At 47.4% G+C, this 559,650-nt stretch overlaps 7 protein-coding genes and 2 long non-coding RNA genes across 17 annotated transcripts; 4 read left to right on the plus strand and 5 right to left on the minus strand.

Moving 5' to 3' along the window:
- Nucleotides 1-19,818: 19,818 nt before the first annotated feature.
- Nucleotides 19,819-25,800, minus strand: LOC311588878. The gene is made up of 3 exons (XR_014776351.1): nt 25,722-25,800; nt 23,584-23,710; nt 19,819-23,413 (listed from the first exon to the last, which is right to left on the minus strand). It is a non-coding gene; the product is annotated as an uncharacterized lncRNA (long non-coding RNA).
- A 15,060-nt stretch (nt 25,801-40,860) lies between these two features.
- Nucleotides 40,861-357,513, plus strand: MSRA (methionine sulfoxide reductase A). 5 transcript variants are annotated; one of them, XM_084766941.1, is made up of 6 exons: nt 40,872-41,109; nt 172,692-172,760; nt 197,214-197,333; nt 251,022-251,126; nt 272,969-273,075; nt 356,774-357,513. In XM_084766941.1, the coding sequence occupies exons 1-6, from the start codon at nt 40,974-40,976 to the stop codon at nt 356,936-356,938; spliced, it is 702 nt and encodes a 233-aa protein (XP_084623067.1). In that variant the 5' UTR covers nt 40,872-40,973; the 3' UTR covers nt 356,939-357,513. The 5 variants fall into 5 exon arrangements, with proteins under 5 accessions (XP_084623070.1, XP_084623069.1, XP_084623068.1 ...); XM_084766945.1 differs by lacking the exon at nt 40,872-41,109 and adding an exon at nt 65,098-65,122; XM_084766944.1 differs by lacking the exon at nt 272,969-273,075 and having other exon boundaries at nt 40,861-41,109.
- Nucleotides 41,755-46,306, plus strand: LOC311588877. The gene is made up of 3 exons (XR_014776350.1): nt 41,755-41,795; nt 41,901-41,988; nt 45,078-46,306. It is a non-coding gene; the product is annotated as an uncharacterized lncRNA (long non-coding RNA).
- Nucleotides 357,514-365,327: 7,814 nt separating the features above from the next.
- On the minus strand, nt 365,328-373,705 carry LOC311589002 (serine protease 52-like). The gene is made up of 5 exons (XM_084767219.1): nt 373,557-373,705; nt 369,130-369,328; nt 367,660-367,910; nt 366,439-366,581; nt 365,328-365,625 (listed from the first exon to the last, which is right to left on the minus strand). Exons 1-5 carry the CDS (start codon nt 373,636-373,638, stop codon nt 365,359-365,361), a joined length of 942 nt encoding a protein of 313 aa, XP_084623345.1. The 5' UTR covers nt 373,639-373,705; the 3' UTR covers nt 365,328-365,358.
- A 5,961-nt stretch (nt 373,706-379,666) lies between these two features.
- Nucleotides 379,667-385,528, minus strand: PRSS51 (serine protease 51). Of its 4 annotated transcripts, none has more exons than XM_084767217.1 (6): nt 385,396-385,528; nt 384,088-384,280; nt 383,206-383,465; nt 382,588-382,730; nt 382,361-382,417; nt 379,667-379,893 (listed from the first exon to the last, which is right to left on the minus strand). In XM_084767217.1, exons 1-6 carry the CDS (start codon nt 385,457-385,459, stop codon nt 379,816-379,818), a joined length of 795 nt encoding a protein of 264 aa, XP_084623343.1. In that variant the 5' UTR covers nt 385,460-385,528; the 3' UTR covers nt 379,667-379,815. The 4 variants fall into 4 exon arrangements, 2 of the variants coding, with proteins under 2 accessions (XP_084623343.1, XP_084623344.1); XR_014776387.1 differs by having other exon boundaries at nt 379,805-379,893; nt 381,986-382,417; XR_014776388.1 differs by having other exon boundaries at nt 379,805-379,893; nt 381,986-382,417; nt 384,183-384,280; nt 385,396-385,498.
- A 7,266-nt stretch (nt 385,529-392,794) lies between these two features.
- Nucleotides 392,795-402,847, plus strand: PRSS55 (serine protease 55). The gene is made up of 5 exons (XM_084767216.1): nt 392,795-392,941; nt 396,563-396,755; nt 398,833-399,080; nt 401,393-401,535; nt 402,510-402,847. The coding sequence occupies exons 1-5, from the start codon at nt 392,884-392,886 to the stop codon at nt 402,834-402,836; spliced, it is 969 nt and encodes a 322-aa protein (XP_084623342.1). The 5' UTR covers nt 392,795-392,883; the 3' UTR covers nt 402,837-402,847.
- A 40,087-nt stretch (nt 402,848-442,934) lies between these two features.
- On the minus strand, nt 442,935-517,886 carry RP1L1 (RP1 like 1). 2 transcript variants are annotated; one of them, XM_084768301.1, is made up of 9 exons: nt 517,801-517,886; nt 511,988-512,059; nt 487,861-488,065; nt 487,234-487,346; nt 486,259-486,455; nt 485,415-485,677; nt 455,436-456,075; nt 450,409-450,550; nt 442,935-448,862 (listed from the first exon to the last, which is right to left on the minus strand). In XM_084768301.1, the coding sequence occupies exons 7-9, from the start codon at nt 456,054-456,056 to the stop codon at nt 443,977-443,979; spliced, it is 5,649 nt and encodes a 1,882-aa protein (XP_084624427.1). In that variant the 5' UTR covers nt 456,057-456,075; nt 485,415-485,677; nt 486,259-486,455; nt 487,234-487,346; nt 487,861-488,065; nt 511,988-512,059; nt 517,801-517,886; the 3' UTR covers nt 442,935-443,976. The 2 variants fall into 2 exon arrangements, with proteins under 2 accessions (XP_084624427.1, XP_084624426.1); XM_084768300.1 differs by having other exon boundaries at nt 511,988-512,063; nt 517,801-517,877.
- LOC311589621 (uncharacterized protein C8orf74 homolog) lies at nt 491,471-509,549 on the plus strand. Its single transcript, XM_084768146.1, has 4 exons — nt 491,471-491,657; nt 493,173-493,365; nt 507,260-507,675; nt 509,188-509,549. The coding sequence occupies exons 1-4, from the start codon at nt 491,610-491,612 to the stop codon at nt 509,425-509,427; spliced, it is 897 nt and encodes a 298-aa protein (XP_084624272.1). The 5' UTR covers nt 491,471-491,609; the 3' UTR covers nt 509,428-509,549.
- An 11,507-nt stretch (nt 517,887-529,393) lies between the features above and the next one.
- Nucleotides 529,394-536,303, minus strand: SOX7 (SRY-box transcription factor 7). Its single transcript, XM_084767653.1, has 2 exons — nt 535,841-536,303; nt 529,394-532,237 (listed from the first exon to the last, which is right to left on the minus strand). The coding sequence occupies exons 1-2, from the start codon at nt 536,076-536,078 to the stop codon at nt 531,324-531,326; spliced, it is 1,152 nt and encodes a 383-aa protein (XP_084623779.1). The 5' UTR covers nt 536,079-536,303; the 3' UTR covers nt 529,394-531,323.
- Between the last annotated feature and the right edge of the window lie 23,347 nt (nt 536,304-559,650).

Here is a 559,650-nt window from a genome sequence, read left to right on the forward strand (position 1 = left end):
TTAGCTAAAACTGTCCGATTGTACTGGGGGTTACTCAATAGCATGGGCTTCATGCCTGGTACTGTAAACCCAGCCAACTCCCCATACCTAGAGAGGTCATAGGCCCTAGAGGAGAGCCTACGGCTGCTGTTTTCTAAACCAGCACCATTTCTAATGTCTTCTGAACACACCAATAGGTAAGTGTGGCTTCTCCTCGTGAACGGCTTAGTACTGTTATTTCCAAAGTCAGTTTCTTCTATAAAGACTGGGTTGAACATGAACTCTTTTTGCTTCACCTCTCACCTTCTCTCTGTCACTCTGAATGAAGCAGAGTGGGTGAAGAAACACTGGTCATTTAGAAAGGGAAGAGCGAAAAGCTGGGGGTGTTGGCTCACCCTTTGTCACAGACCTTGCCTGCCCTCTGGGCAAAGTGCGATAGAGAAGAATGCTGATGTATGGCCATGTAATTCTTGCCAAGGGAGGGCACACTAGAATAACGACTGTTTTATTTTCCATATGGCCTCTTTGCTCTCCAAACTGACTTGGTGTAGTGGTCACAGGACCAGCAAGGGTTGGAAGCAAGATGATTCCCGAGCAAGGAGCTGAGTGTTTGTAAACCTTGGGTCAAGAGTCCTAAGTTCCTGGGGCTAGTGGAGTGTACCTACAACCTGACTGGCAAAGTTGGGCTCACCTGTGAATGGAGCTGTTGCCTGGGGAGCTAAGTATAGCCCATTAGGGTTTTTTTTCTTCTGTCACCTTATACAGTTGCAATGCAACTGGTCTAAGGGAAGGCACTTTCTAGACTCATGTGGCTGCCTCCAACCTGAGTGAGCCCAGCAGCCAATTCTAATGTCCCATCCAAACATGGGGAAGCTTGTGTAGAAATGAAGGGAAAGTGTGGTGGTTAATACTGGTTGTCAGTGTCACAGGATCTTGAGTCACCCAGGAGGCAAACTTTTGGACATGTGTACGAGAGAGAGTTTCCAGGTTAGGTTAACTGAGGTGGGAAGGCACCCCGTTAAACCCAGCCATGGCACAGTCTCACGTGCTAGGGTCCCAGACCTAATGAAAAGGAGAAAGCAAGTTGAGGACCAGCATTCATCTGTCTCTGTGTCTGACTGTCGATGCAACAGGACCCGCCAGTTCATACTCCTGATGCCTTGGTGACTTCTCCGCCGCCACAGACTGGACCTTCAAACTGTGAGCCAAAACGCCCCTCCCTGCTACTGAAGATGTTTTGTCACAGCAGTGAGGGGAGTATCAAAGGAAGGAGCAAGTGTGCTGTATAAGGAGTGAGGGAAAGGCAACGTAGTATTAACATCTTGAAAGATGGCAGAGCAAGAGCTGACATTGTCTCTTAGCTTAGTTATACCACATAGACCTTCCACATCTGTGGCTATAATATTTCAATATCTGTAGCCTTGGGTGCTATCCTATTGCAAATATTTTTGACAATGAGCAAGTGTCTTTTTGTATGCTGACACACTGAATATGAGCTTACAGTCTCTAGGTAACATCAGGATAGGGACTGCATTACTTATGGAAGGACACTTAATAAAACTCCAAGAGGACACATCTCTCTCTCTCCCTCTCCTCCCCCCTTTCTCCCCCCTCTCTTTCTTTCTCTCCCTGTCTCCCTCTTTCCCCTCCCCTCCCCTCCCCTCCCCTGCCCTCCCCTTCCTTCCTCTCCCCTCCCCTTCCCTACTCTTCTCCTCTTCCCTCCTTTCCTCTCCCTGTACTATCCTTTCCTGATGCAAGGATCAAAGCCAAACCAGCCTTTTTTTTTTTTTAATAAAGAATTGGTGCTGTGTTTTGCATGTGAAATATCCCCCAAAGGCTTGTGTGTGTGTGAGTGTGTGTGTGTGTGAGTGAGTGTGTGTGTGTGTGTGTGTGTGTGTGTATGTGTGTGTGTGTGTGTGTATACTTGGTATCCAGCTGCTGCTGCCGATTTGAAAGGTTGTGGAAACTTTGGGACATGGAGTGTGACTGGGAGATGTGGGCCGCCAGGGTCAGGCCTTTGACATCTCTAGCCCTGCCCTACTTCTGCTCTTCACTTCCTGATCCATCAAGCTGTGAAGAGGCCTCACTGTAGCATGCTGCCACCACCGCTGGGGGATGACCTGGCTGCCGTGCCTCCCACTCCACACTGGAAAGTGAGCCCAAATAAACTCATACTCCTTTAAGTAGCTTCACTCAGGTATTTTGTCATATCAATGAGAAAACTATGACAGTTGGGAAGTCTTTCACTTTTAGCAGAAAGTATCATTTACACTGACCTCCGTGCTGTTTTGTTTTTTTTTTTGTTCCCCTTCCCTTCTCTCTGCATTGAAGCCCGTGCTTCTTAGGTGTGTCCTTCTCCTTAAAATTCACAGTTTAGAGGTTCTCTTTTGGCCTGGAGATGTGGCTCAGTCAATGAAGTGCCTGCCATGCAAGGTAAGGATCTAGTTTTGGATCCCGAATACCCACATAAGAGCAAGATATTGGCATTGGCAACCCCAGTTACCAACTGGAATGGGAGGATGGATCCCTGGAGGCCCACTGGCCAGCCAGCTTTGCTGGAGCAATGAGCTTCAGGTTCAGTGAAAGACCCTGCCTCAAAAAGTAAAGTAGGAGAGTCATCAAGGAAGGCACCCAGTGCTGACCTCTGACCTCCACATGCTGCACATGGGTATACGTATCACACACACACACACACACACACACACACACACACACACACAGTGTTTTAAAAAGGACTGTTTCTCTAATGTATCTCATTATCATTTATTTGAAAATACCCCGCCCCTGCCCAGCCTTAGGAAAGTATTTTTCTAGGTATATAGGTTTTGTTTTTTTTTAGATATATAGGTATATAAGTTTTAAGTTGACAGTCATTCTTCTGCAACTTAAAGATATCTACTGTGTCCTTTTTTTGAGTATGACTTGACAGCAGTTGTGTAAATGTGTGTACAAAAACCCTGGCAGTAAATACAATGGCAATTGTGAATCCACTGCAACCGGAGTGATGTGCCAGTGCTTCTGGTACTCTCAAACAGAAGACACTGGCTCTTGACTCTGTCTTCTTAGCAAGGCTTTGTCATATATGTGCGCCTAACTTGAATATAAAATGAAGACCAAATAGCTCAGAGAATTAGGATGACAGAACTGAATATAAATATCCTTATATATATACTTTCAATCCACGGAGACTAATATTGCTTACAAAAAAAGAAGAAAGCAAAAAAAAAAAAAAAAAAAAAAAAAGAAACAAAAACAAAAACAAAAACAAAAAAACAAGAGGCTGTGCACGGTGGCTCAAGTCTTTAATCCCAGTGCTTGAGAAGCAGAGACAGGTGGGTCTATGGGTTCAAGGCCAGCTTGGTCTACATAACAAGTTCCAGGTTCAGTCAAGGCTACATAGTGAGACACTGTCCCAAAAACATAAAAGAAAGGAAGGAAGGGAAGGAGGGAAGGAGGGAGGGAGGGAGCAAATAAGGAAAGGAGAGAGGGAGGACAAAAGATAATTGTCTTGTTCAGAGTTAGGAGATAGCTCAGCAGGTAAAGATGCTTGCCTCACAAGCTTGGTGACCTAAATTTGGTCCCCAGAACACACATAAAAGTAGAACTGATTCCACAAAGCTGTCCTCTGGCCTCCACACACATGCCCTGCCATGCACTAATAATACGTTAAAAAGTTAGAACAGTTTTTATTTTCTTATCTCTTACTATAGGCACTATTAAGTGTCTAAAGTTGACACATATACAGATTTTAATCTAAACGACCCCAAGCTCTTTTTCAGCTTAACCTTGGAGGGATTTCTATGGGAAACTATCTCTAGTATTGAAAAGTGCTTATCTAGACATCAGCAATCCCTTTGGTTTCTCTTTATTTTCTATTCCTTCTGTTAAATTAAAATAACATTAAATGTAATGCTTTTTTAATAAAAACAGAAGTTATATTATAAGCCCATTGTCATAAAAGTACTTCCCTGTCTAGTCTATGTATGCAGAGAATGCTTCAGGAACTGTGTGTATTTTAATATTAGTAATGATTTATTTCATGTGTTGGTGTTCAGGCTAAATTTTAACTTTATTTTATACTTTCTATATTACTTGAAATTTTTATTACATATATATTATTAAACAGTCAATATATTTTCTAAGTGCAGCCTCAGCATCTTTGCAGGACATTGTGGACAGGGCGGCTTGCTGCTTCCTTCTCACAAGCTTTGTGTCTGTAGCCTTGGATTTAGTCCTCCGGCTCATCTTCCTCTACAGACCTGTCAATCAACATATGCAAAGTCTTAGTTACCGGTAAAACTTTTCCTTCCATTGCTGGTGGGGATGGAACCTAGAGCCTCCTGAATGCTGTACAAGTGCTCTACCAACTGCGCTATGACTTTCTAGCCCTGGTTGTCACAGTTCTTGTCCTAAGGCCTGCCCTGCAGTGTTTGGCCTGTTCTGGCTGCTCTTGTGGCCACCATCATTACAGCCAGGCTTCTTGCCACATCTCTGTCTCTGTCTCTGTCTGTCTCTCTGTCTCTGTCTCTCTGTCTCTGTCTCTCTTTCTTGTTTCTTTTTCAATTTCAAGACAAGTTCTTACTATGTGACCCTCCCTGTCCTGGAACACACTATATAGACCAGGCTAGCCCCAAACTCACAGAGATCCACCTGCCTCTGCCTCCAGAGTGCTGGGATTAAAGGCGTGCGCTACCATGCCCAAGTGCTACATTTTCTTAATGCTGGACCCTTAGAATGTTTCTGCTCAGAGTGTCACGTTTAGCCTAACAAGTATAGCTCCGCTACACACATCCTTGTTCATTTTTATTTTATTTTATTGTTATTATTATTTTTTTAATTCTTAGAAAGAGTGTTCATATGGAGATGGTAAGATAGTTTAGTGAGCAAAAGTCCTTAATGATCTGCATCTAATCCCTGCATATCTCAGTGGAAGGAAAGAACTGATTCCTGAAAGTTGTCCTCTGACCTCCATCCGTGTGTGTGCTATAACACATCCACACTCATACATCATATGGACAGGTACACAAAGAATGAATGTAACTTTAAAAAGGGAAGTGATATCAAACTACACACAGTTTCATATGGTTAAACAGGTTTCTGAGAGAGCCATTTTACTTGGTGTTTCCACTGAACATATTTCTGGAAGGGTCTATCCCCAGTTTTTCTGGACACTTACTGGCTAATTTCTTCCATTGCACACCGTGCCTATTTGGGAAACAAAAAATGACGTTTAGTGGATGTCTTAATCAGTATTCTTGTTATTAGAGGGATTGAGTACTTTTCATGTAAGCACTGACTTTTAAAAAAACAATTCAGTATAATTTTTGCAAATGTGCTAACGTTTTCTATGCATATTATATGTACACATATGTTTAAATGCTAATTGGGTGGAGGATGTGGCTGGAGGACACGATGGAGGTACAAGAGAGGAGACTTTGGTGATGGATGTGAGGGTGTGAACTGGGCCAAGGCAGGAAGCAGGATCAGCACCCTGTCCCCCGCCTCACCTTTTCTTCAGCTTTTCTATCCAGGCTTCACCTTCGAAAATTAACATAGCAAGAACGCTTTGCCCCAATTCATTTACAATGCTCCTAACTTATTTAAAAATTTGGGGATATTTTCTAATTCTCCTCACAGGCCAGTTTCTATGTTCCCTTTCTCCAGAATCAATAATTCAGAGAATTTGGCTGCAAGACTGTGACATTTGTTCCCGCATGACTCCTGTGGGGGGAAAAGCAGAAATGGCTTCTGTGACTCTGCCGATGCCGCAGGAACACTGACTTTTGCTCGTATCCGTTAGTCTGTTGGCTTTATCTTAAAGTCTTTATGTGCTCTGTTTTAAAAATAGAAACTCGAAACGTACATCAGCAGGTTTTAGCCAAACTGAACCCCGATGAAAAGAGACCAGCCCTGTGTAATTCTGCGTGGAATTGAAATTCTTTGTTCTCTGTAGCTTTCAGATAAAAGGATTCATGTGGGATGGTAGATAGGGCGGTTTTAATTTGGATCAACTGGACTTACTGCTGGATTTTATCCCAGCCATGCTGTGAGGCGGGCTCTTTGTTTTCGGCAATTATCAAGCTAAGCCTAATTAAACTTGCTTTGCTTTGATGTACTGTAATGTTTTCCATAATTTTATATTCCGAGCCATTTTCCTGGGCCCTTGTTTGAAATCAAGGGTAGACTATAGATTCATTTCATGTCTGTCATGCCGTGATTGAGGGTGGCTCTAATCAGGTTAGGAGAGGCCTGGTTTTGGTCGATAGAATGTACCGTGGTCACCATCATCATCCTGGTTAATTGTGCCTTTGCAGCTTGGACCTGTGGAATTATTTTTAAATACAATGTAGTGTAGATTGATGTGAAAATGCAAAGACTTTCAATTCTACCAATTAATTATGCATCTTAAATTATTGAATGAGTTCTATTCTATAAAATTTAATTGATTTCCTCTTTGATTGTGTTGTTCCTTAAGGGGATATTAAAATTTTTACTTAATTTTTTTTCCCCACTCATCTGGTCCAGTTGACTTGTATATGTGTCTTTGGTATAGATGGTTAAACAAAGTGTCTTTTTTCTGTATTTGAAAGTTGTTTTTTCAAGCCGGGTGCGGTGGTACATGCTTTTAATCCCTGCACTCACGGAGGCAGAGGCAGACAGATTGCTATGAGTTCTAGACCAGCCTGCTCTACAAAGTGAATTCAGGACAGCCAGGATTACACAGAGAAATCCTGTCTCAAAAGACAAAACAACAAAACAAAAGTTGTTTTTTTTTTTCTCTCATGGGAGTGCATTCATTTGGTCTCTCTGGCTTTGTGGGTACTAGAATAGATTGGTGGTTGAAATTTTTTTTAATTTTATGTTTATGTTTTGCCCAAATGCATATCTATATAATGCCTCAGAGGCCAGAAGAATGTGTTGGTTTCCCTAGAACGGCAGTTACAGATTTTCGGAAGCCATCGTGTGGGTGCTGGGAGTTGAAGCCAAGTCCTCCAGACAAGCAGCCGTGCTCTCAATCATCTTGTCATCTCTTCAGCCGGCTTGAATGATTTTTAGAAAAAAATTTATCTTTATGAGGCTAAATTACCTATTTACCTATATATGCCTGCAGGTGGGTATGTGCCTGTGAGTGCAGGTGCTCCCAGGGAACAGAGGTGTTGGATCCCTTGGAGCTTGGACCATTGTGAGCTGCCCAACATGGGTCCTGGGAATCCGAGTCCTCTGGAAGAGCAATAACCGCTCTTAACCTCAGAGCCATTTCTCTAGCCCAGACTGAGCAATATTTAAAGAGCGGTTTTTGTCACCGTCTAATGGATATGATTTCAAAGCACACTTGCTTCTTTTAGCTGTCATTCTCTTTGGAGTTTGTTAACTCTGTACCTGTTGCTGCCTTTAAATGCAAGAGCCACTGGTTTTTTTTTTTAATTGACCCAACTTCCGGTGACATTTAGCTTCTAGTTTGGAGTGAATGTAGCCTAAAACCAACCAATGATGCTGCAGAGTCTACTGTCAGCCTAGATGCCACAGGTGACCATAGCCAGCACACTGGACAGCAGGATGCCTGTCCTTGTACTGGTCACAGAGGGCTATTATTTCTGTCTCTTTTTGTGAAACTCGGGGATATTGGGAGCTCAGTTATCATCAGCCTTAGAGAAGCTTCGAGTCGGTGGGCACACTTTGATGGCATTTGAGCAAGACTGGGGAAATGTGATCGACACAAGAGCCCAGCCTTCGAAGACACTTGGCTTAATGAATTCTCACGAAGGATGCACCCATTTAAAATGCCAGTGGCCAAAGAAAGAGGATATGTCCAGCACCCTGGGTCCCCAACTCACTCCTGTCCTTCTGCCTACTCTCCAGTCACCATGAACCTGGAGAAAGAGACAGAGGGTGAGCCTAGAGGGAGAGGCTCTTCACTCTCCACTCAGACTGAAGTCTGGTTAACGTCGCTTGTCAGAGGAGAGTCAGGAATTCTGCGCGCGAGGGCTGCATAAATGGCTAAATGGTTAAGAACACTGGCTGCTCTTCCACGGGACCAGGGTGCAGATCTCAGCCTCCACATGATAGCCACAGCCACATGTAACTCCAGTCCCAGGGGATCCAACAACCTCTTCTGCTCTCTAAGGGTACCAGCCAAACATACAGTGCACCTCTGCACATCTGGCAAAACACTCATGCAAAATAAAGATAAATAAATCTTGCCGGGTGTGGTGGCGCATGCCTTTAATCCTAGCACTTGGGAGGCAGAGGCAGGTGGATTATGTGAATTCGAGGCCAGCCTGGTCTACAAAGTGACTCCAGGACAGCTAAGGCTACACAGAGAAACCCTGTCTTGGAAAAAACAAAAAACAAAAAACAAAAAACAAAAAACAAGAACAAAAAAAAATCTTAAAAAAATATAAGGTTTCCAGTGCACGCCTTTGATTCCAGCACTCAGGAGGCAGAGGCAGAGGCAGAGGCAGAGGCAGAGGCAGAGGATTTTGAGGATTTTTCTGAGCCCAAGTGAGTCTAGGACAGCGAAGGCTACACAGAGAAACCCTGTTAAAAAAACCAAACCAGTCCAAAAAAAAAAAAAAAAAAAAAAAAAAAAAAAAGGCTTTCTAATAGAGACAATCCCCCCTTCCTTCTTTCTTCCCTTTCCTTTTTTTCCCATTCGTTTATTCATTTGTTCATTCATTCGTTCATTCCTCCCTTTCTTCTTTACTTCCTTCCTCTTTTTCTTTGGAAACAGGGTCTCAAGTAACCCAGGCCAGGCTGGAATTCACTATGTAGCTGAGGCTGGCTTTGAACTTCTGGCTCTCCTGCCTTGCCTCCTAAGTGCTGGGATATAGGTATGAGCCACCATACCCAGCCTACTGTTTTATAGAGATATTTCAGATAAGAATATTAAAATAGCATTAAGCCTCTCTCAAGGCCGAAATTCTTAGCCTTTCCCAGCTGCAAACCTACAATTTCCTAAGAATCTCCTAAGACTAGAAACTGTTCACAGTCAAAATATAGGTCTTCTTTTTATAGTAATAATTACTCATTTTTACTCTAGTGCAGTCTGAATTTCTCCAAAACCTTACAAGCCTGTGGATACAAATGAGGACGAATCAAAATGTGTTTTTCCCTCTATTTTTAATTATATGTACTTGTATAGATTAGCGCATGTGGATACATGGAGGACCGTAGAAAGTATATAACTTCCCTGCGTCTGGAGTTACAGGTGAGCTGCCCGACATAGGTGCTGGGAACTGAACTTGGGTTCTCTGCAAGAATAGCACACACACTCTAAACCACTGAGCTGTCTCTCCAGCCCCAAACCATGTCTTACCTCCCTTGAGATCTGGTATAGAAAAGATTTCCTCAACTGATATGATAGTTTCTCTATCAGCTTGTGGCATGTGAGCCTGTATACACACACACACACACACACACACACACACACAGAGAGAGAGAGAGAGAGAGAGAGAGAGAGAGAGAGAGAGAGAGAGAGAGACATACAAATAGACACACACAGACATAGACACACACACAAAGAGGCACACACACAGAGACACACAGAGACACACATGAAGACACGCACACACAGAGACACATGCAGACAGACACTAAATGAAAAAGGTGTATGCAACCATGCCCAGTTGTCACACCTTATGGATTCATTTATTAAAAAAGGTTCCCTAGAAACCCTTTAAGCAGCATGACTTTAATAGTTACCAAAAATCAAATATATGTGGAGTAGTTCCCTCTCAAGAAGCCCTCACTCATATCATGTGTTTCCTGTCCTTGCCAACAGCCTGTCCCTTCCTCTCCTTTTTACCTTCCCCCACCCTTCCTTCCCTCTCTCCCTCCCTTAATGCCTGTGATTTAAAGTGTATTAAAACTATTTCTCTCTCTATCCCTCCCTCCCTCTCTCTCCCTCCCTCCCTCCCTCCCTCCCCCCCCCTCTCTCTCTCTCCCCTCCTCTCCTTTCTGCCTCCTTCTTCATTTTTAGAGACAGGCTTTTTAGAGACAGACTGTATAGCCCTGGACCTGTCTATACGGACTAAACTGGCCTTGAGTGCTCAGAGATCTTCCTGCCTTGCCCTCTTGAGGGTTGAAATTAACGACGTGCACCACTACAACCAACTCTAAAACAAGTTCTATTTATTTTATGTGTATGACTGCTTTGCCTGCATACATATGTGTGCACTACATGTGTCCCTGGTGCCTGCGGGAGTCAGAAGAAGGCATCAGATCCTTTGGAGCTGGCGTTACAAATGGTTGCGAACCATCAGGTTGTGATGGCGGCTGATCCGGGTCCACTGCAAAAGCAGCAGCAAATGCTCTTGACTGCCAAAACCCCCTAAAAGCAATTTCTTTTGCTTCATGCTTTTTGATGGTCACGAGTCCCTACTTCATCTGGATGGAGGTCTCTGAGGAGAACACAGGCCACTGCAGGTTGCGGCATGGAGCTGTGCCTTTTGACTCTTCTTCTCCTTGACCACCATGACTCCTGCCCCTCAGCTTAGTCTATCTACTGTCACACGTCACGTCCGTGATACTTATCCAGTACGTTACTTGCTCACATCTAGTTTCTTCCACCCACTATTACGTGGATGACACACACTCATATCATGCGTTCACTTGTGGTTGTATGCTATGTGAACATAGCACGATGCATCCCTTTTCCTACAGAGAAGTTGCCTTGTGTGAAGGGGACATGCGCAGAAGGTCCTAGGACTGTGGAGTGAAATGGCTTTACATGTAAACCCTGTCTCTGTCTAACATCAGCAGGAAGTGCAGCCAAGGACAGGCTCCGCCTTCTAAGTGCTGGGCTGTTCTGCACGGGCAACGCTTTGAGGATGTGGGTCTGCCAACCAAGGCATCAAATGCATGAGGATAGGATTCAAAAAGAGAAAAAAGGAAAGCAATGACGGGGATATAAAACACAAGGCATGGTGAAAGCCTCCAGGTGAGGCGGAGTGGCTTAGGGACAGGGAAGAGGGCGTGGGAGGGGAGCAGTAGGGTCAGGCTGCGCAGGACACTTACTGTGCTTTCGGTGTCCACAAGTCTAACTAAGCTCGGTGCAGAGGAAGGTGCTAGTCCTCTGCTAAAACAGACCAGGCTCGCTTTGCTCTTTGCTGGTTCCCTTGGTATTCCCTTGGTATCTCATCTTTGATCACTTTAAGTGTATTTTGTTTAGTTCACATGAATTTTCCCCCTAATCCCTGAAACAGCAACTGAACTGAATAAACCAATCATTATGTAAAACCAGTGCTCATCACAGCTATGTGAATGTTTGATATTTCAGCCAATTTTGCTTTTCTGCTTTGCTGTTAATTTTTTTTTTTTTTAAAAATCAGGATCTGTGTGCCCTATATAGCCTAGTATTTTTTTGGTAGAAATATTATAATTTATTTTTTTCATTTCTTTTATTGACTTGATTGAAGTTGCTCTGAAATTTCAATAATCAGCACACTAGCACATTAATAATTGTGGCTCGGTCCCAGCAAGCGGTAGGAAGATAATTGCCAAGCTAATACCAGCACAATATATAAATTATTCATTAAAACATATAGTGCCTATTTGATTATGTTACGGCCTACCAGCAAAAACACGCTGTACTGGGGACTCCTGTTTTGATTAAAGAAATGAAGAAGGGCCATTCGTTTGGGCAGACTCAGAGAGGCAATAATTTGGCTGCTTTAGGGGTTGATCTCAAAGGGAATGTAAGTGATTGACAGGTTTGAAAATGAGTCAGGGCGGGATTTGGCTCGGTAGATCTCTGCTCCACCTCTGTGCCGCAGCTTGAAGGGCTGAAATGGTAGGAGTTCACTTTCTCATCGGTCTGGAGGGTGGGAATCCAAAACCAAGGGCTCAGCTGGGCTGATTTCTTCTTGGCCTGTTGGTGGCCATCTTGTTTCTTTTCCTTGTGTTAGTGTTACAGGTCTGTGTCCTCATGTCCTTTTCCATGAGACTATAACTAATATGAAGGCCTACCCACTTATTCTCGTTTTGCCTTAATCAGTCCTTGTTAACTGTACAAATGTTTTGTGTTGTTGTGTGTGTGCGCATGCGCTTGCCAATGTCACAGCAAGCCCATGGAGGTCAGAGGATAACTTTTGGGAGTTGGTTCTCTCCTAAAACCATGTTGGATCTTCAGATCAGACTTAGGTCGTCAGGCTTGGCAGCAAGCACCTTTATCTACTGAGCCATCCTGTCAGAGCCCCTTAGTTATTTCTTTAAAGGTTTTTGCCTCTAGATGAGGTTATATTTAAGGCAGCAGTGTTACTGGGATGTCTCCGTGGCTTCCCCTCAGCTCTCCCCCCCCCCTCCCCCGCCCCGGCCCTCCCCCCTCTACCACAGAGTAGAAGAGATCTGGAGCTATTACAAAATGATAAGAGACACTCCTCAAGGGTGATGGTGGGCCAAGACCAAAGGGACCACTGTGTCGGAAAACATTCTCGTGGGAGTGACAGTGGCCAATGGCCAGAGAGACCACTGTGCCACCCTACGTGTTAGTTGGGCTCTGTAGTATTTTCCAAAGTCTCTGAAGCAGATAGCTTTCCCGAACGGCATCTTCCTGCTCAGTTGATTGACAGGTCCATTTGGATGAAGGAGACCAGTGCTATCTTCCTTCTTTTCTAGGTAGCCTCCTGCTAGATAGTGACCTTACAGTCTCCCTGGCAGTTCAGAAGTCATGCTTCCACCCGGGCAAAGATGCAACTCAAATCTCATTTAGTTGAGTAAAAACTATGGATTAGAGTAGATTAAAAAAGAGAATGAGAGAGAGAGAGAGAGAGAGAGAGAGAGAGAGAGAGAGAGAGAGAGAGAGAGAACAAATCCATAAGTGTGGCATGCTTACCAGCGGGACATGACAGAGTGCTGCTACCTCTACTGTCCTCCTCTTGTGATGTTTCCACTTTCCTCAAATCACTTCCTGAGCAGAGACACGGAAGATGGAGTCCAAAGCTGGTTATGAGGACCATTCTCAATGGTTGTCCTTCAAGCCTGACCAGCCACCCAATGCTGGGGTTTAGTTAGAACTTCACCACAGGCCTTTGGACGGTGTGTTAGTTTTCTCACCGATGTGACAAAATGCCTGCTGACAGCAACCCAGCTTGGCTCGTAGTTTGAGAGCACAGCCCGCCATGGCAGAGAAGCCATGGTGGCAGGTGTATGAGGCAGCTGGTCACATTCCGTCCGCAGTCGGGAAGCCGACAGAGAGTGATGCTTATGCCTAGCTGGCTTTTGTCATTGATTCAGTCTGGGATCCCAGGCCAGGGGACGGTGCCACCTACATGCACAGTGGGTCTTCTCGTCCCAGTTTAACATTTTCAGGAAGACCCTCATACATATGCTTTTTTTTTTTTTTTTTTTTTTTTGGTAAAAAATGGTATTTGAGAGCGTTGGAGAGATGGCTCAGTGGTTAAGAGCACTTGCTGCTCTTCCAGTGGACCTGAGTTCACTCCCAGTACCTACATTGTAACCCCAGCTTGAGGGGATCCAATGTCCTTTTATGGCCTCTACAGATGTGTGCTCACATGAGTACAACCACACACACACACACACAAATAAAAATAAAATAAATCTTTTTTTTCAGAGACAGGGTTTCTTTGTGTAGCCTTGGCTGTCCTGGACTCCCTCTATAAACCAGGCTGCCCTCGAACTCACAAAGATCTGCCTGCCTCTGCCTCCCAAGTGCTGGGATTAAAGGTATGTGCCAACCCGCCTGGCAATAAAATAAATCTTAAAAAAAACCCCAAAAACCTTTAGTGTTTGAAACTAATGAAGATACCATGAGCAGTCACTGACAAACCAGTCTTTTGCCTTTCTGGCCTTTCCCTTCATTTAGGATTTAGATGGGTTGCCATGTGCATTTTCATCAGTTGGCTTGGCTTGTTCAACTTCAATGTGATAGTTTTTGTTTTATCTTATTACACTTTATTTTGTACTATTTTTTTTAAAAAAAGGAATGAGTGAAAACCTATCCTCTAGGGCAAAAAAGGTTAACAATTGAACTGTCACTTATACCTGCTGAGTTTGTGTGTGTGTGTGTGTGTAAGAGAGAGGGGGTGGGAAAGAAGGAAGGAGAGGGAGAAGGGGGTAGTTTTATTTAGTTAACAGTTTGATGCTTTTTGCTTTTTTTAATTTTGTTTTGCTTTTGGATGTTGTTTTGTTTTCTTGGTTTTGGGGGGGGTTTAGTTATTATATTGGGATTTTGTTTGTTTTTTGAGAAAAAACTAAAAGTTGAGTGGGTAGAAAAGGGTAGGGGATCTACAAGGACTTGTGGTAGGGGTAGAATTTAATCAAAATATGTTTAAACATAAAATGAAGTTTAAATAGTAAAATGTATAAAAAGAAAAGAAAAATAATGAATGTGGTCAAAGTACATGATATACATAAACAAAACATGAAACCCTTGCTTTACATGATGAATATACACTTGCACATTATATATAAATATATATTAAATTAATATAATTTTATTAATATGTTAAATATATATGTATATATATTTGTTTTTCAAGATAGGGCTTCTCTGTGTAGCCCTGGCTGTTTTGGAACTTGCTTTGTAGACCAGGTTGGCCTCAAGAACTGCTTTCCTTTGCCTCCCGAGTGTTGGCAATAAAAGTGTGTGTCACCACCTTCTGACTACATTTCTTTTAAAAAGAGAAATACTTTGAAACAAAAGGAAAATTAGACGCTTCCTCATGATGGTAGTTAAGATAGTGCCAGGGTATCTGGTGATCTTCAAGTTTAGGAAGCCATTAAAATTAGAACAGAAAGGTTATAGGTTCAGGCAGCAGTCTTTCCAACAAGAAAATACAAAAGAAGAAGTAAAAATAAATAAATAAAGGAGGTGGGTGGCCCCTGGGTGTGTCTTATTCTTTACTCTGACTTCATAGCTTGTTGTGAAGTAGGCCAGCCCTATAGTGTGTGGCTTCTAACATAGCCTTCTATTCCACCTGGCTTTCTGCCCCTTTTCATTCCTTCCTAACGTCGTGCCCCTCATGTGGTGGTGGCCCCCCCACTACAAAATCATTTTTATTGCTACTTCATGACTAATTTTGCTATTGTTATGAATCATAATGTAAATATCTGACATACAGACTATCTGCTTTAGGACTACCCGAGGGGTCTTGACCCACAGGTTCAGAACCACTGCCTGGTGTAGCCCTGGGACTCAATCCTTCCTCAGGCTCTGTTTCCTGGGGAACCCAGACTAAGAGGCTATCTTACTCACTACGGATGCTTGGGTCTAATTAGAGAAGTGGCAATATATTTACATAACAGAAAGAGGCAAGTGCTGTTTTCAAAATTAATTTTTAAAGTTAGTGTACAAAGTCCTGGGTCTCACTGTGGTGTTTTCACTCCCCACCCCTTACTGCCTTCCCTCCCCCTTTCTGCTGACCTATTTCTTCCCCAAATAGCTCTCCTCTGACTTCATGGCACATCTATCCCATTCCCTTATCCACCCGCTTCTTCACCAACCATCCTCTCCTTGAAAGAATTTTCCCCAAATGTCAGTTTCCATCAAGGACTTGTCAATTTCTGGAAACCCTTTAGCTACTTCTGCAGTAAGTAGGTGGGGAAGGCGGGGGCGGGGAGAAGGGGGGTTGGGGGTGGGGGTGGGGGAGGGTAGGAGGCGGCCTGCTCAATTACCCACAGGTGATGGAGCTCAGCTGACGATTGAGCTAGACTGTGGTGTAAGCTTCCTGACATTTTGAGGGGTAGGAAATTAGTACTTCCAAACTCTAGGTAGATAGGAATATTCAAGAATCAGGAGACACTGAAATCTCTGGGAATCCTCAGAAATGTCTTAAGTCATAACTTTTCCTGGCTCTATAGTACTCCACGTACGCATTAATTTGAAGGTCGTAATGAGTGAGTATGAAACAGTGAATTGGCATATGGTGTGTTGATTCAGTTATCCAAAGAGGTTTTTTTTTTACATAAAAAGAATCTTTGCCATGTATTAAGTAACTAGTATAAATTAACATTAATATATTTAATATCTATTTGTGTGTGTGTGTGCTCGAAAGTGCGTGTACGTGTACTGTGTACCACAGTGCTTTCATGAAGGTCAGAGGATGACTCCTGAGAATCTGTTCTCTCCTTCTTCTGTGTGTGTCCCAGGGGTTGAATTCAGGTCAGTCAGCCTTGGCTGTAATCACTTTTATCTGCTGAGCCATCTCCCCAAGCCTTAAATGAACACTGTAGAGAAGATTCAGTATCTACTGCCCTACACAACCATTTTGGTCTTTGTTTCATGACAGGTATCTTGGCCATAGGAGTCGCTCTTTCATTTTGTGTTGGCTTCGGTGGAATCATTAAGGCTGTATCCAAAATTATTTTCCCGTTAGAGTTCAAGCTACCACAGCTACGTGTCTCTCTCTGTACCTCTCCCCTCTGGCTTCCAGCACGCTAGGCATGACATTGTCACAGAGCCATGTTTCCAGCCCCTCATTTCTGCTGTTAAAGACACAAACATTTCACTTGTTTTTTCCCCCAGCCTCGCTCTGTGAACTGTACTTTTGCTGACAAGATTGCATGTCAATTTCCGGTTTCATCTGGAAGCACATCATAACATCACACATCTCATTTATTTTGCGTTCTGCACAGGAGAGTGGCAGTGTGGGGTCTCGTTACAGTGAGTTTAGCAGCACTACACAGATCACAGGAGACAGGGTTTCTCTGTGTAGCCCTGTCTATCCTGAAACTTGCTGTGTAGACCAGGCTGGCCTCGAACTCAGAGACCCACCTGCTTCTGCCTGCGGAGTGCTGGGACTAAAGATGTGTGCCTCCATGCCTGGCTGACTTACTTTGATTTTAAAGCTTCCTTTCTGCAGGATTTTGAGATGGGACTCCAGCTCTTTGACTCATTAGGAGAAATCTTTGACAATCTTGAAAGGCTGTCAAATATGTAATGACCCTCGGCTGGTATTTTGATATAAAATGTGACCAGTTGTTGTCCATGGAGGGTTAGTCCATGCAGTTCCCAGGGGCTTTTATGCTTAGATTGATTATAGAGCATGGTGTCTAGCCTCTGACTTTATTAGATCTGTTAGTAGACACTGAGAGAAGTGTGATAGGCCAGTACATCTATCACCCTGGAGGCAGAGGCAGGAGGGTCATGAGTTCGAGGCCAACCTGGGCTACACAACAGGATCCTGTCTCAAAGACAGAGGGGGGTGAGTGGACGGCCTGGACATGTTTCACTGCTTCCCACACAAGCATTAGGACCCGAGTTTGGATCCGGAACACCTGCATAAAAACCTGGATGTGGTGGCGTGGTGGCATGTGCCTGTAATCTCAGTGCTGGAAGGCAGAGAGGAGGCTGTCTAGGGCTTGTCTAGGGCTTGCTGTTTAGCCAGCCTAGCTGAACTGGTGAGCTCCAAGCTTACTGACAGACTTTGTCACCAAAAAGAAAAAAAAAAGTGGAGAAATGACTGAGGTAGATACCAGAGTCGAACTCTGCTCTCCGCATGCATGTGCACACATATGCTCGCATGCCTGCATACATACATCACACACACACACACACACACACACACACACACACACACACACACACACACGGGAGGGTAGAGAGGGGGAGAGAGAGAGAGGTTCTAGAATATGTTGCACAGACAGTAAGGCAGACTGGTGAACGAGCCTCCTGCCTGCTGGTCTGTAGACTTATACAAGGCCACGGTTGGGAGGTCATGTGGAAAGCTTTCTTGTGATTTAATTTCCATAAGACATGTCTCGTAAGGCATCCATCAACTGTGTGACTCCGCTCTGTCAGTCCTGCAGGCTTCGCCACACTGGAGAGCAGCCTGACCTGCGATAAACCAGGGTTTTCAATAGCTGGTGACTCAAGCATTTGTATTCATGTTACCAGGGGCTAAGGTAGATGACCTAAGAACTGAGCAAGCATCTGGCTATGACCGCATTAAGGAACCCACCCCTGCAAAAAGAGCAAGTAGTCAAATCCCACAAGACAGCTTTAACTCTTACTTCAATGAGGGAGGGGGCAAGAGTGGCGGGCGAGGGCTGTAAGACGGGGGGCAATCAGAGTTGCAGGTTGCACTTGGAGCCAGAGGCCATCATGTCACCAGAGGACAACACACAGGGCTGTACAGATAATGAGCTGGCAGTAGCCCGTCTACACTGGAAGGCAGTGGCCTTCATAGCACTTTCTGCATTTCTTGGGTTTCATGAAAAGAAAAGTGAGCAGAAGTCACAAGGACAACCACGGCCGCTATCACCTCGCTCCCCCGACCCTCCAGCTCTCACACCCTCTTACGTGCTCCCCCTCCCCTCCTCCCCCCTCAGCTCTCACACCCTCTTACGTGCTCCCCCTCCCCTCCTCCCCCCTCAGCTCTCACACCCTCTTACGTGCTCCCCCTCGCCTCCTCCCCCCTCAGCTCTCACACCCTCTTAAAAATTCAAGAGTAGACAGCAACATTGTGAAGAGCAAGCACCAGGCCACACACTCTATTACAACCTTTCTGTCTTTTACTCACTCTGGGCAACAGCTCCCTTCTGCCTTGTCCCCAGCCTGGCCACCAACCTTTTCTTTAATGCTTTCTGACTGCTCTTTCCCTGCTGTTGCTTACAGTCTTCCTAAACACTCTCTTCCCAGGTGCCCTGACAGTACCCCAAACATGGTTTTGAAGCAACTTGAGGGCTCAATAGTTGAAGATTGTTTAAATATCAGTTTGGTTTTTTTTTTTTTTTAAACACAGGCTGCTATGCATCACTGGAGGAAAACAGCCCTGCGGAAGAACATTTGTCTACACGAAGAGATGTCACTGGCATTGCTCAGTCAATAAACCGTGCTGTAACGTTGCATGGATAATGCGATTCTGTTTGTATAAAAATAGATAAATACGTAATGACATTTAAAGGGATGTTCACCAAAAATATTAGCAGTGTTTATCTCTGGGTGGTTGAGTTATGTGTGATTTAAGTATTATTTTTGCTTGTCAGCAATTTCTAGTTTTTCTACAAGGAACAGATATTGCTAGGGTAATGAAAAAGAAATATGCACCATGAGGGGAAAAAAATCTCTTAGGATATGAATCCTAGTCAGCCAGTCGACTGTGTAAAACTGCAATAAATATCCAACCAATTCCTCTCTGGCAGTGTTAGCTCCACTGAGGGGAAGGAGCTCTCTCCTTGGATACTGGCTGGTCCTTTTTCAAAATATGATTACAATATCTTTATGGAGACTTACACTAAAGAGCAGTAGTTAATAGACTAGTGATGATCAAGTCTTCAATATGGCATTATTTCATTCCTCAAAGTATCATAGGACTGACCTCACTGTATGCCGCTGGGATGTATTTATAATGTTGTTAGCTGGAGAGAGTGTGAGAGACACTGAAGGCTGACTTGGGCCATGAGCTAATCTAATAGCTGCCAATGTGTAACATCTTTTTTTTGAGCCTGGGATGGCCTAAAACTTGATATGTAGCTGAGGATGTCCTTGAACTTCTGACCCTCCTGCCTTCACCTCTGGAGTTTGTGGCATGACTCGTGTGCACGTCTACACCCTGGTATGGCCCCAAGGATGGAACCTGGTGGGGCTTCATGCATGCTAGGCAAGCCACTATACCAACTGAGCCATGGTTGGGGGCTCTGGGGTGAGTGTTTTTAAAGTTGTGTGATCAATGGTATTTTGTTATTAGTCATAACATATTTTAGGGGGAAGACTGGTCTGATTGAAAGTGATGGTCACGATTTGTTTTGCACTGACCCTATGTAAATATCACACACACACACACACACACACACACACACACACACACACACACCCTTGTGCCTATGATCAAATGTCTGGCAAGAAGCAACTTTAAGGAAGTAAGGATTTATGCTCGCTCATAATTTGAAAGTGCAGTTCTTCATGGTAAGGAAAAGCATGACAGCAGAAATGTCTCCTGGACATGGTAACTTCTGGAAGCAGAAAAGTGACAGGAAGTAATGTGGGGCATGCCCCTAAGTGACCCACTTCCTCAGGCTCTGCATCTAAAGATTTCACAATCTCTCAAAAAAAAAATTTGTCACCAGCTGAGGACCAAGTGTTCAAACACTTGAGTCTGTAGGGGACTGTGACATATTTAGACTACAACATCACCCTATGAGATAGGTCACGGTCTCATTGTATAAAGCAGATGACAGGCTCAGAGAGGTCACTCAAGGTCAATGGGCCAGGGGAGAAACAGGTTGCAGATCTGTCCCAGTTTGGGTTTTATTGAAGAGACACCACGACTGCACAACTCTTACAGAGGAAACTATTTAATTGGGGCTGGTTTACAGTTCAGAGGTTTAGTCCATTATCATCATGGAAAGAAACATGGCAACGTGCAGGCAGACATGGTGCTGGAAAAGGAGCTGAACGTTCTACATGTTGATCCCACAGGGAGCAGAAGGAGACTGTGTGCCACACCGGGTGCAGCTTGAGCCTGTAAGACTTTAAAAGCTCGTATCCACAGTGACACAGTTCTTCCAACAAGACCACACCTACATCAGTAAGGCCATACCTCCTAAAAGTGCCACTCCTTATGGCCAAACATTCAAACACAGGAGTCTACAGGGGCCATTACTAGTTAAACAACCACACACAAGATCCTTTCTGTGTGGTTCCAAATATGGCTGACAACTGAAACAGAAGGGTTATATAGTTGACCTTTTTTATTGCGCTCAGTGGTGGTTTAAATAAAAATGGTCTCCATAGGCTCATATATTTGAGTACTTAGTGTGCTGGATAGTTTTATGTCAACTTGACACAATTTAAAATCATCGGAGAGGAAGGAACCTCAATTGAGAAGATGCCTCAGTCTGTAGTAGGCAAGCCGGGAGGGTGTTTTCTTAATTAGTGATTGATGGGGAAGGACTCAGGCCAATGTGGGTGGTGCCACCTCTTGGTAGCTGGTCTTGGGTTTTATAAGAAAGCAGGCCGAGCAAGCCATGAGGAACAAGTCAGTAAGCTGCACCCCTCCGTGGTCTCTGCCTCAGCTCCTGCCTCCAGGATCCTGCTCTGTTTGAGTTCCTTTCCTGACTTCCTTTGATGAGGAACAGTGATATGGAAGTGTTAGCCAAATAAACCCTTTACCTCACAATTTGCTTTTTGGTTATGTGGTTTCATCACAATAGTAACCCTAACTAAGATACTTAGTCACCAGGGTGTGGACCTCTTTGATAGGATTAGAAGGATTAGGAGGTGTGGCCTTGTTGGAGAAAGTGTGTCACTTGGGGATGGGTTGAGGTCTTTAAAAGTCCACACTCAGCTTAGTGTTTCTTTCTTTCTTTCTTTCTTTCTTTCTTTCTTTCTTTCTTTCTTTCTTTCTTTCTTTCTCTCAGTCTGTGGATGAAGGTATTGACTTCTCAGCTACCGTTCCAGTGCCACAAATGCTGCCATGCCTCTCGCTATGATCATAAAGGACTACACCTCTGAAACTGTTAAGATAGCCCCCAGTCAAATGCTTTATATTATAAGAGTTGCCTTAGCCTTGGTGTCTGTTCACAGAACAGTGACTAAGACACACTAAGACATGAATGCTCACTTCAGTCACCTGTTTCAAGGTGAGGAGTTGCCACTAGAGGTAATGCTTGAGAGACTATTCTTTAGCCCTGCTCTGAAGACCTGAATCTTCAAAGAGGCACCCCCAAAATGAGTGAGCATCACTCACTGTGCAACCTTCCATGGGCTGCCTATAAAGGATGTCCCCTAGAGCTGAGAGCATGTTCATGTGTGAGATTTTCAAAGAATTAAACCAATAACAACAGCAATGATCCCAAGTATTGTGTGTGTGTGTGTGTGTGTGTGAAATGTCACTTTCTTTAAAATTCTATTGCTTATAGAGAGTCTGAAAAGGAGTTCCTTAAAAACCCTTGACTTTTTCATACGTTCTCATCACAAAAAATTTAAATGTGAGATAATGCATATGCTAATTAGCTTGAATATAGCCATTCCACAATGATTACATACTTCAAAACGTCATGCCTTATGCAATGCATATAATAATTGTCAATTAAAATGGAAAAAAATGTAGGAATGTACTAGGTGGGAAATATCCTGACTTAAGTCAGAGGGATGGGTTTGGTCCTTTACTATCCCTGTGCCCCTGAATGTGTCACTTGAGCTTCTGTGTGTCCTCATCTCGGAAGTGGGTCTCTACCAACATCAGCGTCTTGTTTGAGGGAGGGTTGAAGGATCGGGCACCCAGCTCAGAAGTCTTTCTGTGCACCTGGCCTGTAGCGTCAATCTTCACAGAAGATGAGCTCTGAGAGTCCTCAGATTGTAAAGCACTTTTACTCTTTAAATGGCTGATTAACTCCCAGAGGGTAGTGTCTTTTAATGCAAGTCCCATACGTGAAACGAGGTGCCAAGTTAACAGTGCAGGGAAACAGAAGGCTCGCGTTTTTCCGCATAATAAACTGTGAAGAAATGAGGAGAGGGGCAAGCTTGGCAGCCTTTCTATCAGAGCTGGTGCCGTAAAACACAGAACGAATGCACAAAATCTTCTTTGAGCCACGACGTTGCTCCAGCTGACAAGAGCATGGAGAGGGTTATTCAGGGATGTTCTTGAACTTGTCATTGAACTTGAAGACACTGGGGCTTCTCCATGTCGTCCTCACGGAAGAATCCTGTAGTTTGGCAGCTCTGGCGGATTAGGCATTCTACAATCCACAAGGCACAATGATTTACAAAAACCCACCCACAATTCATGCCTGGGTCTTTGTTCTCAGAAGATGGTAGATGGACAGAAGCAGATTGTAAAAGGTTGCTCGGGGTGCTGTGGGAACATGGGAGTGGGGGGGGGGATCAGTTCCAACACAAAAGAGGGTTTGAAGTTGTCAGCCTCAGTACAATCCCAGTGAAGCCAAGGTAAGGCTTCCACAGAGCCTCCACAGGTGCCCATAGAATCTCCCTTGGAGACTCTTTTAAGACCCTTCTTGTTTCTGTCACACTTGAGGTGGTAGTGGCTGCCTTGACACTCACAGGCTTACGGCTCTGTCACTCCACTGTGCCTCCATCTTCACGTGGCCAACTCTTCCACATCGTTAACCGAGGACACCACCACTCACACTAGTCACAAGGCCCAGGCAGTTCCAATATGATCTCATCCTAACCAACACAATCGACAACAACTCTGTTTCCAAAGGTTACACTTTGGACACTCGAGGGCAGGATTTACACATATTGTTTTGGGAAACAAAAGTCAAGCCAAGATAGGTCCTTTGGCATCTGGGTCTTTTGCTTCTCATGGCCTACATAAGCAAAGTGTTCTGCCAGGGTATTTACATCCTGTATTTGGAAGAAGCTGTTAGGCTCATGAACAAAGACAGTAATGTCTGTGTTGCAGGGCTGTGATGAGGAAGGGAGGAGAAAGAAATGACATTCTAGGTACAGTCCTCTTTGGCACATGGTGGGTGCTCAACTCACATCAGTTCTGTGTGATTCTATTTTCTGTTGCTGTAACAAAACACCGGAGTACGAATAGTGCTATAAAGAAAAAGAGTCCCTGTGAGCACAGTATTCTCTTCCTGAGAGCACACTGACAACAACCTAATTACCTTGCATTCAAGCCCCACCTTATAGATGGAACCACCCCCTCTCACCACTGAACTGAGGACCACACTTACCGCACATGAGGCCTCATGGCTACAAACCATCTCCAAACCAGAGCAGCTATACACTTCCTTCTGTTCAATAGGTGGACTATGGCAGCCAGTCTTGGGAGCAACACAGAGTGTGGCAGGTGGAGGAAGCCTGGGAAGAAGCGTCCATCAAGGTTAACATGAATCACCTTTTCCTAGGGGTTTGCAGAGCCACCTAATAACTTCCTGCAACCTCAGCAAATGTCCTTCTATAGTCCGGGAAGCCAGCGAAGACACTAAAGGGAGCTTGGATGGGAATTTTTCTGTCGTTCATGGGGGGTTGTTCTCTAACTCTGTGCTGTTGGGTCCTGTGGTGCCATGGTTGGGATGGGCCTGGGGTAGCGACTCACTGAAATGAGATCCATGGGGCTCCTTGTCTTGCTCCTATTCTGAGAGTGCGGTGAGCTCTGTTCCCATGGCTGAGCTAGGGCTTGGCATGCTCCACCGAGGCATGTTTTATCGCTCTTTTCTAATTTCCTCCTCCAGCCAGAAATAGGAGGAATTAGAATTGTTGATGTTCTATAAGGTGAAGGAATTTGTTTAATTCATGATCCACTTGAGACATTTGGAAGTCAAATGCTGTGGCTCCTCTTGAAGGAACTTAAAGCATCCACACGCAAACAGGATGTCCTTTCTCTTCATTCAGGAGAATTGATGCTCTAAAAGTCCTGAAGTCCCATCTGGTTCCAGCCTGTTGGGAGGTAGGCCCAGAGACAGTTGGGGAGGGATAGTAACAGGGCTGTTCCACATGGTTATAACTGAGTACCACAGTGTTTCAGAATAAGAGGAAATTAGCCGGCTCATTGTTCTAGGGGCTGGGACATCTGAGACCAAGTCAGTGGCATCAGGCAGAGCTTCATTATTGAGTTGCCACATGGCAGAAGGGCCAGACTGAGCCAAACCAATCCTGTTATAGTGTCATAGCATCTATGCTTTTGGAGGAGAGGCCATCACAGTCCATTGGGTACCACAGTGGGATACAGAGCATGGAGCCTTGACATTGCTCTGCCTGTGAAGGTCCCTGTGTTTCTGTCTGACCTGTGGTGGGCTGGAAGACTAGGCAGATCCATTCATTTCCAAAATGCCTATGACATCATGGAAGGGAGTAGCCAGCTCTCTGACGTCTCTTTCCTGATCAAACTTACTCTGTTCATTAGAGTTCTTCCTTATGACCTAGTCACATGTCCATGGCCTCATTTTCTAAAACCATCACCTCTGGGGTCAGGAAGGAGAGGGTTCCAAAGGATAAGGATTAGGAAACAGAGGCCTTCAGGTCATGTGAACATTTGTGCGGGTATCTTGCTGTGACACACGTTTTCATTTCTGTTGAGTAAATGCAGGGTCAGCTTCATCATGAGTGTGCAGTGTATGTAGCTGCATGAGGCCTGGTACTGATTTAGTATCACTGTCCTGAAATCCTGAATGATTTGTGAAAAGAGGCCTCACATTTGCATCTTTTTCTGAGCACACATGTTCTATAGTGCTGATGAAACAACAACAACAACAAAACAAAAACCCAAACACAACAACAACAACCCCTCAAGCCACAGCTCTCACCTTAGAGAGAATCAGAGGGAGTTCCTTATAGGACCAGATTCATCCCAATACTGTTTTTATATGGCCATCATTCCTCCCTTTAGGACAGTCCCTACTGATGCTCTGGAAGCGACATGGAGCTTTTAATATTAATAGAGGGCTCAGTCTCCTGCCATTAGTACATTCTGTATAATGCTAAGATGTTGAGCTTGGTTCCGTGAGCAGATGGATGTCGAGAGCATTTAAATGACAGAAAAATAAGTGTATTATTGAAACCTCAAGTAACAGACAGATTCAGTGAATCACTACAATGCCTTCCATAAGCATCCTTCATAATCTGGTCTCTCATTTTCATATTAACTGGAATGAATTTCTTGTAAAATGCAGAAGGATGGAAGATGAGAGGGGACAAATTGACTTATTGATGAAAGAGAAACAATCCTCTCACCCCACAAGGAATCAGGTAGCCTTTTAATTTAAAGGTCCAGCTGAAGAATCATGCTGTTATTTCCCCAGGGAGACTTTGAGTAGGATTTCTTCTGCGGTTTGAGAGAGCCAGAAAAAAGGACAGGGGCATATTTTCTCACCTCCACACCTGCAGGCTCCCAGTCCCTTCTCATCTGCATCCTTAGGGCTGACTGGGTCCAGGGCTCAGGGCTCTAGTCGAGGGTGAAGATGAGAAGTGACAGCCAGCTCAGGGTGAGGATGACAATTGCCCTGATTGGCCAGAGGATGCTCATGCAGTCAGACACATGCAGTGGAAAAATCTTATTTTTAGAATTCTCCCTAGCATCCTTATGACTCCCGATCAGCACCCTCACTGAGCCTCCCACGTGCCCTGCTCCAGAGTCATTTCTAGGCTCTGCGGAAGATGTTCACCTTCCCGCTGGGTTACCTGAATGCACTGGTTGTACAGGGGATGTGCAGTTCTTCCTTTGACTACTGAGGTGTGGGCAGCGCAGGGGCCCTTCCCTTCCCCATAGCATCGGGTTTTGACCTGTTCCAAGTCTATACCCTCTACCTTGACCTCCTGCGGTGTCTCTGGCCTGCACATCACACCACCTGTGGTGCACTAGCGCTGCCCCATGGGGACACTGATGTGACTGCTTCCAGCACTAGACTCATTAACTCTGTGGCACTTTACTTGCCTATCCAGCCTGTTGTCAGAGCAAAGTGCCTGGAGAATCGCAGAAGCTCCCCCACCCTCTTGGCCTATAGACCACAAATCTGGGAATCATCTTAAATTTTTCTATATTCTTTTTTTTCTGGAATAGGACTTGGGCATATTAGGCAAGAGCTCTACCACTAAGCTATAGCCCTAGTGTCGCCCCAAGTTCTTTTGGTCCAAGTTACAAAGGCCTGTTATTCTGCTCAGCTATCCCTGTAGTCCCATCACTGCGTCCTCACCTGGAATCCCTCATAAAGTCTGGTCTGGTTAACCTAGCAGGTTTTATTTATTATGTATACAGTATGCAACAGATCACATTATAGATGATTGTGAGCCACCATGTGGTTGCCGGGAATTGAACTCATGACCTCTGGAAGAGCAGTCAGTGCTCTTAACCGCTGAGCCATCTCTCCAGGCCCCCTAGCAGGCTTTCTAAGTCTTCTTATGCATCCCTTTAACATGGTGTCTGTGTTACTTCTGAAAACGTGAACAGTTCTGGCATTATACCATTGTTCTAGTTCTAAGTCATAGTGGTTTCATTACTAGTGGGCATTCTGGGGACATGTTAGTCACCCACAATTCCTGGAGGAGGCCTCTGACTATTCATTCCATAGTGCAGGCTGGCCTAGAACTGACGATCCTCCTGCCTCTGCTCCCAAGGTGCTGGGATAGCAGGCATGTGCTACCCCTCTGTCTCTTATCTAACTCTGCAGCCAGCCATTGCTTTATTGCTTTCTCCTTACGTGCCGTGTTTCCTGCAGCTACCGAGTGAGTCTTGCTTTGTTATACTTCACCCTTATGTTTGCCTGTGTGAAATAAAGTAGCATCTCCCTGTTCTAGGCTGTGAAAGTCTATCTGTTCTTCTGAAATGATCTCACTCTTCGCGCTTTTTTAGAGCCTCCTTGGCTTTGCCAAGGCAGGAGTGACCTCTTTCCTTTCCCGTGAGGTAACATTTCATTCTGTGCCCCCTTTCTTTTCCTCTCTCCTCAGAATATTTGGCTAAGTTAGGTCTGCACCTGGGAGCTCGTTTACCAGTGTGGGAGTCCTTGGTCTCCCAGGCGTGACTCAGTTCAAGGGCATCACCATGACCTTGAGGGTTAAGCTTTGATGTGAGTATTCTGGGCTTTGTGGAAGGTGGGATGTCAGTGTGTACAACGAGCTTGCGGTTCCGTTGTCTCATGAGCTGATTCTAAAAGAGAAATTCTATTTCGGTGTATGTTGTATGCTCGGGGGTGGGGTGGGGTGGGGTGGGAGTTGGGGAGCCAGCTGTAGGGTGTTGAGGATGGGGTGCAAGAGATGTAGCTGGTGGGTTTCCCATCTCATGCTTGACAAGCTGCTTTTGTCATTTGGCCTGTGTTTTCTGTGTTTCATGCTAGGTTCTATAGCCCCAACACCTAGGCACTCTCCTGGTACATTAAAGACCATTCAATATGCTTTGCCTCATTTCATGCATAGAATGCACTCGCACTCCATTACCAACAGTCTCTGTTATGCCGTTCTTCTTTTAAAGTGTCCCTGGTGTTAGAGCCACTAAGATTTCTCTTGGAATTTTAATGTTTACAAATTCTTCGGGTACCAGTTCATCAAAACACACCCTGTAAGAGATGGCCAAGAAAGGACAGAGCACATAGGCGTTGGGCAGGTCTGGCTGAGTGGATGATGTAGTTACAAGTGGGAGCCACCAGATGGCTTAAGGAAGTGAATTTATCTCCAACAGAGACAGTTTAGAAATCTGGGACTTTAAAAAGCAGCAGTCGGGAGGATAATCAAAGGGCTGTCTTTAAGGAACCCCAAATAACCAACAACAGCCCCTCAGTATCACCTGGCATCCTGATAGGTTTAGACAGATTTTTGTAGTGGAAATGCCATTATTTTTAACCTTTTAATGTACCCGTGCATTAAGATTTACAGAATAATCATCGAAACTCAATTTAATTCCACAAATATTTGCTGAGTGCTTAAGTCTCAATTAAACCTTCTGCGAGGCTTCTGGAAGCACATGCCACCCAAAGCTCAGCTCTCTGCTAGACATGGAAACATGTATGGAAGACATAAGGCAGAGATGGAGTCTTCTCTCTTTGTGCTCATGAGCGAAGGTCACTGTTTCAAGGACAAGTGCTGGTGGAAAGATAGTTGTGGCCTAGAAAAATTCTGTGTATCACTTACAGGCGATATAAGTCAAATAAAAAGAATACTGCAAGCAACCACAGTCTATAAACAAAGATGTGTTTTACCTCGCATTTACATATCAAACCCAGAGTTGAAGTTCTTTGGTTAAAAAGTCATCATGGGCATTTGAAAATAAGCCCAAATGTACTGTCATCTGGGAGGACCCAAACCAATGGTAGATTGTATCCCATTGGCTATTTTCCTTTATATATATATATATATATATATATATATATAATATTTGGTACCGTGTAAAATGTTTGAAATATTCCCGTGGTTTTTGTTATTGCTATTATAATTATTGTTATTTAGAGATGCAAGGGATTACACATAAGCATAGTTAAAGATGGCTCCATCCATCTGCATGTGCTCAGAGGCCAGAAATGGATCCTGAGTGTCCTGCTCTGTCAGTCTCTGCCTTCTTCCTTTGAGACAAGATTTCTCACTGAGCCTGCAGCTAGACTGGCAGGCGGCAGGCTAAGTCACTCCATCTGTCTCCACCTCCTGCAGTGCTGGGGTTAGTGCTGCCTGTGGCCACACCCAGCTTTTTAGGTAGATGCTGAGGATTCGAATTCAGCTCCTCATGCTTTCATAACAAGTGCTTTCACTCACTGAGCCGCCTCCCCAGCTCCTATAGAACCTGCTGTTTAATTGTACATATTAACGAAGTCTTTCATAACTGTTCAACTTCAGCTCATTAAAAAAAAAAACTTTGGAGTAGCAGGGCCTGGTGGTACGTGCCTACAATCTCGGCACTTTGGGAGGTAGAGGCAGGAAGATTTCTGTGAGTTTGAGGCTAGCCTGGTCTACAGAGTGAATCCAAGACAGCTAAGGCTACACAGGGAAACTCTGTCTCAAAAAAAAAAAAAACAAAACAAAACCCAACCAACCAATCAACCAATGAACCAAACAAACAACTTTGGAATAAAAGTTGAAGCAGGCTAGGCATGATGGAGAGATTGCTTCTACAATCTCAGCACTTACGAGGCGAGGGCCAGAGGGCCAAGCACTGCAGTCCAGCCTGTGCTATGTACAAAGGTCCTGACTAAAGAAACAAAGGAAAACAAGTTGAATCAGGTATAAGGGGAGTCGGAAAAGCCTCTTTCATAACACCAAGAGCACAACATGCCCTATAATTATTGGCTATGGGCTTAGAAATATTTGTTTGCTAATAAGAATTGAGCAAAACAAACTCCCCCAAACAGAGAACCAGATCCCTTTGAAATGTAAACTGAAATTGGGCAATTAGCTACCTAAAGCACTGATTTCATTGATGTGATAACAGTTTTTTTTGATAAACCTGAAGTGGAAAATTTATCTTTCCCTCCCAGCTATGACTAAAGGAACAGGAGGAAGATTAACAAGGTTGCTCAGTGTGTGTGGCTGAGAGAAAAGCCTGAGCTGCTTGGAATAGATGGCGGCCTCTTCCTGTTTACCAAGAGGTGGTGGCTCAATTTAGTCTGTTAAACAGTGTTTATTTATTTACTGTGGGGAAATGTAAAATTAAAAAGTGTATCAGGGAAATGCAAATTAGCCAGTCACAGGAGCGTATGTCTCTCATTCCAGCAGTCAGAGGCAGGTGAGTGTGAGTGTGAGTGCGAGTGTGAGTGTGAGTGCGAGTGTGAGGCCAGCCTACCCTACAAAGTGAGTTCCAGGCCAGCTAGGGCTATAACGTAAGACCGTTGGATGAAACACCGTGACCAAAGCAAGTAGGGGAGGGAAGGGTTCGTTTAACTTGTACTTCTGTGTCACAGTTCATTATTAAAAGAAGTCAGGACAGGAACTCAAACAGGGCAGGAACCTGAAGGCGGAAGCTAATGCAGAGGCTATAAAAGGGCGCTTTATTGGATTGTTCAGCCTGCTTTCTTATAGAGCCCAGGACCACCAGGCCAGGAGTGGCACCACCTACAATGAGCCGGGTTCTCCCACATCAATCACTAATTAAGAAAATATTTTTGATGGCAGTGGCAGCACATACCTTCAATCCCAGTACTCGAGAGGCAGAGGCAGGTGGATTTCTGAGTTCAAGATTGACCTGTTTCTACAGAGTGAGTTCCAGGACAGGCAGGGCTACACAGAAAAACCATGTCTCGAATCCCCTACCCCACTCCAGTTTTCTACAGGCTTGCCTACAGCCTGATCTTATAGAAGCATTTTCTCATGTGAGGCTCCCTCCTCTCTGATGACTCTAGCTTGTGTCAAGTTGACATAAAACTAGCCAACATACCTAATTTCAAAAATAAAAAAGCAAATTATACACAGTACACACACAGACACACACACACACAGACACACACACACACAGACACACACACACAGGGACATGTAGGTTTTTTTTCCCCAGTCTTATTTCCTTATGACTATATGACAGCTATGCAGCTGGATGTATTCCTGGAGGTTGCAAAGATAACTCAAAACTTAAGGCACAGAGCCATCAAGAACTCCCTAAACAAAAAGCATTTTTTTTTAGGCAATGGCAAAGCAGCTACCAAGCATGTATGAGGCCCTAGGTTCAATTTCTGATTTCTAGAAACCCCTGTCTCCCAAAGGAGATCTTTCTACAATTGGTGGAGCATCCAGTTGCTCTCGAGAAGCTAGACGTGCCTTCAGAGCTCAGGAGTGGATGGTCTGCCTTCGGGAGAGGTCCCCGGGACCGTTTCCCCAAAGCTAATGTAATCAGACTTGCCATGGCTGTTGTTAAGTCTGTAATAGGGAATCAGATTTTCCCCGGGGAAATGCCTGCTGACAGTGCACAGGGACTGCTGAGAGATCAGCTTTGTGCTCTTCCTAGCTGGGAAAAGGACTGTGGAGGGAGGAGGTGGGGTGCAGAGGAACCCCACTGGTATGTACAGTGAGGTGAGCATGCAGGGCCTTCTCCTGGACTCAGGGAAACCTTGGAAAGAAATTAGACACATTCATTTTGACCCCAGAACCCAACTTCTTAAGCTATGGATCACAAGCCTATCATGTGGGGGGGTTGCAAACAAAATGAAACAAACAAACAAACAAACAAACCCAAACTAAAAAATGGCAAAGGTAAAAGGTTTTTGAATGCATAGGGAGTGTTTCCCTCAGCGCTAGGTCCGTGTTGCATGGTGTTGCTCCACAGAACACAGCCACACACCTTAACATCCCACCACACAGTACCAACAAACACCGCCTGCCACATCCCAGCGCCGATTAGTGACTCTTGTATGTTATGCATGTGTTTTTACTACGTACAAATTGTCTGCTCTCATAGGAACAGTGGTTTAATTTTTGGAGCACAACGGCTTCCAGTATTTTCCTGCCATCGTTCCTCAGTGTATAGGTGTCAAAGTTCGCTTATTTATTGTGTTGCACTGCATCAGAACGTATGGCTTTTTAACAGTGACTGTTTGAGTGCAGACTTACATTTCATAAAACATTGTTACTATGTTTTTGTCTGGGGTTGGAAAGAATTTTTAATTCCTGAAAAGCCCTAAAACATGCTCCTGCCATTTTGTACTGTGTGTTTCTGTGAACTAGTGTTCTCAGCACTGATGATTATAAAATCAAAATGCCAGTCAGCTCTGGAAGATGTTGAAGATGTCCTAAATCTTGTAATATCAAATATCCAGACAAGATGTAATTCTTCATGTAAAAATTAACAAGTGTATCCATCTCATTACAATGCAAGTGCCCGGTCCTAGAAACCTATAAGAAAAACATCATGATGGGTGGATCGGGACCCAGAGGGGTCTGCTCAAACCATTGCACTAACCAGGGACAATACAATAGTAAACATTGAACCCCTACCCAGATCTAGCCAATGGACAGGACATTCTCCACAGTTGCATGGAGAGTGGGGACTGACTTTCACACGAACTCTGGTGCCCCATATTTGACTACCTCCCCTTCGTGAGGAGGCCTGGTGGCACTCAAAGAAAGAATAAGCAGGCTACCAAGATGAGACTTAATAGCCTATGACCATATAGTGGGGGAGGAGGTCCCCCTCGGTCATAGACCTAGGGGAGGGGAATAGGGTGAAAGTGGGAGGGAGGGAGGAATGGGAGGATACAAGTGATGGGAAGGCAATTGAGTTGTAATCTGAATAAATTAATAAAATAGAAAAAATAGTATATATATATATGAATTGCTTTAAAATACATTTCCTGATGATTTATTATCAGTAAATGTTTGATCTGTAGAACTATTTTATGTATCTATATACCTGGGTCATGTAAGCCTTTCTTGGATGAAAAGGGATCCCATGTGGAAAACGTTTTTAACACCCTGTTATAAGATACAAGTGTGCCTAGGTTTCCAGAGTTAAAGGGCTTCCGTGCAGCTAGGGGCTTCTCTAGTGGTGGAGCTCCTGTGCCTAGTGTCACCTGTAGATAGACTGGCTGGCAATCCAATCACCAGAAGGTGGATCTGTTTCTTCGTCCTTGTCCTTCTGACCCCACAAAAGAGGGGAGGGAAGTGAAAGTCATGCTGGGTTGGAAGGGAAAGGTATGTATGAATGCCACAGTAGAGGTGAGTGAAGTCTCTCTCAGGGTGGATCAAATTGGCCTGAGGTGCACTTTCCAGGGGCAACAGAAAGTTGGCAGGACCCTTTGGAAAACTGCTGGGTGGGAGGGCAGATCCAGCGGCTGCACTGTCAGCAACGGCCGCCGCTCCTCTCAGCTCTGATCTTCCTCAAATAACGGTAATGTGTTTGTAATTAGAGAGTCAACAAAGTTCATTAACTGCTTATCATGTGCCCTGAGTTCAGACTATTTAATAAATGAGCCATTAAACTGCTTTATCTTTTTTCTGAGTTAAAAAAATTGCTATTTATAGTTGTGAGAGAAAGGATGAAGAAAGTAAACATCTGCTTACTGTCTAGAGAGTCAGTGTGGGTGTGCCATGCTTCCTTCTCTCTCTCTCTCTATTGTTTTTTGTCTATTGTTTTTTTTTTTAAGATTTATTTATTGATTATTATGTATATAGTGCTCTGGCTGCATGTGCACCTGTAGGCTGGAAGAGGGCATCGGATTACATTATAGATGGTTGTGAACCACCATGTGGTTGCTGGGAGTTGAACTCAGGACCTTTGGAAGAGCAGGCTGTGCTCTTAACCACTGAGCCATCTCTCCAGCCCCTATTGTTTTTTTTTTTTAGACAGCATTTCATACTATATCCCTGACTGGTCTAAAACTCATTATGGAGTCCACAGGTTAGCCTTAAAACCTGAAGCAGTCTTCCTACGCCAGCCTCCCAGATGTTGGCATGACAAGAATGATCTACCATAAACACACACACACACACACACACACACACACACACACTCTCTCTCTCTCTCTCTCTCTCTCTCTCTCTCTCTCTCTCTCTCTCTCTCTCTGAGGGGTTAGGGAGAGCGCTGCAACACTGAAGAAAAAAGATGAATGATGTACATGTATTTTGAGGTTAAAAAAAGTGTCCTTAAAAAAAAAAGGCACAATTAACAGATTGTATTATCTATCTTCATATAAGTACTTGACTGAGTTATCAGTGATTATAAATACTCAAATAAGTAGTCACCCAATAAGCTTTCAAATTGTCTGTCTAGGGGACTGGAGAAATGCTGAGGGTTAAGAGCACTTAAGCTCTTGAAGAGGGCCTGGGGTCATTTTCCAGCACCTACATTGGGCTGCTCACAACTGCCTGTAACTCCTCCACCTCCAGGGCAGCCAGTGCCCTCCCCTGGCACTGTGGGCACCTGTATGCACAGGCACACGACCACATAATACAAATAATAAAACCAATGATTAAAAATAGTGTACTTAAAACGAGTTTCAGCGAGCTACCCTGACCCTCACCCCTTCACCCTCTCAGTCACTCAGCACACAGTTCCAGAGGATTCTTGTGCTTGAGAGCAATGTCTTACACGGAGATCCTGGCAGCTGCGTGCAGCAGGTGACTTTTCAGTGCCACCATTAGACAGTGTGGACTTAGGAATCACAAAACGCTCTCTCAGCTACAAAAGTTTGTGTTTCAGAGAGTTTAGAGACCTTGTGGTTTCCCTCTCCTGTCCTCTCAATGTCACAGATGAGGAAAAAAAAAAAAAAAAAAAGAAAGAAAGAAAGAAAAGACAACACAGTAAAATACTTTGTCAAAGGTCACAGAACTGGTTAATCCAAAACCAGGTTACCATCCAGACCTTCACTTGGATGCCAGGTCTCCTTGCTCTCTGCTCAATTCATAAGCAAATGTTGTGAGCGGCCTCCAGTGCTTGGGGCTTGTTCTCTCTTAGAAGACAGTAGCAGTAGTCATGGTGGTTAAATTAGGCTCACTGTGGAGTGTGCTCTCTGAGGTGATCTTGTTGCATTAGTAAATAACTAGAGAAGAAGAGATAATGTTGATAAGTTTGTTGTTGTTATTATTATTAGCGCCTGCGTGCATGTATGAGTGTGTGTGTGTGCTTTGTGCAAGCTGGCATGCACGCATAATTTTTACACAAATCTGTGGACATTCAGATAATGAAATAAGATCTGATGAGTCTTTCTTTTCTTCCTTTCTACATGGTTACGTAGTCCAGGCTATCTTCAGACTCATGATCCTCCCGCCTCTGAGTGTGGGAGAAGTACTATATGTATCTAGCCCACTGAGCATCCCACAGCGGAGGGGAAGACAGAGATAGATTCATGCAGATGGTCAGGAGATGCTGAGACTGGTCCATGAAGTCGTTCTGCCAATGTTGGCTCAGTGCACACTAAGTGCCTGACCTGCAGTGGGCTTTTGGGAAGCAGTAAATAGCAAATACTGACCTGATTTCTGCCTGCATAGCGCTTACTGTCCTGTGGAGATATATCTCTGCTGATTATATGACTAAATATCATTACAGTCATAACTAATAGCTACATGTGAGGAAGTAGTCTAGGCACTTCCCTATCTTGTTTAATTGTCACCGAGGGGAAAAAAATCAACAAAACAGTGAGGCATGGTGGTGCTCAACCAGTGTAAGTTCAAGGCCAGCCTGGTGTTTATATATAGTGAGTTCCAGGTTAGCCAGGGCTATTTAGTGAGTCCCTGGCTCAAAACAAAACAGACTAAGAACTAATAAAAAAAAACCCTCAAGCAAACAAATAATACCAAGTGATTGTTTGTCTGTCTGTCTGTTTGTTTATTTATTGATTGATTTATTTTTGGTAATTCTAGGGAGTGAACATAGGCCTTCATGAGGGCCAGGCACACACTCTACCACTGCGCTGTATCCCAGCATGTTTTTTCCCCATCTCATTTTGGGACAGGTTCTCATGAAATTGTTCAGATTGGCCTAGAACTCACTCTGTAGTGCAGCCATGCCCGGCATTTATAATCATCCCATTTCAATATCCAGGGTAGCTGGGATTGCAGCAGTATGCCAGCAGGCCTGGCTCTCACACATGAGCTCTAGGGGCAGGAGAGCTAACCCAGGGCATAAGAACATTTATGGCTCTTTCAGAGGACTTGGGTTTGGCTTCCAGCACTCACATCAGGTGGCTTACAACTGCCTGTAACTCCAGCTCCAGGAGATCTGGTCCTTCTGGCCTAATGAGTACCAGTACCCGTATGGGACTCACAAACTTACACAGGCATGCACATGCACACATATATAAAAATAATAAATCTATCCAGGCGCAGTGACGCATGCCTGTAATCCCACACCCAGGGAGGCAGAGGCAGGTGGATCTCTTGTGAGTGCATTGGTTGTTTTGCTCTGGTTCTCACTGCTCCATGTTAGCCTTCAGGCAAGGAGACAGGTAAGAAGTGGAGTGTGCCCTTGCCTCTGCAGTCATGACCTTGGAGCTGTACAGAACCATATCTTCCCCCTGGGATTGTCACTTTATCAATGGCCAGGATAGGCTCAATTAGAATTTGGTGGCTCTGCTAGTGTCCACACAAGAGATGAAAGAATGGGGCGGGGGAAAGATACATGCTTGTCTCTTGGGAAGGTCCCTTGAAGGTGGGTCCTTTTACTTTTTACCCAAATAATTTCATTCTGTTTTCCACTCGGATCCAAATCACGAAGTCAATGTTGAAGAACTGAGCCATTTATCTGAGTCAGGTCCACCTCAGCTTGTTTTTTCTGTAAAGCCATGATCATTTTTTTTTTTTGAGACAAGGTTTCTCTGTGTAGTCATGGCTGTACTGGACTCACTTTGTAGACTAGGCTGGCCTTGAACTCACAGACAGTGGCCTGCCTCTGTCTCCTGAGTGCTGGGATTAAAGGCATGCACCATCATGCCTGGTCAAAGCTATGAATTTGAACTTGGGACCTGGGAAAGCTCATATTCAAATCCAGGTTCCCTTTTTTAGTAGCTGTTTGGGCATCTTTCTGAGCCTACATCCCCTTACCTATAGAATTTTGAAAATGGGTTGGAGTGAAAGTTAAAAATAAAGCATGCAGAGCTAACAGGAGCTTCCTGTTTTGTAATGAAGGCTATTCTTGTTTTACTTTCCTCTTCAAAATGCAGTAAAATAATCCATGCAATTAATTAAATTCTCCAGACAGCTTTGTATCTTCTGGGGACACACCATAAATAAAGCCACTTGGTTATAAGTATGCAAATGTAAATGTCACTTAAGCTTTTTATTTATTCATTTATAAGGGTGTCTCTCTACCCAGGTAAGTGAAACCATTTCTGTGTGAATGTGCCAGGATACCTTTGCTGAATTTACAGTTTAATAAAGAGTAGAGCTGACAGTTAAATGCCTGGCACATGTTGGCTCTTAAGCACCTTCTCTGAGTCAGTGGCATTTTCTTCTTCAGAAAGCCTGAGTCCTCCATGTGCCTGATCTCATGGATGCTTGGCCTGTGGTGGGACATAGTTAGCTACCTCTTAAACCAAGGAAGGTTCTAGCAGAGTCTATGAGTAGTAGTAATACAAATGTATATTAAGGTGAAATGGCCAATCACTGATATGTGACTAAGAAGCAAGTATGTTTTCATTAGGGAAGTAGTGTACCCATACTTAGATAAAACTCACCTTCCAAATCCTTGCTAGATGAAAATGTCTTTGTGTGTCGACTTCTTCCATGGTTTTTATTTATTTTATTATTTTTTATTTTTTTATTTTTTGTGGTATACCGAGCTCATGTAGCCTAGGTTGGCCTCAAACTCAAGGTGTAGCTGAGGCTGGCCTTTCACTCTTGATCCTCTTGCCTCTTGTGATGGTTTGAATAGATACGGTCCCCAGAGACTCAGGTGTTTGAATGCTTGACCCATGCGGAATGGCACTACTAGGACGTGTGGCTTTTTTGGAATAGGTGTGGCCTTATTGGAGGAAGTGTGTCACCATGGGAGCTGGCTTTGAGTTCTCCTAGGCTCAAGCTCTGCCCAGTGTGGAATCCAATCCCTGCCTCAGACCAAGATGTAGAACTCTTGGCTACCTCTCCAGCACCGTGTCTGCCTGGATGCTGCCATACTTTAGTCCATGGTGATAATGAACTAAACCTCTGAAACTGTAAGCCAGCCCCAATGGAATGTTTTTCTTTATAAGGGTTGCCATGGTCATGGTGTCTCTTCACAGCAATAAACCCCCAACTAAGACAGCTTCACTTCCCAAATACTGGGATTATAGGCTGGCACCACCATGCTTGTTGTATGGTGTATGGTTCATTTGGTTGTATGCTTGTGGAGATCAGAGGCCATTTGATCTGGGTATCATTTCTCTATTCCTCACGTGTGCCATTCTATTGTATGCATGTATGTATGTATGTATGTATGTATGTATGTATATATGTATGTATGTATTTTTGAGGTAGGTCCTCCTGGCCTGGAGCTCACATAGTAGGCTAAATTGGCTGGGTAGAATGCCTTATGGATCTTCCTATTTCTGCTTCCCCAGTGCTAGGATTGCAAGTGTTAGGTCCAAGGTGGCATCACAAAATGCCAGTGTTGGCGACGCTGTCCCACTAAGGCTTTCGGCAGGGTAAACAGAAGGATTGTTACCAGGTAAACAAACTTAAAGGCAGGTTTCTATTTGCTGAAAAATTGGATCTAATGAGGGTTCTGTTTACCAGGAACTTTTAATCTTCCTCCAAAGTCAACTACCTTAGGCAAAGGCACCTAGTTCCCAATCAATCCAGACAGCCTATATCAGCTCAAAGATCCCCACCCTGCTGTCATATAAAATCTGCTTGCTTTTCCTCTAGTTTGTTTGTCTCTCTGCCCTACCACAAGATACCCTTGGTTGGTTTGACTGCTAATAAACCTTCCATTCTACCCACGGAGTGGTCCAGTTTGGTGGTTTTACTTTGCCCTCAATTAAAATAAGCTGGCTAACATGCCTAGCATTTTTATGTGGGTTCTCGGTGTAGACTAAGGTTCCGGAAGAAAGAGCATGACTGAACTCTCTTTTTGGCCCATTCACTGTGGAAGAAAAGCCAGGGTCCTGCTTAGTAGGAGATTGATTTCTTCTTCTAAATTGACATATTTAATAGAAATAATCTATTTTCTTGAACCTTTTGTGCTTTGAGAGTCTTTGTTTTCCCAAAGAGAATGTGTAGAGTGTATCTTGAAGGATATAAATTGTTAGAATTTGACAGAAAGACTGAGTATAAGCCAGGTGTGGTGGTGCACGCCTTTAATCCCAGCACTTGGGAGGCAGGGGTGGGCCGATTGGATTGGAGTTCGAGGCCAGCCTGGTCTACAAAGCGAGTCCAGGACAGCCAAGGCTGCACAGAGAAACCCTATCTCAAAAAACAAAAACAAAACAAAACAAATAAATAAATGTGAGACTGAGTATAATTACATCAGCATGTGTCAATAAATTTAGAGTGTAGCTCAGAAGGAAATGGTTGTAGAATCTAAAGGTAGCAAGGCCTAGTTTTGAAAATAGAGTAATTATTTCTCTCCTCAAAAAAACAAAGCTCAGAGGTTGGGTACAGTGGCCACAGCTTTAATTGTGGAATTTGGAAGGCAGAGGCTGGTGGGTCTCTGTGAATTCCACGCTAGCCAGGGCTACACAGAAAGACTTCGTCATGTACAAACAAGAAAAGAGACAACTCAGCTAACACAGCTATTTTGTTAAATGAGGTGAGAAACCATTGTAGAAAAGAAACTTTAAGGAAACGGAGATACTCTTTTCCTTAAAAAAAAAATGTTTGTTTTCATGAGTGTAGCACAGCCATTAGGATCCTTGAGAATGTTTAAACAATGTGCACAGAATGCTGAACAATGTTTAACTTGGGGCCAGAGAGATGGCTTCCCAGGTAAAGGTGCCCACCACCAACCCTGCTGTCCTGAGTTAGATTTCCAGGACAGGAGAGACGCTTTTGTAGAATCCCACTACTCTGAACAATAGAACTCTACACATTGCTTTTAGCTATTTATTTTAAACTCATCTCCCTTGGTGGGTAAGTAGACATGTGTGGATTTTACATACTAAATATGTATGGACTGTGGTTCTGGGGTACCTCGCATTGCATAATTGGTTCCCCTAGCATTACAGATTCTTCTGTTACACAGGCTTTCTTGCATGTTTCCCACGGTCCATCAACCACAAAAACAGAAAAGGCAAGTCGGTATGCATCAAAAGGCAGTAATTTAGAAGTACAAAATATTTGACAGCATTTTCTTTTTCTTTAGTGACCAGGCCTCCTTAAAGCCTGGAAGAGGCACCTTGGGATGGTTTCAGGCAAGGCTTTGTAGAAAGAACCTGCTTGGCATAATCTCACAGCAAAACCAAGCTGAAAGTAAACTGTTGATACAAGTTGGTCCAGTTGGGGCTTTTCTACATTATAAGGTAAACACCTTAATCTGTTTAACGTGGTATGTCTGGCAACGTTTTATGCAATATGCTAATCCCCTGTCCTTATAACATAGTCCCATATGAACACAAAGTGGTAACGAAACCTACGGAGGAGCTTAGGTTCATAGCTTCAAATCCCTGCAGGTGCTAATCCTCTGTTCCTTTTCTTCATGGTACACTACACGCCCATTTTGGCAGAGTCTGTGAACCACAATCTCTCAGACAACCTCTCGAATAACTCATCTGGCTCTAGCAACCTAAAGACTTGAGATTTGTTCTAGGAATATTCCCTCTCACGATTTCAGAATTAAATCCGACCCAACGTCACTGAAACAGCATTAACAATGTATTTGTGCCTGCAATGGCTATGTTACGGGCCGTGAGATGGGCTTAAGAATGTATTTACTCGCACATATATACATACACAATATACATTTCAAGTTGAGTACTTGGTTCTTTGTGGTGTTGGCTTCACTTCGGATCGATCCAATTTATCAAGATGGTTCCAATAGAAACACAAGTTTCCTAGCTGTGTGCCTTTCTTCTAGCTGTCTGCCTTTTTATGCACGCACACTGATTTCCCTTTTCTACTTTGTGGTTGAATGAGTACACGGCCCCCCGGAACACCGGCTGCGGAAGTGGGGAAACGCAGGAACTTTCAACAACCTGCGGTGGCGCCCAGCCAGCATAATTTTTGGCCCGTGCCGCTTCTCGTACTCTGGGAACTTTGCCCCAGAGAGTCAGCCCGGCCTGGAGGTCGGCCCTGAAGGACGGACACACCATCCATGCTCTCCGCCTCCAGAAGGGCTCTCCAGCTCCTCTCCAGCTCCATCCCGGTACGAAGGATGGGCGACTCAGCATCGAAAGTCATCAGCGCGGAAGAAGCCTTGCCCGGCCGCATGGAGCCGATCTCCGTGTCAGGTAAGACGGCACGAGCGCTGGGCATGCGCGCCGAGCCTGCGCACTGCGCCCTCCCGGAAGAAGCCCTGCGGGGCCTCGGGCGGGTCCCAGGTCTGGGTCTGCGCGTGCGCGAATAGGCAGCATTTTTTTTCTCCCCCGCCCCCCCACACCTCCACGCCCCCCCCCCCCCCCGCAGCCCCCAAGCCCGGGAGGGGCGGGAGCTCAGCGGGGTAGTCTCCTGCCTGCGTGCTTCCCTTTGTTTGAGTCTGGCTCTCAAAGATTCTTGCGTTGGGAGTTGACCCTGCCAGGCTGCAGATCTGTGTTTGTGGTTAGGAAGAGCGTGGTGGGAGCCCAGCCTTGGTCTCACCTAGCCCGCTAGGAGCTTCTGGTTGTGCCTGTCCCTGGAAGCGCTGGAGGGAGACCTAACCTTGCGAACTTGAAGTGGAATTTTAGGCTCGCGCCCGTTACAAGAATATTGCCCCCACCCCCTGGCCCCGCCCAGCTTCTGCTTACTTCAAGGGCCTGCTGGCTTGTCTCCCCATTTGCAGAAACTGCTTGTTTATGGGTAAAGGCCTCTAGGTGTCTGTTCGTGCTTACTTAAGCCCCAAGTGCACATGGGAAGGTCTGCTGATTACCAGTGTGACTTAGTTTTCTCCTTTCACCACTTTTAGGGCCCAGGAGTTGAATTCAGTTTGTGGCTCTTGCTGGTAAGCGCCTTTACCTGCTAAGCCACCTTGTCTGCCCCATTGTACGAGTTCTAGCCTCCACTCTTGGAAGTATTCATCCCTGACAGCTTCTCACTGTGTCCCCAGGACAGAATCCAAGCTCATTTACTTCCCACTTGGAAAGGGACCTGAATATTTGAGGAGGAGTATTTGGGGACAAAGGACGATTTATTTGGTAAGCCAGCAAAGCCAGAAGAAGGTGGCCCGGGAAACCTGACTTATTTTTCAGGCTCCTTTTATCTTTAGGCAGAGAGGGTCAGGGAGAGGGTTTAGGTTAGGAGATGACAGGTCACTGTCCGCTTCCAGGAAATCTCTCTGTAGTTTGGAGTGGGGCTTCATAAACCTGGTGGCTGGTGATCCTCAGACCTGGCACACAATCACAAGGCCACTGGATACTTCTGTAGACAGTGGCCATATCTTATCTTAAACTCTTCAGGCTTGATGGGGCTAGGAGATTTTGCTAAACCATTAACCTTGTGCTGCCCAGTTCAAACAAACATTCCTTGAACTGGGGTAAGCTCAGACTTAACTCCAAAAAAACGCAAAGCAGACATATAGTTGAGTACAGCATATAGGTTGCCATTGCTGAGTTTTCTTTGAACCATAAATACAGCGAAAGTCACAACCTACACATCACAAGGGTTATCTGCAGCAAAGATAGGGGGGTGTGGGCGACGTCTAATATATTCCACAGCTGCACAGACTCCAAAATTAGTGATTTCCCCCCTCCCTCCCCCGAAGTCAATTAAACAGGGAGAGTGGGCAGCCATCTTATGCCGTGTTGTCTCCCAGCCACATGGTGGGCTGGAGGGTCTCTGGTAGGAAGGGTCCTAAGGTAGGTAGTAGCTGAGAGCAAGGGAGGCTAGAGGGTTTGCTTAGGGTTGCCTGTGGGTCCAGCAGCCGTGTGCCTCTGAAAGACCCCCGAAGGGAGACCCTCACTCAAGCCTCGGGATGGCGCGCTCCCAAAGACACACAAATGACCGTCTTGCTGTAAACACATGAGGCAGTTTATTGGCGGAGCTCCGGGTCGACACGTATCTCACGCAGGAGACAGAGGGGTCGACCCAGAAGCCCAGGGGTTAGGGGTTTATATGGGCAAGGGTCGGGGGGAGTGGGAAGTTTTGGCGCGGCCACACACGATTGGTTGTTTCAAACATTTGAACATCAGCAAATTGCATAGGCAGATCTGGGGTAAGCGCAGACTTAATCACATGGGTACAGTCCTTGGTTCCTGTCTTTCTTGGAACCCGAGGGTAGATGTTTATCTGAGCTAACGACACATCTGGTTAAACTCAAATCTGGAACATTGTGTGTGGGCCTCAGGGGGGGATTAAGCAGACACCATAAGATCGGATGAGGGGTCTTGGCTCAATTCTCACTCGACCATGTCCGGTACCTGTTTCTCTCAGGAATTTGTCCTTGTGTATCTTCCCTATCTTTTATGGCCAGCCGGTCCCTGGAACACTCAATAGGCCTTTGTCTCCTATCTCTGCATTCTTTGTGACTTATCATCTGGGACCTTGGGCTAGCATACCTGTCAACCTGCACTTATGAGTTAGAGAGCTCTGCTGTTCTGGTTGCTTTAATGCTAATTAAAAATTTTCCCTTTCACCTCCTCACTATATCCTATGATATGGTCCCCCTATGGGGACCACGACTTTGAAAGTTGCAGGCATCATATTCCTAGTTCGAAAGTTGTATTCTCCTACATTGCAGCTTCCCCCCTCCTCCTGTCTCTGTATCATGCATCTAAGTCTGTCGTTACCCGTACCCCATTCTCTCAAACGTTCTGTGGCCAGTGTATCCCCTTTTAGACCACCGGGCCTACCTGTTTAGGATTGCCTTGCCTTGTCCCAGGTGAATACTGCCATACGATGCTTTTGGAGCTAACCTTGCCATCTGCGGCCTGGTGGTAGACTTCCATTTTGTAACCTTCAAGCCTTTTTAATCTTTCTTTTCTCTGGGCCATCTCGAGCGGATGGGAACGTGAGCAGGCTGACTTGGGTAACTGGTGATTGCGTGCATGGTAGTAGTGTGTCAGACTTGATAAGGCGGTTAGAATGTACGGATGAAGCAGGAAGAATCATGGCTTCTGAGACACATACATACAGGATACGACGTATGGTCACCATGGCGTCTCAGCTCTGTGGGACCGGCAGGGAGACATGCGGGGAGACATGCGGGGTTAGACTGATGCTATTTCTAGTCATCACCTCTTTAAAAAAGTTAAATCCCAAGCAGACAGAATGGTGATAGCCCCACGGTTATTGGTGTATCATGCACCAGGCACTATAGGAAACTGCATTAATACATTTAATTTGCACAATGATATGATGATGTATCAGCTATCGTTATCCCCACTGTGGATGTGGAAACAGTCTAGGGAGGTCAGACAACATATCCAAGGTCACACAGTGGGCTGTCATATGCACTGTGTTCTAGAATTTTCGATATAACGTCCCCCCCATATATGTATGTATGTTTGCATGCTTGTGTATATGCTATTTTTGATTCAGTTTTAATGTGAATCCCAGGTTGGTTTTGAAAACACTGTAACCCAAGCTGGCTTTGAGCTCTCAGCAATCTTCCTATTGGGGTCTCTGAATGCTGAGATTACCAGTGGATAGCATCATGTTTGCTCTCTTTAGTTAAGAGCAAAAAAAAAAAAAAAAAAAAAAAGAAATAATGAGTAAGGGAGAATTTCTTTATAGTTGTAGTATGAGGAAGGCCTTTGCATCCACAGCCAGAAAATCAAGAGGCTGGTAATTAGATTACATTAAAACTGTGGGGCTAGAGAGATGGCTTAGTAATTAAGAGAAGTTGCTGCTTTTCCAGTGGACCTGGGTTCAATTCCCAGAGCCTGCATGGTGACTCACAACCATTTGCAATTCCAGTTCCAAGGGATCTGACACCCTCTTCTTGCCTCTGGGAGCACTGCATGTACACAGTGCACAGACTTATGTGCAGACAAAACACCCATACACATTAAAACAATTCTTTAGAAAAAAAAGTATGTATGGCAAAAACTACACAAGCAAAGTCAGAAGTCAGCCTAGGGTGTGGCAGCATGCAAAGGCAAGGACTAGTTTTCCCAATAGAGCAGAAACTTCTGGAAGTTTGTAAGACAAATGCTACAGTGATTACAAATCAGGCAGATGTTTTGAACACTTTATTCCCAAAGAAAGTATAGTTGGTTCTTAAACACATAAAAATGCTCAAGTTCACTCAGTGAGGAAAATGCAAATGCCAGTTTTCATTTTTCAGATTGGCAAAAATCCAGAAACAATGATCCATTCTGTCGGCTGAAAGAGAGAGCGCGAGAGAAGCATGCACTCTCGTGTGTTGTTAGAGGGTGTCAGCCGGCTCCACTCTTCATGGAAGGCAACTTGGCTGCATCTACCAAAAATTTAAATGCACATTTACCTTCGAACTCAGGAATTCAATTTCTGGGGATTTGCCTTCCAGATTTGCTCACACGCACGCCAAATGAGGACCGCACCAGGCTGTTCGCTGGAGCTTCATCTGCAGAGACAAGAGATTGGAAGCGTCACAGGTGCCCATCATCAGGGGCTAGTTAAATGAGTGATGGTTCAGCCTCAAGGATGCCGCATGCAGGCGTAAAAGATGGGGCATCTCTAGGAAGAGACAGGTTGCCAAGATACAGTGGCTGCAAAGGCCAGGGCAGGTCGGTGTGTGGACAAGGAGCAAGCTAAGAGTCCACAGCCCGAGCAAGCTTGGGAAGGATGGCTAAGAAATGAAAGGCTGGGTTTATGCTATGCCATGAGACGAGGATGGTGGGGCTGGCTCGGCTTTACATTTCGTGTTGTTTTAAACAACTTGCTTTGTCTAATGTGGCTTTGTTGTTGAATTAAACAGCTACTTTGAAAATGGCCTCTGCTGTTTTTAGCCCAACCAGCCACCTTTCTGTCATCCTTTGTCATCCTTCAACTTAAAAAAAAATTTTTTTTTGCTCCCTTTTTCTTGTCAAGTATATATATTCCCCCAACTTGCTTTTGTAATAAAAAAAAAAAAAAATCTACATTTTGGCGCGATTAAAAAAAAATCTAAATTTAGAGGGTGAAATTGGAATAAGTTAATCCAAGTCATTTTACATTTCATAAATATTCATTTTTATTGAAGCGTCGATTGTGGTGGCATGATTTATACAAAGGAGGGACCTTTGGGGACAGATTCCTTCCACTGTGGTGTAGAAGGCATTATGTGTTTCTTTTATGTGACTGGTGAACATAGATTTTTAAAAAAGAAAACGATAGGAAGCTGTTCTCTTTTTAGAAAAAAAATTCCCTAGTGTGTGATTAATTTCTAAATTGTAGGACGCGGGACTGTTATTTTTCTTCTCGCATCCTGCCCAGAGCTCTTAGGTTGTTTTACGCTCTCTTCCAGAACCTTCTGTTTCCCTGCCGCCCCCGCTGGGGAAAGGCATTTCCCACCTCCCACCTTCTGATCTTTACCTCCCTCTCCTGCCTCTTTTCCCACCAGGCCCCCACGGAGCCCATCTTCTGCCTGACAGGATTCAGTGTTCCGCCTCTGCGGTCGCCCACGTGATCGTATCCTTGTGGATTACTACTCTGATCTCTTGATTTATTTCTTCATTAAATGCTCTCCTAGGTAAAGGGTTGTATTTTTGCACTATTCCTTATTTTACCCTTTCTTCAAAATTTGCCTGGCTTGAATTCTGTTTCTCCTGTAAACCAGTCCGGCTTCCCATGGGCCCAAGTGACAGCTTTCATCTCCACTGGACAGACCCTTGTGAGCTACTAAAGACTCCTTCCCTTCGGCTCTCGCTCTCTCATCGCTACTTAGATGCTCTGCTGCCCAGTTCCCAAATCTGTGCCTTATCTTTCTATGCAGTAATGAGCTCCCAGAGAGAGAGAGGTGGGGGGCGGGGCGCTGTGTCACTCCTGGAAGGAGCCCTGTGCTCCCTGCTCGGGTCTCTAGTGCCCACACCAGACACTCAGGAATGAGTTATAGCTACTGGGCAGAGAGTGGTTAATATCTGGAAACAAATACGGAAAAGAGGGCGTCCATCATGTGAGCACTGGGATGCAGAGATGCCAGCGTAGCTAACCCTTTGTCTGAGCTCTAAATTTTTGCCCCAGCACCGGTGATGGATCTGAGCCAGTTTCTTTACACTTACCCATAGTAAGCTTTACTTTTGGTCAAATGAAGGGTGGAGCCCCCATCTCTGAACCCTGAGCAGAGACTTTTTAGGCACCTACAGCAGGTGTGTGTGTGTGTGTGTGTGTGTGTGTGTGTGTGTGTGTCTGTGAGAATGAGCTCAGCACTATCGGATGGGCCTGGACCTGCATCCCTCCTTGGGGTGGGGCAAGGGGAAATGGCGGGAGAAGGGAGAGTAAGGACAGCTGTAGCGATCTCTGGGAACCTGGATGGGTGAAGAGGCTGTAGGCTAGGCTCAGGTTTTGGGTGCATGAATGGATACCAAGCCTAGCAAGCACAGAGTGGAGGCCTCTTGGCTGAGGTGTTCTCTCTTCTTGCCTCTCCATGGGTCCCAAGGACTTCCAGTAGGTGACTGGCCCTTTCCCATGAAAAGACCTCCCCCCCTTCCCCCCCACCTCGCTCCCGGCCCTGCCACCCTGAGCTAACTAAAGCTGTGGTCCATCTGATGATGGCTAGCACACTGGATTGTGCAAGAGGTGGCCCCAGGGTGTCAGTATGTGGCTAGGGTGGGCAGGGGTGTGGTAAATCTTCTCAAAGATGCTCTTCCAGGTTTGTCTCTCTTGAGTTCCCTCTGGGTCAGAGATTCACTGTAGCCACTGCGTGTGGGACCAAGTAGCACTAGATAGCACACGCTCAAGGGCAGGGATTGTCTTCCTGCTTGGGCCTGGGACACTGCACAACAGCAATTATCGTTGGATAACATGCCGTGTGGGAGGGGCCACCGGGAACAGGGTGAGGTATAATAATAAACACATACACGAGCTACATCGTTATGACTAGCGGGTTGTCAAGAAATGGTTCAGTGAAGGCTGAGGACCTGGCTCAGTGGCTAAGATGCTGGATACACAAGCATGAGGACGTGAGTTCAGGTCCCCGGCACCCGTGTAAGAAGCTGGATGTGGCATTGCGCCCATGTAATAATCTCAGCACTTGGGAAGTGGGGATGGAGGATCCTGAGGGCTTGCAGGCCAGCCAGGGTAGCCAATCAGTGAACTCCACATTTAGTGAAAGACACTGTTCCCTGAAACAAGATGGAGATGATAGAAGAAGACACCAGATGCTGTTCCCTGGCTCCCACGTGCACACACCTGCAGCTGCACCTGCACCTGCATGTGCACGTGCATGCTACGCTTGCACACGTACACCCGTCAGAATGAGCAATGTAGAAAACTTGACTGAAGCGGTCTGGACAGCCAGGCTGTCTGTCGAGTTGCTAGCAGGGCTCCATGGCGCTGGATTTTATATCACACGTGAGAACATTACTGCTATATGGCATTTCTGCAGCTAGGTGAAAGTGTCCCTGGTAGGAGTGGGCCACACCGCTTGCCCTGTGACACAATGACAGTTTATTGGCCTGCCATATCCCCTTCCCTAGCTCAGGGAATTAGCCCAGGATTGACTTCATGGCTCAGGCTTTTCCAGGCTGCTTTAGAGGTTGAGTGCTGTTGGGTGAGCCCAGGATTGTCATCATACTGCAGATCTGTCAGTTTACTGTCTGTCTGTCTGTCTGTCTGACTGACTGTCACATTTCAGTCTAAATGGTGGTAGGAGGCTGGGTGTGCACCACCCCCCTCCCCCCCCAGCGACATCTCTTCCCTTCCCCAATGCCTGGCTTCTTCATGGACCAGCCACTCTTGCCTTCATGTGGCTCCGGAAGCCCAAACGGCATTATGGGAATGCTCTGCTCTCCCATTCCCAACACTCAAGGGATGTGCAGGTCTTGCTGTAACAGGATGTGTGGGTGCTGTTGTGACTCTGCACTCTGTAACAGAGCCCGCTTTCCCTCTCACAGAGTGGCTGTGTGTCTAGCTCCCCATCTCTCACTGGCCCTCTTTGTGTCTCTCTTTGTGGAGAAGGTAGACTTCCTGCCTATGTTTGGCATGCAGGCTTAGATATGTTTGTCCCTGTGTTTTCTGAACCCCTAGCCTGCTGACAGTGCCCTGCTGGCAGAGCCAGGCTTTTGGATTCCACCCACTGACTCACCACCCGATGTTCTGTGTGTTTCCCTTTGGTGAGATGCGTGACAGTGTTGGCTCGTGATACTTGATACGGGGGGTCAGGTGAAATCTCTGTAAGCTGGGTCTGCCATGAAAGGAAACAAAGTTGTTACCAGTGTGAGGAAGACATGGGCCTTGTATGACTTCCCTACCAGCCCCTCCTTTCTTCTTTCCCCTTTCTTTGTATTTATTTAATTTGTGTGTTTGTATTGGGGGTGGGGGTGGAGAGCAAAGTCTTGCTTTGTTGCTTAGGCTGACCTGAGACTGACTGTGGAGCTCAGGCTAGTCTTGAACTTACAGTGATTCTCCTGCCTCAGAATCTCCAGTGTTAGGATTATAGGCATAGTGCCCCATGCCTAGCTTGGTTTCTTGTATTTCTGTTGGCTTTCTGTGGGTTTATCTGCAGTTTCACAGTGGGCTTTATTTCTCATCGTCTTTCTTCACACTATAAAGTTGCAAAGGCTGAGCGCAGTGAAATTGGAGATGACGTGATGATGCATGTTAGTGACCACATTGCCATCACATTTTAGGAATCCTCTTAATGATAGCACAGTAAAGCGATGTCAATGTTGCGTTAACTTTTGTTAAGTTTTTCATTTTTTACTTTTGGTTAAAAATGTTCATATGTAATGTCAGGTGATTGATAAATTGTGTGGGTCAAATGCAATGCTAAAAGTTAAGACAAGTCTGCTTCAAATGAGGACACTGGCCATTCTTTAGCCTACTGAAAAAAAAATGGTGTTTGGAGAGATGGTACCCAAAGGAAGCCTCGTGAAAATCAAATGTTTGAGGGAATTTGCAGCTAGCGAAATGAAGTCCAATTCAAGAATCTTGAAAGTGCTGAGAAAGAAACTGAGTTAGAGTTTGTGGAATGGCACTGCCTGCCTGTCCAGTGCACATACCCCCTTGTGCAAAAACCAACCAACCAAAAACCAAAAATAACCAACCAGCCAACCAACTAACCAGAAAAAGTGCTTCCCACCTGAGGCTTGCATGGTCCTCTTTTTCCCAAAGAAGTGGTTCATGCTAAGCCATAGCACCTGGTAGCCAGTCTTCTGCCAGGTGTGGTGCCAGCTCATGCTCACTCCTGCACACTGAGATGTGCACACCTGGTTGAGTGGTGCTGCCTGGCTCCTGCACCTGCCTGGTGGGTGACAGGTAGTTGGGTTGGGCAGGTGTCATAGGACACACTTACTTAAGCAAAACCAAAGAGTACCTGCTGAGCATGCTGCATGGGAGACTCATGTCACATAAAGCAGAGTCCTGGCACAACCTGGGGGTGTAGAAGGGTTCCAGGCCCCAGGTCTGTCCTTAGCAAGCCCAGAGGAGAGACTGGCTGGGTGCAGGACACTGCTTTTCTCAATGGTTCTGCTTGATCCCTGAATGTTCAAGTGCTATGTCAGTATTTGTTGAGTTCATCTCTGTTGACTTGTTTTTGTATTTGTTTCAAAACTATATAGCCTCTGGGCATGGTGACACAGACCTGTAATTCTAGCATGCTAGAGGTAGAGGCAGGATTGCGAGTTCAAAGCCAGCCTAGGCTACCTAGGGAGCACAGGCCAGTCTGGACTACATAGTTAGATTCTGTTAAAAAAAAAAAAAAAGAAAGAAAGAAAATGGGAGGGAGGGAGGAATGGGAGGATATAAGGGATGGGACGACAATTGAGATGTAATATGAATAAATTAATAAAATATATTTTTTAAAAAGTCACAAACCACATGGCCACAATTGTGAGAATCTGTTGGTTTTTATTCTTTCCCACTGATCTTTGTGTGTTTCTATCAGTGCCAACTGTCTCTGTTACTGTAACTATAGAAGGCCTTAATGCTGGGTAGAATAACTCCTCCCACTGCGTTAAAATTTGTTTAATGTATAATAAATGGTCTATGCTTTTCTGTATAAAATTTAGAGTAATCTTGCCTACATCTACAGAAAGTCTGTGCTAGGATTTTGATAGGAATTGCATTAAAACTAGAAATCAACTTGGAGAGAATTGATCACTTTGTTGGTTTTCCAGTAGAGGGTCACAGAGCATCTCACATTTATTTGGGTTAGGCTTGATGTTTAGTGTTTGTTATTTCTAGTGCATAGAACTCAAATGTGTTTGTTAAGTTCAAACTTAAATTTTGCATGCTCTTTAAAGTGTTTGTAAATGCTAATAAGTCTTTATTTTTGGTCTATATTCATGCTAGCGTATGTACTACACATGAATTTCTGAATGCTGAGTTTAGGGACTCTGACCTTCAGCCTTACTGGCCTCCCTTATTAGCACTAGGGTTGCTTTGATTTTGTTTTGTTTTGATTTGATTTTTCAAGACAGGGTTTCTTTGTGTAGCCTTGGCTGTCTTGGACTCCCTTTGTAGACCAGGCTGGCCTCAAACTCAGGTCGATCTGCCTACCTCTGCCTCCTGAGTGCTGGGATTAAAGGCATGTACCACCATGCTCAACAGCACTGGGGCTTTTAAAAAAATTATTTTTACAGACTTTTTGGTATTTTTACACAGATACCATGTCATCTGGAAATACAATTTTAAATCTATGTGCCCTTTATTTCTTTTTCTTGCCTTATTACAATGTTGACCCTTCTAGTACTGTATCTTGGCCCAGTCTTAGGAGCCAAGGGGTCATGTCATCTCTAAGGTGCCACTGAGCACGCTGTGGCTCCCGTTTTTTGCAGTACTGATTCGCAGTCATTGTCTCCTGCCACCATCCTCCCGGGAGCGTTTCACATATGTTCCTTCTACCATCTTTTTATAAAGCGAGCTGTATTGAAACACACGCATGCTTATTTGTTTTTTATTGTTGTTGTCTGTGCCTGATCCTGAGGTCTAATGACAGGACTGAGTGGCTGTGAGTGAGACCGTTTGACCCTAAAAGCCTGAGCTGAGGCGTTTATCATTTTTCGCTTCTGCAGGACTTTCGGAGACCCTTACAGTGTTAGAAACGCATCCTTCTGGTTATCCCTCGTCTTTGCTGTCGGTTATCTCCGCACTTGATGTCATCTGGTTCCTTCCATATGAGTTTGCTACTTTCCTGAGACCTAGAACCCAAGTCACTGGCAGCTGTAGCCTCCAAGGGAAGTAGGGGGATGGGTGGAGGCACAGCTGCCCCCCAAAGCCTCCTCCCATTGGTTTCTACTACATGTTCGGTAGCTATGACATAAAAACTCTTATAAATATTGTATCTGTCTGTCACCCTAGACAAGTCACTGGTGCACAGTCCACCATCTGTCTGCATGGCTGTACTTCATAGTGTCGCAGATAGAAAAGACACATGACTCTGGAGACTGGAAAGGGTCCAGTGGCCCCGAACTCTATAGGCATGGATTTGTTAAGTAGTATTTATTATCTCTTGTTTGGGTTTTTTTCCTCCCTTTTAAGGGAGTGCTGGTCAGTTTAGCTTTGGTGAGTTTCTTGCTTTGCCTAAAGATTGAGAGCCAGATGAACTTATCCAGGTCCCTAAGTTAGGAAATGAGTGAAGATGCTCAGTCACAGGAATATGAACCATTGCAGTTTGTGCTTACGGATGCTAGTTGGCAGAGATGCTAAGGCTGGCATCTGTACACACATGTCATTGCAGCTTATTGGTCTGGCTCCTTTTTCAATGACATCCTTTTTTCACCTCTGATTCTCCTTTTACTGCAGACTCTTTCCTTGGCAACAGCTTCTCCTCTCTTACTTTCTTCCCTGCCCGTTTTCCTTACAGTCCTATTGTTTGAGATGGCCTGTGTTGTTATTTTACAGTTTAACTTTACAGCAGTGACTTAGCTTGTGTGCATATGTGCAGTTTTTGTTTTCTAAGTCTGGTGAAGCCTTATTTGTTTGGATCTCTCACATGCCTCTTCTTTGTCACATTACACAGAATCGATGAGTTAAAAGAAAGTGAGAATGACCACACTTAGACTCTATGCTGTTTGTGTTTGGAAGTTGTTTGTTCAATAAAATGCATTTTGTGTGCATAGGTCAATAAATGTTAGTGCTAACACATCACCACAAACAGGGTGCCTGTTTCCAACTTCCTGTGTAGCACAAGCCATCCACTTTGAGACATTTGATCCTAGCTGCTTGTGTGGGCCCAGTGTCTGGCTTTCCAAATTGTTATTTAGAAGAGCTCTGAGATCTTAGCCTCTGAGTTACAATTTGTGTTTAATATTTGGCGAAGGTATGCCTTTCAGCAAATATGGAAACATACTGATGGGTGCAGGAAATTGCTTCCAGGAAGACTGCAGAACGTATCTCTAAAAAGATCCGCAGTTATCCGCAGTCTCCCCAAGGTTGTGTTAACATAAAATAGACATTGTTTTATGATTGAGAATCAAGAAATGATTTTATGATTTAACAAGTTCTGCACAGAACCTTTGCAAGCTTATCAGCACCCGCGTAACTGCCACGGAGACCACACTGCAATATAAGCCCCTTGATTTATTGCATTCTCAGGCTCCTGGAGTGCCGTTCACAGGCTTCTCCCCAGGGTTCTGCTTTCCTCTCTTGACTCAGTGCAGAGATGCTCAGCTCATTTCTGCTGCAGATACAGCCTGTGATGCTGGGGAGTGGTGCCTGCTCACTGCTCTGCAGGACTTGTCATGACCTCACGAAATGGTTGGTCCATATAGGCAGCGATGGTCAGGAGTGGATTCCTTTTGTAATATGTGTGTGTACAGGTGTTTATGTGCAGGGGCATGTGTGTGTGTGTGTGTGTGTGTGTGTGTGTGTGTGTGTGTGTATGGATGCCATTTCTCAGGTGCTTCTACCGTTTTCTTTTTGTTTGAGACAGGGTCTCTTCCTGGTCCGGAGATTGCTAAGCAGGCTGCATTAGCTGGCCAGCCAGCCCAGGGATCCAGCCATCTCTAGCCTCCATCCCTCTGGCAGTGGGATTATGGTTCGAGCATGTCACCATGCTTGGCCTTTTTAAAAAACTCTGGGCTCTGGAACTCAGGTCCTCACACTTTTGAGATCACTTTAGTGACCAGCCTCCTTCCCCAGCCCCAGAAGTGGGTGCTCCAGCGAGGGACTGTTGGTCTCGTGAACAGACAGGCACTTGGCCTTTGGACAACGTCTGAGCTATTCTTCACCGCCCAGTTCACTGCATGACTTTAGATGAATCTGCCTCAGTTTGTGGTTTGTCCTTTCTGAACTATAGACAATGGCAACAGCTTCCTGCTGGTGACAGGTGGGAAAGAGCCCAGCATGGGGCCTGCTTCCTGGCAGGTGTGCAGGCTCACCTAGGGACTGCTGGAGCGAGGCTCACTGCCACACTGCGGCTTGGTTCTGTGAGGGCTGCTGTGTCTGCTTCTCATCCCCGACCCCTGCAGCCCCCCACCAAGAGAGATTCAGCGCTGGGAGGGGAGAAAGCCAAGCCACAGCCTCGTAGTGACCTTGACCCAGAGTGAGTTACAGCGTGCAGTTCATTACAGTTTCCTTCTTCCTGAGTGCTGTTTCAATTCCCAGGAGGCTTTGCAGATAAACAAAAACCAAGGTTTCTCCCTGAAAATGTAAAAGCGATCATTCCCCCTCCACCTCCAGGTTTTTCTATCTGAATATTAGAAGGATTTTTTTGGAGATTTTAAAAGACACCCCAAATCATAGGCTTTTATCACAGTAACCACAAGCAACAGCCTAGTCTTACTGAGTTACTTTGAATTTTGGAAACTCAGGTGAGTGTTGGTTCCCTGCTGATCTTTCAGTGTAGAGAAGTGAGACATTGCCAAGGGCTGGTACGTGGCAATGCTGTTTTGGGGCGCATGGCGTATTTCGTGTACTTTTGAAAATCTCATGGGTATTTTAAGTTTAATCCATCTGATTTTGATCCAAATATAATTTACTCCCAATCACTGGGAAACATTTGATACCAGAGAAGCCTGCTGGCATTCCTGAAGCTTCTCTCTGGGGAAATAAGAACTCACATCTCTTCAAGGAGGAATCACAAACCGACAATGTCTATTTTTTTTCTGCTTACTCAACAAAGCCCGAACTAAATATTGAATCGAGCAGTTCCAGACCAGTTATTTATTTATTTTTCGGTAGTTCTTTTTAACCATGCAGAGGGCATTTGCTTTGAGGCTTTTTTCCCCTCCCCCTCCTCTTATTCTGACAATTTTCTCTGCTATACTGCCCTTCCCCCAAATCCCAAACAATGACTTCAGACGATTTGAGGCAATAAAACAGTTTTGATGTCTGTGGATTAGCGGCCTCTGTATCGAGGATGCTTCCTACTGTCAGAATCTTGGACATAGCAGTGCAATGCACTGCCTGATTTTAATTTTAAAAGACATTTTCAGAGAATTAGATGCTAGACCTGCTCAAGGATTTAGAAAGGAAAAAGAGGGGACTTAGGACAAGGTACAGCCAGATTCTGGACTCTTGGAAGGCGTGGAACCCCAAGCATCTCTGGTGGCCCCCTGGGAACTGGGAGAAGGCCCTTGCTGTTCTGAGGTACTGCTCCTGAGCACCCTGGTTCCTTCTGGGGCTTCTGGTGTCTAGATTCTCCTTTCTTCTGTATTCTAAGGATGGCTCCTAGCTCTCTCTGTCTCAGAGGAGGCTTTGCATGACTGGCCTGTCTTTGTTCTTTTTCTTCTTCTTCTTTTTATTTATTGTAATTTATTCACATTACAGCCTGATAGTTTTTCTCTCACTTGTGTCTTCCGGCCTCCGTCCTTCTGCCCTATTCTCCTCCCCTAGACCTCTGACAGGGATGTTTGCAGCTGCAGGCCAGAGCCTGAGTTGGGAGCTTGCTCTTGCCCCACAACCTCTGCTGCCCACTGCTGCCCACAGCAAATGGCAGCAAGCCCCCCAGGCCCCACCAGGATCTGCTACCTGAATCCTGGGCAAGGTTGCCTGGACAAGGTTGCCTGGTCTGAAAAGCAGGGTTAGCACTATCTTTATGAGACCTGGGGTGGCGGCTCATTAAAAAGCACTTGCTTCACAAATGTGAAGACCGAGTTGTGCTTCCCCAGAGTTCACATAAAAAGCTAGGAGTGTCGCTTGCAGCTTGCAATCCTGTCGATGTGGAGACTAGATGTGGAATAGGAGGAGCTCAGTGGCCAGCTAGTCTAATTCACCTGGGAAGCGCCAAACCAGTGAGTGAGCCCATTTTAAATAAAGGTGCCCTCGGACATGTTGTGGGGTATCCAACCAGAGAAGACCTCTTGGGCCTGGGTTTCAGCCAATAGAAGGTCTTTATTAGCCGGCTATTACACTGGATGTTCAGGATCCCAATGCTCAGATATCCCCTGAGCATATCTCAGGATGAGTTGTTAGGCACAAAAACCACATCCTGGGTTGACACACCTCAGTCAGTAAGAACAGTTAGCCAGAAGCAGAACTACAGAAACCAAAAAAGCAAGGTTAGTACATTTAGAGACTTTTCCAGAACTATGGACTTTGATGGATTAGGTTTTGTTTTTATTTTTCTTCTGTTTGTTTGCTTGTTTTGGCAGCTGGCACTGTCTATGTAGTGAGTTTTATGGCCTGAATGGTACTTCCATCATGGAGTCAGTTGTGCTAAGGTCTGGGGGCTTGTTGTAGAATGACACCCAAGGCTGTCCTCTGATTTCTATATACATTCTGTATGCATGTACCTCCCACTAGAATTTCCCCACACAAACATGCAAACAGGCAAATGCACACATATCCAACACACAACAAACACCCCTCTCCCCCACATTCCGTACACATACACACACACAGCACACAAATAGTTTATATGTATATGACTTGGAAGTGTCATCAGGAAGATGGCGGCACTGAAGGATGGCTCTGTGTAGAACATGGTGCATGGCTGATGCTAAGCGAATGTCACTTCTAGTTTTTTGCCTGTGTTTAGAGTTTGTCATGGACTGACCCCTCCCTGGGTGTGAGAGCCACAACTTGGTGCTGATGCCTTGGGGGTAAGGCATCAAATATCACTAAAGCATAGAGAGAGAGGTCAGGGGAGGAGACCACTCCTTCCTAATCATCTTTGGTTTTTCTGACTCCATGGGGTGAAGAAATCTGCCCAACGCTGGCTGCAACTAACCTCGCCCATGCCTGCCCATCTTTCTGTTATAGATAGGCCCTCCTGAGCTTACCGATCACTCTCCACTTGGTAAATGTGATGACATCTTTGTCAATGAATTTGTTATTTCTGGCAAATGATGTTGTGTGTTTAATATAAACATCTCTGTAAAAATTAGTCTATGGCAGGAAGTAAGCTAAAAGAATTTTCTGTAAGTCGTCGTGATGGCTGTTCTTGGTTGTCAACTTGGCTACATCTGAAATTAACTATTAGCCCAAGTCACTGAGCACACTTGTGAGGGATTTTTAGTTAACTGGATCATTTGAGGGAGCCCCACCTTAAATCTGGATCATTAGAGGTGGGAAGACCTGCCCTAAATCTAGACCACATCTTTTTGTGTCAGCCTTGATAAAAAAGTCAGAAAGAAACCTTCTCCCTCCTGTTGGCTCTTGGCCATCAAATCCGCTCCTTCATTGGCATCACAGCCCACTTCTTTGGGAGACACCCAGCCTCATGACCTGAACAACTGCTGGGTGCTGGGGCTTTCTGTTGGTTTCCTTTTCTGTCTGAAAGTTGGAATCAAAAGGCTTCAAAGCCCTTGGTAAATCTCGTGCAAATGTGAAGGGGTGTGGCATGTTTGTGACTGTGGACAATCCAGGTGCTCAGTATGCCACACTGCATGGAGGGCAGCGTTCTGGCTCAGTGGGAGGCTGAGATGAAAAGTTTGGTGGCAGCTGAGAATTAGAGGGTCCAGGAGGTACATGAGTTATGGGTCAGGACTGAAGAAAGCTTGAGGAGCTGCCAGGATGCTGGGTTTAGAGAGAGTAGGGTGCTCTGGGAAGAGAGGACATGGTGCACGAGAGATGCTGACTGCCAAGAGTTTAACTTCATCAGTGCCTGGTAGCCAGGAGTAAGTGTTAGCCAGGCTCCCAAGAGTGGGCAGAGGAGCATGTTTGGATGGAGCTGGGAATGCTGAGTCAGCCGGGACCAAACTAAGAGGCTGGAGAAACACGAGGAACTACAGCTGCTGGATAGATCCCTGGAATAGGCTCTAGAGGGCAAAGCCTTAGCTGGTGTTTGCCATATCCTCTGTTACAGGCCAGAAGGACTACCAGGCCTATTATAAGGTGACCTGTCACAGCACTTGTAGACATTGGGATGGAACATTTTAAAAGTGCAAGACAGAAGCCACACATAAGACTTAACACAATGTGCTTGTGTTCAACCCGTGGCTTTTAGCTCACTTCCCTGCTTGGGTAGACTGACTTCAAATATATTAACATTCTTTTTTCTCTCTAGATCCTGGTAACCATGAAGCTTTTTCCTCTGTCTACAGATTTGCCCATAGTGGACTTTTCATAAAAACAGCTGCATAATATGTGAAGATTCATTCCTGGCTTATTTTGCTTAGCCTCAGTTCTGTGTCTCATCTATGTTGTAGATAGAGTGTATCAAGGTCACATCCTTTTTCCTTGCTGAGTAATATTCCACCATGTGTTTATATCATACTTGGTTAGCTTATAGCTGATTGAGTTGTTCTCATTCTGGGTGATGTGAATAATGCAGCTGTAAACATCTGGGCCAAGTTTTTGTACAGATGAGATTTAAATCTCTCTTGAGGTGCTGTCCAGGAGTAGAATGGCTGGTTCGGGGCTGGAGAGATGGCTCAGAAGTTAAGAGCACTGGCTGCTCTTCCAAAGGTCCTGAGTTCAATTCCCAGCAACCACATGGTGGCTCACAAACATCTATGAGAGCTGGTGCCCTCTTCTGGTGTACATGCAGGCAAAACACTGTGTATATATGATAAATAAATAAACCTTAAAAAAAAAAAGAATGGCTGGTTCAAAAGAAACTTTATGTTTAAAATTTTAAAGACTTGGTTTTGTTTATTTTTTCGTGTGTGTGTGTGTGTGTGTGTGTGTGTGTGTGTGTGTGTGTGTGTATGTATGTGCATGTGAGTGCAATGCCCATGGAAGCCAGAAGGGGACACCTGAGTGCTCAGAGCTGGAGTTATAGGTGGCTGTGAGCCATCTGGAGTGGATTCTGGAAATAGAACTCAGGTCCTCTGTAGAAGCAATGAGCTCTCTCAAGGGCCAAGCCATCTCTCCAGGCCCTTATTGTAGGATCCTAAGACTGAAAAACAAAACAAAACAGCGCCCCCACAACCTAGATCTGAACCTGAACTTTATCAGATATGTGATTTGCGAATGTTTCCCTGTCCTGTAAGTTCTTATTTTACTTCCATTACATTAAAAAAATTTTTTTTGTTCCTTTCTTCCCCTCCTCCCCATTCTCTCTCCCACTTCTCTTTTCCTCTCCCGCTTCCCTCCCCCTTCTCCTTGTTTTGGCTGGTTCTTTTGTGGGGGTCATGTTTCGGAAACCATCACAGTCGAAGTCGCAGAGGCGCACACCCATGCTTTCCTTTAACATTCTGGGTTACATTTTGAACAAACTGTCATGCATGGCATGGCGTTGGAGCCCAGCTTCCTTCTCTCGCATGTGGAGATCCGGTTGTCCCAGCTGCATGTGTGCTGTGAGCACCCTGCTTCCTGTTTCAGTGTTTGTTTGCAGCTTGTTTAAAGCCAGTTAATTAGAGCTGTGTAACTCCTAGTTTATTCTCTGTTTCTCAGTGGCCATCCGCGTGTTAGCACCATTCTGCTCGAGTTGCTGTAACATGGCGGTGAGTGTTGAAGTTGGAAATGTGAGTCTTACTCTCTAGCTTCTTCATCTTAAAGATCATCTTTGGACGGGCTGGGTCTTTGCACTTTCGTACGATTTTAAGGATCAACTTGCCAATTTCTACAAAGAAGTCAGCTGGGATTCCTGACATGCTTTGCATTGGATTGTGGCCATCAGTGTGGAAAGCACTGTGGCCTCCATACTGTTAGTTCTCAGTTGGTGAACATAGCAGGAGATCTTCAGTGATTTCTTCCTGTAGTGTTTGTGCTGTTCAGGGCTCAGGCCTTCGGTTACACTTATTCATTTATCTGTTTTGTGATACCAGGGCTGAAAGCTGAGGCCTTGTGCATGCTTGGTGAATGTGTGCCCTGCTGATGAGATCACATCCCCAGCCCTGTTCTTTAGTACCCTCTTTTAATTCTATTGTACATGTTATGGTTTTCCTACTTTCATCCTCGGATTGTTTATTGCCAATGCACAGACATGTAGCTGATGTTTGTGGGCTGGTTTTATATCTGAAGTCATTCATTAGTGCTGTATCTTGTTAGCTTTTCATGTTAGGTGCGTGCACACATACATACATACATACATACATACATACATACACACACACAGTAATCTGATAGATCTATATGTAAGACCTGTCATCCACATAGAGATAGCTTTACTCTGCCTCCCCTTTCTATCCCGCCCACTGCTTTAGTGTCACTGATTGTGACAGCAGCCATTGCCCCACAGCTCTTTCACCATTTAGCCAAGTCCTCTTCTCCATCCGGTTGGCTAAATGCTTCTTCCTCTTCCTTTTCCTCCTCCTCCTCATCCCCCTTCCCCTTTCTCCCTTCTCCCTTTCTTCTTTTCCTTCTCCTTCTTTCCTCTTCTTCCTCCTCCCTCTCTTTTGAACTGATGAAGACTGTTTTATGAAATGCTTTTCAGTGTCCACAGAGGTGATCATGTGATTTTTTTTTTTTATTCTGTCAATGTGATGCGTTGTGTTGACTGCTTTTGGTGTTAAACAGGTCTTTGGTTCCCAGGGTACAATGGCTCTTGGTCAAGATTGGCAATCTTTTGTGTATGTTGCTGGATTCAGCCAGGATCTCATTAGTATTTGGTTCAGAAATTTCTCATTTATATTTAGAAGAGATGTTGGTCTGTGATGTTTTTTTAAGCTTATTATTTCTTTTTGAAATTGACATAAATCATACTTATGGAGGACAAGGTGAGTTTTGAGATACATCCATGCCGTGCAGTAGCCTAGCCAAGCTAATTAGTATACACATCACCTCACTTGCATGTGAGTGAGCTTTGGAAATGCTGTGGGCTATCCCCGGCACTCTGGAAGCACACAGTGTGTTATTCAGAACTGCAGCTGCAGTGTGTGTGGGGGTGTGGGGGAGTCACTTCAGCTTCTTCAGATTAAATTGAATGGTTGTGTGCTTTGACAATCTTCCTTAATCCATCCCTGTTTACCATCTTAGCTCCTGGGAACCGCTGTTGAACTTTCTGCTTCCATATCGTTTGATGGGGCCCACAGAGAAGTGGCAGGGGTCCCTCATTTTGTGGCTATTTTATTTCACTGAGTGCCTTTCAGGTTCATCTACACTGTTACAGTCACAGGATTTCCTCCCTTTCATGACTAAGTAGTCTTCCATCTTGAGGATATGTCTTATTTTCTTTATCTATCCATTAATAGGCCCCATTGATTTCATATCTTGGCTGTTGTGAATATTGTTGCAATTAACACACAAGTACAATCATCTCTTTGATGTGGTGCCACTATATGTTTACCCAGTTGAGGGGGTTCCTGAATCATTGGTTGTTATCTTTAATTTTTAAGAACTGTGTAGCTCAGAATGGCCTCAAAGCCCCAGTCCTCCTGCCTTCCTTCCGGTGTGCTGGGGTTGACGGCAAGCACAGCCACACCTGCTTTTAATTACTGGAGAGCCTGCAGTACTGCTTTTGTAACTGTGGTGTGTCCCCCAGGACCCCCTTTCTCCACATGCTCACAGCTGCCGATGGCTACTAGAAGGCCAGTGTCAGGCGGAGGTCTACCGCATGCTCATGTCTGTCTGAATGTTCTGACTTCCTCATTCTTTCCTTGCTTCTTCCTTGGTCTTTGCCAGTTCATTTTTGGTTGTTATCTTCTCTCCGTGTCCTCATAAAACACAGTTTGGAATGTAATCCTCATTGTGAGGTATGAAGGTAGGGATGTAACTATGGGGCTTGGGAGTGGAACTTTGGGGGTGATTCCTGTGAAGACAAGGCCTTCAAGCAGAAAGAAGCTTCTCTGGTGAGGGGCGAGAGATACACTACTCTCTGAGTATACAGATAGTATTCAGAAGGCCATTTGATACTATGGCCATGCAGCAAAATAAATACAATGTATAATAATAATAGTAATAATAACTTCTTTCCTAGGCCCTGGGGCATCCCTAGCCATAGGTTCTTGGCACATTTTACAGTTCCAGGCATGAATTTTGCTTTTGTCAATTGGATTTCTCAAACTACTAAGAAAGTGATTGGTTGTTCCCATACCACTCATGGCACTATTGCAGTGGTATGCACAATTCACCGTGCTGTGCTATTCATTATTATTATAGCTCACAGGATGCATAGCTGGTGAGGCTGTTGGTGACTTTTCTTCCTCTGGCAGGCAGTCTGTATGATCTAGCAGAGAGGAAGTTTCCATGCCTGTACCGGCATGATTTCTCTGTCTTCTGACCTGCGTCTTCAGCAATAGAGTCTATACTAAATTCTTATGGGCAACCAATGGTTGACCCACTTCTTTCCAGCCTCCATATTTCCTGAGAAATCATCGTATGTATGTATGTATGTATGTATGTATGTATGTATGTATGTATATGTATGTATATGAATCATGAGTCACTTCTCTTACTCTTTTGTCTTAGGTGGCAACAGTTTGACTGTGAATTCAAAACCTTGCTTCATTATCTCTGTTTGAAAGGGTAGCTAATGCTTCTTTAGTGCTTTAACTTAATCTTCGTGGTGTTTCTGTAGCATTCCCTTGATCTGTCAGCTTTGACTTAGCAGTGCCTGGCTTTAGCTTTTTAAACCAGCATACACAGTTTTATAAAAATCAGAGTGCTTGTGTGCACTCAGTAGAATTGTTGGCTACCATTGTAGAGAGGTTTTGGAAGACTTTCACTTTTCATAGGTGAGTGACACATAGTCTTGTCTGTGCTGACACCACATCTAGTTGGTGGCCTGAATATGAACAGATATTTTAGGAGACCAGAGGGAGAGTCTTTGATGACTTTCTAGCCCTTCTTAGCAGATGAGAAAATTAGGCTTGACTAGACTAAGCAAGTTTGAGACTTTGAGATTAGCCAAATGGGAAAGCAACAGACCCAAAGATGATGAGAACTCGGACTTCTTGACTCTTCGTATGAAAGTCTGGTCATTTCAGAGCATAGGTGTTCTAAGTCTCAACTCTTGGTGCTGTCAACCAAGCAAGCAAGATGCTTCCTTTAACCAGGTAACAGCGACATTCACTCTGGCTGTTTTGTTTCAAAAAGGGCACATTATACAAATGTCAAAAAGCTGTATGTTTATTCAGTTATATAACCACAAATTTAGTAAACAAGCAATGGCCGAGACTCAGACATCACGATATGGTCATCCGTGTATTCATATACATTACTAATGTTCTTGTTCTTCCCTTTCCTTGATGTTTCTGTTTTGAAAAGATTTCTTCTTTTCCCTTCCTTTCCAGCAGAATTCTGGGTAAGTTCAGTTTACATATAGTTTCCTTAAAAATAAGAGTGACCGACCAACCAGAGCCACGCGCATTCTCTAGGGGACAAGGCATGACAGTTTACATTTTAATCTGCGTGCCTCCTTTTCTCTTCTCCCATGATTGTTTGCATCCGGGCAAGGGGAAGGAAATGTTATAAAAAGAATGACAGTATGCGGTGCTCCTAAAATTCTATCCATCTCTGCTCATGGGGGAGCTCAGCTTTTTGCAGGTTGAGCACATGTCGCATATGGACATTTCTCAAGAACAGATTCCCCATCTCCAAGCAGCAAACATGTTAGCTCACTGTGGGGAACATACTAGTGATGCCTGGGAAAGGTAGGGCACCAGGAAATCTGTAAGGTGATTTGGCAGCAGCCAGTGCTTTCATGCCAGGATCTGGGTACTGTCCCACAGCTTCCTGTTTCACATGTATTAATTGATCTGCAAAGGACATCCTTTGGAGACAAGAATTCAGACAGACTGGCATAGTTTGGATCTCCGCCAAGACTGCTCGGAAGGTTGCCATAGTGGGAGAGGGGGAGAGTGAGAGAGAGGGAGGGAGGGAGGGAGGAGAGAGAGAGAGAGAGAGAGAGAGAGAGAGAGAGAGAGAGAGAGAGAGAGAGAGAATGAAAGAGAGGATAGGGAGAGGGAGAGAGAGAGAGAGAGAGAGAGAGAGAGAGAGAGAGAGAGAGAGAGAGAGAGAGGAGAGGGGCAGGCAGGCAGAGGGAGAGCTGAGGAAAATTTTAAAAGGCAAGACTTGGCAGAGCTCAGTTGTATCAGCCTCTTTTGTCTGTTTCTCTGCTTGAGCTTCAGAAAGAAAACCATCCTGGGATACAGGAAAACTCACAACTTTTTGGTTTTCAAACTTAGAAGGCTTTTGAAGTCTCTTGGGCTGTTGGAGAGTGTTGGTTTTTACTATGACATTTAGTCACCAGCATTCAGGGAAAAAAAGCCTGTTTCAAAAAGGCATCCTCCCCAGTGTCCATGCATTCGGGAACTAATGTATTTTATTTTATTTTTTGCATGTATGATCATGACTGTGAGAGACAGAATTATTGTAGAAGATGGCAAGGAGAGTATGTAATTAGGGAGCATTGTAATTTTCTACAAAATAAACTTTGCTCATCAATACAAACCTGCTCTCAAATCTAATCAGATATCCTCAGAGTTATGTTTAGAGCGGCAGCTTTTAGACTTAAATACTTTTATTTTACCTAATACCCTCTCCTATTTCTAGATACTGAGTTTTCAAGGAGTCTTTCTAAGATTTTTATGGCAGCCTGGCCAGGGGGTCTGAGTCAAAGTTGTTTCATCCATGTGTTTGAGAAAACGTTCTCTTAAAGCCACAGCTTTGATTTCTGCAGCTTCATGCCGTCCTAAACTACACCCCCAGCAATTAGTGACAATACCGAAGACCAGAAAGGCGAGCTGACGACACCCGACTTCGCCTGAAGGGCAAACAGGAACTGTGAGCTTGGTCATTATTATTTTTTTTTTGTGTGTGTATGTGTGAGTGTGCATGTGTGCGTGTGTGTGTGTGTGTGTGTGTGTGTGTGTGTGTATGTGTGTGTATACGTGCGTGTGCGTGCGTGTCTTGCTTGAACCATTTTTGGGAGGTGGGTGGGGAAGTGTCTGCAGGGATGTTTGTGGTCGGTGAATTCGCGTTGTGAGGAGGAAATGAGCAAAGGTAATTTTTATGATGTTGGCAGAAATGGCTCGAGTGGTAAAGAATAGAAATGTAAACCCTTTGGGTAAGAAGCCGTGAGCTGTATATGAAATAGGTGGAGGGGAAAAAAATCATCAGTTTTGAGTTGACTAAGGTTTTATTCCACTATTCTGTACCTTGACTCTTTCAAGATGTTTTTTTTTTTAAATGTGGAAAGTTAGTCGATCTTCTTTTTAAATTCTACCCAGTGTTTTACTTAGATATATACTTCTTCGTCTAATTTCTTATTAAATAATACTTAGTATGAGGCCTGCTTATGGTGGATTGTGTGAGAATTTTGCTTATAACCATCAGTGTTATTATAGGGGAGGTTCGCTGGCAGGGGTAGGTCTGTGTGGCCCACCCTAATTACCAGTAAGTACCCTATTTCTAAAAAGGAGTGTTGAAGCTGTGGGATTAGAGGGTGCATCCCTGAAACTCTCACTTTTCCTTTATTTTGTGGACTGAGAGGGTACCGGGAAATTGGCTGTACCCATCTAACTGCCGATCATTTGGGGCCAGTCTGAACGATGCTCCGAGACCTGTGCTTCCGTTTTCAGTTTGTACCCATCGATTTGTAATCCTTTGACAAAAACAACTTGTTCATTGTTTCCTGTTAATGCGTGTCTTCAACGATCGATTGTTGAGGATGGTTTTGATGAAATTATAGAGACACGCCAGCCATCCTGGAAATGGCATTTAGTGAGCAAATATGATTTTAAAACACACGAAGCTGAACGCAGGTGTGTGAAGTTAAAAGCTAGTGTTTTCTTCCACCTCTTTAGGATAAAAACAACAAAAAACAAAAAACGAACCAACATTTTTATGTTTAATAACGCGAAATCCGTAGTGTTTATTTGGGTGTTCAATATAACAACCTTTGTTTTAGAAGCTATTTTATCCATTTCCTTGCTGATATTTCTAAAATGGATGCTGAGCCAAGGGCAGAGTGATGGGCACTGAAAAGGGGAGCTTATATGACCAGTCACAGAATCTGTCATAGAACATGCAAATCCACATTGAAAACTACAGGAGTGAAAAGACAGCCCAAGGAATCCGCTCAGATGCCATGACCATCTTCTGAGTTTTGCAGCCACTTAATACACCCCTTTGCCACTGTGGGTTGATGGCTTATTTGGTTTAAAACTATTTTTTTCTCTTCGAGTTAAGAGAATTATTATTTGTGAGTTTACTTCCTAGCTTCTTTGCAGTGAATTCAGTAAAAGAACAAACTTGATCCCAACTGTAGTATGACCAGTTAGTTTAAAACAGAATAATAAAAGTAAACAAATTAAAAACAAAGATGTTGGAATACAACCTAAGAAATACTAAATTTTTTTGGTGTTGGCGAAACTGTATTTTACACTGTAATTGTGTTTCAGATTTAGTAAATGTTAGTTGCTTTACCCAACAAAGTTTCTTACCGACACTTTCTCTCTGGCCTACTTGCTATGTATCTTAAAACAAGAAAAATGACCTGTTAGAGTGTTCACTGTTAACTGGGTATTAACAACTCTGCCTCAAATAAGTTTTTTGTATAGCTCTGATTAAGAACTGCACTGATTAAAGTTTTCAAAAACAATTTAACGTACGTCTCTTTTCTTTGATCTTTTAGACAAACACATCCGCATTTCTTAACCAATTCCACAACATAGCGGCATTAATGGCTTAATTCTTAATGTATCTAAAGACTGTGGTCTGATTTTAAACAAAGCCATCATCAGGCGGATATGCGTCACACTTGGATTTGCATTCTATCTTATTAAAACAGAAATGGGTTAATATTTTACTTTCCCCTGTGGCCGCTCTTTACTTCCATTTCAGTGTAGGAACCTAAATATCTTAGCACGTTGCTCAATAATCGAATGCAAACCTCTCAGAGGGGTTTTGTCCAGTATTTTATAATTATTCACTCATTTATTCATTTATTCAACAAATGTTTACTGAGGATCCACTTCTGTATGCTAATATTTTACCGGTGAAGTTATTCTGGGTAATTGGGAAGGAAGTCACATCGGTGCATGGAAGAGAGAATGGATTTAAAATCAAGCTTAAAAGGCCTGGACAGAAAAAGGCAGTGCTGATGCGGGCTTCATTTCACTAGAGTAAAGGGTGTTCACTTTTATTGTGTAATATACATATTCCATGGGAGCTCTGTTCCAAAAAACAAAACCAAACATGGAGGTTTGCTCCAGTCAACTCAGCTTTAGAAGTATGGCTTGCACAACTGTTTTGGGTGCCACATGGCAATGACCAAAGCATTTCGGTGGTTTGGGTTTTCTTACATATGTGTGGGGCTAACACTGCAGGGAAATAGATGGGAAGGTCAGGCCCACTGCTCACGGATTAGATGAACCTGTGATACAACAGATTCATTGCGCTCTCAAAGACGCGGCTTTGACATAGAACAAACAGTGGGCGTTTATAACAATCTTCTTTGGTTTGCTTTGTTTTCTGTTGTCACATAGACAAGGACAAGAGGCCCATCTGCCCTGGCTAAGCCAGAGATGGGGGTTGTTCTTCAGAGGGAGCAATGAGTCTCCCCTCTGTATTATGTGGGGGTGCACTGAACTCTGTGACTTAACTCTCCCACCTGGCTGTTCTCCAAAATAAGTAAAGTAGGGCTGTAGGCTCTGAAGAGGAGTTAGACATCACACGCGTTAGGGGGTGAGCAAGGAGGCTGTGATGGTGGGCGGGAGTGGCTGGTGGAGTAACGATGGTGGAGGCTCAGTCACAGGTGCTTAATGGTCAACATCCAGAAGGCTGGCTCTGGCCAGAAAATGACACGTGATTAGTTCCTACTGTAGGCTGGTGTGGGAGGGGACACAAATAATTGATAAGTGTGTATCTCCCTCCAGTGGGTCAGAAGCTTGCTCCTAGTTCCATCAACAAGGCCAGCACAGGGACACTTAGGATGTCCTACTGAAGGAACAAGCAGAGAGGGGCCTGGTTCTTATCTCATTTTGCTTCTCATGCTTGAAAGAGGAAACGTCCGTTTGCTTGTTTTTAATCTTGATGGTTGTGAGTTTAGAGGGGGCGGAGTTTAGCTCCACATTCATCATGACTACGTTCGACTCCCCCACAGCCACCGCTGTAAGACAATTAAAATAAAAGCCACATAGAAAAAATGAGTCCTGACCCTTCCCCGGCTGGCCGCTCAGTGCCCTGCATTCTTCCTGCTTCAAGGGTGTCCCACGAGAGGCTGACCCTGTACAGTCAGGGCTCGGTGCTGATGCATCTTGAAGTGCGGGAGGCCCTCTGTAGCCACACTGTCTATTCCACTGCACGGATCAACTCCAAGCTACTGTCTTCCGTTTGGAAGTTGCTCTCCAGAACCAGGTGTGCACAGCTCCACCCATGCTCAGAGGAGCTCTTCCTTTGAAGCGAACAGTCCTCTCCCATCACGCCCACAGAGAGGATGTCCTGCAGAGCTCCAACAGCCTGCTTGGAGAGTTTGGCTCTGTCCTTTAGGCACAGGGGTCTGGTCAGGTCCCGAACACCCAGTTTTCCATCTGTGAACAGGGCTCGTGGAATGTCCCGCAAAGGCCATAGGGAGGAGGGAGGAGGGAGGAGGGAGGAGGGAATGCACACATAGCACTTAGCGAAGGATCTGGCACATAGGTATAACTGGGTGAGTGGGAAATAGTGACTTACTGTTGAAAGTTAGACATTTAAAAAATAGTGGCAAAAACATGCATTGCATCTAATTTATCACTTCAGTCTTTTCTGTATGGAGTTCATTGACACTTGGGTGCTCATAAGGCCACGATCCAGCCACAGAAATATTATCATCTTGCAAAACTGGAACTCTGTACTCGATAAGAGGGACTTTGTGTTCCCTGCGTTGTTCTGCCTCCAGTTGCTGACAGTCTCACTTCGTTAGTCCCTGTGTGAGTAGAATCGGAGTCCTCTTTCTTCTGTGACTGACTCGTGTTCTCTGAGGTAGCAGGTGCCAGTATTTCCTGCCTTTTGAGGACCGAATGATATTCCACGGCGCCTACCTTCTGTAAACCTCTCGACGGATGCTTCCCACCTTTTCTCTGTTGTGAATGAGTCTGCATGGGCACAGATGTGTGAATGTGTCTTTGAGACTGTATTTTCAGTTTTTTTGAGTCTTATCTCTTGGAGCAGACTTGCTGGATTCATAGGCCACTTTATGGCTCACAGCAGGTTACAAGGTTTGGAACCTCAAAGGCAGAAATGACATACCTTGAACTTCATGTCCTCGCACAGTCAGTGGTCTGATAGGAGGTCTTGACTGAGGCCTGTCTAGCTTTGTGTGGGAATAAGTACTACAATGATGCATCATCTTGAAATTATTTTGTAGTGTTATATTTCTCAGGAGTGTTCGTCAGGGCACCACCCTGATGGAATAGTATTTAGACTGTCCCAGGCTATCTAGTCAAAGTTCATTTGTCACACAAAGTGACGTCTTGAGCATCCTTCTAACTTCTATTTGGAGTACTTTGGAGTGGGTCTGCTGGCAGTAGATTTCTCATTTTTTTCTCCAGTCCCTCCATTGGGACCACTGTCAGGATTCCCCTTTTACCTCTGAAGGACATGCTAACTGTACGTGTGTGTGTGTGTGTGTGTGTGTGTGTGTGTGTGTGTATGTAGCTTATATGTTCATGTTTGTGTAGGTATGCACATGTGTGATTGTGGGTTTTTTATACACATGTGTGCATGTGGAGGTTGACATTGGATTTCTTATTCAATTGCTTGCCCCCTTATCTTTTGAGACAGGGGATCTTAGGCTCACAGAATGACAAGGTTGACTGGCCACTCCAGAGAATCATCTGTTTCTGCCCCTCCCTCGCTAGCTCTGGGTTATAGATGTGCCACTCTCGAGACTTTTACGTGAATGCTGCAGATCCAAATGCAGGTCTTCATGTTTGTGCAGCCATCTCCTCGGTCCCTCACTGAAGGATATCTTTGCTGGGTATAGAATTCTAGGCTGTAGTTTTTTTTTTTCCTTTCAGCCCTGTCATGGCCCTTTATACTTTGTGGGTTCTGATGGAGATCTGTTTTGCCTTTGTAAGATATTACCACTACTTTCAAAAATCTTCCTTCTTATCTTTAGTTTTTAAGGAATTTGATTAAGATGTGTCTTATCCTATATTTGACTGTGTTCTTTCTGTTCTAGGCTCATTTATCTTCTTGAATGTGAAGGTTACATCTTTTTCTGAATTTGGGGATTTTTCAGCTGTTATTCCTTCAAGTATTTCTGGGATATGAATGTCAGAACTTTTGTTACATTCCTACCTGATATTTACTTAAACTTTGTGTGTGTGTGTGTGTGTGTGTTTCTATATGTTCCCATGAGTGCAGGTGCTTATAGAGGCCAGTGGACTTGGATCCCCCTGGGGTTGTACAGGTGGTTGTAAGCCACTCAATACTGGTGCTGGGAACCGAAGTCAGGTTTTCTGCAAGAGCAGTGTGACTCCTAACCACTTAGACATCTCCTCAGGTCCCTTCCCAATATTTTGGTTATTTTCCCTTCTTTTTGTATTGTTTGGCTCCTCAGGGTCGCAGCTTATTGTCACTCAACCTATCCAGTGAGCTTGAGTTTGTTGCTGTACTTCATTTGTTCCCTCTTTATTAAGATATTCTCTTTCTGATTTGTTTCATGTCTGTTTGTAATTTCTAACTGTACATTTTTATGTTGCTGCTTTTCAATGTGTTGGATATCATCAACGCCAAGTCACCTGGTCATTAGCATTCTTTAATTTGTGTGTGTGTGTGTGTGTGTGTGTGTGTGTGTGTGTGTGTGTAGATCCTTCCACTATGTGGGTTACATGTATGGAATTCAGCTCATCAGGCCAGGTAGCAAGTACCCTTTATCTACTGTGCCATCTTGTCAGGCTGGCCTTCTTAGCCTCTGGTTCATGTGATGATTTTTTTTTTTTTTTTTTTTTTTTTTTGCTTTTGGTAGGACCAGTGTGACTCTATCCTAGATGCTTTGGGCACTTCAAAGTGAGCTTCATCATCTTCCTCATGTCTTTGACACTGAGCCATATGGGGAGTGGGCATCCTCCCCTCTGTGAAGAAGGGGAGGAGTCCATACTTCTCATTAACTTTCATGAGCCATCCAGGGTGGGAGGGGGTCTGTTCACTGCTGGGCGCAGTCAAGTGTGGCCTCTAGTAGGCAGTGCGGTTATTTTTGTGGTTGTTTTTGAACTTGATGTAATAATTTGGACAGGGCCTGGGCGGCAGAGTCCATAAATTCAGCTTATATTGGTACAATAGGTTTGTTGTTGTAATTTTTGTAGCTTTTCTTTTATATGTATAAGCATTTGTACTGCATGTATGTGTGTGCACCATGTGCTTGTCTGGTTCCCATGGAAGTCAGAAGAAGACATGAGTTTCTTAAGAGAGTTACAGATTATGAGCCACCCTGTGCATTCTGGGAATTGCCTCCTGGTTCTCTGTAAGAGCAACAGGTGTTCTTGACCTCTGGACTGTCTCTCCAGCCTCAGCGCAGAGCGTGTTTGGTCAGCTTGTGTAGTGACACAAATTCTCAAAACAAGAACTGAGTCCACTCTTTATTTTTCAGTTCGTTGGGATTAGTGTGTGTGTGCCTACAGTCACTAAATAAAAGATATCAAACGATAAAATAACAGTTTCTACTTTATTAACTTGGGAATTTTCATAGTTCTTTTAACTATTGAGCATTTGTATGTGTGTGTGTGTGTGTGTGTATGTGTGTGTGTGCACATGTTGTGCAATCAAGTGTGTGGGTCCATGTGTTTGTGGATGTGCATACACATGTGTGTACGTGTGGAGTTGAGGCCTAAAGTCAATGTTGGATGTCTTCCTGGTTGCTTTTCTCTTTCTTTACTAAAGCAGTATCTTTTACTGAACCCTGAGCTCTTGCTAGCCAGCTTGCCCTGGGGATTCCATGCTTTGGCCTGGCAAATACTGGGATTACAGGGAAGCTACAACTCCAACCTTGCTTGTAAGTGGGTTCTCTGGATATCCATTCCAGCCCACACATGGCAAGTGCTTTATCTACTCAGCCACCTCCCCAGTCTTCGGGAGCTCCTACCTGGACAGGTCTTCTGTTCCCATCCTCATTAGTACATCCTGAGATTGAGATGATGTTTACAGTTTATCTTTAGAGGCAGCCAGTGTATTAGAAAGGTTGCACAGACGAGGGGCATCTGACTGGGCTCTGTAAGAGCTTCACTGAGGGAGAACTTTATTTGCTAAATCTGCTTTCATGTTGAGAACCAGACCTTGCAGATGATGTGTGGGTGTCTGGGGCCATAGGCCTGCAGGTCTCTCCGGGCATCTGTCTGTGGCAATGCTCACAAGCAATCGAAGCAATGGCTCCCTCACTACCTGAGTGATCTTGAAAAAAAAAAAACCCTCAATCGGTAATGGTTGATGTTTCCTGTCAGTAAAATGGCTGTCTTCATACCTATATCCAAGGTTTGGCAAGAATGCTAAATGGAGTAATATGGCTGGAAGCTATTTAGCTGATAGGCCTGACACAGGCGCGAGCGATAATTATCTAGTTTAGCTACTCCAAGCACATGCTGGTGATGGATAAAGGTGATGTGCCTAATGCCTCATGCTTTTCAGCTGTGCATGCCGATAGGCAATGGTTAAATGAGCATCTTCTTAAAATGCTTAAAACATTTTTAGTTAGGAAAAACTTTCAAATACAGAGAGCAAGACAGAATGAATAACCAGTTACCCACTATCCCGGATGAACACATGGCTATATTTATTTCCTTTAGGTATTTTTTTTATTTTTTAGCAACTGAAATCATGTGACACACACGTAAACTAAAGCCTTGAAATTGGTAAACCTTCTGGTACATACTTTATAGTGTTTGCGCCATGTACAGCTGTAGACAACCTTTATGTTACACGTCTACAACTTACACCCGCTTAAAATGTTTTTGAACTCATGCTATCCTCTCTTGCAAAGCTAGTTAGGCGTTGTAGAGATTTATCTGTGTTGCCAGCATAGGTCCACTACAATCCATCTATTTTTTGCTGGCTGGATTCAGGTCTTTGCCTAGTGCTAAGGATGCTGTTACACTTCTCTTTGATGTGTCATCTGCATGCATGTGGGGCATCTTGGGCAAGGCCTGGATTGGGGCTCACTGCGGAATATGCGAGCTGTCCTCTGTAACATCAGCTCAACAGCTGCCCTATCTTATGTCTGTGCTGGGGAAGGGACAGCTCACTGCATCTTCATCCATAACCTACTAGTGTCCAGTAATTTCTGACCAATCCGGGCTATATTTTGCTGTTACTTTTATCTGTGTGCCTGTTTGCTTAGTGGGATAGAGTGTCTTTCTGTATTGGTAACTTATATTTCCTTTTCTATATTTTATATAGCCTTTACATAATTTTCTCTAGGCCGTTTTGTCCTTATACATTTTTTTTTGTTGCTTTCAGAGACAAGTTTCATCATAATACATACATAGTCCATGTTCTTGGATGTGGCAGAGGAAGCAGAAGTTTGTTTGTTTGTTTTTTTTTTAAATGTGCCGTATCCCCTTAATAGCTAGGAGATAAAGTTTCAAACTTTCCATACAGACCCAATTTGTTGCCATCTTGGGCAGATCCTGCTTCCCTGGAGCCAGTCATTGCCATTGAGCTAGCCCTCCCCCTCCCCCCCTGCCCCCCCCCCCCCCACCTCCCAGGTATCTCAGAACACACTAGTGATGCCTGCGCAGTCCCGCCCACCTGCAGCTCCCTTGCCCTTAGAAGAAGCATTCTTTTGATTTGATCACAGTCATTCCTACACAGTGAGCTGTTCTCTGTGCAGTGAGTGCTTTTTCCTTTCCCTCTCAGTTCTAACAAAATAAACTAATTGAGAAAAGCAAACTGTTGGGGCCAGCGGAGCTAAGTTGTGGCTGAAGCTCTAGCTTCTCTTTTGTTGTGCAATCAAGTAGCACTCACTCACCGAGGGGGCCACCCTCCCACCCAAACAAAACCCTCTTAATCTCCCAAATCACTTTGCAAAACAAAAGAGCACAGGGAGGCTGCAGACACGAAGGGTGGGGCGGCAGACATGATGCCCTGGGCACGGCCCTCTGTTCACTGCCTGATTACTGCAGAGATCTATTTATGAACTTTTTTTTAACACTTTGGGTGACCAGACAGTTTCTTTACCATTGGACAGGATCCTGAAAACAAGACTGTTAGCTGCAGTCATCAATAATGCTATGAGTGGGAATTAATAACTGGTGGGAGCCAGGGCTTGCTAACTCAAGCTTGCTGGGCCAGCTTTCCAGACCGGATCTGGCAAGATTACCCTCCACAAGGGTGTAGCCTGGGTCTCCCCACTTGGTGCAAAGTCTTGAGTTTGATCCCCATGAGTGAGCAGTTGACAGAAAGCTGGGGACTGGGAAAGGTCCTCTCCCATCCCCCACCCTCCCTCCCTGGAGCCTTGCTGAATTCTTCCCCCGAGTTAGCATCTTTGTACATCTCTCCTCTATGTCACAGTTAATGAGACGTCTTCATAAAGAGTGTGTTAAAGTAATACTATGTGTAATTGCAGACTCTGCTTTTTTTATGCTAAGCTACAAATAGCAAACAGACAGACAGATACCCTCTCCCCCCCACCCAGGTTAAAAAAATTTTGTAGTTCAGAGAAGTGTAGTGCCTGGTCTTTTTAGTGACAAGGTTAGTGTGCAGACCCAGCCTTCTGCCTTCAACTCTTTTGCTCTTGCTCTTTTGTTTGTTTTTGCCTTTGCCTTTGCTCACTCTGTAACGGCTCAGCAGGAGAATACTGTGCTATGTTCATGCAGATGTGTGTGTTTGTGTGTTTGTGTGTGTGTGTGTATAGATGCACATGTAAGTTTGTTCATGTGTGTATGGAGGCCAAAAGACCACCTTGGGTGTCTTTCCACAGGCACTGTACATGCTTTGGGTTGTTTTAAGATAGTCTCCGTCTGGCCTGGAACTCACCGAGGAGGCTAGTCTGGCTAGCCAGGGAGCCCAAGAAATCCACCGGTCTCTGCGTCCTCAGTGCTGGGAGGATAAATGCCCACCACCAGCCCTGCCTGTCTGTCTGTTTTCCTTTAAGAGGGTTCTAGAGCAAACGCAGGTCCTCATTCTTATGAGGTAAGCACTGTACCCCAGTTGAGCCATCTCCCCAGCCCAAGTTGCTGCTCTTGCAGGTTCTACTTCTTGCCCCCCACTTCTCTTCCTCCTTCCTTTTTCCATTTCCTCCTCTCCCTCCTCCCTTTTTCTTGTATCTCCTCCAGTAGGGAACATGTGTCCTTTGGTGGATCCTAGGCCATCCATCCATGCATCCATTCAGGAAGCCAATCTGTGTCCTTCTATCCAAGTCCTTCAGGATTAAGTGATGAGACAGCAAACACACAGCCCAGCCCAATGAAACTCTCCAGGAAGTGGAGAAGGACAGACTAATCGACACAGCCTGGTACACAGCCATTGCTGCCACAGCAGAGGGAGAAGGACCTGGGTCATACAGATCTGCCACTCCCTGGCTTGTGTCTTTGCTTAGATAAAAGGAGATCAGAGACGCAATGAATTTCGAGAACTTGAACTTTGAGAATAAGAGGCCATCTTGAATACATATGTGGGTGTGTGTTCACACATAAATATATCTCTCTATGTTTGTGGGTGTGTGTATATTTATGTGTGTGTGTATATATATTTATATACCAGTGAGTTGTCTTTCTAGTCCTCATTTTTATAGCTCTGTACTCAGTGTTCCATCTGTTTCTCTTACATACACATATACATGTACATATACACTTAGGCTTGCACACATACACACAAACAGCTTTTTAAAACATGGAGGCTAGAGACGTGGATCAGCAATTAAACACAGGGTCTGCCTTCTTGGAAGACCTGAGTTCTGTTCCTAGCACCCACACTCCTCATAACTTTACGTCCAGGGGCTCTTATGCCTTCTTTGGCCTCCATGAGCACTTGCACTCGTGTACAATATACACAATACACATAAGTATGCACAATTAAAAACGCAATATTTAAAAAAAAAAGACTTTAGAATTGTATAGTACAGTGACTAGCCGAGGGAGGCTCTCCATTCTGAGCCTCAGCTGCCTGGCTTGGAGGTGCAGAGCAGAGCACTGCTGCACCCTCAGCTCAGAAAGTCCTCACCCAGCGTCTCCCACCCATGTTCCTGTTATGCTTTAGAAGAACAGATCTGTGAGGATGCAGTTTGGTTGTTTCTGGAAATATATAAAGAAGGAGGAGGAAGAGGAGGAGGAGAGAAAGAAAGAAAACACCCCTCCCCCAGTGTACTCTTTAAATAAAGAAAAGTGAGTTTTAGCTCCAAGAGCGCTTTCGCCATTTTCTTAACATTAACTCTCCTTCTGAGAGCTCCTTACAAGCGAGTGACAGTAGCTGTCCCTTGGCTGGGCCAGAGGGTGAGTTTAGTTCCCAGATCAAGGCCAGAGGGGTTGGCAGAACTGCATCTAAGTGACCCCAGGTAGTTGGCAAGCTATTCTGCTTTTTGAAAAGACCTCCAGGAAGCACCCCTAATCTCCACTGCCTTCCCTTCCCCATGCTTAATGACCTTTGCTGCCAGGAAGCTCTTCCATTTAACCCAGTTCTCCCGTGACACAGTCAATCCCGTTTCTTTTGCTGTCCTTGGTGGCGACAGAATAGAGGGTCATTATCTTCTTGATGATGCTCTTAATGTTCTTGGGGATGAGGGAGGGTTCTGAGAACCCACTTTTCTGCAAGCGAGATAAATATAACCCCCTCCTCCCTTCCTCCCTTACCGAGTTCTCCAAGGCCTTATTTAGAAATAGAACTGCTGACATTTTGCCCTTGAGGTTTTGGATCCAAATGCTCCATCAGGCCCACCTTGGGCAGCCATTGCATCCAGCAGTTCCTTCCATGTGCTCCCTTGAAGGTTAGGCCTGTCCCAGTCAAAGTGCTGTTTGCTGACCTGGTATGAGGCCCATTCTGGAGGCAGCAGGATGTGAAGAATGGCTGCTTCTCACTTTCCTGGGCGGCAGAAGCCATGCCTCTGCTAGGATGCTCCTCTTACATACCCATCTCTTCTTCATGGACCTGGGCTTTTTTTTTTCTTCTCTCTACTCATGAGTTAATTGTAGTTGTATATAGAAATATGACCAAAATTAACCACTTATCTCAATTTTATACACATATACAAGTGTTTTGATCGTGCCCTCCCCCAACCTCCAATTCCTCTTAGAGCCTTCATGCATATCTCCCTCCCAACTTCCTCTTCCCTTCCCTTCCCTTCCCTTCCCTTCCCTTCTCTTCTCTTCTCTTCTCTTCCCTTCCCTTCCCTTCTCTTCTCTTCTCTTCTCTTCTCTTCTCTTCTCTTCTCTTCTCTTCTCTCCTCCTCTCCCCTCCCCTCCCCTCTTTTTCTCCTCTCTCCCCTCCCTTCCCTTCTCCTTTCCTCTCCTCTTTCCTCTCCTCCCCTCATCTTTCCCTTCCCCTCCCCTCCTCTCTCTCCCCTTCCATACCCTCTCCTCTGCTCGCTACCCTCCTCTCCCATCCCTTCCTCTCCTCTCATGTCCTCTCCTCTCCTCTCTCTCTCCACCCCTTAAAATACATACTGAGTCTAATTCGGGCTGCTGGCATATGCATGTGTATAGAGCTATCCACTGGAGCATGGACAGCCTACCAGGGGCAACAACACCGAAGAAAGATGGCCCTCCCACCAGCATCGGCCATCAAATGCTAACATTGTGTCAGCTAGTGTGAAGACCAAACCCAGAGCCATGTTAATTTTTATTCATTTTATAAATAACCAAATGGTGGTTTGTCATGTGCCAGCTTTATTCTAGAAGTGATGGGTGAACCAGGCATGATCTGTCTTTAGGTTTCCCTGTCTTTCACCAGCGGTATCTGACATTCTTAAACTGCCTGCTGGTTGGTGGTCACATCAGCTTCTGGGACTTCTGGCACACTTTATTTTATTCCACTTTCGTTTTCATTGTTTTTTTTAGTTCTCTTTCTCTCCGATCCTTCCACTGAAGCATAAAAGCGGCACAGTGCTTTCTCCTGGCTGCCAGTGCGTAGGCAGCCCTCCCACCTCGGCTGCCAAGCTCTTAGCAGATGAAATAAAAGTCTATTTATAACTGGTCTCTGATGGATTTCCTTTCTACCTGTGGTTGTGCTCCATCAGCAGGTGTGCCGAGCAGATGGAGGAGGGTTTTAATTTTTTTTTCAGTTCAATTAGATCAACTCTCCAGGTTCAGACCAGTACGTCCCCTTTCTCACTCAGTCTCTTCCTCTTGGCATGGAAATTGTCGAGCATAGCAAAACCTAAATTAAGGCCAGGAGATGAAGCAAATGTAGCAACTGCCTTTAAAGTAAGTGCTTTGGCAAAGGAACATAGGCTAAGTGCGTGTTAACACTTTCCGTCCTGATGCTTAATTTCAGTGTGACTTAAGTAGTGTTCGGAGCATCAGCTTGCAAAGAACATCCATGCCTCCTTTGTTTCTTAAGGCGCATAGTTGACGTCCAAATGTGTGCCTCTGAAACTATATTATATGGCCTCTGGAAGAACAGTTTGGTAATTCTGTGTGCATGATGTGGAACTTTAGTGACGAGGCAAAGTCCTATGTTTAGTGAATCTCCTTAGACATCATGTGGCCAGCAGAGCTGTCCAGGAAAGTATGTAGGCACTACCCCGCAGTCCAAAACTATTGCCAACATAGCCTTTGCTAGCTTGGGTAGCAAGTGAAGTCAGTGAACTTGAATCAAGTCTCAGCTTCGGCATCTACAGAGTTAGGTGGGCTGGCTGGTTATGCCATTTGACACAAGCTAGAGTCATCGGAGAGGAGGGAACCTTAATGGAGAAAATGCTCCCATAAAATCTGGCTGTAAGGCATTTTCTTAGTTAGTGATTGCTTGGGGATGGCCCAGCCTATTGTGGGTGGTGCCATCCCTGGGCTGGTGGTCCTGGGTTCTATAAGCAAGCAGGCCAAGCAAGCCACGAAGAGCAAGCCAGTGAGCAGCACTCCTCCCTGGCTTCTCCATCAGCTCCTGCCTCCAGGTTCCTGGCCTGCTTAAGTTCCTGCCCTGACTTCCTTCATTGATGGACTAGGATGTGGAAGTGTAAGCCCAATAAACTCTTTCCTCCCCAGCTTGCTTTTGGTCACAGAGTATCATAACAGCAACAGAAACTTGACTAGGATATTAGGGCAAGGAGAACCCACTCTTCTTTAGTGGGGTGATTGTTTCACCTCCACTGGAGCCTGAGCTTTTCATTCCAAAGCTCTGAGGAAGGTAGCAGTCTCACTACATTCGCACATCTCAGAGACATACCTGAGCTCCTGGCCAGTGGCACCGTGCTATCTTCACTGAGGCTCACACTCTGGTTCTCTGTCTCTCTACATTAGTTCATTAACATGTTGTTTGAGGATGGGTTTGAAACAAGCAAGACTTGGCCTACTCTGATGACATTTTTTTCGCTTTGATTGTAGGAGACACGGGATAGAGAGATGGGTCAGTGGGTAAAAGCGCTTGCTGTGCAACTATATGGACCTGAGTTTGAATCTCTGGAACTGGCATAAACTCCCAAAGCATAGCTTAGTCTTATAATCCCAGGGCTCCTATGGAGAGATGAAAAAAAAAAATGGAGACACGAGGATGCCTGGAGGCCAGTGGCAGCTGGCTGGCATATACAACAAGAGAACAATGAAAAGAGACATTTTCAAACCAGGTGAGGACTGACACTCAAGGCGATCCTCTGACCTCAACATGCAAACTGTGGTAAATGTGTGTCTGCCTTTATACAAACCATGTGTATGCACACACATGGCAGACACTTACAGTAGGTTTTTACTCCTCTTGGATTTTTTTTGTTTTTGTTTTTCAAAATAGGGTTTCTCTGTGTAGCCTTGGCTATCCGGGACTCACTTTGTAGACCAGGCTGGCCTCAAGCTTGCAGAGATCTGCTTACCTCTGCCTCCCCAAGTGCTGGGATTATAGGCATGTGCCACCACACTTGGTTGTTCTACATTATTTTTAATTGCCTCTAGATGAAAAATGTTCAGGTTGTAGACTCTGTGGGCCTGGAGCTCTTTCTGTAGTCTCTCCCAGCATATTAGTTGTCAAGATTCCCATGGGGAGGGTGTCTGGTGCCAAAAGAGAGTCAACCATGTTAGTCTCACTACTGAAAGAAGGTTTGGAGTTTGCTTAGAGGAGCTATACACATAAGCTCACTTCTTACCAGCGAGGGTGTTGATTACTTCTGGAAGAACCTCTGGAAATGTGCCCTGGGACTTTCCACACTGTCCTTATGGAGCACAACTTCCATATTTCTACCAGGAGAGTCTCTCATCTGGTCTTTCTCTCTCTTCAGCATCTGTGTCAAGTGCCTGCCTCAATCCTCACAGTGGAGATGCCTCTCTCATGGGTGCCTGGTTTGGCCTAGCCCCAGCAGGCTGTTTTCCTGAGCTGGAATACTGTGGTCTTCCCTTCTGTTACTTTCCTTGTCACACCCCACCCCACCCCACCCACCACCCTTTTCTTTTTTAGCTCCAAGGGTTCAGCAAAAAGACCAATTCCAACATGGGGCAGACTTCTTTGTATTTGAAAAACAACCCTTGTGTGCACAATCAATTCTGCGTGATATGGTCCAGTCCCTCGGCCTTCCTTAGGTCTGCTATGGTTAGCTTCTGCTTCATTATGGGTGGCATGCAGAAAGAAAGCTAACGTTATCTAGAGCAACTGCCTGAGACATGTAGACCATTCCTGTCTCTGCCCAAACCCTCCCTGTGCGAATTGTACATGAGGTGTCCACTTGAAGGCTGACTCTGTCTTAGACTTTCCAAATGTCCTTTCCTCAAGAAGCATCCCTGCTGTTTTGGGGGGGCTGAATCTCATGACAGAAGATGGGACAAGAGGGGAAGTCTGGAGAGAAACAAGAAAAAGGGCTTCTCTAGACCTGGGGAGAGCTTGCGAACTAAAGGAGAAGCATTGCCCAGAAGGAGAAGCACATGTCTGGGTGTGTCCTGAGTATGGTCCCAGAGAGTATTAACAAGAAGGAAGAACCATCCTGAAGATGGGCAGCATATCCCATTGGCTGAGACCTTCATGGACCAACTGAGAAAGCTCAGCGCACAGGTGTTCTCTCTGCTTCCAAGCTGCCCTGGGCAAACAGCCTCTACCACACAGTCCACTCACCATCATATTATGTTCCACTGTGGACCCAGATGCAGTAGAGTTGAAGACACCGGACTGCAATCTCAGAAACTGTGGGCAAAACCAAACCCTTCCCCCGTAAGTTGCATGTATCAAGTATGTCACAGTAACAGGAAACTGGCCCATGCAGGAGAGAGTCCCTCAGAAGGGTGTCTTTGGGTTTTGTTGCTGTGAAGAGACATCATGACCATGGAAACTTTTATAAAGGAAAACATTTAACTGGGGCTGGCTTACACTTTTAGAGGTCCAGTCCATTATCACCGTGGTGGGAAGCATGGCAGCATGCAGGCAGACATGGTGCTGGAGAAGGAGCTGAGAGTTCTATATCTTGATCCAAAGGTAGCTGGGTATAGCTTGAGCATAGAAGACCTCAAAGCCCACCTCCACAGTGACACACTTCAACAAGGCCACACTTCCTATTAGTGCCACTCCTTCTGGCCAAGTACTCAAACACATGAATCTGCAGGGCAGCAAAGTTAGCCTGAAAAATTTATATACCTTTCCCTGGCTGGGTCTGCAGGGCTCTTGATCCACCCAGGTCAGCATGGTGTATTTGGTTTAAAAGGTGGTGGTGTGTGGGTTCTGGGAGTGGAAAGGGAGCTGTTTCTAAGATGGTGCATACTTCCGTACTCTGGATGTGAATGGGTCTTAGCTAGCGGGATCATGTTTGTCACTCATCAAACAGCATCTTATGCTCATGGATGATCAGTAATTCGAGGATACTGACATGGGTCAGACAAGCACATAGTTTTAATTAGTTTCTTTAAGGACAAGCAAATACACTACAGGCCGTTCATTGTCATAGCTGTGAGGGGGCCTCTTGCTACCATTACAATATTTAAACTTTTCATATTTTGGGCCATTTGTTCTGATGAGCCAGTTAGGGAACCATCAGAGTAAACCTAAATTGACCATCATTTTCAGCCATGAAAGAATCTCTGATTGCTGTGATAATGAAAGATCCCAGGTTCCTGCTCCCGTTTACAGTCACACAAAAATGACATCTCATCTTGACCAGGACAGAGTATAAATACAAACACGGAACCCTCAACACTTTGTGGAAATGTTTAATTTTCATCCACCAAGAAAGATGCGGGCGCTGACTTAAAGGTATCAGTCTTAGAGAAAGTCCGCACTGTTTTATTTCTGCTTCCCTGTCCCCTCAGGCTCACAGTGATGGGGTGCAGAGACTGGGAAATCTTTGGCATACACTGTGGGTTTCTGTGTCTACATTCTTGTTCTGGGTGCTGGTTCTTTTTTCATTGTCTGCAAAGCCTTGGTGGGGCATATCCAGATGTTTCACATCCCTCATTATAGGAAAGACTACATAATAAAGGCTCTTTGTCACTTACTCAGCAGACATCGACTGAGTATTAGCTGTGTGCTGTGAACAGGAATAAGATGTAAGCGAGATGAAAACTCTATCTGGAGTAGCTCTCGAATGATAGAAGTAACAGAGGTCATGTCTACATGCAATATATGCATTCACTGAGGGAGCACTGTGGGTCTAGCATTTTCCACTCAAGGGATTTCTGTGAGTTCCCATCACACCACAATAAAGTACAAATGCTTTGTAGGGCCAGGGTACCATTGAACTGGGAGGAGCCAGGCAGTCAGGTGCAGGAGGGGGGTCAAGTTGTATCCAGCCCCAGTAGGAGTGAGGACCACTCCCTTTCCCTGCCACAGGCTGCATGTCCCCATGGCATGCATTTCATCCCTCACCTCTGCCACCCTTGAGGTAGTGGCATAGCCTGGAGACCAGGTTACAGGTTAAACTTCCTGTCTCCTTATAAGGTCACGTTCAGTAGGCACCTAGAATTCCCCCTCATACAAATAGGGTGTTCCCAGCGCCTTAGCCCCTACCAGTGATGTACACTTAACCTCTACCTACTCCACAAAGGGTTAAATAGCTTTTGCTTCCCCCAATTAAACGAGCTGCTCAAGGAAACCTGCTTTCTGAGAATCTGCTTCTCGCTACACTTGCCCTCTGCTTGGTTTCATCATCCCCTGACTGTTCCTGCCTTGATTTCCCTCTTATGCCACCGGTCTGATTGTGGGCCATCACACTGCTAAGGGAAGGGGAAGGGAGTGGGAACAATGCTTCAGTGTAGTCTGAGATTTTCCACAGCCAAGCTGCAGCCATCCTGATGTTCTCATTTCCCCCTGCTTTCCCCTGTACTGAGGCACATCATTTTGGACACAGTCTTCAATTGGAAACTTTTGTCCTGGGCTCTAGATATCCATACTTAATGTAGTTGTTGGAGACTCTAGAGCAGCGATTCTCAACTTGTGGGTCATGACCCCTTTGAGGGTCAAATGACTGTTTGACAGGGGTTGCCTACGAGCATTGGAAAACACAGATTTTACATTATGATTCCTAACAGTAGCAAAATTACAGTTATGAAGTAGCAATGAAAATAATTTTATGGTTCCACAACATGAGGAACTATATTAAAGGGTTGCAGTGTAGGAAGGTTGAGAACCCCTGCTCTAGAGGAAACACTCTGTTCCTAGGACTTTGGGAGTCTCTTGTGAACCTCTTGGACATCTATGTAGACCACAATTCTGCCTCTGTATAGTCCAGAGTTATATCTGCAAAAACACCCTTTAAGATCACTGGGAGAATTGAAGCCATTAGCTCCATGGAGACCCATTATCTGGGATATTATTTCTGGCATATTCTAATAGTGATATATAATTTGTCCATAAAATATGAACAGGCCTTTGTGGAAAGAAAAGAGTCTTGTTGAACAAGATGACAGGACACAGCAGGACCTGTCACTTGTGTTTTTGTTGATCACATTCCTTAGCATCAGGAGGAGGTGAAGGAAGACCTGTCGCATTCATTTTCTACTGGGGGTGCGGGTTGAACAACTCATGTGCGTGGTGCCTCTTACAGGGGGAAGCAATTGGGTAACCTGCTACTGTGTGTATTTGGTTCTCTGATCAGCATGTGGGTCCCAAAGATGAGTCACACACAGCCCTCATCTTGGAGAGAAAACTGCTCAGAGATGATGTGGCAGATTAAAAAAAAAAGTGTTGAGTGCTTGGTTCTTGGAAAGTTCCAGATGGCCAGTGAAGGCAAGCCTTTGTGCAGAAAAAGCAACGTGGCTGGAGGGATATGTTCCAGAATTGTAACGTGGGTAGGGCACCGGGCACAATGAAGTTTGGGGTTGTTTCTACATGGCACCCTAAGCTCCCAGGGCAGGCTGGGGTCATGAGAGAAGTATATTCAGGGTGAATGACTGACTGCAGTCTATGAAAGGCACTACCTACCTACAGAGGTGTGGCCAGGGTTGAGAGACACCAGTGGACGTGGGCAGAGCCCACGGGAGCTGCTATCAGTTTTACTGCTCCGAGGCCAGAAGCAGCAGCAGCTTGAGAGTACATAAGAAGGGAATTCAGTGTTTCCAAGTCCTGTAGAGCCCACAGCATTGTTTAGGATCAGTTTGGTTTGCGCTTACTCAATTCTTCTGAAAGTTACTCTCCATTTGATTTTTCCAGACCCTCCTCTGAACACTTCTGTGCTTGGATGGACTCCACATATACCCAGGGGCTTTCTGGCTCTCTGCCTCGGGTGTTGTTGGCCAATGGGAGACACTGTTAGGAGACTGGACAGCTGAGAGATTGGTTGGGAATTAATTCCCTCGATTCTCTTGCCTGAGTTTGACCATGGTAAAATTCCTTTATGGAGAGCACCATTACTGGAGACAGATAAAGATGCCGTGGGCTTCTCGTTGTTGAGATGAGTGCCTGCTCTTCTAATTGGAAGAGGCAGATGGATTGGAAACACGTACCACACATACACAGAGATGCCTTTGTTTGCATTCAAGTCATGCTGAGAATTTTAGAAGAACTCAGTGAAAGTTAGTAACTTAAAAATGCCACTGGGATAATATGGATAAAATGCCATGAGGCTCTTGGCATGGATGCATCTAGTGATGGTGGGTGGTTCCTAGCTTTTTGTGTGAGGTAGGAGTGAGACGATGGTGTGGGATCCTGAGGCGTATAAAGGTTTGAGAAAGATGAGCTGGAGAGGGGTCTTGTAGCCCGGAGAAGAACTCCATGGAGCACTGACCTGCTCGAGGCTGGAGTATGCTTGTCATTGCAGCAGCCCGTGCCTGTGGTATCCTTAAGCTGTGCTCCATAGGTTGGGGTAGAAGAGGAGGCAGATGCTCAGAACAGTCTGAGGATTTGCTGGGAGTGGCATGGTTGCAGCAAAAAAGAGTAAAGATTTGTTTTGATTTACAGTCCGCCATAGCAGGGAAGACATGGTGGTGCCATGGTGGTGGGAGATTGTGGGTCTGTTTGCCAGCATCTACGTGGATCAGGATACAGAGACAGGACCGGAAAGAAGGCTGGTTATAAATCTCATAGCCTACTCTTCCTCAAACCTACTTCCTAAAGGTTTCATGATCTCTCAAAATACCACCACCATCTGGGGGCCAAGTTTCAAAATATGTCTGTGGGAGACATTTTACCTCCATACCGTATTCTTAAACTACTTGAGGAGCGCTGAGTAGGAACTCCAACTCTTGAAGTTGTGCCTTTGGCCACTGCTGATATGAATCTATCAGAAAGGTGGATTGTGACTATCACAAGAATGGTACCATTCTAAAAAGAATACTCAATGTGTTACCATGGTAACACTTGAACGTCCTAATGGTGCCACCCAGCATGCAGCAGGTACTGTTAACAAACAAGTCATGCAGGCAAGACTCTTAAATAAATAAATAAATAAATAAATAAATACATCTAAAGTATCTATAAACCACACATGTCCCTCTAGGAGCCGACACAGCTTCCTGAAGCTGGTAAAGAAAAATGACGAGAGGAAGAAGCCAAAACGAAAGAGACCAGGGCTCAGTGGAATCTGAAGCCTGCTCTGTCCAGAACAATGCACTCCATAGGAACCAGAGGGTAGGGAGCAGGTCTCTGTGAATTCATGGCACAAGGAGTATAAAAAAGATAAAAGAACTCTCCTGAGATGGGCACATAGCTCAGTTGGTAGAGTGCCTGCCAAGTATACATGAAGCTCTAGTTCCATCCCCAGCACCCAATAAAGGGGGTGTAGTGGGGGCACATCTGTAATCTCAGCACTTGGGAGAAGAATCAGGAACAGCACAGGCAGAAGAATCAGAAGTTCAGAGTCATGTTCAGCTACATGGAACTTGAGGTCAGGCTGAGAGATGTGAGACCCTATCCCAAAACAAGCAGGCAGGCAGGCAAGCAGGCAAGCAAACAAGCAAACAAGCAAATCTCTAGGCTGTGAAAAAGAAAGGGATTGCTTGTGCTTTGGCTAGAAAGTCCAGCACACCCAGAGACCAGAACAGGACTGAGGCAGTGGAGGTCTGATGCTGGTAGAGAGCAGGCATGGTGAGAATGGCCATGTAAGGCGATGTCAAATGATGGCCTCCTGGCCCGGGGCAGCAGGGGCGGAGGGGTACAATGTACGTGGTGTAAGCAAAGGGGATTCAAAGATATAGAGGAACTCTGGGGAGAGTGAAATGGCCCCAGACGATGCCAGTATTTGGGATGGACAGGCAGATGAGGAGACAAGTGGAAGGCTATCAGTAAATGTGTCGACATTTCCATGGAGGTGAGTGATAAGAGACAGCTGAAAAGCAGGGGCTGGTATGGTGGTATGGGCTGCTAGGGACAGGGGAAAGATGACTTTTCCTGGGCCGTTCAGGGAGTCTTTTCCAGCAAGTCCCAGCTTGAGCTTTGTGTCTGGTGTGGCGCTGCCATGTTTAGGCCACTTGCCTGCTCTAGGTATGAATTCTGCAGAAAAGCTAAATGGCTTTGCTGCTGTAATTGGATCTGAGGCACTCTCCCTGCTGCTCTGATTCTAGTTTGATATTAAATATGCTATCTTCTATGAGACATCAGTCGGTAAATAGAACAGGAGGTATGGCTAAATAGTTAAAATTATTTTCATGATTGTGATTGTGATCTGCCTTGCCATTTCCAACCAGATAGCCACTTATCTTCCTTGAAATTTTGCAAGAAATCTATTATTCAAGGATGCAGGCATGATTTGGGGGTGGTTGAGTTAAACATTTTTTTTTTATGGATTAGATATGAATTCAGTAAAAATAATTGAATTAAATTGAGTGACATGAATAATTCATGACATGTAATTTCACATCAGTTCTGGTGTAAGAGTAAAGCGATCGGTTTGTGTGCTGGGAAAATGTATTTTATTATTTAGCAAGGTAGTGAACATTTGCTATTTTGGAGGATAATTCACTTTGTCATTAAATAGAGATATTAAATTGGGAGAGTAAAGGAAAGCATACACTTCAGCAAGAGGCCCTGACACAATTCACTGCTTCCCTCCTTAGGCTGAAGTACTTGTTGCTCTTGGTCAGTCATGAGTGACCCCAGTGGACTGGGTTGGCCTTTCTGATTTTCCAGGTGAGGCCAGTAATTCATGACAGATTGTTCCAGGGAGCATGGAAGGCTGGAGATTCCTTCGAGGCAGCTCTTGATTACTGAGAGGCTTTCTGGCCTCCGTGTCCTGCACACTACTGACTTTGGTTAGACTTGTGAGGACTGCGGGGAGAGAGCAGGGATCAGGGCCCCTGTGGCCTGTCGGTTGGGTGTAGAAAAGGCTTTGGCTGTGATGGCAGTGCCCTCGAGACAGATTGTTAGCAATCCTGACCCTGGTGGGAGCTGTCTGCCTGTCACCACGGAAACACTGAAGCAGTGTTGCCGCTCATTCCTCCAAGAACTCAGGGCACAAGGTCAGACCTGGAGAGACTCTAGCAGGGAGCCATGATAGGCGTACTTTTTAAACTATTTTATTTGGGTATCTTATGCCTCTACCTCCCTACTCCACTCCAAGCCTTTCCAACACCCCAAAACCAGGTAGGAGAGAAAAAAGTGGGGAGAAGGGGCGTAGTTGTCTTTAGCTACTTTCTGCTGCTTAGGGTCATTGGGTTCCTTGGTGCAAGTCCAATCTTTGTTTTGGGATATCACTAGTTTTTCTTCTCCAACTGTATCAACAGTAGCCAGGAGCAGCAGGGGACAGGCATCAGCAGCCTTCTTCTTTTATGGAACTTCCCCCCACCCCAATTTCTCTCCTGGCTCTGGCATTTATCTCCAGGTTCCTCAGAATTAAACTATCTGCAGCTGACACAGACCACACCATCTCAGAGCCTGCACCAGGCAAATAGTTTGCTGCTGTGGACAGTCTAAAGCAGTCCCATATCCTATACCTGGGATTGACGTGAAAACATGTTTATGTAACGGAACTGAGTTTTTAAAGACTCTAAGACTTCTACTACAAGCCGTCATAGCCATGAGAAAGTTTTGGTGGTATTGGGGGGCAGGGGATGATGAACGGGTTCGGAGTAATTTGTTTAAGCAACTGCATTTCAAACCGTGCATGGTTTAGAGGTCGTGCTTGTGTGTAGTGGTCGTTCGTTGGTCCGTTTTGTTTCTCGAGAGTAGCTGTGGCCAGAGCAGAGCATCTCAGGTGCAGTGAAAAGATGTTAGTGGAGGAATTGATGATTTCCAGAGGTCTTCTTAGAGTAGAGAAAACCCTTCCTTGACTGGAGACCTAACAATGACCTGGCAGACCCCCTCCAGGAAGGCAAGTTCACCGTAAGCCATGCTAAAGCGAAGGGCGGAATAACTAGTCTTTTTAATGAGACATTATACTTTTCCTTCTCCACTTTCCCATCCCAAGTAGTTTATGGGTGCAGCTATGCTGTTTCATAAGTCTGCTTGATTTTCTGGATTACTCAGAAAAGCGTGATTTTTCTCCCTTTCTTCTTTCTAAATCTGTTCTAAGCATGCTTTCCCTAACACTTTCGGCTTTGCCAACATTTTAGGCTTCTTCATTCTTTCCCTAAAGCTCCCTATCTGCCATGGCTGCTTGTCTACCTTGTGTCTGACCTCTGTGCCAGTCTAAAAGCCTTGGCATTTTCCCTTCTCCCCTCCATGCTTCTCCTTGGGACTGGAGGTTTACAGCTGGCCTGTTCTAGAGTTTTTGCTGTTTTAAACCAAGTTGTCCGAAGTTTCTGCTGGAATCTATTATTACATTCATTTACTAATGAATCTAAGAAACCTGAGGGGACACTAATTTCCTCCGTATCATCTGGTAACCAGAGAGGGACCCCAAAATGCAGTCCCATTTCCTGAAACCTTTTAAACATCAAACACAATCAAAGAATTTTTGATACTGGGATTCAGGCTTTTTTTTTTATTGATAAAAAAGAATTGGGCTAACACAGCTAGCTCGATTAAAATTCAAAAGTCTGTAGTTAAGTAGCAGGGATCAGTAATTTAAAAATGACAGACTTTGAATAAATACAGGTGAAGAGATCCAGATATGAAAACCTGCTTTTCTTTTTAAAAAATCTTTATGGTATATAGATGTTTAAGTACTACTTACTGAACCTGGGGTCTTTTTCTCAAAGATTCTAGAAGGCTTTTTTATTGGCCACATGTGGAAAGGATTCTTTGGGATTATGCACCACCTGCCTAGGGCTCTGAAGGGGATTTCTTCCTGAGCCACAGCATGCCATGGGCCTGCCTGCGAACCATGGTGCATCTGGGGAAGGGAGGACAGAAGATCAGTGCTCCCTCTTGCCAGATGGTTCTCAGAAACTGTTAAGGTTTTTTCTTAAAATTCCAACAGGACTAAACATTAACATATGTAGATTCAAAGCCAGATGACATCACTGTGCATCCCATATTTTGACTGCCAGACTGGAACTACTCACATTAGCTCCTGAGGTGGAACCTTTGAGGTATTGTTCATCAGGGACCAAAGGGGAAGGGTTGCCATGTTACACCTGGCTCCTCCCCACCTGAGTAAAGGTCTTTGTTACTTGACCCTTCCTTCTCAAGCCATTCATCCAACAAAAGCTCAGTATGTGCTTATTATGCAATGGGCATGAAAGAGTGAGTGGCCTTTAAAGCCTGTTACGTTAATTGTACTCTGCATTGACTTTCTGCAGAACAGGGCCTCAGGAAGACATTCTATCTCCTTGGCAAACTTTCACATATCTTGACTGTGAGTGTTTCTTGGGCCTTTGGACAGGGCAATTCCTGTCTCCTGGTCTTCATTTTTCTACTAGTATGTAATCGTGTGTGTGTGTGTGTGTGTGTGTGTGTGTTCCATGGCATTATGTTATGGGGGTCAGAGGACAACCCCAGGTGTGGGTCCTCACCTACTACTGTATTTGAGACGGGATCTCTTGTTTACTACAGTGGCTACTAGGCTAGCCAACCCTCTAGCTTCTGGGCTTTGTCTTGCTCTGTCTCTGATTTGGCAGGAGGAGTGTTGGGATTATAGATGAACAATACTGCGTCTGGCTTCCTATGGGTTCTGGGGCTCCAAAGTTGAATCCTTATTCTTGCATGGGAAGTGCTTTATCCACAGCGCGCTCTCTCTCCCTCTCTGTCTCTCTGTCTCTGTCTCTGTCTCTCTCTCTCTGTTTTGTTTTGTCTTGTCATTGTTGTTTTTGAGTCAAGGTTTCTCTGTGTAGCCTTGACTGTCCTGGGCTCACTTTGTAGCAGGCTGGCCTTGAACTCAACATTGATCTGCCTGCCTCTACCTCCCCGAGTGCTGGGATTACAGGTGTGGGTCACCACACCGGCTCTACAGTCATCTCTTAACAGACAACCCAACACAAGTTTCCTTTGGCTTCTCCCCTCTTCTGGTTTGATTTCTGTTGCTATAATAAACACCATAACCAAAAGGAGCTTGGCAGAGGAAAGGTTTTATTTGGCTTACACTGTCCTGTCATAGTCAGTCACTGAGGAAAGTCAGGGTAGGAACTCAAGCAAGAACCTAGAGACAGGTACCGAAGCAGAGACAGTTGAGGAACACTGCATATTGGCTTGGTTTCTGTGCCCTTTTCAGCCTACTTTCTTCCATAACCTAGGCCCATATGCTCATGATTGGCACCTCCCACTGGAGCCTGGGCCATCATCTATGAATTGGCAATCAAGAAAATGCCTCTCATTAGACCCAGACATGCCCACAGGCCAATCGAAGGAGACAATTTCTCCTCTGAGGTTTTCTCATGCCAGGCACTCTGGGTTGTGTCAGGTTGACTGCTGGAGCTAAGACATCATCTATGGCAGATACTCCTGGACATCACAGATACTCCTGGACATCACAGATACTCCTGGACATCATGGTTTCTCTTTTCATGATCTTTCCTGGGATTTGTGTAGTGCTGTGTCCTATAGGCGTAGATATGAATAGACATAGGTCTGTTCATAAAAAGATTTGAAAAATGTTCTTGACCTTAAAAATGAGAATTAAACACACACACATCTCTTAGGCTTGTGAGCAAGTTGAATGAAGTGTTGCATGTATAAAATAATGAGGTGAAGGAATGATTTGAAACGATAAGTTCACTTGGTTTTTCACTGAGCCAGTGCCACAGCCTATGTTCAGGCAGCCCAGGAATGTGAAGATACAGGATCCTAATTCCCATCATGGACAGGGGATGCCAAGAGCAGAGGAGCTATGACAATTGATGGCTGATGGAAGAGGGTGAGTCCATTTTCTTCAAGGATGTGGCCCCTGCTTCATTGACTGCACTCCAGTGAAAGACCATACAGCCAAGAGTATATGGGCAGCACAAGCTGGGCTAGATGAGTTATTGAAAAAAAATAAAAAAGGACACAATGTTGGGTAGGTATAGACTGGGAGTGGATCTGGTGAAGTTGAGGGAAGGAAGGTAAATATGATCAAAATACATTATATGATATTAAAGAATTAATAAAAATGAGAAAACAAATTTAAAAAACAGAAAAGAAGCAGGACTCTGAGGAGAAAAAGAGAATGTCAGTGTCAGGAAGCCTAAGATGGCACAGAGCCATAGCTCAGGTTGCATTGCCTTGGATGGTGCAGGTCAGAAAGGTAGAGGTGCTACTAATGGCAGCATTAAGTTTACCCCTTTCAGTCCTCTATCTCAGCCACAGGAGGCTCAGAAAGCAAAGGATCGGGGACCAGGCGTTCTGTATTTGTGAGTCCGTGTTCAGACTCAACTCCTCATCTGGTGAGGCTGGAGCCAACATTCAGCCAACACTGACTTCATGTCCTGCATTTTCCTTTTCTCCCTCTAGCAACACACATATGCTTATCTATAACAGGTGACATGTAACATGTAGTAGTAATATAGATCTTAGACTGTGTGTGCATATGCTCCTACCCGCCCATATGCTGGCAGTATTGACAGCCCTTGGGAATGGCAGGGAATATGGGTGGGGGCAGGCCACATGGGTACTTCAGGTGATCACAATGACTGAGCTGCATTGCTGGCATGATCAGGGATGGTAAGCATTTGGCTGAGTGTAGGGCACCCCCACCCTCATGCCCACTGCATCATTGTCCTGGTGAAGGCCCAGGTAAGAAATGCAATCAATGGAATCATTGGAAATGGAATCAATGGAAATATTGATGGAATCTTGATCCCTACCAAGAGATCCTTGGTACGTTAAATCCTACCATTTGTGTGATTATCATTTCAGAGGGCACCACAGGCACTGTTCTCTCTCAGTGTGGCTAAAATAAGAGTCGTTACTGTTTGGATTATTGCCCCCTAGACCTTTCTTCACTGGGAAAGTATTACATAAAAATTGGGTTGACTTTCTGGATGAGGCATTTCACTGGAAAAATAATGTTCATGTCACTCCATGCTCACATAGACCTGCACACACAAAGAAGCTTTGGAGGGCTCTCTTGATAGCACACAGGGAAGTGGGCAGTGCCAATAATAGCATAGGGCGGTGTGGCTCTCACGATACCTTTGAAAGCATGCAAAGAAAATGACAATTACAGTGGTAGCTAAGGTGAGTTTATGCATGCACGTGTGTGTGTGTGTGTGTGTGTGTGTGTGTGTGTGCTCGCGTGCGCGTGTATGCATGCCCGTTCATGTGCATGTTGCAACAGCTGGAAAGGAAACTAGCATTCTTAGCAGAGTCCAGCATATTTTCTCTGTGGCTTTGAAGGCACACAGAAAGCTAACGACACCTCAGAGGAATCGCCTTCTCTTGTTTTAGATGCCACAGATGCCAGAGATGCTAAAACCAGGATATAAAATCTTTCTTATAGGGCCTTTCAGGATCCTGCACATGCTTTTATTAGCAGGCTGAGCTTGGATATGGAAATGTTAATGGTCTGTGGAGCAAGCTCAGCTTGTTTTTGCCAACTCCAGAACCATAAAAGTTATTGGGAAGGACACAGACTCTGGCTTCTTCCTTTGTCCCTTTGTTTACTGTTTCCTTCCTTCCTGGTAGATTATCTGTCACACACCCTGGATACAAAGGTGTATTTTCTCTCCTGAAGCCAGTCTTTTAGAAAAGGCGGCATATGTGCGTTCACATCCACAGTGCAACACGGAAGGCCAGATGTTTGTATACAACGGCGCAAAATCAGTGGAAATTTAGCCAGGGAAGAAGTGACTGATGGGGTCAAAGCAGGCTGTACAGAGGAGAGCGATGAAGGAGCTTTTAATTGTTTTCACTTAGGCAAGATTCGGGCAGGTAGCAATTAGCTTGCAAAGAGAGAGGTGATGATCACAGGGCAGGCACTCTGTTCTGTCAGGGTAGTGTTTGCAAAAATCGAGGGCAGGAGGGAAGTGAGGGCCGTTGAGGTTAGAAATTTCTTGACGTGTACTTCTGACCTCTCAGAGAAGGAGTTATTGGCTATTGATTAGTGGTCTAGAACTCGAGGCCCCACACAGAGATTCTAGCTTGCATGAATAACCACTGCCTCAGAAGATATCAGAGATCCTGCTGTCCCCCACTGCCTGTGACAAGTGTCTCCTGGCACCCAGCTCAGAGACTCTATTGCTGCTTGTGTTCCTGACCTGGGGACACAACATTAGACTAGCATGAACAGAAGGGACTTAGCGATGCATTTTCCAAGAAACATAAACCCTGCTTTCTTTCTAATGCAACCAGCAACATGTCCTATTGTATGCCATTTCCTTGTAATGAGAAAAGCAGTTACTCTAATTGGAAGCATTGACTTGGGGGAGACACGAACAAAGCCTTTTATGCCATTCTCTTACTTTTCTTTCTTCCTTCCTCCCTCCCTCCCTCCCCCTCCCTCCTTCCCTCCCTCCCTCCCTCCTTCTTTCTGTCTGTCTGTCTGTCTGTCTGTTTCAAGACAGGGTTTCTATATGTATTAGCCCTGGAACTCACTTTGTAGACCAGGCTGGCCTGAGAGATCTGCCTGCCTCTGCCTCCCTGAGTGCTGGGATTAAAGGTATGCACCACCACATCTGGCTTATGCAATTTCTGAGGGTTTTGGTTTCTCAACTGATTAAAAAGGGAAATCCAGGGAAGACTGATATGTGTTGTCTCCTCTCAAGGTTTCACAGAGTGAAACTGCCCAATTTGTCAATCAAATGCTCAAGGGTGATTGCTGTTTTCCATTCATCCGAATGTGCTGTTCATTGATGTGGCATAGGCCTTGATAATTCTGTGAATATGGAGTTGGGCCAGAGGAAGTGCAGTCCCCATTCATAAAACATATTGGTTGTGTTTCTAATAAGAAAGACCTTAAGGAAGAAGGGTTTATTATTTAGGCTCATGGCTTGAGGGCATAGCCCACTGTGGAGGCAGAGCCGGGGCAGTAAGAACATGAAGGGGGTAGCCATGTGTCCAGCCAGGAAATAGAGAGTGATGAGTGCTGGTGCTCAGCCCACTTGGTCTCTTTGATTCAGTCTGGTACCCCAGCCCATGGAATGGCATCTCCTGTATTTAAGGCGGGTCTTTCTGCCTCATTTAATCCAATCTAGAAACTGCATCACAAGTATGCTCAGAGGTTGTCTCTGAACGATTTGCTATTGAGATGGAAGGTAAATGGGTACAGCCTCATTGAGTTGACAAGACCATCACGAATTAGAACTCTTTGAGGGCTTCTCTGCCATAACTGTTGTCAGATCCTTGCATGATTGTAGCCCTGCTGGGCCATGCTCAGATGTGTCTGTGGCATGGTTCATTGTAGATCAGGACCTGGTTACAGTGACATCTGAGTGTGGGCTGCTAGAGCAGAGTATGGTAGCCCAGGAGGCTGACACAACAGGTGTTTATTCTTTGAAGTTATAGTTGTTGGATGCAGTTGTGTCCTTTCTACAATTTATGCAAAGTCCGGTCTGCTATAGAAACTTCCAGCCTCCCAGCCCAAGTGTCTGTACATAAATGGCCCTAAAGCCCTAAGTGTGGAATCTGGTGAGGCTGGAAGTCCAAAAGCTACCGATGGGTTATATAGTTAGATGCAGTTGTGGCTTCTGGTGAGAGCTGCTTCCTGAGTTGCAGGTGGCCCCCTCTCAGCTGAACTGATAGAAGAGAAGCTCTCAGGAGGGCACTGATCCCATCGTGAGGGCCACCCTCTAGAAATGTGCCTCTTAATGACATCACCACATTAGCTTTTAGGGAGACAAACACCCAGAAAGGAGGGTCTTCTGTCACCCACCCAAATAAAGAGCTGTCCTCTCAGTTTCCCGGCCATGACTGAGGCATGCAAGGCTACCACTGTCCCAGTAGCCTGACTCTGTACAAAAACAAACTCTCAGGATGTGTGAAAGCCCAGCAATAGTCCTGAATGATAGTCAGTAGGAAGGAACATGCTGCCAAGCGCCAGGTGCACGGAGTCAGTGGTTCAGCCAGCATCACAGCCACAGGGCAGACAGGTCACAGAGTGAGGACCCATCGGTAGGCTTCGGACTTTCAGGCTCACCAGATTCCACACTTTGGGCTTTAGGGCCATTTCTGTATGGACACTTAGGCTGGGACGCTGGGAGTTTTGTCTTGTAGACATTATAACAAAGACCCAGCTATAGCTGAGTCCTATAAGAGTGCCCATGAAAAGCCTACACTGCCCAACACTCAGGGTTGGAAAGTCAATTGGGTATAGATAGTCTGGAAAGATGTCTGTGGTTCCTGGACCTGTGCTGTTACTGCTTTGAACCCTTGATCTTCATGGGCTGGGCTTGTAGGTGTGCACCATCTTGCCTGCCTGATATGTACCTTTCGAACCATGTTTTCTTAAGGACCATTATGGTAAGGTTGGAAGCTGTGGATCCTTGTGGATGAAGCATCAGCCATGTGCAGTGTAGTACATTGAATCCTCATGCGTACTCCCTAGGACTCATCGACACATGTTAGAAAGAGGAGGCCCCACAGGGGTGTCCTGGCTCCCAGGTTCTCTACCAAGAAGGCATTTGGATGAGATGATCTTCGGCATGGTCTTGGCTGCATGTTGGGATGGCAGGCCCATGCCGAAAGCACACTGAATCTCAGGCATGTAAGGTCTGCTAGTCTAAGTTCAAACCTGGGCTCCGCCACTTACCATCTGTGTAGGTCGTCCCATTGCCTCTGGGCCTGTCCACACCTGAGCTTCAGCAGCCCCAAGATGGAAAGGTCACTCATGTCATAGTGCTGGGTTTAAACCTTGATGGCTTATGGGGTGGGGTGTGCTGGAGAGCATGGAGCAGAGCCACCTGTCTCAGAGGTGATCCTCTGAGGTGGACTCTTACCTGAGGCACATTCTTACCCGGTCACCCACTTCTTCAGAGCCTGTCTTGGAATAACCTGTGTAGAGTCAATGACCAAATGCCTTTCTGAGCTGCCTTATGCCTGTGCCCACACCTCCTTCTCTCTGCTTTGCTGGTGGGAGTGTCATGGAATTCTAGGCACAATTTTGTTGCTCTTATCAAGGAAATAAGAAAAGATGTAGCTCCCCCTAGCTGGGGGCTCACCAGCTGGGTAAAGCCACACCTGAAATCACCAGTGGGGTTCTTGATGCAAAGTGGGAATTTTAATTCATACCTGCATCACTGTTGCTCTTCAGCACAGTGCCAGTGTAACCTGTCTGTGTGACACACACCAGCACTGTTTTGCCTTCTTCTTGAACACTGTAGTATGTCTGAAGTCCTTCATCATGGGGCAGAGTGGCTGTGATGACCTAAAAGAAGCCTTAGCCCACAGTCACAGCAACAAAATAAACAGAACTACATAGCAGACAGCCTGTGGTAATGGGGCTGTCAACAATACCCCTTGGAAGGAGGAGGAAGGGTCCTAAGACTCTATATGACATGACCTTCCCCTGAGAGTCTGATCCCCTGTCTCAGCTACATACTTTTTTTTTTTAATGTTAAAATATATGTGAAGTAAAGAGTTAGGGAATTGATGAAGGGTTGGCCTTGTATGCAAGGTCCTGATTTCAATCCTTAGGACCCACATTTAAATAATCTGGCTGGTGGCCCACGCTTGTAATCCTGCTGCTGGGGAGGCTGAGACAAGCACATCCCTGGGGCTCACTCCAGTCTAATTGGCACATTCCGTGTCTGTAAGAAACCCTGTCTCAAACAAGAAACACTGCGTGACACGTGAGGAGTGAAGTCTGAAGATGTCTTCTGGATTTTACATGCGCAAACACATATGTACATGCGCACTTGTACCATATGTTTATCCACCTACACAGAAGCATGCACGCACATACACAAAAAGGAAACAAAAAGTTGGCTGGAGGTGGTGCACCTGCCTTTAAGTCATCCATGCACTTGTAAGGAAAAGACAGCTTTGCTCTGTCATCTCTGTTTGGGGATGAGTACCTTTTTTCTTTTTCTTTTTCTTTTTTTTTTTGAGTACCTTTCTTTTAATCTTCCTAGGTAAGTCAGGGGACAAGGACCCTTGGGCTATGTAGTTCATTGTTTTGCATGGGCTCTGTGTGGGTTGTTCTTGTGGCCCATGGCCACTGTATTGGCAGTGGACCACTGTGACTGGACCCTTTGCATCTGAGCTCTTAAGCCTCACAGTGACTGAAGAAAGGCCCTGAGCATTTTAGAGAGGCAGAAGTGGGATATTTGGGAGGACAAAGCTTCCTTTGACAGAACACAGTAGCTAAACCAAATATCTAGTTGAAATACGTCTGCAAAGAGCCCTCTTGAATTCTTTGTTTAACAATGTCAATGTCATTACATGTTCTGTTCAAATTCTGTTTTACAAACAGTGCTCCAACTGCGGGCTTTCTAAGAAATCAACCCCAGAGAACTCTTGTTGGAGTATTCTGTATCGAGGTAGGCTGTGAGAGTTAGAGCTGTTGCCAAGGGAACCAACACAGGAACTTAAATGAACAAATCCTGCAGTTGCATTTACATTTTGTGTGACATTTGACCTCAGCTTTGCTTGAAGTGGGGAGGAAAATGGGGTTGAAATTACAACAGTCAAAGATGAATGGGATGGGCACCCTTGTTTTAGCGCCATAGGCTTAGCCTTTGGTGTCCGCATTTCACTCTTTAAATACGCGGTATATTTATTCTCTCTCTCTCTCTCTCTCTCTCTCTCTCTCTCTCTCTCTCTCTCTCTCTCTCTCTCTCTCCTTCTCTCTCTGTGTGTAAGTGTATGTGTGTTATATATATGTGTGTATACACATGTGTGTGCATGTGTGTGTTCACGTGTATGTGGAGGCCAGTGGTTGACACTTGAATGTGTTACTCAATCATGTTCCATCTTATTTTTGAAACAAGATCTCTCACTAATCTGAAGCTTCAGCTAGCCAGCCCAACAAGCCCTCAGAGGTCCTATGTTTTTGTGTGGGTGCTGGGGATCGAACTCACTCTTGTGTGGCAAGCAGTTACCCACTGAGCTGTGTCTCCTGTCCCTCTCTTTTCCTGTGGAAGAGCCTTGGAGAAGCTCTTCCCACAGTGTGACCAGCTGCTCAAGCCCCACCCTCGATCAGAGAAGCTGCCACCTCTTGCAGGGGATGGGGGCACTGACTTCAGAGAAAGGCTATGTGATGAAAGGAAATATATTTTAATTATCCGCACTTGGATACTAAGGTGGCAAAAGAAATGTCAGTGCACTTGGTGGAGCAGTCCCGACAGTGCTGCTCTGCGTCACGTGATTTTTTTTTCCTGTTATGTTAGGTGAGAATTAATTCCACAGTGCTGAAAAATGTTAGAGTCATATCGCCACAGGTAATATTGCGGATCTCAGTTAGTTGTATTGGGGTGTGGTGCATGTTCCAGATACTCTGTTAAGTGTTCCATGGACCTCACCACGCTTAAGTTTGTACTGTAGTAAGATGCAAGTGTGGCTGTCAGTCCCCAGAATGCACCACACACAGCAGCTGGCATTATGTCAGTAGCCACAGCCTGTGAGTTTGTAGTCCCCTGTGCTGGGTAAACTTAGGCTGAACAGTTTGAGCTATCATTTTGGTGAACCAGGAGAGCCAAATACCAATAGTTTCACGTGGTTCAGCCCAGCACACATCTGCTTGTACCCACATTGGCAGACACTGTTCTGGAAGTTCCGAGGCCTGAAAACAGGGCGGCCAGGGGCGGGGTTGTCGCAGAAAGGAATTACCAACCACGCAGAAAGCTAAATCTTCAAATGTTTCATCTGGTCATCACCAAGTGAAAAGCCTTCGGATGCCAAGAAGGTATGGCAGTCACACCAGGGTTTCATAGAAATAGGCTGTGGGGTGTGGGGGTGTGGGGAGTAAGGGGGTGGGGGGAGGCTGGGCCCCCACTGCATGGCAACTTCCAGGACACCATGTTTCACATCCCCCAGTTGGCTTTGGATTTTAGGACATCAAAGCAAACATGGCATGTGACATCTCTGCCTTAGAAAAAAACGACACATGGACTCCAGGCAGCAGAGATCTGCTGTGTAGAGGATTAGGACGGGCAGGGAATCCAATAGGCCACTTGAGGAAAACGAGGCCTATAGTTGACAGGGAGTGTGGGCTGTGCACAGCTCAGGTCTTTGTTGTTGGTGTTGTGTTTTGTTTTTCAAGACAGGGTTTCTCTGTGTAGCCTTGGCTGTTCTAGACTCACTTTATAGACCAGGCTGGCCTCAAACTCACAGAGATCTGCCTGCCTCTGCCTCCCAAGTGCTGGGATTAAAGGCGTGCGCCACCATGCCTGGCCACAGCTCAGGTCTTTACACTGACGTACTGACAGGAGAGGCTACATGCAGGGTAGGCCTGGCTGCTAATCTTGAGCCACTTGGAGTTTCATTCTGTCTGTCCAAAAGGCCTGCAGATCTGCACACGCCAACTTATCTCAGGAGTAGGCTATTTCTTGCTTCCAGTCTCCCAACAAAGGGGTCTTGTTTCCTTCCCTGCCCCAACACAAACTTTTACCCACCTCAACAGGCTTCAGAAAGTTGAGTCTTGAGGAGAAATGGTTTTAATTTCAAGGCCTACCTTTTCCTTCCCCAGCCCTCAGAAAGGCCTCTGTACAGATTTGCTAACCCTGAGCTCAACTGCCACCTCCCGATTCCTTTCTCTCCATATACAAGAATAAAGTTCTGTCGGGCTTCGTGGGCAAAGCTTCCTATGCAAGTGTGAGGGCCTGAGTTAAACTCTAGAGTGCATGTAAAGCCATGTATAGTAGTGCGTGTCTGTGATCTCAGAGACTGAGGGGAGAGGCAGGAGAATTTCAGCCATTTTACAGGCAGGCAGGCAGCCTGGTTTGTGCAGGGGTGAACAGCAAGAGACCCCATTTCCAGCAAGGTCAAAGGTGAGAACTGACTCCTAAGCTTGTCCCCTGATGCTTATAAGTTGTCTGTAGAACATGTACACACACGTTCTCACATAGGAGTGTGCGCATAAGAGATTGAAGTTTTCGTATCAGACCCTGAGTGAAGATGCCTGCATGTGAAGTAGCCACACCTCACACACATCTCCACAGGACTGTGGTTTGTATCTATTGAAAGTGCTGTAAGTCAGGGGAATGTGAACTGCTTATTATTTAAGCATAATTCTTCATGCATCGTGGAAACAGTCTGATAGCCCTTCCTCATATGGATGCATTGAGTATAACTTTCTATGGAATTCTGCAGTAACCTTGATGTTGGCTGGAGACAAGGATTCTGTCTCAAACCCGTGCTACCCACTGAAGGCTGTCCATGCTCATCCTCATCTGCATCATCCTTCTCGCTGCTTTCCTCCTTCTGACTCTGGTTTTCAGAAACAACTTTTCACCTTTATTTCACAATTTTACTATTCTCTTAATTCCCTATAGGTCAACATGGGTTGACATTTTTATACAGATATGTCATTGTACCGCATTCTAGTTTTCTTTTTCCCCATGTCCCCTGCTTAACTTAAGTGCCCACTGCAGTTTTAGAAACTGGCCTCTGTATTTGTGCCTATCAAGGGGCCATTTACAGGCACGTTAAATTTAGACCTTTGTGGTGTGTGACCATCATCTGAAAGATCTTTTTGATGTTGAAAAGTTGCCACTTGGCTTCTTTTATAGCAGAAAGGGCTGCCCCATATAGATCACTGAAATAGACATTTGCTGTTATTCAAGATCCACTTCATTCTAAGGGGGTTATGATGGATTGAGGAATAGTTACATGGAAAAATATTTTGTGATTCATGCATTGAACCCATTAAAAAAAGCTCACCTGAGTTTAGCTGATGTTTGAGCTTAAACAGATCAGGTCAGAGTGGTTTTCTGACCTCATCTACCATGGCACACTATTTCTCAATAGAAGTCTTACTTAGAACCTGTGTTAGTTCACTGACTCTATAACAACGTAGTCAAGAGGATTCATGTACAGAGAGAACGGCTTGTCTTCACTCACGGCATTAGATGTTCTGGTCTATGACTGGGAAAGCTCTTTGCTTTTAGGCCTTTGTTTAGGGGTGCAGATGGTGATCTTGGGGAGCATGTGGTAGAGCAGACTAATGGTCTCATGACCAGGAAGTAGAAAAGGAACAGAAGGAGACCTTCTGCTAGCTGCCTCTTCCCAGAGAGGCCACCACCTACCAGGAGCACCACCATGGGCTCCAAGCCTGTAACCTGTGGCCTTTGCAGGAAATTCAGCATCCAAGCCATAACAAAACTGTGCGTCAAGCAGACAGAAGCCCCATGTGCTTGTGGAGGAGCTGAGAGGAGCCCAGAGTGTGTGGTGCAGACAGCTCCGCTTCTTCCTTTCCTGATGCAACTTCCTGCACAGAAGCTTAAAAACTGTTAGGTGAATGCGGTCACTGTATGAGATAAAGGAAGTGAGCCTAAATTCAGAGCTTTCAAAGGATGCGCCCACACATTGTTTTATTTGAATCGAAAGGGGAAAAGGATATAGCAAGGGCATCGCTCTCTCTTTTGTCCTCAGTTCTCATAAAAGGGAACAGTTCAAAGGGGTTAGGAGCCTTGCGAAGGCCACACAGGTGCCACATAAGGAGGTAGAGATTACCGTGCACGTCTCAGTTTAAGGCTCATGTGTGGGGTGAGAGGGTTGTGCATAGATAAAACCCCGGTGTCTCGGAACTAGCCCAGCATTTCTGGAAGGCTTTGCTTAGCGATGAGAGGGAACTGGCAGGCTGCTCAGAAGCGAGTGTGATGGGGTGTACACTCCCAGCAAGGAGACAAGGGGGCTTCCTTGTGAAGGTGGAGCTTCCTTGGAGGTCATTCCTGGTTTGAGCTGGGGACCAGAGCTACCTCAAGAGGGACCTGTGTCACACACAGTGCTCAGGAGTATGTGTGGAGGGGACCAGGTTCTTCCTGCGGTGTCTGTGGTGAGCAGCCTGCCGGCTTATCAGATAGACAGGACCACTGACTTCCACAGTGCAACCATTGTCCCTGTTCCGAAGGCTGCCTTTATGTCACTACTTCTCAATTATGTCACCATCTTAGTGACACTCTTTGATTCAATGTAGTAGGTAATCTGAATTGTAACAATATGGTGCATTTCCCCATGGGGCTAAATTATGGTATTTGCATTTCAAATGCAATAGAAAGCTTTAAAAAAGTCATCCCCTCCTGAATCATCCCTGGGAAGAGAGTTTGCTCACTGTTCTGCTTTTTGTTTTGTTTTTTCATAATATCTGGATAAAGCCAGTTGAAAAAAACCCCAACAAAACAAAACAAAAAACAAAGCCCCACACCTATCTTAGCCCAACTATAGATGTGCACAGAGAGGGGAAGATGCTTGAGGAAAGATGGAGAGTGACTTAAACAGTGGCTGAGATGACATGGCCAGGTGGGATCATTGTGTAGGCAGGCACTGGGCATTGTCTGTCCTGGGTCCAAAGAATAAGTCGTGTGTGTGTGTGTGTGTGTGTGTGTGTGTACATGTGCATGTGTGATCAAAGAGACCTTCTTGTTTCTCCTGGCTTCTTAAGTGACAGGGGCACATGTTTAGGGTACCATGTCCCCAGCCCCATGATTTATATAGCACTTCAAAGATTTTCTGTTTATTGCTAATTCATTTTCAGAGTTCAGGTGCTCTATTCCCCGTGTCCAGCTTGTCTTTTATCTGCCAGCTGTGGCACACAGAGACTGTTGGAGGTTGTTGGGGCAGCAGCTAAGGGCCTGACACTGCAAGCAAAACAATAAGCAAAAGCCCCAAGGGAGCACTCTTGCCCAGCCCACTCCCACACTTTCTCTACTTATGGCTGGTCTCTTCCAGCAGCAGGGGTGCGTGGTACCTTTCCCACCAGAAGCCATAGATACAGAAACCGTGAAGCCAAATGACCAAAGCAAGAGCAGGATAACTGCTTTAAGAGGGAAATGTATGTTACTTCCAGCCTTAAAAAAAAAAAAAAAAAAAAAAGAACATAGAATTCTGTTCATCAAATGCTCAGAATAAAATTTAGTGTTGGCTTCTGGCCCCACTTGTGAACTCACTGCAGCTATGGTGACCTGCACAAGACGCACATAAAATCAAACCAATAAGATCAGCATACATTCCAATAGGCAGCACTGACTGGGCTCAGTGGGTTACAAATATGAAATACAGTAATAAAATAGAAAATGAGCAGACATGATGGAGGGCTGAGATGTACTGGGGGTGCCTGGGAAGAGAGCAGGGAGCCGGCACTGAATATGATCGAGATACAGTGTTACTTAAAATTGTCCAGGACTAAATAAAACATAATTTGTCTTGAGAAGATTATGCATAATTAAGGATAAAAATAAAAATAGAGAGATAGGGGACCACAAAGGTTTAGGGTGAGAGAAAGAGATTTCAAGAAATGGACTTATAGAAAACAAACACCCAGGATCATGTGTAGGCCTCATAAGCCAAACCTCTTCCTGAGGTTAGACAGGGAATGATGGATAAGCAGTCAATGAGTGACTGAAGGATGTAGGAACTGCCCTGAAGTCTACAAAAGCATTTGTTGTCCTCACTGGCCACCAGGTTAGGCCCCTGGGCTCTGTGTATGAACTGAGGTGTGAACTCAAGGGTATGGACTCAAAACAGTACAGCTCAAATGGTACGACATATGCCAGCACACTGAAGAGGCCCGCTTCTTTCCTTAGCCCTTTCTCTGCGTCTTTTCTCTCACTACATGGCAGTGAGAGGTCACTGAACAGAGACAAAGAAGATTCATTCAGAGGGCATCTCCAGGAAATGACAGCCCAACCATCTGACCTGTCACGTTAGTGACTTGTGTCATGATTCTCAGGTATGCAGCACTGCTTTCTGTCCCTCAGAGGGATATAGATGAGGCCAAAGGGAAGAAATTCACCCTTGGCAAATGCTTGCTTTGAGAGGATTAATTTTATTATTATTATTGTTACTATTATTATTGTTGTTATTATTATTTTGTCTGTTTTGATATAAAGTGTCAAAGCAAATTTTCTAGAGACAGTGCAAACTTGGCTGTTTTGTATTTCAGATAATATAGCATCCCAGGATTATCATAGTTGTGCCTAGCATGTAGTGGGCACCCAGGAAGTGATGCCTAATTGGATCACAAGTCTTGGCAATTACCAGACAGTAGGTGCGTTCATGGCTTTCACTATGCACCATTATGTGGGTGATCTCAGAAGCTCCTCTAAGCAAGCAAGGGCTGCCTTGGGATTCTCTCTTCTCACGTGGGGAAACTGAGACGCTGTGAGAGGTTCCAAGTCCTGATTGAGGTTTTAAAGGTGAATCCTGTCCCCAGGTACTACTGTCTCAAAGCCAGGTTCTTTACCACTGGGCCTAATTGCTCTTCAAGGACTGACAGCCATGACCAGATTCTTAGGGAAATGACAATTGAGTTTGTAGGACTGTAGTGGCAGCTGAAGAGACTCGAAGCTCTGGGTTTTGTTTCCTGTCTTAGAAGAAGGGATTTTAAATATCATCAGTGCTTAAATTTCAGGAAGCCCTTTTTTGAGATTTTTAATTCTTTTTATAGAATGCTGTGTGCGTGCGTTTTTGTGTGGTGATATGTATGCTTGTGTGTGTGTGTGTGTATGTGTGTGTCTTTGGTGATGTGTATGCTTGTGTGTGTGTATGTGTGTGTGTGGTGATGTGTATGCTTGTGTGTATGTGTGTGTGCATGCGCGTGTGTTGTGTATGTGTCCGTGTGTGTGTGTGTGTGTGTGTGTGTGTGTGTGCGTTGTGGATGTGTTCCTGTGTGTGTGTACTCTTGTGTATTGAGGCCAGAGGCCAATGCCAAGTGTCTTCTGTAGCCCATTTACATTTTACTTTTTGAGGCAGATTCTCTCCCAGACTCACTGTTGTACCAGACTGGCTAGCTAGCTAGTGAGCTCCAGGCTCCCTCTGCCTCTGCCTCCGGAGCAGAGGTTATAGTACCTGTGTGTGCTTTCCATGGGGGTGCTGGAGGTTGGTGCCCCAGATCCTCTTGCTAGCACAGCAGGTACTTTCCCCACAGAATTATCAGTTCCACCCCCACCCCCCATTTGTTTCTAATGTCCCACTGTAGATCGTCAGCATCTGATACAGGATGTCAAGTAGAGTCTTTGAATGCTGTGGAGGTTTTTTCCTAGGCTACTTGATAAGACCATGTGTACTCAGCCGCGATGCTGGCCATCACAGTCCAAACACGCTTTTTGCCAATGTACCGTTCCTGTTCATAGCCTCTTGGGTGCTATGTTGAGCAAATGCTGGGGAAGACATTATTTTAAAATCATACGCTCTAAAAAGCAAAAATCCCAATAAAAAATTTAACAGCCCTGGAGAGAGAAGGAACCTTCCCAGCCCCCTCCCCATGCCTTGCTTTACCTGGGTTCCCTGGGAACTCTTTCTCTCAGGGCCATGTTCGGGCCCTCTCCCTTGCTGCACTTAAGGAGTTAAGCCCCACTCCCCTGAAAGGATGCTGCAGGAGGAAGCTTCCTTCCCATCATTTTTGTTCTGTCTTCTCCTTCCAGGGGAGAGGGAGCTGAGCTGAGCTTCATTGCTCACTACACATGCTAAGCATGTGTGTTCATCTCTCATTTTATGCGGGACCCACCAAAGAGAGAGCGCTGAGGAAAAGGAGAGGCAAGCCAATGCCCGTTGAAAGCATGGCACTCGCATCTTAATTTTAAGAGCGTGCAGAAAGCCACACATTTTCAGCAAAGGACCCTTTCTGGAGTAATCTGCCTGGTATGCCATCCCGGTTTGTTGTATAATTTCAGCCCTGTTGCCATGGCAACCTGCTTTGGTGTTACAGTGATTGTTAATCAGGATTTGTCCGTATTCCCCTTTCATCCGGAGCCGCTATAGCCTTATGGATTAAATCACAGTTCTCATTGACAGTAGCATAGATCAAACATTATGGCCAGACATAAAATCCTGTCCACTCCCAGTCATTTCCTGCTACCAGACTCCGTGAATACAAGCCGAAGCTCAAATTTATAAGGGAACCAGGCCTCCTCGGGCCTCCTCTGATGGTTTCCCTCAGAATCCAGCATGCTGGTGGTAGGACCACTGTAGTTTATCTAAAATTGCCTTGTACCTGCAGCAGCCAATCTGACTCTGTGGGTGTGACTCCAGGAGGGAAGTTTCCACATGACCTTGAATTTCTTCTTGGGTCCTTTGTAAAAATACAAATGTCAGGCATTTGACTGAACCCTAACTCTTGGGGCACCCCATTTTCCTGGTTAACTTTTCTGGGGTTCTGTTCACTGCTTTTCTCTTTTCCTGAAGAAGAGAGGTCAGGTGCTAGTTACCTCAGAGCCTAGGCCTCCCCATTATGGGCCTTTGGAACCCCCCTGGGATGCCCTGGGGTGATGGCTCTTCCCATATTAGATGAAGTTCTAGGATTGGGAAGTTGGTGTCTACCCAGTACAGTGACTGCATCTAGCAGGGCTCAAGCCTTGGCATCTACAGAAGAAGCAGCTGAAAGGAACATAGGAAGGCAAAGCTGTGGCTGCACACTGCGGCAGGTGATGCGCAGGTCTCCAGCTACAGTGCCAAGCCGCTCTGTTGCTTTGTTAGGTACCAGATCTTTGCGCCATGCTGGATAACCACGTCACCTATGAAGCTGGCCCACCTGGGTACCAGGTCTGGCTCTATCCCTTTCCTTCTGTGCTTCCTTGACAAGTGTTGGAGCCACTCTGAGCTTCAGCATGATCCAGGAGGGTGACAGTAGTTCCTGCCTTGGTGTTCTAGAGCCCGGTGTCTGTCAAGTGCCTCCCTGGCGGCTGGCGTGGTGTGAGTGTTGCACAGGCAGGTGTTTATAAATAAAGGAAACAAGAAACGACATCACATGCACACGCACTGAAAGTCGTCCGGATCAGATGATGGGGACAGGAGAGAGGTTCAGAAACCAACACTTCCCTTCCCCCTCTCCTCTCTGCTCCCAGCTTTCTCTCCTTGATCTCTGCTATGTGCCCAGCCCCCAAGTATCATTCTGATTGGCTAAATTAATTCTGCAGTATCCTGCTGTGAATAATTATGTTGATCCAGTGTGTATTCTGATGCCTTTTCCCCCCCTTTGCCTAAATTATAATGTGACAATTGCCGCTCACAGCTGGCTCATCAGAGGTGGGCAGTTTGGGAATTGGCACATCTGAACACGCTTCTCTGTTAACTCTCTGTCTTGATTGCTTAAGACAAGACATATGTAAACCCCATGATTATTGCCTTTTTTTTTTTTTGGACTTTGCAAAGACTCTGCCTTCAAACATAAAGCTGCCGGGTTTGTTTTGGGGGAGGGGGCATGTTGGAGTTCCCTCTCCCTCCTCCTTCCCCCTCCTCCCTGCTTTCCCTTTCAGACAATAAATAGCTGTCAGGCTTATGTCAAGGATGAAATTATAGGTGCACATGAGGCCTTGATTACATTGTTTTGGAGAGATTGCTATTAGCATACTGAAATGAAGTCTAATTTTTCACTGACAGAGCCGAGTCAAACGCAAGTGACAGTGGCGGGGCAGACAGTGAGAGCAGAGAGCAGCCCATGGCAGGGGCACCTGTTCTGTCTCCAGACGGGCATTTCTGTATTTAAAACAAACAATAGAAATAAAATGGTTAATGGAAGGAATACCTCCTTGGTTGGGGGAAAACGCAGTGATAAAGGATGGAATGAGGGGTCGGGTTAGATGAGGCTTTGAGTGTGATTTTCATGAGCTTTCTTCCATCCGAAGGCAGTTGTTTAGATGACGGAGATAGCCTGGGTTTGCGTGAGCCGCCTGTAAGAGCATCTCTTCCACCTGTCCGGGAACCCTGACTAGGGGTTGCGCTGCCATGAAGAAAGGATAGACACACAGACTCGGGAAAGCTGGGGTCAGGTGAGGTGTACATATTGCATTGGAATAGCAGCTACTACCACTGCAGCCTTGAACCCCAATGTGTTTATCATGCGCAACACAGAGAGAGAGAGGGGCTCCTACTCTCTGTAGGAAGTCTCTATAGGCTAGCAGTCTCAGGCTGTAAATGTTCAGAAGAGGAAGCTGCAGTCGCTAGTTTTTGTACGCACTAATCACTGCCTCAAACAGACCCCTGAGGATAAACTTGCCATCCCTCTGAGCCTGGTCTATATGGGAACAGCTTTGCCATTCCTATGGGACTGAGGCATTGGAGTCTTCAACATGGCCACCCTCATGTCAACAATACACACTCACTGAGGATTTCACTAACTCAGGGCTTCATCCACTCCCTTCAGTGTCCACACCGAGTTCAGGCTATACACCTTCTTGGATATTGGCTTGTTATCTAGTCTGAGGATGCAAATGTGGGGTCTGTTCACTTTCAAAGTCTTTCATTAAAAAAATAATTCCTTTCACAAGGTCTTCCTGAAATATATGAAGGAATGGTGTTTCATAGGATGGCAGGTTACTTCTTATCTGTGTTGTTATGAATGTCCCTGCTCCTGGTGGTGGAAGTTCAAAAGCCATGCACAGCCAGAGGTGACTGTAATCCCAGCCCTTGGAGGTAGAGGCAGGAGGATTGGGCGGGGGGGGGGGGGGGGGAGGTTCAAGCACTTCTTGGACAACAGAAAACCTTACCTCCAAAATAGAAAACCACCCCTGCAAATATACATGCATCTATCTCTCTGTGTGCATGTGTGTGTTGGTAGTGTTTGTTCTATTCCGAAAGGTTAAATACCATCGCTTCATTACCATTAAAGGCAAAGCGGAGAATTACTTCATAGTCGCTAGAGAGAAAATGGCGTTCTTTAATGGGAAAGCTTGTCTCAAAAAGGAAATCCATAGCCAGACTACAGCATTGCTTATTTGAAGTATGTACGCTAAGCACATACTATGCATACGGGCTGTCCCATGCCAATGCCTGTTAAGGAGCATGTGGTAAGGACCCAAAGAAACCAAGTCTGAGTGTGTGAGACAGCATGGCCTGGCTGCAGTGAAGGACAATGGCATCGGAGAAGGAGGCCATTATTCGCTTGAAGCATTTGCCACTAGCACTGTAGTAACTGAGGAGTGAGGTAAGCTGAGGGAGAGGAGAACTAGTTTGGGGTTAACTGGAGGAGGGCACACTGGGCGTGTACCTCGGTATGTGGGGAGGATGTCAATCTTGGGAGAGGAAGGAAGGCATCCCTGGCCAGGCACAGCCCATGAGCACCCAGAAGCACGAGCAGGGAGGTGTGGAAATGCTCAACATGGTGATGCCTTTGAGTCACTGGAGAACTGTTAATTAAACGACTCTAGCTGGCAGTCCTTAGAGACAGAAAGTAGACTAGTGGCTGCCTGGGGCTGGGACCTGTGAGAAATGGAGAGTCATTGCGCTAGAGTGTGGTGCTTCTCTGGGGGTGATAAAGATGTTCTAAAACGGAACATGACGTGCACGTATTCTATAACCCCGGGAGCAGCCTAAAACCACTGGGTCAGACTGTAAATGCGAGTTATATCTCAATTAAGCTAGTGTTATTAATTTTTTGTTTTGCTTTTTTTTTTTTTTTTGAAAGCTCACACTGCAGTCCTGTTAAGTCAGAGTGTCTGTGAGGCCCTTGGTCTTTTGTGAACAGTCGTTAGGTGCTTGGGCTGGCCTTGGAGCTTCATGTAGAGCCCCGAGACTGCAGTGGTGGCGGGCACGGCCAAGCACCGCGGATATTAGCCTAGATATTCTTAGTGGAAGATTTGTGTTTCTCTGGAAAAGCAATGCTATTAGAAATGTGGATTCCAGGCACAGTGTGGGGAGACTGCCTTCTGAAAACTTCCCACCAGCCTTACCTGCCACCTTGGCACTCAGGAAGGCCACGGTCGGATGGTTGCAGGCTTGAGTTCAGCCTAGGCTGAACAAAGAGAGACCCAATTTCAAACAAAAGCAAAATTGTAACCCAAAACCTTGTTCACAGTGGGTGGGAGGCCAGAAGGGCCTGTTTTGAGTCACTAGCGGAGAGACCACTGTCCTAGAACCAGTACATGTGAGAGACAGTGGGAGTGCATAGAAAAGGAGAGACACCAGGAAATAGAGTTGGCCAGGGCTTGGTGCTGCCTGGCCGGGGGTCTGAGGGAGCATTGGTTTTCCAGGTTACCATCCTGTGGGGATTGGGGAGTCAATGCAAATGGGGAGGGACCAGGCGGTATTAGGGAGCTGGCATGTGTAGTTTCGGATCTGTTGGATTGAAGGGGACAATAGTCCATCTAGGAGAGGACACGTATAATTCAGTAGAGAGAGGCCAGTGTGGTTCTGACCCCAACCAGAAAAGAGGCAGGAAACAGAGACTAGGGGTGTTCAAAATGACCAGGGGGACCCTTTTCTCACGGGCTTCCTCACTTGGCTCACCTCTTATCTCACCTGGCCTCCCTATTTGCTGCCAGAATGCCTCTCCTTTGAGTGAGTGAGTGGGTTGCTGTTGCTGTGCCCTAACCTAGAGCACCACAGCTTTCCCTCCTGATGAATGCTGTTGGTCACATAGTCCAAACCTGGTACAGGAAGAGAGTACCAAAAAGGGCACAACGCCCAGGAGCCTCAGGCCTGGGGGCTTCTTGGCTACTGCTCTCCGATTTCTGGCACTGAACTGCAAATAATAAATGGTCCAGAGCAATGACTGGCACAGGGCAGGCTGTGAAGAGAGGCCCTCGGCTGCTCCTGGCCCAGGCTCACTTGTGTGGGAGCCTGTGCTGCCTGGAGGATCTGGGGCTTCGTGTGCCAGAGAGATGAAGATGACCCAGACACCCTGTCACTTCTGGGAACTTTGCTGACCCAGAACACACATGCAGACTCCTGTCCCCTACAGCTGGGGCTGTTATGCAAAGCTCTAAGGATGAGCAGTGGGTACCTGTAAAATTTATCAGTTTCATGGTGCTTCTCAGGGGACTCTGCTATGGGCTGCTGTGACAGCCACCTACATACCCTGGTTGACCTTGGACTGGAGCCTAGTGGCTGAGTCTGGAGGGGAGTGGGTAGGACTGACCCTCCATTTCCTTAGAGAAAGCTGCTCACACCCTCCCTCAGAGGCTGGAAAGGGCAAGGGTTTTCAGAGAAGCATTACAATCAAGCCTCCATTTTTGAAAACACCAGGGTGGATTGGATCTTCATAAATAGTGGATCACTGTGAGTTCGAGGCCAGCCTGGTCTACAAAGCAAGTCTAGGACAGCCAAAACTACACAGAGAAACCCTGTCTTTAAAAAACCAAAAACCAAAAAAATTTTTTTCACCTTTCCTCCTTATTTCATAGCAATTTCATGCATGTATATGATGCATTTTTAGCACACGAGCACCCCAACCTCTCTTATCTCAAACTCCTTCAGGATTCCTTCCCAACGTCTTTCCCTTCCTCCTTCCTGGCCTTCCCTTCTTTTTGAAACGGCCCACTGACTTTAAGTAGGCTTGTTTGCGTGAGCAGGGATGGGGTGGCTGTAGCATTTCCTGCAGAGTGGACATTTTAGCAGTACCTTCACCACTGAAGAACCCCCCCAAAACAAACAAACAAACAAACAAACAAACATCCGACTCCCTTTCCCCAGCAACTGTTGACTGCCAACAGCTCTTCAGCTAGGGGTGGAGCCTTCCAAGCCCCTCCCCCATCTTCGCTGGACTGTTGATGGGCCTGCAGTAACCACAGCTGCTGTGAGCGCTGGAGTGCAGTGACCAGGTCCAGAAGACAGCTTCACAGCACTCCTCGCCATCCTTTGGCTCTCACCATCTTTGTCATGTACTCACCTCCTCTGGGGGCAGAGTCGCAGCTTCCTGACCCCTGGGGTGGTCAGGGCTTCTCTTGGGAGACGGATTATGTGCATCCGGAACAGGACTCCCTGATCGCCTTGCTTTCTGCTGCTTGAAAATGCCAAGAGCTGAGACAGGGAATGAATCTTTAAAAATTGCTCTTTATTCAGAGAGTCCTGCAATCTGGGAAAGGAGAAGATTAACATATTCAAACTCTGCCTTGCATCTCACCTCCAGCTAGCGGATTAGACAGGGCGTGGCATGCTGGTGGGGTTCTGTCAACTTGACATAAACCGACACATATATGGGAAAAAGGAACCTCCACTGAGGAAATGCGTCCATAAGATCGGCCTGTCGGCAAGTCCTCAGGGCAGCTTCTAAATTAATGATTGAGGTGGGAGGGCCCACACTCACTCTGGGTGCTGCCACCCTGGGCAGGTGGTTCAGGATGGGATTAGAAAGCAGGCTGAGCAAGGCCTGAGTAACAAGCCAGGAAGCAGAGCTCCTCCATGGCCTCTGTTTCGGTTCCTGCCTCCAGGTTCCTGCCTTGAGCTCCTGCCCTGGCTGCCCTCTGAGATGAGTCTGGCCTGAGAGTCTGGAGCGGAAGTAAACCCTTTCCTCCCCATGTTGCTTTTGGTCATGGTGTTTTTTATCACAGCCTAAAATCTAGATAGAAACAGATAGAAACCCTAACTAGGACAGGTGGGGGCAATCCAGCCCATCATTCTGGGGCCCAGGCTGTCAGCCTCTGGTGTTTGAGCCTCTCTTCTTGTTGTCCCTTGCACCCTTTTCTCATCCTGAGTATGTGTGGGCTCAGGCACTCCTTGAAACACTGAGTCAGATTAGTTTGTGCTGGCCAACCTTGCATTGCTCCAGAGGCATTTGGCTTGGGAGCGGTAAACTCAGAAGAAACAAACCACTTAGTGCGCGCGCGCGCGCGCTTGTGTGTGTGTGTGTGTATATGAATACACAATGCCCTGTATGTGCTGACTCCTTTTCACAACATGGAGTACAAGTTTGCCTTTATAATATGCGCCCTGTCACATTTATAGAGTGTATGAACAATGGGGCAGCTGGGAGAGCGCCCACGGGTAGCCTGACAGATGTTTGGAGCATTCTGCCTCAGGGTGTGTCACTTGCTTTCACTCCTGTTTGTATCATGGCAAGAGGTGCCCTGGCGTCATCTGCAGTGCTGTGGTCAGCACCACCCCGTCAGAGGGAAATGGCCTCAGTTTCACATCTCAACAACTTGATGGTCCTGTCCGTGCACCTCCTCACCGGACTATTGTGAGACCACAGTGAGAGAGCCCTTGGCAGCTTTCATCTCTTAAGGCTAGCAAGGCATTCTCTATTAAACTGGCTTTTCCAATCAAAGGGTTTTATGCAAGACAACTGTAAAAATGGGCTTTTGGGGCCTGGCAAGATGGGCCAGTGAGTAAAGGTGCTTTGTTGCCAAGCCTAATGGCCAGGCCCAGTGACCTGAGTTTGGCCTCAGACACACATGATAGGAGAGAACTGACTTCCTTAAGTCATCTACTGACCCCACATGTACATGTATGTGTATGCACACATAGACACATCCACACAGGTGCACATAAGCACTTAAATATAAAAAAAGAAGCTTTTAAAAAACATTTCTATAGATGTCTGGAAAATATTTTAAAGTGCATTTTAGAACTAGACCAAAGAAAACAGATATTTCTTGTATCTTCTGGATAGTCAGATGATTTTATTGACCTCCAGGCCTAGTGACTTTTTCACACAAATTAAGGAAGAGTTTTAGAGTCCCCTCAACCCCAGCCTTTCAATAACCCACTTTGTATTCTGTCCATTTCCCTCCCTGCTCCAGTCTTTATGTTTGTCAAGCTAAGAATTTAGTTCTGTGGCCTCATTTGTTTTGTTTCCATCTTGTGGATAGAGTGAGTCCTGGTTATCTGTGGGGGCAGCAGGGCCCCTCTTCTGACCCAGGGAGTCTGAGAGATGAGGTAAACAGTAGGGGAGATGCAGGTAGAGAGGAGGGCAATGAAAGGCAACTCTGAGGGCAGCCCTTATGATGGGCAGCCCATCATCACTCAGGACAGGAAGGATGGAAGCCACCTGCTGGCTCTCGCTGTCTCCCTTACTGGGTGCTGCAGCTGGGGGACAGTAATGGGCTCGCAGGGTTCTGTTTCCAAACAGTGAATTTGAACACAGACAGAAGTTTAAAATCAAATACTTAATGCTTGTGGTTATTTCTTTAAGGCCAGGAGCTTCTTTCAGTTGTGGGTGCAGGATAAAACACTGAGTGTTTCGCAAACTTTACCTGCTGTTTACAATGGATGAAGCTCAGCCCATGGGTAACTGTGATATCCACTGTATTCAATTGCATTCTGTCTTAGTGGGGGCTTCTGTTGCTGGGATGAAACACTATAATGAAAAAGCAAGTTGAGGAGAAAAGGATTTATTTGGCTTACACTTCCATCTTGTAGTCTATCACCAAGGAAGTCAGGACAGGAACTCAAACAGGGCAGGAACCTGGAGGCAGGGACTGATGCAGAGGCCATGGAGGGCTGCTGCTTACCGACTTGCTCCTCATGGCTTGCTCAGCCTGCTTTCTTATGGAGCCCAGGACCAGCAGCCCAGGAATGGCACTGGCCACAATGGGCTGGACCCTCCTCCATTAGCAGTCATAATCGTTAATTAAGAAATGGCCCATAGGCTTCCCTGCAGCCTGATCTCATGGAGACGTCTTTATTGAAATTCCCTCCTCTCTGATGGCTTTAGCTTGTGCCAAGTTGAGATGAAAACTGTCCAGCACACACCTTGATGGGAACTCTTAGTCTCCTTGGGCTGTGATTCCTCTGTGAGGTTGGGGACTTAGAAACAAATTAATAAAACATTTTGTTTCCTGGCTGATGAGATGGCTGAGTGGGTAAAGTACTTGATGTGTAACCATGAGAACCTCAACAGCCATGTGCAAGCCAAAGCTTGTGGGCACACTTCTGTAACCCTGGTGCTGAGGTGGTGACAGGGCAGGGGAGGAGGAGGAGGAGGAGGAGGAGGAGGAGGAGGAGGAGGAGGAGGAGAGAGAGAGAGAGAGAGAGAGAGAGAGAGAGAGAGAGAGAGAGAGAGAGAGAGAGAGAGAGACCCTGTCTCAAAAATAAGGTTGGAAGTGGTAGGGAAAGACAACTGATAGGAGTTTTGGTCTCCACACATGCGTACCACACATTTGTGCACGTGTGCACGCACATGTATACGTACAAAATTCTAGTAAGTATTATAAGAATTCCGAGCACAGACAGAAGATACAGGAATACTCTCTGAGCAATCTGCAGAAGGGGAAGACAAAGCCCCCACATAGATCTTAGGATGCCCATTGTCCTCACAGCTTTCCAGCTCCTTTCAGATCAGAGGAAGTGGATGAGACAGAGACATCGCTAATTAGGTCTGTGAAGTCTGAGGACCAGTAGCACCATGGCACAGAGCAAGACCAAAGCAACCTGGGAGAGAAGATTCATCTGTCCTATTTGTACAAATGTGTGCACTTCCCTGATAATTACCATAGCCATTGTTTACTATTGCTACTCTATATTAATTATCTATTCAATGATAATTAAATACATAACTCGAAGCGTCATCCCCAAACAAATTACCTTTTATCAATTGAAACAAACCAATTAAAAATTTCAAAATGCAACCATGTAATCAACAGCTTAATACATGATAATTATGACCAAAATTTCAATTAATGTGTTAATATATGACCTCAAATCTCTAGATACAAACAATAATAATAATAATAAAAGCAGGCTCACATAGCAATTATGGCCTGGTTTGGTTGACAGATATCCATGAGTTTGTTTTTCTTTTTCTGTCTGCTTTGATAATTTGACTTGTATCAAAAGAGCTGGCATATTCTTACCCCTGTTCCGAAGCCACTGCACAAAATGTCCAAAAGGTTTAAACATGCAGCCCTCTTGTTTTTTGTTCCTGAGGATCCTTTTCTTCTCCTGGTTAGCTGTGTTCCTATCTGGTACTCTTCCAGCTGAGGCAGGTAATATGACTGGTTTCTTACAACGCAGATAGGGTCTATGTGGCACAAACAGACTCATGTGGCTGTATGATTTGAGATCCTGTCAAATGGTTCAAGTGAGGTTGAAAGACCAGGCAACATTTTATATGACCTTGTCATGACCGGTGCTAAAGGTTTGATGGAGCCCATACTATTCTTTAGTGTGTGTACATACGTGGGAGTCTCTCTCTCTCTCTCTCTCTCTCTCTCTCTCTCTCTCTCTCTCTCTCTCTCTGTGTATGTGTGTGTGGTGTTTGGAGAAGATGGTGAGAGGAAGAAGTCATAGTGGTAAGTCCTAATGAACTCTTTGCTTCAGCTGGGAGCCATAAAGAAGGAGGTAGGGAATGGAGCAATTGTGTCTACACATGGAGTGAAGAACTGGAGAGAACTTAGCTGGCTGGAAGGATGTAGCAGGAAGAAATTGAATGGACAGTGTTCTAATGTGCTTGGGTTGGGTCAGGGCATCAATTTGGCCAGAATTCAGGATGGCATAGACTCACAATGATAGATAGGCCAAGGAAAGGAACATCTCAGTCTTATGTTCATTCTCTATATGAGATTTGATGATAAGGCCGTGTCTTGATATGTATGTACAGGACACAGTAATATAAAACTCCCATTATTCATGCTCCATCAGCTGATCTTTACTTCCTTGATCCAGTTTGCACTGAGATGAGATTTTATTCAAAATAGAACGGAGGGTGCATATAAAACCATCCTTGGCTTTAATTAGTCTGCCCCTTCCCTTGGAAGCTCGGCCCACTTCATTAGATTGATAATAAACATGTGTGTGTGTGTGTGTGTGTGTGTGTGTGTGTGTGTGTGTGGTGTGTATGTATAATGCAGGAAAATCCTCCTGAAAGTTCAATGATTTGACTTCAGTTTGAAAATTATAAAAAATACCCTCTCTGTGTATAAATATATACTTATATATTTAAATATTTATGTGTGTATAAAACAACACAGAGACACACATACATGTGTGCATATATAATAAAGCAAAATAAAACTGAATTGAGTCATAAAAGTCTAAATATAAAAAGTGTGAAATCACTGGTGGTGGTGTTTGTCTTCATGACTCAGACCAAGAAATTGTGTGTGTCAATTTCTTTTTGCCCAGTTTCCACCTTCTTGACAGGAGGATGAGTCACTGGTCTGAGTCATAAGACTCTAATGAATCCCAAGCAGACACTCAGCCTGGATGCCTGCAGACATTGGCTAAGTCAGTGATGGGGTACCAAGTAGACTGGAAAATCGGCACAACAAATATTTCTTTTCATTTAAAAAAACTCTCAGGACAACCTGTTTAGTAATGAAATAACTTTAAAATTTATATCAAAGAGAGACAATGCTGTGTCTGGTGAAGGAGGTTGTTACAGTGCCCCCCTCCCCACACACAACAGCATTATTCACAACCACCAAAAAGGCAGCTCTAACCTAGTTGGGTCTTCTGATAGATGAGCATATAAACAAGATGTGAGTTTCCATGCGGTGGAAAGTTAGTCAGTGTATTAGCAACCTTTCTGTTGCCATGATAAAACACCATGTAAGGCAGCTTACAGATGGAAGGGTTTATTTGGTTTCTGTTTCCTGAGGGATAATAAGACTTCACCATGGAAAGGAGTATGGTGGCAGACAGACATGGTGGCTGGAGCAGGAAGCTGAGAATTTACATCCTCAGTCATAAGCAAGAAACAGAGAACTGGAAGTCAGGTGAAGCTATAAACTCTCATGCTGCAAGGGTTACCCGTCACCAGCAAGGCCACAGCTTCTAAACCTCCCAAAACAGCGCCACCTACTGGGGACCAAGTGTCCATATGCTTGAGGGGATCATCACTCATTCAAACTGCTACAGTCAGCCTTGGAAAAGGGAAGGGAATCTGATACTGCAAAATGGACGAACAATGAAGATATTTTGGAAAAATAGATAGATGTATGGATGGTACATAGATATAAAGATAGATGTATGGATGGATAGATGGATAGATAGGTAGGTAGATAGATAGATAGATAGATAGAGACATAGATAGTGTGTTATGGAAGGACAAATAGTAAATGGTCTAGTTCTGAGTAAGAACGGGGTTGCCAGGATCTGACAATGGCCCGGGGAGTATTGCTTAATGGAATGAACATGAATCTTAGAAGACGAAAAGTTCTAGAGACAGCTGCACAAGAATGATTTTATCATCACCGAACAAAATTCTTTATTAATGAGGTAAATCTGGGCCAGGAACTGTGTGAGGTTATGCCGACATTTCAGATCAGAATGAAAGGCCATGTAATCCTCTAACGTTTTACAACAATTAAAAATCATTTTACTATAAATTTGCCAGCTATAAATACTTGATTAAAGTATTTAAAATTAAAGTATTTAAAAATCTGATGTTATATGCATTTTGCCGCAGTTAAAACATGAAAACATGGATATAAAGTGCCCTGTTCAGGGAGTTCGAAGGCAGAAGGCTGAGAGGCTAACGTGGACAGGCTGGTCTGGGGGTGCCATACTGAAGGAGGTGGAAGGAGAGCGGTGGGCTTTTGCTGAGTCAGTGGCTCTCATCAGTACCTCCCTCTCCTCCCAACAGCTCCTCCTGCCTCCTTCTCACCTAACTGCTTGATCTACTTTTCCTTTCCATTGCTCCGTCTCCCAACCTGTCCCTGCTGCCCCTCCATTCTGTGCCATCCTTGACCCAGGGGGAAACCTTCACTGCACTTTGGTGACTGACTTTTCTTATCACAGTGACAAGATGCTTGACAGAAGCACCTTGAAGGAGGAGGGTTTGAGTCACAGCTTCAGGGGGAAAAGTCCACCATGGTGGAGAAGGCATGTCCACTGCAGGAGCATCACCCATAGTGGCAGGAGCAGGAGATGGTGGCTTCCTACATTGTGGCAGATCAGGCAGCAGATAGCTTAGGTGGAACCTGTCTCTGGGGGCTGATGTCCACCAAGGAGGCCCCACCTCTAACAAGTTTAAGACCCCTTCAAATCAGCATCCCCGACTGTGACCAAGTGTTCAAATGCAGGAGCCTTTGGGGGGGGGGATACTAACCATGACCAAGTGTTCAAATGCAGGAGCCTTTTGTGGGGGGGGGATGCTAACTGTGACCAAGTGTTCAAATGCAGGAGCCTTTGGGGGGGATACTAACCATGACCAAGTGTTCAAATGCAGGAGCCTTGGGGGGGGGATACTAACCATGACCAAGTGTTCAAATGCAGGAGCCTTTGGGGGGGGGATGCTAACTGTGACCAAGTGTTCAAATGCAGGAGCCTTGGCGGGGGGGGGGGGGATACTAATTGTGACCAAGTGTTCAAATGCAGGAGCCTTTTGGGGGGGGGATGCTAACTGTGACCAAGTGTTCAAATGCAGGAGCCTTTGGGGGGGATACTAACCATGACCAAGTGTTCAAATGCAGGAGCCTTTGTGGGGGGGATATTAACCTCGACCAAGTGTTCAAATGCAGGAGCCTTGGGGGGGGGGATACTAACCATGACCAAGTGTTCAAATGCAGGAGCCTTTGGGGGGGGATACTAACCGTGACCAAGTGTTCAAATGCAGGAGCCTTTGTGGGGGGGATATTAACCTCGACCAAGTGTTCAAATGCAGGAGCCTTGGGGGGGGGATACTAACCATGACCAAGTGTTCAAATGCAGGAGCCTTTGGGGGGGGATGCTAACTGTGACCAAGTGTTCAAATGCAGGAGCCTTGGCGGGGGGGGGGGGGGGGGGATACTAATTGTGACCAAGTGTTTAAATGCAGGAGCCTTTGTGGGGGGGATACTAACCGTGACCAAGTGTTCAAATGCAGGAGCCTTGGGGGGGGATACTAACCGTGACCAAGTGTTCAAATGCAGGAGCCTTTGGGGGGGGATACTAACTGTGACCAAGTGTTCAAATGCAGGCGCCTTTGGGGGGGGATACTAACCGTGCCAATTCTGTACATTGTTTCCACCTTCTTATCTCCTTCCCTATTTAAAGTTGACCATGGTGGAAGGTCAGTGGAGGGACGCAGTGGCAACAGCAGAGTTCCAGTGGTCTTTCTTGTTTCTTGGTGGAAGGTAAGGATGTTAGATCCCAGTTATCCCAGATGAGGAGGCTTTCCACCATCCAAGCACATGACACTCTTGTTGATCTTCCATGGCTTCTTCTCATGGTAAGGGGTATGTCACCATGACAAAACTGGGCAGCATTCTGCAGAGATCATGAAGTTGGCTTTGAATCTTATGTCCTTATTGTCAGCCTCTTTGCTTAGGGTCAAGGTTTCAAAGTATCTCTTCCTGACATCAGTTATTGACACCTAGCATCATATAGAAAGAGATTCAGACATTGAGTATTTGGTGACATTATTAATACTCAACTATCGGTATAATGGGGTATTCATCAAAGTTTAAATCCAAAGCACCACAGACCTGTGCTCAGCCTTTGTCATAGACAGTGATGAGAAGAGGAAGTGATGGTCCAGGGTCCTCAACCCATCATAAGATGCAGTGACAAAATGCAGTGACAGGTGAGGTCCGACCTTGAGGGACTAACTAAATTCGTATGGGTAGGGGGCCTGGGAACTCTGCTGAAGAACCTGGACCCAAATCACTTATGTCTGTCACCAAGGCCACAGTAGCTGCGACTGCTCAGTTGCAGTGGTCCCTTGTCAGAGGTTCCTTACATCGGCTTCACAAGATGCCAGCTTCAAGGCTGTGTTCGGATTTCATGGGAATAATATGCTTGTGTTTTAAATGAAGCAGCTTATGGAATGATGTCAAAGACTGGGTCACCCATTAATTGTTAGAAGATCATTTAAAGAAAATTATGTATGAAGTAAAAAAGATTTTACTTTTTTCTTGGAAATAGTGATCTATTGTTTCTATGGAAATAAGAATCCTAGTTTACATGTTCTTTAATGTTGACTCAGAAGCTTCCCATCACCTATTTAAATACTGCTGGTACAGGAAAATTGAATGTGAAGGTGAATGTTAATAAGGTTCCATTCTTGTAAGTACACACAGATTGGTGTTATATTCATATTTTAAGAGAATAAGGTTAACAGACTTAATTAAAAATCCCTTCATAATAAGCTTGCCAAAGAGATTTATTGAGGGGGCTAGATTTTTAAAAATTGTATGTGTATATGTGACATGAGGTGCTAAATCAGTACATATGCAATGTAGAACAGTTAAATAAGGTAATTTGCATCTTCTTGAATAATTCTCTTTCTTTGTTGGTGGGGACCTTTGAACGCCCCTCTTCTACTTTAAAGAATCTTATATGAAAACAAAAATCCCCACACTGCAGAGAGTGTAATGACAAGAAGCTGTGCAGGAAAACACGGACATTTTGTATTAGTGGGGATGTTGATGGTGAAATTCTGAAGCCATTTTGTGTATACCAGGATTTTAGACTCTTCTCATTGACATGGCCAGGAATTGTTTGTGTGTGTGTGTGTGTGTGTGTGTGTGTGTGTGTGTGTGTGTGTGTGTATGAGAGTGGATATCTCAAGTCCTGAATTTGAATGGAAAATATCAGTGTAAACTCAAGTATAAAACATGCAGGGGGTGGGGCGATGGGTCAGTGTGTTAAGCACTTGCTGGGCCAGTGTAAAGCCTGAGTTTGAATCCTAAGGACTTGCATAAAGGTGCATGAGGCTGTGTGTATCTGCAGTCCTGGTGCTGCTAAGATGAGTTACGAGGCAGAGACAGGCAATTCCCTGGAAGCTCAAGGGCCAGCTGGTGTATGCAGTACTGAGCCATAAGAGAGGGCCTGTCCTCAGACAAGGAAGAAGGTGAGGACCCACACCTGAAGCTGCCCTCGATTTCACACATTCACCTTGGCATTTACATGCTCTTGTACACACACACACACACACACACACACACACACGCGCGCGCGCGCGCGCGCGCGCGCGCGCGCCCACTTCCTGGCCGTGCCAATGAGAAGAGTCTGGAAGCCCTGCTGTCTTTGTGGTTCTGATTATCTCCAATGCCCACTTCTTGCTCTTGATCACATTTTCCACTGGAAGAAAGTTTTGGCAAGATGGTGGGTCTCAGATGTTTTGTTCTGTTCTAAACTTAGAGGTGAAGAAAGACCAGTGAGGTTGCAGCCACCGGGCCAGCCTAGAAATACCTCATTGACCAGACTTGAGAACATTGGAATATCAGAACAGTCATGACCATGAAAATTAAAAACCCATTGTGATCCCTTAGTGACTGAGACCTGGGGCGTACTTGCAGAGGAATGTCAGGTTAGCCAGTGGAGACATGCTCTAAGTATACAGTCATCACACTGTGACTAGCATGCAGCCATTGGCTCCAGATGAGTACCAGGACTGTTGAGTCTGAGGCCAACAAGGTTGAGGGCAGAATAGTCTCCTCGGGTTCCTGGGCAGGAAGTGGAGAGGCTGCATGTAGCCTTAGCTTGATGGTCAGGCAAGGCTTCATAAACTATGGAGCTGGGATGTGGTAGGTGAGAGTCATATAGCTTCACAGGGCAGATGGCCAGGATGACATCCAGGAATGATGTGACATACAGATTGTGTGAGTGTGTGTGCATGTGGGAGAGACACAGAGAGGGATGTAAGTACTACAGCTTCTATCAAAATCATTCGTTCACCCAACAAGTATCCATGCACACTTACATTGAGTTCCAGGTGCTGCTGTTGGCACTGAGATACAGTAGGGAACCAAAGATAAAATACTCTCCCATTATGAATTTTAAGTTCAGCTGAATAGGACTGTGGAGTGTCAGCCCATGGACATGAAAAACAATCGTGTTAGGTTCTAAAGACAGAGCCATAGGCTGTGTGCAGAGGGGATTTGGGGAAGTGGCTGGCAGATTGCGTGTGGTACTGTGTAGGTTGCAGTATGGATTTTGGACCAGTTGTGAGACAGGACTTTACTGGAAGGTTTGGTGTGGGGTGTGTGTGGGGGGGGGAGTATGTGGTGTGTGTGTGTGTGTGTGTGTGTGTGTGTGTGTGTGTGTGTGTGTGTATGCGTGCTCATGCTTGCGTATTTCTCAGGAGCCATCCACCCTTTTTTTTTTTTTGAGACAGAGTCTCACTGAATCTGGAGCTTGGGTGCTTCTGTGAGATAGGCTTTCTCCCATCCCACACAGAGGGAGCTTGTACACCCTTTTTCTTTGTGTGCCTGGCTTATTTTCCATAACATTAATGTTTTCTGGGTCCATCCATGTTGCTGTGACATGGCATTGGACAGATGTCATAGGAAGTGACAGGCAGAAGCTTGTAAGCTACATGCAATCCTGTGTGTCCACTTTTGGTGTTGTTCTCTGTGCCTTTATCTTAAACGTAATCCTTGCCTAGTGTGGTTATGGCTGAGCAGTGTTCCATAAGAGATGCATATCACATTTTAAAAAGTGTATTTGTCATCAGATCAATCAACTCAGGTTGATTCCATCCAATACAATAGTACCAATTTTACTTCAACATACTGATTCCATTCCCATTGGGTATTGGCTCACAGAGGATTACTGGATTGTTCGGAAATTTTATTTTTAATTTCAAGGAACCCTTGTATGGCCCTTTTTCCCATACGACTGTACTGATGATATCCTGCCAGCAGTTGTCTTTTCTCCATGGATGCCATGCTAGAGGTTGAACACAGGGCCCAGACAGCTGCTCTCTTAGACCAGGAACCCATCGTCTGTCTTTCTGCCAGTAGCCACTCTACTGAGAGTATGGTACTGTCTGGTCTCATTTCCTTGATATCCAGTGATGTCGAGTATCTTAAAATGTATCCTTTAGCCATTTTGTATGTTCTCTCTTGAGGAATGTATGCTCAGCTTTGTTATGGCTTGAATCTGAAAAGTCCCCCACATGTTTTAATGCCAGGCCGAAGATGGTACTGCTATTTTGGGAAGCTGTGAAACCTTTATTAAAGAGGGGCAGTGGGCAGAGCCATCCGTCAAAGGCCATACCCAGCCTGGTTCCTGCCATGTTGGTTTGCTTGGTTTTTGTCCATTGAGGTGTGAACAGTCTCTGCTTCTTGTGGCTGTGAACTGAGCTGCCCCGTTATGCCACCACTGCCACGACGGATGGAAACATTTTAAACTCTGAGTCAAAATGGGTCTCTCCTTACCCAGGTTGTTTGGCCACAGGGATGCAACAGTAATTAATACAATTTGGATTGTCCTTTTATAAGTCATTACTAAAAGTTTTCTTTCATTGAGTTGCTTCAATTTCTACTGTGTTTTGGATATTAACCCTCATAGATATGTGCTTTCCTGCACTCCCCTCATCTGTGGGTTCTCTGTTCAGGTGATTATTTCCCTTCCTTCCTTTGTTGTGCAAAAGCATTTAAGCCCATTTCTCTCTTTTTGCTCTTGTCTGTATCTTTGAGTTCTTTACTAAAGGGAAAAAATATCTCTCTCTCCCTCCCTCTCTCTCTCTCTCTCTCTCTCTCTCTCCTCTCTCCCACCATCTCTCTCTGTTTCATGGCTTGCATGTGAAGCATCAGCCCATTTTCATCTTTTTCATGTGGTGAGTAAAAGATAGGCTTCAGTGTCTCCAGCTTGGGATGATTTTGTAGACCAGGCTGGCCTCGAACTCACAGCCTGCCTCTGCCTCTCAAGTGCTGGCATTAAAGGCATGTACCACCACACTTGGCTGATTTTTTTTGGGACCAATTATTGAAGATACTTTCTTTTCTTCAGTATGAATTCTTGTTGCTTCTATAAAAACAAAACAAAACACAACAACAAAAACAGTTGGGTGTTGGTGAGTGGGCCTGTTTCTGGTTGTCTGTCCTCCTATCTCTGTGTTACTCTCCTGTTTTCTGGGTCACTATAGCAGCATTGTATTTTGAGCTCAGTTGGTGTGATGATGCCCCCAGCTTTGTTCTGTTCCTTTAAGACTGCTTTGATCTTTTGTGGGTCCATATGAATTTTGAGGTTATCCTTCTCTTAGTGAAGGATGTTAATTGGTGTTTTGATGTGAATTGTATTGAATGCATAGGTGGCTTTGTGGTATTCTAAGAATATTGATTATTGGTATTTTCATAACATTAACTCCTTTAATCCATGAACATGGTGTAAATTTCCATTGGTTTGTAGCTTCTTCGGCGATTACTTTCTTTCACTAATGTTTTACAATTCTAGTGAGATTGACAACTTCCTTTTTCAAATTAATTTTTTAGCATTTTATCTTTTGTATATATTATAAATGGAATTATTTGATTTTTCTCTTTTCTTTTTCTTTTATATTGACTTTTGTACATGAATTTTATATCTTGTAACTTTGTTGAATTCTTTAACACAGTTTGTAGAATGTTCCCTCTGTCTATAATGTATCTCAGCATGTCATCTGCAAACAGGGACATGTTGACACATATTGGAGTGTTCTTAGTTCTTTCTCTTGCCTAATTGCCCTGGCCGGGCCTTCTGGCACTGTGCCGAATAGAAGAGATGAGTGGAACCCTTATCCTCCTCACAGGCTTTTCACTGTTCAACTTTGAGAGAAAATGTTCGTGAAGTTTCTCATATTTTTCCGCCTTTATAACTCCAAGTCTTTTTTAAAGCCCTCAGAAAAGTCGGCAGTCTTATTCTTAGCAGGGCGCTGGAATCAAATGCCTTTCTTCCTCTCATTGCTCACATTTTGTCAATTGAATGTGCGAAAGAAGTTTATTTGAAATTCTCCCTGGGCTACAGTGCTGTTACAGGGGAACTGGGCTAAAAATAGTATAAGAAAAAAGCCAACAAGTGATTAAAAGCATAGCTCAACAGAGCTGGTAGCTCACCCTTAGAGTGACCTCATCTTTCCATTGCATGGGTGGGGCCTCGGGGTCCTGTTTAGCTTGGATTCTAGGTAGTGGTCTCCTTTTCAGGGATAGGCCAATTAGGAGGGGATGGGAAAATAGGTTTGATTTAAAAAAAAAAAAAAGGTGATTCTAAAAAGTCATTTCAATTCCAAATAAGTAAATTTTTAAATTCACTTAGGTTCTGGAGTAAATGGAAGTAATTAGGACTGTATTTGCGCAGCATTAATTAACATTGCTAATTCTCTGTACATAATTATGCCAAATAATAATCACACCAATAAAATGTAAATATCAGATAAAAAAGAGACCTCCACCCATCCTCTCTTTTTAAAGACACTGTATTACAGCGTTGTATATAGACACAGTGTCAGCCAGCTTCCAGAGACCCACTCTCTAAGTCCAGGCAGGGTGAATTCTAATGAAAATATGAACTTGTGGTATAAATCCTTGCTGCCTGGTTCAACGAGGGGCTGCCCAGCAAGCCAATAACTCCGTTCCTTAGAGCATTGCTGCGAATATTTATACAATTAAATATCATCTGCTTCCTCATTTAATTCCTGAACATCCCCCCACACCCACCCCACCTCTCACCTGACATGCCATTTCCCTGGGCAGGGATGGCTGTGGTACTGATGGATCATCTTCATTACGTACTTGGGTGATGAGTCCCTGAATAACTCTGAATTTGATTTACCACATACAAACCTTAGCCTTCTCTCAGAAGCCCTAAGTAGGGCAGGTTTTATGTAGCTTTCAGCTGGGTTGTTTGAAGATGAGGGGGAAAAACTGTTTTTATAAAACAATTTTGGACAATGTTTGGTCTCTGAGGAAGCCCATTTACAGAGTACAAACAAGCTGGTGACACCGGGAATCCTTTTAAACAAAGCAGTGGTCAGTGAAGAGAGAGCACAGAGTCAGGGAAGAGCAGGGGAGAGTGTGGGAGACTTGGTTGTGCCTAGGATGCATCTGGAGCCATATCTTTCCTTACTGGGCCCTGTGTCTGGGAAGTAGGACCCTGGAAAATGGCTTTGAAGGCACTCCATTAAGAATTTGAAGGGGGACATAAACTCTAGAGGTGACAGACTCATGTGTAGATTCTGGGTCTGCCCTCGCAGCCATAGGTCTAGCCATCTCTATTGGCCTTAGGCTCTCTGTGTTGCAAGCATGAGTTTGCCGCTCATTTGACTCACCTGTAGTGATAATTTTGATGTCTTTAAAAACCAAGTTATGTTGCGTAAACATGTTTTTGTTTTAATCCCAGGTGTGGGATATGGGGCGCTTCAGATTGTCCACAGCAGCTGACTGTCTCTTGTGTGCTCTGGCAGGGGCATGATCTTTACCAGCTGCAGACAGTTTAATTGTAGGGACTTGGGAGCGGGTATAAATGGGAGAGCCCCAGGAGGGCCTGCGCGGTAGCTGCTGCTCCCCTTCTTGCTGCCCCTACTGCTGCTATTTCATCCTACTGTCAGTTCATCCTGCTGCTGCGTTTGCTCTTGCTGGATTCCTGGTTTGCTGAATATTCTGATGATGAAGATTAGACTTGCCTCAAGGAGCTGTACATCCCTTATCAGCAGGAAGAAGTCTAAAAAGATCTCAACGCCCCCTCTCCCCTCTAACCTTCTGTCTCTCCCACCTGGTGCTAAGGTGTTGGAAGGGATTGGGGTGGAGAAAGGTGGCAGATAGAAGAATCCAGTTAAAGTAGCGTAAACAAACATGTCAATACCCAACTGCTTCAGACTGATTAGAAGGTTAACAGGAGAACACACCGAAGCACAGGCAGAAAGTGCACCCTCCCTCCTGCTTTAGAATCTAGGAGGCGTGTGGTATGGGAGTCTGATACAGGCTCCTAAGACTTCCCACGTTCCATGATTAAAGAATAAGCGAAGCAGCTGAGTTTGCTGTATGTAGAGAAATTGCCCACAGCAACAGAATAGCCAGGTTATCCCTCTATTCCCGAACCCAGGAGTTCCTTTGTTGTCTATAAGAGGCCACTGGGAGAATTGAGGTGGGGGCAGGTCACGAGCACACCCTGCTGTCACTATGGGTGTCTAACACCCATGAGTGCTGCTGGGGCGTCTGCTTTAGCTCACAGCTGTGTGATCTTGGTGGGGCCCTTTCTGCTGAGCTGGAAGTGTGATATCACAAAGGAACTGGGAGCTGTTAGTCACTGGATCATGGCGGACTGGGAGGGTCGTGCCCCACTGTGGTGAAGGGGAAACCAGTAGCCGTTCTGGTGGTCGTAAAGAATCAAGTAGAGGCTTGACTGAGTGCACAATTTCTTTCCTGGGCCTGGTGGTGGGTCTCACTGCAGGGCCCACGGGTATTACAGCTCATGTGATATGTCTGCTCACAACTTCACAGCTCTCTCTTGGGGCTGTTGCTATTTTCTTGGTGCAAGATGTTCCCAGTATTTCTATGTTTCTGTCCCTCCCTTCTGTGGTGCTCAGAGATCTTGGGAGAGGGGAGAGCTGGGAAGCGCTGGCTGGGAGGAAGGACAGGGGTGATGGATAGGCTTCAGAAGGACAGAGAAACAGAAATGCAGAATCTGGGACCTGGAGAAATGGCTCGGACAGTAAAGTGCTCGCTTCACAAGCGTGAGGCCCTGGCATGGATGCCCAGGACACACATAACAAGAAGATAGATGTGGGGAATGCATGCAGTTAGACTCATAGCTCCGGGGAGCTTGACAGGAGGGTGGATAGAGCTCACTGACCAGCCAGTGCAGCTGACTCAGTAAGGTCCAGATTCAACAAGAGACCCTTTCTCAAAGAGTAAGAAGAAGCCAGGCATGATGTCTCACACCTTTAGTCCTAGCACTTGGGAGGCAGAAGTAGGCAGATTTCTATGAGTTCAAGGGCAGTCTGCTCTAGATAGCAAATTCTAGGACAGCCAGGGTTACAGAGAGAGACCGTATCTCACAGAACAAAACCCCCCAAAATGTAAGAAGATACCCAATGTGGACCCCAGTTCTCCAAATGCACATGCAGCACACATGCTTATGTATGTATATGTGGGCATATTTATGAACAGATGCACAGATAGAAATGTAGACTCTGTCAGCTTTTTTGATCAAGGCCACTTGGAATAAACAGAATTAATGCAGAAATCATGAAAACTCTCTAGAGAGTACACACCAGAAGCCCAGTACCAATAGCCCAGAGTCAACACAGACAGGAAGACACACCCAGCGTTAACAGGCAGAGCGGCAGCAGCTCTCCATGATTTCAGTGTAGGCCTCCTGCTAAGTACCTAATACTTAATTAGTTCTCTCAACTTTCCATGAGGTGAGTGCTCAGAAGCACTTGTTGATGGGGACACTGAGGCTGGGAGATTTTAAGTGGCTGGCTTTAAGGTCACATAGGCTGAGTAGAGCTCTCATCCATGGCAGAGTTATGTGTGGTGGAAGTCCTTGTAGTATCACAGTACCTGCTGAGCTCCCCACCCAGGTGTTAACCTGTGGTGTTTTGGGGGGGGGTGGTTAGGACCTGCGGGTGGAGCCCTCACAGGGAACATTAGTCTTTGGGGCCTTGTGATGCTGCAGCAGGAGTCTCTTACACCCCAGAAGAGGTCTCTCACCTGGAACTGACTACAGATCCTCCTGACCTTGAACTTTTACTCTTCAGAACAAAGAACCAAACTTCAGCTGTTGTAAGCCACCCAGTCCGTGGCAGTTTGTAACAGCACCCTAACCAGACGAAGATGGCGTCTTGGCATCAGAGACCGTGCACTGAGAACCTAGGGCATCCTTGATTCTGTCGCCATGTCTGTTCCTCTGGATAAGCAGCACCCACTTCAGGGCTGCTGTGAGAAGCAACTGAGTGTGCTGATAGTAACCGTGACTTCATGAGACTGGCAGTTATTGGACATACAGCTGGTATTTTGCTGTCGACCTAGAGGGATGCTGTTTGTGCCTTCAGAACTGTAGAGGAAAATGCCCACCTTGGTGCCATACCATGAGCCCAGATAAAGCCACACTATGAAGGATTAAGTGTGAAATCAGTGTGGCATGGGGCAGAGACAGAATTCTGCGGCACGATAATAATGTTTAAGATCAAAGGCACATCTGTTTATCAATAAGAGGACTGCCCGGGGAAGGCCAGAACTGGATCCAGAGGCATTACAAGGGGAAAGGTGGCCCTGGTAAGCACCTTAGAGGGCCCTCAGTCCCTGCTTGGATGGACAGTGTCTGCCTGAGTGGCAGAAGATGGCTCCATGGAGTCCCAAGGCATGATACAGACAGCAACATGGGGACCTCCAGTGCCTGCCTGTGTGAGCAACTGAAGACTCCAGGGTGTTAAAAGAACTAGCCCTACTTTGTTCCTAGTCCTCCATTTCACTGGAGTGATGTCTGCAGCCAGCTCAGATGTCCCATTGTGGGTCTTTACATATATGTAGATTATCCTTGCACTCGAAATGTGCCAGTGTGACAGCACAGTAACATAAAAGAATAGTTTTCTTTGTTCTTGAGACTGATACTTCTGGGTCCCCTCCTGGAAATAAAAAAATGGGTCATTCTCTTTGCCTTTCATCTCTTCTACTTAATTTTCTAGGTCCTTCTCTTAAGATTTTGCTTTCTTATCATCGTCTTAAGAAACTCCATATGTCTCCTTAAAGCCACACACTCTTAACTAGACATAAAGAAAAAGTGAGACAAAGGTTGATGTAGGCGTAGCTTCCGCTACTCCTGAACTGTTGTCACTTACACCAGTGGGTCTCAACCCTCCTAATGCTGTGATTCCTTAATTCATGTTGTGGTGACCCCTCGTAAGTTGTTTCCCATGCTCCTGCAGACAGCCAGTGGTTTTTTTTGTTTTGTTTTTGTTTTGTTATTTTGGCAAGAGTTGGTTTCTCCTTTCTTCAGCTGTTTAGTGGAACCAGAGATGAACCATTAACTCCTTGAGCCTCTTGAAAGTTTGATGGTATGTTGATTTAAAACCTCTCCATCCCCTCTCTAAGACCCTCCCAAATGACAGCAACAATAACAAAATCAGTATTTTTAAACCATTTTATTGATTCTTTGTGAATTACACATCGTGTACCTCAGTCCCACTCATCTCCTGATCCCCTCATATCTGCCCTTTGCCCTTGCAGCCTCCACACAAAATAACACACACACACACACACACACACACACAACAACAACAACAACAACAACAGCAACACAACAAAAACAAAGCATAGAAAACATCTCATCGTGGAAGCTGTGGTATGTCGCTGTGTGTCTCACAGCACATCCCTCTGTCCACACATCTTCCTTTGCAAACATTCCTTGCAGTGAGTGGTTTGCAATGACTGGTCTGGTTTGAGACCTCTGGCTTCTGTGATACCATCAATACTGGATCCTCATCAGGATTCCTTCCAGTTGTCCTGTTGTTGCCGTGTGTTGTGGAGAGCTCTTGCAGTTTTGGGGCAGCAGGCCTGGCCCTTTCATGTATCTGAACCATTAGCAGATTATATAGATTTTTGGGTGGGGCCAATTCAGAGACCTGGATTTGGGCCTGTGTGTATTTGTGTATGTGATATATGAATGTATAAGTGTACTGATGTTTGTGCTGAGGATTACGTATCTACACCCCCCACCACACACACACACACACACACACACACACACACACACACACACACTACATGTTCAGGTTGAGAATCTGAGAATCTTCTGGTATCTTGTGTTCCCTCAGCATAGCTACTTACATCAGCAGACCTTGAGAGGCTGCTGAAGTCATGCCCTCTCAGCCAGGCCCTGCAGGCCAGCCATGTGCCTGCCTGATTCTCCTAGGCAGCTAAGCCCTCAGATCTCCATCCTGGATGCTCATCAGGAGCATCTAAATTAGTGGTTTTCAACCCTTTGGGCTGAGTCAAATGACTCTTTCACGAGCATATCAGGCATCCTGCATATCGGATGCTTACATTACAATTCATGACAGTAACAAAATTACAGTTATGAAGTAGCAATAAAAATAATTTTATGGTTGGGGCAGGGTCACCACAATGTGAGGAACTGGATTAAAGGGGTACAGCATTAGGAAGGCCTAATGGTCTAAATGGATACCCACACAGTGTGCTAGCTCTCTTCTCAGTCTTTCTCTGCTGACCCCAGGTCAGTGTGTTCCCAGGTGGAGACACACCTAGACATGTCTAGCCAACTTGGGAGCAAAGGAAGTCAACCTCTTAGCTGGAGAAAAGTGGGCAACTGTGCCTCCTCTCTGGGTCACACAAAAATCTTCCCCTCTCCCCTCCTTTTCACCTCTCCATCCTCTCCCAGCGCTACCCAGCCCCAGCCTCTCTCCCAACCAGGAATTAAATTGTTTTGTTTGGGAGGAAGTGTACCGGGCAACGTAGCCAGCCAGGTAAGCTCGAATGTGAAGATTGGTGTTCAGAGGCACTGGAGACAGTGCAGCTATTTCCATTGTGCGGGAAGTCATGGGGAGTCCAATCAAATCATCATCTCCAGTATGAAATATTCAGTGTACAAGGTTATTAACATATAAAAGACTTATGGGCAAATCACTTTTAAGTATGACAAGGTCTCTAAATGTTCTTGGGCTGAGCACAGGGGAAAAAAAGGGGATGGGGGTGGTGGTGGTTGTTTATCAGCAGAGCCATGAGGGAGGCTTACTTCTTCCCTTAAATCTGCCTGAATATGCATGTGTGCTCGGCATGATAATGACAGTCACGCCAGCCTGGAGATTAGCAGGGCTTTTGCTTCAGTGACTCCAGCACACTAATTCAAAGGACGGGGAGGAGGCAGGGGAGGCTGAACACCATCTCCCCTGTACCGTAGCCTCTGCGCTGTGCCTTCCGTGAGTGTCCAGGACAGCCGCACCGGGACCCGCCTCACAGTGTTCAAAGCCTTGTGCTCAAAGCTGGTCCTCTTGTTCTAATTGTGCGATAAACAATGAAACGGAGCCATGCAACTCAGTAATTGCAGTTTCCCACGCCGTCACCCCCTCCTCCAAGGGCACGAACAGCGAAGGTGCCCTGTGGAGGACCCCTGTGTGTACTGCTTCTGGTTAAGGTGGTCTTACAGGCCCTAGGTGACCAGCAATGAGAAGCTCTGTGGGTACAAGGAACTGCTGCCCTTCTTAATGGGTACCGTGGATGCTAGACCCCGGCAGGCAGTCTGGGTTAGGGTCCCATCTTTGTGGCTTACTAGCTTTGTAATTCTGGACAAGTCCTTTGTGCTCCGTGTACTTCAGTTTTCGTATCTACAAGCAGTGTCAGTTGGGTGTGGCGGCCTGCCTGTAATATCAGCCCAGAAGCTGCCTAGTAAGATTAGCCATAGTCGTGAGCTCTTGGTTGTAAGAGACCCTACCTCGGTGAATAAGGTGATGTCAATTCAAGATAATTCCCAGCATCACCCTTGGGCTTCCACATAGACATACACTGATGTGCAAATGCACCTACATATCACATTATGCACACATGCATACTGTGTACAAATACACAGGAAAATGGAAGGAATTAGCTAATCTTTTTTTTATCATGAACCTGTGCTTTGAAGTCATGATGACAGCATTTGAGTGGTTGTGCACCTCAAGTGCATGTTAACTACTGCTTCTTTACCAACAATCCCTGTTTATAAATTTATAACATATTTTCCACGTGGAGTCCAAGCTTGGCCATAACAAATAATATTGCCTACTTTGTTGCTAGTCCTCCATTTCACTGGAGTGATGTCTGCAGCCAGCTCAGATGTCCCGTTGTGGGTCTTTACATACATGTAGATTATCCTTGCACTCGGAATGTGCCAGTGTGACAGCACAGTAACATAAAAGAATAATTTTCTTTGTTCTTGAGAATGTCATACATTTATATAATAAAATATGATCACATCCACTGCCTTTTCCCTCTACAAAGATCCCCCCCAACACATCCTCTACAACATATCTGCCTCCCAAACTCATGCTGTCTCCTTTTTTAAATACCACTAAATCCATTAGTGTTGCCCATCTATGTGTGGGTGTGTGGCCCCACAATTAAACATAGGAAATCTACCAGTGGCCACACCCTCTAATAGCATGATTGTTGAAAGGTAGACAAAAGAGGTAGCATCAAGTAAGTACTTAAGCAGTGATTTAACCCTTGGTGGTAGGAGGAGACTGGTTGATGAGACATTTGTGTTTTATCTTATAGATCAAGATAATGAAGTTCAGAAAGGCAAGGGCACTGGCCTGATGTCACAGATTGAGAAAGGGCTTCAGGTGGAATTTGAAACTAGTTCTCTGAAATCTTGGACCAGTGCTTGCCTTAAGACATTCGAATCTTAAAGCTTATACGGTACATCCTCCACTAAAGCAGGGGTCTCCCACACTCCCCAAAAGTGACAAATAGCTGAGGCCTTTCCAGAATAAATCATTCACTTGGAAGAAGATGACATCTTGACTATGCTAAGCATGTAGCAATCCACCTGGCTTATTGTTTCCAGTCCCAGGTAATGCTTACTGATTTCAGGGCATGTGCTCATGATAAGAATGCTGAGGAATTGCCTGTTCTTAGTCACTCCATGATAAGTGCAGGTCTTTAGAGGTGACTGTTCTAAGTGCTTTTGCAGTGATGTAATTTTGCTCATCCCTGTCTCTCTCAGTGGCTGGAGATTGTTCTGTCTTTTAAATATTCAAATCAAGACTGCTGTACAAGCCTGGTGGGGAGCTAGGGAGATGGCTCAGTGGGTGAGAACACCTGTGGTACAAAGTGCTGACCTTTGCATCCCTAGAGCCCATGTAGAACAGCTGGTCATGGCCATTTCTAACTATCACTTCAGCGTTGAGGGGTGGAGAGAGGCCAATCTCGGAGCTTACTGGCCAGCCAGTCCACCTGGAAAGGGAGGCTTCAGCAGGAGACCCTGTCAGAGGCAGACACTAGTATCTTGCTGTGTCCTTTGCATTGCATGCACGAGCATTGAGTGTGCGCACCCACACACCTGTGCACACATGTACATACACCACCAATCCCACCCACCCACCTACCCACCAAACAAACAAAACCCTGGTGAGGCTTTATATTGCTTTTGTTAGAGTTGGTGGAAGAACACAGAATCTGTCTGTGCCTAACAAGCCTAGCTGACCAACTAGTGAATTCATCCAGCGGGGATCTGGCAACCCCATCAGTGCGGCAGAAAGTGAGGCTGCCTCAGCCGGGGGCCTTGGCATCTGGGATTGGCACCCATGCATATACTTTCTGATTCTTGGCTATTTTTGTTTCTCGTGGTCTTACTGTTTGCATCTATCACTATTTGATATTTTGTTTGAATTTTTACAATTCTTTGCAATTCTTTGTGACTGTGAGAGGGACAGAGAGTCAAAGAGAGAGACAGAGCAAGAGACACAGGCAGGGGTGGGAATGGAGAGAGAGAGAGAGAGAGAGAGAGAGAGAGAGAGAGAGAAGAAGAAGAAGAAGAAGAAGAAGAAGAAGAAGAAGAAGAAGAAGAGAAGAAGAGAAGAGAAGAGAAGAGAGAGGAGAGAGAGAGAGAGAGAGAGAGAGAGAGAGAGAGAGAGAGAGAAGAGAGAGAGAGAGAAGAGAGAGAGAGAAGTCCAGAAGATAACTGTTTCAGGAGTTGGTTCTCCCTCTTTGATGCGGCAGGGGAGTTTTTCTTGTTTATGCTATGTTGCATGCTCCAGGCAAGCTGGCTTCACGGTGATTCTATTTTTCTGTTTTCATCTCCAGTTTCACTGTAGGACTGCTAGGATTATGGATGCGCATTACTGAATCTGACCTTTAAAATGTGGTTCTGAGGAGGCTTGGGTAGCAGGTGCCTTCGCTTGCTGAGCCATCTCACTGGACCCTGTTTTCTTAATTTAGAACCATTTACCTTATGTCATTAACTCAGAATACACCAGCAAACCTAAATGTGAGGCATAAAGTTGTCCTGCTTGAGGATAAAATTGGAGAGAGCCTTTCTGACCTTTGAAGACTGCAAACGATTGTTACGGCATCGAAATAAGAAAACATTAAATAAAAATGATAGGCGTGCCACTCGAAAGATGTTGCTGAGGCAGATGGAAAGACAAACTTGTACTAAACTTATTTTCTTCAGTGTCATAAGTACCGTCTCCATCTCCTGCCACTTTGAGCCACTCATTTATACCTAAGTTTATTTGGTTTTCCTGTGTTATTCTTGTCTCCTCAGACCTGTTAAGCTCCCTTAGATCTCACGTTTTTGTTTATTCATTGGTAAGTCTATGTAGACTCTTATAGACTGAATGCACATGACCTTCAAAATCCTGGCTTCTGCTAGAGATTTTGTAGTTGAGCACTCGCCTAGATGACTGGAGGCCCTAAGCTCAGTCTTCTGTCAAACAAAAGAACATGAAGAAATCCTGATCCTCAGTGTGATGGTGTTGAGGGGTAGGGCTTGGAGATCAATGCTTGTTATTGTTGGTTGAAATACTCCCCACAAGTTTGTGTTTTTAATGCTTCGCCCTGTGAAGGTTGTGGCGTCTATGGGGTTGAGGTGTAACTCATGGGAGTGGGTCACCAGGAGGGTCTTTGAATAAGGCAAAAGCTGTCCTGGGCTCTGGCCTGCTTTTTCAGATTCCTGGTCTGTTGCTACATCAACAACCTGCCACCTCGTGGTCCTGCCACTGAGTATGGAGCCCCCTTTGCCCTGCCTTTCTCATGATAGACTGAAGCGCCTCTGAAATCATGAGGCAAAAGGAGCCTTTCCTTTCTGAAGTTGTTTCTGTCAGAGATGTGGTCACATGGCATGAAACTGACCAATCCAATGTTGCCCTTCCTAAAAAAAAAAAAAAAAAAAAAGAAAGAAAGGAAGGAAGGAAGGAAGAAAGAAAGAAAGAAAGAAAGAAAGAAAGAAAGAAAAATACCTGCCCCTTTAATCATGGCAGAACTTGTGAAAAGGCAGCCATGTATAAGCCAGAAGAGAAACTTCCCCAGACACCAGCAGATGGTGCCTTGATTCTGGACTTAGGGTAAGAGCTCCATTGCAGTTGTGTATAAGCCACCTCTGTCACAACTCTCACAGCCTTCATGGACTAAGGCAAGTAATCGTGTCTTTTATGAATGCTGATGACACTGATCTGGCTCCTTTGTGTTTTATTCTTGTTCTTGCTTTATTGTGCTTGCTAGCACCTCTAGCAGGATGCCGCACAGGCATAGTGGGATTGATCCCCGCCTCGCCTTTGCCTGGTTAAGAAAGACATACCCAGTAGGCTCTTTGAGAGCCTTGCTGTTTCTGTCATTTTGATTGAGATGATTACAAATCCCCTTCCATCTCCCCACCCCTAAGCTATTCTCCTACATCTGTAAGGCTCTGCTGAAGGTCGGGGGAGCAAGTGCATACACTGCCACTTGAAAGTCTGTTTCAATGTGTTTTTCAAGTATTTGGTCTCTGTGCTGTTGACCGTTCCCCTGCCTGTCTGTCCTTATCGCTCTGAAGTCCCTGGCCCTGTAAAAACTGTGAATGCTAACATTTTAAGAGCCTTAACTCCCTTTTAAACATTACATTTGGAAAATAAACCTTTAGGAAAATGAGTAGCTCCCTACCCTGCCTTGTATTTGTGTCAGGGCTCTTAGCAAAGGTCCCCTCTTCTAGTTGCTGTGAGAGCAAACAAGGACTTTGTGTCTTTGCTGATGAGATACTAAATAATGAACAAATTATTACTAGTGAATAGAACTGTAGGATGGAATATACTTTTAAAGCTGTCAACAGAGCTGTTGCCCAGCCATCATATTGCTGCCCGTTTGACAGCACGGGCAGGCACTGCAAACCACCAGTACAGAAGCACCAGCTAATTACACAAGATGAGACTATGGGAAAAGGCAAAATCATCAGCTCACCCGTGTGAGAACACTTTGGGAATCATCTCCAAAGTGCCTCTGCAATTTGTCTAGCTGGTGGGGATGCTGGTGCACAGTCCATCGTTCGACCAGCAGCACAGTCCTGTTACCCAGTGCTTGGGGCTGCAATATGCTCTATTGTGTAGCTCTGCCAAGGCTCTTCCTGAACAGTGTTATGGCTGCTCCCGTGGCTCCCATCAGGAAACAGGATACAATATCTTAGGTCCAAAGAATCTGAAGTAAGAGATGGAAACAGAAGAACTTAAATCATAAGGGATGTATAGTGTCACATGCAATTACAGGGGCAACAAAAATAAACAGTGTTTGGTAAACATCCTCCCAGTGGACAAGGGGTGCTCCACTGTGACTTGGGTTTGGAGGAATGGAATTGTGTCAGAGGTGTGTCACACTGTGTGGTGACCAAGGCAGTGACGGCCTGGGCAATGGAGCAGGAGGTGTAAAGCGTGTCACCCTTCTCAGGAGATAATGCTAGCTGCTAAAGGAGCGCATGGCTTCTACAACCACCAAGGAGCACCGTGGAAAGGACCAGGAGAAACCGATTGAGATGCGAGGGATTCCTCTGAAGGACCTGGTTGTGGGACTTCTTCCTGGTGCTGATTCTGGGGCCTGGGCTGAAGATCCCAGCGTGGTAGCTGGGGTGATGAGGAAGGGCAGCTGATGGACAAGGGAGAATGGACACTGGCTAGAGAATAGGATGGTAACTAAGGGCAGAGGTCAGGAACTGTGTTGGTGGACAGCCCATTGATGTAGAGGATGGAATCGAACTCAGGCTAAAGGGTGGAGGAAGTGGGGAAGAAGAGTCAACATGGTGTTAGGGATGGAAGCCAGGGAGAAGTCCTTGAAGAGAGGACGAAATTGTAGGAAGCACAGTCACTAAGCCTAAGAGACAGAGAACCCACAGCTTACTTCCTCATCCACAGCTCATCTCTTCATTTGTTGGTATCTTGGTCAGTGTTCTGTTGCTGTGAAGAGACACTGTGACCACAGAAACACTTATAACAAGAAAGCGTTTAATTGGGGCTGGCTTACAGTTTCAGACGTTTAGTCCATTGTCATCATAGTGGGAAGAATGGTGGCACACAGGCGGGGACAGTGCTGGAGAAGTCGTTGAGGGTTATATATACATCTGGATCTACAGACAGCAGGAAGAGAGACACTGGGCCAGGCTTAGGCTTTTGAATCCTCAAAGCTCAACCCCAGTGTCTTCAGAGAGAAGGCAGGTACATGGCGGGGTGCCTCTGAGCCAGTGGCTCTGTGCCTGCCTGGACTCATTGGTGCAACTTGGTCTAGCCAGATAGAGTCATGTCAGCACCTGATTCACCCTGTATGGACAGGGGCCTCATAGTCTCCCGTTGAACCACTAATACACTTCCCCCAACAAGACCACACACCTCCTAATCTTTTAAAATAGTGCTACCCCCTGTTGCCTAAGCATTCAAATATATTTAAATATATATGAGACTGTGGGGGCTATTCTTACTTGAACCACCACAATTGGGCTCTACCTATTAAGGACCTGTAAGTGCTTGGGAGTAGAGTACTTGCCAGAAATATGCAAGGCCCTGGGTTCAAGCCCAACATCTAACACCAAAAATAAATAATAAGTCTTTATAAAGATAAGGAGCCTGTGACATACCAGGCTGGGGCGCTGAGGTACAAAGCTGAGAGGCTCTTGAGGAAGTTATATTGATAAGTGGGGTGACTAACCCATTTCCAGTGTCATACCAGCTAGAAATGGCCACAACCCAGACAGGAGAAAAGTGAGATGACCTTCAAGCTGGGTTTCTTCAGAGTCTGGAAGGTAAAAGGGGGGGGGCGTGGAGCATAGAAAGAACCTTCCAGATGGAAAGTGGAAGCCAGTTTTGGGGGGGGGGCTGCCTTTTTTTTCCATAGCCACGACTGTGAGCCCCTCTGCTCATGGTCTCTCGGTACAGCATGTTTTATTTTAAATCTTAATACTTCTGCTTACAATATGTGGTTCTTAAGCTCTTCAGAGAGAAGACAGCTACATGGCAGGGTGCCTCTGAGCCAGTGGCTCTGTGCCTGCCCGGGGTCTTTGTCCTTTGCTGTGTGAGTCCAAAGGCAGCCTCAGCAACATCACATAACCCAATCCTTGTGAAGTCAAGAGACTGGTGGCAAAGAAGCTGAGGGGTCAACTGAATATCAGGACACAGTGCAGACGCATGATGCAACTTGGTCTAGCCAGATAGAGTCGTGTCAGCGCCCGATTCACCCTGCGTAGACAGGGGCCTCGTCGGCTCTCGTTGAACCCCTGACCTTGAAAACTCAGTTTCTTTGGAATGTCTCCAGGCATTGCCCAAAAATTGGAATTTCAGCTGCTCTCTAGGCATCTCCCCAGTACCCGCAAACGTATGCTGCCCCCTCCGTGGGCCGCATGCCCAGGAAGCTTTCCGCTTGTCTCTTTTCTGGGCTTGCAGCCAGGCTCCAGTTTTCAAGATGCCGTGTTTTCCAGATCCTGCCTTGACTAGCTCAGTCTGCAGCCCTCATCTCATCGTCACTGTTTTCCTGTCATTCCTATGCTTTTTCCTGCAGTCATCTGTGTCCCTTGTCTGTCTCATGCTGAACATTTGCATCAGAAAATTAGTGCGTTTCTATTTAAGTCGTACATGGCAGGCAACATTTGTCTCCACTAAAAATGGCCCTGGGCTGTGTGTGAGGCTATGGAGGCAGTCTGGTAACCCCAGGGCCCCGTGGGCTTGAGTCACAGTATTCAGCCTCCTCCAGCCACAGACAGATCTTGGGCAGGCTTCTAAGGGGAACCCAAGGGGAGAACCCCTAGCCTAGAATGGATGTCTAGGTTAGGTCGGGGAAGAGGCTGGGGCCACGCTTAGCGCTCTTTGTGTTGGAAAAAGTACTTGGGTACTTGGTGTTTGGTGAGGTTGGGGAAACTGGGTAAACCCACACCCCACCCTCAAAAGGAGAGAGGACAGGAAGGACACAGAAGACTTCCTGGCAGTGTGTCAGAGAGAAAGCAGGTTGACTGAAAGGCCTCTGGGTGAGTGTAGGGCAGGTGAGGGAGGACTCGGGGCTGGACAGCACTCAGGAGAGTAACTGCATGCAGCCAGACAGTGTCTGTGGACATATGCCATGCTTTCCCACAGCAGTCCCACTCAGACCTCTTGGCCTCTCCATGGTTCTCTTCCAGCTGGGACTGCCCTTCTCCAGAACCCCTCAGCTCACTGTGCCCTGCTGCCTTGTAGGAGCAAGCAGGAGGCCCAGGTACCTATAAGACACTGTGATAGCCACACTGCCTTCTCCCGAAGCCTTCACAGCCTAGCTTGAACACTATTTTTCCCACTGGCTTCCTCTAGAACTGCATATTTCTTTTGCATTCTAATGTGGAATTGCAGATGTTATTTTAGTTTTGAGGTTGTTGCTCTGATCTCCCCAACTTGATGCACACTGCTAGCAAGTCACCATGATCGTGCTTCCTTTCTCCAAAGGGCAGAAATGTAACATAGGAACAGTAAGATCAGCTGCTTATAGTTAGAGAACTTACAAGTAATCGTGCTCATTGGGAAATCCCTACATTTAAGGTGTGGCTGCCATGCCTGTCCTGAGTCTGTTTCACCAAGGATCAGGGCTCACAAGTGTTTGTACTGCCAGCACCGAGCATGGAGCCTGCCACATTGACCACTTTGTGAATGAATACGTGACTCACATGAGCTCTCACACTGAGGATTATTGGTTCCATTTGGATCCCATCCTTGCACATAGCTAAACATTGCAACTGGTGATTGAAGGTTTTTTCAAATATGTAACATATTAGAGGAGGCATTACACATTGGAGGAGGCGTTTTGCTCTCTGTTTTTCTGTTGGAAGTTATGAATCTATTTCCTATTTTGAATATTTACTTTTGAAGCCTTAGCACTCCATCACTTTTATTTATTTCGGATCCATTTCTCACAATAGACGTGGGTGGGTGGGTGGGTGGGCCAAGGCAGCAGCATTTTCTACCATTCCATTTCATCTTTTATCTGTAGTTAACTATGGACGCCTTTCCTGAGTCATCAGTATTGGCCTAATGGGCTGGAACAGCCCAAGTTGAAAGGTAATTACTTACTCTGTCGCTGATAGCCCAGATGAAACCAGGACTTATTAGAACTATAGTAATGGAAATCTCTGTTTAATGCAGATCTTTTAAGTAGTTTGAGCGATCTCAAATTCATCTCTCTTTGCCATATGTTAAAATGTCACATCATGGTTTTAAAATTCAGGACAAGAACAGAAGTTTCGGGAGAAGCCTGCCTGTGGAAGAGCTCTTGAATCTGCTCTTTGAAAAATCAGAAGCATTTGTGCTTCTCAGATTACAACTTTTCCCAGAAGGGAGCCCAGTCCACACTTGGCCCAAGCTGTGCAGCACCTGCAAGAACAGGGCGCAGTCCATTAGCACCCAGCCTGGTAGTGTCTGGGTGGAAGGTGGCCATGCACGCTGGCCTCAAGGTGGGTTCCAGAACCAAATGCCTCCTCCTTTGTGCATCACACATCCCTGTGCACCAGGAGCTCAGCTCACTGTCAGCCTCTGCGCGCACACACACACATACACACACACATACACACACACACACACACACACACACACACACGCACACGCACACGCGCACACACACACACACACACACACTTTCTGTAAGTGTGATCCAAAGGCATCTACAAAAACATCCTTCATACTCCAATCCCAGGTTCACACTAGTGATGCAGAAGGGCCTGACAAAGGTCCTATCGCTGACATTGGACCAGGCCCAGGTCAGAATGGAGCACCTATCCACAGTGCCAGCACATTTATAGATCTGTGCCACACTGGGGACTTCTAGTCATTGCGTGCTGCATTTCCAAGTTATTTGTCCATCTGTCTGTCTCCCTCCTGGGAAACAATCAGAAATAACTTCATTTCTTTTCTCTCAGTAAGTTCCCGTGGTGCTGGGGTTTGTACCTGGCTATAAACATAGGCTGCTGCCTGCACTGACCTTGGTGCCTGCATTGGCTGCTTTCCTTGTTACTGGGACAAATGCTTGTCAGAACAGAGACCTACTTAAGGAATGGAAGGTTTGTGCCAGCTCATAGTTTCAGGAGGTTTAGAGCATCGAGGTGAGGAACGCACAGTGGAGTTCTTGGTAATGAGAATTTATAGCTAGGGTTCTTCATATTGTAGTGGCCAGCAGTGCAATTGTTTATAACCTTCAAGGGCCTGCCACCAGCAGCCTACAGATGCTAGATAAGCCCTGTGGCCACAAGGTTCTATCACCACCCAAGATAGCACCAGGCCAACTGTTGGGGAGGGACCAACTGTTCAAACACACGAGCCTGTGGGGGACATTTCACATTTAGCCAATAACAGTGCCTCAAAATGTGCCAGGCCTTTCCAAGGCTGAGCATATTGGTGCTGGTGCCAATTCACTGTGGAGGGGTTGGTTGCTGTTTTACAGTTCTGAATTATCACACACAGGAACAGCATATTCACCCAGAGGCATCTGGCAAAATACCTTGATGGTGGTGGGGACACCAAATAGGATCCTTAGGATTCTTCAAAATCAGGGCATTCTCACTATGCTTGCTTGTCAGGTGTGTGTGTATGTGTGTGTGTGTGTGTTCACATAGCCATGTGCATATATGTTGTCAACAACCTTGCATGTTCCTCCTTAGGTGCCATACACTTTAATTTTCTTTGAGGCAGGGTCTTTCTGCCTTTCGGCTTGTGTCCTTCCTACCACTCTTCCTAGCTCCATTTTGCAGAAGCACAAACAACTTTTTAAAGAACATCTGATCATTTCCTAATGAGTACATTTATACCCGAGGCTGGCAAACTTTGTGATTCTATCAGAGCAAGAAATCTTTATAAATAAGAGGCTGGCTAATTATCCATGACATTTTAAATGTCTGAATTGTCCTTGAGCTGAGAGTGTGAAAATCCAAAGACTCAGGGGTATACACTCTCTGTAGATTTGCCTAATTTCACATACCCAGACTGTAAAAACCAAACGAAACTGAGCCATTGAACAATCACAACATTCCAAGCAGGAAAGCAATGTGAAAAACCTGTTAACTGCAAGGTTGCTAATTTTGTATCACAGAAAATACCACTGAATATGAAGAAGTTTACTTGAGTAACAATGAAGATGTAAGAGGTTCGCTTTGCTGATGGATTGATACTCAGCTGAGCGGCTGGACCACTGATGGTAACAGCAACTTTAATCCATCACAGTATGGGAGGAGTGGCAGAGCTCACAGTCACGTGCTGTTTCTTTGTTGAAATACAGAGCACTGTAGGTTGACCAGTAAACCTTGATGAATAGGAAATTCTTGGATTCTCAAGGGTGGGATGCAGTTGAGATGCTTGGGCATGTTGCATAAAGAGCTCAGGGGCTGAGTGGAACATGGTAACACAGCATTTGGACCCACTGCTCACATCTGCTAGCCCAAGCAGAGAAGCTTTTTGTGTGTGTGCATATGTATGTGTGTATTAGTGTAGGTGCATGCATGTCATGGCCTGTGCTTGGAGGTCAGAGAATGAGCTCAGCTCTTGGTCCGTGCTTTCCTCCCGGAGATAGTGGATTGTTCTTTGCCACTGCACACCCCAGGCTAGCTGACCTGCGAGCTTCCATGGATTCTTCTGTCTCCAACTTCCATCTCGCTATAGGAACACAGGGGTTATGGATGCTTGCGACTATGCCCAGCTTTACACAGGCTCTGGGCATCTAAGCTCACCTGAGTTTGTTCTCACCTGAGTGCTTGATCACTAAACCATCTCCTCAGTCCTCATGAAGGCTTCTGTTGGCTTGTTCCTTGGTGTTACTGAATTTTTGTGTATGTGTTTTTCCCCTACGGAACATGGCTTTTAGGAGTTAATGCATGATTGCATACTTTTGGACACTCTGAGGATACAGAGCCCTTAGACAGTTAAAACTTCTTCATCCATAGCCTATTTTAGCAGTGGTCATTTCACTGTGACATCATGTCTACTTAGTGTCCCATCCTGTGTGTCATGCTGCCCCCCAATCCCGGTCAGTCTTGTCTTTTAGAAATTGACTTACGTTTGTGTTTAAAGCAATATGGTCATAAAATAGGATCTTCATCCTTAAAAAAAAAATTAGCACAACTCTTGAGTCTCTTATAATAACTGCAAATAATGGATAAGGGGTTCAGGCTCCCCTGGGTCCTGAGAATTATTCTATTCATCTTTCTAGAATGAGCTCCATGGTTCTGTTCAGCTGTCATAGTCCATCGGTGACAGTTTTGCATGTCCTATCAGTGCACCCCAGGCTTTCTGAGAAGAAAGCTTTGGTTTTGGTATTGTAGTGTGTCTATTTTTGTTGAGTGGATGCTCGCTGCCTACTGTCTATTTTGGCCTTATCTTGCTGTTTTCTAGGGTGGCATTCTTAGTTTGTGTCCAAGGCCTGACTCCACCACTATTCTAATGGGGCATGTAAGTTAGGAATGTGGCTCTGGATTTGAAAAGACCAGGATTCAAATACTAGTTCCAAACTTCCCAGGAACAGATTCATCACATAAAAGGTGGGAGCCCTGTTCCTTTGTGGGTTAACATGAGACTTAGTGAGATATCGATGGTCCAGCCACCTCTCAGTTCCTGCCAGTCTCTCTGCACTAGTGCCTCTCCCCAAGAAAAAATTTAATGTTCAGAAATAAGACCATCAAGTTGTTCTAAGGGGGTAGGGGGAGATCATGTTTATTCTATACCTACAAAACATTTCAACTCCAAATATATGGGTTTCTTTTACCCAAGCATTCTTTAATTCTCTGTATACACCAACTGGGTGTCCAACAGCTGTCTGCAGTTCTGTGCCAAGTCCCCCGAGCTCCTGCTAGACTCCACACATTAGGGCTCAGTCCCAGAAGACTGCCCAACCCCATTTTGGATGCCAACTTCAAGTCACTGGCATCATTCTTTCCTAGAGGCCAGAGGATGGGACTAGACATTCCAACCTTCTAATCACATGGCTTGTTCCCCTGGCAGCCTCCTCCTTCCCACACCCTGTGGTCTTTTAGGAGTTACCTCATTAGCATAAACTCAAGGGTGAGGAGACTTGCTATGTGTCACATAAGATGTGCCTTTAATTCCTCTCATTCAGAAACTCTGAACTGTTTGAGGAGCTATGCGCTAGGAACCAGGGCCAGAGACCAGATCTATTAACCAATCTACCTATCTCCTCCCTCCTTTCCTTCCTTTTTTCATTTTTTGTGTAGTATGTATGTGTATGCACCTGTGTGCATGTGCATGATATGTGCATGTAGATGAGACTGTGCTCACGTGTGTGTGTGTGTGTGTGTGTGTGTGTGTGTGTGTGCACATGTATATGAGAGTGTGCTTATCCATGTGTGTCTGTCTGTCTGTCTCTGTCTGTCTGTCTCTGTCTGTCTGTGTCTCTCCCCCCTCTCTGTATGTGTGTGTGTGTGTGTGTGTGTGTGTGTGTGTGTGTGTGTGTGTTTGTGTGTGTGTGTGTGTGCATGCGCACGTGCATCCCAGAGCCAATGCTGGGAGTCTTCCTCCATTGTTGTTCATCTTACTTTTATTTTTGGGTGCTCGGGAGGCAAACTTAGCTTCTCGTGCATCACAGCAAGCCCTTTGTCTATGGAGCCAGCCACCTCATGTCACAGTTGAGTGCATTTAACATATCTGCTTAGCACTGGACACTGTTGGACATTGTGTTTTAGTTTCTTTCTGTTAATGCCATTGAAGAAAATAATAGAAAATCAAGTGCTTTAAGAAGCTGGTAAATTGAGAGATGCTCTATATATCTCCCTGGTTATTTACTACTTCCAAATATTGACAAGAAGTTGTAAAATACCCTTGTCTTTAGCTGACTTCTGAACTTGACCTCTTACCTTTCATGGTCTACCTTGATGACTCTCCATTCTAGCCTTCTTTGCTGGACTTGTTTATGAAACACACAGACAATGCTGCCAACACTGAACATGAGACACTGCCCTAGGCATCATGGGTAGGTAAGGGCAAGATGGAGAGAGCCTACATGCTCTGTGGGTCATGGGAGGAGACAGAGCAGAGCTAGTAAGTATTCTGTAGCTTCAAATATTATGAAACATTATGAAGTAAACTAAACAGAAGGAGTTATGAGAAGGGAGTTATAGAAAAAAGCCTGGGCAGAGAAGACATCTTTGTGGAACTAGTCTCTGAGTAGAAACTTGAAATGAGAAGTGAGATAAGCAATCATCTGTAGGAAGATTGTTCGGGCATATGGAACAGCAGTGCAAAGGCCTCATGGGTAACATCCTGGCTTGCTCACATGACAACATGCTGTGTGGCTGGGAGAATAGAGCAATAGGGAAAGGAAACATGGATGGAAAACAGCCAGGGACAGAACTTTGGAATGGACCTCAGGCCAAGATGCAGACTATGGGATTCATCTTAAAGATGATGTACAGCAGTAAGAAACCATTGCTCACGCTGCTCAGTGAAGATGGGATTCAGGGAAACCCAGAGAGGAGATGAAGATAGAGGCAGAGGACTGGTCACTGGTAGCGGCATGAGATGAACTAGCTGGATTGATGGAGAGGGTGACATGTGGTCACAATCCAGAGCCGCGGAGGTGGAGCCAGTGGAACCTTTTGGTGTCACGTGGAAGTGTCTCATGAAGAGCACCAGGCCCTGGAGGCCTCACTTCTCACCCATGGCCATACTCCTGAGGTGAGCAACCTTCCTCCATGGGAATGCTACCCTGGCCTAACTGGGATCAGTGTGCGTTTTCTCTGAAGGAATAGGTGGACGGATGTATCTGAGAGTCGCATGGGGAGACCAGTGTCACTTTCTTGGCACATGGACCTGTCTACAACTTCCATCTAGAGCCCCATTTTGAGGCTGGGATGTGGGCAGGGAGGGGCAAGAGATTTCAGTGGCTTGCCTGTTTTATCCTCAAAAATAAACAGTGGAGTCAGGCTTTCTGGTTCCTAAGCCAAGTTCCAGATAATTGCTCATTTTATTTATAGAATGTCCAACAATATCCAAAATAAATAGCAAAGATGATGATTTTTTTTAGTTCAGGAATATAAACAACATTGCATATTAGTTATTTATTGTTTGATAAATTATACTTTAGCTTGGCACTCTAAAACAACACAATAAATGATCAGTTTCTGGGGTGCAGGGTCCTAGGTACATTTAGCTGGCCCTCTACCTCAGGGTTTCACTAATGGGTTAGGTAGAGTGGAGGCCTTATCTTGAATGCTCCACCCAGGAAGGGATTCTTCAGGCTTATTGGTATGGTTATGGGATGGAACTAGTTTCTTTTTTCTTTCTTTCTTTCTTTCTTTCTTTCTTTCTTTCTTTCTTTCTTTTTTTTCAAGAGAGCGTTTCTCTGTGTAGCCTTGGCTGTCCTGGACTCACTTTGTAGACCAGGCTGGCTTCGAACTCACAGCAATCTGCCTGCCTCTGCCTCCCGAGTGCTGGGATTAAAGGCATGTGCCACATTGGATTGAGGGTCTCAGTTCTTGCTGGCTGCTACCCATGGCTGTCTTCAATTCCTTGTTACACAGGTCTTCCCAGTGTATCACATTGCTTCATCAAAGCATGCAAGAGCATGTCAGCTATCAAGATGGAAGTCCAACTTTCTGGAGTTTAGTTACAGGAGTGGGGTTGCCTTCCTCCCATATTCTATCAGTTAGAGGCAAGTTACTGGGGGGGAGGGGGAGGGTTATGCAAATCCATGAGTTTCACTAGGATGTAAGCCTCTTCGGGCCAGGCATAGAGGCTGCCAGCCACATAATGCTTTGTAGATGATGAGAGTGTGTATTGTAAATGGTCTTCTAGGAGAACACTATGTCAGAAAATACCTTAGTGATCACACTGGACCCTGCTCAGGCTTTATAGGCGAAACATAAGAAACTCAAAGAGGTGCCATGACATGCAAAGCCATAGTAGCTCTGAGGTAGAGCGGGACCTTTTGACCTTCAGACAATAGGCAGAGGGGGCTTCATTAGCCTGCCTCAAGTTAGTCACTTTTGAGTTCATGATTTCTGCCTCAAGGACTTCCATTCATTTGTATACTTTTTTGGAGTGTGTGTGTGTGTGTGTGTATTACAGTTAAATGTGGAGGCCAGAAGACAACCTTGATCATTATTCCTCTGGCACTGTCCATCTATTTATTTTTCTGAAACAGGGTCTCTCAGTGGCCTGGAACTCACCAAGTAGGCTAGGCTAGCTGGCCAATGAACCCTGGAGCTCCATTTGTCTCTGCCTCCCCAGTGCTGGCATTATAAGTACATACCACTCTCTCCCCCAGCTTCTTGTTTTACAGGAGTTCTGGGGATTAAACTCAGGTTCTTATATTTACAAGGCAAGTACTTTACCCATTGAGGCATCTTCCCAGCCCTTCATTTGTACATGTTAAATATACCGTTGTTATGCCCTGAACCCAGGCCTGAATCCAAATGGATTGTGTTAATGGCTCATCTTGGGCTTTCTTTAAGACCCTAGGTACTGAGTATGTGCTGAAGCTTGTCCAGCTGAGGTCTGGTGTTTTCTATTTTTGCTCCATTTCATCTACATGCCTTTGATATAGTCTTGAGGTCTTAAAACACACTTCATGATTCGATTGGCAGTCTCGCCTGTCTCTAATATTTTCCTTTATGTTGTCATCTAAGACCAGAGGTCACTATATTACAAACTGCCATCGAACAGTTTTGTTTATCTATGAGTTTGTCCATGAGAATGTCCCCTTTAGGCCAGTATCTCAACAGATGCTGGAAGCATTAGAGACAGGCATGGGGACTAACCAAAGACAGGCCTGCAGCACATCACATCACGTGGTACTTTGGGCCCTTGTCCCCAGGGACCAGCTGAGAACAATGGGTCAGCACAGGAGGTCTGCAGAGTGCTAGGTCACTGTCTGAAGTCAACTGTTAATAGTGCCTAGATGGATACGACAGCAGAGAAGTCACAGCAGTGTTGGGAGGGTCAGTGTGGCCACAAGCAAGGGCAGACCAAAGGCATGAGAGCTTGAAGCAGTCATGGTCAGAGAGAAAATAAACAGTAATTCATGTTTTAGAAATCCAGATTGAGAGACAGTCACAATGACGAGCAGAGAGCAGGAGGCGGCCACACTGCGACTGTCCTGGCTGTCCTACATTTTCTTTCTCCTTCCTCTTTTCAAGTTGAAAGCAAGTGGTGTGACTTATATAGGATTTGAGAATTTTCAGTATTTTAATTTTCAAATACTTCCCTGAGCAGTTTCTTTCGAACCTGGCATTTTCAAAGAAAACTTCTTTTAAAGAGCTACAGAGAACTCTTTTAGATTTGCCTGATTACCTGAGAGTATCGGGTCTGTTTTCTTTACTCAGCTCACATAACCACCCTGGTATGTTAAACAGGATAGTGCCTGGTACGTGGAGAGATCTGGAATCAGAATTGTCCAGTGATAGGCCAAAGCACTCGCAGCTTGCAGTCATGTGACTAATGTGACTCGTAATGTGCCACTATGACGCCCACCTAGATTTTCCCTTTGTAAACCTGATGCTCAAACTGAACCGAGTGTAGCCTGGTGCCATCACCTACTTGATGGAAGAAGACAAATGAAGGGTGAGTGAAGGCAAAGAAGTAAGTGTTGTTGAATAAAACACGAGAACAAGCAGTTGGGAAGCGTGGTCTTATGAGCAGTGTTGCCCGAGACCTGGTTCTCAAATGTTTTTCCTCATGTTCCTTCAGCTTCCTAACATTTGTCATGACTTCTTCTATCTCAGCGCCAAAGGGCTGCCATTGCTTTCCGCAGAGGCCCTGCCAGTTACATCTCCGGAGAGGCCTCTACCCTCAGTGAACACCAGTCCTCTGCAGACAATTAGTGATGGGGTAGACAGCTGGCTGCGGGGTGGTTTATCCCCCAAAGGTGTTATCTAAGCATGCTGGGGGAGGGGGGTAGGAGAGACATTAGGTCAGATGATCTGAGGACAGGTAGATGGAAGTGAGGTAGAAACACTGTTTATGACTCAGAATAGATCTTCTGAAGATGCCATGGGGAGGGGCACTCATGAGAGCTGTGGACATAGTTTAACTCCTAGTAACCCCAAGGAATACTCATGGGCATCTTGTGAGGTCACTAGGAAGGGATTTGTGCACAGAAAAGGGAAATAGACAGCTGGAAGGATTGTGAAAGGGCAGGGTTGTATGCCAGGGTCTAATCCTCTGATTGCCTTTTCTGCCTCAACAACCAGTGATGTCTTCACCTATGACCATGGGATGAACTGACATTCAGCTCCCTTCCTCACTCGGGAGCCCCATGTTCCTATGGAAACCCCTCATCTTTCAAAGCTGAGTCCTGCTGCTAGGCCCAAGGCCTTTCACATGGGCCATCCCTGACCCTCTTCACATTGACTCTGAGAGAGGGATGTTAGTCCCAGTCATTCTGCGAGGTGAAGACACTGAAGCTCAGAGAGACCACATGATCTGCAGCGTTCTGGTGGGGACCAGAATTTACCAGGGCTGCATCCTCAAAGCTACAGCATGTTCTACCATTTACTGCATGTGATTCAACGGATGCCCCCTTTGTAATGGCCCAGTGCTGCACTGAATATGGGCATGGTGAGCCAAGTTTGACTTCTGTGTTTCAGTCCTTTCTCACATTGTCCATATGAGGGCTCTTCCTTCTCATGGGGTCTTGACGTGCCCCTATCCCAACATCACACCCTCACAGTCCTCTCAAGCTGGTCTAGGACAGGGCTGGCAAATGATTTCTATAAAGGTCCAGATGGCTAATGTTTTAGGTTTTGTAGGCCATATGGGCTTGGTCTCAGTTCCTCACTACAGCTATTGTAGAGTGAAGGCCGCATGGACAGTATACACACAAGTGAGTGCAGCTTCACTCCAGTAAAACCTTATTTAATGACACCTGAATTTGATTCTTCATAGAATTTTCATGTGTTAAAAACCGTTTTTCTTCCTGATTGTTTTTCAACCATTTAAAAAACAAATAGGACAGAAAACACCAATCCTTAGCTCATGGACCATACAAAAACAGGGAGTAAACTGCATTGGACTGGTTGACAGTGTTTTGCCAACACTTGTCTCAGGGATATAGGATGGTGGCCATTTACCTGTGTGTAAAATTGTCCCTGTTCATTCCCTTAAAAGCATGTATGACTTAAAGCTTCCAGCGTGGGTGAAAGCTTTGTCACCTGGACTTCGGGCAGTGGTGGCTGGGATGCAAGGGGTGGGAGAGGTAACAGTGAGCGGAGAGCTGCCTCTGCGTGAAATAAGGTCAGTCTTGCCGGGAGACTATTGTCTCTTCAGTGAAAATGTTAGATTTAAATCCTATATGCCATTTATCTCTGAGCTCTGTATAGAGAGAAAGGTCTTGCTTTGGTTTCTGTAAGAATGCCAGGCTTAGATCTCTTTGTGTGAGCTGTCATCAGCCATTCTGAGGCTTGATCCTGTAAATTCATGCTTCCTGGTGTTGGCTGAGGGATTGCTTTTGTTTTCCAACAGTTTCCTGGTGTGTTCTTTTCACCTGGGGCTTACATTGGGTTTCAACGTGAGCTCTGCTTTTCATCTCTGATGGGTTTGAAAGACAAGGGGCTCTGCCTTTATGCCACAGTGGACCCGCTTGGGCGCCCTTTCTCTGTGGTGGAAAAGATACAGCCATTTGCCAGCCATCTCCTGTGTCCATGAAGATATAGCATCGCTGAGTATTTCTCTGCATTTGGTTACCAGGTGATCCGCAGTGACCCGTCTGGGACTCAGCCTGGATTTCTGGGCGGTCTTGAAGGGATTGCATTGTACCTACTCTTGGGTGTCCTTGGAGTGAAAACTTCCACCAAATATTGTCACTATCAGCAGAATTTGGACAGAAGCACATTGTGTTAGTTGTGTTCCTCCTTGCTGAGGTGAAATACCTGACAGAAGCAGCTTAGGGGAGGAAGCCTTTATTTTAGCCCATGGTTCACCGTGGGCGAGGCATGGCAGCATCCCACAGCTCCTGCTGCTGCTAGTGGAAGCAGGAGGGGGCTCACTCACATCTCAGCAGATCAGGATACAGGGAGACATAGGGGTGATGAGCTCAGGCCAGAGGCAGAGCTGGCCTACAGCCCTCAACCCCCACCCTTTCAGACTAATGTTGGCCAGTTAGCCTCCGCAGCCTCCCAAAACAGTGCCACCAGCTGGAGATCAGCTGTTCAAATGCACGAATCTGTGGTGGACATTGCACATTCTAACCACAATATACAAGGAAAGTATATAGAGGTTCATACAGAGCTTGGTTTCCTTAGCACCAGGCCAGCTTCCTCCTCATCCCTACCCTGCCATATGCTAGGGGCTGCATGGGAGGTGCTGCAGCCAGGACTCTATGGAGGGGCCTGACTTACATAGCCACCCTTCAAGAAGACCACCCCACACTCAGCGGGACGTTTATATCATACCTTTCTCTGCAAACTGGGGTCTGTTCATCTGAGGAGGGAGGGGAAGGAGGGCCGACACAGTAGTAACAAGACGTAACTTCCTTGTCAAAATGGCTTCCTACAGGGTTTCGGCTATATTATGTTTTTTCTTGAAGCAATAGTTGTGTGTTGTTATTGGTTTAAAATTAAGCTTAGAAGGTTCTTTTACATCTTGTTCCCTGTTGGATTCAGATTATTTCTCTCTGAGGTAATTCTGGAGTGATTTTGTTTTACTAGAGAAGTGGGACTGTGTTGGTTCCTCCTTTGGAATGGCTATGCATATAGGCCTCAAACTGAGGGACTTTGATTTGCATAATGGGTTAGCACTGTAGACCTATGAGAATAATGCCCTGGGAAGGAAAGTCCTTTCAATTTGCTTTATGTACTTCGAGGATTTGTAAGCTCACATTTAAAACAATCAAGTAATATATTATCTGTTTAGGATTTCTCACAAGATAAAAAAAAACTTACTTTGAATAATTTAAGAACCATAAGAAATTGTAAACGTAGAACAGACTTTCAAGGCGCTTTTCAGCTAGGGTCCTCCAATCCTCACTGTGTATGGTCAATGTCAAGTTAACATTGTTGTAATATTGTTAACACAAGTGCAGACTTTTTTTGGGATTTTTCCAGTTATAGTTACTGTTCTCTATTTTTGGTGTATGGTTTCATGATATTTACCACACATGTGGATTTGTATCTAAAGCTCGGGTAGTTAGCATATGGACTTGTCACCTGGGAAACTCCTTTAGTCTCTAACACTTAACATTCTTCTCATAAGGTTTTGTTTGGATCCTGCCATTAGGATGTGGAAATGGCAATCTAAAAGAGTGTGGGTTTTGAGAAGAGCATTAGTTTTGAAACAACTTCCAGAATGATACATTTCAAGTGAATGAGAAGGAGAGATGGAGAAATCAATACGTAAGTTGTGAGCATGCCCACAATCTATGTCAGGTTCAGTCAAGCCAGGTGGGTAGGCAGGAAGTGAGAGTTGACATTTATTTAGTTACATTTAGAATATCAAATTGATTGCTCACCAGTTTTTTGTTTTTGGCTTTTTGAGGCAGGTTTTCTCTGTGTAGCTTTGGCTGTCCTGGACTTGCTTTGTAGACCAGGCTGGTCTTGAACTCACAGCGATCTGCCTGCCTCTGCTGGGATTAAAGGCATGCACCACCATGCCTGGCTTTTTCACCAGTTTTTAAAGACTCCTGACTGAATTATGTTAGTGCCTTTGTCAAGATTTAAGTGGGTATTTCTCTACTCGGTTCCACTTGTTTGTAGTGCGCTCTTATGTTCACACCACATCAACTTGACCTTTGAGTCAGGTGGCGTAAGTCTCCAATTTATATTTCAAAATTGTTTTCAGTACTTTGGATCATTTGATTTTTCTGTATAACATTTAGAATCCTTTTATCAATATCAACAAAAACTCACCTAGCATGCATGAGGCCCTGGCTTTGCTCTCCAGGACCGCTGGGCGTGGTGACACACACCTGGGATTCCAGCACCTGGTAGGTGGAGGCAATAGTACAAGAGTCCAAAGCCATCTTTGACTACACTGTTGAGTTCAAGGCCAGCCTGGCCTATCAGAGACCATGTCTAAAATGTGAAAATAAATAAATTTGGAGAAGTATCATCTTAGGATTGTTGAGTCTTATGATCTATAAACATGGTATGCCTTCTACTTCCTTAATTTCCTTTGGTTTCCATCAACAATGTGTGGTTTTCCGGGTACCAGTCTAAGGATTTCCTTTAAGCACTTCTTGTTATGTGATACTAAATCCTTTTTAAAGCTCAACTTCCACTTGGCCATTGACACTACGTGCATGCCTAGTTTACTTTTGTACGTCGATCTAATGTTCTATGATATTCAGAAACTTTACTTATGAATATCAATAGCTTATTTTCTCAGATTAAAAATTATGCAATCATACTTTTTGCATGAAAAGAAAGGGTTTTTTTTACCCCCCCCCACCTTTTCGCTTGATTGTATTATCTTTTGGAAACTTCATTGGCAAGTTAAATACAGACACAAAGTATAAGCACACTCTTGCTTGTTCCCAATTTAAGGCTAAAACCATCATTTTCCCCATTAAATATGATACTAGGAACACATCATATGTGTTTTTTTAAGTATCCTATATTAAGCTTCTATCCTAGCTTACCAAGAAATAGATGCTGAATGTCAGATGGTTTCAAGAATCCATTGAGAAGCTCTAGATTCCCTGCCCGCCCCCCCCCCCTTATATTATTTTAAATGGCAGCTATAGATAAGCAGAAGGCAGAAAGAAAGTGAGACTTGGTCTGACCCTTTAGGCAGTGCCATGTTTTTTCACAGTGAGGGAGTATCTTTGTACCCACGTGTACAGATGGCTAAAATGCCTACAGAGGAAAATGATTTCTGTAGTCTACAGGGGAAGCTAAGAAACGCTGTCTTTCAGCCGGAAACTATTACCCCAGTGTTTTAGTTTATCATAATGCAGTAAAATCTATTAACGAGCTTTCTGAGCGTCAAAACGACAAGTTCTTGGGTCAACCCACTGGGCCACGATTCTTAGCCTTTTGCTGTGTTTCTACATTTAATATTCTTAAGGGATTTTGTGTCTATGCTCTTTTTGTTGTTGTTATTTTGCTCTGGTTTTGACATCGTGGTCATGCAGATCTTACGACCTTAGGAAAAAATTCTCCTTTCTCTCTGCCATGAAGTAGTTTACCGAGGACTGACAGTCTCTGTTCTTTAAATGTATCCAGAACATGGCAGAGAAAATATATGAGCATGAAGATTCTTTGTCAAATTTTCTAATTTTTTCCATTACTTGGGCAATCTGCATCTCTTAAGGCGTGTGAGTTCTTTTTTGTTGCTGCTTGCTTCCTCTGTATGCTCTGAGATAACACAGGGATTTTTTTTGGTATTGTTCATTATGTGATGCCAGTGTAAAGTGCTCTTGAGAGGAGGAACCAGGGAACATTGCTGGAAAAGGTCTCCCACGGTATTTCTTATGGAGTCAAGATTGCTGTGGGTGTCGAGCCTCCAGTGGGGCCTGCCCAGCCGTGGGTCTAGGACATGGTTCCTGTCTTCTGACACTCGGCTCTGTGATAACCATCCAAGGGAGGCTAGGGCTCCTGTGCCACACAGGCCCACACCGCTCCTGCTCACAGCTGTGCCCAGAACCTCTGCCGCTGCTCTAAGGCTTTGACTGGACTCCAGTTGCCCAGGTGTAGTGGTTCCATTGGTTGTACGTTGCCTGCCTCTTGGAGAAGAAAAAAGTCCAGTATCTTTGGAAGGGCTCCCGCTGAAGCTCTTCTTTTCCAAGCCTGTCTTTCCCTGATCTCCTCCCTCATCCTCAGTATACCATGGCAAGCCCAAATAGTGACTCTTTTATGGTAGTATTACAGGCATGAGACTTCCTCTCGTTAGCCTACTGTGTGGTTTCCATTGCCTAATTGGACACAGACTGTTATGCACGAATGCTCGGTAGGCAGCCCTTGAGTTGAGACTTTTGTCACCTATGATTTTTGTCCCCACTTTCATGAAGAGTGGGAGACACTGCTGTGCATTCACCTGAAAACCACTTCCAATGTCAACCACAGTTAAGGCTTCCAGAGACAAAAAGAATCTGTCAGTGTACCACATGAGTAAAAGCAATCTAACCATCTTTACTTATACTTTCATATAAACAAAGGGGGAACGAAGCTCTCAAATTCAACTAAATAACCAGCCATCCAAGCAAAACTCCATCAAAATCCAGAAAATTCTCTCTATTGTAGTGGTGTCTTTGGCATGAATTTAAGTTTAGCTTCCCTGGAAATTCTGGGAAAATATTTTTCTTCATTGTTTTTCTAAGCCCCGCAAAGCAGAGATAGAACTTGACCAAACAAAGCCGCAGGAAGAAAGCCACTAACAATCCCCTGGACGACACAAGTGAATAAAAATTGCCAAAATTAGTGCAAAAGTGCGAAAAGCTGGGCTTGGATCTTTTCTGTACCATCCCTGGACTTTGTTGGTTCAGAAAGCCTGCTTTAGCAATGCCAACACACGGGAGTGGGGACAGGGGACATGTGGAGAAAATAGATCACAGAGCCAGTGTCTCCAACTTAGAAATGGCTTGGGTTCCGGGGGTTGCTTTGCAAGTTACTTAGAAAGGAAATGTATTTTTCCCCCTTTGGAAATTAGCTTTATAAAAAGTGGTTTGCTTTCTTGGCTTATGTAATTAGTTTTCCTTTGCAAAAAATTGCATCGTTTCCTTTATTATAACATATTACTATTTTACTTCCATACTTCGGGATAATAAGTAATTCCAAAACTCATAGCTTGAAACAACAATCTCCTGTTATCTCACGGTGCTTGGAAGCCGGGAACCTGTGTGTGGCCTATCTGGGTCCTCCGGGGTCAGAGTCCCTCAGGAGGCTGTTGTGTGTCATCTGCTCTCCATCTTGTTGGTTTTGCTCACATAGCCTTTTGCAGGCCTTTAGTGTCTTGTCACATGGGTCTCCTCAAAGGGCTGCCCCATCCCATGGTAACAGATTCCTCCTACTGTAAGCCACCCAGGAGAGAACAAGAGAGCATTTAAGGCAGAAGTCAATTACTACCTGTGCTCAGAGCTGACCTCCCATCACTCCCATTGTGTTCCATCCAACAGAGACACATCACCAAGCTCCGCCCACACTCAAGGCCAAGCCCCACCCACACTCAAAGGCCAAGCCCCACCTCTTACACAGCAGAGCAGAGAAGCTGTGGATAAGCACTAAGAACTGGGGGAGCTTCTGTCCTCAAGCTCACCAAGCATGACGTCACAGCTTGGCTGGGACCTGAGTCCCAGCTTTCTGGGAGGCCCTAAGCTTCATACTTTAGTATGAAATTGGTGATGTGTGTTGCATTCAAATGATAGTTGTTCTACTAAAGCAAGTGATTTCTGCCCTAAGCTGGGAGAAATCTGTTCCTAATGGGCTGAGATTTGTTGCTATAGTCAAGTTAGTAGCTGGGCAGCTTGGGGAGTTGACAGGTTATCAGTATGGAGGATGATTGCTTGATGCCGTGCAGGAGAATGTATTCTCTCACTGAAAAAAAAATTCACAAATAGTGGCCAGAACCCTGGGCCATGTAATTAGGTTGAAGAGTCATTGCAGTCACTGCCAAGGAGGCCCATGTCGGGTGGCTCACAACCATAAATGCCAGCATGTTCATGGGGAGTGAGTTCTGTGTCTCAGGCATCTGTCTGCCTTATAAACTTCCTTTCAGTGTGACTCATTTAAGATGGGGGACTTGTCTGTGCTCCCTTGGCTGCTTCCCAGAAACCTTTCCCACAATAGTTTACATTCTGAGCTATCCGTCTTTGAGGATAGGAACGTGACAGAGAACACTGATTACTGTAATTTACTCTTAGTGCTGAGAACCTGGCAGACCTATCAGGATATGGCTCTACTCAACATCAGATTTTCTGCAGGGTCTGCACTAATTCCTTTTGTAGCTGAGGTTTGACAGATCGCAGTTATCGGCTCTGTCTCTGGGGCTGTAGGGTCTAACTCAGGCTTTTCCAAAGCCCTTGATCCACTTTGGATCCCCTTCAGGCATTTCTATATGGACGCGATGGCCCCCTGCAGAGACAGCCACCAGCATGGCCCCTATGCAGGCCAAGCTTCTGCTTTGGAAGGTGCTTCTGCCTTCACCTTTCCTGAGTCCTATATTTTTAAAAATTGCTCCCACTTTATTCAACAGAGGCCCAGCCAGTCATTAGGATATTTTCCCAGAAGTGACCTATTGTCGGACTCTGCAGATATTTGCTTGAACATACATACAAGGAGGATAATAGAGACTCAGCATTTAGCCCTCAGCTTTGTTTCTTTGTGAATTTTGATGCCCAGGTTCATGTGAGAACAGCTTAGTTGTCCCGATTAGCATAGAAAGACAAGTAAAAATAATCACAAAAGGTCTTTTGGTGTCATTTCTAAAACCACGGTAGAAGATTTTTGTTTATTATGTTTCTCAATATGGATATGTACTGAGTTATCCAACTTTCCTTAATTAGCTTTGAATGTATCCTGCTATCTCAGAAGGCTGGGTCCTTAGACACTGTCTTCAGGGCATCCAAAGTGCTCCAACTCAAGGAAGAGTAGATTATAAAGATTTCTTTCTTTCTCTGTCTCTGTCTCTCTGTGGGGCAAGGGTTGAGAGAGGGAGGGAGATGTGGGTGTATGTGCCCCAGCACGCATGTAGAGATCAGAGGACAGCTTTATGGATTTGGCTCTCTCTTTTCACATTTATAGGGGTCCCAGGGATTGAATTTAGGGAGTCAGGAAGCACTTTTACCCATCTTGGTGGCCTGGATTTTAAAAAATTTTCATTGACATATTATTCAGTTGGAGGCTTCATCATAAAAATGTATTTTTAATGGATGTTCAAACCAATTTTAAGAATTAGGCCTCATGAACATTGAAGAATCATGTCCCCATGATGTGGAGGAAAATAGCAAATGTGACAAAAATGGAAAAGATGGAAAGGAGGAAATGTAGGCGCGGCAGAGACACATTCACACAGGCTCTATATTCTCTCTCTTTCCCCCTCTAAAATAAAAGAGAGAGAGAGAAGCCCGAGACATTTCTAGTTTTACTTTTAATCATCTCTGTGTTCTGTCTAGATTTTGAAGTGACTGATGTTTTCAAAATATCTTCCCCTTTTATACATGCTGTGGGGACCACACAGCAATTTTCAAGAGGAAATACAGCACCACCTCTTTTCTTCAGGACTCTTAGGATGCTCTCAACCTTTTGGCATTTTAAAGCTTGCAGAATGGTTTTTGTGATTCAGGTGGGATTGTCTGGGGACTTTGTCACAGGCTGGGTGTAGTCTGAGCCCTGAGCAGTTCAACAGCCTTCAGCCAGGGGCAGGCTCCTGGGCTCCTGAGTGGTCAGCACAGTAGCAGAGACTGTGAACGGTTGCTACTTGTATTTCCAAAAAAATATGTCACCCAGAACAGAGCTCAAAAGTAATAAGAAGGTTTGTGGTGCGTATGTGTGTGTGTGTGGTAGGTATGGTGTGGTGTGTGTGTGTGTGTGTGTGTGTGTGTGTGTGTGTGTGTGTGTGTGTAGTGTGGTGTGTGTGTGTGTGTAGTGTGGTGTGGTGTGTGTGTGTGTGTGTGTGTGTTGTTTTAAAGCAAACCTCAGTGTGTTGTACAAACTCTCCTATTCTTTCCCTCCCTTGTTCCGTATGAGGTGCATTCTTATCCTACAGGATTTTTTTTTTTACAGAAGAATGTTGCTGATGCTTTTTTTATATATGAACCCTGCACTTAATATTTACCCATAAGCAAAGGAACAGTATCTCATCTTGCAGATCCAGTCTTTGTTGAGCCTTGCCGTGCCCCACCTCTTTATCTCTTTAGAATCTTTTCTTTCTTTATGATCTCCCAAAACAGACAATGACTTCGGAAACTGGGAGTCTTCAATTTATCAGAGGCCAACCTGTACAAAGCCAGCATTGCAGTCAGACCCACCACAATTTGTCTTTCTTAAAGTCACATATTTTTAGCTGTATCTGCTTCATTCCCTGTGTGGAAGGACAATGAACAGAGATGAGTTTGCTGTGAGGTTTGCACCACTATAGCCAGCCTGTGCTTCCAAGCACAAAATAATGTTAAAATTCCTTTCCTGTGGGAGAATAGCAGCCACAGAGCCGACTCTCTGGCCCAGACCTAAGTGTAATGTTGCTTCATACTGCCAGAGATGCTGTGGGGAAGAGGGAGATCCGGAACAGATTGCATGGGGAAGGCTGGTCCCCACAGGCTCAGCTGAGAACCAAGCTGACCATTTATCACTGTCAGAGAGGTAGGGGTGGGGGCGGGGAGTGGGTCGGCCACTCCTGCTCAGCAACTGACTGACAGCTGACAGCACTGTGAGCTACCGCCAAGCAGCCTGTGTGCCACAGAAGGAAAATGTAGCTGCTTGCTTGAGCTGCTGACATGCTCACAGAGAAGAAAGAAAAGATCAGCAGAATGCTCTGGGATGTCAGTGAACTGTGAACTGCCTCCTCTGCACAGCGTTGTGCGCAACTGTTAGTGGAAGCTGATTTCAGTGTGTACAGGAAGCGCTGGGTTAGGCTCCAAGGAAATAATATGCCTGGTGATTGGATGAGAAGATGCCTCTGAGGTCTATGTACCTTAGTTACATTCCGAGGACTTGACTGTGCTGTGAGGCTGTTATTTTAATATGTTCAAACAGATCTCCCTAACAATACCAGGGAGAAAGTGAGTAACTTTGCATCAGCCATATACCAGGGCCAGAAAGCAATGAAAGCCAGCGAAGCCCAGCCCCACCACTCTTAGAAGACAAACATTTTAAAAACAGTATTAGAAGTATGATTCCTCTATCTTTTCTCAAAGATGTTTGCCATGCATATTAAAATCTACACTGTGTTTTAGAAGCCGTAAGACCCAGAGCCACATTAATGTGGAAGAGACTAGTCTTGACTTACTCCTGTAAGCCAGTATTTTCAACGGTTCCATTTACAAGGACATCACTGAATCCATCAGGCTGAAACACAGATTTTAATCCATAAAGTGGCTTTATTTTAAATGTAATTTATACTCTCAAGATTATCTGTTTTTCAAATGTGTGCATGCGTGGATATGTGAATGCCTGTGTGTATATAGTACGTGTGTGAGTATGTGCCACACATGTGTGTGTAGGGGCTAGAGATTGACATAGGTATGTTCCCCTATTGCTGTCCACATTATCATTTGATACAGGGTCTGTCGCAGAACATGACGTTCACTGATTGCCTAGACTGACTGGCATTGTGTTCTGAGGATCTGCTGGTCTTCCCTCACCAGCATTAGTGTTACAGACGGGTGCAGCCATGCTTGGCTTTCTTTATATAAATGCTGGGCATCTGAATTCAGGTCCCCATGCTTAGATCGCAGGCATTTCACTAACGGAACCATCTCCCCAACGCCAAGACGATCTGATTTGGATAGTCATTAGGAATTACTTGTGTTAATGGGGGAAGATTTCATGAAGGCAGGAAATTTCCACCCTATAATATTATATGCATTCCCAAGTGCCAAAGTTAGCTGCAGTTCTTCAGTGAGATGATTAATAAGAGTATCACCAAAGTGAAACCCTCCAGATGAAAGGGATGATGATGGAATGCATTTCCGGGGGTGATGTGGGGAGCCTGGGAGCTCGGATGTCTTGGGAGCTGCAGCAGAGCAGGGGGCTTTAATAGCCACAGCCTGCTCTGGCTGAGAAGCTGGGGTGCATGGATATGACCAGCAGCCCCGAGGAGGGGCTAGCTGATGAAGGGTGATGACAAGGAAGACACTGATATCAAGCACAGAGCCTGGCAGGGAACCAGCAACCCAGAAGCTTCCAAGTTTGCTTGGCTAGAGGATGGATTCCTCCGCTGTGCCATGCCAGGGCCGCTCTGTGCGCCCTCTCCCTGCCCCCCCCCCCCGCCCCTGCCACCCAACCCCCACCCCCACCCACCATCAACCTTCTTTATCCTTCCTGCATGTGCTCTCTCTCTTCAGTTTATGAACGAATGAACTCATCAACCCTGCCCCAGTCTGGAGCAATGGCTCAGCCCCCATCAGACAGAAACAAATAGCCTGGCCACACAGCTGCTTCCATTGCAAGTCCCTGAGCAGCTGAGCCCTCCCTCATCCCTCAGGGCAAGACTGAGTTCATGGTGCCTGGATCATGGAGAGGAAGGGCCTGGAGTCCTGACAGGAAGGGCAGGCAGCACACTGGCCTGCTGGTGACATTCATGCAGAGAGGCCTGCTGCCTTCTCTGGAGCTGTATACGAGATGGAGCCCAGAAGAAAACATTCTGATTGTTAAAATACTGATTAAAAAATACTTTATTTTTCCTTTTATTTTTTAGTTGAATGATTATCAAATAGATGCTACTAAGGGGGAAAAATCCTGGACTCCACAGAAGGAAGAAAAACCTGTAATCTAGCACATGACAGTCACTTTCCTCTGCCTTTGTCCTTTCCTTACATAGTAAGGGTCTTGTACCTAGCCCTGTTCTTTCCACTTCCTGATGCTCTAGAAAAACCACATATGACAATATTTTAGAAATGACTATACAACCTTCTATCTTAGAACGTCATAACTTAGTTGTGCTGTTGTCGTTAACATGTCCCCGAACACTGTAGCCCCAAACTATAAGAACAGAATAGCCAAAAGCAGATAGGACTCCAGTGTCCATGGGCATGTTTAGCTAGACATGGTCCTTTCTCCTCCTCTAGGGTCCCTGCCCCACATCTGAGTGACACACAAACTGTCCTTGATGATATGGAGGGGACTCGGGGCAGGATTTGGTCCGTGTTCTGGAGGGACCTGAAGATGGAAGGGGCTAGTCCAAAGTGACATCTTGGTGGCTGCATGGCAACTCTGCTTACTTCCATCAGATGCCTTGAATGTGTGGTCCAGAGAGCGATCAGTGAAGAGTGACGGGAAGGGATTGGGAGACTCTTGTTTTGGGAGGTCGGCCAACTTTTCTTTTCATCCCAGGCTCAATGAGAAGGTTCATCGCCAGTGGTCATTGCTTAGAAGCCATTGCTTAGCAGTGGTGCTGGTTCATTTTAACCTTCAGCTTGACACAACCTAGAATCACTTGAAAAGGGATTCTCAATTGAGGAAGGAATCGCCTGCTTAAGATTGTCACCTGGGTGTAACTATGGGGGCTTGTCTTGATTGTTAATGGCAGAGGGCAGACCTAGCTCACTGTGAGCAGCGCCATTTGATGTGCCAGGCCCTTAACTGTGTAATTGTGAAGAAAGCTAGCCGAGTACCCAGTAAACAATCAAGCAGCTGCACACATTTTTCTCTACCCTTGACTATGTTAATTCCAGCAGGCGAGAATAAGAAAGTGGTAGTGACCACAAAATTTTTTGAGCCAAATTTGAAGCAAGCCTTTATTAAATACTGGCCAGAACTATAGACCCTGGCTAGGTCCATACTTAGAATTCTCAGAAAATGACAGTGACTATATTAGTCAGGAGCTTATAAAGGCAAACCCACAGTCTACGTACTTCCTGCCTTCATCCATCCAGGACAAACATGCATCCTATCTATGCACATGCCTTATGCTTACTCACAATCAAGAATATCCTGTGCAGTTGAGGCAACCAACCTTGTTTACAGACATGAAAATACTTGTTATTTTATGTGAACAGCAGCACCTAGCATTCCAGGAAGTTACTGTCCTTGGGCAATTGGGGCTTAAAGGTCAGGGGCACTTCTGAATTTTTGTTTGTTGTTTGTTTTTGCCTTTTTTTTAAAAAAAAATAGCATTTAATTAATTCATTCACTTAAATTTATTCACTTTACATCCTGATTGTAGCCCCTCCCTTGTCTCCTCCAGGTCCCCCCTCCCTCCCTGCCCCCATCGCCTAGTACTCAGAAAGGGGGAATCCCTCCTCCCCTACCATCTGACCCCAGCCTATCAAGTCTCATCAGGACTGCTTGCACCCTCCTTTTAGTTTTATAGGATCTCTAAAGCACCATGATTTAAAACATAAGCCCTCACAACTGTAGATGTGCTGTGACGAGGTGTCTCAAGAACTTGCCACTGAGACTGCCCCACTGTGAGGTAATATAACCCGGAATTATAAGCCAAACCAACCCTCCCCCTCCCATTGCTTTTATCAGGATATTTTGTGAGGGTGAGGGCGTCGCCCGCAAAAAACAGTTTCCACCATTTACCACTTCAAAAGTCTGCAAACATAAATTAAGAAAGGGATATCTCACTGGGCGTGGCCACATTGGGAAGCAGAGGGCTGGTATTCTAAACCCTGTGTTTGGTAATACTGACAAGTGCCTTGAGGAAATAACTAAACGGGGCCACTTGCGTCTGGCAGTCTTGGTGAACAATGGTGTGGTCATTTGTTCAGGTCTGGTTCTGTGAGGAACCCCTGGTTCTAGCATGGCTGTTGTTCAACCTAGAGATTCAGTTCTCTGCATTAGACTCCTGTGTATGAGGATAGCTTAGGTCGCTCCTCATGGGGTGACTGCTACCACTCAGTGGTGAGAGTCCTGTGGTAGGGTAAGCAGCCTGCAAGAACCAGTGTGCTTGGAATCTTGAAACTCTCTCACTAGGTATCTCTGGTCCTGAAGAAGGGTAAGCGAGGTTTGGTAAAGTGGAGGCAAGTCAGCCTTTTGTTACTAGTTCTGAGGCAGCCAGTAGATGATCAAGTGCCTCTTATACGGTTGAGCAGGAATCTGACTTAGCTGTCAAAAGAGATGACACAAAATGGAGGCATAGATGCTAAGCTCTTGTCCTGCTTTCAGCTTTCAGGCCCCGTCTGTGGCTGAAGTGAGGTTAGTGCTTGTGACAGGTTTCTTGCTGCAGGCATAGTCAGGTCCAATGCTCTCCCCACTTTGTGGTGACTCTGAGTTTCAGTGGCTGGGTAGGACTTCTGGGACCCTAGCCGTTATTCTTAGACTCTAACTGGGTGACATCCCATTGACTGGCTGGTCAGGAGGAGCTTGGGCCCAGGAGAAGCCTACGGGTGCAGTTTGCTCTCCAGCTTCCATTTTGCTGTCACCTGCAATCCTCTTTATCCATAAGATATAGGTTTTAGCCATCATAATTTGAACACAAGTCAGGTGGCTTAGGGCTGGGTGGTTATGTATGGATCTGAATTATTGCAGACAGGCTATTAGGCAGAGTTTGCTGTCCTTTGTTCAAGAAAGGAAGCTGACATAACATTTTGAGCATCTTAGACTTTCACAGAGCAAAATCCAGTGGCCCCAGTGCCTTCTTCGGAAACCTTGAACATGTCTCCTGAGCCCCTTTTAAAATGCCTGATGGAGTTGACTCTGGCCCTTGCTTACATTAACCTTTGTGGTCCTCAACCATGAGGCTTTCAGAAGAGATGAAAATCCACTCCCATCCTCAGCTACCCTTGACAGAGGACACATCATCACCATGGGCTGCACACATGGTTTTGGATGGGCCCCCACTGAGCAGGGATCAGGGGCAGGGCCATGTGCTCAGCCAGCCAGATTGGAGGCCTCTACCCTGCTGTGACTGGGCCACAGATGTCTCTGCCTGTCAGCCCTACTGTCCTTCCCTGCAACAATGGGGAGGACCCAGCTAATGAACGGTTTTGTGTTTGGTGAGCTAGCTTCCGTCATGAATCACACCACTGATTGTGAAGCCTAAATGTGTGAGTTCAGCCATTCGCAAACACCCGTGCCACCCCCAAATCGTTAACAACATAGGGTGCTTAAAGGGTGTCTGACTCTATGGTCCCCAGATACCTTAGATATGTTGCCATAGCAGAGTTTCAATAGGAAATGCCCTTTTGGCTTCCAGGGACAAATCTTTCAGGGCTGGATTTTGTTTGTTTGTTGAGATATGGTCTCTTATAGCCCAGGCTAGCCTCAGGTTCTCTATATAGCTGAGGTTGACATTGAACTCCTGAACTTAGGAGTGACTCTACCTCCCTCTACCTCTCATGTCTGGGTTTTTTATAGAACTCACATTCTTCACATACCCCTCCCTCTTACTCTCTCCTTACTGTAAAGCTGTATATTGTATCACTTCTTATCTGAAATTTTGCTTTTAAAGTTTTTAGTGACCTGGTATCAACCATAATCTAAAGCAATAAGACAAAATAAGCACCTTGAAGTGTTTGAAGCTGTGTACTGTTCTGAGGGACATGATGAAATTCTGCTCCTGTCCACTCTGCCTTGCCTAAGGTATGGGTCATCCCTTTGTCTCGCTTCCCATACATTAGCCGCTTGGCAGCCATCTTGGCTATCATATTGATGTTTGCAACTGAGGGACTTGGGTTAAAGTAACTCTTACTTTACTTAATCATGGCTCCAGAGTTGATGAATAGTGATTCCAAGGAGGCACCAGGAAAAAATGGAAAACTCAGGAAGCAAAACCAAACCAAACCAAAGCAAAACCTCCCTCCTCAAAAATGCACAAACAAACACGGAAGGACAGATTAATTCTCGTGATACATTGCAAGGCTGCCAGTCATGTAGACACACACACACACACACACACACACACACACACACACACACACGGTTGGCGCTGTCTGAAGTTGGAAGCATCTGCTTGGATTCCATCTGCCACAGATGAGAGGGTACCACTGCATAGAGTTTGGTCAATTACTGAGGGGACTTTGCTGCAATTTGTTGGTAGAAGTGAGGAGGAAAACAACTACTTTTTGGGTCCCATCTTTCTGTTTCATTCACTCAGGCCAGGAATGAGAGGTGACGTTAATCCGTGTTCTGTCTCCAAATGATAACTGACTCTCTGGGTTGTTATAATGAGAAAGGATTTTTAGGTCATGTTTGGAGATGAAAGAATGCTGAGAGTGATTAGAGATGTCTGCCGTGAGCACGTGAGCACGGATGTGGAGGAGGAGGAAGACTCAATACACCATTTCCTGACTCAGGTCTCCCCCTCCCCTGCCCCCATAGAAAGCTCAGCTCTCATGCTGATTCCAATGCTAGCCTGACAGTTGTGCAATCTTTGCAGTGTGCCAGGCTTTACATACCTAATGTAATTCTTAAAGCCACCCATGAGGCAATTCAAATGAAGCAACACCCAATGTAGATTTTTTCCAAATGAGGAAAAGTCTCACAGAGGTTAAGTGATATGGCAAGGCCATATAGCCAGGAGGAGGAAGAGGCCCAAGGTCAGGCAGCCTCTTTCAGAGCCCAGCCTGTCATCCCTGGCCTGTCCTATCTCTTGCTTGCTAATGTTGCATAGACTGCCACAGGGCTGCCATAAGACTCAATGATCTGTATTCCAGAAGAAAATGCAAAATCAATTTGTGGAAATGATTATCTTTGGGCCTCAGGCTCTGGAATAAAAGATGAGATAGGGTCATTTCACCAGAGAGGACAACACAAACTTCCTACTTCATGTCCAGTATGGAACATTTCCATGCCTGCTTCCTTCAGGATTGCAGTCTTCCCAGAGGAAAGGGAGGATGCAGCTAGGAAGGGGGCCCCAACATATGAGGGTGAGACATTGGCTCCCTGATCTCTAGGGCACCAAGCTGGGCACTGTTTTGGAGTGGCTATTTTAAATGTTCTCCTTTACTGTGAGGAAAACATGTTCTTTGTATTAAAAAGAAAGTATTTTACAGGACTGTGCAAGTGGCTTGGCTTAAGTTGTTGAAACACTCCCCTTGCATGCCTGAAGACTTAGAAAAGCCAGGCAGGGTAGTGTGTGCTTGCTTTTTTAGTGCTGGAGAATCAGGTGCAGGTAGATCCTAGGGGGACTGGCCAGCCAGCCTAACCTAATTGGTGATGTCCACGCCAATGAAAAATGATGTCCCATTCAGAGGAAGAGTAAGCAGGCTACCAGGAAGAGACCTGATAGGCTCTTATCTAATAGTGGGGGGCAAAGTCCCCTTCTGTCACAGACCTAGGAGGGGAATAGGATGAAAGAGGGAGGGAGGAGGAAGGAAAAGATACAAGTGAGGGGATAACAAATAAGATGTAATCTGAATAAATAACTTAAATAAAAATTAAAATAAATGAATAAATAAATAAATAAATCCCTAAAACAGGGCAAGTGGCTCTTGAGGGCTGAGAGCAGAGGTTGTCCTTTGATCTCCACATACACACACACACACACACACACACACACACACACACACACATGCACACACACACGTACATGCACACATTCCCACATATAGGCACATAGACAGATATAATCCATCTGGTCACATGTTACAACAATGATTGAGTCACAACAGACTATAGCTGATGTTAGTCCCCTAAGATTTCATTGCAAAGTTAGTGATGTCTTGGTCAACTTCGTTTGTGGAAACATATAGAATGATCTTTAATAATTCATTTCTCCTATTATAGCATTGTGTGTGTGTGTGTGTGTGTGTGTGTGTGTGTGTGTGTGTATACTGAATCAAATAAGATACATCTTTTATATTGGCTTGAAGAGGCTTACTAAACACCTCTGTGTCACTACATGCTGGGATCAGGGGATAGTGACATGTAGGTTGTGGCCACTGCCGTCCTGAGCTTACCATTTACTAGGAGATTTGGGTTTTGTCCATGTAGTAAGTAACATGAATGTCTAGTGCAGCCCTAATGAGCAAGGCAGACATGTCTGTAGTGGAGGGAGGAAAGACTTTGGTAGCCAACCCTTACAGATCCTTGAAGACCAGCAAAAGCATTGACTCTACCTTCAAATTAATGAGCTGGCAGAGATGGAGGGAATGTAGTTAATCTTGACTGTCAACTTGAGGCATTGAGACTTGCCCAGAAGGTGAAATTATCTAGACAGTAAGTGTGAGTAGTATAGGAGCAAGAAGACGCAAGCCTAAGAGGCAGCAGAGTGGTGGTCTGTTCCTAAGGCGATGATTTAGGCAGCCATGTCTGGAACCACCTCCTATGCCACCATGATGCCACAGGAGACACACCTCTTGTAAATGTGAGCTTCACCTGGGCTATAGATAAGTCTTGGCCTGCCCAGGAAGCCAATTGCTAAAGGAAAAAGTATACAGTGAAGTCTATAGTTTTGTGGGATTTTAAAATTTGAAGTGTTTTTATCCAAGAAAATAAGGAAAGAATCTAATGATAGCAAAGGTGGTATCAAATAAAAACAACTACCTCACACATCCACTGTGTTTTCATTTTCAGTATCTGTATTTCAGTCCATTGTCCTAGAAGTCCACATGAATGGTGGGATAAAATTGTTTCCTCTTGCCAGTACTGCAGACATTTTCTTATATTTTTTTTATTGCTCTAAGTGGTGCTCAAATACGTGCGCGCACGCACACGCACAAGAAAGAGAGAGAGAGAGAGAGAGAGAGAGAGAGAGAGAGAGAGAGAGAGAGAGAGAGAGAGAAAGGAGGGGGGGGGAGGGCAGGCCAAGAAAGGACTTAATCCAAGTCTAGCTTGGTGACCCAGTGAGCCTACTAGACCTGCTCACAGGACCATTGACCACAGCACTGGAGTCCCACCAACAGCGTGGAGGGCTCATGAAAAGCTGCCCCACTGAGAGTCCCCTTGGGAAACTTTGAGGCAGAGGCACTACTGGAATCCCTCCATTTTTTACCCCTTACATAAGCTGGGCAGGGAGGACCTCTTGAAGATCTCCTGAAGGCTCCTAAGCCTCCCCAATCCCTCCTGGAAGGAAGGGTGTTGATCATAGCTGCTCTGACTCAATATGGCAATGGTCATGTCCAGTCTAGAGGGAAGAGCTGCTTTTGATAAAGTTGTGAGTGCAATTTCTAAGCAGATTGTGAGATTTCCTTATGACAAGTGGAACTTTACATTCTGTCTTGTATATCCTCTTTTTTCACACCTACCTTTTTCCTTGAGCTAAATCCTTACAGGTAGGTTTAGTGGGTTAAAGGAACGAGTTTCTGATGTTTGGCATCGTGACATTCCAAACTCACCGGTCAGGGTTAAGGGATAGGTCTGGGCTACCATAGGGCAAAGACTGATCTCCATGTATTTACCGGGATGCAGCGACCAGGGAGCTTACCCATATGAGTGAGCATGACAGGGTCACTTTGTGCCTTCCATCATGTTTCTGATGATTATGTCCAATAGTGGCTGAGGGCTGCAGGAGGCTGCTGAGCCTGCCAGCTGCCTGGATCCACCCTGGCCTGGCCCCTTCCCTTCTCACTTATTTCTGTTACTTACAAACCAGTGGAAACCCCTAAGATGAACTGATGGAATCCTATGAACTAAAAGGAGCCACACAAACTCAGAGTCTACACCACAATGCTGCAGAGGGTGCTGAGGAGCCCACAGTTCAGACAGGTGCTTAAGGCTACGATGAGGTCTCCATCTCAATCTAGTGGCATACCTCATCACACCTGGACCAGATGGCTCTGGGACTCAGATCCTCTGGCACTCACTCAGGTTATATGTCCTTGTTGCCTTTTGCCTGGGCTTAGTAAACCTACTGTGACCCTTAAGTCACAAGGATGCCAAGTGTCATGATTTAGCGGCTCCTCTATGTGTTTTCTGTGTGAATACTTGTGCTTGAACATTGCCAAGGACGTTATCATGTATTCTCAGGTGGAGCATTCACCAGAGTTCTCTGTCAGGGCCTCTTGAGAAGAAGTGTGTTTCAGAAGCCCTAACTAGGAGGCTCATTACATCTCTGCGAGCCCTTCCTTTGCACTGGTGGTGACACTTCAGGGCTGAAGGGCTGCTGAAAAGCACTGGATCTCCATTGGTCTCCAAGGCAGTTGTCCCTGGGATAGCGCTTGAGTCCCAGTACAATGCCATGGCTTGCTGCTTCACTCCTTGCTTAAATATCAACTTCATCAAGCCAGAGGCTATTGGGCATCATTGGGGGGGAGGCACCCCTACTCAACCTGGATTTCAGGGATTCCCTTGCGTTCTGGGTATGTCAGCTTCAGTACGGATCCTCTGACCAGGGGCCCGGCATTTTTCAGTTGTCCAGGCCTATAAGAACTTGGACCCTGATATGTTCATTTACAAAACAACATGGCCTGCCATTGAGATTGGAGCTTAAGTAAAAGGCTAAGGAAGTGGCTCACTCAGTAAGGTGCTTCCTCTGCAAGCCTGCGGGCCTGAGCTTGTTCCTAGAACCCATGTAAAAAGCTGGATGTGATGGCACATGCTTTTAATCCCTGTGCTGCGGAGGCAGAGGTGGGTGTGATTTCTCAGGCTCCTTGGCCAACCTTGCCAAATCGGCGAGCTCTAGGCCATTGAGAGACCCTGCCTCAAGCAACCAACAACCAACCAACATCAAAACCCAAACAAACCAAAGTGCATCACACCTGAGCAATGACATCTGAGGATAACTTCTGGCCTCTGCATGTATATTCACACATATGCACGTCTGCTTCCTCAACCCCACATGCACCAGTGCATATGTGTGCATGAGAGCATGCTTGCGCGCACATACACACACACACACACATATACACACACACAAATTTATAAAAAAACAGGTAAATGAAAGTCTCTTAAGAGCATAAGCTTTGGTGTGTTCCTAACTCCTGATGAGGAACGGGCTCCCTGACACATTTAATGACATGTGTTAGTATGCATGTCAAACTTTACACTTAAACTCACATTTCTTTCTTTCTTTTTTCAGCCAAACACCATGTCAGTGGCAACAGAACGGTTGAACCTTTCCCAGAGGGAACACAGATGGCTGTATTTGGTAAGATATCAACTCAGAAAGAAAACCCAAATACTGTGCAAAGCTTCCTGCCAACTTTCTTAGCTGTAGTAAGTGTCCTCGGGGCTTCAAAATCTGGGCTCTTCTAGATATTTACAAGTCGTTACAGCCAAGAAAACTCTGGAGTTCTTAGTAATTTCTGGGCCCAGGAATACTTACTTTATAAAATCCAGTATGTTTTCTTGTCTAACTTTGACAGCCCAGATATCACACTGTAATTTTGATATTTCTTTTGTCCATACTGTGAATTAACTTAATTAATTTAGGCTTTGAGCTTTTCTTTCCTTTTCACATAGATACATAACTTTGTCAAGTTGTTTAGAGTTATCGTACCATCCCCTCCCAACTGAATGGTCTCTTTCCTCTTTCCTCTCCATGAATTGAGCACATTCATTGGTAGAAAGCATTAATTAAAAATATTTCAAGTAGAGACAAGTCCAGTCCTTGAGTACATATCTAAAAATTAGGTGTGAAGTTGAGCTGAATTTTTTGGCTAATTCCAAACCATTTGGTGCAGAAGTCTTTTTTGTTTATGTTTCCCACCTTCATAGCTTCTGTCTCCCACCCTACCTTCCAAATGTCCCTGCTTCTGGCAGCTCTTTGCCTGCCCCTCCCTCCCTCCCTCCCTTCCTCCTTCCCTCCCTCCCTTCCTCTGTCCCTCCCTCCTCCTTCCCTCCTTCTCATTAGCTCCTTCCTGCCCTTCTTCACTTCTATCTCTGGCCTTTTCTCTCCAGCAGTGCCCTGAGGTCCTCTCAGACATGGCCACCTCTGACCTCCAGAATTTTTTTTTCTTTTTGTTTTTTTGAGACAGGGTTTCTCTGTGTATCCCTGGCTGTCCTGACTCTTTTGAAGACCAGGCTGGCCTCAAACTCACAGAGCTCTGCATACATCTGCCTCCCAAGTGCTGGGATTAAAGACACGTACCGCCACTCCTGCCTCGACCTCCAGAAATTCAACTGGAGGTACAGCTGTCTCTCCCATTTGCTTCCTTCACTTTATGGATAGGATCTGGCTCTCTGTCACTCTAGAAATGTTTATATCACCTGACTTGGCACCTCCTCCAGGAGCCATCTGGAGGGATGTGTATTTTCCTAGTAGTTCCTGAAAGGGCACAAGGCTGCTTTCAAGTGTTGAAGCATGCTTGACTTAGAAGTCAGTCTCACGTCAACTCAGCCTCTAAGGGAGCACTTTTCAAGATAGAACATTCTCTTTGTCCCAGATATAGAATCATAACTAAACCAGAGCAGGGGCTGTTGGAGAATTTTGCAGTAGCGACTCAGTGCTTCCTAAAAGTTAATCTTGCTCCAGTGGGCTATCACCTTTTAAAATGTAGCCATCTGTGGTTAAAAAAAATCACTGTGCTTGCCAGGCATGGTGGTGCACGCCTTTAATCCCAGCACTCTGGAGGTAGAGGCAGCAGGATAGCTATGAGTTTGAGGCCAGCCTGGTCTACAAAGAGAGTCTAGGACAGCCAGGGCTACACAGAGAGACTCAGTCTCAAAAAAAAAAAAATCACTGTGCGTACTTCTGTTTCTGAAGAGGCATCATGTAACAATGGGTGCTCTGTATCTTAGAGTCTAAAATGTTCGCTGGGATAGCTGATTTAGTCTTAACCTTCCTACCCTAGCAGTTTCATCACAGCAAAACATCCTATTCATTAATATACAAATCATCCTTGAGGTTTTCTGTTTCAGTTTCTTAGACAACTGTGATGGAGACTAAGTCTGTATTGTTACAGTTTGAGCCTGGAATGTCCCCAGAAGCTCAGTTGGTGGCACTGTAGGGAGAGGGAGCATGGGGGTGGGGCAGAGTGGGAGGAAGTAACTGGGAGCATGCCCCTGAAGCAGCTAATGCGATCTCAGCCTGTCCTCCTCCCTCTCTGCTTACCAGCCACTAAGAGATTAGCAGCTTCGCTGTACCATGGCTTCCATGCTATGATGCTGATCTTTACCACAGGGCTCAGGTGATGGCCTGAGACATCATGGGCTCAACTCATGGGCAGTAGCCTACTTTCTCAGGCATGTTTGAACCAGTATGACTATTATATACCTTATTGAGAGTGACAAATGACACAGGCCTGTCCTAGCAATGTAGTGGGAACTAGCACACGTTGACCCCAGAGTTGGAAACATCGGGGCATGCAACTCTGGGCTGAGATTCCTTTTTTCCATTCCGTGTTGGTGTTCACAAGCTTACTGAAACCTCACCAAAGGTCTTCACACTTTGACTTAGGGCAAGACATTACCCTCTCTAGGCCTTAGCTTTCCTGGGGCCTTTCTAGGTCTGGACCCTATGCTCTGTCTCCTCCCTGCTCAAGACCTCAGGCTCATGTGTCAGAGTGAGCCTGGAAAGTGCACTGCGATTGGTTGACTGGCAAATAGGTGAGGTGTGAAAAGAGATGGTTCAGAGCTAAGTGTGGCAGCAATGCCTAGGATCCCAGCACTTGGATCAGTGTTACAGGCAGAAGGATTGCTATGCATTTGAGGCCCTATTTTAAAAAACAAACAAACTACTGAACAAATAAAAGGAGATGGGCCACTTGCAGAATTCTTCAAGTTCGCAATATCAAAAGGGCAAAATGGTACAGAACCAAAAAGAGACTATGCCTGACATCTGAAAATTCTGTCTTTAGAAGTGCGGCGTGGCTCTCTCTGCTGCCTAAATGAAGTTCCCAATTTGGTTAAGCATATGCAGTCATTGCACGGTGAGGTTTCCAGAGCTCTGCTCCTTTTATGTCTCTTGTCCAGCTGGCCATTGGGAGATGAGAGAACGGTTGGTGTGGGGAGGGCTCCTGTCATCCCGGTTGCTTATAGCTGTGCTGAAAAGGTCAGATTAAGACAGCACTTGACTCTGAAATATTCAGGCCACTGATCCTGCCAGCGTTTCAAGAGGCCAGTGGGCTAGCTAGGAGTTGGCTCGGAGAGGTCATGTGACTTACACAAGGGCTGCTGGGCCTTTGGAGGTAGGGTTTGAACTGAAGTGGACCTGGTTGGACCTGACATCCTTTTCCTGATGTCACCTTTCTCTGCTCAGCTTGAAGGAGCCCCACTAGGGCCCGATAGATTAAGAAAGCGCCTTTCAGCCACATCCACACACAAAGGCATGATTTCCAGCCAAGCCAATTTAGTAAATTGATTTGTAAACTCCTGCGCATTCCCAGAGTGCTCTGAAGGACTCTTGAGATGCAGCTTTTGCCGGGAAAATGCTGTTCGGGCGACGTCTCCTCCAGCTCCCTCCCCCTTTCGATTTTAGTAGCAAATAATGCAGACATCCCTGGCTGCATCTGCCTGCCTGTCAGTTACCCAGAGCAACAGTGGTACTTTTTACCTGTCCAAACTCCTCCTTCAGCCTTGGAGGTCTCAATACATTATGCCAAAATAGTGTCACCACTGTAACTTCATCTAGTGCCTGAGGACTTGAACATGCTGAGTGGAATGCTGTCTACACGGCAGCTTTATGGTTTGATCCACTCTGCTGGTGACTGCTGAGCTGTGGGGAGGCTTTTAGAGTGGCTTGGAGGGATCAAGGCCCACTCTGGAGGGAAAAATACAGACGTGTGTTGTACCCGGTGATCAGAGATGGCTCCTTAAACAGCTGCCGGCATTCAGTCTCTACAAATTATTTTTAACTCAAGACAGTTTTTTATTCTGCCTTTTGTAGTCCATCAGTGAATCCCACCTCCCCTGCAGATCTGCTCCCTCTCCCAGTGTTAACTGGGAAGCCACAGGCCCTGGTCCCCAGCGCTCCTCAGTCTTGCTTCTGATGCTCACTTTAAGGTTAGAGAGAGCTTACATTCTGAAAAAGTGAAACCGATCATTTAGCAGTTACATCATGCCTTTGTCTGTTGTGTGTGAGAGTGCCTTATGTCTGTCCTCCTTCTGATCGGTACAGTGGTCCCATGAAGTGGGCAGAGACATTGAAGCATTTGGAGATTTAGCCAAGCTGGGAGCCTACTTTCTCTCCTGTGAGAGCATCTCTGTGCCAGCCCTCCATGCCAGTCTCAGGAAGGTTTTTTCTCCACTCCCAATATTTTAACGAAAATGACAGCTGGTGGCTATGGGCCACTCTGTCCAGCAGATTATCAGGCTGTAGTCTCCTGGGGTTGGGGCAGTGTGGTCAGCTCAGAACAACTGCTCCTTCTGTGGAAAACACTTCACAGACAGGAAGCTCTATCAGAGCAAATAAAATAAAAGCTTATTAGTGGAGAAAGGTAGACAGTGAAGGGAGGGCAAGAGACTCTAACCACAAGCTAGAATTGAAAGACAAGTTACATAAAACTCTAGGTACTAGAGAAATTGCTCAGTGGCTAAGAGCATAGCTGTCTTGCAGAGGACCGAGTTTGGTTCCCAGCACTCATGGCAGGCTGTTCACAACCACTTGTAATTGCAGCTCTAAGGGGAATCTGACCCCCTCTTCTGGCCTCCACATGGACCCGCACATGCACGCACATACATGCTCACACACAGGCACACATTCATACATAATTTCATGTATTTGTCACCTAAACCCTGATGTTCCCAAGTTGAAAGACTGTCCCTGAAAACAACTGTTTAAGCTTCACATGGGTGCACACCTGTGATGCCAGCATGTAGAGGCTTGAGACAACATGATCACAAATTCCATGCTAACCTGGGCTGTGCAGTGAGAGAATGAGACTCCTGTGTCAGTTAAAAAAATTTGTAAAAGAAAAGAGCAGAAATAATATTTAAATAAGGTCTAAGCTTATAGGGGTTCAGGTAACTAGAATATAACTTTTAAATAAGCATTGAATAAGGTAGTCATTGAAAAATAATAAACTAAGGTATATGAACTGAGGTTTTAAAAAATTAATTTATTCAGATTACAACTCAATTGTTATCCCATCATTTGTATCCTCCCATTCCTCCCTCTCTCCTGCTTTCATCCTATTCCCCTCCCCTAGGTATATGACAGAAGGGGACCTCCTCCCCGCCATACGGTCATAGGCTATCAAGTCTCATCTTGTTAGCCTGCTTATCCTTTCTCTGAGTGCTACCAGGTCTCCTCACCAAGGGGAGGTGGTCAAATATGGGGCACCAGAGTTCATGTCAGAGTCAGTCCCCGCTCTCCACATAACTGTGGAGAATGTCCTGTCCATTGGGTAGATCAGAGTAGGGGTTCGATGTTTACTACTTGTATTTTCCTGGGTAGTGCAATAGTTTAAAAAGGGTGCAAGTGAGCGGATGCTGTCATGCCATCAGTATCTCAGCTGCTCTGCCTGAGCTGACTTGGAAGATTTTCCTCAGTTCTGATGATCTGCCCTTCTTCCTGAATGACTTTACATTAAAAATCAGTTTGCACTTCTAAAACCTGCTGCAAGGCCCTTCGGTGGGAGTTGGGGAACTGACTACAACTTGTCAGTGTGTGAGGAAATCCACTGCGTGGATTTAAGTCATATATTTCCAACCCACCAAGGCAGGCAGGGGTTAAACAGACTTTCAAGATCCCTTCCTTCCAATTAGTGGCTCCAAGTGGCTAAAACGATTTCCTTCATTTGTTTGTTTGTTTTTCCTTATTTGTGTGTGTGTACATGTGCTGGATAAACTTGGATGCTAGGGGCTTGTGTCAGGTGCCTTCCCCTGTTGTTCTCAGCCTCATCTTTTGAGGCATGGTCTCTCGCTGAACCTGAAGCTCACCAGTTAGCTAGGCTGACTGGCTGGTGAGCTCTGGGACCTGCCTATCTCTTACTCTCCTGAGTCTGTGCTTACAGGCATGCTCCACCATACCTAAATGTTTGCTTGTTTGTTTTAAATGGCAGCGTTGAGGCTCTGGACTTATGCATGACAGGGTTTTTCTGTGTGGTCCTAGCTGTCCTAGAACTCGATCTGTAGCCCTGGCTGTCCTGGACTCTCTTTGTAGACCAGGCTGGCCTCGAACTCACAGTGATCCGCCTGCCTCCACCTCCTGAGTGCTGGGATTAAAGGTGTGCGCCACCACATCTGGCCCTGAACCTATTCTTAAGAAATTGTGTCACATTAAAAACTCTCTTATCTTCTCATTTAATGTGGATTGTTAAAAAGTGACAGCAACTGCTGTCCTTTACTGTGCCTTAGGTTTCTGGCAGCCTGACTAGCTTTTTGGGACGGCCAGCCTCTGCGAGGTCTGTGATCTATGTCAGGTTGTCTTGGGGGCCCTTCAACAAGGAGAACACATGCCTGTGTAAGACACTTGGAGACATGCTGATACCCCTGCCACTTGCTACCCTTGACACCAGGGCCAGACCTCTGCAGGCCTTTCCCAGAGTAATATACAGAAAAACTGATGACAGGGGTATAGGGACCAGCAACTGTCAGAGGCCCAGGGATGTGCCTCACTCCTGGGGGCACCTTTGTCACCTTGGGAGAATGAGACCAGTGTCTCTATGAGGAATTTATCACAAGAATACTCCCCAACACACACACACACACACACACACACACACCTTGAATTGTGTTTTTTTTTTTTCTTCTTTAAACAGTCCTGGTTGTTTGTTGGCCAGCTGAGAAAACAGACTTAGAAACAGCAGGCAATATGTCAGCCTTCAAAGGAAAATGTATTGGTGTCTCGCTGGCTTGCAGCCAACATTATGTTGGTAAATAATCAAATCCCGGTGTGGCGGGTTTCTCTCTGAACCTTGACTGAAAACTATTGAAACCGGGTCTGGGAGTAGAAGAGTGACAGCCACACATTCCAGGGGAAAGGCTGAGGGGACTGACTGAAACTGTTGGTAATGAAGCAGCCCATCTATGCCCACAAGACTGACGGGGACAGCAAGCTGAGAACCGGAGCAAGCTTCCAAGATGGAGACGCAATGGGTAATTAGAGACGGCGCCTCGCCCTCGCTCAGTGGTTCTCAACCTTCCTAATGCTGGGGCCCTTTAATACAGTTCCTCGTGTTGTGGTGACCTCCAGTCATAAAATTATTCCATTGCTGTTTCGTAACTGTGGTTTTGCTGTCATAAATTGTAACATAAATATCTGATATGCAGGATATCTGATATGCAACCCCCATGAAAGAGTCATTTGACCCCCAAATGGGGTGCCACCCATAGAAACATTGCTCTAGGTCATCTGATGTATCTTAAAGGGCAGTCTTTAGTCATTGGAGACTTGAAAAAAAAAAAAGAAAGGATCTCATATATACTAGATTGGCTTTAAACTCATTAAGTGGCTAGGAGCCAAGGATGACCTTGAACTCATGGTCCCTTTACCCCCAGCTCCTTGGTGCCAGGATTCTAGGCCTGCACCACCACATCTGCTTTATTTAGTATTGAAGGTGGAGCCCAGGGCTTTCTTCTTGCCAGACAAACACTCTCCAACTGCATCCTTAGCTTTGGAAATATGTTTTAAGGCAAGTTTGTTTTTTGTATCTTTTTCATGTGTTGATGATCTTGACTTCCATTTCATTCCTGGATGCAGACAGCCCTGATGACAGAGGGATGGGGCACGGAGGCCTCTGAACCTGGGTCTGTGGTGTGACGGGAGCAGTGCAGCCCTGTTGTTTCAAGAGAGCAGGGAGCTAGCTTGTTTGCAGTGTGTGTGTGGGGGGGGAGGGAGTCATGATTTATTGCGGAAATTTCCACCTTTTTGACATTGTGATGCCATGTTGTCACCTACAGAGTTCATGTATAAGAACCATACAATCAGGTTACAAAATTTTTGTGTGTGTGTAATTTAAAAATATTGGGATGGGCTGGCTTCGTAGTTACCATAGACCGACCAATGGGCTGTAGGTGGGGCATCCTGGTAGGGTGTAAGTGGAGTTCAGGTGGGATGGTTCTGGGCAAGAGTAAGATGACGGTTACCACAGCATCTCTATTGGTTTAGACAACAGTTTTCCACCAACCTTAGTCATTTGCAACGTGTAGAGGAGCCCAAGGGTATTCAAGTGGAGGTTGCACACGCCTTTAGTCCCAGCACTTGGAGGGCAGAGACAGAGGCAGAGGCAGATGTATCTCTGTGAGTTTGAGGCTATTCTGGTCTATAGAGCAAGTTCTGGGACACACAGAGAAACCCTCTCTGGAAACAGCCCCCACCAAAGAGCCCAAAACAACCCTTCCCAATAGACATCTGTCCAGGAAGATCTGGGGACTCCTGTTGGGAACCTAGGGTGCTGCTGGATGAGTGTTTTGTCCCCCTTTTTTGCCCCTTTTATATGCAGTCTATGGGATGAAGAAGAGGACGAGGGCAGCATGGGACTTGGGTCAGACTGTTGTAGAGGATGCCACAGGGGCCACAGGGGCCACAGGGGCCACAGGGGCCATGAGATCACCACAGCACTGCTCAGTGGCTCACTAGAGGGGCTGCTCGGCTAGCCTGACCTGTCCAGGTAAGCCATGCCCAAGGCTCTGCACAGAGACCTCAGCTTCATTCAGCCCCATTGGTTCCTGCATCCCTCCTTCAATGTCAGACAAGACCTTTGTCTCAAGGGCTGAAAGTGACAGCCTTGTGTTCTGAGAATTGACTTCTCATCACCCAGGTCCCAGGGCAGAACTTTCTGCAAAGCCCTCCCACCCAGCCTGGGCGTCCTCCTGTGCCCCGCAGAGCACTCTTGGTCTCAGCTGTGTACCCAGCTGGCTATGAATGCTGTCATCTCCGTCTTCTCCTAATCCCCACCCAACAGGCTGGTTCTTTTACATTATTTTTTAATAGGAAAGAATTAATTTATTTTACAAACATGGCAGACATTTCTCAAGTTTCTGAGAAAGCATGCAAAAAAAGCCCCCCCCCCAAAAAACCCCAAAACAAAACAACACAAAAATCCAGGCTGGGGGAGCACTTGCATTTTCTATTGTTTCTCTCTGCACTCACAGACGGTAAACAGATGTAGACAACTGCAAAAACTGAACTGATTATTCGGCCTCAGTGACTCGAGCTAGCAGTTTATTTTTGAGCACTGAGGAGCAAACGCAGGGCTTTGTACAAGCCTGGTGAGCTTGCTACCACTGAGCTGAACCCTGAAGCCCCAGCTAGCTTGCCTGAGGAAAACCTGAGTACCGTGGGTCAAGTGCATTATTACACAAGTGTATTATTATATAAAACATTTTGTTCTTCATCTTGCTCTCATTCTCCTCAGCTATTTATCTCAGGATTGATTGTAAAACACATGAAAATATGTACAAGGTATAGTAAAGCAGCATGCATTGGAACCCAGCTAGATGAAAGAAAAATAAGGGCTGGCAAGATGGCACAGTGGGTAAAGGCACTTGCTGCTAAGCCTAGGGCCCACATGATGAAAAGAGAGAAGTGACTCCCACAAATTGTCTTCTGACCTCCACATGTATATTGTGGCATATGTGTGACCACTTCCATGTATACTCATATACATAAATAAATAAATGTGATAAAAATTTTAAAAGAAATGCACAGATAAGAAGTCTAAGCCATGTTTACAAATTTGTTACTTATAAAACTCAGCATGAATTTGGTTTGTGTTTTCTAACAGCAACATGAGGTAAGATCACTTGTATGCTTTAATGCAGTTGTTTGGTAAAGTAAAACATACAAAAGTTACTGTTTTAACGGTTTTAAGCATTCAGTTTAGTGTTGGCATTCACTAGTTATGAGTCTTCACCATCTCACATCCCTAGGCTGAAGTTCTGTCCACCCACTTTCCCTCACCCCCCATAACTCCCATCATGCCTTCTGTATTCATCGGCCTGACTGTTCTAGGAATCTAGGTGTGGCATCAAGCAATACCCAGTTGTAACTGGTGTCATCACAGAATGTCTCACAGTCCATCCACATCCTAGTGTATGTTACATCTCTCCCTTTCTATGGCTGAGTAATATCCGATTGTACATATGGACCGAAGTCTACTTACTCATTTAGCCATCCTCAGGCAGATGGGTGGCGTCTGCCTTTTGCTGTTTTCAACAATGTTGCGGTGAACACAAGTGTACATACCTCCTTGAGTCCTTGATTTCTGTTCTTCTGGTGACTGTACCCAGGTCAGTGGACTCTTCTGGGGGTTCTTTGAAGTTTTCTAGCCACCGCCCTTATATCTTCCAGAACTACTGCCACGTCCCACGTTCCAGTCAAGCACAAGTACCATTTGCCCACATCCCTGCCAACACTCTTTACTATTTGTATTTTCTGCACAAGCCAAGGTAGGCGGCAACCTGGAAACCTGCCAGTGGGTAAACAGGTAAGGAAAATGCAACCGGACTTAGCAGTAGTACTGAAGGAAGATCTGTCACCAGTGCCACACAAAGAAGCCTGAAGGGCATTATGTTCAGTTGGCACACCAGGCAGAGAGGATGGTGACAGCATTGCAACATGTGAGGACTCTAGAAAGGACAGTCTCACAGGGGTGGAGAATGGAATAGTGGATGGCAGAGCCTGAGGCTTGGGATTCAAAAGGAAGGTGGAGAGACACTAGTCACTCTGTGTGTGTGTGTGTGTGTGTGTGTGTGTGTGTGTGTGTGTGTGTCTGTCACTCTGACAAAAAAAATAGTCACATCTTGGAGAGCTTTCATACAAAAGGTTACTGTAATTGATATGTCAGATACAAAATAATGTCAGAGAGTGAGTATTATGTGGGGTTAACCCCCTGAAAACAACGAATACATGAGTTGATATGTTAATTAGCTTGACTTAAATACTCCACAGTGGATACATGAGCCAACATGTTGTATACCATAATTCATTTTTTATTTTTAAAAGGTAAATTAATAAAAACTAGTTTTTTAAAAAGATTAATAAATGTGGGACAGGGCCAGAGAGGTAGCTCAGTTAGTTAAGTGCTTGCTTTACAAGTATGAGGCCCTGAGTTTGATTCCCAGCACCTGTGGAAAGAGCACTGTGTGTGTAAGCCCAGGTCTAGGGAGGTGGAGATGGGTGGGTCCCTGTGGCTCCATGGTTACCAACCTAAGCCTGATTATTGAGCTTCAGGCTAATGAGAGACCCTGTCTCAAAATACAAAGATGGACAGTGCCCACGGTGTGACACCCAACCAACGTGGTTCTACAGTGTCCACACACATGCATACATGGGCAGTGCACACATACGACACACACACACACACACACACACACACACACACACACACACAGATTAATCAAGCATGCCTGGCATTATGCTAATTCCTGCAGAGAGCATTTATATCCTGCTACTTCTGCTATTTTTCCACTTAGAGATCAAGGATGCAGTGTTTTAATATCCTTATCTGCTTGCTGTTCTGCTTCGTCCCTGCTGTGGGACCAGGAGCCAGCTTGTTCCAAGATAGGGAGTCTTGGATAAAACATGGTCCAGTCAGAGCCAAGAGGTCATCCTCATTCCCAAAGCCCACTTTCAACTAGTGCAAACAACACGTGACAGTGGACAATATAATTTACAGCACACTGCCCTATTTCATGTAATATATGCTCTTGTCTGTTGTTGTAAATTACAGAATTTCATTCTCTGTTAATTTTAATTTTATTTATTTTATGTATATGGATGTTTTGCCTGCTTGTGTGTCTATGCATTATGTGCATGCTTGATACCAAAGGAGGTGAGAGAGGGTATCAGATCCCGTGGAACTGGAGTCACTGACAGTTGTGAGCTGCCATGTGGGTGCTGGGAACTGAACCAGGGCGCTTAACCTTTGAGCTATTGCTCCAGTCCTCAGATTTCAATAGCTAAGTAGTACTCTGTTTAGGTTATATACAATGCATTTTCTTTATTCAATGAGGCATCATGGACATGGACTGATTCCATTTCTTGATTGCCTTAAGCAGTTCTCCAGTGAATACAGGAACACCGACATCTCATCAGCACATTAATCCCATTTCCTTTGGATAATACCCAGTGGCAGAATCGTTGGATTATTGAGGAACTATCATAGTTTATCCTGTGATGGTTGGGATAACTCATATTCCCTGTTTGTTGGGGGTATAAATTGGGAGTTATGCAAGGGTACAAGTGTGCAGCAGACAGCAGAGGACATCCAGTCTTCTCTCTCTCTCTCTCTCTCTCTCTCTCTCTCTCTCTCTCTCTCTCTCTCTCTCTCTGCCTTATATCCTTTGCAGTTTCTCCCACTGAACCCGGAGCTCTCCATTTTTCAGCTGTACTGGTGGCTGGCAGGATTGGGTGATCCTCCTAACTCCAGCACCTAGTGCCGAGGTTACAGGTGTGTGTGCTGGGATCTGAACCTAGATCCTCATGGTTGTGCAGCAAGCTCTTTCACTCGCTCAACCATCTGTGCAGCTACATTCTTACCAGTGCACGCAAGGCTGCTGTTCTCTACATTGCCATTAACATGCGTTTGTCTTCTTGATCTTAGCATTTAAGCTACAGTAAGATGGTATCTCATTGTGGGTTTGATTTGCATTTTTCCTAATAGCATGTTTTCATATACTTATTGGCCTTCTGTGTGTTCTTTTGAGAAATGTCCACTCAGATAATTTGCCCATTTAAAAGTCATCACCACCACCATCACCACCACCATCATCATTACCATCATAGCTTTACCATCATCATCGTTATCACTGTTGAGGCATTTGAGCGCCGTATTTATTCTGGTTGTTAATCCCTGATCAGATGAGGAATAGTTTGCAAACATTTATGCCATTGTGCAGGCTCTCTTCACACCATTGCTCTTCAGAAGCAGATAAATTTGATATGACCCCATTTGTCTCTTTCTGCTTTTGTTTATGTGTTGGAGGTCTTATTCAAAAACTGGCTGCTCATGCCAACGTCCTGAGGCTTCCCCGTACTGTGGTTTCCAGTTTTGGATTTATCCCTAATCCATCTTCTGTGAGTGGATTTTCCTTCAGGGGGCAACTTTCATGGCTGTCCACTTTCCCTTCATTACTTATTGACAGATTGCCCTGTCTTCACTCATGTTCTTGGTGCCTTTGTTAAAAACTCAGTTGGCTGTTATTGTGTGGAGTTATCTTGGGGTTGTTTGGTTCCATCAGCCTATGTGTTAGCTGTATAGCCCGGTCATGCTGTTCGGGTTAGTGTTGTTTTATAGTGCATTTTGAAGTTTGGTATTATGGTGCTTGTAACTTTTATCTTGTTTATCTTGTTGCTTAGTTGGCTTTGACAGTGGGTTTTGTTTGGTTTTGGTATGATATGGTTTTAGGGTTGCTGTCTACTTTAGTAGAGAGTGCCATTGGTGTCTTGATTGGAATTACATTGAATTTGTCAGTCCCTTTGGGTAGTTTGAACATTTTAACAGTATCAATTCTCCCAATATGTGAGCATGGACTATCTTTTTGCTTTTTGGTGTCTATTTCAATTTTATTCCTCAGCACTTTATATTTTTCATTGTATAGTTCAGTTTCTTGGTTAAATTTATCCCTAGCTTTTGTGGCTCTTGTTGAGTGGGATGGTTTCAAATCTAGGTCACCCACGGTGTGTCAAAACACCTCTGGTTTTTGTATCCTGCTTTTATGTCCTGCAGCTTTACTGAATTTAACGAATATTTATTGACCACTTCCTGAATACCAAACAATGCTGTAAGAAGAATATTTCCAGTATAGAAAATATTAAGACCTAGGAAAAGTCATTAAGAAGAAATTGCATTTAAATGGCTACTTGACACGTGGTGCAGAGGGTGTAGGGTGACTCAGAGGTAAGACCACACTGCAACACCAAGTTCTGTGGCTGCTTGTGGAGCCTGAACTAAGGTAGCTGCAGGGACCCATCACTTCTGATGTTTCTTTTGCCATCTTTCTAGAACAAAATGGTGCCTGACCAGGTCACGAGGGCTTACGCTGACACTGCTCAGCCTCATACAAACACTCAGCCTGTCAGCTGTCTTGTTCCTGCCTCCGTCTCGCCACCTGTGCACTACAAGGAGTGGCTTTTCACTGACCCTGCCATCTGTCCTCTTTCTTCCGAGAGAAAGAGAGCCATTTATGTTGACCCAAGTTGTCTTCTGCCATTTTACGGCTTTTCAAGAAAGCTAAGCAGAGGGGCACGCAGTGGCTGCAGATGGCTTCGGGAGGCTTTCTGGAGAATGTCTCCATCTGGGGCCTCTTCCCCACCTCCATATGCCCTGCACTCTCTGAGAGAGTTGGGACTGAGTGTATCCCTCTGTGCTATCTGGCATCCATTGCAAATGTCATAGGCATTTGTTCATTGACATTCCATAGATCTCCTACCCCCTCTCAAAGGGAGAACCAACTTGTTAGTACCTTGCAGAGTGCAGAGCCCGTGACAGATACATCTGGGGAGCAGAAGAGTAAAGGATGCTCTTTGCCACATTGAACGCAAGCTCTGGTTTCTCTGGGCTCCTCTTTGGCCCTGACCAGCTGCTGAGCAAACTCGGGTTGTTGGCACCCTGTATTCTCTCTCAGCCAGCCTCACATCCTCTGGAGCCATTTGCATTCCTGGAGTTGAGAGGCTGTGTTTGTCAAATCCTTTGCTGTCCTCTGGCACAGCTTGAAGCCACTAGTTCTCCAGCCGCCTGGAGAGCCAGTGTTCTGTCTGGTTGCAGAGCCAGGCTTCCGTGTGCTGGGGGGCGTTCTGTTCAGAGGCATGCAGGACCTCCTCACACCATCCCTGGGGAAGCATCTGTGGTTCTGCTGTCCTTTATAAGGCCACAGACTCCTTGGGTACATCTTGCAGAAAGCAGATGGCCCTGGACCCAAAGGTGTCTAGTGAGGAGCAGGTGTGAGGACTTGTAATCGGCATGCCATAGGGGACCTCCATTAAGCTCTCAGAGCTGTCGTCACATGGCCGGCAAGTCATCAGGTTGTCATGAAGAGGAGAGGCTAACTTCGGTCTTTGTGGCCTCAAAGGAGAGGATTAGAGGGACAGTCTGCTCTTTGGTTTAGTGGAGGAAAAGCTTTCCAGCAGTTGTTAGCTCTGCCAGGGAGAATTGGGCTTCTTCTTAGCTTCTACTGGACAGCTGATTTCCAGTACACATAAGGAGTTTTGAGCATTCACAAGGCATCTGAGCTGGATTAGAGGCAGAGTCCTTCCAGCCTTGGGGCTCTGGTTCGTGAACTTTTTTGGTAAATAGAGACTTAAGAGAGCAATGCTAGGAAGGGCTGGAACATGGCAGTGGTAAGAACCCAGAAGTGCTTAATCTGGACACTGAGGCTGGGTAGTACAGACATGTGCACATCTGGGCACATACTCAATTAGGAGGGGCCTGAAGAGAATGCTTTATCAGGTTCAAGCGGCATCAGGAACGGACGTGGACAGAAAGCAATTAGTCATCATCAAATATTAAAAATATCAATCAGCTCCTACTCTCTGTATGGCATCTCTAATTAGCAAAAAGTGTTTTTAAATTTTGTAGTTTCAAGTAAGAGTCGTGGTAAGTAGGGCGTCTTGCTGAGTCTTTTAACGCAATGTGTAAAATTGAAGTCGTTGTGGAAAACAAAGGGAATAATTCCATTTTTATCACACACTTATATTCCATGAGAGTCGAAGTCCATTTTCAAACTCTTCCTTTCCTGTCCTCTCCTTCTTTGGGTCAGCAGTGGCTTGACCAGCTTCAGTCACCAGGGCCCACAGAGTTGCTGCTGTCCCTGTCCCTGCCTACTCCCCTTCAGAGCAAAGGTCCGCAGTGCCCACTGTGGCTGGCCTGTCTTGAGTATCCCTGGAGTGACCTGGTGAGATCTCATTTGGGGATCACTTCATCCCTTTTAAGAGGACAGGCAACTAGTGAGACGGGCCTTGGAGATGTGCTACATACAGTGCATTCTTCAGGTCTGCTGTCACTGATTGCCACTGAAGATGCAATTCCGTTGGATAATATTGTCCTCTGAGCAGCCACCATCTTCATCACATCAGCTGCTCCTGCTTGAAAAAGTCCATCAGGATTGGGCCCATTGACCAATGTTCCCCCCCACCTCCAGAGAAGGAGAGGCTGGGGAAGGCCATTGGACCCTCGCCCGAGATCCCTACCATCCCTCCCAGCCATCTGTCTGTAGTTCTGCTGTAAAGGCAGGCAGCCTCCTCAGGTGTTAAGAGTAACTGGTGAAGGGGTTCATTAGAGTGGCTGTGGGGAAGTCATCCTATATATTGGGTGGAGACTTTTCAGCTAGTGACGCCCTCACCAGCGTTCTGTAAGGAAGCCCAATGAACTCATTGATCCCCAGGGTGCTATTGCAGTTTAGCTTGCTGCTAGGACCATGTGAGGAGGGAATGGATATTGTTTATGTCTCCCAAGGCGGGGAGATTCATGTCGCAATCCCAGCAGAGTGCCCTTTAAACTCTTCCAGGATCCGTAGGCTGTGTTTATCGATGCTGAGCCCTCTGCATGGAAGAGCAGCACAGAAGCCATGGCTAGCTCCCTGGAAGGGTGCTTAGCTTTCCAGTCCAGTGTCTGAGGTCATGTCCTGGGTGGCTGCAGGAGAAGGAACCGCAGCTTTTCATCCCATGCAAGCCTGGCTTAAATCCCAGCCTGCCTTGCTTCTGTCCTTGGACAAGTGACTTTAGCAATCTGAACTTCCGCCTCCTCCTCCTTCAAGTAATGTAGTGTCTTCTCATGGGGTTTGGGGGTGGGGGGAGTCCATGATCTCAAAAAGGCTGGTGCAATGTGTGGCTCCAAGATCACAGCTGACTGATGGGGACCAATTCCTTCCTTCCTTTATTATTCCTTTTCCTCCCCTCCTCTCCTCCCGTCCCCTCCCTTCTCTTCCTGTCATATAAAGGAAAGGGCACCAGGCTGTCTGACTGTAGGAATGATTTCATTTCCTGGCTGGTGTTAGTGCTAAGGTCACAGCATGAGGAAGGAGAGGATGAGAGAATAGGATTCAGTGCACCTTGTGTCACTCTACAGCGGCCATCACTCGTTATCCTCGTTAATTTCAGTTGTCTTCTAGATGACAAATGGAGACTTCAAGACGTCCCCGTTCATCACTATGGTTATTCTCTGCCTCAGGGTAGCAGAGACCCTGCCTGTGACAACACACAAGTGGCACAGAGGGAGCGAATTGAGAAACATTAGGCTTTGAGAAGTTTTGGCTCCTAAATGGCCTGTGTTCGGTGGTGACCAGAGCAGGGCGACAGTGTTGTGATACTCTGAGTCTGAGGGTGATGGGAGAGGTAGCTCTCACTGTGGGTGGGGGTATCTGGAGTGTGTGTGTGTGTGTGTGTGTGTGTGTGTGTGTGTGTGTGTGTGTGTTGACTATGGCAATAAGATGAAGCTCGCTGGGTGTGGAGGCACTTGACTGCAGGAGGAGATGGGACACTGAGTTATGCCAGATGTGTTTAGGAAAATATGTGAATGAAGAGTGTGTGTGTTTGAAATACTTCTCTATTTTTTGCCTTCAGATCAGCAAGGCAAGAGGAGTGAACATTAAAAAAAAAAAATAACCCAAAGTAGAATACTGTCTCAGAAAATAAGAAAGGTTCATAAGCAGAAAACCAGGCTCCATAAATAATTTAAAATATATAAATAACAAGAGTAAATATATTAACGCCACTAATAAAAGATAGCAAGTTTTCAAGTACTGTTACACATTGCTTACAAGATGCATATATAAAACAAAGACATATGGAAGAATTAAAAATAAAGAATAGGAAAAGATATGCCAGATATATACAAAGATAACCCAGGGGGCATTATTATTAGTAAAAGTAATTTTTAAGAACAAGTCTTTTAATAGCATTTAATAGAGATGGTAAACAAAGATGCGATGCCAATAAGGTGACACAGCAAGGAACTCAGGGATGCTAACAACACAGCCTACACTTACACAAAAACTAACAGAACAAAAGAGCATATGAGATATAAGAGGATATTTTGGGTAGCTTAATCTACCAGAATGTTGAACGGGCCCAGATGATCTAAGTTATGATGTCCTAAGCTTGTACATAAATGTCTGGAAAACACTGTACCCAAGCCATAGAGTTTCCTAGTTGGCTTTAGCTGTCAACTTGAAACAGCATAGAGTCACCTGAGAAGGGTTCGCTGAGGGATTACCCAGTTAGCATTGGCCTGCGGGCATGTCTGTGAAGGATTGCCTTGACTGGTAATTGATGTAGGAGAGTCTGTTCTCTGTGGGTGATGTCACTCTCTGGGCAAGAGGTCCTGGGTTCTCTAGTGAAACTGGGTAAGTGAGTCTGCGATTGAGCAGCAAGTAGCATTCCTTTGTGGTTTCTGCTTCGAGCTCCTGCTTCAGTTCTTGTATTGACTTCTCTCAGTGATGGATGTGGTCTGGAAGTATAAGCTGAATTAGACCCTTCCCTCCCCTAAGCTGCTTTTGGTCAGGGTGTTTTTATCACAGCAACAACAAGGAAGCTAGGACAGAAATGTTTGTAGTTCTCAAGTGCATGTGGAACACACACACACACACACACACACACACACACACACACACACACACCATAAAAACAACTATCAGGAATCATAATATATAAGCAAAATGCCAGTAAGATAAAATTGCCCAAATAAAGCAATACAAGGAAAAAAACCTCTGCAAAGACACCATTGAGTTCATTTTGTGTTGGCCATCTACTGCTGGCCATGGGGCCTGCCCTTGAGTGTGATTTACATACCCAGTGAGACTCCACTGGAAACACCTAATTTTCCCTTTGCCAGAAATTGTCAGTTGGGGATAGCTTCTTGGATAGGGATGGGAGATCCTCTTACATCCCCCTATTTACTCAGCGCTGTACAAAGGCACCAGCAGGTGAGAGGACATGAAACTCTCATCTTGGAGAACCAAAGAGAACCTGGAGACAAACAATTAGAACAAACAAGAAATTCTTTCAGGTTCTCTGAGTACAAAGGAAGTCTACTAAAGTGCAGGAGGCTTCCTTTTCTTTTTACTGTGGTAGGAAGCAGTGAGAACATGTACCAGGAGAACATGGTATTTATAAGACTAACACAAATCAGGGCACATGAAACAGTGTCAAATTAAAAACACACCAGCAAGCCAGGCACGATGGCACACGCCTGTAATCCCAGCACTCAGGGAGGCAGAGCCGGTGGATCTCTGAGTTTGACGCCAACCTGGTCTACAAAGCAAATGTAAGGCTACACAGAGAAACCCTGACTCAGAAAACAAAAAAAAAAAAACAAAAGACAAAAAACAAAACAACAACAATAAAAACCAAAACCCATGACAGCTTATGCAGAAACTGTATCATGGCGTCAAAGAACATCCAAGAAAATTTGCACAAATCGAAAGTGATAATTCTACTTCACTGATAGAAAGACTCAATATTATTAACATGCCAAAAACTTTAAAATTAACCTCTAAGTTCAACGTAGTTCTAGTCGAAATCTTAGGAGGATATTTTTTATGGAACTTGACAAGCTGATATTAAACTAAATTGTGAATATGAAAGGGCCAGAATAGCAAAGAAAACTCTGAGGAGTAAGGTAAGAAGATTCACTCTGTCAGATATCAGGACTCATTAAGAGGACGGTGATTGGAGCACTTGAACTTCCTGACTCTGTTCACTGCTTTCCATGCAAACCAGGCATACGAGGGTTAGCCCTACCTCCCTCTCTCTGTCTCCCCTGTCTTCTGCTTCCCTACTGTCAGAGCATCTTTCTAAGTCCAGGAAAATGTCCAGGCAGTAAAGTGCTTATCTTGCAATCACAAGGCCTGAGTTCAGATAATCAGAATCCATATAAGGGCCAGGTGTGGTAGTGCACATCTGCAACCCCAGCGCTGGGGATGCAGAGGTTGGTGAGTCCCTAGAGCTGCATGGCCATCCAGCCCTGCCCAACCCATGAGCTCCAGGCTCAGTGAGAGACCCTGTCTCAAAAAACTAAGATTGCTGGTGTTCTTTTCCTTATTAAATTGTATATATTGCTTTTCTTTTTGCCCGACTTGCTCTTTTTCATTATGAATCTGCATAGGAGTAGTTATGTGACAGAATCAATAGTAGGTTATCTTGATATCTCTTCCGCCAAAGAAATTAGTGCATTACTCAGGCAAATTCTTAGGATAAGACCAGACAGCTATGTACTTTGCTCAAATAGCACAAGAAAGATCTCTGGCCCAGCTGCTAATATTGCTCCCCTTTGAGCCCCTGGAGCTTGGCCTCTACGGTCCGCATGGCTCTGAGCACGACTGTCTTCTAAGCTCCTACCAGGATGGCCCATTAAGCTGTGCTTACCATGACCAACCGCTTTTCTAATCCACAGTTTCAAAGTTTTCTGCATTTCTCTACGAAACAGCATGGCCAGGTGTGTCACCACAATATCCCACTCCTGGTACCAACTTCTACATTAGTCATTTTTCTATTGTTGTAATAAAACTCCATGGCCAAGGCAACTTATTAAAAAGAAAGGTTTTGTTGGGGCTTATGGGTCCAGGCCCCCGAGGGTTAGAATCCACGATGGTGGGACAGAGCAGCAGGAGACAGCTGCTGACAGCAGAAGCTCGGGGCTTACTGTGTGAACCTCAAGCCCAGACCCAGAGACAACAGGGGATGATGTGAATCTTTAGACTCAAAAATCCTACATCCCTCCAACCATGCCACACCTCCCAAGCTGCACCCAACAACCCCAACAGCTGTGGACCAAGTATTCAAATGCCCGAGACCGTGGGGATATCTCATTCAATCTTCCACAGCTCATCTATTTCCAAGCACACATTAAGCTTTAAAAATTTATGGAATAGCCAACTCCCTTATCTGCAGGGGATGCTTCAAGACCCTTCAAGGATGCCTGAAACAACAGGGCCGTGCTATACATAAATCCTATGGGTTCTATTTGATAAATTAGAGTTCCTGTGATTACCATCCTTGCACTTTGAGGCCTTTTCTAAAGCAGAAAAGTGGCAACACTAGCTCTGAAATATTGCCACAATGGATCTTATATCTGAGGTAGCAAAGTCACTAGAGGGTGGATAACATACACAGGGTGGACACACTGGACAAAGGATGTCTCGCGTACTTACTGGGAAAGAATGGAGTGATGTCAAATCTCATACTGCATGAGGTGGGGTACAATTTAAATGTCAGGAACTGATTATTTCTGGAATCTGCTACTGAATATTCTTAGATAGTGATTGTACACAAGAGAGTGAAGCTGAAGTAAAGGGGGCCGCTGTACTGTACAGATGGGTGGCCTGGACAGCATGGGGCCTACAATGAAAGGACGGGGAGGGATGGTGTTCAAACAGCCTTTTAAAATGCACTGTTTGTGGGAGTCCAGGGCACCCTTGTGTACCATCACAGGGGACAGGCAGTGCTGTTTTATTCATAGAGCCCTGTAGACATTGAGCCCTCAATGGGCGGGTCTTCAGCTCAGCACAGCCACTTGCAGCTCAGGAGGCTGCTCAAATCCCATTTTCCTTCTCCATCCGTGCCCTGTTGTCTTTGCTCATCCAGGACTCTGCAAGAAAATCAGCTTACCAGTGACCCCTCCCCCTCTTGACATGACATGGGACACTCAGTTTAAAGGCGCTCAGTACGTTTTTATATCTACTACCGGTAAACAATTCACTTGGCAACAGGAAAGATGGTCTTACGGCAGGCAAGTCAAATAATGTATGTTCTTATTGCTGTCTGTACATGTTCTGCCTTTAAAGAATGTTTATTATTTTTTTAATTTTTAAACAAATAGGCCTCTACTACAGAAAAAATGTTTTTGAACACAGGGTCTCACTCTGTAGCCCAGGCTAGCCTTGAACTTGGAGCAAACCTTGTTTCCCAGACTTCCCTGTGCTGGGATTACAGGTGTGAGCCTGTAACCCAGAGACAGAACCCCCCCCCCAAAAAAAGGTCCCTTTTCACATATTTTATTCTGATAAAACCATGGTTACGACTTTAGTATATTTCTTTCCAGTCTATTTTGGTATGATTATTTCTTTATAGTTATAATAAAAGCATGCATATAATTGTGTTTTTCCTTTTTAATTTAGCTGTAGATAATTATGATATAATCATATACATGCTGTACTATCAACATAATGGTAATTTTTACAGCATTGAATTTCATTATTTTGATCTATCACTGTTGAAAGCTATTAACCTATTTTTTGTTACATTTCTGCTCCCATTTTAGCAAGTAGAATATTTCTGAATACTATAGAAATTTCTGTCCACCATATCGTTTAGTTACCATGCTGCTTTGAATTTTTTTAGAACTACAATATTAAGAAATGTCAAGAATGTCATAAAATATATGTTCTTATGGTCCCATCAGAAGTCTAGCTAGTGTAGACTTGTGTGAGCCAGAGGCATGTGCTGGTTCATCCCTCTTATTTTACCTAGAATTCACTGTGGTGGTGTTTAAGTTTTACTCCCCAGTCTAATTGTCATTCCAAGGCTTACTGTTTCCTTCTGCTAATGGAGGCCTAGTACTGGAAGCTTCTAGCCTATGTACGATCTTATCTAGGCATAGAATATTTTCAGCCTCTGATACTTACTGCTGAATAAGCTCACCCTTTCTAGTTCTTTCTGAACTCTGGTTGGCTGGTTAAACTCAGCTGCTCTGGCTCAAACTCCTCTCCAAGCTGACTGATTCAAACTGGCTTCTCTCAGCTTCTACTGAATTGTTTTGCCTGTCCTCAAACTAACTCTAGCAATCAGTTCTAATCTTCTGGCTTCTCCCTCGTTATCTGGCTCATTCTGTCTTTACCTCTGTGGGGCTTGTTTTTTCTTCAACCTCTCTCTGTGAAACGCTCCCGATAAACTGCCTCTGAATTCCATGAAATGAACTGCCAAGAACTCAACTCCACTGCACTGCCTCTCCACTCATCGACTCAAGCAAACTTACTGAACAGAATTGACCAGAACTCAGACATCTGCATGCCTCTGTCTCCTGAGTGCTGGGATTAAAGGCTTGTACCACCATGCCTGGACCTATGCTTTTCTTTACCCAAAACTTGCTCTAGATAAGTCTGACCTTGAACAGAGATCTGCTTGCCCCTGGCTCCTAGGATTAAAGATATGTCTGTATTCTAGCCAGATCATACATACCCTTTAAGTTGTTGGATATGATATCTTGCCAGAGTAGCCATGTTCTGAATCAGAATTCCTCTACATGGTGGTTTGGATAAAAAAAAAAGTTCCCCATAGGCTTTATTATTCGAACTTTTGGTCTCCATGGTGCTGTTTGTGGGATTCTGAGGAGCTGGGCCTTGCTGGAGGAGGTCCATTGCTGGGAGAGGGCTTTGAGGGTTAAAGCCTCACCCCACTCCCAGTTCTTTTTGGTTTCCTATGTATGGTTGAAATATCATCTCTTAGCATTCTGTCCCTGCTGCCATACCTTCCCTGTCTTTGTGGATACATCAGTCTTTGGAATTGTAAGCCAAAATGGACTCTTCTGTAAGTTGCCTTTGGCCATAGTATTTTTATCACAGCAACAGAAAACTAACTAATAAAATAATATATGGCTTAATAAAGGCATATAAAACTTGAGAGAGGGAGCAGTTCTGCACGAGTGTGTGTATGTGTGCGCACGTGCATGTGTGTGTGTGTGTGTGTGTGTGTGTGTGTGTGTGTGTGTGTAAGCAGGCTAGAGAATAGCAGGCATACTAATCAGCCAGAGACTTCCTGCAAATGGTTGAGGTCCTGGGTTTGGGGCACTGCAGACTTTATGGTGTGTGCACACGTGGTTTGGAGAGGCAGGCCTTGGTTTCATCAGATGCCAAAGGATCTAGTAACTGCTGGGGTGTGTGTGGTGATTGTGACTTTGTTGATTGCTTGTGATTCCTTGGCTGCCCCACCCTCACCTAAACCCCTCACTCACTGTGCTCAGTAATAGAACTAAGAAAATTTTACTTTTGGTGAGCCTTGCTTTATCACTTGCAAATTTATTGTGACTTTTTTTTTTTTAAACTGAGCACATCAGTTAAATGGTTAGTTGGCAATAATTGCCTCAATCTTTACTTGTGTGTGTTTTCCCATTTCAATGATCACAGCCTTATATATCTTTGTTACAATGATCCGGAAGCTGATCGTACATGAATTTCTATTAGCTTATGAAGTAAATGTAGAAATATTCTTAAAAATAGTCACCCTTTTACAATGTTGTTGGGAAAAGTGTATTTTTGCTAATCTACAGCTTTCCATGGTTTTGTAGAGTGAGAATAAACAAAGTCTATGTAAATAATCTTTAAAGTACTTTAAGAATTTTAAAAAATGTTTATTATTTTTGTTCACCAGTGTGTATGTATACATGCGGAGGACAGATGATGACATGCTAGGAACTGGTTCTCGCCTTCCACCTGTTGAGACCTCTTGGTTTTTTTGCACATGGTTCAGAGTGATTCTCCTGTCCCCACTGCTCCACCATTTGCCACAAGAGTGCTGGGATTACAGATATGAGCCACCGCATCTGGCCTTTGTGGCTCAGGGGTTAGAACTGTAGTCATCAGGCTTTCATAGCAAGCCTTTTCCCTGCTGAGCCATCTTGCCTGCACTAAATTATTCTTCAGTGCTAAAACCTTTGCTTTGTAAGACTAAGTCTTGGGCCTCTTTGATCATCAGATGACAGGAGCAGCTTCCTGCCAACAGGTGTGGTGACACATAGGGACCAACTTAATTTGGATACATGATTTACCTGGGTTTTGTTCTCTGCAGGAATGGGCTGCTTCTGGGGAGCGGAGCGCAAGTTTTGGCCCTTGAAAGGCGTGTATTCAACCCAAGTGGGTTTTGCAGGAGGCTACACACGCAATCCCACCTACAAAGAGGTCTGCTCAGGTAGGGACAGTTGGGGAGCTCATCCCTGCTGGTGGAGACATCTTTGAAATGGAAATATATTTTAAAACTATGTATTTTCTCTATCTAAAAAAACATTCTTCCAAATATATCTTTTCTTCTTATATTATAGCTATAGAGGATGATGAATTTCCTGTGGAACACTTCATTTTTTTTCTTTTTTCTTTTCTTTTTTTTTTTTTTTTGCTGTGGAAAAATCACACAACACTTGGTTAACTGGTATAAATTGCACTTTTAGCTCAGCAAACTGGGGCTGGGCTCAGCTTGGCACTTCTTGGAGGCTCACCTGGTTTCACTCATGGGACCATAGTCACCTGGTAGAAAGTTCAAAGGTCAGCAGTAAGTGCTGGCTGCTGGTCAGTGCTCACTGGAAAATGGGAATGTCTCAGAGTGCTGTGAGCTAGTGCAAATGGCTAGAAACAGCAAGAGGATGGGCCCAGTTTTCGGTGTTCTTCATTCAGTATCGCCCCCCTGACCAAACTGGGGCGCACAGTCTACTCTAGCTATCCAGGGAGGTTTGAAGAATGCAAGACTATTGCCACAGTGGTCTCCACATGTCTCAGATGTCTCACGCAGCGGACAAACTCTGGAGGGAAATAATGAGAAGCCATGCTGTGATGCAGGGACGTGTCAAGTTACCACTCCCTGTCTGTCTGTAAATAAAAATTTTCTAAAGCACATCTGTATTAGTCAGGTTCCCCAAAGGAACAGAACTGATAGAACACACACACACACACACACACACACACACACACACACACACACATACACACACACACATCTTAAAAGAGAGTATATATACATATATACACATATATATTTAACATATAATTATGTATGTATATAATAAAAAAGATTTATTAGATTGGCTTGCACAGTGTGGGTAGTCCAACAGTGGCTGTCTCACAGAGGAGAGATGGAGAGTCTGGTACAAGGCTGACATCTCCACAGTCACAATCTGGTGTTGAAGGCCTCAAGGAGTCCTAGAGAGCGGCTGATCTTCAGTCTGTGCTGGGACTCTGAGCAGGTTGCTTCCATGTCCTTTTATCTGGGATGCCACCAAAAGGTGCTGCCCAGCCAAGGTGGGCTGGCTTTACTGCTTCAAAGCATCTGATCAGGAAAGGAACACCCAGCAGCTTGTGTCTTAGTTGATTCTGGGTGTAGTCGGGGTGACAACCAAGACCAGCCACCACAATGGCTATGCTCATTGTTTTGTTTTTCCGTAGTGCCAATGACCACGGCTGCACCCCCACGAGCAAGGGTGTGTGGCTACAGCAGACACTGTGTGGATTGCAAAGCGGGAAGCACTTCCTATCTAGCCCTTTGCAGAGAAAGAAGGGCTGAGTACTGATGAGGAAGGTCCTGTAGCAGATTCAAACTCAGTGCCAGTTCCTGCCAGGGTGGGTTTCTTGCATTCCACAGCGTCCTTGTTTTCCTGCCACCTAACATTGTATGGCTGGGAACTCTATAGACCAGGCTGGTCTTCAACTCATAGAGATCCACCTGCTTCTGCCTAAGTGCTGGAAATGAAAGGCGTGTGCCTCCGTGCCTAGCCCTATTAATCTATTCTTGGTACTATTGCAGTAGAGCCTGTTATGATTCCACAAAACCTTACTTCTTTTTCTACCTAGGAACAAGCTAGCAGCATTTCTCCCAGTGTCTCTGGGATGTGGGTGAGACTTGTGACAATCATAAAGCAAGACACAGTGGGAATCTGTGATGGTCCCTACTTCCGGGGACCTCTGAGCATCTGCACTCAAGCACACATACCCACATACAGACAAACGTGAATATTTACAAAATCTTTTTTATTAGATATTTTTTATTTTTTTCATACACATTTATATTACTCACATATATACAATAAACTACCTATAGAAAGAAGAACTATGACACAATCAGGAATTATATAAATGTTACATTCTTAGTGTTTTTGGCTATTTGTATTTGACAGCCTTGAAGAAAACATCTTTCCTATTTTGGTGTGTCTAAAATTCTGAATGTAAATCAATATCTAGCATATCTCATCATTATCAACTTAAAACACCTATCTAGACCTAAAAACATCTTAACCCCTAAACAACTAAGCTTAATTGTAAAACTAAACTATCTGGTCTTCATGCTCATCAGAGACTTGAGAAGGAATAAAATTGATTACCTGAGTATACCAGGAGCACAAGTTAGTAGCTTTCCAAATGAGAAGATGACAGAGACAGTTTGCTACCTGAATAGTCACCCAAAACTCTCTATAACGTTGGAGCATCTTCTTCAGCCTTCTGGCCCAATATATCTGACAGACATATTTGTGAGGCAGGAACTATACATCTTAGGTACAACAGATAGATATGATTCTATAGAAAGATAAGGTAAAATAATTAGACAAGGTCTTCAGAAACCTGAGAGACATACAGAATATGGCATTTAAAATGTTTTTATTATTTTAAAGATTCACTGACAATGAGACAGGTTAACTCCTGGCAATACTCAGTTTAACTCAAAGAGGATGATGAGCATCAAAGAACCTCCTTATGGAGATGGCTTCAAATGTGGCAAACCATCTACTGGGCAAAATGTCCTCATTTCTACAACAGACAGAATTCTGCCTAAAAAAGGGCAGGCTTGGCTGTAGGTAGAGTCAACGGCTAAACTCTGCCAAACAGGGTAAACAAAAATATTTTTTAAACAAGGAAAGAAAAAGAGACAGGCAGATGTAGCTCCGTGGTGGAGCACTTGCCTATTGTGTGTTAGGCCCTGAGTTCAATTCTCAGCACCAAAAAAGCATATCACTATCCTAAAAGGTCTTAGGTGGGAAGGCTTCCTGAGAGCTGTGGTCTGCTATGTTGATATAAGTAATATTTAAAAATATAGCCAGGCAGAGTGGTATGCACCTGTAATCCCAGCACTTGGGGAGGCAGAGGTTGGCAGATCTCTGTAAGTTTGAGGCCAGCCTTGTCTACAAAGTGAGTCCAGAATAGCCAAGGCTACGCAGAGAAACCCTGTCTTGAAAAAACACAAATACATAAATAACTGTTTATATTATATTAATATTTCCTGCTTGTAAGGAAGAACTGAAATACTCTAGCACTAGGAATGTGGAACACGGAGTGCATTTGTCAGTGGACAATCCATATGTTTTTGCTCCTGTTTTAAAATTAAACATGCTTATGTATAACTATATGTAGAAATGCCAGTGGGGGCTGGAGATCATCCAGGTTTATTCTCTCAGGCCTCAGGAATGGAACTGAATATATGCCTTCCTATAATTCCAGACATGGAATAGTGGCTTAGGAGGAAAAGGTTGCTAAGAAAACCCATAGGGCTGGGGAGATGGGCTTCTGGGTAAAGTCACTTGCACACAAGCAAGATGACTTGAGTTTGAATCTTCAAAACCCAGATAAAAGTATCTGCAATCCCAGAATCCCTTACCTGGAAATGAGAGGCAGAGACCAAAGAATCCGTGGAAGCTAGTGGTCCAGAGAACCGGGCTTAGGAAGCAGTGAAGAAATGTCTGTCTCAAACAAAGTGAAAAGGTCAGAACCAGCACCTCAGGCTTGATCCCTGACCTCTATATGTACACCATGGTATCCCCACATAGACACACAGACACATGCATGCATGCGGGGATGCACATATGCATGCACACATGCATGCATGCATAAACGAATAAAGAAATCTAAATATTCCTGCTCTCCATACTACTACCCTCACTCTGCAAAGGGCAAAAGCCGGTTTGTACATTGTAATAGCTTGTTTGTATAGCCGTGGGCCCTTTTCTATTCCTCTCCACCTCACTGACAATATAATTGTCATGTGGATTCCTACTGTATACTAAGCACTATAATAAGTATTTATTAAGTCTTTGTTTTTTCTCTCATGCAATCCCACCTGGCATGCCAGTCTCTATCCTTTCCAGAAGTATTAGTGAGGCTCGGAGACTTCATGTGAGTCACCTTCTCTTAGTTGCTCTCCATTTATACATAGTTTAAGCCATGGACCTTGGTGTAAGTCTTTCAGCTGTTGCTATAGCTCAGTTGTCCTCATTTCAGCCATTCACGCTTCCTTCCTCTTTCAAATATGTTCATTGGCTGAACTTGGAAATATGTTGCCATATTTCTAAATGATTCCTGTGTTGGAGGTAAAAGAAGGATTTGTCCTATAGATGTTTGAACTTGAAAGTGAAAAAGGGCCAATCCCTGTGTGATCCAGTCTATGCAAACATTCCATCCCAACAGGACTGCTAACTTAGGGCACAACAGAAAGCCTGGTTGTTATGGAAACTGATTCCTGACTACAAAGAGATGATGTTGGGTTCTACCCAGACTCAGAAGGAAAGGTGATTTCTTTGTCTGGAATGTATTGTTGTTCTGATTATAACAGTTACATTGGATAAAAGGTGCCACTTGCCTAGGAGAGGTAGGACCCTCAAATCCCTGGAAGCAGCAGGAAGGAGAACATGGCACCCAGCTAGGGTGATGGTGGGAAGGAAACAGTTAAAGATTTTTGACTGAGAAAGAGTTATGTGGACAATATACTTCACCTATCACCAGTGCTCCAGGATGGCAGGCAACCGAAACCTGAGACAGAGTTCTGATAGGGCACACAGGAGGGATGTAGGCATCTACTAACAGCTGAGAAAGGAGGGGACTCTATAGTGACACAAGGGTAATGTCTCTGTTGCTGTGACAAAACACCATGATCAAGACAACTCATAAAAGGAAGTGTTTACATGGGCTCATGGTTTCAGAAAATTAGAGTCCATGATGGTGGAACAAAGGGAACACGAACAGCTGAGAGCTCACATCTTGATCTGTAAGTAGGAAGCAGTGAGCCGGACACAGCAGGAATGGCTTGAAACTTCAAAGCCTGCCCCAGTGACACACCGCCTCCAACAAGGCCACACCTACCTAATCTTTCTCAAACAATTTCAGTAACTAGGACCCTGTATTCAACTATATGAGCCTACGGTGAGGGGTGGGTAGGATGGGGAAATTCTCACTCAAACGACCACAGGTAGGGACAGCTGTGGCATGCAAACAGGACACTTAGGAGTGGGCTCACTGGTGGGTCTGGTGCAAGCCAGTCTGTCCTCATCCCTGCATGTGCCCCGAGCCTACGCTATACAAGTGCCAGGATGCTGATATTTCATTCAGTATTTTAACTAGTGCAGTCCCGTGGGAAAGGAAGAAGTTGCTTGTGTTGAGGCACTGGAGTGGCCATCACTTGGGCAGAGGATATTAGCTTCAGACTTACAGGACACAGAACAACAGCTGGCTGGCTCTGACTGTGTAAGAGGAAGCCCAGGACCCTAGCAAGAGGTTGCTGAGCCTGCGAGTTCAGCAGGGAGAAATTTTACCGACACCTCTCTAGGGTTTCTTGTTCTGGTCCATCTACTGCAGAACCCACTTGTCTGTTGACCTTCTAGGGAGATCATCTCCAGGAAGAAGATACAATGAGATCAGGTCAGTTAGGCAGACAGACTGATTTCTTCTTTCAATGCAATTCAGATGCCACTATGGATGTGGCTCTCTGGCTATGGCGAATCTAGTCTGCAGCGGCCATTCTCCGCTGGTCGGATTAACATGGGTGGCACAGGTGGATGGCAATGGGCCTTAGGCCTTCAAAGCAGAGAGGCAGAAGGTGGAGTTCCACAGCTCCACTGAGGGCTGTGACTGTCGTCTTGCATTTCCCTGGAGAACCTTCACCCTTCACAGAGAGCCCACTTTCCATTGTAGTACAGTTTCCTTTGTTGCCTTCTCATTTACAGACCTGTTTTTAAAGTACTGATTCTACTGGGACATGTGCCCCAATTTTTTTTTTTTTTTGCTCAGGCTTGTCAAGTGCTGAGCCTGTAAGCATAGCCCAGCGTGCTCTTTTCCCAGAAGTGCCGTGTTCTACTGCTTGGGTTGTTTTGTTTTGTCCTACTATGTAGTTGAGGCTGGTTTGGCACTTGGAGTCCTTCTGTCTCAGCCTCCCAAATTCTTGGATTACAGACGTGCCCTCTCCCCTATCCTGGCTTGTTTTTCAGGCATGGCTTTTGGCTCCTCTTAGAGTCACATTTCCAACTTTTAACACCATGTGCATGGCATCTGCTTAGGTGTGGGATGGCCTTGCTCATGGCCCACAGACCTTGCTTGCAGTGCAGTGATTTAAAATCCTAGTGGCCACCATTCTCTTCCTAAAATCACCTGCAAGGATTTTCTCTGCTAGGACCCAAACTGAAGTGCCATAGCTGTGAGGAGTCTGGCTTCCAAGGAGGCATTTTCAGATAGATAGATAGATAGATGGGAACATACTAGTTACTATGAATGCCTTACTTGTCAAAACACAATACTGGATACCATTAACACACAATGTGAAGATAATAACTCCAGCCTCTGTCTTCTGGAACTTTCTTTCCTATAGTCCATGAGACCTTGCTCTTTTATACTTACTTTAAGGGATTGGACTGGCACTGGTTTTCTCTCTGTGTACATGTGCCCACATACAACACACACACACACACACACACACACACACACACACACACACACACACCATGCATTCTGCACATACTCCCTCAAAGGATTGTTATGCACACCTGCTGATTAGCTGGCCTGCTCTTGTCTCACTCCATTGATTCTAATTGAGCTATTCAGAGTCCTCAATGCCCTGGTAGAGAATTATTCTTACACTTTGTAATAACAACCATGCAGATGAAAATATGAAAAGGCATTCTGAAATGGGTAAGCACTTTGGGTTAATTTTGGCACATTAGCCAAACATACAAACCCCACACTGCTGGCGAAGGCGCGGGCTGTGCATTCACTGGGTGAGGTCTTCTCATATTTTGCTTACAGATGTTCACAACAATGCCATGTTTATCATCCTATTCAAAAGCTTTTTGAAGCCTCCTCTGCCAAATGGCACCAGAACCAAAAGCAAGAAAGGGGCCAGGCCATTTCCCTGCCTTGTAACTATGGTCACCAGAGCAGTCCGAGGACCAGCCAACCCCCAAAACACACACACACACACACACACACACACACACACACACACACACACACACACACACTGGGAGCTTGGTCTAAGAGCAGATGAAAATGACAGTCTTTCTGTGACTTCTCAGTGCTGTTTGTCTCCAAGGCACCCCCCGACCCAACCTCAGTTTTCTCTCTTGCAAAGCAGGAGTGAAGCTACTTTCTGAGCCCAGCATAGTTGTGGTTAAGTTCTTTTTTTTTTTTTTTTTAACAATTTTATTTTTTACATTTTAATTTTTATCAATGTTTGTATGCTGTATTCATGTGTGTATGCATGGTGTGTGACCCTGAGTGTGTGCATTCTATCCATTTCTGTCTCATTCTCTTGAGACAGGGTCTCTCACTGAATCTAGGGCCCAATGAATGTGCTGGGCCAGTAAACACCAGCCTCTCCTTGTCTCTGCCCCCGAGTGCTAGCGTTGACGGGCATGCTCAGCCATGCTCAGCAGTGCCATGTGTGCTGGGAACCTGAGATCAAGTTCTGCACAGTGAGAAGTTTTTTCTTGAGCTCCCCAATTTCTTGGTGAAAATAAAAATTATTTTAGGGCTGGGAGATGCCCCAGTGGATAAAAATGTTTGCCACCAAACCTGACAACCTGAGACCCAGGAATGCCTGTGGAGGAAAAAGAAAATCAATTCACACTAGTTACCTTTTGGCTTCCATGGGGCGTAAGCCCTCCATAAGTTAAATAATTGAATGCAAAAATATTTTAAAAGGAAAATAGCTCAAAACAGATGTGTCTTAGAAAATCTGGGACGTAGGCTGTCTAAGCAATCTAATCCTTAGATGCAAGAAAGCTGAATAGGTCACAGTGCACAGTACAGGTCAGCCTCTGCCTATGCATATGGCCTGACACCTGCACTCATCATTCTCTTGTCCTCTTCTGGGCTCTATGGATCTTCACTCTTTCCCCAAGTACCTGTTTTCCTGAAGCATCAGAGCTACAGCTGAGCATTAAATCAGCCTTTCCCCACGCATCTAAAGCACTCAGTGTGTCTTTTCAGCTCCAGGTAATTTCCGCCCGGCATGTTTGGGTGGAGGTTGCGAGGCTGCAATTCTTCCATGAGTTAATGGCTCCATTCTTCAAAGGAGGGAGGAAGGGCTTGAGCAGAGCTCGTCAAGTGATGGAGAACTCCTCGTCAATCCCTCTCAGACTGCATTCACTCTCAGTGCGTAGTCAGCCTCATTGTGCCCTTGTCAATGCCAGTCAAGGAAAATTACCAAGTTATTGACACGTCTCCCCACATGCAAGAATCCTGGCGTTCAATCCTGCAACAGGCAATTTGATGGCTTTTTGTCCCCCTTATTTTGAGACATAAAATTGAGCCTTGAACTTGTTGCAGACAGAATGAAAACACATTTTCTCTTTCAAGCAAACAAGGGGAAAGAAAACTCAGAGGCCAGGGAGCCTCAACTTGCATTTGTAACCCCCAGGACCTCTAACCCTATGCACCAGATTTTCAATGAATAGCTCCATTGCCCAGATGTCTAAGCATAGGTAGAGGAGTCAAACCAGGTTTTTGTTTTTTTGTTCTAAACCCCTAACAATAAACCTGACTTCTTGGCGAGTATCATCCCTCTGGGCTGTCCATCCTCCTGGGCACAGGCCATGTATGTGCACATCACAGCATTTCAAGCCTGGAGAGGGCTTTAACCAGCACCTAGTCTAGTGGTTTTCTAAGTGGGTGACCCCAGCATCAGGCTCCGGAAAGCTGCTGTGAGATTTCCACCCACAGGGAAGTGTGTTCCTTAAGTAGATTTAAGTCCCATACACGCTTACAATTCAACCCTCACTGTATGTTGGAGTCCCATTGGATGTTCTGGTTAAAAATGGCTCTTTAAAGCGATTGCAGCTCACAGAGACTCCTTGTCTTGTTAGCTGGGAAACCTGAGGCTGGGAGATGGTGAGTGATTGAACAGTGAGGCTGGTGGTGAGGGGGGTGATTAGTTCACTTGGCTTCTTAGATCATAGCCTTGAGAGGATTTTAAACACACCTTTTCCTGTCTTGTTAGGTGAGGCCAGAGTCAAGGCTCTAGAGTGGAGGGGACTTTCACGTTTGAAATGTTAAGATCTTAAGGCATTGTTATTTTTGTCAGTTGGTCCTTGCCCATCTTTCTGTTGTGCTGGATTCCCCTCGTGCTAAAATGCATGATAGCCACTCTCCCTTGTCTGTGCAGGGTGCATCCTAAGATTCCCCCGAGGATGCTGGAAACTGCAGGTGATGCTGAAACCTACATCCATGCTGACAATTCTCATCTGAAAGAGAATAAGAGTTTATTCTGGAGCCATTATGAGTGACCATGGCCCAGAAACACAGATTTAGGTTACCCCAAACTCCTTGGTTCTATGTGAAAGCAGTTTCATAGGGTTTTTATAGTTTCACAGAACAAAGACAGACATAAATCAAGGCAACTCTAAAATACATTGTTTGGTATAGCGGAGAGGTGGGTACAACAAGACAGGGGTGGGGTCGGGGGTGGGGAGCTACGTTATAGGGTCATGATGTTACCCGATGACATTTTAAACCCTTGGATTGGTGGTGGCTAGTGCTCTGCTGAGTTAATAGCTTCTACGAGGTTTTTATTTATCAGGGGGTGTTAGTTCAGAAACAGAGTTGGGCTATTACACGAGGCTAAAACTAGCCCAAGATAAAGTAATTAGCCTCTGAACCTACAAAATTCCAATCTCCACAGCCCTGAGGTTCCAGTTGGCCAATCACCCTATGCAGACGCAGATGCTCCTTGCAGGAGTTGCTTGTTCATAGCCGGACACAGCTTCTTTTCAGGCATGTTTGTTCACATGTGCTGTGCTTTCCTCCTGCATATAGATTGGTGGTGAAATTCAGTTTATAAATTAGGCACAGCAAGAGAGAAACACCTCAAAACAGGACCCTCTTGACAATATAGCATAGCAAGTTATATGATCGAGGGCTCTCAAGCACTCTCTCTCCCTCCCCTCATAACCCCTTTCCTCTCCCCCCACCATACTGTACTTACCCTCCTTATTCTTCTCTCCCCCCCTTTTTCTCCCACTCACCTTACTACTTGCCCCCCTCACCCCCATTTTACCTTACTCACCATCCTTTGTCTTCCTGAGCCTGGGAAACAGAACCAGCAGGTGACCCCCACGGGCAAGGGCCAGCTGTTTGGAACTTCCCATGGACACTGCTCATGACCAAGAGGGAGCTTCTCAGCAGGCTGCCACAGCTGGAAGTGGAGCTGAGGGCCTGATAGAAACAAGCCTGCAGGGGAGTGCCCTCCTTGCGGCATCTCTTCCACCCCACCCTTTCCCAGCCGCTTGCTACCAGCACAGCCAGAACACCTGACCTGAAAGAGTCACAGCTGCTTCAGCTTTGGCGCACAGGGGAAGCCACCATGCCAAGTAAAACCCACCCTCCCTCCCCCACGTCCTCCTTCCATGGACCCTGACAGAGCCATGTCGTTTCTCTGTCTTAGGGAGATATGGTTCTGCCATGCCTAAGGTCCCCAAAGCTGAAAAAGCTTAAACGCTCGAATCCAGCGTGAATGTCAGAAAGGAGAGAGAGCCCGTAATTTGAAAGAACTGAGGCCTGGCACACACCATATAGGAGGCACCAGGCTGCTGCTATCCTTGGGTGGCAACGGAGGTTGACGATGTCTTCTGCCCGGACCCGTTGCCCAGAGACACCAATTATGCATCCCCTCCCTGACCTTGAGATTTTGACCTTCCTGGCTGGTTTGGTTAGCTGACCCACCTCTTTCTTTGAACAACTTAAATCCTTGCTAGGGCACAGGTCAGAGGTCAACAGGCCAGCAAACTAATTAGTTAAGCATGTCTGGTATTTTACATCTCTGAAAATACCATCCAAATGGGCTGTTTAAATGGAAAATAAATGGAAAGAAACAGTCGCTGATGCAGCCTTTATAACCCATCCAAACTGGACAGGGGCTGTTGGCTCGTTGTCTCTGGATTATATTCTCAAAGATTTAGAAGGGAGATTAAAGGGAAGCTGCTAGGTTAAGCACTTCTTAAAACGTAATTGCAAAAGCCACTGATGGATGGGCTTGCCCTGAAATCTTCACATGACATATAATGGAGCCGTAATGCACTATGAGAGTAGCCTTACTGTGGCAGGGGCCAGCTTCCCTGGCAGTTTTATGTGATGAACTGGGTCTTAATTACTTCCAAATGACTAACAATTTTTACAGCCTCAGAATAAGGTTTCTTTGTTGTTGTTCTCTGTAAATTATATTAAAAATAAATATCTGTGTCAATGACTACCCCACCCACTGAGTGAAAATCACCCAAGGGACTCTTGCAAACACCCAGTGGTCACCCGCTGTGCCAGAGAAGCACCCAGGCAGTTGAGTGGCCCCCACAAACGTCATGGCCATTTGCCAGTGTCTACCTCCCAATGGCCTGGAATCAGCTACAGTCCTGAGTCCCCTCAGCTGCAGATAAGTGTCACCCAATGCATCCCTAACCTCTAACCTATTAATGGAAGCAGTTAACTTCCTTTATGGGTAAAGTAGAAATTTGAAAACTGTCTATCAAACATAGCTAGGTCCCTGGAGCCACTCAGATGACATTGGTCCACAGAAATGAAGTTTCCTTTTCTTTGCTTAGTCAATTCCTAGAACTCATCTCCTGTTTTTTTTTTTAACTGTGTGTACATGTGTGTACTCATGCATGTTTATTAGTGTATATGGAAACCAGAGGACAACTTTGGGTGTCATCTCTAAGGCACTGTCCACCTTACTTGAGGCAGTCTCTCTAACCAGTGAGATTAATGGTTGACCCTGGAGCCCAGTGGCTCTCCCTTCCTGTGCCTCCAGATGCTGGAATTACAAGTAGGTATGCTTGGCTTATTCACATGAGTTCTGTGGATTGAACATGTCCTCATGTGTTTGTGTCCATCACTTTACCGATTGAGTGGGCTCTCATTTCCCAGCTCCCAGATGAGTTTTAAAAGTTCGATGATTTTTTGTTGTGAGCCTAGCCTTTACCGGCTGAGCCCCAGAGTACACACCCCAAAGCAAGAAGTATTACTTTCATACTGAGCAGGAAGGCGAGGGCAGTGACAAGTGGATGAGCCAAGGCCATGGCCGAGGAGCCTTCTCCCGGGGTTGGGGTCTGCTCCTGTTCCAGAAGTCCAGTACTGGTCCCAAGCTTGGACCCACGGCAAGTTCAGTGGAGAAGGAGAGATTGAAGATGAAGAGAGTGGGACAGAGAAGAGGACAGTGTACAGCCCACAGCTGAGTAGGGGCCACTCTTGATGGAGCCCTTACCTAGGAGAGAAAGGCACTGGGAGAGGCTGGTGGAGCCAAACAAGGTGCCAGCTATCCCTGGTGCCATCCCACGGGACAGAGAACTCTGGCCACAGAACTAGGATCTGGCCCACATCTTGAGCAGACCACAACACACTGGCCTCCGCTGTTTCTCATTTGTTGGTGTGTGGGGTGGGGGCAGGGTAGGGAGAATGATGCTGATGCTTGGATTTTTTTTTTTTTTTTGGTCTCCCCCACCCCCATTAGAAACGAAGTTTCCTAATCTCATTTCCTTTGGAGCTAAGAGGATGAACTTGGTTTTCAGTCTCTTCCTGTCCCCATTTTTATAAAGCCCTGATATTTTTTTCATTTTTCTTTTTCCTTCCTTTTAAAAGGGATATGTAGTAACATTGGCAGAAAGATTTAATTTGGGCAATTTTGATTCTTAAGAGAAAACAAAGCGTGTGAATCAACATTGAAGTGTTCACCTCAGTTTGGGACCAAACTGCTTGGATCTTTGTAAAAACCGGTTTTGTATGTTAGGGGGAGTTGAAGGCCTTTCTGGCCACCTTGTGTTCCCTGTTCTACACGGCCATGCTCCCAGCCTCCCATGCACCTGCTCTTGTCTGATTTCTCCTGGGCTGGGCGTTGCACTCTCCACCAGCAGCTCCAGTGTCCCACGCTTTGTAGTCCTGCTGGTCCTCAGCAAAGGGGGTGGAAACTGGAGGGTAGTCTCTGCTCTGTTTTCTAAGAAACTTCTGAATTCTATTATCTTTACAAATATAAGTTGAGAAGACAAGTTTTTCAATTTTTTATTAGTTTTTTTTAAAAACTCCTCTGATCGCTTAAGGATGGTGGTTATGGTTGGGTGGTTTGTAGGGTTGTGTGGTTTTGTTTTATTTTTTTTCTCTCTTTTTAACCCTAAGTTTTGAGTTGAAACATTTTCAGATTTGGGGGGGGTATCCTCATAAAAGGGTCCTTGTGCTTGCTTTCTGGGGAGGTGGTCCCAGCTGGGGAACCACCGCATTTGTTGCATATGTTCTCTGCTGATTGCATCCTCCTTCTCCTCCTCCTCTTCCTCCTCCTCTTCCTCCTCCTCCTCCTTCTCTTTCTCCTCCTCCTCCCTCTCCTCTTCCTCCCCCAGCCTTTGCTCTTGGGTTGTTGTGCTTACTTCCCCTTACTTTACTAATTTCTATGGTTAAGTTGGTTTTACTTAAATGATTCGTGTTTAGGGGAGAAAAGAAAAACATCCTTAAATTTTTGTTTCAACTCCTCCTGCCAATAAAAACAAGAAATGAAGTGACAGATATAAAAAAAAATTTTAGATGAAACATCAGAATCTTTGCTATGGATGAAAACTTTACTCATTACCCTCGTATGAAACTATGTCCAAGATGCACTGCCTGGGAGATGGGCCTTTCTTCCCCACTGTCCTTGTTATTCTGGCTGCAGATGTTTCCTAAGGACCCAGAAGGAGACTATTTTGTCCGTTAGCACAGGGCCAAAGAACACCAGGCTCTGGGCTCAAACACTGGGGGGCCTGTAGGCTTTCCACATGACAGCAGCTGCGGAAGCCTTGGTACTCAATGCTTTCAAATGGGGGAGGGGAGCAGAGAGAAAGCTCTGGAACACATGGGAAGGGATGGACACTAAGCAGCCGTGTCTGCATGGATTCTATATCTTTCACACAAGTGGCCTGATCTCCAGTGACCTGGGCCCATCTGTGAGTATATTTACTTTAAAGCTGTGCTCACCGCTAGTGGTGGAGGTAGAGAACGGTCAGCTACTGTATTTATTACCAGTGATGTTTTCAGTGGGCCTGTCTTGCTCTGGGAGGATTGACAGAAGTGTCTGAACCCTAGTGGTTTTGTTGTTGTTGTTGTTGTTGTTGTTTTTTGTTTTGTTTTGTTTTGTTTTGTTTTTTGTGCACCAGGAGAAACAACAACCCACCTCATGTTTAAGGCTTGTTTGGCTCTGTTTTGATAGTTTGAGATATTTTAGGGACAATTACCTGTCCCCAGTGAGGCAGGTTTTAAAATGGACAAAGCCACACACTGGAAGCGTAAGTCGGGGTGGAGGGGTGGAGTGGAGTGCAGGAGGATCCAGAAGAATTGGCAATTATCTTTTTTTTTTTAAGATGTGAGTTAATACACTTTTGTTTTTCTAGCAGTTGAAAGTTCATAGCAAAATCAAACAGAGAGTATGGAGACTTCCTGTGTGCTCTCCGCCTTCACACACCTACAAGCACCCCATTTTCCACATCCTGCTCCAGAAGGCTGCATGTGTTGCCATGGATACACCTACCCAGACAGGATACATTAAGCTTCCGTCTCAGCACCACACATTTTGTAGGTTAGATAAATGCCTAACGGCTTACCCCACCGCGGCAGCATTGCACTGGATGGTTTCATAGCCCTGAAAGCCTGGGCTCTGTCTGTTCAGCCCCCTCCCCTGCTCCTTGTAAACCACCAAACTGCACTGTCTCCTGTCTCCATGTGTTTGCCTTCTGCAGATTGTCCTAAAGAAGGAAGCATGCAGCCTTTTCAGACTGAGGAATGTGCAGCGGAAGCTCCTCGGGGCTGCTAGGGTGTTCATCAGCTTGATACAGACTGGAGTTATTAGTAAGAAGGAACCTCAATTGAGGGGTTGCCTCTATCAATCTAGCCTGTAGGCACGTGCGCAGGGGCATTTTCTTGTTAATGATTGACGTGGGAGGGTCTAGCCCACTGTGGGTGGTGCCATCCCTAGGCAGGCTGGCTTGGGCTATGTAAGAAAGTGGTCTGAGTAAGCTGTGGGGAACAAGCCAGTGGGCACTGTTCCTCCCTGGTCTCTGTTCTAGCTCCTGCCTCCAGGCTCCTTCCCAACTTCCCTCAGTGATGGGCTGTTACCTTGGAAGTGTAAGGTAAAATGAATGCTTCCCTCAGTGATGGGCTGTTACCTTGGAAGTGTAAGGTAAAATGAATGCTTTCTTCTCCCAGTTGCTTTTGGTTAGTGTCTTATAGCGACAGAGAAACAATGACAATCCTCCATGAATTTTCATGGCTCAGCCGATGCCTTTTCCACCCCCAGTGCTGAACAATGCTTCATCTTCTGGATATACTGCAGTTTGTTAAACCATCACTGGGAACTGGTCACCACTGGCCATGCCTCTTGCATATGAACATGCTATCTCAATTTCCATTGCCTATAATGGAGCAACACATTTAAAAGCTTCTGATGGATAAGCCCCCAAGGGTCTGACATGAGCCAAAAAGAATTTTCCGTGGGAACTCTATTTCTTCCATGGGACGGGCCTCTGTGATTCCTTCATCCCAGATGCCTAGAATTAATCTCTCTGTTGTGTAGTTAAAGCCATCATCCCATGTTTAAAGAAGAGTAGCGAACAGTTTCCAAAGCCTGGACGCAATGTGGAAGAAAGGCAGCTGTGTCTCCTGCCTCTCACTGGGCTTAGAGTCCCATTTGCGAGGTGACTCACTTTGGTCTAGAAATCATCTCGCAAACCTCAGACATCACCTTTTTCCTCCAGCTGCACATGCCAGTGACTCTGCAGTACAGCGGAGGTGGGCATCGGCACATGTGTTAGAAATTGGAGTTGAGAGATGAGATCGCCACCAGCCCATCTAGGTGGCTTTTCTACATGAATGTGAGAAAGAAAATAATTACTATATTTGGTGTTTCTCATGTGCCAGGCTTCTTCTCTTGCAAGTCAACTTCCACCCCACACAGCTTCTATAGTTCTTACAGTAGCTCTCTAGGGGAAGGATGCACAGCAGCTAGTGTGGTCCCTGTGAAGATGAGTGGCAGGACAGTGTCTGTCTAGACCACATGGTCAACAAGTGACAGGGCTAGAGTTGGTGCCGGCCCATCTACTGCAGGGTATTTATGTAGCATCTTTAGCATCTTAAAGAAACCGAGAAAGTGCACATGGGTTCTGTGACAAGAACTCCATGCTGGTTAAATGGGTTCCTCCTTCCCCTATAAGAAACAAAAGCAGTCAAACACATTCACTGTTTCACTGGGCTTGCTGGGAAGCAGGACCAGTCACTGGTAAAGGGTCCTCCCACTGGTTGTTCTTTCCCTGAGGATGTGCCATGTTCTTGCATCTCTCCATGACACCTAGTGCAGGGTTTCACACACCAGAGGCCCCCTAGTCACTTTGTACGGGGCATTTGTTAGTACCCCATGCATTAAATGGGGCAGTGCTCAAGGACCCAGTTGGGAAGCCAGAGCAGTTAGTCTTACACATACTTTTAAAGCCCAGGCCTTCAGTGATACTTCTTAAGTATGGGGGGAGTGTGGGGGGAGAAGAGCAGAAAATAGCTTGAGAAGAGTCAAGGGACTCTGAGTCCTGAAGAGGAAAGGGCATGCGGGTGACGCAAGAGACATAGAGAGGCTTTGCTTGGGATATCTCGCTGTGAGCTTTGCCTGGATGGCCTGCAGTGGGATGTCCCCTACCTTGAGAGGACAGCAGTTGTATGCATCCATCTACTGCCATGGACCCCAGAAGGTCTAGTGCAACCTTCGTGGGGCACAGGGCTGCGTGCTGGGAAAGATGAAGCTATTCAAAATTGTAGCACTCCGCACCCTGCCAGCATTTGCTCTGGCTGCCTCACCCTTGCTATGGGCCCTCACCGGTCACTGCTCTGTTGCTGTGGCCTTGGTTGGGCATATGTGCCATATGATAAACAGAAGCTCAGATGTGGAGGCCCTGCCTGCTTTGAGTCTGTACCATACAACCATGCCAGAGGTGAACATATAGCTTAGTTATGAGGTTCATTTCCCAGTTTGGACTGAAAATAAACTACAAAGACAAATAAATGGTTGTGCCGTAAACTGTAGACTCCTTCCGAAGACATGGCAGAGTAAGAGCTGTGTGAAGACCGCCGGGCGGTGGTGGTGCACGCCTTTAATCCCAGCACTTGGGAGGCAGAGGCAGGCGGATCGCTGTGAGTTCGAGGCCAGCCTGCTCTACAAAGTGAGTCCAGGACAGCCAAGGCTACACCGAGAGACCTTGTCTGGAAAAACCAAAAAAAAAAAAAAAGAGCTGTGTGAAGGTGAGCTTGGGGTATGGGAGGTTCACCCTGGCATTTGGAGCAGTTGCAACAGGATGAAAGCTCCTCCAAATGTAGACTCAGACTCGCCACATGAAAGCTGTGTGTCCCCACTGCGCCTGGGCCACTAGTGCAGTGGGCTGAAATGGCATGTCTCTAAATTACTACCCAGTCAGCATCCTTAATATACATTTAATACATGTGCAGATGCTTTTAGAGATTATCTACATATTCATCAGATGTTGTGGTGACCTGGAGGACCAGTTTCTGCCTTCCTAAATGTGCACACACTTTACCTAAGAAAAGACAACCTTTTGGAGCAGTTGTAGGTTTGCAGGAGAATGAAGCATGAGGTGGGTGTACAGATTTCCCATGATACCCAACCCTTCCCAACGCTTGCATGCTTTTTCCCTGATAACATCTGGCATTGTTGTGGAAACTTGTTTTCGCTGATGGATTAACATCAGTATGTTACTATTAGTTAATGTCCCTGATTTACATCCCCCTCTCTGTATGTATGTGGTGTCTGCAGTCTGTGGACTTTGATTAACATGTAAGAACATTATTGGCCATTATAATGCCACGAAGCATAGTGTCATGCTTCTAGAATGTCCTGCATCTCTGTCTGTTCATTCCCAGCCCCACAAACCTTTGTGGCCACTAACTTCTTGCTATGTTCTGGATTTTGGCCTTGTTGTTAGACACATAGTAGTGTCTCCTTGTTTTGGTTGACGATTCCCTACTGGTGTGATCTGGGGTGTGTTTCCCTGTGCTTCTTTGGCCTGCATATTAAGTACTGGAAGACCAGAGTGGCTTTAGAATGTGGTTTTACAAGCCTTCAAAGCAGGCTCTTTATCCCAGACTGCCAAATGTTATCACTTATTTCTCATTCGTTTACTTCTATTGGCCTGGAACCGGGTTGTACACTTGGCTTTCTCTGCCCCACCCCTAGTATTTGCTAAGCCTCTGCTGTTTTGGTGGTGGACGCTGGATATTCTCCCTGAATTCACACTCTCTCTGTTCCCTGGCTTTTCCACATGCTTTCTTTATGTGAGAGACTTCTACCCTAGACCGTCACCGTCAAGCACACATGCATCATACATGTACACCACTCAGAGAACCATGCAAATACATTGCCCAGTTTTTAAAAATAACACATTCAATGATAGAATAATAAGGTCATTAAGGGCAATCAGCATTTTATTCCATCCTTGATTATATTCCTGATTATAGTTTGTTTTCTTTCTTAATATGAACATGGAAGGAGTGTGAAGCGAGTCTCTTCCACCTTTGATGAGGACCAGCCCAGTCTTGGGCTGCTGTGGGAAACCTTGTCCACAGCCTGATTGCATTTTGTTTACCCCACCCCCTCCCAGGTGGGGTAATCATGGCTCCTGTCATTTCCTGGGAAGACACAGGGCCTAATCATGTAATTATGCTTCTGGCCGGCTGTCCCTAACAATGTGAGACACCCTCTGCCATTCACAAGAATAGCAGAAGGAGAAAAAGAAGGGTTTTTTTTGGGGGGGGTTATTATGAAGATACTGTGTGTTTGTGTGTGTGTGTGTGTGTGTGTGTGTGTGTGTGTGTGTGTGTGTGTGTGTTCAAGACAGCAGCTCATGGACAGACAGTTCATTTTGGAGAGACACAATGAGACAGTGTAGACATATCTGGGTTTTTGCCTTTTCCTCTTGCTTGTCCTTCCATCAGGGCACTGGCCCGCAAGCAAAGAGCAACTCAGGCTGCACGCTAGTCCAGTCATCTCTGAGAATTGAGGAAGGGCCCAGTATGCAAACTGACCCGTACTTATGGCCACAGGTCTGCATAGCAACAGAGACCTATAGAAATGGAAACTAGGCTCCAAGGATCAGGATTTGTGTCCTGAAAATTCCCTTAACATCAGCTAGGGGACCAAGACTGAGTCATGTAGGACCTCTTATTCCTCCTTCCTTATCTTCCAGACAAGGAAGAAGAGTGTTGTTGTAGTGTGACCTATCCAGTACAGCGTACCTACTCAGGCCAGAGGGCCAGACAGTTCTCATCTCTTCATTCAGAAACACGGACTTGGACATGATCAATGCATCAAGTATTGATTGATCTTCCCCCTCTGGCCCCCTCAGGAACCTTTCTTCACCACCACCCCCCCCACCAACCCTGAGCTGAGGGCCTCTCTCACGTACCCCATTCCTTCAGTAGACACTCTTCATGGCGTTTGCTATCTAGCCTACAGCAGCCCTTTCCCGCTGGAGTAGGAGTCTCTCCAAAGCCCTGGTGCCATGTAATAAACACTGGCTGCATTAAACAAGCAAATGAATAGCTTTGAGCACGAGCAGGCAGCGTCATGTTAAAAGACTCCGTGGCCTCGTGGAGAAGACAGTGTGCCTGTGAGCTGTAACGAGCAATTCATTTATTCATTTTCAAACAGAATGGGGCGCTTCATTCACATTTCATGAAGTCACTTTTATTGACACTTAGGATATTTGAGTGCAGTGTGTATTGCTGAAAAACGACTTCTAAAACGAGTAGAGGAGATATGGCGACCATTTACTGCTGGGTCTGCCTGGCCGTTATCTGCCCGTAAGTCTTGGCTTCCTGTGGCACCCCACCCACTCCCCCATGAAGTATTCTGCTTACTCATTACGCATGCTCACAACACTGTTGGTTGCTTTTCTTACTCTAGTTCTTTCCATGTGTGTGAGGATGCATGTGTGTTCGTGTGTACGCACGTGCATGTATGTGTGTTTGTGTAGGTCAGAAGACAACCTCAGGCTGCTCACCTCTACTGAGACAGGGTCTCTGGTTGCCCTGGAGCTCACCAATTAGGTCAGACGACCTGGCCAGTGAGGCCCAGGAGTCTCCATGTCTCTGCCTTGCTAGACCTGGGATTTCAAGCATGAGCTGACATGGCTGGCATTTGTCCTTAGCTTTCAGGGGCTGTCATATTTAGGTTCTCCTGCCTGCAAGGAGAATCATTACCAACCGAACCATTATCCTAGCCCTGGGACAAGAAAGATTTCTTTGCTGGAGATCTATCTCCTCCCTCCACTCCCCTTCCCAGCAGGGCGTGGCATGTAGTAAGGTCTCAGCAAACTGTTGTTGCTAAGTTAATAGATGCTCTAGCAAGTTCTGCACGGGAAGGAAAAAGACAATAGTGCAGATTTTAAGAGTGAGATGGTCACAGGCTCTTTCTTTGCCACCATGGGATTTTAGCACAGTTCTGGGATACAGTACTCTTTTTAAGAGAGAACACAGGGTGATTTTCTTTTCTTCTTCCTCCTTCTCCTCCTCTTTCTTTTTATTGCCTTTATTGTGACAGGGTCTCATTCTGTAGTCCAGATTGGCCTCAAACTGTCACTCCTCCTGCCTTTCCTTCCAAATGCTGATATGATAGGTGTGCCTTGCCGTGGCCAGCTCATGCTGTTTTTTCTAAACTGACTACCCTGAGCCATTGCATCATCTCCATATACCTAGGGGAGCTAACCAACTGGAGAGAGCTGTTTCATGTTACCTTCCTAGAATCCAGGTATAATCCAACTTCTAGCCCCGGAAACACAGTTTTACAGTGGTAACCTTCTCCCACCTCCTAGCATCCGTATTTTAAGTTTTCTGGAAGACATGCAGATCGGAACACAATGACTTTGAGCAGATAAGACACCCCTGAGACCCAGCTGCAGGTCGTCCCTCTGCTCCTCGGCAGCCATTTGTCTTCAGGTCTGAATGCTTCTCCAGTGCCTGTATTGGCAGCTGAAAATGGAGTGTTAGCCAATGCCGGTGCATTGTTACTGCAGAATGCAACTGGCCACCACACGTTGTGTTCAGATAATGGGCAAGAGTAGAATTCATCCAAACAATTGTGCTCAAAGAGACCACACTGCAGAGTGAGCCATTTAAATGGTTCCATTGTACGATTGTCCTTTGTGGACTCTTCACTGGGAAAATAAAGGTTTAAAGGAATTTCACTTCTTAAAGAAACAGAACATAGAAACAGAAATATGGTATGATATAGAACTGCCCCTTTAAAAAAAACAAAACCAAACCATTTTTGTTGATTATTTGAGGTTTTGGTCACAGGACATACATGTTTTTGGACGTCAGGGATGGCTCCCTCAGGGAGCTACAGGGTAGTGACGGGCATGGCACCTAGGGCAGCAAACATGACCATCAACTTGCTGCCACTCTCAAGAAAAGCATCTTCTAAGCTACCTGGTAGCTTTGTTAAAAAGCATCAAAGAAGATCAGGTAGATTAATAGCAGCATTGTGTCAGTGAAAGGAAGTGATTCAGGTCTTCTGGAAAATCCATACATTACTGTGTGAACCCAAGTTGAATATTGGGGGTTAGGTCTCCCTCAGTTATATTATCAGAGATATTTGTTTTGTTATGTACCCATCTTTTAAAGTTTTATTTATATGACACATTCTATTACAATGAATAAATAAACTCCTAGACTTAATGGTTTATTTCAAAAAAGGACATGACCTTGAGATGGAAGCTGTGCTCTGTGTGTGTGTGGATTGGGAGAGCTGGAGGAAGAAATGAATGGAAGGTGGACATGATTATGTTTCATCATATACATGTGTAAGAGTCTCAAGAATAAACACAAATTAATATAAAAACGAGCCAGGTATGGTGGCATATGTCTTAAATCCTAGCACTCAGGATGTAGAGGCAGGTGATCCCTACGAGCTGTGACCAGCCTGTTTTACATAGTGAGTTCTTGTACTGAAAAACAAACAAATAAATAAAATAAAGTTCTGCCTATCAAGAGCTATGTCTTGCTTCTAGATAATGTACAGAGATGTGGAGTTGTCTGTAAAAGGCAACATGAAATAGTTTGGTGGGGTGTCACATATCTATTTATTAGAAACTGTCTTCTTTTGAAGGGATACAGAAAACAATCCATAATGAATGAATTGCCTTACTCGTGTGATTAAATTTTAACCCGAGCTTAATTATAGAGAAAAAGAAAAAGGAATTTTGTAGATTAGTGATTGGCAGTATGGTGTTTCTCACTTATGATACTGTCACAATGATGGAGAGGACAGTCACCAACGGCAAGTCAGAGGTCATGAATACGTATCAGAACAGCTATGGTTCTAATATCTGGGCAGGATGCCAGAGAGAAGTCCAGGGTCCCTCGGGGAGTATGCACAGGATTCTCTGATTTCCTGAGCGTCGACATGAGGGCTTGGCACAGCACATAATATTAGCTCATTCGTGTGTGAAGTACTGAGAGCCTGCTTAATTCCACGGCCTTTGGAGTTTTCCTCAACAGGAGAGAATTGGCCAGCAGGCTGAGGGACACAGTGTGGGAATCTGCAGCTGGGACCAGGTACCCAAGCTCAAAGGCGAGCTGGGTACCTGCCCACAGCCTGGCTGCACCTCACACAAACACAGAGTTGGCAAGAATCTCCCTCTGTCCCTGCAACAGAGGCTTTGGCTTATTTCAAACCCTCACTTTCCGGGGACATGGTTTATTTTGGCAGTAAATGACTTAAAGTTTGCCTGCGAGTTCCCTTTTTTCTCTTCTCCACAAATGAATAAAAGTTTTCGCACTTTTGAAGAATGCTCAAAACTAAGTAATAAGAAAACTAACAACTTTTTGAAAGTAGGCGAAAGCTCTGAATCAAGTAATCAGAGAAGCCCTACAGATGACATTTAAGTTTTTTTTTTTTCTGAGATGTTCAACATCGTTAGTCATCAGAGAAATGCAAATAAAAACCACAATGACCTGCTACTAACACTCTGTTAGAAAAGATAAAGAAAATTGTTGTCAGGTGTAAAAGTAACTTTTATTCTCCTGTCTCAGTTGTTGTCTGGGAAGCTTACTACCTCCTTCTGTTAACCTAGGCCTAGTCCTGGAAGCTTCTAGCCTTCATACAATCTAACCTGGGCCTAGAATGGTTTCAGCCTCTGAGACTTACTGCTTAATGAGCTCACCCTTACTTGTTCTTTCTGAGCTCTGGGCTGGCTGGTTCAACTCAGTTGTTCTGGCTCAAGCTCTTCTCCCAGCTGACTTATTTAATCTGGCTTCTCTCTCGGCTCAGAATTGCTCTGCTTGGCCTCAGACAAACTCAGCCTCTAATCTTCTGGCTTCTTCTCATTTTATGTTTCATTCCATCTTTACCTGAGTTCTCTCTCTGCAACCCATCTCAGCAAAAAAGGGGGACAAACCGTTGCTACAATAAAACGAGGGAGCCTCAAAACAGTTATGCTTGAATACATTTTTCTGCAGAAAAAAAAACAGGCAAAAAGCACATATTGTATTCTTTATTTCATAGAATTTGAGGTCATCTATAGTTATAGTGGTGGCTTGCACTATGGAGATCAGGGAAAGGTGAGAGCTTAGTACTGAAAAAAGGTGTTATGAGGAAATGTCTGGGGGTGCCAGGCCTCTGTGCTCATCACTGAGACTACATGAACTTCAAGGACAAGTGGACAAGTGAATGGGTTAGAACGTCACCGTTCCTTCTGAACAAGTACACAGTATTGTGTTGATGGCATGCAGATCCCATTTCCTGTGTTTTTTAATTCTCTATCTACCGTTAAGACACTAATAATTGTTCAGTCAGAAATGCCATTGTGAAGCAGCCTCTGTTAAAGGGGTGTCCTCAGGTGATGTCGCCCTGCTAAGAGCACTTGGCAGACATGCTGTGTTCACTTGAGCCCTCTAGTTCTTCTTAGCATCCCTAAATGTTTCACTTTCTTCTCCTGCTAATCTAAAACATTCCCTGACAGAAGCAACTCAGGAGGGAGCTGATCACTTAGTGTCCATAGTCAGGAAACAGAGAGAGATTGCTCAGCTTGCTTAGCTTACTTTTTCCTTTTTATACAATCCAGGACCCCAGCCCAAGGAATAGTGCTACCCACAATGGGTGGAATATTCCCTAATCAATTAGTTCAGTCAATGTAACTCCTCCAAGGCATGGCCAGAGGGCTTTATCCCAAATGATTCTATGTCTCATAAAGCTGACAGCTGTGATTACATATCACACTATGTATGATGTGCAACATATGGGAGTAGAGCATCCTTTGGTGCATAGAATTGACATGTGTGGGTCATCTCCTAATTTGATGTATGCTGGAATATGTAGCATTATCTGTGAGCATTCATACTGAGATAAGTCAACCTACACAAAGCGAAAGTGTGATATCCATGCCCAGTATACTGGACATGACAGGGGCAGACAAACACTTGTATGGCACATCCCATGGGGAAGCAAGCAGGCAAATCTGAATGTGGGATATCCTGCGGATAGCCAGCCTACTTCTTAAACATGTTAGTGGATTCTTTTTTATTTTATTTTATTTTATTTTATTTTATTTTATTTTTTGTGGGTTTTCGAGACAGCGTTTCTCTGTGTATTCTTGGCTGTCCTAGACTCACTTTGTAGTCCAGGCTGGCCTCGAACTCACAGCGATCTGCCTGCCTCTGCCTCTCGAGTGCTGGGATTAAAGGCGTGTGCCACCATGCCTGGCCTATGTTAGTGGATTCTTAAAGGCTGTATGTTTTCTTTGTCTCTGTCTGTCTCTCTCTCTCCTGTGTATATGTTTGTGTAAGAGTGTTCAGTGTGTACTTATGTGTGTAGTGTCCTGCTCTATTTCTCTCTACCTTGTTTCCCTAAGGCAGGGTCTTTCACTGAAAGCCCCAGTTCTTCCTGTCTGCATGCCCAGTGCTAACTATAGGCTGGGGATTTGAACTCAGATCCTCACTCTTACAAGCAAGTGCTCTGGCCAGCTATGCTATCTCCCTCTTCTGAATGAAGCATTCTCAACTTAAGAGACAAAGTAATAAAATATGAAGCGCGAGACACAGGATGGAAATGAATTGTGAGAGAAACAACCCAAGAAGAGCTTAGATGGCAGCAGTCAGGGAAGTTTGAGTATGGACCAGGAGCCAGCTGTTCTAAAGCACAGCGGCCAACATTGTTAGATGAGGGAATGGAGTGCAGTCATGTGTGGAATATCCTTAAACTTATATGGAAAGTTTCAATTCTTATTTTCAAGTGTGTGTGACAGTACTGAGAAATGATGTGAAAGGTTTGCCATTGAGCAAGAAAAGAGGAAGACGGAGGGGGATTGGCAAGGTAGGTAGTCTGCCAAGGGGCCGATCTTTGCAATTGTGCAACTGAGTTTTACCTTTTGTGTGTGTTCAGAAACATGCAAAGCAAAAATTCTATATATCTGTCTTCCTGGAAATGACATAGACTGTGGAATATAAGTAAACAGACGTCATCTCAGATGCCATCTGTGTGCTGTACACCCTGCAAATACCTGCCTGAAGACTTGGTTAAACGTGGTGGTGGTATTGCTGTTCAAAGTTCGCATTTCTCAGCAGTCTACCTGCTTCGCAATGAGGCTGTTTCTTTTGTCAAAGGGGTTACTGGGAATTCTGTAAAATGGCTTATTTAATTTCCATGAGGTCTCCTTCTCCAACTCCCCCAGTTCAACCTTTCTTCCCCTTTTTTCTCTTCTGTTTTCCACCCCAGGGTGCCACTTCCTGTCTCCTCTCTGACTGGCTTACTTTCACCTTTACTTTATAATCTTATCCTGTGAGTCCATGTGGTATTTATCTCCAGGGAGAGGGCCAATCAGATGATACATGGGCAAGGGACAAGGAAAGAAGGAAGAATTGGCCCACATGGCCTGGAAGCTGACATGTCCCATGTCTCAGCTGGAGCAGCTGCTGATGTAGCTCCTGTCCAGACAAGGTGGTGTTTCAGTTAGAATTCAAAGGCAGAAAAAAAAAAGTTAATATCGCAGCTCAGGCAGGCAGGAGTTCCCTCAGACTCAGCCTTCAACTGGTTGGGACAGGCCTACCTACTGTTGGCTTCACTCAGCTCACTGTCTTAAACGTTCACTTTTTCTAAAGCTACTCTTCACAGACACACTCAAGATAACTCTTGACTAAAGGACATAGACACATCGACACATAAGACTGCCCATGATATCTATCCATGCTTCAAGACCAACCTCACAGTCTCCACCAAGACCTCTGGATGCCTATGCTACACTGATGTGTGTATCTCTTTTATTTTAATTTTGGATGCAATTTGGATGCAATGCTGAGACTTGTCTCATCATTCAGTCATTGAGGCTGAGTGTGGAACAAAAGGGGGTGATTCATCAATAAGACATTTAGGAGGAACTCTAACATCTAGAGAAGTCCATGCTTCAATGTTATTTTACATCTGGCTATGGCGGGAGTGGGCTTTAGCATGGAAAGAGGCAAGGAAGAACAAAAGGAGGCTATCAATTCTCTGTCTCTGTCTGTCTGTCTCTGTCTCTCTCTCTCTCCATTCCTACTTCCCTCCTTCTCCCTCCATCTCTCCCTCCCTCTTTCTCTGTCTTTCTCTCTCTCAGTGGTCCACTGAATGTAATTAGTGTTGCTCATATGAGCAGAAGTGTGGAGTTTTTTATTGGCTACACCACTGAAGGAAAATTACTATCAGCAACCATCAATTGCCAGTATCTCCTCAGCTAGGGGTGGGGCCTCATAAGCCCCCACCCCCACATTGACTGGCTTGGTCTTATGCTGTGAGTCCATCTAAGTTTTGTGATAAAACAGCAACGTTAATGATGACTGTAAGTGACTATAGAACTCTAGCTTTCCCTGCCAGCTTCCTCCATGTTCTACAGTCTCATCTTCTCTTACCTGCAGGAATCACATCTTCTTAGGAAACCAGTAAACAGCGTTGACGTCACGGCCATAGAAATATGTTCTGCGTTGAAGCAGACACATTTACACACTGGCTCTGGTTATGCTTCCGTTGCATTTTCACTTTGCACGTTGGAAAGTGTACACTCTGAAGCTCAGTGTTTGAGGTCTGACCGTTCCTTAGCTAGCATACACAACGTGGTTCTCTTGTACATAGCCCAGGACTTGTAACTCCTGTCAGCCACGATCACAAGATCACTGCTTATACCGTACCTTGTATTGCACTGAACAGCTGGGGCGGTCAGGAGGCAGGGTATAAGTACACTTGTTTAGATATACAACATTTTCAATTGACCATCTGTGAGTTGGGATGTAAGGAACTTTGAATTTAGGATAGATATTTTAAAATCTACTTTTATTACTTTTAATTATATGTGTGTGCATGGATGTGTACAGGTAAGTGCAGATTCCTGCCGAGATCCAAATTTAGATCCTTTAGATTTGGAGTTACATGAAGTTGTGAACCACCCAGTGTGGGTGCTGCGAACCAAACTTGGGCTCTCTGAAAGAGTAGCAGGTGCTTTTAACCACTAAGCTATCTCTCTCTTCCCATAGAGTTATTTTTAATGTTTATTGGGTTCTTTGTTTTTTTTTCAGAAAACATAAACTATTTAAATGGTTTAGAGCAGAACTGGGGTTTAGTGTATGATAGATCAACACAGTGTATTGGCTGAGTGGCTTCCTATATGGATGATGGAAGGGTACCCTCACAGCTCCTCCTGAGAGCAAATTGCTTTGTAGACCTAAGGGCTGGAAAAAGTTTATCCTGCAGGAATCTCAAGCAGGAAGCTCCCAGAACCAGAAGAAAACCTCCTTAATCCTCCCATATTCTTCCATGGCCATCTATTGACAAGGCTGCGGGCCATAGTGTTAAGAGACTGTTCACGAGGCTAGCTAGCTCCGTTATCAGAGAGCAGCCACAGGAGGATGATTGGAACTTGAGATACACTGACTTACAAACTGGGTTTCCTGCTAAGTCCAAAAGACATCTAACATGCTGTTGTCATTAAAGGTTTGGCTTTGTGTGGTGGAGAGGGCTGCATGGCAGCAATTTTTAATACTGGAAGAACTGCCACGCAATGGGTAGGAATTATTATCTTTTTTAAAAAGGGAATAACACTATAGAAAGAGTAGCAAGCTGGCTTCAGTGTGCCTGGAGGAATTTAGATGTGTTTGTTTAAACATCTCCATCCTTCTTCCCAAGAATCAGGGTGCAGAATCTAGGGTACTTCTTGTTGTCAAGCTATGAGACTGGAGGGGAGGTTAAGCTGCATAACCTCCAAGGTAACTTTCAGTGTGGAAGAGATGTGAACTTTTCTTTTGTTACTTAAGGTAAGGTATGCCTATATATGTAACAACCCATATCACCATTTGTTTATATATATCATCCCCCCATCCCCCCATCCCCCCATCCTCCCATCCCCCATCCCCCCATCCTCCCATCCCCCCATCCCCCCATCCTCCCAACCCCCCATCCCCCCATCCACCTATCTACCCATCCATTCATCCATCCATCCATCCCTTTTTCCCAGCTACCCTTTATCCATCTGTCTAGCTACATGTTCACCCATCCATCTGTCTGTCTGCTAGCCACTTATCATACATCCTTCCATCCTTCTATCTATCCATTTATCCATCTGTCTATCCATCCATCCATGCCTTACAACTCGGCAAAGTAATTTCACTCAGTTAAAATTAATGTTATTTGGATGCATTTATTACTGGCTTTCAAGAGCTATCATGTTAATTGAATTAACCAAAGGCATTATATACAGACCCATCATTTTTCCTTCAGTTTAAATGTTAGAATTGATGTTTGCTCACTTCTATAGCTAGGCATCCTTTTTCTAAAAATTTCTCATTATGTGCTAAAAGGTCAAGCCATGAAAGTAAAGAAATTGAATATAACTGCATCTAGCCAGGCATCCCAATGAGAACACATGCATATTATACACTAAATGAAGTGACTGCAAGGCAGTTCTGCATCATCAGGTCTGAATTTTTGGAACTGACATGTACAGTTGTCTAAATGGAAGAGCAGAGGCAAGAACAGGTATCCTCTGTATCAACTTATTTCCTCAGCACAAACCCTGTTGGAAAGGGTTAGTAATGACTTTGCTGTCCAAGTCTGAATATTCTCTTTTCTGGCACTTGGGAGTACTGGGACACTGGAGTCCTAAATCATAAAGGAAACGGCAGGAAATGTTTCTCCTTGGTCGAATATGAAGTCACTCATAATGCTGACAATAGTCACAGCTAGCTGAGAAATGAAGCTGAGCTTTTGGCTCTGAGTCTATAGTGTTCCCCCTCAGGATGGTTGTGCCCCAGTTGGTGGGGTGGAGGGTCAGGGGGTGGCGGTGAGGGGGTGCTCTGTGGTCAGTGTGGAGCTGGTCCACTCTAGTTTTTGAGCTCTGAATCATGAGGCTGGGAATGGTGGCTTGACTCTGAAGAAAGCAAGACCGTGAGAACACGCAGGCTGCCCTGGTGTCTGTAGCCACAGTTACCCATCTTAATGCATAGCCTGGGACATGTTTTGTTCTAGCCTACATTTTTCTGTTTCATCACATATCTTGCTTATGGAAACCACAGTCCCACTTGGGGAGGAAGTCCCTTCTACTGCTCAGGCATGTGAGTGTCATATAGCATGTGCATGTTAGTCACAAGATGTGTGGCTGTCTGATGACCAGCACGCTGCTGTGTGTGGAGGACATGGGCAGAGAGAGGCAACTGGCCGGTGGAGGCTACGCCATTGCCTTAGAGCCAGCCTTTTTCTAGTCTGTAACCTCTGGTAGTGGTCCTTGAGTACGCATCCTGCAGCAGCTGCAGGGGCATGAGAGAGCATGCCACCCGTGCCGGCAGTGAGTTAGGTAATCATATATAATCCACCCCACAGAGGGCCGCCTTGTCATTGTTCAGGACCCTTTCAATGTCTTGCAATTTCTTTTGTCTCCGCACTTCTGGTCGCGTCCTGAAAACCGTCAGGCTTCCGTGTTGCTGTGAGGACCGGACAATTCTAGCCTCACAATGGAGCTCAAATTGGACCAGCTGCTTCCTCAATGGAGCAGGCTGCCCATCTCTGAGGCATTAAGCCCAAAATTATTTCGAAAATTGAAGCCTTTGACTTGCTGTGGATTAATGTGATTAAGCGGGGCTTGCTTTAATTTATACTCATCTCTTCCTTTATTAATAACATCTCATTGGCCGGGGCAGCACGCATGTGCACGGGACCACAGAAAGTTAGGCTGATTGCTATTTCTCCATAAGAGAAGTCTTTCATGTTTTCAGAAACAACCAATTCAAGGCTTCGGTTGGGGCACACTGAAACTGCCTGTTATTTTTAATGTTCTTTATGGAAACCTAATAAGCAAGTGAACCCTCCCCCCTTCACCCCTTTATCCCCACCCCCATGGAGGTCCCCATTTGATTTACAGCTCCCCGTAAGTAATAAAGAAAGGATCTCTTTTTCATCTGGGTCGTATCAGCGGGTGAGATCTGGACGAAATACCCTTCAGGGTTAAGGAAGGTGGAATTAAAAGGGATTTGAGTTTTTTCTCCATGTAATTGAAAGTGTATCGCCACCACCACAATGATTATGAATCATCCAGTAGCTTTTCTAAATAAGGAAGTATTACCTCATTGTGTGAGACTTGGGTTTTTATAGTGACAGCAACAGATTATAATGGAAGAAATTAGAGCAATGTCTTAAAATCAGCTTTAATAAGTTTTAAGCTCTGTGAAATTATTCTGATGAGGATGGCAATAACACTAAGTCTTATGTCAGTTTCTTATAGCATAACAGCTAATGAGTATATATGTCCATGTATTTGTCTTTAAAAGTACTCTCTGTCTCTCTGTCTCTCTGTCTCTGTCTCTGTCTCTCTCTGTCTCTCTCTGTCTCTCTCTCTCTGTCTCTCTCTGTCTCTCTCTCTCTCTCTCTCTCTCTCTCTCTGTGTGTGTGTGTGTGTGTGTGTGTGTGTGTGTGTGTGTCCATCCCTGAAGGTCAAAAGAGGGTACCAGATCCTTTGCAGCTAGAATTATAGATTGTTGTGAGCCACCCAATGTGGATACTGGGTGGCGGGGAGCATGGGTCCTCTGGAAGAACAGAAAGCTTTCTCAACTACTGAGCCATCTCTCCAGCCCCCAAATACATTCATTTACTCATTTGCTTATTTGTTATTTGTTTATTTGCATAGTGTGTTTGCATTAAGAACTGTTCATAGGGCCTGTCCACTGGAAGTTTGTATCATCTTTAGTATTTGAGAATTATTCATAGCAAGCATGTGAGGTGACACATAAGCCAATAGCTTATTTCATTGTTCCACACTGGATACCTATCTCAGGATGTTATATTATTTACTACTGCATTAGTTTCTTTCTTCATCCTTGTGTCAAAACACTGACAAAACAATGTCAAGGAATAGGGATTTATTTGGCTCACAGTTTGAGAGGGCACAGTCCTTTGTTACTGGACTTAGGGTCAGAACCTGGGCAGCAAAGTCCTAACAAGCTAGAGTGACTCACTTGTCCTCATTGAACCAAGTAAAGAAGCAAAGTAACAGTGAAAAGCAGAAGAGGACTGGGTGTGGTGGCCCACACCTTTGATCTCAGCACTTGGGAGGCAGAGGCAGGTGGATTGCTGTGAGCTCAAAGCCAGCCTGGTCTACAAAGCGAGTCCAGGACAGCCAAGGCTAATACAGAAAGACCCTATCTCGAAAAAGAAAGGAAAAAAAAAAAAAAAAAAAGAACCAGAAGAGGGAGATTCATTAAATGTGGCCAATTGGGAGGGAAGAGGGAAAAAGAAGCCTGGGTGACCACCCACTTCCCAGGGGCTTGATATGAGGCTTAGGTTTATAATTAAGCAGTCCTGGTTAAGGTGTGGGCCTGCCTGTCATCATCTCAGCTCAGCCTTCGTCTCTTTAGGGTATCTCCTTTCCTGCCAGGATAGTTACCCCATCAGTGTGAGAAAAGCATCACCCAGCTTATGGTGTTGGGGCATGTAGTTAGGGCTCCTCTGATCTTGGAGGGCTTGGGCCAGACACAGGCAGAAATAGACTTTCAGTCCTACCCTGTGGTGGCTCACATCTGCCAGCTAGTTCTCAGAACAGCTCTCGTTATGGGACTTTTGAAGTTTTAGGTTGGTCTCTCTGAGTTGACTTCAAAGCACTGAGGTGGCTCCACATTCCTGCCTGCCTCACTTGGCATCTGGATTGCTCCTCAAAATTCTGAGCTGCGGGTCTTGCGGACACCATTTGATTGGTGCTCAAATGAATGATAGTCACCTCCATGAGCATGCCTGATGACCTGACTCTGGAATTAGATGTGTTTTCTTTTCAGTTCTTTTTGGTATTAGGTTGCTGTTTGTATGAGAATCCTGTGAGTTTTCAGGACTCTGCTGCTAAGTGTCTGTTTTGAGTGTCTCTTGGAGCCTGTCTATTAATTATGACAATAGGAATAGGAATTCTTACCTTGCTAGGTGGGGTGGAAGTGGTGGTGATGAAGGCATTGACTGTATGTCTCCCATGTAGCTGTTCAACATACTATGCAGTGAGTTAATTAATATAAAATTAGCTACCCGGACCCTCATAATGAGTGTAGACAGAGTATGAACATCCATTTTAGAAACACACAATCTTTGAGGTTTAAGAAATCAGTAATATTGGCGTTGTCAAGATGGCTTAGTGGGTAAAGGTGCCCGTTGCCAAGCCTGACACCCTGGGTTTGATCCCTGGGCCACACATGAAGGACAGAGAGAACCAACTCCTGCAAATTGTCTCCTGACCTCCACACGCACATCATGGCACAGTGCAATGAGTGCAAGACACACACACACACACACACACACATACACACATACACACACACACACACACACACACACACACACACACACACACACACGACTGGGGGAGGTGGGGGTGAAGAAACGGGATAAGGAAGAAAGAAAGATCAGTAATTTCAGGACTAAGTTTTACTGTGACCCAAGTGAGACATCTCTTCTTTGCTTGACTGTTTGACCCTCTGAAGTCTGGGTCCAGTGCCTCAAATGTCCTTCTGCCAACTGCTTTGTACTCCTGCCTCAGCTCTGCTAGAGATCTCTGTAACAAGCTTCAGGTGCCCCCACACACACCCCCCCTGCCGGATCTAATGTGTTTTCATCCTAGTTGTTGGGCAGTCCCATACCTACCAGGATTGTGATGCATAAAACCACCATTGTTGTAAGAAAAATCATTAACAATGTCATATAACCAAACACCCAGAAGATGAGCCATTTTGTTGTTGTCTGTCAGCCGATGGGCTCCTTCTGCCTGTGGGACCCACACTCTGCATTCAGAACCTGTGATGCCATGAGCAGTGCTTTCTGGGATGTGCTTCCTCAAATATTCCAGGCTTCATGAGAAGAGGCCAGTGTCTAGTCTGTGCTTTGTCTTCCACACCACCACTAACAGTGTGAGGTGGGGCACACTTCGTACTTGCAGATGTGTGTCTTGAGTTCCCTTTTTAAATTATAGATGAAGACTGGAGGTCTCAGGATTAAGAAATGTAAGTGACTCAATGGCAATCGCAGAGGCTGACAGAACAGCACTTGTGCTGGGTGGCTCGTCTCTCCTGCCAATGGCATGGCTGTCTTTGACTTGTTAAGGATGTCAGCATGATTGACAGGAGGTTTGCCTGCTCTAGGCTTTTGTGTGTGCATCATCTGGTTTCATTGGAAGAAACGCCAAATTTGGAATCAGAGCTGATTGTGAATTCAGCTATGCCATTTACAGGCATGTGACCTTGGCAAAAATATTGAACATTTTGCTATTTTATTTGTATTTTTTTTAAAGCCTGCTTTATACCACTGATGTGAGAATTTAATGAAATCCAAGATCCAATATGTATTTATTTAGAATGCTTTCAGCAATAAGCTGCAGGAATCTCAGCTAACACTGCCTTAAGAATGGCATGCGTACTTTTTTTTTAATATATAACTAGAAGTCAGAATGTTCCAGAGGAGTAAATTCAGTATTCAAAAACATCTTAAGAATTCAGTTCCTATAATTTTGATCTGCCATCCTAGGCTTTGGCTGTGCTGTCCCTGCCCCAGAGTGGCTGCCACAGCTTTTTTCACCAAACTCTCAACCCCAATATTCTAATGTCAAGAAGACTTCTCTTTTGTCCTTTAGCGAGGAGAAGGACCTTCTAGAAGTCCTCCAACAAGCCACCCTCTTGTGTCTGTTATCCAGGGCTAATAACCTCATGGGCCCAGATCTAAACTAATATCTAAAATGGGAACGACACAGCACAGGGACCCTGACTGCCTGCAATTATCTTCTACTAAGCAGGCCAGCAAACAGTGTCCACTAAAGTACATCAGGGCTTGTCTGACCATCTAGTATAGTGACTGTAGGGGTTTGGTTGAGAAGTGACCCCTGTAGGCTCCTGTTTTGAACATGTGGGTCCCCTTGATAGTCCTTGTGAGAGGTTATGAAATCCTTAGATGGTAGAGCCGTGCACACTGAGATGTTTATACTTAAGCAACTGTAGTGTGCAGCTACAACCCTGGTGTGTGTTCTTTCCTACAGTGTTTGTTTCAGCTACAACCCTGGTGTGTGTTCTTTCCTACAATGTTTGTTTCATCGACACATAGACCAAGCTTCTTGTTCTTCAGCCTTAACACATGGAAAGCTCTGGTCTTAGATGCCTAGGGTTCAAAGACAGGCTGCAACCCAAACGCAACCTTTCAGAAGACTGGGTCCCAGGCTGGTCCTCCTGCCTCATTGCATAGCAAGTGGGGAAGAGTGGTCTGGCCATCTTATTTTGCTCACAAGGAGGGGGTGATGGGGATCCAGCCCAACAGGCCTCCTGTTGAGCCTGTATCTGGTTCTACCTCTTCGTCACCAGCTCCTTTCCTATCTTCCAGAAAGTAGGCAGCAGGAACAGGAAACACCTAGATGTTCTACTCAATCTGCAGTGCCTAAGCCCAGAACAATACAGGAGAGGTTGAGCACCAACTGTGTCACGGGGTTTAGTACCACTTGTGTGGAACATGGAGGTGGTTATAGAGCTATTTAGACCAGCATCACACAGAAGGTTTCAAGAGAGGTTGTTGTTGGTTTTTTTGTTTTGTTTTGTTTTGTTTTTTGAGGAGTTCAATGGTGCATCCTTCCTACCCAGAAACCTAAGAAGAGTCAGCTAAGTGGATGTTTTGTCATGACCTCAGAACAAGTGAAGTAGGCTGTTGGGGATGCCTGATAACTTACTGTTCATTCCTGGAATTTGGAGGGATGAAGTAGATGTATAGTTCCTGCCTGGGAAGGACAGAGATGAGCTCCAGGGCAAGAGGTGAACAAGCCACTAGGAAACGTCCATAATGGTATGGGCTAGGCACGTCCAGCCACGCTTCCAGCTGTATGCTGTAAGCTTGTGTATATTTCAGAGATAGAACCTATAGAGGACAGCCACCTCAGCATGTTTTCAAACGTTTCTCTCGTACAAGTCTGAGGGTGTGTCAGTCAATGTAGGAGGTACTGAGGCTCTTGTGCTAACGGATAAGCTCTAAGAGAACCAGGATTTTAAACACACAGGGTTGTTCCTTCAAAGGAAGGGATGCTTAGCCTGTTATATGCCCAGAGGGCTGGGAACAGATGTGGCTAACTGCCTGGTGACATTTTGCTTTATCTGTGTGGCGGAGACCACACTGGATCCTCCCCCAGACCCTTATTGTGAGTTTGACAATCTCTAGAACCTGTCTTTCTGGAAGGTATGACATGGAGTCAGTCTATAGATCCCATTGTGGAGGATGTCACATGTACTTTACAGGGGGTTCCAATGTAGTCATGTCTTAAGCTCTACTCTGCACACTGGATTGAGTTAATTAGCACCTGGCATGTTTCCACCAAATTGTGCTGTGCTTAAATATGCCCCAAATAAACCACTCAGTGTCAGATTCTTGAGGTTTTTAAACCAACACCAGCTATTTAGTTGTACTGAACTAAACTACCTTCTTGCTTCCTGAAGATCATTATTCCGATGGCTGTGGTGGTTGCAGAGTCAGCGAACATCCAAGCTTGAGGGCTTAAGTTTGACCCCCACCCCCACCCCCAGAATCCAGTAACATAGTTAGGTGCGAGAGCTGGGGAGATGGCTCAGTGGGTAAAGTGGCCTACAAGTATTAGAATATAAGGTTGGATCCACAGCATCCACATAAAAGGCTGGGCATGGTAACAACATGTCTTTAGCTCCAGCGCTGGGTTAAGATGACAACAGAGACAGACAAATCCCTGGAGCTCACTGGCAGGCCTGTCTAGCCGATCAGTGAGATCTCAATTCTGTGAAGAGACCAGACCCTGTCTCAAAAAAGTAAGTTGGAAAGTATTAGACGAGGATCCCTCCTGCAGACTCTGGTCTCTACAGGCATACAAGTACACACACAAGCTGGGTGTGATAGAGGCAGTTAGAATACCAACATTGGGAACCAGACAGGTGGGTTTATACGGCTTACTGGCTCCCCAGCCTAGCCTGCTTGGTGAACTGTGGGTGAGGGAGAGACCCTCTTCCAAATATCAGTCTACCACATATGTGCCTGGCACCTGTGGAGGTCAGAAGAGGACAGCAGATCCCCTGGAACTGGAGACATGAACATCGGGAGCTGCCGTGTTGGTGCTGGGAACCAAACCCAGGTCCTCTGCGAGGGCAACAAGTGCTCTTACCTACTGAGCCATCTCTCCAGCCCTTACAAGAACAATAAATAGTCCATTCTGTTGCCCTCATTTTAATTTAGTCACCAAATTAAGTTTCCAAATATAGTCCCAGCCCGAGGTCCCAGGCATTGAGCTGCATTATACAAGTCTAGGGGGAAGACACAGTGCAGCCTCTGACTCCAGGGGTTTTGATTTCTGCCTTTGCAATGAAAATGATCACCTGTGTAAGGCTGGACTCTAAGCATGTGCACTATGCATGTGGGTGTGTGCATGCATGCATGGTGTGTGTGTGTGTGTGTGTGTGTGTGTGTGTGTGTGTGTGTGTGTATTCAAACCATTTTATTCTGTGGTTTGAGGGTGGGAAGGGGCTGAAAGGTCTGTAGACTCACCACTATAGGCAAGGCAGACTCCCTGCTATCTCCTTTGTCTCAAGGCTCAGCCCTGGAGAGGTCAAAGAGAGAGAGGAAGTGGACAATGCCCAGAGTGAAGAAGCCAGCTCCATCTCCGCCTGCTCCATGCTTCCTCACCTCATCCTCATCCTCATCCTCATCCTCAGACAGGAAGGGGAGTGGGCACATCCTCAGCAGGGCCTCACCAGCCTTATCGATGCTGCTCTGCGGTCAAGGTCTAACTTTTAATTAACCTAGCCATCCCATGGTGCTATTGTCATGGTTTATTTTCTAGTTCGTTTTCAAGTTTGCTGCAGAAAGCAATCCTGTTTAACTTCCCAGGCAGATACCTTCCAAGAATCAGGGCACGCTCTCCAAACATTGTTTTAGATTCTGTCATTTACAAGGCTGAAAGGTGAAGGCTTGAAGGTTAGAGTTTAATAGACTAGGGAGAGGGGTTTCCATCCCAGCCTTTGCAATGAAAACAGCTGTCTTCAGGTATTCATTAGCGTGAGGTCACTGGAAGACTCAGAACGGTAAACAACTTGTGTATTTGCATGGATGATTAGAGTTAAAGCCTCAAATGCACTGTTAGTAATAACTGTTCTTAAGAGTGAAGATAAAAGTTAGTGTTGTCGTTTTGCTTTTCTGGGTGGATCATTCTAAGATATGAGGCAGTCCAGGGCTACACGGGTGCTAATTTATAAGGAAAACGAAGTATTTGCTCCACAAAAGAAATGCTGTAAAGTTAACTGAAGTTGCAAAGCCCAGGGAAACCCAACACAGGGCTCTACTGCAAAGCGCCTATCTCACTGCCTAGAGGGAGACAATCTTATTAATCTCCTGCAGCAGCTCTTGGGAAGGCAGCTTTTATCCAGCCTGTGTTCTTCGTTGCCGTGTGTGTGTGTGTGTGTGTGTGTGTGTGTGTGTGTGTGTGTGTGTGTATGTGTGTGTGTGTGTCAAAGCAACACATCCATTTTGCCTGTTTGGACTTTCTTTTTGCAAGCGCTACCGTGCATGCTGTCCATATCTAGCATGGATTCTGTTCTCACTTAATATTTCATTCTTGAGATTTCACCATCAGGACTTACGAGCTCTATTGGCTTTCTTTTTCTCCCACTGACCACCTATTCTTTCATGTTCCGTCAATTGTTGTTACAGTTTGTATGAGAAATAGCCCCTGCAGGCTCCTAGATTTGAACACTTGGTCAGACAGTGCTATCTAGGGAGTCTGGGGAAACTCTCGGGTATGGGAGCTCACTGGCCTGTGGGACTGTAGGGGCCAGATCACAGGGTCATGGACCAGTGCTGGTTGCCATCCAGCCCTCTGCCACACAGCAAGCAGCTGCCACACACTTCAGCCACCAGGAGTCACCTGCCACTGTTCGCTTCTCACCGTGATGGATGTTATTTTTCACACCATGAGCCCAAAACAAACAAACAAACAAACAAAAAAACCCAAAACAACAAGAACAACAAAAAACAAACCTTCTCTCCTTACACTGCATCTGTTGGGTATTTTGCCACAGGTTGGGAAGATTATTTCCATTTTCCTTCTGTGGCTGCATCCTCACAGGTGCTCCTGCTAACTGCTCATAGGGTGCTGCGTCTGTCTGCACGTGTCCAGAGTTTTGAATCTCTACAGTAGCTGCAGCCATTGATTCCCAAGATAGGGTGTCCCTATTACAGGACGTATGTATGTTGTTGCTGCCTCCACGGTTTCAAATAGCATCTTATGGTGCTTTTAATTTGCATCCTTTTGGTTCTAGTAATTTTTATGTTTGTTGACCATTTGTGTTTTTCATCTGTAAAATCCCTATGGGTAATTTTATTTTACTGAGATTTAAAAAAAAAAACTATTCCCTTCTTGATTTTAAAGAGTTCTTTATGAATTCTGAATGCTAATTCTTTGATACTTTTATACATAACAGATATTTTTCTTTATAGTGTCTTGTGATAAGCAAAAGTTCTCCATTTAATAATTTTCTTCATAGTTTATACAAATCTATAAATGTATAAATGTATATCTTGGCTAAAAATATCTCCGTAACCCAGGATCATATTATAGTCCCTTCTGTTGGCTCTAAAAGATAAAAAATTTTGCCTTTTATAACAAAACTTTTAATATGTATAGAGTTGGGTTTTAATTATTAGATAAGGATCTAACTTTTTAATGGACCATCAATTCCTCCAGCGATCTACCACAGAGCCTCCCCCGTAATATACTAAGCTTACCTTTTGCCTGGCTGTCTCTGGGCACCTATTTCTCCTTGGGTTTATCTTGTTCTGCCAAAGCACCATGACAATAGTTCATTATTCATTGGGGGAAGGAAGGCCTTTTCAGAAGGTTTTTTTTGTTTTTGTTTTTTGTTTGCTTTTTTTTTTTTTTTAAGCATCTGGAACATTCTTTTAGCCCACTGCTCTGCCACACACAGACTCTAGAATCCAACGTTCATGAAATGCTCCCAGTGGTGATTTTCATTACATTTGGGGTAAATCTAAACTGCATGAAAGTTCAACATTGACATGTGTCGCTGTTTTTGGTTAATGTTAACTTTGATTTGGTGTTTGTGCTTTAGTTCACTGACAAAATGGAATGCTAACTTTCCTTTCTCACACTGTGTTTGCCTGCTTGTCATGTTAAGTTATATGATCCTTGTAGAATGCACTGGGGGGGGGGCTAACCCCCTTCTGTCACTTTGAAGAGCTTGCAGTGCTGGCACCTATTTTCAGACTGACTGAGGTGATAGTTGCCCAACTCTACATATTCTAAAAACCCCTGAATCATACAGTTTAAATGGGTAAATGATATAGTATGTAAATTATAGCACACCAAATTTGTTACTAGGAGGAAAAGCACTTACAATTGAAATCACCAATAAGTTAAAATAGCCCTGGACTCCCCAACTTGAAATCTGTAGGGACCAGTTCTTACCCTCCCTTCTGCGTTCTCTCCTCTTCCTTCTTTTTCTGTTGGGAGTATCAATTTAAAAAGCTTCACTCATTATCAAAAAGGGTCAATTTAATGAAAATGAATTGGGATGGTGGGCCCATCATCTTCCACCAAGGATCACGTGCTGGCAGTCCAGGTCAACATAGCTTGACGGCATGGCTGTACTTGCTCACTAGTAAGTGCAGCTTAGACCCTCTGGTCCTGGAAGCACAATGCTGGAACAGCACAGGTCTGGGGGATGTGGGAGCCGGCACACCCAGTACAACCCACTTCAGGAAAGTGCTAGACACACGGAAATGTCTTTAAAGGACAATTCTGGCTTGTGCGACAGGGAGAAAATGGTATCAAAGCTACACAATGACCGGCCTCCGTGGAGTGGGTCCTCTGTAGGGAATTCTACTTTGTTCTTTATACCAGAAACCTTGACCCCGCCCTGTGTGTGAAGCAAGGGCCTGCTTTGTGAAGGGGTACTGATCAAGACCACAGCCATTATTGTGCTGGGAGCCGAACATCTGAAGCTTATCACCGCGCACAATGGCGGAGGCTTCTTAGCCACGTTTCTAATTATATTTCCTCTGCTTTTGAGATAAAGGGACAAAGAAATATGGGACTTACTTTTCAGGTTTCCAGGCCACTCTGAAGTGTTCTCTGTAAAATGGAGGGAGGTGATTTTGTTCTGTCATGGTGCCATGAACAGAGCCCCTGCTGCCTATCCCTGTGCGTGTGGGTGTCAGAGCTGCATCGGGACCTGAGACAATTCATTTGTCCTTGCTAACGAATGGCAATAATTTATCATTTGTACTAATCAAAACCCTTTCATCCATGGAAACAAGCAAGCTTTGCAAACAGTCCCCTCTCCCAACCTCTGCAGCAAGATCGGGCACATGTGAGTGAGGGCAGTTTAGAGATGGGACCGAGGCACCACACTGCAGAGATCACGGCCAGTTTGTCTGTGTCTTGAAACTCACACTGACCTGGCTGTTGTTCACTATGATGGTGATCTCTGGGATGGATATCTATCTGCCCAGACAAAAATGGCGAAACTCATTTACCAAGATGCTTTCTGGCATCAGCACGCCCACTGAAGATCAAAGTTGCCAGCCTTGTTGTTATTTTGGATACAGGTGTCCATTTTGTGTTCCCTCTGTGGCCAACTTACTTGACTCTGACCTCCAAGGTGATGGAAATAGCCAGTGTGACACTGGGCTGGTTGCAAAGCCTTCCCTCATCGGCCCCATCGGACCCCGCTCCTAACACCTGTTCCCTCAGGCTTCGTGTAGTTTTCCCCATACCTGTTTGTGAGTGTTTTGCTTTGGTATTTTTGTGTGTGTGTTGCTTATTTTTTATTTTTCTATTTTTTTTAAATTTACACTTCCTTTGATTGAGTTTTTTCTTTTCTTTTTTTTTTTTTTTTTTTTTTTTTTGGTTTTTTTTTGGTTTTTTGAGACAGGGTTTCTCTGTGTAGCCTTGGCTGTCCTAAACTTACTTTTTAGACCAGACTGGCCTCAAACTCACAGCAATCTGCCTGCCTGTGCCTCCCAAGTGCTAGGATTAAAGGCATGCACCAGCACACCCGACGATTGAGTTTTTTTCTAATGGCACTAAACTTATTCTTTAATAGAAATGAAATTCTGTACCTTTTCTAGTTTTATTTCTTCTTTAGATTTATATTTGATTAAACTATTCAATTACAAGATAATTGTGATCTAAATATTTTTGGGGGCATCAGCAACTTTCTTGGTGAGTATGGCCATCAGCAGTGGGAAGAGACCATGGTTGAAGGACCCAAGACTTAGGGAAGCTGCAGAGTTCATCTGAGTCATGTTCTGGTTGCAAGGCCAGTGTCCTTGGCACAGCTTCCCAGCTCTTCATTGTTGAAACCATTTGGTGAGCTCCTACAGACAAGTAAATTAATTACTAGCTGTTGTCAAAGCTTACTAATCAAGTTTAACAGATTCCCAATATCAACCTAGCTAAGGCTGAATTTGGCTCTATAGAAAGCCATTGGTACAATAATTTAGTGACTACCCCTTATCTGGGTGTTTATGGGAGTAATATCACAGTCATTGAGAATGGTTTGATCAGACCCCAGTGAGCTAAGCTCCTAGAATTGCCTGGTTTGGTGCTATGCATATGTGTGTGTGTGTGTGTGTGTGTGTGTGTGTGTGTGTGTGTGTGTGTGTGTGTATGTGTGTGTGTGTGTGTATTATTCATGTATAAAGATGTAGCCTTGGTTGCTTATCTGGTTTGCATGATTTTGAGATAAGAATATCAGATTTATCTCTGTTCCCTGTGGTTCAACAGGGATCTTGGGCCTGAACTGGTAGAAAAAACCAAAGCCTCCGGAGGCAACTGATAGTATTTCTATGTGGGATTATGTTCTGGATAAATCTGAAGGCTTGGCTCTTAGTTACATTTCTTCCCAAAACAGCTAAAGTGGGCCTGGGCTGGAGTTCAGTAGGAGTGAGCATATACAAGGACTTTGGCTCAATCTGTAGCACCACTAATAAACAACAGAAACATCCAAAAAAGTCAAAACCATCCTTACCCTGTGACCCTGGGGATATATTTAGTGTGGGCTGTTTGTATACGTTGCACTCTACATACTGGGGAGAGTATGCGACCACCACGCAGGCCTAAAAAGCAAATGTCGTGTGAGTGAGATGCAAAGGAGTGTGCAGTTGTCTGTGGACAACGTCAAGCAGCTCCCCTAGCCATACTGTGCAAGCAGCTCCAGGGTTATACTAGCAGCCTCAAAGAAGATGCCATTTCTCACCCATGTCATTCAAAGCTGAGAATGCTTTTTTTAAGAGTATAAAAAGGCACCAGACTTGGTTTCAAGATCTCTCTGACACCATGATGTCAGGGGGGTCTCTATCTGTTTTCTAGTCCTCATGGAGCACTTGACAGCAACCCAGACAGACCCACCCAAGAGCGGATCCTGCCAATGCAGGTGTAAACCCAGCTCCTAAATCTTAGAATAGTTTGGGGATGAGGGAACAAAGCTGCATTATAATGTGTCTCTTCACTTTTCATGGCATATGGTAATAGCAGTTCGTAGATTCAGTAACTCCTGACGGGTGTTGATTTGATTGTTGCAGGTACATTCCCAAAGTGCTTTCTCTGTGCTGTTGAAGGCTTAGGACATAGTAGTCAGTACAGGATCGATGAGACAGTGTGGGTGCCCCTATTTCACAGATAAACAACTTGTGGTTAAAAGGGATGTGACTCTCTGTGAGCTGAACCTCGGGTGTAGGGCGTCTGATTCCTAGTCAGTGCCCATTTAACAACCCACAGTGCTTTGGGGCTCAAGCCTTCTGTTCGCTGTGAAGAGATGAATAAATAATCTCTAAAAGCCAAAATTTGGTCCCAGTGTAGAAGAAAGTAGATTTTGACCCAGTAAAGATGGAAATTTTCAGCAAGCAGGATATTCTAGCAGTGGCATGGGCTGCTGTGTGCAGTAGTGTGTGCCCTGTGTGGATGGTACAGTGGGGGTAAGAGACAATATGACCCTTAAGATTCTGAGACTGTCTATTACCATCTGTTTACGATGCCTGGTTCCTTTCCCAGCTCAGAAAAGAAGCACCCATGTGGGTCATGAGAAAGCCTAGGTCTATTCCCTGGCATCCTGGGTTGGAATTCTAGCTGGGAGTCGGGGGTGGGGTGGGGGCTCAGGGGTGAAGATGAGCGTCAAAGGGTGCCACAAGGGGCATGGAAGGTGGTTTCAGAACCTACTGTTCTTGCAGGGGATCTGGGTTTGGGTCTCAGGATCCACATGGCAGCTCACAACTCCAGTTTCAAAGGACTCAGCACCCTCTTTTGGTCTACAAGGACACCAGGAACGCACACATGCAGTAGCATACTTACATACATGCAAATAAAACACTGATATGCAGAAAATGAAAATAAATAAATGTTCAAAAAGTACTACAAGCAATCCTCAATTGTAGTAGTTGTGAACTGCTCTTCTTGTGTAGCTCACCCATGACCAGGTCCACCAGCCTCACTTCATATTGCCCCGTTTAATCTCATCTGTTCAAAGAGTCCTGCTTTCTCGGTGTGCAATGCCTGTGTTAATATCAGGCCATCCTGCGAAATTTGCATTTGTTCTTTCAGCTCCAAAAGGTCTGTGTGTGACAGATATATCTGCTAATAGCTTATGCTGCTAACCTGTTACATGGTAGGGAGGCACTGGTGCAGCTCTGCGAAATGAACACCAGCTACTCCACACATCAACCCTTCATATACTCACTGCCCTGTAAACCCAGCTCACCCAGAGGTGATGGCTGCCTCTGCAATCTGCATGTTCCGTGCAGAAATGAGTCAACAGCCTGTTCCCATACTAGGTCCCAGCATTTTACCTTCACACACCCACGGCAGTGGTAGGAACCCTGTAGTCTCACTGAAAGTTAAAGTTAACTGCCTTCTTGGGGAATTTTCCTGAGCAGGTACTCACCTGTGATTAAAGCAGTCCTCTGAGAGAATAGCCCCAGGATGATATGTCCACATAAAATACCTACCAGCAGATTCCGAACCTCCCCACCATGTCTCCCTATGGAGGACCAGGTTTAAAAAAATACAATCACTCTAACAGATTTTTCCCCCTATGTTTCAATCAATAGGATGCTTTTTAAAGCTTACATTTTTCGTTGGACGCTTTAAGTGACGGGTGAGACAAAAGGAAGAAAGCCAAGATAAAATGGCAGCATAGACGCTCCTCAGATCCTATAATGAACTCCACAGGGCATCCAATTTTGATGTATTAGGACTTTTTTTTTATAATGAGTACATTGTTAGAAATCGCATTTTCTATCGGCGGGAGCTGGAGATGAAACTGAGCTGACACCTTACCTCTTTGTAGTTAATTAGCAGGAGAAAAGTAGTGTTTTGAATCTCGTGTGGGAAAGGGGAATATTATTCATCCACCCTCTCTCCCGTCTTCGTCTCTTCAAACACCTGGGTCTTTTTGTGCTCTTTTATTTGGTTCCGTGGCTCAGCTGAATCTGGTTGGCAGGGAAAGGATGCGGGATATTGAAGAATGGTTATTATTTAATGAAAAAAAAATCTCTGTAGCTCACTTTTCCCATTCCTTCAGCCTGCAGGGTAAATAAAATAGATCTGGTCTTTTTATTCAAAAGATCAGTTCCTTACCTAGACTGCGACGTGAGGCAATACCCATGGGACGGGGGCTCCTTGTTGTTATTCTATTACCATTTGTCATCACTGAATCCTCAATACTTGGCACAGCATGTGGGACTTTGTAGGATTTGATTCATGCTTATAAATCAATGAATAAATAAGATATCATGGTGGCCCATCTGTATTGTTGTTTTGGTTCATTTCGTATCTTCCTCTGGGAGGTAAGATGCCCATTTTAGGATGTGGGGTGGGGGGGTGGAGTTCATGTTGGATTCGGGAGGTTAGAGGCAAGGGGTTCAAGCACAGCACGTGCCATTAGTGGCCAGTGTTTGGGTCTTCGTGTATCTCCATCTGGAAGACGGCTAAGTGAATGGTGGGAAAATTCAGTACATCCTGTCATCTGATCCATGTGTGTTTATTCACATTGTGTCTTGTGCCCTGTCCCGGGGAGCTGCAGCGGAGAGCAGCTGTTACCAACTCTTCACTCTAGGAGTTCACTGTATCCTGGATGGGGGGTGGAGTGGGGTGGGAGACAAGAACATCCTTGAAGACAGCTAGCTAGCATGGAGGCATTACCTGTAGAGGGCTGACCCTGTGGAGCCTGTGAGCTTGAGGGTCCAAGAAAGGCTGGCCATCGGTATTTGGGGGGAATCCTCATCATCTGCACCCCTGCTGTGTTCTGTGTTCTGTTTTCTGGGTGTAGCTCTCCTCCTCCTCTTCCTCCTCTTCCTCCTCTTCCTCCTCTTCCTCCTCCTCCTCCTCCTCCTCCTCCTCCTCCTCCTCCTCAGAGACCCTTTGAGTGACCTCAGGAAGACATAACTCTGCTGAGGTGTTAGGCCCCGAGACAAGCTGATCCCACTGGACCCCTAGGTACCAGCTCTTCCTGTGACCCTTGATTCTGTCTAGTTCTGGAGAAATCTGGGTATCACGAGGCCCCGGGAGTGAGTAGGGGTCCGCATTACAAGTTAGAGGCTCTGTGGAAAAGAGACCCAGATCCATGAGAATGTGGGAAAACAAGAATGGGGTCATATCCATCCTGGAGAGCCCTGGGGCAAGACCAGGGCTCCATATACCACTGCACAGAGAGTGGGAGAGCATTGTTTGCCATGAAGCTCTTGGTTCTCCTTTGCTCACGAGCTTAGCTTTGATTTTCCTGGTAGTAAAAATGGGCTCTGTAGTATTTATCTTGACAACCACCCAGAGTGGCAGTGATACTGCAGGGCACACAGAAGTAATATGCAGGGCTGGACAGGGCTTTCTGTTTCTTATTGACAGTAGTCGGCACCTGGGGAATGGACAGCTGTGGACCTCTACCAGGGACAGGGCCACAAGAGCCCCTCTGGACCGAGAGCTCAAGCCTGTTTCCCTTTGCCTTCCCTGGAATCCCTGCCTTTGCTGAGGTCTCCGCTTTATTGGAGATGCCCTCCCCTCCTTCACCTTCACCCCTGCCATCTCCAAACATAAGGGGAATGCCCTTCTGTGACTCTCTAAGACACATGGGATCTGCCTTTAGAACGTCTTCACTATCTTCTTGTTCCTTGTGTCCTTGAGCCATCTTTTCAGGACTCAGATGGAGTATTTTTCTTGTCATAAATATTTGGGCAAGATCTCTTGATTTCTTTATATTGGGTTCTTCCTCCAAAGAGTGGGAATAATAATGTTGCCTGCCTCGAGGTATTTGGGAGGGCAGGGCTTGGACCATTTATCTCAAGAGCTTGGCACATATGCTACCCGTCTGCACTGTCATTACGACTAGAGAATATGAGGTCTCTGCTCTCCACCTGCTCCTCACACTCAGCACAGACCTTTGCAAGGGATTAATGACCTTTGTTTCCTCCATCTTTTCCTTACCATCTTGTCACCCGTTTCCTCCTTCCTTTAAGGCTCTGAGCCTCCTATGCCTGCCGACCACCGAGGACAGCTAGTGCAGGATGCAGGAAAGCAGCGCTGGGTGCCAGCCCCTAAAGGAGCTCACGAGTCCACTCCAGATCTGTGGTTTTTGAACTATTGGAAATTATGTAGAGAATCTTGTAAAAGTACAGATTCCCAGACTAAAAAATATTTTTTTTGAAATAACAGTAATTTACTAATCATAACAATACCAGCAAGGCTATTATTTTATATCTCTCTCTCTCTCTCTCTCTCTCTCTCTCTCTCTCTCTCTCTCTTTTTACTTTTATTGAATGTCTATGATTTACACATCATGCACCAAAATCCTTCCCCTCCCCCCAGTACACTAAAACAAACAGACAAACAAAAAATCTTGTCACAGAAGCTGTAGTGTATCATGCAGCCTTTTGTCCACATATGTTTACTTTCAAATGCTCATTGCTACGAGTCATGGATCTGGTTTGAGGCCTACACTATTGTTACCAGATCCTCACTAGGACTGCTGTGGGATATCCCTTTGTTGCCGTGCGTCAAGGAGATTCTTAATCTTTGAATCTGCAGGTCCAGCCCTTTCATGTGTTCAAGCAGGTCATACACGGGGTAGATGTTGGGGTGTGGTTCACTCAGAGCCCTGGATCAGGGCCCACTCCCTTGTCCTCAGGGCAGGGCCAGTTCACCTGCTCCCATGTCCTCAGGGCAAATGCAAGGCTATTATTAATAAAGCTGATATGGATGTGTTCTGTGTTGCTATAAGTCCATACAGCAGAGCTGTTTGTACAGCCGTCCTTCGCAAGGAAGCTGCCTATGTTAGGATGGGAAGTGAGGATCACATAGGACTTAGGGGTCAGGAGGGTGAACACGTGTCACTGGGCCAGTGGACAATGATGAATCTGCAAGGGCTCCCCTTGATGAAGGCTGAGTGAGTATTGGGGAAAATACAGTACAGAACTAATCTTGGGGGAAAAAAAACCCAGAACTAATCTTGAGTATAATCGCATGCAGTCAAAGCTATTAATGTTCCCATTTGCGGATGATGAAGCCGAAGCCCAGATAAGAAAGAGCTTCAGGAGGCCGTACAGCTACTCAGCAGCCAAGAGGTTACTCAGCCTCCCTAGCTCGCACCTGGCCACCATTGCCCATGGCTCATTGCAATATCTCTTCCTAGGTGCTGATTTTGCAGGGAACAGTGGTCCATTGCCCACTCCTCTGAGGTCATGCTCCTTCCTTTGGATCTAGAAGGCCAGGCAGGGGAGCAAGATGCTCAGAAAAGGCACCTGGTCCTCCTTTTTCCTTCCCAGATACTTTTGTCTAGCAGTGCGGAGACACCTGCTGTGCTGCAGCTAACTGTTAACAAGCATGTTTGCACATCCCTCCCATCACGCTATTTGCACGATGGAATGTGAGGACGCAGCTCGAAATATTTTTAAGATCTGGCCTTTTTATCTCCGGAAGCACAAAACAATGTTTGCAGTTTGGCCTCTGGAATGAAATTAGCTCAGCGCATTAGCTCGTTCCTGCCAAGCTGGGGCATTTCCATAAAGCTCCTGAGTCCCTCGAATCCTTTTGATCGTTTGCAGTGTGTATTTTTACACAGGTTCTTTTGCTTTGGAGAAATAAAGTAAAGAAACTGAAAGGTGAGCTTGGCCAGGGCACCCTCTGCACTGTTTGCCAATGCAAATTGGGCCTTGAACCTGAGTGATAGTCTCCTTTCCATGGCCAGGCTTCTTAAAGCCTCTTTCCATAGAATGTCGGTGAGAATCATGGCTGGAAGTGTTTGCCAGCAAGATGGCTCAGAGATGGAGCTTACTCTGCAACGTGTGTTTGATCCCCAGAATTTAGAAGGAGAGGACCAACCTCACAGAGTTGCCCTCTGGCCTCCACATGTGCACCCTGACCTCTCTCACCTCCCATACTCCCACACACACACACTAAAATTTTTTAAAAAAATTGTTCTTGATCCCACATTGCCATCACAAAAGAAGCAGCTAATATTTCTGACGGCCTGGGTATCCATTGCCCGACAGGTGTGACTTTTCATATAGGTCACTGCTTGTGTGCCATTTGTTCTCTCCTGGTGACTTCAGGCTCCTCTGTTTTAAAATATTTACGTGCGGGCATTTGGATGGGCAAATAATTTACCTCAATTTAAAATGTGGTGGGCTTGGATTCTGTTGCTTCCTAGATGTGTGACTTATGTGAGAAAACTTGTGAAGAGACCTTGACTTGCTCATCTGTGAAGGAGGCAGTGTGTTTCTTGCACCAGTAAATAGTGGTATTTATATCCCGTGTTCATAGACGCTAAAGGGCAGAAGCAACTCAGGTGTCCATTGGTGGATGAATGGATAAACAAAATATGATTTGAACACACACACAGACACAGACACACACACACACACACACACACACACACACACACAAACACACACACTGAGACAAATGGAAGGACATTCTGGAATATACTACAGCATAGATGGACTTAAGGATGTTATGCCAAAAGAAATAGCCTAAGCCACCAGAAGACACATACTAGGTTGCATGTATGATTGCCACCGTTCTATGCAGTCAAAATGGCAACATTTAATTAAATATGTGTTTATTAACAGTACTTCGCCACTGTAGAAATGGCAGAGTAAATTTTGTAGGCTTTAATGTATCTCCCATTACTGGGGGTTACAGTCATGAGCTGTATTTCCTGGCTCATGACATTGAGGTTCATGAACTCTGGCTCTTGCCACATTTGCAAGTGCCCTTTCTAAAACTGCTTAGTCATTTTTGCCCTGTCACGGGTCGAATGAGGCAGGTCTCACTGTCTCTTCAGCATCACCAGCACACTTTTAATCAATTTCATTGGCAATACATAAGAGATGGTACCCTAGTGTCTTCGTATGCATTTATTTGCTTTTATTCAGTCACTAGAAATGCTAGGCACTTCTTATGTCTTACAGCAAGTCGCTGCTTCCTTTGTGAAGCACCTGCTTGCATCTCTGACTTAGATCTCTTGTCGGATTTCAATGGCTATTCATACCAAATATGTCTGTCGTGTTTATAGCATAGTGCTACCATTTTTAACATTCAGAGGGCCTAAATGTTTTGTGTATGTGTGTGCATATGTGTGTGTTGTTTACAATGTATTCATGTGGGTGTGTGCACGTGTGTGTGTGTGTGTGTGTGTGTGTGTGTGTGTGTGTGTGTTTGTGTGTGTGTGTGGTGGTGGTCAGAGGTCGCATCAGGTGTCTTTCTCCATCACTCTCCACAGAATTTTTTGAGACAGGGTCTCTCCTGAACTTGAACCTAGCTGATTTGGCTAGGCTAATGGCCAGTGAGTTCTAGCGACCCACCCGTCTGTACCACTAACCCCAGCATTTGTAGCAGATAGGAGCCACTGTGCCAAGCTTTCTTATATGGGTGCTTGAGATCCAAACCAAGGCCTTCATGTTTGTGAGGCAGGCACTTTACCACCCAGACATCTCCCTGGCCCCTTAATGCTTTCCATATTACCAAGTCATGAATAACTTTGGGCCCAAAGTGTTTTTGCCATAACAACTATAATGCATACTGTATCTTCTAAGCTCTCCTTGACCAGCCCTTTAGTGTCTGCTAGCATAAAGTCTACTTAGGGGCCTGGGAGAGGCTCGGTGGCTAATGTGATTGCCATGCAGAATGGGTTCATAGTTCAGATCCTCAGGACCTGTGTAAACACTGGGGGGGGGGGCATGTGGCTCACTGTAATTCCAGACTCTGAACATGGAGACAGGGATCCCCAGAGAAAGATGGCTAACAAAACTGGCATTGGCAGTCTCTGTGTTTGATTGTGAGACCCTGCCTTGATGAATAAGGCAGAAGAAGGATGAGGGTGATTCTGGATATCAACCTCAGGCCTCTGCATGCACACTCACCTATGTAGGTACACCCACCCATATGTGCACACACACACACACACACACACACACACACACACATGAAAATGGAAAAAAATATGCTTAGATGCTAAATTCTACGGTCATGATATCTGAATAAAATTGTATGGATTGACCAATTAATAATCCAACTTTAATATAGTAGCTACTAGTTAATATAGTAGCTAGCTCATTATAAAAAGAACATGAAAAACATTAGGTCAAAGAAAAAATTAAATTGCCATAAACATGAAATTCAGTGTTTACTCCAGTAATAGGAGCCCACTCCCATCAAAGCAGAACCCTCTCCTCCAGCTATGAATAAAAAGACCGTAGCAGTGAATGAGACTGGCCCGCACGCTGCCCAGGGTGAAGGAAAACACGGTCGGTCAGCTTTTCTGAGGAGAAGTTTGGCACTGGGCACCAGGAAATCTCTCAATATTTATAAATGTTGATTCAGAAATTCCAGTTATTCAACTGTGGCTTGAGATGTCTCTGAAGTGTGGGAAAATATTTACATTTGTGGTTAGAAATAGGATTTCATGTAAATGCCCAACGATAGGAAATGAATGAAGATGTCATCGGACAACCATCTGATGGAGTGTTATGTAGTCATTATAAGTGGCATGTGTTCAAACGTTCATTGCAGTGGGCGATTTTATTTCCTCCTTGCTGCTTCTCTTACATTTCTTACATCGTCTCGGCTTAACATTATTCATAAACCCCTATAACCAAAAGAAATTTACATTTAAAAGGATTAGAAAGAATGAGAGGTTTTATTCCTTTCCTGGGCCCAGGTTTTCTATATTCGCCTTGCTCGCTGTCCCTTTGGCATACTGAGTGGCCCCTGGGTGTGGAGTCGGCAGGCACGTGTTTTTAAATTATAGTCCTGAACTTCACTAGCGTGCGGCCTTGGATAAATCTAACTTAGATGTATCTTGGCTGTCCGGTTTGTAAAATGGAGTTGCGCTCAGACACAACTAACGTGAGAAAGACCACGTGGGAGTGAATGTTCTGGCCTGCTGAGGCTTAAGTTCAGAGCCTTCCCAGACTGTCTCATTTTTGCCATTTGCATGAAGGACCATCAGCATTCAATGAAAGAATGGTCTTGATTTATCACTAGAGCAGAACAGGGCTCCAGATCAGTCAGAGAGGCCGAGGGCAGTGTCTGGGTGGATCCATGGACTTCTGACCTTTCTCCAGCCGAGCTGGGATAAGTCAATTTCCAGCATCCACACATGACAGTTGCCCAACAGGGAGACCTACCTAAGCCTTGGTGTCCCAGGATTTTATACAGGCACCACCCATTGTGTCAGCGTGATGAACAGAGTGGTTGCCCAGTGTGCCTGGGGTCAGACTTCAGGTTAGCTAATAGCATGCCAACCAAGGGCATTATGGGACTGCATGCTCAGTCCCACCTTATGACCGTTGTGTGTAGTTCTCCTCGTTCTAAAGTCCATTGGGAACAGTCTCACTTTTATTAGATAGCTCAGCATTTTTATCTCAGGCCACAGTGGCAAAGGCCATACCCCTCTTTGGATAAGGCCAAATTCTTTATGATACATACGGTGACAGAAAAGAGACAGCGAGCAAATTTGAATATGGATATTGTATTGCATACGGATATTGTATGGTGTATGGATATGGTATTGTGTGTTGTTACAGGCTTCTGAGGCTGGCCAGTAGGAAGAACATGACCTTGACAGTTATAAGAAATATGCAGGCATAGGCTTCCCTCCCTATTCTCAGATCTTCAGGGTTGCTTGTGAGAATACAAGGGGGCCCTGCAAAAGACTTTCTTTCAGCATTGATTTCACAACAGAGAGGAATTGGGCTGAGAAAAATACAACCTCCTGGGTACTTGACTCTAACTCCAGCCTCTGTGTTCAGAGCACAGCAATTGTGTTTCACCACTAGTTTATATAACAGGGCTGAGTCCTCAGTTTATTTCTGCAGGTTTCACTCTCTGGCACTACTCTGATTGATCAGCACTTCAGCTAAGCCCACTCCTCGTAGTATAGTGTGATGTAAATAGAAATTGGCCAAGTCCCCTTTGCAGTGTGTCCAGTCCTGAACACCGAGTCTGACTGACCAGCCCTAGACTTCATAAAGTGAGATTAGAAAACTGAAAATCCAGGTTGGGGACATGGCTAAGCGCTCGCTGTACGAGCATGAGGACAGGGGTTCGGATCCCCAGAACCCACATGTAAAAGCGGCAGCCCACGTGTAATTCCAGCACAGGAGGGGCAGAAGATCCACAGAGCAAATGACAACAAGACCAGCCATATTATGGAACTCTAGGTTTGACTGAGAAACCATGCCTCGGTGATAAGGTAGAACAGCGGTCAGCCATAATTCCTGACATGAACTTGGAGTCTCCACAGGCATGCCCACACACCTGAGTGAGTGCGAGCGTGAGGGAGAGAAATGAAAATGGAGCTTAGTTCTCATATGAAAGGATACAGAAGTCTTCTTCCCAGGCATCTCCAGGGAGGATTGCTATGCTTTTATAGCTGGGGACAGAGGCTGGGGGTGAGACCAGCAACTGAAATCCAATTACACTTGTGCCCTTCCATCAGAGAGGAGTTCGCCTCCCATCTGCAGGGTCTTTTGAGCACCAATAGCTTTGCAATGACTTGATGTTATCAGTAAAATTGGGTTGTATGTTCTGTCTCTCTCTCTCTCTAGAAAAAACTGGCCATGCAGAAGTCGTCCGGGTTGTGTACCGGCCAGAGCACGTCAGCTTTGAGGAACTGCTCAAGGTCTTCTGGGAGAATCACGACCCGACCCAAGGTAGACTGATGAGTGGGCCAGTATTTAATTATCTTACTAATTACAGCTGGGATAATTAGTGTTTGAGCTGCATGGGAGAGATGAACCTTGAAATCACACAGGAGCTCAAGAATATGATTGCAGACATTTACTGACGGAACGGCGCGGGGGAGGGGTGCGCGGGGAGGAGAGGGGTGAGAGAATAAAGGCTCAGCCACAGTCAGCGCCCCTCCCCCCACCTCTACAGCTGTCAGGGGTGGGAAAATTCCCACAGAGAAAGACGCCAGACAATGGAGATCCCTTCACCTTTGATTATTGCGTTATTCTTCCTTAATGCAGCCTTTTGTCTACAAAATTAAAGTGTCTTTCCAGTAAGCACAAAGTTTTCCTGATTTATGGTCCCTTTGTTTTCTTGGAGTTTAGCCTTTCTCGTCTTTTGACGTTATCGAGTTTGTTTTTAAAGAAGTGTCTGTGGGTGATTGCAGGAAGGAAAAAAAAAAGGGGGGGTGAAAAACAGTGTTCAGTGGTCCACAGTGCTTGGGTTATTCAAACATTTCATTTGTCCTCCTTGGAATAGTAATGTATTTTTGACTACAAACAGTATCTGGTGGCCAGAGACATGACTTGGATACACGCACAAGCAGAAAGTCCCTCCATTGGCTATACAGTGGCAATTCTCCAGGGCATCCTAGCCGCCTCTAAGGTGGCTTTGCCCGGGCCATGCTGGGGATGGGGAGCACCCTTTGCCCAGCCTCTGTCTCCTCACAGGAAAAATGTTTTCTTTGGGAGTTTCTGTGGTAGGTTTGCCATATTGACAGTCTCTTGAGGAGTGAACATTTCCTTCCCAGATACGGTCGGGCTTGTGGTAAAATCTCAACATGGTCCAACAGGGCAAGTTAGTGGATCTTAATTGTTGTGTCAAGTGTGTCCAGCAACATGCCCCAATAGAATTATTCACTACTAGTGTCATTTGCAAAGGTCAAAGGTCAGAGTGAAGGCAAGTACAGCGAAGTGAGAGCTGTAGCATCATCAGGTAAGTCTACAAGGTAGAGGAAGGCTAAAATCTAGTAGAACTGTTATGGAAACATCTGGATTTCTATGAGGGTGGGTCCTTGGTGGAAGAGAGCTGAGCTGTGGGACGGTAGGTCAAGGCCTGCAGGAACAAGAGCACTACTATCGGAAGGTTTGCTGTCAGCAGAGTTTGGACCACTGGGCTGCCCTGACACTTGAGGAGGGCTATCCTGACTGTGTAAGCAGGAGGCTCTGGCTGATGCATAAATCCAGGTGACTCTCCCTCAGGTAACACAGACATTCAGCCATATGTCTGGTAAAGCCAAGGGTCAGTAGAATGCCCAGAACTTCTAAAATCCAGGAGCCCCCACATTAGGACCCCGGAGGCCTCACCTCTGCGGCATCGCAGACAAGGCCACTGTGTCACTGGCTTTTCTATCTTTGCCTCCTGTAACATCTTACCCATCTCACTGTGTCTTTATCAGCACAGGTGTGTTAGCAGGTCTTGGCCCTTCACCGTGCAGGGGAGATTGCCTGCAGGAGGCCCTTGAAGCCTCTCTGATCTCTCCCATGCTTACATCACATTTGCCTCAACAGTCCTCACCCACTCACCTCCTCTTGGTTTGTTGTTGTCGGTGTTACTCTGTAGCATAAGAATGCATGAAAGCCTGCATGGCTTCAAAAGCAGCCATTTATTTCCTCAAAGTTCTGACGGCTTCTCAACCTGTAAGTCTAAGGTCAAAGAGTCAGCAGGTTTTATTTCTCCGGAGGCCTCTCTCCTTGGTGTGCTGATAGCCTTCTTCTCCTTTCTGGGCCTCATGTGGTCTTTCTTAGGTGTGTTTCCTTTTCTTACAAAGACACCAGTCATATTGGATTGTGGCTCACTGTAGTGGCTGTGTTATACTTAATTACCTTTTACAAATCAGCATTCGGGCTGGAGAAATGGCTCAGCAATTAAGAGTACTCTCTGCTCTTCTAGAGGACCCAGATTGGATTCCTGGCATCCACATGCTGGCTTTTATGTCCTTTTCTAGCCTCCAAGGGCACTGAGCACAGACACGGTGCACAGATATACACCCAGGCAAAACATCCATCCATATGAAATAAAAAGCTCGAAGAGCCAAGAATGTTTTTTTAACCTACAAATGCAACCACACTGTGTGGTCTAGGAGCAGAGACTTCAGCCTGTGAAAAGAGGAGGGGTACACTATTGAACCCCATCACACTGTTCACCAGAGTGACAGCACATAGCACCACCCACTGTGACAGCTTTGCCTGTTTTTCTTCTAGGGGTGTTTTTAATGCTGTTCATGGACTCATAAGCTGGAAGTCAATTTTAAACGCATTCAGGTGAACACCATGGGCCGAACCTTGCCTTTCAATGTGCTTCCCATGTCATTACCAGAATTACTTTGTGGGTAGTGTAATGCAGTGGAACATGGTAACAGCCTCTCTCTCTCTCTCTCTCTCTCTCTCTCTCTCTCTCTCTCTCTCTCTCTTCTTCTTCTTCTTCTTCATCATCATCATCGTCATCTCTTTTTGTCTCTCTCTCTCTCTCTCTCTGTCTGTCTGTCTCATGTGTGTGTGTGTGTGTGTGTGTGTGTGTGTGTGTGTGTGTGTGTCCCTCCTTCCCTCCCTCCCTTACAAGGTTTGCACCAAGTTAGTTTCACTGGCCTAAGGGATGACTTCATAACCTTGGCCAGATTCTTGTCCATTGCCTAGGGAATGGGTAAGTGACTTAGCAGAGAAAGTCACCCCCTAGGGCTATCTCCCTGTGCTAGGGTACCGTGGGCAAAGGGCTCTATATGGGGAAAGCCTGTTCATAGTTGGGGGGTGGGGAAGGAAGATGATCAGAGGCATAGAGATGAAAAACCCAGCAGGAGAATCTAGAGGCCTGAGACCCGTCCTTCTGGCAGCTGGCCTCCTGCTCTGCCAACTGTCCCATGGCTTCCTCAGCTCTGGGAGCCATGTGCTTTTCCTGTTCAACTTTAGCTAGATTGTCACATTTCTTTGCCTTCAATCATGGAAATTCTAACCCATCCACTCATCTAATTTCTCCATTATGCCTACCGTATTAGGGACTGTTGGCCATACTCATCTGCCTTATAAATCGGAGGTCTAAGGCATTTTGTTAATAGTCTCACCATTGATTAAGATGAAAGAGAAGTCACTAAAAAGTGCTTCTTCAAGACTCCGTGGCTTGATTAGGGGCTTCCTTGGTAATTTAGAATCTGTGTTCAGGATTTGAGATATATGGTCAGAAATATGTGTGAGAGTCTCAGATCACCGGCTCTGAACGGCTGTGGAAGCCGTTGTCCACCCAGGATCTAGTGTGTCCTTGGTTTGTCAGGCATGCCATTTGGTGGTGCTGGTCACTAAGTGGGTCAAGTAGATAGGAGGATCCAGTCCTTGAAACAGAGGGAAATGTGTTTTCATAAGAAAATAGTCAGAACACTGTACACCAAGATCAAATGAATACTCAGACATGTGTATGGAAGACCGCACAGTATTATCAGAAGAAATGTAAGTAGACATTGGAAAAATAGGAGCCAATGCACTAATTCAGAAGAACCCTGGATCGTATCCCAAGGGACCCCTGAAGCTTCAAAGCTTGTGGTCATGTGTAACCTTTCCAATGTTTGGACTTCAGATGGGAAGTCCATTGCCTGAATGATAGGCAGCTGGCAGGAGACAGTCTGTAAATGAGTTTGGCCGCCCCTCTTCATCTTGTTTCCCAGGGAAACGGCTGTGCAGAGAGAGCTGTGAGGGAACTGAAGGCATGCAAGGTGGCTTCCTCACACAGAAAGGGGGCTCTCAGGAGAGAGCAGTATGGCGGGTGTGGGCAACTCTAAGCGGCAAATCAACAGCCCCCTTAAGTTCATTTTCCACAAGCAAGAATAAACAGTTCCTAAAGCCATGGGGAACTGATCCTACCCACCGAGAAGTGCTTGTTGGCAAAAGACTGACTGAATGCTCAAGAAGTTGAGAAAGGCTGCCTGGCCTTTGATGGGAAGATACACCCAGAAAACATGCACATCTCCCCCAAAACGTGACTCCAGAGACGCAGACCGTAAATAGCATGTGGGAGACTTTAGAGCCTTCTTGATAAAGTTGCTAAGGGTCTGAAGGGGCCACTCACATTTTGGATTAGTATTTAAAGTGTACTGAGGGAAAGGAGAAACCATGAATGATATTTGCAAGTGCGGGGATTTTGGTTAATGTCAAGGGTCCTACCACAGAAGCAGCAGCATGAAGTTAAGCCTAAAATCTCTTTTTAAGTAAGTCTGATCCTTGGGGCTTAGAGGAAACAGGAATCCTGAATGTTGTTCTGTGCTTCAAGGGACTGAAACAGGGCTCATAGTTTCTGTCCTTATGGGTAGAACCGAGCCCAGAAATGCTTACTGTTTAGAAGGGAGCAAAGCTGGGGAGACATGGACAATGGACAATTCTGGTGCTTTAAGATACTGTTTGGGGCCTGGGGAGACAGCACAGTTAGTAACCTACATGCCATACACACATGAGGGCAAGAGTTTGGAGAGCTGAGAGCCCATGTCAAGCCTGGCAGGCAGATCCCTCGAGTTCACTGGCTGGTCAGCCTAACTGCGTGGATGAGCTCTGTTCAGTGAGGAGCTTGACTAAAAAAAAAAAAAATGAAGTGGAGAGTGATTAAGGTGGAGGACTGGCATCAACTTCTGGTCTCCACGTGTACGTGGCGGGGGGGGGGGGGCACAGAGGGAGGGAGCGAGACACAGCTGTCCTTTCACAGTCACCATGAGCCAGTCCGAAGAGCTTATTATCTCATGGGTCAGCTTCAAGTGGAGTAACTGAGCAGAGAACCTCAGCTTCTATTTAGCTAGGGAAGGAGAGAATATTTCCCTCATCTACCAGTTGCCGCAAAACCCGTGCTTTTTGCCAAAGCCCTCAAGTTTAGGCCAATGCACCCTGGGCTCGTTTTCTGACTTTGCCCATGGGGTAGATAGAACTTTAGATTTCTGAGGATAGACTGGAGTGTACCCACTTATGACCACTTGGTCTCCTGAGCAGCCAAGACTCCCCAGGGAACGTAGATGAGACTGAGATGGAAGAGATTTGGGTTCTGGCCCCAATTCAGACCCCTCTCCAGCTTTGAGAGGTCGGTCAAGAAACTCAGTTCTGAACTTCCGTGTTTTTTATTTTTATTTTTATTTTTAATCTGCTAAAGCTATGTCCTCCCCTCATGGGGTATCTCGCATAAGAATTAAATAGACTAGCATGAGACCTCATGACGCCGAGAGTGCCAGCTGGGGCTAGATTTTTCACAACACAAAAGAATCCCACCAGCTACTGAGGTTGTGTTTATAGCCACACTGCCCACATTGCCCCATGCCAGAAGTTGGGTTTTATATTCACAGGGATTCTCCCGTCCCTCTTGTGATTAGGAGGAATTCAGCATTGCTTGCCTTTTGCTCCCATGACGCTGTTGGTGAAAGTAGTGGCAGCAAGATGGTGAGCCTCCCTCACAGGCTCCTGAGTTTTGCTGCCGAAACAGGAATAAAAATATGTGGGTCAGGTCCCAGCCTCTCATGCCTGGTCTATCTCCTTCCAACCAGTGTATGTGCACACTGTAGATACAGCTTAGTATTCGTATTCCTGCCCAGGGCACAGAGCACAGACCACGGACCCTGGGCCAAGCCATGGTGCACAATGCCGAGATTCCAGCTTATAAGTCTGACTTCGCAATTACAAGCTATTTCATCTAGTTTGCCTGGGGGGAGGGGACCTCTCCAGTTATTAAGAACCTTTTAAGGGCTAGCCTGGGTGATGAGTGCTAGATTCTTGACTTCACTTCATCTTGTCTGTAATCCTCATTTAATGGGAAAGAAGGAACAAGGCTCCTTAGGTCTCAGAGGTTTTGCCCAGTGTTGGTGGGCCCTATGCTTGCTGAAGGCTCAGTCTATCTTCTTTCCCAAGCACTAGAAGGGAGCAGTTATGACTTCAGTGTTCTTTTAAAAGTGAGAGCAGTAAATGCTACTTCTCTGGATTTAATTCTACTCTAAAGTGAAAAAAAGCTACATTTTATTAACCAGGGGAGCCTCACTTGCCTCTGGGAAATAGGAGTAGCTGCCCATGGGATGCATCCCATGGCCACCAGGCCATGCCAGCTCACTGCAGGCTTTGCAGGTCTTTTCTGGTAGCTCTAAGCTAAGGACAATTTCTAGATACTCCTTTGGGAGTCATGGCCTCTTTACAGTGGCTGTTGACCCAGTATCTATTTCTCCACTTGGAAAGCTTATAATTTTAGCTGGGTATGCAGCCATGCACCCACTAATAAAGGCCCAGACTTTGGGGCTGGAGAGACAGCTCAGCAATGAGGAGCACCTGTGTTCTTGCAGAGGACCGAGGTCCAATTCCCAGCACCCACATGGTGGCTCACAAGTGTCCATAACTCCAGCTCCAGCATATCCAGTGCACTCTTCTGACCTGAGCAGGTACCAGGTATGCACATGGTACACAAACATACGCTCATACACATAAAAATGAAATAAATATTTAAGAAAAGACTCAAACTTCCATATGCGTTGGAGTAAGTATGGCGTGTATTGGAAGTTTGACAAGTAAGCATTAGTAAGTGCCATGGGGTCAAGCTCTGGGCTCTGTGTACTTCTAGGAAGGATGTTTACCAGCTCAGCATCATTTCATCTTCCTCCTCCTCCGCAGTCATCCTCCTCCTCCTTGTCCTCCTCCTCATCATCATCATCCTCATCCTCATCACCACCCTCCTCTGTGTATGGGTGCAATGGAGCGTTGTGTTTCTTCTGTGCACTCAGTGGCAGGATGCCCTCTTCCCTCTTCTTTCCTGCCCTGATCTTGCACATGGATGCAGTGGGGCCATCATGGGCCTCAGGGATGGCAGAGCTGCAGGACAGAACTGTCAAGTCACCATCCCAATCTGAACTCAGCGGGGACTTCAGCGAATGAATGCAAATGCCCAGACAGGCAGGAAACACATAAGCTTTTAGCTAGCGTCCAAAAATAAGGTAAAAGGAAAAGTTGCACTTTTGAGTTAGAACTCAGAAAAGAAGGCAGGTTCTGCAGTGCTGCTCGGATGACGTGCAGCAAGCTGCTGCATAATGGGGAGGGGCTTCTGGGAAGTACAGCCTGTTAACTCATTAAGGGCATAATTATTCCGCCCATCTCCTTAGCATGTCTTATGGTGAGTCAACCTTCATGAGGGGTGTTCTCCTGGCTGGGTGATTGACAAGAGCATCTGGATTAACCCTTAAAGAAGGAAGCATCCTAATCTGTGGAGCAGGTCATTCTAATGTGGCATTCTCATCTGTGGAGCAGGTCATTCTAATGTGGCATTCTAATCTGTGGAGCAGGTCATTCTAATGTGGCATTCTCATCTGTGGAGCGGGTCAGAATGTTGTGTCTCCAAGCCAGGTCGGAGAGGGTGAACTCAGAGTCCATTCTTTAGCCTTGGAAGAAGTAACTGTCACTTGCTAGGCCTCAACAAAGCCCAGTGCCTTCACTTCATGCTTCTCAACTCCCTTTCTAATGAAGCTTCTCCTTACAGAGGAACGAGGGAAATAGCAGGTAGAGTCTAAAGTGGATTGTGAGGGAGAGGTCCATCCTCAGTGGCCTCCAAGCCTGCTAATTCCTGTACCACTGCTCGTCCCTGACCCGCTGTCCATAGCATTGATTTACAAACCAAGGCCCTCCTCTGCTTCAAGCCCTTCAATGGCTGTCTATTCTCTTTGGGGCCTTTTATAAACTCTATGGTGTCCAGTGTGACCTTAGATAAACTCCCTCTCTCTGCCCAGAGCTTCTCAGATACAGCGGCCTTCCTTTTTTTATTTTTTTCATTTCACTTCTTGAAGATACATTTTCTTGCTCTAGAGTCTGGCCCTACTGCTAAGTCTTCCGACAGCCTTTGACAAGCCTGGCTCCTTCCTGTCCTCCTGATTTCTGCTGTCTTCACCGAGGTCTCCCTTGCCCTGCCCAGGCTAAAGGAGGACGCGTGCCCTCGTCATCTGTGTAGCTTCTGACCTTCTCAGCCCTTACCCCAAGCTGAATGATTGGTCTGTGTGTCTATCAGGGTTTTCTAACTTGAGAGAGAGAGAGAGAGAGAGAGAGAGAGAGAGAGAGAGAGAGAGAGAGAGAGAGAGAGAGAGATTGAGTTCATGCAGATGGATGTCACTGCAGTTGCAGTCTGGCACTGGAGGCCTAGAGAATTCCTGGATTGCTGCTGGCCTTCAGACTACACTGAAATCCTGAAGAAGTAGTTTAGTATCAGTGAAGACACACCTCAGCAATACAGCAGATGAACTTACCAGTGAGAGTGAGGGTAAGCAAAAAAAAAAAAAAAAGGCAAATCTATGCAGGGCTCCACGGCTCATACTTAAGGCTGGAAAACCACAAGGACTCTATGTGTGCATGGGGGCACATGTGCACGCACGTGTGTGTGTGTGTGTGTGTGTGTGTGTGTGTGTGTGTGTGTAGTGTGTATTTGTGTTTGTGTGTGTGGATGTACATAAACTTGTAGAGGCCAGAAGTTTATAACAGGTGTCCTGCCTGTGGCTTTCTACTTTGTTTCTTGAGATGGGGTTTCTCAATAAACTCAGTACTCACCAACTGGCTAGACCGGCTGGCCAAAGAGCTCTGGACATCTACGTATCTGAGCTTCCGCCTCCACCATGAGGCGTACAGACGTGAGCCACCAAGTCATCTCCACAGACCTCCAAGGACACTGCCTCTCTCGTCAGTTCCCTCGGGCCTGCATGCCCCCTTCATATACCCGTGCCCCATCAAACATCACTCTAGTCATTTCAGTGTGGTTGCCCTATAGCCTCTTTCCAGGTGCACGGAAGAGGAGCCAGGGTCTCCCCCATGCACACCCCCATGCTGTCTACTGGGGAATATTAATTACAGGGAGAAAAAAAATCCCATTTCCCTCCTGTTTCCTATCAAGTGGGCAATTAAGTGCTGGTGTACAGATATCTGAACTTGCCAAATTAATATCTGAACTTTATTGTGCTGACCCTTTTAAGTTAGTGGGTTTTTTTTTAATAAGTCACCAGTTTTGAAGGACTATCCTTTTTTTAGATCATGTATAAGAAATCTATCATCTGCAAATAATTAGACAGTGGGAATTATATTGTATTGCTAATGAGCAGATGTGCTTGCTTGTAGTGAGGGAACAGCTGCACACACACAAAATGCAAAAGTGGCTCAGACCCAGCATTATGAATTCTGCAAAGGGTTTCGTTCTTTTAAGAATTTCAGGGAACAGAGAAAAATGAAACAAAGGACCTGGTATTTTTCTTTATTAATTGTTCTCTCAAGTGAGTGTCCCCTGTGTAGCATCATCATACATGTGCACAGTGCCCCGCTGTCTGCACTGTCTCTTTCACTGACTGCTCCTATGGAACAGGTTTGCTCTGCCTTTCCATGTTGTGAGGGCCTGGCACCTCCAAACTGATGGAAGGACTCTTAGTGGGGAGCACTTCTATGCTGGCTATGGTGCTTGGAAGCTTATGTATGTAAAACCCTATTTGATTCTTAACGGCACCTGTGAAAGTTAGACCCATTCTGCAGATGGACAGACCGCCCCGGTGAGCCAAGAGGATTTGTCTGGCCCCCGCTAGTACGTTAGCATTCTGTGACAAAGATGGAATTTGTTCTGCGGGGCTCAGTTCCAAGCTTTGTGTTCCTCCTCTGGGAAGGCATGCGACTTCACATTGTTACGTGACGCTTTCAGAGAGGAGGAGGCATGACCCGGGGTGACTGGAAACAGCTGCACATTTGCCAGTGGCTGTGAACCCCTGCGGTGTCCGTTACAATTTCATACATGCTGTTAAGGATTAGCAAGAGGGAGATAATTGGGCTTTTGGAAACATTCAGAGGAATCGCACACATTTTACATCATCATTTAGAATTTGAAAATTTTGCACTTGAGCAATAAAATATGAAGCCAGAAGAACTATTGCACTTCATGCGCGAGCCCTAAATTAGGTAAGGAGAAGATCGGGGCTGATAGCGTTGATGGGAACTGGAGTTCCTGGGCTCCAGTAATGGCAGGCCGGGCCATTCAGTTCAACTCACACACTGAAAACAACTTAAAATGTTGGATAAAATATTTAGAACACACTGAAAACATCCCAACAAACAGCTGGCAACTGTTAGGAATGAACTGATTAAGATGAAAGGAAGCAGGAAACAAGACAGGCAGAAGAGGACTGAGGACACCAGAAAAGGTGGGGTTTGGGGTCCTTACTAAAGACATGGAAGGTGTGAGAAGCTCAGAGCCCTTAACTTATTGGACACATAGGAAGCATTGTACCTGGAAGTGGCCTGTCTTCTCAGTCATACACAGAACATACACTAGGCCAGAAAAGGATTAGTGTGGCCAAAGGATTTAAAATCACATAGATTAGAACTCTCTTACCATTGTAACGTTCTACTAGAAATCAGTTGTAGAAAGTTATCCAGGAAAATCCTCTTAAGTTAAAAAGAAAATTTCGTTTCTAACCATCTTAGCATTTTAGTTTGCATGTGAAATGTCCCCCACAGGCTCCTATGTGTGAACATTTGATCCTCAACAGGTGGCTCTGTTTTTGTGGGGTTGTGGAGCCTTTAAGAGGTGAGGGCTAGCAGGAGGAAGTAGCTTGCTGGGGCAGGCCTGAGGCTTACAGTGTGATCCTGCTTCTTGTCCTGTCTCTGCTTCCTGATCTACAGTGAGGTAAGCAAGCAGATGTGGAAAGTTTTGCCACCATGTCTTTCTCCACTTTGAGGCACTGTTTCCCCTCAAACCACAAGCCAAAATAAATCCTTTTAAAGTTGTTTCTTGTGTCAGGTGTGGTGGCACACGCCTTTAAGCCCAGCACTCTGGGAGGCAGAGGCAGGTGGATCACTGTGAGTTCGAGGCCAGCCTGGTCTACAAAGCGAGTCCAGGGCAGCCAAGGATAACACAGAGAGATCCTGTCTTAAAAAACAAACAAACAAACAATCAAACGAACAGTTGTTTCTTGTTTTGCTGACAAGAAAAATCACCACTAAACATAGTTATTAATAATAAATCATAAACGAAGTTAGAACATATTTTAATGAGGTGATGATTCGGATGCTGTATATGCGAGTTCACAGGGCATGACTAACCTGATCTTAAGCCCATCTGTGAGAAGGGCATCTATACCACAAAACAACCTCAAACAGCAGGAAAGAGGTAGGTAAGAACATAAGCCAACGATGTGGAGTTCAGACCAGCTGCAGAGATGACCATGAAAGTCACGACTTTACAAATGTATGTGCAGCTGGTAAAACGTTAGTACAGTCGGTCAGCAACAGCAGCAGCAACAGCAACAACAAAATAAGGCAGAGAGTTGCGGGATGAAGAGTAAAAAAAATGGAATCTCACTGCAGACACCAGAGACATCGGCAGACTCAGAGGACATCTGGAGCCATGGACTTGAGAAGAAAGTTACATGGAAAGCAAGCCCCTTAAAAACAGAGCCCCAAAAGTGAATTGAGCCTGGGATCCTTAGAGAAACTGAATACTTTGGTGAGGAATTTTCACGAAACTGAAATGGTTGCTGTCTTGTGGGATGTCCTCTAACCTCTGAGGAGAATGGAAGTTTGTTCCCTGCCTCCCTGTAGTCTTGATACCCAAATCTGAGCACACGAGAAAACAAAATCACAGGACGGCCTTACCAAGGAACACATATGCAGAATGCCTCAGTGGACTGTGGGCAAACTGAAATCAGTGGCAACTTGAAGACAGTGTCCGTGACCAAGTGGATCCCAGGGCACATGGTTCACCATTTCAGTGTTTACCAGGGAAACTGAACAGAGTGTCCCCTGGGTAGATTAAAAGATGAACACGGCTTCCAGAGTCACGACTTTTCTTAGTATTCTTAGTATTTCTTGGTATTCACAAGTGAGAAAAGCATAGAAAAGAGTCTGTACAAAGCCCTACTGTGTGCATGCATGTTACTTAACAGCGACGTGTTGGGGCAACTGCTGTGGTTTTGTTTGTTATGGTTTTTCAGAACTCACTCTGTAGCCCAGGGCAGCCTGGAACTCATCATGTAGCCCAAGCTGGCTTCAAAGTCGCAAATGCTGCTATTAGAGATGTGAGCCACCAGTCCCAGCTCCGTTACAACCTCCAATCTGCCTTGTACTGGTGTGGGTGGGGACCTTCCTTCAGACTGAAGTCCAGGAGAGAAGCAAAGTGAAGGACTGAGTACAGCTCACTTCTTCCCAGTTCTCCGTTTTCCTCATCTCTTAGTGGTCATGTGACTGAGTTCTGACCAATGGGATGTGGTAAAAAAAAAAAATGACATCTGCTACCTCTTGTTAACTCCTAAAACTCCTACTTAGCCTTTGAGCTCTAAAAGTGAGCACTAAGGGAAGTAATCAACCAAAGATACGTTAGCTTCCAGGAGCCTAGACTCACTCCCAGGCACTCAAGAAGCAGGAGGGTTGGTTAGCAGCCCCTTTTTACTAAATGCCCTTTGCACGAGCAAAAAGAAAACTATTAGGTTCAGCCACAAGAATTTCAGAAAGAGATTCCCTGAAGATAAGCATCATTAACACATCTCTAATAGTGTTCACTTTGCTGTGGGGCAGCTGGAAGATCCAGTAAGGGGCTTGTGACCACGTCATTCCTCTTGGACTGTTTTGTAAATTTAGTACAAGCCCCAGTGGAATCCTACCATCCTGCGGCTGCTTTATTGCTATTCTTACTCTCTCCTCTTCAACCCCCTCCTTAAAAGAAAAGATTTGCAATATTTATAAAAGCAAATGTTTTCTTATGTAACAACAAGAACACATAAGCCTTTTCTTCTGCGTGTCTTGCGTCACTGTAAAGCTGCACCTGCTAAGCTGCTCTGCGTTGGATCTGGGGGTGGATAAACAGGGCAGGGGAGAGAAGTAAGCAGTGGATGTGCTTGAGCCCAGAGAGGAGGACAGACACCATGAGCACCTCAGAAGTTGCAGAGAGGATAGCTTAATTAATAAAGAACATTTTTAAGGGGCGGTGGCAGGGTGAGATTCTTTTCTTATGGAGAAAAATCAGTTGAGTTTCTGCCTCATGCCATGCAAACAAACAAACAAACAAAAAAGCATCCAATTTCTTGTACATTTAAGTCATAAAAGCCAAAAGTAAACTATGCAGAACTTTAGGTGAATGACTTCATTGTGATGTGGGATCTGGAAGTGTTTCCTATAAAAGGAACCAAAAGCGATAACCAAAAAGGCAAAATAAGTTTGATCAACTCATCCACCTCAAAATTTAGGCTTATCATAAAGCACTGTAGGGACTGGAACTATGGCTCAACAGTTAAGAGCACTTGCTGCTCTTACAAAGGACCCAGGTTTGGTTCCCAGTGCATCATGGTAGCTCATAGCCACCTGTAACTGTAGTTGCACAGGACCTATACCTTCTGGCTGCTGAAGGCACCAGGTGTCCATGAAGGCAAACACTCAGACACATAATTTAGATATAAATAAAAATTAAACCAAACCCTTGAAAAGAAAATGCCAAGAGTGATGAGATCATATCTGATAACAGATTTATATCCAGGGTATTTAAAATATATGACGTCGATCTTTTAGAAACATAGATTACTGCAAAGGAATGTGGCCAAGGTATGCAGCAGAGAAGCATAAAATTTTAAAACAACATCATTATCAATTAGGAAAATACAAATTAAGACAAAGTGAGAGTACATCATGAACCAAGCTGACTGACAGAAAGTAAAATATCAGACTCACTCAGAGCGTCGGGACTCTGAATAGAGCGACACAGGCTTTGCAAATCAGGGCCACTGCTCCAGAAAGTGGTTACATACAGTCACATTGGAGATCTGCAAATCCCACTCACCAACGGCTCCATTTCCTGCTATGCAGCCATGAGAACATCATGTATACATGAGGCAGGGTGCATGTTGAGAATGCCCTTGGCAGCCCCAGCTGCACATGCTCATCACAGGATGAATGCACCCATAGTGGGTGGGGATCATTCAAGAGATGGTCTGATGCCAAAGAATGAAAACAAACAAACAAACAAACAAACAAACAAACATGTGAGATTGAAACGACCATAATTTTTTATTTGTATAAATTTCAAAAATAGGACCCCCCCCCCAAAAAAACCTATAGAAAGGGTGTGGTGTGGTGGCGCACACCTTTAATCCCAGAACTCGGGAGGCAGTGGCAGGTGGATCAATGTGAGCTGGAGGAGCACTCCATTTCTTTATGTTGATGAGCATTCACCTCATGATAATAAATAATGATACCATCATATTACTGTAACACCGAAGTGCCCATTTGAATAAATCCTGTACTATGTTCTGTGTACTTTGATTCATGTGTATACATGCTTTACATACTTTTCAGTATTAAATCTTGTCTTAGTTTTGTTTCCTGTTGCTGTGTTAAAATAACCTGACAAAAACAACTTAAGGGAGAAAGAGCTTATTTTTGTCACAGCCCAAGGTGCAATCCATCATGGCAGAGAAGCCAAGGCGGTAGGAGTGCTTGAAGCAGCTGTCAGATTGCACTGATAGTCAGCGGTGGAGAGTGCTGGATGTGTGGTTGCTAACGCTTAGCTCACTTTCTGCATTTTATGCCATGTGTGTTTGCTTGGTGTTGTTTCTGTAAGCGTCCTGAAAAATCTCACTGGTGGTGGTGATCTGTAGTGATCACTGATGGCCTGTGTTGGTGTTATGCGTGCACACCACTGTGCTCCAGCCTTTTGGTGGGTACCAGAGATGGAACTCAGGGCCTCATGCTAGAGCAGCAAGCACTTTACTTGCTGCACCATCTCCTCGGGCTTTGTAAACTATTTTGATGCCCTCTCTACCTCCCTTTTGATGAAACAAGGGCTATCCATTCATTTTCTCATTTTAAATTTAAAATGAGCTGTCAGCTAAAATTGACAGACTTAATTTTCCAGTCAGGTAGAGTGAGACTGTTCAATATTCATGGGGTTCATCTCAAACACCTGAGAGAAAGGCCAGGTGTGCCAAGAAGAGCTCTTGGGTTGCAGGAAGAAGCTCTGTGTCACGGGGAGAGAGGGGATAGAGGAGAGAGAGAGAGGGAGGGAGAGAGAGAGAGAGAGAGAGAGAGAGAGAGAGAGAGAGAGAGAGAGAGAGAGAGAGAGAAGAGGAGAGGAGAGGAGAGGAGAGGAGAGGAGAGAGAGGAGAGAGGAGAGAGAGAGAGAGTCATGTTGGAGCACTGTGGTGCTGGAGCACTATGGTGTCCTCCCCCAGGGAGATCCTGCTTTCCAGCCCCAGAGAGGAGGCAATGCTGGGATGAGCTGTGTGAGCTGTGGTCTTCTGTGCCACTGCAGTGTGCAGACTCTCAATGCCATCTCTGTGGACACAAACTAGTGGGTCAGTTCTTAAGCAAGGAGTAGAAGACCAGCTTTCCATGTGTATGAACTGACTGTAGTTCTGAGCCGTTCCTCAGTGATTTTCCTTTCCATTGTGGTAGATTTTGAAGAAGCACCTGGAGGCGCTGAGAATTTTGTAGACTGAGCCATAGCCCCTAAGCCCCTTCCCATGAGGAGTCAACCACAGGACATCAATGCACCATCCTAAGTGGGGCGGGGTGGTATATATGACTGTGGACTTTCACTGAGAATGACAGAAGGCAGAAAACAATAGAATGCAAAGGCGGGCTGTAAATCAGTTTGAACGAGAACAGAATTGGTGACTATCGTAGAGTCAGCATGCCTGATGCAGCGCCTGAGGCAGGGATTCAGTGCCTATGACTGGAGCAGAACAGAGGGGTGAAGGGAGAACCTGTAAGGAAATGAGAGCAGTCGAGAGGGAAGGAGAAGTCGAGGGAGGGTGTGGTCTCAGGGGAGGTCTTGGGTCCAAGCATAGTGGAGTTGGGGAGGTCAGGACGTATGGCCATGTGACCAGGTTCTGACCAATGAGATGTAACTGATGATGCAGAATGAATCTTCTAGGAAGGCTGTCTAATGATGGATGAAGTCAGGACAGGCTGGTGGCTCAGTGGGTTGAAGGCACTTGCCGTGAAAGCTTAGAGACATGAGTTTGATACCCCAGAACCCACATAAAGGTGAAGGAGAAAACTGACTCCACAAACTTGTCCTCTGTCCCCCACACATGTACCATGGCATGTACATGTCCTCCACACGTCATACATACACAAATGCAACAGCAGCAGCAGCAGCAGCAACAACAACAACAACAATAAATAAAAATACTGTAGATAAAGAGGTAGGAAGTGAGAGCTTTTGTCTGTTCCCTTTTCCTTTTCCTCCCCTCTCTTAGTCTGCACTTTGGCCATGGTGGGTTACAAGACCAGAGGACGGTGTTTGTCCTTGAGAGTGAAGCCACATGCCAAAAATAATTGAGTGAAAAAGGAATCTGAGTCCCTGGTGACCACAGAGCCACCAACTCCCTACTCCAATAAAGTTTCACTTATTTAACTGAAAAAGAAGCACAATTCTATCTTGTTCCATCATATTTATCTTCGTCCCTGGTAATGAATGCTGTTTCCATGGGCACCATGAGACAGGACAGATGCAGAGAGATTCCTGGGCAGTGTGGTAGCCACACTGGTCACCAGCAAGAAGTAGGTGCTACTTTTATGCTTCTCTTTTCTCATGCCCAGATTTTTAAATAAGAAGCTACAAAGACCCTTTGTGATTTTCTTTATAAAGTTGAAAGCCTTAGATCTAAACTGTACATACTAAATTAAATGTTCACTAACCCCAAGTCTGTTGTTTTAGATTTTAAAAGTCACTTAAAATGCTGCCTTGGAACACTCAGTTTTTAAAAAAAAAAGATTTATTTATTTATTATTATGTATACAATGTTCTGCCTGCATGTGGGATGTCTTCATCAAACTCCTCTCCCCAGGGCTCAGGTAACTATTTGGAAAAGGAGATAGAAGGGCTGTAAGGGTCAGAGCTATGGATGATACCATGGAAACAGTGTCTTCCAGACATGGCAGACTCTCTCACATACGAATACACAGAGGCTGTGGCAGCATGCACAAGACCTGCACAGATTCAAGCCAGATGGGGTTTCAGCACTAAGAGGAGAAAGTAGACCTGCGTTCCCGTTCATAACCAGGAAGTTATATCCAATTGACAACCACTTGCAGAGGAAACATTCTTTTTCTACAATGGAGTCTCACAGGGTATACAAAGTTAAGGGCAAGCCTCAAGCCCAGCAGTAGATGCTGACAGAAAACAACCTCAGTAGTATTTGTGTGTGTGTGTGTGTGTGTGTGTGTGTGTGTGTGTGTGTGTGTGTGTACACCTTTGTATTTGTGTGTGTTTCTTGTGTCTTTGTTTTCATTATTCCTTTTAAAAAATTTGCTTGTTAGTTTTCAAAAGAGAGAGATAGAATGAATCTAGTTGGAGGAGTGGGGAGGGGGGTGATCTGGGAGGGACTGAGGGAGGGGTGGGGAGGGGGTGATCTGGGGGGGACTGAGGGAGGGGTGGGGAGGGGATGATCTGGGAGGGGCTGAGGGAGGGGTGGGGAGGGGGTGATCTGGGAGGGACTGAGGGAGGGGTGGGGAGGGGGTGATCTGGGAGGGACTGAGGGAGGGGTGGGGAGGGGGTGATCTGGGAGGGGCTGAGGGAGGGGTGGGGAGGGGGTGACCTGGGAGGGGCTGAGGGAGGGGTGGGGAGGGGGTGATCTGGGAGGGGCTGAGGGAGGGGTGGGGAGGGGGTGATCTGGGAGGGGCTGAGGGAGGGGTGGGGAGGGGATGATCTGGGAGGGGCTGAGGGAGGGGTGGGGAGGGGATGATCTGGGAGGGGCTGAGGGAGGGGTGGGGAGGGGGTGATCTGGGAGGGACTGAGGGAGGGGTGGGGAGGGGATGATCTGGGAGGGGCTGAGGGAGGGGTGGGGAGGGGATGATCTGGGAGGGGCTGAGGGAGGGGTGGGGAGGGGGTGATCTGGGAGGGACTGAGGGAGGGGTGGGGAGGGGGGTGATCTGGGAGGGACTGAGGGAGGGGTGGGGAGGGGATGATCTGGGAGGGGCTGAGGGAGGGGTGGGGAGGGGGTGATCTGGGAGGGGCTGAGGGAGGGGTGGGGAGGGGGTGATCTGGGAGGGGCTGAGGGAGGGGTGGGGAGGGGGTGATCTGGGAGGGACTGAGGGAGGGGTGGGGAGGGGGTGATCTGGGAGGGGCTGAGGGAGGGGTGGGGAGGGGGTGATCTGGGAGGGGCTGAGGGAGGGGTGGGGAGGGGGTGATCTGGGAGGGACTGAGGGAGGGGTGGGAGGGGGTGATCTGGGAGGGGCTGAGGGAGGGGTGGGGAGGGGGTGATCTGGGAGGGACTGAGGGAGGGGTGGGGAGGGGGTGATCTGGGAGGGACTGAGGGAGGGGTGGGGAGGGGGGTGATCTGGGAGGGACTGAGGGAGGGGTGGGGAGGGGGTGATCTAGGAGGGACTGAGGGAGGGGTGGGGAGGGGGTGATCTGGGAGGGACTGAGGGAGGGGTGGGGAGGGGGTGACCTGGGAGGGACTGAGGGAGGGGTGGGGAGGGGGTGATCTGGGAGGGACTGAGGGAGGGGTGGGGAGGGGGTGATCTGGGAGGGACTGAGGGAGGGGTGGGGAGGGGGTGATCTGGGAGGGACTGAGGGAGGGGAAAGATCAGAACATATGATATAAAATATTTTCAATTCAAAATGCTGTTTGACAAAAATGAATTTTAAAAAATCTTGTATTCTCTTGAATTCAGAGAAAGTCAGTTTGCAAAGTGTGTGAATGTGAAATTGTAAACGTAATAATAAAAGTTAAAATTAAATGTATACATTAAAACAAAACCACACCAGTGACCATGGAACTTAGTGAATACAAACACAAATACGTGTGTGGAGGACCTCCACGATGCCTTTGGAGCTGTTGGTCTGCAACCTCCTCCGACTCCCACCTCTCCCCCCTCAGCTGCCTTGAACACAAAGGCTGTACGGAAAGATATTGGACTTAACATAAACATGGTCTCAGCCAGAGGCAGTTTTGCTCCGTAGGGGACATGTAGCAATGTGCAGAGATACTTTTGTGTGTCACAACTGGGTGGGCATCGAAGGATAGGCCTATGTCCAAGAATGCATGGGGCCATTCAAGGACTGACGATGCTGTGCTCAGGGTGTGAGCGGTGCAGAGGCTGAAGTGGCTGTGAATAGAAAGCACCCGTTGTATTTTACCAGTGAGGGCTTACTTTAAAGATACTAATTGATTTCTTCACTACCTCCCCACCACGCCGCCCCTCAGTGACCTAGTTAACACTCTCCCTAGCTGGCAGTTTATTAGCTCCTGGTGGGTACCAGTTAACGGGAGGTCGAAGCTTAACCGACATTCACATTTCTGTTGTCTCCTGGGGTGCTGTGACTTAATGTTCAGGAGTTGAACACATTTACAATCTAAGCCCAACAGATTGTTTGAAGGAGGCTTTGATTTGTGTTTTGAGAGCATTTCTAAGGAATAGCACATGGAGAAGAGGTGGTCAGTGTGCTGGCCCTTGGAAAACCTAAAGACGGCCTCAGCAAGTTGGAACTCTCAGGCTAGCATCCATCTGTGAACATAAGTGTGTTTTATAGGAGCGACTTACAGACCGTGCTCGCTTTCTCCATCCTCGTTTGCTCCAATAATGAGGAGTATGAAAGTGACGCCCCTGGCTTTGTTCCTGGAGAGAGGAGTGAGGTGTGGAGGAGCTTGGAGGCAGCGATGGAGTCAGATGGTGGGATGAACACTGCCGTAAGATAACCTGCAGGACAAGGCTCTGTCAGTCCCCTCGCTCAGTCTGCACACTGCGTCAGTGACTTCTTCATCACCGCGACCAAAGATTTGACTGAAACAAAAGAGGAAAGGGTTTTTTTCAGCCTGGGGTTACAGACTTAGCTCTGTTGTCTCTGAGCCCCATGGTGCAGACAGAGCATAAGACCGAGGATGCTCACCCTCTGACAGAGGACAAGGCACAATGGGCTCAGGAATAAACACCCCCTCCCCGAGTTACTGACTTCCTGCAGCTACAGGAAGTAAGTACAGCTACCTCCCCTCCTACAGTTTCTAGAACCTTCCACAGCACTGCAAGCAGCTAGGAACCAAACGTGAAACACATTTGTCTGTGCGGGATTTTTCATACAGTCCATTGAGAAGCGTTTGTGTCCGTCTGTGGGACAGGGTCCTGCAGCAGATCATTTGCTCTGCTCTATCACTCTCCTGCTGTATTCATCTCCTTAGGGTGGAAGGCATTGGCGAAGGGCTGCAGGAAACAAAGGAAGGGCTGGGAGGTGCCCAGGAAGACATGGATTATCCCAGAGTTGGAAGGAGGGCCCCTCCTGCCAGGAGATCAAGAGAAAAGTGAAGCCAGCGAGAGAAACAGTGGGCAGGGGCCAGGTCACATGAATGCTGGTGGGAATGTGACATACGTGACTCAAGCCTGGAAGGGGTGAGGGACCAAAGATGCAGCCTTGCAGATGGTCAACGGGAACGAGAGGGCTCAGGGCAGCAAGGGGCCCCCTGAGTTCATCAGTGAGGAGGACTAGGGAAAAGCAGATGGCGGCAAAGTGGTTAGCATGTATGAGAGACTTCAGTCAGAGCACTGCTGTTTTGGGATTGCTAAGGATGAAAGAAGCAGGGAAGTCTGGGAGAACAAGGACAAATGGGTAAAACTAGATGTAAGTAAGTCATTCTTCGATTCAATTCCAAGTCTTGTCAAACGTGATGCAGTTGTGTAAAGTTTTAGTCAGAGTCCATTTGTGTGTATGTGTGTGTGCGTGTGCGTGTGTGTGTGTGTGTGTGTCGTCTGTGTGTCTGTGTTCTGGGAATTTTAATTCAGATCCTCACACTTGAACAGCAAGCATTTTTAGCCCGCTGAGCCATCTCCCCAGCTCGAGAGTCAATTTTTACTAGGATGTTGGTCGGAGCAGCAATGTATTATAGTGTTATATACACCTCTCTTGCCTGCCAAACAAAATGAATAATCTTCAGTTTACCTTTGTCCCTGAGCCCTTGGTCTTAACTGTAATGATTATTAAAACATACATTTAAATACTACTTACACAAAGACTTCTGCTTATCCTCAAGAAAGCACTGGGGGGCTGGCTGGGCCCTTCTCTACTGTTTGCATAAGTGTCCCCCAGATGTGTGTGTATGTGAAGACTCCCAATTTATAGCACTATTGGGAGGTGGTGAGACTTTTAGGAGGTGGGGCCTGGTGGGAGTTAGGTCATTGGGGGCATACTCTTAAAAGGGATATTGGGACCTCAGCTCCTCCCCGTCCTCCTGTTTGTGAGGTGAGCACTCTGAGACTGGGAGCCAGCCGTGCTATCCTCCTCACAGGCGGGTTTCTCTAGGGTATTTGCTGCAGTGATGAGAACCGACCCTCCTAGAGCACACCACCCTACACAGTTGGCATCATAGGGGCAAAGGAGTAAATTCTCCATTAAGTGCTTGCATATAAAATGATCGTTTATGGAGCATCCAGCAGATAAACTTACCTAAGATAAGAGATATTTGTTATAATTAAAGACTTCTTTTTTAAAAAAAATTATATGCATGTGGGGAAATGGTATGTGCACACTGAGTACAGGTGCCCACAGGGGCATAGGAGTCCCCTGGAGCTGAAGTTACAGATGGTAAGCCACCCTACATGGGTGACGGCAGCTGAATTCAGGTCCTCTGTAAAAGCAAGACACTCACGTAACTGAACCACCTCCCTAGCCTTCTTTACTACAGTTAAAACAGATATATTTCATTCCCATTTCAAGAAATTGATATCAAGACAAAATTAAAATAAGCACTTGGTAGAACGGGTCACAGCAAGCACGTCGATCGGTGCCAGCACTATTGTCCAAAAGCCCCATAATCCTCTGTTCTCACCCTCAGGCATGCGCCAAGGCAATGACCACGGCACCCAGTACCGATCGGCAGTCTATCCCACCTCTGCTGCACAGATGGAAACAGCCCTGAGATCCAAAGAGGAGTACCAGAAGGTAGGACACCCATAACATTGGCCTCCCCAGGCCCATGTGCCCTGGGCTAGCTCAGTGTTAGAGAGAAGTTTGGCTCTGACCACCTGCAACCATAACCCCAGGCATGTGTTTTAGCCGTTTCTGCCCGTCTCTGAGCAGGGTCACTGCACCAAAGAAATGTTCGTAGTGCAAGTCTAAGATGTGTATTTGTCTTTAAAATCAACTCATCCTGGTGACTAGCTGTGATGCCGTCTCTCAGAATCAGTTTACCCCACAGATGTTGCTTGTCTGTCTTCTGCAGCTGGACCCTGGAATCAAGGCAGTGGCAAAGGGGCCTTCTCCTGGGGCCTGATGGAAGGACAGGTCCAGGTGCCTTTTCCTGTAAATATCACGTGCTCAGGCCTGCTTTTATAAGGACACTGGCCTCGCTTGATTCAGGCTAACCCTGGTGCCCTCATGTAACTCTATGAGTTTTATGAAGACCCAACTCCAAAAAGGTTGTGTTCTAAGAGCTTAAGGCTCCAGCAGATCCTTTCTAGAAGACAGATCAACCCGTGATATATACTTTCCATTGCCAGCAACAGTCAACTTAATTATAATAAAAGCATTTACCAGGAATATGTACATTATACCATGAAATAATCGTCTTCATTATCAATTCTATAATCTGTTAGAAACATCTCCTCCAGTAGAGATCTGGTTCTCTTAAAAACAACTTGGGTTGCTTTAATTTTTAGAGTTCTGTGATGATACTCAAATTTTAATTAAGATATTTTCTGATTTAACAATAGGGCGAGTAGATAACTCTGGTGCTGTTGATAGTGTGGGACAGCCACCAGAGGTAGAGGGGGAGTGAGGGGCAGCCTGGGATGCGGCTTGTTTGCTGTTAAGGTATATGGCCTGGTCAGTTCCACTGTGACGAGAGATACTGCTGAGGGAGATGTGGAGAGCGTCCCTTCCTCCCATCATAAGTAAATCTAAGGCTGTGAAATCGGCTTGGCTGACATGGTAGGCAGCCTGGGACACAGTTCCTGTGGCTGTTATCCATACATGGTTCCCTCTGTGAGTCTGGGCTGAAGTTTGTGACATTTCTCTCACTTCTTTCTGGAGACTGTAACGTCAAGAGATCTTGATGTTGAACCAGGAACCAAAGTGTCTCATGATGTACCTATGGGGGCAGGGGACAATAAGGCTATCTACATACCTGTACCTAGGTGGCCACTGTGATGTCTGTCTCAGCCTGAGTCCCACAAATGGCAGAGCTCAAGGGGCTTGTGTGTGAGGACTTTCAGGGATGGTTGGTGCCAGGAAACGGGATCAGAGGACAGGAGGAGTAGAAGAGAGACGGAGTAAGGCCTGTGCTGGCCACTGCCAAGAACAGGTTTCTCGGGCCTCAAGAAATCACCTGTCATCCCCGGGAAGGAGCAGACATCCCTGGGAACCATCATGCATGGTGTTGCCTTGCACTTCTGGCTGTGGAGACTTCAGCTCGTGGTAGGAGGTTAGAGGTATATGGCAGATGATGAGAAAGGCATTATTAGCTCCTAGAGCTGCAAACACTAAGAAGAGTCCCTTCCGGACAGGCCACAGCAGCAAGGTCTATGGGAGATACAAGTGAGCCACAGGGCCTGAAGTGAAGGAGAAGTGCTGGGGTTAAGTGTGTGCATTCTAGTCTCATTTCTGTTGCCGTGCTCACATATCCTGACCAAGAGCAACTCTGGAGAGAAACAAGTTTATTTGCCTTACAATTCCAAGTTAGTGTCTGTCGTTGCTGGGAGATCAAGGCAGAAACTTGAGTCAGCTAGTCATTCTGTAACAGTAGGGAGAGAAAAAAATGCATGCATGCTGCCCCCTGCTTGTTCTCAGTTAGCTTTGTCCTCTCTTACACAGTTCAGGACCTTCCTGCCCAGGGAATGGTGCTACCCACAGTGGACTGGGGCTTCCCTTATCAATGAGCTTAGTTAAAGACAAACCCCCCACAGGCCAACCCAATGTAGATAATCCGTCACTGAGACTCTCTTCCAAGGTAATTCTATGTTGTACCTAACTGACAACTAGAGTTAGCTATCACACTGTGTAAACAACATCAGAAGCCATCATCCACAAAGTGCCCTGCTCCCACCAGCTCTGCTCCCTAACCAGGAAACACTGCTAGCTCCAAGGGCTCAAAGCTGATCCCACCAAGGAGTTCTCTGAGTTTGTGATGGAGCTGAGGAAGAAAAGCTTGATGGCTTCCCAGGAGGACCTCCTGCTCTGATCATGCAATCACGTGGGAGACAGCTTTCCATACAGAAGTTATAATCAGAGTGGCATGCAATACTTAAACAGCCTTATAAGGGCAGAGATAGTCATAGGAGGATTGCAGCCACAAAAAAGGGTGCTTACTGGATGCCAATCACTCGTCTAAGTTTTGTATATGAATGAAATGTTTTACAGATCTTTGATTATTCATCCACCAATTACCTATGTATCATCTCTCTGCCATTTTGCTATCATTTATCTTTCTGTCTCTCTGTCATTATTATCATCTATCTATCTATCTATCTATCTATCTATCTATCATCTATTTTTCCATTTAGCTATCATTTATATATCTGTCTGTCATTTACCATCTATCACCTGTCTATAATCTATCTATCTATCTATCTATCTATCTATCTATCTATCATCTATCTATCACCTATGTGTAGATGCAATAGTTACACTTTGACACAGTTTTATCTCTCTGTATCTTTGTTAAAAAACTGCATGTGTTGCTGTAATTCTGAGACTTTGTCTCTGCTTTGGGAGTTTCTGTGGATTTCTGCTCATTCTCTTCTACCTGATATAATATCTATAGGCCACCTCCAAGTAAGTCAATACTTTACCTAACTAAGAAAGGCGACACAATTGGCTTTTACTCGACAAAAAAACCTGTTGTTGTTGTTGTTGTTACATTTGCCTTAAAAGTACTCTGACCTCCAGTGGGCCCTACACCATCTAGGTTAGTCCTAGGTCCTGCCTTTTGTCTCCATAGCCACAGGGCAGCCCTGGATGGCCTTGCCTGTGCTTTATGTCAAGGCCGACCTTGAGCAAATTTCTGAAACGATAAAGATAATCGCTTTTAGGGGCATCATTTCTTCATAGTGCCAGTTAGACCCTTACCCTCCATAATCTCAGCCCCAAACATCCAGGTTTATCCTAAGACTAGATGCTCCTTCCGCACATTCCACTGCCCTCTTTTCCCCTTCGGAGGTCGCCATTACAGGCCTCCACCCTAGCCATTGATCCTCTCTGAGGCTGCAGGGACCCTCACGCACTAACTATAATGTTGACTGAGGTTACTAATTTGATAGTCTCTGCTAGTTTGTCCCCCAGTGACCTGCAGGAACCGGCTTCTTCAGCAACTTCTTTATATGTGGTGTTGGAGTGACTGCACTGTTTACCACAAGGCAGCCATTTGAACATAAAATTAGCTGATTTTATCACAGGGACCAATTGTTGAGCTAATTAGATGTGCGGGAGTGCTGAGGAGCCAGAAACCAAAAGTGATTTTCCCTCCAAACTGTGGTTTTCTGCAAAGTTGGCTGAGCTGTCAGTCCCAGGCCCACTGGCAACCTGAAGAAGAAATGTTCTCACTTCTGAGCTGGCGCTGTGGCATGGAGGCAGGGAGGTCCAAGCAGGAGGGTCAGACCATCAGGGGTGAGACCCAAACTCCATGCTGGGTGTAATGGCCTTAGCAGGGCTGAGTTCTGCTAATTGGAACCCGCTGGCTACTTCCCATCTTAGTTAGCGGAGGCCATTCAAGAAAATGGAAGTAGTGTCGTCATCTTTTGAGGATGGCTTTGCAGTACATTCCTAATCTTGTCTTTATGCTTAAACCTCCATCCTTAAGGAGTCTTGTGGTGGGATTATTTGTAGGGAAATATTTGGAGAGGATAATCAGAGGATAGCGTTGCCTGTGGATTATCATACACTGTGGACTGTTCTCTCATGCGAGCCTGTCCTAAACTGACGTCTTTCCATCCTCCCCTGAATGAATCAGGCCCTTGAGCAACGGAGAGGGAGCGATCAGAGTGGGATTCCCTCATACTCAAAATGTAACTTCTTTTTATTTAGGAAGTAAGTATTTTAACCTCCAGTTGATTGTGGGTCTTTAAATTTACAGGCAATAGATAGGAAGAGAATTTTGGCCAACCATATGACCAAACCCATCCCAGCTCCTCAAGACTCATTAATGGAAAACATGGTTTCTTTGAATATATATATATATATATTTTTTTTTTTTCGGGAGAGAGAGAAAAAATCAGACTTTACCTCTGTGTACATTTTAGAGCATATTGGGCTCTAATAAACACACAAACCTTTCTGGGGTATATTCTTAATTGCTACATTTCAAATATAAAGCGGTGTTTGAAAATCTGTCTATCTACCCACCCACCCATCCATTCCTCCTTTCACCTACCCACCTGGCCTGTCCAGCCGCCCGTCTGTTTGTATTACCTCTATGCCATCAGCCTGTCTACCCACCCACCACCTATTCTTCCCTCTGTGCAGCCCTCTAGATCGTCACTATATAGCTATGTTCTTTCAATAATTTCAATAACTTTTATCTTAATTTTCAATTATTTGGCAATTTATCACTTATCATCTGTGCATCAGATTATATTCAATACACTGTATAATTTAAAGAAAAACACCCCCAAAACATGCAAAACAGTATGTAGTGATTGATTCAAAACAGCCAGCAATGTTTAGAATAAAGGCTCATCTTTCATGACTTGGTTCTCTTCCCACTTAGATTGCAGCCAGATACTCACTGATGCCACGTCTTCCCAGGGAGGTTCTTACATGCATGGTGTGTGTGTGTGTGTGTGTGTGTGTGTGTGTGTGTGTGTCTGAGAGGGGGACACAGAAAGAGAAAGAGACATAAAGATTGTATTCTCAAATAACCTCCCTATCTGTGCTACCAGTGGAATTTCTGCCACCTTGCTTTTGTGCGGTACAACATGTAGTTCCACCCCAAAGCCTGGGGTCTTTGAAGGAAGCTTTAGGATTTCTGGCTCCCTGAAAACCACAGATTTGAATAGAGGTGCCGTTGCAGGGACTGCTGTCTTGTGGCCTTTATCTGGTGTTGCAAGGAGGTCGAAGTGTGCATGTTTATTCCCTCTACCTTCAAAAAAGACCTAACTTAACACTCCTGAAATAAAATAGCTCACCAGAGAACAATTGTGTAAAAAGTAATCCTAAGAGCTAGAGAATGTTTGTGAAAGAAATCTCTCTCTCTCTCTCTCTCTCTCTCTCTCTCTCTCTCTCTCCCCCCCCCCTCTCTCTCTCCCCTACCCCCTTCCTTGTTCCCTCCCCTCCTCCCTATCTCCTCCTCTCCCCTTCCTTCCTCTCTCCCCTCCCTCTCCTCTCTCCATCCTCTCTCTTTTCAAAATAACATTTGGATGGTTGACAAGAATGTTCTAGTACCGTCTTAGTTCCTATGTTTGAGTTTGAGTTAATTTCTTTGGGTAAGAAATTTCCCCACAGATTTTTCTATAAGAATTAAATGTCATTATATATCTATTTTCCTTTTTCCCCTTCCTTTCTTCCAGCACACACACACACACATACACACGCATACCCTACAGTGGCATTTACATCACATATGTAGTGTGTGTGTGTGTGTGTGTGTGTGTGTGTGTGTGTGTGTGTGTGTGTGTGTGTGTGTAAGCTGATTCCTTTTCACTTTTGGACCCCAGAATAGTTTTAATTATGTCAGCCCAACACAGAAATCCATTACATTCAATGATTATTCCATAATGCCAGCACTACCAGAGTACAGCCAGACTGGCAACATCCCCCACCCCAGGGGGTGCATAGGGATCCTATGTGGCTCCTTCTAGGCATCTGTAGGCTGAAAATGACTTATCTCTTTCCCTTCCACAGTAAATTAATAAATTAATTACCTTATCAAATATTAATTATGTACTGATTAGCTGCTAGACTCATATTGTAGATGTTTTGAGCAGAGCTATGTGTAGAAAGATATTGGGAGGGCGGTTGTAACCATCCTGTCCCTGTGTTGTCCCTGGCACTCACCAGTCACACATACCCTTCTCTGAAGAGAATTCCCTAGGACCCTACTCTGACATTTTCTGTTTTAAGCCATCCTTTTGGGGGCTCCCATTCATCTTCCTGTCCCTAGTGCCTGCAGCTGTGCTTGGCTCTTATCACATGGTCTGCAAATATTTGTTGACCTAAATTAAAGAGATTTGGGAGGTGAACAAGTCCATCATATTGTCTGTTATTATGACTGTTTATTTCTGTCTTCTCTCCATTGAAGCTCCTCTGCTAAAGCCTTCCCCTCCCCTAGTGCGATGGGTTTTGATCTGGGTGATTTGGGTTGGATGAGATCATGAGGGGAGAACTCCAATGGAGGGATTAGTGTCCTTAGAAGAAAAGACACAGGCAGGCGTGATGGCGCCAATACCAGCACTCAGAGAGGCAGAAGCAGGTGGATCGCTGTGAGTTCGAGGACAGCCTGGTCTACAAAGTGAGTCCAGGATAGGCAAGGCTACACAGAGAAACCCTGCTTCAGAGAGAGATACGAGAAGAAAGGGGGGAGAAGCAGGAGGAGGAGAAGAGAGAACAGTAGACACCAGGGAGCTACTCTCTTTCTCTTTCCTCCCGTGTTCAGAGAAGGTGTGTAAACACAATCTAACCATCTACAAGGCAGGAGAAGGGGCCTTGGGATACAACCTGCCTCTCTACACCTTGCCCTTTACCAAAGTCCACAGTTGTGCTCTGTGCCTTTCCATCTGAGGTATTTTTCCAGAGCAGACGGAGACAGCTGTGTTGTGTGTGCTCAGCTCCGTGGAGGGCTGGGAAGAATCACAGCCTTGGATGAGAACAGCCGGCTGGGGCGCTGGCTCTGCCTTCACCCACCATGACCTTGGATTAGTCCCCGCAGCCTCAGCACCCTGTGTGAAGTGGAGAGAAGACACACTTTGAAAGTCTTCATAAATCTCAAGGGTTCTTAGCATTTTCCCTCCCATTATGTCAAATGACCTTCACACCGCACAAGGGCATAGGGCAAGATCTGTTCTCCTACCTCTGTTGCTAGGAAACTGAAGCCCAGAGGGGTACATTCTCATGCCCAGAACAACCCCAATAGAAAGTTTAGAGAGTTATGGTCACTTGACTCAGAATTCAATGTGTGTTTCAGCCATGTTGTGTGGATAATAACTGCATAATCTGTCTAGCAGTTTATGAATATTGGGGTGTAATGGGGTCACTCCAGAGACAGGCTGCTGGCAGTAACTGTGTCATCTTTTCTACAGGCCTCAAATTCCAAACAACTGTTAAAATAAAGGGCTGCAAAATCTCCCCTTTGTCACAAAAATGGCAGGACCGTTTCGGATTCTTTGTTCTCGGGGAAATGAGTCGGTTCCGTGTTATTATATCCTCTTTACTGCTGTGTTTAAAATCTGTAAGCACACCAAAGGATTCTTACATAAAGCCACTGCAGCCACTGGGAGACCCCGTGAAGATGTGGGTGTCAGGGGCTGCTTTATGGTTTGGGAATTAGACAGCTCTTCATCCTTTAGAATATTTTTTTATTTGTGCTATTGTTTACAGCACGAAGTTATGATTTAAAACGCCTGTGGAAGTTCCTGAATAATTCATGCATTTACCTTAGGCTAAGAGAAACCATCCCTGCCTGTGCTCTGCACTAGGAATGCAATTCCTGCTAGACCCCTCTTGGAGCTTGGAGGTTGTAATTATGGATAGTATTATGAACTCTAAATAGAAACTTGTGAAATAAATATTTTTAAATGCCCATTTCTGTGAGCCAGGCATCTGCATTTCTGTGTTTGTAGCCAGACAGAGGGCCAGCTCTTTAGCCTAATGGCTCACTTGCATCTTGGTGATTATTTTCATTTCCACTTATTACTGCATGTTAGACTCCCTGTGTATGAGTACAGATTGCCCTTTCTTGCACTGTATTTAGAAATCTCTGCATTACCCCTGGGCATTTGTTCATTAATAGGGGGTGGGGAGAGAAAAAGCTTGTAATAATGGGCTTTTCGCATTAAACTGTGCACATCCACGGTCAGGCCTGAAGGAAACAAATCTAGTTTGTGTTACTGCCCCCTGGTGGTTATAGGTCTTCACTGCAGGGCCAAGGAAGCTAGTCTTCTGCAGGGGGATTTTGGGCTTGGAGTGGCAGTTCCCTAGAGATGCGCAGACCTGGACACTGTCAGGCAGTCTTTCACTCTTGATCATTGCTTTTCATTCAAGTGAACCACCAACACCTGAGAATTTCAGGAGCAGGCCAGATTGCTGATAAAATACAGCAGTCTTGTCAGGGCTGGAGAGATGTTTCCTCTTATTGAAGGTGAAGACACACACACACACACACACACACACACACACACAAACCCTATCAACATAGGGTAATGTTTAAATGAATGAATACAAATTGCCTGTGGGGCCACCGCTACTCATGGTTCAAGGGTATGGAAAAGTCCAGTAGCACCCATTGTGATGTGTGTGAAGATGCTAGGCTCCATCCTGATGAACGGTTCTTTTTATTTTAATTGCTGTGTGTTTAAGGTGTGTCAGGACAGCTGCAGGGACTGTTTGAAACCCATGATCTTCTGAACCTTGCTGCTTAGGTGAAGATCAGAAAATGACAGATACGCTCGCAGCTGCATTCTGTGTGGGCTGCCTCTTCTGTCAGTCTGTAGGCAGATGTGTGTGTGTGTGTGTGTGTGTGTGTGTGTGTATACATAGGGCAGCACAGCTATGTCCTTGACAAATGACCTTGCACTGTAACTCACACTAAGCTTGGGTTTCCTGACTTTTAGAAAGCATAGAAAGTGACTTCCTCTTAGGGGGTTCTATGGCCCATCCGGCATGCTGTATGTAAGGAACATGCCTGTCACAGATCAGGTGCCCTGTCGATGCCACAGTCTTCCTGCTCATCTCCTCACACTCTGGAATGCCTGTCTCTCTGTACATTCCAATAATGCTTTGCTTGCAACACTCACTTCATCAGACCCATTATAAGAGTTCCTGTGCTGTTTCTGCCTCTTGGTGATGAATGAGATTGTCTTGGCTTTGCTTGCCTCCCCCTCCTCCCTATGGCATTCCTTGGCACAAAGCAGCCACTCTGAGCATGCTGGTCCTGTGAATTAAACCCCAGTGCAAAATAACTATATGTAGCATTTCCCATCCTCCCACATGTGTAATGACTGTCGTACATCTGGTTAGGGTAGCACCTATGCCTTCTCCCATGGTGTCTCCAAGTCTGAGGTTGGGGTCTCAGCACTGGACAAAAAGCAGAGGGAAAATGGGCCACTGATGCCTGGCATTTTCCTAGTGTTCATATAATACCTTATCTTACCAAAGAATATGTGGGTTTATCATATTAATGTATGCATATATACCAGTTCTGTGTAAGAGAAATGGAAAGTAGTGGCAATTTTTTAAGTGCAGCGGTTCGGCTAGGATAGATCTATTTTAGGGACAAAGAGCCTTCGGGTGGATTTATAAGCCTTGCCCCAGTTTAGTCTGTATAAAATAGCCTTTGGCATGATATGATCAGAGACCCCACAGGGAGGAGGAAGGAGACACAGGGACTCTTTCATTTCAGCGACAAGCTTATGAAGCCTGGAGCTGGGTTTGTCGTTGTCTGCAGAGCCCAGTGTGTTTGCCTTTCAATTTCCCCTTGATTGGTCTCTGCTCTGCATGATTCTAGGTTCCTTGGACTCACCCAAATGGAGCCTCCCGGCCAGTCCCCAAAAGACAGCAGAGCGCTGCCTGCTCGCAGTTGTGCCACCGAGGCAATGCTCATTTAAAGCTTGGAGAGATAACAGCTTTCATGTCCGCCCAGAAAGCTGTGAGCCTCCAGCACCTCAGGAGCAGAGATGAAAGGCCATTTGTGTTTGTGCATGTATGTTTAGAGCTTAAAGGGCTGGGACAAGAAAGAAAATAGATGCTATTGCTCCGCAGTCCCTCTAAATGGGACTCACTCCCTCTGGTGGGACCATTTAACTCCAAAGACACAGCCCCTCCCCTGGTGTCCCCACCCTGCTCCCCACCCCCAACACAAGCACAGCAGCCCATGTGACATCTGTTCTGGGCACCACAGAGCCATCTTCCCGTTGCTATGGCAGCTGGCGGAGCAAGCCCGCCCACTGGCTGCTAGTGGAGGAGGAAGAAAAGGCCCACAGTGTCAGGTCCCTGCACCCTGCTGCCCCGCCAGTGAGCAGCCTGGTGGTGCTGCGCCCTGAACACAGTCACCCACGAGGGCCACGGGGACACCACTCAAGCTGTGTGCGTTGCACTGACGGGTTAGAGCCAAGGTCAAGGTCACTAGTTTCTGCCTCAAGTGGGAGGCCTGTGAAGGACAAAGCAGGCTATGCTCTGTAGACTGGGCTGGCTTCTTCGCCTCGAACCGCTCTTTTGTAGTGCTGGGATCTGTAATTCGAGGTGTCCCCTTGTACTCTTATCACCACAATGGCTCTGAACTGAGGTGGGCCCGAGCTCAGCCCCCAGATCCTATTGGGGGGTCAGTACCAGGGCAGAAGAGGGCTGAGCTCACTGCAGACAGCTCCTTGCAAAAAGGGGTGGTTTGTAGTCGTTTCTTCCCAGGCAGTTGGAACCATTACTGGCTTCAGAGCTGCAGATTGCCCTGTCCCGACCCTGTGACCCCGGAACCTGATCTGGCACTTGGCCCTGCACCTCATCCCTGTTCTTTCTTATGATGTCATTAGTGAGCATTGCCACCCAGATGCCTTATACTCTTCACACCCAACCTGATGCCTGTTGTAAATTAGCCAGTGACTGAGGAAGAAGACAGTGGGGGGCTGGGCCACACAGAGAAGCTCCACGCTAAGTGGGGGGTGGGGCTCAATAGGATTCAGCCTCTTATTGTCGTGTGTAGCTTCTTGTTATGATTCCCAAAATTGATAGGTTACAAGTCTATGTTCAGTCTTTGATTAGATATGTAGATTGTTTTCAACTCTCTCTCTCTCACTCTCTCTCTCTCTCTCTCTCTTTCTCTCTCTCTCTGTGTGTGTGTGTGTGTGTGTGTGTGTGTATGTGTGTATGCGTGCATTTACATATTTTCTTAAAAGCTGATGAATTTCCCGTCAGGGCCCAATAACTAAAAGGCATTTCTACGTCTACTGTTTTAGGCTCAAGGTATGCCTTGAGCAAAATGGGAAACAGCCTCTTCTCCAGACAAACTTGCCAGTTCCATCCCGGCATGTTATGTCCTTTTTCTGGTAGCAGGGCTGAGGCAGGCCCTGGGCACTATTCATAGGCAGAGCCAAGAATATAGGGTACAGAGCACCCCCAAACAAAACCATCCTGAACATGCTATGCTGTTGGGTACGGGTTTCACAGTTGAGATCAATCACCTATATTCGTCACATCCTTTGTGACATCCACATGCCATCAGAGGGTGAGCCAACACTCCAGGAACCCAGGCCATGTTCAAACAAGACCTTACCAGGAAGACTATTATCAGACCGCAGAGAGGAGCATCCGGTTCACTGTACATTGATCTATATTCAAGCAGGCTCCTTTGGCTTCTTGAAGGTTGTTAGTTTCTTTGGTCACAGTATCAAACATCATTATGATTTTCTTGGTGATATCATATGGTTCACGGCCCTCATCTCGTCTTATGCTCCCCTTCAGCCCAGCTGTCCTCGGTCACACAGGATGCAGCACAAACTGCTCCACTCTCCCTATGCAGCCACGTCAAGAACATGTGATTAAAGCATTATTAGTATGCAGCAAGGTGCCCTTCTCCGGCTAAATCGGTTTGCAAAGTGGTCCTCACAAGCGCACGCATCCTTTGTTATGACGGCAGGCCTGTGGGTCTCTGGAGCAAGACTAATAAGACCTGGAGGTAGAAAGGAAATTAGGTGACCCAGCCAAGCAAGGGTTAGGGAGGCTGATAACAGATAAGAAAAAAATGCACCCCAGGGTCAATCAAGGAGAAGCAGAGAGAAAGGCGGCCTTTCTGTGGGAGAAAAGGCAAACAGGACCACAGGGACCAGGAAGAAAATGAGAGCCCCTGTGTGCACCTTGGGTGAGGAGGAGGGATCTCAACCATCAGACCCAGAGAAGGAAGTGCTTCCAGAAGGCAAAAAGTGGTCTAGAGTAATCACAGGGAAACAAACAGTGTTTTAGGGTTGAAAGCAAGGCCGGGTGCACTGTGTGTGTGTGTGTGTGTGTGTGTGTGTGTGTGTGTGTGTGTTAAAGGCTTTCACACCCTTTAGTAGAGTTGTGGGGTGCTTCTATGACTCACTTAACAAATTCTTAAAATATCATTACCTAGTCTGCATAACAGAACCAGCTGCCCCCAGCCCCCCCTCCCCTGCTCACACTATGGACTGCTGTGAGGCTCAAGGGATGTCACCAGCCGAGGGGATGCAGCATAGGAAACACCCAGGAGTGCAGGGAGCAAGCCAGGCTGCATCCCCAGGGTAAGAGGTCCCACACTTGGTTCCTCTCTGTGTCCTCATTCACTGGGATTATCACTATGTCTGCGTGAACTGAGGTGACTTCATAGAGTTGCAGTTGAGGGCGGCTGGTAGGTGAAAATGCACTTGACCCTTCTGTGTCACCAACAGATGCCAAGGAGTCCATCCTGTGGTAGTTACGTCCCATGAGTGTGATCAGAAGGTCTGAAGGAAACAACTTAAGTGAGGAGGGCTTCATTTTGGTTCATGCCATCACAACCGGAAAGACAGAGTGGAGTATGTGGCTAAGATGGTGTCCATCATATCTGACAGGGCAGTAGGGAAACCAAAACCAGAACCCAGGGCTGGCTAGACTATCAACTTCCAAGACACTCCTGTCCCCCAAAGACCTATATCCATTCCTGGGGCCCCAACCTCCTAAAAGTTCTTTATCTCCCAAAGTATCACCACTAGCTGGAGAATAAGGCTTCCAAGCATGAGCCTGTGGGGGGATGTTTCACATCCTCACAGGACACAGGCTCTGTTTCCCCAGCCCTTCAGTATATGAGCATACAGACCAATTCACGGCAGGTTACCAAGGTCAGTGTTTGTAAACTTCTCACACTACCGTCCCTCTCTCTTACTGTGGAGACTAGCCCTTCGGAGGAAGCTTTGCCCAGTAAGCAACCTTTCTCCAGAAGGGTCCCCAACCCTGAACTGAGCCTGTGTCATGGATGGCTGGAACATGGGCTTCAGGACCTGCACTAGCCAGTTCTGCACGGAGTCTGTAATGTCAGGCCCATAAGACTGAGAACAAGCCCGTGGGCGTTTTGGTGAGAGAACTTCTACCTACACGTACTTGAAACAAGGAGACTCACCCTAATGGGGTGGCAGCATCTATGGGCTATGGTTTAGACTACATAAAAAGAAAAGGCAAGCTGAGCACCAGGGTCCCCTCCCGCCTTCCTGCTGCAAAGGCAGTTGACCAGCTGCCTCAAGTGCCTGCCGCCCTGCCTTCCTCCATGGTGGGCTGCACCCTCCACCTGGGAGCTAGAGAGGACACGCCCTTGCTTATGTTGTTTTTTTTTTGGTCTGGTATTTTGTTGCCTCAACTGGAAAAGTAGCCAGTATAGGATCTCATGCTGTACATCTGAGCTCGTGCAGACGTCTGCAGTGACACCAGCCTCAGAGCTGGGGTTTTGACCTTGACCACTCAGCTGCTGGTAGGGAAACGTGTGGACAGGGAAGATGGTACTAATGAGGGGAAAGTTGTAACTGTTTCCTAGCCATGTGTTTCTCCCTCTGACTTGCCTGGGATGGGGGAGGGGAAGGTGAGCTACAGTTTGGAATTTAGGAGAGAGTTAACTGCCTTATGCTGTGAGGTGGTGGCTGGGCCTGCTCAGTGCATGCCAGCAACAATGTCTACCCAAGGTCTTCGCATGAGTCAGTTGTTTCACAGCTAAATGAGAGCCCCAGCCTTTCTGGTCTTGCCTCTGTCCTCCTCTGTGGCAGACTCTAGGCCTGTGAGTTTCTGCTATCTCCCAGACCTAACCTTGAGCAGTAATTCTCAGATTTTGGCTCTCAGGACCTCTTTAAACTTTGGAGAATTATTCAGGAATAGGAACTTGGTACTTTCTAAGACCCAAGCACGTGTCTCAGATGCTAGAGTGAGGCTGTCATCACATCCATGTAGCTCCTAGGAAATTCCACCTATACTCCTGAGATCGTAAGGCTGAAAGAAGAACTAGACCACATTCCCACTAAAAAGGCCTTGGTGCTATAGACCCTGGGAGAGAGCTTGGTGATTCCCATCATCTCGGAGGCACATGGACCCATGAACCTTGAGCACACAGAACACGTTCCACTTTGTTCTTCTGTTACTGGGTGGTAGAGTATTACAACTCAGATACAATAGAAATGAGTTTGATCTGGGGCTGGAGAGATAGCTCAGTGCCCACGAGCATCTGCATCACAGCTCACACCATCCAGAACTCCAGTTCCAGGGGACCTGGTGACCTCTTCTTACCTCCACAGGCACAGACATGAAGGCAAGACACCCATACATATAAAAGTTTTTTATAGGCGTGGGGGGTGGGGGAGAAGAGGGGAAGGAAGGAGAGAGAGACAAAAAAGGAGGGAGGGAGGGAGGGAGAGGTGGAGAGAGAGAGAGAGAGAAGAGAGAGAGAGAGAGAGAGAGAGAGAGAGAGAGAGAGAGAGAGAGAGAGAGAGAGAGAGAGAACAAGCTACATGTCATAAACAAAACAAGCAAAGCTTTACTGGGACCTCAGCTGAAGCCACAGGGCACTGGAAGCAATGAGTTGTTCACCAATCAAAGGATTTAGCAGCTTTATTGATTTTCTGCAGTGGACTAAAGTTTGGTAATTGTCCATTGGTCATGGGCACAGTTTCAAAAGATGTTTTTTCCATCTCGTGTGCAAGCAGTCTACCCTAGAGGTTTGCAGGCTAATGGGTGGTTACATAACCCCGGAACTGCTGAATCCTCCTCACTGCTGGCATTGCCTTCCCGCATAAGCATCCTGGCCTTATGGCTCAGTGAGGCCCTTCTGATAAGGCTGACGGAACCATCAGCTCTAGAGTCAGCAAGAAAACACAAGAATGGTAGAAGAGACACATTTGCCCTCTTTCAGGAGAAATCATCTCTTCACTAATCAACATGGCTGTTCATAGAGCTGAGGAGAGTCAGCAAAGTGGAACAGCCCCAACCTGAAGCCAGAGAGGCCCCGGCTTTCATCCATCCATCATCACCCATCAGATAACTGTGTATTTTTATAAAGTCCCTGTGTTTATCAAAGGTAGCTCTCAAGTTTCTACAAAGGCACCTAGGCAGCTATGTTCCTGACCCACACAGCAGCGTGCCATCTGTAGTGAAAGTGACGGGAAGCCGGCCATGCATTGGTCATCTGGCTGACCACCAACTATCAGCAGAGGCCATGACTTTGCTCTGACAGTTGGATGTCCAAGTTGACACTGGTCTCCTGCTGCAGGAATCATATGACATGAAATCTCTTCCTTGACAATTCCCCCTTGCCTTTGTTTGCTCTGTTTGTAGCCTTCTCAAACCCCACTAGTTTCTGCTTGTTCTAGTCAAAAGGGCCTTTTAGTCTCTGTAACCATTCTGGCCTTGAGGCCTAAACTGGTCACGGTGATATCTAAGGTGTATGTAGGAGTGGGTGGGTGGGTGCACTCACTCATGCAGGTGCATATGGAGGTCAGAGGTTGAAGCTGGACATCTGCCTCAGTCATTTCTCCATCTTATTTTATGTATTTATGTATTTATGTATTTATGTATTTATGTATTTTATGTATATTAGTGTTTTGCCTGCATTTACATCTGTACATCAAATGTATGCCTGATGCCTGTGAAGGCCTGAAGAGGTTTGGGGATTTTATAGATGGTTACAATCTGTGATGTGGGTGATCTGGGTCCTCTGGAAGAACAGCCAGTGCTCTAAGCTAACAAGCCGTCTCTCCAGGCCCGCCATCTTATTTTTTGAGACAGGGTCTCTCGCTGAACCTAGAGCTCACCATGTCAACAGCTCAGGGACATCTCAGTGCGAGGGTATTCCAGCTGTTGAAAACGCCTCAATCTGTCTCCCTTCCCAACAGTATCTAAGCAGAGCTGACATGGATGTAATTGGTTGCACGTCAGATGCAACAGCCCATGCTGCTTGTCCTGCAGAAGCGATTGTGTTCTGAAGGCAGCATGAAGCCTCATAATGAGCCTCGGATTATATTATTACAGTTGAGCAAATGGAAGCCTGATTTATGATGATGAAAATTTGTCCCTAGCATGTGTTTTTCTCCACACTCCCCGCCCAGTGGAGAGTGTATGTCTGTGGTACCACCCACTTGCAAATTGCTTACTAAAGCCATTGTCTCCTGATCAGTTCAGGGGAGAGCACAATGCCAGGAGGCAACCCAGGTGTCCTTATTCCACAAATGTAAATGTGGCATTTTGTTCTTTGGGGTGGGGGTGGGGGAATCCCATGTGGCCATTGAGTACAGACAACAGGGTTTTTTTTCCCCCCACATCTGTACTATCTTTAAAATGGCATATTTTCATTTGATGACTTCACAGGCAAACAGGACCCTAACAGTAAAGGGCAGAGAAATTTTAAGTCAGGTCCTATAAATATCTCCAGTTCTACACATCCAGCCAAAGAGATCATCGGCACACGATGGGCCCTGCTAGCTCAGATACTGCCCTGACATATGTGTGGATTAATAATGAATGAATGAGTTGATTCATGCTCTGTCTTGCTGAGTATCTCTCTGAGTGACACCACTTGTGGCTCTTGTTTACCCAGAGATCACTTTGAAGATAGAGCACACCTCAATCCCAAGTAGCGGCCTCTTAGTTAACACTGGCAAGCAATCCTTCGCTCTGAGCCACGCGCCTCTCGTCCTGTCAAAGAGGAGCAGGTGTCACCCAAAAGAAGATGCAGGGGGGAAGGCCTGGGTTCTACTGTTTCCCTGTGCTCACAGCTGTGTGACCATCAAGGCAAGGCCTTTGTCATCCTGTCTTCCACTCATCTGGCCATCATCTCTCAGCAGCTGTCTGCCTGTAGTTGTGGTTGATAGAGGTCAGTCATGCCCAATGTGTTAATCAGAGGGGGGAGAAACTGCAGTGGTTTCTCCGTGGTTCACGAATGGAGCTCTTGTTCTTTCCTTCCCATGGCAAAAGTCCTATGAAAGCAGATTTGCTTCAAGGTTAAGGTAGAGTCCATTGCAGAGAAGAAGACATGGCAGTGAGGCGGAGACAGCAGGCCACGCTGCGTCCATAGTTGGGAAAGGGAGAGAGTACAGGAAGTGGGCCTGCTATAGACCCCAAGCCCCACCCCCAGTGGCTCACTTCCTCCAGAGAAGCTTCCCCTGCAAAATGCTCCTCCACTCTCCCAAAACAGCACCAACCGGGCACCAGGCATGTGCCCACATTGGTGTTCAAGTGTGTTCAAACCCATGAACCCATGGGGGCATTTCATGTTCAAGTCGCAAGAACAGGATCTGAGGCACCCATGGCAGAGATTCTCAATTCCCTGAGATTGTCTCTTCTCCAAAAACTCCAAGTCCACAATCGGGCCTGTGAGTGACTGTCGCAGACATGGTTGCTTTGCCTAAGTGCACCTGTCTGTTACTGCCTACCAGACAGGCCCAAGCCTGGTGGGTTAGGACAGAAATGGTTGGGTTTTGTGACTCTGCTTCTTTCCCGGATGTTCTGCTCACATTGCCGGGCCCAGCCATGTGACTGCCGTCGAACCTGTGACTCTCTGCTCCCCTCTTTCCGCAGTCTTTCTCCTTCATGAATGTTAGCTGAGCTGGGCTGCTCTTCCAACTAGGGTGATGACAGCATGCTGAGCCCCAACTATAGGGCTTGGCAGATCCCTGCTTCCTTTACTGAGGTTCCCTTGGCTACCGAAAGTCATGTGCTCAAGCTCAGAATTAAAGGAGACCAGCAGGCATGATTCATTCAGGGTATTTGTGGTAACACCCCACCCCAACGCATCTCAGCCTCAATTTTCTTGACTGTAATTGAGAATAACTTACAAAGAATGCTTGGGGGTAACCTGAGAATCAAAAGATATGTTGCGTATGGCAGATATATCGCTAATAAATGTGATCATCATCATGGCCTACATTGTCTTAAGGAGTACTGGCAGATCAAGGACTAAGTAACATGATGCAAGGGCCATGCATCACTCCCACAACACGTACTCCTTGCAGAGCATGCATGTAGGCAAATTCCCTCCATGCATATACATATGCACATACTTGTATGTGAACACACCTATTATACATTGTTTCAATTTCCCACCCAGTGTAGAAATTAAGTATGATTAGACATATCCTCAAAATGGTAGAGAACCATATAAATTCAGTATCTCATTACCAGCAGTATTTGCATATCTGTCAGATATTAAGCATATCTTTTAGAACGCAGCACAATGGAGCTGCAATGTAAGAAATGTCAACTTCAGAGTTCCGCCATTTTTTTTTCTGTTTTAAGTTCACAATAGCAAATTTTATTCAGAGCTAGGAGATAACTCAATGGGCAAGAATATTTTCTGTACAAACACGAGGACCTGAATTCAATTCTCCACTACTCGTATAATATGCCAGGGTGGCCTCCTGGCCATATGGGCCTGCAATGTCAGTGTTGGGGGATAAGGAAGGAGTGCTGGAACTTGCCTCAGATTCTGTGAGAGACTTTAAGAAGACAGCATGGAGACTAATCGAGCAGGACACCTGAGGTTGTCTTCTGGCCTCCACACACATGCGTGGGAACACACACACACACACACACACACACACACACTGGCCAATCACTGTGTGCTTTCATGGAGTTAAGCTTAGTAGATAGGGACTAGGAAATCACACCTGCTGTTTGGGTATTGCCTTGGATCAAACTGGAGACTGGCCGGCTCATTGGGCATTTATCACAATGCAACTGGAGTTCAGCTCTCGTCTTCTTCTCTCCTCCTGCTTGTGTTCGTGCGCCTGTTCTTTGTGCTATTTATAGAGACATGTACACACGAGGATAGTCTACTGTGACCTATTTCTCTGAGTCTCACATCTCTAGTAGGAGTCCCATAAGGACCCAGAGACATGCATGGGCTTTCCTTCTTCCATAGTAGCAAAGGCTGCGTGATTTGGGCTCCTCTCCTTAGTAAACATGTAGTGCCCATCCCAGGCTATTCATCTGCTTATTCCCTGGACATGAAGAGATGAGACTGAGCATTCGGAATCTCTATAATCCTGCCTTTACATTCAGTGTAGACTCCACCCTCTGTCTCATGGCTTATTGGTCGGTCAGTTTTTAAAAGATTGTATTTTTGATTATTTGTATGCATATAGGTATGCTCATATGAGTGCAGTGCCCATGGAGGCCAGAAGAGGGTGTCAGATCCCTTAGAGCTAGAGTCTCAGGTGGCTGTGAGCTGTCTGACTGGTTGCTGGGAGCCAAACTTGAGCTCTCTGTAAGACAAGTATGTACACTCTCTTAACTGTTAAGCCATCTCTCTCCAGCCTCTTATGTATTATTATTGTAGTTGTTGTTGCTGTTGTTTTATCTTGCTATGTAGAACAGACAGGCATCGAACTCACAGAGACCCACCTGCCTCCCGAGTGATGGTATTGAAGGCATATGCCACAATACCTGGATTTATTGGTCATTCTTAATATAGCGGCTTGCCCCTTCCCTTCTAAGCCCAAACTCTGTCTGCCCCAGCATGGATCCGGGGGCTTAGAGGTCACATGTTCTCATGGAAACAAGGGGAGGGTCTCAGTTCAGAGCTTGCTATGGTAAAGACATCAGCCACTGTCTCACAGAAACTCAAACAGACAGAGGAGAGAGGCTTCAGAGGAGAGAAAAAGGGAGGCCTCAAGGGACCACCAAGAAAGGTGTAGAGGTGACACACAACAGAGCACATGCTTGCTTTTCTTCCTTGAGAAGTTGAAAGCTGGGGTAAAAGTTGAGGAAACAATAAGGTGTGCTGGTTGCTACAGGGATCATTGTGTGAGCTCCTGAGACAGTCACTGAAGGGGAGGGTGGCTTGCCTGGGATTGTCACTGTTGGCCACTTGGAACGGTCACTACAGGCAGTAGCATGGTCCCCAGAGATGGCCACTGTGGGTTTAGGTTCTTGTATTCCCCACCTGATAAAATAACCAGAGACTCCCAGGGCCATGGAGAGTGCCAGTCTGGGAGAAGAGAAGAGATAGAACCCAGAGCATTCTGTGTGCTATATCGCTTCATTTTAAGACATGATTAGGTAATGCAAATTATACACAATAACCATAAATTAAAGCAATTATACACAAAGCAGAATACATTTATTATTTAGCTGCTGGAGTTTATATTTAGAAGTTGCTCTTGGTGGGTGATAGCGTTCCCGGCATTGTAGGCTCGCTCACCTTGCCTGCTGTGGCGGCTGCTGTGGGCTTGTAAAGCAGCCATGTCAGGTCCCATCAGGGATGGGAAGTGGTCCTAGCAGTTCTTCCGTTCCACTCCATGCTGGTGATTTCATCATCACCGTTCGCTTTCCTAGGTACTGTCTTCTCAGCTGCTGTTACCCTTCCCCCCCTCCTCTTTGCTTGATTCCTTAGTTTATTAAAACACTGGCCATTATTCTCATGGGGCCCGTCTCGCCTCTGCAGCTTCCTGGTTCTGCACATGTGCCTGTGTGCACCTGACCTCACAGTGCCCCTCCAATTCGGCTCTCTCTCCTCTGTACACCTCCCCTCGGTACCCCTTAAAGGCCACATGGATTCTGCCCAGGCTGCTTCTGCAATACTGCACTCCCAGCATGGGCCCTGACACTAAATCAATGAACATAGCATTGGTGCTTTATCAGCTTAATTCTGAGAGAATGTCTGTCTCCCCTGACTGGTCTCTGAGGCCCTGTGGCCACTGGACTAGTCCGTTTAACATCACTATAACAAAACACCCAAAACAAACTATTTAAGAAAGAATTGAAGGGGATTGGAGGGTTGGCTCGGTCTGGAAGCCCTCACCTCACAAGGTCAAGGATCTACATTTAGATAGAACTCATGTCAAAAGCTAGATGCAGTGCTGCACCCCTGGGACTGCAGTGATGACAAAATGGAGGTGGCTTCAGGTTGGTCTCTGGAAGCGCACAGGCCACCTAGCCTAGCCCCTATGGCAATGTTTCAGGCCAGTGAGAGACCATGTCTCAAACTAAGGGAGAAGATGTCCGAGTGTCAGCCACCAGGTCGTCCTCTGACCTTCACACATATTCTATACAACCATATACCCCCCCACACACACACCTATAGACAATATTTTACCCATGGGTACACTTGTGTGCACAAACACACACACACACACACACACACACACACACACACACGAGAAAAAAAGGCATTTTGTTCACAGCTTTGGGAGTCCAAACAGCCTAGCACAGGCTCTGACAAGGCTCCCCAGGTGCATCTCCCCACAGCAGGAGTAGATGTGGATTGTGTGCACAGCTCTGTGTCCCTTGTCCCTCTCCCTAAAAAGCCGGCCAGATTCGACCATGCGGTTCTGGTGAATACTTCTGATTGTCAGCCAGATAGAGTTAAGCATCACCTAGGAGAAAAACTTCTGGGCACGTCTCAAGTTTCCAGAGAGGATGGATTAATGGAGGTAGGAAAAGCCACCCTGTATATGGGCAACACAACCCCATGATCTGGGGTCCGGAACTGAACAAAAAGGAGGAAGCAAGCTGAGAACCAGCACTCATCTCTCTCTGCTTACCGACTGCAGATGAGATGTGACCAGCATCCTCCTTCTCCTGCCGCCATGCAGCATCCCCGCTGTGATGGACAGGATCCCCTCCAGAACTGGAGCTAAAATAAACCCTCCCTTCCTCTTCTGTTTCAGTCACAGAAGCAAGACAAGTAACTCAGGCAGGGATCTCTGTCCTCCTGAGAGTCCAGCACAGATGGATACCATGCTGCTCTCCATAGCATCACAGAAGACTTTCACTTCAGATCGTGACGCCCACTTGTCCTTATGTCTGGTCAAGTCTGGGCATGTCACTTTTGAGCTCTCTGTAAGAGGCTCTTGAAAGCTAGAATGCCAAAGTCCTCAGGACCCTCTCAGATGGCCCCCTAATGTCACAACGTCCAGGGTGACAGGGGCACTCAGTGAGGTAGCCCCACCCCCCCACCCCAAAAGGGGGACTGCTCTAACTTCTGACTTTAGGAGCCAGAGGCCCTTGGTTGGTGTTTCATTTCCCTATAACCTGCTAGGCCGTTTGGGGGCACTTTCCATTTTTATGTAAACCCACATGTCACAAACCAGTGACATTTAAGTGGTCTTGGGGCTTTGGTCTTTTTTTTTTCTTCTAAGCTTGAATTTTAATGCCTTTCAAATAAACGTCCCTCCACGGTTCTCTTTCCTCACCAGTGGGCAGCTGTGTCCATGGAAATCTTTGTGCTCTCCAGTGCTTCTAAAGTAGGGTTAGCTCACCTAAAGCCTTCACACGGCTAGTGCTGGGCAGAGTTGCTTTCCATCACTGTCTGTGGCTTCTGAAGGCATTCTAGATGTGACACCCTTGCGTGGGTAGGCAGAGGAAAGCCATCCGTGCTCTGGTGTCCTGTGAACCTACTAGGTGAATATCTTAATTACATGACTCAGACCCAGCATAGCTCCCTCTCTGACTTAGACCCACCTCTCACCTCCATCCCCAGAGTTATCAGCTTGACTCCTGAAGTCACTTGCCATAGTCAGCCAGCTTAGGAAGGGTCAGCGTTCAGAAGCTATCTTACTGCCCTGCCCTGATGCTGACCGCACAAAACTATTGTTCCCTATCAATTCTTTGGATCTGTTCTAGAGTCACTGGACACCACAGCTAAGCTAAGCATCATGAAGATAATGGAATGCCCCATTTGCTCGGACACATGGCATCTTCTTTTCTGGAAGCATACTCCTTGTGTGATGCCTGTGTCCAAATGAGACCTTGCATGGCTCCCCTCCCTGAGCTCATCTCTACCAAACAACACTGTGTCACTAATAGCAATAATTCTTTGTCCTCAGAGTAACTCTTTTGTTTGTAGATGATCATAGTAAAACATGAACGAGGGGACTGGAGTAATATCTCCTTGGTTAAGAGCACCTGCTGCTCTTGCAGAGGACCTGGGCTCAGTTCCTAGCACCCACAGAGAGTAGCTCACAATTGCCTGGAATTGCAGCTCCAGGGGATCCAATGCCACTCTCCTCCAGAGCACCTGTACTCATGTGCATGTGAACACACACACACACACACACACACACACACACACACACACACACACACATGCTCTTTTTTAATCTTTCTTTTTTAAACTGTGAACAATATCCCTGAAAGACCAATGCTTACCTCTTCACTGGAAACCTGATTAAACTGTCTCCTGTGGAGGGCAGTGTAGCCTGTAGGAACACTTAGCAGGCTGGACTCCAACCCTGCTACCCACAGTTCCATGACTGCTAGGGGTTACCTCTCACAACCTGACTCTACATCTGGCCCCTGGGGATGTTTAGGTTCTAGGTGGGGCCAGCACTGTCATTTCGAATAAACTCCCAGAAGAGGCCCTGGTTTTGGGGTGACGGGTGACTTTTTTGTGGGCCCAGGCTCCAGCACTCACAGTTAATGAGAACAGAAGCCGGTTGCATGGTTCCTGGCCCGACTGAGAGAGCGCTGAGAGCGCAGCTGACTGATGAAGCTGTGACTTCAATGTTCATGAGCCAAATTGCCACCATTTCTAAATAAAACAGCAGAAATCGTGGGAGTTTAGAGGAGGGGAAAAATGAGCTGTACAAAAACAGTTTCCCATATCTTGATCCATCACGAGGCATCAACTGCTTCGCTGGCTGGGGCTGACAACCCGGAAAAAACTCAGCCCCAAAAAAGTTGTAGCTGAGTGGGACAAGACGGAAGTCCAACAGAGTTTATTTAGCGGGTCACCTCAGGCTTCAAAAATTGTTATGTGTAAAAACATACAGATCAGAAAACATTAAAACCATGCATAAGGGCTGTGGGTGTGCTTGCCTATGCACTATCTACCCTGTGAAAACCGAGTCCCTGGTATGCAAATGAGCAGAGCTAGCATTCGAAATGAGTTATTTTCTGTACTTTGGGTCCCACAAGTTCGGCATGCAGCAAGACACAGGAGCTGGAGACAGGGACGGGCACAGGGCAAAATGAGGCCACTGCGATGTTCAGCTTATAGCCCACGGCTTTAATTTTCGTGTGCACACGGTCCGAGGGGTCAGCTCAATGCACAGGAGATCACAGTTGCAATTTTGCTGGTCGGTCCCTTGTTTTGAATGCTTTCCTGAAATGCCATTTTGTCTCGGTAAAATGCTCCCTAAAAATACTCAAATATTTTTAGTTGTAGAGTACAAATCAGATTGAACTGCACATTTCCCTGGTGAGCAAAAGTGATGAGTTTGTGTTCATTAACTCAAGGCCATCTGGTGCAGACACACTGCAGTCTGTGAACCAAACGTGCATCAAACTCTAGGGATCAGAAAGCGCGCCAGATCCAGAGTTCTGGAGAGTCGATAGCAACCAGAGGGGGGAAAGAGGCCTCGGCTGTCTTTTCCTTTGGTTTTTAAAAATCAGCTCCACTGCACAGTACATCAGGGCCTTCCACAGTGCTCAGCTGGCAAACCACATTTGCCTTCTCCTCACAGCCATCTGAACCGTCTTTGGGGTGTGCTTCCGCCGAAGTCACGTCACCCATCTCCATCTCCATGTGGGTGGGAGGGGAGAGCACAACAGTCCCTCGCTCTACATTTTCTGTCACTGTGGACCACAGCCAGAGCACGCTTATGCGAGCACACATTTTCACCGTGAGACAAAGACTTCAGAGCAAAGTCATGTTCAAGGTAGCTGCCACGCTCCTCCGACACAGTCTCGGGAGGTGGAGCTGCCTTCTGCAGAGAGCCAGCGTCTCTAACGTCAGTTTCTTGGGGTCTTGCCCAAGAGAAAAAAAAATACCCTTCGGTTGCAGCAAGCTTTCTGTTTTAGCACTTTCACCAGAGATTGGCATGCTGAGTCGCTGCTACTGCTGCTGCTGTTGCTGCTGCTGCTGCTGCTGCTGCTACTGATGACGATGATGATGAGGATGATGATGAGGATGAGGATGATGATTGCCACCACACTCCTTCCTGAAGGGCCTTGGGAGAGTTCCCAGAGATGGAGTGAGTGAGGGGTCTTCTTGCTGGTCCTTCCCACCTCAGAGGCCTAGCTTTGGAACGGAGGGCTTGTGTTGTGGGGCCAGGAGTCAGCCCTGGAGAGCAGGGTGGCAGACTGACTCCTCTGTGCTTCGGCGTGGTTTGTCTGGTTAGCCCAGACCACAGCTTTCAGCTGCAGTCCTGCATTAGAAACCCAGGCATGTTTGGCGGGAGACAGTGACTTTGAGAAGATGAGAGTCATAACGTCCGTCTCCCCGCCCCTCCGTCCTTTCCATCGCTCTCCACGCCCGCTCACTGCCCTTTACCTTCTGTGTTCTGAGACGCGAAGCACATCAAGAGCCTTCCACTTCAAAAACTCCTTTGAACCCTACACAGGACAATAACGCAGAGAAATAGATAGCTATTTTCCCATCTAATGTTTAGGAAAATTTTGGATTTCAAAAACCACGAAGATTAAACAATGAAATGAAATGCTTTCAAGATGCAAACAGCCTTATTCTGAAAGGGAAACAGGACTGTTGGTATATAGAAAAAAATATCCCAAAGCACAAGGAGAAAGGCACAGCGAGTTCTCATTGCTTTAACAGAGTGTTAGCCTGTCCCAGCATGCATCTCTCAGTGCAGGACACTGCCATGTACTTTGTTGTGGCCACCGCTGTTATCCACGGGTCAGCATTTGTGGGTATGGTGACTGTGTAGGAGCACTCTGTCTTGTGCCATGTATCTTCTTTGGCTAGCGCTGGCTTTTTTTTTTCTTTTTTTCTAGCTTTTTTGAAACAGGGTTTCTCCGTGTAGCCTTGGCTGTCCTGAACTCGCTTTGTAGACCAGGCTGGCCTCGATCTCGAAGCGATCCACCTGCCTCTGCCTCCCAAGTGCTGGGATTAAAGGTGTGTGCCACCATTTATCGCCAGCTTTTACATGCATTGTGTTTCTTTTGCTTTGAAGCCCTGCACAAGGGTGCTCTGCATGCGTGAGGCCTCACCTCCCGCTCTGCAGAGGAGTCAGCTCCCCTGATGTCTTGCTGAGCCTCCAGTTGAGTTACCACCCACACTGTTTGTGAAATCCCACTGCATAACATAAAATAAACACCCAGACTCAGGACACATAGCAAAGGTGGAGTCAGTGAACTCTTAAGGAATTTTCTGGAAAGATAAAATTGTGTTTTAATTTTTGCTTTTACAGTGAGTATTTATTAAAGAAAACACAGATAAGAAACAAGAAGGAAATAAAATGAACCTTTGCTAATAATATTTTTATATTTATTTGTCTATTTGTGCACAAGTGTGTGTCTGTCTGTCTGTCTGTGGGGTGGGGTGAGGTAGGGGTGTGCCTGCCACAAAGCATATCTGGATGTCAGGACAACTTGTAAGAGTCAGTTCTTGTCTCCTGTCATGTAGGTCCTGGGTCATAAGGCCTAGCAGAAGCACGTTTGCCCATTGCTACATCTCAAAATCCTGTTTCAAAGTATGTGTGTGTGTGTGTGTGTGTGTGTGTGTGTGTGTGTTGCCTTTCTCTGGTAAGCATAAGCATAAGATCATACTATGACAGACACTATGTTTTCTAATGTAACTTCTCATGGATCTGTATTTTATTGCTTTGTGCAGTAGCTACTTTTCTATTGCTGTGATTAAAACTCCATGACCAAGGAAAGAAGAAAGAGTTTAGTATGGTTTATGGTTTCAGGGGGTCAGAGTCCATCATGGTGGGCGGGGGCATGGCAGCAGGGAGCAGGAACTGAGGGTCCACATCTTTAACAATGAGCACAGATCAAAGAGAGAAAACTGGGAGTGACTCAACTATCAAAACCCACCTCCAGTGACATACTTCCCCCAGCAGAGCCACATCTCCTAAACCTCTCCAAACAGTGCCACTAGCTAGAGACCAAATGTCCAACTGTAAGAAACTATGGGGGACACTTCCCTTTTAAGCAACCACAATATCTTTTATACCTTACACGTTATTTTATTATGCTGTTATTATTGTTGCTATGTTATAAAGCATAGTGTCTGTTAAATTAATACACCATGCTTTAACCAGTCCATCCCTGACTGTCATTTTGGGTTGTTCGCGTGTCCTCACCCTTTGCATGGCTGTCACAGTTGCACAAACAGGTGCATAGACTTCTTGCCTGTGTGTCAATGACATTGTGGACTTTCTTTATGGTCCCATTCACCCATGATGGAATAACTGGTCATTGGTGATAGCCTTTACTTTTCATCTTTACTTCTTTCAGGGCAGGGCTCTGTTTGTCTCTCTCATCAGCTGCAGTGCCAGGATTCTTCCTCCAGCATCCCTCTTCCTCCATCAGTCCTCTCTAGTCTGCACATGTTCTGGCTCACAGTTCACACAGCTTACATGTAGATGCTGAGACTGTGGCTGTGGTGAGGCAGACAGGGGATGGGGAGAAAGTCAGGTCAGAGACACTGGGCGATAAGAGGTGTATGTGCCAACCATGCTGTCATATCTTTGCTTCTCAGTTTCCTAACCAGAGCAAGCAAAGCCAGGAGAAAGGATGCTCCATCTGAAGGCATTGCAAGGTCTAGCCATCCCAAGTCCTTGGTTCTTAATTATGTGTAAGAAATAGAAAGCAATGGTATGCTGTATCAGAGACAGAGGACGGGAGGAGTAGGCTAGCCTGGCCTATCAACTCTTTTAATGCATGGAGGACTGGAGGCCTGGGGAGGAGGGCGCAGCTGCTGTAGGCGGGCAACCAGGCTGATCTTGGATTCTTGGTGACTGGATTCCAGCTGCAGAAAGAAGATTCTGAGTGAGTGGGGTCTTGGGAGAGCTTCCACAGCATATATGGACAGGAGTCCATCAAAGCTGAAGGCCTATACCGGGAAGGCCAGCCTTCATAGGACAGAGGTTCAAAGTGGGACAGTAGAGCCCTTGGAATTTGACCATAAATAGTCATGGCCTCATTCCATATGAACTGGGTCCTAGAGTCTCAGCAACAGAGAAAGTCGATTCTCATATCTGAAGAAAGGGATTTGAAGAAATAGTCTGTTCACATGGAAGCTAACAGAAGCCCAGACCCCTTATGGTCCCACAGGCAGGATGGGCCCAGGGGTCCAGACTCTTGAGCCCTCACCTTGACTTGAAACTTCTTCATGTAGCAGGAAGCCTGGAGCGAGTAAGTCCCTGCCCACAGGGAAGGGGGCGTTCAGAGACAGGCAGGTGAGTGTGTCGATTGTCTCATAGTCCACACAACTAGACCCTAACCCAGTCTCTTTGGCAAAGGATGATTATGCTACTGGATTGGTCATTATCTTTTTTCCAGTTTTAACACACACACAAACACACAAACACACACACACACACACACACACACACACACACACACGAAGTGTGTAAGGGGATGTGCCCAATACTTTGTAAATTCAAGCTGATACTTCAGATTCCAAACCCTACAGTTTTCACTCAACTAATTTTACATCTCGTTTCCCCAACACCAAGAATTCTTGCTTGAAAAATATCATGTAATTGGAACATCCTATGATTATCACACTCGTTTCAGAACAACAGTAACAGTATTAGCACCATCTAAGACAATGCTGAAAACACCTCAACACATTGATATTATTATCCTCTTCCTCCCATGTTTCACAGTAGTGTTGTGTCAGCACCAACAGACCATCTAGCCCACACACCCTGCACCTTCCCCTTGTAGTTCTCCCACAGTCTTGGTCCCATAGGTGGCTGCGTGGTTAGCGCTCACCTTCCATCCCTAGGTTGATCCCTGACATTGTTCTAGCTGTCTGACACTAATTGCCCAGTAGACTCCCAGAGAAGGCTCGCCTCATGGAAACAGTCTTTTCTGAATCCTTGCGTGGTGATAGCAGTGTGTGCCCTTACTGGAAGACAGTTTTGCTGGCTATAAAACTGTTGTCCGCACTTCTTTGTCTATCACGAGTGTGAGTATGTTGAGTATGAAAGACATAAGAAAATAACCTAAGCTCTTCTAGCATAAAATGTTGCTGCCCAAAAGCACGTGATAGTTTAATCTCCTTTACTTTACAAACCATGTGCTCTTTTAAGCTAGATGCCCGTAGGATGTTATCCTCTGAGCTCAGGCCTGTAGCTTTTCTAGATCATATGTCAGTACCGGTCATTATGGGTTGATGATCTGGGGTTATGCCATGTGCTTTTCAGTGTCACACTTTAAATGTCTTCTAATGTGAGGGAAGCTGCCTTATCAAGCATGTTGATGATCTCTGCTTCTTGCTTTGCTTTCTTTCCTCAGGGACCAGTTCCTATTCTCTGTCAGTTGGTTCTTCTTTGCCAGTTTTCAATGTTTGGCCTTTTCTCAAAGAAACTCTATCATTTTCCTTGTTTCTTTTTTATTCTAATATATATATATTAGATATATCTATATCTCCTGAGGCATAGCTCAGTCAGTCCAGTGCTTGTCTGGTACTTGCAAAACCTCAAATTTAATCTCCAGCACCACCTGAAACAGGCATGATGGTACCCACTTGCAAGTCTAGCCCTCAGGACAGGAGGCAAGAGGATCAGCTACATAGCACCAGCCTGGTGCTGCAGAAGCTCCCGTCTCAAATAAAGAAAAAACAGTTTTTGTTTTGCTTTTTAACTTCTGTTTTACACCTTCCATTTCTTTTAGGGCATCATTGCTGTACGTATTAGTTCTTCTATTCCTTAACTTAAAGTTCTAAAATTATCTCAAAATGTAACTGCGGGCCTTACATTGTGTTCTTAAAGCATTTGCGTCATTCAAAAACCGTGTGCTATGATTTTGACTCACTGATTTTTGGCATGCCTTTATGCTCCCTAAGGATGCTCTCCTGTGCCCTGGTTTCCTGCACCTTTAGGTTAGCTTTGCCTAGGGTTTGATCTGAATATCAACCACCACAGAGAGTCCCCTTCTCCCCTGGCCTTGGGTTCCTCCAAAACACAGGCCCTCTTTCAGACCTGGGTTTTTATGTAAACATAGGTCTCCTGAATTTTTGGAAGAGGGGGTTCATTTGGATTTTCTGGTTTTGGGGTCTCCTTATGTTGCTTCACAGAGTAAAAAAACCATGCAGCTTTCAGAAGCGGCCTTCTCAGTTCTCCTCACCACACTTCTTTGGCTTGTCCATTGTGGTTTCTGACTGCTCCATAGGAATTTTGCTCATATAACTCCGTGGCTGGGTGGAGCCCGCTACTCAGAGCCTTAGCTGAATTTGCCCCGCCCCATCTTGTCAACCAAGACCATGGCTGTGTTGATGCTGGTCCCTCGGAAGCCTATGGCTTCCCTCTGCTTTCTACAACATTGCTGGCTGCCCAGTATCTCATGACAGCTGGTGGTCTTGTCCATTGAAATCTACTTTGTTGGTATCTTGTCACCTAGTTTGACTGTAAATGTTATGAATTGTGGGTTTGAGGTTTAATTCCTCAGTGTGTTTTTGCTATGGAGTTTGGTAAGGCAATGCCACAGTAGTTGCCATCTGCTCAGAACGCCCACCCCCGACCCCAGTGGGATTTTAGCCTGATGGTGGCAGAGCTTGCTATGGTTGTCCAACAATAATTCATATGGTGTCCTGTATGTGACATGAAGCCAGCACAAAACTGGCACAAAGCTATGTTTTTTAGCAATGTCTCTTTTCTCCCAAGAGAATAGCTGTTCATTGAAGTGGCAGAGACACAAGATCTGGGCCTAGCCTGGGAGGTGGCCACCTCTAGGATGCAAAGAGGGGCTCTCTGCTACCTGTTCAGGGGAGATACCAAGCTGCAAGCATACAGCTGGCTTTCTATGTACCCTGCCTGCTATTCTGGATGAACCCCCCTGACCAGGAGAGAAGGGGTTGGGCAAGCCTGTGGCTCTCCTGCCTCTGTCTGTTGTACTTTCTTCAGCAACCACTTATCTGTGCCTTTGCCTCACTCCCTAATTATAAAGCAGTTTTCAACCCAATAAACAGCCTTGCCCAGCTAATAGAGCCAAGTAACACCCTGGTGGCCTCTGCCTTTGTCCTCCAAGCTCACAGCTCACGGTCATGTCTCACCACCCCCACATTTAATGAGCAGAAAAGTATTGTTTCTTGAAGACATAATTCAAAAGACATTTTGCTACCTTTCCTGGGATAACAGGCCTTTTGAAAGGCACAGTGCTAGGGAAGACGGGGCCAAGAGCAGAGGCGCCTTCCTGTTGCTGTCATGAGTCACAGTAATAACTCCCAGCCTTGAGTTGGCCACATGGAGTCCATGTCTAGAATTCATTAAAACTTTGTTTGAGAGGCTTGTGCCTGGGGCCTCGAACCCATGACTGTTCTTCCAGTTTGGGTCTCTAACTCGCCTTTGCACACTGGTGGCTCAGGACAAGGGGAAGAAGTGGTGCCATCAACTCTGACTGTCCCTTGGCAGGGAGGCAGATATCTTTGGGTACTGGGGTATATCTGCCTGTCCTTTCACCTCACAAGGATGCTTAGGACTGGAAACTCAGAATAAAAGTAGAAACTCACATGATCACTCCCTGCCTGCTCAGGAACCCTCTGCCTTCCTGAGTCATCTGCATTTGGCCATTTGTTTAAATGTATCTGTGGTGACCAGCTGCCCAGATAAAAGAACTCTCAGGAGAACAGCGTTTGGGGACTGGTGAAATGACTTAGATGGTAAAGTGCTTGCTAAGCAAGCCTGACATCAGGGTTCAATACCTGGATCCCACAAAGTTGTCTTCTGACCTCCACACATACACTGTGGCATATACATTTGAGCGCATGCACACTCACTCACACTCACACACACTTACTCATATGCATACATGCACAAACAAGGGAGCACACGTATGCATACATGCATACACATGAATACTCATATGCACACACACTCACAGTGCACGTGCACACAAATAACGTTTAAAAAGAAAACTAGTCTTTTCAGTCACCCTGACTTCTGCCGTCTGAACCGTGGGTCCCTGACATACACTTAACACCTTAAACACAAGAGTGTCATCCTTTTATGTGTCTTTTCTAAGTGACACCCTTATCACCACTGCCCTTTTTCTGTTTCCTGGAGGAAGTAACTTCCTGCACACTGTGCTTTCTTTCACTCCTCTGTCCAAGTGGAGTTTCATTTTGCTGAACTCTTTTGTTCCCAGGAAGCAGAGTGAAAATACTTGACTTAGGAGACAAAGAGAGCTGAGGTTTCCATTCTTGTTTTCCTCTTTCTGTGAGACTCGGATGAATCAGTTAAGTTTTCTGAGCCTCAGTTTTCTTACCTGTAAAATGGGTATAAAAATCCCTCTGTCACTCTGTTGCCACGAGATTAATCAGGTAATAGATGCATCTGTAGCCATGCCTGGTACAATGAAAATTACTAAGGTGTAACTGCCTTCAACCGGAAGCACTGCCACCAGTGAATGTGCCACTCACTGCCAGAGAGAAGCTCTGTGACACTTGCCCCATTGGAGCATCATCCCTTTCCTCCTGCATTGTTAAGGACATGTTTAACAGCCTGTTAAGGAAATCTGGAATACCCACAGTCACACTGTGAGCAAAGAAACCCAAACCCCACAGTGGATCCTGCTCATTAGCAGTGAGGACGCTGGAGAGAGACTCAGAGATATCCCCGCCCCCTTCCCTACCTAGGTTAAGCTTATGCCACAAGCTTTCTTTCCATTCCTGGCTCTTTGCACAGCCTTGACCCTGGCCAGGCCAACCACGTAAAGTCTAGCACCCACAGAGAAGCTCTCCCCTTTTCTCCCCAGCATTGCCACCAGAGGGGAGGGTGGTCTCAGATAGGGTCCCCCCAGCAAAAATGTTCCTGCAAAAACTAGACCGGTTCATGCCTGCTAGTCTTGCATGCCTCCTGGCCTCTGTTTTCCCTTGTCCATTTCTAACCAGTGCTGTCTTCCACCCACCCCCCACTTCCTGTGTGTTCTGGTTCCCACTGCTGCCCTCCCTCCCCACAGACTTAAATGTCACCCACCATGCAACAACAGAAGGCCATGCTGTTTTTGCAGCATCTTGGGGGAAGGAATTTCTTTTTGATCCATTTGGTGTTAAGAGCGCTCATGAGACACATCCGGGAACCCTTGCCAGGCTCTCACTGATGTGGTTCGCATGGTTGGGTGGGGACAAAACCAGCAGAACATTTCCCCCCCACCCCCTGAATTGCTTCTCCCCTGCCATTCATATCCTCAGAAGCTCTGATTCATCTTCTGGTGGAAGACGGCTGTCCTAGCTCCCCTCTGACCTATAGACCAGGGAATATGGTCATCTGGTGTTCTGCTTCGGACTATCAGACAAAGAGAATGCCGCACTAGAGCAATAGGTCAGAAAGGGAAGGGCCCCTTTCCTAATTCACTCACATGGACACAGCCCCTCCCAGAGGAGCTAGAAGCTCAGAGCCCCTCAGCCCTTCAAGGTCTCTTTGTCCAGAACCTACTAGGCTACATCTTGATGGATCCGTATGCAGCCGCACTGTGGGTCTTCGGGGAAGAGACTACAGTGGAGTTATTGCTTTGTCCCTGCTAGTGACCGAAAGGAACACACTCTTCGCTCAGCTGAGGGCTCAAGCCTGTGTGTGGACCCCATCCTGGCCACGCTCAGCTGAGGAGACCACACACAGACTTGAATTCTCTAAAGCCGCAGAGCATTTGTTCATCACTCAGGGTCCAGGGGAGACATTACTCTGTGAATTCAAATTTTGACGAGCGTGTCTTTTCTACCAAGACACCTGATTGCAGTACAGCTCAGTGCTGTTGATCTCATCAGTGACTCACTGGGACCGTGGCACTCTGCGTTTTGTTAGGTTGCCCCCAGATCCTCAGGAGGGGTCCTACTGGGTAGTTACATCATCCAAGCCAGGTCCTTTGGCCTCAACTGAGCTGAGGGTTTTCAGTGGCCATGTGGAAGACACTGCTCAAGGCTTTACCCAAGAGCTCTGGATTGCACCAACCTTGCCAGGTTGTCTTCCTATTCACTTTTGACATTCTAGAAGGAAAGTTGAGGCCATCAACAAAACTGGCCCTACATATTTTCAGTACTGTAAGATGCAAAAAAAATCTTAAATAGTTCAAATCTCTCTCTCTCTCTCTCTCTCTCTCTCTCTCTCTCTCTCTCTCTCACACACACACACACACACACACACAATTACACATACACAATCATATATACTCAAACACATACATCACAAACACACACAAACACACTCAACCACACACCCAGTCTCACACACATACTCAAACAACACAAACACACACATACAAACACATACACAGTCACACGCAAACACACATATTCAAACATACTCAACTGCACACATAGTCTATACATACAATCAAATACCTACAATCTCACATACACACTCAAACACACACCCAGTCACATACAATCAGACACACAATAAAACACATACACAGTCTTACACATGCGCGCGCGCGCACACACACACACACACACACACTCAGGAGTTTGCTTTGTTGAGCCTTTTTGACATTCTAAGGGGAGGCTGTGGGTGAGTGACCTTTTTGAAAAGCACTCAGATGCCTTCATTGACTTTGCATGGGTCACCCCTGACCTTTTTCCTCTGCAGGTCAGCACACCAACACCTTGTGTGCTTTCTGGGCCCACAGTGCAAGTGACAGGGGAAGACTTTGTTGTGAGGCTCTTTGGATGAGACACTGCCTTTGTCAGTGCGGAGTCTGCCCCAGACCCTGGTCCTTTCTCCCTACAATGTTGTGCACTAGGTGCAGCTCCTTGCTTGATGCTGCCATTTGTAAGTCTCTGCTTTGTCCTTGCCTTGCCTTCCAGTTTCTCAAGGAGTCCAGGCTTTGCCAGGCAGGCTGATCTGAAGCAAAATGAGAAGCTTTTCCCTGCTCCTGACTTCTAAGGGCCTCCCTGAACCTCCACAAAGCACCGAAGAGAAAGAACGAGAGTAAGCAGAGACCAGAAGAAGCAAACTTTCAGCTACTTACCATCTTTTCCCCCCTCTGAGCTCCCAGTACCGTTCTTAATTTCCTGACCAGCTTGTGCCCCTCCCCCGCTCCCTCCGAGCATCTGTGGCGGTTTCAAATTGAGCCCTGTACCTGCTGCTCTCAATCCTCAACATACCATACCAGTTGCATTGCCAAACAGCGAACTGCCAGCCATCTGCCATCCCAAGGCAGAATTTACATTGTTTTATCTTAAAATAACGCCTCCGGAATAGCAAGCCATGCTATGCATCAGGTTTTAAAATTGACAATCAGCCAGAATTAAAAACAAATACCAAATGGGCATAAAAAAAGAACAGGGTGTGTGTGTGTGGCGGGTTGGGGGGGGGGGGACGGGTGGTTGGCATTTGACAGAGAGCTTATTTTTCAGCTTTTTTTTTTTTACCTGACTTTCTACCAAAATAGCCATGCCATTTAATTTTATCTGCAACCGCAGGAGCTACTTATAGACTGAGAATATTAATGTGTTCCTTGCCTGGCTCTACATAGAAATGGAAGCCCATGGCCCTACAGCCATGGTCTAGGTCCTGGAGAGGTGCTACCTACCATAACGCCAGACTGTCTCAGCCTCTTTGGGCTGGGCTTCCTGTCTATGGCTCAGAAAAAGCATAGGCAGGACAAGCTGGGGTACATGCTGACTCATGGGTGAAGCACACCGGAACCCAGGCTCCTGGCTCTGCCTCCGCTGCTCACCCCTCCCTCCTGAGCCTGTCTTGACCTGCCCTTGTGCTAGAGAAAGCCTCCAACCCATTTCAGTTCTTGTTTTGTTTCTTTTCTTTTCTTTTCTTTTCTTTTCTTCCTTTCTTTCTTTCTTTCTTTTTTTTTTTTTTTTGAGACAGGATTCCTCTATGTAACCTTGGCTGTCCTGGAACTTGCTTTGTAGACCAGGCTGGTCTCGAACTCACAGAGCAATGCTGCTTCTGTCTCCTGGGTGCTGGGATTAAAAGCGTGTGCTACTGCACACAGAACCTCTCAGTAGCAGCAGCCTTCAGGACAGACGAGAATGAACAGAGGCTAGAGAGATGGTTCAGCAGTTAAGCACACTTGTTTTTTTTGCCGAGGACCCCAGTTCGATTCCAAGCACCCATATAGCGTCTCCTACTCCAGATTCAGGGAATCCAATGCCATTTTCTAAGCTCCTCAGGCACCAGGCACACACGTAGTACACAGACATACATGCGGGCAAAACACCTGTACACATAATGTAAAATAAATAAATGTTCAAAAAATTAAGACGAATGGACCACACATATATCTACTTGGGGGGAGGCGGGGACACTTGGGACCTGCGATGTTGGCCTGTGGTCTCAGAGGATGAGCCACCAACATATCTGGGTGGATTTCAGAGCAGATGGTCTCAGAAGGATGTTTTATTCTGAAAGAGGGAAAGAAAAGAGGCTTCGTGTTCCTTTTAGAGAAATCATTCCGGGCAAAAGCAGGTTGGGGGAAAGTGTGAAGTCTGAGTGGGCTGAGGAAGTACAGGACTCAAAATCGACACCGGAGACGCCCGCCTGCTGTTTGGAGCCGCACCATGGGTGTGCGGGGCTGAGCCAAGGCTCATAGAAAGCTCAGGCAGGACGCGAGTGGTCAGAGCCTGTCCTCTGGACCTCTCCATGAATCAGCAGTAGGAGACACTGACTAACTTTCCTTTCTATGTTCTCCAACCTTCTCTAGTCCGGAAACCTCCAGCTTAGCCAGGCTTTGGTGTGGGCCACAGTGTGTCTGGCATTGTTATTGTTTCGGGTTGCTTTATCTTGTGACTAGATGTGGATACATCCTTCTGAAAGCTGCCTCCCATCCCCAGCATGGATCAGGACCCTTTTCCCTGCAACCCTGACCTGTGGTCTTATGTGCTGGTCTGCCTGTCTTTCTTGTGCGCCCCTCGAAGTCGACTTTCATCTTCTTCCTCTGTGAGTCCTAAACAACACCTAATGTTGCCTTGGTAACAGGGCCTGAATTGACTTGCAGACCTGAGCCCCAGGGCCTGGAGTCCCACCTCTGAGAACCTACGTCTGACTAAGTCACCAAGGCAGTGAGCACTTGGATTCCCTCTATAAAGAGCATACCCAGCTGGGTGTGGTGGCGCACGCCTGTATTCCCAGTAATCCAGGAGGCAGGGGCAGGAGGATCCCCATGAGCTCGAGGCCAGCCTGGTCTACGAAGCGAGTCCATGACAGCCAAGGCTACACAGAGAAACCATGTTTCAAAAAAAAAAAATCAAAAGAATTAAAAATTAAAAATGAGTATACCCATGTGCTAAGCCATCACACTGGGTATGTTGAATGAATTTCTCTTTTGATGTAGGGTCTATTAACTGCAAAAAATAAAAAAAAATAGTTTTCAAAATAGTAATGGGATAAAATTATATATATATATGAAGTTGCTGATCAGTTTTCTGGGGTTTGATTTACCATAATTCATTTTATTATTAATAAAATAACCCCAGTAGATGATGGGCTGATGCAAGCATAGAGCACTGCTTTGTTTCCATCACAACTGCCAGAGTAACTGAGGAACCACAGGGACCCAGGGCTCACAAGAACTCTGTGGAGGTGGTCCCCTTGCTCTGTCCCCAGCACCCTCACCAGACCAGGACACATATCTTTCTCTGGGACCAGTCTGCCTGGCTCTCATTGCCGGCAAGGGAGAGAGAATCAGGCTAAGGAGGGACTCTGGAGAAACCCTCCGCCAAGAAGAAAACACCAACACTGAGGCTGCATCCAAGGCACACGTGCTCAGTCTAGGGGATGGCAGATGTGCTTGCTTATTGCAAGGGACTGCAAAGGGGTGTTCCCTGCTCCAGGACACAGGGAAGACTTGTGTGTGCTAGGCCTTATCTATCTCAGTGATTAAGTACTTAGTGATGAGTTATTAAAGACCATAACTACTTAGTAAGTGCTTGTATTATGTGTTAAAAAACTAAGATGACTCCTTAGATACTGCCAAATGTGTCTGTTTCATTTTTCAAAACATCCTTTTTGAAAAGAGAAGGAATACAGATTCCTACTCTCACCTCCAGCTAGAAGTAGTATAGACAAGTTTATGTGGATAATCATGATCGTGACCCTACTGCCACCTAATGGTAGAGAGCCTTAATTGCAGATAAAGTGCCCCAGCGATCAGACATTGCAAATTGAAAATATAACCACAGCAAACAGGAGGCCGGCTACCTTGGGGGGGGGGGTGTGAATTTGTGCATTGCCGTCATATCCAAGTAGGACGCGTTCACCTTTTGACTTTACTTGCTTTATGGCTGGTGGGGCTGCATTAAACAGGAATCCATTTGAAATTAAGGAAACACGTAAAAGAATCATGAAAATCTGCAGTGTATCAAAATTTGGCTTTATTGTAAAAAAACTGTTTCGAAAAATGCGGTGCAGATTAAAATAACTATTAAACCATGATAGTTTGTGTCCATCCAGTGTCATATAGATGTGCAGGGCAATAGCCAAGTAATTGATTTGGCTTCATTAGTGTCTACTAGTTACAAAAAAAAGTTTTTAAAATTATATTAGGATAAGATTATATATGTATATATGAAAATTACTGATCAGTTTTCTGGGGTTTAAAACATTTACAGTAGGCTATAGAAATACATCTATTAACTTATTCTTTCTGTGGTTATGGAAGCAGGGATTTGACACTGAAATGACCACAATGGCAGAGTTTGGACATCTAGTCCTTATGGACCTTTCACATGTATGTTCTGTTCTGTTCTGTTTGTTTGTTTGTTTGTTTGTTTTCAAGACATGGTTTCTCTGTGTAGCCATGGCTGTCCTGGAACTTACTCTATAGACCAGGATGGCCTCGAACTCACAGATCTGCCTGCCTCTGCCTCCCGAGTGCGTATGTTCTGTTCTTGAAGAAGAAACTTAATGCTGAGCCTTTAGTAACAGGAAGGTGCTTTGCCATAACTCTTTGTTTCCTGCTTCCTTGGTAAGCAGCTTCTGTGTTGCACTCTGCGGGTGCAGAAGACTTCCTTGTGCCATTCTCACCCTCCCAACCATGAGATCATTAGTTCCCGTGATGGCTAGCTTTAATCGCCAACTTGACAAAATTTTGGATCACCTGAGGAGAGAGCCTTAATGAAGGACTGTCTACATTTGCCTGGCCAGTGGGCATGTCTGTAGGGGGTTGTTTTAATTAATTAAGTTAGTTAATTCTGGAAGACCCAGCCCACTGTGAGGGGCACCATTCCCTAGGCAGGAAATCCTGACTGGTGTAAGAGTGGAGAGACTGACTGAGCTGAGCACAAACAAGTGAGCTTGTAAACGCGCATGCGTTTGTTTCTCCGCTCTTGACTGTGGATGTGATGTGACATGGTCACCTTCTTCAGGCTCCTACCATTGTCACTCCCCCACAATGAGGGACACTAACCTGGAAGTGTAAGCTGAAGCACACCCCTTTCTTTCCTAAATTGTCCTCTGTCAGATACTTTATCAGAGCAACATAAATGAAACTTTGCTTTCCAGGTGGGGAAATTATTCATTCAGGAAAAAAAAAAAGATATGAGATGGGCGTGGTGGCCCATGCCTATAATCCCAGCACTCTGGGAGGCAGAGGCAGGCAGATCTCTGTGAGTTCGAGGCCAGCCTGGTCTATAAAGTGAGTCTAAGACAGGCAGGACTACAAGAGAAACCCTGTCTTGGGAAAAAATGATATAATTTTCTTCTTGTCACACAGAAGTGTCATAGAAGGAGGTGAATTTGCTTTCCAGACTCTGTAGCCCATGCTTGTCCCACCATGAGGTGTTGCTTCCCGTGACACAAGTCAGGAATGGAAGACTCTGTTACACATGGTGACAGAGATGGTGAGCCAGGCAGCTGGCAGGAAATAGCCTCCCATCCAAGGGTTGTGAGGAAAGCTACTTCATGCATGCTGTGTGGTGCACATAGCTTTTAAGCCAGTGCCTGTTGTTATCCGTTCATTGTTTTCCCCCTCTGACAACGTCTTACAAGAGCAGTGGCCTTACCCTCTCACAGTCCTCTCTGAAGGCAAAGGACTGGTCCATGGCGTTGGGAATTCTCCTCTTCTGCCAAGCCATTTTCTTTATTGGTCACCTCCTGCCCAAATTGCATGCCAAGAATCTGAAGGTGCCTTGGGGAACAAGAAACCCTCCTCACCCTCCATGGAGGAGTCTTGTTGATATCCCAGGATTGACGTACATGTTTATTCTTTCGCTGGGTGACTTCAGTCAGCCTGGCAAGTTACTGGACCAGATAGGTGTCCACGTTGCCATGGAGAATAGGTGCTGGTCATTGGTGTCAGAATTGGTGCCATACATCTTTGTAGGCTGGGCATAAGAAAATGTATCTTTGATAGTATCCACCTGACTGAGGGTGCTCGCCCTGGGCACATCATGCCCCCGGGGATGACTTCAGACTGCGTTCACACACTGCCCTCCTCCAATACCCAATGAAGATGCAGAGTTCTCTGCCATTAGAGGTGCTTGCTAAGCACTTAATTTGCTGGTTATTTTTATTATATGTAACTTGGGGTAAGATCTGGGGAGGAAATCAATTCCAGAAGGCATGTGAAAGTCAAGGAGGAAATGGTTTGGTTCCCTAGTCTCTAGACATAATGCAGCCCTAGCATTGAGGACAAGTGTAGGCTATGGGGTGGTGGAGGGGGGCATTCTGCTTCCATGGGCTTTTCCTCCTACTAGCCAGGGGGGAGTGTCCTCAGACCCACAAACTGATCCCCGCCTTCCTTAGCCCCACCTATGGCAAAGGCTAGAGCAACACAAGCCTTCCCAGGAGGCCGCTAAGCCTAAGTGAGTGTCATGGTTGCAATGGGAAATTTTCCCCCCAAACTGTGTATTGAGCATTGTGCCCCCAGGCACTTGGTTGCAGAATGTTTAGGAGCTGAGGCCTAGCTGGAGCAGGTAGGTCCCTGAAGAGTTGGCTTGAGGTTTATAGCCCAGCCTTGCTTTAGCTGGTCTACAGAGATGTAAGCAAACAGTCATCCATTCTCCTGCAGCCACCACAACCTCTGTCGCCTTCCATCACCACACCTGCCCCACCAGGGTGGAATGTACCGAGAAGCCCTGACCCCAAAGTCTTTCCTCCTTGCATTGCGTTGCTTCACGCCAGGCATTTGGTCACAGCTTGATGGAAGTGTTTGTCTCTTGTCCTCAGCAGTTAGCCTGGCAAAGTCAAGGGCAGCAAAGGCAACTGGCGAAGAGGAAGATGCGCGTCATCTGTCCTGATGGTGCAGGGATCCCTATGGACGCAGAGGAGGCCATGCACACGGTGCCAGGTTCCGCTCCCCACCTCCCTGCACTCTTCTGAGGCATCCATGTTAGCTTTGATGCCGCTGTCGTCCTCCTCTACACTCTAAGGTGATGCAGGATCTACCAGTCATTATTTATGCCTGCTGTCTCTGCCCCTGCCTGAGAGGCAGCCTCCTGGTACCCGCTTCTCTGAGCGCTCAGACTCTGGAGCCTTTTAAATCTTGGGAAGGTGGTAGGCACAAGGTCTGTTCAAGACCTGGCTCTAGGATTCTGTGCCTGGGAAGTCTCTCCTGGTCTTCAGACTTCCCCTCCCATCCTCCTCCACATGAAACCAGAAGATGCTGACACTCAAGTGGCCTAGGCAGAACCTTGACAATCTGAAGCATCGCTGCCCTTGTGTGTGGTGAGAGATCACATCCGGGATGATAGGTCAGCGCTGGCAGACTCCTTGGAGGGGCCTTGTCCATCCCTTTAGCCAGGCCATAGCCTCCCACCTTTCACCTTCAGCCCTCCTGGGCTTCTCTGCTGGGTGAGGTAGGCTGCACAGTGTAGCCCCTGCCATATGAGCCAGAGGGGTCCAATTAGGAATTAAGAAAGAGCCGATTATAATCACAGGCCTCATTGAACTGAAAGTGTTCAGAGTAATTTTCCAAGTGAACTCTGGGGAGATGCTTTTCACTGTGCTTGCAGATACGATAAACAGATAAGCGTGTGTGTGTGTGTGTGTGTGTGTGTGTGTGTGTGGTGTGTGTGTGTGTGTGTGTGTGTGTGTGTGTGTCTGTGTGTGTGTGTGTGTGTGTGTGTGTGTGTGTGTGTGTGTGTGTGTGTTAGGGTATGCAACATATTGGCCCGATTAAATTAGGAAGGGGGTGCTTTATCTATTCTTAGATAAATAAAGCAAGTCTGAGACTCTGACTTAGACAACCACTGTGTTCTTAGCAACAGAACCGATCCAGTCAGATTGTACTCACCCTCCTACTCCCCTCTGGCTGGAAACAAAGGAAGCCAGCTAGCAAGCAATTAAACAAAACAAAGATTGAAAAACCATAACGAACAACACTGAGCCGTGCGAGACACACTGGAGGTGGGTGGGGATTTGAGAAAGGCTTAGCTGGTCAGGGAGTAGTAGCTGGTGCTAGGAACCACCAGTTTTGAAGATTTGGGTAGAGCTTCATTCCCAAGCCTTTACGACTGGCAGCTCCTGTTATAATTGTTATTCCCTCATCTTGAACCTAGACTGAGAATGTAGCTCAGTGGTCGAGTCTAGTCCCTACACAGCCCAGGATCAATATACAGCAGCGCAAATCAAGAAGAGGAGGGGAAGGAGAAGAGGAGGGAGGAGGGAAAGGAGAAGGGGAGGGAGGAGGGAAAGGAGAAGGAGAGGGAGGAGGGAAAGGAGAAGAGGAGGGAGGAGGGAAAGGAGAAGAGGAGGGAGGAGGGAAAGGAGAAGAGGAGGGAGGAGGGGAAGGAGAGGAGGAGTGAGGAGGGAAAGGAGAAGGGGAGGGAGGAGGGAAAGGAGAAGGAGAGGGAGGAGGGAAAGGAGAAGAGGAGGGAGGAGGGGAAGGAGAGGAGGAGTGAGGAGGGAAAGGAGAAGGGGAGTGAGGAGGGAAAGGAGAAGAGGAGGGAGGAGGGGAAGGAGAGGAGGAGGGAGGAGGGAAAGGAGAAGGGGAGGGAGGAGGGAAAGGAGAAGAGGAGGGAGGAGGGAAAGGAGAAGAGGAGGGAGGAGGGGAAGGAGAGGAGGAGGGAGGAGGGGAAGGAGAGGAGGAGGGAGGAGAGGAAGGAAGGGGAAAGTCAATGTAGATAACTACTACCAGTTTAATAAAACCTTTAAGCAGTGGGGGTTAACATAGACTTAACCATGGCCAAGCACTGTGCTGAGTGATGCTGACAGGCATGCTGTCACTTTCAATGCTTCCCCTTCTCCCAGGCCACGGGAGTAAGTACTCTTATTGTCCTTACTTTGCAAAGTAAGCTTAGGTAAGTTGTGCCGGAGTGACTCACTAGGCGGGAGCCATTACGGCTTCAACCCAGGCCTGTGACTCTTGTCCCACCACCACGTTGTCCCACTGCCTACAAAGGCCTCGTGAGAAAGTGGGGGTAGACCTGTCATTGAGTAGGATCAAAGTTGGTCTGTATTGGGAGCCCACTCCCAGAAGGAAGGCAGCATGACCAGAGACACAAAAGCAAGACATAGCACAGTATGAGGAGCCTGGGACCAAGTGTCCGGGAAGGAGCTCGTGTCCAGGGTTCTGGGGATCAAGTGGGGAAAGGTGGAGTGAGATGGACTATGAGAGACCTTCAAAGCCAGCAAGGATGTTTGGCCTGGCAGGGCAGCCCTGAAGCTCCAGGGGGCAGATGAGAAAGTTGTTTGAAAGGCTCTCAAATGAGGTTGTCAGTGTGGTACCCAGGGTTTGGGGTCCCTGGAAAGCCTGGCCAGCCCCCGAGGGCAGGTGCGAATTCATTTGCTGCCTTCCCCAGTGTTCCACTCAGCCTGCTGCTGGCTTCCTCCTTGCAAGTGGAGGAAATGTGGGGGAGACATTCCCCTGCTACCGGGCTGATTGATCGAGAAGTCAAGCTGCCTTATGTTCAGCACCGAGAGCTGATGGGCTTTTGTTCTTCAGGCCAAATTGCTAGGATGCTTTTCATTCCCGAGTACTTTGCCTGTGGAGCTCCTGAGAAGTACAGAAGTGAAGCACAGATTTGAGGTGCATGCACAGAGCTGTAATAGGGGCAGGAGTGGAGTTGTGTGTCCCTGAGCTCAAGTCCCGGAGGTGTCAGATCTGTCGGCTGCCTCAGTGGAGCCACTGACTCCCGTCGCACGGGCCTCAGCATGCTATTACAGGCCAGTGATGAGTCCCAAGTTTCTTGTATGTCAGGCTGCGTGTGATAAGGAAGGTGTTGCGGGTCTAACTGCATATCAGAGAAGTCAGTCATACAAACAGTCTGTGACTTGCTCCAGTGTGACATCCAGTCTTTCTGTGTGTTCCCCTTCCTTTTGCTGGAATTCAGAGCCAAGCAGAAGGAGCTGGCCAGGTCAAGGTCTTTGCTTTGCAGCCTTCAGAGTCCTGCTGTGCCATTTGCATTCCTGCCCCCCCCCCACCTGATTTGTCTTTGAAATCTCCTGTGCATCTGCATAGACAAGAAGGCTTTGGACCTTGCAGAGTCACACCTGCTCCCTTCCTTCCTTCTGCCCCCATCTCCCCCAGCTTCTCTCCTGTCCATCTCCCATGCATTCAGAACAAAGCAGGGCTATCATCTGCTCTCAGGCAGCCTGACCTCTGGTTAGACCAAGGGCCACAGTGGCCCTTCCAGGGGTTGTCAGCTCAGCATCACAGGACCACCCGAAGGGATGTTCAACCTTGGATGTAGCCCTGTCCTATCAGAGAGAGTCCCATCGTTTTTATTTGCAGAACAAGATCTATGTGCTCTTTGTTTTTATTTTATATTTTTATTGTTGATGTTTGTGCATCTGATGTGTGTATGAGTACACACAACCACGTGCTATAGTGTGTGTGTGTGTGTGTGTGTGTGTGTGTGTGTGTGTGTGTGTGTGTAGGACAAAGAGCAATTCTCAGAAGTGACTCTCTCTAATGTGGGTTCCAGGGATTAACCTCAGATCCTCAGGTTTGTGTAGGAAGAGTCTTTAACTGCTTAACCATCTTGTTGGCCTGGCCCCTGTGGATGTTGCTGTCATTGCCCGCTGGAGTGAGCCAGTGGTTCTGAGGTGCCTCAGAAAGAGCAAGGACCAAGGGCAGGCTACACATCCCAGCAAGCGAACCCCAGGCAAGGTCAGTGGAGGCTGTTTCATAAATGGCAGCCAAGTCCCCGGGCTTTGGCCTTTTTGAATGGTAATCCTTTGCTAAACCAGCATCCAGCTCTCCTTGTCCTTTCCCGCCTGGGAAATCACATCACAATATCAGAAAAACACGGACAATACGCAGATGTTAGGTTTCAAACCTGGGACAAATGACTGAGGTGCCTATTTAATATATCAAAGCTGACCTGGCTTCCAGGTTTTGCAAGCGTCATCCAGTCCCTACCAGTTACAGAGTATGGCTGGCATAACCCACCCTCTCTCCTGAGGGCCAAGTTGTGAAGTAAGGACTTGACAGGCCGCCTCCATGGTCACTCCCGTTCTGTGATGGCTGTCCTGACTTGACTTCCCTGAGTACAATAGTTAATTCTGATTATGCAAATGAATTAAGAAACACCAAAAACATTGAGGCATACCTCTAGACATACATGCCTGTGAGGGTATTTCTAGAGAACGTTTTGCTGAGCAGGGAAGACCCACCTTGAATGTTTGTGGCATCATCACATGGGTGGGCTCCCAGACTGAACAAAAGAGCAAATGGATAAAGAGTGCACTGGTGGTCCTCTCTCTTCCTCTTCTTGGTCTGCTGAGAGCTCCGCCCATACCTCCTAGCACCGTGAACCCCCATGCCATCTGTACATCATGGGCCGTTTCCCTAATATGGGAGCCGAAAAAAGACCCCCGCCCCCGTCCCTGAGGTTTTGTCACAGCGATGCTAAAGATAGCTGATGCACCGAGGAAGGGAGCGTCCCCTCTTGTTGTGGCTTGCTTCTGAAGTGCCTGCTGGTTTGTTTAAAGGCTTGGTTCTCAGACTGCAGTGCTGCTCTGAAGGTTGGTGGATCTTTTAGTCTGAGGCTAGCTGGTGGAAACAGGTCCCCAGGAATGGCCCTTTGAGGGTGATGCATTCTCTTGAGATGGCCTGCTTCCTCTGCTTTCTGGTCCACACCAGACAGATGAATCTGCTGTTCCTTCCCTACCATAATCAGCCATGCCTCCTCCTTCCATCCTTCTGTGTCTCTGCCAGGTGATTTGGTCACTGTAGTGGGTGAGGCAACTAGTTCACATCCCTCCCTTGCCCTAGAGTGGGACAGGGTATTCAGCCAATTAAATCACACCAGGGGATGTTGTGGGGTAGGTCTGGGGTAGTTATTGATAGGGAAGTCCCTAGTGTGGGTTCCTTCCCCTCCTCCACCAGGTTAAGGCCTTTCCTCTGAAATATCTGGGTGGCTCTGTCTCCCTGGAATCCCGAAGGGGGGTGGCGCATGTTCCATTATTTCACTCAGGATTCTGAGTGGACTCCTTTTCCGGTTGCAGGCTTATATTTTTGACATTCTAAATAGCTCATTCTGGTTTAAAGGACAGAAAACACCTTTCTGTGAGTGAATCCCTTGGCAGATATCAGCCCCACTGTGCACACTTGAGGTCACAGATGCTGTGCTATGCAGTGTTCTACCAGCATAATAAAACACTAGTTTAGCTCTGCTCAGAGCTGGGGGTATCAGTCTGTGGTTGGCCCTGGTGCTTTGGGGCCTGTGGAGAGGCTGCACATTGAAGTGGGAACAGATGCCAGGCAAACTGCCCACCTCATGGCGTCTGAGAAGAAAAACAGGGAGGAAAAGACTGACACCCCCACACCCCTTTCAGGGACTGACACGAGTAGCTTGAGAGTTCCACAAGAACCTCTAAAGGCTTCGGCACCTCCTGGGTAACCTTGGGCCGGAGGGTACTTCCTCCCTTCCCTCATATCTGTATTGCTTCGGGGAACAGCCAAAGTCATGCCTGTCATTTAGCTCCAAGGCTTCTTTAGGCCTGCATCTATATTTGGAGAGAGGTAGAGATGAAGAAGTTGTCCAGCAAAAGGCTCGGCTTTTGTTGTCCTCTGTCTGGCCTTGGACCTCAGCTCTTACTTACTGCATGCTCTTGGGCGTGGCACATTGCTATTTTACCTTTCCTTAGCTTCTAATATGTAAAATGAGGACAATGACAATTTCTGTATTCTGGGGTTTAGCAAATAGTAAATTGTTATGGTTATTTATATAACATGTGTTGTTTTTCAGTTTCTCTCTTAACCCAGCTACTCTCTTAATCCAGCTATCACACAAATAATTGAGACTCTATTATTTTTAACAAGCTTCACAGCACAAGAACTGAGCAGTTATTACTCCATTCTTAACCCTCTAAACTAATTTGGCTTCCTCTTTGCCAAAATCTCCGAGATACTTGAACACAAAACTCCCTGCTCCAGCTCCTCTCTCCTGATGTCACCTGAACCTCTCTCTGCCCATGTCTGAATCCCCTTCTTCCTCCTCCCCTGGCTGTCAGGAAGTCCCGCCCTATTCTCTCCCCTGCTCAGCGATTGGCTATAAGCTGCTTTATTGGTATATCAAGGACAATTGGGGAGCAGTGTTTATGCAACTTTAAGACAGGACATTCTCAGAACAAGGATTGCAACCAGATGTGAGGGGTACAGAAATCAGCATTTGAATTACACAATAACCTATAACCTTATGCCCACAGTAAGTGGTGTTCTGTGTGAAGCTCTTAGGACAGTGACTCAGAACATGCTCAAAAAAATATCAGCCTTTGTTAGAGACTAAAAACCCAAAAGAAACCCTTTGTTTTCCTCTCCATCTTTTAAAATTGGTTTTAGTTGTCTTGTTCAACTCGTTTTAAATACAATTTTAAATGATATTTAGTTATTTGTGTGTGCTTGCCTGAACACATGCAGAGATATGCTTGAAGGGGTCATGTGATATACTCATGGAAGTCACGTGATATGCTTGTGGCCATATCAAAGGACAGCTTGTAGGGGATTGGTTTTCTCCTTCTCCCGTGTGGGTCCTTGGGATTGGACTCAGGTCCACCCAGGTTGTCAGGTGAGCACCTGTACCAGCTGAGCCTTCCCATTGGCTCACGTTACACAGCTCTGACAACTGCAAACATTCCATGGCTGTGTAAATGAGCTGTTACAGGCTGAGGACTAATAGAAATCCTGACCCTTGAGGAGACCTTAGTCTAGTGGAAGCAGTTACCCCAGGCACAGCCACACCCAGTACACAGATGCTTTCAGCACATTAAGAAGGAGGATGGGGTCTTAGACAATCTACATTCTGTACGTATGGTGGGCAAGACTTCCAGCTTCTTGGGGTGTAACTCAGGTGCCACACCCATAGGGTGGGTTCACAGAAGCCTTGCCTTCTCTTCCCATGCCTGTTCACACAGCAGCCCCGGATTGAGAGAGCATGGTGGGGCCTCTTCGTGAACTGGCTTGCGATTCTATCTGGAACAGTTCTGCCTCTATACAGGTGGGCCCAGCCAGAGGGTCAACCAGGCCAGTGTGCCCGCATGGCTCTACATTAATTATACTTGACACTCTTGGCTGCCATCCTCCCCAACCGGAAGGTGGCCTGGATCCCTGTAAAGGGGATTTCTGCCAGCATCTTTGTGGGACCCCTGACTGGACGCACAGCTTGCCTTGTTATGAACGACATCCTTTGATGTCACTTGCAGCCATTTTTCCCCCTCCGTCAGAGCCCTAGCTGATCTTGTAGCTATATCATGTGGTCCGTAGGTTGGTGGATGAGAAAATGTCATCTAGAATGTGTTTGGTTTTGTCTTTGTTTTAAAATCAGAAACGTACTTTGTTTTGGCCTCTGCCTACCAAGATAAGCACCAAAAATGGCCCAGGGGCCCTGAGGAGGCTATGAGCTGGGGATAAGTGGGCAGCTGGTGTCTCTCTGACTGAAGTGGCCTCAGCTCTCCGGTCAGATGGGAACCTCCACTGCATCTCTACCTTTACAGTAGGTTTACAGGTTAACACCTGCTGGCCAAGGGCCAGTTCAGAGGGGCTAAGTGAAGACCATGGAGCTGGCTGTGTCCCTAGGATGTGTCCCTAGGACCCACTCTGCATAGTTTGTGACCCACCAGGAAGTTTCCTGACAATTCTAGATCAGGAAGGTCCCAGTTTGGGCATAAGCAGTGACAGCTGTGTGTGACACACACACCCTCCCCCAACCCCCTCCACCCCCCACCTCAGGGAGCTCTGGCCCCAGCACAGAAGCATCTAATCATTGACACCTGCTCAGGATGTAGGCCCCAGGTGGCCAGGCTGGCAGATGTCTTTATTGGTGACTGAATGCTGGCAACCCAGACAGAAGGAGCAATGGATGAGGTCATGCACCCTGGGTTTGGGTCTCAGCTCTGTCACAGCCAGCTGGACGGCTCCTCCCCTCTAGGCCTTGTGATAGAAAAGATGAAGATCCGGCCTGCAGGGTGCTCAGCAGGAAATGGTGCTAGCCTCAGACCTGATAGATGGCCGCAGTTCTGTCCCTCGGACTTACATGCTGGAGGGAGAGAACTGACTTCTGTAGGTTGTCTCAGCACATACACACAATGAGTGAGTGAATGAATGAATGAATGAATGAATGAGTGTAAATTTTTAGATTAAAAAAAGTAAAAAGATGCAGGGTACATTAGATCTGCCCCCATGTGTCTGGTGCCAGCAGCCTCTGGGCCTTCAGGTCCTACTTTGACAAGAAGGAAAGGGCGTTGCCTATGAGCAGCTGTCCCAAAGGAACATCCTGTGGACAACTGTGTGGTCAGTCACCACACTCCCAGAAAGCAGGAGGCCCAGCTTGCCACTGACCTGCCTGTTATGACCTTAAAGTCTCTTAGAATTTCAGGAGCTCCCAGCCAAGGCCCTGTCTCCAGCCATCTTACTGAATTGGTGATTTTGATCCTGAGCACCTTGGAGGAAGCTGGGCACCTGGTGGCTGCAGAGCCTGCTGGCTGCAAAGCCCCTCTCCTTCACACAGAGGCGTGTACAGGTATGGTCCTGAGGTCTCAGCACTGTCTGGGAACTTTTCAAACATGCAGGTTCTGCCTGCACCTGCACTTCAGACTCAGAAGCCCTACAGTGGGCCCCGAGAACCTACATACTGACTCTGCTCACCCTGCATGTGTGCTGGGACTCGTTCAGGTGTGAAAGCCCCTGCCCTGGCTCACTCTGCCCAGCTGGCTTACATGTCAGCCCTCATCTTAGTGTTCTGACAACGCTGCAACCATGGAAACACCTTTTAAACCCTCACAACCCATTCCTGTCGCAGCCTTCTCTCCCTGCCTCTGTCCCCGTGTGCACATAATGCTTCTTACCCAGAGGGCTTCACTTCACACAAATGTCCTTGAGATGTCCACTTTCCACTTAGGTTAGTGGCTTCTTCCATGCCTCGTAACCTTGGTGTTTGTCACTTTCCACTCCTGTCAACTGTAGAGCACTCTCTCCGCCACGACCTGCTTTACATCCTTGACCGTCCTGCCCCACCACATTTGGCAACTTGTCACTTTTCACTATTGGACAAGTCACCTGCCTGCCTCGGGCAAGGCCAGCTTCTGGGGTATTCCACATGACCTCCTGTCAGCCCTGTGTCCAACCTTTCCTATAAGCTGTAGAGGCCGCTGGAAAAGATTTCTTAATGAAAGGGGGAAGGGATTAAAATAGCAAGCCACCAGGGAACAGATCCCAGGTCCCCGGTGCTGTCTGTCAGCTGGACAGTCTCTGCCCTTCTTCTCCAGTTCCTTAACTCTTCATCTTACTCACAGGTGGCCTCGGCAGAAGGGGAGCCAGGGCCGGAGCCATTACCTCAGTGCCAGGCCTGCCTTCTGGTCATTTCCTGAGCATCCTGGTCTCCCAGCAGGAAGGCCCCTCCTTCCTCTCCTGCTCCTCCACCGACCCTCGCACTCCCCCACCCCAATCTCATTGATTGATCTGCACGCCCCCTAGTGGTGGCCCCTTTGTTTCCACAAGACCAAGACTTTCCTCCCATCAAAAGAACAAAGCTGTTGTCCTCTAAATGACTTGGTTAGGGGGACAGGCTTAGAATCGCTGATTCTAGGGTGACCTGTCAGGGCATCTTCATGCCTTTGTTACTTTTGTCAATGGCAGTCTGCACATGTGACCTCTGAGCTGCTCTGTACTGTCCAAAGGACAAAATCCAAACTTTATGACATGGCAAACTGGATGCTTTGTGATCTGACTCATGAGCTTGAGTTAAGGCTGAAGCCCAAGGTCTTGCACATGCTAAGCTCAGGTCTAGGGTTCCACTCCCATCCCCAGTACCCCAGAGCGGGACGTCGGCTCCATATTCGTTTGCCGACCGCCATCCATCCCCCAGTGTGTGCCAGCTGTACCTGAGTGACCAGGCTCCCACTGGCCTGCATGGATGGATGTTCTTTTGCCTTCTGTGTGCTGTTTCCTATGCTTAGAGCATCTCCTCCCCTATCTGGGTGCTTTCAGATTCAGCCAAAAGGGTTGCTCCTTGCTGGAGGATCTTCCGGGCCTACCTAGGAAGATACCTAGGCTGGTTCAGGGCCCTTGCTCAGGACAGCTCCCCACTTGCCTCCCCTTTTTAAGCACCATGACAATTCAATTTGGAAACATCCCCAAAGGATACCCCAAGGGGCTTGCTTATGAGAAATGTTAATGGAATGTGGCTATCAGGCTGCTGGCATAGGCAACCCATATTGGGTCCTAGATTTTTCTTATGGAAAAACCAGGACAGGAAATAGCAGGCACATTTAGTCATCTTCCCCTTTTTGAAACTCTCTGTCTCTGTCTCTGTCTCTGTCTCTGTCTCTGTCTGTCTCTCTCTCTCTCTCTCTCTCTCTCTCTCTCTCTCTCTCTCTCTGTGTGTGTGTGTGTGTGTGTGTTTGTTGCTTTTTTTCTTTAAACCATGACAAGAGGAGAGGGTTGGGAGAAGCCAGCTCTGTGCCACTTGCAGCAGCTGTCCAGCTTATCTGCTCCCCTGGAGACTGGGCTCATGAGAGGGAGAGCATGCATTTTTATGGAGTTGCCAAGTTGAACCACAGGACGATGCACTTCACCTGTCTGCCTCTTAATGCTGTAGACGGTGATAGCCAACGATAGACTGCTTCCCACTTACAACCACAGGCAGACTGTGGAAGCCAATGAGACTCTTTCTTTCCTTAGAGATCTCAGGACCACGGCAAGGATCCCTGGAGTGTCCTGGCTGTCCTGGGGTCTGTGTGTTCCATGACCTGGCTTGGGTGCTGGCCTTTCTTAGGATCCTAGAAGACCAGAGGCATGCCAGGGAGTGCTCTCAAGGGGCACACATGAGCAGATAGACATATGACATAGTTGGAGAGTAGCCCTGCCAAGCCCTTTCATCTTGGGAAGTGTGGGGTCCAGAGGAAACTAAGGCTCAGTAAAGTTAAGAGGCTTCCCAGATATTGTACTGCCCCAGTGGCCATGAGCCAGGGAGAGGCTATAGATTTGAATAGCTTGTTTGCAGCTAAGATTTTATTTTAGCTGGAGTAGAAGAGCCACCTGTTTCCCTTTCTGGCTGCTGCCCAAGACCTCAGGCAGTACCACCAGCTCAGGAACCTTGAGCTTGAAGATGGCCCTGCCCTAGGCCCACCAACTCTAACCTCCTCCCTGGGCTTTGTGGAGCCCACAGCCCAGTCCTCCTTTGTCTTCTCCTGACACATGGAGTTTGAGGTAGCTTGAGTCCCCTAATCATAGTGTAGTGGCCAGAGCTGCTGGTGGCAGCTGGTCCTGTGGACCTTCAGGGAGGTATACCTTAAGTGCCCTGCCTGCACAATGACCAGACACTGTCATTCTACACCTGCCTCTCATTTAGAGCTCTGGTCTAGAGTCATAAAGGTGGTGCCAGGCGAGAACGCTGCCAACATTTCTCATAGAAATCTACCCAATGGGCCTTTGGGGTCTACTAGCCAGAACTCCAGGCAGCATGCTCAGTAGCTGTCCTTTCAGATTCACAGGTGGCAGAGAGTGGCAATGGCCTAAAGAGATCATTCCAGGGCAAGACTGGTTTCTGGACTCTTTTCCTCATAATGGAAAGGCAGGCTGGCCTTGGGTAAAGGGCCCGCTCAGTCCCCAATTGGCTTCTGCTGCAAACTCAGACGACCAGCATCTGCCCCTTACCGTGTCACTTACTTCCTGACCTACCTCACATCCACTCCCCAGCCTCCCTGCCCACTCCTCTGTAACTCCTTCAGCTCCCATATGTGACTTCCTCTTTAGAAAGCTTTTATAGAGTGGGGGGTGGGTGGGCGTGGGGGACCCCATGAGTAAAGTGCCGGCTGAACAGTCATGAGAACCTGAGTAGGACCCACCGCACCCAGATTACAAGCCAGGCGTGGTGGCCTTTGCTTCTTATCCCCGTGCTGGGGAGGCAGAAACAGGGAGCTAGGTATTGACTGGTCCACCTAGATAATCAGTAAGCCCTGATTCTCAGTAAGAGACGCTTTAAAAAGACAAGGGATATGACACCTGGGAAGCAGCAACCAAGGCTGGCCTCTGGCTTAGACACACACACACACACACACACACACACACACACACACACACACACCTGCACACATCCGCACACAAAAAGGAAACAATGAGAAAAGGAGCATTCATTTCTCTTGAAATGCTAGGTTCGAGAATAGGATTCCTCAGACCTTCTTTAGAAACGACAAGAAGCATCCAGGGGGAAACTGCTATTCCATTGTTGCCAACATGACTTTGAAGGCAGCACTGGAGGCCCAGCGATGCTCAGGATCACAGGCCCATTAATGGCAGGGTTGGGATGATGAGAGGGGGAACTAGCAGCTGTGCTACACTCTGAAGCTGGGGCGGAGGTGAGTGTGCAGGCACATCTGTGTGTAGGCACACTTGTGGAGCCTACGAGAGAGGCTTGTGTACTCATCAAGTCCTTGTACATCTTATATATGTTGAGTCACTCCCCAACCTGTGTGTATCTCTGTGTGTGTTTGTGTGTGTGTGTGTGTGTGTGTGTGTGTGTGTGTGTGTGTGTGAGAGAGAGAGAGGGGGGGGGGGACAGAGACAAAGACAGACAGAGAAAGAGACAGAGACAGAGAGGAGAGAGAGAGAGAGAGACAGAGACAGAGAGACAGAGAGAGAGAGAGAGTCTTTGCATGTGCTCACACAATGCAATATATGTAGTCTATTCTAACTTGAGCTGCTTTAAGCTCTAGTGAGGCCACTTAGCTTGGATCTTGTGGCTGAAAAGGTCCCTGAAACATTTCAGTGAAATTATAGCTTCTTAATTTAACTGCCTGTCACTTAACTTCTTTCCAGGTGGTTTCGGGTTGACAGTGAGTTTGACATTTGCACAAACATTTAGGAAACTATTCTGACACCTTGAAATAAGGAATCTAAAGGACGTTCACTCCAGGGAGCATGAAAGGCATTATTCCTCTGGCCTCTCCCAATCGAGTCTCTCTCAGCGACAATCCATGCTCACCAAAGCCAGGGATGGGTTGTGAAACAGTGGATATTTATAGGCTCCCTCTGCGACTCCCCTCCTGCCTCAGTGCCCTTCACTGCAGCAAGTTTGGCTTTATTTGGACACAGCTGAGGTGAAAGCATTTTCATGTTTTTCTGGGTTCTGGTGAATAGTGGGGTAGAAATCATATACGCCGTCTTCATCTGTTCACCCGACTCCTTTCCCAGGGGCTGGGAAGGAGGGAGGCAAACATTTACATTCTTCCTGTTTACTCTTGTCTGTGACCTGGGGTCACCCCTGCTCCAGGGAGCCACACACTAAAATGTTATGACATTCACCTGCCGGTTATATAATAGCCATGAGCCTAGACCTTGTAGTTTAAATTAGAAGTGCCTGACATCCTATGTGCCATCCTGAACAACCGGGGACGATTCCTCTGTGCCCTTAAGGAAAGGGAGGGGTGGTAGCTCCCCCTTTGAAATAGAAGCATGCCCTTAGCCTCAAGCCACTTGCTCTGTCACCTTCAAATCACTTCAGATATCGCCAGGCCCTACACCGTGCTGGCAAGGCATGACAACCACCCCCCTGCCCTGAACAAATTCTAGGGAACGCTGTGAGGAATGAAACAAATTCTAGGGAACGCTGTGAGGAAGACCTTTTCAGGAGACCTCACCACAGAAAGCAGAGCACAGGTTTCTTTCTCTACTCCCTTGTGGAGGAGAGAAGGTGGCCAGAGAGACGCTCTCAGCCCAGGCTGTGCATGGGGTGACCCGTGGAGCGTTTAGAAGTCCCCAGCCATAGTCAGTTATTTAACTTGGATGTTTCTCGGGTGTGGTCATCCTGAGAACCCATGTGAGGTAAGAGTCTTATCTGGGAACAGTAAAAGAAAAACAAACGATACCATAGCTTGCCGGAAGGGACAAGGATGGTTTTGATAACAAAGGTTCTATTAGAATGGAGTCTTGGGGTTGGGAAAGGTGAGCATGCTCAACTCTGAAGAGGGCAGAGAAGTAGAAATCTGAGCCCAGGGGCAAGATACGGTGAGTGAGTGAAACGGGGTGGGATGGGAGCCCCATCAGATACAGAGAGGATCATATGGTAAGCCTGGAGGGTCTGGTTAAATCAGTTCTGTGAGATTCTTGTTACAGTTGCCTGATGTAAGGGGAAACATAAAAGCCCAAAGTCAGCGCCTTGTTCAGAGTGGTGGGTGGGACAGAGTGCCACAGCGCAGTGGAGGAGGCAGAAGGTATAAAGGGCGGGAGGTGAACCCAGTGGTCTGGCCTTCCCGAGATGAGCAGCCTGACATTACAGAAGACCCCTCTGCTGTTGGGATATTGGGGAGTGATCCCTGGCTTCAGGTATGGCATTCAGGGTCAGGCGAGGAAATCTACCCAGAAACTTTCAGGAGGTAGTGAAGAGATAGGGAAGGAGTTACACACATGGGAGATGTTGACGTTCAAGTGGCGTCCGCAGGCACGAGTGAGTCATGAGTACCATCGCTCACCAGGGAAGACGTGCCATCAAGGTGAAAGACAGAACAGCACTCTACAGAGAGCAGAAGAAAAGCTTGCAAAGGTGACCAGAGGGAGGAGTGACAGAGTTGCATTGTAGACACCCATAATGGCTTGAATAGGGGAGCCCTTGTGTGTTCCTGGCTTGAATAGGGGTACCCTTGTGTGTTCCTGGTTCAGCGTAGCCTGCAGTTGTCTGGTTGGTGCATATGTGGCACTAATGACCGCTCTGGTGGGTCATCTGTCCAGCTGTCCTCCAGGATCTCTCTATGCTGTGCATTGTCCAGCCAGCCACTGTCCTCATTTCCACTCACCACAGGAAGCCCATGGCCTCCCAGAGCATTTGTGACCGGATGGAAGGCAAAGTGAACATTTATAGAATAAGGCCGGTGGTGGTGGTGGTGGTGTGTGCTTTCATCCCAGCACCCCCTAGGTAGAGGTGGATGAATCTGTGAGTTCAAAACGAGCCTTGTCTACGCAGCAAGTTCCAGAACCCAAGACTTGTTAGAGAGTAGACTGTAGCTCTCATGCTGTGTCTGTGCATTGTGCCTCATTTAAGCCTCCATTTTGAAGATGAAAAAAAAAATTACAGACATAAGATCAAATCTTTAAAAAAAAAAAAACTCACAGTGGGACTGGGGACATGGCTCAGTTTGTGAAGTCTTGCCACACTAGCATGAGGACCCTAGTTCAATCCTCCACAATCACCTCTATTTTGCTCTTGGCCCAGAGTCCTGTTTTCTGCTTTCATCTTTCCCTTCTGCCTTCTCCTGAGACCTGGTTGGTGGCGTTCTCTTTGCTGTGGGTAAATGCCCTCAGTAGCCAAGCATGCTCTGGAATTACAACACCCTGGTGGCTAAGCGTGTCACTGTGAGTATACATCATGTTAGAACCAGCAACATGGCCCGTGGCCATCGCTGGTCCTATCGTCCCTTGTTTTATTCATGGACGATATTAGAAGAGTAAAGCTAGGTGACTTCAAAAGGCTGTTTCCACCCTAATAAAATGACCTGTATGCCTGGGACTTGCGCTTCATGGCGAGGGCAAGACCTCTGTCACTACCCGTAAGCTCCCCGCGTTGCCGGAAGAATTTGGGAGCATCAGAAAGCAGCCCCCTTACACTCAAAGCATTCCTATTTAGCGTGAGAAGGGAGGAGGCTCTTCTGCTTGAGCAGTGAGCGAGCTACCTGGCTGCCTGTTCCTGGCTCTGGGTGGACTGGTTGGATGGTACCAGGTTGATGGCTCCCTCCGCAAGGGTGAACACATTTTTGCTGCCTTGTTTACCACAGTGCGGTTTTCAGACACGGGGCCCGAATGCTAATGTCTGCTGTACAACTGGCAGGGATCTCTTAGGTTTGGGTGAAAATGGGCTTGCATTCTAGGCAGGAAAAAGAAAACGCCACTTCAAAGTGAGTGGCACACAAATTCTGTGCATGGAGTGTGGGCTCTGTGTGCATCTTGGCTACAGAAGGGCCTTTAGTACAGGACAGTTGAGGGGCTCCCTGAAGCCTTAGGGGTGGGGGGAGGTGGAGAGAAACATACCCATCAACTTCATGTTCTTTAGCACCCTACCTGCTTAAAGATGGCTGAAGTCTGTGAGGCTGTGGACAGTCCACTTTTTGCGGCTTCAGAGGGGATAAAATAAAATGAGAACAAGGTGGTCTGAAGCATATGGTCCTAAGCTGAACTTAAACGGGACGCCTCACAGAGATTCCTGTTTCTGTCCATCTTTCCATGGCTGTCCGAGGGGGCCAGGCTAAGGTGGATGCTGGCTTGCCCACACTGCTCACCAGTGTTCCACTGAAGTCACTCTGTGTCCTTGGCACAAGCACAGCCTGCCAGAAGGAAGCCCTCATATGGCTCCAATGTATGCTCGTCAGAGGCGGCCCTTCCTCCATTCTCAGGCCCTCTCCCTGCCCCGTAGTCGGCTTACAGGAGCTGTAGGAGTCACCACTTCTCTAAGCCAGAGAGGTGACAGTTCAGCAAGTTCTCATTTTCCCCACAGGCAGAGCTTAGAGCAGAAGAGGCTGTATCATCGAAGGGAAATGCACCTGGGAGGAAAACTATAGACATGGTGCAGGGAAATGGGATTGAGATGGGGTTTTAAGACCACGAGGAGACCTCACATCGTAGTGCCCCGGAGCATGCCCTCCCTGTTGAGGCTTGTCAGGATGAGTGCAGATGGTGGTAGTCTCTGTCAGGGAAGGACTTCGGGCAAAGCCTGGAATTTGCTGCCAGGATAACGTTAGCATGTTTGTTCAATGCCCTTGGCTCTTTACTCAGGGGTGCTGCCCTTAGAAACTTTCCTTGGTAGCCTGGCATGGTGGCACAGGCCTTTAATCCCAACACTTGGGAGGCAGAGGCAAGCATGAGTTCACTGCTAGCTAGCCTGGTCTACACAGTGAGTGAGACCATGACTAAGAAAGAAAAAAGAAAGAAAGGAAGGAAGAAAGGAAGGAAGGAAGGAAGGAAGGAAGAAAAGAAGAAAGAAATGTTTCTAGTACTTTCAGATTTGTTCTGTTTACATTTGTTTTGTTTTATTTCTTCATTCGGTACCTTTTTTTAGAGGCTCAATGTATTAAGTGAGTGAAGTTCCTCAAGTCTACTGAGGGTGAGGATATGGGGTGTGGCACCCAACCTGATAAGGCCGCAGACTATTACCATGGTGGTTCTTGGCCTTCTCCCCACGGAGCCTCCCAGATCTTGGTGAGAGCTATTGGATGAAGCTTTCCTGGAGCCTCTGGCCAAAGCTAGTCAGTCAGGTATTTGTGCCCCAAGGCATGGCCTCTTAGGGACTGCTGTCATTGCCTGCCATCCAAGCATCAACATCTCAGTATCCACTGTGTTCTAGACTCTTTCTTTTGCACCCTGGAACTCTATGTAAAGCTTTTCCTCCCCCAGATAACTTGGAGACTAGGTTTGCTGAGCTGTATAGCCACAGTTGTGATTCTGTTTGAGCGGCAGGGAAGGACTTGGTGACCCATAGCTGTATGTTTTACTTTTAAGCCCAGCTCAGCCTTCTCTTACCCCAGGTACTTCCTCTGACTCTGGTATATTTCTATGAGCCCTCTCTGATGCTTGTGGAATAAATTATAGGCATAAACAAACCAAGGGTCCAAACAACTAGAACCTTCCCTCCATGCATGTTACTCCTCTGGGACTAAACATGGGTCCTGGTATTTTCTAGAAGCTCCATGAATGTTTCTCAGGCTGAGCCCATTTGCAGGGAAAGGCAGAAGACAACTGACCTACAAAGCCATGCAGTTTGGGGGCCAGGATTATAGCGGGTGAGGAGGGCAGTACAGCATGTCATTGGGAGAGCACCGGAGAGGCTGCCAGGGCCTGGGTGCTCTTCCCTAGCACCCTTGGCTGATTCTGGCTTCAGTGAGCTGTCCAGAGGTCCCCTTTGATGGAGCCCTGTCCTCCCCATGTTTTCATCCAGGATGGGAGCTAAAAGCAGGCTGTCTCACACCTGGAGAGCTCTAAGCTTGAGCAGAGGCCACTCTGCCAGCAAGCATTACTGCATCTTCGCCTTCTGCATCCTTGCTCTCTTACTTTAGATTTCCATTTTAAAATACGCCACGTTGAACAAGAAGATGTTTTTGAAGTAGTGGGTATCTGGGTAGAATATTAATGCAAAAAAAATCCTCTCTTGAATAACACTATGGGTTTTTTCCTTAGTCTGTAGGACTTTTTCTTCTTGCTGTTCTAAATTACCAGGAAAAGAAAGACGACAGAGAGGCAAGCCATTGCCGAGGTGCTCTGATGGATGGAGTAAACAGAAGCCCCTGCTCCTTCTTGACCTTGACTTTAACCTTGACCTTGGGCTGACACTTCATCCTGATAGGCTGAGCTGACTGGGCTCAAAGCAGACTCGCAATAATGCTATGCTTCTGATCAAAGAAAACTGATCCTTTAAGTTCTGTACAGAAACCTACATGTTGGAGGCTGTTTAAAAAATGTGAATCTGTGAGTCTCAGGCTAAGAATGAAACTCACTAGGTAGGGTGCTTGCCTAGCATGCATGGGGCCCTGGGCTCAATCCTCAGCACCATAGAAACCAGGTAAACCGTAGAAAGCATGTGGTGGCGCATGCCTGTAATCCCAGCCCTTAGGAGGTAGAGTTGGAGGATCAGAAGTCCAAGGCTATCCTCAGCTACATAGCAAGTTCAAGGCTAGCCCCAGATACTGGTGACCCTGTTTCAAGGGGGGGGGAAGAATGGGCTTTACTGTCTGTAGACACCCCCCACAGTTTATCAGTGTACTGCCCCCACCCACACCCCCTAAATCTGAGAAGCTGGATTCCTCCCACTCAACCCAAAGATGATTGTTTTCCCAACACTCCTGGTAGATGGGCAGTTCATCCTGGTGTGACAGCTCTGGCTACTCTGCCCTCGTCAGACACCTAAGGACTGCTCCCCTCATAGTGAAAGGCCTGGATTCTGGTTTTGTGGCACATCACTCACCTGTCCTCATGTTGCTTTAGTGAAAGACAACACAAATCTCCTCTTCCTTGCAGCCAAGGACTCTCCTCAAGAGCAGCAGGAAGGATTCCCTGGGAGCCACGGTTTCAGTAAGCATCCAGGGCCCCTCAGATCCCGTGGGTCCAGAGGTCACCCACTGGGACTCTTTTGCTCTGAATCAATTTAACTTGTCAGTGTCATCTACAGGCCAGTGTGGTGCCCAGCTCCAGAGAGAGCCCCTCGGCCCATGCAGTGTCATGCCCCTGCCTCGGTGCTGAGGAGATGCTGCCTGCTGCCAGCAACTCCTCACCAGCTGCACAGCCAAAAATAAGTCCTCAGCTGTACAGGGCTGATCTTTCCGCTCCCCTTCTCCTCAGCATCGAGAGTCCAGCAGCTTGCCAGCTGGAACTGGAGATTGGGTTTTTTTCCCCCACCCAGCTGAAAGGAAATGCGGTGAGTTTTTTTTTCCTTTCTCCCCCTCTCCCCATTTCTTTTTTAACCTTATTATGTCAAAGGAGTTGTCTTGTTCTTAAGGGCAAAAAATATCACCATTGCTTCAGAATCTGCTTTGAAAATAGCACTGGGAAGGGGAGGGCTGCATCGAGCTTTTCCTGGCTCCTGGCAGAAGCACCTATCAGGGGAGGCAGATGCAGCCCCGCTTGAGCGGAGGGACCGCTCTGGGAAGAAGCCCGAGGCTTGAGTTGGGCTCAGCAGATCTGTTGCCAGCCTTGGATTGATAAAGTGCCTATTTGCACAGAGGACAGGAGCAGCTGCCTAAACTGTGGAATTTTCCAAGGACTGCAGAACTTTAAAAGCCGAGTTTGAAGTCATGCGTTCCTCTATTTAGCAAATATTTATCGGCACCTGCTGTGTGCCAGGTTCCGGCTGGGGCTGCAAAGGTGAAAAGAGGACAGTTCCTGTCCTCAAGTGCCTCATATCCAGGGGAGGAAACGGACAAGACCAAGGCGAGAAGCGTGCAAGATCTCCTGGGCTGAGTGTTTTGTAGGGGTCTCCACCCACAACAGCATAAGTGGGAGCAGGCTGGTTCCGAGGTGAGGTAGCAGTGCTGGTCATCAGTGTTGCTGTCAGACCAATACACACCAGGGATGCACAACATGTAGGAAGGACACAGCTCTGCTTCAGGTACACAGACCTGGGGATAAGCCAGGACCATCACCAAGGGGGTGACAACTGAGTTGCTCTGGAAACACAGGGCAGAGTGGGGAAGTGAGGATTCTCCTGACAAGAGAAATGGTGGTGGGAGAAAGCATGATGATTAGAAGAATTAGGACCAGAAGCTTTGTTTGGATCTGGGAATCAATCGAATCAATCTCTCTCTCTCTCTCTCTCTCTGTGTCTATCTGTCTGTCTGTCTGCCTCTGTTTCTGTCTCTGACTCTCTGTCTCTCTCTCTCTCTCGTGTGTGTGTGTGTGTGTGTGTGTGTGTGTGTGTGTGTGTGTGTGTATGTGTGTGTGTGTGTATAGTGAGCAAGGCTGGAACAAAGAATATCAAGGTCTGGCTGATGAAGGGAAAACATGGAAACAGATATGTGTGAAGAAATGAATCTGTGGATCCATGCTAACTCTGAACTCTATACCTGCTGTAGGGGCCTACACCCTGCAGGCCATGACAGTCTAGTTGAGAGATGTCCAGATGAACTATTAGCACCCTCTCATGGGAGTCACACGGCTTAGGTGGCAGTGGTGTGAGGAGAAGGCTGAAGGGGCGTGTTTAGGAGGGCGGGACTCACATTTATGTTCAGTTGATTTCTACAGGATATTACGTTCCTGTGGCAAATGCCTGGGGGAGGGGCATTTTGACTCCCAGTCTCAGACGATCAGTGCACCACAGCAGCTGAGATGGCTCATTAGTAGGAGTGGGCCCTGAGACATCAGCTCCTCCCAGTCTCAGAGATTACACAACAGAGAACGGGGCTAGAAATCAGGGTTTGGCCATAACTTCAAATGCATCCAGCCAAGGCTCACCTCATCCTAAAAGCTCCACAGCCTCCCAAAACAGTGCCACCAGCTGGGGACTGAAGGTTCAAATGCACAAACCTGTAGGAGACATTTCACATTCAAACCATAACAGGTGGTCATGGAGAGAGGTTGGTATGTTCAACAGATGGAGCGGGTAGTGGGACACCCAGATCTGTGAGTGGAGGTGTGTGCAAAAGAGCCTTACACTGTGCAATAGCGGGCTCAAAATAAACCGCAAACCTAGGCCAAGAGCTGAAGCCGTGAACCTTCTGGAAAAGACACACAGGAAATCTTCATTTGGTTTTTAGTAAATTTAATGGAATTCTACTCTGTTTTCTAGGGTGTGGTACCCACAGCACAGACAATTCAAGACAAGGAAATAAGTTGGGCATATCAAATTTAAAACTCATGTGCGTCAGAGGGTGATCCGAGGGTGAAACAACAAGCCACCAAACTGGTAAAGGGGTTTTCAAATCATGTGTCTGATAAGGAATTAGCCCCCAGGTTGTAGAGAAAATACTCTGCTCTACAAGAAAAACACAAATAACTCATCTCAAAAGTGGGCAGCTGCTGGAGTGTGCAGACCCCTGCCTTGCATGTCCAGGTTCCTGGGTTTAGTCCTCATCACTAAGAAAAAAAAAAGGAAAAAGAAAAAAGTCATAGTCATCTCACCAATGAAGATATAAATTACCCAATAAGCCCATGAAATGGTGCTTATTAAGAAAATGAAAATGTCAAAGAAAAATTATGGTGAGGTACTCATAACCTTAAGGTTGGAGTTATTTTATAATATAGAAGATGGAGTCTAAGAATCATTGGGAGGAGGTGCACTATGATGACAATGCAGGAAGGCGCTCTCCTCTATTGGGCGCGTCCTCAAAAGGTAAAAATATAGAGTTCCTGTATCTCACTGTGGTTCAGATGGTCCCTCTGGGTTGGACATAATGGTCGCCATATTGAATCAGAGCCCCTGTGATTCCAAGGTATGGTCCAGCACCGTGGGGAAATCACGGCTGCAGAAACAACTCAGCTACTCACATTATATCCATAGTCAAGAGCAAAGGAGCAATGAATTAACAATTGTCAGTGGTAAGCTGGCTTTCCCCTTTTTAAAATCCAGTCCAAGACCCCAAGCCTACAGTGAGCAGGTCCTCCCACACCAATTAACTTAATTAAGATAATCCCTCACAGACACTCTCAGAGACCTTTCTCCTTAGGTGGGTCTACATTTCTGCCAACTTGACAAAATGAAGCATCATGAAGAGAGAATAACAGTTGAATGGGTGGGGAACTCTTCCACGGGGTGGCTCCCTGTGAGCTGTCCATGGGATTCTCCAGAGGCATGGCTGCCTATAATCACCCACATCCAATAAACACAGTGCTTCACCAAGTTGGACTTGGGTGGATGCCTTTCTTTGTTCTGTTGTTGTTAGCCTCTCTACTTGGAATGACCAGACAGTTCTTCAATAGTCTCCCCAGGAAAAGTCACAGGACACAGAGCAATTGCACTCCTAGCATCTACGCAAAGGAATTGGAGTGGGAACTCAAACATTGTTACATTAAGATTCACAGGACATAGATGACAGGTCCATTGTGACAGGCATACAAATATATAATACCCATATATTGTCATTCACGATAGTCAAAAGAACAACAGCCCAGTTGTCCATTAATGATGAACATATGAACAAAATAACTGCAGCTGGAGTAGGCAGATTTGTTGAGGCAGAAAATGGAATTGAGGTTCCAGAGGTGACAAAGCGGGAGGGCCGTCGCTTAACGAGTAAGGCTTCTGTTTGGGGTGATGGGAAGGTTCTGGAACTGGGTGGTGGTGATGTCTGCACAATGCTGTGAATTTACGTAATGTATTAGATTTCACACTTAAGTGCTTCAAAAGGACAATGTTATGTGAGGTAATGAAGAAGGCCAGGCAGGCCTGGAGCACGAGAAGCCCTTCCACAGACTCACGGGAGGCCCTTCCACAGACTCACGGGAGGCCCTTCCACAGACACACGGGAGGCCCTTCCACAAACTCACGGGAAGCCTTTCCACAGACTCACGGAGGCCCTTCCACAGACTCACGGGAGGCCCTTCCACAGACTCACGGGAGGCCCTTCCACAGACTCACGGGAGGCCCTTCCACAGACTCACGGGAAGCCTTTCCACAGACTCACGAGAGGCCTTTCCACAGACTCACGGGAGGCCCTTCCACAGACTCATGGGAGGCCCTTCCACAGACTCACGGGAGGCCCTTCCACAGACTCACGGGAGGCCCTTCCACAGACTCATGGGAGGCCCTTCCACAGACTCACGGGCTGGGCCGTCTGGGGCTCATCTTAAGCTTGGCTGTGGCTGAGGGCTACTCTCAACTCCCTTCATGAGTCCCATGACCTCATCTGCACCAGGCTTAATTCCTTCCGGTTCCCAAGACTTGGCTGATAAGGCGTCGCTCCTAAACTGAGGAAGAGGCCCTTATGTCAGTGGTTCTCAACCTTCCTAATGCTTCAGCCCTTTAATACAGTGCCTCATATTGTTGTGACCCCAGCCACAAAGTTATTCTGTTGCTACCTCGTAACTGTAATTTTGCTACTGTTATGAATTGCAATGTAAACATCTGATATGCAATCCCCCCCAGGGGTCGTGACCCAGAGGTTGAGAACCACTGCCACATGAGTGCATCTGTCCCTGCCAGGTTCTCAGGTTCCCTTCTGGATGTGGTGGAGAGCCCTGACAGGCCTCTGTTATCACACACAGCTGCAAAGTTGGGGGCTGGGTGGAAAGTCTTCTGTACTTCTGGAACTTCCCCTGGCCATGGTCCTCCCTGAGGTGCGAAGCTCTAAAACTGCATTTTGCACAATATTACTCCAAAGGAGCAACCACATAATAGTCTCACTTTGTGCCATCCCATAGCCCAGGTTTCTCAGTGGAAGCAACTGGAAGCCTATAGTGTTCATTTCCAAATATGGCAGCTAGCTTGAGAGAGAGGCACAGGAACACAGCGACAGAGTGTCAGCCACAGGAAACCCTCTCCCAGCATGGGCCATAGTCCTGCTGAGGAAATGCCCTTTGCACAAAATGCTTAGTCACAGGTGACTGACAAGCTCTCAGGAAGATGTGTTTAGATGGCATCAGTGGTGAGTTCAAAATATGGGAACCGCAAGGAATTTTCCAAACAGTGTTTAAACTGCACATTGTTTTCCCTGCCTGTGGCTCTGGCATTGGTCACAAGCCTGATTCCTCCTGCTATTTAGAAGAGTTGGTTTCTAAGGACCGTAGAGAACATCATATCCACTCAAGTCTTTGCCTACCGATCCCACAGCCAAGGTGCTGCCTGGTCAGCAGTGAGACAGTGGCTTCGGAGCAACCAGATAAGTCCCCAGGTCTGGCCAGCATGGCCACCATACTTAGCTGCATGACTCTTAGGTTCTCACACAAACAAAGCTAGAGATCCTTGCTCACCAGTCCCTGTGAATGAGAAGCCACAGATGTGAACGTTCTGGGGCTATTTGGGAGAAGGTTCTGGTGACTTGGCACCCAGGACAAAAGGAACAATGGCCACAACATGGAGAGAAAGCAGATGCAAGGAGTTTAGAATCCAGATGCCCTACTGTGTGCCATCCCTAAGTGGCATACCCAGTCACAAGGGCAAATCTTCTGGCCTCCTATGAGAGGGGGAGTTCTGTGTCCTCACACAGCCCAACAGGCCTCTGCTGGACAAGCTGGACACGGTAATGCTGGGGTCCCTGCTCCTGCAGAAGGGCCCAATGGTCCATGTGACTGCTGAAGTGACCCAGATCCTAAGGAAGCTAAGAGAGCCCAGGCAGGCAGCACCTCGAGTGGAGTTGTAGCTGTTCTTGCGTGGGATGTGGGCTTTGAACTGGGCTCACAAGGTAGGCCAGCTATCAGATGGCCTGGAAAAGCTGGAGACCACAACATATATCCCACATTCTGGTAGCCCAGGCATACACCAGGGAACCCAGTGGGTTCTCATGACCACAGGCACTTCACAGAGGCCCAACAAATGAGGATGTGCTGCGACACAAATGGAGAGAGGTAGCAGGTGGCTGAGTCTGAGCCTGTGACCCTTGAGTCTCTGTACCCTTGACAGCCCAGTCCTCCAATCTGGGAAGGAGGTACCAAAGCCACACCTACTGCTGAGAATGGGTTCAGGGTAACAGAAGCAATGCCCGTGAGCTGTGGGTATTTAGCAGGAGGGACACATGAAGACTTAGTGGCTGCTGAAGGCATGACAGATGGTGGTGTTTATAACTCACTTGGAAAGATTTCTCACTAAAAGTTGTTAGTGTTAAAGTTTTTTTTTTTTTAATTTTATCTTGATGAAGTGAACTTCATCTACCTAAAAAGATAAGCCCAGATACTTTGGAAGATCAAACCCCATCTTGGTGGACCATAGGAGAAAGAACCCAGCCCATCACCTCAGTGCCACATGGGGACACCCTTTTCTTCCTACAGAGCCAGGAACATGCCCAGTGCCTTTTTTTTTTTTTTGTCCTCCTATGGAGATGCGTGGGATAGTCACCACAGGAGGATTTGGGGCTTTCCTCAGGATTGTTCTGGAATTTCTCATTTCCCACAGGAATCTCTTCTGCCATGAAAGTGACAACAGGTTGGAACCTATGTCCCCGGAAGCCGGAGGTGGTGGTGGGTGCTCTACCTGTGGAAATAAGGAATGGGATTTTTCTCCCTGAATCCCTCCACACCAGGCACACAGTTGGCATTCCTGTGGGTCGGCAGCATGCCCAGCTCCAGGCCACCCTCCCCCTCCCCCCGCCTCCGATCTGCCATGAGCAGCTGTTTCTGACAGGTGTCCCACGCTCTACTGCAGATGGTGACCGAAATGGGCACGTTGGCAGGCAGCACCATTGCCGCGCCCTGCACATGCTGATGTGTTCACTGACACACAGATCAGCCCTCACTCTGGTTTGAGGTATCTTGCCTCTGGCTGCAGGTGAAGCCAGGAGCTCTTAGAACCCCACAAGGTTCCAGGGCCTCCACCTCAGCCTGGGACCCCTCATCATCTGACAGACTGTGGACTTAGTGGGGCCTTGCTCTAGGCAGGTTAGATTCACTCTCCTTCATGGTCATGGGGCTGTGTGTCTCTCTTTGCTGGTGCAGTCAAGACTGGAATTTCCTAGCTCCCTAGGTGTGACTTTGGCCTTGGCCCAGTGGGGCTAAAAAAAAAGGATGAGCTACAGTGACCCCAGATTCAGGGGCTTGGCCACTCTTGACTCCTTCCGTCTGTTTTCTCAATGGGGCCCTGTGTGCGGAAAACACACAAGACTCCTGGGAACTGCTCCCCTGCTCAAGTGAGTGGGAGTCTGGTTTCTTGGTAAAAATAGCTAGATCAGGCCACGTCCATAGCCGAGATAAGGACCCAGGAGGAGAAGGGGGTCAGAAGGGAAGGTGGCTGCCCTTCCAATGCCCCCTTCTTTGCTGCCTGCCTGCACCTAAAGTGGAGAGGAGTCTCAGGGCATCGCCAGGGCCCAGCTTTTCTGCTCACAGCCCTGTGAGCCCCGCCCGCCCTGTGTTTGAGCTGTTCATCCCAAACACTGAGCTAGCCAAGGCCGCCAGATGAGAGTGACATCTGGCTGAGACTGTGGCCAAGTCTCTGCTGCTCTGTCCCTGGCAGGCAAGAGCTATGTTCCCAGTGCCAGATTCTCAGAGAGGGAGACAGGGATGGGGGCAGAATAAAGCTCCATGCTCCTTGCCCGGCCATTTTCCTTCTTTCCTCTACGATACTTCAGTTGCCTCTTTGATTTTTGCTGGATTCTGGGTAGTTAAGGAATAAAAATGTATCCTCCAGAGTGCTGGGGATCATGGGAGTGGGTGGAAAGGATTGGAGGCGAGGGCTGAGGAAGCCTGTGCCCATGCGCACAGACATGTACTGTGGTCCACAAGGCGGGTGTGGGGGGTTTGTTCAGGCGCCTGGAGTGACCTGAAGAGGAGCTGAATGACGCAATAAGAGCCTGCACTGTCTCCTGCTTTCCCAACACAAGGTCAGACTCTCCTTCCATGTAATTCTCTGTGGAGTGACAGCCTGCTGTCTGTAAACCAGGCTGGAACTAGAGACAGGAGTCATCCGGTGTCCAATAGGAGAGGCACTGGAAGAAAGTCTAAGTCTGTTGGCCCAGTATGATACCAGGGGCCACGGCAGCTTGTTAGCTGTGTGACCTTGGGCAAGCTACTGAACCTCCTTAAATTTCTGTTATTCACCTAGAAAATAAGAATAATAGCCACTTGTGGTGTTTTGTGAGCATAAACAACAGCTCTAAGGAGAATGTTGTTGTTTTAGAAGTGAAGCAAGTCAAGTGTGGGAAGGTTAAAGGATGTGGCCAAGGTTATTCAAGTAGGTAAGGTACCATCAGGAAAAGGGTTTCTGTGGTCCCCAGAGAAGCATCTTTCAGTTCTCTGAGAGTTGGGGCTGCATGGCTCAAGGCACCTAGACTTTCCCCCTCAGCACTACCTGCTGTGCACCTCTCACATTTTTCTGTCCCACCTGACACTTCAGTGACACTTCAGACACCCTCAAGCATAAAGTGCTGCCTTTTCATGTGTGAGCCATGCTCCCATCGCTCTGCTTCTTTGACGTCTGTAAGGTATGCAGGGATTTTCCTTCTCTATGTAAAATCCATGCTTCTGGCAACTTGTCTGCCACCCGAGTTCAGCACCATGAAGTCCAAGGACTGGAGAAACCACTGGGACTTCTGGGGGGGCCTGGGTGAGTTTATGTGTTGTGTGTATCTTTGAACAGAGGACCAAAAAAAAAACTGTTCCATACTTCACAGAGCAGAGGATGATGGCGAACCCCGGGCCTTCACAGTTAGGCCTCCTCAGCTTGCCGTGTCCATGGTCAGTGCTGGGAGACCCATTTTAGAGTGGTAACATGAACAAGCAGCTCAAGTGTGATGGGCAGACAGGCAAAGGCAGGTAGTGGCTGGAGTTTGAAGGTATTGGCAAGAGTGTGTTAAGGCTCTCATGAGACTATAAGCAAAGCACGCAGTGCAGTGCGCAGAGCAGGCCCATGCAAGACAGCCCTTCGTCCCCCCAAGCCCGTCACCAGCTTGCTCATTCTAGGCCTTGTCTCTCGGCAGCCCAGGATGTAGGGGGGTCAGTAGGCATAAGTGAGGAGAGGGATTCCAGGCCATGTCCAGATTCTCCATCACACTGTATGCTCTTTAGCATCCAGTATGCATGTGGATGGAAGAGAGCACTTGGTCAGGTGTCCCTAATGCTAGCAGAGGACATCTAAGCTGACTGGCTGTGTCCTCAGAGCACCACTGGTCTCTGGATGACCCATGACAATCGGGTCACCCGTTTGGGTGGGACAAAGTTTAAGCCAGTCAGGTCCTGACTTCCACCTGCTCTGGGCATCATCCATTCCTCCTGAGTCCCCTGGTGTGGCATTCTGTGAGCTCAGAATGGCCACAGCATCACAGGGCCTGAAGATTGCTGCAGAAATTGAATCCACACGGTTTAATCTCTTTGTGAGGACAGCCCTGAAAGGAAGGCTTCTCATCCCTGCCCCCCAGTCCCCTTACAGGAGAGGAAGCATCAAGGTCAGATGCTCAAGGTTATGTGGTTTGGCCAAGCCGGATCAGAAGCAAACGCTGTCCACACGAGGATGTGGTGGGGAATTGTTAACGCCTAAGGATCCACGGCCACTGCAACACATCACGTCTTAGCAAGAAGTCTAAGGAACACGGGTTTTATTGTCTTAGCTGGAAGGCATACCAATTATATGCAAATGCAAATGATGTAATTAGCTTCTGTTCTAGCTCTCTTCTCTGAAGGGATTTCCAGTTCTGTTGAGCACTGAAGAAAATAACAATTTTGTTTTGGCAAAGAGCACTCATTGCCTTTTTTGACTTTATACCTCTAATACATACTTTTTTTCTTCCTTCCCTCCTTTCCTCCCTCCCTCCTTCCTTTTCTCTCCTTTCCTCCTCTCAAACACATTAAAATTAAAGAGTAAAAATAAAAAATATCTAAGGCCTAGGCAGATGGCTCAGTCAGTAAATGTGCTTGCCACAAAAGCAGGGACAGGAGTCACATAATCAGCCAGGCATAGTGGTGGATCACTCTTGCCAGCAAGGGAAGGTAGAGACAGGAGGGTCAATTGGCCAGCCTTCCCAGCCGACTGGGCTTAGTGAGAGACCCTGTCTCAAAACTGAGGTGGAAAACGATAGAGGAAGATGGCTGATATCTCCTCAGAACAGGCACACAAGTAGCTACACAAACGCATAAGTAATACTTCAGTGCTAAGAAGCCTAAGCAGCTTGCACAGAGGCCTGTACATCCGAACACACACACACACACACACACACACACACACACACACACACACACACACACACACACACACACAAGCTTTCAGAACCTTCTAGTGATGCCTGAATGAGGTGGGGCCGGGGAGGAGGTGCTATTGTCTAAATAAAGTAGTTCTGTGTTGATGAGCCTCAGCCTCACATGCAGTCTTGCAGCCAAACAGCCATGCTCTGCAGTCACACTAGGGACACATACACTCATGGGCACCATACACCTACTACATTGGCGTCCTCGGTTTTCTGAGAGACTGACCGAGCTGCTTTTCCCTTGCTTTTTCCTCATCTACATTCTCAGCCGTACAAAGCTGGAAGCTCAGTCAGAACAGCTATACATCGTAAACGCATTTTCTCTTATTGCTCATATATTAATTGACAGCCCTATTTTTAGTTTCCTTGGGTAATAATTTAAAGGCCTAGCATTTCATTCTGGGCCCTGGCCGGTATAGTGTGAAGTTATTCAGATCACAGCTCATGGGAGAATCTCTGCGTGCAAGCTGGCCAGCCTGTTGCGATGGGCAGATGGACCCTCGCCCAGGGCAGAGGAAGTCTCAAGGGAGATTTTAATTCCTTAATACTGAACCAGGCACAATTTTTTATTGTCTTAATCAGTGAATTAAAAAAAAACAATTAAGTGACCAAGTTTCATTTTTATTTTAGCTTGGCATCAGAGAACTTTAAGAAATTGAAACTGCTTTTCACATACATTAGCATTGAAAGTTGATTTTGTATATTCCAGAAGATTCTGGCAGCAGTCTTACAGATAAGGGTGTTTAAAAAAATTATCTAGCCAGCCTCGGTGGTGCATGTCTGTAATCCCAGCACGCAGGGAGGTAGAGGCAGGTGGATCACTATGAGTTCAAGGTCAGTCGGGTCTACAAATCGAGTCCAGGACAGCTAAGGCTACACAGAGAAACCCTGTATCAAACAAACAAACTAACTAACTAACTAAAAACCAACCAACCAAACAAACAAACAAACAAAACCCCCAAAACCATTTATCACCACCACTGGGCAGGGGCAGGCGTGCACTGAACCCTGGGTGATTTTCTCTGGACTGGGCCTTCATTGTGTTCCGTATCTACTATATGGAAATGCCCACTTGAAACTGTTGTACAGGCCCTCTAGTGGAGGCTGCATCCCTTCAGAGCACAGGACACTTTAAGTAATGATTATGCTGAGTAACATTTTGACTCTTAATGAAGGATTTACTGATAACAACAAACAACCTTTATAAACACATAATGTCAAATTTTGATAACTTATGGGAACATTTGATTGATTTTCTAATAAAAAATGCTTGTCTGTTTCTTAATTTAATCTCTAACCATACCTAAAAAAAAGATCAACAAGAACAAGTTTCTAAGTTTCCAGGGCTATAGCCGAGTCACACCCAGTTCTCTGGCACCATGAGTAATATCTGAAGGGGGGCACAGAAAAATTTATCCTCAAACCAAAGTGCTCTCTCTCTCTCTCTCTCTCTCTCTCTCTCTCTCTCTCTCTCTCTCTCTCTCTCTCTCCTCTCCCTCCCTCTCTCTCTGTGGGGGGAGCAGATAGATACATATATAGACATAGATATTATGCACAATAGCAACATTTCACTGTAGAAATGAAAGCGGCACGGGGTGCATGGGAACCATACTAGAGTCTTGGGGGCAGATGTTCTGTGTGGGTATCAAAATACAATTTTGGAATATGCCTTGAGTTGTCAGAATGTCAACAATGAAAGCCAACCAAGTAGTTAAGAAATGGACAAAGCAGGTATGGTGGTACTTGCCTTTAATCCCAGCAGGGGCAGGTAGATTTCTGGGTTCAAGGCCAGCCTAGTCTATGGAGAGTTCTAGGACAGCCAGAACAGCCAGGGGTGCGCAGAGAAACCCTGTCTTGAGAGAATGAGAGAGAGAAAGAGAGAGAGAGAGAGAGAGAGAGAGAGAGAGAGAGAGAGAGAGAGAGAGAGAGAAGAGCTGGAGAGATGCCTCAGCACAGGCCTGAGTTTGACCCTCAGACCCCACATTTTTAAATGCTGCACATGTCAGTAAATTCTTCAACATGTTACAGACAGGTAGGAAGATGCCTAGGTCTCCCTAGCTAGCCAGCCTAATCTACTTGGTAAGTTCCTGACTAATGGGAAAACTCTGTCTCTTAAAAAAAAAAAAAAAAGGTGGAGAGAGCCTGAATACACCCATGACCTTCACATGCATGTGCACACACAGATACATATGCACCTGTACACACACATGCACCCCCACACAAGTATTTGAATAGACACCTAACCTAAGAAGGTATACAGAGGACAAATAATAAAATTAAAATGTGTCCAATGTTGCTATTGAGAAAATGAAGACAAAAGCTAACTTGGTGTTCCATGTCTTCCAGTGTTCAGAATGAATGCATTAAAAGTTCTGACAGTTCCTGAGGCAAGGATGGAGAGCCACGAGCACTCTCAAACATCGTAGATGAGGGGTCCAACTACTCCCACCAATTGGGCACACCACTGGGAAACTTTTTACCTGGCTGAAGCCACATTAACATCACGTGACTCAGCACACCTACGTTTTTACCCAAGAGAAGCTCGACTTGTGTCCTCAAATATCCATGGCAGCATTCTTAATAATAGCCCCCCTCAAACTAGAGAGAGTGGAAAGGGGCAAGCATCCTGAAAGCACAGACCTCTGAAGAGGCTCGGTTTGGGTTCGGGAAACAGCGTCCAGAAGGGCTGTGCTTCGGCGTGCTGTGTGCTTTTGAATTGAAGACATTCCAAGGTGTAGATGCTGCCTCAAAAGCAAGGACTCTCTAACCTTCTTTTGTCCCCACCCCGGGCACCCATGGAGGGGCTGTCTCTGAAGTTCTCTCACCAGAGGGAGGAAAGTTCTTGCAAAAGAAATGTCATTCTCTTAAGCCCCTTCCTAGGAATCTCATCAAAGAGCAGGAAAGATTAGCCACTGGCAAAGAGACTCAAAGTCCCCAGCCCAGACAGACTTTGATCTGTTCTTCTGAGGGTGCCTCTGAGAGGTCACCCAAAGACTTTATCTCAGTCAGAAGTTAACTTTGTTCAAGGTACAATTCTATTCCTCACCGTGCTCTAACCTGCCTCCCCCCAGGAGAGGAACTTTGTCCCAGGCCATTGTGTGCTCTTTGGGCCCTACCAGTTCTCCTAAAAATCGCTTCTAGCCCTCTAAAATACCCAACACCCAACTCCCAGCTCCTTTTCTCCCCAGGAAGAGAGACTCTAAACTTCAGCCTTCTTGCTCTTCTTTTAAGTTTCTGTCTTGCATCGCTTCCGTGAGCATGTGTGTGTTGGTGGAACCTAGTCACCTTCCTCTCCTGAGGCAAAGCTTGGTGTCAGTGGAGGGCCGCCTTCCCCTTGACCTTACAGTTCATGATCCCAAGTCAAGGAACGAGCAAGAGGGATGGTAGAGTTGGAAATTACCCTAGCATGGACAGCATCTGTGGTCCAGCACATAAAGAAAAACTTCAGGGGTAGAAGGCTCATGGCTTCTAAGCACGTAAGCAGAAGCCAGTCAGGGGCCACACAGAGAGGAGTCACAGCTGGAGAGTGTCCCTGAAGTAAACTGTGGAGTGATCTTGAATTATATGTTAGATGCTTTTCTCATTGCTGTAGCCACCTGAAAACAAGCCACTTAAAGAAGGAAAGGTTTACTCTGGCTACAGTTCCGGAGGTTAGTACCCATGGTCCACCATGATGGGGGAGAAAGTCCCAGCAATAGGAAAAGGAAGCAGATGATCACATGGCATTCAAGATCAGGTATAAAAATAGTGAACAGGAAGTGGGGCTGGTTGGGCTAAACTCAAGACCCGCCCTCAGCGGCCCAACTTCTGCCAGTCAAACTCCATTGTCTGAAGGTCTCACGATCATCCCAAATGGTGCCTCCTGCTGGGGATTAAATGTTCAAACATTTCACATCCAGACCACAACACTTGACTTCAAATGTCCACTTTTCAGAGGACATTTATGAGACAAGGAAGCACTGAAGTAGAACTTACTAAGTATGCCTTGAACCTGACGATTGTAAACACGCTGGGATAAACCAACAGAAACCAAGGCTGAAGAGTTAAAGGGAAATGTGGAAACAATAGCTCATCAAAAAATTATCTCAACAGGGAGACAGAAATTATAAGACAGCTGGGCACGGTGGTGCACCCCTTCACTCCCAACACTCAAGATACTGTAATTCTGACTGCTAGACTGTAAGTTCTAGGGATCTGGAAGGCATGGGTCAGAAGGAGGAGGTTCCAGAGGGTCTCTCCAGGTTTAACTGTCTCATGTCACACTTGGGAAAGCAAAGACCCAAATGGGAAGCAGCAACCAACCAACGCATGTAACGATTGGACACAAGAGTCCTTAACCTCCTCATTTAACAGCTGAAAGCTTGACTCACAGCAAAGTTGGCCACTCTGTGCTGTACAAATTGGGACCAGTCACAGAGTTGCTGAGATTCTAACGTGAGGGTAACACATGTCCAGAAAAGCTCCTGGCTTTGCTGAACACGCAGCTGCCATGTTGCTGTGAGTCCTTTTCTATTCAGTCTCTTGGGACGAAGGATCTTTCCTTTTGATGAAATCTGCATTTCATCCCCAAGGTGAAAACCAGTGTCCTTGGCTCTTCTGAGAAAATGAGAAGTGGTTTCTTTTGTGTAATGAATGCTAGGAACATGCAAAAACAGAGGTTGTTCTTAATTGACTGCAGATATGGGAAAGCAGACCATAACCCCTAAAGATGCATAAAGCAGAAGGTGGGAGGAGGGAGGGAGGGAAGAAGGAAGGAGGAGGGAGAGGGAAAGGGAGAAGGGAGAGAGAAAAGGGGGTGGGGGAGAGAAAGAGAGAAAGGTTTCTTGTGCAACTGAAAGCCACAAAAGGAAACTTCACTCAAGGACAAAGTCATTTGAATTTCTTGTGACAACCAGCCAATGTCAATGGCAAGATCAAAACCAGAGAGGTCCTCAGTCCTTGACCCCATGGTTGATGCGAGGGTATGGAGGTGGCATGCACAGCTTGTGACACCCAGCGTCTGACTCTGAGCCTTGTCTTCTGTATCCCAGCAGGGGGGGTGGGTCACTAGTCAGGGTTTGGACAAGAGAGAAGGGACTTAGACCCTCTTGATCTGTCAGGAAGATTTGGCATTTAGACGATGTGGGGGAGATAGAGCTCTGGGAAACCCGAGAGGGCCACCAACTCCCTCTGGGTCCCCACTTTGGTTCAGTTACTTATAGACCTTGGTGCAGACAAGCAGGGCAGCCTCAGAGGCACCTGCCACCTTTGCCTAAACTCAGGTGGCCCCTTTGCTCCTGTACCATGCTCCTTTGTGCCACTCTGTTGAGGGAAATGGCAGAGTTGAGGACAGAGCTGCACACATGGAAGTAGACTGTCAGATATCCCAGGCTCTGCTGCAGTCGTCTTCTGCTTCCAGCTTCCCAGGCCTTCTCTCCTGGGGGCCCCTGGACCAACCCATTTCCTGTTTATCTTTGATAGCGAAGGGCTTGCCTTGCTCCACCACCAGACCTTCTAGAACACTTGCAAATACATGATCACACTCCCTCTTCCTTGCCTTTGATTATGATGTTTTCCTTATCCAGGGAGGCCCTTGGTGTCATCAGGGCTGCTCTGTGAACACCCAAGTTCAGTCCTACTTTTCCAACCTGGGTGACTCCCACCTCCACACCCCAGAGGATGTTCTTTGTACTCCAGAAGGTTGCAACTTTCCCTCTGCCCCATGGTAGATATTCATGGTCGTAGGACTCTGACCTCATGCACAGGTCACCCCAGAGATGGAGTGGGGCCTTAGATGATGCTGTGGGAGCCATCCTGGGCAGAACTATCAACCTGCCCCAGCAAGCTCTTGGGTATCTGCCCCTCCTGTTTCGCTACACTTCAGCTAATAAGTGGTGCTCTCGATCTTATCCTCATCATGTGGCCTGATGGCTTCCTAAATCACAAGCCTTTGGAACACGGGGGACTTTCTGTTTCTTAGTCCTGCATCCAAAACCTAGCACAGTGTCTGTGACAGTCACTTGCATGTGTAGTTACAGGCAACTCTGAGGGTCCGCAAGGCCAAGTCATCTTTCCCATTTCCTGCTGTCCAACTGTGATCATACCTATTGCCTAGTAGGCCATGATCTTTATTCAGTCAGCTAAGTCGGACAGGAGACGGCATCACTCATTTACAGAGAAGGCTGGGCTACTCCTGTCTTCCCAGAGCTTTCCAGCAGCACTCCAGCCAGGGAAGACTGAAACAGAGGTAAGATGCCCTATCTGAGAGAACAGTTCCCAAATGTCTTCACCCAAGTCCCAACATGTGGGTGGATCTGACCCTCAGAAGGACACTATTGGTCCCTGTGGCAAAGCGGGGAAAGGGACAAAGCCCCCACTGCTTCCTAGATTCCCCCTGGAAACCAGAAGTTAGTTTGGCTCACACGCATTGGTCAGTGCAAGTCTCATGGACAGCCTGAGCTCGGGAGGAGAAAAGAAGAGTTTGGAAGACCCCGGTTACTATCTGCCACAGTCCTCCCCAAGGGCAGAGTGTCTCAGACTGTCACTGCCACGCGGGCCCCTTGCAGGCTGTGTGTCTGCGTGTATGTGCATGTGTGTGCTCTGCATGTATGTGCATGTATGTGCAGGTGTCCATGTGGAAGCTAAGGGACAATCTCGAGTATCGTTTCTTGGGTGCCGTCCACCTTGGGTTTTGAGGGTCTCTCATTGGCCTGGCACTCCCCAGGTAGGCTTGGCTGGCTGCCCAATGATCACCAGGGCTTCCTCTGTCTCTACCTCCTCAGCGGCTGCATTCAAAGAATGGGCCACTATGCTGCCCTTTCTCATGTGGGTTCAGGGATCACACCCAGGTCCTCTTTACCAACTGAGGCATCTCCCCGGTCCCCTGGTGATCATTTTTAAATGTAGGTTCCAGTTCAGTAGGTCTGGCAAAGGCTCAAATGTAGTTTTTTGTTTGTTTGTTTGTTTTTTTAAACAAGCTGTGGCCATAGTCCACACACTTGTGATGCCTCGGCTCCTCACTGGCCAAGCGAACAGCTGTGGTCCTCCCATCCTCCCATGTGCATGGAGTCAGAGCTCGGACGGTAGTGCCTGCCACTTTACTTTACAAGCCAAAGGGTCAGAAGACCTTGGGAGTCACCTCACGGGTCCAGAGAACAGGAGTAGTCACGGCAGCCATTTAGCTGTGTGGCAGAACTGCAGATTTAGAGGAAGGGCACTGCACCTGAACGCAGTCTGGTCTCAGAAGCCAAGTCCTCTGATGAGAGCTATCGGACTTAAGACAGACCGCCTCCTGTTCTGGGTTTTCTACTGAGGGTTCACAAGGCAGAAAAGGGCCAGTGCACTCGAACTCAGCCTTTGCGAGGGTGTCACAGTTTCCTATCAGTGTGATCTTGGGGACCTGTCCTTCTTGCATGTGCCACGGCCATTGCTTGACTCATAGGTACAGTGCCATCCTTCCAGTGTGCTCCCTAGTTTTGCAAAGCAGTCACCCCTCCCGTGGCTGGGCCACACTGATAGGCAAGCCTACTTTCTAGCTGGTTGACCTTCCTTCTCTGTGCCACACTGTACCCTCTGCTTAGCTCACAATGGAAAATGGCTCCTTTTCTTGTTTTTAGTAGTTTTGCTGAAAAGACATTTCAGCTGCATCGAACCTCCAGACATTTCCCCCTTTGTGTGTGGCATATGCATGAGACCCCATGTATGTAGTCGTATGTGTGCATATGTGTGGAGTCCTGAAGTTGACACAGGGTGCCTTTTCCAAACACTCCATTTTATTCATAGAAATAGAGTCTCCAGTTGGATGCAGAACTTGCCACTCAGCTACTTCAGTTGGCCACTTTGCTCCAGGCTCCCCTGTCTCTTCCACTCTAGTGTTAGTGTTGCGGGTGCTGGGATCTGAACTGTGGACCTCAGGCCTATGTGGCAAGTGCTGTATCCACCGAGCCATCGCCTCACCCTGATTCACAGACATTTTGATATGTGGCAGCTGCCTGGAGACTGATACCACTGACTGGGACATTTACTTTGCTGAGCTTAAGCCTAAACATGGAGAGAGAGAGAGAGAGAGAGAGAGAGAGAGAGAGAGAGAGAGAGAGAGAGAGAGAGAGAGAGAGAGTGTGTGTGTGTGTGTGTCTGTTTTCCTGTCTGTGTGTCTGCCCCCCCCCTCTCTCTCTCTCTCTCTGTGTGTGTGTGTGTGTGTGTGTGTGTGTGTGTAAGACACATCGTGGAACTGCATCTGAAAGAAAATGAAGCGGCCTCTAGGTTCAGAAGCCTAAGAAAGATAGAAGGCAATCAAGTAATGTACCAGGTACAGGCTCCCTGGGCCACTAGAGGGCAGACTGAGGAAGCAACCACCCCCCAGCCCCACCCCAACGCGCCCACCACCACCTTTCCTTTCTCCTGTCCTGATAGAACCTTTTCTTCTAAGGCAAGAGAGATCAGCCTCCTAGAAATTAGACTGCATTCCTGTGGGTCCCAAATTGAAAGCAGATTTCATGCTATTAAAATATCTAAACAAGCACTGGAAAAACGCATATATACATTTTACAAAGGATGGCACAAAAATCTAGCATTCTGAATTCTTTTGGTGGGTAGAGATGGGGTTTGAATCAAACTTAATGTTGCCTTCAAGAACAAAAGGGTGAGGGAGTTTGAATTACAGGTGCCCTCCCTCTCTGTCCTGGCAGGTTTCCTTGGAGCCAATGTGTCTGCTTCTCTTCATTAGCACTTTAGACTGTGATGGGGTTTAGGGTCATCTGATCTGAAATGCTGGCCAGTGACTGGGTGTGCCTGCGCAGCTGAGGTCAGAGCTGGCTCTCGGGCTGGACCAATGTCTAGCTGGGCCTGCTGCTGCTCCACATGGCCTGAGCTGAGGGTCTGTGGCCTGCTTTCCTAGGGACGGAGAAGTGGGTGGTTTCCATGCTGTGCAACAACTAGCCTGGGCACTTGGGGAATGCCAGTGACTAATGGTGAGCTTATTAGAATGTTTGCAGTAAGCAGAATGGCCGTATTTATCTGCTAATTTTATTCAAAGGATGGCTTTCCTTGGGCGGGCCTTGAAGGTCAGATGGGCCCACTGTGCCTCTGCCGGACACTTCCTTACATCTGTGGTGGCCATAGGTACAGCTGGGGCTGAGGCCATCTGTCTGGGCCTGAGGACACTGTGGTCTGGAAGAAGGCCCCTCTCCACCTCCCTGTCGCCTGCTCATAGGGATATATTCAGATAAAAAGAGGGGGTGTATGGAGGGGGCTTAGTGGGGGGGGGGAGGCTTCTTCCAGGATGGTGAGGGGTGGGTTGGCTTCCTTCCAGGGTAAAGACTTGGCAGGGCTGCACACTTACTGTGCCTCCTGTCACATCCTCAGGAGAGCAGTGATCCCGGCACAGTACCCACTGGACAGAATTTTAAAAGCCTTCCTCGCCCCCCCCCCAGTGGGACCTGAAAGAGAAGGAAGGCCTAGGAAGCTTCCCGGGTCACATCAGAAAAGGGAAAAAGAAGGGTTGTGACAAAAGTAGGCCTTACCACTTCCTTTAGGGGACCTGGAAATTTCCTGAGTCAGGTGTCACTTCAACGTGGGGTTTTTAAGGTTAGAATCTTTCCCTTACATCATACACATACATGCAAACAACACCAGAAAGGGAAGAAAGGAGAGAGGAGGAGAGAGGAGAGGAGAGGAGAGGAGAGGAGAGGAGAGAGAGAGAGAGAGAGAGAGAGAGAGAGAGAGAGAGAGAGCGCAAGAGAGAGAAAGAGAGAGAGAGAGATCAAAACACTTGAGATGCCAAAACACAAGACGCTGTTTTGGAGATGGTAGGTCAGAAGAGAGTGGTCTGGCCAGATGGTGCTCTCCTGAAGGACTGGTCCTGGCAGAGGCTTGTGGCCAAAGAAGAGTTTCACCTGGTGAACCGTGCTGGGCTGCCTGCAAGTCAGGAGCAGGGCTTAGTCCAGCACAGGAACCTTATGCCTGGCACGTCTGAGCCAGCCTCGTCAGTCGTCCTGCCCAGGACCCGTTTCGGTGCCAAGAGATGCCTAGCGGGGCCTGAAGGAAGAGCCAGTCTCCTAGGGTGGGTGGGGCTGAGGAAAAGGAGGTTGCCTGCAGTCTTATGATAGTTTCCTTTGGCTTCCAAGAGCTTTTAGGAGGTAAGTTTCTGCCATCTTGTGGCCAAGACTTGGTACTGCATGAGTCCCAGCACTTCCCCCACCTCTGTTCCCCAGCACTGCCCAGCTACTGTGCCCTAGGTGGGAAGGAGGGTTCAGAGAGGCCTCTCCCCACAGTCCAGCCTCAAGGAGCCTTCAGAAGGCCCTGTGTGTGGGATGGCCACTCATTCATACGAGGACCATCGTTTGTGAAAAAGAGAGTAAGTATATGGATGGGCAGCGTAGGAGAAGCCAGGCCCTGTCCAACTTCCCAAGAGAAGACCCCCCCCACACACACACACACACACAAGGAGGCCAAGAACAGACACCTGGGGGACCTGGGAGGAGGGAAGGGAAGCAGACTTCCCTTGACTGCCCCGTTGCCTACAGGGTGGCAGTATAGTTGAGGTCAAAACAGGCATCCCTTTCCAAGAGCATGAGGCCCGCATAGACAGGTTCAAGTGGGGGTGGGCAAGCCCCCTCTAAGCAGACTGCTCTGCAGTGGGGAAGGCAGAGCTCTCTGAGGGCAAAGGTTGTGCGCCCTTCTGGAAGGTATGTGCATTTCTGGGCAGAGACCAAGAAGGTGTGAAATGCCACTTGGTCAGGCCTTTGACTCAAGCCACAGAACAGACGCAGACCTGTCATCATCGCAGAGCTCTGATCCCCTTGGCGTGGCCTGGGCCAAGAACGCCAGACTCTTCTTTCTGCAAGGTCTCTGCCACCTGAAGCAGATATATTCACGGGGCATCAAACTGCCTTTTACCGGAACATCCCGTCCTCACCACCACCCCTTGCCCCATGGGCACATCCAGATGCTGGTGATGGTTTGATGCCTGTGTTTCTACTGCACGCCCATCCTCCTTGTAGTGATCTGGCCCCTGGCTGACATAGCCATGCCAGCAGCTGCCAGCCCAGGTATTCATCCTTCTGAGGTGCCCTTTGTCCGAAAAGCCTGGTGCCGATTGGTGAGCTAGTTGGGATTCCACCACAGAGCAGAGACTTTCAAGGTATTCCAGGGATGGATTTTGCGGAGGGAATTGGGTGTTCACAGACCCTTTTGAACGGCGGTCAGAGCCCAGAAAAGCACTAGATTTGAGCATGTGGAGCCATCACCAAACCACAAAAGCTTGTTGCCACAAGGCCTCAACTGCCCTCAGCCCAGGAACAAAAGCCCCGCCACCCCCAGAGGTGGCCAAGGAGGAACTGGGGCAGAGTCATGAGTGAGCCTTCTTGCAGGTGCCTGTACCCATCCTAATGACTGCGCCGTGCAAATCTCAGCCTTTCATTCTGTCAGCCACCAGATTCTACTTTGATTTTCCCCGTGAGTGGGACAGAACATGGGACCTTGGCGGTGTGTCTCCAGGCCTCCTGTCTCTATGATCCCAGGCCACCCAAGCATGTCAGGGATGGAGGCACGTGATCTCACATGCACTTTTTATATGGTTGATGACAATAAAAATTTTTTTCTGCCATGAGACGGAAACTAACTCGTGAAGCCTTTGCTGTGATTCACACAGTCACTTTACTAGCATATAGTAAACCCTCAGTAGGGCTTTTTTTTTTAAAGGTCTAAATGGATTTAGAATGGTTTCTTGTTCTTATTTCTAACTCAAAAAACAAAAACAAAAACAAAACACCTGGCTACTTCTTCATTGCATGGTCCAACTGCAGGCCTTGACAAGAACATTGATCCTCATTCTTTCCAGGCCTTCTTGGCCTTAATGTGGTGAGTCTGCCTCTTGGTTAAGAGGGCTGCACAGAGAAAGCCTAAAGCAGTGAGTGGTGCAGAGGTGGGATCCATTAACTGGCAAGTTTGACAGTTCATCTCAATTAGGCCTGGCCAGCACCTCATCAAAACCCAGGCTCTGCTGCTCTGTGCTCAGCACTCGGCACTCGGCGTTCGGTGCTCAGCACTCAGCGCTCGGCATTCGGAGTGAGGGTCTAATGCCTTATGCTCCAGCGCTTCAGGGCAACTGGCAACAAGATGGAATAGGAACACAGCTGAAATCCAAAAGGGAAAAAGGCAGGGCTGCGATCCACAGGGAGCAATGTCTGTTTCCTAATCCGTCTCCTGCCCCAAATAGCTCTGCTCTCCTCCCCCAGTTTGTGTTGACGTGTTTCCTGCCTGTGGAAGCAGATGCCACCAAGACTTAAAACTGGGTCACAGAGGGCTATGATAGCCTGACACAGGCCCACAGGCCATGTCCTCCTCTGAGTTGGATGTCCAGGTTCCTGGCTCAGAGCTCAGAGCACAGACTCCAGGAACCACAGAGCACAGCTCTATGCAAAGTGGGAGTGGGCATGGATCTGTCCCTGAGCTGGGCACAGAGCCCTTGGCTTGCCTGTCATTCTGGTCCTGTTTCCCAGTGGACAATCAGAGAGTCACAAGGCCCTGCCACTACCCTGGAAGGAGTTTGGAGCTGCCTTCCAAAAGCAGGACTCCTGTCAGCTACGGGGCAGTGAGCAGACCATAATTATACAAATATTTGACTCGTAGGCTCTGAAGCTGTAGGTCAGGGCACTTACTGACAGCCTGAGTTCAATCAACAGCATCCTTGTGGTAGAAAGAGAGCACTAACTTTCACAAGTTGTGCGTGCACACACACACACACACACACACACACACACACACACACAAATAAATAAATAAATAAATAAATAAATAAATGTTTTAAAAAAGAATATTTTAAACTCTGATGCATACTTAATTTTAAGACCCAGTTCACCCAGGCAGATTGACAAGTACCCATCTAGAATTATCTACCAGGGAAGGGCAGAGCCAGCATGTGATCTAAGCCTTGTGTCCCCCCCACTGGTCATTCTCCCTCCTTCTCAGGAGTCCTGTGTCCAGCATTAGGTCCTGAGGTCTCTGCCTCTCTTTCTCTCTCTCCACAGGTTCTTTCGAAGCACGGCTTTGGCACCATCACCACCGACATCCGAGAGGGACAAGCGTTCTACTATGCGGAAGACTACCACCAACAATACCTGAGCAAGAACCCAGATGGCTACTGTGGCCTCGGGGGCACTGGGGTTTCCTGTCCGATGGCCATTAAGAAATAATTTCTCTCCACGAAGCTGGCCCTGGAGGCTCCGGCAAAACCACAGTTGCTGGATGGGGCGGCACTTCTGTGATTCGCATCTGTCACCTTCTCAAGAGCACACACCACACGGGCATTTACATGAATCTGGTTGTTATTGGGGTTTGATTTACGGAAAGTATGATTACGTAATTTGTCTTCTGCTCAGTCCGGGTCTGGTAGAGCATGACATTTTAGTGGATCACTTGGGATCTCAATGGAGATAACGAGGGCCCTGTGTCCACCTGCTCAGGCTGGAAGAGGTGTTGAGGGTTCCGAAACAGGGAGCTGGCTAGGAGAAAGCCCAGGGAACTGTGGCTCCTTGGTCTGTGCTGACAGACCCCGCCCACTGCCCTCAGGTGCCTAATTCATTCATGTCTACAGGCTCCAGGAATTACTTGCCGGAACGCTTTGCTCTACTGACTCTAGGCGTGTGTTTCTCTCCCTCCTCCATCCTCTCTGTGCAGAGAAGACACGAGTGACCTTAATGAATTTTAACATTTCTGCTTACAGCTATGGGAAAGCTTGTTCTAATAAAAAATCTACAGTTCAGCAATAGCATCTGCCTGCTGCATGTCTGTCTTTCCTGGTTCACGAAGGGTATTGGGAACTGTTGCAAAGCCAAGTTAAGATCTCAGGAGGAAACACCACCACCACTACCAACAACAGCAACAGCAAATGCTCCTAATTATTTTTTGCCTGAAGGGGACATATGGTTAAAAGTTCTGGCAAGTATGCACACCCCTGGCTCTCTGTGGCTTTAGTAACAGTTGTTTTTAAGGTGCCTGTCGCATGCCATGTCAAGGACAGTTATACTCAGAGAAGACACCTTCAGCCTTTGCCCCGGAAGAAAAGAACATTGAAGGGGTCAGCTAACTTCAGCTGCTGATGCAGCGTAGAGAAATGCATAAGAAGGCGCTGGCTCTGGAGACCATGGAGCTGTGTGCAGGGTCATCTCAGCTAGGCGGGTTCACCACAGCCCCCACAAGGTGGCAAACACGCAGCAGTCTGCAGGTGGGTGCATGCCAGGAACACATCACACACACACACACACACACACACACACACACACACACACACACACCACACACACACACACACACACACACACACACACACACACACACACGGGTCAGATGTAATAGCCAACGGCTGTCAGCTCCTTGCCCTGTATGCTTCAGCTAATAGAAGAAAAGGGTTTCTAGGCAGAAGGACCAGATGTGCAAGTGGTCATGGCAGGACTGGAGACACTGAAAGGCCAGTGAGCCATGAGTTTTCAGAAGGATGCCCTGTGGGGGAGCTGTGCAAGGTGGGCAGAGCTGGCTCGGGAGGATCGTTGAGAAGCCTGAGAATGGGCCTTAACCAAATGGCAGTTCCGACTCCCCTCTCTCGGTTTTAACTTGGGCACAAGTGAGCACAGTGTTATTGGAATGTGAGGGCACAGATCTGAGCTGAGGATGGGTGCATGTTCCTGGCTTCACGGTGGGGATGTGGAAGGAGGCAGTCTAGGGGCGGGTCTGTGGCTCAGAAGGAATCAGAGAACGACCTGCATGTGGTGATCTGCGCGCAGATGCCTGGAACCATCTGAGATCATGTGGGAGAGACTGAAGGTGGAGGCAAGTGACAGTGAGGACCTCTCATCCTCAAACGCGAAGAGCTTGGAAAGTGACACTTGAGGTTCGCTGTGAGGGAAAGGTGTCCCACAGGGAGAGGGCACAGGGCCCTCAAGGCATTCCAAGAGAGCGCTCCTTGGACCTTGTCATAAGCCTTCCGCAGAAGGGGCTGAGGTTGTTTTGTTTTGTTTTGTTTTGTTTTGTTTTGTTTTCCACAGTGACTCTCCTCTAAGCACATGAGCCTAGCTATGGCACTCTTAGGGTTGCAGACTGCTGGTAACGGACATGAGTCCCAGGAGGACCACTGGATAGACACAAAGACAAGCAGGGTCTTGATTTAGCTCTGACTTGTGGAACCTGGGGTACCTGAATCTTAACTCTGAGGCATTTCCCCGCTCCCAGGAGACACCAGTGCATGCACTATGTCTCTAGTTCTATAAGCACGGCACTTTAACATCTACCTTACATTCACGGGTTGCCATGTCTTGCTCCAGAAAACCCACCAACCCAACTCGGTCTCCTTGACTTGACCTTCTTGGCCTTCTCCTGAGAGTGGGCTTGTCCATACATGAGTAAAGATAGAGTTCTCGTGCCCTAACCACTGCCTTTGTTGGATTCTAACTTTCCAAGCCGCTGCCCACCTGCCCTCATCACCACAGGGCCCACCGCAATTATCCTAAGCCTTTCCAAAGCCATGCAGCCTGTTTGTCCTGACTGGCTTCTCCTCATCCTATAGAAACTGCAATAAAGTCACCTGTTGTCCAGCCTTCCTCTGCCTCAGCGCAGCCTGGTGCTTCTCTAGGCTGGTCTCCATGTCTAATCTAGAACCTATAAGCAACAAGTTTTTTAAAAAATTAATTTAATAATTTAATTTTTGGAACAGGATCTCACTATGTAGCCCTGGCTGGCCTGGAACTTACCATGTCAAACCAGCTGGCCTCAAAACTCAAAGACATCTGCCTACCTTGCTGGGATTAAAGACATGCACCACCGCACCCAGCTGAAAGGTTTTATATTTTATTTCGTTAATATTTTATTTTTATTTTATGTGTGTTTACTTGGATGTATGTAAGTGCACCACGTGCATATCTTGAAGGTATTCGAATGTACCGAGATTTCTTTTGTGGACCCGAGTACCATCTGCTGTGATGTCCTATGTTCACCAGAGACCGGGGCATATTTCATTGTTGCTGCTGGAATAACATTCAGCTTACAGCAGAGTCAGGGATGGTGTGGTCCAGGCCTTCTCTCTCTCCTGCCTGCTTCATCAGGTAAGAGAAGTGTCAGAATCCCCAGCTTCCGTTGTGGGCGTGTTTGTTTCTTCACATGGTTTCAGTGGGCTTGCTCTGTGAGTTTGGAGGCCCTGCCCCTCAGTGCAGACACATTTAAGATGTTCACCGCCTCTTGATGCAATGACCCTCCCCTCTCGGTGTCGACCAGGGATTCTCTTTTGTTAGAAGTCCTGTCACATATTCACATAGTCACCCTGCTTTTGTAGTGCTCGCTGGTGCAGTGCTGGCCTTGGCTACCAGCTTGACCTGGCATGGAGGCCATTAAGAAGCAAGCTTCGGAGCAACTGTGAAGTTTATTTGGTTGGGTAAATTACATTTATATAGCTAACATTTCTCCTGTTCTTCATTCTTTGGTTGTCTCATACTTCTGTTTATATGCCTCTGCTTGTGCCAGTCGATACCTTCCTGAAGTACACTGATAGATCCGTTCTGCTTTTGTAGATCCGGAGAAGTCATTTCAGTTTATCAAATATATTTTGCCTGATATGAAATTTCCTGTGAGCAATTTAAAGGCGTTCTTCATGGTCTTTCCCTCTTCTCTGACATGCACAGTTTCCAGGGGGACTCTGATGCCATCCTTTCTCTGCTCCTCTATTTGAGATATGCGTAATTTTTTTTCACCCATCTGTTGCTTTTATCGTTTTCTCAACCAAGTAGTTTGATCATACTGTGTAAAACTGTGCTGCTGCAAGGCAATGCATTATTTAAAGTAGGGATGTTGCAGAGTATGCATTTGAAGTTTCTCTGCGTTGGTTAGTTTATTGTTTGTTTGTTGTTGTTGTTAACTTGACTCAAGCTGGGAAGACAGAATCTCATTTGAGAAAGTATTTCCATCAAATTGGCCTGTAGACAAGTTTGTCAGACAGTATTTAAGTTACTGATGTGGGAGGGCACAGCCCACTGTGAGAAGTCCCACCCCTGGGCAAGGTGGCCCCAGGCTGTAGAAGAAAGCAGACTGAACAAGCCATTAGGAGCAGGCCGTGAGCAGCATTCCTCCATAAGCTCCTGCCTCCACGTTCTTGCCTTGGCTTCCCTTCATGAGAGTGTAAGCTATAGGCTGAAATAAACCCTTCACATGTGCACGCACGCGCGCGCGCACACACACACACACACACATGCACACATACGCCTGAAGTTGCTTTTGGTCACAGTGTCTATCACAGCAATAGAAAGCAAACTAGGACACAAGTCCTCAAAATCTTCTAGCTGGTAGAGCAGTTTTCACAAATCAAACCGTCTCCCCCATCTCATCTCTTTCCTTGCTAGCTAACTGGCTAATTTGGTCTGGGCCTTGATTAGGGTGCTTAACCACACTTGCCTGTGTTATTAGGTGTTAGCACTTCAGTCTCCTTTGTCCCAAATGAGAGGGTAGATAGAGATTCACCTTTCCATGCGAACACTTTAAAGCACGTGTTGTGGGAACAGGCTGTGCGGCAAGGAGCTGTACATTTCTCAGAAGGCTACAATTCTCTGCTCTGTTTAAACAGTCAGTAAGTGTGCCGTTTCATTCCTGTTTGAAGGCACACACCCAGGACCTGCCCTTAGCCCTTTGTCCCAGATGAAATTAATGACATTGGAATTCAGTCTTTGTCATCTTGTGCTCAAATACCCTAGCAGACTTGTAACAAGAAAGAATTAGGGCACAGCTCAAACACAGAAGTGGAAAAAGAAATGGGCTGAAGTCCACAGGGAGAGCGTTCTTCTTCTTCATCTGTCTCGTGGCCCAAATAGCTCGGCTCTCCTCCCACGGCTGTGTTTATGTGCTACCCTTCTTTCTCTTGTGGCAGATGTCAACAGACCGGTGGTCCTAAACTAGGTCAGAGAGAATGGTGGCGGCTTGATCCAGCCCTGTGGCTCTGCTGTTCTGTGTCTTCATGTCTGCCTTCAGTCTCTAGCAGGCTTTCTGTGACATATCAGGGTGACCCCTGGTCCCCAGAACAGTGGGCTTCTGGGTTCATACCTCCAGAACAAAATTCTCAGATCCCTCTCTGGAAGGAGATGGGGATCCTTGACTTCCCTCAGCCCTTTTGCCTCTTACAGTCCCAGGCCCTTCTTATTACACTATAGCACTAACAAACAGTATCGGAAGAGTTATGCGTTTGTCACAGCAGCCAGAAAGACACACCCGTCTTCCAGAATGTCCATTACACGAGGGGCCTGTTTCAAACTGGAACCTACAGGTTCGGGTCCACCTGCCACATGCCTGTCTACCATGAATGGAGTCTGAGATTTGGTCCCCACTACCAAATACAGGTCTGAAATGGTGGCCCACACCTATAATCCCAGCACCCCAGGGGTTGAGGCAGGAAGATTTGTACAAGTTTGAGGCTAGTCTGGGCTACATAGAGGGTTTCAGGCAGTGACACCACAGCATGAATCCATCTTTTTTTTTTTAAACAGGCTAAAACAACAAATTGAAACCAGACAAGATGCAGGTCAGGGCTCCTAGGACAATTGAGATTGCAGAGCTGTGCTGTACAGAGGACAGGTTTTCAGGCCAAACAAACCTCATTCCAAAAAACAGACATGAAGGGAAGTCAGTATATTTCCTGGTGTGGAACAGTGGGTGGTAGAGTCCAGGGCCAGGCTGCCCCAAGATGCTCTGTTCCTCTCCAGAGCTCGCTGTTGCCTTTTCAGTCCCAGGTAAAGCTTGCAGTGCCCACAATCCCCCTCCTTCCTTACCTGCTGTAATAATTCCGGTGCAAGCTTCCCTGCTCCTCAAGATGTTTACGAGAACAGGTAACACAGACTTTGCTTGAGAGGGACTGTTACTATACAAAAGACTCCCTCCGGAGTATTGAGGCACAAGTCCTGGTGAGCACAAAGGCCTTTAGAGTACAGCATCTGCCTTTCCTGTTGGAGTTTTAAAAACCAAGCCTGAATGTGAGTTAATATCTATCATATCTCATCTCTATCAACTTAACACATCTATCTAGACCTAAAAATGTCTTATTTAGACTCACCAAGATTGGAAAGATGTTGGCTGCAAGGCTGCCAAATACAATTAGCCAAAACACCATGAATATAACCTTTATGTAATTCCTGATTGTTTTGTGGTTCTTCTTGCTATATGTAGCTTATTTTATTTATGTGTAATAATATAAGTGCATATGCCAAAAAAAAAAACCCAACAACAACAGTGATAGATTCACCTTTAAAAAAATAAAATAAAATAAAAATAAAGCCTGAGGCCTGGAAAGGCAGTTTAGTAGTTCCAGCTAGAACCAGTGGTTCTCAACCTTATGATTCATAACAGTGGCAAAATTATAGTTATGAAGTAGAAACAAAACAATTTTATTGTTGTGGGTCACTACAGCTTGAGAAACTATATTAAAGGGTCACAGCATTAAAAAAAAAAAAAGGCTGAGAACCACTGAGCTAGATCAATGGTTAAGAGCACTGTCTTCCAGGGAACTTGGTTTGATTCCTAGTACTCACATGAGCTCATGGCCATCTGCTATTCCGGTCCTAGGGCGTTTATCATCCTTTCTTTGTCTGTAAAGGCACAGCCATGCTCATGGTATAGAGGCATACATGCAGGCAAAACATCCATACACATTAAAAAAAGAGAGAGGCTGAGCGTGACAATACATGCTATATAACCACAATATCTGGCCTCAGTAATTTGCCACTCCTGAATCTTAGCATGTTAACTGTAATCTCCAAAAGCCAATGCAGCCCTTACTGGGACTGAGGACCAGATGGCAGCTATGGAAACAAAGGTGGCATATTAGCATTCTCTAGAGAAACATAATGGCTAGAATGAGTGTGTGTGTGTGTGTGTGTGTGTGTGTGTGTGTGTGTGTGTGTGTGTGATTTATTAGCACGACTTACAGGCTGTGGTCCCACTATTCCAATAATGACTGTCCCCAGTGGAAAGCTCAAGAATCTGAATAGCTGTTTGGTCCATGAGGCTGGATGTCTCACTTGGTCTTCAGTATACGTTGGAATCCCAAGGAAGTCGGCTCTAATGCCGGTGAAGGAAAGAGCTTGCTATCTAGAGTGAGGGCAAGCAGGCAAAGAGTGAAAGTTTCCTTCTGATATGCCCTTCTGTCAGCTGCTGCAACGGCCCATATTTAGAATAGATCTTCCTACTTCAAATGATCGGTGTGGGTCTCCTACCTCAAGTAACCCAATAAATAGACATCTCTCACAGGTGGGCTTTTGTTAATACCAGGTATAGTCAAGTTGACAACCAAGAATAGCCATCACAGAACGGGGAAAGAAATTCTAGGGAACTTTCTAGAAACAAAGTTGGCTAAAGCTACAAATGAAGGAAAAGCGGAGTTGAAAGTGTTTATTTCATGAGCTACCTGCTGTGTGACTTTTTCCAGAGAAGTGTAAAATCAATATCTTCCTCTAACGTGTAATGGACTTTCACAAAACCCAAAGAAATGACTCACTCAAGTGAATTTTGACAGATGAGATGAAGTTATTAGGGGTGACCTATGGAAAAGAGGATGTATTTTCCCCAAATCATGCCCCGCCCCCAACAGTCCAATAAAGCTCCTGTCTTAGAGAGTTCTAAGAATGCCTATTAAAACTTAGTTCAGGGTGCTCCCTGGTGTTAAAGGGTCAGAGGCAGGGGCTCGGAAAACACGAGGCACAGGCACACCAGACTCTGTGAAAGCTCTGTGTGGATGTCTATTTCACCCTTGTTCTCTTCGGGGAGTCTGCGGGTTTTGATGAACACTGTCCACTGTGGAGAAAACGGGTTGTTTCTTCTGCCGTCTGGTTCACAGGGCAGCTAGATAGTAGCTTACTGCAAGATAGAGAGCTAGTCCTGCTCTCTGACTACAGGATAAAGGCAAAAGGCTGAGTGTGTGTGAGAGAGGAGAAAGCTCCCTGCCTCAAGGGTCCCTGGTTGCTTCTCTTTCTATTGGATTGAAGGTGGACACCTCAGAGATTCTTGACCTCGTCCAGAGATGGACATAGGGAAAAGCGCTCAAGAATAAACAGCTGCCCCAAGAGTCTTTTCAGTCAGGTTTTATAAGGGTTTGGTCTTTGTCTTTGCATGATGGTTTTACGTTTTCCTATAATTATGTAGGATTCTCCTAAGATCCACTCAATGCATCATAGATTCTTCCCATGTGGCAGGTTGGGCATTTTTGAGCTTGTGGGGTCCATACAGGGTGGTCACAGAACATGGGGTGAGTGACATTGTTTTTCCCCAACATGGGTTGGTTCATTGGTTGCTTTGATTAATCTCCAAGCTACTTTTGTTGGCCAATTCGTTACTTGCTGCCTGACTAGCCCCACTATCACCTCCTTTAGAAAGAGACCCTGAACCCTTGGAGGGGACTCACCCTGCTTTCCTGTCCCTCATGAAACTCTGCAGTGAGCCCCAGGCTTATCAGGTACCCTCCTATAGCTACGTGGCTAGTTCAGGTGAAGCCGATTACCCAAGAATCATTCCTGAAAACTTGAGCTCCCCCACCCCCTCCTTATTTCATACACTGAGAAGGATGCTCAGTTTGGGGGGCCAGTCTCATGTTTAATCACCAGGTTAGAAGAAACACGACAAGATAGAGGAACAAGACAGGCCAGCGCGATAGCACCAAAGGGCACACGGAGTCATGCACGTACAGATAAGGCTTCCCCGCCTTCGCAGTCATCCTGCTAATCCACTTGACGTAACCGGACACCTTCGTGTATATCCCTGGCAAGTTCTGGCCACAGCCCATGCCCCAGCTGACAATGCCCACCTGGTACCAAGTGGTCATGTTCTTCTTTTTGTTGCAAAACAGACCTCCCCCGCTGTCACCCTAGGAAAGAAAAGTTATTGGGAAGTTGAAGGGCAGTTGGGAGCTACTCCCAGAGCCTGCTGAGGTGTGTGCATCCTGACAAACAGTAGTGAAAGTTCCTCTGATGGCACTTTCTAGCTGTTATTCACTTTTCCAGCCATGCAGCTGTGACTGTTGCATGGGTGGCAAACAATCTAGTCAAAGCAACTGGATGAAAGACTGATTTCCAGCACCACCACCGCCTAGTCCATTTATTGACTGATGCATTGTTAGTTTTGATGTATCTGTATCAAACGCTCACGCTTTCCCCGTGAGTTCATTTCCTACCAGCCCGGCCCTCTCCGTTTTGCTCAAAATTGCAAAGAGTGAACAGAATAAGCAAAAATCCATCATGGCTTATAAGAAGCCATTGGTAGAAAACACTGGATACACAGACATAGATATATGGCAAATGAAAAAAGAATAGTATTATGTTAAAAATGGTAAAGTGTAATACTTAAAAGCATCACATTTTAAATGACCTGGGGAAAAATAAATAAATCCAAAGCTACACTCATAAGGTAGAAGGTGCCCTCAGACTGAGGCAGAGGTTGGAGCAAGGTCCACACCAGAAACTAGAGAGTGGGCCATAGCTCCCCTCCTAGAGCTGGGAGAGAACAGGCCTTGCCCACCTCTTGATTTAGGGCTTGCATCATCCTGAACCTTGGGGGATCATGTATGTTGATTAAAGCCACCCAGCTTGTGGTTACAGTGGCCTCAGGGAACTGCTGTGGCATCTCATCCATTGGACAGAAAAGCCAGCCACCCTCCCCCAGGCAGAGCCCAACCCGTCACCTGGCAGGCATCCTTCCTATCAGTTCGAGATCCGGCACACACCATGTTCTTGGTTACTAGAGAGACAACAAGGCTACACCAGTCCGTTCTAAACAGCTCCACTTGGACTTTGTGAAGCTTTGTAGATTTGTCTTTTGGGGAACCTGGCCCAGAGGAGAAGCAGAGGGAGAGAGAACATCAGCTAAAATGGATCCGTTTAGTTGTGTGCCAGCGCCCACCCACATCACCCCAATAATAAGAGAACTTCTGTTCACCCGGAGACTGATCACATTTGGTGTGAGTGTGAGAGAAGAGGTAACTTTAAAGACTCTCAAGATCCCCTAAGCACCCAGGGCTAGGTCAAAAGAACCCAGGCAAACAGGGAGTCTCGTATTACTCTGGGCCCCTAGAAACATTCATCAGAGAGAAGCCCACTTCCCAGGATGTAAGTGCTTTCTTTCCCTGTAGGTATTGCCAAACCCTGTGTCTAGGATGCTTCCTGAAGAGAAAAATTCAAGACGTGTGTGTCGAATGACACATGAGGACTTTGGAGCTAAGAACTATTTTTTTTTCTTTTAAGCTCATAAAAATCATCAAAGACTGACTCCCACCCAGGTTGGAACTGTGGAACCATCCACAACCTAGGCTCAGACATGTGAGGGCCTTCACCGAGAAGCATCACAGCTCGCTAAGTGTTTCCTGAAGACTGATTTATGGGGCAAGACATGCTTGCCAAGAATGTGGACAAAGGGGATCCATTTGCAAGCATGGCTGGGAAGGGCTCTAGGAGTGGATTGCAGCTTGCTTCCACAGAGGACGCTTTTGAGGGTTTTTTTCCTCGGCCTGGACCCGTAGCTTTCAGCTAGTCAGAGACCTGGCCTTAGAAGAGCAATCCTGACATCATCACTTGGAGCAGGGTCAGTCCACACTACTGACCTGTGTCCTTCCACAGTCCCTCAGAATTCTATTGTGTGACCTTTTGGCCTTGGTTTCCTCCTGAGGTTCCATCCAGGGTTCATGTTTTATAGCCTAGACCCACAATTTGCTCCAGGCCCCAGAAGTCTCATGAACGCTGGCTCCTTGGGGCACTGAGGATAAGGTATGTCGTTGGCTTTCACTGAGAACTGAAGTTACCACACCCACCAGGCAGAACTGCAAAGGCCAGCAGCGCTTCTGTAATTTCCTATCCTGTCTGAAAACCAGCCGCATGCCACCCCGTATACCCAAGCCGGAGTCACTCACTGGTATTGGTGACGCCCCATCCTACTACCCAGCAGTTACTCCATGCCACTAGGTCAGAGACTTCTGAAATGCAGATGGGTACCCTGTTGTTGATACTCAGGTTTAGTGGGGATTCAAGCAAGAGCAAAGCTATGTCATTGTCCAGTAGCAGGTCATCATACTTTGGGTGCGTGATTAACTTGTCCACTTTATCATACACCAGTTCTGTGCTGTTGAGGTCATCTTTGCCATGAGTGATCTCCAAGTTCGAGCTCATTAAAATAAAAAAAGAGAGAAAAGGTAAATCACAGAAGCAGATGGGGGGTGGGTGGGTACCTAAATCCCGAAGGGAAAAGAACCAGTGGCTATGGTTCTAAGTAGTGAGGGGCTAAGGGGATCTGAGCAGGAGGAAGCAGATCTGAGTTCCAGCCTGATCATCTTATTTTGGGATAAAGCAGCATCTAGGAAGCTGAAGGACACCAAGGCGCCATCTTTGATTCTCAAGAAGGGCTAGACTGATTATACAGCAGAAGTGCCTGAGACTCAAGGGCTTGTACAGCATCCCAGAGCTGGTGATGTGTGTGCACGGGCCAGAGCCCCTTCCTTCACATTCCAACCAGCACCTCCGATATTGCTCCAACCCTGTGCTCACACACTGCCCACAGTGTCTCCAAGACAGCAGCTAGTGATGGACTTTCTTTTTTTTGCCTGTTTAGAGTTTCCGTTCATTTGTCTTTAAGACAAGGTCTCTCCCTATGTAGCCTAGGCCGGCCCCTGACAAGTCATCTCCCAGGCTCATCCCTCTAGAGTTCTCAGTGACAGGCATGCACTACCATAGCCAGCTTAGAAAAAGTGTTTATTAGAGGTCAGATCATGTCCACAGATACTTAGCAAGATGCAAAGCCTGGAGCACACAACAAAATGTATTGAGTCCTGGGAGGAGAAATGCTTGCTTCTCAGAAGTTGGGTGAATACTCAGCCACACAGGCCATTTTTAGTTCCTGGTAGCATCCCATGGCTTTTTGAATGAAGCTCTGAGGTCATTAGCATGTTGGACAAGCATTCGGCTACACCGGTTAAAGAGAAAATTCTAAGTCAAGCCTGTCAGTGCAGGCCTACAGGGTTAGCTACTTCAGAGACCGAGGAAGGAGAATTAAAAATCCGAGGCCTATCTGAGCTACAGAATGAGTTCAAGGCCAGCCTAGAAACTTAGTAAGACTTTGTCTTAAAATAAAAGGCAATGCATCTCTGGGTTTGAGGCCAGTCTAGTCTACAGAGCCAGGACAATCAGAGCTATACAGAGTATAGCTTAATTAGATAGATAGATAGATAGATAGATAGATAGATAGATAGATAGATATAAATAGATGATAGATTATAGATAGATAGACAAGATAAAAAGCAAAAGAAGACTACAGAGAGCACCCCTGGGCCCAATCCCTTGTGTCACCTATATCTACTCCTTCCCCAGTTTCTTCCAGGAATACTCACTTGTTTATGTAGTCAAAGCAATGGGATGCAGTTAGGATCCACCACTCATTGAGAATAGTTCCCCCACAGAGATGCCTGCCGTAATGCATAATCCCCACATGCCACGGGAACTGAGTGATGTTTGCAGGTTCCCCTCCCATGATACCAGAAATGTTTTCCCATTGTTGAGAATTGCCACTTATTCCACGGCCGCATGTTACTAAAAGAAACGAGGAAGAGACAGAAAGGTCTAGGGCCCAGGAGTCAAGTCTAGGGGGGCTTGGAAAAGCTTAACTGTGGGCCCGTTCTTCCACCCACACAGGCACCAGGGCTCAGCAAAGGGGCATTGTCAGGGAACCACAGGCTAAGCCAAGTGCACCACCTGCCCTTCAAGGGCTTGGCCACGTGAGTGTGGAGTACTCCGGGAGTTGCTCCGGGAGCCACCCTCACTGTCATTTGCTTCTTGGAATGAGGTTCTGAGGCCTGTAAGAAGGGAAGACTCAAAACCACATGGTGGTGGCCAGCCGGCTCTTGCTATTTCCCCTAGGTCTGTATAGCCACATTCCTTTCTTTCAACAGTGCCTCACTGTCCCCTGAGTAAGTGCTGTGGGTCCCGGTGTGCCATTATGCATAGTGAGTGTGTATTTTCCTGGACCTTCCAGATGCCAGAAAACCAACAGAAGAAGATGGCTTAGCCCAACCTACTCTCCAGTTCCTGTCCTGATTTCCTACTGCAATTAGGGAACATGCTTTCGTGCAACTTTAGTGCCAAGGACCACTTTAACTCTCCCCAGATGGGAGTTTGACATGTCTATGTGACAGGGTTGCTTTGACATCCTTTGATGTCTTTCTAATATTATTTCATTTTGTCCCTCCTCTTCTCCTCCTCTTCCTGTTCACTGTTCTCCTTTCTTCTTCCTTGTTTTTCTCTACCTTTCCTACCTATTTTTCCTTCTTCTCAGTACTGTGGCTCAAACCTCAGGCCTGGTGCACGTTAAGCAAACATTCTGCCACCAAGCCCATCCACACCCTTCCAGTATTATTCCAATTAAGAGAGAAGCGAATGCAATAAAATCTACAGTATTGACTACTCACTGTTTGCAAAGCACTGTCCTGTTTTGCCTAGCATTACCACTACCCTATTTTCAAGAGTGAACATTGGGCCAAGGCCCTACAGCTACTGTGCAACAGAGAGAAGCCAGAAGCATGGATGATGGTCTAATGACAATGGCATTCATGTAATCCTTACAGGAAAAGATAGCAATATTTCTATGCCAGCTTTCTGTAGTCACAAGCCCACACTCAAATGTCATCATAGCCACAACCCTACATAACACTCTCTCACACAGTATCATCCCCGAACTCTACCACATACACCCCACTAACATATCCCTATAACCACAAGCCCTACCACTGTTTGGCACTACCACAGACTTCACACCATACACCCTATCCACACAGTCTCATTTCACACTCCATCCTCATACAGGGCATCCCCAAAGAGCTCTGTCAGCAAAGAACTGCACCCCTACAAGATTCCACCACATAGCCCACTACCATATGCACCCTCACCACAGAACTCTGTCCCCACAGATACTTACCATACACCCCAGCACCCTGCAACCCCACCACCAACGCGCACACCAACACCACAGGCCACCACCACAATCACGCTACACATCCACTGCTCGTCATCGTCGCCAACACTGTGTCACCACTTCACACCACCACCCCCACTTCCAGCCACAGTTCCTCTGCCTTCCCATTTCGTTGCCAACACTGTAGGCCAGCTTTCGATTCCCTAGAAGTGACCTGCAGCTTCCTGCCTCAGGGCCCTTCCCTTTTCTCCTCCTTGATCAGTGCTCCTGTGTATCCTTGACATGAAGGCTCAATCATGAAGTGAGTTTTGTTGATCTGGGGGCAAAATTAAGGCAAGGGAAACTGGAGTTTGAAGCTTGCATTGGTTCCACGAGTATTGTGTGTGGAAAGGGGGTGTGTGTGAAAATTCATATCGCCTTTATTGCGGTACCATTTTTGTATCAGGCATTCTCAGAATACCAGCAAGAGTCAGCAAATGTTCATAAACTCTTGATATCTCCTTCTCTCATTAGACTATACTCTCCATGAGGGTAGGGGCCATGTGTGACTAATTCTTAAGGCCCACACCACCTAGACAAGAGACTGCTATGTCACAGGAACTCAACGCATAGCAATGGAATAAACGGGTGTGTTGGGCGATGGTATGAACTGGGTAGATGGAGTAGGTGGGTGGCCAGATGAGTGTATAGAATTGGGAATAATCTTAGTATCAATGGTAATGTTCCTTGAACCACCAGTGGCACAAACAGGTGGTGGGGGATTGAGAAGCCTTTGTTCAAAGGCATCAACCCTTTGAGTTGCCAAATCAGGAAGCCAATGTAGAGGGCGAGTGAGTGACCAGCAGAAGTGTCCTTGCATGTGAAGAGTAAATTCAGGAATCTCTGCTTCGTCTCCCTTGCTCAAGTCAAGGAGGCATATTTGGCCCTCCCTGCAATCCACTCTCAGATGGAAAGACCTGGTATCCCAACAAGAGAACGTCAGAATTAGTATACAGTCAAAAAGGCACATTGGTTTGGGATGGGAGAAATTAAATGCTTATTTGAAATGACTATTTGTGAATATGTACACAAAATGACATAATTCAAAGTCAGGTTGGGTTCACAAAATAAGTCATTTTAGTCTTTTCCCTCTTTTTGAGACATAGTGACACCTGCCACGTATTGAGCATCTTCCCTGAGCCAGCTACTGTGTTAAGAGATGCTTAATAATCCCCACAAATGTCCACGGTGTGTCTGACACTTGCTCTGGGAAATCAAGTGTAATGATACATCTAAGCTTAGCAGAAATGCCAGTAGGGTAGGCAGTGCCGTGATGCTGGTGGGATTCTGAGTCCCAAAGCCCTGAGAAATGCCTCTCAGAAGCCGATGGAAAGAACCATGTGAAGTCTTGGGGTGGCAGCTCATAGCCATGCAGGCTGCAGAACTGGGTGACGATTGATAGTGGCCAGACACGGCCTCGCCAGACTCAAACCCTGGAATTGACCCATCAGTACCACTGTCAAGAACAGACAGAACCGGGGAGACACGGCTCAGTCAGTAAAGTGCCTGTCATGTAAACATGAAGGCCTGACATTGATCCTCCAGAACCCATGTAAAAAGCTGGGCCCTGCACTGGGTGTCTTCACTGGTGGGGGGGGGGGTGGAGATAAGCAGGTCCCTGGAACGTGCTGGCCAGCCAGTCTAGAGGAAGCAGGAGTTCAGCATTTTGACAAAGATTAGCCTATCTGGGCCCTGCAGGTCTCGGCACTGAGTCCGCCTTCCCATCACTCACTCCAACCCATTTATACTGGCCTCCCTGCCTTTGCTCCCCATCAGAAAAAACAAGTGTGGTCCTGGCTAACTACACGGTTTCATCGGCTCCTCCCAGGTTCTCCACAACACCAGTTTGTGTTGTCTGTTTCACAGCATTGTACGCGAACACAGACAACGAGGTTTACTCAAAGGTTTTGTTGTGATACTAGGGGTTGGATTTGGGGTTTCCTGCATGGCAGGTAAACACTCTACCAGTGAGTGGATATCTGCCAGCCCTCTTTTCACTTTTTGCATTGGGAACAGGACTTTATTAAGTTGTCCAGGCTAGCCTTGAACTCACTCTGTAGCCTAGGCTAGGCTTGATTCTGAGATCTTCTTGACTCATCCTCCTCGGTAGCTGGATTAGAGAGGCCCGGACCAACCACCTAGCTCTCGTGTTTAGGTTTAGGACTCATCCCCACCACCTTGAGGGAAATTCTACATTTTTCTCTGCTGTAATGGCAGTTTCTAAAACAGAACACCCTCTGGCAGGGGTTTGAAATTTGCTGACCACCCCCATTGACCCCAACTGTATACACTCTTTGTTCTCAAACAGCACCCCATCCCTGAGGCTACCGATGCCCCACCTTGTCTGCACGCTGTAATGTGGTAGCTTTGCCTTAGACCCTTCAGATGTTTTTCCGTTTGGTGGAAGAAGAAAGAGACTCTCTGAAGATCCTTCTGGGATTAAGCCTTCCTTAGTAAGCCAACAGGTGGCTACCTTTTCTGAAATGTACTGGTGTACTCACTCACTCTGGGAAACCCTAGTATCTACACAGCAAATGTCACACACGCACACACACACACACACACACACACACACACACACACACACACACACACAGAGACACACAGACACACACATGCGCATCAGGCTCCCCACCTCCCCCCAAACAACTTTAAAAGGCAGGAGCTATAGGAATCTCAGTGATCATTTGGTCAGGGGCCAGCTACCTCAGATCCCTAAATCCTGCCCCCCCCCCCAACTACTGACTCAGCACCCCAGGTGATTCTACCACCCCTCAGAGACTGAGCCACAGGGTCCCCCCAGAAACCTACATGCCAGTGAGCTATGTGTCCATGGCAACAGGAGGGCCAATGGCAGCAACAGCCCTGCTCTTCCATCCTTCCAGCTTTTCATCACTTTGCCTGCACATCAGCCCTGAGGAGCTTCAACTGAGGCATGTGGATAGAGGGCGGAGCCTAGATGACCACTGAGATCACAATGGGCCTGGATTGGCCATTCTAAGCAGCAGGTAGCCTCCTGAGTCCTCCAGGAAATGGAGGATAGGGAGGGTTTGATGTTGAGGGTGACAGGAAGTAGAATGAGGGGCTCCAAAAAACAGTGGAGCTCCCACAGACTAGCTTGTGGATGCCCCAGGACACATGGCTGAAGGCACAGCCTTTGTTAATGAAGTAAGCTGAGGTTTGTGGTTTAAATAAATCAGACAGCACAGCAGAGATACTAATGCACACTCTATAGGAGAGACGTCATATCACCAGTAGGACCTTGGGTCAGTTTCTTAACTTGGACTTCCATTATTTATTCTGAAAAATGGATGATGACGCGTCTCTGTGCTGTTGAATTAGCGCACTAAGCCAGTGGTTCTCAACTTTCCTACTGCTGTGACCCTTCAATATAGTTCCTCATGTTGTGGTGACCCTCAACCACAATATTATTTTCACTGCTACTTCCTAACTGTGATTTTGTTACTGCTATACATTGTATTACAAATATCTGTGCTTCCCAATGGAAAAGAATCAATGCCTGTGAAGGAGTCATTTGACCCCACAGGGGTTTGTTGCACCCTCCAGGCTGAGAACTGCTGCAGTACAGCCTGTCATATGCCAAGGCTCTGATAGAACCCTCCAGGTTCACTGCTACTATCTTTCTTGCAAAATCAGTACCTGGGCTGGCAGCTCCTCTCACCAGGAAAGCTGGAAGCCCGGGGCTGGGGGGGGGGGGGGGCTCTCCCTCTGTGGAGAGCTCAGGTGGAACCTGCTTAGGCCCATTTCTCATTCGTGTTGTCTCCTCGCCCTGCTGAGCAAACATTTCTACATACTGGTCTTGGAGGATGAAGGCAGGGGAGCAGCGGCTATTTCTCTGAGCTCTAAGAACTCCCATGCCTTTTGGGTGAAAAGACAGAGCAAAGAGAGTGAGTGCCTTAACAGCATGGAGGAAGGCTGTCACTGGGGGGCTGGGGGGGGCGGGGTCAGGGCAGGGTCATGGTGCTGGGTGCTTGAGGGGCTTGAGTCTCCAGAGGAAAAAGCTGAGTCTAGAAGGAGCATGGGAGAAAGAGCAGGAGGAATTTGCTGCAGTTTGAATTGTGACTCTCAAAATTGCCACAATGGGGTCGGGGAGGTGGCTAAGTGCTGTTTGATCTCCAGAAGCCACATTAAAAAAAAAGCCAGATTAAAAAAAAGCCACATTAAAAAAAAAGCCCTTGTAGTCTCAGTGTTGGGGAGGCAGAGACAGGCAGATCCTTTGGGGTGGTCTAGCCAGTAAACCTAGATTACTTGATGAGTTCCAGGCCAATGAGAAACTCTGTTTCAAAATGTCATTCAGCTCAGGAAGGATACTCAGGAAGGAGAACAAGGTTATCCTCTGCTCTCCACGTGTGGACTTACACACACACACACACACACACACACACACACACACACACACACACACGTCAAGTCACAGCCACAGAACTCAGAAAGCAGAACTCCTTGGGAAATCGAGTCAGAGAGAGTGAGAACAGACCAGCCCATCCATCATGACGTGGGATCCTTATTAAAAAGGAAATGTTAGACATACAAACAGAGAGAACCCATGTGACAAACGGAAGTGTGCTGACAGAACTGGGTGACCACCAGGAGCTAGAGAGGAGCCTACAAAGAGTCTTTCCTGGCACAGTGTGAGGTGGTTGTGGAAAGCCAAAATGGTACACTCGCTGCATAGACGGGACAACTCAAAAGCCAGACTTTTAAAATGCTACTGCACTTTGTACACAAACAGATCTCCTGATATAAACAACAGAAGTGGTGGTCCCGCTGTGGCTTGAGTGCAAAATGGGTCCCACAGGCTCCTGTGTGTGAATGCTACAGCAGCTGGTACTATTTGGGGGGTGGGGTGGGGTGGAATCTTTTGAACTTAGAGCCTGCCCCGTTGACATAACCCACCAGGGGTGGGGCTGAAGGTTATAGCTGGAGCATAGGTCTCCATGCATGGGGGCCTGCGAGCAAGTGAGCGGGCGGGTATGCGCAAACGTGGGCATGTCCACGGCGTGTCGTGTGTATGTGTTATGTATCTATTGCTTGCTGCCTGTTCTTTTGAGACATGGTCTCTTACTGAACCTGAGTCTTGCTGTTTGGGCTAATGCCTGCAAGTTATTGGGATCGTCCTGCTCTGCCTTCCTATTGCTGGGCCCACAGGTACGAGTAGCCATACCCAGCCATTAGGTGGGCGCTGAGGATTCAAACTCAAGTTCTGGAGCTAGCGCAGCAAGTGCTCTCAGTCCCTCCCTCACACCATGGGTCCACTTTCTCAACTCTCTGGCCGCCATGAGGTGAGCAGCAAGGAGCTCCCATTGCCACTAGAGCAGCCAGCCCTCCCCTACCATGGTGGTCTGCACACACACACACACACACACACACACACACACACACACACACACTGGAGCCTGCTGAGTCAGCCTCTCTCCTATGAGGAGAGTAACAAACACGCCCCACTTGCTGACGGCACCTTCGCTGGAATTCCAAGGGCTACCGTGTGAGCAGAAAGCAGTTTCTCACACTGTCTTCCTCTGCCAAAGCAGCCACCTCAGGATACTGCAGGCTGATGGTTGGACAAAACATGTGGAGCTTATTCTCTGAGTTAAAGACAGAGTTGCTGGAAATTTCTCAGAGGTATTAGAAGTCCAAGATCTAGGTTCCCAGTAAAGGCTCCCTCCCCAGCTTCCAGCCAGGCAGCTGCCGGCGTCCTCATGTCTCCCCTCCTCAATTCTGTGTATTGGTATGTGAGTGAGTGGTGCGTGCGTGCGTGTGTGTGCATGTGTGTGTCACTCTTACAAAAATGTTCTTATAAGGGCACTGTTCTGTAGACCAGGGCCCTGCCCTTCTGACCTCATTTAACTCTTAAAGTCTTCCTTAATGGCTCTAGCTCCCAAGCAACTTAACAATGGCTTAGGAACACAAACCTTGTTCACAATATGTACACAGCATCTCCTGGGTAATGCTGGTGGTAGCCCAAAAATTAGAGAGGGAGTGTGGTTCAGAGTATTAGTGCCAGGTAAGGAACTTGGGGGAGAAGCAGAGGCTAATGGGGGCAGATTACTATGTATGTCTGAGGCGTGGAGCCGGGGGACATTCTCCATGCTTCCCCTTGGTGAGCTGGGATTTGAAGTCAGGTGCAAGCCCAGGTTTTGATTCCATAATTTACATTATACTCTTTACTACTTTGTTGGGATCCCAGTGAGCGACTGTGAGGCAGCCCCAAAGCTTTCCCTGCAAGCAGACCCCCAGCTACCCATAAGAAAGGGGGTCAGGGAGGGGCAAGGGGCTGTAGTCTTGAGGTTCTTGTCACTACCTATAGAACAAGACCCACCAAATATCTGGCTGCACAGAAGGCTCTGTGTTGTGGCTCTCGGGGGCTCAGATGCCCTGGGAGCTATGTCCTTGTGTGGTCTGTGCTCTGAACCCCAGGCCAAGAACCCGGAGAGCCAGGTCAGAGGAGGACATGGCCTGTGGGCCTGTGTCAGCCCTTCACTACCATCCGCGACCCAATTTCAGTCTTGGCGGCATCTGCTGCTCAGGCAGAAAACACATCAACACAAGTGGGGGGAGGAGAGCGGAGCTATTTGGGGCAGGAGACAGATTAGGAAACAGACATTGCTCCCTGAGGATCACAGCCCTGCCTTTTTCCCTTTTGGATTTCAGCTCTGTCCTGATTCTTTCTGGTGTGAGACTAGTGGGATCGCCACATCATGCGACGCTACAGAAATTCTATTCCAGATCTGGAGACTTTGGGCCTGGGGTGTAAGGGGAGGGAGGGCACTGGCCTTGCATTTCCATAAGTGACCCTCCTGGTGCTTGTCCATCCGCGTGGAGATAAACATGCCAGAATAGCCAAGGAAGGCTGACCTAGTCTGAGGGTTCAGTAACCCTTGGGCGTCTCATGACTATCTGATTCCCTGAAGTAGGATTAAGGAGATTGAAGTTCTGAAACTGGCAAAGCCCTGGGTTAAGAGAGTGGGCCTGAGCTCAGTTAGGGAGGAGCTGAAATCCCAACTGAAAATCTGAACGGCGACATTTTGATGTTGTCATGAACATCATTGTAGCAATTAAAAAGACTAGCCAAGGCAGTCAACCGTGGGGGAAAGAGAGACTCCTTCCGAGATCTGGGGGAAGCCACAGGGGTGAAGAAAGGGCCATTAGTGGGAACTGGCCAGCGGCAGTACTGTTACCTAAACAGGAAGGGGACAGGAAAGAAAACCCCTTGGCCTTCTCACGTCCTGCTCTTCTCGGTGCTTTCTGAGGGGGAGCCTAACAGCATCTCTCAGACTCAAGCAAAAGCTGCAAACAGACCCAGGGTGGAAGAACTGCAGTAAGTGGGAGAACTTCTAGAACCTTTTTGTGGTGGGTGAGTTGACTGCTGTGCCATGCTGAGACAAGACTAAGTGGGGCATCAAGATACTTGTTATTAAGCCTCATCACACGAAGTGTATTGCGCTTGGGAGTGTTAGCTCGCCCCTCCTGGCAACCTTCTGCCAGTTAGTTGGTCCCCACATCAGAGACTGCATCTTAATTCAGTGCTATCTCTGCCATGCCATCTCAAGGATGCTAGCCATTGGGCACCTACAAGCTATGTTTATCAGATGCTCAGGATGCTCTGATGAGGAGGCAGAAGAAAGGACATGCCTTAGCTTCCTTTCCTATTGCTTCATTAAAATCCTAGCAAAAGCAGCTTGAGAAAGAGTTTGTTCTGGTCCAGAGTTGAAAGGCACAACCCATCACGGAAGTCCCAGCAGCAGGAGCTGGCCATGTTCATCTACGGTTTTGGAACAGAGAACGATGAATGCATGCTCTGGTTCAGCCCCTTCTCTACTTACACAGTGCAGGATCCAAGCCAGGGAATGGTGCCGCCCACAGTGGGCAGGCCTCACCACCTCTGTTAACACAAGATAATCCCCCACAACATGTCCAGAGACCCATCTCTTAGGTGACTCTACATTCAATCATCACAAGGTCTACACCATAGCAGGTGTAGACAGACTTACAAACAGGGTCCCTCTTGTCAATCTTCTCAGATACTGAGGACAATTAGAAGATCATTAGAAGTGGGTTCTGGTGACTCCTGTAGTTGGCTAGGCTCAGCAGGAAGCCTACCATCTCTCCTCCTGATCTCTGCATGCAGCCTTTCAATGCTTCCCTTTCTGTCTGAGGCACACAGGGTGCTTTCTGTGTCCTTGACACATTTCAAGCCAATACAGAATTGGCCACTGAAAATTCTAGAAAATACTACTTTAAAGACAGGACTCTTAGGTGTGGTTTCGGCCTGACTTGTTTAAAGGCACTAATGACTGCATTGCTAGTGGGGAAAGGATTGTGGGAGTCTGTGGCATGCTGTGCTAGTCAACTGATCACCTGTCATTCTTGAATTCAGCTACCAGTGAAAAGGTACCAAGTGGCTTTTTTGCAATAAGATACCCTGATGGGAGAGGTAACTACAAGGCTTGTAATTGCTGAATGCAGTATAAAGTTAAAAAACAAAGACAAAAACCCCACAAAACACCAACACCCCCAACGTCTTGGAGTTTTAAATTCTCAATGTCAACTTGTAATCAAAGAGCCAGAAAACCTTCTACAACTGGTCCCCAATGAATCTTATCTATTGCATCAAAAAAAAAATCAGACTGTTTCTGAACACCAGAGCTTTCCCTGTCTGTGGGTTCTGCTTTCTCTTAACCTTTCATTCACAGGAATTTCCTAAATGATTGGTCAAAATGTTTTCTGTAGCCCACCCTACTTAAGCAGCATCCCCCATTGTTTCTTTTACCAAACTTGAGAAGAATGTTAGGCTTTGCATAGATCTGAGAACCGAGGGATGGAATTCCAGGCCTGGGTGGTTAATCTGCAGCAGCTTCCACAGACGTGGTGTGAAGGGTAGGACTTACCTCCCTTAAGGGCTCCCGAATGGAAGCATTTCACACCCCAGCGTTAGATCCTGATACTAGTTAGTGAGATGAGATGGTTTACAGCTGTGAGTTCTCAGTTCCTGTCTTCTCAACAGAAAGAATTCAGCCAGGAAGCACAAATGATTTAAACCGAAATGTATTCAGAAAAGCAAGGAGAAATTGTTGGAGTGGGCTGTCCCAGAGGCAAGTATCAGCATAGTGGGTTCCGTATTGTGAACCTGAAGGTGACATGAATATTTAGAGATGAGTGGCACATTCATGAGATAGGGTGACCCTTTCTCCCTCTGAAATCATGATGGGCCAGATCTTCCTTTTAGGGTACTTTCCTCCCACCTCCTCTTGGAAAGTCCATAGGGTTTAGAGGAATATTAATTTAGAACATGTAGGCTCTGGCAAGAAAGCATATCCAAAGACCTAGGTTTATGTGATCCAGCTGTAGAGGAAAGCACCCATGTTTGAAAGTGATGTCTAATTGAGTGGCAGAAAAAGTGACAAATCAGAGTAAGATTTGACGGAATAGGACATGCCCAACTCTCAAGAGAACAGAGAGAAAAGGAAAGCCACTTAAGGGAGCAACACAGAGGATGAGGAGAGAGGAGGCAGTTTTACCTGGAGAATTTTACAGAGAGGTTGAGTGAGAGAACAAGCCAGACACAGGTGAAAACAGAATGAGCCAGAGAATGAGAAGGAGCCAGAAGATGAGAAAAGATTGCTAGAGTTAGTTTGAGGCCAAGCAGAGCAGTTCAGGAGCTGAGAGAGAAGCCAGATTGAACAAGTCAGCTAAGAGAGGAGTTTGAGCCAGAACAGCTGAGTTGAACCAGCCAGTGTAGAGCTCAGTAAGAACAAGTGAGGGCAAGCTTGTTCAGCAGTAAGTCTCAGAGGCTGAAAACATTCTAGGCCTAGGTTGGATCATATGGAGGCTAGAAGCTTCTAGGACCAGGCCTAGATTAGCAGCAGAGGCAGTATGCCTCCAAGACAACAATTGAAACAGGTGAATAAAAGTTCCTTTTACACTAGGGGGTGAACCACAATGAAAATGACATCACAACAAAACCAAGGTCCTTTGAGGTCACATATCTTTCCTTAGTGTGTACACGTGGCAACTTGGCAAGTGCCCTGGCACCTTCGTTTCTTATAAAGGCACACCCCAACCAAAGCTTCAAGGGTGCATAACCACAAAGGAGCATCTTGACCTTCAGAAGACACATCTGCCAATACATAGCTTCAGTTTGCCTTGTCTTTGCACATCTTGTCCTTGATTACCCAGAATTGGTGGGGTATATCGCTTTGTGAATTGTTAGTTCAAGATGTTATAAAGTACCTTGCAATTTACAGTAAGAGATATGTCCTACCTTGTAGTCTAGCACACACACACACACACTTGAAGACATGAGCCTTCCATATCTTGTATTTTCCTACATCCTTGCTATGTGTATCATTCACAAAGTATCCAAATGAATGAATGGGAAAATAAACTCCTATCTTTATATAACTGGTTACCTCCTTTATATCTGTGCCAGATAGTCACCACCTAGAAAATATCTAGAGATGGAGCCATCAATGGTCCCTGGATGCATGGTATAGGACTGGTCTTGTGGTCTCATGGTTTTCTAAGCCCAAGTTTTTACCCTTTGTTTTGTAACTGGCAACAAGCTACTCTGTTAGTTGTCTCTAGTGGAAGCGCATGTTGGCTCTGCTGTCGCTAGATTAGTTCAACCGACTATCACATGTGATGGGTGGTTTTGGTCACTAGATAGTCTCAGTCTCCACATGGAAGGAGAAGTAGGTAGATTTCTGGAACAATTTATTATAGGGAAGTGGTAGGGTTTTTTGTTTGGTTGGTTGGTTTGAATAAGTTAAGAAAGAAGGGAAAGGTGTTGTCTCCAAGCCTTGAGTCATAACATCCCACTTTTAGCTTCATATTGGACCAGAGATCCCTGACCCTACCTGCTACATCCAGAGAGCTTTTTATGCATATCCGGGACATGGAGGCATCTGCATGCAGCCTAGGTTGGGAGTTCCCTGGGTGCAGACCTAGGTTGGGTATTGGACTGACAGAAACAAGGCTGGTCTATGGCTGGGTGTGATCATGTTACAAAAAGGAAAGAAACAAGTTAGAATGTCAGAGTGAGAAAAGACCCACAATGCGGGCGGTGCCTCCTTCGTTGATAGGGAAAGATGAGGTGACTTTCCATGACACATTTTCCAAGACTTCCTGAATCACACCCTCCTGACCCTCCTTTGAGAGGACATGATGTTTTCCTCAAACACCAGCAGCACCTCTTTCTGCATGGAGTTTGACATCCCTACCTTAGAGTGTGAGGTGGGGAGCTAAATCTGTGGCTAATTTGACTGATGTAGACACCAACCTATAGTCGCCGTTCCTCAGATGCCTGTGTGAGGATGGGAGAGAACAGACTGGGCAAACAGGAAGAGGGTCAGAGCTTAGCAATCTGATTTATTCCCAGCAAACATGGCAGCAAACAGTATTTGAGACCCCAAGCTTAGCAATAAGGAGTAACATGGAGCACAAGTCAGAGGGACTCTAGAGGCTCTTGAGAGGGTGAGAGCTCTCCCCTCCCTTTCTGTCTCCTCCAGGATCCACGGGACAAACTGAGGCACAGACATAAAAATACCGGGCCTCCCCCTGAATCCTGAGGTTACACCCCAGCTGAAGACACCCACTTGAAAGAGCCTCCGTGTCTTCCAGTTACCGCAGACCATGGGCGCCCCGCTGTCTCCCTGAGAATGAGAAAAACAAGACGCACTATGTGTGAGAGGCCAGTCGGGCTGTCCAGCAGGGGATATAAGAAATGGCTAAGCGTATGAGCAAGAGCCTCCCTCCTGGACTCTTTCTGGGAACCTAAGAATTGTGGGGTGTGGGGAGGAGGGGCGTGGCGGGGGTTGAGTACCTGGCACCTGCCGTTGGTGCCCACTTCCTTCCAGGCACACAACATGGTCCTAGAGAGGTCAGCCACCCTCTTGGCGCATGCTCTCCAGTTCATCTGAACCAACCTCAGCTTCTTCAGTTTCATGTTTAAGCTTTTAGCTGAGCCTAAGCAAGGTAAGGAAGCGATCCTGAGAATGAGAATGCATTGGCCACCAACAGACCAGCCTACACACAGCAGAGTGGAAGTCTAGCATCTTCCAAGGGTGACCAGCCTGGATCTCTGCAAGGAAAGGAGTGGAGTAACTGGTGCCCGCTGCTCCAGGGAAACCACCATCAGCCAATGGTGGAGTGGGCAAAATCTTTTATGGACTCTATAAAAAAAGGAGCATTGTTTTCAGGCTCTGACATTCTTCTCTGTTCCCTGTGTCTACAGGGGATTTTATCTACGTTGTTTTATCCATCTACATGATTTACTGAAAGAGGTGTTGCTGCTATTCTACACATGGAAAGGGATGATAAAAAGGTGACAGATGCTGCCCCAAAATTCAAAACCGAGTCCCCCTCATCTAAGCCATCATTTTGCTCAGCAGAAGCCAGCTTACACGTGAGCTTCCTACAGGCGTGAAGGCAAGGTGCATACCGTGGTCATGAGCAGATGCCCACTCTGCCATCCAGCACCGGTCCCAGGAGCTCTCCTCCTGCGCCAGGCAGATGGGTATTTTGACGTTGTTGAATTGGACTGGTGTGGCAAGCAGGAGCAGGCATAGGTCACTGTCAAAGTGGGGTGGCTTGTAATCTTTGTGAGCAATGATCTTCTGCACGTGTTTTCTCTCCAAGTTGACATCGCTGATAGTCTTGGTCCCCATGACCACAGTGATGTTTACGGCTACCACTTCTAACCTAAAGAATGAGGCCAAGAGCACCACCGCTGACAATGGCCGTGGGGCACGTTGTAGCTGCAGACACATTCCCAAGCAGTAGAACTTGCCACTACCTATGACAGAATAGTGGGTATGCTGTGGGGGTCTAGAGAGACCAAGGAGGTCAGAATCAGGGCCCAGAGGCCGGTGGATCTCTGAGTGAGTGAACCATCAGCTCAGGGGAAGCTCTGACCAACAGAAGTATAATGCTCCCATTGAGGAAAACCAGATGTGAACACCTTAGTGACAGGAATACTGGCTATCTTTATTGACTGCTGCACTCCAAGCACTTGAAAACTGTACACAGTAAGTGTTCGATGAATGCACAATGAATGAATGAATCTAATGTAGTGACTTTATATACAGGTGGTGGCCAGGAAAAGGGAAGCCTACACTGGTTTTTCTAACACTACAAGGAACAGACAACTTTGGATAGAGTTGACCAACTCAAGAAAGGCAACTAGATAGGACCAGACCCTCAAAGCCACCAGGCACAGAGGCTGTGGCTTCAAAAGCTTCATATACCAACCAACCAAGTGACTATCCCAGACTGCATGTCTACTAGATGCAACGTAAATTAAGGTGATGCCCCAGACACTTACAGGGTTCTTGGGAAGCAATGTGCTGCTGTCAGAACCCACCACTGATGGATGATGGAGCCTCCGCACAGGTGTTTTCCAAGCATCTGGATACTCACTTGCCATGGGAACTCGCCGTTCTGGACTTCCAGTATCTCCCGGAATGGCAGCCATGATGAGTTTGGGAAGAGAGGTCTGTGGCCACACAGAACTGATTCTGAGAGAGAAAGCAGAGAGCCGCTGGTACACGAGGGGGCTAGAGAAATCTTCACTCTGCATTCCCAGAATCTTCCCAGCTAAGATCAGGCAGCATCCTAGGGAAACCGAATGAGAGGGCCCACAGGACAGATCTTAGAAAATACTTCCAAACTGAAAATAGCCAGAATGGGAAAATGCAAGTTAACAAGAATGGACCTGCCACAGACATCGTTAACACATCCTGTACGCTTCGAGGGCGTTTGGAAGGGCAATGCTATGAAAGGCAACAGAAATTTCCCAGCTAATGCTGTTGCTTGATAGAATTGTAAAATAGCTGTGAGTGCTTTGAGAAAGATGTTATACACACACACGCACACACACACACACACACACACACACACACACACACACGGAATGAGAGAGAGGAGAGGAGAGACAGAGAGAAAGAGAGAGAGAGAGAGAGAGAGAGAGAGAGAGAGAGAGAGAGAGAGAGAGGGAGGAGGAGGAGGAGGAGGATCAAATATAGAAAATAAGTACCAGCATCCTTTTGTGTGTGTGTGGGGAGGTACCTGTTGTATTTCTGCAGGAAGAATGCCAAACATTTGCACATCTAGTCTACCCACCAAACTTTCCCTTTGGGCCATTTCCCAGGACCACAGAGCAAATGTTACATGAACTGACTTCTTATAGCAATATGACCTAATGAATGTTTTCTAAATTAAATATATCACTATTTTACCCCACACCCTTATGCTGCCTTGCGTCTTCCTAGGGTGTGGGCCTAGAAAGATCCTCCCTTCATTTACAGGGAAGGAGCAATATAGCCACAAGTCTCCTGTGCTTCTGGAACTTTCGGCCCAGATCCTCAGGGGTTCACTCTAGGTAGCAACTTCATCCAGGCTAGTACATCTGCTTTGGTTAGTCGGTTATAGTCTCATTTTCTAAGCCACATTCTGTCTACTTCCACCTCTGGTGGTAGAGGTTTGGGTCTCTGGATGAGATTTTATGTTCTCTGGATTTTGGCTAGAAACCTCTAATTCTGCACCCCCGGAGCTCCCCATCTACTCTAGGGGATCCAGGGATGAGGTGGCAGGCTATCCCCCACCTTTTATTCTGGGCTGGCCTGACACTTACCTTGGTGATCCTGGGCATGTCCCTTGGATGCCATGAGCAGTGCAATTAGAAGTGGGAGCATCATCTTGTCCTTCCAGTCCAGTGCTGCCTGCTGTGACGTCCTGCTCACATTGATATAACAGCAGCTGCAGCTGCCACAGATGGGCATCACAAATGCGTGCCAGAGCCTGGCCTGGTGACGTCACAGTAAGCTCTGGGATTAGATAGGAGGAGCAGGTACAGCCGGATTGAGCCAAGTCCCTCTCCCTGTCCTTCCTGGCATTCAGTCCCTTTACACAGTGGCTAAGGGACACTCGTGATGTTTCCTGATGACTGTCATCTGCCTTTGTGCTCTGGCCCTGCTCTCAACTCTGAGCACATTGGGAAGCCATTTATTCTACTGCTACTTCTAGCAGTAAAGAGCTTGGATCTCGGGGTGAGATTTTTATATTCTCTGAAATTGGGTCTCAGAAGTCCCATGTGCCTTTATGGGAAATTTCCACCCTACCATGGCTTGGTCGGAGGAGAAGAATTGAAGTGGGTGGCAATGTGCCACTTACATTAAGAGATCACTCTGGGATGGGTTGCAGAGATAGTCCAGTCAGCAAAGTGCTTACCTTGCAGTGCAAGGGCTTGCGTTCAATCTCTAGAACCTGTGTTTTATAAGGGAGGGAGGGGGAGCATGGTGGTACATGCTTGTAATTCCAGCATTATGGAGGCAGAGATAGGTAGATCCTTGGGGCTTACTGGCTAGTCAGCCTAGCCTAGCCAGGACAGTGAGAAACCTTATATTAAAAATATATATATTCAGGGTCAGGGGTGGGGCATGGATAGATGACCCGTCATTGATGAGCACTTGATGCTTTTGCAGAGGACCTAGGTTCAACTCTCAGCATCCACAAGGTGGCTCACAATGTCTGTAACTCCAGTCCAGGGCATCTTATGCCTGCTTCTGACTCCAAGAGCATCATGCATCACATGGTACACATACATGCATGTGGGCAAAACACTCATATCCATAAAATGAATATATATGCATATATTTATATGACTAAAGCCTCAGGAATGACACCTAAGTTTGTCTACTAGCCTCCATATGCACCTGCACATACACATGTACCACACACACACACACACACACACACACACACACACACGTCCACATACAATACACTCACTCACACACATATACACTCTCACACTCACAATACATATACACAGAGAGTAAGAGAGTGAGAGCAAGAGAGAATGGGAGAGTGAGAGACACACGGAGAGAGGCGGGGGGGAGAGAGAGGAGAACTCTGGGTTTGACATGGAAACATGGGTGGGGGTGGGTAAAACCAGAACAGAAAATATCATGTAGGATAGGCCAGGTGAGAGATGTTAGTGGCCTGAGATCAGAGAGACATTGTAGGACTCTACTGAGAAACAGAATAACAACAGCTTTTGGGGTGCCATGGCCATGGCTCCACAGCATGCAAAGCCTGAAACCGGTGTGGATTGGAAGTTCAGAGAATACAAAAGGTCTGAGAAAGGGTCCGTCTATGAGATCCTAGGAATGAAAGAGATGCCAGGGACAAGGGAAGACTGAGAAGCAATGCCCTGTCTGCCTTGATGCTTACTAGCAGGAAGCAGAGCCAGCTAGGAGGCTGGAGATCTTACGGGAGCAGAGGAGAATCAGAGGTGGTGCTGGGTGAGAAGTGTAGGGGAAAGGATCGTCTAGGGATAGCATTATGTGAGTTCTGAAACTCTCCCCCCTCCTGCCACCTCAATTAATATCCCCCCTGCCCATCATCCCTCATTACCCTCTCCACATCGTGATCCTTTCTTCAGCATTTTAAGATGTTAGTTATGCCTAACTTTAAAATGACAAAATAGGCTGCTCCAGGATGCATCCCTGTCTTACTGAAAAAAAAAATGCTGCCTTATCTGCTCTCATTCATCGACCATCCTGTGCACACTGGCTGAAGGAATGGAGTACCCTCATTGGGAACAGTGGTGTGTATGTCCACGGCTCCTAAGTCATCTAGAAGCCTCTCCTTCCTCCTTCCTCCTTCCTCCTTTCTCCTTCCTCCTTCCTCCTTCTTCCTTCCTCCAGGTTGCAGTCACCTGGCCATAGACCTTCCTGGATTTTTACGTGCTCTCTTACTGTGAAAAAAAAAATGCCTCTACAAGTGCAACTTAAAGGAAAAGCATTTCTTCTGGATCACGGTTTGAGGGTACAGTCCATTGTGATGGGGAAATCATGGTAGTGGGAACTCGGGGCAGCTGGACTCATTTCCTCTACAGTGAGGACGCAGAGAGGGATGAGTGTTGGTATGTAGTGAGAGTTTTGTAACTTTGGTTTCTCTAGAAAGAAAGAAAGAAAGAAAGAAAGAAAGAAAGAAAGAAAGAAAAGAAAAGAAAAGAAAAGAAAAGAAATCACAGAAATGTGAGTCTCAGAATCTGTTTCGGTTTGCTGCTGGGTGCAGTCTCTCAGAGGACAGCTATGTAGGCTCCTGTCTGTCAACATAGCAGAGTATGGTTAGTAGTGTCAGGGGTTAGTACACTCCCATGGGGTGGATCTCCGTTTGGGCCAGGCATTGGTTGGACATTCTCCCAATCTCTGCTCTATCTTTATCCCTGCACATCTTATAGGCAAGGTAAATTTTGGGTCATAGTTTTTGTGGGTGGGTTAGTGTTCTCCTCCTTCCATCAGGAGTCTTGTCTAGTTAAAAGGTGTCCTCTTCAGTCTCCATGACTTCCGCTATTAGGAGTCTCAGCTAAAGTCACCCCCATATCCTCTCAGAAATTTACCTTGTCTTAGGTCTCCAGTTTGTCCCAGAGATACCCCTACCCACGATTTCTCTTTTCTCTGCAGGCCCTCTGTCCTCCTGCCCCCACTCTCCCCAGGTCTGACCTCCACCCTTATTTCCTTCCGAGATCCCTCTCCTACCTTGTTTCCTCTCTTCAACCACTTCCACTGTCTATTCTGTTTCCCCTTCTGAGTGAAATGTAAGCATCCTCCCTTGGATGCTCCTTGCTACTTATCTTCTTGGGTCTGTGCATTGTAATATGTTTATCCTGTAGTATAGGCTAAATTCCACTTATAGGTGGGTACATACCATGTGTGTCTTTCTGGGTCTTGGTTACCTGCCTCGGGATAATCTTTTCTAGTTTCATCCACTTGCCTACAAATTTCATGATTCCCTTGTTTTTAATAGCTGAGCAGTATTCCATTGTGCAAATGTACCACAGTTTCTTTATCCATTCTTTAGCTGAGGGACACTTAGGTTGTTTCCAACTTCTGCTACTACAAATAAAGCTTCTATAAACATAGTTGAGCAAGTGTCCTACAGATGCTGAGACTCACAACCAACATTGGGCAAAGTGTAAGGGGTCTTGTGGAAAAGTTGGGGGGGGGATAGAAAGACCTGGAAGGGACAGGAGTTCCACAAGAAGACGATCAGATCCAGCTAACCAGGGCCAAGAGAGGTTTTTGGAGACTGAAGCACCAAACAAGGACCAGGCATGGACTGGAGCTAGGCTCCCTACACAGATGTAGCCGGTGGGCAGGATTCATGTGGGTCCCCTAGTAAAAGGAACAAAGGCTGTCTCTGACATGGACTCTGTCGCCTGCTTTTTGGTCACTTCTCCCTCGCAGAACTGCCTTGCCAGGACACAGAGGAAGAGGATGCACTCAATCCTAATGCACTTTGATGTGCTGGGATGGGTTGGTGGCAGGGGTTAGTACACTCCCATGGGGTGGATCTCCGTTTGGGCCAGGCATTGGCCCAAACTTCTGAAAAGTAGGGGAGTGATATAGGGCAAAGAGGGAGGGAGGGAAGGACCAGGGTGAGAGAAGAGAGAGGCTATGATCTGGATGTAAAGTGAATAAATTAATTTTTAAAAACACAGAAATGTTATGGGAATATGTTTTCATTTTAATTCCAGGTATGGGGTTAAGCGGCTGCTTCATAGTGGGTGACTATAATTTGCCTAGTGCTCTAGCAGGAGTGTGGTTTTGTCAGCTGTAGATTCTGTGAGTGTGCGATTTTTGGAATTCTGGGAACTTTTTAGAGGCTATTTAAATGCTAGGCCCAAGAGGCAAGGTCGTGGCTGGTTGGTGGTTGGTTGCTGTTGGTTGAGGTTTGCCAAATCATCCACAAAGAAATGAGAAGAAGAAATAAGATATTGTGACTCCAAAGATCAAATTTGCCCCCAAGGAACTTGATGCTCTAATCAGCAGACGTAGTCTAATGATAACTTCACCCCCTTTCACCACTATCTTTTTTTTTTCCTCTCCTATCTTGTGTTAGGGGGTTTGAAAGGAAAGAAGTAACGGGGTGGAGAATGGTGGAAGAGAGAAAGGAAACCACAAGTAGTAAAAATAAAAATCTGGCTACCCTGGTGTTCAGCTTGCTTTCTCCTTTTCATTCAGTCCAGGATTTCAGCCTAAGGAATGGTACTGCCCATGGTTGATGTGGCCTTTTATACCTTAACTAACTTAATCTAGATAATCCCTCAGAGGCTATCACGTAGGTGATTTCAGGTATTAGCCATCACACTGCCCCTTGCACAAGCACTACATCCTTTGCCAGTTCTGTTTTCCATTATCGCAGTAGATATTCAACACAGTCCTCATCCTCAGTCTTATCCCTTTGTCCCCTGTTCGATATTAACTCTGGTAAGGGCAAGAGTCTTTTCTTTTTTGCTCTTACATCCTCTGCTCTTTCGATGCTGCCTGGTACTTAATATGTACTTAGTAAGCAGCTGGAATTGAAGTGGGTAGAGACTACCACAGAGGGACAAAAAGCAAATAAGCTCTCAGCCTTTAACTGTTTACTCAACATCAGAATATGGGTTTCCTTCACCCTCCGTATTGACCCTCTCTCTGCTTTGTTGCAAAACACCACAGGAGGCCACAGCAGGAGAACGCTTATTGGCTGGTTAGGGTCTTCACGGAACCCTCAGACTGTTCAGGGCCCAATGGGAGCTGCTAAGTGAGAAACCCTTGAGATGGCCCCAGGATGCATCCCATCCAACTAGCATCCCTTTGCTCACACCTGAGCAACTTATTAAGTTCCTCCAGGCTTTGCTTGTAGATAGCCCCCACCACCTGTGGGTAAGGACAACGGTGATGTAGCTTCCTTTGCAGAATGTATCAGAGTCTTTTTTTTTTAAACCAATCTAGCCCATGCTCATAAAGTCAAACAAAAGCCTGCTGCACTCTCTGTGGACTATGTCTGATGGACTGTCAGGGTCAGGGCCTAATGTTCTCAAGCTGCCCTTCTCCCAGCCCTACCTCAAATGAAGCTTTGAGTGTCTTACTCAAAGTATGTGTCTTGGTCTCTTTTCTGTTGCTTCCACACCAAGAGATCCCTCATACCTACATCAGAATAAATAATAAAGAAATAAATGAGTGCCTGAGAAGAGAAGTCTCACCTCCTACTCATGATGGAGGTTGATCTGTAAGTAGCCATGAGCTGTTCTGTCCTGGCCCCATCACCCAGGGCCTGTAGTATCTTGAGCAAGTCATTTTAAAGTCCATTAGTGTCTGAGAACATTAATTAAAACTATGGGAGAGTCGGAGGTTCCAAAAGCACCCATGAAAGGAGCAGGACCCATCAAAATGCATCTGAATCTCTTTTCTTCCCCCCAGAAAACAAGGAAAGGGCTAGCCCAACATAGTTTGTGGAATTTTTTTTCTGCACACGGAAGATGACAGCAAATTATTTCATTGCCCAGAGCAGCCATTGGAGCAAATCAGTGCCCTATATCTGAGGTGTGCCTCACTTCGAATGTAAGAGGGGGAGACAGCAAGGTTGACCTCTAAGTTGATGGCTAAGACAAGACAGATTATGATCTTTCACTGACTCGAAATGCAAACTTAGTGGTAAAGGTCGTGACTCGGGTCACAGGTCTTCCTTGTCTTTGTCACAGCAAATGTGACCTCTGTGACCAAGGCTACCCTCTCACCAGCTGAGAGGGCTGTTATTAGTAAAGTCCTAAGACGTGAAAAGCCCCCAGGTATATGGGCATGACAGACACTGTATTTGAAGGTGGGTGGGAGGGTGACTTGAACGGGTATGGCCCCCATAGACTCATGTGTTTGAATGCTTGGCCATAGGGAGTGGTACTATTAGGAGGTGTGGCCTTGTTGGGGAAGCACGTCACTGTAGAAGCAGGTTTTGAAGTTGTATGTGGTCAGACTATGCCCAGTGAGACACACAGTCCCCTTCTGCTGCCTGCGGATCAAGATCTAGAACTCTCAGTTCCTTCTACAACGCCATGTCTCCCTGCACATCATCATGTTTCCTGACGTGTTGACAACGGACTAAACCTCTGAAACTGTAAGCCAGCCCCAGTGAAATGTCTTTTATAAGAGCTGTCATGGTCATGGTGTCTCTTCACAGCAATAAAACCCTAACTAAGGCAGAAGCTGATACCAAGAGTTGGGTAGTGCTGTGATAGGCCTGATCATGTTTTAGTTTGGAAGAATGTGGATTTGGGGACTTTGGGTTAGAAAATCAGTGGAATGCTTAAGGGCTGCTTAATGGGCCAAACTGGTAGGAATATGGAAGACAATGGTGCTGAGGGCGATTTGAACTGTGAGGGCTTGGCTCAAAAGGTTTCAGAGGAGAAGAATGTTAAAATGTTGCCTGAAGACCATTTTTATGTTATTTTGGTGATGGATGTGGCTGCTCTTTGCTCTTGTCTGAAGAGTCTGCCTGAGGCTAAGGTGAAGAAAGTTAGATTAATTGCATTGACAAAAACCCCTCAAAGCAGCCTAGTATAGACTGTCCTGTGGTTTATTCTTATGAAAAGCATTTTTTGATTTAACAGAGTAAGCTGTGCTCTGATGGGAATGCTGGAGGTGCCTCGCGGCTTCTCCTCCAGTCTTGCGCAATAGTTCTACAGTCATTGTACCCAAACTCAGCTGCAATTAGCCCTGGCCACAGTCAACATTTTCACTCTGACTAGGTGAGTGTTCAGCTTCCTCTTCAGGCAAGGTTTGAAAGCCCATGCCCCTTTCAGCACTGGCTTTGCACTCTCCTCTCCAGAGGTCAAAACTGGGGAAGGATGCAGGGCAGGTGAGCTAACCCACAGAGCAGACCCATGTTCTCCAGGTCTGGAGACCACTTATGGCTAATTCTTGCAGGTGGATGTGTGCATGGGATCTTCACTGTTCCACCCAGGCCCAGCCCAAGAGAAGCTATCATGAACCTTAAGAAGAATTAGTTACAATGGGGCCAAAACCTAAATGTCCACAGAGGTCTCCGTGATAAGGATGAGGGTCAGGCCAGCTGTAAGGGAAGTTCCAAGGAAAAAGCCTTCAAGGATGAAGTCCTGAGTTACCCATCACAGAAAAAAAAATGACTTCAGAGGTGTCTTCATGACTTCATGTGAGCTCTCAACACAGCCATTATGACATCTGTAGCCTGGTCAACTTAAGGAGTCTGAGCTGCCAACTGGTATCATCCACTCAGCCCGGCCTCCTAACCTCCAGCACACATCACAGCCGAGGCCATGATCCTGCTCTCCATCATTCTGCTACTGTTTGTCCACAGCCTGGAAGCAAATGTTGGTACGTGGACTCCTCTCCCTCTGGCCAGAGCTGCTGACCCAAGCAGGGCCAGCCAGGATACCTGCTCTCCTCGCCTCCCTTCATCCTATTAATATGTGGTGAGCATTAAGGACAAAGGAAACATCATACATGACCCATGAATTAGCTAGCAGGCCACCAGGAGGTCACCCCCTTATCATCCCTCTTAGGGGTTACCTGTCTAACCTTGGAGTTCTGGCTTGGAAAACTAAACTTCTACCTCACCAATAGCAACAAATAAGGAGTGCCCAGAGCTTGGGCTAAGAAGCAGCTAAGTAACTTAACGTGGGTTTTTTTGTTTTGTTTTTTCCCTGTTGCTGTGATAAAATACTCTGACAAAAGCAACTTATTCTGGCTCACAACTCAAACTCAGTCTATTGTGGATGGTAAGTCAAAGTGACAGCAGCTTAGGGCTGCTGGTCACGTCATGGGCACAGTCAGAATTCCAGAGTGATGAACACCCTGCTGCCCAGCCCCCATTCTCCCCTTGTGCAAATCCAGGCTTATTTCACAGCTTTGGAGGAAATCAGCCCAAAGCCGTTTCACAGGGACACAGCATGTCCCGCCTGGCACCAGTGTGAGCAACACACAGACCTCCGTCCAGCCCTCTTCAGACTGCCTCTGAGCAGAGCCAGGCTGGCTCCCCGGCCTTTGGTGTGGTGGCCTGGGGCCACTTCATGGAATAGGGTATGGGGGCACCATTGGCAGAACTGGTCCCTCTGGCACCCAATGGGAAGAGGCTCCAAGCTGTGCAAACAACTCCTCACCGTGGGAGCCATTGCCGTTGCCTCCAGGCTCTGTGTTCCAGCAGCTTCCACGCTGGCATTGTGGGGTGTTCTCAGGACCAGGGATGCGAACAGTAGGATTTGTCTGCCAGTTCCATGGGGACTTTGGTTCAAAATGGAGCTGAGAAGTCCTGAAACAACTGGGGTTTGAGGATTTGGCTCTGTGCCGAGTACTTCGAGGGACACTTCATCATCACATTGATCCAAAGGCTAGCCTAGTGGGGGGGGGGGGGACGAGGGGCCGTGCTTGGCATCTGTTTGAGGAATAAAAAGAGGGGAGATAAGCAAAGATATCTAGTGTTCCCTCCAGTCACTGGATAAGGAGAGCACAAGCCAGGATTAGCCTCTGCTGTCTGCCCAGAACCTATGCCCCTAGCAAGCCGTCACTGTATCAGAGCCAGGGGCCTGGAGCATACAGTCACCCGTCAGTCAAGCCGCTCTCTGCGGTTGTCTTGATATATTTTTCTCCCACACTTGTACATCCATATTTTAACAAGATAAATCACGCAAGCCTCAAATATGATGTTTTAAAGTTACGAGATTTTTATTGTGTGTTCAAGTGTGTGTGAGTGTAAATGTGAGTGTATGAGTGTGTGTGTGTGTGTGTGAGAGAGAGAGACAGACAGAGAGACAGAGAGAGAGAGAGATGTGGAGGTCAGAGAGCAGCTTGTAGAAGTCAGTTGCCCCCTATACCATTTAGTTACCTTGAGGTGAAACTCAGATGGTCAGGCTTGGCAGCTTTACCCACTGAGCCATCTCACTAACCCCTCAAATCTGATTTTTGTTTGTTTCAATACAGGGTTTCTATGTGTAGCCCTGGCAGTCCTAGAACTCACTCTTTAGACCAGACTGGCCTCTGCCTCTCAAGTTTAAAATCTGATTTTTTTTTAATCCTGATTTTTTTTCTTTCAAATGTATATCTCAAGAACTTCCCCTTTATCCTTAGCAACTGCCCCATGACCCTCATTTAATGGCTGAGAAATAGTTCGGGCACATATGACAGCAGCTTGTCTTCTGTCTGCTGTTAAGAACCCCATTGCAGGAGACAGGTTCCGATATGCAGATTTTCCCCATTAGGATGGTTCAGCATAGAATCCTTCAGTCAGAGAATCGAGTCTTCCAGTTGTTGAGTGCCTCTCTATGACAGGCACAGTTCCATCCTCAGGACACAGCATCATCAAGACAAGCATGCTGCTCTCTCCACCTGGAGCTGGCATTCTGGGGTCAGTGGCTGACAGAAACACTCTGCAATGAGCTGATGTCATTGTAATGCAATGGAGACATCTAAGGCCACATAGACAGTGAGGAATGGCCAGGCCAGGGACCAGGTTGAAGGAGGCTTCACTGAAGAAGTAATCTGTAAAGGCAGCCTAAGCAGGGGTGGGGCAGTGGTGGAGAATGAGAGGGGGGGGAGGGAGAGAGAGAGAGAGAGAGAGAGAGAGAGAGAGAGAGAGAGAGAGAGAGAGAGAGAGAGAGAGAGAGAGAACAGGCAGTGCAGGAGAGAACATTCCACTCACAGAGTACTGTGTTTGGTGAAAGAATTTCAAGGCCAGAAGGCCAGAAGGAAATATTTATGTTACTATAGACAGCTTAAGGCTCGTGACATACACTGCCAAGTCTCAGCTTTCTTTCACAGCCCAGCAGCTGCAGTCTCTGTCCCCAGCTGCCAAGTGACACAACTGTTCTACTTGGACCAGATGATAATATTAAAGGCTTCTAGTGGGTTCTGGCACTTTCATGACTCCTCACAGGTCTTGTGCTTTTCTTCGTTACCCAGGCCCTCTGTAATGTCAGCACAACCTAAATAATTCAAGTCTCACCAGTTTTTTCTCACGGGTATGTAGGGCAGGAGTACGTCGTGGGGATCCCAGGATGAAGGCAAAGGTGGACAAGAAGGACATGATATGCCCTGTGTGAGCACTGGAGGGAAACTGCCATTGTCCCTTATCTGGTGTTGAGTGGCTTGTCTGGGTCTTTCCTTCCTTCCTTGGAGCCAGAACTATAGTGTCTTTCTTTGCCTTGTCTGGCTCTGGGTTTTCTATTTCTCTCCCTCTTCGTGTGTGTGTGTGTGTGTGTGTGTGTGTGTGTGTGTGTGTGTAAAAGCCAAAAGACAACCTGAGGTATTGTCCCTCAGGTATTGTCCACTTTGTCTTTTGTGACAGGGTGTCATCACTGATCTGGAATTCAGCACATAGGTGAGGCTGGCAGGCCAGTCAACCACCAGGGCTGTAGCTATCTTTGTCTCCCCGGCACTAATATTACTACCATGCTACCACACCTGATTTTTTTTTTCACATGGCATCTGAAGAATTCCAACTCAGGTCTTTGTGCTTGCATAGTGCGAGCTTTGCCAAGTGAGCTATCTCCTCAGCCGTGCCTCTAGTTTCCTCAGGGCCCTTACGCTGACAAGAAGCCTGTGCCACCAGCCACTTGGTGGTCAGCAGATTAACTTCACCGCTAAAATCTCTGTTGATTTATAAGGGAAGAGATTTGCCGGTCCTACGTCACAGTTAACCAGACCTGGTGTATTCCTCTGGTGGTCACGCTCTGTCTGCCACCTGGGAGTTGGCTTTTGAAAGGATAGGCTTTTGAGTAGAGATAGGCTTGGTAGAGCTGCCAGCCTGAGAGCCCATGCAGGATAAAGACACAGCCAACACTTTCACCTCATATCCAGAGCCATGGGCTCCTTCCTGTCACAACAGGAAAGTCTTGGTGTCCTGGCCTCAGAACCATCCACAAGGATATCTCCCTCCAAGCTAGACCCAGTCTGACCTGGCAGAGGTTGACCGTGTTTTCTTTTGGTTTTCCATTTCCACAGAATGTGGCACGAGACCCCTGTATGATAGCAGAACTCGACACTCCAGGATCATAGGAGGGCAGGAGGCTGAGGTGGGTGAGTTTCCCTGGCAGGTGAGCATTCAGGAAAAGAACAGTCATTTCTGTGGAGGCTCCATCCTCAGCCAGTGGTGGATCCTCACCGTGGCCCACTGCTTTTATTCGGAGGAGCTTTCGTAAGTATCAAGGGCCCAGCTTGTCCCGGCCGGGGGGTGGGGGGTGGGGCATGTACTCAGCCACACCTGGCTGTGAGAGAACCCCTGGTATAGTTGAGCCCTAGATAGACAGGAATGACTCCCTCTCCTCTCCTCCAGTCTGGAGATTCTGGTGCAACTGACCTGAGCCAGTGCCTGGGGTCACCCTGCCCCCTTCAGGAACCCCTGCAGCTGATGGGGCCAGAGGGCTTGGCCCTCTGTCTCTCCCAAGACATTCAAGTGCTCCTAGGAGGAAGCTCTACTTGTTCACAGCTTGGCTGTCTGTCACCCTGCTTCTTGGCTTCTTGTAGAGATCTCTTTGTCCTGGGCCGCCAGTGGGCAGCCAGCATTGTCTGACAATTACTCATGCACCAAAGTCTCTGCTGGGACGTCCTGTCCTTTACTTATCAATTCACTTGACTCTACAAGGACCTTTGGAAATAAGTAAGAGGAATTACTTTGTAGACAGGGAAACCGAGGCCTGATGAATGTATAGGGCTTTCCCAAGTCCGTGTCCAGTAAGGCAAAGGCAGGAAGGAAATTCTGGCTTTTAGCTTCACCTCCTTCAGAAAGTTCAGAAAACTGTAGGAAGGGGAAGCATAACCTCTAATCCCAGGAACTAGAAACCTGAAGCAAGAGGAACGCACATTTGAGGCCAGCCTGGGCAAGCAAGACCTTGTCTCAAAACAACAAAATGAAATATAAAACGGGGTGGAATGTGGTAGGGTGACCATGTTTGATGTCATGGGTTCTCTCTGCAGACCCACCAATGGGAGGAATTCTTCCTGGCAAAACCGAGAATGCTGGAGCTCCTACTCTTGCAGGAAACTTGAGACCTGGTTAAGACAATTAAGAAGCCCATAGGCATCTTTCCTGACTGATGCTTTTTTTTTTCCTGGAAATTCTTTGTGTGGCCAGCAGAAGCTCCAGATGAAACTCTGGTCCTTGTTTCTAAATGGTTGGTAGATGTAATGAAACCAACAGCGACTGCTGATGTGTGTACCACCACCTTGCCTCTCTGACAGCTGGCTTGATCTGCTAAGAGGTCCTTTGTGGGTGTCTGGTTAGGGTTGCCATTGCTGGGATGAGACCCCACAACCAAAAGCAACTTGGAGGGAAAAGGGTTTTACTTGGCTTACACTTCCATATCATAGTCCATCACTGAAGAACAGGTCAGGACAGGAAGAAAAACAGGGCTGGAAAGCTGGAGGCAGGAGCTGATGCAGAGGCCATGGAGGGGTGCTGTTTATGGGCTTACTCAGCCTGCTTTCTTATAGCACCCAGGACCACCGTTCTAGGATTGCATCATCGACAATGGATTTGACCCTCCCCCATCAATCCCTAATTAAGAAAATACCCTACAGGCGTGCTTACAGCCTGATCTTATGGAGGCATTTTCTTAATTGGAGTTCCCTCCTCTCAGATGACTCTAGCTTGTGTCAAATTGACATAAAACTAGGCAGCATGGGGGTGCTCTTCAGAGAGCCCGGAACTGAAGCCAGCTTCTGCTCTGTTCAACCCTAGTGTCTCATTCAGGCCTGAATTCCACAAGGACAAAGGTCTACTTCCTGCCCATTTCTCTGTTAGGGTCTCAATGTGACATGTCACCCACAGGTTGTGTGTGTGTGTGTGTTTGAACATCTGGTCTCCAGCTGTGTTGAAGACCTTTCAGAGGTTGGGCCTAAATGGAAGAAGTGTGTCACTGCGTAGTAAACCTTGATAATGCAGCCCACCTCCAGGCATAGTCTCCATTTGTTCCTGGTTCATACAGATGTGGGCACGTAACCTCCCCCTCCCACACCGTGCCTTCTCTGCTGATGAACTAGCTTGTTAACTGAGCCCAAATAAGCTTCTCCTCAACTAGTTTCTTGTCAACAAGAAAAGTAGAGAAACATGCTTTTTCTGCCTTCTTCAGATCTTTAAGCCTTCTGAGCAACTACCCCAGTAGGATGAGTCCTAAAGGCCTCTAGAACTATGCTGGCTTTAGTTTTCAGACCCACTGATGTCTGTTCACTGAGGCTTTCTTCTTCCTCCCTTCCCTCTGGTTCTGTGCCACCAGCCCGCTAGAACTGACAGTCGTAGTGGGAACCAACGACTTAAGAACTTCACCCACGGTACTACAGGTCACCACCATAGTCCGGCACAAAGACTTTCAGAGACTCACCATGGACAATGACATTGCCTTGTTGCTGTTGGACAAGCCCATCAAGTTCAATGACCTGATAGTGCCCATCTGCTTGCCTCTCCAGCTTGACCCTTCCAGATGGCATGAATGCTGGGTGGCGGGATGGGGCATAACCAACCCAGGTACGTGAGTGCCCAGGGCCTCAGGGAAACTCCCGGGGTAAGAGCTACAGGATCTGGGGGCAGTATCGTGGAAGGACAGGAAACAGCGAGAGGGTAGTGGAATGGCTTTCTTTTTTTCTTTCTTTCTTTCTTTTTTTTTTTTGTTTTTTTGTTTTTTTCGTTTTTGTTTTTGTTTTTGTTTTGGTTTGTTTTGGTTTGGTTTTTCGAGACAGGGTTTCTTCTGTGTAGCTTTGACTGTCCTGGACTCACTTTGTAGACCAGGCCGGCCTCGAACTCACAGTGATCCACCTGCCTCTGCCTCCCAAGTGCTGGGATTAAAGGCGTGCGCCACCATGCCTGGCTTGGAATGGCTTTCAATAGGAGGAAATCGCCACACATTGCCGCCCTCCCCCCCCCCCCCCCGAGCCTCAGCTAAACTTCTTCTGGGTTCCAGAGAGATGCTGCAGCTGAGGTGCCAGCTCTGAGCCAATCCCTCAGTGTGGTCAGCCAGCACAGGGTAGTTGTGTCTGTGTCTTTCATGGAGTTTCAACCACCATTCAAAAGCCTCTCTGGTCTTTTCTCACCCAGTAGACCCTCCAGGTTTTCATGATGACCATGCCCAGGCTGTGCTCCTAATGGTCTGAAGTGTTGCTCGGCCACTCTTAGAAGTGAATCTGCTGTCACTTACAACATTAGGCTATTACTTGGTCAAAATAGGAAACATATGTGGAGCAGAACGCATCTACTGCACTGTCCCCAAAGAACACACACACACACACACACACACACACACACACACACACACACACACACACACACTCTCCACTCAAGCAAAGCAGTTGGCAGGAGAGAAATAAGAGCCACACAGCCCTGAAGTTGAAGCAAGCCTTGAGATGAGCCTGGAATTTGACTTCACCTCTCTTCAGCTTAGCAGGGGAACACAGGTAGAGAAAGCAAGGCCGCTGGCTCCAGACATGATGAGTGAAGAAGTAGTAAGGGAAGCAGATGGTGACCTACCAGGTTAAAGCACTCTGTAAGGGGAGTAACTATGAAGTTCTGTGATCAGGGTTGAGGAATCCAGGCAAATTCTTGCTCCTGGAAGCCAGGACATTTGTTCTTATCATGCCTTTTGTACTGATTACTTTTGTGTAGGATTAAAATATCTTCCAGGAACGCATGGGAAGAAAGGTTTTATTGTTGTTGTGTTGTGTTGTGTTGTGTTGTGTTGTTTGGTTTGGTTTGGTTTGGTTTGGTTTGGTTGCTATAGTTTTGCTGTGCTTTGGCTCACAGTTTTAAGGGTCTTGGTTCACTGTATTGGGGAAGGCAGGACATAGCAGCTCGATGCCAGAGGTGGTAACATGGGGCAGAGACAACTCACACTGCAATAGGCCCAGGAACGGAGAACAGGACGGAACCAGAAACCAAGACTCACCTTCAATGGCCTAATCCTAGAGACCTACTTCCGCCAACAAGGCCCCACCCCCTAAAGACCCCACAGCCTCCGAAACTAGCCCCATCCACTGAGAAACAAGTGTTCAGAACACAGAACACTTGTGTGTGAGAAATATCACAGATGTAAACATGGCGCCTTCTAAAGACCCAGCCAGGAGCTAGAGAGACAGCTGGCGGGGGTGGGGGCAGGGTAGGGTTAAGCTACACACTGCTCTTGCAGAGAGTCTGAGTTCAGTTCCTAGCACCCGTGTTGAGAGGCTCACAACTGCCTGTACCTCCAGCTCCAGGGGATCTGATGCCCTCTATTGGTCTCCATGGGCACTCACTCTCGTGTGCTTGTGCACACACAGATACATACACGTTCATGTAATTTATTTTCAAGTTTAAAAAGACAATACAGTCTATCAGTGCTGGGAAACTTATTTACAAGCTTTTGCGATTTTTTTTTTCCCACCACAGTACAAATGGGTTTCCAATGGGAGCTAGGCATGGAGTGCTGTGCTCACATGATAAACTGTAGTGGTTAGAGTTGCTAAAGAAGTCTCACCTTGTGTGTTTCCTGGGGAAGTCAAATCCTCGAGCTTGGTGGAGTCAGTCTGGAAGAGGACTGAGGTCCTGAATGGGAGGGGCTCTTGCAAGGCGTGGGGTTAGTCAGAAAAGCTTAGGTGATGACAGACAGCTCAGGTGTGGGCTATCTGAAGGCGGTGAAGCCTGAGTCTGTGGGGACCATGAAGGAGAGTGGTTCTGGCCTGTGCAGGAGGGTATGATGCAGTCTCCAGGCCACAGTCAAGCTTCATTATCTTTCTAGAGACCATTCTCTTCCCCCTACCCCCCCCCACCCCCGGGCAGCTTGCTCAATGCACTCTCTCTCTCTGTGCCAGATGACAAAGCATCTATGAAAAGGGACCTGATGAAGGTGCCCATGCGTATTACGGATTGGAAGCAATGTTCCAACGTGTTTCCATCGCTTACCACAAACATGCTGTGTGCTTCCTATGATAACGGGACCTATGATGCCTGCCAGGTAATGGGGGCGGGGCGGGTAGCAGCCCTTCCCTCACCCTGTAACCCCTAGGTGTTTCACTTGCAAAGAGTGTCTCTCTTCCCTAGGAAGAGACTAAGAATCTAGAACGCAGGCTTGGGAAAGGAAGGGCTCAGTCAGTAAAGCACTTGCCACAAAGATCTGAGGGCCTGAGTTCAGTCCCCAAACCCATGTGGAAAAGCCAGGCCTGGCGGCATAAACTTGCGTTCAGCATGAAGAAGGCAGAGCTCCCTGGGGCTCTGTGGCCAACCAACCTAACAGGCATGTCCAGGCTAGTGAGAGACACTGCCTCAAAACGAAACAAGAAAACAAACAGGCAAGCTGAAACCAAAACAAAAGAGATCAGTCGCAGATAGTAGACACAAGGTCTCAGGCCAGCGTCAGCTCCAATTCCTCAGAAGATTTAGGGACCCTAATTTGACACTCACCCCTGCCTCTGGGATTGCAAATGTATGCTTCGTGCCTAGCCATTTTAATGTAGATTCTGGGAGCCTGCAGGAGTCAGGGGTCCAAACTGAGTCCTCTCCTCAGCCCTCACTGCACTTTTCTTCTCTACTTTTTCCAGAGCCCGGGTTGTTTATTGTTGTTGTTGTTTTTGTTTTTTTGTTGTTTTTTGTTTTTTGTTTGTTTTTTGTCTTTTAATTACATCCCTGGGCCACTTCTGCCTGTCTTCTGTACCCTCTCTGGAGTCTCTTTCTCAGCAGCCCCTCTCTCTTTGATCCTGCACACTGCTGGCGTTGCGTGTTGCACCCTGTGACTCCACAAGCTTCTGGTCAGCATCACACTTCTCTCATGGGGCCAGGACGGGGTGGTCACCTTGGTCAGTGGTAACAAGAGTTACAGGATAGCCTGGGGTAGGCGAAATCAGTGGACGCCTTCTCATGAATGAGCTGGGCCCCAGCCTCAGTGGGCCACTTAAAATGGACTTAGTACTGAGCTGTGTTCTCTCCCCACAGGGCGACAGTGGGGGACCGCTTGTCTGTAACACAGAGTCTGGAAATAGATGGTACCAAGTGGGCATCATAAGCTGGGGCAGGAGCTGTGGACAACAGGGCTCCCCAGGGATATACACCGTGTTGGCAAACTATACCAGGTGGATTTGGAAAATAGCCCAGATAGAGGGAAAGCCCCTGGATGTTCAGGCTCCAGAGGTCCCGGCCAAAAAGAAAACCAGAGGGCGCAGCCACTATTCCAGATGCTCAGCACTGGGCTTCCCCCAAAGCAGACTCCTGCCCTGTCTTTTATCCTGTGCACTGCTCAGGGCCTTATCCAACTGGGAATAAAGTGATCCATTCTTGGGGAATGTGTTTTGGGGCTCACTACAAGTCTGCACCAACATTGAGGTGCTTGGGGTCAAGACAGAAAGAGGTGGAGCCCAAAGACGGGATGGAGGCCCGGTTCAGCTATGGAATTGCAGCTGCAGCCAGGTGGAAATGACTGTTGACAGCTCACTCTGGTCAGCCTGGTGGTTGTCATTCTTGGTCACCTGCCAGGTTCAGGGAAATGTCTTATGGGAGGGGCCTTCTCTAGCTAGTGATTTGTTTGCACAGTAACTGTGAGATTTTTCACCCCCCACCCACCCACCCCACCCCCTATTTGAAGTCCTTTCCAACCCATCACCCTTGGAGGCGGGAGAAACTGCTCAGCACTCTCGCAGAAGACTCAGGCCCAGTTTCTGGGACCCACGTGGCTGACCTGTAACTCCAGTTCCACAGGATCAGATGCCCTCTTCTCACTTCTAAGTGTTCCCGCACACGCATGGACACACACACACACACACACACACACACACACACACACACACACACACTCTTGAGGACACACATAACCTTTTTTTTTAACTCATAAACTAGAGAGAATTTAGAAATGGTCCTAGGAGAGAAACCACCTGATCTTTTGTTATGAAATAGAGAAAATGAGTCGCAAAGAGGTAAAGTGACTTGGCCAAGTTCACACGGCTTGGGTGACACGGGAGATGGGAACCTCGCCATCCTTTTATATCACACAGGTTGGCTTTAATCCTAATCCAACTGATTAAGAGACTGAGGTCCAGGATCCAGAAGAGACTCACTCTAAAATGAGTGGAGACAAACAGGAGCACGTAACAGCAGCCACTGAGCTGCCTGGACCCCACAGGCTCTCCATCAGTCCTCTGAGAGGACCCTCCTGCCACTTGGTGGGGATATGTTGGTGGCCATCCAGCCCTAGACAGACAGACAGTCTTCAGCTTAAGATTTTGCTGGTGCGTCTGCAGAGATAACACGGTACCATGGGGACCTTTGTACCTGTGTGTTTCTCTACTTGCACAGGACTTTAGAGCACTTTGTGTTTTCTACCCTCCTGGGCGACAACCCCTTCTCTATTCTGGATGGGCAGATCTCAGGTTTGCCTGAGGAGTGAGCAGACAGAGAGAAAGAAGGTGGCGTGTGCAGAAAGGTGGCACACACCTGATTGGGGTGGGGTAGGGAAAATCAGTCACCCATGATGGTCTTTTGGTAAAGTCCTACCCTTCCCCCAGCACCTCACAACACAACTGTGTTCGGAGAAGGAGATGGGGGCTGTAATGGTTATTAATGCTTGTCAGCCTGACAGAGCTAATATAACCCAGGAGACAGATCTCTGAACAGGCCAGTGAGGAAGTTTTCATATTAGATTAGCTGAAGTGGGGAAACCTACCCTGAATGTGGGTGGTGTCTCTCCAAGGGCTGGAGTAAGAGTGAGCTGGCCACCGGCATTCCTTGCTGTTCCCTCACCACGGATGCCAAGTGACCGGCTGCCTCCAGCCCCTTCTGCTGCCAGGCCTTTCCTGCCATGACAACTGTACTCTTCAGCTGTGAGCCAGGATAATCACCCCCCCCCTAGTTGCTTTCTCTCAGGTATTCTGCACTAACACAGGGGTCATTTAAAATGTCATTAAGGTGAAATGAGGTCGTGGAGGAGACTGAGTGCAGGGCGCCCTTGTCCTTAGGGAGGAGATCTGGACACAGACAGGGACAGAGGGCAGACTGTGGAAGCAGAGACTTCCAGAAGTGAATTTGCAGCTGGAGCCCCAATTTGAGAGTTTAAGATGCACCATGACCCCCCACCCACACAAAGTCACCCCCCCTCCCAACTCTTGCTGCCATCTGACCAAGGCAGCAAGAGGCAATGCTGAGAACTGGCGGTTCCCTCTGCCCACACTGCATTGTCACTGTCCCCAAAGCATATCATATGATTGTCTCCTGACTCTCAGGTGCCAAGGAGGGAAAACATGAGACTCAGTGTGAAGCCAGAGGACCCAGAGTATCCTCGGGAGCTGATCTTGAACAAGTCACTTATTTTACTGAGTCACCGAGTCCCAAGAAGTGGAATGCACAGTCCAGCTTCTAACCTGCCATATAATGGCAGAGAAGATCAACTGTGACTTGTGTATGTATGTATATACACAGATATACATATATCTACATATCCATATATACACATATGTGTGTATGGAATATTAATTATTAGTAGCTTTGTAGTATTGCTGTGAAATGTTTGCAAGGCAGGCATAGAGTTATACACAGAAAAACTGCCTTAAAAGATGGCGTAAGGCTACCTGCAGTCACACCAACCAGTAAGTGTCTAGAGAAAGCGTATTTGATTGTCATGAGTCAGCTGTCAAACATTTGCTGAGTCATGCCAATCTGCTTCAGCCACCTGGATGAAGCTGGGAACAGAGTGCATGCCCCCACACACTACTAGGGAGGACAGATACAGCACAAAAATGTCACTACCTATGACAGGTAGAAACAGTGACGGAGAAAGGCTGGGCCTGGGGAGGAGAACTCCTTGGTAATCGGTTCTAAGAGAGAGCTAGCTCACAAACAGAGAGGAGCCTGGAGGACGTCAAGGGCCGGCTATGTGAGGATGTGGCCAACAAGCTACTGAGATGAGATGGTCCTGGCGGGGCTGTGTCATTCCCAAATGTGGCCACAAGATGGCAGAGTGGCTCAAAGCAGGGAAGAACGTTGTTCCTCCCAAGGGGGAGAACTTCAAGGGGCCTCTAAGTACCAGGGCACCCGAGGAGTGACAGACACAGCCCTGAAGTGAATGAAGAGCTAGGTCCTATGCGGCAACTGCCTTGTCATAGCCGCAGCTCAACCCCAAAAGCCAGCTGACCCTGCTCAATGGCAGCTGAACTGTGTCTCAGCTGGCGTCATTAAAGCAGAGGCTTCTTTCCCCTCTCAGAGAGAGGTTGCCCCTGGGTCCAGGCAACCATGGGTTGAATGGAGCCAAGCCCAGTATCCAGCTTTTTCACTTCTGGGTTGAGCTCAATGCCCTTGACCTCAAGCCTGCATACTTTCGGAATGTGTCTTAGATCAGTAAAGATCTGAAAGCTAGCATGCTAGAGCCAAGAAACAGCAGATGCAAAGCCAGATGCTCTCTCACAGCAAGTCTCTGAGCTGCAGTTTCCTTTCCTGCAAGATAGGTTAGGGCAGCCTGGCCCCGGCCTTTTGGCAGTGAGACAGACGGAGTGTCTCAGTAACCTCCAGGCACCTCAAATCCTCAAAGGAGAATATATCAGAGAGGAACTTTAGGGTCAGGCTCACCCGAGGCCTCCACACTCATGCAAGGCTGCTGCAAATCAAGGAAGGACCCAACATCTTCAGGTACACGGTCCTGCTGTTCTGCTCTCCACCACTTGGTGGCAGTCACGAGCTGTGGGTTTTAGGTTTTTTGGCCTTAGTTCTTTGTGGTTTGGAGGTTTTTGTTTTGGTTTGGTTTTAGATAGGTGTTGCTCGCTTGCTCTAGTCTTGAACTTGGCTCCTTCGAATCTGGAATGCTGGGAGTGAACCACTATGTCTCACCTGTTGTCTTAAATAAAAGAAAATGTCAAAAAAAAAAAAAAAACCCCAAAACAAAAACAAAAACAAAAAACAAAAAACAACAACAAAAAAACAGCAACTTTGAAAAAAACAAAATGTCAAGGGTGTTCTGGGTCCTGGGACTTGGGTTGGGAATTCTGAAGTAGCTTCCGGGACTCCCCCAACCAGAACTACTTTGCTCTTTAGGGATAGGTAATAAAGCCTGCTTCCCACTTTGGAGTCAGGATTTCCTGCAGTTTCCCCACCTGCCTGCCTTTCACCTTCCTGCCTGCTGCCTCAAGAGAAACGCCTTGACTTTTGCATATGGTATTGGGGTTTCTGCTACATTCCACTTTTCCAGAAACAGTTTCCATTCCGTGTGTGTGTGTGTGTGTGTGTGTGTGTGTGTGTGTGTGTGTATGTGTGTGTGTGCGTGCGCGCGCAGACGACACAGTACTGCAAAGAAGAGGGTGGCTTTGCAGTGTGCATGTGTGCACGAACATATGTATGAGGTGAGGAAAGGCAGGATGGAGGGGGGTGTAGACTCAGTTCTCCTGCCTCTGTCACATTTGGGAAATGGGTTCTTAAATCCCAGCTACTCCTACTAAGATCTTTTCCTGCCCCACACAGCCAGAATAAGGCCTGCCTTCCTCCAGGGCCACCTGCAAGGCCTTGCTCCTGAGATTGTCTGGTAGTGTCTTCTCGTTTCAGAGCATGCGTACAAGGTCCTGAGAGTGAGGGCTCAGAGCAGGGTCCTTCTGGAGGATTTCCTTTAGGGGCCATTTGCGCTCAACAACTTGCAAAGGTCGTGCCTCGTAGCTGGAGGTCAAGAGGTACAGGAAGCAGTTGGACACTCGGCGCTTCTCCCTGAGCCCTTCCAGCTTGCTTGCCCTGGGAAATGGAAATGGCCTTGGCTTTCAGCTGTGCTCACCCGCTGCCTCCCTCCCTCTCTTCCTTGTGCTGTATCGAGTCAGTCTGAATGGTGTGTGTGTGTGTGTGTGTGTGTGTGTGTGTGTGTGTGTGTGTGTTCCTCTGCTGAGAAGGTGAGCACAGGCAGGTGGCTCTTGGACTGGGTCTTAGGGAAGCTGAACATCTTCAAATTTTGCTTCTGTGGGTGCAGCACAGTCAGAACTCCCCCCGGCCCCCCCCCCAGTGTCCTGGAAGACTGGGGATCAGCAGTCCTGTGACTGAGTGCAGGGGCGCCTCGTCCCACAAAGTGACTTTGTCTCACAGGCAGTGCTGAAGCTGAACCCACGGTATGAGCTATGAGGAAGAGCGGGAGTGAGGGGGAGGGGGGAGGGGGCGATGGGGTGGAGCAGTGCCTTCCAGCCTGCACTGACCTCTACTGGCCTAGTGTTTTTGAGGGTGGATGAGAACCCCTCCCCATTCTGACCTGAGTTGGGACCTGCTGTCCTCACCCACGATATCCACCCCACGGCATGGTTGCCCTGTGCTAACCAACCATTTCTCAAAGTAGGGCCTTTGAGAAATCCCTTCCCACCGGTACTCCTGCCCAAAGGGGCAGCTGCATAACACACTGTCGCCCTTCCAAATAACAGCTAGACAAGGCCACCAGGTATGTACTTCATTGAAGTCCCTGGGGAGGTAGCTGGATGCCTTGGCTATTTCAGTGAGACTTAGCAACTACACTTCAAGAGACAAGTCCTTACATCTTGCAGGAAAGGGCCGTAGGAGCCATTGGCTGTGAAGAAACTCTTGGCCCTTCCCTTAGAGCCAAACTGGGACTATTTGATATAAATTCTGGCCCATGCCTTTGGGGTGGAACTTCTTGAGAGAGCTATCATGTCGATAAACACAAAGCCCGAGGTGTCAGGAGATCCCCCAGAGGGCACTTTCTTCAAGTTCCCTACACACTGTGTGAAAAAGACAAGCTTGGGTTTGAGGCAGGAGACTCAGACAACCCAAGCAGACAGGCCAGACTGAGACAGAACTCCACTAGACAGACACGCTCTGGCCAAGACAAGGAAAAAACATGCACCTAGTGAAGCGACATTGGGAAGCATCAGCAAACAGTCTAAGAAGAGGTTAGTAGCTGCCTGGATTTCTTTTCTGATGCTGTGATAAAATGCTTGGGGCAGAGAGGTCTTAAGTGGCTCACGGTTCCTGGTTCCAGTTAAACACAGTGAGGAGGTCACAGTGGCGGGGGCGGGGGCAGGGGCGGGAGTGGGGGGGCAGCCAAGAACAAAAGAACCGCAGTGCCTGTGCTCACTGCTCACTGTACCTCTCTCCTTTACGGTGTCACTCACATTCAGGTAGAGCTTCTCATTTCATTTCTCCCGACTGATAACATCCCTTAGAAGTGTGTCCCCAGGCCACCCCTATCAAGAGAGTCCCTCATCAGGACTCCCTGATCGGGCAGGTGCACATTTTGTCAAGTACACAAGTAACATTAACCGTTATGCCAGAATTTAAAGAGCAAGCAACCCAACGGCAAAAAGACTACCTGATTTTTTTTTTTAAAGTGAGCACAGTCTAATATACATCTCCTAGAAGAGGATAGAAAAACAGCCAATGAGCCTTTGAGAAAGCTCAGCGCCACCAGTCACCAGGGAAAAATAGATCAAGACCACATGAGCCAACACCTCCATCCGTCAGAATGCTGGACGTTGGAGAGTTGTAAGTGTTGGTGAGGATGTGGAGAAAGAGAAGCCACGTACAACGTTAGTAGGCGTGTAGACTAGCTTAGCACTTGTAGAAAACTGTGTGGAGGCCCCGCAAAAAATACTATAGGCTGGGGTTGTAGTTCCGTGGTAGGGTGCTTGCTTAGCATGCGTGAGGTCCCAGGCTTGATACACAGCACTGCAAAAAATAAAGTAAGACAAAAAACAGAACCGCCGTGTAACCCAGAGATTCCCCAGCATGGCGGCTGAGTGGCAGCTGGCATCAGGAAGCAAACCCTGGGTTCCCCTTGGCAAGCTACACAGAATGTCTCCATTCATGCTCCCCAGAAGAATCATGGGAAGGTTTTGACTGTATGTCCAGGCCAGCTCTGAGAGGCACAGAGGGGAATGGCTTTGCCAGTCTCTGGCAACCTGCGTGGTCCACACCAGCTCTATGAAAGCAGAGCTTATCAGGGTTTCAGCGGAATAGTGTGTAACTGTAGAGCACAGAGAGCAGACCCTGTGGGGAGCTGCTGCCAGCCTGGCCCACCCCTCCCTGTCTCCTGGGGAGGCCTCTCTGGGTCTGAGAAGATATGGAAAACCATCCTGCTCTGAGATAGAAAACCTTAGGCCATTTTGCTGTAGCACCTAAAAATTGCTCCTCGGCAACTGGCTGTCACACATGCATGTGTGACTGTGTGTGACTCTGTGTGTGTGTGTGTGTGTGTGTGTGTGTGTGTGTGTGTGTGTGTGTTGTAGAGGTCAGAGGGCAATGGTCCTCAGGTGTCCTCCAGCGAGGGTCTCCTCATTGGCCTGTAGTTTGGGATTAGGTTGGGTTGGCTGGTCAATAGACCATCTCTGCCATCTTGATCTTAGGATGACAAACACACTCTACCATGCCTAGCTTTTTAACATGGATTCTGGGGTGGGGAGCAGGTGAAGTGAGACCCTCACATTTGTGGGCCAAGCACTTTATCTACTGAGCCATCTTCCCCAGCCCTCTGTGTTTCGAGTTTTGATTGTTACCTTTTGTTTTAAATGAATTATGAGACCCACAGAAAACTGTAAGATGACACACCGGAGGTGCTAGGTGTCGCTTCCTACAGCTTCCCTCACTATAACATCAAGGGTAGGTCCTGAAGGTGACAGCAGCACCACATATGGCCTCTCCAAGTTTTCCATTTGGGGGCGTGTAGCTCTGTGCGGCTTTATGAGCAAGTGGTGTCTATGGTCTCAATAAACCACAGGCTGCTTAGCCAGACACATGTTAAAGGCCGTCCAGGCTGCTTGAAGTTTGGGGCTTAGTAACAGATAAAGTCACAAGTGCTCGAACGCAGGCTCTCGCGTGAGCTAGAGTTCTTCATCCTCTGGTGTAGATGCCTGGGATCCAGCACTGGGCTGCGTGGTCATGTCATGTCCTGATTTAGAAGCTTCAGTTCCTGTTTAGCTTCCGTGCACCTTAGTGCTGCACAGCGCAGCTCTCAAAGTCAACGGAGAGGCGTCCTCAGGGCAGCAGGACTTGGGGGATCCGTGCTGGGGCAGATGGCTTCAGCATGAGATAAAATGGGCTCCATTTGCAATGCTTATTCCTGGGAAGTCTTTCTGAGCCCTTCCCCAGTTGCTGAAGAAGGTCTCGGCCTTCACTTTGGTGCTTAGGTGTGGGTCTTGTCAGAGAGGTACCTTCTTGGGGGCTTTCTTGGTGTTCGGAAGCCACTGTACCACATCTGTTCTGATCACAGGTCAGGAGCATGGAGAACAGGGTCTGCCAGGGACACTGGTAGGGATTCCTTGGACTCGGTTCCTGAAGTTAGGTTTCAAACTCTGGACCGAAAGGCTGAGGAGCCTCTTTCAAATATCAAAATGAGCCTGGCTGCCAGATTCTCCTATTATACCTCAGTCCCTACCTGTTGCAGGGCGTGGCCGGCATACCCCACACCCTACCCTAAACTTCTGCAGCCCAGGAGGCTGGGCTGCTCTTCCCCATATAATCCAATCATTTTTTGGTACCTTTAGGCCTCCTGGCTGCAGCACCTGGTTCCCCTCTCTTCCTTCTCCCTACATGCCACAGTTCAGGGTCATGCCCACTCTGCCTCTGGGGATGCTGTCCCTTTTATCTACAATAAGCTTTCTCCTCCATCATACCCAGGAGCAGTCACGTCCTTTCCTTTCATGCAGGCGAGAAGCGAGGAAGAGTCACAGGATGTTCTAGCTTGTCTAGCGTCCCCTCCTGACAGAGCTCTTGGTCCTGGTGTCCCCACCGGTCTAAGAGCCACTGGTACCTGCCATGTTTGATTTGCTCGGTTAGGGCCCCGGACACCTTGCAGGGAGCTGTCGGTCACTCCACAACAGCAACCCCCCAGCATGCAATGCTCTTCAGAACATTCCTCCTAAGTCCCATCATCCTCCTCTGCCTGGTCCCTCTTTGTTGGTACACAGCCCCTCCAGACTCTAGGGCCAGGGAAGTCAGGGAGTGGGGGGGCAGTTGCCGAACAACGTTTCTTTAAAAGGGGGGGGAACCAAAGTAAGCAAGCAAGAGAAGAAATCCCCTGCCCTCCCCATAGCACACAAAGGAGGTGGTGGGAGAGGAAAGTCCCAGCCAGGGGAGCTGAGGGTCCCCTCATTGTTCTCCCCCAGGGTCGTGATGACAATCCCAGACCTAGGTCACAGCCCCCTTCCCTGCAGCCCCGCCCCCCTCCTCTTTCCCACCTTAGGCCCCTGAGAAAGATGCCTTGAGGCAGATGTCCCTCGGCTCAGGAGCAGTTCCCACAGGGGGAGGAAGTGGGGGCTCACAGAGAACGGGCCTTTCCCTGAGGAAGCAAGCAGCCGTGGGTGTGCAGGACGAGGGACAGGGGAAGGCTGAGACCCAGGGGACTGCGCTGGAGAGGAGCTGCCTCTCTCCGGAGGAAAGCGGGCATTGTGCGTGTTTGTTTACGAGGGACAGGGGGCCTGACCTTGCCATTTGTCAACAGGCTGGAGGGTTCCCTCCTCCACCACGGTCCCCGTATTGTTGTGAAGCTGGGCCCATTCATAATTTTATTTTGGGGGTGGGGGGCTGGTGGTTGGGTTTTGGCTTCCAGCCCTGCCCCCAACTGGCTCACTTTCAGCATTGTAACCCGGATAAAAGGCAAGATATCCGTCCCCTTTCCGGGAGCCGGCTTCCTATCCGGCCTGTTAACTCTTGGAAGAACAGGAGGGGAAATGGGGGCTCCCCTTCCCAGAGCCCCTTCTTTCCGGGAATGACTGGGTACGGTAGAACCAGGCTCCAGGAAGGCCTGAGATAGAAGCATTTGGGTATCATGGGTTTAGCAGGCTGCTGAGACCCACTGAGGTGCAGAAGCAGGTGGAAAGATGTCAGGCTGGGATAGTGCTGGTGGAGGCTGGCCCTCAGTAGCCCTCCCCCCCAGGTCATATACAGGCTTCCAAAGGAAAGTAGAGACCAGTGGAGGGCTGCTAGGATAGAAAAGTCTGGAAGGTACCTGGAAAGCAGAGCAGAGGAATGGGTGTGGAGGCCAGGCCTGGAGAAAGACAAGGGATTAGGATGCATAGAAACTAAAAGGCAAGGCTGGAAGCAGGGTAGGCGCCATGGAAGCTGAGTTTATGTTGCAATGCATGCTTCCCAATGTCAGAGGCAGATGTGCACCCCAGAGGAGCGGTGAACTCCCATCAACCATCAACTCCAAACAACCCATCAACTTCGAGACCAGAGATCACAGCCCGGGATGCTGAGGTCTACCCCGAGAGCTGTTCAGGCTGCCTAGATAACCCAGAACGGAGCCAGGATTAGGAGCCTGGATGTATCCCAGGAGCAGTCCCTTCCCGTGTGCCCATTCACCCTGAGGCCAGCTGCTGTTCTGGAAACCTCTGAGCAAGGTAGAGGTGGACCAAGAAACACAGAGGGGAAGGTCTGTCCCTATAGAGGCCCTGGTCTCAGAGGACTGCCCAGCTCCCTTCCCTCCAACTCACCCTTCCTATCCTTGCATATTCAGAACCAAGTCTTCCCTAAACCAGTCCCTCTCATCCCCAACCCCCTCTCCCTGGGTCCCTAGGTCTAGTTCAGAAAATCCAAAAGCCTGACAAGGATTCTGACCCCCCCCCAATCACAACCCCCCTCCAAAGCTATTTTCCTTTCTAGGGGGATCCACCTCCATCTACGTTCACACACATGTGCCCGAGTCCACCTGGCTAACATCATGACTCACCTGCCCCCAGAGCCACCCCCGTAGGTCAGAAGGTTCCCAGGGGCTCTGGACTCCATGCCTCACAGTAACCACCACGCCCTTCACTTCACAGATGTTTTACGCCCTTTCTGTCTTTCATGTTTCCTCTCCAAATGGCATAGAAGTGAGCAGAAGGCAAAGCCTGATGTGGGGCCTCACTCTGGGGCCATTGCAAGGTGTAGGGAGGGTGACACCCCCGCCTTTAGGAAGATCATAGACTCATAGCATGGCCGCCACCGCACTGAGGAACCTCTGCAGCCCCACTTCTTCCTGTGGTACACCCTGAGTCATGTGTACACAGGTGGGCTGTCGGGCCAGGCCACTGTAGTAAATACCGCAGACTTGAAGCAGAAACTTGTTTGCTTGTGGTCCTGGTCCTGAATGAGGTGGGAATCTATGCTGAGGAGGGACATCTGAGCTGAGGCGTCAGTCAGGACTGGTTCATTTGGAACCTTTCTTTCTGCATGGGATGGCAGTCTCCCCCTGTTCCTCATATGTTGTCCCTCTATGGATGTGTCCTTCCCTCCACACACGTGTCCTTCCCTCTGTACATGTGTCCTATTGTCCTCTTCCTATGATGATACTGGTCAGATTGGGTTGGAACTCATCCTAATGACCTCATTTCTCTTAACCATCTTCTTAAAGATCCTAGGGTTCTGGATGACATATGGCTGGAGGGCACTATTTAGTCCACATCAGAGAACTGGGGTGAACTAAGGTCATCTCTGGAAGCTCTGGTTCTAGAACAAGCCAGATGGCATGAGAAAGGGATAAAGGCTACGGAAAGGACAGTTGAAGGAGGAGCAGCTGAGACCCAAGGCCTGGAGAGCCCTGGGAACCCCCGGAGGAGCAGCTGGACCTTGGATGGTTCCTCAGTTACTGTAACTACATTTGATGAGCCCCAAGCCCATCTGTGGCTATCCATGGACTTACAATCTCATTCCAACTTGAGCAAAAGTACAGAGACAAGACAGAGTCACAGACAGAAATCACCTGAAGTTAAGTCCTCTTTGTGGGTGTTTTGTGCCTTAGGAGAGAAGGCCTTACTGAGACAGGGGGAGGCACTGAGCTTGGTCTGTTTAAAGCATTGTGGTACTCTCACAGACCCCAACAAAGGACAAACACAGCCTTCTTACGAATCCTTGCCACGTGTGCATGTGTGTGCACACATGAGTGGACACATGGTAAGTATTTTCATGTGTCTAGGTGTGTGAATGGACATATAAACCTGTATTGCACATACTTGCATCTTCATGTACTCTAGGAATGTTTGCTTGTGCCCAAATGTGTGTATGTGGATATGTGCACACATGCACATGTGTCTGCATGTATGCTGAATGTATTTGCATGTGTGTGTGCACATCGGCACATGTATTTGTTCACACATGGATCTGCACATATGCTGACCATGTCTGCATGTGTCTGAGAATGTGTGTGGACATGCACGTATGTGTACATGTGTGTCTGCATGCACATGGGCGGTGAGGTCGTATGTGTCTGAGTTTGTACACTAAAAGTGGCTGCATGCTGAAGGAGGTGAGGAAGAGACCTGTGCTTGGTGAGATAGCACAGCTTGGACTCAGATTTCAAGCTCATTGCTAAGATGGTGGCCCTCGCACCTCAGGCACCAGGCACCAGGCACCAGGCACCAGGCACCAGGCACCAGGCACCAGGCACCCGTGGGCTTGTCCTATTTCCAGGGCTTCCTTAGGTTCACGGTTGGGACACTTGGTTCTTTCCAAGATGCTATCTGCTCTATGACAACAGAGACTATGAGGATTTGAATGGAGAGCTTGTTTGTTTGTTTGTTTGTTTTTGAGCTGGAGCAAAATAGATCATTCTGATATCTCCCACCCACCCACCCAATGCCAGGACACACCCTAGGCCTCTCACGCCATTCTCAAGGTGGCACTGAGCAGGGCAGGACAGAGTAAACTTCTCTGGACCCCAGTGTCTTCAGTTGTCGAATGGAGGACATAAACATCTTTAAGGGTGCTTGTGGTACTTGGTAACAAAGCAGGAAAAAAAGGCTCACTGTGGGTGTACAGCTTCTCCCTGACCACTTCCTGCTTACAGGGCAAAGAGCCATAGAGCTAGAGACAGAGACAGAGAGACACAGACTGACAAAGAGACAGAGGGGCGAGAGGGAAAGGGAGAGGAAGGGGGAGGGGAGGGGAAGGGGAGAGGGAGGGAGGGGGAGACAGGAGTACAGACAAGGAACATACTGTCTCACCTAGGCCCTCAGCTTGTCCTTAGGCCAGATCTTTTCTCAGCTGTCTCTCCTCTAGTCAGCTTTAACTGGGACCCTTCGAGGCCAGAGGTTCACCAGTGTTTGAGGTTACCATAAGTTTTCCTTTTCACATCCCATGACTCAAAAGTAGCGAAACTCCAGATTAGAACTAAAAAGATGGGGAGAGCAGAACCCTTTCTGAAACGTGTCAGAGTTGAGGCTCTATGGCCTCCCTTCTCACAGGAAGGCTGATAGCAGCCGGGGGAGGGGTGCAGTGGACTCTCTGAGGCCTGATCCCAGGGCACGTAGTAAAAACAGCCCTGTTCTCACCCCAGGGACCCGACCCTCAGCTACAAGCAACTAAGATGAGATAAGTGACAAGAACTACCATGGTCGTCACACCATGTGCTTGTCACTGATTCCCAAGTGAGGGACAGGACAGAGGCCCACAAGCCCAGGACTCCATGGCTTCCTAAAGCCCTTCAATCTAGACTCAGTTCCTGGCAAGGAAAGCCCGCCATCAACCTCAAAGCCATGGCCACCCAAAAGAGAAAGCCATGGCTTTTGCTTGTCAAGCTGTTTCCATGTTTTGGGTAGAGCATGACTAAAATGCTCCCATGAGAGAAGCCTTCAGGAAGACTTCTTGACAACCAATTCCTGACTTGAGCTATACTTGGCTTCCAGGTCTGTTCCTGAAGAATTCAATTTTGCTCCCAGGTCAGCTCATAGACGATTTCTGTCCTGTGGGTATCTATCTATTCTCCATTGTCAAATTTGTCACCTCACCACCCCTGAGCCTCCTTCAGCAGTAGTCCTTGTACGCTGGTCTACCAGAACTTTCCATCTTCTGGTCCCCTATCTGCCCATAGCGATATGCCCAGGCCCCCTTGCACTTGAATTAAACTTCTTCCTTCCCTGTTATCACAGCCTTGACACCCATCGAGAGGGTTGTCAGTAGTCTTCCTTACCATCCTAACGTGTTAGAACAATAGTCTCTAATAGATGAGATCAAGTGAAAATGAAGTGCTTGTCTGCTCTGTGTGCTGTGGTGCACAGATGTTCACTCGCTCATATGCGTTACTATCTGCCAGCTGGCTGAAAGAGCAATTATGAAGATTATCACCAAGCCAGGGAAATGGGAGGTGGAGGCTGTCAGAGCACCCTTTGAGGGAAGAATCTGAGTCATGGACAGGGGCCTCAAGAGCTCCAGGGCACTGACCAGCCATGGAGAGTGACAAGGACTACCCTGTTGATGGCTATCAAAGCCAGGTGCATCACCAGGGAGGGTCTGGCTGAGCATGTGCTCAAAGTCTCCTATGGTCAAGGTGTGCTGGTCTATGAGGCAGTGTTGGAGAGAAAGCCGGTGTGCCCAAGTCATGTCCAAGTGTAAGCTCCCCTCCACGGGCCATAAAGGCAAGCATATGTAATGCGAGTGCGTTCCCAGCATTTGGGGAATTGGAGAACCCCCCCCTCACCCGATCTGACCCACTTCTCCATCTGATAGCTGAAGACTGAACTGCTGTGGCACATCTCTAACCTCATGCCAACTCTCCAAGTGGGAGTCAGAGCTGGTGCTGACTCCCTTGCTAACCTAGAGTCCCAGATTTCAGTCAAGAGAGACAGAAAGGATGGAGCAGTTGTTTTTCACAGTTGTTTCTTAGGGTCAAGAGAAAACCTTCTGCATTTTTTTTTTAATTTTTATTGTAAGAGTAGGAAAAAATAAGCAGGGAGCTCAGGCGAGAATGCAATTTTAAAAATAAGTCTCAGGGGCCAATGTGTTTAATGCCCTCCCCATGGGGATCTTGGGCCCATAACTCAGAAGCACAATGGCTTTTCTTGTTATGAATGAGTGTGAAGTGCCAGCAAAGGAAATAGGAAGCCCCCAATGCAGGCTGAATGGACCTGTGAACAGGGATAATAAAAGTTGTCCTGGATTTCCGGTACCACCAGGTGTTTCCGCCAGGACTTCCATTCATTCAGTGCCCGGGGATGGCCAATCCTGCCAAACCTTCCCCCCACCGGTCCCAGACCCTTGCTCTGTGCCCCTGCCCTCACCCCAGCCACAGGAGGCCATTCATGTCTGGAAGATTCCTGGGCCTCCGTGATGGACATGATCTGATCCCCGTGGCTCCAGCTCCACAGAATTTCTCCTTAGAGTACAAGGGATGGCCAGAAGTGGAGAAAAAGATGATCTGATGACACTTCCCAACATACACCAAGATCTGATACCCACTCGGTTTCTGTAGCATAATCATGGAGACGGGTGGCCACAGACTGTGGATGACAGAGACACCAGGGCCAGGAGATGCTCAGTAGTAGCGAGGGGTGGGATTGGAAGCTGAGAAGGACCACCCATCCTATGTGAGTGCTGAGACACGTCCATTCAAGTACACATCTCAAAATACAGTCTGAATACATTGGCGCCCGTCTCTACCTTGCCCTGTAAACTTGACAATGTCTCTCATACCACCAGACCCACTCCCCCAGCTCCCAGATGGGAAATTGACAATGGCCTGGCCACCCAGTGCAGCGTCTCATCATCAAAATCCAGCGGCTAGTCTGGGAATGGCTCTACTCCGGCATGGGAGGACCTGCCTCAAATGCTCATGTTGACCAGGCAGATGAGTCAAGTTGGCCTAGTATCACACCACAGGGAGAGGTGGGGACCAGCACGGATGTAGCCCTCCACCCTGTCTACAGGTGTCCATGCTTGGCGTGTCACAGAATAATGTGAGCCACAGAGCACACACCTGTCTGTAGCATGCTAAGAGCTCTCTTCCCAGATGTCGGATGGGATATGATGTTAGAGCTGTGTTGTAACTGTCTTAATAGAAACTTCGAAGCTATGTTGCCCCAGTCTGGGAGAGCAGTATCATTCTTTAGTGGGAGGAACCATCCCCCTGAGGTTAGGAAGAATGGCACAATACCCTTGGCTCTGTACAGTGTAGATGGTTCTGTTAGCGCTGTTCCCAAATGCCTGACAAGAAGCAGCTTAGGGGAGGGAGGGTTTATTTTGCCCTACAACTTGAGGAGATACATTATGATGGCAGACAGGCAGGTGAGGTAGCTGTCTGCACTGTACCCACAGGCAGGAAGCAAAGAGGGAAGTAGGACCAAGCGTAGAAACCTCAAGGCCCGCCTCCCAGTGACCTACTTCCTCCAGGCCTGCCTCCAGCTAAGAACCAAGTATTGGAACACACGTGCTGATGGGGGACACTTATTCAAACCGAAGTGACAGTTTACCTACCACACACACTTGCTGACTGAACGAGAGCCTTGGGCAGGCCAAGATCAACCTCATCATCCTGTGACAAGTGGAGGAAGTGCCTGAAGTCCCATCATTTCCACTTGGCTTCTTCTGTCTTTGAGAGAGACCATGTTGCCAAATGATCAGTGTCTACAGAGAGCTTTCTGGAAGTAGAAGAATCTCACAGGGAAGCTGTTCAGCGCTTAGGTGCTGACAGTGGGTGGTCCAGTAGTTTGCCATCAACAGTGTCTTCATCAGCTACCCCAGGCCTGAGTGTGGACATCCACGAGAACGTGCACCTGAGGTCCTTGAGTCATGATGACAAGGATAACGGTGACAGAGATGACACGGTACACTGGGTAAACAGCTTTGTGCTGAACAGTGAGCCGGCATTCATCGTGTCGTGTTTTAATTCTGGTCTGTCAGCTAAGGATGTAAGAAGGGAGCCGACCATGGTAAGGACCAGAACTCTGAGGCTTCTAGACGCACACAAGGTACTAGGAACCTGGTAACTGATAAGGGACAGAGATGACCTTTGCTTTGGGGGCCAAGAAGGCTGGTCTGCTAAGTACTATGTACCACAGGGCTGACTCAGAAGACCCTGAGCTCCTCAACATTGGGGATATTTGCTGGGCTCTAAAACACTACCAGGATGGGGTGACCTTAGCTTCTCATACAAGAAACATGGGGCACCACATCCTCCTCTCACTATAGAGAGCCAAATGGGCTCTGAGCCTCAGCCAGAACCCTATAGATGTCGATAACCATCCTTTGCAAGTGCACTGTGCTGGGGACCAACAGGCCAAAGCCTACGAGAAGCCGAGTAAGAAGCAAAGGTCCTGTTGGTGCTGAAAGTTCCAGTTAAAACCCAGATGGAAGCCACTAAGTGATGTTATGGCGTTACCTGGGTGAGTCCTTTCCCCTGTGGCCCTCACTTTTCTTGTCTGCAACATGGGGGTCTTAAAGTAGATGCTTGGTGTGTGGGAGTTCTGCCTAATTTATCATTACTGCTTCTAAACTGTCCTGGGCCCCTTAGGGAGCCACTTATTATACCCTCAGGAGGCCGTAGTAGAGGCTGATCGATGCTCCCCTGTGTCTTGAATAATTGGACACCAAGATAGAGTAGGAGGCAGGAGGCTGTCTCCAAGTGAAGTGCCTTCTCTGTCTGCTTCCTATCCAACCCCAGTCACACCCTTGGAGAAAGACTCTGCTGTGGAAAAGCTGTTCCCAGGAGCTTCTAGAACTTTCCTTCTCAGCTGGCCCTAACCCCTGGCTGGGGAAGGGGAGCAGTCCCTCAGCCCCAGGTCTGTATACTCAGAGTTGCAAGGTTGGAAGACAAGAACTGGAAGGTTTGATTCTTGGGACTGGGTGTGGATTGAAGAAGTTTCCAGACTTTGTTTTATGGTGGGAGGAGGCACGTAAGTGAGGAAAGGTCGGCTTTGTCTCAGCCTATCGTCTCCCTCTGCTTTCTCTCTGTCTGCGGCTCTCTGACGTCCTCACTGCTGCTGAAGCATCTTGCTTATCATCTCTGTGTTATCCCGTGTCTGCAGCCCTCGCTGGAGAGTTCCATTTAGCAGGCTGTGGTCCGTCTTTTCTGTCATTGTGTGTCCCACAGGTAGAAGAAGAAGAGGAGGAGGAGGAGGAGGAGGAGGAAGACAGTTGGTGCTCAATAATGAGCCTGTGAATGTAGAGATTAGAGCCTGGGTGTCACTGTGCCCAGGCCAGGGTTCAAGGAGAGGGTAGCACAAAGAAGCTAAGCTGTTTATGACACACACAGAGAGGAAAGCCCACTCTCCGGTCTTGGGAACCTCGGTTGCATTATAGAGGACATGTCTCATGGTCGCTTGAAAGCAGTGGCAAGCTCTTCAGGAGTCTTCCTTTGGAATTTCATTCTCTTGTGAACAGCTCTGTGCCCTCCCCCGTCTTCAACTGGCCTTTCCTCTGTTCAGTTAAACAATGGGAGCCCCTTTCAGGTCATCTAAAGGCCACGGGTTATCTTATCTTTGCATCAGGTCAGCAGGGCTCCTTGGAGAGGGTCTGCAGCTACCTATTGCTCTATCAGTGTGGGGTGGGGGACACCCTCTTCCCCAGCAACTCTATCCCATCCAAGGTCACGGTTAGGGCCCTGTGACCATCTTGTGTGGTTGTTATTAGAACTATCCAAAGTGGAAGTGGGAGCTGCCAGAGCTCAAGTGCTGCCCCTCACCCACCCCTCACCCACCCTCCTCCTTCACTGCCCTCCCCACAGAGGCTCACTCTCCCTCTGAAGATGGAAATGATGCTTTACATGGGGTGGTGGGGCCCACTAAATGGAATGAAGCATTCCAGGGTGTCAGGGTGTATTGTGCCTGGTTGGGTCTCCATAAGTGATACTATTGTCAGCAACAAAGATGAGAAACGGTAGCAATAGTCACAGATTAATACTGTGGTCCTCTTGGAGGGGAACACGGTGGCCCTGTTCCAGGTCAGAAGCAGCTGTGCCCTCGGGCAGGTGGGAAGAAGGGAGCAAATGACAGCCTCAGCACCCAGCAGTTGGCTGTGAGCCAAAGATGCCATCCCGTGGGGGCCTTCCAGAAAGGAGGGTATAGGGGGGACATCCTTGGTGGGCCTGGCAAAAGAAGGCTTGTGGTTCCTGCTCCCCAGCTGTGTGGCCCCAGGCAAGGTCTTCAACCCTACTATCTCCCAAATTCTTCCTTTGCAAAATAGATGAGGGGAGGTTTCCAAAGGGGGGGTGTGTTTTTGTGAATTGGGCCTGGAAGCACCAGAAAGACCCCGGATGGATGGATGGCCAGAAGGTGGTGAGCAACCCACCTCATCAGAAGCATGCTGAGGGAAACAGATCAGGGCCGTTGGGTGCCAGATAAGATGAGCTTTGTGGACTCCCTGTGCCTTTTGACTTGACTTCTAAGTAGTTTCATGATGTTGGGGTTCCTGTCATGGATTCTAGGAAGCACCCCCAAATGCAGGGTACCCAAAGAGACTGGGGCATATCATGTTCTTGCAATACTTTTCTACAGGTCTGTGGGGCTCAGACTTGAACTTGGCTGACTGAGGTGTGTGTGTGTGTGTGTGTGTGTGTGTGTGTGTGTGTGTGTGTGTGTGTGTGTGTTGGCCTGGGCTGAGAGAGCTGTTCACCAGGTGCCAGCATGACAGCCAGGTCAAAACAAAGAAGTGGTCTAAGTCCTCAGACTCTGGGAGTTGGGGGTGGGACCAACAAAGCCAGAGCCCAGTGATCAGGACCCAACCCTCTGCTCCTCTAGTGGAGCCAACACATCCGTGCAACAAAACAAGACAAAACAAAACAAAACACCTCATGGGCTTTGCGTAATATATCCTGCTATCACACTTCAAGGGCTATCCAAGACAGTCTGTGAACTGGCACAGATGTGAACGGGGGGGGGGGGGGGCACACCTGGTCCCCCTCAGCTAGAAGAGGCACCAGGGTCCAGTCTGATTGGCTACAGCTGGGAAGAAGGCTACCTCCCCTTCTTCCCACTTGGGTGAGAGGCTAGCACATGGTCTTGTGATGGGAGGTGCTACCATGGATGCTCCCTGAATAAGTCCTGGGAAGCCTTGGTAGGCCGCTCTGGAGCTGAAAGGCCAGCAGCTCACCGGGCATCTTTCCCTGCTGGAAGCGGTGTGGTGTAGGAGGAAGAAGCTAAACACAAACAACTGTTTCCCACTCCATCCTGTCACCTGCTCTGTGACATTCTGCGGGTCACACTCTCCATCCCTTCCAAGCCTTAGTGTGAGGCCTGGGATGATTTCTGAGATCCTTGATAACTTTTAAAAAATTGCTTCGTTTAGATTTATTCATTTTATGTGTATGAGTGTTTACTCTGCATGCACCTATTGCAGAGGGCTTTAAATTTCCTGAAACTAGAGTTGTGAGTCTCCATGTGGGTCCTGGGAACTGAACTCAGGTCTTCTGAGAGAGCAGCTGGTGCTCTGGACCACTGAGCCCAGATCTTTAGCCCCTACCCCTTGCTAATTCTTAAAAATCCCTTGTAACCTGTGTCGTGAGCTATGAGCACCAACTTGAACACAGAGGCTCCAAGGTCCCAAGAGTGTGCACAGAGCACACACATAGGGCTCGGCACTACAGATGATCTTGCATAGTGCTGTGGCTAGCTCTCTGGATGACCACCTGGAGGACTGTGTGACCTTTGCCCCTGTATTGCAGAATGTGCTAAACACAAACTCTTTCCAACCGATTTCCCATGGTGAGGGTTGAACCCAGGGCTTCTTGCATGAGAGGCAAGTGCCCATCCACTGAGCTACATCTCCAGGCCTGCAGCTTCCTTTCAATCCCACTAAATGACTCCAGTGTCTCCTGGCTGGTCCCAGCCTAGTGTCGTCTAGGCCTAGAGTATCCAACCAGGTCTCATTGCCTCTCCTTGAAGGCCTTCTCTGACATGCTGCCTTTTCCTGAGTGGAGATCTAGACCCCAGAGCAGGTGATGGAGACCCCATCAGCTAGGTATCCTTGAAGGCTGTGTCTGCCGCCCCCCCCCCACCTCCCCTGATATAACATGTGCTCTGCTTACAATGAACCCCAACTTTTTGAGCCAATTATCGAGTGCTTCTGAGAGGCAGAGGTTACCTGCTGAGGCAAAGATTCTGTGTTTGATAAGAACCCGCCAGGCCAAGGCACATGGTCAATAGGCTGTGCCACCTCACTGGAGGATGATGTCATTTATGGTGAGCTGGCGCCCTGGCAGATTGACAGCTGGATGAGTACAGAGTGAGGGCTGACAGGGACCAGGAACTCAGGTGGCAGAAGATATACTCAGCCTGCTAACTGCACAAGAGCAAAGCCCCAGGGCTCAGGTAGTTTCTGTTGCCCCTTCTTTTGGCCAGGCCTATTTCCCCAGCAGCCCTCAAGAGCTGAACTTGGCCATGAGGATCCTCCTTTTGCAGGTGGGGACTCAAAGGCAGGGATTCCAGGGGTGACTTAGCCAAACTCACTCCACCAACTGAGGGAATCTGGAGCACTTTCTTCAAACCTCAGTACTTGTAAAGACAGTACAGGATCCCTCACGGTCCTCCAGAAGGTGACTCAGAGAGCCAGCTACAGCTCCCACTGGGAGGGCCCAGCCATAGTGCTGGGCTCTCTGTGTATGCACCTTCAGGCCCCTGGGGCCCCTGTGTGCTGGGCCATGTTTCAGTTCAGGGCACAGTCAGTGGGGATTGTTCCAGGAGATGGCTTGCCCTGTGCTCTTCTGAACTGTCTGGGCCTGTGCCAGCTCCTTCCCCAAGCAATGCCCTCTTGGCTATTGTGTCAATTATGGCTGATGCTTATCTCGCTTGTTTATCCAGTTGCTGTATAGATTGACTCTCTGAATGTCAGGGCTTGGCTGTTTCCATAACAGGAAGCCGCTTGCTGTCTTACTGTATTAAGAAACTCCAGTCAACACAATAGAATCTCAACAAAACCCTAAACACTCCGTTTGCTGGGGGGAGGGGGTCGGGCAGGGGGGTACCTCATTGAATCCAGCTCTTATTGTTCCATTTAGAGTTGGAATCCTGTATTTACAGTCAGAAGGGTGTGTGTGTGTGTGTGTGTGTGTGTGTGTGTGTGTGTGTGTGTGTGTGTTTAATGAGGTCAAGCCTAGCTTTTCACTTTCTAGGCTCCCCACCCAAAGCTCAGCAAACTCAGCAGAGACCAGGGCGCCAGGATTCCCTAGCTCCAGACCTGCTGACGCTGGAGGGTGGGAACAAGCCGGACAGAGTCCCCGGGGAGCTTCCTCCTGGTCTGCTTGCCTTGGGTCACAGGAAGAGGTTTCTGTTTGCACACCGAGGCACGGTCAGACAGGAGAACAAAATCACAGTGTGGAACCTAGGCGCCCCGAACCCTACAGAGGAAACACGATCAAAGGGGAGCCACTGGGCTGTGCCATCTCTCGCTTTGTTTGTTATCCTTTGCAGTGGCTCCCATGTCCTGGGGGGTTTCCAAGAAGCCCTCTGGGTACCTGGTTAAAAAGTGTGGATTTTTTTTTCTTAATTTGGCTTTCTTGCCCATCCTCAGCTTGGTAAGGGGCTTAGAGAGGAGAGCCACCTACCCACAATAGTAAATGTGATTCTGCGTAAAGAGCCACGTCCTCCAGGACAGACTTAGCACAGCTGGTGCTGCTGCAGAGCTTCAGGGGTCAGCTCTTTCAGCCTGAGGGGCTGGGAGCAAGCACCTAGGTGCTGCCACTGTGAAAGCTTTCGGGTACCCTTTTACTGGAAACCGGACGATAAAGTCTACCTAGAAAATGAGCCTAGACCCCATGGGTACAAACTCCTGCTGCTATTAAGCCCCGAGGATATCATAAATATAAGCTGAGGCATTCTTTATATGGTTAGTTAAGCTTGTGAAACCATCCACACGGGCTAAGTGAAGGGTTGGATGCAACATCTTCCTATAGACCGAGGGCTCTTACTCCTTGTTCCCATTCTTTCTTATGCCGCTCAGCACTAGCTTCACTCTGTCTTCACATATGAGCACAGGTTGCAGAGGCACCTGGAATTAGGCACATTAGGGATGCTCCTGATGTGATCCTCTCTCCCTCACCCCAGGAAAGTGACTGGTCCACCCAGAAAGAGGCTGTCAGAAAGAGGTTCGGGAGGGAGACAGTAAGGTTGCAGGGTTTGGGTGGGGAGATGGAAGACAATGCAGGTACCATTCAGTTCAATTCAAATAATCACTTTCCGGGTGGGAAGGGAAGGTCAGAGAGTCTAGCAAGGGTGCAACGTCAAAGTAAAAGGGCCTGGAGTGAAGGGTTCCCCTGGGAAACCAGGTGGGAGGGGATGACAGCTACGCGACACAGAGAGCCAAGGAACGGAGGCAAGGTGGACAGACGGCTTTGGTGGCAAATGGCTGAGCCTGTTAGATCACCATGCAAACTCTAGCCTCTAAACCTCTTTAGGCTTTCTGGTAAAATATTTCATGTTTCACAAAGCACAGGAGACAGGGAGCTTGCTTTAAAAAGATTTGTTTTTGTTTTATGGGCACAAGCATCTCCAGGTACATTTGTCAGTGTGCTACACGTATGTCTGCCTCCCACAGAGTTCAGAAGAGGATGTTACATGGGGTTGCAAGGTACTGTCTGGGTGCTGGGAACTGAACCAGGACCTGTGTAGGAGAAAGTAAGTGCTCTTAACTGCCAAGACATCTCTCTAGTCTCCAATCTTGACCTTGTACATGAAGTTTCCAGAGGGATGTGTGTGCTCTGTACTACACAGCCTTCCACTCCTCTGGTGAGATGTGGGTACTACCCAATCTGTTAGAGCTAAATAGAAAAACAAACAAACAAACAAACAAAAACAACGCTTTTGGCCTTTTGTGGCCCAGTACATTTAGATATTCTTGTGCCTTGATGCTAATAGAACTCTAACTTCCATCTCATGCAAAAATCTAAATAGTTATCCCTTGGTATCCACTGGGCACTGATTCCAGGATCCCACACAGGTGTCTAAATCTCCATAAATCCAAGTCTCTTATAGAAAATGGCACATTCTTTGCATGAAACCCAGGTACATCTTCTTTCATGTTTTAAATCATCTGTACATAACTTACCATACTTGGTACAATGTAAATGTTACTTAAATATGGGCTCTGATTGTATTGCTTAGGGGATAATGGGAAAAATGGCTGCATGTTGGGGACGAGGGCAACCAACAAAGATAGACCTAATCGTGCTTGGAGTCCACAGGTGGTCCACTCCTGGGACGCGGAGCTTCTGGTTTCTGAAGACCGCCGTGTGTTTCTGATGCAGAAGCCTCTGCTTTGGTTGAAGGTGCTTGACATCTTACAGAACACATCGTTTTCACCTGCTCAACTTGCCCCTGGTGCCAAGTCTCCAGACAAAACAGCTGCCCCGGGAACTGTAATGCAAGCAACCGAACAGTAGAGGGCACTGTTTACCTAAACTCAACCCACGAACACAGCAGGACCTAGAATTCTGATCATTAAGAGTGATCAATCATCCAGAGGGTCCTGAGGGCTCCTCCAAGGCCTGTCCAAGTCAGGCCAGAGAACAAGAAAGCTGTTGGCTCACAAGGAGCTTCCTTGCCTTGCCCAGGAACTCAACACTCAGTCTGGTGAGCTGTGGAGAGCGGTTCACACCAGCCTGTGCCCATTGTGTTGGATTTCCTCCTGTTCCTCTCGTTCTGTTCCACTGACTTTGAACCTTGCCTTCATGTCTGAGGAGATCAAATTACTTCCCTCGAGATGCCTCCCCCTCCGTTCTTCTTGTTTATCAAGCAGTCACGGCCATGGTGTTGTCTCTGGGGTGCAGGGCAGGGCAGGGTGGGGATAGTACAAGCTGAACCCACTTTAAATTTGGCAGAGTAAGATTAATATCGCTTCAGATTTAAGGAGCAAGAGGGATCTGGAGTCACTCTCACTAGGCTGTGCTTCTTGGGAAAGTACTCCCACAAACACAGACAAATATCCACAGTAGCGTTGTCCAAGTGTCAGTCAGGATTTTGTGGGTACGGTTCACATTACCTGTGTTGAGCTGCTGGCCTTGGAGCAGAGGCAGGTGGATCTGAGTTGAAGGCCAGCCTGGCCTACAGGCCACCCAGGGCTATACAGCCAGCCCCTGCTTCAAAATAAATCAACAAAAAGCCAAAACAAAACAACACACTTCCTGCTGCAGTGGGGATGCTGATGGTGGAAGGCACTGAGCAGAGGGAAACGTGGGAAATCTGTCTATCTCAGCTTTCTTGTGAGTCTAAACCCACCTTAGAGACTTTATCAACAGATGCTAATTGTGTTTTATTTATCTCCTCCAAATGAACCTTGACTTCCAGACCTAATGATGGATTCACGATCTTGCATTATTTTCCTGAGAGACTTCCAAAGAGTTGAGGACCCACAAAACCTGCATCTGCCCTGTCTGTTGGTACCAGAGCCTGTAAGACTTCAGGCTCACAACTCTGCCAGTTTTCCACTCAGAGCATAAACACTACGAGGGTGAAATCTCGATGCTGGGTCCTAGGTGTGGCACTTGGAGGGAGCACGTGGGACCCTTCCTCACTGTGGTGTTATTGGTGCTGGCGGTCTGCTGAGCAGAGTGTATAGAATTGTGCCCTGAGGTGACTGATCATTTGGGAGAGTCTTGAAGTAAGTGACAGAGAATGATTGGGGACATTTAGTCTCCATAGCAACCAGAAGGCATAAGCAAGTGGCTTCGAAATTCTTTGGGGGAATGACTTCTGCTCTGGTGTGAAAAGACCCTCCTGCACCTATCTTGTCACCCATCCTGGAGTTTCTATCCTTTAAACAGCTTGAGTCGCGTTAGCTCAAGAGTGTTTGGGGCTTTTCGCTTCTAGAAATTTCTAACTTGACACTGGGAACACAGTCATTTTCTCTAAATTCCTACTTGACTGGGGTAAAATAAGTTGGTTTTCCAGAAATTTTGATTTTTTTTTTCTTCACAAAAAAACCCCGCAATTCTGATTTCCCCCAGGCAAGTGAAGAATGGTCTCGGACCCAGAGAGGACTTGGAGGCTTCCAGGACAAGTAATCATCAAGACTCTGTAATGTCTAATTCTGCCAGCAGGGGGCGGGGGAGACACACTGCCTGTTGAAGGACCACTGACAACAGAACAGGGGACTGGCTTCTCCTGAGCACTGATAAAGGGCCCCACCGAGGAAACATAAAAGAGTCTGGGTCCCAAACTTTGATGGAGGCTACTCTGAGGGCCATGGTGTGGAAGCATCCCCAAACCTCTTGAGGTCTTCCTCACTCTCCTGGTAGATCAGACAAAATAAAACAGATTACCCAATTACATTTGCATTTCAGTGTAATTGGGCTAAATAGCACATGACTATATCTGTTTTATTTCTATTTATATCTATTTATTTGAGATCAGGTCTCAGATAGCCAGGGCTTGTCCCAAGCTCAGTATTAGCAGAGCATAACCCTGACCCTGGGGCCCTCTGGCCTTCAACTCCACTGCTCCAATCACTCCGATACCACCATATCAAAGGGATAAACATATTTTTAAAGCTATTCTTCATTGATTTGAATATTCAATTTTAACTAGGTATCTAATAGCTTTAACTTGCTGTATTTGTGACACGCACTTTCCTTAGCGCTCTGGAATATTCTAGACAAGTGCAGACCCAAAGTGAGTTGTCCCCACTTCCTGCTAGACCTTACTCCCCAAGCTCTGGGTAGGAGCTATGTTATTGGGTCCAGGCACTGCAGATGGCATGGTTGCTTTCAGCCACCAGCAGCCATTAAGGACAGTCCCTGAGGCATTTTCTTTTCCTTTCTCAATAGCACCAGTCTATGCTTTGCTGTCATGGACCAGAGATGCTAGCTCTGTGGGGCATCAGAGTGAGTGCAGAGAGTTGGCAGTGCCACACGTGCCTCCCGGGGTCACCAGGACTGGAATTTGTTCTTCCTCATCCTCTGCACCAACAACCCTAAAGAGAGCAGGCCTGGCCAAATATTGCCGTCTGTCATGCTAGTGGACAAGTTTGTTTGGGCTCTGGGATTGGCCTGCAGGGTCAATTGTGTGGCAGGACACCTGGCATCCACCACCCAGGCGACAGCCTCAGTTGTGGCCGTGCTTTCCTGTGCAGCCACTGCAGTGTGTAGGATGCTGATAAGGGAACAATGCAGCAGAGGAAAAAGTGGCAGCCGTGGGACAATGGGCGGCGGCAGGGACTCTCCCAGGCTGTGGCTCAAGGAGGACTTTCGAGTCACAGAAGCGACAGAGACTGCTCTCTGGGTATTGTAAGCTCTGTTCCCCCAAGGGAGCTGCCCCTGTCAGTCAGCCTCCCAGCCTCTCCTTTCTCCACGGTCGAGCAGAGAGAGCTACTTACTCAAGAAAGACCTTTGCAACCTTCCCTGGGGCCACAGGTAGATGACAAAACCTCCCACGGTAGCCCAGGGGTAGCTTCTCCAATTCTTTCCCCTCTTCCCCAACAGCCAGGGCATGAACAAAGGACGAGAATTAATGCACCGCCTTGAATTATAACTTTGAACATTAATGGGCTAAATTCCCCCAATCAAACGACACAGACTAGTGCCAGTGAGATGGCTCAGCAGGTAAAAGCATTTGCTGTCCACGTCTGACAGCCTATATTCAGTCCCCAGAGGCCATGGCAGAAGGAATGGACCAATTCCTGAATATTCCCCTCTGGATTCCAGGCCCAGGCACTGCCACATGATACACACACACACACACACACACACACACACACACACACACACACACACACTTGTTTAAAAGACATAAACAAGCAGGATGCGCTGAGAAATAAGAGCCATGTATTTGTTAAGTCTAAGAAACATAGTTCATCATCAAAGACAAATACAGCCCATAAGAGGGCTTTTCACCCCAGCCTGGAAGTTGGACTAAGACAAACAAGACCCTAGGCAGGCCTGATAGTCACGCAAATAGGCTAGCCCTTGGAGGCTTCAGGAAAACCAAACACCCTGAGGCTTGTGCCCGACATGAGATCAAGCTGTCTCGTGGCTAAATGATCCACAGATATCAATCCAGGGGTCTCCTGAGGTTCATCCACCTTGCAGCCAAGACAGACTATTGATGACAGGAGAGCTGTCACTGGCAGCTGTGAAACGCAAGTGTGGCAGCTGTGAAACCAAGTGTGGCAGCTGTAAAAATCACACCCTGTGATGTAGAGCCAGCCACTGCAGACCTGGCCCCAGGTGCATGAGCAGCAGCCTTCAAGGTCTTTTGTCCCCCGTTCACAGTGCAGAGCACTGTCTGAGACTGGCCTAGTTCTTCATTGCTGAGCCCACTTTCTATGGACTGGGGCTTAGAGCGGTTTGTAAGAAGTGAGCAGCCTTGTAGTAAAGAAGTAAAAGTAAAGGAGAAACAAGAGAGTGAAGGAAGCAGTGAAGGGCGGCTCCACGGAGCCAGGGATGTGCTGGGCCAAAGAGCCAGAGATGTGTGCGCACAGTGAGGTCGGCTGCTCAGGAGCTGTACCTGCAGAGAAACAACAGCTGCCACAGGGCCGCAGAGGAGCAAAGACCCTGATGTGTTGTTTCTCAGACTGAAACCAAAGAGATAGTATTGCCCAGGGTCATCTGGGAGAGAGCACAGTCTGAGCCTGTAGCTGGAGGGTCTCACTGTCCTCAGCCAACACTGTAAAGCCAGACACAGACAGAGGACGGTCAGCAGAGGGCAGGAGGGACCACTGAGTGTGGTCCAAGGACACAGCCTTGTGCATCTGGGCTTTGGGAAGGGTACGTGTTAGTGTGTTAGAGAGGCAGGAGATGTGTGTTCTCACAACTATGAGCTTACCCTGATCCTGCCTGCTCCAGGTGAGGTGCCGGGGAGAGAGGAGTTGGAGGTGTTCCTCTAGGGACACCTAGGAGATCTCAGTGTGTGGCCTTAGTTCCCTGTGCCTCTGTGCCATGCTGCGTGCCACAGTGGAATGTCACCCTCTCGTGGGAGACAAGACAAAATGTTAGAAAGGCCACTTGCCTCCCTCCAACCTGAAGGTCTCCTAGGATATCAAGGTCTGGCTTAACACAGAGTGTTCTGGGGCACGAGGAGGCCACTTGACTAGCACTGGGGCCCCTCCAGTTCCTCAGCCTGGGTTGTAGCTGAAAGTCATTTGGACTAAGATGATCTTTATCAGGCCCTTTGCTGGCGGGAGCCAAGGAAAGGTGGCTCTTCAGGGCTTCAGCCCTTTGCCCTTAGCTCATCCAGCTCTCAAGGAAGCCACCCACAGGATAAACACTGTGGGGTCGAAATCAGGAATTTGTGTACATGCCACGCCCTCGGCAAAGCCTAAAAGTTTGTAGTTGTGCTGGGTGATTTCCCAGCAGTCCTTTCCCCATGCAATCAAGGACAGAAAGAGCATAGAGGTCCCTATTACGGGCTGTTTTGTCAGCACTTGGCATGCGACCATGGAAGTGACACCAATTACTTGTGTCACAGCTTCTGGGGAAGACGGAGATGCATGAAAGCCAGCTCAGGGCCATCCATCAAGACTGGAGGGGGCTGAGGGCCTGTCACAGTGACAGGGAGTAGGGGGAAGCAGGGTCTCTCAGTGCACTGAGTTGGCAAAGTGTGTCCTGTCATCAGGATTGATGCCTCCTCAGGCAGGATGGGCCAGGGTGGGAGAAGGACACTTCAGGGGTTAGGTGTCAGGTCACAGTGCCACCCCCTGTCCCCAGGCCTGCCTCTGCCTTCTTGCAACTGCACACTTTTCCTGTCAGAGCACCCCTGTTTCTCCGGAAAGCCAATTACACACTGCCTCTTATATGAGATCTCACCAGTGTGAGCCCCATCCTCATTAAAATGTGTTCTATAGGCGTCCTAAGCTAAATGACACTTAACCCATTGAAGTAATAGCTACTCTATATTTTCCTCAGCATGTTTATACCTTCTGCCTTGCCATTGGGATTCTCACGACGATTTAGCATATAAGAACAAAGTCAGTGTTGGTAGGTGGGTAAACTGAGGCTCAGCAAAGGTGTTAACTCACCTCAAATCCTACTGCTGATGTATCTACTGCGGAGTGTAGCAGCTGGGTAAAGTGAGCACAATGGAAGAACCTCCTGACCTGCTACTGTACCCATAGGGACCATGTGTTACACTGAGGCCCCCTGAGGAAAGCAGGTGCCTGGGTCACCTCTTCCAGGAAGCCCTAGGGGCCTCAAGAGATTCTGGGGTTTGGGTGAACCTGCCAGGGGATGGAGAAGCTCTCAGACCCCTGCTCAGCACGCCTTTACTTTTATAGTTGCTGTAGCCCATGGTCCCTGGCACTTCTTAATAAGACCCATGGACAGCAAAGATTTTTCTGGTGCTCTACCATCAAATGTATTCATTTCTTATCTCTCTACTGTTATATATATATATATATATATATATATATATATATATATATATATGCATATATATGCGTGTGTGTGTATGTGTGTGTGTGTGTGTGTGTGTGTGTGTGTGTGTGTGTGTGTGTGTGTGTGTGTGTGTATGATAGATGCAACATAAGGGAGGAACAATTATTTTAGCTCTTAATTTTTTAGGATTGTTTAGTCCATTATAGGGTGGAAACATTTGGAGTCAGGAATAACTTGGTCCCTGTTTGGGAGGGTGTCAGGCAATAGGCCCCTTCTTTGTACCCCAACGAAAAGCAGAGAATAGGACTCAGCATTGGAATCAGAGCCAGCCTCAGTGGCCTACCAGCAGTATGACCTGCCTTTATCAGTCAAGCTCTACCTCCTAAAGGGTTCCACAACTTCTCAAAACAGTGCCACCTGCTGGAGACCAGGTGTTAAAACACATGAGTCGGTGAGGGCACATTTTTTATTCAGACCACACCACCAGCCTGTAGTTTCTTCTCTAGCCTGCTCTAAGGGCCAAAGGAAACGAGGTGGGGCTTCACAGAGCATAGAAGATTCTGAGATATGGAGAGGGTATGTCTCAGCCAAGGTCAAGGCAAGGCTATAGCTGGTGGAGTCCAGGCTTTGGGCCAGAAATCCCCAGAGTTTGCACAGCCCCAACATGGTGTAATAACGTAGCAACAGAGAGAGGTCAGCCACCCCAGCAAATGCAGAGATGGGAGGAGCTTCCCGGCGTTGTGAGTGGCTTGGAGGAGAGAAGGAACATCCAGTTTATCTAGAGAGAACTGAACCCTAAACTCACATCTCCGAGCTTCCAAGATTCCGTGTGGTCATCCTAAAAGGCAACCAGGAATGAGCTGCAAAATCTCCCATCTTTGCTGCAGGCTCCTTGCCCAAGAAACCGCGTTTATTGCCAGTGTTAGGAGATGCCTCGGTCCCCATGCCCTTCAAAGATTAGCCAAGGGACAGTGGCACATGCCACCCCAAAGATCTGCAGATGACTGGTTTCTGTCATCAAGGCAGTAGAGGACAGGTGAGTGACAGTGACATGACCAACGGCTCCCATCCTGTGCTAGAGAAGGGCTCCATCCAGTCATGGTCATACCCATGTCACTTTATGTTACAGACTAAGTCACCTGTACTCTGGTCTGGTGGCCAGGATGTCAGAGGCCTCCCCTAGTTTTCCTCCAGCCCTGGGTTCAGCTCACCCTCAAACTCTAAAACTCGCCAGTGTACCCAAGTCCACGGTGTAGGCACCCCCGCTCCCTCGCCAGGCACCCACAGCAGCAGTAGAGGTACAGGAAGAGTAGGAAATGCAGCCATCAGCACTTCTATTTACAGCGACCCTGTTGTGTTAATTAATTAAAGCCCATGTCTCGGAGAGATAGACATAATGGTATTCTTGCTTAAAGCTGGGGGAGGTGCCTGTGGCTTTGGGCTCAATCCACCCTTTAGAAGGGAAATAATGGAAGCAGGGTTTGGGGTTCCAAGAAAGGGATGTGGGCACCTCCCATGTCACCACCTCTTTGTGGCCATACACCTGAGTAAATTGCTTGGGATGGCAGACCTGCAAGGGCTTTCTTTCCACCACATCCTTCTGCTTAGCAGGCTGTGGGGGAGGGGCCTCCATGTTGCCAGTAGCTCACACTGATGAGGGGAGGTGTGTGTGTGTGGCGGGGGGGGGGGGGGGGTAGGACTACAGAGAAGCTGCGCATCGGCTTCAGGAGAGCATAATAGCGAGACTTCAGCGTGATGTATGGTTCTAGGGACATTATTAATGATTTGCTGATTTTTACCTTTAAAACCTTTGGGCAGATTATTTATTATGTCCTTGGCATGTCTATGATCTATGGAGGGGGCGCTAATCTCTGAGCACACCTCCCTCGTGTGTCTCTACTCCTTTACAGTGTCTAATTAGGCTGAGATGCTGCCCTCCCTACCAGGCTCCACCCCACACCTGAGCAGGGAGGAGACCAGATCTGAGATTTCTGGTTTTGCCCCATGGAGTCTGCAGAGCAGAGAATCTGGTTCCTATGCACCAGCTATGCACGAGATTGCTGTGTGACCTTGAACCAAAGCATGACTTTTCTGGGCCTCACGTCATGAAGGAGGCTGCTAGAGAGACCAAGCATCAGTTACAGATTAGAAAGCGCGATGCGTGGCCCTGCTGGCATCAAAGTCTCAGACTTGGTGACAAGGAGGACTGGAGCACAGTGGGAGCACTTCAGAAGGACTCAGAGTCCTTCCTCATCCTCAACCCAGCCTCTATCTGTGGCTGCTCAACACAAGGTCTTCAAGTCCTCCCAGGAGCCGGGCGTGGTGGCACACGCTTTAATCCCAGAACTCTGGAGGCAGAGTCAGGTGGATCGCTGTGAGTTCGAGGCCAGCCTGGTCTACAAAGTGAGTTTAGGACAGCCAAGGCTACACAGAGAAACCCTGTCTCGAAAAACCAAAAAAGAAGGAGGAGGAGCAGGAGGAGGAGGAGGAGGAGGAAGAGGAGGAGAGAGAGACTTCAGATCATCTACTGATTGGGGACACAGTGGGGACAAGAAGCCAGGTGCGGGGAGGAAGGCCATTATGGCTGGCAGACCACATGTCTGTGGAAGAGAAAAATGCCCCCACTCAAGCAGTGCTGACCCTTTTCCAGGAGCCCCGGAATTCCTGGTCCTACCCTGGTAACTCTCCTCTGGAAGCCAAGTGCATCCTGGTAGCAGCCTTACCTCAGACTGCCCAGTGCTCCTCCTGTACCTCTGTTTTGAGGAGGGCCTAGTAGGCCTTTGGGCCAGAGCTTTGGTGGCCAGTCACTTGGATGGAGTCCTATTGTCCCTGGGGCCTGGGGAGAGGGCAGAAGCATGACTTTATGATTCTGTGTCATATCTAAACGTGCAGAAGGGAGGGTGCCAAAGTCCCGTTGCCTCCTCTCCTAACCTATGCTTTTCCTTTTAGAACTGCTGTCAGGTCAGTACTGTCTAGGCAGCACTTCACTGAATCTCAGCTTTTTCTCTGCCTAGCACCCACTACCCATAGAGCCCTCTGTCCCCCATGCATGCATGCACATGCATGCACAGACACGCATGGACACACATATGCCCATGTTGATACGCACATGCCTCATGATTTATAATTGTTCTCTTCATGGACCAATCACCTCAGACCACAGCCCCTCACCCCAGCCTAGGGCACACTAACAACGTCAGCTCCAGCTTTGCCTCCCCAGAGCAACCACACCCTCACTAATACCTGCCCAGGACCTCTAGTGACCTAACTTTTGTCTGCTGTGGCCAGCGTCACTGCTGAGGCCACTCCCACTGCACCTCAGCTTCTTTACCTATCACCCTATGGGCACCACACCGGGAACAAAACCACCTGTGCAGCCCCAACAGGAGGTGGGGCTCCTGACCAATGAATGCAAAGTGGGGACTCTAGCTCTTGTGCATATAAAAGGGGGCTATCAGGCCACCAGGCTGTGGCTTCCTCTCTGGGAGTCACCTGTGGTCACAAGGCCCAGCACAGACCAGTGTGACTCAGTCCAGAATGTGCCTAACACTCTCCAGCTTTATCATAGAGGTAAAGGGCTCTGGAACCCAGGACCTAGGAAAGAACAGAGTCTTGTTTGTCCTATAGAAAACCTCTTACTCCCTACCCTTACATTAAGAACTTCTATCATTAAAATTATTGTTGTTATTATTACTTTTGAAAATAATTATTTTATTTATGTGTGTGTGTGTGTGTGTGTGTGTGTGTGTGTGTGTGTGTGTGTATCTGTCACATGTGTGCAGGCGCCTTGGAGACCACCTGATATAGATGCTGGGAGCTAAACGCAGGTCCTCTGGGAGAGCAGCAAATGTTCCTAACCACTGAGCCATCTCTCCAGCCCTTACTGTTATAACTGGGCTTCTTTGTTTGTTCGTTTTGTTTTGTTTGAGACAAAGTCTCACTCAGTAGCTCAGGCTAGCCTGGAACTCTCTATGTAGCCCAAGCTGGCTTCTACCTTAAAGCAATCTTCCTGTGTCGGCCTCCCTAGTTCTGGGCTTGCAGGTATGAGGCACCATAGCCTCTTACAGGCTTGATTCTGAGACACAGGAAGGGATCTCAGATGGGCTTGGAGGGCAGAGGCAGCAGGGGAACATTCACAGCTGCTTGATAGCAGAGGAAAACAGCTCTGGAGGCTTTTCTTCATCCTAGTCCCTGGTATTGTTTGCAGCCACATTGCTCTGCTGGGCCTGCGTCCGCTAGCAAGCACAATCCCATGTGCTGTGGCCGCACGAAGTAGCTTCTGAGGCTCAGGCTTGCTCCAGAAACTGAGTCATGTTACCCTTCCATCCCTGCACCCAGCCAGTGCCTGTCCTCTGGCTCTGTCCTTTCCTGGAACGGCATGATTGATGGAGTTTTGAGATGAGAAGTCACCCGGTTCATCCTGGGCCTGGAGGCAGGGTGCTCCAGAACCAGCCTTGGGTCCAGGAAGCAATCCTGCTCTTTCTGGGAAATGACATTGGGGAGTCAGTCACCACGAGAGGGAGGCACAGGCCTACTTCCCTGGAGCCTTGGTTCAGGACAGAGGCACCCTATCCCCGGCTCCAGTATAGAATTATGACCCCCCCTGCAAGCAAGGCAAAGAGAACTTGAGTGCTGAGCTCAGAGAGAGACAGGGTACTTCACCAGGCACAGGGTTCTGGGTCCCTGGGTGCATGAGCCTGTGGCAACTGGACCCAACACAGGCCCAGGAAAGCTGCAGAACACAAGCCTGTAATGTGAACCAGAGAGACCAGGGCTTCTGGGCCCAGGGCAGGGTATCTTCCAGTCCCGGGGAGTCCTGATGACTGAGCTAGCATGCATCCAAAATGTCAGCCCAGGAAGAGACAATACTCCTTCAGAGCACTGGCCACCAAGCCCAGGCTAGGGTGCGTCTGTGGGTTCTGGGCTATGGTCCCCAAATTGAGCCTGTGGCCTACACAGCTGCTTTCCTAAGGGCAGCTTCAGTTTGGGATTGAGCCTGCATCATCTTGTTAGAGCAAATCAGAAGGAGGGAGAGAGGGAGGGAGGGAGGGAGGGAGGGAGGGAGGGAGGGAGGGAGGGAGGGAGAGGAAGGAGAGGCTGTGGTGGAACTAGCCCAAGACAAGGAAGAAGAAAGGTGGTTCACTCTGCTTGGTGTGACTTGGGTGGTGCAGGCTAGATTCGTGTGTTCTTGGATGCTGCTGTTTACCAAGGCCCAGGTGGCATGAGCCTGGGAGCAGGGACAGGGTCATGGTAGGAGAATGACCTTTACCCACCTAATTGCCTCTCAAGAGAGACTGACTCTGGCTGACTCACATTGTCCCTTGGGCTGAGCGTGTAATGAGGGAGGGCAAGGAAGCCGATCTCTGGGCGTGCATGAATGTTTGTACATGCAATGATTAGGTGTGTGTGTGTGTTCATGAGAGCATACATGCACATGCATGTGGTAAGGATGTGCATGTACGTGAATATGTGTGTGCACATAGACATGTCTAGGTATGTGACCGTGTGTGTGTGTGTGTGTGTGTGTGTGTGTGTGTGTGTGTGTATGTGTGTGCGTGCATGTGCATGTGCATGCAAGCCTGCCTGTGTGTACAAGCATGCATTCATGTGAACAGGTCCATAGGTGGAGCTGGGCATGGCAAGTAAGCCTCTCCAGGAGGCCCAGTCCTGGTGGAGAGGCTGAGCGTCTCATGACTGAGTCCACACAGGCAGCGAGAGTAGGGGCGTTAGGCTGGTTTTCCTTGGGTGTCTTCACTGTGCGTCAGAGTGCGACTGGAGCAGAACTGTGTGTATTCTTTAATGCTCAGCATGACTAGGAAAGTGAAAGACAAAGCAGATTACTTAAGGCTATTTGGGGCCCCTCTTTAGGCCTCCCTCCCTACAGCAAACCAGTGCTTGTTTGTGGCAAGGCTGTCACAGCTGAAGGACAAGTCACCTCTCCCCCCCCCCCCCCCCCCCGCCACCCGAGTGGTCAATGAAGCTTGTGTCAATGAGACTCAGAGGTCTTGGGATTTGGTGAAAATAGAGATGAGGCTTGTAGGAGAAAGATGTGTGGTCTGGACTGTGCAGGGAGTGGTGGGCCTGTTGTTCACTGCACTCTCTGAGGGTTTATCTTGCCTCTGGAAAATGAGGAATTGAGACATGGGGAAGATTTGGGGGTCTGGACTCAGCCTCGCCTAGCTGTGTGACCACTTCTCCAAGGAGGCTCTGCTGGTCATTTCAATGGAGTGCTCAATATTATTTAAAAAAGGAGAAGAGCAGAAGTCTAACCAGACCAGTAAAGCCAGACTCTGGTTGTGAGCCCTAGACACAGGCTCTGGCTCTGTAGGACACTGTAAAGCTGTCCCTGTGGGCCGGAGCCTCCGATCCCTAACACATGGACAGTAAGAGTGGGGCAGAGAGGCTGCTCCCTTCTCTAACCATTCAAGATTGAAAAGGTTTTGGGTTGCCATGGATACTGTGAGCCCTTGTAAGTATTTTGGGTGATGGATGATTTGGGTTTTTATCCAGGAGTCAGCTGAGGCTACAGGAGATGCTTTGCCTTAGAGGCTCGGACAGCTTAGTTGCCATAGTGAAAAGGGTGGAGATGAGATACCAAGGTCCCTCCGCCTTAGCTATGGCCACAAAACTCCTTATCTTCAAGTGAGGGAAAAAGAAAAACAACTCAGGTTGTCCATTAACAGCAAATGTTTTAAGTGCGAGAAAAAAAAAAGGCAGAAATGTTTGTGGGCTTAAAGCAGGTGAATTTGTAACCAAGAGAATCCCACAAACAGATACGTTTTCAATGTGACGCTGGGCTTTATGGAGCTAGGAGTGGTCAGCTCCTGATAACTGCTCACGAGTGGAACGTTACTGGGGACATAATACAGTCATTCCAGGAGAAAGAATTCCACCGAATTCGCTTTCCTAAGCCTTCAGTATTTTGCAATAAATTCACTCAACAAAGCGTTCAGAGCCTTTAGTTGGCTTACTTATTTACACAGCGCAGTCTGAAAAGACAGAGAAAGAAGAGATAGTGGAAAAGGACACGGACTTTGAGCGTGTGCTATCTCCCTTGTAATCCCGGCATTGCAGGTAGCTAGCCGAGCAAACTTGGGCAAGTTTGTGTACCTCCTGTAGACCTCAGTTGCTCCGTTTGTGAAGTGGAAATGAAAAATGCCCATTTGCATACCCGCTAGACACACCTGAGAGATTAAATGAGACTGATTCTGTGAAAGGTACAGGATGGTACCAAGTGTATTGTAGGCATCGAACACGTGTCAATTATAAATGCGTCCTTAGCCGGGCGCTGTGAGTTCGAGGCCAGCCTGGCCTACAGAGTGAGTCCAGGACAGCCAAGGCTATGCAGAGAAACCCTCTCTTGAAAAAGAAAAATTTGCAGTATTGAAAAATCTCCCCAGTGTACATGTGATGACAGCTTCCACAGCAGTGCAGGGGGTGGAAACACTAGTCAGTCCATTTCATAGTGCTGAAACTGACATGGGAGCACTGGATTTGAGCACCTCAGGTCTTATGCCCTTTCTACTGCCGTTGTTGTTTTTAACTATTTTTCCCCCGCTGTGTGTGGAAGATGCACACGTGCCACAGCAATGGTGTTAACGTCAAAGGACAACATCCAGGAGTCAGTTCTCTCCTTCTACCCTGTGGGGCCTGGGGACCAAGCTCAGGTCCTCAGGCTTGGCGGCAAGCCCCTTTACCCACCCAGCCATCTTGAAAGTCTTTGTCTGCTCTTTAAGGGAGAAGAGTAATGCCATCTCAATGAAGCTCAGGTGAGCAGAGGGTAAGGCTGGCTGCTGCTCGCCTTTGGGGAAGCATTGGACAAGTTGAAGATGAATGGAGGCCTCAAATCATAGGTGGGGAATATTCTGGATGCTTCCTGCCAACCAGTAGTGATAACGGCCGGACAACCGTGTGTGCTATCACCTCCAGACCTAGCTCACAATGTAATCTGCTGGGGAGGGGGATTCTGGGGAACAGTTGGCTCTCCACTCTGATTGCTAAGTGGCTTGCTAGAGTACGGTCATCCAGGCCCTTCACCCTGTGTCAGTATCAACTGCTACTGACTGACTGTTGGGAATCAGTTCAGCCTCTAGGGACAATTCTACCCCAAATCTGTACAAAAGGAGATGCGTGCTCTCAAATGCATGTGTGCACTGGTGCATCCATGCGTGTGTGTGTGTGTGTGTGTGTGTGTGTGTGTGTGTGTGTGTCTACACTTATGTAATTATTGTAAAAACCGTAAAGAATGGCCTCGCAGAAATTTTAGAAGCCAGATTTTATAAACGCCATCTCCACTTGTAGAAAAGTGATCAGAGACACGCAGGTCCACCTCACCTTCGCATCACATGGCCTACCGCGAGTGACACCCGAGTGACAAATCTGATCTGGTGAGCGATTAAGAAGAGGGAAGCAGATGGAATCCAGGAAATTTTGTTTCCCACACAGGAGTCCCTGGGACACAGGCCTTCTGTGGAAGATGTGGGCAGGGGGCATCTAGTTTTTTTAAATAAAATATCAAAAGCACTAAGCAGAGCCAGTGAGGTGACTCAGCAGGTAAGAGTCCTTGTCACCAAGCTTGATGGCCTGAGTTCGATCCTCCAGACCCACGTGGTAGAAGGAAAGAACCAGCTCCTTCAACCTCCACAAGCATGCTGTGATACTCAAGTGCCCCATATAAAAATAACAAATAAATGGATATAATTTAAAAATGTAAATAATGACAGATTTTTTTTAAAGCTAACAACAAAAGAAGGGGGCATCTAGTTTTTTTAAATAAAATATCAAAAACACTAAGCAGAGCCAGTGAGGTGACTCAGCAGGTAAGAGTCCTTGTCACCAAGCTTGATGGCCTGAGTTCGATCCTCCAGACCCACGTGGTAGAAGGAAAGAACCAGCTCCTTCAACCTCCACAAGCATGCTGTGATACTCAAGTGCCCCATATAAAAATAACAAATAAATGGATATAATTTAAAAATGTAAATAATGACAGATTTTTTTTAAAGCTAACAACAAAAGATTCATATAAATCAAAATTTTTCTTCAAAAAAACCTAGGACCTCAGCAGAAAAAAATGAGTGAGCCTAGTCATATAATTTCTAGAGAATGGATTTTGTTAAGCCCTAGAAAAGAGTTTTAATTTCATTAGTATTCAAATATAGCCAGAATAGTGCCACATGAAAATGAGATCCTGAGGTTGCCCCTAGAGTTAGCAATGATCTCTCCTTTTGAAGGTTAGTACCGTACGGCACTCGGTGACCCGGTGACCCGGTGACCCGGATGAGGCTAGTTAATACTGATCTTTAGAAAAACAATGTGTCAAAGTGTATTATGACCACTAAATGCTGACATCCTTTGACCTTGTAACATCACGCCTGGGAATCAAGCCTAAGAGAAGCAACCAGAAGCTGGCCCAGAGGTTGGGGGGTAGGAAGTGGGTGTTATTTTGTTTGCTGGCCTGATGGTATGCTTTGTTTTGCTTTGTTTTTTGAGCCAGGCTTTTGTCAAGTATCCCAGCCTGGCCTGAAACTCACTGGGAAGCTCAGGGAGGCCTTGGGTTCACGGTGCTTTTCCTGCCTCGGCCTCCTGAATGCTGGGCTTCTTAGCCTACATGACCATCCCCAACTTGGAATCAGTTTTAAGAACAAAATAATGGAAGCCTAAGGTGTTTGTGGTGAGCATGCCTACAGTGCCAGCACTGGAGAGGCGGAGGCAATAGCATCTAAAGTGTGAGATTAGTTTGGACTACAAAGGCATCCCAGGCTACATAGCAAGATATATATATTGGGTTTTTGAGACAGGGTTTCTCTATGTAGCCTTGGCTGTCCTGGACTCACTTTGTAGACCAGACTGGCTTTGAATTCACAGCAATCCACCTGCCTCTGCCTCCCGAGTGCTGGGATTAAATGTGTGTACCACCATGCCCAGAGGAAAGATATTTTTTAATGTATGGGTTCAGGAGCCAGCCAGTGGGCCCAGTCCTTGCCATGAAAGCATGGGGTTGGGTCTCCAGAACCATCTAAAGAGCCAGGTGTGGCTGCATGTGTTTGCAACTTCAGGGCTCAGGAGGCAGAGACAGGAGATTCTGGGGTACTTTGGCTAGTCTAGCCAAAGCAGCAAGCTCCAGGTTTGATAAGATACCATGTCATAGAAAATATGGTGAAGAGACTGTCATGTGCCTCCTGGGCATGTGCACTGGCATTAATACCACACACACACACACACACACACACACACACACACACACACGGGTGTGCACAAAGAAGAAAGGTGAGGGAGAGAGGGAGGGAGAGACTCTGTGTGTGTGAGAGAGAGAGGGAGAGGAAGGGGGTCAGTGATAAAGAAATAGTGAAAATTTTTTTCTATTACCATCCAGGAAAATTATTCAGGAATTAAAATAATGAATCTGAAGCTTTCTTAGATAAATGAATATATATTTAATAATTTGTAGAAGCAGTGTCCTGTATGTAAATATTATACATAGAACAATCTCTACGAAACATCCAGAAAATGATGGAGAACATTGCACTGATCACTTCACAAAGCTGTGGCTGATCCTTGGTCGATGGGAGATCACAAAGATCACTTTTCCTCCTGGTTCTTTGCTTTCCTCCTTACAAATAGCATGGATTGTGTGGAGGGGGGTAGGGGCAGAGCCTAGGACACTGGAGCTGAGAATAAACTTTATCCAATGACCCTGAATTTATCTGCTTTCCCCAACTATCCAGATCTGCAGAGTCACCACATATATTCTAGACCGACAAAAAAGTGCCTCAAAGTCAAAAGAGAGAGACCAAGGGGAAAGCAACAGGGGAACAGGGGATGAGAGAGAAAGAAAGAAAGAGAGAGAGAGAGAGAGAGAGAGAGAGAGAGAGAGAGAGAGAGAGAGAAAACGAGTCCCTCACAAAAAAAATAAATTAAATTAAATTAAATTTTAAAAAGCCAGCACAAACAGAAGCTCCCAGGCTTCTTTCTCAATCTTTCTGTCCTCTCTGTGGACAGAGGACCTGGCTGACGTCTGATAATATGCCAGGCTCACAGCTAACACTTTACCCTGAGTGTGGGAGCCCTGAGGTTTAGATCCGAGGGACAGGACGGTGTGATGTATCTTTATCACAACCTTTTCATTGTTGTTACCATCAAGGTTGAACCTAGAGCCGCCGATATGCCAGGCAAGCCCTCTGCCACTGAGCTATATTCCCAGGCCCTGAAACAACATCTCGCTAAGTTGCCCAAGCTGACTTTTGAACTTGCTCTATAGCCCAGGTGGGTCTCGAACTTTTTATTCTCCTACCTTAGTCTCCTGAGCAGCTGGGATGATGGGCCTACAGTTTCAGGGCACGTAGCAATTTCTTGGTCTTTGTCCATTGCTCCTTGTATATCCTCAGTGGCATGACCCTCTCTTGGGTATATGGGTAATATATTTATGCAGGCATCACTCGGGTTCGTTACTATCCTGTCTGGTTTCTAGAAATCTAAATCGTCCTGGCCAAAGCCATCTACCCTACCCCCAGCCCAGGTACAAACCAAGCTTCCATCTTCCGCATGACAGACTTCACCTTTCTCCCGCTTTGGGGGCCTTGGGCTGGAGGGGTCCTCTTCTTGCTCTGAAGAGGAACTTTCTGGGTACATCATGGTGGCCTTCCTCTCTGCACGCAAGCCCTTACTGTTCTCAGCTTCAGTGCGCTTGAGGTCTCCATTTGGAAAGTCTCCCTCTGAGCCCTTCTGAGATACCTGTGAGCAATTGTCCAGAGATGGCGCCCTGGAGGAGTGTGCCGACGCACGGTGGCTTCGGGGGCCTGGCCTTTGACCGAGGCTCTGGGGCCTCCTTTCGTGGTCTAGGCTCGCGTGCTCAGAAGCCTCCCTTCTCTGCCTACCCCCTGAGCTCACCCAAGGGCTGCGTTGCTTTCCGGCTTGATTTCTTCCTTCTACCTCTGGGTGGTTTTCTCCGAAAGCTTCCTGAATCTCCACTGAGCAGACACTCTGTGTTCCCAAAGCCTGCGAAGCGCTTTCATCTCTAAAGCCCTGGTCCGCAGTTTCTTCCTTCTCCATCCTGTTCCCCTCTGACTGCTGGCTTTCTTGTGCGGCACTAATGTGGAGTTCCCGTTCTTTCTCGGTGGCTGCATCCTCTTTGGGCATATGGCAACTAGCTCCTTCTGCGTTCAAAAACTCGGGCTCCTCTTCTTCTCTCTGCCTCTGAGCCCCTTCCTCCTCCTCTCCCTCAGCTACCCCAGGCCCTTGTGCCAATTTCAGCTCTTGCTTCCCGTCAGCCCCTTGGGCAGTTCTCGGTTCCTCCTGAGACGTTGTCATCCCTGTCTTCTGAGGGGGCACGTCCGTGGCCTCTCCGTTCCTGCCTCCTCCTTTCTTGCTCTGTAGAATTTGCTGGAGGTCAAAGGCCTTTCTGACAGGTGCCCTGGGGACTGCTGTGGCATCCTTTGGGAATCTAGGGGTCATCTTCTTTAGGCAGACTTCACAGGGACAGAAGTCGTCCCCCGCAGGCTGTGCACCTACTCTGGTCCCTGAGGCTGTGCTGAAGGCGGACCCATCCTCCACGGTGAAGGAGAGCGGCCCCAGGCCAGGGAGGGCTGAAAAGTTGCGCAGACCCTGAAGGCGGCGCCTGCGCTGCTCTGTCTGTAGAGACGTCTGACCTCTGAGGGCTTCCCGGGGCGGTTCTGGAACCACCACCTTCCCTGCTCTGCTCTGGATCTTCCTAACTTCCCTGAAAGTGCTTTCTTGAAGCCGCTGGCCCACATCCTGCTCCAGCTCGCTCACCATCTGGTCCAGCAGGCTGCTGTCATGAAGGTTCCACCGAGCCCGGAGTTCAGCTGTGGCATCAGCCAGGTGAGTCATGAAGGCTTTCTCGATCTTCTTCAGCAGAGTGGACACCCAGATTGGGTCAGGGTCCAGAGAGCCCTTGTGGGCCGGGCGTGTGTTCGTCTCCTTGGTTCCTGAGCTGGCCTTGATGCCCGCTTGTTCACGGCCTATTGCACCCGCTCTGGACATCTCTTCCAAGTCCTGCTCCAATATGCGAACCCTTTGACTCTCACTAACATTTGACTTGCTCTCACTGAAACCGTGAGGGGACTCTGTGGCTCCCTCTCTCTCATCTAGAGCCCACAGTCCTCCAGAGGTGAAATCAGTTCGTGCTTCATCTTTTGATAGTCTGGTGTCTTCTGGTGAGTCCTCCCCATGCTGGGAGCCAGCTCCAAGCGATCCTTGACTGCAGTCTCCAGCCCCTGCTTCCGGAAGCCTGTTCCCTTGGACACCACCGTCTTGCAGCCTCTCTCTTGCTCTGCATTCTCTTTCTTCTGACTGTGCCTCCCTTTCCTGTGCTGTCCTTTCAACTGATGGCTCTGGGGCACTGTGCCCTATTTGCTTCCTGCCACCTTTACCTGACTCCTCCCCGCTGGTGGCGCAAGCCCACACCTGGGAACCAGGTGAGAGTGTGGAGTGACTCCCTGCCTCTGGGTATCCCCAGTTCCTGGAATCAGGTCTTTGAGAGGGGACTATTAAGGGCAGATCTATCTTCTCGGGAGCCAGGGTACTATCCATGGCACAGGGCACACTGCTCTCACCGGAGCCTCCAGAGCCACTGCTGACATCTACACCGGAAGAGGAGGTGGGTGTGAAGTCCTCAGTCCTCAGCAGAGCCTGGTGTGAGGTGAGCTTCCTGAGGCCAGTGTCCAGCTGGCTTTGCCCGCCCGCACTCCCAGGCCACAGGGTCTGGGAGATACTCAGCATCTCCTGGTACTTAGGGGACTCTTCGAGCCTCACTTTGCCGCCCTGAGGCCCTAGAGCCTCATCGAAGAAATGGAGCCTGGCAAGGCAGGCAATGAGGGCACCTGCAGAGCAGCTGAGCCTCTGGGCTACTGTGCTAGAGACCTCTGGGAGACTGCTGGGCCGGCCTGGTTTGGAGCCCAGTAGGGCCTTCATGATCTGTGTGGAGGCTGAGACTCTGCTGGGGAATGCACACAGGCTCCCACCATGGTCCACAGTGGCCCGTTCTTCCGTCGTGGCTTTTGCGGGGGCCTTGACCCCTTCACCCGATGCTGCGTCATGATTCGGATCATCTCCTAGTTTGTAGTGCGCAAAGCCAGTCCCTGGCAGGACTCCTGCTGGCTCTGGGTGCTCACCAGTAACCTCTTCTGGGGGCTGCTGTCTTGCCTGAGACAGTTCCCCCAGGGCTTTCAAAGAACAGCCATCACCAAGGTCCTCCTTGGGACCTTCTGGGCCATCATCACTGGCCACCTCTATGATCTCACCTGCCATCTCATATGTCATGAGAATCGGCTTTTCTGGGATGTTGCCCAGCCACTCACGAACCACAGCATCTGGAGAGGTGTAGGGCAGAGCACTGGGTGTCACACCACCATCCTCTTCCTGCTCCTCGAGGCTTCCCCTGATACCAGGGGACATCCCCAGCAGAGTCCTCCTGGGCTCAACATGGCCACCAGCTCGACTGTGGTCACTGCTGGGACTACTACTGCCGCTTGCAGGCTCCTTCCTGGAGTATGTTTGCTCCCTGGGGGAAGTTGGGCAAAAACTGCTGGGCCCCCAGCAGGCCTCGGGAATAGGGGTCTGTGTTTGCTCCCTGGGGGCAGTGAGGACAGAAGATGCTGCAACCTGTGAGCAGCAGCCATCTTGGTGGGTTCTTGGGTCCTCTGCTTTAGGCCATGTGTCCAGCAAGACAGAAGGTGAGAAAGACTCAGGGGTGGTCCCTGCCTTGTCCCACAGGCAAGCGACCTCTCCTCTGTGGACAGGTGTGGGAACTGAAGAGTGAGCCAGGCACTCTGTGTCGCCTGCTGGCTCTGCAGAGTGAGTGCTGGGGTCGTAGAAGCTGGGAACACAGTCTGAGCCACTCACAGGTATGATGGTGGCTTTGCTGGTGGCTTCTTGGTCCTCAGAGTCAAGAGAACTGGAGAATGGTGATTTCAGATCCCTGGAGGCCTGATTCCCAGCACTAGGTGAGTTTGGAGGAAATTGTGGTGTTGGGTCTCCTGGACAGGCCTGTTCGCTTTCCTGAGGCATTGGCATTTGCAAGGCTGTGTCTAGTGAGGATTGAGTGTCCCTGCAATAGTGACACTGCCTGGCACGGCCTTTCTGAGTCACTTGGTAAGGGACAGAGACGCTGGGCAAGCACACACTACCAGCTGGCCTCTTCTGCTTTCTCTGCCTCCGTTGGGCTGGGGCACAGACAGGAGCTGGGAGAACATCTCTATGTGTGTCCTGAGAGCCAGAATGGTCTGGAACCAGGGGAAGTCTCAGTACAGGCTTACCTCTGGCCTCCTGGCACCTGGTGCCCTGTCTACACCTCTCCGTCTGAGGGCCCATGTTGCTCAAAGATAAAAGACTCTGGGTCGAAATACAGGGGCTGTCACCTTGGGTGGCTTGTTCCTGGGAAGCCATGACCCTAGCCTGGCTTGAGCCTCTGTGGTGCTGCCAATCACATTCACCAGGCTCCTCAGGAGACTCGACACTGACTGATGTATCAGAAAGGGCCCTTTCTATACCTTGGGTCTCAGGTGGCAAGCCATGGGCTTCTGTGTCCTCTAGGCAGGGGCCTTCACCAGATTCCAGCTCAGCCCCACTTTGGGAAGAAGCTGAAGAGACTGGATGCAAGGTGTCACTGCTTGTCTCACTGTCTGGAGTCCAGGGACAGCAGGAATTGCCTGGCTGGGCACTTCTAGGGTGCCTGGGAATTGAGACTGGGCTGGCATTACCTGTGTCATATCCTTTCCTGTCATTAGCCCCCTGGCTCCAGTGGCTCCTGCATCCAGAGAGCTTAGCCAGGCCCCACCTCTTCCGAGGAGTTGGCCCTGCACCCTCAGGAGTGGTCAGGGGGTTCCTCCAGATGTCGTAGCTGGGTCGTGATTGCTGGCTCACATCAAAGGCTCCCTGGCCTTCTCTACGACAGGGACCCAGTCCCTGTGCCCCAGGCTCCAAGAAATCCCAGGGGTGGCCTTCTTGTCTGCAACAGAAGGGATCAGCCTCCCTCAGGACCTGACGTTCCCCACCGGATGCTGTGAGGACCCCAGCACGCCCCACCCTCTGGGACCACCTCAGGGCCTCCTCGCCCAGAAGCTGGAAGCGGAGTTTCATCTCCACAGACAGGCTACCATCCTCATTCATGCAGACTTTCTTCTCCACGTCATCAGCAGCCACCAAGGAACCAGATGGAGCAGGTGTGTCCTGAGGGCACCTGTCCAAAGCAGCCCCTGGCCAGGCTCGATGGCCGGATCCTGGATGGTCATTTAGACTAGACCTCTCCGATATCAAGGAAAACTGCCGCAGCCTGCCGCCAGACCTGGCCCTTGAGTGCATGACACTCTGCTTGGCGTTTGGTCCCCAGCAACCTGTTGCACAGTGGAGCAAGAGAGAAGAGAACAAGGCAGTGAGCTCCTGGAGAAAACAACAGCAGAGAGACAAGGGACGAGCCGTTCTAGAAGGAGATGTGGGTGACACAGAAAGAAAGAACTGAGTCTGAATCCAAGCCAAAGCCGCCAGCTACCTCCTATTTCTGGATCTGAAATGAAACACTGCTTCATTATGCAGCTGTGCATACAGCGCTTGCGGCACATGTTGCTGCACAGAACATTCACTGCATAGTAATGCTTGCTGGATAGGTACCAGCACATCAGGGTCTGGAGAGATTGTGGCATTGTAGGTGGAAATGTGCAGTGGGAATTCATTGACCCAGTATTGGAGGCAAGCTCAGGCTGTTGCCTGTAATCTGATCTGTACCAGTGATGCTGTGAACTGGTCACTCGTGGTGACCCACGACCCTCATAATGGCCACGCTCTTGAGCTGAGGGAAGATTGCTAGGAGAGGTCTAAACGCAGTTCCTCAGAGTCTAGCTTGCACTACAGGTAGAAAACTAGAGGGGGGGGGGGAGAGAAGGCTAGGGAAGAATGGAGCCCCGGGGTTTTTCTCATTTCATCTCTTGAGCTATGCATGGTGGGATGCACCTGTGCCCCTCAGGATAGACCTCGTGAACACATCTGGAGAGGAGAAAGCATCAAGCAATCAGGGTGGCTCTTCTGGCATGGGCCTAGCCATTGTCTTTGTGTCCCAGCCACTGGCGTATCACAGTTGTTGGCACTGTTTGGTCACTTTCCTAATGGAGTTCCACAAAGGATGGCCCTTTGTTTATTCACCAAACATCCTATCATCAGTCCAGTAGTTCTGCTGTAATTTTATTCTGCATTTGTGAACTGTGCCCTCAAAATAATATGTATTTTAACAATGAAGCTTAGACCTGGCACCCAGTGTGGGCTTCTTTGATGGATCTATATGTCTAAGTGGATGGTCCCTGGTCATAGTACTTTTTAAAATCATGGTAACCTGATGTAGACCATCCATGTCGCCTAATACAATAATGTCTCTGCGGGACTTAAATGCTGCACTTCTATGACGACATGACCATTGGGATCCTTTTTATTTATTTATTTATTTATTTATTTATTTATTTATTTATTGTTCTGTTCTGTTTTTTGAGACAGGGTTTCTCTGTGTAGCCTTGACTGTCCTGGATTCACTTTATAGACTAGGCTGGCCTTGAACACACAAAGATCCGCCTGCCTCTGCCTCCCAAGTGCTGGGATTAAAAGGAGCGCACCACCACCGCCTGGCTCCCATTGGGAATCTTAATGGTTATTTTAAACCCTAGAAACCTTAAGCTCAAATTTCTCTGTGTTACAATCTACACTGCTCTCAGGTGTTCCCAGCAATGCTCTGCCCTGTTAAAGCTGATGGGAGGAGAAGCAAGAGAGCCAAGGTGGCTGGAAGACCAAGGAACTGGGCCAAAGCACCTTTCCCCTGGGTCTGTACGTGATAACTACGAAGCTTGTAGAGCCACTGTTCTGTCTGAAAGAAGCCAGGAACCCCTGGAACCTACTCACCACGCTCACTCCTTGCAGTCACACCAGATACAGTTCTGGTCCTGTTCCCTCCATCATTTTCCATCTCCAGACGTCTGAAGGCCTCGGTCCCAGTGCACACTAGCAGGGAGGGGCCCTCCAGGAGCATCTGTAGAGAGTCCACCTAGAGGAGGCGAGCATAGAGTTGGGAGCCTGCCCTGTAGAGTCCCTCTGCTTCAGAAGGTTCAGGAAGGAAGACCGCCCCCACCGCACCTCCTTAGCCCTTCTGATGCTTGCACATACTATTCTGGGTTTCCACATCCCACGGCCCCTCCATCACTAGCCACGGGTTGAGAGCCCACTGCCTGTATGATTTCTTTCTCTGTCCCCAGCAGCTGAGAGTCTGTGACCACAGGTTACTCTAGATAGAAAAGAGGTCGGGACTGCGTCCCTGAGCACACATCTACCCTCCGTGAGCATGTTTTGTCAAGTGCTTGCTGCCAAATGTTCAAGGCCTCCGTTTGGAGATCTGATTCTCAGCCTTAGCATTTTCCCAGGTGGAGTCCTCTCCAGTATTTGGCAACTCTCCAGCATCGTTCAAGCCAGTTGCCTCTACTTGAGTGGCTCCATGACAGTAAAGCACAGCTCTGGCCTGGAGCCCCTCCATTCTCAAATTCTACCCTTCCCTCAGACCCACCAGCAGGATAAGCTTCTGCCTCTTCCTGGCTCCGAGATGAGCAGGCCACATTACTCCAGTAAATAGGACTTCACTCTCAGAGTGTGTCTCTGGCCCCAGAGGCCCTGTATATCTGAAGGCCGGTGTTGCAGCAGTTGTGAATGGCAGTGTGCAGTGTTAGGGGCTTTTAAGACTGTTCTTTTGCCCTCGGGTCTTTATTTTTTTTATTTTTTTTTAATTTTTTTAATTAATTTATTCATATTACATCTTGATTGTTAGCCCTTCCCCTGTTTCCTCCCATTCCTCCCTCCCTCCCACTTCCCCCCTTCTCCCCTCCCCTATGTCTGTGATTGAGGGAGACTTCTTCCCCCTATGTATGCTCTAAGATTATCGAGTCTCTTCTTGGTAACTTGCTATCCTTCTTCTGAGTGCCACCAGGCCTCCCCATCCAGGGGACATGGTCAGAAAAGGGGCACCAGAGTTCACGTGAGAATCAGATCTCACTCTCCACTCAACAGTGGAGAATATCGTGTTCGTCGGCTAGGTCTTGGTAGGGGTTCGAAGTTTACTGCCTATTTACTTGGCCTTGGTGACTCATGTGCCCCAGTAGTTTGTCTTACTTAGGAGTGACCTAGGCATGTACTGAAGTTCTGCTGTTCAGTTTAATTTGGCACAGATATAAGGTAGCAAGTTACTAAGAAGATTTTGAAAACTATTTTAGCCAACCTACAACATAATTGTTATTGGAAAGTCTAGTCATGAAATGTTCATCCCACTTACAGTCCGTGCACAAGTTCATAGCTTTGATTGTTCATAAAAAAAATGTGTAAAACATTAAACACAGCTGTCCATTGATTTGGGTTGTTTGCCATATATATACATTAAATACATATATGAACATTAAAAAAAAAAGACTGTTCTTTTGAATGATTTCAAGTTAGAAGGATGTGCTCAGTAACAAAGAGACAGACACCCATCCCCATGAAACTATTAGAATGACCCCAGAACACTGACAGCATCAAATGCAAGGAGGTGAAGCACCAGGACCTGTCACTCAAGGGCCCGTGGGGGAAGAAAAGGCTCTAGTCAATCTGGAAGTAAGTTTCCGGCAAAACCAAGCATGTGGGCCAACAATCATGCTCCTTAGGATTCATGCAGAGGACAGACACCCCTTTCACTCCCCCCCCCAAATCACACACAACTGTGTTATACTCCATATCACCCAGTGCTGGTCAATAGAAGGGCCCTTTGATTTTTTTTTTTTTTTCAGTTTGAGGTACATTTCTCCTTAGGTAGATTTCCAGTCCATCTCACAACTGTAGCATCAACTGCTGAGGAGGCAGTGGAGCGCCAGAAACTCTTGCATTAACAGACCCACTCAGGGGCTGTGAAGGGTGTGGAGGGCTGTCCAAGGGATTGTTGGATTTGGTTGACTCTTCAATGGATACGTAGTGGCTAGGAATTCCACCCGAGAGTGAAGGACTCAGATGGACCAAGACTGGAGGGCTGGTGACAAGGAAATCCAGAGAAGCGACCCCCAAGGGCTCCCCCGCAACTGACCAGTGGGTGAAAACATTCTTATCTTTGGGTAAGTGGTCACCAATAGGTGATGATTGCGTGGACACATCAGCCTGCTCCGTGGATGCAAGTTTCCTTCTCTCACCAGCTACCCGGGAGCCTGCTCAGCCAGCTCACGAGTGGGAGCAGCACAAACACAGTAGCATCAACTAGCAATACCAACACCGCTGCTTCAGGCTCCACTGGTCTGTGTCCTCTCAGAGGATGCTCCTGGGGAGACTAAGGCTGGACTTGTGATTTGCATCCTTGCAGGTGCTCAGCCAGACACTTCCTCGTGAGAAGCTAATCCAATCGAGCCCCTCTGTCACAGATACTGCTATGTAGTGAGCGTTTCTCTGTTGGGGGCAGTTTGTACTCACTGCAATGGAACAGACTTTTGTCTTGGCTGAATGAAGATGGTCCTTGTCCAGTTTCCTTTTAGCATCACCATCAGGGACTTACAAGATACCTACTTATCGCTGGGAATAACCCAGGGAGGTGGCTGACTTCACAGCAGAAGATACAAAATAGTGAGCTGACACCAAGAATTTGCTGTGTATCTTGGTATAACGGGTATACACTTTTAACCCTAGCATTCAGGAGGCAGAGACAAGTGGATATCTGGGAGTTCCAGGCCAGCCTGGAATTCAGTGACTTTCAGGACAACTAGGCTACATAGTGAGACCCTATTCCAAACAAACAGTAAGAAATCACTGTGTAGCTATACATGCCATCACCCCCATAATGTGGAATAGTGGAATGGATATTTTCTGGAAGATTCCCTGTGGGAACCAACTGGGAGGCACCCTTTATGAGGTTGAGCTGTGTTCCTGTAGAATGTGATGTGATATGCAAGGCTAGGCAAGTGATGTGAACTGCTGCTTTGTCTTGTTTGTTTGTTTGTTTGTTTTTTATGGACCACAGACACCTGGGGACATAAGTGATTCATTCTCACTACAAGGCAGACAGCACCGAGACATGCGGCTTGGTGCAGAAAGTAAATATGCTTTTGCTTTTCTTTTGTTTCTTGAGACTAACCTAGAGCTCTCTGTGTAGCCCAGGCTGGGTCTCATATGTACAATTCTCATGCCTCTGTCTCCTGAGTGATGGGGATTATGGCCACATGCCACCATGCCTGGTTAGTAAATATGATTCTGACTATAGGAGGCCCCAGTGTTAAGTAGATACAGGACCAGATTGTGAGGAGATGGGATGAGATCAGCCAGATCTATTTCCCCAAATGCTCACCTTCGTCAGAGACTCATGCGCTGTAGGACCTTGACAGGTACCAGTTATGCTCACTAGCCTTTGCCACTAGGGCTGGGTGCCAGCTGCAGTCTTCCTCAAGTGGGTGCACCTGATCAGACTGAGAAGGAGGCTGTTTGCCTCATCCTGCTTCTGGCTGGTGGTGCTGTATGCCATGCATGTAGGAATCAGGAGGCGATGGCGGCTGAGGTGGCCATGGCAGATTCATCCCTCCACTGGTCCTGGGGGTTGATGTGTGGCTGAGCTTGCCTGTCACTCCCACTAGTGTGTTCTAGAGCGCAGCATTCACAGTGCTTCCGGTAAAGGCAGGCGCTACCTGTAGGACGTGGTGAGCCACCTGTCGACCTAGCCCCGATCTCACACTCCAGCTTGGCAGACCTGGCCCCTAAGGCGCTGCGTTATATTTCTCAGTGCTCATGGTCCCTCGGTGATCTGTTTCCTGCACTGAACTCAAGTGGAGTGGCCTGCTGACAGGACTGCATAACAACTGAGGGGCATGCGCTGAGCTCAGAGCCTGCTCCACGCTAAGCAAGGACATACTAAATGGGAGCTATGAGTGGGTAGCCGTGTGTGTGTGTGTGTGTGTGTGTGTGTGTGTGTGTGTGTGTGTCTGTGTGTCTGTGTACGTGTGTGTGTATGTCTGTGTATGTGTGTGTTTGTGTGTGTGTTTATGTACATGTGTGTGTGTGTATGTCTGTGTATATGTGTGTTTGTGTGTGTGTCTGTGTGTGTATGTGTTTATGTACATGTCTGTCTGTCTGTCTGTCTGTCTGTCTGTCTCTCTCTCTCTCTCTCTCTCTCTCTCTCTCTCTCTCTCTCTGTGTGTGTGTGTGTGTGTGTATGTCTGTGTATATGTGTGTTTGTGTGTGTGTCTGTGTGTGTATGTGTTTATGTACATGTGTGTCTGTCTGTCTGTCTGTCTGTCTGTCTGTCTGTCTCTCTCTCTCTCTCTCTCTCTCTCTCTCTCTCTCTCTCTCTCTCTGTGTGTGTGTGTGTGTGTGTGTGTGTGTGTGTGTGTGTATGAGTGATTCTGGCTCAGGTCCCCGGGCTGGCATGGCAAGCATTTTAACTGAGCCTTTCCCCCAGCTCTGATGATTGCTTTTCTTTTTCTTTTTTCTTTACTTTTTTTCCCCCTGAGACAAGGTTTCTCTGTGAAGCTTTGGCTGTCCTGGACTTGTTTTGTAGACCAGGCTGGCCTCAAGCTCACAGAGATCCCCCGGCCTCTGCCTCCTTGAGTGCTAGGATTATCGGTGTGTGCCACCACTCCCAGCTCTGATGACTGCTTTTTGATGAACAGATATGACATCATATCTTTATATATATATATTATGTACCAGATCTCATTATAGATGGTTGTGAGCCACCATGTGGTTGCTGGGAATTGAACTCAGGACCTCTGGGAGAGCAATCAGTGCTCTTAACCACTGAGCCATCTCTCCAGTTCCCTTAACATCATATCTTCACACTCTTCCCTCCCCTTTAATTAGCAATGGGCAATCAAAGCTGCCTTATTAGTCCATCTCTGTATTTTGACCCAGGGTCCAAAGGAAACCCTTGGCCCAGAGCTTACCTTCTTCCCGTGGATCGTGTACATCTGCTTCACAGGAAAGCCTAGAAGCTCGGAGGCTTTGCTGAGGAAGGCTGCCAGATTTCTGGTGTTCTTGTGACTGAGAACCACTGTCTGCTGACATCTAGGGTCCCCATTCTTCACCAGTGTCAGCCTCCTTGGGGCCACAGGACCCTTCCAGGAAGAGGACGTTTCTGGAGCTTCACGCCCTCCTACAAAACCCTGTGACTGCCCAGCAGAGGATCTTTGCTTCTGTGGTCGGCCTGACTCTCTGGGAGTTTTGGAGGGCTTCCTGTCAGAGCACAGGTAGCAGCCCCCATCTTGTAGCTGTTCCAGGGCACTGAGGCCGTGCAAGCCCCGGGGTGTGGTGACAGAACGCACCCCAAAGGGAAGAGGCATGCGCTGAGACAGCTCGTCCATCAGGGCGCTGAAGGTCTTGAAGGTGCGCTGGTGGACAGCCAGGCGAACTCCAGCAAACCGGGGGTCTCCTCGCTTGAGAAAGGTTATCTTCTTGGCTGGCGTCACCTCAGTGACGGAGGGAGTGGGAGCCACAGAGGGCAGGAGGCATTGCCGGTGGCTTAACAATGCAGGAGCATCCCTCGTGTCTCCTGGGGCACTGCTCATGATGTGGGGGCCCAGACAGCTGTAACAGACAAAGGCAGAGAGGCTCAGAGGGTAACTCCCAGAGTAGGACTTTCAGGACTATCTCTTCCCTTCTTTATGAAGGTGCTTCCTGATACCCCAAATTAGTTCGGTCCAGCTATGTAGGGACAGTTCGGTCCATCTAGGTTAAAAGGTAAAGCTTTAGTATTGGAGAGATCTGAGTGCCAGCCCCCACCTCCACTGCTTGCTACTCAGGTGACTCAGGGGACAGTGCCTTAGTCCCATCTGTAGACTTCGGCTTAGTCAATCCAGATAGCGACAATAGTAAGTATAAACAAGGAGACAACCAGAGCGCTGATGTAGAGCAAGGGTCAAAAGGCTTTATTCTCTTCCTTCCTCTATGTCTTTCTCTTGCCCTCTCCTGCTAACCTGGGGAACCCCCGACCCCCCAAATATCCTCATGCTTTCTCTCCTAAAAATATAAGTAGACAGAACAAAGACTGACACAGCTAGGATGCTAGACACTGAGTCAAGAGTTCTGGGGTGCAGGCTTCCCTCTCCTGCAGTCTTCCCATGTGCCCCGGGGGTCCCTATCTCTCAGCTGTCAGGTGGAGGGCTGGGGTTCAAGTACTAGTCCCAAACCCTCTAGGGGCAGGGGGTTGGGCAATGAGACTTGAAATCCTTGTCTATATCACCTAAAGCAGGATGCATCACCTCATATCCGGTGTCTTCCTCATTAGACTGTTGTCTGCATTGTTATTAAAAGTAAGTTGGGGGCTGGAGAGATAGCTTAGAGGTTGAAAGCACTGACTGATCTCCCAGAGGACCTTGGTTCAATTCCCAGCATCCACATGCATGGCAGCTCACAACTGTCTGTAGCTTGACAGCTTTCCACAGACATACATGAAGGCAAAAGAAAAATAAAATTTTGAAAAAATAAGTTATGGGGGGGGGCAGCAAGATTGCTGCCACACCCGGTGACTGGATTTTCTCTGAGACCCACATAGTGGATAAAACCCAACTCGTATAAATTATTCTCTGACCTCCATGAGTGTATACATACACACACACACACACACACACACACACACACACACACACACACACACGTTTTAAAAAACCACAACTTTTAAAAGCCGTCTGTAACATCCCCCTAAAGCCTTTCTAAGATCTGTGATGAGCCTGGTGGGGGCTGTCTTAGCTTGCTGCCACCAGCAGGAGAGACCGAGGCACAGTCCTGTCCCCGCTGACCATTTCCACTCCCACTATTCCATGATGTGCAGCTCCGGTGCCTCCTATGGGACTCTTGCAAAACCTTCCGTGCACCTCTCCTGTCCCAGGTCACCAAACTCCTCTCTGTCTGTGGCACCCGGGTTGCTCTGAAACCCAATTTCATCTTGTATTCCCAAACCTTCCTTGGCTCCCCAGTATCTGCAGAAAAAAAAGTCTTCACCCATTACTCAAAGTCTTCTCCCACATGCCCCCTGTCACTTCTTCTCACTGAAGGACTCTAGGGTCCTCCTGTGAGGTGGACTTGGCCTTTTGTACCCCACTTGGCTGTACTCTTTTGTTTAGCCCTCTCCAACCCCCTGTTGCTGGAGTAACTCCCACTATTAGCACAGCATCTCCTGCAGCTTCTACATTCCCAGCCTTTCTCAGTCTGTTCCACTTGGGAAGCACAACCCATGCTCTGTGCAGCACTCGGCCTCGTGCCTGAGAAATAAGGGTGGATTAATAACCCTGACCTGCATAGAGCTCCCTGCTGGGGCCTGGACCTGGCAGTTATCTAGGACCTTAACTAATGGGGTTAGAGGATGGTTTTCAAACTCAGGAGTGCATGGGTGGCTCCTGCAGCCACACCTCCCTCCCCTCTGGCCCTGCTCTTAGCCCCATTTGCTAGGCAGAAATGGACTCTTCTCTCATTTTCAAAACCATGGGGCACAAAGGGGCTTGTAATCCTCTCATCTCTGGACAGGTGTATAATTAGCTCATGCGACCTCCTCCCTGCCACCTAATCCCCACAAGCTGCTCTCATTAGCTCTTCAGCTAATGTTACTGCCGCTCCAGACACGGCTCTTCCCCAGCGCCTGCCCATGGGGGCAATTTGTCCCTCTTGATGTTCAATTTCACTCACAACTACAGTCTTTGCAGATGAACCCCGAGAGGAAGGAAGCACCATACTGTCCCCCAGCACCACTATGTTTGTGGGCATCTGCATGTCTCTGGTGCCATCATGTCTGCCACACTAGTATGTCCCTAGCTAGAACCACCATGTCTACTGAAGCCATCGTGTCTGCCATGCCCCCCAATGTCACTATGCCCAGAGAAATACTCTATCACAAATATTAACATGTCCTCCAGTTGGCATATTCTCTGGCATCACTACGTCCCACATCATCGCTGGATCCTCCGACACAACCATGTCCTGGTATCATTGTGTCCCTAGCACCACTGTGTCCCTCGGCATCACCACGTCCCCAGTACCATCATGTTGCCCGGTATCACTGTGTCCTCTGTCACTATATCACCAGCCCCAGCAGGCAGGACTCCTGGCCCTGAAACCCTGCTTATGCACAGGGGGCCCAATGGGACAACAGTTTAGCAATACACTCAAGCAAAGGCAGAGATCTGAGGCAAAGGCCTCCTTGGCTCCTCCGAGCCCCAGGCACAAGCACGACCCGTGAGTCTGACAGCCCCATGATTCTGACGTTCTTCTGGGATATCACTGCTCTCTGATTTCTGATCACCAAACAGGCTTTGTAGCCTGCAGGATCCTAAGCGCCAAATCAAAGCCGGCAACTCCTGCACTGGCTCCAAGTCAATGTCTTGCACTGGTGTGTGGTAGCATTGTGCAGGTCACCGCGTATACACACGTCTAACAGCACGCACGCGCGCGCGCACACACACACACACACACACCATTTATATGCATGGACCCAGTACATCACTCATACCCTCAGACACACTCAAGCACACTTACATGGGCACACAGACACATCACACACGTATGCGTCCACAGACACACACTTTAGAAGGAATCTCAGCTCCAATAGGAGCTGATGGAGCAGAGCTACCGGCTAGGATCTATGAAGGGGACACCATGGAAGGCGTCACGGGAAGAGGTGGCACTGATCCTTGTCAACACGGTCAGGAAAGGTGCACCCTCAGTTCTGTGGGAGTTACTAACAAGTAGAACTTAGAGCCACAAGGATGGCAGCCAAACCAAGAAAGAATCGCTTCTCTGAAGAAGTGTGACAGATCTTCTGAGTCCCTTCCCCTTCAAGTTCCTCTGGTGTCACCTGGTTCTTGGCTCACTCATATTCACCAAAAGTTACTGAGCACCTGCTGTTCTATGTTCTAGCCTGTCTGTTAGGGTACAGGAACACAAAAGGCTAAAATGCCGTGGCACCCGCCTACAAGGCCTGAGCATTCTTGTGTGTCTAGTAGGTGACATCACAGTGTGTCACACTATCATGAATGCCTATAGCTTTTTTGTCTTTCTGCTCCCCTAACCCAGTGTACATCCCAAGACAGCAGATGTTGTGGTATCTTGGATGAATACAAGAATGAGTGAGTGAGTGAGTGAGTGTGAGAGTGTGAGTGAGTGAGTGAGTGAGTGTGAGTGAGTGAGTGAGTGTGAGTGAGTGAGTGAGTGAGTTGAGTGAGTGTGAGTGAGTGAGTGAGTGTGAGTGAGTGTGAGTGAGTGTGAGCGAGTGTGAGTGAGTGTGAGTGAGTGAGTGAGTGTGAGTGAGTGTGAGCGAGTGTGAGTATGAGTGAGTGAGTGTGAGTGAGTGTGAGTGAGTGAGTGAGTGAGTGTGAGTGAGTGAGTGAGTGTGAGTGAGTGTGAGTGAGTGAGTGAGTGTGAGTGAGTGTGAGTGAGTGAGTGAGTGTGAGTGAGTGTGAGTGAGTGAGTGAGTGAGTGAGTGTGAGTGAGTGAGTGAGTGTGAGTGAGTGGATGGGTGAAAACAGCAAGTAGTTTTGAATGGGAAAGACTCAAATGGTCCTTGAACACGGACTGTTCAGTAACAAGAGCCAAAAACTCTCCCTTGTTGAGTATGAGTTGAGGGTATATGTCATGGGATTCAAGCCTCACATGTGATATTGGCTAGCCAAAGGGCGGCAGTGGTGGTGGCAGCATCTGCCATGGCAGCAGCAGCAGAAGCAGAGACTACACACATCTCAATGGATGCATAAGCCAAAGCTGAGCTAGGAAAGAGCTTAGGCTGCAAGGTGGGCTAAGGCCCTTGCTAGAGCTCCTGTGTGCCTCATGCACCAACAGGTTTAAGTCCACTTTCCTACAGGTGGATCTTCAGAGGTAAAGGACCAGGCCCTGGCCAATGCATTGCATGACACATCTTAATTTCCCCTCCTTTGTTGGTCTTTATCCTTCCTCCAACAGGAGCCTTGAGAGTTCTTGCCCTTCTTCATTAGTCAAGCTGAGGCTGGTCCAACCAGGATGTCCTGTGCCTGTGGGTGCCTCTTCTAGCAGCATAAATGGGGAACCCGCAATCGCAGATCACTCCCCTGACATTTATGTCCCATGAAGGCCCAGGGAAGATGGAGGGTAAGGCAGTGTGGTTCCCAACACCACTGTCCTCCCAGTTAGGGGTCACCTGGGTGGAACTAGTATAGAGTACATCCAGGAAAGGGGAAAGATCTCATCAGGCAGTGCTGAGATCAGTTGATCACAGGAGCTCTTCCTCAGTTTTCTAAGCACCTGGAAGGCCCATAGGGTGGAGACACCTGGGAGTCAGCATCTTGCTGGAAATCTGTAGCAAGCGATCTTGGTAGCCAGAGTCTGTGGGGCCCCACTACTGGAGATGAAGTATCCCGAGGAAACCCAGTGTTAGGATTCTGCTTCAGTCTGCCTACCTGTGACGTCATTGCCTACCTGCCATGGGGGCGTGGCTCTGCCCAGAATATAAAAGGACCTCTCCCCTCCCTCTCTTACATTTACCCTCTCTTTTCTCTTATCTCCCTTCTCTCTTCCTCTGTCTCTGTCTCTGTCTCTCTGTCTCTCTCTGCCTCTCTGTCTCTGTTTCTCTATCTGGCTCTGTCTCTCTCCGTCTCTGTGTCTCTGTCTCTCTGTCTCTGTCTCTGTCTTTGTCTCTCTCTCTGTATCTCTCTCTCCCCCCTCCCTCCTTTCCTTCTTTCCTCACGCTCATTTAATAAACCTCAAATAATCTAATATCGTATCTGGCATCTGGTATCATTATCTGGCATCTTCTTATCATTTTCTTTTATTAAACATAAAACCCAGGGCCAGAGGACACTGAGTCGGCCTGGAGGGGTGGGGTCAGGAAGGATGGAGAGGAAGGGTGCGGGGATTTCAGGGGAAGTGGACAGAAGGCAGAGGCTTCCAGCTTGGGGGTGGGCGTGGAGAGGTGGATCGGAGAAAAACAGATTAAGGGAGAAAAAATAGAAACCACAGGAAATGCTCAAAAAGGTAACAGGCCAATGGGAGGAATTGAGCTGGGTGGGCCCTGAGGGCCTGAGGGGAGGAAACAGTTTAGCTGGCTAGAGACCTGGAAGTGGGCTCGGCCAGGGGGAGGGGCCGGAGAACAACAAGTAAGATAGGTGGATTCAGGAAGAGAGCAAATAGGGTGAGAGAAATCAACAGGCAGGGACAGGAGACAGTGACCTCACTGCCAGAACTAAAGGGGTTGGACAGGAGGGAGGGGACATACTGGAGACCTTGGGCAGCTACTGGATTTACACACAGATGCTGGAAACTGTAGGTACTAAGGCACAAAGCTCCCAGAAGCAGCAAGAGCCACAGACTGTCACTCAGCAGGGAACTAAGTCCTTGGAGTCCCCTTTGCTACAGAGGTCAGAATACCGCCATAAGGGGCCATATGATTATTTTTAGCACAGCCTTCCAGTGGCTCAACTCCACCATAGTTACAAGGAGACCGATATAATTGTATGATTCTCTAAGAAAGAAGAGGATAGAAATGTTGATGCACTAATGTGTTATTAATAATAAGCTGCATCTACACTCCAGGGATATTAAAATGTGGAGGGGTGGGGTACGGTTGACACATATCTTTGTGTTGGAGGCTGACAAGGATCAAGTGCAGTGAACACATATCCACAACGGAACGTAAAGCCGTGGCAGCCCCTAACCAAGCAGTGTGTCAGAGGATCGATTAATTAACTGTGGAATTAGCACAGAACCCAGAAATCCCACTTGGGATATACCCAAAGCAGCTGGAAGCAGGAGCCGAAAGAGATATATCCATAGAGCTTTGTTCACAAGAGACAGAAACCAGAAACCACCCAAGTGCCCATTCGCAGATGGATGGATAATCACCACATGATCTGTCCACAGAGAAGAATTATTAGTGAGCTCTGAAAGTGTGATCACTGTTCTGACGCATGCTATGGCCTTAACCGAGCCAGGAGGACACTGTGCTAAGTGAAACAAGCCAGCCACAGACGGAAAGAGTTGCGCAGTTCCATTTCTAAGCAGTCCCTGGAGTTGCTGGAGACAGAGGGTAGGAGGAGCGCTACAGCAGGGGAAGGAATGAGGAATGAGGAGTTGGTATTTAATGGTACAAAGTTTCAGTCTGGGAAACTAAAAAAGCTCCCACCAATGATGGTGGAGATGGCTTACACAAGAACGCGCATGGGCTTTGTACCACTTAACGAAGCGTTTGTGAGGGTTAAAATGGCAACGCACATTTTACAACAATTAAAAATTTGAAATATTTTTAAAACTTGAATTTCAAAAGGAGAGTCTGTGGAGGGGTTGATGTCACACATCTATGATCCCAGAACTTGGGGAGAAGATGAGATAACAAGAAAGACCCTGTACTTAAGTAGTTAAAAATAAGTAGAACTTGTGAGATGGCCTAGCAAGTCAGTGCTTGCTTGCCTCATAAACTGAGTTCAGTCCCTAGGACTCGCAGTAGAAAGAGAAAACCAACTCCCAAAAGTTATCCTCTGACTGCCATACACACCCTATGGTATAAACACACACTTCCTTCTACACAATAATAACAAATGCAAATTTTTAAAAAGTGGTCTTGGGTTGGAGGGATAGCTCAGTGGTTAAGAGGACTTGCTGCTTTTCCAGAGGATCAGAGTACAGTTCGAGGCACCCATAACCAAGCACCTTACAACTACCTGGAACTCCAGCTCCAGGGGAGCTTCTGGCCTCTGAGGGTACCCAGATACAGATACATGCACACGAATTAGATAAAATAAATCTTCCAAACGAAGCGACGGGATTAGGGCTAGGATGAAAAGAAAGGCCATTTAGTGCAGGATATCGTCCCAAAGCTGGGTGCCAAGCTGGTGAGGGAGGGTTCAGGGGAAGAAGACCATGTCTGTGTGGCAGAACCGGTATTCCTTGACACTCAAGAGTTTGTAGCCCCTGGCAGATAGTGACAGGATAAGAGTGGATGTGGAGCTCACACACAGGAGCATCACCAAACAGTGACTGGTCCCTGTGTGTCACACATTGGCCCAACAGAAATGAGGGGCAGACTCCCATCTCATGGACTTTCTCCCCCAGGAAGGAAGAGAAAACTCCTGGAGCTGACTCAGTTTGGCTTTGCCAGGAACTCACTAGCAGCTGTTTGGCCCCTCCATGCTTTCATGACCTCAACCATAAAATGGGTGCTGATTTAAAGGCCACCCAAGTTACATAAGAACTGTCTAGAAAAGGGCTGCACATGAAGTCTTCCTGAATCTGGGAGTCTTGAGAAATCCCGAAGACCTTAGTTCTCACCTCCTGTCACAATGGTGGAGGAAGCTGTAAAAACAAAAACAAAACAAAACCAACCAAACAAAAAACAAGGGCTCCCTTTCTTTCTTACATATACTGCAGATAATTTCAGCATTTGGGGCCTCTGATGCCTACCTACAGATCCCTCCAAAGATCCAGGGCCCAAATTAGAAACTGGGGAGCAGAGGGCAGAGGGATGAGAGAGAGAGAGAGAGAGAGAGAGAGAGAGAGAGAGAGAGAGAGAGAGAGAGAGAATGCTCAGGGCTTGCCCAGGGGGACCTGATGGTGTCTGATTTAGCCAGGAAATGGCTTAGGATCTTTTTCCCTGTCTTCGGCTACTAGGAAAAGTCTCCCAACTGTTGATAAAGGGAGATCACTTCCATGACAACTAAGGAAAAGACATCTTGGACAGGAAAAAGCCTGCTACTGGCACAGGAAGGAGAATCCCTGGAAACTGCCGAAAAGCAAAACAAAAACCAGTGTCGGAACATCTTCCTGCCCTCTGCCCCACCCGACTTGCTAATATTCCCGACACGGGTTTATCTGTAGGGGAAGCCTGCCGCAGGCATGACATCCACTTAGGGGGCATAAATGACAAGTGAGATGTGCAGTCTGGCCTGGGCTCTTCAAAGGCAGGAAGTGAGACTGCTGTGTGTCTGTGCCCTGGACCTGGCATGCTGACGTGCCTGACAAATGTGTGTAGAGTAAATGATGTGGAGGGATCTGTGCAGTGGGGAGGACTGAGAGGAGGCTTGCAGGCAGCAGGGAAAGCAGGGAGAGTAGAAATGGCTCTTCAACCTGCTTGTGGGCCACTGTGTGTGTGGACAGCTAAAGAAAGAAGCTATCCTGCAGCTGCCAGGGCTGAGGGAGCTTTAGAAAGTGTGGGATGTGTGTGAACACACACACACACACACACACACACACACACACACACACACACACACACACACACCCCACAGGCTGCCTATGGCCCTCTGAGCTGAGAAAGCAAGCCAGGGGCCTATGGGCCAATGAACAGTTATAAGATGGAGCCAAGAGCATAAGGATGAAAATATCAATAATAGAAAATAGGGGGAAGTTGGAAAGCACAGAGTGGGTGGATTTGGGGGGGAGGCAGGTGGCCCTGATGTAAGGGGCAGAACTGAGCATTAATAACAGCCAGAGCAGTAGGGAGATGGCCTGAGTTCAATTCCCAGAACCCATGTAAAATAAATAAATAAATAAATACATAAATACATAAATACATAAATACATAAATACATAAATACATAAATACATAAATGTACAATGGTGTGTGCTTGTAATCCTAGCACTGGGGTTGTGGAGACTGGGGGCTCTCTGGGGGCTTGCTGGCCAGCCTAGCCTACTTGGTGAGTCCCAGGCAAGTGAGAAACACTGTCTCAAAAACCAAAAACACATGGATGGAGACATGAGGAAAGGCTCTTGAGGTTGTCCACTAGTCTCTGCACACATGCAGAGGCTCACACAGACACTATCTACACACGCAGAAAGAAGTATATAACAGGCACACTGTCAACCTGGTGCTGAGATCTTCACCAGCCCGCAGGATAAAGAGAAATGGCCAGACAGACTGGGTGATATGCCAGGGTACAGCATCTCCCAGAAACCTACAGGGAAGGGAAAGCCAGTAGTGAGGGGCCAGCCACAGCAGGCAAGCAGCACACAAAGAGGGCCTGAGCAGTCAGCCACTCACCACCAAGAGGAGGAAATATGGAACAGGACAGCAAAAGTCAACATACCCAGACTGACAAGGGCCTTTGATAGAGAGTGACAGAGATTAGAGATGGTATGGCCACTGTGTCTCAGGGACTATGGTCAGCCGGCACCCAGGTCAAGGAGGACCTACTGTATTAGGCGGAGCTGAGTCTCCTGTTCATCACTGATATGACAGGCATCAGCTATGAAAGAACCCCAGGAGGCTCAGAGAGGCACTGATGTGTCTGTTTCCTGGACTAGGGTGATGGTGCCATCATGCAGAAAACACAACTACAGCTTTCGAAAGAGAAGTTGAGACTGGGCAGATAGTTCAGCCAATGTGTTTGCTACACAAACAAAAGGACATGAGTTTCATCCCCAGACTTATGTAAGTCAGATATGGCGGTTTGGGCTTGTTATCTCAAAGAGACAGGAGGTTCCCTAGGGCTTGGTGGCCAGCCAGCCCACCAAATTGATAAGTCCTAGATACCTGTAAAATATCCTGTCTCCCAAAATCAAGATGGTCCAGTGAGATGGTACCTGACTTTGATCCCAGGACATCACATGGTAGAGAGAACTGACTCAAGTTGTCCTCTGACATGTGTGCCATGACATACATTTGCACGTGCATGCAAGCACGCACATGCATGTATGAATGTGCATACATACAGATAATAATGGCATATACACTACATATATATGTATACATACACACACATATAAACATATACATATATAACCAATCCAAAACAACTGGGGCAAAAGAGCCATGACTGCCAGGCATGCCGTAGGAAAAGCCATTAGTTACCAACCAAGAGGTAGCTGCAGCTGTTACATGGGGGAACCCAAGTGTCATTGCAGAACCCTAGGCTCAGGAAGACTCTGGAAGGAGAGGCAATGCAGCTGGAGAGGGAGTCCAGCCTCCATGTTATAGGAGGCCCCCAAGGCTGTTGAATCTATAGACTCCTAGACTCTAGTAACAAACATTGGGCCTTTGCGTTTGGGCTAGGGCCCAAGCACTGGGATGCCTCAAGCTTTCATTTAGTAGTTGTGCTCCTCAGTCAGGGCTGGAGCTCACTGGGGTCACTCACAGAGCATACTTGGTGGCAATTGCATGCTGCCCCATCATGACACTAGGTCTAGCTGTAGCTGAGGCACTAAAAGGAGAGTCAGCACCCCTCTGTCAGAGCTCAGGTAGTAGGGTAGAGTTGAGGCCTGCAGCCACCTCATTGAAAGAAACTTGTCTGATGTGATGGGTATAATAGCATTGCAAGATCTGAGGGGAGGAAGGCTGTCTTTAAGCAGCCAACCACAGTTGGGCACCATGACAACTTTGGTTGCAAAATGGGGCAGCAAGACCCAGGTGCGGGTCTGCGCATACTTAGGCTTGTTATTTCAGCCTGTCCTACTGTTCCTATGAGTCCAGGAGGTTGGGAAAACCCCTCCAGCAGAAGGAACCAGTGGCTTGGCAAAGTGCCATGTTTCCCCACCGTGCCCTGGCTCTAAGTGGCAGAGGCTACGCCAGAGCCAGCTCTCAGATGGCAGCATGGCTTCTTCCTTAGCCCGCTTCTGTACAGTGCGGGCTACTTGGAGGCAGCCATCCCTCGGGGTGGGGGAGGGCAGCATAAAAACCAAGGACCCCCCCCCCAAAGGTTCTGCACCCTAGGGATAATAATTTGAAGTCCAAACAGGAAGGGGGACCAGCCCGGAGCACTTGGAACGATTCCATGGCAGCAGAGCGAGTGACTCTCTGACACCGCTGTGGCCTCCGAGCAGAGAGGCTTCATTTCCTCAAGAATGTTTTTGTCATTTTGTCATCATGCTTCTCACCGTGGTGGAGGTCGCCCTTGAGGCCACTAGAGGCCAAATCCCGGTGAGGAAGGAAAGAGACAGAGGTGGGGCAGAGCCCAGGAGGAGACCAGGGCGAGGCCTGGGAGAGTCCAGTCCTCAGTGTCCCATTGCCTGTCTCCTGAGTGACCCGAAGCAACCTGTAGCCACCAATGGGCAGCAGACACTGAGGAATGCCCACCACCTCTGCTCAGGGTCAGTTTCCAGTAGGTAATACTCTATGACACTTCACTGGGTTAGCGATAGCTCATTCTAGAACATTCTACTTCAGCCTCTTCTTTCCCAGAAATCCATGGAAGCAGTTTTCTGACCTATATGGATACAGAAGAGGCTGGGGAGATGGTCTCTGAACTTGGCATTTGCCTGGCCTTGTCCAACCTTCAAGACTCAGCCCCATCCCAGTGCAAAGGTGGGTGGCATAGTGCTTCCTAGGGGGTGAGGTAAGATAGGAGGCCCCTCTCACACTTGAGTGCACTAAGAGTCACTTCTAGAAGGTTCTCTTCTAGTTCTTTTCACTAGTCAGTGGCTATTCAATCCAGTTAATGGATTTACACAGATACTTCCACAAGGCAGAGGGCTCCTTGTCCCACCTCCATGGCCTTGCCTTTCTGACTGCTTCAGTGACTCGTTTCTGCCTCTCTCATCCCCAGGCCAGCTGATCCTGGACAGCTGTAAGCACACTTGGTTTCTCTCTCCATTCGGGTCAGGAGGGAGTCAAAGGTCCCAGTACATAGTGCAGCGTGCAGCACATTGTAGGTGCTTGGGAAGTGCTTGCTGAATGAATGAATGGGGGGGGGGAGTCATGGGACACAAGGGCCATGAGGTTTTCAGTCTGTATGGTGACTATGAGGGACCCAGATGGCTCTGACGGTATTTGAGGTCTGGGGGATTGATAGGTCCACACCTTCTACTGGACACTTCTCAGGCCAAGCCTTGGGTGGCGACTGCAAGGTACCCCAGTGCTGAGTGTCCCAAAGCTTCAAGGATCACTGTGGCAGTGGGAGTGAACATCAAAGGATAACTGAAGATCAATTAGGGAGGAGACACGGGCAGAACACTCAATGCTCTGAGTCCTATCCGTATTCAAGGATGTGTCTGGGAGACGGTGCCAGTGGGAAGCTTTGGCTGTGTACCTGTCTGGCAGGAGAGGAAGTGGCATCCCTGGACCAGGAGCCACAGAGCTAAAGAATCCAGGGAACTTGAGCAGACAAATGCATTCAAGGTCAAGACTGTGGCTGGGCTAGAAAAGGGGAAGGAAAGACATTCTCCCCCTCCCCCTTTCTGATCTCCTATTGGTGCTTCTTATTGTCCCTCCCCTCTTTCTAATCTCCTATTGGTGCTTCTTATTGTCCCTCCCCTCTTTCTAATCTCCTATTGGTGCTTCTTATTGTCTAAGAGCCATCAGAAGCAAGGGGACAAAAGAGCTGGGGAGACAGCCCGCAGAAGCTATGTCCCTAGCTCAAAGGGCACAAGGGCAAGCAGACATTTTATAACATCCAATGGTTTGCTTTCTGCTGCTATACTAAAATGTCTAAAGCTTGGTACTTACAAAGAAAAAAAAAACTTGTCTATTTAACGCAACTGCTTTGAAACTCGGAACCAAGATCAATTGTCCCCATTGGTTCAGCCTTAGGAGAGGGCCCTTCAATGCTTGGTTGGCTGCATCCTTTCATAGCAGATGGATTGGCATCATGGAGGGAGTGGCCACATGGAAGCCAGTGGCTTCCACAAAAGAGTAGCCTTACTCTTTTACAACAGCACACTCTTGAGAAAACTCACCAGCTTCCCAGGAGCACCACATTGACCCCTTTCCAAAGGCAATGCTTCCAGTGACCTAAATAGATAAGGCCACACCTGTTAAATGGTCTCCCACCGATTAATGTCATCCTACTGGGGACCAAGTTTCCAACACACAGTGAGAAGCAGAGAGCTTGTGTGTCTCCTCTGGTCTCTTTCCCTCTCAGTATGAAGCCACCAGGATTCCGTCATGGAGATCACCTCCTCCCACTCACCCCCTCAAAGCCCCTCCTTTATACAACATAGTCAAGTGAGATTTTCACCCTCTTAGTGCCTCACAAGGGGGAGTGTACTTTTACCACATGAAGCCGTAGGGGACACTCTGAAGCCAAAATCATAACCATGGCACTTCAGGCTGGTCTCTGGTCTTTCTCACCCCACTATGGTGTCTTGTCTCTCCTAGTCACCCACTGAGCCCAATGCTTCCATCCGTTCTGTTTCTGTAGATGCTCTTAAGTGCCCGCCATTGCAACCGTGCAGTTGTAGACCAATGCCTAAGTGCAGCCTTGTGTTCTACTGCTGTTGGCCTTTTTGTGACTTTGAGATCCAGTCTCACTATGTAGCCCAGGTTGGCTTTAAACTCTTGATCCTCTTGCCTTTGAGGTGCCTAGATTACAGGCGTGAGCCACCATACTTCGTCACAAATACCCTGAATGCCTGCCCAGCTCTCTGGATAGCATTAGGAAGGAGCCAGGGAACTTGCCTGTGCTGCTGGCACCGTGAAAAACTTTCATCTTAGCGGACTCCAGGAACTTCAATCCTCCCTGCCCTTTGCTTTCCTTTCCTCCAGCTCAGTGCTCTTGAGGTCAAGGAAGCAGAGAGGAGTGATAGATTCCTATGGGGATGGGGAAGGACAAGGGGAAACTTTTCTATGGGTTTGGAAATAGCGTGAAATAAGCGTTCAGTTTCCCTAAGAACAAGGGCAGTAGGGACTTGGGTCCAAATGCAGCCCCAGGAGGATTCGGCAGAATCTGAAGATACCTGGTCAGCTCACAGGCCTGATGGGTAAAAGCTATGTGGAAGAGGTGACCCTTGTGCTGGTTGCTTCATCTCCATCCAGGAGGCTGCTAGCCTGGATCCCAAGCAGCACCAGCTGGAGTCAGTTGGGATTAGTTCTAACCTGCTGTGGGCATGGGTCTTAGACGCCAACCTACCTAAGCCCAGCGAAGAGGCTGACAGACCTGGAGCCTTAGGCGATGGTTCAGACAACCTGCTCTGTCTTCCTCCCCCATTTAGCCACAAGCCCTCTCTTGACCACTTGCCCTGAGCAAGACACACAAAATGCTGTCTGTGTGTGAATAAGTTCCTTTACCGCCTTGGCCTGTCTTTTCTCATGTGTACAATAAGTTATTGAGACACAGAAATGCTATGAGTCTATGAAGGAATCCTGGGGGCTCCAGGACCCCTAGTCTTGACCATGTGGAGCTGGTAGCCTGCATCTCTTCTGTTAGGAACGTGTCCACTTGAGAAGAAGCAGGAGATTTAAGGAGCAGGCTTTAAACATGACCCTTCACCATCTCAGCACTGTCCTTCAGCAGGGGTGAGGATTTACTTCCCTGGGCGTGGACATGTCCTCTATAAAATAGACAGACACACAGACTCATGCCCTTCAGGCTCTGGGGGTGGGGGAGTGGTGAAACGCTTCCTGCACAATCATAGTGGTTACCCCTTTTCTTTCCGACTCCCCTCAGTCCTATCTCAGCATTGGTCTCTGTGGCTCAAGGAGCCCACTTCACAGTGCCCCCTGGATGAAAGGCCCGGGCCACAGGAAACCCTGTTGTTTCCAAGGCTCTGAGCTTCCTCCCTTTGTCTCAGAGTTATAAACAAGCCTATTTGCAAAGCCACAGCTGATGATCCAGCTGCGGGCAGTCCGCAGTTCAGCAATGGAAAGGGTTCTTTGGTGGGAGAGTTTAGCCTTGAGTGAGCCTGACGCTGGACAAGAGTCAGCCTATTCACACAGTCCCTTGACACACTACATAAAGCCAGACCAGCTTTGGACCTCACGGATCTGAGACCAGGACACCAAGTGTCCTGCAAGGAATGCTATTTATAGGATGCAAAGCATTATCATCCACCCATTTTCCAGCTGACTCAAAAGCAACTTGTCTAAGTTGGGTTCTAGGAAGAAAAGAATGTAAAAATCAAAGCTGAGGGGCCAGGCCTGGGTAGGTAAGGGCAGCCCAGCCTTCTTAGCTGTCTCCTACACCTTCTCTTCCGGCAGAACCTTGTACCCACCGGACCTCCATCCCCAGCCTCCCAGGGCGCTCCTACCCTAGGCTCAGATTACCTCCAGCACAGACCTGTTGAATAAATGGTTAGCCAACCGGTCAATGTATTTGATGATGCTTACTGTGTGAGGGTGATAAGCCCTACAGGCTCCTTTAAGCTCTTTTTGACAAGCTACTTTTCACGTGGGAGAATGGATGCCCTGATAAAAGCTGGGTGTGGGGCTTGGAGGGGATGATAGCTCAGTCGGTAAAGTGCTCGGCACAGAAACGTGAGGACCTGAGTTCAGACCTGCAGCGAAGTTCTGGGGAGGCGGAGGCAGGAGGACCCCCAGGGCTCGGTGGCTACCTAGTCTTGCTGAATGGATGAGTTCCAGGTTCAATTAGGACACTCAGTATCAACCTCTGGTCTACATACACATATATGCACATCTATCCACACACATAAGCTTGGTGCATAGTGGCACATGAATAGTCATGTACTCAGTACTCAGTACTGAGTACCCAGTACTCAGAAGGCCGAGGCAGGAGGATCACAAGTTCAAGGGCAACCTGAGTTACATAAGTCTCTCTCCCCTACCCCCATCTTCTCTCTTTCTTCCTCTCCCTCTCTCCTACTCCTTTTCCAACTCCTCCTTCTCCATCTTCCTCGTCTCTTTGTATAGGTATATAATATTATATAAATTATATATACACAGATATAATATTTTTAAGATGCCCCATTTACAGTCACATGACCTGCTAGAGATGGTCTCCACATCCTTGTCAGTTACAACTCTGTTGATCTTCCCTGCCAAGAAAGAGTTAATACAGCTATTACTTGTGGCAACTTATCTCCTACAGAGGAGTTGATTTCCCTAAATTGGTGGAGGAGGGGAAAGGGAGGGAGGAAGTAGGAAGAGAGAGAGGAAAAACCGCCTTAGGCCCCAGATCAAAGATGCACTGAGATCCAAAAGGAAGCAGGGACTCAGAGGGTGGGGGGATTTTCAAGACTGCATCCTCCTGATAAGGAGCTGGATCTTGCAATGGCCTCTTCCTCCTGCAGGCCGACCCCAGCTGAGTCCCCTTTGCCACCAGAGCAGGCAGTGGCACGAGCCACAGGACCTAGGAGGTCCCAAAGGCAGCCCCAGGTGGAGGAAGCATGCCTCAAGCCAGGGCACGAAAGAGCAGTAGGAAATGTTCATGTTGTTTACACGTTGCCAGGCTGGCTGTGTTGCTGGCTGTGCAGGTCCAGCTCACATCACTGATATGTACAAACTGAAGTGTATTAACTGAACCTGCCCATCCATGCCAGCAGGGGCACAAATTAATTCCATGCCACGTGTTCACGGGCACTTGTGAGTCCTATTTAGGCCCTGAGCCAGTTGGGTTGGCTTTGCTGATGGAACATTAGCAAGCAGTTCCCTAGGCAGCTGCTTAGGGGCCAGAACAGATTCAGTTTTGATGCAAAAAAATAATTAAAGAATTGCAATAATTCACTGCCTTGGCTTGCATGCGCGCGCATGTGTGTGTGTGTGTGTGTGTGTGTGTGTGTGTGTGTGTGTGTGTGTCTGTCTGTCTGTCTGTCTGTCTGTCTGTCCGTCTGTCTATACCTATGTCTATGCACGTGCGGTGGCCAGAGGTTGTCTTCCTGGATTGCTCTCCGCCTTATTTTCTGAGACAGGTCTCTCGCTGAACCTAGAGTTCTCTGATTTAGTTTGACTAACTGTCCTGGAAGCCCCAGGGAGCCCTGTCTCTGCTTCCCCAGAGCTGGGATTACAGTTGCACCCTTGCCACACCCACCTTTGGTTTTTGTTTTTGTTGTTTGTTTGTTTTCCTAATGGTTGCTAGGAATCCAAAATCAGCTCTGGATGCTTACATAGCAAACCCTTGACAACTGAGCCATTTCCCAGGCCCCTACTTTGTTTTTTCTTTCTCATAAAATTGGATTTCCCTGAAGTCATGAAATAGGTTCACAGTAAGATGCTCCAATAACATTCAATAATAATAATAATAATAATAATAATAATAATAATAATAATATCAACAACAGTGGTGGTAGTAATAGTAGTAGTAGTAACAGTTGGGGAAGGCTAATGAGGTCAAGAGAGAAGTGTTTTCCCATAACCCCTGCTATACATCAGGACGTCCTCTCTCTCTCTTTCTCTAACCGTTTCTTGTTCCCCCCTCTTGGACACAAGGACTTTCCCATGATGGTAGTGTTGTGTATATGAGGTCTGGGGTTTGCAGGAGCAACACAGCAGCCCTCGGGGGTGGAGCAGGATCTTCAGCAGCCTCAGAGTTTGCGTTCACCTGCTGAGCAGCTAATGGGCTTAAGACTATCCTCCTGTTGGAAAGCTCCTTGCTGGTGCTGAGCTCAGAGCCCAGCAACTCCACTCTTCACTAGACACACAGACACACACACGGTGAGGACTCAGAAGCTTCCAAAAATATCAAGAAATTTTCCCCTCATATTAGGGATTATTCTATAATTCCATTTGGGAGGAATTTGTGAGAAGTAGGAGACTAGATCAGAACAGTACAGTATTATGATATCAACTTATAAGCTAAGACATACTTCCGCACGAGTGGGACCAGATGCATTAATGTCACCCTTTTAATGCCAGGCCACACTCATCCTTCCTTCCACACTCTCTTGTGGAAGGGAAAGTTGAGGGCCACGTGGTCTGTGGTGAGGTGAGGCCCGTGACCAGTTCTCACAAATGAATCATGCACCATTGCATGTGTTTGTATGTACATGAGGAGGCAGGGGACAACCTTGAGTGTCGTCGTTCCTCAGGACAGCAGAGCCACCCTGCTAACACCACTTAGATCCAAGTGTTCTCCACCAGGGAAGTTGCCCCCGAGGGTTGTCTAGAAGGACAGCAAGTCTCTGTCATGGAGATGCTAACCTGTGTGACTGAAGCCACTGTGGTATCACAGTTGTTCAACATCGCAGGCTGTCCACAGGAATACACATTCAAGCAGGAGACAAACAAAGATGTGCCACACTAGGGCCTGGAGTGAAGGCTCAGCAGTTAAGGGCACTGGCTGCCCTTCCTGAGGACCTAGGTTTGACTCCCAGAACCCACATGGTGACTTAACTCCAGTGCCCAGGGATCTGATGCCCTGGTTTTGCCTCTGTAAGAACCAGGCAAGCAAATGATGCTTATTTATGCATGCAGGCAAAATGCTCATACACATAAGATGGGGAGAGGGCATTCATACTGAAACACCACAACATTTGCTGTGCTTTTTTACTGTGATAATTACAGGTCACTTAATCGTCTTATGTGTTTTTAATTTGCCATGGGATAACATGGACTCGTGCCTGCCTTAACTGCTCCTTGAATGCTTGTTCCAGAGATGTGAAACTTTGACTCCCTGACAGCCTCTGCCCGGATGTTCATAGCAGTTTTAAAAAACTGGGAGGAGAGCCAGGAGTTGGCTCAACAGGTCAAGGTGCTTCCCATGAAAATCCAGCAGCTGGAGGTAGAGCTAAGAATGCATGGGGAGATGACCTCTGACCTGCACATGTTCATCATGGGACATGCACCCACATACACACGTGGTACAGACAAGCATGTATGCAAATGAATAAATATACTTTTGTTTGTTTGTTTGTTTGTTTGTTTGTTTTGGCATAAGATCTCATTCTGTAGCCCAGGCTGACCTAGAGTTTTCTATGGAGCTCAAACTCACAGGGTCCTCCTGACTGTTGGGATTACAGTCTTGTACCACCATGTTGTCTGGAAACAGCCAGATGTCCTTCAGAGAATGACACTGACAGTGGTGACAGGATGTCTAGGCCATGGAATACAAGTCAGCAAAGAAAAAGAACATATCACTCTCTATCCGCCCACAGAGAATCTGGAGAGGACATAATCGCCAACAAGGAGACTCCCGTGGTTGGCAGGAACTAAGGAGGCCTCAAAGGAAGGGAAGTGCGTATGGCGTGGCCGCTGAAGGGCCCCGAGAGGCTGCCTGGGGTGCTGTGATGGCATCAATGTCCCTATCGTCCCTGGATCAAAGGTAGTGTCCTGGTTGTATGTATGTCTATGTCAGGAAACTGAGTGAAAACACGAGCAGTCCATCTGGGCTTTTCTAATCCCTGCCCCCCAAAATCAGCTATTATGGGAAATAAAAGGCACAATTCTTTAAAAAGCAGAGTTTTAACAAAAGCTCAAAAGATGACAGAGATCAAACTTATCCATTCTCTCCTGGTTTGTAAATTCACCAAAATCCTGCATATGACACTTGATTAAGTATTTTCAGTTAATAAAACATTTCAACATTCCTTTCCAGATGGTGCGAGCCAAAGAGGTTTAAGTGAAATCGTTTAGAAGGGTTTCTAGGAAACCTCTTTAAAGGCTGCTGCTCCCTCTGCCCCTTGCGCCTTGCTCTTTCCAGATACCTGGAAAACACACATAATGGTTGGAGCTCCAGAATTCACTTTGTAACCACAGGGGAATCTAGCCGTAAAGATAAAAGACAGAAGGAATTCCAGCGTCAATGGCCATAGAGATAACATAGCTGCCCTGAACCACGGAGAGTTGATATTACGCCACATGCCTTAAAGCCAGCCCTGATCTTAATCCGTGCATTGGTTCTCTCTGCCCAAGTCCCCTTACCAGGCCCTGAGCATCCCTAGCCCCACAGAGGGATTGGCAATTGGTTGACTGGGTTTTAGTTGTGCCTAAAAGTTAAGGAGTGGGCTTGAAGGAACTGAAAGGGTAAAAAACAAAAACAAAAAACAAAACCCTGTGTCTAGTCACACTAGACGTCCATGGCTCAGGCAGAGCAAAACTGGCTGTGAAGTCGGAAGTGGAAGAAAGTAACAGAGAAAAGCATCCATACCAGATAACATTAGGAGAAGAAAAGATTCCAGAAGCTTCTTAGGAAACTGGGGGGGGGGGGGGCACGGGAAGGGGGGTGGTTGTGAAGATAAACAAAGGTGCTTTTTGACTGAATTGCCTCTCAGGGGCCTTTTAGTGGCATTTTGGTAAACAATAATATATTGTTTGTGTTTGTGTGTTTGGGCAGGCACGCATGAGGGGGATACATGTGCACATGTGTATGTGTGTGCCTTCCAAGGCCAGAGAGCAACCTCAAGTGTTGCTCATTAGGAGTGCTGTCACCTCAGTTTTGAGACAGGGTCTCTCACTGGGACCTGGGACTTTGATTGGTCTACTGGCTGGCCAGTGAGTCTCAAGGATCCTCCCACCCCTGCCTCCCCAGCACTGGGATAACAAGCACATGCCATCATACCTGGCTTTTTTTTTTTTTTTTAACATGGGTTTTGGCGATCAAATTTTAAGTCCTGTTTGCAAGGAGAGCACTGTGCTAAGTTGTCTCCCCGGCTTAGATAATTGGGTTTAAAAATTCAGTTTAAAACATAAACTGGTACCACTTTGGATGTGCCATTAAGCTGCCCACCTGTATTTGGGTTGCACAGAATTCTCTGTATGTCCGAGAACCCTGAAGTAGATGCTTCCAGCAGAAGGGAAGAAGCAAGCAGGAGCTTTCAGGGGCCAGAATGGACCCTGACAAAACCAATTGTTTTCAAAGTGAAAAGCAACTCTCCAAAGGCCAGGTGACGGTTCTTGCTGCTTCTCCTCAGATGCACAAATGCTTTGAATCACACAAGCCAGGACACATTTTGGGTTCCGCCTCTGAGAAGAGCCTGGTGCACAGTGGAACTGGGGCACAGACCATCTAACGCTGCTTGCCAGACCTCCGTGCATGACTTGAAGATTTGAGACCAGTGTCACAGAAGGAAAGAGAGCACTCATGGTCAGAAGGAAGATCAAGATGAAGAAGAGGGCAAGAAGGAAGGAAAGGAGGAGGAGGAGGAGGAGGAAGATGACACTGTCTTTTTCTCTGTCTCTTTCACCAGGTACCAGAGATCCTCAGAAGAGTTGGAATGAGGCCATGCCTGTCTGCATGATGAAAGAAGCTTCCAAGAGAAGGCCCCTGGTGCAGACAGCAGCCTGATGTGGGAGCTAGACAAACGCCCCTTCCTTGCCTATGGCTTCACGGGCTCACCTCAGTTGGGCAGGCGGCGGTGTGCCATAAGCCATGCAAGATACAGAAAAAGGCGTTGATAGATCCTTGGAAATTCAGGGGATGGAAGCAACCAGAATGTATGAGAAACTGATCCATAAGTCCAGAGCAGTAAAACTGGGTGCAGCCTGTATCGTCCTGGCAGAATGGGCCAGGAGTGGGCGGAGCGAGATTGGGATGAGCCAGGAACAGAACCTTCCAGTATCTGTCAACAGGGGGGCATGTTGCCAGAGAGTGGCTTGGGATGTGAGAAGGCCTTCTCAGATCTCTGGAGCATGCATGTATACCAATTCTACTTTGGGGGGATGTGTTCCCTGCTTCCTGCCACTTCTATCCTGATGGGCCCAAGTTCCATCCAAGGAACATGCAACCATCACTGTAATTTACTCAGGAGTCCTGAGGCAGGCAAGCCTACCAAGAGCTCAGCAGCTGGAGACCCCACTCGGCTTGAAATATTTAACACATACCTCTTTGTTAATAATGTACCTAGGAGCCTAGGACCCCTTCTACATCAAACCTCACACAGCAGTCCAGACACTCTACCTTGTGGCATGCTAGCAAACTCTAATGACTCCCCTTTTGTGGCCAGACACATCCTGAGAGTAGGGTAGTGAGACAACGCCCCCCCCAAGGACTGGTTTTGGGTGCATGTGTGGCAGAGCAAACTTTGAGTGAACTTTGTAGGGAGAATCCCCTATTTGCCATCTTAAGCCTATGAGTGATTGGGAGTGCATAGGATTAAAATCAGATGCATTGTGGGACAGGATATGCACAGTAAATGAAGGCTTACATAACCCAAGCCTGTCAGTCAAAACAGAAAAGCACCCACACTCCGCCCCCAGCAACTTAAGTCCTCTGCCTGGCCATGGAAAGACGCCCTGAGCAATGACAGTGGCTCTTGAGCTGCATGCTGGCTCTGGACCCACTGCTCTCTTACAGGGTATCTAACCTGCACTTCCACTTTGGCTTCGGATAAAACTCCTTGCTAGTCTGGTATTTGTATTTCTTCAATCCCAAGATCCCAAGAACCTGCAGATATTCTTTTATTCCAACCAACCTTCCCAGGATGGTGAGGTCTCAAGGCCCTCAGGCCATAGTCTAGTCTTCTGGTTCTTCTCCAAAGAAGCTCCAGTGAAGATCTGCATCAGGCAGTCCCAAGGAAAGCATCTGGGAGGCTTGCAATGTCACTGTAGGATGCCGCCTTCCTACAGCTACACTCTCCAGAGCACAGAGATGGCAGCTATATTTTCAGAGCTGTTTTCCATGCTGAAACAGCTCTGCCCTTCAAAGGCACAGACCTGGCCATGGGGCCTTATATCTCACATGTAACCACAGAAAACTGACAGCTGAGAATGACCACCCAGGGGATACCACAGTGGCCATGGATAGATCTCTGCATGTCTTACCAGGCCCCTTGGGAGAATGAACCCAGAAGAGAATTCTCACACACACACACACACACACACGAGAGAGAGAGAGAGAGAGAGAGAGAGAGAGAGAGAGAGAGAGAGAGAGAGAGAGAGAGAGAGAGAGAATTCCGTGTCCACATGGGAAATCTTTTTGGGCCAGGAAGGCACATCCCATTGGCCTTTGGACTCCAGGCTCTTAGGACTGGCCCCTTGTTACCTCTGAAGTGGGGTTCATGAGGATAGCACCAGGACTCACAAACAGGATGGCCCTAAGCTGGCTTGTCCATTTCTGGGCCCTGGGGACTTAGACAAGTGGCTTCCATATGGTACAGGAATAGTCCTACTTGCTCAGAAAATGCAATGAAGGGTAAGGTAGTGATTGATACACACAAGCCTGCTGGGAGCCATTGGGTATAGGTCTTTCATCCTCACCTTACTCACTATCCTATTGCTCTTAAGGGACACCAGGAGCAAGGCGACTCTACAAAATAAAGCATTTAGGTGGAGGGTTGCTTACAGCTTACAGCCCTGGTCCATTATCAACATGGCATGGTAGCAGGCAGGCATGGTGCTGGACAAGCGGCTGACTGTTCTACATTAAGATCCACAAGCAGAGAAAGAAGCGAGACTGGGTCTGCATGTGTTTTTGAGAACTCAAGGCTCACTACCGCGTGGCCTCCCCCACCCCTCAGTGACACACATCCTCCAACAAGGTCACCTCCTAACCCTTCTCAACTAGGGCTGCCCCTTGGTAACTAGGCATTCAAATACATGAGCCTATTCTTACTCGTGGGGGCCTATTCAAACCTCCACAATCTTCTCAAAGAACAGCCTTAACCTGGGAGATTACTCCCACAGAGGGAGGCTGACCCTGGGCCTCCCCTTGCAAGGCAAAAAAACACCCATCGACTGTCCCCATCCCATAGGCAACCCCCAGGAGCTGCAAAGACCAGCGGAAGGGAGCCACTTTTCCTTCAGAAAGCCCTGGAAAATTGGCTCAGTGACCATGGGGTCGCCATGACAGCTGCTGGCTCCTGCCCGTGCGTCCCTGCTCAACGCCCTCCCTCTATGGGGATTTATGACAAAGGCACCTAGAAGCCTCGGCACTTTAACCTCCTCCTCAGCTGGCTGCCCAGAACCTGCCTGTGACAGCCGACAGCCTATGATTCTTGCTGTACCCTGAGTGACTGTGTGTACACGCGTGTGCCATCTCTACTCCCCGTCCCTGCCTCTTTGCAAGGGCTGTCTGGTTGCTCCTGTGCCCAGACAGGCATAAAAGGCTTGGTCCATTCTCTTCCTTAGAAAGCTCTGATTCACTCCCTGTGGATTCACAAGGCTCTAAAGGAAGAGGAATGAAATCTGACCAGCTACATGACCTACCGTCTCAAAATGCCAGCAAGATCCCACCCATCTTGACCTGGGAGGAAGGCTAAGCACGTAAAGTAGTTGCTTTGTAAGCTTGACAACTTGAATTCAAGCCCGGAACTCTTGCTGAAAATATAAAACTGTGGGGCTAGAGAGATGACTCAGTGGTTAAGAGCACTGCCTGCTCTTCCAAAGGACCTGGGTTCAATTCCCAGCACCCATATGGCAGCTTACAACTGTCTGTAACTCCAAGATCTGACACCCTCATACCAATGCACATAAATTAAAATTAAGTAAAATACTAAAAAAGTATAAATATGTAAAACACTGAGTATGGTAATGTGTACTTACAATCCCAGCCCTGGGTAAGTAGAGACGGGAGACCCCTGGGGCTCAGCAGCCAGCCTAGCCTATTTGTAAAGTCACATCTAGCTACCTAGAAAGTGCTGGACCTAAGAGGAAGCAGCACTCACTGTAGTGACATGGCAATGCTCATGGGTTTCCCCAGGTGCAGGGCTGTACCAGAGAAACACTAGTAGGTTGAGCAGGCTGCAGTCTTGCCCTGACCCATGGGGACCTGGCCTGCTCCTCCAGGAAGAAGACTATGTTACTCTAACTTGCTGACTCTGTCTTCCAAGGAGCTCAGCAGCCTCATGAAAAAGCAGTTGGTGAGAATCAGCTGTGCCCCCTGAACCAGGAAGAGCTTGAGATATGTGAAATGATCCGCCTACATGTAAGTGCTGAGGAGGACTGGAGGGTGGGTGGACAGGTGGTCTCCTCCCACGCCCCCCCCCCACCCTCAGTCATTCCTGTACCGTTTTGTGTTTTCCACGAAAGTCTTTTGGAGTATCCCGTGGTTTATCATCTCTCTCCACCCAGCGACTGTATACAGAATAGCCCAAGCCAACTGTCTCCTTCCATTCCCCATATTTCAAGGGATGTGATAGAACCCTAGGCAATGAGAAGATTCTAAGAAAGCTTTTTCATCCATTAAAAGGATGCTAGTTGGACACTCATCTCATCTTGCTTTTGGATGTTGTCCTGTGTGTGTATGATGCTTGATGCAGCTGCAGCCATGATGTCACCATGAGGAGAAAGTCAAGATTTCAGAGTCTTTATCATCAAGTGAGTTAATCGGCCATACCTTTGGGGCTTTTGTTGGATGAGCCAAGATAGTCTCATGTCCTTACGTCCACTTTTTGCATGGATCCCTTTCTATTTTAGGCAAGAGCACCCTAGCTAGTATAACTGTGGCCGCAAATGCATCTTTGACCTAAAGAGTTGACATGCTCCCAGAGCATCCACAGAAGATGCAGTAGTCTTGTAGTGCCCACATCTAGAGTACCCAGCCATCCCCGTGACTGGGGCTGGCGCATGGGATGGCCCATCGGGCATGCTGTCACAATACGGGTGAGGAAATGGAGGACCGAGGAAGCTAACAGTAGCTCTTTGTGTTTCACAACATGCTTTTATGTGGAACACTTCCCTCAATCTTTATAACAATGACTCAGTACCCTCACTTTATAAGGTGAAACTGAAGGGGACGAAGGGGACGTAGAGCTGTTCACGGTTATTTGGCATTTCATAGTTCCCAGAGTGCTTTGAGAATGTGCAGAGCTACTGCCTGGAGAGAGCTGTCTAGTCTACAGGATGGAGGGGTGTATGTGAGGAAGGCCCAACACGCTGGGCTAAGCAAGTGCCGATGTGCCCAAGCAGTCCTCAGCCTTCTCAACCTCCAGCCCCAGTACCTCCCCTTGGTGAGGGGCTTCTTAGAGGCACAAATTAACATATAGCCCAGACCTTCTGGATCACAAGTTCTAGGCCACTGATTCTCAACTTTCCCAATGCTGTGACATTTTAATATGGGTCCTCGTGTTGTGCTGACTCCCGATCAGAAGATTATTTTTGTTGCCAGTTCATAACTGTAATTTGCTACTGTTATGAACCCTAATGTAAAGATCTGTGTTTTCCGATCTTAGGTGACCCCTGTGGAGGGGTCATTCAATACCCCCAAGGGTCTCGACCCGCAGGCTGAGAACTGCAGCCTCTAAGGATCTCTGGTTCACCCGTCTCTAGGTTGAGGGCCTTGTGTGGAGCCCAGTGAGGCTCCAACCTCCAGCTGATCGTGATATAAACTGGAATCTGAGGGACCTAAAGGAAGAAAGATGTCTTTGCCTCATATTTCTGAGACGTTTGCTCATTGTGGTTATGGTGGAGAAGGCATGGCCCCAGGAGAAGGCCTGTCCATGGTGGTAGGGGGTGGGGTGTATGCTGGAAAACAGTGCACACAGCAGTGGCCCAGGAAGCAGAGAAGGCATTGGAGGTGGGCCACACTCTAACCTTCAAAGGCTCATCCCCCAGGGACCTAGCTCCACCCGCTAGACCCTGCCCTCTAAAAGTGCCATGACCTTCAAAACACCAACCAGGGAACAATAGTTCAGTTATGAGCCTTTGGGGGACATTGCCAATTTAGATCACAACTTTCACTCCTAGAACATGGCACCCCCAGCTCACGTCATGGTAGTATCATTTGTGCCCATAGGATCTTTATAGCACCCAGAAACTAAGCTACAGTGTCGGAAATGGAAGGACAGGGGTGGGGATAGTTGGAGGGGATGTCTGTAGCCACCCACTCAGTGCCAGACACCCAGTCAAGTGTCTACTTCGGCTTCCTAGTGCTTTAGGGAATTCAGACCTCTGAAAGATGAAAGGGCTTGCTCAAGGCTCCTGCAGCTGTTGAGTAAAATACAAATGTACTCTCCTCCAGATTCTGAGCAGCCTCACCTTGTCTTCAGAAGACTGTAGCAAGAAATCAAGCTGGGCAGAGAAGCCCCACAGGGCAATGCCAATGTCTGGTCTGTGACCTTGGTGTTGGCGGCCTTTGACCAGAGCTCTTTGCCTTTCTTGCTTCCGCAGCTTTCTACTCACCTCTTGCCTCACCTGACTTCCCACTCGTCGTCCCTGTCCTCGCAGTACCTAGCCAAGCTCTGAATGCAGTTGGTGCCCAACTAATGTCTAATGAGATGTGTTGGGTAAAGGCCCTGATCTTTCAGGAATAGTGCCATGAAAAGGGATTGATGTCTGCCCCCCCTCCCCATGATTCCCCAAGGCCCCAGGCCATGGATGGCCAAGTGAACCCCAGATCTAAGGTAGGTGAAAGCCCTTTTGGTTGCAGAGTGGTTGGGTTGTATCAGCCCTGGATCTCCTGCAAGCCGCAGGGTGCTTGCTTAAGACCTCCTGCTGACAGACTGATTTACTGACTACTTTATGTGACATACTTATGGGGTGACACAGGTCTCTTGGAAGGAGTTCAGAGGAAAACAGCCACGATGATTAAAAGATTGGAAAGTGGGTTTTTCAGGGAGAGGTTTTAAGGACTGGGCCACGGAGATGGAAGGTACAGTGGCCTCTTTCTGTCCAGCCCTCATTCTCCATCACACAAAGCAATACCCGGAGAACAGAGCTCTATCCAGCCAGTGAGAGCAGAGTCCTGCATGTGATTTGACAGGCCAGGGATCCCCTGCCATACCAGCTTTTCCTCTTAAACATGCACACACATGAGCATACCAACACATGCACGAACATGAATACTCATGCCTATGTGATTGCTTGGATGTACACCTACATGTGCACCTCCCTCCCCTTCCCTCCTCTTCCCTCCCCTTCCCTCCCCTTCCCTCCTTCCTCTGTCTCTCTGTTTTTTTCTTCCTCTGTCTCTGTTTGTCTTTGATTCTGTTTCTCTCTGTCTCTGTGTCTCTGTGTCTCTGTCTCTATCTCTGTGTCTCTGTGTCTCTCTGTGTCTGTGTCTGTCTGTCTGTCTGTCTGTCTGTCTGTCTCTCTCTCTCTCTCTCTCTCTCTCACACACACACACACACACACACACACACACACACACACACACACTGGGACACTGAGGCGCTAAGAATGAATGTCAGATGACTCTTCCCTTGTCTCCTGGGTTAAGAAAGCAAGCAGGCCTGTCTGAGGTCATTCAGATTTGCAAGAGGATTTTTAGAGGTCTCTGTCACTAAGAGGGTCAACCAGGATCCAATCATACTCCTTCGGGAAGTGGGGGGCAGAGTCCCCACTGTCCGTCTGCCTGCATTTCTGAGCTCACCCCTTCCTGAGGGTTGAGCTGCAATCTTCTCCAGAGGTTCATCCATGGTTGTGTCATGGTGAGGCACTATGGTATGGCATGCACCTCTCCCTTGTTACTATGTGGCAGGTGGGGAGGGTGGGGACTTCCCCTCCATGGAGGGAGCTTTTACTGCTTGGGAGAGAGGGATGCAGGGTGTGGCCCCGTGAGAAAGTCAAGGCTCAGGTATGGGAACAGAGATGACCAGGATGGAGCTGGTCTGAAGAATCTAGACTCAGCATGAATCCTTGCTCACTGGCCTGGTGACCTTCAAGGCACCGATTGCACCAACCTTGGATTTCCCGTCTCTGAACCTGGCCCAGGAAAGTGGAGCTATCCTCATCAGCCCAAGGAGTCTCTGATTGTGTGGAATATGCTCTGCTTGACTATGGAGTCCCTCTAGCATTCAATCTCTCTGCATCGTGGTTATTTCTTGTAGAAATGAACAAGGATGTGAACCCTCAGGCTAGTCTAGAAGATTCCAGTCGGTTATAGCCACAGTTCTCTGAGCCTGTTTTTTTGTTTTTTGTTTTTTGTTTTTTGTTTTGCCATGTTAGGGATGGAGCTGAGGGCATTGTGTATGCTAGGCAAGCTCTCTACCACTGAGCCCCAGCTCCAGGCCAGACCCTGATTCGCCACACTCTATTCACCCGGGTTCTGCTTGAGGTCTGAGTCTTCTGAGAAGCAATCTGGAGCCTTTCCTGGGTGCCAGGACCCCCTGCAGGGCCAGCTGACTCCTCTCCTTCCACTGTGGTACCCCAAGTGTCCTACGAGAAGGAATTTCCCTCCTGATGGCTCCAGCACCTGCATCATTCCCCCTGCAGGTCCAGGTGGGAGGACCGGACAGGCTGCAGCACTGACACCCATAAATCAGCCAGCAGGGACCTGAAACTCAGCTGCTGTGACAGCATCGTGTTTCAACATGATCTGCTCCCAGCACAGCAGGCTGCAGGGAGGCAGTGGAGTCTTGTGTCACCATCAGCATGTGTCGCAGAAAAGCCTTCCCATTTTCTAGGACTTCCTGGAATCAGTCTTCCTCCACCCCCACGCCCCCCCCCCACACACACCGCAGCAGCTCACCTCACTGGTTACAGGTAGCCACCCACTCACCGTCCTCCAGGGAGCACTTGGGCATGGCTCGGCTCCCTGAGACCAGGGAACAGCCAATCAAGGTCAGGCTGAGGTGGAGGCTGAATCTCTCCCTGTAGCTGCTGTGGGCCTTTGGACGGACCCTCTGGACATGCCTCAGGGTGGTCTTTCAGAACTCTCTGCTCAGCTGCTGGCCCTCTCACTCGGAGACGTCGTACCACCTCAGCAGCTTTCAGAAGGGTTGGATTATGAGGAGCCCAAGAAGATTAAGAGGGGCTCACCATCTGCAGAGAGAAGAATTAGCTTTGCGCAGTTACACAAACAGCTTCTGGCCTTTCAGCCCGTGAGGATGTTTGTGAGGCCAGCACAAAGTAGCTGCCTGTTCATAGGTAGCCTTCAAGCCCCAGGGGTCCCCACTTTTCAGCCCTTGCAGTGGCCACAGCCCCAGTGATGACAGGAGCACTAAGTGAAAAGAGAAAGGCCAAGGAGAGCTGGACAAAGAAACAGGACAGGATATGGGATGGCACGATGGGTCATCTTGATTATTTACTTAGTGGGGTGTAGAAGCACCATGGAAACAAGCCTTGGTCGTGTTTGTGAGAGAGATTCTAGGTGGAGTTTAAGGGGGAAAATTCAATTCTAAATGTGGATGGCACTATTCCATGGGCTGGGGCTCTGCACTGCTCCAAGCTCCTTTCCCTCAAACCTTCTCTGCTATGACAGTCTACTCAAACTATGGCCCAAAATAAACTCACCCTTCCTTCCTTCCTTCCTGCCTTCCTGCCTTCCTTGGTTGCTTTTCTCAGGTATTGGGAGAGCTTTCACCTGCTCCTCCCTTCACCAGCTGAGAGTCCTCATTACTCACTTCAGGCTGAGTCAGCCATATTGGTTTTCCATTGACCACACCCGTGGGGAATGGTAGAAGCCTGGAATAATCAAATCCACTTTCTTGGAAGACGAAACCACCTCTGTTTGACCAAAATGTCCCAGTTTGAGCCCACAGTTGCTGGGAGGAAGAGGGTGAACTGTGACCTGTATCCCATCACTCTGCTCAGTGGAAACCTGTTGGGAGAAAGAGCCACCTGTGAGAACTCCTTTGTGACATTGCCTTCGGGAGACAGAAGGTTCGCTCCAACCAGGTCATTTCTGCAATGAAGTCAAAGAGGGTTTCCTTCTGGGTGACAGGCACATCATGTCATCCAAGTGATCAAATGGGCATGGATGTGGGCCACAGGGATCACTCATGATGTGCTATCCGGGATTGCCTGAGGCGTTTTGCTATGTTACAAGAAACATTGTTAGATCTCATAGGCTGAAGTATAGATTCTTCCAGAACATGGGCAACATGAAGAGAGCTCAGTTCACATCTGCTTGTTTCGTGTCTGTCTACTGAAGTTCTGCAAAGTGTGCAAGGCCACTGGTGTCTAAAAATGCCATTCCACTAAGGGCCTGTATAAGCACACAAAGGCCGGAGGAGTGCTTACCGGGGTTTGGGTTAGTTACGTTTTAGACCAGTGAAGGGACAGTGTCATTTGTTCAATGTCTACAGATAGTGAAATAAGGGGAATGGACATGGTATCCTTTACTTGGGTGACCACGTATTTTTGTCACCAAAACCAAGGCACTCTGAAGAGAAAATGGGGGCACAATCAGTCAAGTTGGGGCAACAAAAGGGGTGAGTTCTAATAGCAAATAGCAAACCTGGACTACTTCAGGAAATCAAGACATCAGGTTGCCCTACTATGACTGGCTATAATAAGTCAACGAGTTGGCTAGTCAACTAGCCTTTAGCATACAGAGAACAGGGTCAAGTTATTTCGTCTCTAAAAGGGTTACTGACCTGTAGCGTGATATCCATCCACAAGAGAATCATGGCTCCATTCTTTATAACACTCACTGTATTCCAGCTGCCCCAGGAACTATGGTGGAGAATGCCAAGGATTCTCAAAGGTTCTAGCATCAAGTATTATAGTCAAGAAAAAAAAAAGTGAAACGTTGGTCTGGGTTTCATAATAATTCAAGCAACCCAAAGGAGAACCTGTCAACTCAGCAAAATTGGTGGCAGGGGCTACCGCTATGGCTGGAGTGACACTGTGACAGGAATGATGCCACTCCCGAGGGACATAAAATAAAGGACAGACTTATTTAGTTGAAACAGGATATCTGTGCATAAATGTGCACCTTTTACCCCAAGTTCATTAGCACAGAGAAGAAAGGAAAACCAAAACCACACAAGTAGGCTGGCCTGCAACCTTCCATAGAAATACTGGTATGTCTACCACCTCAAAGGAGGGGTCAAGTACAAGTTTGGGAACAGGGCTAACCTGGGCTCATCCGCCCTTCTCAGAAACAAAAGCTGTGCAATCTGGTATTTGTTCCTTTCTCCTCGCTGTGACAAAATGGCCGACAAAAGCAGGCTAAGGGAGGAAGGGGTTGTCTTGGATCACAGTTTGAGGGTGCAACTCACCACAGTGGGGAAGGGGTGGTCGCAGAAGTCACGCAGCATCCACAGTCAGGAAGCGTCGACAAGGATGCTAGGTCCCTTCGCTGGCTACCTGAAGGTGAGCAGCTTTGCTGGATCCGGAGTTTGCCACCCTGATGCTCTGCTTCAGCACTGGCCCAGAATTAACAGAGTCATGTGACCATTGGCTAGGACCCATGAAACCATCAGCCTAAATAAATCAGAGACAGAGGACAAAGAGGAGACACAGAATCAGGAAATCCAGATTTACTCTAGATGAAATCGGTCTTGGATGGTCTGATCAGACTCAACGAGCATTCATCGACAAAGATGCAGCAGGAGCTACACACCATACTTGGGTTTTGCTGCTCTGGACCCTCCTGCTTCCTGGATCTTTGAGTTCCCTTCCCACACTCCTCTTCTCCGTCTTTAACAAGGTATGGTTAGATGCTGTCCTTTCTTTGCCTCCAAACCCTAGCTCCAGCCCTTGGACCCACACCTCATCACACAAAGAGCCCACATCCACTCACTATATGTCTCTGCACAGGCTGCTGTGGCAGTGCTCCACACACCAAAGGACTCATAGAGCAGGCACACCCTCAGGTCCAGAGGTCGAGTATCCAAAGTCAAGTGCCCAAAGAGTTGGTTCTTTCTGGGGGCATCTCTTCTTGGCTTTCAGAGGGCTATGACCTCACATGGTCTTTCTGTGTCTGTTGCCCTCCTTCGATAGGGACTCATGCCTCCAAGTTCCCAAGATTGAGAGTCCAAGGTCAAGGTGTCCACATCGGATGAGGGTCCATCCTAGAGATTGCATTTACCTTCATCAAATCTGTAAAGACCTTGCATGCAATCATGCTCACATTCTGAAGGACTGAGGACTCCACACAGGAACGAGGGGGTCAGGGACACAGCTCAGTGCACAGCATGCGCTACTATGCACACTCAGGATACAGGACAGCCCCTGCATCTTCTCTACCCAACTTCCGGCACTTGCCTGGAGTTATGCTTCCCCAGATGGATGTGGCTACAGGATGGGAACCACAGCTCATGTCTAACATGCACAAACAGTTCTTACATGCTCAGTGGCCATCCTTGAGTGGGCAGAAGGATGAAGGATGCACTGAGGGTGACTGACCCAGAGATGCTTCTCTAGGCTGTTTGTCTCCCCTCCTGGTGTAAAGGCTCAGATTCAACAGTCACCTGGGATGGTGCTCTTTGTCCTTGCCTGCGGCCAGCAAGACTCCTTCTTGCTCCCTAGGTTTCAGGCTCTGGCAGGCTGAATTGATGTCAGGAACACATGTGAATGTGGGCTAGACCCACATCAGCACCACCCTCTGTCCTTGATGGGGCTGCTTTTGTGTCAAGGATCAGGCTTCCCAGTCTCCCCTGGTCCTAGAAAATTCTCCCCAGATGACAGACTGACCGTTACTTTCTCAGGGCCCTTAAGGAAGTGGACCACGTAGCTCACACGGGTGACAGGGGAGACATCCTGAAGCTTCCAAGCCTCCACTTCCTGGCTCTGGCAAATCGCTTTGCTTTCTGTGAACAAGAACCCCTCCTCTTTGGTTGGCCCACCTCCCAATGACCGCATTTGACCCAGCTGGAGGCTCAGAAATGCAAGCCTGCAGCAAGGAAGAGTGAGTTTAGCTGCTGGGACCTCTAAGCCCAAATGCCAGCACCTGAAACCAGATAAATAGGGTATTCCCTCCTTGTCTCTCATCTAGGACAGTCCTGTCAGGCACCAATAGAGATGCAGTGGCCTTGATGTCCTTAGGGAACCCAGGATGGCATTCTTGGTCTTGTGTTTGCAGCACAGGATGGCTGGTGCTAGACAGTCATCTCTGCGCTCCTGATTGGAAGGCAGCAAAATGGCTTTTGCAAAATCTGGCAAGCCTCTTCTACTAAGCCAACCTTGTTCCCATGGTCTACAGTGTGGCTGAAGTCTCCCTGTGCATCTGTGCTCCGACTGGGAAGAGAGAGAGAGAAATGGCCAAGGGTGTGCTTTGGCTTGGCATCTTGCTCTTCTTTTTTAAAAAATATTTTATTTAATTTTAACTTATGTGCACTGGTGTGAGGGTGTCAGATCTTGGCGTTACAGACAGTTGTGAGCTGCCATGTGGGTGCTGGGAATTGAACCCTGGTCCTTTGGAAGAGCAGGCAGTGCTCTTAACCACTGAGCCATCTCTCCAGCCCTGCTCTTAAAACCCTTTCCTGACCCTCCTCCTCTCAGTGCTGGCCTGTCCGCATTCACACTGCGCTGGCTGCAGATGTTAAAGACCTACTAAGTGCCACTTAGCACCTTGCTTCAGTCCCCATTCACACTGAGCTGGCTGCAGATGTTAAAGACCTACTTAAGTGCCATTTAGCACCTTGCTTGAGGTGTGATTTAAATGCCTGCATACTATGGCCCAGCCAAATCCACATAATTGATACACTGCATGCTGAACTTCATGAGTGGGAAAAGATGCCCCTCAAACCAACTGTCATAGTTTGCTTTCTGTTGCTTCGATAAAACACTGACAAAGCAACCCAGGGAGGAAAGGGTTTATTTGGCATATAGGTCCTAACTCATCATTGAGAGAAGGCGAGACAGGAACTCAAGGCAGGAAGCTGGAGGCAGTAACTAAACCGGAGACCATGGAGAAGTACTGCTCACCGGCCTGCTCCTCATGGCCTTCTCAGGGTTGGTTTGTTTGTTTTTTAAATTACATTCCAGGGCCACCTGCTCAGGGTGGCACCACCTACATTGCCCTGGGGCCTCCCACTTCAACCATTAATCAAGAAAATGTCCCACAGACTTGCCTGCCGGCCAATTTGATGAAGACATTTTCTCAATCAAGGTTCTCTCTTCCCAAACGATCCTAGCTTGTGTCAAGTTGACAAAAAACAAACAAACAAAACAAACAAACAAACCTTACCAACCCACCAGAGAACATCGGCCCCAGCCAGTGTGTCCAGGCCTTCCTGCTGGGGCTCTGGACGTGACCAGTGGGAGAGGGGAAGAGCCATAGTTGTTCCTTAGGTGACCTAGGTGCTGCCAGGACAGGGCAGGCTAGAAGGAGACCCGAGTCTTCACATGTGGTGTTTGGGAACAACACTTGAGGGGGCCCCCTGCCTAACTGTTTTCTGTACCCTCAAAGCAAAGTTATGATATTGAAAACACGGAATTACGGAAGCCACTGAGTGGGTGGGCGGGAAGGCTACATTAGATCCTGAAGGGATGAGGTCAGGAGGTAAAGGTCAGCATGGAAATCAAGCCTGGGCAGGCAGAAGGACAGGAAAACACAGGCTACAATCAGCAGGATGTGTAGAATGAGGGAAGTGGTGTGTGTGTGTGTGTGTGTGTGTGTGTGTGTATGTGTGTGTGTGTGTGCAAACGTGAGTGTGTGCGCGCACGGGTGTGTGCATGAGTGTATGTGCATGCGTGTGCGTGTGTGTGAGTATATATGCACATGTGCATGTGCATGTGTGTGCATGAGTGTGTGTGTGTGTATGCACACATGTGTGTGTGTGTCTTCAAGTGCTCTAGCATGCACGTGATGGAAAACAGGTGGATAGCTGATCGGAAGGAGGCTAAGGTTCCTGCAGATGCAGGAGGATGACCCATAACTAGGAACTGCTAAAAGACCAGGATGAAAGATGCTAAAAGGAGCCCAGGGACCCAATGACATAACAAAGCCAGTCTTCCTTGCCTGGGGTTCCGGAACTGAGTCAGTACCAGTGAGGTCTCCTAGCAACTAGGGGAAGCCAGGGCCATGGCACTCCTAACACCCCAGGGAGTAAAGGAAGTCTTCCAATTTCAGGTGAAGATCTGGGTTCTTAGAGACCTTTGCTCCAGTGGGTATAGTGGGGAGGGGGAGGTGTGCCAGCAAGGCTTGTGGATGCTGTCATCTTGAGAGACACTTCTAACATCCCAACACACCACCTCTGAGGGCACAATGGATGCTCGAGGCTGGAATTCTAGAGTCACCAGGTCCTGAGTCTGGGCTGTCTGGGGCCCACAGGAAAGTCTAGGCTGTGGACCAGTCTGCCTGGAATAAGGGATGGAGGATGAGACAGTGCCTAGGGCTGCCATCTGGTGCCTAGGACTCTAACAGCCCTCTGGAGCTGTGTCCTACATGTGAGGGAGGGTGAAAAGGCTTTTGCTGTTAGGAGCTGCAGGGGAGGGCTTTGTGGTATAGACAAGTGTGGTAAACAGAAACTGCTGAAGGTCACGAACAGGTTCTACGTTCACTGTCATGAGCTCTACCATTGCTCTTCTTGGTTCTTCCAGCTAGAGCCTCCTCCCCCTAGGGAGCAGGACTCCTGTGTATGGCAGGTCTCTCTGTCTCCCCATTTTGAAGCAACTTGTGCTTCTCCTACTATAAAACCCTTTTAGAAAGGCTATAGGGAAGGCTTACCCTATCAGCCCGCAAGAGGGCCTGAACTTCCTTCAAGGTAAACATCACCTTTGTTAACCTCTTCTCTACCAGCCGTTTACACCGTGGCATGAGTGTATAAGGTTAGCTGGTTGAAAGCAGCCTCAAAGAGAAATTAACTTGCTTTAAGGGGACAGAAAAGAGGATCTATAATTCAAAAATCTGAGGCTTATCGGAGGTGCGCACACCTGGGGCTGCATTGCGCTAGTGTGAGAACGCTCAAAGGAAGGAGTGCTACTGGTAAAAAAAAGAGTAAGTGGGGTTGGAGAGATAACTCAGTTGGTCAAGTACTTGCCACACAAGCACAAAGACCTGAGTCTGATTCCCAGAAAGCACTGCATAGCCAGGTGTGGTGCCGGAGACTTATAATTCCAATGCTAGGTAGAGGCAGGGAGTGAGCTGAGTATATTTGGCAAATTCCAGGCCAGTGAGAGACCTTGTCTCAAAAACAAAACAAAAACATGGTGGACCATCAGTGATGACTGACACCCGAGGATGACCTCTGTTCTCTACATACACACCCACATGTGTGTACCAACACACACTGGAGTACACCCACATGTGTGTGCTAACACACAGAAGCATGGGAGCACACCCACCCACATGTACACCAACACAGGCTGGAGCACACCCACATGTATGTACTAACACATGAGCATGGGAGCACACTCATTCATGTGTACCAATGCACACTGGAGCACACACATGTGTGTACTAACACACACAGGAGCACACTCAACAAATCCCGAAAAGGGGGAGCCACAGCCTTCTAGAAACCAAAGCCTGATTCTTCCTTAGTGTCTCCACATTGCTGGTTACTCTCAGGATTTACATGTGGCCCCACAACCATGCCATGCCTAGTAATGACATTGTCTCCTTTCCCCATAACACACCCCACAGAAACCCAAGGGGCGAGAGCACCTGCGGAGGCTCCTGAACTGGGAGGAGTTTGATGAGCTGAGGGATGCCCGGAGGAGCATCCTGCTTGACACCCTCTATGACAGCATCATCTTTGCTGTGGGAAAAGGCTTCCCATGGGGCGAGGTGGTCCAGGTGGTCAAGTTCACAGAAGAGCTGCTCAAGGAAACCAAAGGTAAGAATTGGCACTGTGGGCCGTGCAAGCCCCTCTATAGAAATAGCGCAGCCCCAGGGTTCTGCTCCCTATCTACAATCTTGATGAATGCAAGCCCTGTACCACCCCACACTGTGTCCACAGACCCAAGGCATTGGCTTGGCGTGGCTTATATAAACCAAGTATGTCAGCCCCCTCCTTGGATGAATTTCATGGACTTCCCCTTGTGTCCTGGGACAATAGGCTGTCCCCACAAGGGGTTGTGCTCCTCAGAGGGTGTCCCATCAGGTGTGAGCTGGTCACTACAGAACCATCATGGAAACTTAATGCCTCAACTAGAAAAATAAAGACTTTCTGTTTCCCACCATCACTCCTTGGCATGTATCACACCAGTGCATCTTTGGGTTTTACTGTATTAGAAGATTTGGTTTTTAAAATTGCTATTTGAGTGGCTGACTTGAATTTCCTGAGAATACTTAATGATTTTGGATTAAGATTAGGACAATTTTTCCACTAGTTTCTGAAATGGCCCTGGATACACTTCTGTCATTTTGTGCTGTGTATTTATTGAAAGTACATGTTTTTGGCATTGTAAAATCAAACTAATAAGCGACTGAAAAATGTTGAAGATATTTTGTATTATACAATATCAAATATTCATTAAAGCCTCATTTTACAACTAAATAAGCAAGTAGATCATCTCATTAATATGTAGCTTTAATCTGTAATCAATGGTAAAATTACACCTGCTAAAAATGTCTAAAATATAATACTCATAATGAATAAATGTTTGATTTGCGTACCTATTTTATTTACCTACATAGCCAAAACTTGTGTTAAATTTTGAGGTCATGAAGCTGGACATGGTGGTGAACACCTTAATCTCAGCTCTTGTGAGGCAGAGGTAGATGGGTCTCTGTGAGTATGTGGCCAACTTAGTCTACATAGTGAGTCCCCGGCCAGCCAGGGCTACATAGTTAGACCCAGTCTTAAAATAAATTTGGTGGGGGCACAAAAGGGTCAGAGTGGAAAGCATTCAAGAAGCCATGATTACAGCACTTGGAGCCTTGGCTAAAGGTGAGGACTCTTCCAAGTGTGGGAGTCAAGTGTTACCATCATCTCCACTGCTGGGGGTGGGGCGTTCACCTGTACAATCTCACCTGTTCCTCTGGACCGCTGGGGACTCACTCACCAACCCACTCAGAACTCTGGGTCTTCTGTGTGATCCACTGACTTCCATCACGGCCTCTGACATCACCAGGTCGTTCCTACTCAGCTCTTCCCAACACCAGCCCTGACCTTGATCTCCCCTTTCTCTCCCTTCTGGTCATATCTGAACCAACTATCCAGGTTCACTGTTGGGCCATGATCCCGAATGTTGAAACTGCAAAAAATAAAAATTCTTAAAGGTTTGGCTGGGGAAACTGTTCAGTTGATAGATTGCTTGCTGCACCAGTGTGAAGGCTTGAGTTGGGTCCTCAGTGACCACATAAAGGCAGGGCATTGTGGTGTCTGTCCACAGCCCCAGCACTGGAGCAGAGGCTTGGAGTCAGGTGGATCCCAGGGACTTGCTAGCAAATTGGTGACATCCAGGTTCAATGAGAAACCTTGTCTCAAAAAATAAGGCAAACGACTAAGAAAGACATCCAGTATTAATCTCTGGCCTCTGTACATGCATGTATAAGCCTGCATACCACAGACACATGTACGTGCACATGTGCGCGTGCACTCACACTCACACCCACACGCACGCCTGCTCTCTGTTTGGTGAGGTAGTGACAGCACTTCCACACTGTGCACCGTGTCTGTTGTGATGTTCACAGTCCAGGGGCCAAATCCGCAAAATGGATGAAGCCGATTAGAAGTCTCTTCACCGCTTACACCTTGAGTATTCGAAATGAACAAAGCCAAGTCAAACAGCATCTTGAATAACAGAAAAGTAATCATGCCAAGGGCTTAAAGTAGTGGGAGAAGATTTAAAAGTATGAACAGAAAAATTTGCAAGCCAGAAACAGTACTTGCTCCGTAAAAAGTTTTGAAGCTGGCTGACTCGGACAGCCACTGACCACGCTTTGTAGTCTTTTGTCATGGCGAGTGGCTGTTTTTCCCCTACAGAGGCTAATCTTTTAAAGTTTTTCTATGGCTTGAGATAAACCAGACAAACACTCTCCATTTTATTATTCCTCCTCCAGCATCATGGCTCCATGTTGTTTCCTGGGCATGGAAATCTATTCTACTACCTTCAAGTTTGGGTCAGATGGGGCTGGCAATCAAACCAGTGCCCTTGCATAAATGCCTTTTTCCCCCCTGACCCACATAATGATTTTTGAAGCAGTCAGTTACCACACTGGCTTATTCAAGCGAACCTGGCCTTCATTTATTATGAGCTCCTGGGGTCTCACCACAGAGGAAACATCAATGCCAACAGAGGGTGTGTTTGTAAACTCCAGCTTTGTCTCTGCACACCTCTGGCCAGCCACTCTGCTGGATGCTCTGTCAAGTGCACATGCCTAAATGAAAAGTAATGGTCTTGGATAAGGAGCCAGACAAGGCATTGTTTATCTTTCCTTCATCTGCAGATGGGTTCAGATTATGGGTCAATGCAAAGGAAGCCCTCGGAATATCCCAGTGCCTCCTAATCCAGCTGTTATGGGCCGTGACCTATTCTGGCAAACATGCACACAAGCACCACCACCTACCTGTGTAAGTGTAGGAACTGTGTGCACTGTCCTATTATGGATCCTGCCCCAGCCACTCCTAGGTAGGTCACACCTATTACAGGTGTTGGCACAGGATGCAGGCCATGGGGAGGGGGCGCCACAGACCAGCACCATCAGAGTTTCTGTTCCGGCTGACATCCACGCTGGCTGCCACTCTTACTTGGCAGGTGGCTTCCCCGGGGTGCTTTGTTGTGGCTAACCTAGGCTAAGGATGGCTGCATTTTGTTTGCACGACAGATGAGGACATTGGCAGGCAGTGTTTTAAGGAGGGGTTGTGTTTGCACAACAGTGATTCAGAGCCCTGCCAGGACGGCTGCCAGCTCAGCTTATCTCCTTGCCCAATCGAGCCCAGCACTGGGAGGGAAAGGGCGGCCCTTTATTCAAAAGCATAAGCTGATTCCGTCCTGGCAAAGGGCTCCCAGGATCTTCTGGCCTCAATTCCAAGCCAGAAGAAAGAGGTCTGTACTTGGCACCTTCTTGGGGCCAACCTCCGGGAAAGCCGGACAACTCATGTCCAGCTGCTCCCCAGGCCTAGGGTGAGATCACCAACCATGGGGTCAAGGGCAGAGTAGTTCCAGTCTGGCACATCCTGGTGGGGAGAGAATGGCAGGAAAGGGCAGACTTTATGTTCTGTATGAAGGCCATAGGAGGCTTGGGAGAAAAGAGGGAGCCACGAATATGAGGCTGCTCAGGTAGCCATGGGCAGGAAGGAGAGATGGAGGGGACTGGGGCAGCCTGGTCTACCTCAGTTTCACTTGGCAGCCCCTGCCCTCTGCTTGCCTGGAGGACTGTCCCCAAATAACTACCTGCATCCACATCTTGTCACCATGACACTATGTACACACTAAATAGGAAGACCCCTCTGCCCTATTGCCTGGTCACAAAATCCTGGGGCTAGGAGGAAGGCCGACTTGAGGGTCAGTTCATGGAGGCAGAGCCGAGCGTGCATCACGGTCCTGGCATCTGTAATTCCACCCATGCCACTCCTGCTTCTTCAGGAAATGTCACCAGGCCACCACGGGGTGGGAAGGCATCCACCTGCCTGTCCTCAGCAGCCCAGACCTGGAGTAAGCAATGACTCATCGGGTTCCTCGGTATGGCTCTTCCATCTAGGGTACTCACGGCCGTGCACACGCTCTGCAGCCTCACCACCAACACCTGCAGCACCCCCACGCCAGCAAAGCAAAAAAGCAGATGTCATTTCCTGCTGCCTGGGACTGACTGAGCAGCGGTACCCTCAGGCCAGGCCAGGACGGAGACATTTGATAGAGCTTCTTTGCCAAGGTTTCCACCAAGGCCGTTGGTAGAGATATAAAATGGTTATTGGGATGAACTGGCAGCTCCCACATCCCCCTGGGTGATATGATGCCTCAGGCCACCCTGGAGAGTCCCATAGACAGCCAGAGTCAGCCACAGACATCTGATTCCTTTCTGCTCTGGAGGCTGCAAGTCTGAGAGGAGGTGTTGGCAGGCTTTTTGTTCCTAAGACGACTCTCATTGGCCTCCAGTGTCCAACACCTCCCTGTGGTGTCCTCACTTTGTTCCCTTTGGTGTATGGCCTCTACTTCTGATATAAGGCCCCACTCAGACTACATGACCTTATTTAACCCCAGCTGCTTTAAAAGCCTTATCTCTTTAAAAAAAAAAAAAAAAGGACTTTGAGGGTGGAAGTTAGGTATCTAGTGTATACATTTAAAGAGGGAAGCCAGGTAAGGGGACATATGTCTATAATCCCAGAACCTTGGTGGATGAGACTGGAGGTTTTGAGAAGGAAGGCATCCTGGACTATAACACAAGATTCCATATTAAAAGGAAAATTAACAGAGTGGGTGAGGTATAACGAAACCACTGTGCAGAGTGAGGACACAGCTAACTATGTCGACAAGATTGCCGCAAAAAACATTATTTTTCCCTGGCCAGACTGTCTATCCTGCCAGGGGCAGCTATGAAAAAAAAAATCTAGCCTTGCTTGTAAGCATTAATAATCTTCCCTATGGTGTGGTATGAAAAGCAGTGTTTTAAAGGTGAGGTGCGGAGGCCTGAGGAGATTAACTTTCCTAAGAATGCACCTGGGGTAAATGGGTTCAGGATCTGAATCCAGGTCTGACTCAGAATCCACGCCCCACCTGGTGATTTTGCATTTTGGTCAAGGACCTGAGCACGTGGGGTGTATGCGCGCCTGAGAGGTAGCCAGGTAGCCTGAGGTAGAGACCCTTTCCTCCAACGGGATGGGAAGTTGGCATGCAGAAAGAAAAAGCACGTAGAAGGGCCAGGTAAGACTCCTGGGAGTGTGCTCCTAACTGGGTCATGTTGAGTTACAGCATAAGCCTGGGCACTGAAGCCAGCCACCAGCAGGAGGGGTCCAATGGAGTGAGTGTCCATCTGAAAGACTAGGCTCTTCCTGCAAACTATCTGTGCCACCTATGGAGAACTGTGCAGGTCTCCTGCAGGCCAGGCCTCCAGCTCTTGACAGGGATGCTCTGTCTGACTTTATCCTCCCTTGGCACCCAGGGGAGTGGTACTGGAGACAGTAGATGATTGGCAAGCTGGATAGAGTCATGTCCCTGACACGGGAGGACGATTCGGTTGTTTCTATCTCAGGCTGAAGTGACAGTTAAGATGATTGGGCTGCGGAGTTGGGGCTCCCTTCCTAACCTGTGGTGCACTACCGAGCATGGCTCCCGGCACCCGCTGCAGTCCACTATGGCTCAGGTTACTGCCGGCTCCACGGAAATCCCCACAGCTTCTGAGAGTGGAAAGAGACCCAGGAGGTCACCTGATCTACCCCCAGCCCATTTGACAGTACACTTCAGAATCCTCTCTCTGGTACCCATGTCCCATTTCCTACCCCAGCCACCAGGTGACCACCAAGGCCTTGGTTGGAGGTTACTCTGTATCCAAGACTCTAACCTAGGGCCCCACCGAGAGAGAGGGGAGGGGGAGATTATCCCCAGGGATGTGCTGGTAGAGACCTAAGGAGGAAGAAGAGGGCAAACACACAAAACCACGTTATTTCTCACTATGGGAAGCCCTGGATATTCACTCTCTTTAGATCTGACAAGGCAGGATTTTTATTGGCTCTGTTTTCCAGATAAAAGCATTGATTTCTATACTTTCTTTATTCTTAGTGCATTGTTGTTTTGCCTGCATGTATGTCTGTGTAAGGGTGTCATATCTTGGAGTTACAGACAGTTGTGAACTGCCATGTGGGTGCTGGGAACTCAACCCAGGTCCTCTGGAAGAGCAGTCAGTGCTCCTTTTTTTTTTTTTTTTGGTTTGTTTTTGGTTGTTTGGTTGTTTGGTTGGTTTTTCAGAGACAAGGTTTCTCTGTGTAGCCTTGGCTGTCCTAGACTTTGTAGACCAGGCTGGCCTCGAACTCACAGCAATCTGCCTGCTTCTGCCTCCCAAGGGCTGAGATTAAAGGTGTGTGCCACCACAGCCGGGGCTCAGTCAGTGCTCTTAACCACTGAGCCATCTCTCCAGCCCCCAAAAGCATTGATTTCTAGAGAGAATCATCTGTGTAAGCAAGAGCATGCTATGAGCAGGTGTGAGGTGCATCTTTGTGAATCCTCCGCCTAGGTTTCATGGCCTCACTGGGCTGCACTGTGGAGAAGCCCAAACTCTGATCTCAGCTCCTAAGGTCAAAGCCACCCAGAGCTGGAGGGGATGACATGGGGGGAGGGGAAGGGGGTGGGGAGACTCACAATGACTGACAGTCAAGGAGGTGGAGACCAATGAAAGGCAGTCAGTCCTCAACCTGAAGGCTGGGGCAGAGGGCAAGTTTCAGCCCGGAAGTGTGGGGAAGATCCTGACCATCCTCTCCCAAGGGTCTTGGAACCAGACTGCCCATGGTCCTGTCCCTGAATTACCACTGGCCTCTGCAGGAAGTGGGCATTTGTGAGGGGACTATTTGCTCCAAAGAGAAAGGAAGCCAGCATCTCAGAGATCCAGAGATAGACAGGCGACATAGAAATGGTCCCAGGCAAAAGGTGGAGACATCTCACGGGTGTCGTGTCAAAACGCTGTGTGTCCTTGGATGTTGGTCAGCAAGGCACATGCAGAGCACACTCTTAGGACAACAACAGAATGGTGTCTCCTGCCCTGGCCTAACCCTTCCTTTCCTCAGGGACTGTGGCCAGCTATGTTCAGAGGCTGTTTTTTGTTTTGTTTTGTTTTGTTTTGGTTGGTTGGTTGGTTGGTTTTTGTTTTGTTGGTGGTGGGTTTTTGTTTTTGTTTTTGTTTTTTTGATAGTCCATATAGTTCCTTTTAATTGCACAATTTCAGTTCAGTGAGTGTAATACAATGAAGTCATTAGCACTTCCATCTTCACTTTAAGGTAAGCTCTGCCTTCCTCCCCATCCCCTACGCCCACCAAGAGGAATGGGTCAGACATATTTGGACTTCAGGGAAAGACTGAAGTGAGGTTTTTCTGCACTCAGTCTCCAAGTCTCCCTCCCCCTCAGCTTCAATATCAGCAAGGGAGGCAGGTGAAGTGGACGAACAGGACACTGCCTATTTGCTTGCACAGTGTTTACTCCCACGACCCACAATCTCTTTGAGGCTGGCTCCTTCCTGGACAATGGGGAACTCTCTGGCGCTTCTCTGATAGAGACAACTAGATTGTTTTGGACTTACAATTCACCATCATCTTCTCAAGACCTTGGCCAGCATGAATGACCCACTCTCCAAAGGAGTCCTGCTGCCCACCAACAAGTTTCTGTCGTTGGAGGATGTTAGATGGTGCTGTGTTGGCTGAATTACCACTGGCCTCTGCAGGAAGTGGGCATTTGTGAGGGGACTACTTGCTCCAAAGAGAAAGGAAGCCAGCTGTGTTGCCTGTGCTGCCCATTCCTAACCACAAGAGTCCCCGGGGTTCGAGGACAAGAAGTAGAAACATGTCCCTCCCCCAGGTTAGGAGTTGAAACCGACACCAATGCTAGGTCCTGATCCCTGGGCTGGAACAGGTCCCACCTTTTTTTCTGGACCTCAGTTTATCCATCTATAGAACAAGATCCTTTGGTCCAAAGAGATGATCTACCCCAAGGAGATGTGAAAACCGTTGTATTTGCTCCACCTTGTTGATGACTGGACTGAGCTCATTAGCATATTAAGATGCTCAAGTTCTTTGGATTAGCTCGTTTTCAAGGTCTTTGGCTCACACCATGCGTCCTTGATATTGTACCCACTGCAGAACAGCCGTCCTTCTTGCACCCATCTCTAAGAGTCTACAAAGAGAGCTTGAAGCCGCTTAGACACAAGTGGCTTTGGTTAAGTTCTGGCTCTGCCACTCATCAACCTTGAGTGACTCTCAGCCTCCTCTCTGAGCCTCCATGTGTAAAAGCCCCATGGGTAAGGGTGAGCCTCCATCAGCTGAGAGGGACTCGGGAGAGCCCAAGCGGCAAAGGTGCGTGTGACAAAAAGCTGTGGGATCCTCCAAACCTTAGACAATGCTGCCCTGGGAGTCACTGTGTGGGTTCCTCAAGGCTTCGGAAGACAGAGAGGATGGAGCTGAACGGAGGTGACAGGCCTGGGCTTCCCTCTGCCTTTCGCTTCTCGGGCCAGCCTCTGCTGCTTAGGTACTGGGAAAGCCAAGTTGTCAGGTTGTGTCCTAGATTGACTCTTCTGCCTCGGATCCAAAACCAGGCAACCAGACTATCTTGTCGGAGGCACTTAGGTCATCCGGTACCCTTCTAGAAAGATCAGCCCCTCTTCGCCATTCCCACGGCCTCCCCACCCTCAGGCCCGGCTCCTCTCCTGCGCTGCTATGGAGATGCTGGCACTCCCCTTTCAGGTCCTTTCTGCCCAGTGCTGGAGCAAGCATCTCGTGTTGCCATCGGCAGGTCCTCCCCCACATCCCTCTTCCACCATTCCTCTCCTCCTCCACTCTGCTCCTCCTCACAGGTGTGGGCCTCCAGGGGCTTGGGGACAGACTTCAGGAAGTTCCCAGTGGCCAATGCAAATGAAGGCCACTCCCTGTTATTGAAGAGCACCATGCAGGCCCAGCTCTGCCTGCCTCCACCAGAGACTTCTCCGAGTTAATCCCTCCGTGCTGAGTCACTGAGACACAGGGAGCAGACTGCGCATCTCACAGAAGCAGCAAGGAGCAAGGCCTGCTGAGCCTAGGCAGAGGCAGCAACTTCCGGTGGAGTTCAAATTCAGCCAGGGATTCTTCCTTTTGACCCAGGCAAAGGGCGCACAGGTCTTTCCTTCCCTTTCAAGAAAGCTGAATGACCACCGCAGGAAGATCTGGGCATGAGTGGATTCTCTGTGTGGCTACTGGGAATGCTGGGGACCGGTTGGCTTTGGGGAATGCAGCAGCTGTGGCCACCTACAGAGAGAGGCTCAGTATATTGCTGGGCCACGCCAGGTCGTGGGCATGACAGAACACCTTCAGGCAAACGTTCTGATGGGTCACCTTGGGAAGGCTCATATATAGTACTTCACCCAGGCCTTCCTGTACTTCCCTGGGATCACTTATCCAGTGGTCCCTCTACTTGGCTGCCACCCTCAGTCTGAAGCCCACTCAACTTCTTGCTTCACTACCCGCCCTCCCCCGCACCGAGGGCCCTGGGGCTCCACTGTTGTGCTAACCTGGGAGGAACTTAAGGATTCTATGCAGTCCTTCAGCTAGAGGGAACCTCCTCCCACTTCCTGTTCTTCAGCACTACCCATCCCATCCTCTGTCCAGCCCCTTCTGTACTCCCTGTCTTTCTCATCCTGGGCCTCACATACACTGCAGGTGCTTATACGTGTGCGTCGTCAGCTCTTGCCAATTTATAGCACACGTGTGCCCTCAAAGAAGCCAAGGCTGCCTATTCCAAGTCCTCTCCAACCAGTACCACCCCCTCCCAAAGCAGAAAAGAATCTTCAGGCCCACAAATCTGAGCAGGCCCAGACTCACACCCATGTAGGAAAGGCCCCAGCAGCAGGTGGGTGATGACCTGGAAGTGACCACGGAGAGAAGAGGCTCTTTTTCCTGCTGGGTCACCCTCTGTGCTGCTTGGGAGCTCCTCTACCAGAGGCTGAGACCTCGTGGCTCCTGACCCCAGACACGAGGAAGAGAATCTAAAAGCACCTCTGCCCTGGGAACCAGTCCTCATCTTTTGACATGGGTGAGACAGGGCTTGTGTGTGTGTGTGGAGGGAACCGTCTGCACTCTAGAAAGTTCCAGGGGATTCTATTCTGAAGTGTAGTTCGGAGAGGCGCAGTCAGGGGCTCCCCCTGGGCCTTCCTCTCCGTTAACCGGCATGTGTGTGATGCTCAAAACACCCAGAAAAGAAATTAATGCTAAGGATCAGGCTTGTTGGTAGAGATGAGCTTCAGAGCATGGTTAGAGCTCAGAGTTTTGTTTGTTTGTTTTTGTTGTTGTTGTTTTGTCCCATTGAAAGTGTGTCCCTCGAGCCACTTGGGGTTTTAACAAACTAGTGTGCAAGGATAGGAGCCTGTTTCCGTTCTGCATGTGGATATCTTGATTGATTAGCGCTGTTTGCTGAAGAAGCTGTCTGTTCTCCAGCGTATCGGTTCTTTTAGAATCTTTTGCTCTAGCTGCATGTGTTTCTATCTGGGTCCTCTGTCTGTCCTGTTCCACGTATTTGTCACAGAGTTAAAGTCATATGTATGGATGGCATGAGAGTGGAAACAGTGCTGACTAGGGAGGACTAAGGGGACTAATGGAGGGGAAGGGATGAGATGGGAAGCGGGGGAGTCGGGAGGTAACAGTATTGGGGGGCGGGATATTCAACGTGCATTATGTACTTGCATGAAAGTAGTTTTATGTAGCCCAGTATAACGAGATTTTTAAGAATGAAGAGGACAGGGGAAAGCGCATGTGTCAGAAGAACAAGAGAATAGCAGGATGGGAAGAGGCCAGAGAACGTGGATGATGTTGGGGTTTGAATATGCAAGGTCTTCCACAGGCTCGTGTTTTGAGTACTCTGGTCCCCAGCTCTGGCCCTAGCCTGTAGGCTGTGGAGCCTTTAGGAGGAGCAGACTGAGATTGGGTGGAGTCAGCCACTAGGAGGGGGCTTTTGCAGGTAGCGCCTGGCTCTGGTTCCATTCCCACCTTGCTTCCTGAGTGCCACCATTTGAGAGAAGCCTCAGCTACAACATTGTCCCACACCATTGCCTGTCCCGCTTCACCGTGCCTTCCCCACTGTGAGGCACTAAAACTGTGAGTCCAAGGAAACCTTCCAGTTTCCTCTGTCAGGGCTTAGGTCACAACCACAAGAAACGTAAGCAGTACAGGTGACACAACAGAGTTGCTCGGGCAATTATCAGCAAAAGAGGGCCCAGCAAGAGGGAACTGGGCCGGCTTCTAGACCCAGGCTGGTGCCCAGGTGAGGGGCCAGCTGCTCCTCAGAGCACAGGTGCTTGCCTCACTGTGTTCCCAGGGATGCTGCTGTTTTCCATTGGTTGCCTTTGCAGCAGAGGAGTCTTCTATACTCAGAGACCCACCTCTGACAAGAATAGGGCAGCAGGAGACACTAGGCATTGGTGTAGTCACTGTGCCCAGGGCGGCAGTTGCCAAGAGCCTCTGGTTGGTGAACCAGACCAGAAGCAGCTCCCGGCCAATCCAGATGCTTCAATTTTTCTCTCTGCCATGGCCTGCTGCTCCTGCTCACAGTCATCCCACTCCCACCCCATTCACCTCCAGCCCCTGCTACTCAGATGTTCCAACGTGTCTGGTCCTGGAAGCAAAGCCATAGCTATTGAGCATGGCCCATGGGTCCCGCCCATCTGCTTGCTACCTACTTTGTCACCAGTAGCTGCTGCCGTGTATCTGCCCGTACTGTTCTGGGCCCCATATTGTCCCAAACCGGGAGACACTGTTGTTTTCCCAGCCTTCTCTTTCTCCATACTGGACTGACCCTCCCTACTTAGCTCTGCCCCTTTTAGTCAGAACAAAGCTGCTTACCCAACCCCCTTCATCTCAGAGAGTTTTCATCTGAGTGCTCCTCTGTCTCAATTATATTCTTCTTTGATGAACACCGTGGCTATGGTCTCTACCACCACACTTCATGGGCAGCAAAGTGTCTTTTTTTTTTTTTTTATCACAGCACTACCAGCACCCAGCACAGTACCTCCTTAAGGGGCAGGCAATGACTGTTCATAGACTTAGCAACAGTTGACAGGTCAACCTCAGAATGAGGGAAAGGGGGAGCTCCGAGAAGATAGGAGGGGGAGGCAAGTGGGGGTGGGGAAACAGGAGAGAGACCAGGAAGCAGAGAGGGAGGAAGAAAGGAAGGAGGGATGTAGGAAGGAATGAAAAAAGAGGGATGGGGAGATGGGGAAGAATGGAGAAAAGAGAGAAGCAAAGAGGGAAGGAGTCAGGAGGGAGGGAGGAGGGAGGGAGGAGGGAGAGAGGAGGGAGGGAGGAGGGAGGAGGGAGAGAGGAGGGAGGGAGGAGGGAGGAGGGAGGGAGGAGGGGGCAGACTTTTGTTTAAATGGATAGCACAGACCCTCCACCCCTGTAGCATTTAAGGCTTCCTGCCCTGTAGCTCTAGGAGAGACAAATGAGTATGTTAGCTCCCAGGATGCTCCAACAAACCTTTGAAGTGCATACATGCAATCTTCAGCTTTACACTTAAGTCAAAGGAACTGGGTGCCCCAGCTAGGAAGGGACAGAGTGTCTTGGGCCTCCAAGCCAGGCCTTCCTTCTCCTGAGACAGAAGCACAGCTCTGCTATGTCAGCTCCAGCCTGCAGCTGCCCTGCTTCCCCATTCACCTTCCAAGCCCAGGCATTAACAGCTTTAATCTGAAATGTCCCCTAAGGACTCCTGCTTGGAATGTTTACTTCCCGGTGAGTCATGTGGACACTTTAGGAGATGGGCCTAACTGGCCACAGTACTAAGCCTGGGGCCTTTGAAAGTGACAGCCAATGCCTGTCCCAGCCCTGCGCTCTGTCTGCTTCCTGGTCCACTATCACGTGACTAGCCTCCGCCTCACACATTACACGGACACAGGTGGAACCTCATTGCCCTGCCTCCCTGCTGTTCCCACTGTGACAGACTGAAGGACCTCCGGAAATGAGCCAAAATATAAGAAGCCCTTCTTCCCTTATATTGATCCTATGGGGTTTGGTCACAGCTACACAGATATAAAAATACACCAGGCGGTCTGTCCAGAGCCCCTAAGGAGGCTCTCAGCAAAGCAGGGCCCTGCCTACCTGCTGTTTTGAAGGCAGCATGGCCTCCTCCCCCAAGTCCACACAGTGATGAGATGATGGTGAGCAAACATCTTCACACAGAGCAACACAGCCTTTCGAGGATCCCAGAATAAGTGGGGAACTAAGATGGAGAACATTCAACATTAGCCTATAGGCAAAGAAAGCCAAGTCACCCCTCTATAGGAGACTAGGACTAGCAGAAGCCAGGGAAGTAGGGGGTGACAGGAGGAAATGAGGAACAGACAGTGTAGAGTCGCTCCGGCTTCAGGAAACAGCCAGGCTCCTGCACCCAGCACTTGATTTCCATGGCCACTAAATGGGCCTGCATGCTAAGCAAGCATGGCCCTGCAGTGGTCTGATGCAGAGGACGACAGGGGAGACACGAGTAGTAGAGTCTGTGAGACCTGGCTCTCCCGTGGTGTGAGGCCCGTGATCTGAAGCTGTGTCTTGACTTGCTCTGCCCAGGATCTGCAGGTCGTTCTGCCACGACCCTTCAAGTCCCAGCAACCTGGGTGGAGGTCTGCCTCCAACCCTGCACTGAGGCACCCAGAGGGTTCAGGCATGGGAAGCCATGGGAAAGAACTCCCCGAGAAGCTTCATCCTTGGAGCTGTTCTCAGCTGACTCTAGGGTGTGAGTCAATACTATTTGTCCAACTCCGTCCCCAGGTCCCCATGGTCAAGGTTACCTGGACACATCTCCAGTGTCCCCACCTTCTCCACAAACAGCAGAGGCACCCCCTGTAGCCCCTCTTTCTTTTCTGAGGAATTTGGAGTGAAAACAATACAAAGCACAGGTGAAGCAAGTCAGAACAGGAGTTTAAAGACAAAAGGGTGGAATAGGCCTATAGGGGCAACGCAGTGAAATAAGTACAGCAGACTACAGGAGAAACAAAGTGGGATATGAGGTGCACTCCAGAGCTCTTGGGAGCTAATGAGTGATGCCGGAGAATCAGAGTCAGGGATGCAGGCTCTGAGTTCGGATCTGGGTTCACGGGTTTAAACTCTGTACCCTACTCCTCTGTACCCACAGGCTGCTCCATCACAGAGGCTGTGACGATCCTGGGGACCAAGCTCCGAGTTTACCAGAAGCAGTTCAATGTCACCCACCTGCTGGCCCTCTGTGACTATTTCCACAACACCTTCATCCGACACTATAGACTCTACCAGTATGTGCTTAGCCAGGACCAGGAGGTCAACCTGACAGTCACCCATGTGGAAATGTGTGCGCCACCCCAGCCCCTTCCACTCACAGAGGGCACAGACAGGGATGTGTGGCAGCATGAGCAGCAGGTAGCTGAGCTGAGCACGGCTGAGGTGCAGAAACGTGCCAATGTGCTGCTGCTGAAGGAGACACTGCACCTGGAGCAGGCGCACATGCTGCAGAAGGCCTTTGAGGTCCAGGAGGCACCAATGCAGCTGCAGCCCCGGCCAACCCTGAGGAGGGAGGTGAGCCTGCCAGCCCCAGGGTCTCTGAGACACAGCAGGCCGGGCTCACTCGCAGGCCTCCTTCAATGGTCTGCACTAGAAGTGAGGACAGAGGGCCACAGGGACGTCTAGTATCTCCCACAGACTTGGCATGCACGTCGCTGCATAACATCTCTGCAAAGTAGAAATCCACGTCCCCATTTTTTGTGTGTGTGTGTGATGGCATAATGGGGTTAGAGAACATCATTTGGCCAACAGCACCAAGCTACTGTGGAGTAGAGTTCACAGTTGGTCAAGGCCTGCTGGCCCGGAAGTCCGAGTTTTTCCCATTGTCGTTGACTGGTGACAGGATCCCACTGAGAGAGGATCTCTGGGCCGCTGGGGGAGTACCTAAGTGCCCTTTGTCTATAATCAGAGACATTGTAGGTACTCAGGGTTCAGACAGCTCAGGGAAGGTGTGTGAGCAGATGGCCCAGAGAGGAGTGGAAGTGTGTGTGTGTGTGTGTGTGTGTGTGTGTGTGTGTGTGTGTGTGTGTGTGTGTTCACAGGCACCACAGGAAAGGTAATTGCAAGATTGTTTCGAGGGCTTCTGTGGTTGTTTGGTTGGTTGGTTTTTGGCTTCTGATTTGTCAGCCAAAGAAGAAAGTATTCCTTTGAAGTTCAAAAGTATGTTTGGGAAACTGTTAAATAAATAAATAAATAAATAAATAATCCAGCAGATTGGATGATACTCATCCTGGGTCAAGGTCCCTGATAAATAATAACAGGACAAGACTGTGTTATCTAAGTACATGAAGACATCAAAAGTAGGCAGCCAGGCATGGAGGTGCACACCTACGACCCTAGCACTCAGGGGGTGAAGGCAGAAGAGTCAGGAGTTCAAGGCCAACTTTGACTCGGTCACAAAACAGCAACAGACATCCAGTGAGGGTCCAGGAAGTTCAAAGAGAACCTGTCTCCAGGTGCTTAAAGGACCTTGCTCTATACTACCTTGGAGTCTATAAGCTAGGCCAGGGGAGGGCCACCTGCTCCCAGAACATTCTCCACTGTTCCACCATGCCTTTCAGATCCCTTTGGTCTTCCGCAGGGTTCTCTGGCAGGACCACCGGGGTCCCTGGTGGTAAGCCCAAGGGAGGCATTCAACACCCATCACCACAGGACAAATATGCATCTTTGTGGAGTCCAATCCTCTCCTAATTCTAGGGAAGAATGTTATTTTTATATTGAAGTCAAATCCGAGGAATACTCTGGGGCAAACTGTACACCAGATTTTAAGTATATATTACAAACAACAGCATATGCATAACTTCTCCTCTGTCATGCCTCCAGGATGCTGCGGAGTCAGGAACTTGGAGTGGGGGCGGGGTCACAGTGTGTTCCGTTAGAATGGTGAGGGCTGAGCTCATAACTCTTGTAGCTGGCTGGTCAGAAGGTGAACCCTACTTTCCAAAGCTCTGCCTGACCTTTCCAACAGAGGGGGAAGGATGGGCCTTGCCTGTCCTGTAAGCATGCTCACTGGTGTGTGTCTTGCAGGCTCTGGAGCATCTGGTGAGGGAGGCCATCCGCATCCAGATCGCATGCCTGCAGGAGCTCCTCCAGTACGAGATCCAGGCGGCCTTCGACATCCTGGACCTGAGACTGCAGAAGAAGACACTCAGCCTCTGTGCTCCTCCACCCCCGCTTCCCTGTATCACCGCTGGCCAGGTGGCTCTAGAAGACTCTCCTAAGGCTAGTAAGGCCAATAAAGGAAAGAAAGCCAAAGCTAAGAAGTAAGAGGTTGGTGACTACTGCCCGAGGACATGTGTGAGAAGAAACATGGAGCGTGCTTAGCATAGACCCAGAGGCTCCTAGTAATTAAAAGAAACAAAGCCACTCAATGCTGTCTCTGTCTTGGAAGCCAGTGTGCGATTGGAGAGGGTAGCTGCTTGCGTAGGCCAGACCTTTCTTTCAGTGATGCTACAGCAGTTCCTTGATCAGAATAAACCCTGAGGTTCTTCCATGGATGTACAAGTGGTGGAAGGTCTTACAGAGAGTCCAGGCAAGGGCAGGTACCTGTTCATAGCTCCCGGACCCCCACCCAGAAACAGAGCTGAAGAAAGGAGCCTGGAGCCAGTGCTTGGGGTTCTGTGTTTGGACTCTTTCCCTGGGGACACTGTGCCTTCATGCAGTCGGCTACACAAGCTTGCAGATCCCGGAGATGACGGGTCAGTTACCCACCTGCATGAGTAGACCTCCAGCTCAGCCAGGTTCAACCTCTCAGCACCAGCCAAGCCAGCCTGGAGGATGCTGCAAAGCTGGGCGGCAGAAGGTAGTTCTTGTGTCTACGAAGCAGTGTCAGAATCCTTCCTTCCTCTGGGGCTCCCTTCCCTCACCCAGAAGGAGTAGGGTCCCACTAGAGTTTCAGCCACACATAGGTGGGATGTTAGGAAATGGTGTGGAGGGATGGGGCTATCGATCTGTTGGTAGAATGCTTGCCTGGCATGCACAAGTGCCTGGGTTTGGTCCCCAGCACTGTATAGACTAGGCATGGTAGTGCCCAACTGCAATCCCAGCATTTGAGAGGTAGAAGCAGAAGGATCAGAAGTTCAAGGTCGTCATTGACTACATAGAAAATTTGAGGTCAGCCTTGGATACATGAGATCCTGTCTCAAAAAAAAAATAAAGATTGGATGGATGCATGGGTGGATGGATAAATTGATGGATGGATGAATGGACAGATGGATAGACAGATGGATGGATAAATGGATGGATGGATGGATGGATGGATGGATGGATAAATGGATGGATGGATGGATGGATGGATGGATGGATGGATGGATAAATGGATGGATGGATGGATGGATGGATAAATGGATTGATGGATGGATGGAAGAAGGGATGAGATAAGAATCTCATTTCCTCTGTCCCTAGAGACTGAGAAGTACATGAACCATCTCCAGGGCACACGCTCTTCACTGTGGCCTCCAGGGCACCAGCATCTTCATCACATTGGGGAAAACTGCATTGCTCTACCCTGGAAGCTTCTGCCCTTATGAGTTTCACACTCAGGGGGAAAATGATGTGCTCATCCCTGGCTGACTTCCACAGGAAAAGTAGGTACCAGTGTTGGTATCTGTGAAATGAGTTTCAGGGGAAGAGAGGGCCTAGAGCCTCCCAGTGCCTTTCTGAACCAATCAGAGCCCTGAAGTGCTTAGATTCTGGCAATGAGCTCTCAGCTGTCTGGGATGCAGCACCAAGTGGGAATTTCCAGCATGGTGGGTGAGCGCTAAGCTGATCATAGACTGAGAGCTTCTTTCCTGAACCCCACACACATGCCAAGCTGTGAAGAGCCTGAGTAAAGAGCTGCCCCGTGCCAGTATGAACCTGGGACAGTGTCAGGGTCTGAGGATGGAGTGGTTACAGGTTCTGCTTTGTTGGGGACAGTCCTGGGTGACACCTGCTGGGCCTGCTTTACTGTTTATCCCCAGTGTAATGGAGGCCAGTAGACTTACTTTAAAAGAAGTCAGGCTGGGCTGGAAATCCTCCCCTCATCCCAATTTCAGCCACCCCACACACCTTTGGTGAGGACACTGTTATGGTCTGAGTCTAACATGGCCCCTACAGGCTCCTGTTGGGAACCCCTGTTGCCCAGGCAGTCACAGGGCCTAAGTGACACAAGTATGCCCCTAGAGGTAGGCTTTTAAATGTGGTATATGCTCCCTTGATCCCTATTTGCCTCCACTTCCTCCTCCGCCGCCTGGTCGGCCACGATGTGAACAGCCTCTGTATGCTCCTGCCACCGTACACTAGCTGTTGAGCCATGCTTTCCATGCCACGAGGGACCCAAATGCTGAATAAACCTTTCAACCCTTAAGCTGTTTTGCAGGTATTTTGGTCACAGCTGTGAAAAAAAAAAGCATCTGACAGATGTGAGAGCACTCGTGACGTGCAGTGAGCGAGGCCTCACCTCGACTCAGGGTCCATGAAGAGACACTGAGGGGACGCATTTCTCCCTCCCAAGCCTTCCATCACTCAGCAGAACGCACTATGGGTAGCACCTGAGGCCTATCTGGGCTAGCAAGTGCAGAGCAACACGAGCAACCAAAGGCAGCCAGCTCCTCCACTTAGAATGGAGCCCCAAGAAGGCTCAGGGGGCCTGCTCCTGCCATCTGCTCAGTCCCCAAGCCGCTGTGCACTGGAGGTGTGGGAAGCCACCAGCCAGCAGGCCCCAGAGCCCGTGGGAAGGGTGGAGAGATGAGCCAGGTGCTTGTGTAGAAGGTGCAGACACGGAAGGAAGGACTTGGCCCTCAGCCAGGGTGGGGGTGGGAGGATAAAGCCACAGCCGTCTCCTTACCTCACGACTTGCTATTGCACTTTGCTTTTCAGTAGGGGCCTCTGGCAGCAACAGATTTGATCAAAGAAGAACCTGGCTGGAAAAGTGTGATTGTTTTTGAGACAGAATGATTGCGTAGCCCTCGCTATCCTGGGACTTGCTACGTAGACTAGGCTGGTCTCAAACTTGTATTGATCCTCCTGCCTCAGTCTCTTGAGTTCCGCGACTTAGAAGCATTCTCCACCACACGTAGCCCAAATGTAAGAATCTCCCCTTTACTTCTTTCTAGAAAGCTAACAGCAACACCACACGACATGAACAAACTGGGTATCGGGTATACCAGGAAAGCCACACCAATATCTATGGGCACAGAACACGGGGTGCCAAGCTGCTAAAGAACGCTAGGGTATCCCACAAGGTCAGCAGGACTCTAAGGCCATCTGGAAGCTGGAAGTTGACACACAGGAGCAAATGACCATGAAGCAGTCCGGAGGTGATTGCTCTCTGTGGACTCCTAAGATGTCTTACACAAGCTGCTTGGTGGGGAGCACTGAGACAGAGGACCTTCACTCCTCATAAGGGAAGCCAGTTTTATGAATCCATAGCAGGTGCAACAGAAGGAGCAGCTAGCTCTAAGAATGCTTTGTGGGTCCATACAACTGAGGCAGTACAGACTCTAGGGGGGAATCTATTCTACCACATGTGAAATGCCTTCAATATTGTGAATAGTATCAGAAATTCAACCAATGTCTGACATCCGGTGCTGTGGGAGTTTGTGGCTCAGTAATGTGCTTGCTGTACAAGCATGGTATACGAAGCCAGGCGTGGCTTGTAATCTCAACACTGAGAAGGCAGACACAGGAGAGTCTCTGGCCAGCCAGCCTAATCTACTTGACAAGTTTCAGGGTAGTAGGCATCCTGTCTGAAACCAACCAAGTAAACAAACAAACACAAAGAAAAAAATACTCATTACCCCCAAACGTTAAAATACAGTAGACCAGAAGGCACCTGAGGAACAGTAGCTGAAGTTGACTCTGTCCCCCAGAGTCTGTCTCCTCCACACACACAAACACAAGACCCCCAACATAAAGTTCAGCAGTCACTAATGATAAAAGTACTTGTTTCAGGGTGGGTGTACTTATCAGTTGTAGCCACAGTCACAGGAAGCAGAATTAAGAAGGAACCGAAACAGGAAACTGGACATGAACAGGACTCCACCAATGACACTGCGCCAGGCAGTTGTCTGTGGTCGCTCCTTCTTTTACCAGTATTAATTGACAAGTTATTAGTGCCAGACATGTAGGCACTGGGGACTCAACAGTAAACAAGCAGACAACATTTTCCATTTTTGAGGGGAATGAATTCTAAAGCAGGAAATTAACCAACGATTAAATAAGATTCCTGGAGGTACCTGAGGCTGTTCACACTGTGGCAGATCAGGAAAGAGAAAAATCAGGACCGAGGCTAGGCCCAGAGGCCAGGTGCCATCTTCAAAGTCCAACCACTAGCAGCCAACTTCAGCTAGCCAGGCCCTGCCTCCCAAAGGCTATAAACAGATACACAATCAATATAATCCCGGGTGTCCCTGCCAAGGTTTGTTCAATGCCTATTGTATCCCAGACACCAGAGTGGGTCTTATATATAAATAGAAAAATGCCATAAGTGTCCTATGGGGCACATTCACTACAGTGCTCATGGGGGATTTTCCCCAAGGCTCCCCCTCCCTCAGGGTGAGAGCATTCCCCAAGTGGACCAATCAAAATAGTCCACTGCCATGGACCACAATGATTGGACCAGCCAGGGGGAACATGACCCAAACTGGACCAATTACATATACCTCATCTCCACCCATCCACCACACCCCTAGACACGATGATTGCCCTCTGAGATTTTGCTGCTCAAAACTGGCAGGGCTTGTTTCCTCTTGGTTTTGAGACTGGGAGAACTTTAGGGGGGCCGAGGCAGGCTTGTGACTGAGACTCAAGCTGCAGAGAGGGAAGACAAGAGGCCAAGATGAGCAAGAGACAAGGTGGGGGGGAGTTCTGACAGAGATTACATCGTTAATCCCCCACGCTGGGGGGAGCTCCACCCTGTTGCTCAGTGGTTTGGCTGCCTGAGCCAAGGCACACACACCCATTATCTGACTGAGGTCAGTGGGAAGGGCAGGGAAGGATGCAACCCGGACAGATAAGGAAACTGAGGCTCGCGCAGGTGGAACGATTGCTCAAAGTCACTTGGCTAATAGAGGGTGAAGCTCTGCACGGAGCAGCCAAGCCTCCCACTTGCCTGCATGACAGCTCCCAGGCCCCTGAAAGCCTCACGGATGGGCCCTGGAGCCAGGACCACCACCCTTCCAACATAAGCCGTAGGCCCTGTGGCAGAGGCTACAGATAGCCTCCGTGGAAGTGGAAGTCTGCAGGCTCAGCCACAGCTCCTCACCTCTGGAACTTGTGCACATGAAGTCAAATGGAAGGTCAGAACAAATGCAACAAAGCTTGTCTGCCTTGGAGCTGTCTACCCCAAGAACAGAGCCTATTCATTATCAAACATGAAAGTCCAAGTTTACATGGACCGCTGATGCTCCTCACAGACCCCCCATGAAACGTCGAAGCAATTCCTGACACTCTCTGCAAAGTCCTTTTTCATTCCAGGGATGTGAATCATAGCATCCATTGACAGTGCCCAACCATGAACTAGGGAGTTGGGGAACCCATGTCTCTCCCGAGGAGCCTTCAGCTCTGACATTTTAAGAACACAGCTCCATGAAAACTCACACACCCACAGGGTTTCTAAACCTGACTCAGGCCTTGGATATGATGAGACTACGGGGACCAGGCCCCACCATTTCAGAGCAGGTTCTCAGGGGTTGTCCTTCCTGTGGGTCAGTTTCAAGCAGGACCTGGAAATACTGCTTCCATTAGCCCTCAAAGTCCAGGAAATGGCACAACTGAGATTGCTCGGAACCTCATGCATGCATGATTGTGTGTGTGTGTGTGTGTGTGTGTGTGTGTGTGAGAGAGAGAGAGAGAGAGAGAGAGAGAGAGAGAGAGAGAGAGAGACAGACAGACAGACAGACAGACAGACAGACAGATAGACAGACAGATACAGACACAAACAGACAGAGACACACAGAGAGAGACAGAGAGAGATAGAGAGAGACAGACAGACAGAGAGAGGGAGAGACAGACAGACAGACAGAGACAGAGACAGACAGACAGACAGACAGACACACACACAGAGTGACAGACAGTCACACACACACACACACACACAGAGAGAGAGAGAGAGAGAGAGAGAGAGAGAGAGAGAGAGAGAGAGAGAGAGAGAGAGAGGGAGGAGGGAGAGAGAGAAGGTCTTCACTAGCAAGGCTTTGGAGCTTTTTTTAAGCAAAAACATGAGGCAATGGGTGACAATAGGGCAACACCACCTGAGACTCTATGAAAATCTTACAGGCCAGCAGCTATGGTCTCATGACAGCCGCAGAGGACAGTACAGTGTTCATTGACGTCATAGGTATGGGTGGAGAACTTGCTGCAGGTGCAGACTCATTAGAGTTGGGTGGCTCTGGAGAAGGCACTGTGGAAGGACAGACTATGTGTTCCACACAAACCCACGCTCACCCTTAAGACCTCTACTCTGGTTCCAGACAAGGCTACAGAGAACTGCTCCCTGAGTGGCCAACCCATTCAGCGTTGGTGGCAGACCCTCTACCTCAAGCTGTACCAGGTGTCTGCTGCCTCCCATCCAGGACCTTCTCTAATGTCACAGCTGGGTACCAAGAGGAGCCAGCATGGCTTCTACACTTGTAGGCCAGCAGTGGAGGGGCTCAGAATCCCATGGGATATCTCAGCTCACAGGAACACCATAGCCAACCATGGACCTAAAAAAAATCTCTCTTTTGTCCCTAAGGTGGGCAATTTGAAATAAACTTTATGGATCCTCTGGAAGCCCCAGAGAATCAAGCACCAGTCACTCACAACGGTGGCCAGTTTGGGAGCTGTCCTGGTTTTCTTTCTATTATTGATCCTGACACCCCACCTCCAAAAAAAAAAAAAAACCTAGGAAAGGGTGGATTTGGTTTATAATTCTAGGCTATAATCCATCATTGTGGGGGAAATCAAGGCAGCTATCACGTCATATTCAAGAGCAGAAAGAGAGTAAACACAGGCTACTTGGGTCACTTCTACTCATGTATTTATTGTTCAGGATCACTTGCCTAGGGAGTGGTGCCGCTCACAGTGAACTGAGTCTTTTCTTATCAACTAATCTAGACAAGTCCATGTTGAGAGTCTCTTCCAGGTTGATTCTAGGTTATGTTTGTAGATAAAACTAACCAGTGCAGGGATACATTTTATATTGACTTTATATTCTCTCTTTGGGCCTCATCCCTGCTCTCTGAGATTGCTCTCCAGAAAAATGTTACACTGCGAGCACGTTTTTGTCATGGATTCTGCTTTCACAAGGGGAATCTGGCCTGGACTGTGTGGTTCCGCCTTTGTGTTTCCACCTTAAGCCAGTGCAGCGCCTGTCAACTGCCGCCTGGCCACTGATTCCAGACCTCGGTGGTTTCCAACAAGCATCATGACACGGGTTAACATGCACAGCTTGCTTCTGCTCCCCACAGCATCTGCTGGGACAGGTTAACAGGGGCCAAAGCTTCTACAGTGATTCACTCCTGTTAGCTGCCTTTCCCATTGCTGTGACAAAATGCCATGACAAAAGCAACTTAAGCAAGGGTCTATTTAGGGCACAGTCCACCACGGCAGTGAAACCATGGCAGCAGCAGGGGCATGTGGCAGCACGGTCCCAGTGGATCCACACTTAGGGAGCAGAGAGCGGTGTCTGTTGGTACTCGGCTTGCTTCGTCTCTTTTATCCACTCCAGGAGCCCAGCCCATGGCATGGTACCATCCACATTTTGGGTGGATCTTCCCACCTCAATTAACCTAGTCTTGAGACTCCTTCCCAGACGTGCCCAGAGGTTTGTTTCTAAATCCCAATCAAGCTGACAGTCCAGATTAACCATCACTGTTCCTGAAGTAGTGTCAGGCCAGCCAAAACTCAAGGGGGTAGGAAAATACACCAAGCCCTCAGAGCAGGGCGTAACAATCATCTCAAGCCATATGTAATCTGCCAGGCTGGCACAGACACTGGAGAAGCGAGGGAGCAAATTAGCAATCAATTGAGCAAGCCAATCTGTGAATGGGAGCCACCGGCGGACTCAACGAGTGACCTCCTTGCTTAGCTCTAGCAGGGGTTGCTGGACTCTTAGAATAAGATATCGTTTGTTTAAGACCGCGTGGTTTCCCTTTTCAACCTCAGAGTTATGAAATAACAAAGCCAAAGGGCTCCTCGGGGTGCAGAAATTCGCTTTAATCATCTATTAGCCGAGTAAAAGGAAGAGGGGACCAAAGGGCTTGCCTATGGCATCCACGGTGGCCATTAGCCCATAGCTGGGATCTCATAGAGGCTGGGATCTCCCCCAGGAGTATGCAATCTTCAGCAACACAAGAGTCCACCTTACCAATCTCCTGTGAAGATTCACTTCCAGAAATCCCCAATCCTATTGGGAACGGTTATTGAAACATCTTTAGAACCCAAACGCGGGAGAAGCCAAGGATGTCACCAGCCTCACAAAGCCCCCCCCCCGCCCCGCCCTTGTTTGCGATGCTCCGCATTTGTCCTGATGGTGACCCCTCCAGTTGCCAGTCACTTAGCCACACTTATGGTGACCGCCCAGGTGCTGTGTTATCCCATACTCCACAATTCAGGGGCATTTGTATGTTTGGGCCCACGAGCATCATGGGAAAATCATAAAAATAAGCTCTGGCTTACCTTGAGTGCCTGCTTAGCTAGGCTCTGATTTAAGTCTCCTCAATTTATGGATGAGAAAACCAGATCCAAAGATGTTGGGTAATCCTGGCTCTGGCTGCTTAGTTGATACTTCGTCTGCTGGAACCAAACCAAGCCACCCACCCACTCCTCTGCCTCAGTCAGCCAACAGGGATGTCACAGCCTGCTCTGCGGGGAGATATCAGAGAGCTCTGATACCTTTCATTCAATCCATTAGGAGGCAGAGCTGAGGGTCACAGAAGCAGGACTCTGACCTGACTTACTGGGCAGGGGCGGAAATGTCTGGGAACTGAGAGGCCCGAGGGAAGGTTGGGTAGGGCAAGGTACCTGAGGCATATGCAGCCACATGCTGAGCAAGTCACATACTGTTGCATGGACTTCTGGAGAGACGCTCTAGTCAATCCAGGTAGAAACAGCGATGAATGACCCCCAAGAAATGACTGCCTCCAAGTTAGGCGAACCAGTGAATTTCCTGGAGTGAGATACGAGCATATGGGCAAAGGTTTTACCCTTCTCATGGCCATGGATGACTCAAAGGTAACTTCCATCACCGGAAAGCCCACCCTAGCATGAGTGACGGTCCCAGAAAGCTGTGTCACTGGGGCCTCCCTGAACAACTTGTGGGTGGCTACACTACTGAAGAGGCCCCTCTCCCTCAGCGACTGTATGCTGTTTATGTAAGTTCCAGGGGGACATTGTAATCCTTCGATATTTCTTGGCATTCATGATCCCTTTGAGCCTCCTGTCTGCCCAGGAGAGAATGTTTGAACCTAGGGGAGACATCTACACAACACAGGCTTGCTGCTATATCAGATGGAGAAGAGATGGTGCGTTGGGATGTGAAAGCTGGGTGATGGAATCTAAGTGGAGCGGGATTTGTGACTGAAGATGTTTTGTTTTGTTTTGTTTTGTTTTGTTTTGTGACAGAGTGTCTCTGGGTAGCCATGGCTTTCCTGGAATTCACTCTGTAGACGAGGCTGGCCTCGAACTCACAGAGATCCACTTGCCTCTGCCTCCCAAGTTCTGGGATTAAAGGTGTGCACCACCACTGCCTGGCCACATGACTGGGGAATTTTATACTCCAAATTCAAGAAGGTGGCCCAGGGGACCATTCTGGAAGACCTGCTGTTTTCTAATTCACACATTTCCTGAGGTGTTCTGTCTCCTCCACCGAGACTACCCTGGGTGCCTACGAGACAGAAAAATCACATCCTACAAAGTCACAGTCCAGCTGGCAGGGACACACACAGGATAAGTACCTCATGTAGTTTACTGAAAACAAAGGCACCTCCAGGCTCAGGAACCCCAGGGCCTTTGCCCCTCCTCCCAGGAAGAGAGGTTTCCATGTTGAGCAAGATAGTACAAGTCAGAGGCTGAGCCTGGCCATCCTGGCCCAAGCTGATTCCCAGCACTGTGGGGCATCGGGGCCAAGTCACTGACTCACCCTGTAACCCTCCACACAGTCACTTCCCTTCAGGGCAGTGGTCCAGACTTGAAAGTGGGCACCTCTGCATCCCTGGCCACTAGAGCCCAGACAGGCCTTTCTAGCGTTTCTGAGCAAGGCTGGCTTGCTGCTGGCAATTGTGTTGTGTCCTGGCAGGAAAACTTCAGGTTCCCTTGATGGTGGGAACCATTCAGGAAGTATCCTGGAAGCATCTGTGCCAGTGGGAAGGCTCAGCTGGAGGCTGGGAATGGAGGTTAGGGCACTGTGCTTGTGGGGGCTTCAGCGGTACAGGAAACAGGGCCACCTGCTTCCAGCTCCTTTAGCAAACCCAGGGCATCCATGGGATGCAGGGACATGAAAATGGAAAAGAGCCTGGTAGAAAGGCCACCACAGAAGGACAGGCAACAATGAGGAAGAGACTCCGGCTCACGTTTATTCATTTAAAAAACAAGATTCCCAGCTTGCTCCAGGGACACTGGGAAATCAATGAGCTGAAGAGAGTGACGCAGGCAGATCACAAATTCCAGGCCAGCCTGTGCTACAACCTTCAAAAATACCAGTTTCCAAGAGCTGAGGTGTAGCCTCATGGTAAAGGAGCTCCCCTCCCCCAACCTGTGCAAGGCTCTGAGTTTAATTCCTTGATTTGGAAATAAAACAGCATGTTTCCAAACCAATAGAATTCCAGTCTTCTAAAAAGACTTCGGGCAAGCATATCCTTTGACTGTAGAAACACCCAGACGGAACATAATGAAATGTGAACAGGCAGAATCACTACATATGGAGCTTATAGGGATCTCCCCTGCCCCAAAGGGATCAATAGGAGAATAAGATTTGGTGACCTGAGCCTGTTTGTATGTGTGTATACATTTGTTAATATGTGTATGTGTATTTATATCCATATGTGTATGTGTGTAGAGGTATGTGTAATATGTGTATATGTGTGTATATATATATAATATATGTGTTATGTATTTGTATATATATAGTGTGTGCATGTGGGTACGCATGTGTTTATATATGTGTGTGCTCATGTACACATGTGTGTATATTGTATGTAGATGTATGTGTACATGTGCATCTTTATAATCTGTGTGCCTATGTGCATATGTGTAATGTATGTATGTATGTCTATAAATGTTTATACACATGTGTGTCTATGTGTGTGCACGTGCATGTGCATCCATGTGTGTGCATATGTGTGTGTCCCATTTAGCACAGATTTTCTGCCTGGCCATATCATGATGAGAACAGCATTCCAAAGCACTTTTTCTCATGAATGATGCCAAGGTGGGGATGTGGCTTCAGCCTCGGAAGTGCCAAGAGTCACAATAGAATTAGATTGTTCCAGGATCATGAGGAGGTGACACTACTGGGAGGCTATTTCTCACCATGGACCATCTCTAGCTGTTCTGATTCGGCAGAACCTCTGACATCCAGAAATACCACCTTACAGACAGAAACACAGATGCAAAGAAGCGAATCTACTGGGCTAGTGTAGGCACCTGAGCTGGGGTGGACCCCTGAGCTGGAGTGGACACCTGGGCTGGGGTGGACACCTGGGCTGGGGTGGACCCTTGAGCTGGGGTAGATGACACCTGGGCTGGGGTAGATTCCTGAGCTGGGATAGACACCTGAGCTGGGGTAGACACCTGAGCTGGGTGGATACCTGGGCTGGGATAGACACCTGGTCTGGGGTGGACACCTGGGCTGGGCTGGGCCTCTGAGCTGGGGTGGACACCTGGGCTGGGGTAGACACCTGGGCTGGGCTGGAGTCCAGGACCAAGGCAGAGCAGTGGGAATCTCAGGCATGAACAGCTGTTCATCCATTCTGCAACCACCACAGAGCACCTTCTCTGCATTTGCCACAGAGATCACTGCGATGCCCCTCCCAGATAACCGCATTCCCACTTACAAACAGAGCTGGCACCAACACTGTACACTGCCATGTGCAAAACCTGCGCAATATACAGAAATGGGGCCCATCTGCTCTGTTGGGGACTGTGAGAGGGCAGGCCCTGGGGAGCGGAGGTCCTGTTGATGAGGATTTCAGAGATGGGAACACTTGAGTCAGTGTCCTGACGCATTGGGACTCTTCTATGGGAAGATGTGGAGGAGGGCACCTCAGATGGAGAAAACCACATACACCAAGGCCCGGGGCTATGAAGTAACACATATCCTATTCAGAAATTTTCTGTGAACGTCAGCTCAGGCTAAGAAAATAGGTGGAACCGCATGGAAATGAGGCCTGGGGGACCCTCTGAAAGGATCAAGCCTCACTTTGTTAGCAAAACTGAGCTGGCAGCTGTTTTAAAGGCGGATAATTGCCTCCTTGGATAGTCTAGAACCTTCCGGCTGACCGACCGGGAGAGGGAAAGGCTCAGGGCACCAGGAATAGGGAGGACAGAATCCAGGAAGGCAGGGGCTCGGACACCCTGTTCCTAGCAGTAGAACCCCAGGCCCCGCCCAGCAAGAGGACCTGTGGACAGGACTCAGGATAGAGTCCTCTTGGTCCCATCCTGTTCAGCTGACCCAGGCTGGGTAGAGAGACGAAGAATCAGGTGTGGGCAAGGCGGGGCAGTGCTTTTAGGAGATAGGGGCTAGGTTGGTGATGCTTGGGAATGGAGCCAGGCCAGGTGTCTGGGGGCCTCATGCCATGGCCTGGTGACAGAAGGCTGGGTGGCAGCCAGGGCACTGGAGGCAGCCAGGATGTTGAGCAAGCTACACTCAACGCCTGGGTACAGCAGTTCTGGTTCCAGCCCAGCTGTGTGCAGTTCCTAAGCCTCACCTGACTGGCCTCTTACCCACAGACCCCACCACCACCACCTTCCTAGAGACCACCCTAATACAGAGGCCAGGGGCAGTGAGGGGGCGGGGGGGGGGGACACTGAAAAGACCTTTCCACAACTCAGAAAACTCAGGTGTTTTCGCCCTGGGACACCATGAGTTTTGCCTCCTAATTGAGGGAGGCCCAGAAAGGCTGTGCAACTGGCCAAAAGTCACACAGCCATTGGATGGCTGAGCTGGTCTGGCAGAGCACTGGAGAAAAAGGCTTTGACCCTGATCTGCCTCCCACACTAGAGAATTCGGGCTGCTTGTTGGCCCTGTGCCATCTGTCCAGGCTACCACAGCCTTGCTTCCCAGGGAATTTCCCTCTTTCCTCCTGTAGCCCACCAGCTGCTTGAGGGCCTAAGGCTTTGGCCACGGGGGAGTAGACTCAGAGCCAGTGGAGCATGGACTTGGGAAGAGGAGTGAGAGTCCGGCCTCCGCTGTCCAAGGCCAGTCTGTGGCCAGCTATGTGGATGTGGTCCCCTGCTATCCAGCTGGGTGACTTTCACAATCATCAGCATCAGCTTAGCCACCTGGGCAGGGCACACTTGTGCTTGGGTCAGGATGGCTGGATTGAATAAGGAGATGAGCAAGTGTGACAAGGCCCAGAGCTTACAACAGGGAACATCAGCACACACTCACCTCCTCACATGGGTCCAAGACCATTTGCCCCGTGGATGCAAATGTGTCTCCATCAAGCCTGAGCATACCTGTTCAGGGCAGTAAGGAAGCTTTATGGATGGTGTGTGTGTGTGTGTGTTCGTGTGCGTGCACATGCATGTGTGTGTGTGCATGTGTGTGCACACATGTGTGTATGTTCTTGTGGAGGTGTACATGCTTATACAGGAGGAGAGTGTACACAAGGAGGACAGGGAACAATCTCAGATGTCATTTTTCAGGTGCCATCCACTTTGGGTATTGGGAGGGTTGGTTTTTTTTTATTTTTTAGACAGAATTTCACTGCATAGTGCAGGCTATCCTGGAACGCAGAGAGATCTGCCTGCCTCTGTCTCCAGAATTCTGGGATTAAAGGTGTGTGCCGCTACATCCAGCCACTTTTTGTTTTCAGAGCAGATCCTTTACTGGCCTGGGATGCCACACCGAGGCTAGGTTGGCTAGCTAGCTACTGAGCCCCAGGAATCCTCCTGCCTCTGCTTCCCCGGAACTAAGATGACAAGCCTAGCCCACCACTGTACAGCTTTTCACATGGGTCCTGGGAATTGTACTCAGATCCTCCTGTTTAACTGACCCAGCCATCTCCCAGATTCTTTAAAAACAAAACAAAACAAAAACCTTTGATCTGAAGAGTCAACGTTAAAGCAGAAGGCTGGCCAGAATATAAGGAAGGGAGACACACCTACTTTGTGGGGGCTGGGGGGGGGGGGAATGCCCTAACCAGGGATGGGCCTGAGGAAGGGGGGTGTGACAGGAAGATCACCTGGGAGCTAGGGTTTGTGAACACAGTAGCCACAGTACCAGGTCCTCAATTCACTCTCAGCCCAGCTCTGAGCAGCAAGCCATTTCCCTATAGCCTATGCCTGGCTACTGTACCCCTACATGCCCTGCTCTACATGGCAGAGTCTGGCACCATGCCAGGTTAGCAGGAGTAGGAACCAGATTTTTCCCTATGGGAAGAGGAGCTGGGGTCAGCCAGACAGAACACTGGAAACAAGGCACTTCCTCTGGCCACCTACCTGACTGCTCTTCCCCCAGAGTGTGGGGAGACACTGAACCAACATGACTGTTGCTCCTAAAGATGCCTGGTTCCTAAATCTGAAGAGGGGATTGGCCCCTAGATTCCCATGGCTTTGCTTTTCAAGAGTAAAAGACATAGCTCCACAAGGCTGTCAGAGAAAGTGGAGGTACAAGGCTGCACCTGGAACCCACAGCCCCCTGTCCTGGACTGTCCCTTAGAGATGACCAACTAGGAAGTGGAGGAGGCTGGTTTCTGGATAATGAGTAATTTGAGGGGTTCCCATAGCCTGAGTTCCAGAAGTGGGGTCTGATCGGCTTCTGCTAGTGGAAGCTCCGCCATCCTGAAAACATCTGGCTTGGGGGGCAAGCTTTCTACTCTCTGGAGATGTAGAGGGTGGGGCCTTGAGACAGGCGGAGCCCCTAGGTGGGACCCCTGGGTGTGCAGATCCCTGCATTTCCTGTGGCTGCCGGGGACACTCAGGCGGACAGAGAGGAAGGCACAGACCTCTGCTAATCTGGAGAAGAGATTTTCCTCTGAGGAGGCCCTTCCTTGGGCAGGGCTGTCTTGGTGGTGGCTATGGCGGCTGGCCTGAAGGTAGTGGCCAGGCTCTACAGGGAGAGGCTGCCTTATCAGACAGGAAACACTGGGCTCTGGTCACTTCCTCTCACTCCTGGTCACAGCAGCTCTCAGGGCAGGAAAAGCTCAGCAGCCACTGCTCATTGGCTTCTGTCTGCCTGCCTGGCCCTCTGAGCTGATGTCCAGCACACAAAAGGCTTACCTAGGTGCTGTGTGTGCTCACTGCATGCTGTGTGTGCACTGGGTGCGTGCTGTGTGCATGTACTATATGCTTGTAAATGGTATATATACATAGGCTCTGTGTGTGTGTTGCATGCTGTATGTGCACTGTGTGTGTATGCTGTGTGCATGTACTATATACATGCATGTGCTATATGCATAGGCTCTATGTGTGTGTTGCATGTTGCATGCACACTTTGTATGTATGCTATGTGCATGTACTATTCACTCCTACTACTGTGTGTGTGTGTATTGCATGCTCAGTGTGTGTGTGCACACACTCGTGTGTGCTCGTGCGCTTACATTTGCTGTGTGGTGCTTTGTGCAGTACATGTACATGTGCTGTGCATGCATGCAGTGTGTGTGCATATACTGTGCATGTGTGCACTCTGTGCTGAGTGTGTTGTGTGCTGCCTGCTGGCACATATTTTCATTGCTGTGAGCACCGTGTATTCTGGTTAGCTCTTCTGAGCCTCATCCCAGCCCAGAGCTGGGCGACAAAGTAGTAAAGAAGGGAACCTTATAGGAATCTCCTGAAGACCCCATCCCCTCTCATCTGCCCTGAGTCCTTTTCCCAGTAATCCATCTGAGCTACAGCCACTGCTATCTGCTGCCACTCCTGAGGCAGAGGCTCTTGCAAAGAGGGTGCCCTGCTGACCAGTGCTGGAGGACCTAGGGATCTGCCCTCTCCCTACCTCTGCCCCTCAGCTGCTTACTCTCAGGTGACTCTGTACCTGACTGAATCTAATCATCAAACCTGGTGTGAGGGATAATGAGGCTGCTTCCTGCTCAGCCAGGGGATGTTTGCCCACAAGGGCTAGTTCCAAGCCCCATACTCCTTCCATTAAAAATGCCGTCACAGGCTTTAGTGATCACATGGTCCATATTGCTGCCATGGTTACTCAGACAGAAAAGAGTCATAGAGGTGTTGCTGGCATGGACTGTGCAGCTCTACCCAGGACAGTCTGTCAGCACTGAGCCTGGGCAGGCTTTGTTCCCTCACCTCATTCATCATTCTCCAAAGACTGTGGCATAAAGAGGGGTTGCACAGTAAAGCTTTCTGTCAGGCACCATAAGTCATCTTACATAAAGTCTACTGGAGACTGCACCATTTTATGTATGGGGCCCGAGCCCATGGCATCTGAGCATCCGTAGGGGTCCCCATGCACACCAAGAGACATCTTTGCTCTAAATTAGAATGGTTGAGGAGGTGACAGTGGGAAACGGGTCACCTCTGTTCTCTCCAGCACAGTTCATGATGTTTCACGTCTTCTCCGGCTTTCCCAGCACCCTGAGACAGGGGTATGGTGGGGCTGGTGTTCTTGTCTTTCAAAAAAAAAAAAAAAAGGAATAAACAGAGAGAAAGTCCTCTGGCTTCTTGAGATCTGATGGAGGAGCTGTGAGATTCTCCCACTTTCTGTGATAAGAACCAACAAGGTAAAGAGACATGGACAAGTGGGCTTCTTTAGCCACTTGCCCTCCACACGACCTTGCGACCTTGCGACCTTGAAGTCACAGCTGTATCTTGCAGACATCATCACCTCTAAGATACAGTAACTAGTCTTCTTGGGGTCTCTGGAATGCCCATGGCATCGGAGAAGGGAGGCAGCAAGAGCTTGGTCACTCGAAGTCAGAGACAAAAGGTCATCAGGGGTTTCCGTTCTCCCCACAGGCTCTGCTCTTCTTTGTGGGGTCCACAGGACCATCTCAGCTTCTTTGTACCAAGAACTGAAGGTGATGTTCAACTTAGGCTACACGCTAGTGAGCGTAGTTGAGAACCTGGCTACACAATGGGGTGGATGGGTGGTGAGCGCCATCCGAGGCTGTCGATGTTCATATTGGGGTTTTTGTCAAGCAGGAAGAAAACTTCTTTTGCAGAAAAACTCAGTTTAATGACATGGGAAAAGTTTGACATTAAAGAGTAAAACATTGTCGTAAAAGACATTTGAAAATATATATCTTGGCCAACATTTTAAAAATCAAGATGGATATATGTAAAAAAACAACTAGTGGTGGCTCCAAGTTTTGGATGAGATATATCTTTTTCTTTTGTTTATGATATTGTTTTTTTCCTAAATTTTCTACAAAGACTGAGTCTATATTTAGAATTAAAAGATGGATTTTTTTTTTTTTTTTTTTTTTTTTTTTTGTCATCTAGACACAAACTAGAGTCACCTGGGGGGAGGAAATTTCAGTTGAGGAAATGCCTGTGGGCGTTTTCTTGATTCATGATTGATGTGGGAAGGTCCAGCCCCCTGTGGGTGGTACCACGCCTGGGTAGATGGTCCTAGGGTACATAAGAAAGCAAACTGAGCCAACCATTGGGACGCAAGTCAATAAGCAGCACTCCTCCATGGCTTCCGCTTCAGTTCCTGCCTTGGATGGACTGTGATGTGGAAGTGTAAGCCAAATAAACCCTTTCCTCCCCAAGTTGCTTTTGGTCAGTGTTTTTTTTTTGTTTTTGTTTTGTTTTGTTTTTTTTTAATCATAGTAACACAGAAGCGAATAGGACAGGATGGGTGTCTCCTTTTTCCTTTCTTCCTCCCCTTTCACTGGAAAGAAAGCAGAGACAGGATCCAGAAGGGAAGGTCCATGTCTCATCTCCAGCCTGTTTCTCTAGTCTACACTGCAGACCAAACCCCTCAGCCACGTGAACCTGAGGGGCCCATATCCAGAGGCCTTGGGAACATGGATCCAAGGAGGATGGGCCCAGAAGTGTAGGGGTCTTCAGCACCACTCAGAGAACCCAACTAAGGTTCTCGAACCGACTCTGGGTCTGGCAATGGAGGACACACAATCTGGTTGAATTAGTAGCCACTTGGCTATTTAATTGGCTATTGCTTAGTTTGCTTCCAATGCGTTAGTAGCCACTATGGTCCATGTGAGAACAAGAACCTACCACTTAGTCACTGTGTGAGGTATCACAAGGTGGGCTAGAGTGTGAGCATCTCCAGGGAATGTGCTGTCTAAACATGGATACCTGGGAAAGGAGAGTGTTTTCAGAGACCAGCAGGTATCCGTGCAGCAAGATGCAAAAGACAGCGAGAAGCTGAGGAAAATTCTAGAAAGAAGCGTATTGGTCATCAGGGAATTAAAATTGGGGCTGGGCAGATATTACAGGCCTGAGGTTTGTATAGTCAGCAAGAGATGTAGCAGTGTGTGTGTGGGGGGGGGGCAGGGGGTGTCTCTTAAGGAAAAGAACACAAAAGTGTTTCCTTTTCTACAACATTCATAAAAGCAGTTTGTGAAAATAAAGACCGCCATGGACATAACACCACTCAGAGTTGGATTGCGGGGCTCCTCAGACACAAGGTGAGTGTCCTTTCGTGCTCACTGTTTAAGGAACAGAAGTCTTAAAGCTGAGAGTGCCCTGGGAGCACCAGCATTTTAGAAAAACCCTTTTTCATCATGCATCGTCATGCCATGAGATCCGATATCAGTCATATAGTGATCTGGGTACCATAGGTGCCTTGGGCCCACAGAGACCTTGGTTTCCACATGGTTCCATTGAGAGATGAGCACCCTCCTGCCTGCTTCATGCCATCTCAAGGGCAGGGACAGTATACCTGCATTGTGTGCTACAGCGATCCATGCCCATTTGGCAGTGCCAAGGGGCACAGTCTTGACCAGAAACCGCTAATCAGAGCTCAGGATAGCAATGATGCTACCTCGGTATACCCTTGTATACTACCACCATGGACACAGGTGCCAGGACAGGCAGAGCAGCGTGGCTGTGCTATCTCAGCCACAACACACACACACACACACACACACACACACACACACACACACACAAAAACAAACAACTGTTTTCTTCTTCTCTGGCCCGAGATGGCCATGGATTGAGGAGCAGTTGATTCTGTGCCCTGGTAAAGCAGAGAGAACAGAATCAAGGAGGCCAAAGAAGAAGGATTTCCGCAAGTTCACGGTTAGCCCGGGCTTCATAGTGAGTCCCAGTTCAGTCTGAGCCACAACACAAGGCCACATCTCAGAAACCAGAACCCAAACAAAAGATCGGTACTAAGCCCGAGGCCACAAATTCTGCCAACAAATGTGCCTACAGGTGCTAGGAGGGTGGTGAGCCCCATAACATCTCCTCTCTGGACCTTAGTGTCCCTGGCTGTGGTATGAATGAGGAACAGTTCAGAAACCTTCTGTGGCGCTCCCTACAACTATGAAGTGCCACTAACATAACAAGTGTAGGTTATGGCCAACCCAGGAGGACATACAGAGGCCCAGGAGTGCCCTCCCAAGACCCAGTTCTTGGCCCAGGGGAGCCTGGGATGGTACCTCTGACTTGAACAAGTTACTTCTTTACATGAAGAGAGGCTGATGGGAGGTGCTGCACATGGGACCAAGAAGTGCTGTTTGGTCTGGAGCTTTCTGGCTGGGAGTGCATTCTGGGATGCCCCAGCTGTCTTAGCCTTTCATTCCAGGCTGCACACCTGCCTCCTGGACAGCATGCTGTCCAGTCCAGAGGGCCACTGCATACTGCTATACTAGTCAAGTAGGGGAAAGGGCAAGATAGGAATTTGCCTGTGCTGGGGCAGCATGGAGTTACTTCCACTGCGCAGGCGTGGAAAAGCCGGCTCACATGGGCTAAGATGGCTTTTCTTTTCCAGTGTCAACAAAAGCAGCATCGTTCCCAATGTGTACAACTGAGGTTTATCTTTTTGGCATGAGTCATTAAAAAAAAAATTAAAACCGTATACAATAAAAACTCCTTAAAATAAAGTTGATGCAGAAAACCACTTGAACAATACTACAGGTAGCACTGACTCCCAGTATGAAAACCAGCTCAAAGGATAAAATGGTCAAGGTACAAAAAAAAATTTATTTAAATTAAACATTTTCAACAAATCAATATTCATAACTGTTCCATGCATATGTAGTTTTCTTGAAAAATGGAACAGAGTAGCTTAATGCCTGTGATACTGTTTTACGAGATTATTAATACACATCTGAGACTGGGCACCAGCCAATCATATCATCATCAACCATTCATTATTTATCACCAAATGGTATATACAGTAATAACATAAAGATTAAGTATATCTTATAAGTGATTTTATAATAGGGCTTCTGGGTGGGGGGAAAATCTGTCAACAATACAAAATATAAGGTGGAGATAACAGCAGAATATAAAAAACACATTTCATAGAGGTGATAACGCACACGTGTCCACGGACAGACAAGAGTCTGTAAGCTCAGTGTTAGATCTGTTCCTTCAAAGGAGGCTTAGGGGGTGGAAATGTCTGGGGTGGGACCAGAGCTCAGAAACATCTTTGGGTGTCACAGTGTGTTTGTTTGGGACAGCCAAAGCACGGTAGGACAGAGGATCTGTTCTGATGTATCCACTTGAGAAACAAGAACCAAGTTCCCCTCACAGCCAAGGGAGCCATGCCTGGGATTTCAGGTGAGGGGCCCTTGGAATTAGGGGACAGTTTGGAGTAGAGGGAGAGTAACAGGGAAGGGAGCCCTCCCAGAAAGGGTGAGAGGCAACAGGCAGCCGGACGGGAGCCATTCTTAAGTAAGGCTGCTTCAGCACACCCCAACGCTGCTGCTTTGTGTACAGGCTTTTTAGGTTCTTAGCTCTTTGGTTCACTCAGCAGGTAGGTGGTGAGACATGTAAAAACAAATGTATTAAAGCATATATTTAAAATATTTTTAAGGCTGGACATAGTGGCGCTTGCCTTTAATCCCAGCACTCAGGAGGCAGAGCCAGGCTTATCTTTGAGTTCAAGGCCAGCCTAGTCTACAAAGTTAATTCCGGGACAGCCAGGGCTACACAGAGAAACCCCCATCTCAGGATGAAACAAAACAAAACAAAACAAAACAAAACAAACAAAAAACCCAACAACTGCAAATCCAATTTTGCTTTCAGCGATGAAGTTGAACATTACACATCAATTTCCTGAACCAGGGCACATGTGTGTGTGTGCATGTGAATATGCCCAAGCACACATACAATGCAGGGGCACATGTGCGATGGCATGCAGAAGGAGGTCAGAACACAACTTGCAGGAGTCAGTTCTTCTCTTCCTCACGTAGGCTCCAAGGATAGAACTTAGGTCGCTAGGCTTGGCAGCGGTCACTTTGACCCACTGAGCCATCCTGCTGGCCCAAGGGTGAATATTTTTCTCAATTGGAAGAGATCTAGGGTGGCTGTGGACGGGAGTATAGGAAAGCAGAAAACCTGGGTCCTTGGGCAATGTACATGATATACCCCGTGAGGCTGCCCATTACTGGGGTCACACTATGCTTGGCCTTGGATGGGCCGTAACTCAGGCATCCATAGGGCAGGGGCGTGGCAATCAAGCCAACCCTCACTTTACAGTAGAGAACAGTTAAAAACAAGCCAGAATGGGGTTTTGCCAGTTAGAGACTGGACTAAGATGGACCTCAGGCCCAGGGTCCTTCTCACGGGGAGCACCACAGATCAGAAGTAGCTACATCAAAAAGCAGGAGCTCCAATGCACTGGGCTTCTCACCGTCAGCTACACTTATGGGGCGACTGAAGCACGGCTAGAAAGTCCTCCTGCATATGGCCCCTCCAGGCTGTGCTTCCAAGGGTGAAGCCAACAAAACACATTTGAAGGGACAGGAGGGGCTCTGGAAAGGCTCTGGGACAGCAGTTCTAGCCTCCTGCCACCAAGGAACAGTGGCATTACAGTTTCTGCTCTGCTCAGTGTTTCAGAGGGAGGAGAGGATGGCAGGGCTGGGCCAGGCTCCATGCCTCCGGCTCTAGGACACGCTGTAGCTGTTGTAGTATGTGGCCGTAGCATCAGCCAGGACAGAGATGAGGCTGGTCTCTGTGGGACCCGTTGGAGTCCCCTGGGAGAGTGGGGCATGCCCACTGAGGGTCCCAGCCCCTGCAGCAGAGTCAGGGTGGCCAGGAGTGTTCAAATACTGGTCAAATTCATTGCGATCCATGTCACCCAGAAGTTCTACCTGGCTTAGCTGATCCAGGGTGTCGAAGCCAGGGTGCTCAGGAGGCGGGGACAGCTGGCCCAGGTGGGCCTGGAGGTTGGGGTGGAGAGGGTGGTAGGTGGCAGGGGAGTAGTAAGCTGGAGATGGGGGACAGCCGGGAACAGAGGACATCATAGACACCCCTGGGGATTGGCCAAGGGCCAAAGAACCTAGAGGATGGCTGCAGTGGAGGGGACTAGGTGTGAACTCTGGTGAGTAAGGGGGCCCTGGTAGATGGGGGAGGCGATGGGGGTGGCCATGCTCCTCCTGACACGAGGACGAGAAGAAGGTCTGCTCAGGCTCCAGCGCGTCCAGGGGTGACATCTCTGGGGGTGTGGGCAGCCCGTAGGGATATGTGTCCACGCTGCCAGGGGCACCAGCAGCACCTTCATGGTAGCAGCTGTGCAGTCCAGGCAGGGCAGCACCTGGGGAGTACTCACCCCTGTCCTCCTTCTCCCCCAGGGCCCCCCTGCCAATGCCATTTTTCTCCGGCAGCGTGTTCTGGTCACGAGTGAGGGAACTCAGGAGGAAGCCAGGGTCCACACGCTTGCAGAGGCGCTTGCCTTGTTTCTTCCTGCGGGGCCGGTACTTGTAGTTGGGGTAATCCTGCATGTGCTGCAGGCGCAGCCGCTCTGCCTCATCCACGTAGGGCCTCTTCTGCGACAGCGTCAGTGCCTTCCATGACTTCCCTGATCACACAAACCAGAAAAGGGCATGCTCAGACTCCAAACTGCTGCCTCAGCCTCTGCGCCTGCTTCAGCCTCCTGCTGCTTAACATCCCATGTGGGAGCACCTCTGTCCCCACCCCCCCACCCCCATTCACCCCCTGGACCCCTCTTACAGCCACAAAGGACCCACACACACACACTGCAGGGGATGAACCGACTCTTCTTGTTTGCACTGCCCAACGTTAGCTTCACGGAGAAAGTGTCTAAAAATCATCAACTCACTCAAAACCACCAGATGGCCCAACCACTGCACACTGTGAGAGTCCCAAGGAAGACCCACCCAACCCAATCATCATCAGCAACAACAAAATCTAAAGATCATAATATTGGCTGGGGTTCTTTGTATTCTTTGTGCACTGTAATGAAAGTCCCCTGCCACTTACGAAGTGATACCATGCTGTTTAGTAATGTATAAATCTCACAGCTCTTACGTGAGGTAACCCAGGCCCAGCCAACTGTGTCATCATGAAGTAGATTAAAGAATCTCATTAAAGCTCACAAACAACTATTCCTCACCTCTGAAGGTCAAATAGATGCTCCTACGCAAAGATATAGGTATGGCATGAATGCTAACACACACACACACCACACACACACACACACACACACACACACACACACACACACACGTGCACACACTACCACTTTCTCTGATGGAATTAGGACCCTTTGACTATAGCAAAGGGTGACTTGCTCAGCCACAACTTTCCAAGAGGCAAACTCCTTCCTTATCTTCCCTGGGTCTCTGTCTTTCTCACTTTCCTTTAGAAGCATCCTCTCTGTGTAACCCCACTGGTGGTAACTTGATTTTCCGTTCCTTATCCTTGATTTTCTGTTCCTTTGCAATAACTGCGTGCTACCTCGGTGTCCTTCTCCCATCTTTCAATGGGCATTTTGCAGTCCCCGCCGCAGAGATTTCCAAGGATCACTTCCAGACTATTTAACCTGTTCCTGACTAAACTGTAGGTGGGCGTCTACAAATTTAGCACGCTCTCCCATGACTCTAAGGTACCCTGAAGTTTCAGAGCCTCTAGTCAAGAGGACATGGAAGCCCTGTAAGGAAAGAGGCCATATCTTCCCACTGGGCTCAATCCACATGTAGCTAAGCACAGGGTCATGTACGCCCTGTCCTTGTCCCCCACTATCCTCTGCCCCTGCCCTCACCCACACTGAGGGTTCAAAGGCAGAAGTGATGGCTATTTGCGATTGTTGTAATTAGCTGTCATTTCGAAGTTCAGCTTGAAGAGAGTCTGCAGCACCATGTACAGAGATGACACTAGTTCTCAGCCTTTGTCCGAGGCCACGAAGCTCTTGCCAGACAAGATCCAGAAATATCCCATGCTCTGTCTATGGTCTGAACATACAATGTGGCTCTAGTTCCTAAAGTACCCAGATGTTACAGTATTAATAAAAATATTATTTCTTTGCTAAATCCTAATAAATGTTCTAATTTGTGATACACTTTTTCATTCATGACAAACCCCACAGTGACATACCCCACTTGATGTATCCATCATATACTAAAACACTTCACTTCCACCTGTGCTTAAAAAAAAAAAATCCCCTATCTGGGTTTTAAGGTTAAAGTTTGGGGAAGTTTATAGTGCCAAAAGCTGGGAGTCTCTCATCCAGGCCTTCACGCGCATAAGCCAGAGAGGGAAGAAAGCACTGGAAGAAAGACTAGCAGGCATGGGGTCTCTATTTTAACAAGCAGTGGATACCTGCTGTTTCCCCCTCATCCATTTTGTTTTGTTTTGTTTCGAGACAGGGTCCCTCTGTGTTAGCCTTGGCTGTCCTGGAGTCACGTTGTAGAGCAGGCTGGCCTCAAACTCACATCAATCTGCCTGCCTCTGCCTCCCGAACGCTAGGCCCCCTCAGTCTTTTCTGCAGGGTGATCTATGCACTCTTGCAGCCTAGGGCTGTACTCTAGATAGAATTAGACCACAGGAAGGTTTGTCTCCCACATCTCTGCCCCTGTCCTCACCCCTGCCCCCCAAAACAGGCAACTCGGGGGTTCTTCTGCAGACTCCCTGCCCTCCTCTCCTCCCACCAGGGCCTGCAACAGAAACCTCGTCAAAAGTAGGAACACTCTAGCCTCAGTTTGTGACCGAACGACGGAGTGATGAGGGGAGGAAATTAGGAATCCATGAAAAACAGTTTGCATTTTTTTTTTAAAAAAAAGAAAATCTAAAAGTCTCAAGAAAACAATATAAGCTTTCAGGTCAAAGGAAAAATACTATTGCAGATATGAGTCTATTTCTCGTTATACTAATAGAGTACAGATTATACAGGCTGTTTATTTTGTTCAGAGGAAGGAGACCGGAAGGCAATGCTCACCAATACATGCTGAGCAATACAACTGGCCATGAGGTGCTTTGAACCCCATAACTCTCACCAACTGCTTTTGGGGCCTCCAGACAGCCAGAGAGCTGGGCCCTCTTTGTAGGCCCAAGCCTACTGCCAGCAGAAAGTTAGCCCTGGCTCTCCAACTCCAAAAGAGGAAAGAGTCCAGGCTCCTACGGGAAAGGGAAGGGCTTCCATCCCAGCGGGTGGGGTCCAGGAGCCTGCATGGCTCTCCTGGCAGGCCTGGTGCCCTCTGCAAGCACAAAATGTTTTGAAGGGATTTCATTGGTTAAAATAAATAAAAGCCATGGTGAAAGGGTAAAGAGTTTTGAAGCAAAGTGAGGTTGAAAATTGTTTGGCTTTTAGACCAGTGAGGCGGTTCAGGGGGTATAGGCATTTGCCACCAAGCCTGAAGATGTGAGTAGAAAGAATTTATTTCCCACCTGCAAGTTCTCTTCTGATTCCTGGTACACTGAACCATGGAACTCATGAGCCTACATACACACACTAACACAAACACGTTTGTAATATATATGTATATATGCGCCCACCCCACCCACCCATGCTCCGGGTACTGGAGAGAAAAGAAAATCCAACAGAAATTCGGGTTTCTCACATTTTCACCTCGGTTTCTCTGGCCTGTCTGGTCCCAACCAGATTATCGCAGACAGCACCATAGCGGCAAATAAGAAGCTATGGGCTCCATAGACCCTCTCCCTGGTGGCTTGAAGTATCTTTTCAAGTTATCTACACTTCTTCGATAAATAGATAAGTGAAAGGAGTCTATTTGCTTTGTTTTGTTTTCTGCTGAATAACGAAAAATAGGGATTCTTTTTGGCGAGGCCTCAAGTGACGTATATTCGTTATCTTCTTATCGGTGACAATCTCTGATTGTCCCAGTCTTACAACGTAGGGAAAGATGGAGTCTCTCTTCCCTAGTCTTCCAACAAATGGGGATTCCACCCAGGCTGAACTTATGCACCCGCCCGCCTGAGTCCCTGAGCCCGAGTTTCTCAGGACCGGGACGCACCCGCTCCAGGAGCCTGGATATCTGCTCTCGCGCCTCCGAGAAGGGGCCAATGCGGAACCCCTCGCTGGTCCTACAGCTTTACTGTGAGCAGCTCAGGCCCTGGTGGTATCGGTGCTCAAATTCCCCCCACTCCCTCCCTGGAGCGGTCACCGGAGCGGTCCCTGCACCAGCTTCGCACCCCGCGCACTCACCCAGCATCTTGCTGAGCTCCGCGTTGTGCAGGTCCGGGTTCTGCACTGCCAGGCGTTTCCTCTCGTCCTTGGCCCACACCATGAAAGCATTCATAGGCCGCCGGATCCGGCTCTCCGAACCCTTGTCCCCTGAAGGCCGGGGGACAGCGGGTGGCGACAACCCATCCGACAGCTCCGCTTCCAGGGCGGGACACTCCAGTCCCTCGGTCCATGAGTAGGCTCCTAGCAGCGAGGCCATGGCCGAACGCGGGTCACTTGGCTTCGCCTCGTGGGGCCGGCGCTGACCTGGCCCGCGCTCGGGTCGCGACGTCCAACTTGGCCAGCAGCCTCGGGCCGGGCCCTTATTTATCAGCTTTGGGCCACCGGGTCCTCCAATGACTCTCAGGGGCGGCGCGGCCCCTCCCGGCTGCCCCGCCGTGGCGTCCCCGCTGCGACCTGCCGGCAGGGGGAGGGAGGAGCCGGGCTTGTCCCCGTGCCCGCCCCGGTCCGCCCCTCCGCCTCCCGAGCCTGCCCCGGATCGGCGCTCGGGTGCAGGTGCTGCAGGGCCACGAGGGGCACGCCCGCGGCCCACAGTCTCGCTGTTTGGCGCAGAAGTCAGGTCCAGCCCCCAGTCCCGACGTTCGGGCAGCCCTCGCTCTGGGACCAGACTCCACCAAAAGGGAAAACTAAGCTCAAACAGTGGAGGAGAGGAGACACTGACCACCAATGTCCCTAGATAGGCAAATAAGCTGTTGTGGACAGGACACATCTAGGCTTCGGTCGTCTCGCTCCAACCAACGTAGGCGGCCAACCAGGGGTGGTCTTAAGCGGATGTGGGATCCACCCGAACTTCGGGCTCTGCGCAGGGCCTTCCCCAAATTGGGGGCGTCAGTCTTCGGGTTTTCTGCTACCCAGTTTTCTTCTTGTCTTTGCCCCATTTCGCTGTTTGCCGCTGCCTCCTGCTCTCTTGCTAGTAGCGCTTTCGCGGAATTCTTTTCAGGTGTTTTTTCCCACTCCAGAGGAGCTGCTTTTACGCTTCTATGTCCGCCAACGAAGTCCTTGCAATGGAGCCTCCTCGGTTTCCCGCATCCTAATACTCCAAGCTAAACGGGCTGTGAGCTGGGAACTTAAGAGTCTGATGTGCACAATGGCTGCTTTGGCTGTTACACCAGCGCCCACACACAGAGCCATTCAAGAACTACCGAACGAACGAACGAGTGAATGTTGGCTTAGATATACCTCACTGTAGAAACCACAGTAGTCAGGACTAGATCCTGGAATTAGACCCACAAATATCTGTGGCACGCAACCCCATGTGGAGGCTCCGCAGAGGCGACCTTCGAAAGAGGCAGAGTCTGAGCGGGAAAACAGTGGGGTTGGGTGTTAGCGCCTGCCTTCAGTTACTGAATGCGTAACAGCCAGTGCCCGTATCTCCCAAGACCTTTCCTAATCCTAAAACCCGGCCGATACTGCTGACCTTACAGGCGATGATGAGGTAAATACAGTGAGCTATGCCTTGTTATCTTTGCTAGAGATACCTGTCTAGTCGTAAGTCCCAGCGCACGCTGACTGAACGTGTGAGTCAGCCAGCGCTGGGATACTGCAAGTGTTTAGAGAACTGCAACTTCTCCGAGTTTAAGACCTAATTTTACCCTCCAGAGCCCCAGTCAAAATTCATCAGGGCGTGGATTGGCATTTCCAATCTCCTCCGACCAAGGTCCAGCTGCAGCGCTCCAAGGCCGGTGACCATTCCCTACTGTGCAAAGTCAGGACAGCTACTAGGCAAGGGTGGTGCAGTGGGGGCGCTGGCCTGGAAAGGGGCGTCCTGAGGTGCCGGAAGTTGGGCCGCCAGGCACTTGCACCAAATGAAAGGTTTGCCAGAGTGTATCCACCATAAAGGCGGAAGTCCCCATACGGGGAGGGGGAGTACTAGGACATTTGCAGTGTTGGGCCTCATTACCAGGAATGCTCCCAGAAGGATCTGTGTCAACGTGCTTTTCCTTGAGAGGGAGGACTCTTTGAGGAAAGGGAACAGAGCGACAGCGGATCACTCGGCCGGCCCACTATTTCTGGCCCTATCTCAGCTCTAGGGCCGGGGTATTGTTATGCAGCCTCTGAGAGGGAAATCTACTTAAAGGCCCTAGTCCTAGACCTCTTCCCGAAGTGGCCCTTCTGCGCTGCAGCTGCACAGAGCGCACCCGGGAACCCCACGAAGTTCCAGGTTGTGAAGATGCTGGGCTCGCACAGTGCAGAACCTTTAGAGAAGGCGGAAGATACCTTGGCAAACCTGGGGGAAAGAGTGGGGCTGGGCTCAGAGAATACAGGCTGGGAACGTTACTTCCAAGTGCTTAGTTTCATACATTGCATTTGGTGATAACCGTGAGTCTGGAGCCAAACGCTGGCGCTCCTCGCCGGCCCCGTGCCCCGAACTGCAGCTCGGGAGCCATCTGCAGGCTGGAACCCGGGCTGGTTCGCTCACTTCCGCTATTTCATTTTTGCATCATGCTTCTTTTTCACCTGGGAGCACGCTCTGCGACCCATGCGTGTTGGAGGAAGAGATGTGTGTGGGGGGGGGGGGAGACCAAGCCAAAGGGCACAGGTGCGGTGACCTTGCCGGTCTCTGCAAAAGTTACACCTTGCTAAATTCCGATCAGTCCTGGAGGGTCTAAAGGCAGCTGAGCTACAACAGCCACAGTGCTTTGGAGCCCCACCCTGCACCAGGCATCTGGATGCCAGCTTTCATCAGTGCTAGCCCAGGACTGTGTTCGTGTATTGTTTCCGGGGGCTGGTCACTCCCAGAGTCCTGCAAAAGCTACAAGTACCCTTCTGCAGAAAATGCACCAGAATCAGGCACGGGGTCTCCAGCTAGTAGTCATATGGGGGCATCAACCCAAAGTGGCAAGGGATCCCTGGCTCCTGCAGATGCAGGAGAGCGAAATCGAATATGCAGGTACCGGAGCAGCGGAGCAGCGGTGACCTAGCACACACCGCAACCTGCATGTAGACCACGCGGCAAATTTATCTAATCAAAATCAGGGCCAACTCACACAGGCTACCCATAATAACCCGCCCCCCTGCTTATCTCTTAAGTGACTTCCAGTTTTCACTTTCCCCACTCTTCCTTCCTTTTCCTTCTTTCCCACCTCTTTCCTTCTCCCCGGGCTCTCTTCCTTTTTAGTTCTGTAAACCTACTTTTTTTTTTCCCCAGCAAGACATGGAACAGAAACTGAAGAAGAACCCCTCAAACCTAAGTTTCATGCAACGCGTCTGTGTTGTGCTCATTCACCAGATTCCGGCCTCAATTTCGCCATCTGTAAAGTGGAGATAAAACAGGATTGCTTGTGCACCTTAGAGAACTGCGAAACAATTGGAGACTGGCAGGTAAAAATCTAAAAAGGTTTAAAAGGTCAGGCCTTCAAAATTCTCTCCTCAAGGAGATTTTTTTTTTCTGAGGCTTTGTGGGGGGGGGGGGCTGAAGAAAGAGAGATGGACACAAAACAGATTTGAGCTGGCTTGTAGGCTCCCACTTTAACCAAGGTAGCAGCACCAGCAGCAGATGCTGATAACCAAGCATAGCAGTTGTCTCAGCCCTCAGCAGGGACAGGCAGGCCTCCTTTGGATGCTGGCAGCGGTGCCTGCTGTCACATAGAGCAAATGTTTCTTGTTGCTGTTTGTCCCTTGATCTAAGGTGGACATGTAAGTTATTCCTCACCATCTTCGTTGACACGGATCTGTCTGTATTTGATTGACAGTTCGCAAGCTGGTTGCTATTGGCTTGCTCCATTCTGCTTCCATACCACTTCTGTGGCATCCACAGTGAGCTTAGTACAGGACCATTTCTAGGTGTGTGTGTGTGTGTGGTGTGTGTGTGTGTGTGATGGAACAGAGGCCTCACCTGGCATCTCTTGCTGTCACACCTCTGCTCCCTGGTTCTCATATGCCCAGGCGAAGGGCATTTCATCAGCCTCTGAGACTCACTCCCTTTGCCCTTTCTCCTTAGCTCTCTAACTTTAGCAAGTTTCAGCAGAACACTTTTTTACAGTCACACTTGAGGTCACACACTAGAGGTGAAGACTTGTGCGGGACACTGAAGTCAAGTGGGCCAAGAGCATGTGGACAGGCCCAGCCTTACCTCCTCACTGTGCTCACAGATCATCTCTGGTGATTTTTTTCTTTCCCCTTCTGTCTTCCTCCTTCCTTTCCTCTTTCCCCCATACCTGTTTCCTCCCTTCCCCATATTTTCTTTAGTCCCCTCAATGGGCTCCTCACCTGTAACCGGTCCAGAGTTGCCAACCCCCATTTCCCTTTGATTCACTGCCCTAGAGAGACCCTCCACTTCAACCCACAGAAATCTTCTTAAAGTCACTGATGATAAGCCCACCATGATTCCTAATTTAGAATAACTTTTGAGATGAAAACTAACAGCTAGACTTTCAGATGTTCCTGGAACTGAGCCAAGTGGAGCAAGCCAAGCATGAGGTCACAGGATCAAAGGTTCTCTATAGGGAAAGGAATTGTTCCTGGGTGTGAATAAAATGGACCTTTGATAATCGCAGACTCTTCTGTAGTAGTGGGTTAAATTATAACTCTAGAATAACAAAACAAGGTTTTCTTAAAGTTCCCAGATCAGACCCTCCCTGGGTCCTATGGCACGCCCCTCCCCCCAAGCATGCCAGCTCTCTTGTCACTTGTCTAACTAATCCTGCCTCCCAGTAGATTCTGGGAGATGATCCAGCAGCAGGAGTACTGCCTGGGCTCTAGGAGCCCAGTCCAGCTGGCCACTGCTGTTTACAGACATCTGAAGAAGTTAGCCAACCATTGGTTTCAGCCAGGTCCAGAGGCTCATCAGTGAGATGAGGGATCTCTAGGAGCCCTGGCTGAAATGAAGGGCCTCGTTCTGTGCGCTCTCCAGGTGGCTGTAAGAGCATCAGGAGAGGCCCAGACAGGACCATTTGGTTTCTACCTTAGCTTGTTTCCTTCCACTCTGAACAGTTGTCAGGTCTCCCTGAAAGGAGCATGCTGCCACACTGCTGCTTGCAAATGCTGTACTTAACTGGGTACAACTAAACTCTTGAGTTCTGATAAAGGGATTACCAAATCAACCTGGGTGTGGTATAGTATGCCTGTAACTCTAGCATTTCAAAGGCAGAGGCAGGAGGATCAAGATTTAAGGCCAGCTTCAGCTATATAGTAAGCTCAAGATTAGCCTGGACTGCAAGAAACTGGGGGGAAATTGAGTGCCAGAGAGGCAGAGCAAAAGAGAGGGGATGGGGGAGAAAGGAGAAGAGAAGGAAGGAGGGAGGGAGGGAGGGAGGGAGAGAGAGAGAGACAGAGAGACAGAGAGAGAGAGAGAGAGAGAGAGAGAGAGAGAGAGAGAGAGAGAGACAGAGACAGAGAGAGAGAGAGAGAGAGAGCTCTCAACACATTGTAAGACTGGCTGGGTCAAGGAAATATATTTCTTTCTTTTCATCCTGTTTAAAATGCCTAGAAAGTGTGAAAGTGAGTGAAAACCCTGTAGTAACACAACATGGAAAATATGTGTTTGCTTAGGTATATACATCTGAGTCCTGGGGGAGGAGTGTCAGGCTGATGATGGCAGTGGTGACGAGACAGCCTGATAGAGATTTAATCTCAGAGCTTTGTCACCAGCCAACAATTCTAGTGTGAGCCCGCTGAGGACACTTCTTGTTTGTTTAGCTTATGGGATTGCCTTAGTGGGTGGACTCAATATTATTATTATTTTGTGTTCTGTTCTTTTTTTAATTGAGTTTTATCATATCAGCAGAAAAGTAGGAGTGAATGCTGGCTGTTTCACACAATGACCATACCTCATAGTGCTCAGATTAGGGAATGTAATATTCCCAATTCTGCTGTTTTTAGTTGTTTGCCTGGTCCCCCATCCTAAAATTGTAAGTTTTCATAAAACAGAGCTTTTCATTCTGTTGCCATCAAGCCTGACAACCTGAGCTTGATTTCTGTAGCCCAAGTGGTAGAAGGCAAGAACTAACACCAGAACTAACACACACATACACACATACACTACATCACACATATACATACATACACAAACACATACATACAGGCACACACACATACACACACAGGCACATACATATACACACAAGCACATATACATATACACAAATACATGCATACACACATATATACATGCTCACATATACTCACACAAGCACATATATACACATACAGGCACACACACACATATACACACACAAACACAGATATACACATGCACTATCACACATGTACATATTCACACATACACATATAAACACACACAGTCGCACACATGTACATATTCACACATACACATATAAATACATACACATACAGTCACACACATGTACTCACACACATGTACATATTCACACATACACATATAAACACATACACACACAGCCATATACATGTACTCACACACATGTACATATTCACACATACACATATAAACACATACACACAGTCACACACATATACTCACACACATACACACATATACACATACACATATGCACACATATAAGCTTACACACACAAATACATGCATACACATAAGCAAACACACAGGCACACACACATATGTACACGCACATGCACACACTGGCACACACACACAAATAAATAAATGAATGTTTACAATTCGTTAAAAAAAAATAGAGTGCTTAATAAAACATTTGATCTATAGTAGAGCTCACAGATCTGGAGCACACTGCAGTGGAGAAGACAGCTTGTTACTCTTATTCCCAGGGTAAGGGGGACAGTGTGGCAGGAAGAGGCCAGGGGAGGCCTTTGGTCACACAAGAGGCAAAGGAAGAATAGACTAGCTATGGGCAAGAGACTCCACCATCAGCAAAGGAGGGAACAGGTAGTGGAAGTCGGCTGTGGAGTTGGCTAGGAGAAATAGGGTCAGTAGGCTCTGGGCATGAGGAACTGTCTCTAGCCATGAGGCACTGGTCTTGAGGTGATAGGGACAGGTGGATAGTGACCAGCTGTGTGGAAGCTCACAAAGGAGGTGTATAAGGCCGCTCTTGGGGTTGGTTTGCATATGAAAGGCACGCCACAGGTGAGCATCTGTATAAAGAAAATGGAGAGTGTAATTAATATGCATCCATCTTTGACACTCTAGGACCTAACAGAACAATTTGCATATGGTGGGCGCTGTGGAAGGAAGGTAGGGCAAACAGTGAACCATGCATGGGCCAAATGGGTGACAAGAAAGTCTCCTCAGTGGCCTTACTCCCCAGAACAAATGGAAGAGTTGCCTGAAGACTATTTCTGCTGCCACACTTGCTTGCCTGCAGGGTTGCTCTATAGTTCTTGGGTCTATATTCAGAGAGCTGGCTTCTTGGATGTCTTAGAGGACCCTTTAGAAACAGATTGCACGGGAAATGTGCCCCCTCGGTCAACACATCTGCTTAGACCACCTGCCTAAACTGATCCTGCTGGTCCCAGCAGGGGGTTTGGAAGGGGCGCACTCCCACTGTTTACAGCTGAACACAGCGGTGCAGTGCAGAGATGGTGTCGTGGAAGCGTCTTTGCCCACACAACCCAGTGCTTGTTCTGAGGCAGGCGAGGCTGCAACTGCTGACTGGGGTGTCTGTGTGTAGCTTGCCCTCCTCCTGCTGCTGCTCTCCTTTCAGCATGGCTACAGAGTAGATGGGACCTTCTTGCATATCGGCTCGGGATCCAGGAATGGGCACCCCCACACATCAGGCACAGGCAGCACAGCCTTCTCTGACATGCTCAGAAGGCACCTGACTCCCCCCCTTACACCTCCCCCCCAACCCCCTCACCAGATCAACCCACTATCAGCTTCTGGCCAGATTTAGGGAAGGGAACATGGATCCTTCCAAATGGAGTGTCATAAAGTTATAGACACTGTGACTCTTCGATGGCATGTGGGACTCCAGAGACTGACAGGCCATGAAGCCATAGTGTGACACCTGACAGGCTTCCCCACCCCACGGCCAATGTGAAGGCAAAGGAAAGAGTGTCTGCCTCCTCTTCGCATCTGCCTCCCCCACACGCTTAACAGCAGTGTTTCCCAGTGGTGCACCTTTAAAGGGATTTCAAAGGAGAACAGTGATTCCCTTTTAAGGCAAAGGATATGAGATAAAACTTGTGCTCCGAGGCGGAGAGCAACCTGAAGGGGCAAGGTAGGCATTAAGTAAAACTGCATTTGGAAACGAGCCTAAGGACTCATAGGCCTGTATTTGGAACTGAAATGTACAGGGTTTCTTTGGTGAGGGCTTTTGGGTACAACTTGTGAAGAACTTAGAGGCAGGTATTAAAATGGTTCCTCAGCCCTTCTTCAGCTGTCTTTGGATTGGAGTCACCCCACTCACCTGACCTGGGGCCCACTCAGTATAACGTTTAAGAAGCCCAGGCCACAGGCTTATTTCCATGCGAATGCACTTTTAAGGCACACCCATCCCATCCCACCTCCAAACACCTTTTGAAGTAAGCAGGAAAGGTCTCTTATTACTGACTAGATCCTGTAGCAGATGACAAGGCTGCTGGAGAGCAGTGACAGCAAACTGCTGAATGGGGAGGAGGCCGAGACTAAGGCTCTCTTCTAAATGTCTGGTCACAGCCCGGTTTCCCACAGGACACAGGGATGAATACAATTGGGCTGTATCTACTCAAACAGTGTCCTCTGTTAGACCAGAATCGCCCTTCTGCCCACAATGGAGACTTGAAGGTCAGAGCTACCCTCCTGCCTCACATGCCTGCAAAGCTGGAGGAGAAATAAGGGAACAAATGTGTTCAGATACCGTTCAACAGAGCCCGGGATGCTGAAAGGGACACACCTGTGGGGAGCCCTGTGTGCTACCAAAGTTTCCAGCTTCAGCCAGGGTGAGGGCAGAGGCTGGAAACTCATAGAGACCAGGGGACTCAGTGAGCTGAGGAGATAGTTTCCAGCTCAGGGAGGACAGAGCCAGGAAAGGAGGCTGACCAGAGGCAGGAGGGAGGGGGCGGGGGTGGGATCTGAAGTCCTTCTGGAGTACCAATGCACCAATGCACACATATGCATGTGTGCGTCTGTGTGTAAGTACATATGTGTGTGTGTAAATGCTGATTCTGTGGAGAGAGCACTGGAGAAGGCAGGACAGTCACTAGTCTCCTGAACTCTCACAGAAACAGAAAGATTCTATTCTCACTAGCCAGACTAGAAAGGCCTCCTAAGACGTGCGAGTAGCCCGAGGCCTGAAAACAGGAACATACAACCTATAGTCAGGAAAAACATCAATCAATAGAAACAGCCAGAAGTGACAGGTCTGATGTGACTGATAACATTATACGAGTCTTTTAAGATATATTCCAGAGGCAAAGTGAGAAAGTGAAGACAGAACGTCTTTTAAAAGACCCAAATCAAAGCCAGTAAAGCTGCAAAAGATGACGTGTAAGATACAGAATACGTAGCACTGGCTGGACACCGCAGGGAGAGATAATAGTAAGCACGGGAAGAGCAGAGAAAAGGCTAGAAGCAAACAAAAGCAGCAGCCTGTGAGGCAATGCCAAGTGCAGAACTTAAAAGCAGCCAGAGTCTCAGAGGAAAGAGAGGCTAGAAAACAGGTTTGGAGGAATAATGGCTGGAGAATTTCCAAATTTACCAGAAGCCATAAGCATACAGTTTCAAATGGCCATGATTCCCACCCAGGGGAAATGCAAAGAAACCATACTGGGCACAGCTAGCCAGGTTTCTGATAATAATTGTTTAAAATATTAACTGTGTTCTTTATGTATATGTATGTATGGGCAATGCTTATTTCCTGTGCATGTGTGGAGACTGGAGGAGGACACTGGGTGTCTTGCTCTGTCACTGTCCTCCTTATTCTCTCACTTAACCTAGAGTGAGGCTGGTGACTAATTAGCCCGAGCTATCCACCTGTCTCCACCCCTCACAGTGCCGGGGCTAAAAGCTTGGGTGTGTGGTTATTCCCCAACTCTTTAAGTGGGCACAAAGAATTTGAACTCATGTCGTCATGCTTGTACAGCAAACAGTGGCTCTTTCTTACCTGCTGAGCCTTCTCCTAGACTGTATCTAAAAATCTTAAAAACGCCTAGAAGTCCCCATGACAGAGGACATCCATGACAGAGGATGTCCATGACAGAGGACATCCATGACAGAGAACATCCATGACAGAGAACATCCATGGCAAAGGACATTCACGGCAGAGACATTCATGACAGAGGACATCCATGGCAGAGGATGCCCATGACAGAGGACATCCATGACAGAGAACATCCATGGCAGAGGACATCCATGACAGAGGATGTCCATGACAGAGGATGTCCATGGCAGATGACATCCATGGCAGAGGATGTTCCATGGCAAAGGTGGTCGGTGGCAGATTCAGAGGCGGCCAGACACACGGGGTGGCCTATTCACATACTAGTGCCTTCTTATAGTAACTAAGCAGGGCCCCTGAGACCTAAACCACTCCCATGAGATAAGTGTCAATCGTTCACTGGGCAGTGTTCCCATGACCCAATTGGTTTTTTTTTTTTTTTTTACCACCTCTCAATGCCTTTACTAAAGGCCAAGCTTCTAGCACATGAATCTTTGGGAGACATGACAGCCAAAGGATTGTGGTGCCATGCAGATATCAGGGTCAACATAAAAAAATGATAACATATGGGCAAACATAAAATACTATTGAAAGATAGTTGTTTAAGGCCAAGTATGGTGGTGCACACCTTTAATTCCGGCTCTCGGGAGGCAGAGGCAGGCGGATCACTGTGAGTTCCAGGCCAGCCTGGTCTACAAAGTGAGTGCAGGACAGCCAAGGCTACACAGGTTTTTTTGTCTTGAAACACCAAAGGGAAAAAAAAGAGATAGTTGTTTAAAATAAGCCCAGCTTCCTATGGAATTGAAAACAGCATAAAAATGAAATGGTATAATAACAGGACCACAAGGACCATAAGGCGGGGAAGGAAAGCACTATTGTAAGGCTCTTGGATGTTATACATATGGACTGCAGAACTTTATTTCATGAGAGACTGTGATCAGCGACATAGACCGTAAACTCTATAGCAACTACTTAAAAAAAGAGGAAATTAGCACACATAAAACTGAATAATAAAAAGTAATGATCCTAATTTTTCTAATACGGGAAAATAAAGTGAGAAGCAAGCAAACAAACAATAGGAAACCAAAAGGGCTGGAGAGAGGACTCAGCAGATAAAAAGCATTTACCCTGGAAGCCTGACTACCTGAACTCAATCCCTGGGACCCTGACTCTTCAAAGTTATCCTCTGATACTCTGTGGCATTCTCTCTCTCTCTCTCTCTCTCTCTCTCTCTCTCTCTCTCTCTCTCTCTCTCTCTCTCTCTCTCACACACACACACACACACACACACAAGCAGGTTGGATATGTCAAAAGAGTAAAATGTTGGTAAGATGTTAGTAAAATACAATCACACTTACAATCATATAAAATATTATGTGCAAAAAGTAAAATCTGATAGAATAGTACCATAGAAATTGTTTTAAAAATAAAGCCTTAGATTAAATGCTAAGGGTGGGATTTCTGGCTCACGTTAGTATACAGCAGGACAAGGAAACCCTTAAGAGAGCAGGCAGGAGAGTCAAACTCAGGTAGGGCAAAGGCAATGGGATTATAAGAACAGGAAATTAAAGTGACTACATTATAATGCTGAGAAAGCCTAGCTAGCATTCAATATCAGATAGTAATATTAGCAGAAAAATGGTATTTCTAAGAAAAAAAAAACAGAAATGAAAAACATAGATGAGTTTTCAGCACCTGGCCGAGGGGCAGTACTTTTGAGAGTATGTCATTGATGTTTTCTAAACCACAGGAAAAGGGGAACTGCATCAGAGTGTCCAGGACTATGGGGACACATAACCTGGAAAAAAAAAAAGGCAAGACATACAGAAGAGAACAGTGGAGGGAAAAGGAAGGAAAAAGGAAAGTGTTGGAAGCAATGCTGCATAACTTCCTAAGCCACATATCCATCAACCCAGAACATATTGACTAAATAGAGAAAAACAGCAACAAACTCAGAAACCCAAACACAAGTTAAATATCAGGTAAGAGGCTGAGGGACCATCATTTCATTATAGAAGGAGGAGGGCAGGTCCTCAGTGTCTTTCTAGCATCTACATGTGCAAGAAGACAGCAGCAGAAGGAAATATTTTAGTGTTGAAAGTAAAAATCAAAAACAAAACCAACAACAACAACAAACACACACACACACACACACACACACACACACACACACACACACACACACACACAAAATCAAACATCCCATCACAATCCAAAATCCAACCAAACAACAACAAACTCCACAATTCTGTTTCCAGCACAGAAAGAGAGGGGGGAGGGACTTTTTTGGATAAACAAAATTTGACTGTGACCCACCCTGAAAGAAATGTTTTGAAAAAAGTTCTGCAGGCTCTGAAGAGACCAGACTCAGGGTCAAGAGTGATGGCTGCTCGTGCAGACTTCCCAGAACCCTCCCCTGCAACTCACAGACACCTACTTTATCTCCAGCTCCACATCCTATGCCTGCTTCTCACCTCACGGGGCACGAGCACATACATGTGCGCACGCACACACACACGCACACACACACACACACACACACACACACACACACACACACACACAGAGAGAGAGAGAGAGAGAGAGAGAGAGAGAGAGAGAGAGAGAGAGAGAGAGAGAGAGAACTTTATTTTAAAATCTTGTTTAGAGAAAATAATTCCATTGGTCAGCAACTTGGATTGCTATAAGGAAAAGTCTTTAAAGAAGGCGGGGAAAGAGAACATAATGTGTGTGTGTGTGTGTGTGTGTGTGTGTGTGTGTGTGTGTGTGTGTGTGTGTGGTGCGTGTGTGTAACCTGGAGTGAGTGAACTCAGGGATCTGTGCATGTTAGGCAAGGGCACTGAGTAAGGTGTCACAGAGCTGCGGCTCTAGCTGAAAACGATTCACTGTTTTTCAGTATTTTTTCATACAAACAACGATGCATTCAGTCATTATAACTTATAGGTAAGTAAATGAATGACAGCAGAGGAAAGAGATGCTTGAGAGGGGTTGGGGCACTCTGTACCCAAGCACTTGCACTCTCTATGATGTCGTACAGCGTTATTTGAAAACAGGCTTAAATTAGTTATAAGACATATATTGTGAATCCTAGGGTGACTATTTTAAAAAATTAAAGAACTAATATGCTAAAAATATGATAAGAAAGGAGGAAAATGAGCTGGACGTGGTGGCACATGCCTTTAATTCCAGCACTCTGGGAAGAAGAGGCAGGTGAATCATTGTGAGTTCGAGGCCAGCCTGGTCTACAAAGTGAGTCCAGGACACAGATAAACCCTCTTGCAAAAAACCAGAAAAGAAAAAAAGAAAAGAAAAGAAAGAAAGGAGGAAAATGGAATTTTAAAAGAATTCTCAATGATACTGTATGGTAGAAAAAGAATGGAAACAAAAAAAGAGAAATGGTAGTAGATGCAGCACTCATACATAATCCAGCTATATGATGGCTGTGTCCAAGGTCCGTGTTTTAAGTCTACACTGAACTAGAGGCTGTCAATAGGGGGCTAAAAAGCCGAAGCCTAATGACATATCCTAGGCCGAAGGTATAGAAAATATTTTCGATATAATCATAGAAAATTTCACAAGTCTAGGGAAAAGAGGCCACAAGATGTACACAGAGCACCAAATAGGAAAAGAAAAGAAACTCCCCACATCATTTCATCATCAAAACACTAAACATGCAGAACAGAGAAAGTCTAATAAGAGAAACTCCAAGAGAGAGATGGCAAGGCATGTGGGAAGGAGTTTTTCCTGCCCCACCACAGCAACAGCGGACTTCTCAACATAAACTTTAAAAGCCAGGCCTCGACTGAAAATAAGGGCAGCATGAAACAGCAGAACGTATCGCAAGTCCTGTGTCTTACTTTTCTATGGAAGCACGAAGTTGCAGTATTTTGCTCTAATCAGTTTGTCTTTTATAGCAATTAAAATAGGACACAAGCACTCATTAAAAAAAAAAAAGTAAAGGGATAAAGAAAGGGATATCTTGTTGGCATTAATCAAAAGAAATCTGGACCCAGCCTGGTGGTACAGACCCAGCTGTGCAATTTAGTGAGACCCTGACTCAAATTAAATCTGAAAAGAAGGCTGGAGCTGCAGCTCAGTGGTAGGCACGTGCCTTTGTGCGCAGCTTTCTATAGGGGCCTGTGCTAACAGCTTTCCCATTTCCTTCTATGGATCTTCTATTTTCTTTCTGCTTCTGCGGGCAGTAAATCTAACATTGTAAAGTTAAGATAATTTGCCATAGACTGTTCTGATATCAGTCACATGCACAAAACTCTACTCCTTTACAGCCTCCATCCATGTGTGTCATAACTCACACTTCTATATGTTATATAACCATTAAGGTAGCCAGCTCTTTCAATTAACTTACATATATAGTTACAGTCACCGATGCACACATTATATCTGCATATATTGCCTATTCATTAAAGTAGATGTATCTATTTGAATCAATGCATGTCTCTATATATTCTTACTTAGTTATGTAGGTGTATATTTCTCTTAATAAAGTTGTCTTTCAAATCCCATATAAAATTCAAAAGTTGGGCTACAATGAAAGCTATAATAATATTTCCTAAAAACTAATATAATGTATATGAGTGCTTGCTTGCATGTATGCACATGCACCACATGTGTGCAGTGCCCCTTGGAGGGAGGGAAAGGGAATTGGCCCTGTCAGAACTGGAGTGACAATTGATTGTTATCATGTGGGGACTGGGGTGATGAGAGAACCTGGGTTCTCCACAAGAGGAGCAGGTGCCCTTAACCACTGCGCTTGCTCTCCAGCCCCCTTCGCCTTCATTGCATGACCTAGGGAACAGCTGGGAGTCTCTACAACAAAGAAAACATGGTGACAACTTTGGGACCATACGCATGTGGGCTCCTGTCCTGCCCTAAATACTTGCTAGCTGAATGATCTTGAGAAACTATCAATCAAGCTGTGTCCTGCTTTCCACATCCAGAATCAGAGTGGTCACAACCACCTCGGGGTGCCATGAGGATGCATTAGAACATATGCACAAAGCATCAAGTAAAAAAAAAGGGGGGCGATGATGAGACAGGTCAGCTGTCCTTCCTGGCTACCATAACTGCGCTGCAGACGGCAGAGCTGAAGTCCTTGGGAAACTCAAGACCCGCTTCATAGTATTGTGACCAATGTGAGTGATGCGGAGGAGCTGGGGAGCCGGCTCAGTGGGTATGAGTGTTTATCATACAAGGATGAGAATTCAAACCCCCAGCATCTATCACGTACCTCCCCCCCCCCCCAAAAAAAATCTGGGCGTAGTGACACATGCTTGTAACCACAGCATTGGGAGGATGGGGTGGAGACAGGTGGATTTGGGAAGTCCTCCAGCCAGTCAGTCCAGTTGGAAAGATCTGTTCAGTGAGAGACCTTGATTCAAGGGAATAGGGTGGAGGGAAATATAGGTGCCTGACTTCCTTCTCTGGCCTACATATATGTGCATGGATGGTTACATGCAAACACACACACACACACACACACACACACACACACACACACATATGCACACAGAGGAGAGAAGGAGAGAGGGGGAGGGAAAGAAAAAGAGAGAGAGGGAGGGAGGGAGAGAAAGAGAGAGGGAGGGAGGGAGCGAGGGAGGGAGGCCAGCAGAAGGGCCCAGTGCAAGAGAAGTCATAGGAAGCCATTTGTCCCCCTTCTGTCTGCAGTGGTCCTGCAAAAATTGCTGCCCTGACATGCTCTTTTCTGGTGAACTTCCACCGGTTTCTTCCATTTCTAAAATCCAGAACCCATGAAAGAAGTTCACACCAAGCCTGGTTCCAGGTCCAAGGTGTCCATTCCTGACCTTCCCTCAGAAGAGCATAACGTGCCCTGGCACCAATGTCTACTCCTACCTATTCACCCACACAGGTTTTACTGCCCAAGGTGCACACGAACACTCCTTGGCTTGCAAAATCTTTAAAAGGCTGACAGCTTCCTCTTAAATTTGGATGCATGAAGTTATGAATGCTCAACTTATGTGACCCAGTTAACTGAACCGTGAGTGTCTGAGGGCTGGGGCCAGGTCTCTGTCAGCTGTGTTCACTGTCCCTAGCAATGTCGTAGCCTGAAGGCTAGCGGAATGGTTAAGGGAGCAGCTATGCTGGTATCTTCCCACAGCATTCGGGTGCCTCTCCCCTTCCTTGTGAATTGAACTGTGTTGGTATGGAAGCCCTTTATCAACACAGGACTAAATTCAGTGATGAAAAATAAAAGCAAAGGGTTCGGGAAGGGGGATGATTCAGTCACAAGCATGAGGCCCCCGAGTTTGGATTCCCAGCATTCACAAAACAAGTGACAGCATATCTGTAACCCCATTGCTGGGGAGGTGGAGACAGAAGGATCCTTGGGGCTCGTGGGCCAGCCAGTCCAGCCGAACTGGTTAGTTTCAGGTTCAGTAAGAGACCCTGTCTCAAAACATCGGGGGTGGGGGGGGGCGGGGGGGGCGGGGAGGGCAGGGTGAGGAGGTGGGGAAAGAGTCGAAGAGATGGCTCGACAGTAAAGAGTGCTTACCCTGCAAACCAGAGTTTGGTGCCCTGAAAATGCACGCATGCACCCCCTCAATGCTGCGCAAGCACACACACACCGACACAGACATACATACACAAGTAAAGAAATCTTTAAAATAATAAGATGGAGAGTAATCGAAGACACTCAATACACATGTGCACCCCCTCATGACTATACATGTAATAAATAGAAAAAAAAGAGATAAAAATGAAGCATTGTATTCTGTTTTCCATGATCCGAATGGGATGAGCACCTGGGGAGACAGCTGAGGCGTGGTAGACTTTCCTGTCACTTTAGGTACCCGTGGCCCCTGTATTCGTCTGCTAGGTGTGAGGTGAGCAGGAGCTCTCGTTTCAGGGCTGAGGCTGTGAACGGATCCTGCTTTTGGAAGATCCCCAGCTGTGTCTCCTTCTTCCAGCTCACTTAGCATCATCTGTTTGCCTCAGATGGGCAGCGCTTTGCTTCAGCACGGCAGGGTTTTGCAACTCCCTCCCAGCTAAATTGCAACAACTTGCTCGACTTGGGGCTGCCTCGGAGTCCTTGGCAAGGGAAGGAGCCCAAAGCCTGTCACCTGAGATGTCTGAGTCAATGTCAGCCCTTCCCAGCCCTGCCCCAGGGCCTGCTCACAGGTTACCACCTCCAGTGGCCAGCCCTAAGCCTTCCTGGGACTCAGCTGGCTTTAGGATGACCTGGCCACGCCCTTCGATGTCTCATCCTGAGCTTGTCAGTCCTGCATGAGTTTGAGAGCCCTGGTAATGCCCTGGCAGCAGAAATCTTACTCCAGGTCTTGGCCACCTGTGTGTGCCAAGAGGATGCCCACTGTTTTACTTGGGCCCGGGCTCCCATCCTCATATGAGGAGTTTCCACTTTTAAAGATAGTTTTCTCGGAGTAGGTTTAGGCTCATAGCAGGTTTAAAGGTAAGGTAGGGATTTCCCATGTGTCCCTGCCCCCCCCCCCACTCACCCTGCTGTCCCCAGTACCCACTTCCCATACCAGGGCGGGGTGGCAGTTACGGTAAGTGAACCTATCCTGACATCTCCCAGAGTCTACAGTGGAAGTGGGTCCACTCAGGAAATTACTCACTCTAGCTTTGGACAGTGTGTACTGTGTCTTTGTCACAGCAACCGCTTGGTTTTCATTTTCTCCTTTGGCCAGACGGAGGCATAGAGAATGTTTCTAGTATCAGCCATTTCGCAAGGTCGCTTTTTCACTTAATCCCTCCGCCATCCCCTGAAGACAGGAGACCCGGAGGAGAAAGGCTTGTGAGGAGTTGTCTGAGGTCCTAGTGGTCAGGAGAGTCACTAGGAAGGTCCTATGAGAGAGGTGGGCCTCACATATACTGCGTACATGTTCCTTTTCTGTTGCTGTGATAAAACACTGTGACCCAAAGCAACTTATATATGAAGGCATCTCTTTTCTGACTTAGGTTGTAAAGGGGTAAAAGTTCATCCCGGTGCGGGAGGCATGGCAGCAGGAGTAGGAAGCTGAGAGATCACAACCAAACTGCAAACAGGAAGCAAAGAAAGCAAACTGGAGGTGGGGTGAGGCTGTGAACTCTCAGTGTCCACCCACAGTGACACGGCTCCTCCAGCAAGGCTCCGCGTCCTAAACGTTTCATCATCTTCCCAACCGGCGTTACCAACTGTAATACCAATGGGGGACATTTCTCATTCAAACCACTGGTCAACTCCCTGGGCCCCATAGGCTCAGGGCCATATCAATGCAAAATGCTTTTAATCCACGTTCAAAAGTCCCCATAGGTTTTCAAAGTCTCAACACTTGGCTGAGCATGGTGGCGCACGCCTTTAATCCCAGCACTCGGGAGGCAGAGGCAGGTAGATCACTGTGAGTTCGAGGCCAGCCTGGTCTACAAAGCAAGTCCAGGACAGCCAAGGCTACACAGAGAAACCCTGTCTCAAAAAAACAAAACAAAACAAAAAAAGATATAAATAAATAAATAAATAAATAATAAAAAATGGAAGTCTCAACACTGTTTAAAAGTCCAGAGTCTCTTTTAAGACTCAAGGGAATGTCTTAACTGTGACCCCACGGAAAACAAAAACAAATTACATATTTCCAACAGTCAATGGCACAAACTACACTTTCTTATGCCAAAGGGGAAGAAGGAAGGCATAGTGAGGAAACACTAGACCAAAACAAGACAGGAATCCACCAGGGTAGACACCAAATCCTGCAGCACCGTGTCCATCATCTGGGACGGTCATTTCAAAGGGCTTAAATGGCTTCACCCCTCAACTTTGCTGCATGTAACATACATTTCTTTTGGGCTGGTTCTACTTCTTGTATCCATCTCTCTTTGGCAGATGTCTCACAGCTCTGGAGTTTCCAACATCTTGAGGTCTCCCCAGAAACCCAGAAACCCAGGCTTCATGTTTACAGCTTCACACAGAGGTCTCTCAGGGCCTCCATGAGGTGTCTCCAGTCAGAGTTAGAGAGTCATGGCAAGGGGGAGGGGAGGATGTCCCAGACATTTGAGAGTCTAAAAGGGGGCCAGATGCTTGCAGAGCAGTACCTGTAGGCAGAGGGGGTCCAGTGGGAGTGCTAAGCTGTGAGCTCTCGGAGGACTGGTCTGCTTCATGCACACTGGTGCAGCACAGGGGAGAACAGCTGAAAACTCTCAACACCAGAGTTGCCGTCCGGGGGTGCATGAGGTTCCCATGACAGCAGCAGGTCTAGAAGGCAGCCAGAGAAGATAATCTACAGCTCCTGATGGCCCCTGGAATTTGAGGGTGCTGGCTGGAAAAGGCTGTCTGGAGAGGTAGGTTAAAAACTTGGTATCACGGAAGTGCAGACAGACCTAGGAACTGTCCAGGATGCAGCAGAAACATAGGTCAGGGGCATCTCTACAGAGGGAGATGGAAGAATAGCAGAGAAGCCCAAAACACTTAAGGCACGTGAAGCCCTCCCTCTCCAGGTGGAGGGCAGGAAGAGCTAAGGAGTGGAGAGGAGACTGGGGAGGACATCACAGAATGACGGAAGGAGAGGAGGTGAAGGGGACTGGACATATGTGTCACCCTTTGCCCATGATCTCCCAGACTGCTCACAACCTAACTGCTTCACACTTTTAAAGCTGGGTTGGACTCACTCTGTTCTGTAGGCCATCTCTGTGGCCTCAAACTCACAGAGATCCGCCTGCCTCTGCTTCCCTGCATGCTGAGATTAAAGGCATGCGCCACCATGCCAGGCTGAGTTGGACATTTCAACAGACACCTCAATGGTTGGCTTGGTCCCTTCCAAGCTAAAGAAAGGATTCTCTCTGGCAGTGGGTGGAGTAGGCTGCCTCCCGGCTCCTTCCATCCTTGTCCCCTCAGCAGACCTGCGATGCCATGGCCCCTGGAGGGTAGGTGGGCACTGGCATTCATGTGGACTCCATGATGGGCAAAACCCATGCCTATGGCAGTCTGTGTGAAGGAACACATAGAGAGTGATTGCCAGTTAACCAGCTAGAAACACTGCTGATGGATTTTAGTGCAGATCCGCTCCCAGGCTCAGGTTAAATAATGGGCTGGCAAGAATTCCTTGAAGCTTCCGGCCCAATTGGAGCACTGACACGGATGTTCTCTGGATGAAGCACTCCTTGGCTGGGGAGAGTAGCCTGAGCCTGGGCGTGTGCAATGGGATTATCTCAGGATCTTCTGGTCTGCTCTAAAAGGCAAACTGGGATGACAGGGATGTGGGCAGATTTTCATGGGTCAGCTATTCCGCCATGAGCCGCCTGAAGCCTGAAGTTGGTGACCAAGGAATGTTTTCCCAACAACTGCTCTTTGGCATCCATGTTCACTTTTCCAAGGAAATCCAGTGCGGAAAATTCCAGATGTCATTAGTTACGAAGTCTTTCCCTTGGTTAAAGAACGTACTGCAGGCTTCCTTACTCCATTACTGTTCGCTTTACATGAAAAGTCAGCTCAGGCTCTCAGTCCATCGTTAGCTGGTCCCTAACTGCAAGTATCACCACTTCCAGACCTCTGGTGAGGCCAGATTTCTCTGTGTCCCTTCTTTACACAATGTCCCCATCTGCCTTTTTCTCCTCTTGCTGGATCCAGGAGAGAGAGAGAGAGAGAGAGAGAGAGAGAGAGAGAGAGAGAGAGAGAGAGAGAGAGAGAGAGAGAGAGAGAGTGTGTGTGTGTGTGTAAGTGATTTTAATATATTCAGTATTTCCTAAATAGACTGTGCTTGTACTCGAGGTTAGTCACCTCCTTTATTAGGACACGGTGCTAATTTGCTCATGAATAATGGTACGCCATAAAAGCACACACTGGGCACCTGATCTGACCTTTTCTGCTCCGTGCCAGCACAACAGGCTCTAAACTGCAGCGGCTGCAGAAGCTGAGAGAGATAAACAGGGTGGCGGTGGGGAGGAAGTTCTTACTCAAATCTAAATACAGCCTCTGCTTGCTGATCCAAGAGCTGAGATCACTGGGAGAGATTGCAAGGAAACTTTTCTGGTGCTGATTCTTTTGAGCCAACAGGTCTCGGCCTGCTCCTGCCACTCAGGGCACAGGTAAGGAGAGAAACAGAGGCATGGCCTATGCAAGAAAACAAATGCTAGTTTGGGACTTATCTTCCAAAAGCATCAATATTTCCTACAAAGTGGAAGATTCTTTTTAACCACAGCCGTCAACACCGGTTGTAAGACGCCGACTTAGTCAAGTTCCCAACAACCGCTGGGCCAAGGTGGAAAGGAGACCCCTTTGGGGTTTCAAACGCATCCAAGAGCACGTTCTCACGTTCTCATATACAGGTAAAACTAATGTGGGTTAGCTGTGGAAACCTCTGGAGTTTGCCAGCTGCTTCCCACGTGCAGGTAAGTAACCAAACTATGGGAGTGATGTACAAGGCAGGTGAAGCTGGAATTGAGAGCCAAGAGGCCCACGATGGTGTGGCAAGGGCGCTGGGGCATCATGGGGCTTCAGGGCAGCATAAATCTCCAGCCATCACAAAAGGCTCTTCTGTAAAGGGGAAAGGAATGAGGTTACCTCACAAGGCCGAATGGCAATTTAACAAGTTGATTTATTTAAAGTGCTTGGAATAGGGCCCAGCACATAAGACTCTGCTTAATGATAATCGTCTATTAAAATCCATAGAAAAGGTTACTGCATGACAACACAGGGGCAGCGCTTCAGAGGGCTTCTCTTTTCCTGGGAACTTAGATTTCCTCTAATGAGGCTGCTGAGGAAAGTAACAAACGATGTAGGATTGCTGCATTTTACCTAGTATAACTCCACGCCTAGTGTAGCGCCGATAGCTTTGTAAGTGTCCCGGCTATCACATACAGTTCCCTGCATGCTTATTATTCCAACGTCCCCTCTGACCTGAGGCAGAGTGTAAGAGAGAGACCAATGGGAAAGACATGAAAGCCGAGGCTTCTGGAGAAAGCGTTCTGTCTCCTCCAAAGCCAATGGTGGCATACAGTTAATTAAGCACAGGCTTCTGTCCTCAGCCACCTACTTAAGACCACTGAGTGGTAGTTACCATGTATAGTAACTTGCTTGATCCCAGGCACTGCAATATACACAAAAATCACCTAGGAGTAGCCCGTTAAAGCTACAATCGCATCCTGTGTCCCTCTATAAAAGATGCCTCGAGGCCACTTACACGTGCTGATGGGGATTCATCTCCCCAGTTAGTCTAAATGGACCTCATATGTTCCCGAGCATGCAAACCATGCCACTCTCTTCTCTCCCTTCTGCCTTCCCCACTTCCCTTCTCTGCAATGGAACTGGAGCCAGGCTGGCTCTCTATCACTGAGCTCCAGCCCTTGGCGCTCACACTTCTACTAATCTAGGAAATTAAATTTAATATAATTGGGGCAGGAGAGATGGCTCAGCTGTTAAGAACACTTATTACTCTCGCAGAGAATCCCCTTTGAGTTCCTGGCATCCGCATGGCAGCTTACAACCATCCATAACCTCAGTGCCGCCTTCTGACTTGGGCACCAGGCATGTACATAGTGTACATACACACACGTGCAGGTGAAAACACTCATACACACAAACATAAATGAACCAGGAAACAAACCTTTAAACTCAATATAACAAAGGCGAAAGAAGCCAGCCTACATGTGTCGATAACCATAGGTGCCCTTTAGCTTTGATGCAGCTGCTCTCCTTTCTGGCTCTCTAGTTTCACAAACAAGATGGGGCAAGCAAAGGAGCTGTGAAGAAAAGTGACTTTAAAAACCTTTGTGGCTTTATTGGCTTGGGATTCTAAACTTCAGCGAACCTGATGAAACTGGAGAGATTACTTCAGGTTCCAAGTCCACCAGAATCCTCTCTGGGGTAGTGGGCTGTCTTTTGAAGCCACTGACACTGTTCGGTGTTCTTAGAGACTAGCTCTACTCCATGGGCTTTCTAATTTAAGACTTTCTGGACCAAATTTCCCATGTAACACGTGACCCTAGGAATTAAAATCAAGGGCAAAACATCACAGTGTGAGCATAGGTCTACTTGGATGGTTCCCACTACTAACTACCTCAACAGTGGGCATGAAACATAAGGGCAATCTCACAAGACTGCCCCAGAAGGATGGGAGGCAGGGTCTGAGAAGCAAGCAGGGAAACCAGGAATTGGAAATACAAGGAGAGCTAGAAAGAAGAAATGAAGGCAGAGAGGAAAGAGGGAAAGTGGCCGAGAGGACGTAGGCTGAGGGGTCAGGTCACAGCATATTCGGCAGGGTGGGCAGGCTCGCAAAGGCACGTAGAGGGCACGTGGCAGTGTGGCGAGGGCAGGGAGTGTGGACATGAGGCAACAGCACCTGGCATAGCTAGAGCGTGACTGCTCATACATACCTACACTTGCACGAGCATCCCTAAAGCAGTCCTAATGCAGAGCCTGCCTCTAAGAGGACATGAGTCTCATGCCTTAGCATCTCCATCACTGAACTTTCTGTGGACCTCATGGCCATTACCCACAAACACGCCCACCTCAGGGGATTTGTGCAAGGAATACGAGAGATGAGACAGAGATAAGTCTGACTCTCCATTCGGGAACCCTTAGGAAAGCTAGGAACTCATTGTCCCCAGTTGATGCTGCCATCGAGGGGGGGCTGGGATCCCTAGTGGCCGGTACACAGTAGAATAGAGAAACAGCCGCCCACCAACACTGAAGCACAGCATAGCAAAACCCCCACTTGGGAATGCAGTCATGTAATTCCCACTTGGCAGAAATGTATGGCTGGCTGCAGAACAAAA

This window comes from Acomys minous, assembly GCF_964271855.1.
Source record: "Acomys minous genome assembly, chromosome: 18".
Lineage (NCBI taxonomy): Eukaryota > Metazoa > Chordata > Mammalia > Rodentia > Muridae > Acomys > Acomys minous.

Coding starts and splice junctions, on each gene's coding strand:
- LOC311589621 (XM_084768146.1), top strand. CDS start 491,610: ATGGCACTCCTAACACCCCAGGGAGTAAAGGAAGTCTTCCAATTTCAG. Junction 491,658..493,172: donor AGGAAGTCTTCCAATTTCAG/GTGAAGATCTGG, acceptor CACACCCCACAG/AAACCCAAGGGGCGAGAGCA. Junction 507,676..509,187: donor GGCCAACCCTGAGGAGGGAG/GTGAGCCTGCCA, acceptor TGTGTCTTGCAG/GCTCTGGAGCATCTGGTGAG.
- LOC311589002 (XM_084767219.1), bottom strand. CDS start 373,638: ATGAAAAGCTGGAAGGATGGAAGAGCAGGGCTGTTGCTGCCATTGGCC. Junction 367,911..369,129: donor TGCTTTGACTACATAAACAA/GTGAGTATTCCT, acceptor TATTTTAATGAG/CTCGAACTTGGAGATCACTC. Junction 365,626..366,438: donor ATAGGAAGGATGCCTGCCAG/GTGACGGGTTGG, acceptor TTTCTTTCCTAG/GGTGACAGCGGGGGAGGTCT.
- SOX7 (XM_084767653.1), bottom strand. CDS start 536,078: ATGGCCTCGCTGCTAGGAGCCTACTCATGGACCGAGGGACTGGAGTGT. Junction 532,238..535,840: donor GGAGCTCAGCAAGATGCTGG/GTGAGTGCGCGG, acceptor TTGTGTGATCAG/GGAAGTCATGGAAGGCACTG.
- PRSS55 (XM_084767216.1), top strand. CDS start 392,884: ATGATCCTGCTCTCCATCATTCTGCTACTGTTTGTCCACAGCCTGGAA. Junction 392,942..396,562: donor CAGCCTGGAAGCAAATGTTG/GTACGTGGACTC, acceptor CCATTTCCACAG/AATGTGGCACGAGACCCCTG. Junction 396,756..398,832: donor TTTTATTCGGAGGAGCTTTC/GTAAGTATCAAG, acceptor CTGTGCCACCAG/CCCGCTAGAACTGACAGTCG.
- RP1L1 (XM_084768301.1), bottom strand. CDS start 456,056: ATGAGCAGTGCCCCAGGAGACACGAGGGATGCTCCTGCATTGTTAAGC. Junction 450,551..455,435: donor ACACGATCCACGGGAAGAAG/GTAAGCTCTGGG, acceptor CGCCTCCTCTAG/GTGGACTCTCTACAGATGCT. Junction 448,863..450,408: donor GACTGCAAGGAGTGAGCGTG/GTGAGTAGGTTC, acceptor ACTGTGCAACAG/GTTGCTGGGGACCAAACGCC.
- MSRA (XM_084766941.1), top strand. CDS start 40,974: ATGCTCTCCGCCTCCAGAAGGGCTCTCCAGCTCCTCTCCAGCTCCATC. Junction 197,334..251,021: donor CTACAAAGAGGTCTGCTCAG/GTAGGGACAGTT, acceptor CTCTCTCTCTAG/AAAAAACTGGCCATGCAGAA. Junction 251,127..272,968: donor GAATCACGACCCGACCCAAG/GTAGACTGATGA, acceptor TCTCACCCTCAG/GCATGCGCCAAGGCAATGAC.
- PRSS51 (XM_084767217.1), bottom strand. CDS start 385,459: ATGATGCTCCCACTTCTAATTGCACTGCTCATGGCATCCAAGGGACAT. Junction 382,418..382,587: donor GCACCAACGGCAGGTGCCAG/GTACTCAACCCC, acceptor TCTCATTCTCAG/GGAGACAGCGGGGCGCCCAT. Junction 379,894..382,360: donor AGACACGGAGGCTCTTTCAA/GTGGGTGTCTTC, acceptor TGTCACCTTCAG/GTTCACAATACGGAACCCAC.